General features: G+C 45.6%; 8 protein-coding genes and 1 non-coding gene across 24 annotated transcripts; 3 read left to right on the plus strand and 6 right to left on the minus strand.

Annotated features, from left to right (window-relative positions):
* Positions 1–123,366: 123,366 nt before the first annotated feature.
* AMBRA1 (autophagy and beclin 1 regulator 1) lies at positions 123,367–264,070 on the minus strand. Of its 4 annotated transcripts, XM_064512675.1 has the most exons (19): positions 261,064–261,322; positions 249,540–249,794; positions 249,238–249,296; positions 248,293–248,476; positions 247,458–247,630; positions 246,606–246,672; positions 245,830–245,976; positions 244,520–244,674; positions 226,478–226,564; positions 219,515–219,694; positions 205,957–206,037; positions 205,299–205,399; positions 174,576–174,686; positions 165,746–165,934; positions 165,135–165,289; positions 152,456–152,595; positions 134,523–134,615; positions 132,609–132,802; positions 123,367–124,946 (listed from the first exon to the last, which is right to left on the minus strand). In XM_064512675.1, the coding sequence occupies exons 2-19, from the start codon at positions 249,672–249,674 to the stop codon at positions 124,456–124,458; spliced, it is 2,742 nt and encodes a 913-aa protein (XP_064368745.1). In that variant the 5' UTR covers positions 249,675–249,794; positions 261,064–261,322; the 3' UTR covers positions 123,367–124,455. The 4 variants fall into 4 exon arrangements, with proteins under 4 accessions (XP_064368745.1, XP_064368743.1, XP_064368742.1 ...); XM_064512673.1 differs by lacking the exon at positions 261,064–261,322 and adding an exon at positions 262,335–264,070 and having other exon boundaries at positions 244,520–245,976; XM_064512672.1 differs by having other exon boundaries at positions 244,520–245,976; positions 261,064–261,325.
* Positions 264,071–264,216: 146 nt separating this feature from the next.
* Positions 264,217–267,022, minus strand: HARBI1 (harbinger transposase derived 1). 2 transcript variants are annotated; one of them, XM_026093172.2, is made up of 3 exons: positions 266,837–267,022; positions 265,574–266,345; positions 264,217–264,999 (listed from the first exon to the last, which is right to left on the minus strand). In XM_026093172.2, exons 2-3 carry the CDS (start codon positions 266,241–266,243, stop codon positions 264,623–264,625), a joined length of 1,047 nt encoding a protein of 348 aa, XP_025948957.1. In that variant the 5' UTR covers positions 266,244–266,345; positions 266,837–267,022; the 3' UTR covers positions 264,217–264,622. The 2 variants fall into 2 exon arrangements, with proteins under 2 accessions (XP_025948957.1, XP_025948955.1); XM_026093170.2 differs by lacking the exon at positions 266,837–267,022 and having other exon boundaries at positions 265,574–266,813.
* A 158-nt stretch (positions 267,023–267,180) lies between these two features.
* Positions 267,181–291,761, plus strand: ATG13 (autophagy related 13). 7 transcript variants are annotated; one of them, XM_026093160.2, is made up of 19 exons: positions 267,181–267,650; positions 270,208–270,353; positions 273,371–273,452; positions 274,276–274,356; positions 274,970–275,089; positions 275,531–275,577; positions 276,108–276,248; positions 277,321–277,361; positions 277,918–278,014; positions 278,358–278,456; positions 279,233–279,323; positions 281,761–281,859; positions 284,108–284,218; positions 284,971–285,104; positions 285,948–286,065; positions 286,850–286,927; positions 287,221–287,337; positions 287,815–287,943; positions 288,710–291,761. In XM_026093160.2, exons 2-19 carry the CDS (start codon positions 270,259–270,261, stop codon positions 288,785–288,787), a joined length of 1,758 nt encoding a protein of 585 aa, XP_025948945.1. In that variant the 5' UTR covers positions 267,181–267,650; positions 270,208–270,258; the 3' UTR covers positions 288,788–291,761. The 7 variants fall into 7 exon arrangements, with proteins under 7 accessions (XP_025948945.1, XP_025948946.1, XP_064368747.1 ...); XM_026093161.2 differs by lacking the exon at positions 281,761–281,859 and having other exon boundaries at positions 273,326–273,452; XM_064512677.1 differs by lacking the exon at positions 270,208–270,353 and having other exon boundaries at positions 273,326–273,452.
* Positions 291,762–295,394: 3,633 nt separating this feature from the next.
* On the minus strand, positions 295,395–321,665 carry ARHGAP1 (Rho GTPase activating protein 1). 2 transcript variants are annotated; one of them, XM_064512679.1, is made up of 13 exons: positions 321,540–321,665; positions 316,488–316,671; positions 315,695–315,787; positions 304,895–304,982; positions 304,534–304,665; positions 303,957–304,043; positions 303,235–303,333; positions 302,543–302,650; positions 301,530–301,606; positions 301,050–301,127; positions 300,366–300,494; positions 300,041–300,144; positions 295,395–299,342 (listed from the first exon to the last, which is right to left on the minus strand). In XM_064512679.1, the coding sequence occupies exons 2-13, from the start codon at positions 316,624–316,626 to the stop codon at positions 299,163–299,165; spliced, it is 1,314 nt and encodes a 437-aa protein (XP_064368749.1). In that variant the 5' UTR covers positions 316,627–316,671; positions 321,540–321,665; the 3' UTR covers positions 295,395–299,162. The 2 variants fall into 2 exon arrangements, with proteins under 2 accessions (XP_064368749.1, XP_064368750.1); XM_064512680.1 differs by lacking the exon at positions 303,957–304,043.
* Positions 321,629–330,863, plus strand: ZNF408 (zinc finger protein 408). The gene is made up of 4 exons (XM_064512676.1): positions 321,629–321,958; positions 322,031–322,320; positions 323,205–326,931; positions 328,329–330,863. Exons 1-3 carry the CDS (start codon positions 321,702–321,704, stop codon positions 325,121–325,123), a joined length of 2,466 nt encoding a protein of 821 aa, XP_064368746.1. The 5' UTR covers positions 321,629–321,701; the 3' UTR covers positions 325,124–326,931; positions 328,329–330,863.
* A 2,613-nt stretch (positions 330,864–333,476) lies between these two features.
* F2 (coagulation factor II, thrombin) lies at positions 333,477–344,383 on the plus strand. The gene is made up of 14 exons (XM_026093159.2): positions 333,477–333,636; positions 334,576–334,739; positions 336,463–336,487; positions 336,691–336,741; positions 337,248–337,353; positions 337,433–337,563; positions 339,270–339,566; positions 339,958–340,071; positions 340,341–340,467; positions 341,085–341,252; positions 341,596–341,769; positions 341,890–342,068; positions 343,603–343,673; positions 344,082–344,383. The coding sequence occupies exons 1-14, from the start codon at positions 333,558–333,560 to the stop codon at positions 344,220–344,222; spliced, it is 1,827 nt and encodes a 608-aa protein (XP_025948944.1). The 5' UTR covers positions 333,477–333,557; the 3' UTR covers positions 344,223–344,383.
* A 3,027-nt stretch (positions 344,384–347,410) lies between these two features.
* Positions 347,411–399,884, minus strand: CKAP5 (cytoskeleton associated protein 5). 3 transcript variants are annotated; one of them, XM_026093158.2, is made up of 44 exons: positions 399,767–399,884; positions 389,980–390,071; positions 389,258–389,451; positions 387,937–388,143; positions 385,381–385,552; positions 384,094–384,226; positions 383,868–383,971; positions 383,388–383,501; positions 383,093–383,197; positions 380,585–380,674; positions 380,311–380,475; positions 379,343–379,471; positions 378,545–378,727; positions 377,455–377,568; positions 376,011–376,121; positions 374,617–374,709; positions 374,153–374,338; positions 373,610–373,704; positions 372,062–372,119; positions 371,851–371,976; positions 371,381–371,517; positions 371,039–371,213; positions 370,364–370,477; positions 366,889–367,017; positions 365,989–366,183; positions 365,205–365,340; positions 363,655–363,743; positions 362,310–362,435; positions 361,440–361,589; positions 360,806–361,009; positions 360,388–360,523; positions 359,299–359,492; positions 357,271–357,443; positions 355,936–356,109; positions 355,367–355,487; positions 354,394–354,573; positions 353,633–353,820; positions 353,136–353,211; positions 352,465–352,653; positions 352,251–352,388; positions 351,602–351,685; positions 351,349–351,508; positions 349,580–349,734; positions 347,411–348,137 (listed from the first exon to the last, which is right to left on the minus strand). In XM_026093158.2, the coding sequence occupies exons 2-44, from the start codon at positions 390,034–390,036 to the stop codon at positions 347,886–347,888; spliced, it is 6,111 nt and encodes a 2,036-aa protein (XP_025948943.1). In that variant the 5' UTR covers positions 390,037–390,071; positions 399,767–399,884; the 3' UTR covers positions 347,411–347,885. The 3 variants fall into 3 exon arrangements, with proteins under 3 accessions (XP_025948943.1, XP_025948942.1, XP_064368751.1); XM_026093157.2 differs by having other exon boundaries at positions 347,411–348,140; XM_064512681.1 differs by lacking the exon at positions 399,767–399,884 and adding an exon at positions 395,868–395,973 and having other exon boundaries at positions 347,411–348,140.
* LOC112979257 (small nucleolar RNA SNORD67) lies at positions 355,206–355,316 on the minus strand. The gene has a single exon (XR_003258135.1). It is a non-coding gene; the product is annotated as a small nucleolar RNA SNORD67 (small nucleolar RNA).
* Positions 399,885–401,270: 1,386 nt separating the features above from the next.
* On the minus strand, positions 401,271–486,590 carry LRP4 (LDL receptor related protein 4). 3 transcript variants are annotated; one of them, XM_064512684.1, is made up of 39 exons: positions 486,288–486,590; positions 444,375–444,521; positions 433,035–433,151; positions 430,870–430,983; positions 430,280–430,396; positions 427,759–427,887; positions 427,291–427,410; positions 427,036–427,161; positions 424,688–424,813; positions 424,096–424,230; positions 423,802–423,927; positions 422,566–422,796; positions 422,115–422,271; positions 421,538–421,755; positions 421,011–421,187; positions 420,249–420,374; positions 419,331–419,539; positions 418,630–418,711; positions 417,874–417,979; positions 416,690–416,891; positions 416,178–416,367; positions 415,792–415,923; positions 415,004–415,144; positions 414,202–414,288; positions 413,820–413,991; positions 413,571–413,733; positions 413,106–413,331; positions 411,461–411,764; positions 410,907–411,125; positions 410,485–410,619; positions 410,200–410,308; positions 409,735–409,879; positions 409,098–409,211; positions 408,651–408,774; positions 407,681–407,748; positions 407,020–407,107; positions 406,348–406,489; positions 405,748–405,816; positions 404,483–404,622 (listed from the first exon to the last, which is right to left on the minus strand). In XM_064512684.1, exons 1-38 carry the CDS (start codon positions 486,388–486,390, stop codon positions 405,772–405,774), a joined length of 5,472 nt encoding a protein of 1,823 aa, XP_064368754.1. In that variant the 5' UTR covers positions 486,391–486,590; the 3' UTR covers positions 404,483–404,622; positions 405,748–405,771. The 3 variants fall into 3 exon arrangements, with proteins under 3 accessions (XP_064368753.1, XP_064368752.1, XP_064368754.1); XM_064512683.1 differs by lacking the exon at positions 405,748–405,816 and having other exon boundaries at positions 401,271–404,622; positions 420,249–420,371; positions 486,288–486,589; XM_064512682.1 differs by lacking the exon at positions 405,748–405,816 and having other exon boundaries at positions 401,271–404,622; positions 486,288–486,589.
* Positions 486,591–496,246: the final 9,656 nt, after the last annotated feature.

Genomic DNA, 496,246 nt, shown 5'->3' on the forward strand with positions numbered 1-496,246 from the left:
AGGCTTAGGCTTAGGGTTAGGGTTAGGGTTCAGAGAGAGACAGAGCATACAGCTGTGGCTGGACTGCCACTGGAAAGGGGCCTCCAACACAAGGAAAACCCTGCCAAAACCATGCTCCTGCAACAACCTTCTCCACTCAGACACCGAGGCGTGTCCTTGCCTTGGCTCAATGCCAGTTGCCGGTACGGCTAGGGTTAGGCTTCAGAGAGAGTCAGACTGCAGAGCTGGAGATGGACTGCCAGTGAAAAGGGGCCTCCAAGACAAGCAAATCCCCGCCAAAACCATGCTCCTGCAACAATCTTCTCCACAAAAACACCTCGGCACCTCCTGGCCTTGACTCTGCCACAATTAGGCTTAGGCTTAGGCTTAGGGTTAGGGTTAGGGTTCAGAGAGAGACAGAGCATACAGCTGTGGCTGGACTGCCACTGGAAAGAGGCCTCCAAGACAAGGAAAACCCTGCCAAAACCATGCTCCTGCAACAACCTTCTCCACAAAAACACCTCAGCACCTCCTGGCCTTTACTCAGCCACGATTAGGCTTAGGGTTAGGCTTAGGGTTAGGGTTAGGGTTCAGAGAGAGACAGAGCATACAGCTGTGGCTGGACTGCCACTGAAAAGGGGCCTCCAAGACAAGGAAAACCCTGCCAAAACCATGCTCCTGCAACAACCTTCTCCACAAAAACACCTCGGCACCTCCTGGCCTTGACTCAGCCACAATTAGGCTTAGGGTTAGGGTTAGGGTTAGGGCTAGGGTTCAGAGAGAGACAGAGCATACAGCTGTGGCTGGACTGCCACTGCAAAGGGGCCTCCAAGACAAGGAAAACCCTGACAAAACCATGCTCCTGCAACAATCTTCTCCACAAAAACCCCTCGGCACCTCCTGGCCTTGACTCAGCCACGATTAGGCTTAGGGTTAGGGTTAGGGTTAGGGTTAGGGTTCAGAGAGAGACAGAGCATACAGCTGTGGCTGGACTGCCACTTGAAAGGGGCCTCCAACACAAGGAAAACCCTGCCAAAACCATGCTCCTGCAACAACCTTCTCCACTCAGACACCGAGGCGTGTCCTTGTCTTGGCTCAATGCCAGTTGTGGGTACGGCTAGGGTTAGGCTTCAGAGAGAGTCAGACTGCAGAGCTGGAGATGGACTGCCAGTGAAAAGGGGCCTCCAAGACAAGCAAATCCCCGCCAAAACCATGCTCCTGCAACAACCTTCTCCACAAAAACACCTCGGCACCTCCTGGCCTTGACTCTTCCACAGTTAGGCTTAGGGTTAGGCTTAGGGTTAGGGTTAGAGTTCAGAGAGAGACAGAGCATACAGCTGTGGCTGGACTGCCACTGAAAAGGGGCCTCCAAGACAAGCAAATCCCTGCCAAAACCATGCTCCTGCAACAACCTTCTTCACAAAAACACCTCGGCACCTCCTGGCCTTGACTCAGCCACAATTAGGCTTAGGGTTAGGGTTAGGGTTCAGAGAGAGACAGAGCATACAGCTGTGGCTGGACTGCCACTGGAAAGGGGCCTCCAACACAAGGAAAACCCTGCCAAAACCATGCTCCTGCAACAACCTTCTCCACTCAGACACCTAGGCGTGTCCTTGCCTGGGCTCAATGCCAGTTGCGGGTATGGCTAGGGTTAGGCTTCAGAGAGAGTCAGACTGCAGAGCTGGAGATAGACTGCCAGTGAAAAGGGGCCTCCAAGACAAGCAAATCCCCGCCAAAACCATGCTCCTGCAACAACCTTCTCCACAAAAACACCTCGGCACCTCCTGGCCTTGACTCTGCCACAATTAGGCTTCGGGTTAGGCTTAGGACTAGGGTTAGAGTTCAGAAAGAGACAGAGCATACAGCTGTGGCTGGACTGCCACTGGAAAGGGGCCTCCAAGACAAGCAACTCCCTGCCAAAACCATGCTCCTGCAACAACCTTCTCCACAAAAACACCTCGGCACCTCCTGGCCTTGACTCAGCCACAATTAGGCTTAGGGTTACGGTTAGGGTTAGGGTTAGGGTTCAGAGAGAGACAGAGCATACAGCTGTGGCTGGACTGCCACTGGAAAGGGGCCTCCAACACAAGGAAAACCCTGCCAAAACCATGCTCCTGCAACAACCTTCTCCACAAAAACACCTCAGCACCTCCTGGCCTTTACTCAGCCACGATTAGGCTTAGGGTTAGGCTTAGGGTTAGGGTTAGGGTTCAGAGAGAGACAGAGCATACAGCTGTGGCTGGACTGCCACTGAAAAGGGGCCTCCAAGACAAGGAAAACCCTGCCAAAACCATGCTCCTGCAACAACCTTCTCCACAAAAACACCTCGGCACCTCCTGGCCTTGACTCAGCCACAATTAGGCTTAGGGTTAGGGTTAGGGTTAGGGCTAGGGTTCAGAGAGAGACAGAGCATACAGCTGTGGCTGGACTGCCACTGGAAAGGGGCCTCCAAGACAAGGAAAACCCTGCCAAAACCATGCTCCTGCAACAATCTTCTCCACAAAAACCCCTCGGCACCTCCTGGCCTTGACTCAGCCACAATTAGGCTTAGGCTTAGGGTTAGGGTTAGGGTTAGGGTTGAGAGAGAGACAGAGCATACAGCTGTGGCTGGACTGCCACTTGAAAGGGGCCTCCAACACAAGGAAAACCCTGCCAAAACCATGCTCCTGCAACAACCTTCTCCACTCAGACACCGAGGCGTGTCCTTGCCTTGGCTCAATGCCAGTTGTGGGTACGGCTAGGGTTAGGCTTCAGAGAGAGTCAGACTGCAGAGCTGGAGATGGACTGCCAGTGAAAAGGGGCCTCCAAGACAAGCAAATCCCCGCCAAAACCATGCTCCTGCAACAACCTTCTCCACAAAAACACCTCGGCACCTCCTGGCCTTGACTCTTCCACAGTTAGGCTTAGGCTTAGGGTTAGGGTTAGGGTTAGGGTTCAGAGAGAGACAGAGCATACAGCTGTGGCTGGACTGCCAGTGAAAAGGGGCCTCCAAGACAAGCAGATCCCTGCCAAAACCATGCTCCTGCAACAACCTTCTCCACAAAAACACCTCGGCACCTCCTGGCCTTGACTCAGCCAGAATTAGGCTTAGGGTTAGGGTTAGGGTTCAGAGAGAGACAGAGCATACAGCTGTGGCTGGACTGCCACTGGAAAGGGGCCTCCAAGACAAGGAAAACCCTGCCAAAACCATGCTCCTGCAACAACCTTCTCCACTCAGACACCTAGGCGTGTCCTTGTCTTGGCTCAATGCCAGTTGCGGGTATGGCTAGGGTTAGGCTTCAGAGAGAGTCAGACTGCAGAGCTGGAGACAGACTGCCAGTGAAAAGGGGCCTCCAAGACAAGCAAATCCCCGCCAAAACCATGCTCCTGCAACAACCTTCTCCACAAAAACACCTCGGCACCTCCTGGCCTTGACTCTTCCACAGTTAGGCTTAGGCTTAGGCTTAGGGTTAGGGTTAGAGTTCAGAGAGAGACAGAGCATACAGCTGTGGCTGGACTGCCACTGAAAAGGGGCCTCCAAGACAAGCAACTCCCTGCCAAAACCATACTCCTGCAACAACCTTCTCCACAAAAACACCTCGGCACCTCCTGGCCTTGACTCAGCCACAATTAGGCTTAGGCTTAGGGTTAGGGTTAGGGTTAGGGTTCAGAGAGAGACAGAGCATACAGCTGTGGCTGGACTGCCACTGGAAAGGGGCCTCCAACACAAGGAAAACCCTGCCAAAACCATGCTCCTGCAACAACCTTCTCCACAAAAACACCTCAGCACCTCCTGGCCTTTACTCAGCCACGATTAGGCTTAGGGTTAGGCTTAGGGTTAGGGTTAGGGTTCAGAGAGAGACAGAGCATACAGCTGTGGCTGGACTGCCACTGAAAAGGGGCCTCCAAGACAAGGAAAACCCTGCCAAAACCATGCTCCTGCAACAACCTTCTCCACAAAAACACCTCGGCACCTCCTGGCCTTGACTCAGCCACAATTAGGCTTAGGGTTAGGGTTAGGGTTAGGGCTAGGGTTCAGAGAGAGACAGAGCATACAGCTGTGGCTGGACTGCCACTGGAAAGGGGCCTCCAAGACAAGGAAAACCCTGCCAAAACCATGCTCCTGCAACAATCTTCTCCACAAAAACCCCTCGGCACCTCCTGGCCTTGACTCAGCCACAATTAGGCTTAGGCTTAGGGTTAGGGTTAGGGTTAGGGTTGAGAGAGAGACAGAGCATACAGCTGTGGCTGGACTGCCACTTGAAAGGGGCCTCCAACACAAGGAAAACCCTGCCAAAACCATGCTCCTGCAACAACCTTCTCCACTCAGACACCGAGGCGTGTCCTTGCCTTGGCTCAATGCCAGTTGTGGGTACGGCTAGGGTTAGGCTTCAGAGAGAGTCAGACTGCAGAGCTGGAGATGGACTGCCAGTGAAAAGGGGCCTCCAAGACAAGCAAATCCCCGCCAAAACCATGCTCCTGCAACAACCTTCTCCACAAAAACACCTCGGCACCTCCTGGCCTTGACTCTTCCACAGTTAGGCTTAGGCTTAGGCTTAGGGTTAGGGTTAGGGTTCAGAGAGAGACAGAGCATACAGCTGTGGCTGGACTGCCAGTGAAAAGGGGCCTCCAAGACAAGCAGATCCCTGCCAAAACCATGCTCCTGCAACAACCTTCTCCACAAAAACACCTCGGCACCTCCTGGCCTTGACTCAGCCAGAATTAGGCTTAGGGTTAGGGTTAGGGTTCAGAGAGAGACAGAGCATACAGCTGTGGCTGGACTGCCACTGGAAAGGGGCCTCCAAGACAAGGAAAACCCTGCCAAAACCATGCTCCTGCAACAACCTTCTCCACTCAGACACCTAGGCGTGTCCTTGTCTTGGCTCAATGCCAGTTGCGGGTATGGCTAGGGTTAGGCTTCAGAGAGAGTCAGACTGCAGAGCTGGAGACAGACTGCCAGTGAAAAGGGGCCTCCAAGACAAGCAAATCCCCGCCAAAACCATGCTCCTGCAACAACCTTCTCCACAAAAACACCTCGGCACCTCCTGGCCTTGACTCTTCCACAGTTAGGCTTAGGCTTAGGCTTAGGGTTAGGGTTAGAGTTCAGAGAGAGACAGAGCATACAGCTGTGGCTGGACTGCCACTGAAAAGGGGCCTCCAAGACAAGCAACTCCCTGCCAAAACCATACTCCTGCAACAACCTTCTCCACAAAAACACCTCGGCACCTCCTGGCCTTGACTCAGCCACAATTAGGCTTAGGCTTAGGGTTAGGGTTAGGGTTAGGGTTCAGAGAGAGACAGAGCATACAGCTGTGGCTGGACTGCCACTGGAAAGGGGCCTCCAACACAAGGAAAACCCTGCCAAAACCATGCTCCTGCAACAACCTTCTCCACAAAAACACCTCAGCACCTCCTGGCCTTGACTCAGCCACAATTGGGCGTAGGGTTAGGGTTAGGGTTAGGGTTAGGGTTCAGAGAGAGACAGAGCATACAGCTGTGGCTGGACTGCCACTGAAAAGGGGCCTCCAAGACAAGGAAAACCCTGCCAAAACCATGCTCCTGCAACAACCTTCTCCACAAAAACACCTCGGCACCTCCTGGCCTTGACTCAGCCACAATTAGGCTTAGGGTTAGGGTTAGGGTTAGGGCTAGGGTTCAGAGAGAGACAGAGCATACAGCTGTGGCTGGACTGCCACTGGAAAGGGGCCTCCAAGACAAGGAAAACCCTGCCAAAACCATGCTCCTGCAACAATCTTCTCCACAAAAACACCTCGGCACCTCCTGGCCTTGACTCTGCCACAATTAGCCTTAGGCTTAGGCTTAGGGTTAGGGTTAGGGTTCAGAGAGAGACAGAGCATACAGCTGTGGCTGGACTGCCACTGGAAAGGGGCCTCCAACACAAGGAAAACCCTGCCAAAACCATGCTCCTGCAACAGCCTTCTCCACTCAGACACCTAGGCGTGTCCTTGTCTTGGCTCAGTGCCAGTTGCGGGTGTGGCTAGGGTTAGGCTTCAGAGAGAGTCAGACTGCAGAGCTGGAGATAGACTGCCAGTGAAAAGCGGCCTCCAAGACAAGCAAATCCCCGCCAAAACCATGCTCCTGCAACAACCTTCTCCACAAAAACACCTCGGCACCTCCTGGCCTTGACTCAGCCACAATTAGGCTTAGGCTTAGGGTTAGGGTTAGGGTTAGGGTTCAGAGAGAGACAGAGCATACAGCTGTGGCTGGACTGCCACTGGAAAGGGGCCTCCAAGACAAGGAAAACCCTGCCAAAACCATGCTCCTGCAACAACCTTCTCCACTCAGACACCTAGGGGGTGTCATCATGTTGGCTCAGTGCCAGTTGTGTCTACGGCTAGGGTTAGGCTTCAGAGAGAGTCAGACTGCAGAGCTGGAGATAGACTGCCAGTGAAAAGGGGACTCCAAGACAAGCAAATCCCCGCCAAAACCATGCTCCTGCAACAACCTTCTCCACAAAAACACCTCGGCACCTCCTGGCCTTGACTCAGCCACGATTAGGCTTAGGGTTAGGGTTAGGGTTAGGGTTAGGATTAGGGTTCAGAGAGAGACAGAGCATGCAGTTGAAGCTGGACCGCCAGTGAAAAGGGGCCTCCAAGACAAGGAAAACCCTGCCAAAACCATGCTCCTGCAACAACCTTCTCCACTCAGACACCTAGGGGAGGTCCTTATGTTGGCTCAGTGCCAGTTGCGGGTATGGCTAGGGTTAGGCTTCAGAGAGAGTCAGACTGCAGAGCTGGAGATAGACTGCCAGTGAAAAGGGGCCTCCAAGACAAGCAAATCCCTGCCAAAACCATGCTCCTGCAACAACCTTCTCCACTCAGACACCTAGGGGAGGTCCTTATGTTGGCTCAGTGCCAGTTGCGGGTATGGCTAGGGTTAGGCTTCAGAGAGAGTCAGACTGCAGAGCTGGAGATAGACTGCCAGTGAAAAGGGGCCTCCAAGACAAGCAAATCCCCACCAAAACCATGCTCCTGCAACAACCTTCTCCACAAAAACACCTCGGCACCTCCTGGCCTTGACTCAGCCACAATTAGGCTTAGGCTTAGGGTGAGGGTTAGGGTTAGGGTTCAGAGAGAGACAGAGCATACAGCTGTGGCTGGACTGCCACTGGAAAGGGGCCTCCAACACAAGGAAAACCCTGCCAAAACCATGCTCCTGCAACAACCTTCTCCACAAAAACACTCGGCACCTCCTGGCCTTGACTCAGCCACAATTAGGCTTAGGCTTAGGCTTAGGGTTAGGGTTAGGGTTCAGAGAGAGACAGAGCATACAGCTGTGGCTGGACTGCCACTGGAAAGAGGCCTCCAAGACAAGGAAAACCCTGCCAAAACCATGCTCCTGCAACAACCTTCTCCACTCAGACACCTAGGGGAGGTCCTTGTCTGGGCTCAATGCCAGTTGTGTCTACGGCTAGGGTTAGGCTTCAGAGAGAGTCAGACTGCAGAGCTGGAGATAGACTGCCAGTGAAAAGGGGACTCCAAGACAAGCAAATCCCCGCCAAAACCATGCTCCTGCAACAACCTTCTCCACAAAAAGACCTCGGCACCTCCTGGCCTTGACTCAGCCACGATTAGGTTTAGGGTTAGGGTTAGGGTTAGGGCTAGGGTTCAGAGAGAGACAGAGCATGCAGTTGAAGCTGGACCGCCAGTGAAAAGGGGCCTCCAACACAAGGAAAACCCTGCCAAAACCATGCTCCTGCAACAACCTTCTCCACTCAGACACCTAGGGGAGGTCCTTATGTTGGCTCAGTGCCAGTTGCGGGTATGGCTAGGGTTAGGCTTCAGAGAGAGTCAGACTGCAGAGCTGGAGATAGACTGCCAGTGAAAAGGGGCCTCCAAGACAAGCAAATCCCTGCCAAAACCATGCTCCTGCAACAACCTTCTCCACTCAGACACCTAGGGGAGGTCCTTATGTTGGCTCAGTGCCAGTTGCGGGTATGGCTAGGGTTAGGCTTCAGAGAGAGTCAGACTGCAGAGCTGGAGATAGACTGCCAGTGAAAAGGGGCCTCCAAGACAAGCAAATCCCCGCCAAAACCATGCTCCTGCAACAACCTTCTCCACAAAAACACCTCGGCACCTCCTGGCCTTGACTCAGCCACAATTAGGCTTAGGCTTAGGGTTAGGGTTAGGGTTAGGGTTCAGAGAGAGACAGAGCATACAGCTGTGGCTGGACTGCCACTGGAAAGGGGCCTCCAAGACAAGGAAAACCCTGCCAAAACCATGCTCCTGCAACAACCTTCTCCACAAAAACACCTCGGCACCTCCTGGCCTTGACTCAGCCACAATTAGGCTTAGGGTTAGGGTTAGGGTTAGCGTTAGGGTTAGGGTTCAGAGAGAGACAGAGCATACAGCTGTGGCTGGACTGCCACTGAAAAGGGGCCTCCAAGACAAGGAAAACCCTGCCAAAACCATGCTCCTGCAACAACCTTCTCCACTCAGACACCTATGGGAGGTCCTTGTCTGGGCTCAATGCCAGTTGTGTCTACGGGCTAGGGTTAGGCTTCAGAGAGAGTCAGACTGCAGAGCTGGAGATAGACTGCCAGTGAAAAGGGGCCTCCAAGACAAGCAACTCCCTGCCAAAACCATGCTCCTGCAACAACCTTCTCCACAAAAACACCTCGGCACCTCCTGGCCTTGACTCAGCCACAATTAGGCTTAGGGTTAGGGTTAGGGTTAGGGTTAGGGTTCAGAGAGAGACAGAGCATACAGCTGTGGCTGGACTGCCACTGAAAAGGGGCCTCCAAGACAAGCAACTCCCTGCCAAAACCATGCTCCTGCAACAACCTTCTCCACAAAAACACCTCGGCACCTCCTGGCCTTGACTCAGCCACAATTAGGCTTAGGCTTAGGGTTAGGGTTAGGGTTAGGGTTCAGAGAGAGACAGAGCATACAGCTGTGGCTGGACTGCCACTGGAAAGGGGCCTCCAAGACAAGGAAAACCCTGCCAAAACCATGCTCCTGCAACAACCTTCTCCACAAAAACACCTTGGCACCTCCTGGCCTTGACTCAGCCACGATTAGGCTTAGGCTTAGGCTTAGGGTTAGGGTTAGGGTTCAGAGAGAGACAGAGCATACAGCTGTGGCTGGACTGCCACTGGAAAGGGGCCTCCAAGACAAGGAAAACCCTGCCAAAACCATGCTCCTGCAACAACCTTCTCCACAAAAACACCTCGGCACCTCCTGGCCTTGACTCAGCCACAATTAGGCTTAGGCTTAGGGTTAGGGTTAGGGTTAGGGTTCAGAGAGAGACAGAGCATACAGCTGTGGCTGGACTGCCACTGGAAAGGGGCCTCCAAGACAAGGAAAACCCTGCCAAAACCATGCTCCTGCAACAACCTTCTCCACAAAAACACCTCGGCACCTCCTGGCCTTGACTCAGCCACGATTAGGCTTAGGGTTAGGGTTAGGGTTAGGGTTAGGGTTCAGGGAGAGACAGAGCATACAGCTGTGGCTGGACTGCCACTGGAAAGGGGCCTCCAACACAAGGAAAACCCTGCCAAAACCATGCTCCTGCAACAACCTTCTCCACAAAAACACCTCGGCACCTCCTGGCCTTGACTCAGCCACAATTAGGCTTAGGGTTAGGCTTAGGGTTAGGGTTCAGAGAGAGACAGAGCATACAGCTGTGGCTGGACTGCCACTGGAAAGGGGCCTCCAACACAAGGAAAACCCTGCCAAAACCATGCTCCTGCAACAACCTTCTCCACTCAGACACCTAGGCGTGTCCTTGCCTTGGCTCAATGCCAGTTGCCGGTACGGCTAGGGTTAGGCTTCAGAGAGAGTCAGACTGCAGAGCTGGAGATGGACTGCCAGTGAAAAGGGGCCTCCAAGACAAGCAAATCCCCGCCAAAACCATGCTCCTGCAACAATCTTCTCCACAAAAACACCTCGGCACCTCCTGGCCTTGACTCTGCCACAATTAGGCTTAGGGGTAGGCTTAGGGTTAGGGTTAGGGTTCAGAGAGAGACAGAGCATACAGCTGTGGCTGGACTGCCACTGAAAAGGGGCCTCCAACACAAGGAAAACCCTGCCAAAACCATGCTCCTGCAACAACCTTCTCCACTCAGACACCTAGGTGTGTCCTTGCCTTGGCTCAATGCCAGTTGTGGGTACGGCTAGATTTAGGCTTCAGAGAGAGTCAGACTGCAGAGCTGGAGATAGACTGCCAGTGAAAAGGGGCCTCCAAGACAAGCAACTCCCCGCCAAAACCATGCTCCTGCAACAACCTTCTCCACAAAAACACCTCGGCACCTCCTGGCCTTGATTCTGCCACGATTAGGCTTAGGCTTAGGCTTAGGGTTAGGGTTAGGGTTCAGAGAGAGACAGAGCATACAGCTGTGGCTGGACTGCCACTGAAAAGGGGCCTCCAAGACAAGCAAATCCCTGCCAAAACCATGCTCCTGCAACAAACTTCTCCACAAAAACACCTCGGCACCTCCTGGCCTTGACTCTGCCACAATTAGGCTTAGGCTTAGGGTTAGGGTTCAGAGAGAGACAGAGCATACAGCTGTGGCTGGAATGCCACTGGAAAGGGGCCTCCAACACAAGGAAAACCCTGCCAAAACCATGCTCCTGCAACAACCTTCTCCACTCAGACACCTAGGCGTGTCCTTGTCTTGGCTCAATGCCAGTTGCGGGTATGGCTAGGGTTAGGCTTCAGAGAGAGTCAGACTGCAGAGCTGGAGATAGACTGCCAGTGAAAAGGGGCCTCCAAGACAAGCAAATCCCCGCCAAAACCATGCTCCTGCAACAACCTTCTCCACAAAAACACCTCGGCACCTCCTGGCCTTGACTCTTCCACAGTTAGGCTTAGGGTTACGCTTAGGGTTAGGGTTAAAGTTCAGAGAGAGACAGAGCATACAGCTGTGGCTGGACTGCCAGTGAAAAGGGGCCTCCAAGACAAGCAACTCCCTGCCAAAACCATACTCCTGCAACAACCTTCTCCACAAAAACACCTCGGCACCTCCTGGCCTTGACTCAGCCACAATTAGGCTTAGGCTTAGGGTTAGGGTTAGGGTTAGGGTTCAGAGAGAGACAGAGCATACAGCTGTGGCTGGACTGCCACTGGAAAGGGGCCTCCAAGACAAGGAAAACCCTGCCAAAACCATGCTCCTGCAACAACCTTCTCCACAAAAACACCTCGGCACCTCCTGGCCTTGACTCAGCCACAATTAGGCTTAGGCTTAGGGTTAGGGTTAGGGCTAGGGTTCAGAGAGAGACAGAGCATACAGCTGTGGCTGGACTGCCACTGGAAAGGGACCTCCAAGACAAGGAAAACCCTGCCAAAACCATGCTCCTGCAACAATCTTCTCCACAAAAACCCTTCGGCACCTCCTGGCCTTGACTCAGCCACGATTAGGCTTAGGGTTAGGGTTAGGGTTAGGGTTAGGGTTCAGAGAGAGACAGAGCATACAGCTGTGGCTGGACTGCCACTGGAAAGGGGCCTCCAACACAAGGAAAACCCTGCCAAAACCATGCTCCTGCAACAGCCTTCTCCACTCAGACACCTAGGCGTGTCCTTGTCTTCGCTCAGTGCCAGTTGCCGGTGTGGCTAGGGTTAGGCTTCAGAGAGAGTCAGACTGCAGAGCTGGAGATAGACTGCCAGTGAAAAGCGGCCTCCAAGACAAGCAAATCCCCGCCAAAACCATGCTCCTGCAACAACCTTCTCCACAAAAACACCTCGGCACCTCCTGGCCTTGACTCAGCCACAATTAGGCTTAGGGTTAGGCTTAGGGTTAGGGTTAGGGTTCAGAGAGAGACAGAGCATACAGCTGTGGCTGGACTGCCACTGGAAAGGGGCCCCCAAGACAAGGAAAACCCTGCCAAAACCATGCTCCTGCAACAACCTTCTCCACTCAGACACCTAGGCGTGTCCTTGTCTTGGCTCAATGCCAGTTGTGGGTACGGCTAGGGTTAGGCTTCAGAGAGAGTCAGACTGCAGAGCTGGAGATGGACTGCCAGTGAAAAGGGGCCTCCAAGACAAGCAAATCCCCGCCAAAACCATGCTCCTGCAACAACCTTCTCCACAAAAACACCTCGGCACCTCCTGGCCTTGACTCTTCCACAGTTAGGCTTAGGGTTAGGCTTAGGGTTAGGGTTAGAGTTCAGAGAGAGACAGAGCATACAGCTGTGGCTGGACTGCCACTGAAAAGGGGCCTCCAACACAAGGAAAACCCTGCCAAAACCATGCTCCTGCAACAACCTTCTCCACTCAGACACCTAGGCGTGTCCTTGCCTTGGCTCAATGCCAGTTGTGGGTACGGCTAGGGTTAGGGTTCAGAGAGAGTCAGACTGCAGAGCTGGAGATAGACTGCCAGTGAAAAGGGGCCTCCAAGACAAGCAAATCCCCGCCAAAACCATGCTCCTGCAACAACCTACTCCACAAAAACACCTCGGCACCTCCTGGCCTTTACTCAGCCACGATTAGGCTTAGGGTTAGGCTTAGGGTTAGGGTTAGGGTTCAGAGAGAGACAGAGCATACAGCTGTGGCTGGACTGCCACTGAAAAGGGGCCTCCAAGACAAGCAACTCCCTGCCAAAACCATGCTCCTGCAACAACCTTCTCCACAAAAACACCTCGGCACCTCCTGGCCTTGACTCAGCCACAATTAGGCTTAGGGTTAGGGTTAGGGTTCAGAGAGAGACAGAGCATACAGCTGTGGCTGGACTGCCACTGGAAAGGGGCCTCCAACACAAGGAAAACCCTGCCAAAACCATGCTCCTGCAACAACCTTCTCCACTCAGACACCTAGGCGTGTCCTTGTCTTGGCTCAATGCCAGTTGCGGGTATGGCTAGGGTTAGGCTTCAGAGAGAGTCAGACTGCAGAGCTGGAGATAGACTGCCAGTGAAAAGGGGCCTCCAAGACAAGCAAATCCCCGCCAAAACCATGCTCCTGCAACAACCTTCTCCACAAAAACACCTCGGCACCTCCTGGCCTTGACTCTTCCACAGTTAGGCTTAGGGTTAGGCTTAGGGTTAGGGTTAGAGTTCAGAAAGAGACAGAGCATACAGCTGTGGCTGGACTGCCACTGAAAAGGGGCCTCCAAGACAAGCAACTCCCTGCCAAAACCATACTCCTGCAACAACCTTCTCCACAAAAACACCTCGGCACCTCCTGGCCTTGACTCAGCCACAATTAGGCTTAGGCTTAGGGTTAGGGTTAGGGTTAGGGTTCAGAGAGAGACAGAGCATACAGCTGTGGCTGGACTGCCACTGAAAAGGGGCCTCCAAGACAAGGAAAACCCTGCCAAAACCATGCTCCTGCAACAACCTTCTCCACAAAAACACCTTGGCACCTCCTGGCCTTGACTCAGCCACGATTAGGCTTAGGGTTAGGGTTAGGGTTAGGGATAGGGTTCAGAGAGAGACAGAGCATACAGCTGTGGCTGGACTGCCACTGAAAAGGGGCCTCCAAGACAAGGAAAACCCTGCCAAAACCATGCTCCTGCAACAACCTTCTCCACTCAGACACCTAAGGGAGGTCCTTATGTTGGCTCAGTGCCAGTTGCGGGTATGGCTAGATTTAGGTTTCAGAGAGAGTCAGACTGCAGAGCTGGAGACAGACTGCCAGTGAAAAGGGGCCTCCAAGACAAGCAAATCCCTGCCAAAACCATGCTCCTGCAACAACCTTCTCCACAAAAACACCTCGGCACCTCCTGGCCTTGACTCAGCCACAATTAGGCTTACGGTTAGGGTTAGGGTTAGGGCTAGGGTTCAGAGAGAGACAGAGCATACAGCTGTGGCTGGACTGCCACTGAAAAGGGGCCTCCAAGACAAGGAAAACCCTGCCAAAACCATGCTCCTGCAACAATCTTCTCCACAAAAACCCCTCGGCACCTCCTGGCCTTGACTCAGCCACGATTAGGCTTAGGGTTAGGCTTAGGGTTAGGGTTAGGGTTCAGAGAGAGACAGAGCATACAGCTGTGGCTGGACTGCCACTGGAAAGGGGCCTCCAAGACAAGGAAAACCCTGCCAAAACCATGCTCCTGCAACAACCTTCTCCACTCAGACACCTAGGCGTGTCCTTGCCTTGGCTCAATGCCAGTTGTGGGTACGGCTAGGGTTAGGCTTCAGAGAGAGTCAGTCTGCAGAGCTGGAGATGGACTGCCAGTGAAAAGGGGCCTCCAAGACAAGCAAATCCCCGCCAAAACCATGCTCCTGCAACAACCTTCTCCACAAAAACACCTCGGCACCTCCTGGCCTTGACTCTTCCACAGTTAGGCTTAGGGTTAGGGTTAGGGTTAGGGTTAGGGTTCAGAGAGAGACAGAGCATACAGCTGTGGCTGGACTGCCACTGAAAAGGGGCCTCCAAGACAAGCAAATCCCTGCCAAAACCATGCTCCTGCAACAACCTTCTCCACAAAAACACCTCGGCACCTCCTGGCCTTGACTCAGCCACAATTAGGCTTAGGGTTAGGGTTAGGGTTAGGGTTAGGGTTCAGGGAGAGACAGAGCATACAGCTGTGGCTGGACTGCCACTGGAAAGGGGCCTCCAAGACAAGGAAAACCCTGCCAAAACCATGCTCCTGCAACAACCTTCTCCACAAAAACACCTCGGCACCTCCTGGCCTTGACTCAGCCACAATTAGGCTTACGGTTAGGGTTAGGGTTAGGGTTAGGGTTCAGAGAGAGACAGAGCATACAGCTGTGGCTGGACTGCCACTGGAAAGGGGCCTCCAAGACAAGGAAAACCCTGCCAAAACCATGCTCCTGCAACAACCTTCTCCACAAAAACACCTCGGCACCTCCTGGCCTTGACTCAGCCACGATTAGGCTTAGGGTTAGGGTTAGGCTTAGGGTTAGGGTTCAGAGAGAGACAGAGCATACAGCTGTGGCTGGACTGCCACTGGAAAGGGGCCTCCAAGACAAGGAAAACCCTGCCAAAACCATGCTCCTGCAACAATCTTCTCCACAAAAACCCCTCGGCACCTCCTGGCCTTGACTCAGCCACGATTAGGCTTAGGGTTAGGGTTAGGGTTAGGGTTAGGGTTCAGAGAGAGACAGAGCATACAGCTGTGGCTGGACTGCCACTGGAAAGGGGCCCCCAAGACAAGGAAAACCCTGCCAAAACCATGCTCCTGCAACAACCTTCTCCACAAAAACACCTCGGCACCTCCTGGCCTTGACTCAGCCACAATTAGGCTTAGGCTTAGGGTTAGGGTTAGGGTTCAGAGAGAGACAGAGGATACAGCTGTGGCTGGACTGCCACTGGAAAGGGGCCTCCAACACAAGGAAAACCCTGCCAAAACCATGCTCCTGCAACAACCTTCTCCACTCAGACACCTAGGCGTGTCCTTGCCTTGGCTCAATGCCAGTTGCCGGTACGGCTAGGGTTAGGCTTCAGAGAGAGTCAGACTGCAGAGCTGGAGATAGACTGCCAGTGAAAAGGGGCCTCCAAGACAAGCAAATCCCTGCCAAAACCATGCTCCTGGAACAATCTTCTCCACAAAAACACCTCGGCACCTCCTGGCCTTGACTCTGCCACAATTAGGCTTAGGCTTAGGGTTAGGGTTAGGGTAAGGGTTCAGAGAGAGACAGAGCATACAGCTGTGGCTGGACTGCCACTGAAAAGGGGCCTCCAACACAAGGAAAACCCTGCCAAAACCATGCTCCTGCAACAACCTTCTCCACTCAGACACCTAGGCGTGTCCTTGCCTTGGCTCAATGCCAGTTGTGGGTACGGCTAGGGTTAGGGTTCAGAGAGAGTCAGACTGCAGAGCTGGAGATAGACTGCCAGTGAAAAGGGGCCTCCAAGACAAGCAAATCCCCGCCAAAACCATGCTCCTGCAACAACCTACTCCACAAAAACACCTCGGCACCTCCTGGCCTTGACTCTGCCACGATTAGGCTTAGGCTTAGGCTTAGGGTTAGGGTTAGGGTTCAGAGAGAGACAGAGCATACAGCTGTGGCTGGACTGCCACTGAAAAGGGGCCTCCAAGACAAGCAACTCCCTGCCAAAACCATGCTCCTGCAACAACCTTCTCCACAAAAACACCTCGGCACCTCCTGGCCTTGACTCAGCCACAATTAGGCTTAGGGTTAGGGTTAGGGTTCAGAGAGAGACAGAGCATACAGCTGTGGCTGGACTGCCACTGAAAAGGGGCCTCCAAGACAAGGAAAACCCTGCCAAAACCATGCTCCTGCAACAACCTTCTCCACAAAAACACCTCGGCACCTCCTGGCCTTGACTCAGCCACAATTAGGCTTAGGGTTAGGGTTAGGGTTAGGGTTAGAGTTCAGGGAGAGACAGAGCATACAGCTGTGGCTGGACTGCCACTGGAAAGGGGCCTCCAACACAAGGAAAACCCTGCCAAAACCATGCTCCTGCAACAACCTTCTCCACAAAAACACCTCGGCACCTCCTGGCCTTGACTCAGCCACAATTAGGCTTACGGTTAGGGTTAGGGTTAGGGTTAGGGTTCAGAGAGAGACAGAGCATACAGCTGTGGCTGGACTGCCACTGGAAAGGGGCCTCCAAGACAAGGAAAACCCTGCCAAAACCATGCTCCTGCAACAATCTTCTCCACAAAAACCCCTCGGCACCTCCTGGCCTTGACTCAGCCACGATTAGGCTTAGGGTTAGGGTTAGGGTTAGGGTTAGGGTTCAGAGAGAGACAGAGCATACAGCTGTGGCTGGACTGCCACTGGAAAGGGGCCTCCAAGACAAGGAAAACCCTGCCAAAACCATGCTCCTGCAACAATCTTCTCCACAAAAACACCTCGGCACCTCCTGGCCTTGACTCAGCCACGATTAGGCTTAGGGTTAGGGTTAGGGTTAGGGTTAGGGTTCAGAGAGAGACAGAGCATACAGCTGTGGCTGGACTGCCACTGGAAAGGGGCCCCCAAGACAAGGAAAACCCTGCCAAAACCATGCTCCTGCAACAACCTTCTCCACAAAAACACCTCGGCACCTCCTGGCCTTGACTCTGCCACAATTAGGCTTAGGATTAGGGTTAGGGTTAGGGTTCAGAGAGAGACAGAGGATACAGCTGTGGCTGGACTGCCACTGGAAAGGGGCCTCCAACACAAGGAAAACCCTGCCAAAACCATGCTCCTGCAACAACCTTCTCCACTCAGACACCTAGGCGTGTCCTTGCCTTGGCTCAATGCCAGTTGCCGGTACGGCTAGGGTTAGGCTTCAGAGAGAGTCAGACTGCAGAGCTGGAGATGGACTGCCAGTGAAAAGGGGCCTCCAAGACAAGCAAATCCCCGCCAAAACCATGCTCCTGGAACAATCTTCTCCACAAAAACACCTCGGCACCTCCTGGCCTTGACTCTGCCACAATTAGGCTTAGGCTTAGGGTTAGGGTTAGGGTAAGGGTTCAGAGAGAGACAGAGCATACAGCTGTGGCTGGACTGCCACTGAAAAGGGGCCTCCAACACAAGGAAAACCCTGCCAAAACCATGCTCCTGCAACAACCTTCTCCACTCAGACACCTAGGCGTGTCCTTGCCTTGGCTCAATGCCAGTTGTGGGTACGGCTAGGGTTAGGGTTCAGAGAGAGTCAGACTGCAGAGCTGGAGATAGACTGCCAGTGAAAAGGGGCCTCCAAGACAAGCAAATCCCCGCCAAAACCATGCTCCTGCAACAACCTACTCCACAAAAACACCTCGGCACCTCCTGGCCTTGACTCTGCCACAATTAGGCTTAGGCTTAGGGTTAGGGTTAGGGTTAGGGTTCAGAGAGAGACAGAGCATACAGCTGTGGCTGGACTGCCACTGAAAAGGGGCCTCCAAGACAAGCAAATCCCTGCCAAAACCATGCTCCTGCAACAACCTTCTCCACAAAAACACCTCGGCACCTCCTGGCCTTCACTCTGCCACAATTAGGCTTAGGGTTAGGGTTAGGGTTCAGAGAGAGACAGAGCATACAGCTGTGGCTGGACTGCCACTGGAAAGGGGCCTCCAAGACAAGGAAAACCCTGCCAAAACCATGCTCCTGCAACAACCTTCTCCACTCAGACACCTAGGGGAGGTCCTTGTCTAGGCTCAGTGCCAGTTGCGGGTATGGCTAGGGTTAGGCTTCAGAGAGAGTCAGACTGCAGAGCTGGAGATAGACTGCCAGTGAAAAGGGGCCTCCAAGACAAGCAAATCCCCGCCAAAACCATGCTCCTGCAACAACCTTCTCCACAAAAACACCTCGGCACCTCCTGGCCTTGACTCTTCCACAGTTAGGCTTAGGGTTAGGCTTAGGGTTAGGGTTAGAGTTCAGAAAGAGACAGAGCATACAGCTGTGGCTGGACTGCCACTGAAAAGGGGCCTCCAAGACAAGGAAAACCCTGCCAAAACCATGCTCCTGCAACAACCTTCTCCACAAAAACACCTTGGCACCTCCTGGCCTTGACTCAGCCACGATTAGGCTTAGGGTTAGGGTTAGGGTTAGGGTTAGGGTTCAGAGAGAGACAGAGCATACAGCTGTGGCTGGACTGCCACTGGAAAGGGGCCTCCAAGACAAGGAAAACCCTGCCAAAACCATGCTCCTGCAACAACCTTCTCCACAAAAACACCTCGGCACCTCCTGGCCTTGACTCAGCCACAATTAGGCTTACGGTTAGGGTTAAGGCTAGGGCTAGGGTTCAGAGAGAGACAGAGCATACAGCTGTGGCTGGACTGCCACTGAAAAGGGGCCTCCAAGACAAGGAAAACCCTGCCAAAACCATGCTCCTGCAACAATCTTCTCCACAAAAACCCCTCGGCACCTCCTGGCCTTGACTCTTCCACAGTTAGGCTTAGGGTTAGGCTTAGGGTTAGGGTTAGGGTTCAGAGAGAGACAGAGCATACAGCTGTGGCTGGACTGCCACTGAAAAGGGGCCTCCAAGACAAGCAAATCCCTGCCAAAACCATACTCCTGCAACAACCTTCTCCACAAAAACACCTCGGCACCTCCTGGCCTTGACTCAGCCACAATTAGGCTTAGGCTTAGGGTTAGGGTTCAGAGAGAGACAGAGCATACAGCTGTGGCTGGACTGCCACTGGAAAGGGGCCTCCAACACAAGGAAAACCCTGCCAAAACCATGCTCCTGCAACAACCTTCTCCACTCAGACACCTAGGCGTGTCCTTGCCTTGGCTCAATGCCAGTTGCGGGTATGGCTAGGGTTAGGCTTCAGAGAGAGTCAGACTGCAGAGCTGGAGATAGACTGCCAGTGAAAAGGGGCCTCCAAGACAAGCAAATCCCCGCCAAAACCATACTCCTGCAACAACCTTCTCCACAAAAACACCTCGGCACCTCCTGGCCTTGACTCTTCCACAGTTAGGCTTAGGGTTAGGCTTAGGGTTAGGGTTAGGGTTCAGAGAGAGACAGAGCATACAGCTGTGGCTGGACTGCCACTGAAAAGGGGCCTCCAAGACAAGCAAATCCCTGCCAAAACCATACTCCTGCAACAACCTTCTCCACAAAAACACCTCGGCACCTCCTGGCCTTGACTCAGCCACAATTAGGCTTAGGCTTAGGGTTAGGGTTAGGGTTCAGAGAGAGACAGAGCATACAGCTGTGGCTGGACTGCCACTGGAAAGGGGCCTCCAACACAAGGAAAACCCTGCCAAAACCATGCTCCTGCAACAACCTTCTCCACAAAAACACCTCGGCACCTCCTGGCCTTGACTCAGCCACGATTAGGCTTAGGGTTAGGCTTAGGGTTAGGGTTAGGGTTCAGAGAGAGACAGAGCATACAGCTGTGGCTGGACTGCCAGTGCAAAGCGGCCTCCAAGACAAGGAAAACCCTGCCAAAACCATGCTCCTGCAACAACCTTCTCCACTCAGACACCGAGGCGTCCCCTGGCCTTGACCCAGCCACAATTAGGCTTAGGGTTAGGGTTAGGGTTAGGGTTCAGAGAGAGACAGAGCATACAGCTGTGGCTGGACTGCCACTGGAAAGGGGCCTCCAAGACAAGCAAATCCCCGCCAAAACCATGCTCCTGCAACAACCTTCTCCACAAAAACACCTCGGCACCTCCTGGCCTTGACTCAGCCACAATTAGGCTTAGGCTTAGGGTTAGGGTTCAGAGAGAGACAGAGCATACAGCTGTGGCTGGACTGCCACTGGAAAGGGGCCTCCAAGACAAGCAAATCCCTGCCAAAACCATGCTCCTGCAACAACCTTCTCCACTCAGACACCGAGGTGCGTCCTTATCTTGGCTCAATGCCAGTTGCGGGTATGCCTAGGGTTAGGCTTCAGAGAGAGTCAGACTGCAGAGCTGGAGATAGACTGCCAGTGAAAAGGGGCCTCCAAGACAAGCAAATCCCTGCCAAAACCATGCTCCTGCAACAACCTTCTCCACAAAAACACCTCGGCACCTCCTGGCCTTGACTCAGCCACAATTAGGCTTAGGGTTAGGCTTAGGGTTAGGGTTCGGGTTAGGGTTCAGAGAGAGACAGAGCATACAGCTGTGGCCGGACTGCCACTGGAAAGGGGCCTCCAAGACAAGCAAATCCCCGCCAAAACCATGCTCCTGCAACAACCTTCTCCACAAAAACACCTCGGCACCTCCTGGCCTTGACTCTGCCACAATTAGGCTTAGGGTTAGGGTTAGGGTTAGGGTTAGGGTTCAGAGAGAGAAAGAGCATACAGCTGTGGCTGGACTGCCACTGGAAAGGGGCCTCCAACACAAGGAAAACCCTGCCAAAACCATGCTCCTGCAACAACCTTCTCCACTCAGACACCTAGGCGTGTCCTTGTCTTGGCTCAGTGCCAGTTGCGGGTGTGGCTAGGGTTAGGCTTCAGAGAGAGTCAGACTGCAGAGCTGGAGATAGACTGCCAGTGAAAAGCGGCCTCCAAGACAAGCAAATCCCCACCAAAACCATGCTCCTGCAACAACCTTCTCCACAAAAACACCTCGGCACCTCCTGGCCTTGACTCAGCCACAATTAGGCTTAGGGTTAGGCTTAGGGTTAGGGTTAGGGTTAGGGTTCAGAGAGAGACAGAGCATACAGCTGTGGCTGGACTGCCACTGGAAAGGGGCCTCCAACACAAGGAAAACCCTGACAAAACCATGCTCCTGCAACAACCTTCTCCACTCAGACACCTAGGCGTGTCGTTATCTTGACTCAGTGCCAGTTGCGGGTATGGCTAGGGTTAGGCTTCAGAGAAAGTCAGACTGCAGAGCTGGAGATAGACTGCCAGTGAAAAGGGGCCTCCAAGACAAGCAAATCCCCGCCAAAACCATGCTCCTGCAACAACCTTCTCCACAAAAACACCTCGGCACCTCCTGGCCTTGACTCAGCCACAATTAGGCTTAGGGTTAGGGTTCGGGTTAGGGTTAGGGTTCAGAGAGAGACAGAGCATACAGCTGTGGCTGGACTGCCACTGGAAAGGGGCCTCCAAGACAAGGAAAACCCTGCCAAAACCATGCTCCTGCAACAACCTTCTCCACTCAGACACCTAGGCGTGTCGTTATCTTGACTCAGTGCCAGTTGCGGGTATGGCTAGGGTTAGGCTTCAGAGAAAGTCAGACTGCAGAGCTGGAGATAGACTGCCAGTGAAAAGGGGCCTCCAAGACAAGCAAATCCCCGCCAAAACCATGCTCCTGCAACAACCTTCTCCACAAAAACACCTCGGCACCTCCTGCCCTTGACTCAGCCACAATTAGGCTTAGGCTTAGGGTTAGGGTTAGGGTTCAGAGAGAAAGAGAGCATACAGCTGTGGCTGGACTGCCACTGAAAAGGGGCCTCCAAGACAAGCAAATCCCCGCCAAAACCATGCTCCTGCAACAACCTTCTCCACAAAAACACCTCGGCACCTCCTGGCCTTGACTCAGCCACAATTAGGCTTGGGCTTAGGGTTAGGGTTAGGGTTAGGGTTCAGAGAGAGACAGAGCATACAGCTGTGGCTGGACTGCCACTGGAAAGGGGCCTCCAACACAAGGAAGACCCTGCCAAAACCATGCTCCTGCAACAACCTTCTCCACTCAGACACCTAGGGGAGGTCCTTATCTTGGCTCAATGCCAGTTGCGGGTATGGCTAGGGTTAGGCTTCAGAGAGAGTCAGACTGCAGAGCTGGAGATAGACTGCCAGTGAAAAGGGGCCTCCAAGACAAGCAAATCCCCGCCAAAACCATGCTCCTGCAACAATCTTCTCCACAAAAACACCTCGGCACCTCCTGGCCTTGACTCTGCCACAATTAGGCTTAGGGTTAGGCTTAGGGTTAGGGTTCAGAGAGAGACAGAGCATACAGCTGTGGCTGGACTGCCACTGGAAAGGGGCCTCCAAGACAAGGAAAACCCTGCCAAAACCATGCTCCTGCAACAACCTTCTCCACTCAGACACCTAGGGGAGGTCCTTATGTTGGCTCAGTGCCAGTTGCGGGTATGGCTAGGGTTAGGCTTCAGAGAGAGTCAGACTGCAGAGCTGGAGATAGACTGCCAGTGAAAAGGGGCCTCCAAGACAAGCAAATCCCCGCCAAAACCATGCTCCTGCAACAATCTTCTCCACAAAAACACCTCGGCACCTCCTGGCCTTGACTCAGCCACAATTAGGCTTAGGGTTAGGGTTAGGGTTAGGGTTAGGGTTCAGAGAGAGACAGAGCATACAGCTGTGGCTGGACTGCCACTGGAAAGGGGCCTCCAACACAAGGAAAACCCTGACAAAACCATGCTCCTGCAACAACCTTCTCCACTCAGACACCTAGGCGCGTCCTTATCTTGGCTCAATGCCAGTTGCGGGTATGGCTAGGGTTAGGCTTCAGAGAGAGTCAGACTGCAGAGCTGGAGATAGACTGCCAGTGAAAAGCGGCCTCCAAGACAAGCAAATCCCCGCCAAAACCATGCTCCTGCAACAACCTTCTCCACAAAAACACCTCGGCACCTCCTGGCCTTGACTCAGCCACAATTAGGCTTAGGCTTAGGGTTAGGGTTAGGGTTAGGGTTAGGGTTCAGAGAGAGACAGAGCATACAGCTGTGGCTGGACTGCCACTGGAAAGGGGCCTCCAAGACAAGGAAAACCCTGACAAAACCATGCTCCTGCAACAACCTTCTCCACTCAGACACCTAGGCGTGTCCTTGCCTTGGCTCAATGCCAGTTGTGGGTACGGCTAGGGTTAGGCTTCAGAGAGAGTCAGACTGCAGAGCTGGAGATAGACTGCCAGTGAAAAGGGGCCTCCAAGACAAGCAAATCCCCGCCAAAACCATGCTCCTGCAACAACCTTCTCCACAAAAACACCTCGGCACCTCCTGGCCTTGACTCAGCCACAATTAGGCTTAGGGTTAGGGTTCGGGTTAGGGTTAGGGTTCAGAGAGAGACAGAGCATACAGCTGTGGCTGGACTGCCACTGGAAAGGGGCCTCCAAGACAAGGAAAACCCTGCCAAAACCATGCTCCTGCAACAACCTTCTCCACAAAAACACTTCGGCACCTCCTGGCCTTGACTCAGCCACAATTAGGCTTAGGCTTAGGGTTAGGGTTAGGGTTAGGGTTCAGAGAGAGACAGAGCATACAGCTGTGGCTGGACTGCCACTGCAAAGGGGCCTCCAAGACAAGCAAATCCCCGCCAAAACCATGCTCCTGCAACAACCTTCTCCACAAAAACACCTCGGCACCTCCTGGCCTTGACTCAGCCACAATTAGGCTTAGGCTTAGGGTTAGGGTTAGGGTTAGGGTTCAGAGAGAGACAGAGCATACAGCTGTGGCTGGACTGCCACTGGAAAGGGGCCTCCAACACAAGGAAAACCCTGCCAAAACCATGCTCCTGCAACAACCTTCTCCACTCAGACACCTAGGCGTGTCGTTATCTTGACTCAGTGCCAGTTGCGGGTATGGCTAGGGTTAGGCTTCAGAGAAAGTCAGACTGCAGAGCTGGAGATAGACTGCCAGTGAAAAGGGGCCTCCAAGACAAGCAAATCCCCGCCAAAACCATGCTCCTGCAACAACCTTCTCCACAAAAACACCTCGGCACCTCCTGGCCTTGACTCAGCCACAATTAGGCTTAGGCTTAGGGTTAGGGTTAGGGTTCAGAGAGAAAGAGAGCATACAGCTGTGGCTGGACTGCCACTGAAAAGGGGCCTCCAAGACAAGCAAATCCCCGCCAAAACCATGCTCCTGCAACAACCTTCTCCACAAAAACACCTCGGCACCTCCTGGCCTTGACTCAGCCACAATTAGGCTTGGGCTTAGGGTTAGGGTTAGGGTTAGGGTTCAGAGAGAGACAGAGCATACAGCTGTGGCTGGACTGCCACTGGAAAGGGGCCTCCAACACAAGGAAGACCCTGCCAAAACCATGCTCCTGCAACAACCTTCTCCACTCAGACACCTAGGGGAGGTCCTTATCTTGGCTCAATGCCAGTTGCGGGTATGGCTAGGGTTAGGCTTCAGAGACAGTCAGACTGCAGAGCTGGAGATAGACTGCCAGTGAAAAGGGGCCTCCAAGACAAGCAAATCCCCGCCAAAACCATGCTCCTGCAACAACCTTCTCCACAAAAACACCTCGGCACCTCCTGGCCTTGACTCAGCCACAATTAGGCTTGGGCTTAGGGTTAGGCTTAGGGTTAGGGTTCAGAGAGAGACAGAGCATACAGCTGTGGCTGGAATGCCACTGGAAAGGGGCCTCCAACACAAGGAAAACCCTGCCAAAACCATGCTCCTGCAACAACCTTCTCCACTCAGACACCTAGGGGGTGTCCTTATCTTAGCTCAATGCCAGTTGCGGGTATGGCTAGGGTTAGGCTTCAGAGAAAGTCAGACTGCAGAGCTGGAGATAGACTGCCAGTGAAAAGGGGCCTCCAAGACAAGCAAATCCCCGCCAAAACCATGCTCCTGCAACAACCTTCTCCACAAAAACACCTCGGCACCTCCTGGCCTTGACTCTGCCACAATTAGGCTTAGGCTTAGGGTTAGGGTTAGGGTTAGGGTTAGGGTTCAGAGAGAGACAGAGCATACAGCTGTGGCTGGACTGCCACTGGAAAGGGGTCTCCAAGACAAGCAAATCCCTGCCAAAACCATGCTCCTGCAACAACCTTCTCCACAAAAACACCTCGGCACCTCCTGGCCTTGACTCAGCCACAATTAGTCTTAGGGTTAGGGTTCGGGTTAGGGTTAGGGTTCAGAGAGAGAGCATACAGCTGTGGCTGGACTGCCACTGAAAAGGGGCCTCCAAGACAAGCAAGTCCCCGCCAAAACCATGCTCCTGCAACAACCTTCTCCACAAAAACACCTCGGTACCTCCTGGCCTTGACTCTGCCACAGTTAGGGTTAGGCTTAGGGTTAGGGTTAGGGTTCAGAGAGAGACAGAGCATACAGCTGTGGCTGGACTGCCACTGGAAAGGGGCCTCCAAGACAAGGAAAACCCTGACAAAACCATGCTCCTGCAACAACCTTCTCCACTCAGACACCTAGGGGCGTCCTTGTCTTGGCTCAATGCCAGTTGTGGGTACGGCTAGGGTTAGGCTTCAGAGAGAGTCAGACTGCAGAGCTGGAGATGGACTGCCAGTGAAAAGGGGCCTCCAAGACAAGCAAATCCCTGCCAAAACCATGCTCCTGCAACAACCTTCTCCACAAAAACACCTCGGCACCTCCTGGCCTTGACTCTGCCACAATTAGGCTTAGGGTTAGGGTTAGGGTTAGGGTTAGGGTTCAGAGAGAGACAGAGCATACAGCTGTGGCTGGACTGCCACTGGAAAGGGGCCTCCAAGACAAGGAAAACCCTGCCAAAACCATGCTCCTGCAACAACCTTCTCCACTCAGACACCTAGGGGAGGTCCTTATCTTGGCTCAGTGCCAGTTGCGGGTATGGCTAGGGTTAGGCTTCAGAGAGAGTCAGACTGCAGAGCTGGAGATAGACTGCCAGTGAAAAGGGGCCTCCAAGACAAGCAAATCCCCGCCAAAACCATGCTCCTGCAACAACCTTCTCCACAAAAACACCTCGGCACCTCCTGGCCTTGACTCAGCCACAATTAGGCTTGGGCTTAGGGTTAGGCTTAGGGTTAGGGTTCAGAGAGAGACAGAGCATACAGCTGTGGCTGGAATGCCACTGGAAAGGGGCCTCCAAGACAAGGAAAACCCTGCCAAAACCATGCTCCTGCAACAACCTTCTCCACTCAGACACCTAGGGGAGGTCCTTATCTTGGCTCAGTGCCAGTTGCGGGTATGGCTAGGGTTAGGCTTCAGAGAGAGTCAGACTGCAGAGCTGGAGATGGACTGCCAGTGAAAAGGGGCCTCCAAGACAAGCAAATCCCTGCCAAAACCATGCTCCTGCAACAACCTTCTCCACAAAAACACCTCGGCACCTCCTGGCCTTGACTCTGCCACAATTAGGCTTAGGGTTAGGGTTAGGGTTAGGGTTAGGGTTCAGAGAGAGACAGAGCATACAGCTGTGGCTGGACTGCCACTGGAAAGGGGCCTCCAAGACAAGGAAAACCCTGCCAAAACCATGCTCCTGCAACAACCTTCTCCACTCAGACACCTAGGGGAGGTCCTTATCTTGGCTCAGTGCCAGTTGCGGGTATGGCTAGGGTTAGGCTTCAGAGAGAGTCAGACTGCAGAGCTGGAGATGGACTGCCAGTGAAAAGGGGCCTCCAAGACAAGCAAATCCCTGCCAAAACCATGCTCCTGCAACAACCTTCTCCACAAAAACACCTCGGCACCTCCTGGCCTTGACTCAGCCACAATTAGGCTTAGGCTTAGGGTTAGGGTTAGGGTTAGGGTTCAGAGAGAGACAGAGCATACAGCTGTGGCTGGACTGCCACTGGAAAGGGGCCTCCAAGACAAGGAAAACCCTGCCAAAACCATGCTCCTGCAACAACCTTCTCCACTCAGACACCTAGGCGTGTCGTTATCTTGACTCAGTGCCAGTTGCGGGTATGGCTAGGGTTAGGCTTCAGAGAAAGTCAGACTGCAGAGCTGGAGATAGACTGCCAGTGAAAAGGGGCCTCCAAGACAAGCAAATCCCCGCCAAAACCATGCTCCTGCAACAACCTTCTCCACAAAAACACCTCGGCACCTCCTGGCCTTGACTCAGCCACAATTAGGCTTAGGGTTAGGGTTCGGGTTAGGGTTAGGGTTCAGAGAGAGACAGAGCATACAGCTGTGGCTGGACTGCCACTGGAAAGGGGCCTCCAAGACAAGGAAAACCCTGCCAAAACCATGCTCCTGCAACAACCTTCTCCACTCAGACACCTAGGCGTGTCGTTATCTTGACTCAGTGCCAGTTGCGGGTATGGCTAGGGTTAGGCTTCAGAGAAAGTCAGACTGCAGAGCTGGAGATAGACTGCCAGTGAAAAGGGGCCTCCAAGACAAGCAAATCCCCGCCAAAACCATGCTCCTGCAACAACCTTCTCCACAAAAACACCTCGGCACCTCCTGGCCTTGACTCAGCCACAATTAGGCTTAGGCTTAGGGTTAGGGTTAGGGTTCAGAGAGAAAGAGAGCATACAGCTGTGGCTGGACTGCCACTGAAAAGGGGCCTCCAAGACAAGCAAATCCCCGCCAAAACCATGCTCCTGCAACAACCTTCTCCACAAAAACACCTCGGCACCTCCTGGCCTTGACTCTGCCACAATTAGGCTTGGGCTTAGGGTTAGGGTTAGGGTTAGGGTTCAGAGAGAGACAGAGCATACAGCTGTGGCTGGACTGCCACTGGAAAGGGGCCTCCAACACAAGGAAGACCCTGCCAAAACCATGCTCCTGCAACAACCTTCTCCACTCAGACACCTAGGGGAGGTCCTTATCTTGGCTCAATGCCAGTTGCGGGTATGGCTAGGGTTAGGCTTCAGAGAGAGTCAGACTGCAGAGCTGGAGATAGACTGCCAGTGAAAAGGGGCCTCCAAGACAAGCAAATCCCCGCCAAAACCATGCTCCTGCAACAATCTTCTCCACAAAAACACCTCGGCACCTCCTGGCCTTGACTCTGCCACAATTAGGCTTAGGGTTAGGCTTAGGGTTAGGGTTCAGAGAGAGACAGAGCATACAGCTGTGGCTGGACTGCCACTGGAAAGGGGCCTCCAAGACAAGGAAAACCCTGCCAAAACCATGCTCCTGCAACAACCTTCTCCACTCAGACACCTAGGGGAGGTCCTTATGTTGGCTCAGTGCCAGTTGCGGGTATGGCTAGGGTTAGGCTTCAGAGAGAGTCAGACTGCAGAGCTGGAGATAGACTGCCAGTGAAAAGGGGCCTCCAAGACAAGCAAATCCCCGCCAAAACCATGCTCCTGCAACAATCTTCTCCACAAAAACACCTCGGCACCTCCTGGCCTTGACTCTGCCACAATTAGGCTTAGGGTTAGGGTTAGGGTTAGGGTTAGGGTTAGGGTTCAGAGAGAGACAGAGCATACAGCTGTGGCTGGACTGCCACTGGAAAGGGGCCTCCAACACAAGGAAAACCCTGACAAAACCATGCTCCTGCAACAACCTTCTCCACTCAGACACCTAGGCGCGTCCTTATCTTGGCTCAATGCCAGTTGCGGGTATGGCTAGGGTTAGGCTTCAGAGAGAGTCAGACTGCAGAGCTGGAGATAGACTGCCAGTGAAAAGCGGCCTCCAAGACAAGCAAATCCCCGCCAAAACCATGCTCCTGCAACAACCTTCTCCACAAAAACACCTCGGCACCTCCTGGCCTTGACTCAGCCACAATTAGGCTTAGGCTTAGGGTTAGGGTTAGGGTTAGGGTTAGGGTTCAGAGAGAGACAGAGCATACAGCTGTGGCTGGACTGCCACTGGAAAGGGGCCTCCAAGACAAGGAAAACCCTGACAAAACCATGCTCCTGCAACAACCTTCTCCACTCAGACACCTAGGCGTGTCCTTGCCTTGGCTCAATGCCAGTTGTGGGTACGGCTAGGGTTAGGCTTCAGAGAGAGTCAGACTGCAGAGCTGGAGATAGACTGCCAGTGAAAAGGGGCCTCCAAGACAAGCAAATCCCCGCCAAAACCATGCTCCTGCAACAACCTTCTCCACAAAAACACCTCGGCACCTCCTGGCCTTGACTCAGCCACAATTAGGCTTAGGGTTAGGGTTCGGGTTAGGGTTAGGGTTCAGAGAGAGACAGAGCATACAGCTGTGGCTGGACTGCCACTGGAAAGGGGCCTCCAAGACAAGGAAAACCCTGCCAAAACCATGCTCCTGCAACAACCTTCTCCACAAAAACACTTCGGCACCTCCTGGCCTTGACTCAGCCACAATTAGGCTTAGGCTTAGGGTTAGGGTTAGGGTTAGGGTTCAGAGAGAGACAGAGCATACAGCTGTGGCTGGACTGCCACTGCAAAGGGGCCTCCAAGACAAGCAAATCCCCGCCAAAACCATGCTCCTGCAACAACCTTCTCCACAAAAACACCTCGGCACCTCCTGGCCTTGACTCAGCCACAATTAGGCTTAGGCTTAGGGTTAGGGTTAGGGTTAGGGTTCAGAGAGAGACAGAGCATACAGCTGTGGCTGGACTGCCACTGGAAAGGGGCCTCCAACACAAGGAAAACCCTGCCAAAACCATGCTCCTGCAACAACCTTCTCCACTCAGACACCTAGGCGTGTCGTTATCTTGACTCAGTGCCAGTTGCGGGTATGGCTAGGGTTAGGCTTCAGAGAAAGTCAGACTGCAGAGCTGGAGATAGACTGCCAGTGAAAAGGGGCCTCCAAGACAAGCAAATCCCCGCCAAAACCATGCTCCTGCAACAACCTTCTCCACAAAAACACCTCGGCACCTCCTGGCCTTGACTCAGCCACAATTAGGCTTAGGCTTAGGGTTAGGGTTAGGGTTCAGAGAGAAAGAGAGCATACAGCTGTGGCTGGACTGCCACTGAAAAGGGGCCTCCAAGACAAGCAAATCCCCGCCAAAACCATGCTCCTGCAACAACCTTCTCCACAAAAACACCTCGGCACCTCCTGGCCTTGACTCAGCCACAATTAGGCTTGGGCTTAGGGTTAGGGTTAGGGTTAGGGTTCAGAGAGAGACAGAGCATACAGCTGTGGCTGGACTGCCACTGGAAAGGGGCCTCCAACACAAGGAAGACCCTGCCAAAACCATGCTCCTGCAACAACCTTCTCCACTCAGACACCTAGGGGAGGTCCTTATCTTGGCTCAATGCCAGTTGCGGGTATGGCTAGGGTTAGGCTTCAGAGACAGTCAGACTGCAGAGCTGGAGATAGACTGCCAGTGAAAAGGGGCCTCCAAGACAAGCAAATCCCCGCCAAAACCATGCTCCTGCAACAACCTTCTCCACAAAAACACCTCGGCACCTCCTGGCCTTGACTCAGCCACAATTAGGCTTGGGCTTAGGGTTAGGCTTAGGGTTAGGGTTCAGAGAGAGACAGAGCATACAGCTGTGGCTGGAATGCCACTGGAAAGGGGCCTCCAACACAAGGAAAACCCTGCCAAAACCATGCTCCTGCAACAACCTTCTCCACTCAGACACCTAGGGGGTGTCCTTATCTTAGCTCAATGCCAGTTGCGGGTATGGCTAGGGTTAGGCTTCAGAGAAAGTCAGACTGCAGAGCTGGAGATAGACTGCCAGTGAAAAGGGGCCTCCAAGACAAGCAAATCCCCGCCAAAACCATGCTCCTGCAACAACCTTCTCCACAAAAACACCTCGGCACCTCCTGGCCTTGACTCTGCCACAATTAGGCTTAGGCTTAGGGTTAGGGTTAGGGTTAGGGTTAGGGTTCAGAGAGAGACAGAGCATACAGCTGTGGCTGGACTGCCACTGGAAAGGGGTCTCCAAGACAAGCAAATCCCTGCCAAAACCATGCTCCTGCAACAACCTTCTCCACAAAAACACCTCGGCACCTCCTGGCCTTGACTCAGCCACAATTAGTCTTAGGGTTAGGGTTCGGGTTAGGGTTAGGGTTCAGAGAGAGAGCATACAGCTGTGGCTGGACTGCCACTGAAAAGGGGCCTCCAAGACAAGCAAGTCCCCGCCAAAACCATGCTCCTGCAACAACCTTCTCCACAAAAACACCTCGGTACCTCCTGGCCTTGACTCTGCCACAGTTAGGGTTAGGCTTAGGGTTAGGGTTAGGGTTCAGAGAGAGACAGAGCATACAGCTGTGGCTGGACTGCCACTGGAAAGGGGCCTCCAAGACAAGGAAAACCCTGACAAAACCATGCTCCTGCAACAACCTTCTCCACTCAGACACCTAGGGGCGTCCTTGTCTTGGCTCAATGCCAGTTGTGGGTACGGCTAGGGTTAGGCTTCAGAGAGAGTCAGACTGCAGAGCTGGAGATGGACTGCCAGTGAAAAGGGGCCTCCAAGACAAGCAAATCCCTGCCAAAACCATGCTCCTGCAACAACCTTCTCCACAAAAACACCTCGGCACCTCCTGGCCTTGACTCTGCCACAATTAGGCTTAGGGTTAGGGTTAGGGTTAGGGTTAGGGTTCAGAGAGAGACAGAGCATACAGCTGTGGCTGGACTGCCACTGGAAAGGGGCCTCCAAGACAAGGAAAACCCTGCCAAAACCATGCTCCTGCAACAACCTTCTCCACTCAGACACCTAGGGGAGGTCCTTATCTTGGCTCAGTGCCAGTTGCGGGTATGGCTAGGGTTAGGCTTCAGAGAGAGTCAGACTGCAGAGCTGGAGATAGACTGCCAGTGAAAAGGGGCCTCCAAGACAAGCAAATCCCTGCCAAAACCATGCTCCTGCAACAATCTTCTCCACAAAAACACCTCGGCACCTCCTGGCCTTGACTCTGCCACAATTAGGCTTAGGGTTAGGGTTAGGGTTAGGGTTAGGGTTCAGAGAGAGACAGAGCATACAGCTGTGGCTGGACTGCCACTGGAAAGGGGCCTCCAACACAAGGAAAACCCTGCCAAAACCATGCTCCTGCAACAACCTTCTCCACAAAAACACCTCGGCACCTCCTGGCCTTGACTCTGCCACAATTAGGCTTAGGGTTAGGGTTAGGGTTAGGGTTAGGGTTAGGGTTCAGAGAGAGACAGAGCTTACAGCTGTGGCTGGACTGCCACTGGAAAGGGGCCTCCAACACAAGCAAAACCCTGCCAAAACCATGCTCCTGCAACAACCTTCTCCACAAAAACACCTCGGCACCTCCTGGCCTTGACTCTGCCACAATTAGGCTTAGGGTTAGGCTTAGGGTTAGGGTTAGGGTTAGGGTTCAGAGAGAGACAGAGCATACAGCTGTGGCTGGACTGCCACTGGAAAGGGGCCTCCAACACAAGGAAAACCCTGCCAAAACCATGCTCCTGCAACAACCTTCTCCACAAAAACACCTCGGCACCTCCTGGCCTTGACTCTGCCACAATTAGGCTTAGGGTTAGGGTTAGGGTTAGGGTTAGGGTTAGGGTTCAGAGAGAGACAGAGCTTACAGCTGTGGCTGGACTGCCACTGGAAAGGGGCCTCCAACACAAGCAAAACCCTGCCAAAACCATGCTCCTGCAACAACCTTCTCCACTCAGGCACCTAGGGGAGGTCCTTATCTTGGCTCAATGCCAGTTGCGGGTATGGCTAGGATTAGGCTTCAGAGAGAGTCAGACTGCAGAGCTGGAGACAGACTGCCAGTGAAAAGGGGCCTCCAAGACAAGCAAATCCCCGCCAAAACCATGCTCCTGCAACAACCTTCTCCACAAAAACACCTCGGCACCTCCTGGCCTTGACTCTGCCACAATTAGGCTTAGGGTTAGGGTTAGGGTTAGGGTTAGGGTTAGGGTTCAGAGAGAGACAGAGCATACAGCTGTGGCTGGACTGCCACTGGAAAGGGGCCTCCAAGACAAGGAAAACCCTGCCAAAACCATGCTCCTGCAACAACCTTCTCCACAAAAACACCTCGGCACCTCCTGGCCTTGACTCTGCCACAATTAGGCTTAGGCTTAGGCTTAGGGTTAGGGTTAGGGTTCAGAGAGAGACAGAGCTTACAGCTGTGGCTGGACTGCCACTGGAAAGGGGCCTCCAACACAAGCAAAACCCTGCCAAAACCATGCTCCTGCAACAACCTTCTCCACTCAGGCACCTAGGGGAGGTCCTTATGTTGGCTCAGTGCCAGTTGCGGGTATGGCTAGGATTAGGCTTCAGAGAGAGTCAGACTGCAGAGCTGGAGATAGACTGCCAGTGAAAAGGGGCCTCCAAGACAAGCAAATCCCCGCCAAAACCATGCTCCTGCAACAACCTTCTCCACAAAAACACCTCGGCACCTCCTGGCCTTGACTCTGCCACAATTAGGCTTAGGGTTAGGCTTAGGGTTAGGGTTAGGGTTCAGAGAGAGACAGAGCATACAGCTGTGGGTGGACTGCCACTGGAAAGGGGCCTCCAAGACAAGGAAAACCCTGCCAAAACCATGCTCCTGCAACAACCTTCTCCACTCAGGCACCTAGGGGAGGTCCTTATGTTGGCTCAGTGCCAGTTGCGGGTATGGCTAGGGTTAGGCTTCAGAGAGAGTCAGACTGCAGAGCTGGAGACAGACTGCCAGTGAAAAGGGGCCTCCAAGACAAGCAAATCCCCGCCAAAACCATGCTCCTGCAACAACCTTCTCCACAAAAACAACTCGGCACCTCCTGGCCTTGACTCAGCCACAATTAGGCTTAGGGTTAGGCTTAGGGTTAGGGTTAGGGTTCAGAGAGAGACAGAGCATACAGCTGTGGCTGGACTGCCACTGGAAAGGGGCCTCCAAGACAAGCAAATCCCTGCCAAAACCATGCTCCTGCAACAACCTTCTCCACTCAGACACCTAGGCGTGTCCTTGTCTTGGCTCAATGCCAGTTGCGGGTATGGCTAGGGTTAGGCTTCAGAGAGAGTCAGACTGCAGAGCTGGAGATAGACTGCCAGTGAAAAGGGGCCTCCAAGACAAGCAAATCCCCGCCAAAACCATGCTCCTGCAACAACCTTCTCCACAAAAACACCTCGGCACCTCCTGGCCTTGACTCTGCCACAATTAGGCTTAGGGTTAGGCTTAGGGTTAGGGTTAGGGTTCAGAGAGAGACAGAGCATACAGCTGTGGCTGGACTGCCACTGGAAAGGGGCCTCCAACACAAGGAAAACCCTGCCAAAACCATGCTCTTGCAACAACCTTCTCCACTCAGACACCTAGGGGAGGTCCTTATGTTGGCTCAGTGCCAGTTGCGGGTATGGCTAGGGTTAGGCTTCAGAGAGAGTCAGACTGCAGAGCTGGAGATAGACTGCCAGTGAAAAGGGGCCTCCAAGACAAGCAAATCCCCGCCAAAACCATGCTCCTGCAACAACCTTCTCCACAAAAACACCTCGGCACCTCCTGGCCTTGACTCTGCCACAATTAGGCTTAGGGTTAGGCTTAGGGTTAGGGTTAGGGTTCAGAGAGAGACAGAGCATACAGCTGTGGCTGGACTGCCACTGGAAAGGGGCCTCCAACACAAGGAAAACCCTGACAAAACCATGCTCCTGCAACAACCTTCTCCACTCAGACACCTAGGGGAGGTCCTTATGTTGGCTCAGTGCCAGTTGCGGGTATGGCTAGGGTTAGGCTTCAGAGAGAGTCAGACTGCAGAGCTGGAGATAGACTGCCAGTGAAAAGGGGCCTCCAAGACAAGCAAATCCCCGCCAAAACCATGCTCCTGCAACAACCTTCTCCACAAAAACACCTCGGCACCTCCTGGCCTTGACTCTGCCACAATTAGGCTTAGGGTTAGGCTTAGGGTTAGGGTTAGGGTTCAGAGAGAGACAGAGCATACAGCTGTGGCTGGACTGCCACTGGAAAGGGGCCTCCAAGACAAGCAAATCCCTGCCAAAACCATGCTCCTGCAACAACCTTCTCCACAAAAACATTTCGGCACCTCCTGGCCTTGACTCTGCCACAATTAGGCTTAGGCTTAGGGTTAAGGTTAGGGTTCAGAGAGAGACAGAGCATACAGCTGTGGCTGGACTGCCACTGCAAAGGGGCCTCCAAGACAAGCAAATCCCCGCCAAAACCATGCTCCTGCAACAACCTTCTCCACAAAAACACCTCGGCACCTCCTGGCCTTGACTCTGCCACAATTAGGCTTAGGGTTAGGCTTAGGCTTAGGGTTAGGGTTCAGAGAGAGACAGAGCATACAGCTGTGGCTGGACTGCCACTGGAAAGGGGCCTCCAACACAAGGAAAACCCTGCCAAAACCATGCTCCTGCAACAACCTTCTCCACTCAGACACCTAGGGGGTGTCCTTGTCTTGGCTCAATGCCAGTTGCGGGTACGGCTAGGGTTAGGCTTCAGAGACAGTCAGACTGCAGAGCTGGAGACAGACTGCCAGTGAAAAGGGGCCTCCAAGACAAGCAAATCCCCGCCAAAACCATGCTCCTGCAACAACCTTCTCCACAAAAACACCTCGGCACCTCCTGGCCTTGACTCAGCCACAATTAGGCTTAGGGTTAGGCTTAGGCTTAGGGTTAGGGTTCAGAGAGAGACAGAGCATACAGCTGTGGCTGGACTGCCACTGGAAAGGGGCCTCCAAGACAAGGAAAACCCTGACAAAACCATGCTCCTGCAACAACCTTCTCCACAAAAACATTTCGGCACCTCCTGGCCTTGACTCTGCCACAATTAGGCTTAGGCTTAGGGTTAAGGTTAGGGTTCAGAGAGAGACAGAGCATACAGCTGTGGCTGGACTGCCACTGCAAAGGGGCCTCCAAGACAAGCAAATCCCCGCCAAAACCATGCTCCTGCAACAACTCTCTCCACAAAAACACCTCGGCACCTCCTGGCCTTGACTCTGCCACAATTAGGCTTAGGGTTAGGGTTAGGGTTAGGGTTAGGGTTCAGAGAGAGACAGAGCTTACAGCTGTGGCTGGACTGCCACTGGAAAGGGGCCTCCAACACAAGGAAAACCCTGCCAAAACCATGCTCCTGCAACAACCTTCTCCACTCAGACACCTAGGGGAGGTCCTTATCTTGGCTCAGTGCCAGTTGCGGGTATGGCTAGGGTTAGGCTTCAGAGAGAGTCAGACTGCAGAGCTGGAGATAGACTGCCAGTGAAAAGGGGCCTCCAAGACAAGCAAATCCCCGCCAAAACCATGCTCCTGCAACAACCTTCTCCACAAAAACACCTCGGCACCTCCTGGCCTTGACTCTGCCACAATTAGGCTTAGGGTTAGGCTTAGGGTTAGGGTTAGGGTTCAGAGAGAGACAGAGCATACAGCTGTGGCTGGACTGCCACTGGAAAGGGGCCTCCAACACAAGGAAAACCCTGCCAAAACCATGCTCCTGCAACAACCTTCTCCACTCAGACACCTAGGGGGTGTCCTTGTCTTGGCTCAATGCCAGTTGCGGGTACGGCTAGGGTTAGGCTTCAGAGACAGTCAGACTGCAGAGCTGGAGACAGACTGCCAGTGAAAAGGGGCCTCCAAGACAAGCAAATCCCCGCCAAAACCATGCTCCTGCAACAACCTTCTCCACAAAAACACCTCGGCACCTCCTGGCCTTGACTCTGCCACAATTAGGCTTAGGGTTAGGCTTAGGGTTAGGGTTAGGGTTCAGAGAGAGACAGAGCATACAGCTGTGGCTGGACTGCCACTGGAAAGGGGCCTCCAACACAAGGAAAACCCTGCCAAAACCATGCTCCTGCAACAACCTTCTCCACTCAGACACCTAGGCGTGTCCTTGTCTTGGCTCAATGCCAGTTGCGGGTACAGCTAGGGTTAGGCTTCAGAGAGAGTCAGACTGCAGAGCTGGAGACAGACTGCCAGTGAAAAGGGGCCTCCAAGACAAGCAAATCCCTGCCAAAACCATGCTCCTGCAACAACCTTCTCCACAAAAACACCTCGGCACCTCCTGGCCTTGACTCTGCCACAATTAGGCTTAGGCTTAGGGTTAGGGTTAGGGTTAGGGTTCAGAGAGAGACAGAGCATACAGCTGTGGCTGGACTGCCACTGGAAAGGGGCCTCCAACACAAGGAAAACCCTGCCAAAACCATGCTCCTGCAACAACCTTCTCCACAAAAACATTTTGGCACCTCCTGGCCTTGACTCAGCCACAATTAGGCGTAGGGTTAGGGTTAGGGTTAGGGTTCAGAGAGAGACAGAGCATACAGCTGTGGGTGGACTGCCACTGGAAAGGGGCCTCCAAGACAAGCAAACCCCCGCCAAAACCATGCTCCTGCAACAACCTTCTCCACAAAAACACCTCGGCACCTCCTGGCCTTGACTCAGCCACAATTAGGCTTAGGGTTAGGCTTAGGGTTAGGGTTAGGGTTCAGAGAGAGACAGAGCATACAGCTGTGGCTGGACTGCCACTGAAAAGGGGCCTCCAAGACAAGGAAAACCCTGCCAAAACCATGCTCCTGCAACAACCTTCTCCACTCAGACACCTAGGGGAGGTCCTTATGTTGGCTCAGTGCCAGTTGCGGGTATGGCTAGGGTTAGGCTTCAGAGAGAGTCAGACTGCAGAGCTGGAGACAGACTGCCAGTGAAAAGGGGCCTCCAACACAAGGAAAACCCTGACAAAACCATGCTCCTGCAACAACCTTCTCCACAAAAACACCTCGGCACCTCCTGGCCTTGACTCTGCCACAATTAGGCTTAGGGTTAGGGTTAGGGTTAGGGTTCAGAGAGAGACAGAGCATACAGCTGTGGCTGGACTGCCACTGGAAAGGGGCCTCCAAGACAAGCAAATCCCCGCCAAAACCATGCTCCTGCAACAACCTTCTCCACAAAAACACCTCGGCACCTCCTGGCCTTGACTCTGCCACAATTAGGCTTAGGGTTAGGCTTAGGCTTAGGGTTAGGGTTCAGAGAGAGACAGAGCATACAGCTGTGGCTGGACTGCCACTGGAAAGGGGCCTCCAAGACAAGGAAAACCCTGCCAAAACCATGTTCCTGCAACAACCTTCTCCACTCAGACACCTAGGGGAGGTCCTTATGTTAGCTCAGTGCCAGTTGCGGGTATGGCTAGGGTTAGGCTTCAGAGACAGTCAGACTGCAGAGCTGGAGATAGACTGCCAGTGAAAAGGGGCCTCCAAGACAAGCAAATCCCTGCCAAAACCATGCTCCTGCAACAACCTTCTCCACAAAAACACCTCGGCACCTCCTGGCCTTGACTCAGCCACAATTAGGCTTAGGGTTAGGCTTAGGCTTAGGGTTAGGGTTCAGAGAGAGACAGAGCATACAGCTGTGGCTGGACTGCCACTGGAAAGGGGCCTCCAAGACAAGGAAAACCCTGACAAAACCATGCTCCTGCAACAACCTTCTCCACAAAAACACCTCGGCACCTCCTGGCCTTGACTCAGCCACAATTAGGCGTAGGGTTAGGGTTAGGGTTAGGGTTAGGGTTCAGAGAGAGACAGAGCATACAGCTGTGGGTGGACTGCCACTGGAAAGGGGCCTCCAAGACAAGCAAATCCCCGCCAAAACCATGCTCCTGCAACAACCTTCTCCACAAAAACACCTCGGCACCTCCTGGCCCTTGACTCAGCCACAATTAGGCTTAGGGTTAGGGTTAGGCTTAGGGTTAGGGTTAGGGTTCAGAGAGAGACAGAGCATACAGCTGTGGCTGGACTGCCACTGGAAAGGGGCCTCCAAGACAAGGAAAACCCTGCCAAAACCAAGCTCCTGCAACAACCTTCTCCACAAAAACATTTCGGCACCTCCTGGCCTTGACTCAGCCACAATTAGGCATAGGGTTAGGCTTAGGGTTAGGGTTCAGAGAGAGACAGAGCATACAGCTGTGGGTGGACTGCCAGTGAAAAGGGGACTCCAAGACAAGCAAATCCCCGCCAAAACCATGCTCCTGCAACAACCTTCTCCACAAAAACACCTCGGCACCTCCTGGCCTTGACTCTGCCACAATTAGGCTTAGGCTTAGGCTTAGGCTTAGGGTTAGGGTTCAGAGAGAGACAGAGCATACAGCTGTGGCTGGACTGCCACTGGAAAGGGGCCTCCAACACAAGGAAAACCCTGCCAAAACCATGCTCCTGCAACAACCTTCTCCACTCAGACACCTAGGGGAGGCCTTATGTTGGCTCAGTGCCAGTTGCGGGTATGGCTAGGGTTAGGCTTCAGAGAGAGTCAGACTGCAGAGCTGGAGATAGGCTGCCAGTGAAAAGGGGCCTCCAAGACAAGCAAATCCCCGCCAAAACCATGCTCCTGCAACAACCTTCTCCACAAAAACAACTCGGCACCTCCTGGCCTTGACTCAGCCACAATTAGGCTTAGGGTTAGGCTTAGGGTTAGGGTTAGGGTTCAGAGAGAGACAGAGCATACAGCTGTGGCTGGACTGCCACTGGAAAGGGGCCTCCAAGACAAGGAAAACCCTGCCAAAACCATGCTCCTGCAACAACCTTCTCCACAAAAACATTTCGGCACCTCCTGGCCTTGACTCAGCCACAATTAGGCTTAGGGTTAGGCTTAGGGTTAGGGTTCAGAGAGAGACAGAGCATACAGCTGTGGCTGGACTGCCACTGGAAAGGGGCCTCCAAGACAAGGAAAACCCTGCCAAAACCATGCTCCTGCAACAACCTTCTCCACAAAAACACCTTGGCACCTCCTGGCCTTGACTCTGCCACAATTAGGCTTAGGGTTAGGCTTAGGGTTAGGGTTAGGGTTCAGAGAGAGACAGAGCTTACAGCTGTGGCTGGACTGCCACTGGAAAGGGGCCTCCAACACAAGGAAAACCCTGACAAAACCATGCTCCTGCAACAACCTTCTCCACTCAGGCACCTAGGGGAGGTCCTTATGTTGGCTCAGTGCCAGTTGCGGGTACGGCTAGGGTTAGGCTTCAGAGAGAGTCAGACTGCAGAGCTGGAGATAGACTGCCAGTGAAAAGGGGCCTCCAAGACAAGCAAATCCCCGCCAAAACCATGCTCCTGCAACAGCCTTCTCCACAAAAACACCTCGGCACCTCCTGGCCTTGACTCTGCCACAATTAGGCTTAGGGTTAGGCTTAGGGTTAGGGTTAGGGTTCAGAGAGAGACAGAGCATACAGCTGTGGCTGGACTGCCACTGGAAAGGGGCCTCCAAGACAAGGAAAACCCTGCCAAAACCATGCTCCTGCAACAACCTTCTCCACTCAGACACCTAGGGGAGGTCCTTATGTTGGCTCAGTGCCAGTTGCGGGTATGGCTAGGGTTAGGCTTCAGAGAGAGTCAGACTGCAGAGCTGGAGATAGACTGCCAGTGAAAAGGGGCCTCCAAGACAAGCAAATCCCTGCCAAAACCATGCTCCTGCAACAACCTTCTCCACAAAAACACCTCGGCACCTCCTGGCCTTGACTCTGCCACAATTAGGCTTAGGGTTAGGCTTAGGGTTAGGGTTAGGGTTCAGAGAGAGACAGAGCATACAGCTGTGGCTGGACTGCCACTGGAAAGGGGCCTCCAAGACAAGGAAAACCCTGACAAAACCATGCTCCTGCAACAACCTTCTCCACAAAAACATTTCGGCACCTCCTGGCCTTGACTCTGCCACAATTAGGCGTAGGGTTAGGGTTAGGGTTCAGAGAGAGACAGAGCATACAGCTGTGGGTGGACTGCCACTGGAAAGGGGCCTCCAAGACAAGCAAATCCCCGCCAAAACCATGCTCCTGCAACAACCTTCTCCACAAAAACACCTCGGCACCTCCTGGCCCTTGACTCAGCCACAAATAGGCTTAGGGTTAGGCTTAGGCTTAGGGTTAGGGTTCAGAGAGAGACAGAGCATACAGCTGTGGCTGGACTGCCACTGGAAAGGGGCCTCCAACACAAGGAAAACCCTGCCAAAACCATGCTCCTGCAACAACCTTCTCCACTCAGACACCTAGGGGAGGTCCTTATGTTGGCTCAGTGCCAGTTGCGGGTATGGCTAGGGTTAGGCTTCAGAGAGAGTCAGACTGCAGAGCTGGAGATAGACTGCCAGTGAAAAGGGGCCTCCAAGACAAGCAAATCCCTGCCAAAACCATGCTCCTGCAACAACCTTCTCCACAAAAACACCTCGGCACCTCCTGGCCCTTGACTCTGCCACAATTAGGCTTAGGGTTAGGCTTAGGGTTAGGGTTCAGAGAGAGACAGAGCATACAGCTGTGGCTGGACTGCCACTGGAAAGGGGCCTCCAAGACAAGGAAAACCCTGCCAAAACCATGCTCCTGCAACAATCTTCTCCACAAAAACATTTCGGCACCTCCTGGCCTTGACTCAGCCACAATTAGGCTTGGGCTTAGGGTTAGGGTTAGGGTTAGGGTTAGGGTTAGGGTTCAGAGAGAGACAGAGCATACAGCTGTGGCTGGACTGCCACTGGAAAGGGGCCTCCAAGACAAGGAAAACCCTGCCAAAACCATGCTCCTGCAACAACCTTCTCCACAAAAACACCTCGGCACCTCCTGGCCTTGACTCTGCCACAATTAGGCTTAGGCTTAGGCTTAGGCTTAGGGTTAGGGTTCAGAGAGACACAGAGCATACAGCTGTGGCTGGACTGCCACTGGAAAGGGGCCTCCAAGACAAGGAAAACCCTGCCAAAACCATGCTCCTGCAACAACCTTCTCCACTCAGACACCTAGGGGAGGTCCTTACGTTGGCTCAGTGCCAGTTGCGGGTATGGCTAGGGTTAGGCTTCAGAGAGAGTCAGACTGCAGAGCTGGAGATAGACTGCCAGTGAAAAGGGGCCTCCAAGACAAGCAAATCCCCGCCAAAACCATGCTCCTGCAACAACCTTCTCCACAAAAACACCTCGGCACCTCCTGGCCTTGACTCAGCCACAATTAGGCTTAGGCTTAGGGTTAGGGTTAGGGTTCAGAGAGAGACAGAGCATACAGCTGTGGCTGGACTGCCACTGGAAAGGGGCCTCCAAGACAAGGAAAACCCTGACAAAACCATGCTCCTGCAACAACCTTCTCCACTCAGACACCTAGGGGAGGTCCTTATGTTGGCTCAGTGCCAGTTGCGGGTATGGCTAGGGTTAGGCTTCAGAGAGAGTCAGACTGCAGAGCTGGAGACAGACTGCCAGTGAAAAGGGGCCTCCAAGACAAGCAAATCCCCGCCAAAACCATGCTCCTGCAACAACCTTCTCCACAAAAACACCTCGGCACCTCCTGGCCTTGACTCAGCCACAATTAGGCTTAGGGTTAGGGTTCGGGTTAGGGTTAGGGTTAGGGTTCAGAGAGAGACAGAGCATACAGCTGTGGCTGGACTGCCACTGGAAAGGGGCCTCCAAGACAAGGAAAACCCTGACAAAACCATGCTCCTGCAACAACCTTCTCCACAAAAATATTTCGGCACCTCCTGGTTTGACTCAGCCACAATTAGGCTTAGGGTTAGGGTTAGGGTTAGGGTTCAGAGAGAGACAGAGCATACAGCTGTGGCTGGACTGCCACTGGAAAGGGGCCTCCAAGACAAGCAAATCCCCGCCAAAACCATGCTCCTGCAACAACCTTCTCCACAAAAACACCTCGGCACCTCCTGGCCTTGACTCTGCCACAATTAGGCTTAGGGTTAGGCTTAGGGTTAGGGTTAGGGTTCAGAGAGAGACAGAGCATACAGCTGTGGCTGGACTTCCACTGGAAAGGGGCCTCCAACACAAGGAAAACCCTGCCAAAACCATGCTCCTGCAACAACCTTCTCCACTCAGACACCTAGGGGAGGTCCTTATCTTGGCTCAATGCCAGTTGCGGGTATGGCTAGGGTTAGGCTTCAGAGAGAGTCAGACTGCAGAGCTGGAGATAGACTGCCAGTGAAAAGGGGCCTCCAAGACAAGCAAATCCCTGCCAAAACCATGCTCCTGCAACAACCTTCTCCACAAAAACACCTCGGCACCTCCTGGCCTTGACTCTGCCACAATTAGGTTTAGGGTTAGGCTTAGGCTTAGGGTTAGGGTTCAGAGAGAGACAGAGCATACAGCTGTGGCTGGACTGCCACTGGAAAGAGGCCTCCAACACAAGGAAAACCCTGCCAAAACCATGCTCCTGCAACAACCTTCTCCACTCAGACACCTAGGGGAGGTCCTTATGTTGGCTCAGTGCCAGTTGCGGGTATGGCTAGGGTTAGGCTTCAGAGACAGTCAGACTGCAGAGCTGGAGATAGACTGCCAGTGAAAAGGGGCCTCCAAGACAAGCAAATCCCTGCCAAAACCATGCTCCTGCAACAACCTTCTCCACAAAAACACCTCGGCACCTCCTGGCCTTGACTCAGCCACAATTAGGCTTAGGCTTAGGCTTAGGCTTAGGGTTAGGGTTCAGAGAGAGACAGAGCATACAGCTGTGGCTGGACTGCCACTGGAAAGGGGCCTCCAAGACAAGCAAATCCCCGCCAAAACCATGCTCCTGCAACAACCTTCTCCACAAAAACACCTCGGCACCTCCTGGCCCTTGACTCAGCCACAATTAGGCTTAGGGTTAGGGTTAGGGTTAGGGTTAGGGTTAGGGTTCAGAGAGAGACAGAGCATACAGCTGTGGCTGGACTGCCACTGGAAAGGGGCCTCCAAGACAAGGAAAACCCTGCCAAAACCATGCTCCTGCAACAACCTTCTCCACAAAAACATTTCGGCACCTCCTGGCCTTGACTCAGCCACAATTAGGCGTAGGGTTAGGGTTAGGGTTAGGGTTCAGAGAGAGACAGAGCATACAGCTGTGGGTGGACTGCCACTGAAAAGGGGCCTCCAAGACAAGCAAATCCCCGCCAAAACCATGCTCCTGCAACAACCTTCTCCACAAAAACACCTCGGCACCTCCTGGCCTTGACTCTGCCACAATTAGGCTTAGGCTTAGGCTTAGGGTTAGGGTTCAGAGAGAGACAGAGCATACAGCTGTGGCTGGACTGCCACTGGAAAGGGGCCTCAAAGACAAGCAAATCCCCGCCAAAACCATGCTCCTGCAACAACCTTCTCCACAAAAACACCTTGGCACCTCCTGGCCTTGACTCTGCCACAATTAGGCTTAGGGTTAGGCTTAGGGTTAGGGTTAGGGTTCAGAGAGAGACAGAGCTTACAGCTGTGGCTGGACTGCCACTGGAAAGGGGCCTCCAACACAAGGAAAACCCTGCCAAAACCATGCTCCTGCAACAACCTTCTCCACTCAGACACCTAGGGGAGGTCCTTATCTTGGCTCAGTGCCAGTTGCGGGTACGGCTAGGGTTAGGCTTCAGAGAGAGTCAGACTGCAGAGCTGGAGATAGACTGCCAGTGAAAAGGGGCCTCCAAGACAAGCAAATCCCCGCCAAAACCATGCTCCTGCAACAACCTTCTCCACAAAAACACCTCGGCACCTCCTGGCCTTGACTCTGCCACAGTTAGGGTTAGGGTTAGGGTTAGGGTTAGGGTTAGGGTTAGGGTTAGGGTTCAGAGAGAGACAGAGCATACAGCTGTGGCTGGACTGCCACTGGAAAGGGGCCTCCAAGACAAGGAAAACCCTGACAAAACCATGCTCCTGCAACAACCTTCTCCACAAAAACACCTCGGCACCTCCTGGCCTTGACTCTGCCACAATTAGGCTTAGGCTTAGGGTTAGGGTTAGGGTTAGGGTTCAGAGAGAGACAGAGCATACAGCTGTGGGTGGACTGCCACTGGAAAGGGGCCTCCAAGACAAGCAAATCCCTGCCAAAACCATGCTCCTGCAACAACCTTCTCCACAAAAACACCTCGGCACCTCCTGGCCTTGACTCTGCCACAATTAGGCTTAGGGTTAGGCTTAGGGTTAGGGTTAGGGTTCAGAGAGAGACAGAGCTTACAGCTGTGGCTGGACTGCCACTGGAAAGGGGCCTCCAACACAAGGAAAACCCTGCCAAAACCATGCTCCTGCAACAACCTTCTCCACTCAGACACCTAGGGGAGGTCCTTATGTTGGCTCAGTGCCAGTTGCGGGTATGGCTAGGGTTAGGCTTCAGAGAGAGTCAGACTGCAGAGCTGGAGATAGACTGCCAGTGAAAAGGGGCCTCCAAGACAAGCAAATCCCTGCCAAAACCATGCTCCTACAACAACCTTCTCCACAAAAACACCTCGGCACCTCCTGGCCTTGACTCTGCCACAATTAGGCTTAGGCTTAGGGTTAGGGTTAGGGTTAGGCTTCAGAGAGAGACAGAGCATACAGCTGTGGCTGGACTGCCACTGGAAAGGGGCCTCCAAGACAAGGAAAACCCTGCCAAAACCATGCTCCTGCAACAACCTTCTCCACAAAAACATTTCGGCACCTCCTGGCCTTGACTCTGCCACAATTGGGCGTAGGGTTAGGGTTAGGGTTAGGGTTCAGAGAGAGACAGAGCATACAGCTGTGGCTGGACTGCCACTGGAAAGGGGCCTCCAAGACAAGCAAATCCCCGCCAAAACCATGCTCCTGCAACAACCTTCTCCACAAAAACACCTCGGCACCTCCTGGCCCTTGACTCAGCCACAAATAGGCTTAGGGTTAGGGTTAGGGTTAGGGTTAGGGTTAGGGTTAGGGTTAGGGTTCAGAGAGAGACAGAGCATACAGCTGTGGCTGGACTGCCACTGGAAAGGGGCCTCCAAGACAAGGAAAACCCTGACAAAACCATGCTCCTGCAACAACCTTCTCCACAAAAACACCTCGGCACCTCCTGGCCTTGACTCTGCCACAATTAGGCTTAGGCTTAGGGTTAGGGTTAGGGTTAGGGTTCAGAGAGAGACAGAGCATACAGCTGTGGCTGGACTGCCACTGGAAAGGGGCCTCCAAGACAAGGAAAACCCTGCCAAAACCATGCTCCTGCAACAACCTTCTCCACTCAGACACCTAGGGGAGGTCCTTATGTTGGCTCAGTGCCAGTTGCGGGTATGGCTAGGGTTAGGCTTCAGAGAGAGTCAGACTGCAGAGCTGGAGATAGACTGCCAGTGAAAAGGGGCCTCCAAGACAAGCAAATCCCTGCCAAAACCATGCTCCTGCAACAACCTTCTCCACAAAAACATTTCGGCACCTCCTGGCCTTGACTCAGCCACAATTAGGCGTAGGGTTAGGGTTAGGGTTAGGGTTCAGAGAGAGACAGAGCATACAGCTGTGAGTGGACTGCCAGTGAAAAGGGGCCTCCAAGACAAGCAAATCCCCGCCAAAACCATGCTCCTGCAACAACCTTCTCCACAAAAACACCTCGGCACCTCCTGGCCTTGACTCTGCCACAGTTAGGCTTAGGCTTAGGCTTAGGCTTAGGGTTAGGGTTCAGAGAGAGACAGAGCATACAGCTGTGGCTGGACTGCCACTGGAAAGGGGCCTCCAAGACAAGCAAATCCCCGCCAAAACCATGCTCCTGCAACAACCTTCTCCACAAAAACACCTCGGCACCTCCTGGCCCTTGACTCAGCCACAATTAGGCTTAGGGTTAGGGTTAGGGTTAGGGTTAGGGTTAGGGTTCAGAGAGAGACAGAGCATACAGCTGTGGCTGGACTGCCACTGGAAAGGGGCCTCCAAGACAAGGAAAACCCTGCCAAAACCATGCTCCTGCAACAACCTTCTCCACTCAGACACCTAGGGGAGGTCCTTATGTTGGCTCAATGCCAGTTGCGGGTACGGCTAGGGTTAGGCTTCAGAGAGAGTCAGACTGCAGAGCTGGAGATAGACTGCCAGTGAAAAGGGGCCTCCAAGACAAGCAAATCCCTGCCAAAACCATGCTCCTGCAACAACCTTCTCCACAAAAACACCTCGGCACCTCCTGGCCTTGACTCTGCCACAATTAGGCTTAGGGTTAGGCTTAGGGTTAGGGTTAGGGTTCAGAGAGAGACAGAGCATACAGCTGTGGCTGGACTGCCACTGGAAAGGGACCTCCAACACAAGGAAAACCCTGACAAAACCATGCTCCTGCAACAACCTTCTCCACAAAAACATTTCGGCACCTCCTGGCCTTGACTCAGCCACAATTAGGCGTAGGGTTAGGGTTAGGGTTAGGGTTCAGAGAGAGACAGAGCATACAGCTGTGGGTGGACTGCCACTGGAAAGGGGCCTCCAAGACAAGCAAATCCCCGCCAAAACCATGCTCCTGCAACAACCTTCTCCACAAAAACACCTCGGCACCTCCTGGCCTTGACTCTACCACAATTAGGCTTAGGGTTAGGCTTAGGGTTAGGGTTAGGGTTCAGAGAGAGACAGAGCATACAGCTGTGGCTGGACTGCCACTGGAAAGGGGCCTCCAACACAAGGAAAACCCTGCCAAAACCATGCTCCTGCAACAACCTTCTCCACTCAGACACCTAGGGGAGGTCCTTATGTTGCCTCAGTGCCAGTTGCGGGTATGGCTAGGGTTAGGCTTCAGAGAGAGTCAGACTGCAGAGCTGGAGATAGACTGCCAGTGAAAAGGGGCCTCCAAGACAAGCAAATCCCCGCCAAAACCATGCTCCTGCAACAACTCTCTCCACAAAAACACCTCGGCACCTCCTGGCCTTGACTCTGCCATGATTAGGCTTAGGCTTAGGGTTAGGGTTAGGGTTAGGGTTCAGAGAGAGACAGAGCATACAGCTGTGGCTGGACTGCCACTGGAAAGGGGCCTCCAAGACAAGGAAAACCCTGACAAAACCATGCTCCTGCAACAACCTTCTCCACAAAAACATTTCGGCACCTCCTGGCCTTGACTCAGCCACAATTAGGCTTAGGGTTAGGGTTAGGGTTAGGGTTCAGAGAGAGACAGAGCATACAGCTGTGGCTGGACTGCCACTGCAAAGGGGCCTCCAAGACAAGCAAATCCCCGCCAAAACCATGCTCCTGCAACAACCTTCTCCACAAAAACACCTCGGCACCTCCTGGCCTTGACTCAGCCACAATTAGGCTTAGGGTTAGGCTTAGGGTTAGGGTTAGGGTTAGGGTTCAGAGAGAGACAGAGCTTACAGCTGTGGCTGGACTGCCACTGGAAAGGGGCCTCCAACACAAGGAAAACCCTGCCAAAACCATGCTCCTGCAACAACCTTCTCCACTCAGGCACCTAGGGGAGGTCCTTGCCTTGGCTCAATGCCAGTTGCGGGTATGGCTAGGGTTAGGCTTCAGAGAGAGTCAGACTGCAGAGCTGGAGATAGACTGCCAGTGAAAAGGGGCCTCCAAGACAAGCAAATCCCCGCCAAAACCATGCTCCTGCAACAACCTTCTCCACAAAAACACCTCGGCACCTCCTGGCCTTGACTCTGCCACAATTAGGCTTAGGGTTAGGCTTAGGGTTAGGGTTAGGGTTCAGAGAGAGACAGAGCATACAGCTGTGGCTGGACTGCCACTGGAAAGGGGCCTCCAAGACAAGGAAAACCCTGCCAAAACCATGCTCCTGCAACAACCTTCTCCACTCAGACACCTAGGGGGTGTCCTTGTCTTGGCTCAATGCCAGTTGCGGGTACGGCTAGGGTTAGGCTTCAGAGACAGTCAGACTGCAGAGCTGGAGACAGACTGCCAGTGAAAAGGGGCCTCCAAGACAAGCAAATCCCCGCCAAAACCATGCTCCTGCAACAACCTTCTCCACAAAAACACCTCGGCACCTCCTGGCCTTGACTCAGCCACAATTAGGCTTAGGGTTAGGCTTAGGGTTAGGGTTAGGGTTAGGGTTCAGAGAGAGACAGAGCATACAGCTGTGGCTGGACTGCCACTGGAAAGGGGCCTCCAACACAAGGAAAACCCTGCCAAAACCATGCTCCTGCAACAACCTTCTCCACAAAAACATTTCGGCACCTCCTGGCCTTGACTCAGCCACAATTAGGCGTAGGGTTAGGGTTAGGGTTAGGGTTCAGAGAGAGACAGAGCATACAGCTGTGGCTGGACTGCCACTGGAAAGGGGCCTCCAAGACAAGCAAACCCCCGCCAAAACCATGCTCCTGCAACAACCTTCTCCACAAAAACACCTCGGCACCTCCTGGCCTTGACTCTGCCACAATTAGGCTTAGGGTTAGGCTTAGGCTTAGGGTTAGGGTTCAGAGAGAGACAGAGCATACAGCTGTGGCTGGACTGCCACTGGAAAGGGGCCTCCAAGACAAGGAAAACCCTGCCAAAACCATGCTCCTGCAACAACCTTCTCCACTCAGACACCTAGGGGAGGTCCTTATGTTGGCTCAGTGCCAGTTGCGGGTATGGCTAGGGTTAGGCTTCAGAGAGAGTCAGACTGCAGAGCTGGAGATAGACTGCCAGTGAAAAGGGGCCTCCAAGACAAGCAAATCCCCGCCAAAACCATGCTCCTGCAACAACCCTCTCCACAAAAACACCTCGGCACCTCCTGGCCTTGACTCTGCCATGATTAGGCTTAGGCTTAGGGTTAGGGTTAGGGTTAGGGTTCAGAGAGAGACAGAGCATACAGCTGTGGCTGGACTGCCACTGGAAAGGGGCCTCCAAGACAAGGAAAACCCTGACAAAACCATGCTCCTGCAACAACCTTCTCCACAAAAACACCTCGGCACCTCCTGGCCTTGACTCTGCCACAATTAGGCTTAGGGTTAGGGTTAGGGTTAGGGTTCAGAGAGAGACAGAGCATACAGCTGTGGCTGGACTTCCACTGCAAAGGGGCCTCCAAGACAAGGAAAACCCTGCCAAAACCATGCTCCTGCAACAACCTTCTCCACAAAAACACCTCGGCACCTCCTGGCCTTGACTCAGCCACAATTAGGCTTAGGGTTAGGCTTAGGGTTAGGGTTAGGGTTAGGGTTCAGAGAGAGACAGAGCTTACAGCTGTGGCTGGACTGCCACTGGAAAGGGGCCTCCAACACAAGGAAAACCCTGACAAAACCATGCTCCTGCAACAACCTTCTCCACTCAGGCACCTAGGGGAGGTCCTTATCTTGGCTCAATGCCAGTTGCGGGTATGGCTAGGGTTAGGCTTCAGAGAGAGTCAGACTGCAGAGCTGGAGATAGACTGCCAGTGAAAAGGGGCCTCCAAGACAAGCAAATCCCCGCCAAAACCATGCTCCTGCAACAACCTTCTCCACAAAAACACCTCGGCACCTCCTGGCCTTGACTCTGCCACAATTAGGCTTAGGGTTAGGCTTAGGGTTAGGGTTAGGGTTCAGAGAGAGACAGAGCATACAGCTGTGGCTGGACTGCCACTGGAAAGGGGCCTCCAAGACAAGCAAATCCCTGCCAAAACCATGCTCCTGCAACAACCTTCTCCACTCAGACACCTAGGCGTGTCCTTGTCTTGGCTCAATGCCAGTTGTGGGTACGGCTAGGGTTAGGGTTCAGAGAGAGACAGAGCATACAGCTGTGGCTGGACTGCCACTGGAAAGGGGCCTCAAAGACAAGCAAATCCCCGCCAAAACCATGCTCCTGCAACAACCTTCTCCACAAAAACACCTCGGCACCTCCTGGCCTTGACTCAGCCACGATTAGGCTTAGGGTTAGGGTTAGGGTTAGGGTTAGGGTTCAGAGAGAGACAGAGCATGCAGTTGGAGCTGGACTGCCAGTGAAAAGGGGCCTCCAAGACAAGCAAATCCCCGCCAAAACCATGCTCCTGCAACAATCTTCTCCACAAAAACACCTCGGCACCTCCTGGCCTTGACTCTGCCACAATTAGGCTTAGGGTTAGGGTTAGGGTTAGGGTTAGGGTTCAGAGAGAGACAGAGCATACAGCTGTGGCTGGACTGCCACTGGAAAGGGGCCTCCAAGACAAGGAAAACCCTGCCAAAACAATGCTCCTGCAACAACCTTCTCCACTCAGACACCTAGGGGAGGTCCTTATGTTGGCTCAGTGCCAGTTGCGGGTATGGCTAGGGTTAGGCTTCAGAGAGAGTCAGACTGCAGAGCTGGAGATAGACTGCCAGTGAAAAGGGGCCTCCAAGACAAGCAAATCCCCGCCAAAACCATGCTCCTGCAACAACCTTCTCCACAAAAACCCCTCGGCACCTCCTGGCCTTGACTCAGCCACAATTAGGCTTAGGCTTAGGGTTAGGCTTAGGGTTAGGGTTAGGGTTCAGAGAGAGACAGAGCATACAGCTGTGGCTGGACTGCCACTGGAAAGGGGCCTCCAAGACAAGGAAAACCCTGACAAAACCATGCTCCTGCAACAACCTTCTCCACAAAAACATTTCGGCACCTCCTGACCTTGACTCAGCCACAATTAGGCGTAGGGTTAGGGTTAGGGTTAGGGTTCAGAGAGAGACAGAGCATACAGCTGTGGGTGGACTGCCACTGCAAAGGGGCCTCCAAGACAAGCAAATCCCCGCCAAAACCATGCTCCTGCAACAACCTTCTCCACAAAAACACCTCGGCACCTCCTGGCCTTGACTCTGCCACAATTAGGCTTAGGGTTAGGCTTAGGGTTAGGGTTAGGGTTCAGAGAGAGACAGAGCATACAGCTGTGGCTGGACTGCCACTGGAAAGGGGCCTCCAAGACAAGGAAAACCCTAACAAAACCATGCTCCTGCAACAACCTTCTCCACAAAAACATTTCGGCACCTCCTGGCCTTGACTCAGCCACAATTAGGCGTAGGGTTAGGGTTAGGGTTAGGGTTCAGAGAGAGACAGAGCATACAGCTGTGGCTGGACTGCCACTGGAAAGGGGCCTCCAAGACAAGCAAATCCCCGCCAAAACCATGCTCCTGCAACAACCTTCTCCACAAAAACACCTCGGCACCTCCTGGCCTTGACTCAGCCACGATTAGGCTTAGGCTTAGGCTTAGGGTTAGGGTTAGGGTTCAGAGAGAGACAGAGCATGCAGTTGGAGCTGGACTGCCAGTGAAAAGGGGCCTCCAAGACAAGCAAATCCCTGCCAAAACCATGCTCCTGCAACAACCTTCTCCACAAAAACACCTCGGCACCTCCTGGCCTTGACTCTGCCACAATTAGGCTTAGGGTTAGGCTTAGGCTTAGGGTTAGGGTTCAGAGAGAGACAGAGCATACAGCTGTGGCTGGACTGCCACTGGAAAGGGGCCTCCAACACAAGGAAAACCCTGACAAAACCATGCTCCTGCAACAACCTTCTCCACTCAGACACCTAGGGGAGGTCCTTATGTGGGCTCAGTGCCAGTTGCGGGTATGGCTAGGGTTAGGCTTCAGAGAGAGTCAGACTGCAGAGCTGGAGATAGACTGCCAGTGAAAAGGGGCCTCCAAGACAAGCAAATCCCCGCCAAAACCATGCTCTTGCAACAACCTTCTCCACAAAAACACCTCGGCACCTCCTGGCCTTGACTCTGCCACAATTAGGCTTAGGGTTAGGGTTAGGCTTAGGGTTAGGGTTCAGAGAGAGACAGAGCATACAGCTGTGGCTGGACTGCCACTGGAAAGGGGCCTCCAAGACAAGGAAAACCCTGACAAAACCATGCTCCTGCAACAACCTTCTCCACAAAAACATTTCGGCACCTCCTGGCCTTGACTCAGCCACAATTAGGCGTAGGGTTAGGGTTAGGGTTAGGGTTCAGAGAGAGACAGAGCATACAGCTGTGGCTGGACTGCCACGGCAAAGGGGCCTCAAAGACAAGCAAATCCCCGCCAAAACCATGCTCCTGCAACAACCTTCTCCACAAAAACACCTCGGCACCTCCTGGCCTTGACTCTGCCACAATTAGGCTTAGGGTTAGGCTTAGGGTTAGGGTTAGGGTTCAGAGAGAGACAGAGCATACAGCTGTGGCTGGACTGCCACTGGAAAGGGGCCTCCAAGACAAGGAAAACCCTAACAAAACCATGCTCCTGCAACAACCTTCTCCACAAAAACATTTCGGCACCTCCTGGCCTTGACTCAGCCACAATTAGGCGTAGGGTTAGGGTTAGGGTTAGGGTTCAGAGAGAGACAGAGCATACAGCTGTGGCTGGACTGCCACTGGAAAGGGGCCTCAAAGACAAGCAAATCCCCGCCAAAACCATGCTCCTGCAACAACCTTCTCCACAAAAACACCTCGGCACCTCCTGGCCTTGACTCTGCCACAATTAGGCTTAGGGTTAGGGTTAGGGTTACGGTTAGGGTTCAGAGAGAGACAGAGCATACAGCTGTGGCTGGACTGCCACTGGAAAGGGGCCTCCAACACAAGGAAAACCCTGACAAAACCATGCTCCTGCAACAACCTTCTCCACTCAGACACCTAGGGGAGGTCCTTATGTTGGCTCAGTGCCAGTTGCGGGTATGGCTAGGGTTAGGCTTCAGAGAGAGTCAGACTGCAGAGCTGGAGATAGACTGCCAGTGAAAAGGGGCCTCCAAGACAAGCAAATCCCCGCCAAAACCATGCTCCTGCAACAACCTTCTCCACAAAAACACCTCGGCACCTCCTGGCCTTGACTCTGCCACAATTAGGCTTAGGGTTAGGCTTAGGGTTAGGGTTAGGGTTCAGAGAGAGACAGAGCATACAGCTGTGGCTGGACTGCCACTGGAAAGGGGCCTCCAACACAAGGAAAACCCTGCCAAAACCATGCTCCTGCAACAACCTTCTCCACTCAGACACCTAGGGGAGGTCCTTATGTTGGCTCAGTGCCAGTTGCGGGTATGGCTAGGGTTAGGCTTCAGAGAGAGTCAGACTGCAGAGCTGGAGATAGACTGCCAGTGAAAAGGGGCCTCCAAGACAAGCAAATCCCCGCCAAAACCATGCTCCTGCAACAACCTTCTCCACAAAAACACCTCGGCACCTCCTGGCCTTGACTCTGCCACAATTAGGCTTAGGGTTAGGCTTAGGCTTAGGGTTAGGGTTCAGAGAGAGACAGAGCATACAGCTGTGGCTGGACTGCCACTGGAAAGGGGCCTCCAAGACAAAGAAAACCCTGACAAAACCATGCTCCTGCAACAACCTTCTCCACAAAAACATTTCGGCACCTCCTGGCCTTGACTCAGCCACAATTAGGCGTAGGGTTAGGGTTAGGGTTAGGGTTCAGAGAGAGACAGAGCATACAGCTGTGGCTGGACTGCCACTGGAAAGGGGCCTCCAAGACAAGCAAATCCCCGCCAAAACCATGCTCCTGCAACAACCTTCTCCACAAAAACACCTCGGCACCTCCTGGCCTTGACTCTGCCACAATTAGGCTTAGGGTTAAGGTTAGGGTTAGGGTTAGGGTTCAGAGAGAGACAGAGCATACAGCTGTGGCTGGACTGCCACTGGAAAGGGGCCTCCAACACAAGGAAAACCCTGCCAAAACCATGCTCCTGCAACAACCTTCTCCACTCAGACACCTAGGGGAGGTCCTTATGTTGGCTCAATGCCAGTTGCGGGTATGGCTAGGGTTAGGCTTCAGAGAGAGTCAGACTGCAGAGCTGGAGATAGACTGCCAGTGAAAAGGGGCCTCCAAGACAAGCAAATCCCTGCCAAAACCATGCTCTTGCAACAACCTTCTCCACAAAAACACCTCGGCACCTCCTGGCCTTGACTCTGCCACAATTAGGCTTAGGGTTAGGGTTAGGCTTAGGGTTAGGGTTCAGAGAGAGACAGAGCATACAGCTGTGGCTGGACTGCCACTGGAAAGGGGCCTCCAAGACAAGGAAAACCCTGACAAAACCATGCTCCTGCAACAACCTTCTCCACAAAAACATTTCGGCACCTCCTGGCCTTGACTCAGCCACAATTAGGCGTAGGGTTAGGGTTAGGGTTAGGGTTCAGAGAGAGACAGAGCATACAGCTGTGGCTGGACTGCCACGGCAAAGGGGCCTCAAAGACAAGCAAATCCCCGCCAAAACCATGCTCCTGCAACAACCTTCTCCACAAAAACACCTCGGCACCTCCTGGCCTTGACTCTGCCACAATTAGGCTTAGGCTTAGGGTTAGGGTTAGGGTTAGGGTTCAGAGAGAGACAGAGCTTACAGCTGTGGCTGGACTGCCACTGGAAAGGGGCCTCCAACACAAGGAAAACCCTGCCAAAACCATGCTCCTGCAACAACCTTCTCCACTCAGGCACCTAGGGGAGGTCCTTATCTTGGCTCAATGCCAGTTGTGGGTACGGCTAGGGTTAGGCTTCAGAGAGAGTCAGACTGCAGAGCTGGAGATAGACTGCCAGTGAAAAGGGGCCTCCAAGACAAGCAAATCCCCGCCAAAACCATGCTCCTGCAACAACCTTCTCCACAAAAACACCTCGGCACCTCCTGGCCTTGACTCTGCCACAATTAGGCTTAGGCTTAGGGTTCGGGTTAGGGTTAGGGTTCAGAGAGAGACAGAGCATACAGCTGTGGCTGGACTGCCACTGGAAAGGGGCCTCCAACACAAGGAAAACCCTGCCAAAACCATGCTCCTGCAACAACCTTCTCCACTCAGACACCTAGGGGAAGTCCTTGTCTTGGCTCAATGCCAGTTGCGGGTACGGCTAGGGTTAGGCTTCAGAGACAGTCAGACTGCAGAGCTGGAGACAGACTGCCAGTTAAAAGGGGCCTCCAAGACAAGCAAATCCCTGCCAAAACCATGCTCCTGCAACAACCTTCTCCACAAAAACACCTCGGCACCTCCTGGCCTTGACTCAGCCACAATTAGGCTTAGGGTTAGGCTTAGGGTTAGGCTTAGGGTTCAGAGAGAGACAGAGCATACAGCTGTGGCTGGACTGCCACTGGAAAGGGGCCTCCAGGACAAGGAAAACCCTGCCAAAACCATGCTCCTGCAACAACCTTCTCCACTCAGACACCTAGGCGTGTCCTTGTCTTGGCTCAATGCCAGTTGCGGGTACGGCTAGGGTTAGGCTTCAGAGAGAGTCACACTGCAGAGCTGGAGATAGACTGCCAGTGAAAAGGGGCCTCCAAGACAAGCAAATCCCCGCCAAAACCATGCTCCTGCAACAACCTTCTCCACAAAAACACCTCGGCACCTCCTGGCCTTGACTCAGCCACGATTAGACTTAGGCTTAGGCTTAGGGTTAGGGTTAGGGTTCAGAGAGAGACAGAGCATGCAGTTGGAGCTGGACTGCCAGTGAAAAGGGGCCTCCAAGACAAGCAAATCCCCGCCAAAACCATGCTCCTGCAACAACCTTCTCCACAAAAACACTTCGGCACCTCCTGGCCTTGACTCTGCCACAATTAGGCTTAGGGTTAGGCTTAGGGTTAGGGTTAGGGTTCAGAGAGAGACAGAGCATACAGCTGTGGCTGGACTGCCACTGAAAAGGGGCCTCCAACACAAGGAAAACCCTGCCAAAACCATGCTCCTGCAACAACCTTCTCCACTCAGACACCTAGGCGTGTCCTTATCTTGGCTCAATGCCAGTTGCGGGTATGGCTAGGGTTAGGCTTCAGAGAGAGTCAGACTGCAGAGCTGGAGATAGACTGCCAGTGAAAAGGGGCCTCCAAGACAAGCAAATCCCCGCCAAAACCATGCTCCTGCAACAACCTTCTCCACAAAAACACCTCGGCACCTCCTGGCCTTGACTCTGCCACAATTAGGCTTAGGGTTAGGCTTAGGCTTAGGGTTCAGAGAGAGACAGAGCATACAGCTGTGGCTGGACTGCCACTGGAAAGGGGCCTCCAACACAAGGAAAACCCTGCCAAAACCATGCTCCTGCAACAACCTTCTCCACTCAGACACCTAGGGGAGGTCCTTATGTTGGCTCAGTGCCAGTTGTGGGTACGGCTAGGGTTAGGCTTCAGAGAGAGTCAGACCGCAGAGCTGGAGATAGACTGCCAGTGAAAAGGGGCCTCCAAGACAAGCAAATCCCCGCCAAAACCATGCTCCTGCAACAACCTTCTCCACAAAAACCCCTCGGCACCTCCTGGCCTTGACTCTGCCACAATTAGGCTTAGGGTTAGGGTTAGGGTTAGGGTTAGGGTTCAGAGAGAGACAGAGCATACAGCTGTGGCTGGACTGCCACTGGAAAGGGGCCTCCAACACAAGGAAAACCCTGACAAAACCATGCTCCTGCAACAACCTTCTCCACAAAAACACCTCGGCACCTCCTGGCCTTGACTCTGCCACAATTAGGCTTAGGCTTAGGCTTAGGGTTATGGTTCAGAGAGAGACACAGCATACAGCTGTGGCTGGACTGCCACTGGAAAGGGGCCTTCAAGACAAGCAAATCCCCGCCAAAACCATGCTCCTGCAACAACCTTCTCCACAAAAACACCTCGGCACCTCCTGGCCTTGACTCAGCCACAATTAGGCTTAGGGTTAGGCTTAGGGTTACGGTTAGGGTTCAGAGAGAGACAGAGCATACAGCTGTGGCTGGACTGCCACTGGAAAGGGGCCTCCAAGACAAGGAAAACCCTGCCAAAACCATGCTCCTGCAACAACCTTCTCCACTCAGACACCTAGGGGAGGTCCTTGTCTGGGCTCAGTGCCAGTTGCGGGTATGGCTAGGGTTAGGCTTCAGAGAGAGTCAGACTGCAGAGTTGGAGATAGACTGCCAGTGAAAAGGGGCCTCCAAGACAAGCAAATCCCTGCCAAAACCATGCTCCTGCAACAACCTTCTCCACAAAAACACCTCGGCATCTCCTGGCCTTGACTCAGCCACAATTAGGCTTAGGGTTAGGGTTAGGGTTAGGGTTCAGAGAGAGACAGAGCATACAGCTGTGGCTGGACAGCCACTGGAAAGGGGCCTCCAAGACAAGCAAATCCCTGCCAAAACCATGCTCCTGAAACAATCTTCTCCACAAAAACCCCTCGGCACCTCCTGGCCTTGACTCTGCCACAATTAGGCTTAGGGTTAGGGTTAGGGTTAGGGTTCAGAGAGAGACAGAGCATACAGCTGTGGCTGGACTGCCACTGGAAAGGGGCCTCCAAGACAAGCAAATCCCCGCCAAAACCATGCTCCTGCAACAACCTTCTCCACAAAAACACCTCGGCACCTCCTGGCCTTGACTCTGCCACAATTAGGCTTAGGGTTAGGCTTAGGGTTAGGGTTCAGAGAGAGACAGAGCATACAGCTGTGGCTGGACTGCCACTGGAAAGGGGCCTCCAACACAAGGAAAACCCTGCCAAAACCATGCTCCTGCAACAACCTTCTCCACTCAGACACCTAGGGGAGGTCCTTATGTTGGCTCAGTGCCAGTTGTGGGTACGGCTAGGGTTAGGCTTCAGAGAGAGTCAGACCGCAGAGCTGGAGATAGACTGCCAGTGAAAAGGGGCCTCCAAGACAAGCAAATCCCCGCCAAAACCATGCTCCTGCAACAACCTTCTCCACAAAAACCTCTCGGCACCTCCTGACCTTGACTCTGCCACAATTAGGCTTAGGCTTAGGGTTAGGGTTAGGGTTCAGAGAGAGACAGAGCATACAGCTGTGGCTGGACTGCCACTGGAAAGGGGCCTCCAAGACAAGGAAAACCCTGACAAAACCATGCTCCTGCAACAACCTTCTCCACAAAAACATTTCGGCACCTCCTGGCCTTGACTCAGCCACAATTAGGCGTAGGGTTAGGGTTAGGGTTAGGGTTCAGAGAGAGACACAGCATACAGCTGTGGGTGGACTGCCACTGGAAAGGGGCCTCCAAGACAAGCAAATCCCCGCCAAAACCATGCTCCTGCAACAACCTTCTCCACAAAAACACCTCGGCACCTCCTGGCCTTGACTCAGCCACGATTAGGCTTAGGGTTAGGCTTAGGGTTACGGTTAGAGTTCAGAGAGAGACAGAGCATACAGCTGTGGCTGGACTGCCACTGGAAAGGGGCCTCCAACACAAGGAAATCCCTGCCAAAACCATGCTCCTGCAACAACCTTCTCCACTCAGACACCTAGGGGAGGTTCTTATGTTGGCTCAGTGCCAGTTGCGGGTATGGCTAGGGTTAGGCTTCAGAGAGAGTCAGACTGCAGAGCTGGAGATAGACTGCCAGTGAAAAGGGGCCTCCAAGACAAGCAAATCCCCGCCAAAACCATGCTCCTGCAACAACCTTCTCCACAAAAACACCTCGGCATCTCCTGGCCTTGACTCAGCCACAATTAGGCTTAGGGTTAGGCTTAGGGTTAGGGTTCAGAGAGAGACAGAGCATACAGCTGTGGCTGGACTGCCACTGGAAAGGGGCCTCCAAGACAAGGAAAACCCTGACAAAACCATGCTCCTGCAACAACCTTCTCCACAAAAACATTTCGGCACCTCCTGGCCTTGACTCAGCCACAATTAGGCGTAGGGTTAGGGTTAGGGTTATGGTTCAGAGAGAGACACAGCATACAGCTGTGGGTGGACTGCCACTGGAAAGGGGCCTCCAAGACAAGCAAATCCCCGCCAAAACCATGCTCCTGCAACAACCTTCTCCACAAAAACACCTCGGCACCTCCTGGCCTTGACTCAGCCACGATTAGGCTTAGGGTTAGGCTTAGGGTTACGGTTAGAGTTCAGAGAGAGACAGAGCATACAGCTGTGGCTGGACTGCCACTGGAAAGGGGCCTCCAACACAAGGAAAACCCTGCCAAAACCATGCTCCTGCAACAACCTTCTCCACTCAGACACCTAGGGGAGGTCCTTATGTTGGCTCAGTGCCAGTTGCGGGTATGGCTAGGGTTAGGCTTCAGAGAGAGTCAGACTGCAGAGCTGGAGATAGACTGCCAGTGAAAAGGGGCCTCCAAGACAAGCAAATCCCCGCCAAAACCATGCTCCTGCAACAACCTTCTCCACAAAAACACCTCGGCATCTCCTGGCCTTGACTCAGCCACAATTAGGCTTAGGGTTAGGCTTAGGGTTAGGGTTCAGAGAGAGACAGAGCATACAGCTGTGGCTGGACTGCCACTGGAAAGGGGCCTCCAAGACAAGGAAAACCCTGACAAAACCATGCTCCTGCAACAACCTTCTCCACAAAAACATTTCGGCACCTCCTGGCCTTGACTTTGCCACAATTAGGCTTAGGCTTAGGGTTAGGGTTAGGGTTCAGAGAGAGACAGAGCATACAGCTGTGGCTGGACTGCCACTGGAAAGGGGCCTCCAAGACAAGCAAATCCCTGCCAAAACCATGCTCCTGCAACAACCTTCTCCACTCAGACACCTAGGCGTGTCCTTGTCTGGGCTCAGTGCCAGTTGCGGGTATGGCTAGGGTTAGGCTTCAGAGAGAGTCAGACTGCAGAGCTGGAGATAGACTGCCAGTGAAAAGGGGCCTCCAAGACAAGCAAATCCCCGCCAAAACCATGCTCCTGCAACAACCTTCTCCACAAAAACACCTGGGCACTTCCTGGCCTTGACTCAGCCACGATTAGGCTTAGGCTTAGGCTTAGGGTTAGGCTTAGGGTTCAGAGAGAGACAGAGCATACAGCTGTGGCTGGACTGCCACTGGAAAGGGGCCTCCAGGACAAGGAAAACCCTGCCAAAACCATGCTCCTGCAACAACCTTCTCCACTCAGACACCTAGGCGTGTCCTTGTCTTGGCTCAATGCCAGTTGCGGGTACGGCTAGGGTTAGGCTTCAGAGAGAGTCAGACTGCAGAGCTGGAGATAGACTGCCAGTGAAAAGGGGCCTCCAAGACAAGCAAATCCCCGCCAAAACCATGCTCCTGCAACAACCTTCTCCACAAAAACACCTCGGCACCTCCTGGCCTTGACTCAGCCACGATTAGGCTTAGGCTTAGGCTTAGGGTTAGGGTTAGGGTTCAGAGAGAGACAGAGCATGCAGTTGGAGCTGGACTGCCAGTGAAAAGGGGCCTCCAAGACAAGCAAATCCCCGCCAAAACCATGCTCCTGCAACAACCTTCTCCACAAAAACACTTCGGCACCTCCTGGCCTTGACTCTGCCACAATTAGGCTTAGGGTTAGGCTTAGGGTTAGGGTTAGGGTTCAGAGAGAGACAGAGCATACAGCTGTGGCTGGACTGCCACTGAAAAGGGGCCTCCAACACAAGGAAAACCCTGCCAAAACCATGCTCCTGCAACAACCTTCTCCACTCAGACACCTAGGCGTGTCCTTATCTTGGCTCAATGCCAGTTGCGGGTATGGCTAGGGTTAGGCTTCAGAGAGAGTCAGACTGCAGAGCTGGAGATAGACTGCCAGTGAAAAGGGGCCTCCAAGACAAGCAAATCCCCGCCAAAACCATGCTCCTGCAACAACCTTCTCCACAAAAACACCTCGGCACCTCCTGGCCTTGACTCAGCCACAATTAGGCTTAGGCTTAGGGTTAGGGTTAGGGTTCAGAGAGAGACAGAGCATACAGCTGTGGCTGGACTGCCACTGGAAAGGGGCCTCCAACACAAGGAAAACCCTGCCAAAACCATGCTCCTGCAACAACCTTCTCCACTCAGACACCTAGGGGAGGTCCTTATGTTAGCTCAGTGCCAGTTGCGGGTATGGCTAGGGTTAGGCTTCAGAGAGAGTCAGACTGCAGAGCTGGAGATAGACTGCCAGTGAAAAGGGGCCTCCAAGACAAGCAAATCCCTGCCAAAACCATGCTCCTGCAACAACCTTCTCCACAAAAACACCTCGGCACCTCCTGGCCTTGACTCTGCCACAATTAGGCTTAGGCTTAGGGTTAGGGTTAGGGTTCAGAGAGAGACAGAGCATACAGCTGTGGCTGGACTGCCACTGGAAAGGGGCCTCCAAGACAAGGAAAACCCTGACAAAACCATGCTCCTGCAACAACCTTCTCCACAAAAACATTTCGGCACCTCCTGGCCTTGACTCAGCCACAATTAGGCGTAGGGTTAGGGTTAGGGTTAGGGTTCAGAGAGAGACAGAGCATACAGCTGTGGCTGGACTGCCACTGGAAAGGGGCCTCCAAGACAAGCAAATCCCCGCCAAAACCATGCTCCTGCAACAACCTTCTCCACAAAAACACCTCGGCACCTCCTGGCCTTGACTCTGCCACAATTAGGCTTAGGGTTAGGCTTAGGGTTAGGGTTCAGAGAGAGACAGAGCATACAGCTGTGGCTGGACTGCCACTGGAAAGGGGCCTCCAACACAAGGAAAACCCTGCCAAAACCATGCTCCTGCAACAACCTTCTCCACTCAGACACCTAGGGGAGGTCCTTATGTTGGCTCAGTGCCAGTTGTGGGTACGGCTAGGGTTAGGCTTCAGAGAGAGTCAGACCGCAGAGCTGGAAATAGACTGCCAGTGAAAAGGGGCCTCCAAGACAAGCAAATCCCCGCCAAAACCATGCTCCTGCAACAACCTTCTCCACAAAAACCCCTCGGCACCTCCTGGCCTTGACTCTGCCACAATTAGGCTTAGGCTTAGGGTTAGGGTTAGGGTTAGGGTTCAGAGAGAGACAGAGCATACAGCTGTGGCTGGACTGCCACTGGAAAGGGGCCTCCAACACAAGGAAAACCCTGACAAAACCATGCTCCTGCAACAACCTTCTCCACAAAAACATTTCGGCACCTCCTGGCCTTGACTCAGCCACAATTAGGCTTAGGGTTAGGCTTAGGGTTATGGTTCAGAGAGAGACACAGCATACAGCTGTGGGTGGACTGCCACTGGAAAGGGGCCTCCAAGACAAGCAAATCCCTGCCAAAATCATGCTCCTGCAACAACCTTCTCCACAAAAACACCTCGGCACCTCCTGGCCTTGACTCAGCCACAATTAGGCTTAGGGTTAGGCTTAGGGTTACGGTTAGGGTTCAGAGAGAGACAGAGCATACAGCTGTGGCTGGACTGCCACTGGAAAGGGGCCTCCAAGACAAGGAAAACCCTGCCAAAACCATGCTCCTGCAACAACCTTCTCCACTCAGACACCTAGGGGAGGTCCTTGTCTGGGCTCAGTGCCAGTTGCGGGTATGGCTAGCGTTAGGCTTCAGAGAGAGTCAGACTGCAGAGTTGGAGATAGACTGCCAGTGAAAAGGGGCCTCCAAGACAAGCAAATCCCTGCCAAAACCATGCTCCTGCAACAACCTTCTCCACAAAAACACCTCGGCATCTCCTGGCCTTGACTCAGCCACAATTAGGCTTAGGGTTAGGGTTAGGGTTAGGGTTCAGAGAGAGACAGAGCATACAGCTGTGGCTGGACAGCCACTGGAAAGGGGCCTCCAAGACAAGCAAATCCCTGCCAAAACCATGCTCCTGAAACAATCTTCTCCACAAAAACCCCTCGGCACCTCCTGGCCTTGACTCTGCCACAATTAGGCTTAGGGTTAGGGTTAGGGTTAGGGTTCAGAGAGAGACAGAGCATACAGCTGTGGCTGGACTGCCACTGGAAAGGGGCCTCCAAGACAAGCAAATCCCCGCCAAAACCATGCTCCTGCAACAACCTTCTCCACAAAAACACCTCGGCACCTCCTGGCCTTGACTCTGCCACAATTAGGCTTAGGGTTAGGCTTAGGGTTAGGGTTCAGAGAGAGACAGAGCATACAGCTGTGGCTGGACTGCCACTGGAAAGGGGCCTCCAACACAAGGAAAACCCTGCCAAAACCATGCTCCTGCAACAACCTTCTCCACTCAGACACCTAGGGGAGGTCCTTATGTTGGCTCAGTGCCAGTTGTGGGTACGGCTAGGGTTAGGCTTCAGAGAGAGTCAGACCGCAGAGCTGGAGATAGACTGCCAGTGAAAAGGGGCCTCCAAGACAAGCAAATCCCCGCCAAAACCATGCTCCTGCAACAACCTTCTCCACAAAAACCTCTCGGCACCTCCTGACCTTGACTCTGCCACAATTAGGCTTAGGCTTAGGGTTAGGGTTAGGGTTCAGAGAGAGACAGAGCATACAGCTGTGGCTGGACTGCCACTGGAAAGGGGCCTCCAAGACAAGGAAAACCCTGACAAAACCATGCTCCTGCAACAACCTTCTCCACAAAAACATTTCGGCACCTCCTGGCCTTGACTCAGCCACAATTAGGCGTAGGGTTAGGGTTAGGGTTATGGTTCAGAGAGAGACACAGCATACAGCTGTGGGTGGACTGCCACTGGAAAGGGGCCTCCAAGACAAGCAAATCCCCGCCAAAACCATGCTCCTGCAACAACCTTCTCCACAAAAACACCTCGGCACCTCCTGGCCTTGACTCAGCCACGATTAGGCTTAGGGTTAGGCTTAGGGTTACGGTTAGAGTTCAGAGAGAGACAGAGCATACAGCTGTGGCTGGACTGCCACTGGAAAGGGGCCTCCAACACAAGGAAAACCCTGCCAAAACCATGCTCCTGCAACAACCTTCTCCACTCAGACACCTAGGGGAGGTCCTTATGTTGGCTCAGTGCCAGTTGCGGGTATGGCTAGGGTTAGGCTTCAGAGAGAGTCAGACTGCAGAGCTGGAGATAGACTGCCAGTGAAAAGGGGCCTCCAAGACAAGCAAATCCCCGCCAAAACCATGCTCCTGCAACAACCTTCTCCACAAAAACACCTCGGCATCTCCTGGCCTTGACTCAGCCACAATTAGGCTTAGGGTTAGGCTTAGGGTTAGGGTTCAGAGAGAGACAGAGCATACAGCTGTGGCTGGACTGCCACTGGAAAGGGGCCTCCAAGACAAGGAAAACCCTGACAAAACCATGCTCCTGCAACAACCTTCTCCACAAAAACATTTCGGCACCTCCTGGCCTTGACTCAGCCACAATTAGGCGTAGGGTTAGGGTTAGGGTTAGGGTTCAGAGAGAGACAGAGCATACAGCTGTGGCTGGACTGCCACTGGAAAGGGGCCTCCAAGACAAGCAAATCCCTGCCAAAACCATGCTCCTGCAACAACCTTCTCCACTCAGTCACCTAGGCATGTCCTTGCCTTGCCTCAATGCCAGTTGTGGGTACGGCTAGGGTTAGGCTTCAGAGAGAGTCAGACTGCAGAGCTGGAGATAGACTGCCAGTGAAAAGGGGCCTCCAAGACAAGCAAATCCCCGCCAAAACCATGCTCCTGCAACAACCTTCTCCACAAAAACACCTGGGCACTTCCTGGCCTTGACTCAGCCACGATTAGGCTTAGGCTTAGGGTTAGGGTTAGGGTTAGGGTTCAGAGAGAGACAGAGCATACAGCTGTGGCTGGACTGCCACTGGAAAGGGGCCTCCAACACAAGGAAAACCCTGCCAAAACCATGCTCCTGCAACAACCTTCTCCACTCAGACACCTAGGGGAGGTCCTTATGTTGGCTCAGTGCCAGTTGTGGGTACGGCTAGGGTTAGGCTTCAGAGAGAGTCAGACCGCAGAGCTGGAGATAGACTGCCAGTGAAAAGGGGCCTCCAAGACAAGCAAATCCCCGCCAAAACCATGCTCCTGCAACAACCTTCTCCACAAAAACCCCTCGGCACCTCCTGGCCTTGACTCTGCCACAATTAGGCTTAGGCTTAGGGTTAGGGTTAGGGTTAGGGTTCAGAGAGAGACAGAGCATACAGCTGTGGCTGGACTGCCACTGGAAAGGGGCCTCCAACACAAGGAAAACCCTGACAAAACCATGCTCCTGCAACAACCTTCTCCACAAAAACATTTCGGCACCTCCTGGCCTTGACTCAGCCACAATTAGGCTTAGGGTTAGGCTTAGGGTTATGGTTCAGAGAGAGACACAGCATACAGCTGTGGGTGGACTGCCACTGGAAAGGGGCCTCCAAGACAAGCAAATCCCTGCCAAAATCATGCTCCTGCAACAACCTTCTCCACAAAAACACCTCGGCACCTCCTGGCCTTGACTCTGCCACAATTAGGCTTAGGGTTAGGCTTAGGGTTACGGTTAGGGTTCAGAGAGAGACAGAGCATACAGCTGTGGCTGGACTGCCACTGGAAAGGGGCCTCCAAGACAAGGAAAACCCTGACAAAACCATGCTCCTGCAACAACCTTCTCCACTCAGACACCTAGGGGAGGTCCTTGTCTGGGCTCAGTGCCAGTTGCGGGTATGGCTAGGGTTAGGCTTCAGAGAGAGTCAGACTGCAGAGTTGGAGATAGACTGCCAGTGAAAAGGGGCCTCCAAGACAAGCAAATCCCTGCCAAAACCATGCTCCTGCAACAACCTTCTCCACAAAAACACCTCGGCATCTCCTGGCCTTGACTCAGCCACAATTAGGCTTAGGGTTAGGGTTAGGGTTAGGGTTCAGAGAGAGACAGAGCATACAGCTGTGGCTGGACAGCCACTGGAAAGGGGCCTCCAAGACAAGCAAATCCCTGCCAAAACCATGCTCCTGAAACAATCTTCTCCACAAAAACCCCTCGGCACCTCCTGGCCTTGACTCTGCCACAATTAGGCTTAGGGTTAGGGTTAGGGTTAGGGTTCAGAGAGAGACAGAGCATACAGCTGTGGGTGGACTGCCACTGGAAAGGGGCCTCCAAGACAAGCAAATCCCCGCCAAAACCATGCTCCTGCAACAACCTTCTCCACAAAAACACCTCGGCACCTCCTGGCCTTGACTCAGCCACGATTAGGCTTAGGGTTAGGCTTAGGGTTACGGTTAGAGTTCAGAGAGAGACAGAGCATACAGCTGTGGCTGGACTGCCACTGGAAAGGGGCCTCCAACACAAGGAAAACCCTGCCAAAACCATGCTCCTGCAACAACCTTCTCCACTCAGACACCTAGGGGAGGTCCTTATGTTGGCTCAGTGCCAGTTGCGGGTATGGCTAGGGTTAGGCTTCAGAGAGAGTCAGACTGCAGAGCTGGAGATAGACTGCCAGTGAAAAGGGGCCTCCAAGACAAGCAAATCCCCGCCAAAACCATGCTCCTGCAACAACCTTCTCCACAAAAACACCTCGGCATCTCCTGGCCTTGACTCAGCCACAATTAGGCTTAGGGTTAGGCTTAGGGTTAGGGTTCAGAGAGAGACAGAGCATACAGCTGTGGCTGGACTGCCACTGGAAAGGGGCCTCCAAGACAAGGAAAACCCTGCCAAAACCATGCTCCTGCAACAACCTTCTCCACAAAAACATTTCGGCACCTCCTGGCCTTGACTCAGCCACAATTAGGCGTAGGGTTAGGGTTAGGGTTAGGGTTCAGAGAGAGACAGAGCATACAGCTGTGGCTGGACTGCCACTGGAAAGGGGCCTCCAAGACAAGCAAATCCCTGCCAAAACCATGCTCCTGCAACAACCTTCTCCACTCAGTCACCTAGGCATGTCCTTGCCTTGCCTCAATGCCAGTTGTGGGTACGGCTAGGGTTAGGCTTCAGAGAGAGTCAGACTGCAGAGCTGGAGATAGACTGCCAGTGAAAAGGGGCCTCCAAGACAAGCAAATCCCCGCCAAAACCATGCTCCTGCAACAACCTTCTCCACAAAAACACCTGGGCACTTCCTGGCCTTGACTCAGCCACGATTAGGCTTAGGCTTAGGGTTAGGGTTAGGGTTAGGGTTCAGAGAGAGACAGAGCATACAGCTGTGGCTGGACTGCCACTGGAAAGGGGCCTCCAACACAAGGAAAACCCTGCCAAAACCATGCTCCTGCAACAACCTTCTCCACTCAGACACCTAGGCGTGTCCTTGTCTGGGCTCAGTGCCAGTTGCGGGTATGGCTAGGGTTAGGCTTCAGAGAGAGTCAGACTGCAGAGCTGGAGATAGACTGCCAGTGAAAAGGGGCCTCCAAGACAAGCAAATCCCCGCCAAAACCATGCTCCTGCAACAACCTTCTCCACAAAAACCCCTCGGCACCTCCTGGCCTTGACTCAGCCACAATTAGGCGTAGGGTTAGGGTTAGGGTTAGGGTTCAGAGAGAGACAGAGCATACAGCTGTGGGTGGACTGCCACTGCAAAGGGGCCTCCAAGACAAGCAAATCCCCGCCAAAACCATGCTCCTGCAACAACCTTCTCCACAAAAACACCTCGGCACCTCCTGGCCTTGACTCTGCCACAATTAGGCTTACGCTTAGGGTTAGGGTTAGGGTTAGGGTTCAGAGAGAGACAGAGCATACAGCTGTGGCTGGACTGCCACTGGAAAGGGGCCTCCAAGACAAGGAAAACCCTGCCAAAACCATGCTCCTGCAACAACCTTCTCCACTCAGACACCTAGGGGAGGTCCTTATCTTGGCTCAATGCCAGTTGCGGGTACGGCTAGGGTTAGGCTTCAGAGAGAGTCAGACTGCAGAGCTGGAGATAGACTGCCACTGAAAAGGGGCCTCCAAGACAAGCAAATCCCTGCCAAAACCATGCTCCTGCAAGAACCTTCTCCACAAAAACCCCTCGGCACCTCCTGGCCTTGACTCTGCCACAATTAGGCTTAGGGTTAGGCTTAGGCTTAGGGTTAGGGTTCAGAGAGAGACAGAGCATACAGCTGTGGCTGGACTGCCACTGGAAAGGGGCCTCCAAGACAAAGAAAACCCTGCCAAAACCATGCTCCTGCAACAACCTTCTCCACTCAGACACCTAGGGGAGGTCCTTATGGTGGCTCAGTGCCAGTTGCGGGTATGGCTAGGGTTAGGCTTCAGAGAGAGTCAGACTGCAGAGCTGGAAATAGACTGCCAGTGAAAAGGGGCCTCCAAGACAAGCAAATCCCCGCCAAAACCATGCTCCTGCAACAACCTTCTCCACAAAAACACCTCGGCACCTCCTGGCCTTGACTCAGCCACAATTAGGCTTAGGGCTAGGCTTAGGGTTAGGCTTAGGGTTCAGAGAGAGACAGAGCATACAGCTGTGGCTGGACTGCCACTGGAAAGGGGCCTCCAAGACAAGGAAAACCCTGACAAAACCATGCTCCTGCAACAACCTTCTCCACAAAAACACCTCGGCACCTCCTGGCCTTGACTCTGCCACAATTAGGCTTAGGGTTAGGCTTAGGGTTAGGGTTAGGGTTCAGAGAGAGACAGAGCATACAGCTGTGGCTGGACTGCCACTGGAAAGGGGCCTCCAAGACAAGGAAAACCCTGCCAAAACCATGCTCCTGCAACAACCTTCTCCACTCAGACACCTAGGGGAGGTCCTTGTCTGGGCTCAGTGCCAGTTGCGGGTATGGCTAGGGTTAGGCTTCAGAGAGAGTCAGACTGCAGAGCTGGAGATAGACTGCCAGTGAAAAGGGGCCTCCAAGACAAGCAAATCCCTGCCAAAACCATGCTCCTGCAACAACCTTCTCCACAAAAACCCCTCGGCACCTCCTGGCCTTGACTCTGCCACAATTAGGCTTAGGCTTAGGGTTAGGGTTAGGGTTAGGGTTCAGAGAGAGACAGAGCATACAGCTGTGGCTGGACTGCCACTGGAAAGGGGCCTCCAAGACAAGGAAAACCCTGACAAAACCATGCTCCTGCAACAACCTTCTCCACAAAAACATTTCGGCACCTCCTGGCCTTGACTCAGCCACAATTAGGCTTAGGGTTAGGGTTAGGGTTAGGGTTCAGAGAGAGACAGAGCATACAGCTGTGGCTGGACTGCCACTGGAAAGGGGCCTCCAAGACAAGCAAATCCCCGCCAAAACCATGCTCCTGCAACAACCTTCTCCACTCAGTCACCTAGGCGTGTCCTTGCCTTGGCTCAGTGCCAGTTGCGGGTACGGCTAGGGTTAGGCTTCCGAGAGAGTCAGACTGCAGAGCTGGAGATAGACTGCTAGTGAAAAGGGGCCTCCAAGACAAGCAAATCCCTGCCATAACCATGCTCCTGCAACAACCTTCTCCACAAAAACACCTCAGCACTTCCTGGCCTTGACTCAGCCACGATTAGGCTTAGGGTTAGGGTTAGGGTTAGGGTTAGGGTTCAGAGAGAGACAGAGCATACAGTTGGAGATAGACTGCCAGTGAAAAGGGGCCTCCAAGACAAGCAAATCCCCGCCAAAACCATGCTCCTGCAACAACCTTCTCCACAAAAACACCTCGGCACCTCCTGGCCTTGACTCTGCCACAATTAGCCTTAGGGTTAGGGTTAGGGTTAGGGTTAGGGTTAGGGTTCAGAGAGAGACAGAGCATACAGCTGTGGCTGGACTGCCACTGAAAAGGGGCCTCCAAGACAAGGAAAACCCTGCCAAAACCATGCTCCTGCAACAACCTTCTCCACTCAGACACCTAGGGGAGGTCCTTATGTTGGCTCAGTGCCAGTTGCGGGTATGGCTAGGGTTAGGCTTCAGAGAGAGTCAGACTGCAGAGCTGGAAATAGACTGCCAGTGAAAAGGGGCCTCCAAGACAAGCAAATCCCCGCCAAAACCATGCTCCTGCAACAACCTTCTCCACAAAAACACCTCGGCACTTCCTGGCCTTGACTCAGCCACAATTAGGCTTAGGCTTACGGTTAGGGTTAGGGTTAGGGTTCAGAGAGAGACAGAGCATACAGCTGTGGCTGGACTGCCACTGGAAAGGGGCCTCCAACACAAGGAAAACCCTGCCAAAACCATGCTTCTGCAACAACCTTCTCCACAAAAACACCTCGGCACCTCCTGGCCTTGACTCAGCCACAATTAGGCGTAGGGTTAGGTTAGGGTTAGGCTTCAGAGAGAGACAGAGCATGCAGCTGTGGCTGGACTGCCAGTGAAAAGGGGCCTCCAAGACAAGCAAACCCCCGCCAAAACCATGCTCCTGCAACAACCTTCTCCACAAAAACACCTCGGCACCTCCTGGCCTTGACTCTGCCACAATTAGGCTTAGGGTTAGGGTTAGGGTTAGGGTTCAGAGAGAGACAGAGCATACAGCTGTGGCTGGACTGCCACTGGAAAGGGGCCTCCAACACAAGGAAAACCCTGACAAAACCATGCTCCTGCAACAACCTTCTCCACTCAGACACCTAGGGGAGGTCCTTATCTTGGCTCACTGCCAGTTGCGGGTACGTCTAGGGTTAGGCTTCAGAGAGAGTCAGACTGCAGAGCTGGAGATAGACTGCCAGTGAAAAGGGGCCTCCAAGACAAGCAAATCCCTGCCAAAACCACGCTCCTGCAACAACCTTCTCCACAAAAACACCTCGGCACCTCCTGGCCTTGACTCTGCCACAATTAGGCTTAGGCTTAGGGTTAGGGTTAGGGTTAGGGTTCAGGGAGAGACAGAGCATACAGCTGTGGCTGGACTGCCACTGAAAAGGGGCCTCCAAGACAAGGAAAACCCTGACAAAACCATGCTCCTGCAACAACCTTCTCCACTCAGACACCTAGGGGAGGTCCTTATGGTGGCTCAGTGCCAGTTGCGGGTATGGCTAGGGTTAGGCTTCAGAGAGAGTCAGACTGCAGAGCTGGAAATAGACTGCCAGTGAAAAGGGGCCTCCAAGACAAGCAAATCCCCGCCAAAACCATGCTCCTGGAACAACCTTCTCCACAAAAACACCTCGGCACCTCCTGGCCTTGACTCTGCCACAATTAGGCTTAGGGTTAGGCTTAGGGTTAGGGTTAGGGTTCAGAGAGAGACAGAGCATACAGCTGTGGCTGGACTGCCACTGGAAAGGGGCCTCCAAGACAAGGAAAACCCTGACAAAACCATGCTTCTGCAACAACCTTCTCCACAAAAACACCTCGGCACCTCCTGGCCTTGACTCAGCCACAATTAGGCGTAGGGTTAGGGTTAGGGTTAGGCTTCAGAGAGAGACAGAGCATGCAGCTGTGGCTGGACTGCCAGTGAAAAGGGGCCTCCAAGACAAGCAAACCCCCGCCAAAACCATGCTCCTGCAACAACCTTCTCCACAATAACACCTCGGCACCTCCTGGCCTTGACTCAGCCACAATTAGGCTTAGGCTTAGGCTTAGGCTTAGGGTTAGGGTTCAGGGAGAGACAGAGCATACAGCTGTGGCTGGACTGCCACTGAAAAGGGGCCTCCAAGACAAGGAAAACCCTGACAAAACCATGCTCCTGCAACAACCTTCTCCACTCAGACACCTAGGGGAGGTCCTTATGGTGGCTCAGTGCCAGTTGCGGGTATGGCTAGGGTTAGGCTTCAGAGAGAGTCAGACTGCAGAGCTGGAGATAGACTGCCAGTGAAAAGGGGCCTCCAAGACAAGCAAATCCCCGCCAAAACCATGCTCCTGCAACAACCTTCTCCACAAAAACACCTCGGCACCTCCTGGCCTTGACTCAGCCACAATTAGGCTTAGGGTTAGGCTTAGGGTTAGGGTTAGGGTTCAGAGAGAGACAGAGCATACAGCTGTGGCTGGACTGCCACTGGAAAGGGGCCTCCAAGACAAGGAAAACCCTGACAAAACCATGCTCCTGCAACAACCTTCTCCACAAAAACACCTCGGCACCTCCTGGCCTTGACTCAGCCACAATTAGGCGTAGGGTTAGGGTTAGGGTTAGGGTTCAGAGAGAGACAGAGCATACAGCTGTGGCTGGACTGCCACTGGAAAGGGGCCTCCAAGACAAGCAAATCCCCGCCAAAACCATGCTCCTGCAACAACCTTCTCCACTCAGTCACCTAGGCGTGTCCTTGCCTTGGCTCAGTGCCAGTTGCGGGTATGGCTAGGGTTAGGCTTCAGAGAGAGTCAGACTGCAGAGCTGGAAATAGACTGCCAGTGAAAAGGGGCCTCCAAGACAAGCAAATCCCCGCCAAAACCATGCTCCTGCAACAACCTTCTCCACAAAAACACCTCGGCACCTCCTGGCCTTGACTCTGCCACAATTAGCCTTAGGGTTAGGGTTAGGGTTAGGGTTAGGGTTAGGGTTCAGAGAGAGACAGAGCATACAGCTGTGGCTGGACTGCCACTGAAAAGGGACCTCCAACACAAGGAAAACCCTGACAAAACCATGCTCCTGCAACAACCTTCTCCACTCAGACACCTAGGGGAGGTCCTTATGTTGGCTCAGTGCCAGTTGCGGGTATGGCTAGGGTTAGCCTTCAGAGAGAGTCAGACTGCAGAGCTGGAGATAGACTGCCAGTGAAAAGGGGCCTCCAAAACAAGCAAATCCCCGCCAAAACCATGCTCCTGCAACAACCTTCTCCACAAAAACACCTCGGCACCTCCTGGCCTTGACTCAGCCACAATTAGGCTTAGGCTTAGGGTTAGGGTTAGGGTTAGGGTTCAGAGAGAGACAGAGCATACAGCTGTGGCTGGACTGCCACTGGAAAGGGGCCTCCAAGACAAGGAAAACCCTAACAAAACCATGCTCCTGCAACAACCTTCTCCACAAAAACATTTCGGCACCTCCTGGCCTTGACTCTGCCACAATTAGGAGTAGGGTTAGGGTTAGGGTTAGGGTTCAGAGAGAGACAGAGCATACAGCTGTGGGTGGACTGCCACTGGAAAGGGGCCTCCAAGACAAGCAAATCCCCGCCAAAACCATGCTCCTGCAACAACCTTCTCCACAATAACACCTCGGCACCTCCTGGCCTTGACTCAGCCACAATTAGGCTTAGGGTTAGGCTTAGGGTTAGGGTTAGGGTTCAGAGAGAGACAGAGCATACAGCTGTGGCTGGACTGCCACTGGAAAGGGGCCTCCAACACAAGGAAAACCCTGACAAAACCATGCTCCTGCAACAACCTTCTCCACTCAGACACCTAGGGGAGGTCCTTATCTTGGCTCAATGCCAGTTGCGGGTACGGCTAGGGTTAGGCTTCAGAGAGAGTCAGACTGCAGAGCTGGAGATAGACTGCCAGTGAAAAGGGGCCTCCAAGACAAGCAAATCCCTGCCAAAACCACGCTCCTGCAACAACCTTCTCCACAAAAACACCTCGGCACCTCCTGGCCTTGACTCAGCCACAATTAGGCTTAGGCTTAGGGTTAGGGTTAGGGTTAGGGTTCAGGGAGAGACAGAGCATACAGCTGTGGCTGGACTGCCACTGAAAAGGGGCCTCCAAGACAAGGAAAACCCTGACAAAACCATGCTCCTGCAACAACCTTCTCCACTCAGACACCTAGGGGAGGTCCTTATGTTGGCTCAGTGCCAGTTGCGGGTATGGCTAGGGTTAGGCTTCAGAGAGAGTCAGACTGCAGAGCTGGAAATAGACTGCCAGTGAAAAGGGGCCTCCAAGACAAGCAAATCCCCGCCAAAACCATGCTCCTGCAACAACCTTCTCCACAAAAACACCTCGGCACCTCCTGGCCTTGACTCTGCCACAATTAGGCTTAGGGCTAGACTTAGGGTTAGGGTTAGGGTTCAGAGAGAGACAGAGCATACAGCTGTGGCTGGACTGCCACTGGAAAGGGGCCTCCAAGACAAGGAAAACCCTGACAAAACCATGCTTCTGCAACAACCTTCTCCACAAAAACACCTCGGCACCTCCTGGCCTTGACTCAGCCACAATTAGGCGTAGGGTTAGGGTTAGGGTTAGGCTTCAGAGAGAGACAGAGCATGCAGCTGTGGCTGGACTGCCAGTGAAAAGGGGCCTCCAAGACAAGCAAACCCCCGCCAAAACCATGCTCCTGCAAGAACCTTCTCCACAAAAACACCTCGGCACCTCCTGGCCTTGACTCAGCCACAATTAGGCTTAGGCTTAGGCTTAGGCTTAGGGTTAGGGTTCAGGGAGAGACAGAGAATACAGCTGTGGCTGGACTGCCACTGAAAAGGGGCGTCCAAGACAAGGAAAACCCTGACAAAACCATGCTCCTGCAACAACCTTCTCCACTCAGACACCTAGGGGAGGTCCTTATGGTGGCTCAGTGCCAGTTGCGGGTATGGCTAGGGTTAGGCTTCAGAGAGAGTCAGACTGCAGAGCTGGAAATAGACTGCCAGTGAAAAGGGGCCTCCAAGACAAGCAAATCCCCGCCAAAACCATGCTCCTGCAACAACCTTCTCCACAAAAACCCCTCGGCACCTCCTGGCCTTGACTCTGCCACAATTAGGCTTAGGGTTAGGCTTAGGGTTAGGGTTAGGGTTCAGAGAGAGACAGAGCATACAGCTGTGGCTGGACTGCCACTGGAAAGGGGCCTCCAAGACAAGGAAAACCCTGACAAAACCATGCTCCTGCAACAACCTTCTCCACAAAAACACCTCGGCACCTCCTGGCCTTGACTCAGCCACAATTAGGCGTAGGGTTAGGGTTAGGGTTAGGCTTCAGAGAGAGACAGAGCATGCAGCTGTGGGTGGACTGCCACTGGAAAGGGGCCTCCAAGACAAGCAAATCCCCGCCAAAACCATGCTCCTGCAACAACCTTCTCCACAAAAACACCTCGGCACCTCCTGGCCTTGACTCTGCCACAATTAGGCTTAGGGTTAGGCTTAGGGTTAGGGTTAGGGTTCAGAGAGAGACAGAGCATACAGCTGTGGCTGGACTGCCACTGGAAAGGGGCCTCCAACACAAGGAAAACCCTGCCAAAACCATGCTCCTGCAACAACCTTCTCCACTCAGACACCTAGGGGAGGTCCTTGTCTGGGCTCAGTGCCAGTTGCGGGTATGGCTAGGGTTAGGCTTCAGAGAGAGTCAGACTGCAGAGCTAGAGACAGACTGCCAGTGAAAAGGGGCCTCCAAGACAAGCAAATCCCTGCCAAAACCATGCTCCTGCAACAACCTTCTCCACAAAAACACCTCGGCACCTCCTGGCCTTGACTCTGCCACAATTAGGCTTAGGCTTAGGGTTAGGGTTAGGGTTAGGGTTCAGAGAGAGACAGAGCATACAGCTGTGGCTGGACTGCCACTGGAAAGGGGCCTCCAAGACAAGGAAAACCCTGACAAAAAAATGCTCCTGCAACAACCTTCTCCACAAAAACATTTCGGCACCTCCTGCCCTTGACTCAGCCACAATTAGGCTTAGGGTTAGGCTTAGGGTTAGGGTTCAGAGAGAGACAGAGCATACAGCTGTGGCTGGACTGCCACTGGAAAGGGGCCTCCAAGACAAGGAAAACCCTAACAAAACCATGCTCCTGCAACAACCTTCTCCACAAAAACATTTCAGCACCTCCTGGCCTTGACTCTGCCACAATTAGGAGTAGGGTTAGGGTTAGGGTTAGGGTTCAGAGAGAGACAGAGCATACAGCTGTGGGTGGACTGCCACTGGAAAGGGGCCTCCAAGACAAGCAAATCCCCGCCAAAACCATGCTCCTGCAACAACCTTCTCCACAATAACACCTCGGCACCTCCTGGCCTTGACTCAGCCACAATTAGGCTTAGGGTTAGGCTTAGGGTTAGGGTTAGGGTTCAGAGAGAGACAGAGCATACAGCTGTGGCTGGACTGCCACTGGAAAGGGGCCTCCAACACAAGGAAAACCCTGACAAAACCATGCTCCTGCAACAACCTTCTCCACTCAGACACCTAGGGGAGGTCCTTATCTTGGCTCAATGCCAGTTGCGGGTACGGCTAGGGTTAGGCTTCAGAGAGAGTCAGACTGCAGAGCTGGAGATAGACTGCCAGTGAAAAGGGGCCTCCAAGACAAGCAAATCCCTGCCAAAACCACGCTCCTGCAACAACCTTCTCCACAAAAACACCTCGGCACCTCCTGGCCTTGACTCAGCCACAATTAGGCTTAGGCTTAGGGTTAGGGTTAGGGTTAGGGTTCAGGGAGAGACAGAGCATACAGCTGTGGCTGGACTGCCACTGAAAAGGGGCCTCCAAGACAAGGAAAACCCTGACAAAACCATGCTCCTGCAACAACCTTCTCCACTCAGACACCTAGGGGAGGTCCTTATGTTGGCTCAGTGCCAGTTGCGGGTATGGCTAGGGTTAGGCTTCAGAGAGAGTCAGACTGCAGAGCTGGAAATAGACTGCCAGTGAAAAGGGGCCTCCAAGACAAGCAAATCCCCGCCAAAACCATGCTCCTGCAACAACCTTCTCCACAAAAACACCTCGGCACCTCCTGGCCTTGACTCTGCCACAATTAGGCTTAGGGCTAGACTTAGGGTTAGGGTTAGGGTTCAGAGAGAGACAGAGCATACAGCTGTGGCTGGACTGCCACTGGAAAGGGGCCTCCAAGACAAGGAAAACCCTGACAAAACCATGCTTCTGCAACAACCTTCTCCACAAAAACACCTCGGCACCTCCTGGCCTTGACTCAGCCACAATTAGGCGTAGGGTTAGGGTTAGGGTTAGGCTTCAGAGAGAGACAGAGCATGCAGCTGTGGCTGGACTGCCAGTGAAAAGGGGCCTCCAAGACAAGCAAACCCCCGCCAAAACCATGCTCCTGCAAGAACCTTCTCCACAAAAACACCTCGGCACCTCCTGGCCTTGACTCAGCCACAATTAGGCTTAGGCTTAGGCTTAGGCTTAGGGTTAGGGTTCAGGGAGAGACAGAGAATACAGCTGTGGCTGGACTGCCACTGAAAAGGGGCGTCCAAGACAAGGAAAACCCTGACAAAACCATGCTCCTGCAACAACCTTCTCCACTCAGACACCTAGGGGAGGTCCTTATGGTGGCTCAGTGCCAGTTGCGGGTATGGCTAGGGTTAGGCTTCAGAGAGAGTCAGACTGCAGAGCTGGAAATAGACTGCCAGTGAAAAGGGGCCTCCAAGACAAGCAAATCCCCGCCAAAACCATGCTCCTGCAACAACCTTCTCCACAAAAACCCCTCGGCACCTCCTGGCCTTGACTCTGCCACAATTAGGCTTAGGGTTAGGCTTAGGGTTAGGGTTAGGGTTCAGAGAGAGACAGAGCATACAGCTGTGGCTGGACTGCCACTGGAAAGGGGCCTCCAAGACAAGGAAAACCCTGACAAAACCATGCTCCTGCAACAACCTTCTCCACAAAAACACCTCGGCACCTCCTGGCCTTGACTCAGCCACAATTAGGCGTAGGGTTAGGGTTAGGGTTAGGCTTCAGAGAGAGACAGAGCATGCAGCTGTGGGTGGACTGCCACTGGAAAGGGGCCTCCAAGACAAGCAAATCCCCGCCAAAACCATGCTCCTGCAACAACCTTCTCCACAAAAACACCTCGGCACCTCCTGGCCTTGACTCTGCCACAATTAGGCTTAGGGTTAGGCTTAGGGTTAGGGTTAGGGTTCAGAGAGAGACAGAGCATACAGCTGTGGCTGGACTGCCACTGGAAAGGGGCCTCCAACACAAGGAAAACCCTGCCAAAACCATGCTCCTGCAACAACCTTCTCCACTCAGACACCTAGGGGAGGTCCTTGTCTGGGCTCAGTGCCAGTTGCGGGTATGGCTAGGGTTAGGCTTCAGAGAGAGTCAGACTGCAGAGCTAGAGACAGACTGCCAGTGAAAAGGGGCCTCCAAGACAAGCAAATCCCTGCCAAAACCATGCTCCTGCAACAACCTTCTCCACAAAAACACCTCGGCACCTCCTGGCCTTGACTCTGCCACAATTAGGCTTAGGCTTAGGGTTAGGGTTAGGGTTAGGGTTCAGAGAGAGACAGAGCATACAGCTGTGGCTGGACTGCCACTGGAAAGGGGCCTCCAAGACAAGGAAAACCCTAACAAAACCATGCTCCTGCAACAACCTTCTCCACAAAAACATTTCGGCACCTCCTGCCCTTGACTCAGCCACAATTAGGCTTAGGGTTAGGCTTAGGGTTAGGGTTCAGAGAGAGACAGAGCATACAGCTGTGGCTGGACTGCCACGGAAAAGGGGCCTCCAAGACAAGCAAATCCCCGCCAAAACCATGCTCCTGCAACAACCTTCTCCACTCAGTCACCTAGGCATGTCCTTGCCTTGGCTCAATGCCAGTTGTGGGTACGGCTAGGGTTAGGCTTCCGAGAGAGTCAGACTGCAGAGCTGGAGATAGACTGCCAGTGAAAAGGGGCCTCCAAGACAAGCAAATCCCTGCCATAACCATGCTCCTGCAACAACCTTCTCCACAAAAACACCTCAGCACTTCCTGGCCTTGACTCAGCCACGATTAGGCTTAGGCTTAGGGTTAGGGTTAGGGTTAGGGTTCAGAGAGAGACAGAGCATACAGTTGGAGATAGACTGCCAGTGAAAAGGGGCCTCCAAGACAAGCAAATCCCCGCCAAAACCATGCTCCTGCAACAACCTTCTCCACAAAAACACCTCGGCACCTCCTGGCCTTGACTCTGCCACAATTAGCCTTAGGGTTAGGGTTAGGGTTAGGGTTAGGGTTAGGGTTCAGAGAGAGACAGAGCATACAGCTGTGGCTGGACTGCCACTGAAAAGGGGCCTCCAAGACAAGGAAAACCCTGCCAAAACCATGCTCCTGCAACAACCTTCTCCACTCAGACACCTAGGGGAGGTCCTTATGTTGGCTCAGTGCCAGTTGCGGGTATGGCTAGGGTTAGGCTTCAGAGAGAGTCAGACTGCAGAGCTGGAGATAGACTGCCAGTGAAAAGGGGCCTCCAAAACAAGCAAATCCCCGCCAAAACCATGCTCCTGCAACAACCTTCTCCACAAAAACACCTCGGCACCTCCTGGCCTTGACTCAGCCAGAATTAGGCTTAGGGTTAGGGTTAGGGTTAGGGTTAGGGTTCAGAGAGAGACAGAGCATACAGCTGTGGCTGGACTGCCACTGGAAAGGGGCCTCCAAGACAAGGAAAACCCTGACAAAACCATGCTCCTGCAACAACCTTCTCCACAAAAACATTTCGGCACCTCCTGGCCTTGACTCTGCCACAATTAGGAGTAGGGTTAGGGTTAGGGTTAGGGTTCAGAGAGAGACAGAGCATACAGCTGTGGGTGGACTGCCACTGGAAAGGGGCCTCCAAGACAAGCAAATCCCCGCCAAAACCATGCTCCTGCAACAACCTTCTCCACAAAAACACCTCGGCACCTCCTGGCCTTGACTCTGCCACAATTAGGCTTAGGGTTAGGGTTAGGGTTAGGGTTAGGGTTAGGGTTCAGAGAGAGACAGAGCATACAGCTGTGGCTGGACTGCCACTGGAAAGGGGCCTCCAACACAAGGAAAACCCTGCCAAAACCATGCTCCTGCAACAACCTTCTCCACTCAGACACCTAGGGGAGGTCCTTATGTTGGCTCAGTGCCAGTTGCGGGTATGGCTAGGGTTAGGCTTCAGAGAGAGTCAGACTGCAGAGCTGGAAATAGACTGCCAGTGAAAAGGGGCCTCCAAGACAAGCAAATCCCCGCCAAAGCCATGCTCCTGCAACAACCTTCTCCACAAAAACACCTCGGCACCTCCTGGCCTTGACTCTGCCACAATTAGGCTTAGGGTTAGGCTTAGGGTTAGGGTTAGGGTTCAGAGAGAGACAGAGCATACAGCTGTGGCTGGACTGCCACTGGAAAGGGGCCTCCAACACAAGGAAAACCCTGCCAAAACCATGCTCCTGCAACAACCTTCTCCACTCAGACACCTAGGGGAGGTCCTTGTCTGGGCTCAGTGCCAGTTGCGGGTATGGCTAGGGTTAGGCTTCAGAGAGAGTCAGACTGCAGAGCTGGAGACAGACTGCCAGTGAAAAGGGGCCTCCAAGACAAGCAAATCCCCGCCAAAACCATGCTCCTGCAACAACCTTCTCCACAAAAACACCTCGGCACCTCCTGGCCTTGACTCTGCCACAATTAGGCTTAGGGTTAAGCTTAGGGTTAGGGTTAGGGTTCAGAGAGAGACAGAGCATACAGCTGTGGCTGGACTGCCACTGGAAAGGGGCCTCCAAGACAAGGAAAACCCTGCCAAAACCATGCTCCTGCAACAACCTTCTCCACTCAGACACCTAGGGGAGGTCCTTATGTTGGCTCAGTGCCAGTTGCGGGTATGGCTAAGGTTAGGCGTCAGAGAGAGTCACACTGCAGAGCTGGAGATAGACTGCCAGTGAAAAGGGGCCTCCAAGACAAGCAAATCCCCGCCAAAACCATGCTCCTGCAACAACCTTCTCCACAAAAACACCTCTGTACCTCCTGGCCTTGACTCAGCCACAATTAGGCTTAGGATTAGGGTTAGGGTTAGGGTTAGGGTTAGGGTTAGGGTTAGGGTTAGGGTTCAGAGAGAGACAGAGCATACAGCTGTGGCTGGACTGCCACGGAAAAGGGGCCTCCAAGACAAGGAAAACCCTGCCAAAACCATGCTCCTGCAACAACCTTCTCCACTCAGACACCTAGGGGGGTGTCCTTGTCTTGGCTCAATGCCAGTTGTGTCTACGGCTAGGGTTAGGCTTCAGAGAGAGTCAGACTGCAGAGCTGGAGATAGACTGCCAGTGAAAAGGGGCCTCCAAGACAAGGAAATCCCTGCCATAACCATGCTCCTGCAACAACCTTCTCCACAAAAACACCTCGGCACCTCCTGGCCTTGACTCTGCCACAATTAGCCTTAGGGTTAGGGTTAGGGTTAGGGTTAGGGTTAGGGTTCAGAGAGAGACAGAGCATACAGCTGTGGCTGGACTGCCACTGAAAAGGGGCCTCCAAGACAAGGAAAACCCTGCCAAAACCATGCTCCTGCAACAACCTTCTCCACTCAGACACCTAGGGGAGGTCCTTATGTTGGCTCAGTGCCAGTTGCGGGTATGGCTAGGGTTAGGCTTCAGAGAGAGTCAGACTGCAGAGCTGGAAATAGACTGCCAGTGAAAAGGGGCCTCCAAGACAAGCAAATCCCCGCCAAAACCATGCTCCTGCAACAACCTTCTCCACAAAAACACCTCGGCACCTCCTGGCCTTGACTCAGCCACAATTAGGCTTAGGCTTAGGCTTAGGGTTAGGGTTAGGGTTAGGGTTCAGAGAGAGACAGAGCATACAGCTGTGGCTGGACTGCCACTGGAAAGGGGCCTCCAAGACAAGGAAAACCCTGCCAAAACCATGCTCCTGCAACAACCTTCTCCACTCAGACACCTAGGGGAGGTCCTTATGTTGGCTCAGTGCCAGTTGCGGGTATGGCTAGGGTTAGGCTTCAGAGAGAGTCAGACTGCAGAGCTGGAAATAGACTGCCAGTGAAAAGGGGCCTCCAAGACAAGCAAATCCCCGCCAAAACCATGCTCCTGCAACAACCTTCTCCACAAAAACACCTCGGCACCTCCTGGCCTTGACTCAGCCACAATTAGGCTTAGGGTTAGGCTTAGGGTTAGGGTTAGGGTTCAGAGAGAGACAGAGCATACAGCTGTGGCTGGACTGCCACTGGAAAGGGGCCTCCAAGACAAGGAAAACCCTGACAAAACCATGCTTCTGCAACAACCTTCTCCACAAAAACACCTCGGCACCTCCTGGCCTTGACTCAGCCACAATTAGGCGTAGGGTTAGGGTTAGGGTTAGGCTTCAGAGAGAGACAGAGCATGCAGCTGTGGCTGGACTGCCAGTGAAAAGGGGCCTCCAAGACAAGCAAACCCCCGCCAAAACCATGCTCCTGCAACAACCTTCTCCACAAAAACACCTCGGCACCTCCTGGCCTTGACTCAGCCACAATTAGGCTTAGGCTTAGGCTTAGGCTTAGGCTTAGGGTTCAGGGAGAGACAGAGCATACAGCTGTGGCTGGACTGCCACTGAAAAGGGGCCTCCAAGACAAGGAAAACCCTGACAAAACCATGCTCCTGCAACAACCTTCTCCACTCAGACACCTAGGGGAGGTCCTTATGGTGGCTCAGTGCCAGTTGCGGGTATGGCTAGGGTTAGGCTTCAGAGAGAGTCAGACTGCAGAGCTGGAAATAGACTGCCAGTGAAAAGGGGCCTCCAAGACAAGCAAATCCCCGCCAAAACCATGCTCCTGCAACAACCTTCTCCACAAAAACACCTCGGCACCTCCTGGCCTTGACTCTGCCACAATTAGGCTTAGGGTTAGGCTTAGGGTTAGGGTTAGGGTTCAGAGAGAGACAGAGCATACAGCTGTGGCTGGACTGCCACTGGAAAGGGGCCTCCAAGACAAGGAAAACCCTGACAAAACCATGCTCCTGCAACAACCTTCTCCACAAAAACACCTCGGCACCTCCTGGCCTTGACTCAGCCACAATTAGGCGTAGGGTTAGGGTTAGGGTTAGGCTTCAGAGAGAGACAGAGCATGCAGCTGTGGGTGGACTGCCACTGGAAAGGGGCCTCCAAGACAAGCAAATCCCCGCCAAAACCATGCTCCTGCAACAACCTTCTCCACAAAAACACCTCGGCACCTCCTGGCCTTGACTCTGCCACAATTAGGCTTAGGGTTAGGCTTAGGGTTAGGGTTAGGGTTCAGAGAGAGACAGAGCATACAGCTGTGGCTGGACTGCCACTGGAAAGGGGCCTCCAACACAAGGAAAACCCTGCCAAAACCATGCTCCTGCAACAACCTTCTCCACTCAGACACCTAGGGGAGGTCCTTGTCTGGGCTCAGTGCCAGTTGCGGGTATGGCTAGGGTTAGGCTTCAGAGAGAGTCAGACTGCAGAGCTAGAGACAGACTGCCAGTGAAAAGGGGCCTCCAAGACAAGCAAATCCCTGCCAAAACCATGCTCCTGCAACAACCTTCTCCACAAAAACACCTCGGCACCTCCTGGCCTTGACTCTGCCACAATTAGGCTTAGGCTTAGGGTTAGGCTTAGGGTTAGGGTTCAGAGAGAGACAGAGCATACAGCTGTGGCTGGACTGCCACTGGAAAGGGGCCTCCAAGACAAGGAAAACCCTGACAAAACCATGCTCCTGCAACAACCTTCTCCACAAAAACATTTCGGCACCTCCTGGCCTTGACTCAGCCACAATTAGGCTTAGGGTTAGGCTTAGGGTTAGGGTTCAGAGAGAGACAGAGCATACAGCTGTGGCTGGACTGCCACTGGAAAGGGGCCTCCAACACAAGCAAATCCCCGCCAAAACCATGCTCCTGCAACAACCTTCTCCACTCAGTCACCTAGGCGTGTCCTTGCCTTGGCTCAATGCCAGTTGTGGGTACGGCTAGGGTTAGGCTTCCGAGAGAGTCAGACTGCAGAGCTGGAGATAGACTGCCAGTGAAAAGGGGCCTCCAAGACAAGCAAATCCCTGCCATAACCATGCTCCTGCAACAACCTTCTCCACAAAAACACCTCAGCACTTCCTGGCCTTGACTCAGCCACGATTAGGCTTAGGGTTAGGGTTAGGGTTAGGGTTAGGGTTCAGAGAGAGACAGAGCATACAGTTGGAGATAGACTGCCAGTGAAAAGGGGCCTCCAAGACAAGCAAATCCCCGCCAAAACCATGCTCCTGCAACAACCTTCTCCACAAAAACACCTCGGCACCTCCTGGCCTTGACTCTGCCACAATTAGCCTTAGGGTTAGGGTTAGGGTTAGGGTTAGGGTTCAGAGAGAGACAGAGCATACAGCTGTGGCTGGACTGCCACTGAAAAGGGGCCTCCAAGACAAGGAAAACCCTGCCAAAACCATGCTCCTGCAACAACCTTCTCCACAAAAACATTTCGGCACCTCCTGGCCTTGACTCTGCCACAATTAGGAGTAGGGTTAGGGTTAGGGTTAGGGTTCAGAGAGAGACAGAGCATACAGCTGTGGGTGGACTGCCACTGGAAAGGGGCCTCCAAGACAAGCAAATCCCCGCCAAAACCATGCTCCTGCAACAACCTTCTCCACAAAAACACCTCGGCACCTCCTGGCCTTGACTCTGCCACAATTAGGCTTAGGGTTAGGCTTAGGGTTAGGGTTAGGGTTCAGAGAGAGACAGAGCATACAGCTGTGGCTGGACTGCCACTGGAAAGGGGCCTCCAAGACAAGGAAAACCCTGCCAAAACCATGCTCCTGCAACAACCTTCTCCACTCAGACACCTAGGGGAGGTCCTTATGTTGGCTCAGTGCCAGTTGCGGGTATGGCTAGGGTTAGGCTTCAGAGAGAGTCAGACTGCAGAGCTGGAAATAGACTGCCAGTGAAAAGGGGCCTCCAAGACAAGCAAATCCCCGCCAAAGCCATGCTCCTGCAACAACCTTCTCCACAAAAACACCTCGGCACCTCCTGGCCTTGACTCTGCCACAATTAGGCTTAGGGTTAGGCTTAGGGTTAGGGTTAGGGTTCAGAGAGAGACAGAGCATACAGCTGTGGCTGGACTGCCACTGGAAAGGGGCCTCCAACACAAGGAAAACCCTGCCAAAACCATGCTCCTGCAACAACCTTCTCCACTCAGACACCTAGGGGAGGTCCTTGTCTGGGCTCAGTGCCAGTTGCGGGTATGGCTAGGGTTAGGCTTCAGAGAGAGTCAGACTGCAGAGCTGGAGACAGACTGCCAGTGAAAAGGGGCCTCCAAGACAAGCAAATCCCCACCAAAACCATGCTCCTGCAACAACCTTCTCCACAAAAACACCTCGGCACCTCCTGGCCTTGACTCTGCCACAATTAGGCTTAGGGTTAAGCTTAGGGTTAGGGTTAGGGTTCAGAGAGAGACAGAGCATACAGCTGTGGCTGGACTGCCACTGGAAAGGGGCCTCCAAGACAAGGAAAACCCTGCCAAAACCATGCTCCTGCAACAACCTTCTCCACTCAGACACCTAGGGGAGGTCCTTATGTTGGCTCAGTGCCAGTTGCGGGTATGGCTAGGGTTAGGCTTCAGAGAGAGTCAGACTGCAGAGCTGGAAATAGACTGCCAGTGAAAAGGGGCCTCCAAGACAAGCAAATCCCCGCCAAAGCCATGCTCCTGCAACAACCTTCTCCACAAAAACACCTCGGCACCTCCTGGCCTTGACTCTGCCACAATTAGGCTTAGGGTTAGGCTTAGGGTTAGGGTTAGGGTTCAGAGAGAGACAGAGCATACAGCTGTGGCTGGACTGCCACTGGAAAGGGGCCTCCAAGACAAGGAAAACCCTGACAAAACCATGCTCCTGCAACAACCTTCTCCACTCAGACACCTAGGGGAAGTCCTTGTCTGGGCTCAGTGCCAGTTGCGGGTATGGCTAGGGTTAGGCTTCAGAGAGAGTCAGACTGCAGAGCTGGAGATAGACTGCCAGTGAGAAGGGGCCTCAAAGACAAGCCAATCCCTGCCAAAACCATGCTCCTGCAACAACCTTCTCCACAAAAACACCTCGGCACCTCCTGGCCTTGACTCTGCCACAATTAGGCTTAGGGTTAAGCTTAGGGTTAGGGTTAGGGTTCAGAGAGAGACAGAGCATACAGCTGTGGCTGGACTGCCACTGGAAAGGGGCCTCCAAGACAAGGAAAACCCTGCCAAAACCATGCTCCTGCAACAACCTACTCCACTCAGACACCTAGCGGAGGTCCTTATCTTGGCTCAGTGCCAGTTGCGGGTATGGCTAGGGTTAGGCTTCAGAGAAAGTCAGACTGCAGAGCTGGAGATAGACTGCCAGTGAAAAGGGGCCTCCAAGACAAGCAAATCCCCACCAAAACCATGCTCCTGCAACAACCTTCTCCACAAAAACACCTCGGCACCTCCTGGCCTTGACTCTGCCACAACTACGCTTAGGGTTAGGGTTCGGGTTAGGGTTAGGGTTCAGAGAGAGACAGAGCATACAGCTGTGGCTGGACTGCCACAGGAAAGGGGCCTCCAACACAAGGAAAACCCTGCCAAAACCATGCTCCTGCAACAACCTTCTCCACTCAGACACCTAGGCGTGTCCTTGCCTTGGCTCAATGCCAGTTGTGGGTACGGCTAGGGTTAGGCTTCAGAGACAGTCAGACTACAGAGCTGGAGATAGACAGCCAGTGAAAAGGGGCCTCCAAGACAAGCAAATCCCTGCCAAAATCATGCTCCTGCAACAACCTTCTCCACAAAAACACCTCGGCACCTCCTGGCCTTGACTCAGCCACAATTAGGCGTAGGGTTAGGGTTAGGGTTAGGCTTCAGAGAGAGACAGAGCATGCAGCTGTGGGTGGACTGCCACTGGAAAGGGGCCTCCAAGACAAGCAAACCCCCGCCAAAACCATGCTCCTGCAACAACCTTCTCCACAAAAACACCTCGGCACCTCCTGGCCTTGACTCTGCCACAATTAGGCTTAGGGTTAGGGTTAGGGTTAGGGTTAGGGTTCAGAGAGAGACAGAGCATACAGCTGTGGCTGGACTGCCACTGGAAAGGGGCCTCCAAGACAAGGAAAACCCTGCCAAAACCATGCTCCTGCAACAACCTTCTCCACTCAGACACCTAGGGGAGGTCCTTGTCTGGGCTCAGTGCCAGTTGCGGGTATGGCTAGGGTTAGGCTTCAGAGAGAGTCAGACTGCAGAGCTGGAGATAGACTGCCAGTGAAAAGGGGCCTCCAAGACAAGCAAATCCCCGCCAAAACCATGCTCCTGCAACAACCTTCTCCACAAAAACACCTCGGCACCTCCTGGCCTTGACTCTGCCACAATTAGGCTTAGGGTTAAGCTTAGGGTTAGGGTTAGGGTTCAGAGAGAGACAGAGCATACAGCTGTGGCTGGACTGCCACTGGAAAGGGGCCTCCAAGACAAGGAAAACCCTGCCAAAACCATGCTCCTGCAACAACCTACTCCACTCAGACACCTAGGGGAGGTCCTTATCTTGGCTCAGTGCCAGTTGCGGGTATGGCTAAGGTTAGGCGTCAGAGAGAGTCACACTGCAGAGCTGGAGATAGACTGCCAGTGGAAAGGGGCCTCCAAGACAAGCAAATCCCCGCCAAAACCATGCTCCTGCAACAACCTTCTCCACAAAAACACCTCGGCACCTCCTGGCCTTGACTCAGCCACAATTAGGCTTAGGATTAGGGTTAGGGTTAGGGTTAGGGTTAGGGTTAGGGTTCAGAGAGAGACAGAGCATACAGCTGTGGCTGGACTGCCACGGAAAAGGGGCCTCCAAGACAAGGAAAACCCTGCCAAAACCATGCTCCTGCAACAACCTTCTCCACTCAGACACCTAGGGGGGTGTCCTTGTCTTGGCTCAATGCCAGTTGTGTCTACGGCTAGGGTTAGGCTTCAGAGAGAGTCAGACTGCAGAGCTGGAGATAGACTGCCAGTGAAAAGGGGCCTCCAAGACAAGCAAATCCCCGCCAAAACCATGCTCCTGCAACAACCTTCTCCACAAAAACACCTCGGCACCTCCTGGCCTTGACTCAGCCACAATTAGCCTTAGGGTTAGGGTTAGGGTTAGGGTTCAGAGAGAGACAGAGCATACAGCTGTGGCTGGACTGCCACTGGAAAGGGGCCTCCAACACAAGGAAAACCCTGCCAAAACCATGCTCCTGCAACAACCTTCTCCACTCAGACACCTAGGCGCGTCCTTGCCTTGGCTCAGTGCCAGTTGTGGGTATGGCTAGGGTTAGGCTTCAGAGAGAGTCAGACTGCAGAGCTGGAGATAGACTGCCAGTGAAAAGGGGCCTCCAAGACAAGCAAATCCCCGCCAAAACCAGGCTCCTGCAACAACCTTCTCCACAAAAACACCTCGGCACCTCCTGGCCTTGACTCTGCCACGATTAGGCGTAGGGTTAGGGTTAGGGTTAGGCTTCAGAGAGAGACAGAGCATGCAGCTGTGGGTGGACTGCCACTGGAAAGGGGCCTCCAAGACAAGCAAACCCCCGCCAAAACCATGCTCCTGCAACAACCTTCTCCACAAAAACACCTCGGCACCTCCTGGCCTTGACTCTGCCACAATTAGGCTTAGGGTTAGGGTTAGGGTTAGGGTTAGGGTTCAGAGAGAGACAGAGCATACAGCTGTGGCTGGACTGCCACTGGAAAGGGGCCTCCAAGACAAGGAAAACCCTGCCAAAACCATGCTCCTGCAACAACCTTCTCCACTCAGACACCTAGGGGAGGTCCTTGTCTGGGCTCAGTGCCAGTTGCGGGTATGGCTAGGGTTAGGCTTCAGAGAGAGTCAGACTGCAGAGCTGGAGATAGACTGCCAGTGAAAAGGGGCCTCCAAGACAAGCAAATCCCCGCCAAAACCATGCTCCTGCAACAACCTTCTCCACAAAAACACCTCGGCACCTCCTGGCCTTGACTCTGCCACAATTAGGCTTAGGGTTAAGCTTAGGGTTAGGGTTAGGGTTCAGAGAGAGACAGAGCATACAGCTGTGGCTGGACTGCCACTGGAAAGGGGCCTCCAAGACAAGGAAAACCCTGCCAAAACCATGCTCCTGCAACAACCTACTCCACTCAGACACCTAGGGGAGGTCCTTATCTTGGCTCAGTGCCAGTTGCGGGTATGGCTAAGGTTAGGCGTCAGAGAGAGTCACACTGCAGAGCTGGAGATAGACTGCCAGTGAAAAGGGGCCTCCAAGACAAGCAAATCCCCGCCAAAACCATGCTCCTGCAACAACCTTCTCCACAAAAACACCTCTGTACCTCCTGGCCTTGACTCAGCCACAATTAGGCTTAGGATTAGGGTTAGGGTTAGGGTTAGGGTTAGGGTTAGGGTTAGGGTTAGGGTTAGGGTTAGGGTTCAGAGAGAGACAGAGCATACAGCTGTGGCTGGACTGCCACGGAAAAGGGGCCTCCAAGACAAGGAAAACCCTGCCAAAACCATGCTCCTGCAACAACCTTCTCCACTCAGACACCTAGGGGGGTGTCCTTGTCTTGGCTCAATGCCAGTTGTGTCTACGGCTAGGGTTAGGCTTCAGAGAGAGTCAGACTGCAGAGCTGGAGATAGACTGCCAGTGAAAAGGGGCCTCCAAGACAAGGAAATCCCTGCCATAACCATGCTCCTGCAACAACCTTCTCCACAAAAACACCTCAGCACTTCCTGGCCTTGACTCAGCCACGATTAGGCTTAGGGTTAGGGTTAGGGTTAGGGTTCAGAGAGAGACAGAGCATACAGCTGTGGCTGGACTGCCACGGAAAAGGGGCCTCCAAGACAAGGAAAACCCTGCCAAAACCATGCTCCTGCAACAACCTTCTCCACTCAGACACCTAGGGGGGTGTCCTTGTCTTGGCTCAATGCCAGTTGTGTCTACGGCTAGGGTTAGGCTTCAGAGAGAGTCAGACTGCAGAGCTGGAGATAGACTGCCAGTGAAAAGGGGCCTCCAAGACAAGCAAATCCCCGCCAAAACCATGCTCCTGCAACAACCTTCTCCACAAAAACACCTCGGCACCTCCTGGCCTTGACTCAGCCACAATTAGCCTTAGGGTTAGGGTTAGGGTTAGGGTTCAGAGAGAGACAGAGCATACAGCTGTGGCTGGACTGCCACTGGAAAGGGGCCTCCAACACAAGGAAAACCCTGCCAAAACCATGCTCCTGCAACAACCTTCTCCACTCAGACACCTAGGCGCGTCCTTGCCTTGGCTCAGTGCCAGTTGTGGGTATGGCTAGGGTTAGGCTTCAGAGAGAGTCAGACTGCAGAGCTGGAGATAGACTGCCAGTGAAAAGGGGCCTCCAAGACAAGCAAATCCCCGCCAAAACCAGGCTCCTGCAACAGCCTTCTCCACAAAAACACCTCGGCACCTCCTGGCCTTGACTCTGCCACAATTAGGCTTAGGGTTAGGGTTAGGGTTAGGGTTAGGGTTCAGAGAGAGACAGAGCATACAGCTGTGGCTGGACTGCCACTGAAAAGGGGCCTCCAAGACAAGCAAATCCCTGCCAAAACCATGCTCCTGCAACAACCTTCTCCACAAAAACACCTCGGCACCTCCTGTCCTTGACTCAGCCACAATTAGGCTTAGGGTTAGGGTTAGGGTTAGGGTTCAGAGAGAGACAGAGCATACAGCTGTGGCTGGACTGCCACTGAAAAGGGGCCTCCAAGACAAGCCAATCCCTGCCAAAACCATGCTCCTGCAACAACCTTCTCCACAAAAACACCTCGGCACCTCCTGGCCTTGACTCTGCCACAATTAGCCTTAGGGTTAGGGTTAGGGTTCAGAGAGAGACAGAGCATACAGCTGTGGCTGGACTGCCACTGGAAAGGGGCCTCCAACACAAGGAAAACCCTGCCAAAACCATGCTCCTGCAACAACCTTCTCCACTCAGACACCTAGGCGGTGTCCTTATCTTGGCTCAGTGCCAGTTGCGGGTATGGCTAGGGTTAGGCTTCAGAGAGAGTCAGACTGCAGAGCTGGAGACAGACTGCCAGTGAAAAGGGGCCTCCAAGACAAGCAAATCCCTGCCAAAACCATGCTCCTGCAACAACCTTCTCCACAAAAACACCTCGGCACCTCCTGGCCTTGACTCTGCCACAATTAGGCTTAGGGTTAGGCTTAGGGTTAGGGTTCAGAGAGAGACAGAGCATACAGCTGTGGCTGGACTGCCACTGGAAAGGGGCCTCCAACACAAGGAAAACCCTGCCAAAACCATGCTCCTGCAACAACCTTCTCCACTCAGACACCTAGGCGCGTCCTTGCCTTGGCTCAGTGCCAGTTGTGGGTATGGCTAGGGTTAGGCTTCAGAGAGAGTCAGACTGCAGAGCTGGAGATAGACTGCCAGTGAAAAGGGGCCTCCAAGACAAGCAAATCCCCGCCAAAACCAGGCTCCTGCAACAGCCTTCTCCACAAAAACACCTCGGCACCTCCTGGCCTTGACTCTGCCACAGTTAGGGTTAGGGTTAGGGTTCAGAGAGAGACAGAGCATACAGCTGTGGCTGGACTGCCACTGAAAAGGGGCCTGCAAGACAAGCAAATCCCTGCCAAAACCATGCTCCTGCAACAACCTTCTCCACAAAAACACCTCGGCACCTCCTGGCCTTGACTCAGCCACAATTAGGCTTAGGGTTAGGGTTAGGGTTAGGGTTCAGAGAGAGACAGAGCATACAGCTGTGGCTGGACTGCCACTGGAAAGGGGCCTCCAACACAAGGAAAACCCTGCCAAAACCATGCTCCTGCAACAACCTTCTCCACTCAGACACCTAGGGGGTGTCCTTATCTTGGCTCAGTGCCACATGCGGGTACGGCTAGGGTTAGGCTTCAGAGAGAGTCAGACTGCAGAGCTGGAGATAGACTGCCAGTGAGAAGGGGCCTCCAAGACAAGCCAATCCCTGCCAAAACCATGCTCCTGCAACAACCTTCTCCACAAAACACCTCGGCACCTCCTGGCCTTGACTCTGCCACAATTAGCCTTAGGGTTAGGGTTAGGGTTCAGAGAGAGACAGAGCATACAGCTGTGGCTGGACTGCCACTGGAAAGGGGCCTCCAAGACAAGCAAATCCCTGCCAAAACCATGCTCCTGCAACAACCTTCTCCACAAAAACACCTCGGCACCACCTGGCCTTGACTCTGCCACAATTAGGCTTAGGCTTAGGGTTAGGGTTAGGGTTAGGGTTCAGAGAGAGACAGAGCATACAGCTGTGGCTGGACTGCCACTGGAAAGGGGCCTCCAACACAAGGAAAACCCTGCCAAAACCATGCTCCTGCAACAACCTTCTCCACTCAGACACCTAGGGGAGGTCTTTGTCTTGGCTCAATGCCAGTTGCGGGTACGGCTAGGGTTAGGCTTCAGAGAGAGTCAGACTGCAGAGCTGGAGATAGACTGCCAGTGAAAAGGGGCCTCCAAGACAAGCAAATCGCTACCAAAACCATGCTCCTGCAGCAACATTCTCCACAAAAACACCTCGGCACCTCCTGGCCTTGACTCAGCCACGATTAGGCTTAGGGTTAGGGTTAGGGTTAGGGTTAGGGTTCAGAGAGAAACAGCATACAGCTGTGGCTGGACTGCCACTGAAAAGGGGCCTCCAAGACAAGCAAATCCCTGCCAAAACCATGCTCCTGCAACAACCTTCTCCACAATAACACCTCGGCACCTCCTGGCCTTGACTCTGCCACAATTAGGCTTAGGCTTAGGCTTAGGGTTAGGGTTAGGGTTCAGAGAGAGACAGAGCATACAGCTGTGGCTGGACTGCCACGGAAAAGGGGCCTCCAAGACAAGGAAAACCCTGCCAAAACCATGCTCCTGCAACAACCTTCTCCACTCAGACACCTAGGGGGGTGTCCTTGTCTTGGCTCAATGCTAGTTGTGTCTACGGCTAGGGTTAGGCTTCAGAGAGAGTCAGACTGCAGAGCTGGAGATAGACTGCCAGTGAAAAGGGGCCTCCAAGACAAGCAAATCCCCGCCAAAACCATGCTCCTGCAACAACCTTCTCCACAAAAACACCTCGGCACCTCCTGGCCTTGACTCTGCCGCAATTAGCCTTAGGGTTAGGGTTAGGGTTAGGGTTCAGAGAGAGACAGAGCATACAGCTGTGGCTGGACTGCCACTGGAAAGGGGCCTCCAACACAAGGAAAACCCTGCCAAAACCATGCTCCTGCAACAACCTTCTCCACTCAGACACCTAGGCGCGTCCTTGCCTTGGCTCAGTGCCAGTTGTGGGTATGGCTAGGGTTAGGCTTCAGAGAGAGTCAGACTGCAGAGCTGGAGATAGACTGCCAGTGAAAAGGGGCCTCCAAGACAAGCAAATCCCCGCCAAAACCATGCTCCTGCAACAGCCTTCTCCACAAAAACACCTCGGCACCTCCTGGCCTTGACTCTGCCACAATTAGGCTTAGGCTTAGGGTTAGGGTTCAGAGAGAGACAGAGCATACAGCTGTGGCTGGACTGCCACTGGAAAGGGGCCTCCAAGACAAGCAAATCCCCGCCAAAACCATGCTCCTGCAACAACCTTCTCCACTCAGTCACCTAGGCGTGTCCTTGCCTTGGCTCAATGCCAGTTGTGGGTACGGCTAGGGTTAGGCTTCCGAGAGAGTCAGACTGCAGAGCTGGAGATAGACTGCCAGTGAAAAGGGGCCTCCAAGACAAGCAAATCCCTGCCAAAACCATGCTCCTGCAACAACCTTCTCCACAAAAACACCTCAGCACTTCCTGGCCTTGACTCAGCCACAATTAGGCTTAGGGTTAGGGTTAGGGTTAGGGTTAGGGTTCAGAGAGAGACAGAGCATACAGTTGGAGATAGACTGCCAGTGAAAAGGGGCCTCCAAGACAAGCAAATCCCCGCCAAAACCATGCTCCTGCAACAACCTTCTCCACAAAAACACCTCGGCACCTCCTGGCCTTGACTCTGCCACAATTAGCCTTAGGGTTAGGGTTAGGGTTCAGAGAGAGACAGAGCATACAGCTGTGGCTGGACTGCCACTGGAAAGGGGCCTCCAAGACAAGGAAAACCCTGCCAAAACCATGCTCCTGCAACAACCTTCTCCACAAAAACATTTCGGCACCTCCTGGCCTTGACTCTGCCACAATTAGGAGTAGGGTTAGGGTTAGGGTTAGGGTTCAGAGAGAGACAGAGCATACAGCTGTGGGTGGACTGCCACTGGAAAGGGGCCTCCAAGACAAGCAAATCCCCGCCAAAACCATGCTCCTGCAACAACCTTCTCCACAAAAACACCTCGGCACCTCCTGGCCTTGACTCTGCCACAATTAGGCTTAGGGTTAGGCTTAGGGTTAGGGTTAGGGTTCAGAGAGAGACAGAGCATACAGCTGTGGCTGGACTGCCACTGGAAAGGGGCCTCCAAGACAAGGAAAACCCTGCCAAAACCATGCTCCTGCAACAACCTTCTCCACTCAGACACCTAGGGGAGGTCCTTATGTTGGCTCAGTGCCAGTTGCGGGTATGGCTAGGGTTAGGCTTCAGAGAGAGTCAGACTGCAGAGCTGGAAATAGACTGCCAGTGAAAAGGGGCCTCCAAGACAAGCAAATCCCCGCCAAAACCATGCTCCTGCAACAACCTTCTCCACAAAAACACCTCGGCACCTCCTGGCCTTGACTCTGCCACAATTAGGCTTAGGGTTAGGGTTAGGGTTAGGGTTAGGGTTCAGAGAGAGACAGAGCATACAGCTGTGGCTGGACTGCCACTGGAAAGGGGCCTCCAACACAAGGAAAACCCTGCCAAAACCATGCTCCTGCAACAACCTTCTCCACTCAGACACCTAGGGGAGGTCCTTGTCTGGGCTCAGTGCCAGTTGCGGGTATGGCTAGGGTTAGGCTTCAGAGAGAGTCAGACTGCAGACCTGGAGACAGACTGCCAGTGAAAAGGGGCCTCCAAGACAAGCAAATCCCCGCCAAAACCATGCTCCTGCAACAACCTTCTCCACAAAAACACCTCGGCACCTCCTGGCCTTGACTCTGCCACAATTAGGCTTAGGCTTAGGGTTAGGGTTAGGGTTAGGGTTCAGAGAGAGACAGAGCATACAGCTGTGGCTGGACTGCCACTGGAAAGGGGCCTCCAAGACAAGGAAAACCCTGCCAAAACCATGCTCCTGCAACAACCTACTCCACTCAGACACCTAGGGGAGGTCCTTATGTTGGCTCAGTGCCAGTTGCGGGTATGGCTAAGGTTAGGCGTCAGAGAGAGTCACACTGCAGAGCTGGAGATAGACTGCCAGTGAAAAGGGGCCTCCAAGACAAGCAAATCCCCGCCAAAACCATGCTCCTGCAACAACCTTCTCCACAAAAACACCTCTGTACCTCCTGGCCTTGACTCAGCCACAATTAGGCTTAGGATTAGGGTTAGGGTTAGGGTTAGGGTTAGGGTTAGGGTTAGGGTTAGGGTTCAGAGAGAGACAGAGCATACAGCTGTGGCTGGACTGCCACTGGAAAGGGGCCTCCAAGACAAGGAAAACCCTGCCAAAACCATGCTCCTGCAACAACCTTCTCCACTCAGACACCTAGGGGGGTATCCTTGTCTTGGCTCAATGCCAGTTGTGTCTACGGCTAGGGTTAGGCTTCAGAGAGAGTCAGACTGCAGAGCTGGAGATAGACTGCCAGTGAAAAGGGGCCTCCAAGACAAGCAAATCCCTGCCATAACCATGCTCCTGCAACAACCTTCTCCACAAAAACACCTCAGCACTTCCTGGCCTTGACTCAGCCACGATTAGGCTTAGGGTTAGGCTTAGGGTTAGGGTTAGGGTTCAGAGAGAGACAGAGCATACAGTTGGAGATAGACTGCCAGTGAAAAGGGGCCTCCAAGACAAGCAAATCCCCACCAAAACCATGCTTCTGCAACAACCTTCTCCACAAAAACACCTCGGCACCTCCTGGCCTTGACTCTGCCACAATTAGGCTTAGGGTTAGGGTTAGGGTTAGGGTTAGGGTTCAGAGAGAGACAGAGCATACAGCTGTGGCTGGACTGCCACTGAAAAGGGGCCTCCAAGACAAGGAAAACCCTGCCAAAACCATGCTCCTGCAACAACCTTCTCCACTCAGACACCTAGGGGAGGTCCTTATGTTGGCTCAGTGCCAGTTGCGGGTATGGCTAGGGTTAGGCTTCAGAGAGAGTCAGACTGCAGAGCTGGAAATAGACTGCCAGTGAAAAGGGGCCTCCAAGACAAGCAAATCCCCGCCAAAACCATGCTCCTGCAACAACCTTCTCCACAAAAACACCTCGGCACCTCCTGGCCTTGACTCAGCCACAATTAGGCTTAGGATTAGGCTTAGGTTTAGGGTTAGGGTTCAGAGAGAGACAGAGCATACAGCTGTGGCTGGACTGCCACTGGAAAGGGGCCTCCAAGACAAGGAAAACCCTGCCAAAACCATGCTTCTGCAACAACCTTCTCCACAAAAACACCTCGGCACCTCCTGGCCTTGACTCAGCCACAATTAGGCGTAGGGTTAGGGTTAGGGTTAGGCTTCAGAGAGAGACAGAGCATGCAGCTGTGGCTGGACTGCCAGTGAAAAGGGGCCTCCAAGACAAGCAAACCCCCGCCAAAACCATGCTCCTGCAACAACCTTCTCCACAAAAACACCTCGGCACCTCCTGGCCTTGACTCTGCCACAATTAGGCTTAGGCTTAGGCTTAGGGTTAGGGTTAGGGTTCAGAGAGAGACAGAGCATACAGCTGTGGCTGGACTGCCACTGGAAAGGGGCCTCCAACACAAGGAAAACCCTGCCAAAACCATGCTCCTGCAACAACCTTCTCCACTCAGACACCTAGGGGAGGTCCTTGTCTGGGCTCAGTGCCAGTTGCGGGTATGGCTAGGGTTAGGCTTCAGAGAGAGTCAGACTGCAGAGCTGGAGACAGACTGCCAGTGAAAAGGGGCCTCCAAGACAAGCAAATCCCCGCCAAAACCATGCTCCTGCAACAACCTTCTCCACAAAAACACCTCGGCACCTCCTGGCTTTGACTCTGCCACAATTAGGCTTAGGGTTAAGCTTAGGGTTAGGGTTAGGGTTCAGAGAGAGACAGAGCATACAGCTGTGGCTGGACTGCCACTGGAAAGGGGCCTCCAACACAAGGAAAACCCTGACAAAACCATGCTCCTGCAACAACCTACTCCACTCAGACACCTAGGGGAGGTCCTTATGTTGGCTCAGTGCCAATTGCAGGTATGGCTAAGGTTAGGATTCAGAGAGAGTCACACTGCAGAGCTGGAGATAGACTGCCAGTGAAAAGGGGCCTCCAAGACAAGCAAATCCCCGCCAAAACCATGCTCCTGCAACAACCTTCTCCACAAAAACACCTCTGTACCTCCTGGCCTTGACTCAGCCACAATTAGGCTTAGGGTTAAGCTTAGGGTTAGGGTTAGGGTTCAGAGAGAGACAGAGCATACAGCTGTGGCTGGACTGCCACTGGAAAGGGGCCTCCAAGACAAGGAAAACCCTGCCAAAACCATGCTCCTGCAACAACCTACTCCACTCAGACACCTAGGGGGTGTCCTTGTCTTGGCTCAATGCCAGTTGTGTCTACGGCTAGGGTTAGGCTTCAGAGAGAGTCAGACTGCAGAGCTGGAGATAGACTGCCAGTGAAAAGGGGCCTCCAAGACAAGCAAATCCCCGCCAAAACCATGCTCCTGCAACAGCCTTCTCCATAAAAACACCTCGGCAACTCCTGGCCTTGACTCTGCCACAGTTAGGGTTAGGGTTAGGGTTCAGAGAGAGACAGAGCATACAGCTGTGGCTGGACTGCCACTGGAAAGGGGCCTCCAAGACAAGCAAATCCCTGCCAAAACCATGCTCCTGCAACAACCTTCTCCACAAAAACACCTCGGCACCTCCTGGCCTTGACTCTGCCACAATTAGCCTTACGGTTAGGGTTAGGGTTAGGGTTCAGAGAGAGACAGAGCATACAGCTGTGGCTGGACTGCCACTGGAAAGGGGCCTCCAAGACAAGGAAAACCCTGACAAAACCATGCTCCTGCAACAACCTTCTCCACTCAGACACCTAGGGGAAGTCCTTGTCTGGGCTCAGTGCCAGTTGCGGGTATGGCTAGGGTTAGGCTTCAGAGAGAGTCAGACTGCAGAGCTGGAGATAGACTGCCAGTGAGAAGGGGCCTCAAAGACAAGCCAATCCCTGCCAAAACCATGCTCCTGCAACAACCTTCTCCACAAAAACACCTCGGCACCTCCTGGCCTTGACTCTGCCACAATTAGGCTTAGGGTTAAGCTTAGGGTTAGGGTTAGGGTTCAGAGAGAGACAGAGCATACAGCTGTGGCTGGACTGCCACTGGAAAGGGGCCTCCAACACAAGGAAAACCCTGCCAAAACCATGCTCCTGCAACAACCTACTCCACTCAGACACCTAGCGGAGGTCCTTATCTTGGCTCAGTGCCAGTTGCGGGTATGGCTAGGGTTAGGCTTCAGAGAAAGTCAGACTGCAGAGCTGGAGATAGACTGCCAGTGAAAAGGGGCCTCCAAGACAAGCAAATCCCCGCCAAAACCATGCTCCTGCAACAACCTTCTCCACAAAAACACCTCGGCACCTCCTGGCCTTGACTCTGCCACAACTACGCTTAGGGTTAGGGTTCGGGTTAGGGTTAGGGTTCAGAGAGAGACAGAGCATACAGCTGTGGCTGGACTGCCACTGGAAAGGGGCCTCCAACACAAGGAAAACCCTGCCAAAACCATGCTCCTGCAACAACCTTCTCCACTCAGACACCTAGGCGTGTCCGTGCCTTGGCTCAATGCCAGTTGTGGGTACGGCTAGGGTTAGGCTTCAGAGACAGTCAGACTACAGAGCTGGAGATAGACAGCCAGTGAAAAGGGGCCTCCAAGACAAGCAAATCCCTGCCAAAATCATGCTCCTGCAACAACCTTCTCCACAAAAACACCTCGGCACCTCCTGGCCTTGACTCTGCCACAATTAGGCGTAGGGTTAGGGTTAGGGTTAGGGTTAGGGTTCAGAGAGAGACAGAGCATACAGCTGTGGCTGGACTGCCACTGGAAAGGGGCCTCCAAGACAAGGAAAACCCTGCCAAAACCATGCTCCTGCAACAACCTTCTCCACTCAGACACCTAGGGGAGGTCCTTGTCTGGGCTCAGTGCCAGTTGCGGGTATGGCTAGGGTTAGGCTTCAGAGAGAGTCAGACTGCAGAGCTGGAGATAGACTGCCAGTGAAAAGGGGCCTCCAAGACAAGCAAATCCCCGCCAAAACCATGCTCCTGCAACAACCTTCTCCACAAAAACACCTCGGCACCTCCTGGCCTTGACTCTGCCACAATTAGGCTTAGGGTTAAGCTTAGGGTTAGGGTTAGGGTTCAGAGAGAGACAGAGCATACAGCTGTGGCTGGACTGCCACTGGAAAGGGGCCTCCAAGACAAGGAAAACCCTGCCAAAACCATGCTCCTGCAACAACCTACTCCACTCAGACACCTAGGGGAGGTCCTTATCTTGGCTCAGTGCCAGTTGCGGGTATGGCTAAGGTTAGGCGTCAGAGAGAGTCACACTGCAGAGCTGGAGATAGACTGCCAGTGAAAAGGGGCCTCCAAGACAAGCAAATCCCCGCCAAAACCATGCTCCTGCAACAACCTTCTCCACAAAAACACCTCTGTACCTCCTGGCCTTGACTCAGCCACAATTAGGCTTAGGATTAGGGTTAGGGTTAGGGTTAGGGTTAGGGTTAGGGTTAGGGTTAGGGTTAGGGTTAGGGTTCAGAGAGAGACAGAGCATACAGCTGTGGCTGGACTGCCACGGAAAAGGGGCCTCCAAGACAAGGAAAACCCTGCCAAAACCATGCTCCTGCAACAACCTTCTCCACTCAGACACCTAGGGGGGTGTCCTTGTCTTGGCTCAATGCCAGTTGTGTCTACGGCTAGGGTTAGGCTTCAGAGAGAGTCAGACTGCAGAGCTGGAGATAGACTGCCAGTGAAAAGGGGCCTCCAAGACAAGGAAATCCCTGCCATAACCATGCTCCTGCAACAACCTTCTCCACAAAAACACCTCAGCACTTCCTGGCCTTGACTCAGCCACGATTAGGCTTAGGGTTAGGGTTAGGGTTAGGGTTCAGAGAGAGACAGAGCATACAGCTGTGGCTGGACTGCCACGGAAAAGGGGCCTCCAACACAAGGAAAACCCTGCCAAAACCATGCTCCTGCAACAACCTTCTCCACTCAGACACCTAGGGGGGTGTCCTTGTCTTGGCTCAATGCCAGTTGTGTCTACGGCTAGGGTTAGGCTTCAGAGAGAGTCAGACTGCAGAGCTGGAGATAGACTGCCAGTGAAAAGGGGCCTCCAAGACAAGGAAATCCCTGCCATAACCATGCTCCTGCAACAACCTTCTCCACAAAAACACCTCAGCACTTCCTGGCCTTGACTCAGCCACGATTAGGCTTAGGGTTAGGGTTAGGGTTAGGGTTCAGAGAGAGACAGAGCATACAGCTGTGGCTGGACTGCCACGGAAAAGGGGCCTCCAACACAAGGAAAACCCTGCCAAAACCATGCTCCTGCAACAACCTTCTCCACTCAGACACCTAGGGGGGTGTCCTTGTCTTGGCTCAATGCCAGTTGTGTCTACGGCTAGGGTTAGGCTTCAGAGAGAGTCAGACTGCAGAGCTGGAGATAGACTGCCAGTGAAAAGGGGCCTCCAAGACAAGCAAATCCCCGCCAAAACCATGCTCCTGCAACAACCTTCTCCACAAAAACACCTCGGCACCTCCTGGCCTTGACTCAGCCACAATTAGCCTTAGGGTTAGGGTTAGGGTTAGGGTTCAGAGAGAGACAGAGCATACAGCTGTGGCTGGACTGCCACTGGAAAGGGGCCTCCAACACAAGGAAAACCCTGCCAAAACCATGCTCCTGCAACAACCTTCTCCACTCAGACACCTAGGCGCGTCCTTGCCTTGGCTCAATGCCAGTTGTGGGTATGGCTAGGGTTAGGCTTCAGAGAGAGTCAGACTGCAGAGCTGGAGATAGACTGCCAGTGAAAAGGGGCCTCCAAGACAAGCAAATCCCCGCCAAAACCAGGCTCCTGCAACAGCCTTCTCCACAAAAACACCTCGGCACCTCCTGGCCTTGACTCAGCCACAATTAGGCGTAGGGTTAGGGTTAGGGTTAGGCTTCAGAGAGAGACAGAGCATGCAGCTGTGGGTGGACTGCCACTGGAAAGGGGCCTCCAAGACAAGCAAACCCCCGCCAAAACCATGCTCCTGCAACAACCTTCTCCACAAAAACACCTCGGCACCTCCTGGCCTTGACTCTGCCACAATTAGGCTTAGGGTTAGGCTTAGGGTTAGGGTTAGGGTTCAGAGAGAGACAGAGCATACAGCTGTGGCTGGACTGCCACTGGAAAGGGGCCTCCAAGACAAGGAAAACCCTGCCAAAACCATGCTCCTGCAACAACCTTCTCCACTCAGACACCTAGGGGAGGTCCTTGTCTGGGCTCAGTGCCAGTTGCGGGTATGGCTAGGGTTAGGCTTCAGAGAGAGTCAGACTGCAGAGCTGGAGATAGACTGCCAGTGAAAAGGGGCCTCCAAGACAAGCAAATCCCCGCCAAAACCATGCTCCTGCAACAACCTTCTCCACAAAAACACCTCGGCACCTCCTGGCCTTGACTCTGCCACAATTAGGCTTAGGGTTAAGCTTAGGGTTAGGGTTAGGGTTCAGAGAGAGACAGAGCATACAGCTGTGGCTGGACTGCCACTGGAAAGGGGCCTCCAAGACAAGGAAAACCCTGCCAAAACCATGCTCCTGCAACAACCTACTCCACTCAGACACCTAGGGGAGGTCCTTATCTTGGCTCAGTGCCAGTTGCGGGTATGGCTAAGGTTAGGCGTCAGAGAGAGTCACACTGCAGAGCTGGAGATAGACTGCCAGTGAAAAGGGGCCTCCAAGACAAGCAAATCCCCGCCAAAACCATGCTCCTGCAACAACCTTCTCCACAAAAACACCTCTGTACCTCCTGGCCTTGACTCAGCCACAATTAGGCTTAGGATTAGGGTTAGGGTTAGGGTTAGGGTTAGGGTTAGGGTTCAGAGAGAGACAGAGCATACAGCTGTGGCTGGACTGCCACGGAAAAGGGGCCTCCAAGACAAGGAAAACCCTGCCAAAACCATGCTCCTGCAACAACCTTCTCCACTCAGACACCTAGGGGGGTGTCCTTGTCTTGGCTCAATGCCAGTTGTGTCTACGGCTAGGGTTAGGCTTCAGAGAGAGTCAGACTGCAGAGCTGGAGATAGACTGCCAGTGAAAAGGGGCCTCCAAGACAAGCAAATCCCTGCCATAACCATGCTCCTGCAACAACCTTCTCCACAAAAACACCTCAGCACTTCCTGGCCTTGACTCAGCCACGATTAGGCTTAGGGTTAGGGTTAGGGTTAGGGTTCAGAGAGAGACAGAGCATACAGCTGTGGCTGGACTGCCACGGAAAAGGGGCCTCCAACACAAGGAAAACCCTGCCAAAACCATGCTCCTGCAACAACCTTCTCCACTCAGACACCTAGGGGGGTGTCCTTGTCTTGGCTCAATGCCAGTTGTGTCTACGGCTAGGGTTAGGCTTCAGAGAGAGTCAGACTGCAGAGCTGGAGATAGACTGCCAGTGAAAAGGGGCCTCCAAGACAAGCAAATCCCCGCCAAAACCATGCTCCTGCAACAACCTTCTCCACAAAAACACCTCGGCACCTCCTGGCCTTGACTCAGCCACAATTAGCCTTAGGGTTAGGGTTAGGGTTAGGGTTCAGAGAGAGACAGAGCATACAGCTGTGGCTGGACTGCCACTGGAAAGGGGCCTCCAACACAAGGAAAACCCTGCCAAAACCATGCTCCTGCAACAACCTTCTCCACTCAGACACCTAGGCGCGTCCTTGCCTTGGCTCAGTGCCAGTTGTGGGTATGGCTAGGGTTAGGCTTCAGAGAGAGTCAGACTGCAGAGCTGGAGATAGACTGCCAGTGAAAAGGGGCCTCCAAGACAAGCAAATCCCCGCCAAAACCAGGCTCCTGCAACAGCCTTCTCCACAAAAACACCTCGGTACCTCCTGGCCTTGACTCTGCCGCAGTTAGGGTTAGGGTTAGGGTTCAGAGAGACAGAGCATACAGCTGTGGCTGGACTGCCACTGAAAAGGGGCCTCCAAGACAAGCAAATCCCTGCCAAAACCATGCTCCTGCAACAACCTTCTCCACAAAAACACCTCGGCACCTCCTGGCCTTGACTCAGCCACAATTAGGCTTAGGGTTAGGGTTAGGGTTAGGGTTCAGAGAGAGACAGAGCATACAGCTGTGGCTGGACTGCCACTGGAAAGGGGCCTCCAAGACAAGGAAAACCCTGACAAAACCATGCTCCTGCAACAACCTTCTCCACTCAGACACCTAGGGGGTGTCCTTATCTTGGCTCAGTGCCACATGCGGGTACGGCTAGGGTTAGGCTTCAGAGAGAGTCAGACTGCAGAGCTGGAGATACACTGCCAGTGAGAAGGGGCCTCCAAGACAAGCCAATCCCTGCCAAAACCATGCTCCTGCAACAACCTTCTCCACAAAAACACCTCGGCACCTCCTGGCCTTGACTCTGCCACAATTAGCCTTACGGTTAGGGTTAGGGTTCAGAGAGAGACAGAGCATACAGCTGTGGCTGGACTGCCACTGGAAAGGGGCCTCCAACACAAGGAAAACCCTGCCAAAACCATGCTCCTGCAACAACCTTCTCCACTCAGACACCTAGGCGGTGTCCTTATCTTGGCTCAGTGCCAGTTGCGGGTATGGCTAGGGTTAGGCTTCAGAGAGAGTCAGACTGCAGAGCTGGAGACAGACTGCCAGTGAAAAGGGGCCTCCAAGACAAGCAAATCCCTGCCAAAACCATGCTCCTGCAACAACCTTCTCCACAAAAACACCTCGGCACCTCCTGGCCTTGACTCTGCCACAATTAGGCTTAGGGTTAGGCTTAGGGTTAGGGTTCAGAGAGAGACAGAGCATACAGCTGTGGCTGGACTGCCACTGGAAAGGGGCCTCCAACACAAGGAAAACCCTGCCAAAACCATGCTCCTGCAACAACCTTCTCCACTCAGACACCTAGGCGCGTCCTTGCCTTGGCTCAGTGCCAGTTGTGGGTATGGCTAGGGTTAGGCTTCAGAGAGAGTCAGACTGCAGAGCTGGAGATAGACTGCCAGTGAAAAGGGGCCTCCAAGACAAGCAAATCCCCGCCAAAACCAGGCTCCTGCAACAGCCTTCTCCACAAAAACACCTCGGCACCTCCTGGCCTTGACTCTGCCACAGTTAGGGTTAGGGTTAGGGTTCAGAGAGAGACAGAGCATACAGCTGTGGCTGGACTGCCACTGAAAAGGGGCCTGCAAGACAAGCAAATCCCTGCCAAAACCATGCTCCTGCAACAACCTTCTCCACAAAAACACCTCGGCACCTCCTGGCCTTGACTCAGCCACAATTAGGCTTAGGGTTAGGGTTAGGGTTAGGGTTCAGAGAGAGACAGAGCATACAGCTGTGGCTGGACTGCCACTGGAAAGGGGCCTCCAAGACAAGGAAAACCCTGACAAAACCATGCTCCTGCAACAACCTTCTCCACTCAGACACCTAGGGGGTGTCCTTATCTTGGCTCAGTGCCACATGCGGGTACGGCTAGGGTTAGGCTTCAGAGAGAGTCAGACTGCAGAGCTGGAGATACACTGCCAGTGAGAAGGGGCCTCCAAGACAAGCCAATCCCTGCCAAAACCATGCTCCTGCAACAACCTTCTCCACAAAACACCTCGGCACCTCCTGGCCTTGACTCTGCCACAATTAGGCTTAGGGTTAGGGTTAGGGTTCAGAGAGAGACAGAGCATACAGCTGTGGCTGGACTGCCACTGGAAAGGGGCCTCCAACACAAGGAAAACCCTGCCAAAACCATGCTCCTGCAACAACCTTCTCCACTCAGACACCTAGGGGGTGTCCCTATCTTGGCTCAGTGCCAGTTGCGGGTATGGCTAGGGTTAGGCTTCAGAGAGAGTCAGACTGCAGAGCTGGAGACAGACTGCCAGTGAAAAGGGGCCTCCAAGACAAGCAAATCCCTGCCAAAACCATGCTCCTGCAACAACCTTCTCCACAAAAACACCTCGGCACCTCCTGGCCTTGAGTCTGCCACAATTAGGCTTAGGCTTAGGGTTAGGGTTAGGGTTGAGAGAGAGACAGAGCATACAGCTGTGGCTGGACTGCCACTGGAAAGGGGCCTCCAAGACAAGCAAATCCCTGCCAAAACCATGCTCCTGCAACAACCTTCTCCACAAAAACACCTCGGCACCTCCTGGCCTTGACTCTGCCACAATCAGGCTTAGGCTTAGGGTTAGGGTTAGGGTTAGGGTTCAGAGAGAGACAGAGCATACAGCTGTGGCTGGACTGCTACTGGAAAGGGGCCTCCAAGACAAGGAAAACCCTGCCAAAACCATGCTCCTGCAACAACCTTCTCCACAAAAACACCTCGGCACCTCCTGGCCTTGACTCTGCCACAATTAGGCTTAGGCTTAGGCTTAGGGTTAGGGTTAGGGTTCAGAGAGAGACAGAGCATACAGCTGTGGCTGGACTGCTACTGGAAAGGGGCCTCCAAGACAAGCAAATCCCCGCCAAAACCATGCTCCTGCAACAACCTTCTCCACAAAAACACCTCGGCACCTCCTGGCCTTGACTCTGCCACAATTAGGCTTAGGCTTAGGCTTAGGGTTAGGGTTAGGGTTCAGAGAGAGACAGAGCATACAGCTGTGGCTGGACTGCCACTGGAAAGGGGCCTCCAACACAAGGAAAACCCTGCCAAAACCATGCTCCTGCAACAACCTTCTCCACTCAGACACCTAGGCGTGCCCTTGTCCTGGCTCAATGCCAGTTGCGGGTATGGCTAGGGTTAGGCTTCAGAGAGAGTCAGACTGCAGAGCTGGAGATAGACTGCCAGTGAAAAGGGGCCTCCAAGACAAGCAAATCCCTGCCAAAACCATGCTCCTGCAACAACCTTCTCCACAAAAACACCTCGGCACCTCCTGGCCTTGACTCTGCCACAATTAGGCTTAGGGTTAGGCTTAGGGTTAGGGTTAGGATTCAGAGAGACACAGAGCATACAGCTGTGGCTGGACTGCCACTGGAAAGGGGCCTCCAAGACAAGGAAAACCCTGCCAAAACCATGCTCCTGCAACAACCTTCTCCACTCAGACACCTAGGGGGTGTCCTTGTCTTGGCTCAGTGCCAGTCGCGGGTATGGCTAGGGTTAGGCTTCAGAGAAAGTCAGACTGCAGAGCTGGAGATAGACTGCCAGTGAAAAGGGGCCTCCAAGACAAGCAAATCCCCGCCAAAACCATGCTCCTGCAACAACCTTCTCCACAAAAACACCTCGGCACCTCCTGGCCTTGACTCAGCCACAATTAGGGTTAGGGTTAGGGTTCGGGTTAGGGTTAGGGTTCAGAGAGAGACAGAGCATACAGCTGTGGCTGGACTGCCACTGGAAAGGGGCCTCCAACACAAGGAAAACCCTGCCAAAACCATGCTCCTGCAACAACCTTCTCCACTCAGTCACCTAGGCGCGTCCTTGCCTTGGCTCAATGCCAGTTGTGGGTACGGCTAGGGTTAGGCTTCAGAGACAGTCAGACTACAGAGCTGGAGATAGACAGCCAGTGAAAAGGGGCCTCCAAGACAAGCAAATCCCTGCCAAAACCATGCTCCTGCAACAACCTTCTCCACAATAACACCTCGGCACCTCCTGGCCTTGACTCTGCCACAATTAGGCTTAGGCTTAGGCTTAGGCTTAGGGTTAGGGTTCAGAGAGAGACAGAGCATACAGCTGTGGCTGGACTGCCACTGGAAAGGGGCCTCCAACACAAGGAAAACCCTGACAAAACCATGCTCCTGCAACAACCTTCTCCACTCAGACTCCTAGGGGAGGTCGCTGTCCTCGCTCAATGCCAGTTGCGGGTATGGCTAGGGTTAGGCTTCAGAGAGAGTCAGACTGCAGAGCTGGAGACAGAATGCCAGTGAAAAGGGGCCTCCAAGACAAGCAAATCCCCGCCAAAACCATGCTCCTGCAACAATCTTCTCCACAAAAACACCTCGGCACCTCCTGGCCTTGACTCAGCCACAATTAGGCTTAGGCTTAGGGTTAGGGTTAGGGTTCAGAGAGACACAGAGCATACAGCTGTGGCTGGACTGCCACTGGAAAGGGGCCTCCAAGACAAGGAAAACCCTGCCAAAACCATGCTCCTGCAACAACCTTCTCCACTCAGACACCTAGGCGCGTCCTTGCCTTGGCTCAGTGCCAGTTACCGGTACGGCTAGGGTTAGGCTTCAGAGAGAGTCAGACTGCAGAGCTGGAGATAGACTGCCAGTGAAAAGGGGCCTCAAAGACAAGCAAATCCCCGCCAAAGCCATGCTCCTGCAACAACCTTCTCCACAAAAACACCTCGGCACCTCCTGGCCTTGACTCAGCCACAATTAGGCTTAGGATTAGGGTTAGGGTTAGGGTTAGGGTTCAGAGCTTAGGATTAGGGTTAGGGTTAGGGTTAGGGTTCAGAGAGAGACAGAGCATACAGCTGTGGCTGGACTGCCACTGGAAAGGGGCCTCCAAGACAAGGAAAACCCTGCCAAAACCATGCTCCTGCAACAACCTTCTCCACTCAGACACCTAGGGGAGGTCGCTGTCTTCGCTCAATGCCAGTTGTGTCTACGGCTAGGGTTAGGCTTCAGAGAGAGTCAGACTGCAGAGCTGGAGATAGACTGCCAGTGAAAAGGGGCCTCCAAGACAAGCAAATCCCTGCCAAAACCATGCTCCTGCAACAACCTTGTCCACAAAAACACCTCGGCACCTCCTGGCCTTGACTCTGCCACAATTAGGCTTAGGGTTAGGGTTCAGAGAGAGACAGAGCATACAGCTGTGGCTGGACTGCCACTGGAAAGGGGCCTCCAAGACAAGGAAAACCCTGCCAAAACCATGCTCCTGCAACAACCTTCTGCACAAAAACATCTTGGCACCTCCTGGCCTTGACTTAGCCACAGTTAGGGTTAGGGTTAGGATTAGGGTTCAGAGGGAGACAGTTCTTAGAGCTGTGGGTATACTGCCACTTGAAATGGGCCTCAAAGGGGAGCAAAACCCTTCCAAAACAATTGTCCTGGCACTACTTCTTCCAGGGCAACACTTTTGTGCGTGGTTTCCTTGGTTCAGCCCCAACGGGAGTTAGGGTTAGCATTAGGGTTCAGAGAGAGACAAAGAGGAGAGATGTGGCTGGACTGACAATGCAGTGGGGCCTCTACAACGCAACTGCTGGGCTGCAAAAACTATGGCCCTCTGACATCATCTTCTGCTAGCACTTGCACGGCCATCCTTGCCTTGGCTCACACTGAACTAGGGTTAGTGTTAAGGTTAGTGTGAGGGTGAGGTTTAGGGTTCAGAGAGAGACACAGCATACAGCTGTAGCTGGACTGACAATGAAAATGGGCCTCCAAGGGAACTGCTGGGCTGCAAAAACTATGGCCCTCTGACAACGTCTTCTGCTGGCACCTGCATGCCCATCCTTGCCTTGTCTCAGGCCCAACTACAGTTCAGTTTAGGATTAGGGTTCAGAGAGCGACAAAGCAGAGGGCTGTGGCTGGACTGACAATGCAAAGGGGCCTCCCAGGCAAGTGCTGGGCTGCCAAAACAGTTGTCCTTTCATGATGTTATCTGCCTGATAACTCATGGGCATCCTTGGCTAAGCAACAGCCAAAGACAGCCTGACGCATCACAGTTACATTAGGAAGAGAACCCAAGCCTCAAGGTTCAGTAGGAGTAGGGCTGTAAAGGGGCTCCCTAAAGAAGGCATAGGATGCCCAAAAACTCTCCTCTGACCCCTTCTTCCTCTGGAACCAACAATAGGGGTTCCGGCGCTGATGCTCCACCAGAGCTCGTTTTGAGGGTTAGCATTACAGAAAGTGTTGGGTAAGGGTTAGGTGTAGGATTTGGTGAGCGATAAAGCCTTGAGGTCCACTGAGAGTGAGGCTGCAAAGGGACTTCTAAGGGAGGTCCTGGGCTGCAGAAGTAACTGTCCTATGACAACATTTTGTGCTGGCACTTTTGCCTAGACTCAACCCCAACTAAGGTTAGGTTCTAATTTTAGAGACGAAGCAGAGAGCTGCAGCTGGACTGCAAATGCAAAGGAGTTGGTGGGCTGCAAAAACAGTTGTCCTCTGACAACATTTTCCTCTGTGTGAAGGATTTGTGTCCTTGGCTAAGGAACAGCCAGTGCAGAATTTTAGAACAAGAATTAGCATAGGGAGAGAGACCAGACCTCAATGTCCAGTGGAAGTGGGGCTGCAAAGAGGGTCCAATAAGAAGGCATAGGATGCATGAGGATTTCTCTTCCAGCAACTTTTTCTTTTGCAACCGTGGTTAGGATCCTTAGTCAATTCTCAGCCAAAGCCTACATTTAGCCTTATGGTTAGGATTAGGACAGGGACAAAGCTTAGTGCTAGAGTCAGTCTGCAAAGGTGCTCTGAAAGAAAGGGCTATGCTGCAGAAGAATCATTCACTGACAACATTTTTCCTCTGGGCTGTGGATGGGGCTTCACTGATGACAAGGTTAGGCTTATTCTTTGGGTTAGGATTGTGTTTCAATAGGTCCCCAAGGTAACACTTCCCCTCTGCGTTCACATTCAATGTGACTGTATTGGATGAAAGCCTCTCCAAAGGACTGTTTCACATCTGTGCCTGTCCTCTGGGAAGGACTCTTACTGAGCTGAAAGGCAAGGTGAAGAAGTGAGGTCCAGAGCCCACAGGTCGTCATCTCCTTCAGCTTTCCACACTGCTTCACAGCCTGACTTTCCACTGCTCATCACTCAGTGTCTGCCCAGTGGCTGTTGTACTTGCTCTGTGCTAAGCCTTCGGACTGCAGGGTTCTTGCCCCTCCACAGGCTGCTGACTTCCAGGGACCCAGCCATGAGTCAGTTACCTTAATCTCAACAGCGTGTGAGCATGCCCACAAGGAATTCATTCAGTATTCACACCTTCTGGATGGGTTTCTGTGTTTCTCTTCATCACTTGGTCCTGTATATCTTCTCTCTAGAAATTAACCTTATTCCATTATTCCCTGATTCTGCTATTTTATCTCTCTCCCTTGCTTCCCCTATCTGTCTCTCATTATTATTTCTAGCCACCTCCCAAATCCTCCCCCCATTCTGATGCTTCTGCTCTTCCTCTGTTCCAAACCTCTCAGTTCCCTCCCACACTCACTTCTCCCCACTAGCACAGCCCCACATCTGCTCCCCACATCTTCTACCACCCCAGCTGACTCTCACCCCATGGAGGCTGGACTCTGGGTGCTTCTTCCTCGTATCCCACGGAGAGCCCTGGAAGTGCCCTGCCAGCACCGAGTTGTCAGGAGCAGCACAGAGAGCCCACATCAGGGACTGACACTATTGAGGAAGTGTCCTGAGCTGCTATATATTATAGGGACTAAGGCCAGCCCAGCTGCCAGAATACCTGGACAGTCCCTTTGCTATCAGAGGCTCCTATTCATGAGCCAGTCTGTCCCCTGGCTACGCCATTCCACATCCCAGTCCTAGACCAGCACTTGCTGCCTGCCACGCAGAGGAAACTACACTGCCCAAAGCCCTAGCCAAGACTAAACCTCACTAAAGGCTTTAGTTATGGGAAGAAGCCATTTCTCAAGGCAGACACAGGGACAAAGGAGACTCAAGGCTGCGGGATGAAAGCTCTGTTCTCTACCAGCAAAGCTAATAGCCCTGTATTAAATTACAGGCCCAGGGTTTTTTTTTGTTGTTTGTTAAAATAAGCTGTCTCTTTAGATTTATCAGCATAATTTCTGATACTGCCTTGTCGGGGATCATTACAATAATCTTACTGCTGTGTCTGTCAGGGAACTGGGAGGCAAGCAAGGGGCTGCTCTGAGAGCAGGAGGAGTGGCTGGGCAGGAGCTGTCTGCAAGATACAGCCTTGTGGCCAGCTGACCCAGGCACTGGGGACAGTTGTGGGGAGGGAGAGTACAGAGCACGAGCTCCTGTAAGAGGGCTCATCTGCAAGGGTCTGCATTGCAAAGACATTTTGCAGAAAAGACCATTGGCCAACTGTAGCAATTTCTGGTGCACAAGATAGCCCCCAGCAGCAAAAAGTGAAATCAATGAAGAAATCTGGCCATAATAGTTTCAAACCTAAGACTACAAATGTGGAGATATCCCCTCACCAGGGCATACAGACAGTCTGTCCCACACTCAGCTCCCTCCTACAGACACTGCAGGGCATAACAAAACACATCTCCCAGCACACGCAGCAACTAGCACTGGTCCTGGCTTCATTTGCCTCAGACAGGGTAAAGTGCTTGCCTTTTGGGGTTACCATCAGACCCTGACCTTGTTGCTTGGCTCCAGGAGGCCATCTGAATTCAGCAACATAGTTGCAATGAAACACTACCAAGAAGTCACTGAAAGCACCAACATAGTTAAGGAAGACATTTAGGGAGGAGGGAATGAGCCTCCAAACAGGCTGGTCTCCATCTCTCCAAAGATTTCACCAGGAGGAAGAGAAAGCGCGAGAGAAGCAGACAGAGAGAGTGTACAGAAAAACCTGGAGGATCCGGTAAAGTTGAGAATTAGAAGCCTGTTTTGGCATCAGTCGCTCACCTCTCCTTAATTCCCCGTAATTGCATCATTTATTTAAATAAGGCTTGCTCAGAGCAGAGAACGCAGAAAGAGGAAGGTGGAGGGCCACCCTAGGCCAGCCAGGTGTCCCCAGCACTTGCTTTTGAATGTCGTGCTGAGGGCCGAGCTCCACCAATCCTTTCAGGCTACTGCCCTCCTCTCCCCCTCACATGCACTCCCATGCAACCAAGCATTCCCTTGCATACATATACGTGTGCACTCGCGCATGCACACACAGATCCTTCTTCTCCTTCCTGCAGTGCTCTGCTCTTAGCTCTTGATGATAGCAGCTGCAAACGGGCCAGCCCCTCCTCTGCCCACACGCTGGCCCCACGCTAGCCCCAGAGCTGGAGATTCAGCTCGCCAGCCTCACTCACTCTGCTTGGGAGCGTTTGCTCAGTGGGAGGTGAAATGCCTCTCCCTTGCAGCTTGATGCCAAGACCTTTTCCCGTGCTGAGAGCCACAGCAGGTGGGAGATTGCCTGTGTGGGTTGTGGTGGTAGCAGTTTGCCTTCTTGGTGGCCAGAGAAGGGTCCGGTTGAACAGCCACCAAGAGTCACCTCCTCCCAGACAGTCTGGGATGACTGAGATTTGGCCTTTCATTGGCCAAGCCTTGCCCTCCACACTCTCCTAGAAGCCAAGCCTGGAGGCACCATGCGCAGGCCCCCCTGCAGCTTCCCCTCACATTTAACCCAGGACAGCCTGCGTTGGGGCTCAGCCCTGACCAGGAGCCCCATCAGTTGCTGAATAACAGTTCTGGTTACAGCAGACCAGGCCAAAGGGCTGGAAGAGGGTGTGAATGCAGCAACACCGTTGGAAGGGGAGAGCCAAGCGTGGGAAAGGGGCTGAAAGAGCAGAAAGAAACAAAGTGCTGGGCAGAAAGAGGGGCAGTGGAAAGAGAGCTGAGACACCAGAGTCATTTCACACCCACAGAGAAGCCATCAGCCTTCTCCAGGGGACATACCTCAGTTCAGCCAGCAAAGTGTCCCAGCACAAGCCCATCACTGCGTTAATCCACCTATGACCCACAGGGAGCAACTCTGCTTTCTCCACCTGGCAGGGGGCTGATGGAGCAGCAAGCAGGAGGCAGGTAATCACACCAGAAAAATAAATTAAAAAACAGCCCAGCCTGATGTTTTTATTAACTAAAATGAGCCTGCAATGGGACTTAATTTCCAGCCTCTCAGTGATTAGGCTTAAGGGTTGAGATGCAGTGTAGTGGCACCACCGGTTGGCTGAGGAAGCTTGTGGCACAGGTGGAGGCTCGTGCCCAGGCTAGGAGCATCCTGGTGAGAGCACGAGACCAGGAGGCTATCAGACAGGAGGAGAGGGCAGGGAGGGAACACACAGGCAGCCTTGCAATCCAGGAACATGAGCAGAGGAGTTGCCAACACTCCCAGAAAGCAAGCGCTTTTAGGTGCCTTGCTGAAAACATGGTGTTAGCAGCCATGATCGCTCAGGCAGTATCCAGCCAAGGGAACAGCACAGTTTTTAGGTTCAGACCCTCCATGAAAGAGATGCTGGGTCCATCCCAGCAATACATGTGGCCACAGTAACACAAGAACCCTGTCAAGGCAAACCTCGTGTGCCATTTGTGGGACTGGGTCTTCAGACAGCAAGAAAGTTATCCACCAACAGCCCCTTGTCCAGCCTCCCCACAGCCTCACAGAAAGTGACAGGCCCTGCTGCCCCTTCACCTGGCCCATCCTCCCCCTCAGACCCTAGCTCTTAGCACCCCTCTCCCCGCATTGAGGTTTTACCTTTGCCAGCAACCATTCCTTGCATCTCTACGTAGCAGGTACTTTGCCAAGTTACTTATATTTAGCTCTTTCAAACTCCCTTCATAAAACTACCCCTTCAGGTCATCATTTGTGCCGTTCTTCTCTGAACTCCCTCCAGTCTGCCAGCATCTGCCAGGGGTTGGTTTTCCCCGGTTTGAAATAGAAGCTGCAGGCATGTTGATAAATAATTGAAAGACAGTCTATGTTCCCTCTTTCTACAATGAAATGCTTCCACCTACTCAGGACTGAAGCACGCCTGGAAACCTTGCAGTATCCCTAGCACAGAGAACAAGATTTCCACCCACCTTTGCAGTGGGGCAGGAGCCCAGCACCAATGCCAGAGATGGTGCTGAAGGCCTCCTGCAGTACGGACAGCCTGTCTGGAAAGCACAGAGGAAAGCAAAGCTAAAAAAAAAAAATCCATGCAAAGAGCTAAAGACAGCTATTAGAGATTGGTGGGGAGGAACAATCCCTTTAGAGAGCAAACGGCCAGTGGCAAACCCGCATTGTCCAGGTCTGCATCTGGCATCACAGCAGGATGCCGGAGCATGCCAGCCCCATGGCACATTTTGCAGTGCAAGACACACAGGGCACCAAGGTGTCCTGCAGCTGCCATGGCTCAGCCTCCCCCCTCACCTGGGGAGGATGCCTAGAGACAAGGCAGTGACACCCCCAGGCAAGGAGCTCCTCCAGCAGCCTTGCCATTTGGGCTGGTGACCTGCTTCTTGCTGTAGACAGCATCACAGCCAGGTGCACTTCTGTCTCCAGCCAGAGCAAGAGGGTAACTTGTGATCTGAGAAGGGATATACTCAGTGCAAAACCAAGCACGTGCTTACAGATGTACTGCAAGATGGGTAAGGGGCCTTCCCATCCTGGATGAACTCCCTACTTCAGTCAGGCCCAGACTCTGCCTCAGCAGGCCAGACAGGTGTAGCCTAGAAAGTCTCCAAATCTGCTTGTTGCAAAATGCACCCATCACTACTGGCAACAGCTGCTGCCAGTGACTTCCACCCCTCCTTGGGGGGACCTGACTGTCACCAGCCTGGTGCCCATGACTGGGTCTCCACACAAGAGCCAACCAAGTCCTTCCTTAGATCCACCCAGCCCTCACACCAGCTTTCCCCTGAGGCTTTCAGAGCATGGCTCCCTCCATCCATCATGTCCTCAATGAACTGAGACAGACATGCAAATGGTCCAGCCAAACTGTTACTACCACTGTCAAGCTGGGATTCTTCAAATAGCTCTGAACTGTGATACAAATTGTACTTTGATGAGGTCCATTAGGCCATCTGGACAGCCTTAAACAGCCTTGATGAAGATGGAGCTCAAGAAAGAACGAATCTCAGCAGTTTCAGGACATTTACTGCCCCTTTAAGCTAACATTCATGCAGGTTGACAGAGGAGAGGGCCCTGTGGCCAAGGAGCAGTAGCGCTGGGGCACCTGCCCTGCAGCAGGACACAAGAGCTTGGCAGGACCAAACCCAGCCAGCCCTAAGGCCCTTGCACCCCAGCACACAGCAAATGGGGAAGGTCTGGGAGAGCAAAAGTCAGGGCCCAGGGAGCAGATGGGGCATACAACAGCCAGGAGGATCTTTGCCTCCAGGCAGCCTGCAAGAGGCCTCCCCCATCTATTTTGCAGGTGCCTGCAGAGCTGCAGCCACCTGGAAATGTACAGCAGCCCTCACCACATCCAGGTCCAACATGCTGCAGCTGGAGGCCAAGGAGCAGAGACCAGGCAGAGGGCCCAAGCAACAGGGAGCAAAAGAGAAGGGCTCTGAGCAGCCCTAGCCCTGTCCTGTAGCTGTTTGCCAGTCTTCCATCTCCCCCAGCCCGGGTGCCCTATCAGAGACCCCTCACCAAGGTGCAAGCAAGGACTGCAAGGGCCAGGAGATGATGCAGCCCCCAGACATGGCCGGTCCAACTTCTTCTACCTGCAAATCCCCCTAAGCACAGAGGGCACTATTCTGTCCCTCTCCAGGGCAGGGGAAGGCGTCATGCTCTGCCCCCCAGACCTTAGCCCACACGGCCAACCCACGGACATTGCCCAACGGCCAGGTGAAAGAGGGACACAGGCAGGGAGGTGGCAGCGCAAAGGCATTTGCAGCAGGTTGCTGAAAGACAGCACCTGGATTCCCCCCCACCTTCCAGTGAGGCCACGGCCCCCCACGGGCCCACATCAGGCCCCATGGGAGCCTGATGAGGCAAGATGCAAGTGCAGGAGCAGCAAGAAACAGCTGGATCCTGAATCGCTGAGGGTGGCTCTGGCATCGCTGGGGGAGAGAGGCAAAAAGGGGGTGGGGGGGGGGGTGGAATCAACGCGCACACACACACGCAAAATCCCTCCTGAAAGGAACGGTACAGCTGTGTAGACAGAAACCAGATAGTACCTTATCAGCCACATTAAAAGGAACTAGTTAGAAGGCCCTTCCCTGGGGGAGAGCTAATTTATTCTCTGGTTTATTATACCTCAAACATAAGCCTGAAATCTCTCCAGGGAGGGGGAAAGGAAAAACAAACAAACAAAACATACTAAGGCTGCAAAGCCACTTGCAAAAGAATTGTTACATGAGGGTCAGTCCTGGAGGGAGAGGAAGCAGTCCCTGTGCCAACAGAGAGCTACCTCCTCACCGCAGGCCTCTCCCACCACCCCTGGACCTGGCAGCGGCATGGCCGGGGACACCAGGCTGCCCACAGCCAGGCCAGCACAGGCAGAGGGACGGCATGTCCCACCACGGAGTGAGGCTGCAGCAGCTCAGTCAGGGCGCCGAGGTGCTCACAGCTTGGCCCCGCTCACCTCCAGCTGCATGGATGCAGGCTCCTTATGCTGGGGGTGCCCTGGGTGCCAGAGCCAGCCTGGGAACATGTGCAACCCTGGAGCATCTTGGTGGGGGGAGGGGGTGGGGGTGGGGGGTGCTGGCGGGACATGAGCCCAGTCCCTGAGATCCTCTCCAACCCCAGCAAGCACTGTCTTCAAACCATCCCGCTTCCATCAATCCCATTAGCTGCATGGGAGGCAGAGCTCCTAGGAAGAAAAGTCAATAGAAACTGACGAGCATAAGACAAATAAAATGCTGGGGGGGTTGGGGGGGGGAGAGAGAAGGAGCAGAATGAAGCTACTAGACAAAATCACCTGACAAGAGAGGTAACAGCCAAAGAACAGGGAAGGCAGCAAGGGGTCAGGCACCCAGTAAGGCGAGCCCTCGGGGAGGGCCAGGAGGGGAGGAAATCCCCCATCCTGCCAAACCCACAGCTCACTGGGGAGCTCGGGTGAGAAAGAGCGCACACAAGCTGCAGGGCTGCTGGCAACGTGGACAACGCAGTGAACAGGAGAGGAGAAGGCACCAGGAGCCCTCCCAGCCAGAGGCAAGGATGGAAAAGCAGCCTTCCCACTGCCCACGCTGAGGCCTCCCTTAGCTGGACCAGCCCTGCGCGAGGCAGGCTGACAGACCACATCCCAGCACGCGGGGCAGCCAGCCATTCCTCCTTACCCCAAGGAGGCTTCAGGCGTGAGGGGGGAGGGGGGGTGGCAGGCAGGGGGAAGAACAGCCTCCTAAATCCCCTCTCCTGCCCCACCACACTGCCCTCAGCCAGCACCTACTACTTTAACATGCCTTTCTGCAGTGGACATGCCTGAGATGTTTCAGCTCCCACACAGCCATGGTTCGGGCTTGAAGAAGATGGGAAAACTAGCCCCATAGCCCCTGCAGGGATGGGACAGGACAGGCTCACTCGCCTGGAGCAGGAGGACAAGGGACCTTCCAGCCAGGTAGCAGAGGGAGGCGGACAGAGGCCTTGCCAAGGGCTTCTCCTGGCTGAATAATGGACCCCACAGGTCCCCCCTGACATCCAAATTGGTGCAGAGAAAGCCCCGAGGCAAGGAGCAGCACACAGGACCTGGAGAGGAGTTGTACTCGCTGGCAGTTTAGTGACTGCTGGTGTTCCTGAGCATGCCCTGTGCCCTTTTGTGTCATCTCTGATTCCTGGCAGTGGGTTAGCCAGGGTATTCCCAGGGCATTTGGTTTCCAAAATAACCTCTAGGCAATTAGCTCAGCCCCTCTGTGCCACTGGCAGCCAAGTGTGATGCCCCAGTAAGAAGCGCTAGCCGCCTGTGACACCAGGATCTCAGCCATGCTTGGTGCCTGCCGTGGCCACCCAGATCCTTGCCTCACTGCCTCTGGAGTACAGCCCCCATTTCCTTCCCATGACCTACATTCTGGGTCCCCAAACATATGGCCTTGCACTTAGCTGCATTAAATCCACAGAGTGCTGTATAGGGCTAATTTCTGATCAGGCTGTCATGAAGTATTATGTCAAATACCTTACAGGAGTCTAAGCATATTATGCTAACGCAGCTACCTTTCTCAACCAAATCTGAAATCTCATCAAAAAACAATACTAGGTTTATCCTTCCTCAGTGCCCTTACAACAAATTCATCCCCAGGACTTTTCCCAGGTCACTGCACCCTGACCTTCGCCAGTCATTCAATCTGGAACCAAAAATGCCAGCAGCACCACCACTCCACACCCCCAACCAGCACATTTTAATCAGCTTTCCAGCCAGGAGCAGCCCACAACCCTCTTATACCTACAGTGACACCTGTCAGTAGCAGCAGAGCCAGTGCCACCACAGAGGAGCTTGTGTGACCTTGGAGTAAAGGACCCCCAGCATGGCTTCTCTCTCCCACTCCACCAGCAGCAATGAGACACAGGAAGGAGAATGAGAAAAAGCCACACCTAGCACCAAGTCAGAGCAGGGGAAGACACTGCCCTCTGCCCTCGCAAAGGCTCTGCTCAGCTTTCCAAGAAAGCCTGCTGCTAACAGGCCACATCTCACACCTCAAGTGCTCCCTGCACATTACCAAACAGCATTCTCTTTCATAATACCATGTCACTGCTATTCACACCCAGTCCCAGAGCCCAAAAGCTGCTATTTGGTGGCTGTGCTTGGACACCCTCAGCAATGCAGAAGGACCAGCCTCATTTTCTCCCTAAATAATTGTTTTAATTAGCATTTGCTTTGATGTAGGTGATTAGCACAGGGCTGCTGGCAGGGCTTCCTTGGGAACTTTTGCAGTACAGATAAGTGCGACCCTTTGCATTGCCACAGCATTTAAATGCTTTAATATCACCCTCCCTAATAGCTGCCAGTCAGTCTTCATTAGACCATCTAAGTCTTTGCTAATTCTGTCTGTGGTTGAAGCAGCATATACAGTGCTGCGATCAAGTTCGGGGTGCCTTCCTGATAGAAAGCACTCCTTTTTCCGGACCAACCATCTGCCCTGCTTCCTTCCCAGATACAAACTGTACCGTGCCAGAGCCCTGTAGCGGGGTAGGAGGCTAGGCCTGACCCGCTTTCCCCTGCCGCGAGCTGAGTCCTGGCACCAGGGAGTTTGGGAGGAGCAGGGAGACTCAGAGAGGGCAGGGGCAGGTGGTGACACGGGTGAGCAGCTCCAGGTGGGTGCCCTGCCTGGCAGGATTGAGCAAATCCAGGGGCTATCAATGTCCAGGGAGAGCGCTGACCTTTGCGGCTCCATTTACGCTGTTGCAGAGGCTTCACAAGGACGCAGTAGGAGAGAAGCTGGATTTTGGAAACCAGATATCAAAGGATGACAGAGCCTAGCAAGCTACTCCGAATTTCAGCAGTGCCTAGTCAGCAGCCAGCAACCACCACACCAATAACAGAAACTGGCTTATCCCTGACTCTAAAGTCTGCTATGAAAATAAATAATCTGCAAATTAAAGTTTCGCTGCAATGTGGTGGCATTGCCCCACATTCTGTACTCTGGAGGAGAGATTAGAGCCAATCTGCAATCAGAGCCAGCCCATGATCCTATCAGGATATTACTGTATTATTGAACTGGGAATTGAGAGAAGGAGTTTAATAGCTACAATGTTATCAGGGATCAAACATTAGACTCCAGGAAAGGACATGACTTTGCATGCTTTCCCTGCTTTGAGGCAGCAATCACATGCCATGAAATTCTTAAGGCTAAAAGTATTTTAATCTCTGCATCAAATTAACCCAGATTCATACATAAAAGCCATCAACAGGGCACATAAACCTATCTTCTTCCCAGCACAAGCTTCTCAAACAGCCCAAGAGATCATTCCTGCCTTTGGGAACATGAGTTCACAGCAGGGAACCTGGTTTGACTGAAGGTGGAAACTAGCTACTCACAGCTTGAACGTCTCATGGCTCTGCTGCTGCAGGAGTTCACATCCAGCAAACACGACGGTCTGTCAGCCACAGTATGGGCCAGGAAGAGCAGAACTGCAGCATGTCGAAAGCAGAGGGACCTGAAGGTGCCAGAGCAGGCAGAGTCAGTGTGCCTGACCCCATGGATGCAATGTAACTCCCTTATCCTGAGACATTAAGAATGTGTAGCCTGGAGGCTGCAAAGGCAGGAATACCCTGCCCCCAGCTGAGCCTCGTGAATGCTACAAAGAAACATGCTGCTATGCTAATGCAGAGCAAGTTCTTGTAATGCTGTTGTCACCCGTGAAGTGATGTTTGTGATTAGAGCAGGAACACCTGGGTTCTGTTTCCAAATGTGCCTCTCATTTTCTGAGTAAAAGCCTGGGCAGAACACTTCTCATCTGTATGTCCATCTGTTAAATACATATTTTATACCTTAGAGAATTATAAACTTTAGTTTCTCTTTAAAACCGAGGTAGGGGCATGTCTCCCACTGCTCAGAACTTCCCTATCCTGCCAAGCATCTCTTGAACCTTGCCCATCTGAGGCTCAGGCCCCCACCCAATCCTGCTTGCTCCGCACCACCAGGGTGGAGGAGCTCAGCCTGAACCAGCAGGTGAGACCCTCCCTTCACACAGCAGCCCCCAGTACGCACCAGGAACCCAGGTGGGGAAGGTGCACAGTTGGGGGCTGATCAACAGCATTTGGTATTCAGATGGGTGGCACAGAGGAAACCTTGCTGTGCTCTCTCCAGCATGCCACATGAGCCTGCCCCTGGCCAGGGTGGGAAGGGGCACTTTGCAGCCCTTGAGCCCTCTGGCAGGGCCTTGCAGGGAAAGTGCTCTGCCAAGATGAGGGGATGATGCCCCCAGTGCCAGCTTCCCGGAGAGGATAGATTGAGCCCTGCTAGCTCCTACTTGTGCTGTATGCTAGCAACAATCACTTAAAAGGAAAATAAACAGTAGTAGAGGGAGCTAACCAAGAACAGAGAGGTGCTTCTGTTCAAGACGCTGTGGAGAAACAAATCCCTGCATTCACTAGAGTGCACCGAACATGCTTTAATGAGCCTCCCACAGATTACCATGGCAGGAGCACCAAGCCACAGCAGCAGGGCAGGGAGGAGAGGCCTCTGCTTCTGGAGAGTGAGTAAAAAGGGGCTCTGACATTAATTGGCTGGCAGTATGCAGAGGGTGTCAGCTAGAAATCAAAAGCTGTCTCCTTCCCAGCCCCTTTGTATGCTGAGTGCCCCCTCTATGTGGAGTCAGCAGCAGCATGACATTTATGTGCTGCGCACCAAGATCCCAATTACAGCTCCGATGGCTCACATACTGCACACTTTACTTAATTTGCCTTTTCCTGGAGAACAGCTTCTCTGACAGATTGGGACTGAGCTGCTCCCCAGCAAACTGCCTCTTCCATCAGCCCAAAGAGAGGTTAGAAATGTCAACTTTGGGCCTCAGTTTTGGCCCAAGGAAGGCCAACAATAGCAAAAGCCTCCTTATTTCTAGAGGAAATCTGTAGGGCCTCCCCAGGCCAACAGGGATGAGAAAAGCCATGATGAGCAGTAAGATCTCCTGACACCCCAGAGCTCCCATTAAATCACAAACCACTTGTGGTTGTAAACAGCCTTCTCCCAAGGACACGGTTGATGTCTCTGCCAGCATCTCCCCCACGGCTGAGCACCAGGCAGCCCCACAGGTCACACACCCCTCGCTGCGGCAGCTGCGCGCTGCCACCCGCTGCCCAGGGCATAAGGCTCCAGCAGGAACATAGAGGGACACAGCACCTGCAGGCCGCCAGGTTCAGGGAGCTGAGAAAACAGCTGCTACCACCACAGACACCAACGAAATGACCCTCCTGATGCACCCAGCTGTGAAATGAGTGCCTACCCGCTCCCCCCCTCCTTTCTGAGAGCTCTTGGCCATCATGAAGAGCCAGGATCCCAGCACCACTCAGCTAAGCGGTGGGGTCCCAACCCCCCTGCTCACCACAGGGTGGGACTGGCAGAGGGAGTTACGCAGAGGTGCTGGGGGCAGAGAAAAGAGCCAGCAAAGGAGGGAGGACAGAAAACACAGGACTCTGGGAGATGAACTGGTCTCACCTGGCACTCCTCAGGAGTTAATCTGGTCCCAGGCCCAGCATGCTGGGGCATTCATCCACTGCAGCAGTGCCCCTTCAGGCTAGCATTAAGGAGGATTCACACAAAAGCCCCTCCCCCCCAGCAGGGCACCTCCTGCTTTAGCTCCTCCCACCACCTCATGCTTCTGGCACCTTCTCTCTCCTTCCCCACCAGCTCATTAGGGCTTTTAGAGACAGCTGGCCTTACCGCACCTGGGCCAACCCACCATTAACCTCTTTCCACACCAAGAATTGGCCTTTACTTTCGACTCCAATTCCCATCTCAAACAGTTTTCATCTCCAGGAGAACTTTACCTCCTCGCCCTTGAGGTGACTAAGTTTCTTTAATAGCCTCTTGTGAGGAACTTTATCAAAAGCCTTTTGAAAGCTAAATAAAATTCTTTGCACTGCATTTCTTCTTTCTCCAAGATTTTCTTAGCACATTTAAATGCTCCTGACAGGCTAGAGCTGAGAAAAGCTTTTGATTTTTAAGATTATTTCCTGCTCCTAAGCAGCAGAGCTCTCATTTTGCCTCTTAAATGGGGCCAGCAAACGTGTGGCTCCAGCTTGGTTTCCTCAGGCAGCTCCTGTTGAATTACCACCTCGCTCCTGGCAGGGTGTTTGCTTCAATGGTGTGTTATCACACTGCAGCACATACATGAGCTGTGAGGTTTTGGGAAGAAGACCCATGACACTGCTGCCCTTCCATCCCCTGCACACGAGCAATACCACAGCCTCCTGTCCTGCACAGGACTCCATGCCCTAGGTAATCATATACAGATTCAGAATGGTTTCTAGGCCTGAGCACACGGGTCAGCTCAAGCCCTGTCCAAACCTTCAACCAAGGTTTGAACTTCAAGACTGCTGCACTAAAACACAGAAGTCCAAGGCAGAAAGAGGATTTTGTCCCACCAGAAGCACGGAGGGCACAAGTAACATGTCATACTGGAAAAAGAATGTGAGCCCACAGAGTCAAAATACTTGCTTTTTCTCCCGTCTCCCACCTTCCTGCCCCTCCACCTCACTCCGTCAGGTCTCAGGCAAGGGAGAGAAATGGAGCTTGGCAGACTCTATGCCTGAAAGTCAAAACGCTGCGCTCTCTATGTTTAAGACCACTACTTCTGGCACTGAAGAGCACCCACTAGTCTTGTAGCCACAGCAAGACATCTACAAATAGCATCTCCAAAGCCGCATCTAAAGATTAAGCCCACTCTCACCTACTCCTGCCCACCATTACTGCATAAAGCTTGTATGAACACAGAAGATAGAGTGCAGCTCTTCTCAGCCTTTGGCCTAAAGCAGCAACTAAGTTAGAAGAACCATCAAATCTGCCTGCTCTGATAAAACCACCATCCTTACCTCATCTGGAGGAGTTTCCCTACAAGCCTCCAAATGAAAAGCTGCAGAGATGCCCTGAATCCACATTAAATAGAGTAGCTGTGTTTTGCTCCTGCTCCCACCAGAGCTCAGCATCTGCTCTGCCAGTCTCTCCAATGGGGGCAGGTCTTGACCAAGGGCAAGTCCACAGCAGAGCAGGCTTCAGGCTTCTGCACAGCTGCAGTGCGGCAGCCTGGCCAGAGTGCCCCAGCAATGGAGCACATGAGGCCTTTGGGAATCTGCCAGCACTAGAGCAAGGCATCCCAGAAGACCCTTCTCCAAACACAATGGAAAATTTTCCATAGGCAGTCTGGCTCAGGCTACGGAAATGGACATCCATAAATGCTCTGCAACACATTTATTAAGCATGTGCCTCAAGACTCTTCCAGGAATCACACAGGGAGAGGGACCATGCCAGGCTGAGCTGAAGCAAAGGCAGTTTTTTCCAGGCTGTTTTTCTTTGTTTGTTTTCAAGAAGAGCAGTTAACAGCTCTGCCTAGATCTGTACCCACCCTGTCTGCGCAAGACTCTAGATGAGACACAGCTCCTCTGGCTCCCAGTGTCAGCACATGCCCAGGCCACCCTACACTGAGGCAAGACAGGGATGCATGAAGCCTTCCTCACCACACAAGGGAATCCCATTTTTCAGGCTGCTCTTCTATCAGATCAGGGATGTGGTTGGCTCAGGGCAGGTTTTAGAGCCTCATTAACACTCTGCAATGAGGCCTGGCAGCAGCTGATTTGATTTAAGGTTCATTTCCAGGCTGTGATTTAAGAGAAGATTTGCTTAATGTTCTCTAACAGACTCTTCTGATTGGGAGCTTGAGTGCTGCCTAATGATAGTCTTATTTATTGTAATGTCTTTGCAGTGCAGAGCCTAAAGGAGCAGGGCAGAAGCACAGCAGCTGCTGGCAAGTACTCAGACAGCAAGGGAAGCATCCCTCACTGCAGGAAGTGGTAACAGGCACTGGAAACTGCATTCCTTTATTCAGGACAGCCAGATATTGTATCTGCTCCCTGCTTCAAGAGGTCTGCAAGACAGACCGCTCTTGGTTTGCCTAAGATAGACAGCACAATGTCTCTATATGCCTTTTTTCTCCATTTTCTCCCCAATGCAGTATTTGAGTGGTGGGGAACATCAAAGTGCCTGTTTATCTCCAGAGGGGTTAAAAGGCAACTCACAAACAAGACTTCCAGTTTCTCCTCCCTGTTGCCCAGTTTTGGGCTTCCAACTCAATGGCTAAGCCTGCTTTCCTCCTGGGAGGAAGGCAGTTGCAATCTGACATTTGTAAACTGCTTTGAGCTTCTGAGCTGGACATACCCATCCCAAGGCCAAATGTGCAGACATCCATCACACAAGTGAAGACAGTAGGTCAAGCAAGGGTTTGTCATATTTTAATGACATTGATCTTTGGTGTTTCCCTCGTTAGCACTCACACTCTCCCCGTCCTTCCTCCACAAGCCTGCTAGGGATGGAGAGTTACAAACGAAAAGGAAAATCACATTTGAGACTAAAAACAAAATATCAGAGCCTTGATTTTCTCCACTAGAAACTACATGTACAAGGTCAAGATTTCACATGCAACACCTTACATCACAGACCCATACCTCACACCCTGGCCTGGAGCTGAAAGTATTCCCTGCCCCCTGCCGAGGTGCAGCTCAGACCTGGTGCCATGAGACTGCTGGGATGGCTCATTCACATTAAGCTTGGCACAGCTTAGAATATCCTTGCATGAACTGCATCCTGACTAGAAAGCAGTAGCCCCTTTCCCTCTACCCATCTGTAACAGCAGCTCTGCTTAGGTTCCTGCCAAGTACTAAACCAACACTCTAAAAGGGAAAGAACTCCACTCATGAGCGGTTTGTGAGCCATGCAGGTTTTGCCAAAGTCCAGCTCTTCCTAGAGAAGACCACAACTCAGGCAGGAAGGGTCCCAAAAGACACTGTGCTCTGAAGGGGAGCAGGGCTGTGCCACTGAGTGGGACTGTGGCCTGGAAGACTCCTCCACTCCAGCAAAGAGCTGGAGCATCACATGCAGGTCTGTCCAGTAGGACTGCCTGTCTCCGGAAGGATGTTGCAAGCCCTTTTTCCCTTTCTTCACTCTACTAATCAATCCCTAGGCATAAAAGGGCAGGAAAGAGGAAAGGAAAGAAGCTTTACCAAAGGATGTTTACCAAATTGCAGGGTTAGGGCTGAGCTCAGGGGATCTGCACAAGGTGCAACCAGGATGGTCTATGTTCCTCTTAACTGTTCAGCAGCAGGAATGTTGGAATTTAAGATAATATGCCTCCTTCCCCATGGCTTCTCTTGCAGTTCTTATCCCTTCCCACTCAGGGTACAGATGCCCTCTGAACTGCCAACATCCTGCCAAAGCCACAAGTCCCTACTCTTCCAGCTCCTGGCCAGTTGTGAGGTACAGGTCTCTGCTGAGCAGTACAAGGGTAGCACCAACACACAACTCATCTCTACCTGTTCCGCGACTCCCCACTGGTGCTGTCATTACTATAGAAGTTGGTACTGTCAGGAAGATGGTTATTATTAGTTAGGTCACTGTATTCAATTGGTCCCTCAGTGTCCATGGAGGACTGGGCCTGCTCTGACAGGTCCAGATCACCAGCTCCTTGTCCTTCACTCCCGCCAGGGGCTGTCCGCGGGCTCAGGCTATGCTCTGACAGCTGCATAGACTCCGAAAGGATCTGTCCCTCCAGCTCAGCTGCCAGCTGCTGAGAGGTGCACTGCTGTGCTGAGGTGCCCTCAGCCCCAGTGGACTCTGCACCAGTCTGAGAGCTCCGGTGGATCCGGTGGCTCACAATGATGTTGTTGCCAAAGCCGCCCATAGACGCCATGGTGGTGCTCTGCTCCCGCTGGACCACAGCAGTCATGCCACCTTCTGCCATGAGCCTTTGGATCCTACTCAGAGCGTCCTCCCCACTAGCTCCATATTCTGGACCTTCACCTGCAAGAGAGAACAGAAGCAAATTTGGCACACAAGGAAAACTACAGGACAAAGAATAAGCATGTTCAGCAGATGCATCACTGTGCATATGGGCTGGGACAGAAAACTGGCTTTGCTCCAGAAGCCTGAAGTTTTATTCCTCTAACTTTCACTGAAGTGCCAAAAAAAAAAAAAAAAAAAAAAAAAAAAAAAAAAAAAAAAAAAAAAAACTCAACTCTGTCAAGAAAATTTTGCTGCCACTGCCACAGATATCCCTCAGATTGCATGTCCAAGCCTTAGAGAAGCAGCTTTTTTGAGGCATGCAAAGAGCATCTCTTAAAATCTAGGACCTTTGTATACTTTATCTCCTAGCCTTCCCTTCACAGTCAGGCAATACTGAGCTCTGAGAGAACCATCATCAGATACCTTAGTTGCTAAAGATAACTCTGAAGAACAAAATCTCACAGAAAGACAGCCCATCTAGAAGAATGAATCCCCATGGCAGGAAAGTCCAGCCCAGCTCTCTTTCCCAGCATGCTCCTTTTGCTGAAAACCTCACCCAGACTGTTTGGGGGAAAAATCTGTAATCATAAACTGCTAAAATGGTTTCATAGTGGCATCCTGCTGATTCGTATTAAAGAGATAAATCTCACTCCCAGCTCCACGAAGCCATCGCAGTGCTGATTAGAGGACAGGAGAAAGCCATGATACCTCCTGGCACCAGGGAAATGAACACAAATGTCAGCAAGGCTAAATAGAGGCAGGAGTTTAAAAACAATAAAAAACAAAATGCCACACTGACTAGGAAGACAAAACTTTAGGGCTGTGGGGTGGAGATCATGTCTCCAATATGGGTCTATGGTATTCAGCACAACCTATGTCATTCCACTGTAGACAAAAAAAACACAAAAAAACCCCAAGATAATTAAGACTGTTAACATGTACACAATCAGTGACAGCTTATTCCTTTTCCTCATGGGCTCAGTGGTACTTGCATCAAACACCAGTGACTGCCTCTACCGCAAGGTATGGCTAATTTCACCTTCAGACAAGCTTGCTGACTGCCCTGTCACAGAAACAACAGAGATACTAAGGGCAAATTTAATTCTCACAAATAGAATAAGTCTTTTTCTGCTAGGGACGTAGTAGCCTGCTATATACACTATACACAGGGCAATTTTATAGCTCCTTGGTTAGAACATGACTGAGACCATAGATGCTAGTAACCACAGAAGTGTTTGCAGCAGAGCCTAGGGGTGTGTGAATACCCACTGAACAGAGTCTGGCCAACAACTCTGGCAGAGAAATCCTGTTCAGGATGTGGTTGATGCGTGAACAATGAACCAGGCTGACCAGCACAGACAACACTGAGCACAGAGGAGAACATCAGATGGCTGGAAACTTCAGTGTGAAAAGCGTAAATGCCTGTGGACTTTGGAACCTTAATGATAAGTAGAAGGTAAGTGGAGGGTTTGAGAAGCATGCTTTTGGATTTTATCATCATTTCCTTCTGAGGGCATAAGCACTTCTGTTGTTGCATCTGGCTGTGCATGACAGGAAAGCTGAGAAGACCAAGGTTGCAGCCTGGCTTAGAGGCATGCCAGCCAGCCCTATCTACACAAGGCCTGAAGCAGCAGGTACTCTGCCCTTGACAGACCACTTACTATAAACTGGTCAATACCAAGAGCACTGGAGCTGCAATCAGCAAGGATCCCCAGCTGATGCTCCTAACATCACGAACATGTGCTTCACAGCAGCAGTCCACACAGGCAGCACACAGTACAGCACCTTCTGCTCTTCCCTCCCCTTAATTACCACCAGCCATGGTGGAAGTTCCAGGTTTGAGGCTGTTGCCTGCTCAAGGAACAGGCAAGGGCTGATGCCACAGCAAAAATTGGCAGGTTATTAGGTCGTAAGCTTTCAGACTGTAAGCACAGAGGATGCTGGAAATTCCAGAAGGACCAACCACCAAAGGCCAGAAGTCAGCCTCGCCACACAAGCAGTCAAGAAGCACATCTGCTTTGGGGCAGATTTTTTGCCGGGGGGGGGGTCCTCCCCTTTTCCCTTCAGGTTTCAACAATGGCTTTTGCTGAATAGTTAGGAACAAAGCTTCCTGAGAGATTTGCCTTGATCTGAGCTACCGCACAGATTCACATACAGCCCATTTCTACTGTCTGGTGACTCCCACACATTCTTCACCATGCTGCCAGTGCAGGCTACATTAGTACTCAATGGGAAAGGGATAAGCTAACTTCCACTTAGTGGAGGTTCAGAGCATGTACACAGGCACTTACTCCAAAGCAACAGTAATGATGTAAATCCACACCTCAGAGCTCTAGAGGTTTCAGCTTACTGTAGTGACCAAACTCCAGTCCCCACTCCACCAGGTGAACAAAAGCAGTACAGAGAGAAAACCCTTACTAGTGATGCTTCCCCCCCAGACTCCAAGGACTTTAGGCATATACTGAGCATGAAGCTGAGTTCATGCAGGAGGAACAGGCCAAGTGACAGTATATCTCATTCCTCTTCTCTCCATTAATGCTCAAAACTATATTCTTATCTCACAGGCCCTGTAAAATCCTTTATCCTAAGCTCACATTCTTTTAGAATCACCTTCCTGGGTCAGGAAAACAGCAGAACACCCTCAGAGCACTACAGACAAAACCCTAAAAAAACCTGAGTGAGCTAACTTGCTCCAGAAACAGAAAAAGTGTGTGAAGTTCATGTGTGGTCATAACACCTGGCAATTTGTCTGCTACCCAGGCTGTCCCTGTGTCAGAATCCATCACAGAGCAGAAAGCAATCCTGAGACACAATCACCATCTATTTCTGGACAGGGACACACACATTCTGTGCACGACAGGACAGAAAAGGATCATCCAGGGTTCCCTTCTACAATACAAATATTAGTAGCATGTCCACAGTGCTATTCCTACAGAGCTTTTCTACCTAAGGTGACCTTTCCAGAGCTCCTATAGAAGCAGTTTGAGCATGCATATGAGCTTGGTTGGGGGGGGGGGGGGGGGGGGGGGAAGTAACAGGTAGTGTTTCTTGTGGCACTAAAGGGAGATGTGATCATTCATATCTGATTATGCAGAGCTGTGGCCCTCCCTCTTCTCTCCTTATGCAACAAGTGAATTAATTTAAAAATGCTGATATTTTTTATCTTTGAGCACCTGAATTAGTGGGTCAGCTCACGCCTCAGAGCTGTTGTTCCATGTGCACTGAAAGCTTAGACATCTCTGAAGTGCTTACGCTTAGTTCTAATTCTGAAGCTCTGTTTGCAAGCCTAACTACTAACTGCTGCTTGTTTTAGAAAGAAGAAAGCTGAGAATAGGAAAAATTGAAGAGTATAGGAAAAATTGAAGAGTGAGGCCAGTGCAAACCATCACAGATGAGCCCGATCTTAGCCTTGCTTCTATGGGCTTTTCACTTTATTGAATGTGTGTTCTCCATGCCCACTTGACTATCCCAAAGACCAGGGCATTTCTGCCAGTCTAGGTGACTGACTCCAATAACTAACAAAATGGCAGCCAGGATGCCCTGTAGCTAGCTAGTGCATCTCTAGGAGTTGTCTGCCACACTACTTTAGCAAGACAAGTGTTTGACACGGAATACTATAAAGGCAAAATTGTCTGCTATTTTTTCAGGGGAACTAGGCATAAGGAAGCAGCACTGCCACTCTTGAATCAAGTAAAGTGGACCTTGAATTACCTACAGGGAGTACAACTTGTTTACCTGTGGAAACAGAGAACACACATCCCATAAAGGGAAAAGCCCACGGAAGCAAGGCCCACAGGTAAATTAAGGGGGCATCCACAAGTTGTCTAAGGAATGTACCAGGAAAATTACACCAGGAAGTTTTCATCTATACGTGATCTCTTTTCACTATTAACAATTGGAACAGACAATCCCACAAGCCCAAGCCTTCATTTTACAAACTTCTTCCCACTCAAAGCAACCTCTCCTCATCAAATTACAGATGCAACTTCTGAAAGCACTTGCACAAGATGGAAATTTGTAGTGGCCAGTGAGAAATATTTCAGCCAAATAGGTTATGAAACTGTATACAGCATGACAGCAGTCAATGTGTTGCTCCCCTAAATACAGGCAAAGTAGCAGTCTACTTACGGCAAGTTGTCTGATGTCTACAAAGGCAGTAGTTAACAATACATGCCTATTTGCTCAGTGAGCATTTAGCTATCTGAATTTTAAGCCCCAAAGACCATCTAGATGATAGAAACTGCGATGACAACTGCCTGTTTGTTTTTAAACCAACTGCATTAACTTGAAGAGATATTGATATACTGGTGAGGGCCAAGGACAGCGCGCACACACAATCAGCCAAGTTTCCTGTAGCTCTATAAAGGCCCCTTAATCTCAGTCTACAGTACCTTTTGCACTGTTCCAGGCTCTTACAGCTACTGCCACTTGTACTATATGCCACAGATTCAGTAGCGTGAATAAGTGTCTGCCACAGCCTGACCCAGTCTTGACTGGGAATTACAGTTTCTAAAGGTTAAAACTTCAGGTCATTAAGTCTCATAAGGAATCTTTGCTCATTTAAGTGAGATTTAATTTGCAAACAGAGCCTCCCCCATTGCACCCTTCTATTTCCAAGGGAAAAGGCAGTGTAAATCCCAGCAGATTGTTTCTAATTAAAAGTGCCTCGAAGTTACAGCTCATCACAATTTCCACTATGTCTGTTAGTTTAAAGGAAAGTAGGAGACAGCTGAAACACTGTTTCAGGCACTTCTTGGTACCTCTCCTGATTTGTCTCCCAACTTTAGGTTCTTTTGGCTTATGCATGGTTTGCAAGCAGAGTTCACAAGGCAGCAATCAACTACCACAAAACCAAAAGATACAGGCATTAGAGGGATTCACTTCTAATAAGTCATCATACACTCATTCCTCTAAAGAAGGTAGAAAGATGATCAGAACAGCAAAGTCCCTGCAGAGCTTTGCATGAGAAAAGGAAACTATTTATACCTGCATGGAGCTTAATTAGATTTCTGATGCAATTCCGCATACTTTTTTTTTTTTTTTTTTTTTTACAGTAAGCACATATCTGCAAGAAAAGCCCTGATCCAGAATTCCCCATACCAGCAGGGCTGACAGGACATAGGACAGAAACCTCATCTTGGGGGAAGCACCAGCTCCCCCCCACACCTTTTTTTTTTAAATAATTATTCACCTTTTTTTTTCTCCTCATGATGAGGTGATAACTAGAACACTTTCTTTCACGCTACTCAGTCACATCTGATTTATCCATTCTGCTGCTGCTAATACTGCTAAAGCCTTTACATAGTAATTTACATCTTCAAAGTCCCATGCAAAACACTAATTAATCTTCACAGCCCCTGGTGCACTGTACAATGGGAAGATATTTTCCCCTTCTGTAGAAGATTATTAATTTGCCCTACGTCACATACCAAGTTAGTGGTAGCATGCTATTTGTTTTTAGGTGTCCCTTACATCTAGATCCTGCCATTAGGAAACACTGCTTCCCTTTCAATAGGCAAAGAGTTACAGCAGATTTAGTGAGAGATTAACCATCAGAAAAGCAACACAGCAACACACCTAGCCTTCCAGAGCAGACTGGACCAGGATCATATGAGCTTATGGTCCAGGCATAACAGTAACCCTAATGCCACAGCAAGCTCAATGGGGCTCAAGCTGTGCTAATGCAAAGCACTAAAGGCCCCTTAGATGAAGCGTGCCACTAATGCCACAAGTCCCTGGCTAATTGTCTGTGTTGATAACAGTAGATGAGCAAGCCAGTCTATCCAAACCTGTCTTCCCACTTCACAGTAGTTCCTTGTACTATTCTTCTGTTATGGATTACAGCTGCTTTTGGATCCTACAGTCTTCCGATAGTTACTCTCTTGACAGCTCCCTGTTCTGAGCTGCTCTTGAGCCTTTGCACAGGAGTCTCAGCTGAGAACCAAACCAGCAAAAGATCTGGTCGCTACAAGGTAAGAATGCTCGGCTTATCTCCAGTGCTTGCATCCATACTAAAAATAATCTGCTTTGAGAATCCTTATAGTAGACAGGAAAGTGACAGCCCATTTTACAGGTCAAGCCACTTGCAAGGATGTGCAGCAAGTCAGAGTCTGAGCCAGAGATCACATCCAGATGTGAAACCTGTCAATCTTATTCCAGTCAAAAAAACCCAGAGAGGACAGGAAGTCTCTGTCTCTGGTTTGTTACCACACTCCTTTTCTGCCAAATGCCACATTTTGCTCCTTTCCAGAGACAGCCTGCCCAAGGCACTGGTAAAGGACACCCTTTCCTCATCTCATTAACGGTCTAATCACAAACCTTGCTCTAGATCTGAAAATTGAAAGGCCGATCAAAAAGAACGGGATAATGAAACTTTCAAATGAATGCAGAACAGCAGCAGTGAAGAGAAGCACTAGAGAAGCCCACAGGTTTAATAGGGCAGAGAGAGACAGGTTCCCAAGCCTGCAGCCTCAGCCATCATTATCTTGAAGGATGGATGTCCCACAGCTGCTGCACACTCAACCATATTCTCAGTCAGCGTAACACATTCAGTGGAGGAAACAAGGTCATCTTTCCCATGAGTTCAGCATTTGTCCAGATACTCTACTTCCAAGCCTGATTCACACACCCCTAACTGTACTAATTTCTGGAGATGTTAAACCCAGCTCCACTGACATAAGCTGGTAGGTAACCCCTCAAGTCATGAAGAAATTTACCACTTCACTTGGAACAGAAGAGCCAAGATCAGAGAAATGCAAAGCCACGTCACATGCGCTGGATGCTACCTAGCAGAAACTATGCAAGAGTTGCATGCCAAAAAGTATCTTCCAGAACAAGAGCCCAAACATACAGGCACAAGCAGGCATGCCATAGCGCTGTTTTCCTAAGCCAAGTAGGATGACCACAAACCAGCCCTTTCAAAATCATCTCCTTGATTCTCTCTGCCTTTCCTATGTACGCTACCTGACTCCTTCCTAGCTAAGCCTTCAGAGTTGGACCCAAGCACCACGCTACGATACAGAGACAGGTAACCTAGATATAATCATCATGCTTCCAAAAGATCAGTTATTTGTTATCATATGGGAATTGAACATCAGGTGCTTCCAGCTCTTTACATGTTCATAAGTGTTCTCAGACTGGAAAACACTAGAAGTAGTTTCTGAACAGCTAAGCTGGACACTCACAGCCTACCAGATTAAGCAAAATACTCATATCTGCTCTGTGAGAAGTGATTTGCAGTATTTTATTTTGTTGTCAGAACTGCTGAGCTTGTGAAGCCTGCACAGGTTTTAGATGCTAGGGTTGGAGGGACAAGTTAAGCTCTAACAGAGGACGAAAGAATAATTCTTAGCAGTTTGCAGCCTTACTGATGGTTAAAGAGCAGGGGATTTGGGAGAAGCAATGCCAGTACAACTGATTTACAAAGAAGCAATGATCCAGAGAAGAGTTCATTTTGCCCTCGCCCTCTAAAAGCAAGCAAAGACAACTTCTTTACCAGATGGACAGAGATTCACTGTCCTGATCATCCTGGCCTGGCTACAGAAAAATCAGGCTAAAGAAATCTTTGCTGAAAAGATGCCAGAGTGTCCACCAAATGCATTCAAAGGATATAAGACCTGTGTGGAAGCTCCTTACCACCAGGTTGAGCTATGTCAAGTTAGTCATTGCTTGAGCTCTTACCTTCCCCAGTCCCTGCAGAGGCGGATTCCTGCTCCTGTACCTCCCTTTCAGTCTGAGTCTCGGCGTTCTGCAGCTGAGGTGCCAAGGTCTGGGTACCCTGCGAAGTCACAGAGGCGGGGGGGTTTCGGGGTTGCAGGCCTATGGCATTCATCAGGCCCATGTCCCTGTCTGTCCTCCATGTGGCTCTGCTGGTTCTGAAAAGAGAGAAAAACAAGTAAGACCAGAGCACTGGGGGTCACAAGTCCCAGCAACATGGAAGCATCCACCTGAGCCTCTTCTCGCTTCCATTCCAACCAGGCACCTGCTAGCCACTGTGCAGGATAGAGAATGGAGGGAATTGTGGCCTGGCACTTATTTACACAAACACAGATGCATCCCTCCATCCTCAGCTGGCTGACTTCGAGCCAAGAAAGTCTTTTACTCCACTCACCCTTCCACAGAGGCTATGTGCTTGACAGGCATTGACATCCCTGCAGTACCGTTAAGCCTGCAGAACAAACTCTGTATCTCAGGGCCACTGAGTTGAGCAGGTAAAGCAGCACAGGACTGTAAGCACACACAACCTCCCTCTGAGTGTCGGCAGGGCAGTTTCACCTCCCAAAGATACAGTCTGTATGCCTTCCCTCCTTTGGACCTCGTAGTTTGTCAGCATCACACATGAATGCACTCCAGCAGGCATTTCTGCCCATTCCAGTCAGACAAGAGAAATTCTCTGTTCTCCAATGCAAATAACAGGAACAGCTTTGAGGCTCATTAACTTCTTTTCAGAAACAAACAGTTGAAGTGTATGGCATTACAAGAGCTAAATGTTGGCAATGGTTGGATGCTCTTCCCAAAAGTGATCTCTGGTAGTAAGTGCTGGGAATGCTGAAAAGGGTCTAGGAAAGATTGCCTCGTTGCACAATCTACATTCTTTCATAAATATTTGAAACCTGCCACTTTTTTTGCCCTCTGTTAGGAGCTAGTTTGTTCTCAAGCAGTATTTCTGCCTTTGGTGCCTGAGCCCCCTAAAGAAAGGGGAGGGGAGGTCTGAGTTCTCATCCTTTGGCTACCTCTAAGCCCATGATACAAGACGGATGTTCTGCCAAAAAATATGAGTAGAGAGGGGCAATGACCGCTTGCATAGCGCAGAAAAGAATCTTCACTGTTTATTATTCATCCCCAGTCAGACCAAGGGTGTGGGACAGCACAGAACATTGCCCTGTGCACCAGCTCTTAACTTCCTTGGGATTCTGGAGCTCATAAGCCAGAAACAAGACTGCCCCCCTTTCTGAGAACAGCTGGCTTAAGGAGAAGTACTCTTCACTGGTGCAAGGTGGAAGGGACTACAACATCACCCTCATGTTTAGAACAGTGCATCACCAGACAGATTAGACTAAGTGGCCAATAGGGTACTTAAGGAATTTAGATTTATTTTTAAGAGTTTATTGTAGATAAACAACTGTCCTATGACCAGAAATCAAACAGAGATGGAGAAAAAAAAAAAAAAATCAGACTCTCCTGACTCCCAGGCACCAAGGCCACCCAATGAATTTACACTCATCATTGCAACTCTCACATTCTTCAGTCACCCTCAAAAGGCATTGTTTACTTTGTGTGGTGTTTTTCATGCAACGAGCCCCACGTATTCCTCCAGCAACTTGCTTGAGAATATTACTGAGGCCATAGATGACAGATATACTTCATTATCACTGGCAACACTTTGAGGTACTGAACTTCACTTATTGGAAGCATGACAGGTAGCACTGCCTAGTCTGTGCCACTTGTCATGTTTCCCATAAAAAGCGGAAAGAGGAAATTGCATGTTTAAAGCTGAAAGTGTGAAGGGAACAAAGAGGAAGAAGCAATGCTGTCAGATGTAGTGACCCCAGCAGAAAGGGTCGGCTCTCTGGTACCCACACCCAGGAGACTCACCCAGGCCGCTCAGTGCTCCTGTTGCTGGAATGCACAGTGAAGACATTCTCATTCTGCTGGTCCCAGTGGTACTCAACTCCAGAGTTTAAGGCCCTTGAAATGCCAAAGGAGGAAAAATATTAAGATGAAGACTATTATCCACACAAGGTCACTGCGGCTCGCACTGCACAGCAGGACACCATTCCAGCCAGCCTACATTATTTCCACACAACACGGAGGAGAGTGTTGATTCCAGCCGCACAGAAGCTGCAGGTCTAGCACAGTTCACATTTTCCTTACAAGGGCTTACCATCATAAACAGCCTTGCAAACATGGAGTACTGTATTACCCAAATTGCTCTGGAATATACCATTCATTTTAATTGAATATTAACATTGAAGCACAGCAGCATGAGCAGAGAGATTTTCAGGAAATTAAGATGTACATCTGTGTATATAAAATCAGGTTACTGTACCTCCAGGAGACTAAAAGAGTAGTTCTCTTTGTGGTACCTGCCAGCATTTCCTGCACTAGGTAATGCTAAGTAAAACATAGGTCTTATTCAACAGTTTGTTTCTTCACAAAGGGTTCACATTCTACCTATAAATAAATCTCCATGCAGCCCTCCTGCTGACAGTCACTGTGGAGCAAGGGCAGATATAGAGGATATTCTAATAAAGATTTCCACAGAAGAGGTTGTACTGGACTAACCATGTCAGTGTCAGAAAAGTCCGAAGTTCAAAGCTTCAATTTTACAGTTAACACTACTGAGTTTAACAGAATAGCCAATACTCTGGCAACCTTTCACAGTGCATTTCTCTGAAAGATGTGCAAATCCAGGGCCGGCTAATTAGTTCACAGGAGCAGGCAAAGTTAACAACATGCTGTTAATCAACACACCCTCACCAAAGACTATGGACATTCACAGAAACTAAGCTTTCATAATCGTAGTACTATAAATACATGTCCCTCTATTTCTGAGGCCCAACCACTCTTAAACTGGGGTAGGGTAAAAGGGAAGCCAACATATCCAGGCTGTCAAGACCTCCTAGCTACATAAGGACACACCTTCTCCTGCAGAAATGAAGCAATGAATTACGGGATTTGAGCTAGAAAGCTTTCTAGCCTAGACAGCCAAGTTCTACTCCCATAAAGTGCTAGAGCATGGACTAGACCTCACCTACCTGAAACGTGGGGCAATAATAGGGACATAAATATAAGCTTCAAGAACCATGCACAACACTTTCTAACCCCCTTCCCTCCACAGGATCCAGAGTGTGGCTTAAGGCCTTACTCTGCAGGGATAGTTTTGGCATTCAAGATACAGCAGCATAAGTAGCTTCTAGGACTCCAGAAATCACACTGCAGGAGTACAGCCAGCCATGTAAGTTAGAGAACTTCATGAAATGCTGTTACTGTTTGCTTGGTTAGCAGGCTAAGGGAACAGGTCTCAGGTGCTGCTTCTGCCCTACAAGCAGGGGTTACAAAGTGAGAAAAATATCTCAAACAATAGAAATATACATGTAGCCTGGTCAGCTCAACACACAGGCTGTAGAAGCAGGGAGCAGCTGAAGCTCATGGATCGCCTGATACAAAAACAGAAAGCAGGCTGCTCCCCAGGGCGCTAGGAAACCCAGTCAGCAAGTTACACAATGATACAAGCTGAAGAGCCCCTTAAACCAACAGACAGCACAGGCACACACTGTGCAGTCCAGGACAGCACAGTGATCTCCCACCTACCACTGAGCATCCCAACTCCAGAAGCAGTACAGGCTATCTTGCCATGGGGCAGGTCCCAAAGAGAATTTCTGAACAGTTCTTTGCCATGCCATGCTGACATGCCAACTCCTTGTGAGATACCCTGGGGGTTTCTAAATGGTGCCGCACACGGTCACGCGGCTGACGGACTGCCAATTTGCCCATGATGGTGCTAGGCTACAGAAAATGGATGGAAAGCTAACAGTGCTGTGCAGTGGTCACCATAAGGAGACTAAGATAAGATCCTGTGCAGACAGAAGGGAATTGCGTATGAAAAGGGCCAGACTAGCATCACGCTACAGGCATTCTCAGAGCACAGACTAAGGGTAGGCCCACAGTCTGAAGGAGGGATTCATGGCAGGTAGTGGGCAGCTGGTTATGGCTCAGGCACAAAAGCAGAGTTTTACATGTGCATGATGTCCAAGCAATGAGATGCCTCAGCAGAACTGTGGCAAGAGCCCAAGCCTGGAAGAGGCAAGGGTGCTGCAGGACAGATGGGCCCCAATGGGAGAACTGTGTGTGCTGGAGGCCTAGGGCTAGACCAGTAAGGCGGGAGCACCCCAGGTAAGGACCAAGGGCAAAACCCAGAGGAAATCAAATCAACAAAACCCTGCGCAGAGTCTGCAGGAAGCAACCAGCCATCACATTTTTTGCTGAGCTAACTCTGCTGCATTATACCCCATGAAAGCAGCTGCCAGGGACAGCTGATTTATAAATGCTTGAGTTTATTGACAGATGGTAACCCATCACTAAAAACTTACCAACCCCTCTCCAGCTGTCCTACCCTCTGCCTGCTATACTGAGACTTAACTGTCACACTTTGCTGTCTATAAAGCAACGCACTCCCTCGGCAAAGGAGACTTTCTGACCTGGGAGTCAAATTTTCCAGAAAAAGCCAGTTTCCCTGGCATCTGCAGCAATTATTCAATAGAAGTGCACTGACCTCTGTTCTTTTCCCCCTCCCTCCACACTTTTGTGCTTTCCAAAGCACAGGCATGGTCCCTTCAACCACCTATACAACTGGTTTTCCTCACAAAGGTGCTCTGTGTCAGAGCTGTCTTTGTCAGCTCCCAGCTCTAGAAGCCAGAAAACTGCTAAGTTTTCCCAAGGCCAAAACGTGAGTGGGCAACAGTGCACTCTCCTCTTTTCTCCAAACACTGTTTCCATAACACTCAGCTCCTGCACACATACACTTCTTTAGGAAGAGTCGGATTCAGCTCACTTCTACAAGAGCAACATGGTGCCAGGCTGACAAGCAGTACACAAGGCTAAAAACTCCCTCCCTGCTCCCAGCTGTTCTGCAGAGGCACACTACTGTACAGTCAAGATGTTGGATACGAAAGTCTGTTCTAATGCCATGCTGTCAATTTGCCCCTTTTCCTGCACAGTGAAATCAACTGCCGTTCCATTTAATGCATGACTTCACACTCTGAACTTAACTGCTGCCATTTATCAACTGAGTTTCACTGCCAGGGTCCCATTAGCCACTCATTTACTGCCTGAGAATTGAGGACTTTGCTCTCCTTCCCCAGAAGGAGAACCTGTGGCAGCAGGTGTCACTGCTCCCATTGCTGACTCTGGAGATGCCAAAGCCAAGGTCCACTAGACTTGGTCATGATGGGAGTTCAACATCCTCAACACCACTTTAACCTGGCTTTCTACACTGGACTGAGTGTCTCTCCCTGCAGGGCCAGAAAACTGGCTCACAATAGATAGTTGGTACTTCCTACTGTGGCAAACATCCTCACTAACATCCTTCGGCAGCCTCTTCAGCCAGGAGGACCAAGCTACCCTGTCACAACTCCACCTCTTTCAAAAGAGTCAAATGACTCAGCATGATCTCAATCTTTGTTCTCTTTTTCATGCATCTGCATCTCTCTGACCTGGAACCCACTTCTGCCTCTCTACAGCCCTAAAAAAAAGATATCCCACTTGTTCCTGATTAGGTCCTCCAGCCCTTAGAGGATTGACTCTACAGAAGAGACATTTCAGAGTGCATCAAGGAACAGTGGAGAAGGCAAAAGTCTGGGGAGGGAGCTGTTTAGGCACAATCTTTATACAAAGGAGGCTCCTTCCCTTCTTGAAGGGCAGATATTATCAGAGAAATGCTGCTACAGTGCAAGTTAAGTACCAAGCCTTAAGACCACATCTGCATTAGAATCTTGACTGGCTGCACCCTAAACCAATCTAAGTAAACAACAAGAGGTGTGTGACAACTACAATTACCTCAGTTTAAATCAGATTTTCCGTTACGCTTAAAATTTGCACTGGTTCAGCCACATCCATTTAAAGCAATGCAATCTCCCTGCCTAGAAAACCTATTTTTTTTAAACTCCCATTACAAAATATTGCCAGATTTTTGTAAATTCTGTGTGTAATCACAGTGCGTTACCTAGGAGATGTGCATATCAAGGCCTGACTACTCATTTCACAGAAACAGAGCTTACACTAGAGAAATTACTATTTTTCAGGTAATAGAAGCACTTAACTTTTGCTCCAGCAAACTCTAAGCATGAAAATGCTGGAAGCACTTAACATTTTCCAAAGCATCAGAGACAACCTTTCTGTAGTATGGAGCATGTTGCCACTTGGATGTGGATGCAATAAGCAGGACGATTGTTGCCCAGGGCTTCAAGGTGAAAAATTGCAATTCTCCACACTGTGTCAGTCATGGGCAGTGAAGTCCACTCAAGTTCTTATTTTCTTCCTTTTTATGGCTGTCAACTAAGCTCTCTAAGCTCTCCCTAGAAATTTCCATTAGCTTTATTGAACACAGAGCTGGTCACAGGCAGGCTTTCCCTGCGGGGGGTCTGTTCTGGTAGAGACTTTTCCTTCACGCCTCTGTCCAGATCACGTCATTAATGAGCTTGGGGAGTGTGAAGGGCACAGACTTGCATGCTCTGCTGATAGTTGAATAAGGATTCAAAGAAGGGCCTGTAAGAACCAAACAGCAACAACTGAAGTAGCACAGCCTCTCCCCTCTGTATGGAGGAAATACCTGCTAAACTCCAGTGTAGCCCCTGAAGAAACTAGGACCAGTATGTAGAAATTAGCGACAAGATTATTTACATGTGACAGGAAAACTGAAATACTATTTACCACATCTGCCTAAAGAGTAATTAAAGAGTTAACTGACAAAGCATAAGCCAGCACAAACTGACTGAAACAACATGGTAACAACCCCCCCCCCCCAACTCATATATCCAAAATTGAAAGTTTAAGAGGAGGGGGAGGAATTAGGAAAAAAGTTCATCAACTCTGCTAGGACAATAAAGCTAAGCAGCAAGATGGCAAGAGAAGGAAATCATTTTGCAAGTAGTATATGCAGGTCCAGGCAAGCATATACAATGTGTGCTTACTGCATCCCAAACACTCAAGAATGCACTAGCAATGAGCAAATGCACTGTTCTCATTCTCCAAATCCTGCCACACAAAGACCCGACAGTAGCACACATCTTGTCTGCTACAGCACTGAATTTGGGTTTTTTTTGTTTGTTTGTTTTTTGTTTTTTACCTGCACTACCCCACTACTGCTGTGTAAGATTCTGGGAGGCCCAACATGGGGAAGAGCAGCTGCAAAGTGAAACCATACAGCCCATAGCTAGGCGTATATCTGTTTTTCATGCTGCCAAGGTTCAATTTCTCCACCAAAAAAAAAAAAAAAAGTTACTCTTTAAAGCCAGTTTCTCAAATATACTGTCCATTCAAGATCACTGAGCCAACAGGATAAACTGGGTTAATTTACAAATGATTTGTAATTTGCCAGGATGCGTTTTCCTCCCTTTATGAAAACTTGGCATTCCTAAACCATTCAAAATGGATCAAGGAAATATATATACACACATACATACATACACACACACACACACATATATATATACACACACACACAGAAATATATACATATATATCACAGAAATATATACATATATATATATATATATACACACACACACAGAGCGAGCTACAACACATAAGGTGACACTGTGCTAAAGAACCAGGAATCCATTGTCCTGGTTTAGGCAGGATGAAGCGGCACATGGTATCCCATGTGGCGCTCAGCCGGATTCCAGATGCACCCTTGTAAGCAGCTCATTATCTCTTCTGCCAGCACATGATGATCACCAGCACAGCAAGCCCAGCTCTGGCTCCCATGATTAGCTAGGCAACAGTATTGTCAGTCCTAGGCAAAGTTTGGCACTCCCAGCAGCTTCCTGGACAGGAAAACAATTATTTCTAATGCCTAACTTCATAAATATTTAGCTTTCTATGCAGGAGATGAAGCTTGGGCAAATCCAAATGGAAACTGGCTGCAATGCAAACTGTATGGAACCAACAAGCAAGATCCGTGGAGTAGGTCTGATGGGCAGTAATTCCCTCTGACAGAGGAAGAGCTGGCAGCATCACTGACCCCTGCCTATTTCAGAGCACATCCTTGGAGCACAGCCCACATGTGACTAGCCAGGGGAAGAGCATGAGACTGAGTAAAGGAACTCCAAACAAGGCAAATCTTATGGAACATAAGGTCTCCAGTTTAAGATTTGAGAACCATAAACATTTAAGTGACACATGAAATTAGCCTGCTCATCCCACTCAGCGGAACAAAGAAAAGGTTACTCCTCCTCTAGGTTACTCCTTCTCATTAGCAGGTGCACTTTTACTGTGCAGTTTTCTATACTGATACAGGCTGCTTATTTTCCAAAATTCTGCAATCTTTGTCTCCCTGGAAACCAGCAACCATGCAGAAACACATCCTGACACCTACTTGAATTGCTGAAGTGCTGCAGAAGCAGGAGAACAGGGCAGCTTGGTGCAGCTGGTAGCCACATGTCTGCTTCAGGGAAGACGTCAACTCAACTCAGAACACTACACAAGATGACTGATCCAATTTATCCAACTGTGCAATCCTGCCAGCTATGTTAAATGCTGGGATTTTGAAGAAGCTCTATTCAAACTCGCACCATTTAACTAAGGATAGCCTTATAAATCTATAAGCACAACTAACTAACAACACTTCTCTGTCTTAACAGCATGAATTTTCATGAGTTTGTTCTGTCCACCAGTGGGCAACTACAGCTAAATACAGTCCAGACTCTTGCAGCCAGTGGATAAGATTTAGATAGAAGGCACACCTCTATCAGTCTACTTCCATGGACAAAATGTGATATCTCAGCTAAGGAAGTAGTTATCTGCAAACTAAGCTGTTGGAGATGAGAGAAAGCATGAGACCAAGAGTGCGTGAGTGAACAAAGAGAAAGAGAGAATTAATACAATAAGACGAACATAAACAGAATGGTTTCTTCTGATCCACACGATCACCACCACTAAAACCCAAGTGATTTCCTGGACTCAAAATTTGTAACCTGCCTCTCTAGCTGACTGCATGCACCAGATGGACAGACTCAAAACAAGTAGCATGGAGGATACCGAAACAGAAAAGATAAGTGTAAGAGGAATTTGTCTCACATTCACTAGGAGAAAATCCTAAATTAGGATTGGTCCTCCAGCATATTCAACAAGAGCTATAAATGGAAATTAGGCATCAGAACTATGACAGAGCAGAAGGAGACAGTTCTGAATATAAGAGTGGACATTTGATTATCTTGGGACTCAAGTATAAGTATTGTGGTCGAGAGCAGTGGCCTTGAGGGACTGATACAGCAGAACTCCTGTGCTGAGGAAAAGAACAAAAAAGTCTCTCTCATGGAGAGTCTTCATGCCCACACCAATTCTTCTACCAAAATGCAGTAACTCTGTTTTCCAAAGCAGCTTTTCTCCGAGCTCTTTCATGCTACTCTCAGCATGACATAGGAAGTCATAATCCAGGCCACAGAAACCAAGGGGAACCTCTTGGTCCTGAACTTGACTCTTGCACTGTGTATGTTGTGACTACGTCAGCTACTCTGACATTTAAAAGAGAAATATCCCAATTTGGAGTGGCATGCTAAGGCCATCATTAAATGCAAAATTTTTGAACTAGTGCAACATTGTATGAAGATTAAAGGAAGCATATGAAGATTAAAGGAAGCACTCAAGAGAAGATGACCCAGAGTTAAGATCTGTTTTGGCAACACTGATAAAATCTTTGTGTACCAGGTAGCACACTACACAACAGTTTTAGCAATTAACAAATGCATGTCATGTTTACGAGAATAAGAATATATCACTCAGACCAAATAGCCCAGAATAAACAAGATAGAAACAGACCAAACTCATGAATTTCCTGAATTTTTACTTTCTTCTCACCCATAACAACTTGCCAGCATTCCAGGGTGTCCTTCATTTATGTGGCTCCAATCTACTCCAAGTAGCACGTAGAGATACTCTGGAAGGGAAATCTACAGAATGCAGAGTTTTAGTTCCTTAAACAAGACCAATTTAGCTGGGTATTACCTTAAAGCAAGCTCTAAAGATGAATAACTTGCTTAAATTCCTTTAAAAATCTTATAGAAAGCCTTTTTAATTGCTTACAGTGATTACAAGCAGACTATATGCCCAGTAAGCTTTGAACCCCTTGAATATCTTAAGCTGTTTATGTCCCATCAGCTCTTTCAGCAGCTTAGACAGCTTAGGATACTAGGAGTCTTTTGGGGGTTGCAAATTGCTTAAGCCTTGTAATTATTTAAACAACTTAAACAGCTACAAGTCTTATGAGCCAAACTCACTCTTCAGTTTACTTGGAACTTTCACTTCCATTTTTACCAGAAGCTAACATCTGAGTCAATTCAAAGACAAACTTCAAAGTAGGCTTGTTTTGTAGATCTTACACAAACAAACTAAAATGGGAAAATGCATTTCAAATGGGAGAAAATCAATTTTAAAATAAATGTTTAAGAATAGCAAGCAGAGCAAATGCTTTTTTTTTTTTTAATAGAACATTGTGATGAGCACATATGAAGCTGCCAGTCTCCAGAACCAAGATCTTGACTTGATCCAATCTCAATGAGATCCACCAAGTTTGATATTTTTCCTCTTCCAAAGCCTTGAAATTAGCCAACTAAAAAACCTAAGTGTTCTGTACAGCATGCAGGCGGAAACTTGCTCAAAAACACCCACCAGTTACTCCAGTTAATCACATCACAGCCATTCAGTAGAGACCATTTGCAGAACCAGACAGACTGAGGATTTAAAAAAAGGAAGAAATGAAGGAAGTGTTGACTGTTGTACTTGCTACCTGGATTCATTACAGTCCCACTTGAAAGAAAAGAAAAACAAAAAAACAAACATGAACACACAGAAAAGACAACCAATAACACTCCACGAATGAACTGGATCAAAGACTGGGAGATAAAGTTACTCTTACTGGAAAGACAAGGGAGAAAACAACCAAACAACAAAGGTCTAGTACAGACTTGTAGAGAAAAGAAAGGTTATAAGAAAGTAGGATAGGCTGGTGCTGCCGAAGAGGGAAAAGACAGTCTAAAAATAAACACGAGGGAAAAGATATTAGGAAGAAAAAAGGTCCATTCATCAGTGAAGCAAAGGACAAAAGCAATGATGACTCGAAGTGGTGGCAATACTGAATTGTCTCTCTGAAGCCTCCACGTAAAAAAAAAAAATCCAATGGTACTTAGACAATTAGGAGTAAGAAAGTCTTCAACAAAAGGCAAAGCCACGTATAGCAGCTAGCTGTACTCATTAAGAAAATGTTAGTAAGTTAACTTTTTTGTGCCACTCACATTTGATTTTTAACAAGTTACAAAAAACTGGGGAAGTGACAAAAGGCCAAAAAGCCAACTTAGCTGCATTCTTCAAAAAGGAAACCATCCTTAAACTGGCAATTACTCTCTTCTAAGCCTAAATTTTATCCTTAAGAAAGCAATATAACAAAGAGAAAAAAAGAAGTTATCTGAAAACAAAGAAAGAGCAAGCCACAAGGAGTAGGCAGGGGGTTTTTAGTAAGTCACATAATTGCTTGCATAAAATTTAATTACTCTTGTAGATGGAAATAGAAAAAAAAGTAAAGGAAGAAAAGGCAGCAGATGTGATCTGAATAGATATAAGTGAAGCATTTGCTAAGTGTTCTTAAAATACCTGGCCACAGTCTTAGATAGGAAGATTACTACCTCATCTAAGAGCCAATAGGGACCAGCAGAAGCCCTGTGACTTTAAAAACAAACTGGTAGCAGCCAGTTTGGTTTCTTTATCACTGAGCTCTGAAGCAAGTTCCCCTTCTCATGAAGGAAAACTATTTAGCTCTTCAGCAAATCTTGAAGAATAGGATGAAGGAAATGAATTTGCTAATACCCGCAGACTTAACGCAACTCAAAATTTATCTCCAGGAATCACACATATTAAATGGAACTGTATGAGGGCATCTTCCACTTAATAACCTCATTCATCTTAGACAAATTCACATACAGAAATAGAAATGGAACGAAAAACAATTGCAGAATGGAGGTACCGTTTCAAACCTCCATATTATTACTGTATTTCTCTTGCATCTGCAATGACGGAGTCTCTCAGCATTCAGGATACTAGGCTTCTTTGAACAATTTGAAAATAATTCACTTTAGTTTTTAAATATGTGACTGATAAAATCCAAGTGAAACTATCAGGATGCATCTTCAACGCAAAACTGGCCACCTCAACCCCTTCATTTTCAGTCCTTTTAATCAAAATCATGATGATCAAAATCATCTCTCATCTTCACTTAGAAAATTCAACATGTCCTGTAGTTAGCAGGCAGCAGCTCCAGGACGTACATTTGCTGGCTTGGCTGAGGACAAAGGCCACTGCTCAGATCCTGCCTTTTGTGAGGCCATCTGCAGAGGACTCAAACATAACCAAGTGCTCCGTGGCTGCACCGGTTAACAGCTGTGAAAATATTCCCTGTGCAGGTTTGCCAACATCTCTCAGTTACACGCAAAGGAAGACAGCTCCTCCTTCTGTCTCCTTGTTTACTCCATCCTCCTGAAGCTATTCTTAAAAAGCAAACAATACACCAGGGCTTATGCTGCTGGGAGGCATCATTGCTAAAGGCTGGAAAGGCTGACAAATGGAGTCAGCCAGCAAAGAGACATGACATGCCAGGCAGCAGGATAGATTACCATCTCCTCACCAGCACTGATAACCAGATGCAGGCACATTGTCCCCATCACTAGATGAGAGGATACGCAATTCTCAGAAGGGAAAAAAAGCCTGGATTGGCATAGGCAGACAATTGCAATGATCCTCTGCAAAGCATGGAAATCTATTGTGAAGAGAATTTTCACAGAGTAATTTCACTTTAGAGGGAGATTTCACCATGAAAATTAAAATATGCATACTGCATAGCACTGAATCAATTTGAGAGTCTCCACACCTACCTCTCCATGAGTGAATTCCACTGGATGCTGTCTCTGAACCAGACACATCTTCAGAGGGTAGTTTAATTCCATTACCAGAGGCTCTGTCTGCAGAAGAAATCCTTCTTCTCTTGCAGATGCCTGAATTAGATAGCTAGCCCTAGACGAGGTGCTTTTAGTGCTTGGTTTTGAAATAGTATTTACAGAAGATTGAGATTTTTGGATTACTATTTTAAAAAGCACATGAGCCCTTCCAGAACCTGCTCCTGAACATGGGGGGCTCCCCCAAGATGAAAAGGGGATGAACTGATATTCAGATCCCCTCCCTTTCTCTCATGGCAGTCCTCCACAATAGAAGACAGCACAGGCAATAAGCAGCATGCAGTCTGTACCTCCTCACTTTCAGTCTCACCTGCTCATGATTTACAAGACTACTAATGTCTGAGAAGCTGCATCACGGCTTGTTTCTGAATAGGAAAGCTCTTGTTAGGACATGACAGAACAGGAAATGCTATGAGCATTAAAAGATAAATTCCTTTTTAATTCAGTAGAGGAGTCTGTACTGTACAAGACACTGGATTTCATTCTGTGCTGCAAAAAAATAAAGATTCAGGAACAAAATCAAGCCTTGAACTACACAGAAACAAGTACAAAACCTTAATAAGCATTAGCACTAGCCCCAGATACAAAAAACATCAGGCAGAGTGTGATGAAGGAGAAACAGCTTGGAGGAGGCTAGAAAGCACAAGCAGCCACATAGAAAAGTCAGTGTGCAGCAGGATACCAGTGGGGAAGGGGTGAATTCATACTGTTCTGTACCAAAGCCTGTGACAGACCTCTAGGCCACAGCAAGTACGTGGTAACACACATCATTTGCTAAGTGGAGTATGCTACCTCACGCAGTATGCCCAGAGGGATTCCAGTGCTTATGAGGAATGTCCCTCGCAAAGAACATCACTGTCATGAATTTGGTGTCTTGATTTAGCTCAGCTGTGCCCAGCCTTTAAAATGTGGCAACCACAAAGCCTTTCAAATCCCACACTTCTGGATCAAACACAAACCCATCTTGCATTCAAAAAGCACAGGCTACCATGTGATAATGTGAAGCCATATGCAAGCAGACAACATTCTCATGATCTAGTATGTATGCTTATGTCTATCGATTGGCAGACATTTGTACTCTGTACTGTGACAAAACTGGACTACAGGACCCTCAGGGAAGGAACAGGCTGTCAAAATCTCCGACTAAAACCTGTTTCCTTCCAGTTCACATCTGAGCGATGTTCACACTTGGGGCCAAAGGCCAAACCTGCTCTTATGGGCAGGACTCACCTGGGAACCACAGATTGAGTACCCTTGCTCCAGTCTATCGTTACTGCAACTGATTAAAAAGCCACAAGACAAGCATTAAGCATCCCCTGAGGACACCAGACTGCCTATGCCACACAGAAAAATGAATGGAATTGAGTGCATCTTCAGGTCTTGCAGATGCCTTTCTTCATGCCAGCTTCCTGCACTTTGGGCTCTCTCCCCAAACTCACTTCCATGAACCTTCTCCCAGTGATTCCTTCTCTTATAAGGTGGCTGATGATTTTTCAAAGAAAAACAAAAGATCAAACAAACTTTTAAACCTGTGACATGAAAAGTAAATTGCTTGTCCTGTTAGTCACTTTTCAAAGGACGTTACTTTCAAATGTTGGGTTCCTTTCCTACTGCTTTCAAGCAGACCAAACTTCAAAAAGACAGTATTTCAGCAGGAAAAGTGGAAAAAGTTTTAAGCAGGTCTTAGAGACCTGATCCAAGATAGGTAGTCAATTGATTTATTTCCAAGCAAGTCAAACCAGCAGCTAAACAAGCAAAAGACAGGAACAAGGGAAGGATGGGCAGACACTGCAGAACACCAACTCCACCACCTTTACTACTCATTATCCCTATTCAGAATATTATTTACTTACTGGAAATTGGGATCTCTGGGTTTTCAATACAAGTTTGCATTTAATACTGTAAGTTCAAACTAAGGTATCAGTAAACAGCCTAAGTCAGTTGGCCTTTAATTGTTTGGGAAAGGAGGAAGTTTCCTGAAGTTGTATTTAAAGTTTCTTCCAATATATTCACATAAAAGGAAGAACAAGTAAACTGATGCTTTTCAACAGGACAAGATAGTATACTCAATGTCACCCTGAAATCCAAGGAAATGGGTACGCAGTGTTCCTTCTTTCCCATGCTCACTACAACACAACTCTGCTAATAAGATACATTTTCTGGTTGCAGACCTTGTGATGGTAAAAATCCAAAACATCTTTGGCTAATAAAGTTTTCATTCTAACCTCGCAGCTACTGTACTGGGTTCAGCACATCACAGCGACACAAGTGGCACTGGCAGCTTCCCCATAGTTTTGGGGGCAGTGCTATCTTCCCATCATTTGCCAGACACTAACCTATCCTACAAATGCTTCATGCAGAAACAGCTTTTTGTTTAGCACTCTGTCACAGAACAGCTTTCTTAGGGCAAACAGTAGCCACAGGGGGGTTAGTGGTATCAACTCCTGAGAGAGGGAGTGGGATGAATGTCATTTTCTGTATGGAGACAGAGCAGGTACCAACCCAGGCATTCTGTACTTTGCCCCACTTATTCATTAACTTGCCCTTGGGGTCAACCAGGGCCTGTACAGCAAGCCTATGAAATCTTGCAAACAGAACAAGCTATAGACCTACGCTGATAATACCTCATCATGGCTCATGAATTCCAGTCTCTTCCAGACTTCTTTCAGGCTCATTTAGGTGCATTTCAGCCTGTGGATAATCATTGTCACCACCTCATCTCTCTACAGTACAACAGCTCCATCAGCCAACTTATCAACACCTATTCAGATAGGGACCTTGGTCTGAAATACTGAAGTCTCCTCCATCAGCAATCCAGTCCCACCCTCAATTACAAACATTCAACTCATATACTTGCCTTTGTAACTCAGCCAAGCTGCATCTCCAAATAGTTAAGCCTTTTGCATCCATCCAACCTACTTATAGGCTATTGCAGAAGTCGGTTAGTTAGAAACTTTCGTCGAGTTTGCAGCCATAGTCTACTCATAGTGACTTTATGCCTGTTCTCTAGTAAAAAGTATATAAGCTTAAATAATTCTCCTTTCCTGTATTTTACACATATTTTTCTTGTGAAGTATTTATGGAAGGCTATATAACCTCTTCCTTTTGCCAGGCTAAATGCCCCACACTGCAGGCCTTCTTAGATAAATAATACGTTCCACTGACTCTACTAGTAGCTCTTCTCTAGTTGTACCAGATCAAAGGCGGTTCTTCTAAATAGACACACCCAAATTTTAAACTGTTTCACCTAATGTCTCTAGTTACTTCTGCAGTGATACTAGCATTCCTCTATCTCTACTGTTAAGTATCTTATGCCTCATCCTAGAACTGCGTATGTTGTTTTCACTGCCACAAAATACTGAAGCCTCATAATCACCTATGATCAACTAAAATCCCAGGTCTTTCTCTTCCTCTGTCATTTTAACTACTGAGCTTAGTGTTATTAGTCACTAACTACACTTTGTAGTATTAAATTCTATCTCATTTCTACAGCTCCAGTCACTTTCAAGGCAATCCAAATTATTGTGCAATACTCTGATCCTTCCCTGATGACAACAGTAATGTCACAACCTCTTCAGATTTATTCAGCACACCCTTACAGGGCATTAATGCAAACAGTAATAACAACCAGCCCCAGGACAAGTTCTTAGGGAAGCCCATCAATAACATCTCTTATGACAGAGTTCACCTTCAAACTGTATTCTTTCCTTTAGCTAGGCCTTTCGCCAGACCAGCCTCACTCTTTAAAATTGAAATAGATTTATTGTAGTTCCACACAGGAATTGCCTTGCTAAAGTGCAGAGATATTAGATCTGGAGCAATTCCTTAGCTAGAAGGGGGTGGGTGGGGGAAAGAATCTTAAGGGCAGGTATGAGATCAACCTGCTATAATCTACCTTAGGTAAACTACAATGCATTTTATCCCAGTCTTCATGTTTTTAGTTTTCCTTCCCCTTTTGCTTCAAAAAAATCTGTGTACTGAGCTCCCATTGTGGATTGCCAAACTAACTTGAAGTTCCCCATTTCCATCTGCAAAAAACCCTGCCATTGGTGCTACCCCCAACTTAGCGACATAACTCCAAACTTGATTTTAATTACCATTTCTTTAGAATTTTCAAACAACTATTTGCATATCCTTTCATTATGAGCCCATGGAGCTTCAAGTTATGCATTTGCTTGTGTCAGTTTTTACTTCCAGTCTACTCATCTCATTTTTCCTAAACATGTGCTTTCCAAATCTTGTATTTGAGGCACAGCTGCTATTCCAACCTGTTTATGTTATCCCTATAGTACTCAGTTTCAAATGCCTCCATTGTACATGGGAATAAAGAACCAGGGAATTATAACCATCCCTGTTGTTTCTTACTGACCACACTCTTTTCTTTGCCAAATTAGAACAGTAGGGGTGGTTTCAGCAGTATACTTTCTTCTTGATCCCTGCTGTTTCTTACACTACCCCCATATACTGTCCTCTACCAACTGCTGAACCCACTACTCAATTTTCTTCTTCCTCTGTATAACTGCATACGGAAACTACACAAATATTTTCATCTTTCTCCCTCATTTCTCAAGTTTTCAGATACACCAACCTCAGACCAAGTCTATTAAGCCAGGAACTACTGAGATGGCATCTACATACTGCGATTTCTCCTCTTCCTCTGAGCACCTCACAAGTAGACCTGCGGCAGTCTGGGGCAGACACTGCAGCTGCAAGCCACTTCTGCTCTTATACAGCCTTACTGATCTGCATGCCCCGATGTTAGAGTCTCAACACAAATTACTCAGTTCATCTGTGACATATCTGTGTCTTCATGGAGATTTTTAAGTCACTCTGGCAGTTCTTGGTCTATAAAATGATGCAGTCCAAAACAGTATATACATCAGGTGTCCTGCTCCAAAAAGGACCCAACAGTCCATGTAAGGTCTGAAAAAATTACCAGAAGCATCAGTTACTCAAATTCACCAATAGAGAGCCTGTTGAAGCATCTCTGTCAAACCATTATTAAACCTCCCACCTCTACATCCACCCTTTTTCATGTCCATATACAAAAAGTTCATTTTTGCTGGACTTGTGCATGACTGTTGCTGGGATAGAAATAAGGAAACAAAAGAGTGCCCTAGCAAGATGGTAAGCTACCAAGATTACACAGATGTTGTGGAAGCCTCATCATGCTTCCATAGCACACCATGAAAAGTTTCCTATAGTGGCTTTAGTTAGCAAGGCATCAATACGAGATATGCCACTTAACTCATGGCTACTCTAAGCACCAAAATGAATGTTTACTGTAGGGTGTGGCAAGCCCGGACAGCCAGACCAAGCTCAGCTCTGCAGCGGAGACCTTCAGTCAAAGCACCCACCCTCAGGCAGACTGCCTTCCATTTCCCTGGGTTCTTGTCCAAGTTCATCTCATAAGCCATAATCAGTAGACTAGATCTTATCACTTCTCTGTACTGAGAATAACTTGAAATAACTCTCTAGTGTTCAATAAGAGAGCCATTATCCCTGAATAATTCTTCTGCTTAGAAAGTACAGCAACTGTTCTTGAAGAAAGCCACTTATTCTGAAAGAGAGTGATTATAGCTTATTTCATAATAATATCTTGTAAAACTTCATGTATAAGTAAGGCCTTAATGAAAGATTATGTTCAAGAGAACAGGAGTGCTGTTTGAAGAGTGCTGGCATTCTGTACTACTGAAATTAGTCCAATCTGAATTCCGACTGCAGATTTCACCAGAAGGCTGTAATGAATAAGTCACTATTACAATTGTATATATTTATTCTGGTTTAGATTGTCATTCTACACTGACCATATGACTCTTCACAAGCACCACATGCTGATCTCATGCACAACAGATGGAGTCCACATGCATGTGGTAAGATCACCAGCGGTGCTGCAAGTGTCTAGCTGCCAACTCTAGAGCTACAAGGAACTTCAACACGTGAAGCATAACCCAAGAGCACCAGTAGCTCAGTAACAGGAAATAAATGAAGCAGAGAAATCCCTCAAGTGTTGCCACAGCACAAAAGAAACTGCTCCAAAAGAAACACTTGCAGAACACTATAGAGAAAAGGGAATTAATGAATTCATGGTGCAGAGACCTCCCACAAATACTGAAAGCAACACATGCTTCACTGTTCAGACTGTTGATCATCATCTGTGTCACAGAATATCTAAATTAGCTAGGGTTTTCTTGCAAGTTTACAAAGGGACAGTTACACCCTCCATGGCACTGTATAAATAGAGAGTGCTAAAGTCTACACATCACGCCAATGGGCTTTCAAGTGTGGACCAAAACAATTCATTGACTTGTTCATAATCATGACAAAAACCTTGGCAGCTCATATAATCGCATGCTTAAATACTGTAACAGGTATTCAATAAATCTACATCAGCAGCTTTCAACCTGTGACTGGTAGATTCCAGGGAGTCCATGACAACTAAGAAAAGCAAGCATATCTTAATGTCTTAAATTTGCTCTCTCCACTGGAAAGTTTCACAAATCCATAAATCCAAAGAGACAGAAAGACACTGCACTAGATATACATGAAACAAAGCAGAAGCCTAGAAGGACATGAGAAAGATAATGAACTATATGAGAGAAACCTCGAATGGCCTCAAAACTTTACAATCAGCAAAACAAACATGGATTTAAACACCACAGCAGTCCAAAAGAAGTATCAGGACTTTTTTTTTTTGCCCCCCAAACACAATGCCCCAAGCAGCAAAAAGCCATCTTATTCTCCAGTGCCCTAAGAACAGAAAGGTCAAGAGTTGAACAGCAGTAAAAATATAAAGCAATCACTTACTCAGGTCGGCAAATCACCAGGTCCCCCTTGTTGGTACCATACGCCAATCCCAGACCTGGTTCTGGCAGCCAGCGAGCAGAGTTTATGCTGACGTGTCTTCTCTGGTCAGCAGGCATTGGGTACAGAACATTGAAAACTCTCTGAAACAGCAACAGAAAGTTACTTGACAGGACAATGCAAGGCAGGAGAGCCAAGAAGGCTCAAATAAATGTTCAGTTTCCCTGCAGCAGCACAGCTGGCCCAGGAGACATGTCACTTTACAGAATGTTGCAAGAAACCACTAATCCAGGAGCAAGAGCGAGCATCTGCCAGAAAAGCGCACACATGTGCCCGTGTTTAATAGACTGATTAGCACATAGCTTAGAACAGAAGACACTGCCACCAGGAGAATCCAACCGTCACTCACAGTGGGCTGCACAGTCCCTTTATTCAAACTAATTATACAAAATGCTGGGGGCAAGCTGTCTAGCTGTTAGACAACTAGCTGTTAGACAACTGTCTTCAGGTCTTTTAACTTCGCCCCTCACCTTAATCCACCAGGGTGGATCAGGAAACTGGCAAACATATGGGCTTTCAACATGAGCAGTTCTTTTTTATCAAGCAAACAAAGCTTTATGCAAAAATGATGACAGAGTCTGACCAACTCCATCCCTCCACCTCAATGGTGCACAGACAAGGAAAAAAAATCAAGTCCAGAGTTCATGAGAATGGCGCAAGTACAGAAGTAACAAACCCCTCAGTCCAGCTCTTTTCCCAACACCATCCAATGTAAAACCCTCAGCAGTTCTTCAGCTTCTTACCCCACTAAGACTGCAAATAGTTAGCATTGCTGCAAACCAGTGCTTCTAAGACACTGCATTGATAAAGGAGAACAAGAACCCTGTGCTAAGGACATAGACTATAACCCAACAGCAAGCTCTGCTTTCTAGTCTTGCTTTCTAGTCTGCACTAGTCTGGCTTCTGAAGTGTTGGAGCTTCAATGAAAGTGCAGCAGATTATACCCACACAGGTACTCTCCTTCTGCTCTAAGAAGCTGATGTCTTTCATATAGCACAACGCTTCCGTGCGCTCCGCCATCCAGCAACCAGAATTCGGTACATTAACAACATTCCACATAGCCAGAAAATCTGACAAATCTAGACAGTAAAACTAAGATATGGGAAGTGGAAAGAGGAGTAATGAGCTGGTTTGGCTACTAGGAGCACATGGGGACAAGCTGCATCAGTGGACTGGGTCATGAGTACACATCACGGCTACAGAAGGGCAGGACTGAATGGTCATGTTTACCAGTCCTAATCTTTAACAAGATTTCTGGAGAAATTTACCCATCATTTTAACCTGGAATCACTGCAATAACATAGACTCAGGATCTAGATTTTCAAGGGGTTAAGCCACAGGTGAGAGGCATGTTTTCACTATATATTTTTTTTTTTTAAGGGGGCATCCATCCATCCACAAAGCCTCTGTTGCAGACTTCACCAAAAAGACAGATGGATCAGGAAGCAGAGAAGGGAATGAGGATACACTGGAACACAAGGATAACGGCAGATGTGAATACAGACTAACCACTGCTGCATTGCTGAAGTGGCCTGACGTAATAATTAGGATTCACTGGTGTAGGACTCATTGGCTAGCATACCAAACTGGGGCTCAGGAGGACAGCTTATGTACTTGTTTTCCTCTGCAGCTGTACTCCTCACCTCACATGTTGTCTATTTTGACTATTCAGCTTGAGAAGTCTGATGAAGAGACCACGTAACCATATATCCTACAATATTCTAGGTACCTTCCTGGTACCCAGAACCTTCCTCTAGACCACCACAATCCAAAGCAAGTCAGAGCAAAACAATATAGCTACATTATTTCCCGTTATCAGCAGCACATTTAACCTCTTCTCTGAAGAGGTCACATTAGAGGAGAAAGTGGCCTTTAAGATTTCTCTGCTAACAGATGCTGGTCACTCTTTACTCTAGATATCACTCAGCAGTTGGTGTTATTTAGAGAAGCTCAATGCTTGGATGGAAGGAATAGCCCTTAGGGGTTTAAGTATCTCTTACCCATCCCTGTTGTACCTGCTCCAGTATACCCCTTGCTTATCTTGTAGAAAGAAAAAGAAATGTACATTGGTAACACCTGCTGCCATGAAGATTATGGTACACTTTGAGATGGGGAAACCTGATTTTAAGGAGGAAGGGGAGGGGGACCTAAGAGCAGGTAGCATACATTCAGAAACTAAGCATCTCAAATGTCTCAAAAACTGTAAGGGTATTCCATCACACAGTTCTTCAGCAAGTCAGAAACAGTTTCTCTTTTCTCCTGAAAGCAGCTTTGTAAGGCACCACAGCTAGTGAAGCTGATTTTCTGGACTAGCCATAAGTTCTGCTCCACTGATAAGTCAACTTGTACAGCTGTTGCCATGTAGGCTCAACAACTGGCCACTTGAAAGCTAGAGACTTGTTAGCTACAGCTCAACATTCAGATGCTTTGCAGTAAATGGTACCCAATGGAAAGTGCTGCCAAGGACGTGGGCCTGGCCCTACAAAGCTGCAAAAATATTGGCTGAGGGCAGAATCTCCAAGACGGGATGACTTAGAAATTCTGCGTAAGAATAGCTGCTTCATCAATCCACTTCTCCATTCACTTCTAAAAAGCCTGTCACTCTGAAGAGCTCCCCTCCCCTGCTGCTTCCCATTCCCACGCTAATGGGACAACTCCATGCAGTGTTGAGGGTGATGATATCCGTGCATGTAGTAATTAGTACACAAAAAGAGAGAGCAGCTGTACTGGCATAATCACCACTCCCAGCAGTAACCAGGACCAGCTAATCAATCTGATGCATTCATAGAGACTGGCTGCTGCAACTGCATCCATTAGCCAGACCCCCTACTCTATCCATGGAGGGTGGGAGGTGGAAATCAAGTTCTTCCAACATCAGCAGGTCCCTCTCTTCAAAGAAGGTCAGAAACCTGCCAGGAAGCATCATTCTCCACAGATCACAGCCAATTCCTTTTGGATTCTTTTTGCTTCTATCACTAAATCTTACAGAAAGTTACTGAAATATTTCAACCAGACTAGCCAGCCTGAAAAGTTGCTACAGAGTGACTGCACCTCTCTGCCAGTGGGATTTTCCATGTTTTTAGTTCCAAACTTCTAGGAATAACATTCAATTATCACAGGAATCCCGTAGTACCATGATTCTACAACTTAGAGGCTGTCACTGCCACCCCTCAAACACTCTTAAAACAAGCAACACAAATGCATAGAAGTGACCAATCCAACAGTTACCCCTTTTAGGGCCAGTCCACAAACTAGCTGTAGGCCACGTGCAACAGTCTTGTTGACCAGCAAGGGTCCAGGAACCAGTTTAGAACCACTGCTTTAAGTGTCCACCATTCTTTGAAGCATCCACCACACCCTGCCAAAGCGTCGAGAGCTGATATCTAATAGTGTGAAATTTTGGTTTAGGACAGGCATAATATTGCATCACACTTCCTCAACCCATAATCACTGTCAGCAGTCACAGCAAGCTTCCAGACTCTTCAGCATAACCAACATCAAATTCGCCCTTTGGCATTGCTATACTACTGATTCAATATTCCAGAACCACACCATTAGACATGGCCACTCAACATTTTATTAAGTTGCGAGTTGCATTTCATTTGCTCCCAGGTGCCATTTTGGAACAGGCTTTTGAACATCACATTTCTCCAATTATAAGTGCTGTGAAGTTTGAGGTGTACAAGCTTCAGGAGTTGCCCCACAGGACACTTAAGAGCATCCCTATGGAAGTCGTAGCCCTGACAGGCAACGTAACCATAGTAAGTTCCTCTCTTCTTGGCAACAACATAACATCGAGATGTCATTTCAGTAGGCAATAAAGATATTCCCCCTTCCCTTTAGGGACCACATGGCCTGGACTGGATTTCATGGAACAGTGGCTTAACCGTTGCTTACTTCTGTAAAAAATCCTTTATCAGGTGATCTCCCCACATTTCACGGGAAATTCCACAGGTTTCCTGTAATTTAAGGAATTTCATCTCTCAAGATGAAAATGTCATCAAGATAAGAAGTCTTCCTCTAGAAATACTAAAACTATTTAGGTAGCTAAGCTTCTACAGAAAAAACAACTCTGTAACACTAAAGAAACAGCTGGTTACTTCCATTTTACATCCCTGTATCCATGAAGTGTGGGGAAAGATTTGGTTAAGTCATTTATCTCTGTACATCTCTATTTTCAAAGATGATACAAGAAGCAACTACTTACCTCTTTGGTGTGCCCATTCCACTCTCCATTAACAGAAGTGGGCATATACATCCTCTGCAAAGCTCCCTAAAGCTCATTTTATCACTTCACAGCTACTTCTGTGGCTAACTTAGGAGCAACATTGGATTGGCAGGGGAAGAAGGCGGCTCTGAGAAAGAAGGGCTGTAAGGCAAGAGGAAAAGCAAAAAAAAAAAAAAAAAAAACAAAACAAAAAAAAAAACAAACCACCACACAACACAGGCCGCCAGAGTGTTCAGCAAACGTGCTGCATGGGGAGTGCAAAGGCCATCCAAGTCCGCTGCTTCTTCTCCCCCTTCAACTCAGCAGTGCTGGCACATCAGCACTGTAGCACCTGTCACAGCCACTGCTTAGGTATTAAACTAAAAATTTACTCATGGCAGAGAGCCAGGAGAGGCTGCATGGCAATCAACAGCCTGAAGGAAACTTTCTTGATGATCTCTCCCTCCCCATCAGGCTGCTATACTTGCATGGGAAGGAGGGGGCCCAGGGCACAACTCAGGCACAGAGCTAGAGAGCTAATTTGTTCCTGCCCTGGAGGGGTAAGAAAACTTTCTGCTAGAAGCCTCAGCTCTGCAAAACCCTAGATATTGACTTGATGTTTCCTTCTTCCCCTCCCACTCCATCCCAGAGAAGGTGCTGCTATTTAATTACACTGTTGAAATTCCATCTTCCCTCTCCATTTATGGAATCTGCCAACATTGAAGAGCTGGACAGGGCACTCTCCAGGATACTGTCAGTCATCAAAGGAGCAGCAGGCTGTCCTAAGCCTGTGCTACCACTGCCAGTTGGCAATGGTGCTGCACCACTGCCCTGGTCCCAGCAGCACCATGCCTGGCCAAAGCAGAGGCACGACATCATCAGCACGGCCATTTGTTTGATCAAGGGCCTTCCTATCTGTAAGGAGAGCAACGGAGAGCAGAAGGAAAGTGCCAAACGCTTGTTTAGCGGAGCAGGACCTTTTTTACCTCCTTCTCTCTGGCACTCAAGGAAGAAAAACATATTTTGAAGCTGGAGAAGAGAAAGTTGGCACAAGTGGGCAGGGAAACTCAGCAGGAACTCTTGCTTTTTCTCTTTTTAAATTCGATAGAGACATTTCTGCTCTCAACTAGATGCCTCCCCTTTGCAAGATGCCAATAAATTTCAGGCCATTAGCCCAAGCAGCAAATTGGGCTGAGAGATCAGCCTCAATAAAGAGCCTACATGGCTGGGGTAGCATGGGGTGCAGCTGTTCTCTTGTTTACATGGGGAAGTCTTGTCATCCATGAAGCTCCATCCTGACAGGTAAAAGGAGAGGAAAGACTGGAGCAGACCAGGTGGGTTTATCAGGCACTAGCCTAAAATTTAATTACTAGTTTTCAACTGAACTGATGCTCTCACCAGAGGCTGACCAACTGTGAAAACACACAAGAGAAATACCTAACATGCTAAACCCTACAAAAACAGAGCTGAAGAATGTCAGAAATATATAAAGGGAACTGGGTGGTGAGGTGGGAGTAAGGAGAGATTGCTATGAACATACGCTAAGTTACAGAAGGGAATTTGAACCCAAAGATGGCAAGGGCATCAGCTATATCAATCTGAGTCTCAAACTGCAGAACAAACAACAGCCTGTAAGGGGCTGACTCTTCCCAGGGAAGAAGGTGCTGACTAATGCCAGAACTGACCCAAGGACCCAAAGCAACAGCACCGAAGTACACAGACCTAAAGGGAAAGTAGATTTCACCTGCAGCACCCCAGGGAAGAACTAGAAGCTCTTCTTCCTGCCGCAGGCTGTCTGTGCAAGCAGGAAGACCTGAGATGCTAGGACCCCAATCACCTCATTCTACTCCATCCATGGAGGAGATGCTCTTGCATCCTTCCACATTTGCACAACCATCATACTCTGCATCCTAGACAGCAGTCTCTCTTACTGGTAATATCCAAAGTTTCACAGCCACTCTGACACGGGATGCAGGGAGAAGAGCTTCAGAAAAGAATGCTTACCAGCTTATGCTTTAGATCTGTACAGGCACAAGATAAGTGTTGCCAGTACAGCTATACATATACAGCACACAAAATGCTCTTAGTATGGATACAGGTTACAGAGTAACCGTAGAGGCAGGACAGCTTTCCTAATATATCAGCAGCTGTACTAGGGCCTTTAGCCAGCAGAGACACCTCATATGGTAATATGCTTTAACAAGCTATGCTACATGAACTATACAGTACAGATGCAGCTTCAAAAGCACAATCAATCCACAAGAGTATGATGTTCACTAAAACGACATCCCAAAGCAAAGCCTACATATGGCTTAGGACTATTTTAAGAACATTTAAATACAGGCAGAAAACTTTACAGAACTGCACTTGTACTTTACAGAGCAAGAGATGAGGCACAGTAACAAACGAAAGGCATGAGCAGAGCAAAAACAGCAGCAGCATAACTCAAGATGCACATATTTTGCATTTCCTCATCTTCCCACCATCTTCTGCTCCACAGTTCTGACCCTGAATATGAACTTGAAGTTTTAGACATTTCAACTCATTTCTTTTGATTGCAAGCACCTTACCAAGACTGAACAGTACCTAAATCAATTCAGTATCTATTCTGCTCTACTCATCTCAATAGGGTGTTGCAACTGAAGGACTTCACTTGGTTTAATTTTTAATGTCAACCTATTAACTAGTTCACCTGTCATACCAGGAGACAGGGTAAGAAGTTGCTATAAATCATCTACCACTCTACTGAAAGTACTATATGTCCTTTGCTTAGCTCCTAGGAAGCCATTTGCATCACTGACTTCTATAGTGCTGTCAATTAGTTTAAACAAGTCTGTGGCTTTTTAAGGTCCAGAAGTATAATAAGAAACAGACATCCTTAGCTGACCTCCTTCATAAATAACACCATCCTTTTTGTGCTTAGATTATAATTCTTTACTCTGCTTTTTATTTATGAACTTTATGAAAGTTGCTGAAATTCAGGCTTCTGCATTGCACTGCCACAGAACCTAGAGCCCTCAGCAGCAGAATTTAGGTTTAGCTTGTCTAAAGCAGAGGACCTTGAATGTGAAACAAAGCACATACTCTTAGGAATAAGTTATCAATGGCTCAATATATTAATTCATAAGACAGTGTAAATCAATTGGTATTTTGAAACAAGGACACTGGCAGATCTTCCTCTGTTTAGAAATCTCCTTTCTGTATCTATTTGAAGATAAAGAAAAGGGGAAGGGATGCAGCAAAAAAAGAAGTGCATTTCACATCAGCCAGAAAAAAAAAAATCTTGCTTTTCGGCTCACAAAGTTTCTTCTTGTTAAACAGGTTGGTCTATACTGCTCTCATCTCCTCCCCCACAGCTAATTCCTGCCAACATAATACATGTCTTCCCATTAGATCTTCTCTATTAAAATGGATGAAGCAAAAATAACGCATGTATCTTTTTGGATGTCAGTGTTATCCTCAAATGGATCTTATCATCGAATGCTCAGCACAAATAAAATTTCTTTCAACTCCATTTATCTTTCCCAGATGCAATAGGATCTTACATAAAATTCATTCTTCACTGATGAAACAAACCTCTTTCTGCCCTTCTTCCCCCCCATTTATTGTCAGTGATGAAAATCCTAGCTTTGCTTTCTGGGCCACAGTGAATTAACTGAGAATTAACCCTTAATTTTCAGCAACAATCGAAACCTCAACTGAGGATACTTGACCCATTTCCTATAACCAATAAGCACCAGAAGTGCCTGTGGATGGAATGAGAAATTCTACAGAAAGATGAAACCTTGTTGGTTCTTCCTGACCGTGCTTGATCACATAGCCTATTGCTGATCTTTCAAACCAGCATAGGTCTCATTACAGGACATCAAACTCTTCCTTTCCTTACAATGGCTCTTGGCATTACAATCTGGTACGCTAGCTCACAAGCCTGCCATGCAACTATTACATAGGAAACAGCTTCAAATTAACCACTGGGAAGCTTCAAAAAATTGACAAGAACTAGGTATTACAAACTGATCATTCCAGGTAACAAAGCTCTCACTCAGAAAAATAACACTCTTGGAGTAGAGTGGCTCATTAATTTGCTAACAGTCTCCCAAGGGCTGCCAAGACAGGGTAATGTCTCCAGAAGCCCTCTAAAGGGCTGGTCCAGGCCTGGATCTGAAACCTAGAGCTGAGTAAGCAAGAAATCGCTAAAAAAAACAATTGTCTTATCAATCGCCTGCGTGTGTGGTTGGAACAGATGAAAGGACAGAAGCAGGAATGCCAAAGGGGGAGTTAGCATGACAGAAGATAGATAAGTATAACTCTTGGTGCAGATGCAAAAGCAAACGGAACTGTGCAAACAGAACTGTGCCTCCAGCTACTGCTATCTCTCATAAAAATCACTGACAGCTGTCAATGCTGAAACAATCTAGTAAAAATATGGTCACTTCTGCAGCAAAAAGAATAACAAGCTTCTATTTTTGCTCTTAACTCAGACTGCAAACCAAATGCAGTACTTCTGAATTCCTCACTAAATGAATGACGTGCTGAGGCAGTAACAACAGAATCTACAATATGTTAAAGATCTAATGACAAGAGCAAAGGATTCGCATACAGCTGCCATTCCATCCTGCTCTCCATCTGCTTAGCCTCAATAGAACAGTATACAAGATCAAGTGTCAACAGTATGTTGATGACAGAGTTATATGCACTCTCATTTGGGTGACAAGAGGCTGTCATCCAGCTGCCTACACGTCTGGAAGGAATAAATACTAGAGGAAACAGTTGATTTAAAATTATTCAGGGAAGATGGCAGGAAGAAGTACCTGAGAAAATCATGATGAAACTGCATACCTCTTCTCAGCCCATGGGCAGATCTGGAAGTAATTCATCTAGACTCCCCTCCTCCACCTGAATTTGGCAAGATGACTGTACCTAAATCATCTCAAATGTAGAACCACCATTGCCATAATTGTTTCTATATAGTTAAAGCAATGTTTCTATGGTATAGTAGCTGCTGGGGGGACATCCTCTGTTTATCCATGAAGATACAGCATGTGCAGAGAAGCTGCACCATCTCCATACATGATTGTGTTATGATTTAGCCCAGAAGTTCTCAAACATTATAAAGCTGCCTAAAGTCCACAACCAAATTAATCTAACATATTGCAGATCATGTGCAGCTCTGTGTAAACCTCAGTGGTACCTGCAGCAACGAATTGCATTTTTTGATGAGGCATCTTGGATGCTGCATATAGCTCTCACCCAGCAGCCTATAGAAGCACTGCTTTCCAAAATGGGTTCTAGAAGTTCTGTTTTTCTGACTTCTAAATAGGCTGCAAAAGCCTGTGTTTTCTCCAAACTTCCCACCTCTGAAACTCAGCTGTTTCAACAGAAATCCCAGTACAACTGCTATCTGTACCAAGCTAGAGACCAGCTAAAAGCAGTTCCCTCGCTACACTGTTCAGCTACAGATAGATTTCAGAGATGTTATCTAAGTTTGCCAGAATAAAATCTGTCTCAGGCTTACACATGCCACGCTCTTGTTAAAAGCCAGCACTACTAGTAGGCTTTTTAAGCCTCAGTTTGAAAAACAAACTTGTTGTTAGGCAAAGGCAGGTTTCTATCTCAAATGCTAAGCAGATCAATCTTAAGGGAGGGAATGGAAAGAGCCTGAATCTGTCTCATGACTCTACCATACTTGATGACAATTCACTACTTTTACTCCATTTCTGCGTGCAGTTTCATAACTGCCAAATCACATCAATCCTGACCTGTAGAACTCTATTAAAATCCTTTCCACCACAGCAAGTTGTATAGATAGCATACAGCTCTATAACCAAGAGGCAGCTTAGCACAATCCAAAGGTGCTGTAGCCCTCAGAGAGGGCATTTCTCCCCAGCTCTGAAAGTTACACCAGCTGCTAGTTGATTTCTAGGTGCAATTAAATGCATTAGGGTTTCATGTAAGAAAGCTAATTAAATTGTATCTTCGAAACCTCACTTTCAATAGCAAGAGGGAGGAAACTGTCTGAGGAATAGGATCTTGCATTTCCCTGACTGCAAGTCAGGGATGGCAGAGGAATGGTCTTTCCATTTTAATTGGAAGCAGAAATAATCACTGTATTTCACCACTCAGCTGGTTCCCAAGCTTTTGCAGTGACTTATTGGCCATATTGCCAAGCCTTACTCTCCCAGTCCATCATCGATTGCAAATCAAAAGTTGTTTGAGGAAGAACGACAGACCATGGGACAGCTTTTAAGGATTTCCATGGAATCTCATGTAGCATTTCTCTTCAATTTATCTCTTGGGAGTTTTGCAAGTAATGTAAAATTAAAATATACACAAGGCATTGGTTCAGAGCATGGCTATGACTTATTTTTAATTAAAAAGCTAAGCAATGATTGCTTTATGTCACAAACTGTTTTGGCAGAGAGGCAACAAAGATGCTTCCTATTTCCCTCCAATGTATATTTTAAATTATAGATTGAAGAATTCAGCTCCAGTAGTGCCTTCTTCCTAAACCTTTTCTACTGCACGCTGGCCAAGCTGCAAACAAGTTTTTACTCAACTGAATATGAATACAGCAGCCACTGTCAAGATTGTGTGTGCTAGGAATATTATGAAGTGTTCTATTTTAAACTCTATTTATTTCACATGTCCTGAAAAGCATTAGAAACTTATGAAAGTGTCTTATTGCAAAACTCAAGACAGAAGAAACAAAAGTTGATTTACCAATTTTTACAACTAGATGAAAGGAACAAATTAACAGTTCTGTTTTCCAAGCCTGGTCCTACAGACAGCACAAAGATGACCAACAACATGCCAGAATGCTGAAACAATATTCAACATCATCCCAGAGGAAGGCTCTTTAACCAAAATAATTCAAATTAATCTAATTGTGACCCTGTCACATAGGCGGAAAACTGGAAATCCAAAGCAGTCAGAAATTAGATATACTTAACATCTTCAATCGTGATGTGGAAAAGGAGAAAAAACAGCATTAGTTAGCAAATCCTGCTAGAGTGGATAGATTTGAAAACCCTGCTAGAGTGGATAGATTTGAAAACCCTGCTAGAGTGGATAGATTTGAAAACATGAGGGAAAGGTTTTTGGAGACTAAAAATACATATGCAAGAAAGATGAAAAAAGCAACCTTTAGAATACATGCAATCCATCTGGAGAAAAATCCAGAAGTACAATGGATGAGAAAGGCAGGGGTGCAGTGATGTGAGCAAGTCTGAAAAGAAAGAGTGGGGAAAAATTGGATAAAATTTTCAATGCACCAGAACGGCAAAAACAGACGTCGGTTTTTGACTGCATAAGCAAAGCCCTGTTGTCCAAAAAAAGTAAGAAAAATGTCTTTTGTGGTGTTCTGGTAAGATATTCCATAAATTTAAATGTATCCCAGGACAAGGTAAAAAAAAAAAAAAAAAAAAAACACAACACACACAAACGGATATTTTGGAGAGAATTCAGGAAAGATAGACAACTAAAAGCTGGAACATTGAATTACAAGAAAAGATTAAGGGAACATTAAGCATTATTTCACTAAGTGGTGACTAAGAGCAAGGGTACAAGCATTTGAAGAATATAAAACATCATGGCGAAAGAAGATATGTTTGAAATGGAGATGAAGAAATATAGATGGAAGAAATCGGAATGGAAGATTTAGACAGAAGCTTAAGGCTAGAAGCCTCACCAACTGGAGTTTAGAGCCAAATGTAAAGAATGGATGAGAGAAAAGAATCCTACCACAGCCCTTTACAGGAAGGGATACGATGTGAAATAACAGGATTTCTCCATCTTCATTTATTATGATGTGGTAAAAAGACTGTGGGAAGAAACATTCCAGTATCTGGCAGAGAAACCTACAAATGTCAGTGGGATCTTAAAATAAATGAAAGAAGCAGTATCAGGGCAAACTAGACTGTTAAAAGGGTCTAACAGGATACTGAACCCATGTAACTAGTGATCTCTTGATAGCTACGCAGCTTTCAGCAATTGCACCTACTGACCACGTAGTGCTGTTTTCATAAATCCTCTTTAATCTATCAGTCTTCTACCTTAAGACACCCATGCTAGGAGAATAGTAGTCCAGAACCAGGGCTCAAAAAGTGATGACTTGGTTCCCTAAAAAATATCCTCATCATTGACTTTACCTTGCCTCAGCGTGGAGCAGGTGATGAAAATGTGTTTCACATCAGCTGATAGAACAGCTACATTCTAATGCTGAATCAAGCAATTTGTCCCAGAGACAAGTCTCTCCCCAATACGAGGTCAACTGACAGATGGCTCAGAGCAATCCTTATACATTGGGAAAACTCCATTAGTTGCTGGGGAAACCCAGCAACTAACAACTAGGCTAGAGCCAAAGCAAGACAAAATCATTTGCAAAAACACACAGAAAAAAATTACACATACACTCACCCTCATAGAGGTTTCTCCACCATGGGGCTGTTGCAGCCTGAAGACTTGAGCGACCATGTGTTCTGTGGAGGGGTGCAACAGGATACGTCGGGAAGCCAGTCCCACCATTACATATCTGCCCATTGGAGACAGGCTCACAGAAATAGCGTTAGGGCCTATAAACAGAATAGTGGTTATTTTTCTTGAAGGCTGTTATCCCTCCCCACCCCTCCTCCTCACAGCTTCTTCATTCTCTCCCAGCATTCCTGTAATGCAGGACATGCTAAGCTTATTCTCACAGGGGATAGAAAGGAATAAGCAGACCTGCACAAGTCCAAATTTTGCAGTAATTTTCCCTGCGGTAAGTGGCCTCCCATAAAGATACTGTCTTATGAAGTCAGAGACTTTCCCTTAACAGCTCCCTCCCTACCAGCACTTTGTATGTCCAGATAGTATCACAAGCTCCTCTCTAGCAGTACTACATTTGTGGCTGTTGGAAGGCCAATAAAATATGTCCTCTTACTACAGTAGACTGTCACCGATGTTCAGACTACTACATTTCTCATTGAAGGCTGAGCTCCGAGGTAACTTCTCGCACTCCCACCCACCCTGACTTCTTGCTGAAAGCTTACCAAATCGTTTTGTGTAAAGCATCTCGCCCAAGTTGTGGGGTGCCAGAGAATACACAGCTAGTATTCCTTCATCAGGGAAGCCCCTCTGACTGCTGGGAATGAAGGCTGCCAGTAGCTGCCCATCTGCAGAGATATCGCAGCTAGCATCATTGTAAATCTTGCAGTTTTGAACAAGCACGTTCACAGAGGCTGCAAAGAAGAAAGGAAAGAACAGTGATTAAAGCACTGAAGTTCAACCCAGAATAAAGCAAAATTAAAACCTAATGCTGAAGGAAGAACCATCCACGCAAAAAGTGTTTGAGAAATTTAGCTTCCTCCAAAAGTTTATGAAATGTTAATATCCTGATAAAAACAAAACTTACTCCAAAACAGACGTAAGGCACTACAATGAGCCTAGGGAATGAAATCTACTTACCTCCTGGAACCTTCATCAGACAGGAACTAGGCGTGGCTGCATTTTATTAAACCCCTCCTTTCTTTAGCATAACACCATCCTTTCTAAAGGACAGCACAGCTTAAACAAGTCCCGAATCATGATTCTCTGACAAACTCCAGCAGTGGTATCATTAGAAACAGGACACCTTGATTCATTTCCCCTTCTCATGTGGAGCCCACAGTCCCACCTCCCCTTATCCCCAATAAACAGTAGGTAAGAGAAACATTCCTCCCTGTAGGCACAGGGACTGACAGCTGATTTTTATACCATGGATAAAGCTAGTGAAAAAGGGCAGAGACTTCTCTAGCCAGCTCACCACTCAATTACTCCAGTATGAGAAACAAAATGGGAATGTATGAGACTCACTCATGTAACTAGTGAAGTAACTGTTTAGCAGAAAGGGCAGTGAGCACAATTCGGAAGACATGAGTTTTAGTTCCATCTCTGCCAGTGAGCATCTGAGTGACCTCATACAAGTATTTTCCCCTGTGCCTTGTGTACTCAGCCTATACATGCTTTGGGCTATTGACTCTTACTACGCACCTGTGCCATTGTAGCACAATGAGGCTACAAGGCCTACTGGCAAACTCACGATCATGAATGGTTCAAAGGTGGTTTGATAAGACAAGGATGGAGTTATATTTGCTCCCTCAGCCTGACCTAAAGCACTCCAATTTTTGAATAACATTGCTGCAACTATTCCAGAAGGTTTTGAGCGGAAATTGCATAGACCATATGTGGGAGGCAGGGGGAACTTCACATTCTAATATTTTCAAACTAAAGGGACTACAGAAATTAAAAAAAAATAAAAATAAAAAAATAAAGCCCACATTTGCAATATGGTGACTTTGCATGCTAGAAGACTGCACGCCCTGTCCCACACACTTGAAGCTATGGCATAATGCAGAGAACTATGTCAACATCTATAGTCCAGGAACTCTTCTAAACCTTCACATCCTGCCCAGCATACAAGCAGCTTTGATTTGTTCAGCTAAAATGGCACAAGTTACAAAAGTACTTCTTGGGCTATACTACTTATAAGTCTAACAAAAGAGCAGTGCCAAGAAAGCTTTCATACATACTTTTGAAAGCCTGAACTTCCAAATCAAATCAAGGCTGTAACTGAATGCTTTAACAAACTGGCACAGCTGCCAGAAGAAACAATCCCTGCCCAACACTTCTGTGAAAAGCTGCATCAGGTAACTGATACAGCTGAAAAATCTCTAGGTTATTTTTCAGGCAGAACAGTTTCCTAACCTAGTATGCTACATGGCCACATAGACACTTGCAGCAGCAGAAAAAGTAGTCATGATAGGGAGTCAAACAGGACTGCTCCTCCCAGCATGGCTGATCTAAAGTGCTCACTGAACATCATCTTTATTTTTCTCTCATCTTGAAGACACTTTACATAGGAACTGCTTTCCTATTTGGTTGAGTAGGAATCATCAACTTCTATTGTTTCATTTAAGAAACCCCAATTAAAGAAAAGCATTAAAAATGCACTATTTAATTACATTCTGTACCAAACCACCTACACCTGTACTCTAAAATCATCCAGCCATTTTTTCAGTCTCAGAGCTGCCAAAAACAGGAATTTTCAGCCTAGTATAAACAAAAAGGTGTTGAACAGAAAAAGGTAAAGAATGGTAGTCACTGCCAGTGCCATAATAACAAAACCCAAAATATACATGGTACTTCAAAGAACAGACAGTCCAAAAGATTACAAGACTCCTGAGTACTCAGGCCAAAGCTGAATGAACAGAAAGACCACAGAACAGAGACTGAAGACTGTACCACTTAATTTTCAAAAAGGACCAACTGAAATTTACCATCACTTTTTATCTAGGCTTTACTCAAGTACTCATTATGCCACTACAAGAGAAGATGGGCATTAACACAAGAACTGCAGTATAAGCAGGGAACTAAAGGATGCATGACAACAGGTTGCACTATTGTTATCTCCATCAAAATGGGAGGATTCCTGCAGAGTTCTTCCATGACTCATTTCAAAACCAGTCCTAGTTTCTGCCTTTATCAATGGGCTAGACAAAAAGAGTGGAGTTGGCTGATGAATTCTGTTGGTAAAATTGCATGATTTTATTAACAGAGAATGATCAGAACACAGATGGAGAACTGAACTACACAGAAGCATAAAAAGTGAAGTGAAAAAAAATTCTAGTGTTAACATTTACACATTTCTGTTTTATCTAGGAGCTTGTCAGTTGGAAGGAGATTATCAACTTTGGTGATCATAGCAGTGACTGAGCCATCCACATGGCATAACAGTGAAAGAGATGGCAATCCTAAACTGCATCAGGCAGCACACTTTCCATAGAAATATCTGTGCTAATATAAAAGCTTGTGCCGAGACCACATGCAGAATACTGGGTACAGTTTTAGTCATTTGTGTTCAAGAAAGATTAAGCCCTAAAAAGGGAACAAGTCCATCAACAAGCTCTGAAGATGACAGGGGAAATGCAAAACCTATTTTTGAGGGAATGAGAGTGTAGTTAAAAAATATTGAGAGGAAAGAGGATTGTATTTACAGAAAGTATCAGAAACATAAACGTCAAAGAACATCATCCTACTTCTCTTAACAAATAATGTTGACAGGTGAGTAAATGGGTAAAAAACATCCATTAAGCTTAGAAATTAGGTGATTTATATCAGAAGAGTAAGATTATAGTACAGCCTTTCAATTGCAGTGTAAGGGGCAAAGAATTGGACTAATTTTAAGATAGTATAAGAGGAGTTACAGGATGTGGTTGCCTGACACAGCAGGGAACTAGACTTAGAGGTTCAGGGGGCCTTTCTCACCCGTTCCTTTGGAGCTGTACTCTAATCTGCAGTGATCTAGAAAACAGCATAAGAAAGGAAAGGCGAACTTGCCAGACAGCTGAATATTGCGACCCTCTGAGTTAAACCTGTGTTAACTACTTAGGGGAGAGCCAAGCAAGGCCAGCAACAAAGTAAAATGACACATTACACAGGGAGAGCATTTGCTAGAGGTACAGCTATGAAGCACAAAACCCCACATTCAAAACTACCAGTTATTTGAAGACACGTTATAGCCCAGCCACTTTCTTTGATGTCTAAGAACTACTCATTCTCCTTTCTAGTCTGCTAAATACATTAATTTTAGTCCTGCATCTCTGTGATCAGGATACAGTTCACAATGTTAAAACTATAGTCATTTTGTGCTCAGTAGTGAAAGTAGAAAATTCGTTCTTGCCCTGTCAGGCCGGAGGCATGGGTTTCATCTAGCCCAAGAGCCCTTCTGCACTGAACAATTCCTGATGCTTTACAAGGAGGTGCAAGAAACTTTAGAAGGGGCAGACAATGAATTCCCTAGGCAGAGGGTATGTTTCTTCCTTGTTTCTACAACTATTGAAAAACAGTCTAGAGAGTTCATGCCCCTTCTCAGCTTTTAAAGGTTTTTTTTTTCTTTTTTTTTGATCTAATGCAACTTTGGACATTCCTGAGTTTAAAAATATATGAATATTTTCTTATTGCAGCAAGGTAAGAAATGCTTGTATTTCTTCTTTATCATTCACAGATTCAGGGACCTTGTTATGTCTTATATATACCTTCTTTCTAAATGAAGGAGTTCCACTGTTAATTTTTTTCCTCCCCAGGTCTCTAACCCTCTCCCCTCATCTAGCTTTTATTATATGCCTTTTTAAAGCAATGTTGATTTGGGGGTCACCATTCGCCAAGAGTCTATTTAGCCTATAAAGCACACACTTATTTGTTTTCTATCTGTGTGTTTTTTTCTTTTTTTTTTTTTTACCCTCTCCTTCAGCACAGCACGCAGAACAGAGGTTTTCGGTGAGCTGTCTGCAATGATGTCCAACATGACTGTGTGTCTAACTCTTTTTCAAGTTTGCTGCATATGGTGAATGCCTCTTAGTAAGAGGGATTGTGAGCTCCCCTGCCAGGAGTGAACTATCTTTCCCCCTTGATGTGTGCCTGGAGCATAAAATATCACAGACGCAAGTTGCGCTGAACAAGAAAAATGCCATTTATTTCAGTCTTTCAAGATCCAGTTGACACTGGTATTGTTAAGGTCCTTCGCTTTTTCCTCAGTTACAAAATATGAGGGGCACAGGTAGCACTGACACCTAGAGCCAAGGGAGCCTAGTGTGCCAGCGGAAAAAGTCCAAACTTGAGAGGTAGAGATTTCAGCATGGTTTCATTTTAAGGAATGGCATCCAAGAGATTCCCAGGTCATGGGGAGGATGAAGATCTTCATACATTTGACAAAGCCATAGGCGCTTTGATTTCTTTAAGCCCAAGGCCAGTTCTATGAAAATAAAGCCAATATAGAAGATTTTAGAGTAAAAACTTCTATTTTTGGAAAACCATTTGCAACAAGGCTACCCTTTCATCTTGTTTTCTTTTGTGTTGTTAATGCAGTCACCAAGCTGACAGAACAGATCAAAAGAGACATAAGAGAACAAATTAATCAAGGTGTTGTGCCAACTTGGAGTCCTTACACCTACAGCATAATTGTGCTTGAAGCTAGAAAAGGTCTGGAACGCCAGCAGGAACAGCAGTCTATTTGCCAAAGGTAACCCAGGAAATAATGGTAGGTACAGGGGTCCATCCGTTCCTAGCCACCCTTAAGGATGCACTTTCTCAACAGCTGCTCCTATTTGTACATCATTTATACGGATTTTTTTTTTTCCTTTAAGTTCTGCATCATACTGTGAATCACTGAGTACCAATCACATCTCCTTCCTTAAGTCCCAGCCAGTGTTATAATGGAGGACAAATTCCTGACTCGTGATTAAATGTGGAAGAACAGGACTAGATTTACCCACAGCAGTTAGAAATTGAAATAATGAGTGGTGAGCAGCATGAGAGTAACTATATTCAAGAGATACAAACAAAAGACAAAAGCTTCAAATATTTGCATTTATACTGTGTTCACAGATTGAATTCCCACCTGTTAGCTGCTGGATATCACTACCTCAGATCCTTAAAATATCAGCAACACCTACTAGAAGAAAATAAAATAAATGGCAAGAGAGCTTTGCCTCTGCTGCCAAATAAATTCTCTAGCCCAGCTAGGGAACTACTACCAGTCACAGTCCAAGACTGGGTCGTGCTCATTTCAGAGTAACTAAAAGCAAAACTGGCAAAAGGAGAGAAGAAATCCAAGCCCACCTTCTTTCATTTTGTAATTAACAGAGAAAGATAGAGAAAGGTCCAGACTAAAAATCCCACATGTCCCTGCAAAGCCATCTCCCCCTCAAGACTATCAGGGTCCTCCTCCACACACATGCTGGTTTCAGCATGAGCAAGGTCCCACCGCGGAGCCGAGCCCTGCCGAGCAGCCAGTGCTCAGCGCGGGGCTCGCGCCCTGTGGCTGAGATCACACAACTGTGCTAATCGCGCTGCTGCCACTTGCTCAGACACGTCTGCTTCAGTGAAAAACATCCTATTTCCAAACGAGCTTTTCTTTGTTTAATTGTAACAGGAAGAAGAGCTCTTCTGAGGTGCGAGCTGGCCCCAGAGCCTCTTCCCCGATGGAAAGTACTGGCAGGCAATCTCAGATTTCAGCTGCATCGTTTCATTTGCCTCAACTCCCAAACCACTTGGGGCTCAAGCCAGTCCTAGGAAGTGCAGTAGCACCCTCTTTGTAAGCAGACTCTCTCATATGACTGTCTCTAGTTTACAGATCGGAAATGATGGGGGGGAGAGGGAAAGGAAGAACTAGCAAGGCCACATGCTTTTCTGGGAAAACATTGTATTTTTAAGATCAAGGACGAAAATAAAATCCTCCAATCTGCCATTCCACCATCACATATTTAGCTTCACAATATCTCCCTACAAATTTGTGCACCTGTACCAACACTTTAGTAAGTGGCACAAAAGGCACTCTGGGATAAGGCCCCTATGAAAAAAAAAAAGGTTTTGCACAAGGACACCCATCATATAAAACTGGGCCTGGGGTTTAAGGAAAAAAAAAAATGACTAGCTGCAGTACTACCAAGCATCAGGCTAGGAAGAGGAGTACCAGTAGCTCTAGTCAACATTAGCATCCTCCGGTTTGGCAAATCTGCCACTTGCCTTTGTTCTGTGCCTGTACAAGCTTGGCAAATTCCTGCTTTAGAACAAGCACTGCTGCTCCATTTTTATACATCCCTACTAGAACCTGGCAGAGGCAGATACAGCTAACAATCTAGAAATGCCAGATTTGAGCTCAGCAAGTGGAAAGGAAAAAGGACAGTAAAAACAAACCTTTCCAAATGGTAATATGACAAGATGGACAAGCCAAGTACTAGGCAGCACAAAGTCAGGAGTCAGAAAGGCTGGGGATGAGCTTGCAGCACAAACCCTGCCTGCAAGCAAGAAGGGCACAACGACAACAGAAGCCTTAGGAATATCCAAGTCCAATGCCCAGCTAATTGGAAGTTATCTCAGAATGAAAGTGTCCCACTAGGGAAAAAGGAAAAGATTGAGATACCAATGCCTTGAAGAACAGATGGTTCTTACCTTATGGGATTCCATAAATTATAAACAAGCATCTTGTAGAAAAAATTTTAATCAGCAGCCTACTGCTTGACAGCCAGATGAGGCCAGAAAAGCTATTAGCAGCTGTAGCACTCTTCAAATGCTTTACAAACCTGCAGAGAAGCCCCAAAGAATTTAAACCAGCAGCAAGACGCTTCCTGCTCTAACCTCATCTTTATTCTGTTCTAGAGTCTGGCTGGACCATGGAAAGTATTCCTGCCACACAGTAGAAAGTCCACCTTATGCGCAGCTCTGATCCTCAGCCTACAACCTTATACTAGAACTACAGAGTGTGGCATTTAACAAGATGTGTCAAAGTACTGGCACATTGCAGTTGAACACAACATTCTGCTTTCACGATGATACTGCATGTTCCTTCCCAAGAGACAAATGCTTCTCAAAGACAAAATACAAAGCATCTTCCTCCTGTACAACATGGAGAGTTAACTTCTAGAAACAGGGCTTTTATTTCCCACCAGACTGTAAACATCACACCATAGTATTCTAGACTATGAGGGAAAAAAGATGAGACAAACACCAGATACTTTATCTGCAGGAACGACACAGTAAGAAACAGCTTTCTGTAATGCAACTGGCTATTGCCAGGTTTCTCCCAGCTACTCAGACTTCCAGAGCAGTGGCCTGGGAGGAGCCATTATACCGCCCAAGTTCAATTCCCAGCATCTTTGCCGCTATGGTGTCAATATATATGCTCTTTTGGTGGGTTCTTTAAGCAACAAGATAGAACGCCACATAGGTGAGTTGTTGGATATGAAATTTTTGATGTTATGGAACAGACAGGGCTGGTACTAGGAGAAACTTTCCACTTAATTCATTTCAGCATGTACCTGTGAAAGCAGAAGACTTCCTGAAAACAGAATCTCTGTCCTAAAAGCAGTCAGTCCCTGAAAGCAGTGCTCAGCCTGTTTTTTGCTGTGCAGTCAAGCAGTAAGTTTCACACATGCATGAAGATGGCCTAAGCTAAAACCATACTTCAAATAAATAGCCCTATCTACCTCCTATCTTCACCCCAGGCTGCCACAAACATTTCTGCAGCTGTGCAGCAAGCTATATCAAGAAACCATTCGGGGGGGGGGAGGGGGGAAGCCTTTCTAGTCAAGTTAGTTTTACCCCCAAAATCATTCCTTGGTCAGCTCTGACCACAAGCTTCACGAATTCTTGTGCCAGCATAAGTAAGCCTCTTCCAGTGTGAGAGCTAGCTTATTGCCAGCATAAAACACATGTTAAAACTATGGCCAAATTTTCATAAAGGGAAAGAAAAATTCAGCAATGTTTTCACATTCTTGACCTGCAAGCAGTTTCCACCTGACCTCTGGGACAACCACTGCTTTTGCAAATGGCAAGAAGCCACATCCACCCCCCAGCTTACAACACACCAGGGCCCAGACCCCCAAAATGTATTTCAGTGCTTTAACCCACACCAACATCGGTAATTTGGATAATCCAGACCCAAGTTATCAGCAGCTTCTCATGCAAAGGGATAGAGCCAATACATCACTCAGTCAGCCCTCTAGAAACTTGTTGATAAAAGAATGAGGAGATTTGATAAAGGATGTTTAGAGGACTGTATATTCTCATGAGAATGCTCACTGAAATAACAACAGAACCACCCCATTTATGCATGAATGTGCTGATAGCAAGAACGCACAAGCTAAACAGAGTAACAACAGCTCTGCTTGTATTTAGTCAACTTTCCCAAAAGGTTACACATTTTATGGTTCCCAATGCAACAAAACAATCAAGTAACCCAGGGGTTGCAACATCTAGCCATATACCTTTGGAAGAACCTAGGACTTATGGTAGCTCTGGCTCACAGAGACTTAAAAGAAAGTGCAAGTGTCCTTTCCAGCTTACCGTTGCTGATTTCAGGCAGATCAAATTTAGTGAAGTCCCACCACTGGAGCCGGTAGGTTGTGTTGGCAATGTTGCTGGCCACTGCTGACTGTCCATCCCCAATCACAGCCCCTACAGAAAAGGGAGAAATAGTTAGCAACTTAACCTCCAAAAGATAATCCAAAAAATAGTTCAGGAGACAGAAGCCCATAGAATACTCTTCAAAATCCCATACACAGAACTTTCTGGATTCTTAAAGAAATCTTATTTATAGAAATTGCAACACCTTCTAAATAAAGCACAGAGCACAGGAAATTAATAGGAAAGCACATCCCAGCAACACATTTCTGAAAGAAAAGAAAGTTGATAAGAGAAAATATTTGCCTAGACACAGGCAGAAATCCTGATCAGATTCATTCAGTCCAAGTGCATCCTATTTTATTGGCACTGGTGAAGTTACATTTCACAGACCCAAAATTTTCCAGTACAGCTATGAAGGCAGATCAGCATATATAGCAAACAGCAGCGTTGCCCTGTCAGATCACAAACATTTGTGGACATACTCTCTACTTCTACTGTAAACTCCACTCTTGAAGGGTGCAGGTCGCCTACAATATTTGCCACACAGTGAAGATTGTAACAAAATATTAATAACACTAATCATCTGAAATGAAGGTGAAATTAGAACCCACTATTAAGCCCTTAACACAGATAGTCCTTCTTGGACCCTCTGAAATAACAAGAAGGTATCACTGCAGGCAAATGACAACATCCTTGCTAACATCCCTAGGATTCAGACAACAGCCCAAAGCACAAGGCTAAGCAGAATACTTCAGAAATTTATGCAAAGAACATCATTTTCCAGTCAGAAAGGAACTGCCACTGGTAACTCAAGTTGGCATACATGTGGAAAAGCTCACAGGTGTTAAATGCAATTCCTGTGGAGAAAAGTGGAGAAAAGAAACAGTCCAATAGCAGTACTAGAGTCAAAAAATAAAAATAAAAATAAAAAAAAAAAACCTCTTGCTATTCCTTGCTCAGACACTGACCTTCATATGCAAACAGCTCTTGTACTATAGTCACACACTGACACCCAGAGAAACTCAAGGCAAGAGAATTTGGTAAGGGAGAGCAAAATAAGATCATCCCCAAGCACAAATGAGGAGAAACGCAGCCTCTAGACTCTAAGCAGTCCAGATTGAGACATCTCAACACTGTCACTGGTGAGAAGCACAGAGAAAAGTTAGCGGCACCACTCTCCCAGAACAGCTGGCCCAGGACTCTGCTGCCACAGTAACGATCGTGGAAGAGACAACATCTCTTGGACAATTCTGCTTGTGATAAAGGGCAACCCAGCTGTCCTTGCAGACAGCTAAAAAGCTTGCTAATTGCAGGTAAATGAAATTTGTATGGAGGAAGGTGAGTAGAATAAGGCCAGATTCTTATACTTTCCTTATTGAATCCAAGTAGAACACTGAGCTGTAAAATAAAGATCGCCTGAGAACAAATGCTTACACACAAGCACAGTCTGTGTTTTCTCTGCAAAGTAAAGAGCAAGGAGAAGGGAGGGGTCAAGACAGAGCAGGCAAAGCAAATTCTAGACTAGTGCTAATAAACAAAGACACTAAGAAGGCTGCTGCTAGTCCCATTTTCATAGATAAGCTGTCTGAGGCCCTGGTTTTTGGTTCTGGAGAAAGCTCAAAAAGTATGCCAAGAGCAAGATTTCTGAGCAGTCAGCTTTGTACTGTGTATTCAGCCGTGTCAGGCCTCCAGCAATTGGCAGACCTCCACTGTGCTTCTGCTCAGTCTCTGTATGTGCCTCCGTCAAATGCTCACACATCAGAGAGCAGAATTAAGAATATTCCCATTGCTCTTACATACGCCCAAGGCCTTGTCCTCTATATCCCCCCCAAACAAAGGCCTCCTCTGAACAAAAAGATATGCACTCGAGCAAGTAGATTCAATACATTAATGAAATTACATTTTGCAACCAGAAGTGGAGGAAGGACAATTAAATTTCATGTTGCTTCATCTTTAAAAGTCTCCCCCCTTGCAAATCGGTGCTTGGTACAGAATGGCAGCCCTTTTGCTGTGCTGCCTCCAACCACCAGATGGAGAACAGAAAATAAGTTTCTATACAAATTTCAAGCAGTGGGACTGGCTGCAAAGAAACAGTAACTAAAGCCACTAACTAGGTAACAACTGCCTTACTTGATTGAGAGAGACAAGGAAAGAAATTCTCTGCAAAGACAGGCAATGGAAGTACTACTCAAGGCACATAATTCCAGAATATTTATCTTATTACAGATGAACATTACATGGTGGTCTTCTGTTTTGCAATGAGAACAAACTTGGTAGGCATAACAAGCAATATACAAACTGGAGGATAACATGTCCTAGGAGAGTAATCTTGCATTCCCTTTACCTAATAGTAGAAGCCTGGCAACATCACTAACTACTGCACAAACAGCAAGTGTGTCTGGCTCATATGAATGTTGTACCTATTGCTAAAAGTACCATCGAAAAGCTGTTAGCAAGCGTTTTTGACATTTTTCCATAGAGATTCTGGTCTTCTCATCCCTTTCCGTGGAACTTTGAGGTTAGTTATGATGTTCATTTAAACCTCTTGTCCCCTCTACCTTGAAAGGGGGTCACATCTTACATAGGAAAAGCAAACAAAGAAAAGAAGCAGTTCTCCTTCAACAACTGGGATAGCCCTGCACAAAATTCAGAGCCAGCAAAAGCTATCAATTAATGTTAGGGCTTCGGGTAGCTTAAATACTGTTATCAAAAAGATTAGGACACAGGGAACAAAGTTCATAGCTGAGTGAAAGTGCATGTTCAGAAGGATTTGGTTCACTTCTCAAAGGATTCAAACCAGTGCCCCAGCGCTAATGCCAATTCCATAATCTACATGTCTTTATTAAATAATTACCTCCATTTACACTAATTACGTAATTGAGAACTATAATTATGAAATTAGATCTAGTTACATATAACAAAAGGGAATAACTTTTGTATCACAAATCCTGCCACAGGCCTCCCATATGCACTGTTCTACAGTAAAGACAATTAAAAGTAAGGAACATTTCAGACACTGAATTTAGGCAGGAAAGTAATTCCCAGGACACAACTCTGCTTCCTAACCCTTTTTGTTCTCTTTTTCCAGTGGTCAATAAGGAAGATTTGAGACTATATGTGAAAAACTTAACTGGAATGTTAAAATCCTCAGTACAGAGCTTCCATTCACAGTACAGCTCGAGAACTTGTTCTCAGTGCTGGCTTTGCCTAGGCAGGCTTTCAGCCTGGTAAGAGCACAAGAAGGTGCTGTTGCCTCTTAAGTTCTAATGTAACCTGCAGGCAAAACAAAACAAAAACAAAAAACAAAAAACCACACACCACTTCAGCTTCTTAAATCTGGGCAGCAGATCAGCTCTTACAAGGAACAGTTCTCACCAAACGCTTGACAGCCTGTCCTGATTCCTGGATCTTCCATTGTTTGATGGAATCACAAGTGACTGCAGTAGGTACCCGAGGGTCTCGGGCTTGTCATCACCATGAACAAAACGACCTTTTTCTGCAGAGATGATGTAGATTTCAGAATGCTGAAATCCAAAGTGAAGGCCGATTGAAATGCAGTAAATGTAGGTTTGATTGGCAGCTTTCCTGCGTCTGTCTATCACTGGGTAATAAACACTGGGTGACGGCAGAAATGAAGATAAATGCTTTAAGCAGGCCCCCCCGTTTTCTCCCCCCACCACTCAGATCTCCATCCGCCCCCACTCAGCACATGACAAGAGAGTTTAAAGAGTGGGGGGAAAAAGTCTTAACAAAGATTTAAAAACCCCAAAAGATTCTTCTTACAGGCCACCTACATGTGACAATTATTTAACCATCAGTCTCAATCCCCTCAGAGGGTCCGACTCATCTTGGCATGTGGAGAAATCAACCTTTGTCAGTCAGCTATTGCTCATTTATGAGCCCAGTCGTGCAAACCAATGTTTGAGTTCAGACTGAAAAGCAAAAAAAGCAGTGCAAAACCATTTTCCATCACACTCCAGCATTCCTTCAGTGAAGAGGAGAATAATTCCAGACTGCTATCATCAGGCTCTCAGAGGAGGAGCTAGCACTCTACAGCAACACTAGCCTTGGGGTACAAGTTTCAAGGATGCAGAACACCTCCATACTACAGGAATTTCTTTGACATATACTCAACAGAAACTGGAGGGTTGTTTTAGATCAGATCCTTTATTCTTAAGTTCTTACTGTCTGGCAGACCCCCGATACTTGGAGAAAAATTCATTAAGATGTTTAAAGATAAGGTAGATAAAATAATTAGCTCAGGGATTTCTCCAACTTAAGTTGTGACTCAATCTGATACAGTGATTAGGCCCTGCAATAAAATTCCCTCCGGACTGGTACCTGCATCTTTAAGCAAGAGTACCTTTGAACAGTAATTACTGTTCAAAGTAAGAGCCTGTTTGTAACTGTTGCTAACAATACTGAGGTTATCCAATATTTGCAGAGCAAATCTATCACGGCTGGGGAGTTTCACATTTTTTAGAACTAGATTTATTCTAATCCAATCTCCAGGAAGCCCAAAATACAGGACAAATCTATTTAACAAACCAAGGAGAAAGCTCTTTCCTGCAAGAATACATCAGATTCTCTCAGCCAATTCTGAAGCAATTCAAATTCAGTGAAAATGTGACTACTGGTCATTGAATCCTAATGAAGTGGTTGGAGTTGTAACAGATTCTTGTACATCTCTAACCCCGAAAAATTCTATGCAGCAGCCTTGTTTTGAGGACTACCTTTGATCACAGGAAATACATTCTTTCCTGAACACGATTTTGACAAGTTTCAGCAAATCTCTGTCCCAGGCTACTGCAAAGACACTGCCTTTGAAGGGGCAAAGCTAATCATCTAAAACTAATGCTGTAGAAACAGTATGCATAGCAACCTGGTATTTTCAAGGATTCATTTTGATAGGAAGTCATTTCAAGAGACTGCTTTATCAGCGAGCTTTAAATAGGAAATAGGGAAAATTATTATTTAATGAACAAACACAAACAGTTACATAGTTCAGTATACACTAAGCAATGAAGGAATCCTAGATTCTGTGATGTTAAGTGAGAAAGCCCCAAAGAGATCTACGTTCTCCAAAGACTGAACCCTTCAAAAGGGCCATTATTTTTCCTTTACCCCAACTGTACAACAATAAGAAGAAATGTAATTCACCATTCATGCTCACTCCTATTGCAAAATTCCCTTTTAACAGAGGCAATGCTTAGCATGCCCAGTTCCACAGCCCCACAATCAACAGGAACTTGAGCAGGACCCAGCTGCAAGTAGTGAAGATGACTAAGCTCCTATTAGGCTAGTCAAGCGCCCAAGGGCTTCACTCACATTGCAAACAATGCAAGCATCACATAGAAAAGGGAATTTCACTGCCACACCAGACTTCAAAAGAAAACCAGCTAATTTGCAAGAAAGATGACAAACAGATGCCTGCCCGAAGCCTCCATCCACAGTACAGTCACGATGGTTCCTTGACATCTTACCTTGCTGACATTAGAGACCTTCCTTTGTCTGGTCAGGTAACATTTAATGAAGAAATGCTTACAGAAAGAGTCTGTCTTAGATGGTAGGATCTAGTTTCCCTGAAAGGAAACTGGAAGAGGTTAAGATCCTTTTCGAGTGCATTCCCCTCATCAGAATTGTTTGCACTCCACCAATCAAGCTGATAATTTTTCTCCCTAAGAGAGAGAATCCCTGCTTCCCTGCTGTTCTTCACCCACAGAGATACCACTGTTCATGCCACCCTGCTACATTGGGAAGCAGGAAAATCAACTATGAAAGAGCACTGTGACTTTTCAGAACTAACGGTTGAGACAAAATTATTTCATGTAGAACCCCTCAGACTAGAAAAAACATCCTGCTCTCCTGGGTGACAAACAGGGTATCTTAACATAGTCTTTGTACACACATATGGATTAATCAGACTTTTCAGAAAGCACTTCCATCCTACTCAGCATGACCAGTAAGGAACAAGCAGTTTCAGTTCCTTCCTTAAGCTACCTCGAGCCTCTTGGCCACTGTTAGTGGTAGACCATGGTCTCAATCTCCAACTTGCCAAGAACTTCCGCAACCATCCATATCAGACATTCATTGCTGAACAAGAAACTAATAAAGGAATTCCTTCTTCCTGCCTCCTAGATCACTATCAATTATCTACTCTAACAGCCTTGCCACAATAAAAGTCTGACAGAATTTAAAACAAAGATTTTTGCACACTACTTTATCTGTAAGATTGGCAATCTCTCATGCCATCAAGAAAAATCTAGGTGATGAACAAGACTATCTGAACTGTGGGAACATCAGAGTGTCTTACTCAAGCCTCACCTTAGTGATAAATGGAGAGCAAAATGACTGCTTAGCAGCTGCTGGAAAAGAGAAGGGAGGAAAGAGGCAAGGAAGAGGCAAACACATAGTAGCAGTTGTACCTTGATACTGATATGTAATTATTCGGCTTGTGCAAATCCACTACCTCAGAGAATACTTTGTTTGCAGAGCTTAGATGTTCCTTCTTGCAGGGTAGCAAGTACTATTCAGCCATGTTGGTTGCTTTACAGTATGTAACAGCATGCATGCACACATACCCACACACGGATTTAAACAACAAAATCAGATTTGCTGGATTTACCGTAAGGCTCCTGGAATTCTAATACTACACATCATTCCAGTACTATACCTAAAGAGCTGGAGATGCTCAAGGAAGTACACAGGTGAAAATGAATGCTACTGGGCTAGAGAATCAACTGAAATCTGTCTGCAAATAGAAACGTTGTATCATTAAGAGAACTTGACAGAAAAAGGCTGTGGAAACTGAAGAAAGTATCTGTTACCATTGGCTGAAACAACTCGCAAGTTGCTTGAGAAGTTGGTGGGTAAATTTCTCTCTTTAGATTTGGGACCCTTGCTAGGAAACATGAGTCGAGGCCTGAGTCTTCCCAGAGCAGCCATTGGAGGCTTTAAAAAGTTTCTATAGATATAGTTCTTTATTTTGAGAACACTTCTTTATTTCCATGTGACCATAGTGTGTGTCAAAAGCATGCCTCATACTACCATGTGATTCATGCAGTAAAACATGTTTCCTACAGTATAGGCTTTTAGGGAAAATATTCAAGCACTAAAAATATATCCCAATTTGCAATTTATTTCATCTAATGTTTTGTTTCAACCTTTTCTGCAGATTCTCAGTCTTTTAGATGATTTTGTCATCTGTACACTCAAAGAAACCCTAACAAAAAAAACAATGAGTAAAGGGTTGGGGGAAGGGATTGACACTTCCCTCCTAATTTGTTATTCTACACACCATAAAATCCTCTGGTACTCAGGGATTCACAGTTATGATAGCCCTCAGCTACTGTCTTTTCATGGGAGTCAGAAAACTATTGGCCAAATTCTGGGGAGAAAAAGACAATTTTATTTTGTCAATGTGAGCAGAAGCAAAGATCTGGGTTATGATCTTTTCTCCATCTGGAGGTATGTATGAATCTACTAAAAATCAGCAAGGTACTACATTTGCAGTCACTTCCCTTCCAAGCAATTAGCACTGCAAGAGAAAAGTGTTTTTCAGAATGAAACTGACGGCCTGAGAGGGCAAGGGGAGCAAAGGAGGCCAAGACACACTGCTGCATGAAAAAGCAGAGGGGAGCCAAACTTTGCAATCTCTAAAAAAAAATTTTTTAAAAAAATTCTTCCTTCTCCTCCGTTTGAACCCACACATGAGGACATGTTCACAGCCTTCCTCCTTTCTAAATTTTCCAGAAACAGTAGGTGACTCTTGAAATCAAAATGCCAAGTCTCTCCTGCCACAGTTCAAGTTTCACGAAATCCCTGTGAAGGCGAACTAGCAAGGTCTCAAAAGCTACTTGGGCTCCTCCCTCTGCCAGCTCTGCCCCTTGCAATGCCTCCACTTTCTTGTACTGCTAAATCCCTTGCATCGTTTCCAAGCCCATCATTAAATGCTGTTGGAAGTCTGCTTTTTAACCTTCACATCTGTGTTTATCCTCTGCACAAAACCAGAGCAAAATCTGTGCCTGGCAGGCATTTCCTTTTGTAAAACTCCCTTTTCTTTCCCTTTCTGACTTTTCAGAGCATGAAATGTGCCTGCTAATCCTAATTGCCTCAGATGGCGAGTCTTGCGGAGACTAGACAAAGGGGGGAGCCTTCCATCAACGAGCACAACTCTGCACAGGCCATGAGCAGTCACCAGACTTAAGCCCTCAAGTCTCCAGAGCTCCCATCTTGTTTTGCCATATTTCTGAAGTATGCAAAGACAAACCTCCCCATGCAGCTCTACCAGAAAGAAGGACTTGCTTTCCCCAATTTCCCCTCCTCTGCTTAAATAGCCCTCTGCACACAAGAGCTGATCTGACCTCATTGTACCACACAACTAGGGTACTGGTTGGGCTGAGTCCCCAAATACTGTGGCTATATGCCAAAGCAAAGCAGCTGTCAGATTTTTAAGAATCATTTCCTTGTCTGGATCCCTGCCCCAATTCTGTTATCTGAATAAAAAGCTAGCAAAGTCTCACTGGCATGCCCACAGCCAGCCTTTCCATCAGTAATACCTTGGCCAGGAACACAGGCCAAGAAATGGAACCATTACAGTATTAATACCCTTTTGCCTCCAGCAATCATTAATGAAGTTAACTGTCTAGTCTAGCACAGGTTGCCTGGATTCAGAGGAAAATTTCAACTGCAGCAGTACAGAACTGCTTCACAAGGCTGTTCTCATTGCCTAACCAGAAGGTCCTTACCACCCAAGGCTGATGCTAACTTGCGTTCTCCAGAGTTGTCACATCACCCACACTATTAGCTGTACTACAGTTCACTCAGCTAACACAGAGGCTACTGTAGTATCAGACTCAAATCCAGTCTTGCCAAAGAGACTGAATGTAATTCTAGATAATCTGGAGCTCCTAAAATTTCCTACAAGATTTTATTTTACAGACTGATACACTTACCAACCTGATCCCATATTCCATGTAGGTTTTACTTTATCATGAATTCCATACGTTATAGATCGGTGGGGCCACAATTTCAGCTCACTCAGAGTTCCTTTCCTGAGCAGACACTGACAGTGTCAGAGGCACTCCTAAGCAACCAACACAACTGCAACAGCACACAGACGTAGAATAAATGCAAAAATAACTAGTGTAACTGCTTTTACACAGAACAGCCTTTTTCACTGTGAGCATACATTTTAACTACACAAAACGCAATTTATTCAAACAAATTAGCAAGCCAAATGTCTGCTACTGCCTCTGCAGCTCTTACTGCAAGAATGTATGCTTAGCACAACTTTAAATGTAAAAACCCATTTTCACTGGAGAAAACTCAACAGTATCTTTATAGAACAAACACCTTATCAACCACTACCTTGTGATACAAGGTTTCATTAATCCAAAAAGCAATATGTTCCCTAGAAGCATGTGAATTACTGAATTTTCACTGTATGTCAGTATAACACAAAGCTTCCACACTATCCCTAAACACATTTCAGGACCAGTTATATTACAGCATAAGCCCTAAGCATCGAAACCTACAAGGAAAATGCTGTGTCAGCTTAGCAACATGGACCGAGGTGCCATCACAATACAGAGCACTAAGCTAAACATGCTCAGTGGTTGATTACATTTCACAGTCATAATATCCTGTGAACAGGATACCTCTGCTGAGGAAATACTTGCCTGCTCTGAAACTGTACTCATGTAGGGAAGGTTAAGATGAAGTCATGTGTCCTTGGAGGAAATGCAACTCCATTAATAAGAATGCAGGTCCTGACAACTTAAATAAACAAAGTCCATATAATAAAACTAACAGTGTGTCTTAGGGGAAATTAACAGCTGACAGGTGGCATTTATGATTTTTTTTTTTTTTTTTTTTTTTTAAAAGAGTTCACTGTGCTCATTAAGGGTGTCTACCCAGTCCAATGGCTCCTGCATAGTCATTGTGTCTGCAAAGTCAACAGGCACTAGCCTTGCCTAGGGAACACAAAGCTGGAAGGACATCACCAAGGGGGCAATTCATGAGGCCTCTCCAATCTGATAAGCAAGAGGAGAGAAGGCAGGACTGCAACTGGAAAGCAGGCAGTCAGGCTAGCTCTTTTCTGCATAAAACAGTAAGGAGTCAACTGAGAGTGGCAGAATATGAGCAAACTGGGGAAAAAACAGAAACTATCATGAGTGAAACTAACGGGAAGGCAGTTTAAAATTAAACAACGACGAGAGGGAAAGGAAGAAGCCAACGCTGGAAGAACACAATGAGGAGACCACATTGTTCCAACTGGAAAAGAACAAAGTAAAAGAAATCTACAGTAAATTAAATACTTGGCTCATGCAATGTTTTGAATACTTTCTGATGAAGGAAGTTTTGAGGGCAGTTTGGCATGATCTAGATGACAGCAATGGAAGTGAGACTCCTTCCTTATTGCCAGTAGCTTCAATACACAAAGCAGGTTCCAATATCTCAGTGAGCAATAATCTCCACATAGAGCCAATGCAGGGATTCAGGTTCACAAAGGTGATTGAGATCTCAGAGTAAGCAGAACAAGACTGACAAAGTACCCTCATCTAGACCCCACTCGAGCATGGTGCAACAACATGAAAGTAATGGTGCAACACTCAGAACAGAGTGACATACTACTCAGAGTCAGAGTTCCCAGCAGGCAGCAGGACTCCATGAAACAGTTAAGCAGAGCCTCATAACCTTGCAGTGACTTGTGTAAATCACTGCCACAGCTGAGTTCAACCCAGATAGGTCCAATTCACTGCAACTGCAAAAGCAACTGCAAGATTAAAAGACACTGCCACTTTTTCCTTTTATTTTAAGGAATGTTAAAAGTCAAACTCAAACCTACACACAGAAAAACTGAAGTCAAACCTGAGCTCAGGGCAGCAGTAGAACAGCTCAGCTACTCAGCATGCAGGCCCTGGGCTGCGCAAAAGATGGTTACTTCAAATAGGTTTTATTTCCTTTTAGGGTACACTTGACCTTAATCCAACTTGAATTAATTCATAACACTTTCAAAGGATGCTAAGCAGACCTGACCAAGAAGCTGCTATCCAATATAACCAATGCATCTATACCAATGCATTTATAAGCAAGAGTGGAGGGAAATTCAGACAGTGTAAATGGGGCAATCACTATTTGCTGGTTGACAGTAAGATTTTAGATTACACAGAATGAAGATGTGGAACAGGCCATGCTTTGCTGGAGACAGGGGTCACAAACTAATAAGAAACTGTGGCAAAAGGCTTCAAGATCTCATCCTCCCAGCAGCAGAACCTAGAGTGCCGGCTCCCACCAATCCAAAGTATCAGCACTACTGCAGCCTAGAAGATGATGAGTACTCCAAGTTACTCTCCGAGTTCTAGGGCTCGGTGTAAAATTACATCTCCACAGGACAATTTTGTTGGGCCTTACAGTTCAAAGGGACAGCAGAAGGTAGGCAATAACTCACTAAAACTGTAGGAGTGGGAGACAGACATCTATCTCTTCACAGTTCTGCACAGTCAGCCAGTTGGAAAGAGGGCACTGTTACCAGATCCCCCATGTTTAATTAAGGCGCTTAAAGCATAGACATCAAGGACCGTATGCGCACACTCAACAGCAAGAACCTTGAAACAAAAGAAACTTATGGCAGAGGAGAGGTCATTAGCTAGCTCTCAGCAGTGACTTTTTTCCAATTAGAACTAGAGCATCAGTATAGCCTACTTCACTGATAATGATATTGCATTTTGTACTGCTAGGGCTATTAGGTCTTGCACCCTGTTCCAGAAGGCTTTTTGCTGAGGAGGCTAGGTCTGTAGTAGCTGCCAGCTAGTACAGCCAGTAGCTTTCCCCCACCCCGCTCCCACCCAAATCCACATTTGCACTACTCTGACCTTCCCCCATGGTAACATATTGACATTTCCAGTTACAGCTAGTTTCCTTGCAAGCAGCAAACTCAGGACAAGGTTTGGCCTTCAGCTTCTGTTGTTTCTTGTATCAACAGAGATACATATATATATATACACACACCTAACGAATGAGAGATTGCACAGAAGACCCCAACAGCCAAGCCAAGGCCTGGAAAAGGTAGAAACACACACCCCTCACACCCCTTCCATGACTTTGCCTTCCACATAGGACCCACTCAGGTCCTCAACTAAATACTTTCTAACCTCATCATTCAAAGGCTTTGCAAATCTGTTCACCCCATCTGGCCCACAAGCTCTTTCTCTAACCTGTCACTGTATCCCTCTCCACCATTCACTAATGTCTGTCAGTATTTACTATCAATCCTTCTTCCTCACATGTGGTCATTCTGTCTTCCCATGATTTCCAGTCTATAAGCACTGTTAGTCAGTCATCTGCCCTCAACCTTCTTCCTCCTATGTCTTCTTTCTCATTTGTTCTGTCAAAGTAGTTCAGGATTTTCTCCAAACTCTCCAATCTCCTCACAAGGAGTTGGGGGTTTCTTCGCCTCTTTCCTCCCAGTCATGCCCTCCACCAGCTTTTGGGCGTAACTCACTCCTGACACTAGTTTCCATTTCACCATCTATTGCAAGACACCTCTAATGAAAACACTGTCACAAGACTAATTCCCTCCACTTCACAGACTTCTCTTAATTCTGCCATTGCCTCAGGAAAGCCACAAAGGTCTAACCCAGCTGGGCTCTGACGTGAACCAAGAAATAGAGAGATTCTCAAACAACCTGTGTGTGCAGCACACCAGGAGACACGTATCACGTGGCTGGGTGTATGCGTGCCCACACCGTGAATGCTAATAGGAACAATTGTTTGAAAGAAGAAAGAGTGCTTCTTCAACTTAACTGAAACCCACGCCTGCAATCTCAGCTCCCTTGTCACCACCTTTGACTCATTTCTCAAACCCTCCCCTTCTCCAACCTCCTTTTCTCTGTGCAGAAACTCAATTACTTGTAAGAAAATTACAAAATGACATTACTTCCTCCATCTTTCCAACTCACCTTACCTTCCCCTCCTACAATTCCTCATCACACAGAAGCATCTTCCCAGCACTGCTAAGTGTTCTACCCACCCCAGTGATTTTATCCTCATCTCCCCATTTTTTTTGTGCTGATTTCCATCCTTTATCATTTGTCAGTACACCTTTTTTACGCTCTTCTCTTTCCTCTCACAATGCAAAAATATCCATTAAGTTTTTGTCTCAGAATTCCTCAGATTCACTGGACCACAGTTTGGATGTGTAGGGTGAGAAGGGGAAAACATATTCATTGTCACCCCTTCCTTCTGATCCGTCTTCTTTTCATCTCTAGCTCTCAAACCACACCATAGGAACTCCTAGCACTTACTTTTTTTTTTTTTTGCAGGGGCGGCAACAACTCCAACCTGGATCATCTCCAGTCTCTCAAATACCACCAAAGCTGCTCTGTCTCTAGTGATATCTTCCTGGCCAAAGCTCAGAACTAGCATTCTAATCATCACTATCCCTGACTTGTCAAAAATGGCAACATTTTCAATCCTTGGACTTGTTCTCCCTTGGCTGCTGTGAATTAATCCCTAATTTGCCTCTTTCACCACTACCACTCTCGCAACCCCAAAAGATCCTGAAAGAGACAAATGTGCAACTACAAACAACATTGCAACTTCTTCCACACCAACCTCTGTGCTTACTGCTAGCTCTGAACTTATTCAATAGATCATAAGCCATACCTACATATTCTCTCCCACCCATCACTGCAAAAAACAGATGGGTTGAAGAAGCTTGATGAAGCCAAAGTTGTAGTTTCAGACAATTATAGTCATTTCAGGCAGTGCTTGAAGCAAGGGAAAGAGATACGGATCTGGTTCCAAGGTGAGCAAGAGCTGAACTCAGGAGCCAGGCTACCGGGGGAATTCAGCAGGACTTGAGAGTCCAGAGCAATTACCTTCACAGATGAAATTGTGGCTCACTCCTCCTGCTGATTTTGACTCTCAAACATGGTAACTCCTGAGTGCCAGGAGCTGCTGGATTACAGGCAGCACTGAGTTCAGCAGGAGAGAGTGTCAATCTACTGGTCAAGGAAGCAAAATACAGTTGCTTTTAGTAGCACTGATTCATAGCTCCTGCTCAGCTCAGAACCAACTCTGATCTGAATGAAGACCCATCTCTCCTCTGCTCCACCCCAGAAGTGGTGCTGTGCCCCTTCCATAAAAAAGCAGGGGAGGGAGAACAGAAATACAGCATACCTCCTCACTTCGCACACTGATTTTAGACCAACAGAAGTATAAGCAAGAACCAAATATCTTTCTGTCTGCTGTTTACTTTTGATCAAGCTTTGCGATAGCAAGTTGAAGAGTTAATCTGAGTTTATGCAGCGCCCTTAACCTGATTAGGGCTTTTGCTTGTTATTGCAGTAACACTGTTGGGGTCCTCTGCTTGACTGTGTTTAAGAGACTGTCCCACACAGAATGTTTGCTACCTTCCACCTATTCAACACCCACAACACTTGCAGCTTTTATGCTTTGGAAAAAGCCCACAGCCTAAATTTATATCCACAGGCTCTGTCCTTACCAGGCCCATTTTCAAAACTCCTTCAGCCTCCACACAGAGAGTGACTTCTCAGCACAGCTTACATTAAGATAAAACACAGCATCTAGGACAAACAAACCTACAAGTCAAAAGTAACTTGAAAGAAGCAGGCAAGTTGCGACTAACTTACAGCACCTTCCTGTACATCCTTCTCCCACAATCAGGGAAACCCGTCAGACCAGAACCACAAAATCAAGACAGTAGGATTAAAGAAGACAGTATGCTGAGAGAAAGTTACCAACGCAGTATCTGATAGCTAGCGACAATGTTAGACTTGCATATATTGAATGATAACAGATGGATGCATTCCTCAAATATCAAAACTCCAAGGTATCATGCATAAAGATCCAATAGTACAGACATATCTACCCAGGAAAGGGAGCAAGAAATCAATATGCAGCATCTTTATTACATCCCTTATAAAACTACATTGCCATAGCAAGAGTTTCCTATGTCTTTATGCCCAGGTGTCTATAAAAATCTCTATGAAGGTAGTCTATATGGGGTAAAGTAAACCTGTCTTTTTCTTTTTTTTAATGTTAAACATGTAAACAAAAAAAATCACAACTATTCTCTTCATAAATGGCAGTCAAACACTGCAGGTCACTGAGCATTCCTATCCCCTTTGCACAGACTGCACAGATTGCCTGTCCTCCCTCTGTGCTCCAGAGTGTGGGTAACTTACTTCAAAAAAAAAAAAAAAAAAAAAAAAAAAAAAAATCTGTGGGAAATTGCTTTTATGGCTAAGTGAGCTTTACCGCCCACAAAGAGACATGTCCCCAAGGGGCCCTCCCCGCCCACAAAAAGATGAGCACTTCTGCAAAATGCTACCCCTTCTGATAAAATGATATCCAGAAATTCATCACTTTAACAGTGCACACAAAAGGAATCAGCCCAAATCCTTCAATTGTAGGAACATTATCATCTCCCCAAGCTACACTTCTTGCCTTTCTCAGTCTCAAAGCAACCTTTAGTCTCCCAGCCACCAAAACAGGAAAGGCTGATTGGGACAGCCCACACCAGCAGATACAATACAAGCTTTCTCAGCTTTAGTTCTTGCTTCCATCATGAGGCACTGGAACAAACTATAGCTTGTGACGTGATGCAAATGGCTAGCTGGACCTCTAATGCACTGGGACTACTGAGGATATCCAATCTAGACTCCTGTATGCCAGGAACTGTAGACTAGCACTGCACTCAAACTTCTTGAGCTCAGGCAATATTTTCACTAGTTTAAACACTCCATTTACTGAAGAGAAACATCTGTTTCAGCAGTTAACTACCATAAGGTAAGTGGTGAGCTTTATGTAGCAGAACCTGAAGGAAAAAAGAAAAGAAAAAAAAATCCTAACATCAAACATTTGCCATTTGTTTCCAGTCTAAATTGGTCTGGCGTCAGCTTCTGCATCTTTTTATGCCTTTTGTCTATTAAATTAGAGGGTGCTCTATCAGAAATCTTTCTCCTATATAGCTATATCTAGAGCAATCAAGTAGTTACCACTTCTTCTTTGATTAGCTGACTACATTAAACCTAAGTCACTCTACATTGAAGCTCTCCTCAGCTCATTCTTCCTTTAGCTACTTTGAGCCCTTCTGAAATGCAGACACAAGAGTTGCACATGGATTTGCACACCATCTAGAATGGCATTATTAAGACCATATACAAAGACAACAACAGTCTCCTACTCCGATATTGCCTGCCTTACATAAACTCTTAGAACCATATCACCCCAACAGGAATTCACATTCCCTTGGTTTACTCATCATAAATCCCCAAAGACATTTTCAGAACTACTACTTCACCCAAAACAGCCCTTCGTAACCTGCAAATGTGATTTACATTACTTGTGCCAAGGTACATTATCTCACACTGGACTGTAATGACACTTACTTATCCACAATGTTCCTTTGTTTGGATCAGCACAGGGGATGAAGCAACTGTGAATCTACCATCCAAATAAACAGATTGAGATTGCCACTGTCACACTCCATATTTTACTATCTGCAGATGAAAGACTGAAGTCAATTGATCCTAGACCCCAAAACTCCTGGTTCTTCAAAAGGCCAACAGCAACAGACCAGTACTGAACACTTAACTCTAGGCCCCTAACAGTACTTCACAGCTGGTTTACTTGAAGTACATCATGTCTCCGGCCCTGAGTCATCTTATAGAAACTGTTTCCTTTAACTGTTCAAAATCTTCTGTACCAGTTCAGCCTAATTTAGGGCCTTTAGTACCACTCTATTCCTATTTGAAACGTGCTTTCAAAAATGTATATGGAGGCCTAACAGTGCACTTACACCTTCACATCTCTTTTGGGAACTGTAATCATCACTCCAGCCTTCTTCTCAACAGGATGGCAATAACATAACAAGCACTTCAGGTCTCCATGTTTGGAAACTCTTAATCATTTAACACGACTTCATGTGGAGCATGGGAAAGGGTGGTAATGCACATTTCTCCTAAAAGAAACTCCTCTCGTAGGACAGCATAGCCCAGGACAACACATTACAAACATCTCCACAACTCTTGAAATGCAGCCAGTCATAGACAACGTCTAGAGCACTTGAGTTAAGGCAGATCTTCCCAACTAATGCTAATCTCAGTGCAGTCACATTTCCAGACACTAGCCAAAAATCCCCTGATACTTCAGACCTCAAACATATCCGGTAAAACAAAGTGGCCTGCACTCACTCTGACTGGAAAAGCTATGCTCATTTTAATCAGCGCTGGCAAACAAACTTATAAGTTATGCTTCTAAAATACAGCAGATAATCTACACCGAATCTTTCTACAGACACTTATTCTAGGTAAGCAGGTGATTGAGGGTTTTTTGGCTTTTGGTTCAGCTTACCCGAAGAGACCAAAAATAAGAGACTCTTGGCACAGGGTAAGTATCCTCATGGAAAGCTAGTAATGAAGCATTCTCCAGTAATGTCTGCTCTCTTACAGACAAGCCTTGAAAGAGCCAGAAATCCTCTGCAATCAGAGCCATCACAGGATTTTATAACAGGCTCAGCAGATTATCCCATGATATACAACTAGACGTAGCTTCACCTACTGCTGAAAGACAGTGTTTAACACAGCTTTAACCAAAACAAAATTTCATTCTCACCTACACCGAGTCTAAAAATCACTTCACTGCTCCTGTGTATTTACATGGCTCAGAGAATCACTGAACAGTTGAGGTTGGAAAGGACATCTGGAGATCATCCAGTCTAAGCCCCCTGCTCAACCAGGGTGAATTAGAGCAGGTTGCTCAAGACCATGTCCGGTCAGGTCTTCAAGGTTCCCAAGGACAGAGACCCCACAACCTGTTCCAGTTTGACCACCCTCACAATAAGAGGTTCTCTTATATTTAAACAGAATTTCCTGTATTTTAATTTGTACTCATTGCTTCCTGTCCATTCACTGGACACCACCGAGAAGAGTCTGGCTTTGTCTTCTTCACATCCTCCTATCAGGTATTTATACAAATTGATAAGATCCCCTGGAGCCATCTCTTCTCCAGGTTGAAGAGTCTCAGCTTTCTCAGCCTCTCCCCCCGTATGTCACATTCTCCAGTCCTTTGAACATCTTTATGACCCTTAGCTGGACTTGCTCCAGTAGCTCCGTATCTTTCTTGTACTGGGGCGCCTAGAAATGGACACAGCACTCCAGATGCAGTCTCACCTGCGCTAAGCAGAGGGTAAGGATCGCCTCCCTTGACCTGCTCTTAACACTCTTTCTAACATAGCCCAGGATGCTGTTGGTTGTCTTTGCTGCAAGGGCACGTTTGCTGGCTCATGTTCAACTTGTCCACCAGGACCCTCACATCCTTTTCCGCAAAGCTGCTTTCCAACCAGTCAGACCCCAACCTATGCTGTGGTGCATGGGGTTATTCCTCCCCAGGGGCAAGACTCAGCATTTCCCCTTCATAAAACTCCCGCCAGCCCATTTTCCAGCCTATGGAGGTCCCTCTGAATGGCAGCACAACCATTTGGTGTATGAACGGCTCCTTCTAGTCTCACTGAGGGTGCACTCTGTCCCATCATCCAGGCCATTACTGAAGAAGTTAAACAGTATTGGCCCCACTGTCAACTCTAGTGACCTAGCACACCACTATTGACTGTCCTCCAACTGGACTTCATGCTACTGATCACAACTCCTTGAGCCCATCAGTTCAGCCAGCTTTCAGTTCACCTCACTCTCCATCTATTTAGCATGTATTTCATTGCTTTGTCTATCAGCATGTTATGGGGAACTGTGTTGAAAGCTTTGCTGAAGTCAAGGTAATTACTCTCTCCTTGTTCACCAAGCTGGCCATCTCATCATGGTCAAGCACAATTTCCCCTTCATAAATCTATGCTGACTAGTCCCAGTCACCTTCATGAGAAAAAACCTCTTTACTGTGAGGGTAACGGAGCACTGGAAGAGGTTGCCCAGAGAGGTTGTGCAGTCACCTTCCTTACAGTTATTCAAAAGCCATCTGGACACAATCCTTGGAAACATGCTTTGGGTGACCTTGCCTGAGTAGGGGGGTTGGACTAGATGATCTCCAGAGGTCCCTTCCAACCTCAGTTCTTCTGTGATTCTTGTCCTTAATACGTCTGGAAGTGGCTCCCAGGATTATTTGCTTCTCCACCTTTCCATGGATCAAGGTGAGACTGACCAGCCTGTAATTCCACAGATCCTCCTTCTTGACCTTCTTGAAGATGGGGGTGTCATTTGCTCTCTTCCAGTCCTCAGAAGCCTCCCCCAAACACCATGACCTTTCACAGATAACTGAGTGTGGACTAGAAATAACATTGGTCAGCTCTGTCAGTACTTGGAGACACGCCCCATCAGGGCTCATGGACCTACCTATGTCCAGTTTGTTTAAGTGTTCCCTATCCTGATCCTCCTCCAAAGGAAAGTCCTCATTGCTCCAGGCTTTCCCACTGGCCTCAAGGACCTGGGATCACTGAAGCCTTATCAGTAAAGACTGGGGCAAAGACAGCAGTGAATATCTCAACCTTTTCTGCATCCTTTGTTAACCAGCCCCCATACCCCATTCAGCAGCAGACCCACGTTTCCTCTAATCTTCCTTTTGCTGCTGAACTCGATTGACTTTGGCTTTCCTAACTCTGCCCCTGCACACTCGTACAGTGCCTCTAAATTCCTCCCAGGTCACCCACCTCTATTTCCACCTCTTCTATGCTTCCTTTCATGTTTGAGTTTTGTCAGGAGCTCCTTGTTCATCCATACAGGCCTCCTGCCACTCTTGCTTGACCTCCTGCTCATCAGGATGGGCCACTCTTGAGCTTGGAGGAGGTGAACCCTGGAAAAAAAAAGTCAACCAGCTCTCCTGGATCCCTCTTCTCTCCAGGACCATCTTCCATAGGATTTTTCCAAGCAGCTACCTGAGCAGGTGAAAGTCTGCTCTTCTGAAGTCTAGGGCTGCAATCCTTTTCGCCTTGCTCCTGCTTCTCAGGATCCTCAGCACCATCTCATGGTCACTGCAGCCAAGGTTGCTGCCCACCTTCACATTCCCAACCAGTTCTTCCTTCTTTATAGGTATGAAGTCCAGCAAAGCACCTCCCCTCAACAGCTCCTCAATTGCTTGTGTCAGGAAGTTATAATGAATGCACTCCAGAAATCTCTGGTATTGCTTGTACCCTGCTGTGCTGCCCGTCCAGCAGGTATCGGGGTGTTTAAAGTTCCCCATGAGGACCAAGGCCTGTGAATGCGAGGCTCTTCCAACGGTCTGAAGAAGGCCTCATTTACTACTCCTTCCTGATCCAGACAGTCTGTAGCAGATACCCATCACCATCACTCATGTTGGGTTGCCTGCTAGTGCTGACCCATAAATCTCAACTGGCTCATCACCTGTCCCTAGGCAGAGCTCCATGCATTCCCACTGCTCACTCACATAAAGGGGAATGTCCCCTCCTTGCCTTCCTAGTCTGTCCTTCCTAAAAAGCCGGTATCCTTCCACTGTTGCACTCAAGTCATATGACATATCCCAACACACATGTGATCCCAAAGAGATCTCAGCCCTGCAACCGCATGAAGACCTCCAATTCCTCCTGTTGGCTCCCCGTGCTGTATGCATTAGTGTGCAGGCACTTCGGAGGGGCACCTAGTTGTGCTGATCTCCCAGAAAAGGTATGAGAGCTTTTCCCCGTAATGCTATCCTGTAGGTACTTCCTTATTTATCTGCATATGCTTGACATGAGCCTCTTTCATTCCTGTTTTGATTCATGAAACCAAAAAGGAGCAAGGCATGAAGAAAGATCCATCAAAACTCCACCACTGCAAGAAATGAGGCTAAATCTCTTACAGATAAAACTGGATTACAGCACTCATGCATTCCCTTAACAGGCATGTTAGATTGTGAGACACAGTATTTCGATACCTATTCAAGTGTTGCAGAACAGATGCAAAAAGCTCTGCTGTATGAATAGAACTGTTGTATGGTTATCTTCCTACATATAGGATATCAAGATCTTCAGTTCCCTCTCTCATAATACCAAGACTCTACCTGCTAAGTCCTGTAGCCATGTTTTTGGTATGAAATATGGAGAAGACACAGCCCTAAGCTGCAACAGGGAATGTATCTACAGTGAGTCTCCTCATACCATGTCTAGTACAGCCTCTAATCAAGTACTACATGTTCTTGCCTACTCTATTGAACAGAGGTTTTTGACAGGTCCACAGCCTGTCACATCAATCCAAAGCACCCAGCAAAGAGGGCTGCACAGTAAGGAGAGGAAGAAAAGGAGAGGAAAGAAGTAGTAAACAGTCACAGCACTGTATTACAAATATAAGAAGCATAAATGTGGAAGAGCATAAACCAGGAGAAAGTCACACAAGTCTTTTTATTCAGTATGACACTCGTGGTCTCAGAAAGGGCTCCTGCAGCAAGCACACTCACTCACGCTGTACAGTTCCATAGCGCTGATAGCAGAATCAAATTTGCAACATTCCCGCACATTAAGTGGTGGCGGCAGCATCAGCCTCAAACTACACAGGTGAAAACACAAAAAAATGCCTAAGCACACAGCATTCATTTGTTTTGAGCAGTGAGTTAAGCAAGCACCGACTGACTGGGCTCAAAATATTCAGTAATATTTACAACCCAGAATAAATCAAGAATCTCAAGAAGCAAAACAAAAAGTTACAAAAACAGAGAAGGGTATAGCCCCTCCTCTCTTAAGAAAACTTGATTGTCTGCTGCAGACAGTGGCAGGGTGGGTATATATTTGGGGGTGGGGTGGTGAAGAGCAACTACCATTCCAGTGGATAAATGCAGAAAATAAGGAAAGCAGGTGAGTAGCACTGTGATTAACAGTAGTTATATGCTACCATGGCACTGCCACTCTGCCAAGCAGTATTTACTTCTGGAAGCAAAACACATAGAGGAACACCCTCCATACAAACAACTATTGCTTCTCCTCCTCTCAGAGTTCCCTCTTTCTTAGTTTCTTATACCACCTCTGCATTGCTGCTTTCATTTCATTTCACTTCATCCCTTCCGCTCAGGCTCCTCTCCCAGATATTATCCTTCCTGCACTCATCTCTCAGAGCAGGATGCACTCTACCTATTTTTAGGCATCTAACATTCCCATTGTAGAGGCTACTCTTCTCAGGCTTCTTATATGATCAGCGAAAAAGAAACTGGCAGCTCCACAGAAGATTCATAGCACCTAAGCTCAGCTACTTCAGATGATGAATCAGAGCAGAAGTTTCTCTTTCTTTGTTACCTACACAGGAAGCTTAGCCTCCCAAGTCAAATGCCCAAAATTACACTGTAAATAGCCCCCATAGCGCACACAGCTGTGGATTCTCATTTCCAGTTGATTCACATCCCTCTCAATTAACATATCACCAAACTTATCAGGTTGAGATGAATCACAGAATCACAAAAGGGTTGAGGTTGGAAAGAACCTCTGGAGATCATCTAGTCCAACCCCCCTACTCAAGCAGGGTCACCTAGAGCACATTGTCCAGGATTGTGTCCAGACAGCTTCTGAATATCCACACGGAAGGTGACTCCACAACCTCTCTGGGCAACCTCTTCCAGAGCTCAGTCACCCTCACAGTAAAGGGGCTCTTCCTCATGTTCAGACAGAACTTTGTGTTCCAGCTTGTGCCCATTGTCTCTCGTCCTATTGCCGGGCACCACTAAGAAGAGCCTGGCCCCATCCTCTTTACACCCTCCCTTCAGGTACTTATACGCATTGATAAGATCCCCCCTCAGTCTTCTCTTCTCCAGGCTGAAGAGTCCCAGGTCTCTCAAGCTTTCCTCATACTAGAGGAAATATCTCCAGCTCCCAGGTGTGAAGCTCTTTCCGTATGAAAGATGCACACAATATCATTGCAAGTTTATTGTAGAAGTTAAACTGTTTCTGGAGCCTCTAGACAGGCCTTGAGAGTACCCTAATCATTGGAATCACATAGGGGATAGCGTGTCACAACAGCTCTCTCCTAAAACGATTATGCTTTTTGCTTTGATTCAAGTCTGTTTGTTCCCTCTTCCCTTCAATCTCTAGTGCTTTGTATTCTTAACGCCCCAGCCAAAGAATTCAAATAGAATCTGTTCACAGCTAGCAACACAGAAACCTTTACGCCCAGGAGGTATCTTTACTGCTAAATGGAAGGAGCAAGTGAACAGAGGCATGGAGCAAGAAGGGCATTATAAGCAGACAGCCAGATTAATGCTCTTCCATTCCAGCCCACAAAATATTCTGACACTGTCATCCTGCCTATGCTTTCTGTATGCAACAGCATATGTCAGGAGCAGATATCAAAAAGAGGATGAGTAACTGCACAGATTCTAACTGCAGAATTTGACGTTTTGGATGGGAGGGAAAGGGTAACTGGAAACAACATAACCAACCTTCTCTACCACTTAAAGGCATACGTTAATGGCTTCCTCTCAACATTACCTGCTATCCCCTTTCAGGGAATGTCCAACTGGACAGAACTAAATCTTCTTTTCTCAGAGTAGCATTTATCTTCACTAAAACCAATGCCACCAGCTGAGGAACATTTTGGGGTCTTTGCAGAGGACTAGTATTTCAAAAGAGATGGTCTGTGGCTCATTCAAATCCTAATCACATTAGTTACCTTTCAGCCTCCACTGAGCCAAGCTACAATGCTACAGGATGATAGAGATTACAGCAAGAGAAAAGGGGCAGCTGGACTGCCAATTAAAACACAGAGCCGGAAAGAACACAAGTTCATCGGTATCTTGCAATACATGAGAAATGACTGATGTGCCACAGAGATGGAACTGCTAGGGAAAATGTAGTATCTGTGGATCAGCTTTGTGACTGCTATCTAGCCACAGGAAGTTAAATATTACCACTTGGTTTCCTTTTTGTTAGCATGAACAAGTTAATTCCTACCTTCAGGGGAGGAGATTTCACTTTAAGAACATTTGCTAAGAAGTTCACCTCTAGACCACAGTCATGATGTGATATAAACTTGTAGCCACTACTACATAATCTACAAAGCATAACTCAAGAACCAGTCTAATACTAAATAAAGCTAACTCACAGTGCATGATTTTATTCCACCCTCCCCCAATCCATCTACAATATCAGTCTCTCAGGATATTTTATTTATGGGATACTCCACTATGATCGAGGAGCAATATTAATATCTTTCATAGTGAAAAGCTGCTCTAGGAGAGCACCAGTAGAAGAGCAGCCAGGGCAGGTAAGAGCTGAGTTCTGGCAGCTAAGCTTCACAAAAGCTCATTCAGTGTAATTGCGTTCTTAGAACAAATGAAGCCAATGAAGCCAGTTTACAAATGAACTCTTAAATAGGAGTATGTCACATAATAAAAGTCTTCTCCACATTTCCAAAATCCTGCTGACCTCAGAAGTTTCAGTACTGCACTGGGGAAATCAACATCTCTGCAAATACCTCTAAACAATTCCACAAAGGCACATTTTCCACTCCCTACTGCAACTAGCCTGTATCTTGTGCATTTTCAGTGCAGCACTGCATCCTCTTTCCTTCTTTACATTTCTACATAGGAGTTTGTACTTTCACACGCAGTATAAACAGTTCCTGAGTCTGTCATGAAGGGGACAGGTGTCCATAGCTCTCCAGTCACAAAAGAACCCGATACCTATTTCGAGCCTTCTATGACATTTAGTGACTACTGACTTAGACCATGGACAGAGCACAGAGAGAATGAGGCTACTCAAAACTTCACATTAAGCAATCCCCAACAGAAACACACTGCATAAGAAGCCACACAGTTATGTTCACAAATGCCTTATCCTACAGATCTGTTTATTGTAAAAAGGAGGATTAGATCAGGACACTACTCCAAATTCATGCAGTTGTCTTAGTTCAAAAGGCAGAAGTAAGTTAACAGCAAAAAGACAACGATAAACATCTGAAGGTATTGTCCCAAAGCAACAGTCAGTCCCAGGCAACCGTTGAGAAAGCCTTCCCAGAAAGAGTGGGGTACACGCTTGCTGATAGTGAGAAAAACAAGTGTACAGAGACAAGAAAGATGTGTTTTCCCATCAACTCCAGCTCATCTTCTGGAGCTCTGAAGTCATCTGTCTCAGTCCTAGTCTGTACAGTTGTGCACCACTGCAAGCACACTTGAAGGGTGAGGGCATCTCAGAACAGAATTCACAGCACCAAGAGATACTACAAGCAACAAAATAGGATTAGGTCAAGGAAACTTGAGCAACAGGAATCAATCACATCTCCAGTGCCAGAGGAACTCTTACGATCACTTTCATCATTAGAGCAGAAGTGAAAGGTTATTGGGCTAATTCTAGTTGCAGCAGTAACTGATACTCTATCCACTGCCTATATATCAGGGGCTCATCAACACCCATTTTAACTGGTCCTGGGTTGGAACCACTAGTATGTATTTGAAAAGTGAGCTGCTGGCATGGCTAAAGTGATCAGAGGGAACATGCACCAGGAGGTACCTTAGCTGCTGGGTCTGGTTCATAACTTTGGACTCGTGAGAGGTCACTGCCCTAATTCTTACCAGGAGAAATAGCATGCCCAACAGTAAGTCTTCTCATCACAGAGAAAGGACAACACTTATCCACCCTCTTAATTCATTTGTATCATAACGAAACTTTAGATGATGAACAACTAGCATTCTAGTAGTTTCTGGCAGAAGCATAGAAACAAGAAGCTGGAGTTCTGATTCAAAGACACATGACCTGAAATTATGCCAGAGACCCAAGCATTCAAGAATGGGATAGCATGCGCAATTTTGGGAGAAACAGCATCTGAACAGATGCTGAACATTACACTTTGAAGTCACAGAGCCCAATCCAGGGCAGGCCATCAACACTCCAACATCATTACCTTTAAGAGAGTTGAGCAAAGCGTCAGTTCTATTCCAGTGTAAAAAGGCCATAGATAGCCATCACAATCTGCATTACAGAGCCTTGTTGGCAACCTTAGCAAAGATGCAGGTCACTGTCTGACTAGTAGCAGGCTATGGAAAATCTGTAATAGGAAGCTCCTTCTTCCAATAAGTATAAGTGTTCAGCCTCTGGTCTGAATTTATTACCTTGAAATAGCAATGGAATCACTCAAAAACTGTAAATGAAGAGTGTCATACCACTCAGTCCTTAAGTCATGCTGAGTTTGGATCTTCCGGTCAGGTACAGGATTCAGAGCAACGCTGGATTGCACTTAGACAGATAAGTCTTGTTGGCAAAGCCAGAACAGACAAACACTGTCTGTGTTCATGCAAAGAAAAAATACTGTATTTTATGAGCTGCACAAAACTGAGTAAACACCTATTAAAACAAAGTGAGGTGAGACAGAAGCATTCCACAAAGCTAGGTAACCATACCTTAAACCAGTAGATTTCATATGCAGCTCTCCTGTTGAGTAACAGGAATTAAACAAACTGGCATCTGTGTTCAATTTTTAAAGCCTCCTGCAAGTTCCTTGTCAAACACTGATTTTCTTCCTCCGAGTTTCCACTAAATTGAAAATAAAATCTTTTTTATTCTACTATAGCATCAGCATGCCTCTTTCTACCACAAAGTAGTCAAGTAGTTGCTATAAAGCCCAAAGAAAAAGCTTGTATAGGCACACAAGAGGTCATGAGCACTTTGGCAGTGGTGAAGTGGATATTCTATTTCTTTACTGATTTTTAAATAGGTATTAAGATCCACATTTGTCTAGCACCAGATGCTTAAAAAAAATAACATTACCCATTACCTGGAGCTCAAATTACTTAGCAGTGTCCTGTTCACAATGTGTCTTAGGACAAAGATAAGTCTGCAAAAGAAAGCAGTTGGCAGAATTATTCAGCTCCAAGAAAAACAAAAAAAAAAGCAGTAGGAGGTCATACACATATAAAACTGAGCTATATGTTCCTTGATCCAAAGCCAGGCACATTACACTGCTGAGCTCTGCAGCAGTACTAGTTCCCATTAGGAAAGGTGTAACCCCATACCACAAAACAGTTCTTCAGTGTCTCCTGGGAAGCACAAGTGCCTACCAGGGGAAAAAAGAAAAGAAAAAAAGAAAAAAAGAAAAAAAAGAAAAAAAAGAAAAAACAACCTCTGCTGGCTGGCAAAGGGAAGAGAACCCAAGAGACAAAAAGACTGAAACAGCCCCAAGACACTGTATTACACTTGTAACACTGCACACAGTAGGGGCCATGTCCTATGGAATTAGAAGCCAAAAGTTTCACCATCAGTTTCAAAAAACACTTCAACTAGGTTTGACTTTATGGACTTCTCCTTGAAGACCATAACCTCATCATTTACGTCAGTTCAACAAGAAGAGAGTCCAGAGGGTAGCTTACAACCCACACTACCAAGAGCTTTAAAAAAGCTGCCAAATGAACTCTCAGATTTTTTTGATGAGTCTTGAAATAATAGAGGAGCATGGAAGACTGAAAAATATGCTAGTGTTATACCAGTATTTTAAAAGGTTGAAACAGGATGAGACATGTCAGTCTTGTCAGCCTGATGTTGATTCCAGACAAAATAATGAAAAAGCTGATATGAGATTCAGTTAATAAAGGATTAAAGGAGGACAGTGTAATTACTGCCAATCAACATAGACTTCACAGGAAAATATAACTTGTCAAACTAACAACACTTTTTGGTGAGATTACAAGTTTGAATGCTAAAGGTAACAACGTTGATGTAATAAATTTTGACACGGCATTTCACTTGGTGCCACAAAGCACAGTGATGCAGCAGATCACACCATCTAACTGATAGGCATAAACTGTACCAGTAAATGAGGAGTCAGTGAGGAGGGTGCTACTGGGACTCATTTTTGTTCCAAAACTATATGCAAATTAGGTTGATGACATGTAGATATGTCTGTCATGTTGACTAGTATTGCTTCATTCTCCCCCTGAACTCCCACCTGCTTTACCCATCTGTTGTCACCCTTCTTAAACTTTGCCTGAAAGTGCTCTGGGGCAGGGACTGCCACCTCTCCCTGACGAGTACATAGCAGTCTCTAACCTTGACCTAAGCCCCTGCCTGGCATCCCGCAGCCCTACTACACCAACAGAGCTGTTACAATGCAGATTTACAGTGATGTTGTATTAGCCTGTCTGCTTAAGCAACTTCTACTTTTTAGTGGTTCATTAAACCAGGCTGCTCTAAGAATTTATTCATAAGGCACTCTTACCTGGCATGGAGCTATTGCCTACAACAGTTGCATGAGAACAATACTTAAACAAGGGAAAGTTGTTTATGCAAAGCAGACAGCTGAAAGTAAGTGCAGACAGAACAAACTTTGACATTAAGAAATTTAATCAGCACACCACAGTAATTCCCACACCTGTAAGATCTGTCTGCTTCTCTTATTTCCTCTCCTCATACGGCAATAACTGGGGTAGGGGGCAGGAGAGGAAGCGTAACTGATATTTCTCCTAAACAGCTCTCTGATATCTGACCACAGTTATTGCACTACAGAAGCCCATTGTTAGTTTTTAGCAAGCTGTCAGATTAGGAGGACAGTTTCTTGGCATCTTTTCTCAAATGCTGGAGAGGTTGCATAAGAAATATATTTAGCATCTACAAATTTAAACATAATTCAGAAATGACAGTCTGGATACAGGGTAGGATCAGGCACGTTAAGGCACTCAAGCTTAGATCAGCCTGTGTTAATAGGAAGATGATCGATTTTCCTCCGCCAAGACCGGCAACCTCAGCCATAACTGCCAGGCCTGGGTTAATGTGCTTGCCAGCTTGAGTGGAGGTTTCTCCACTCTGGCAGCAAAGAGAGAACTACAACATCATCTTGCTTTGGCCCAGGCTAACTAAAAAGGAAAGCATACTATCAGCACCGCAACTTTCAATAGCTCTGACATACAATATTTAAAATGCCAATGCTGCTGACCAACTTAGCTAACACAAGCAATCCTCTGATTATTCATTTTCTAGTTCTCATCTTCCACGCCTCCACCTAACATTTACTTCTTCAAGTCTCCTAGTTTCTGTAACATGTTAATGTGTTTTTAAACACAATTGTACTACATTCTGAAAGCATGGCTATAAAGTAAAATAAACAGAATATCACAAGGAGCTGTTGCACTAGTAGCATGAATCATTTTTGTATTTAAGTCAATAGAAGCTGTTACTGTGGAGTCCCAGCCATTTCCAGTGTAAGGTATCATAACACTGGAAGAGCCAACAAACATTGCCTTGAGTACGTCCTGCACAGTACCATACAGAGAAGACTGGCCTTGTTTGTTAAGAGCCCTGTCATTACAGCTTCTGCCTTCTTTTCTTAATCTTAGCTTACATTGGCACTCGCATGCATTTTGGGGCTCAAGTCCCCTAAAATACGCACAGAGAAAAAGCCAGGCTGTTTCCCAGCCACAGAGGAATAAGGCAAACTGGGCTGCAGAAAAGTTCTGCAGTGTTGCCCGGCAGCAAGTAATTATCCGCCAGTGTGCTGTTTCCACATGCCAACAGCCAAAGCCCACACAATCAGTAAGCATGAGAAAGTACATGCGTCAGCTAAAGCTACAGGCTGGCTCCACTGGTTCCTAAGAAAAGTGGTGGAGGTGCTTTGGAGTTTAGCCTTTGGTTGCTCTCTTGTTATTATTGCAACAGCAAGGACTACAAACCACACATGCACTCAAATGAGATGTCCAGGAAGACAGAAATCCAGGAGATGCTTCTGGCTCTTAAGAGACAGAAACCAGTTATTGGGGGGGGGGGGAAAAAAAAAAAAAAAAAAAAAAAAAAAAACACCAACAACTGTTATGCTAAATTAGCCATGCAAAAAATCACAACAATTCCACAGTGAAATGGTTGGGAAACCTCCGTCAATGGAGGTTCTTAAAACAGGTTAGACAAATCCTGTCAAAAATGGTTTAGGTATAGCTGATCCCGCCTTAGGATAAGGGGATGGGCTGAACAATCTCTGCAGAGACCTTCCAGCACTCCTCCTAGTGATGCTTCTGTGATTACCTACAGAAGGGAAAAGAAGCACATCCCAACCTAACTGTCCACACATCTGCCCTCTTTATCCCTCAAGCTCCAAGATGAGTCCCTTGCACTGGGGGGTTAATTGTAGAGCAATTCAGATCCAGCCAAAAAGAAGCACCCTCAAGAATTATGCCACCCAACTGCCAAAGTGCCATATTCCTCCTTTTCTCTCACACTCCCCTTCCCCTCCCCACCCCCCCACCTCCACCTGCCCTGTAAGGCTCCCAAATGCCTGTGCGCTGTATGTGGTGGCAGCAGAGTTCATAATATGCACTTATCAAGATCCTAATTGAATCCCGCACTGCCTTGTCTGCCTCTTGCCAGCCGGAACACGAACAAGGCACCCTATAATTCAATTAGAAGGACTTGCAGCAAGCTGATCATTAGTCTGTCAGGTTGTTAAGAAAAAGACATCTAGGAATAGGGGAGGAAGTTAAACAAAGAGAATTGCTAACAGCAGCTCTCCCCAATTCATGTAGAGATACACACATATTTGAAGTATGGAATCTGCAATGCCCAAGCACTTGAACGAAAGCTCACCACTTCACTCTCTAGCAGTCCTTTCTCTTGCCTCAAGAGACTTGGATAACACCTCAACAGCTGGAATTAGATGTTTCCTGATCAGTCCTTCTACGCACAGATTCATGAAAAAATACTGCTAATACACACCATTACTCCAAACAAGGAAGTCTCATTACCTGCCAAAACCCTGTTGACAGAGGAATGGGTGGCCAAGCCAGGCTGTCCACGTTCATGGAAAATCCCAGCATAAGGCAAGTATTCGGGCAGCAAGAAGCGCCTGCGAAACGAAGAGAGAGTAAATTTATATGGGGAAAAAAATCCCATGGTACTAGAGCTCTGGAGAGCAACTGTAACTTCTTTGAGGGAACAGGACTGAATCACAGCAGACTACAGCACAGGGAAGGCTGAACTCCTCTGCTGAGCCATCCACTTCAGTGCATCAAACAAGCAGCAAGTTACAGATCAGATCCTCTCCAATCAATGTGGCTGTGAAGATCACCACTAAGCAAATCCCTTACCTTCCACAACAGCTTTCTAATCGCAAAACAGCAGGTCTCACCGAGAATTCCATGAGATTTTCCTTTCCCTTCTATTCTGCCTTCACACTGTAGCCCCAGCTTGCAGGTAAGAATTGCTAAGACTAAGCTCTCTTTCGAATATCACAGGATGAACCAACCACACTAACCTGTCATCTTAGGGGTCCCAACAACTGCAAACCAAGCAAACAGCAGCCCAGTGCAAGAAAAAATTCATCTGAGAGTACCATACGGCTGTAGCGCAGCTGGCATCTTCTGGATTTTCACATTCTTTCACAGTTACACATACAAGCCTTACCTGGGGACAAAGCGCCCCAGCGATGGTGCAGACATACGGGCATTTCGGGGAGCTCGGTGCCTGGATCGGTCTCCATTGTCCCTTCAGCAAAAGAAAAAAAAATTTTATATATACATATGTGTGTGTGTATATATATACACATATATACACACACATATAAATAAAATGAATACACGCACACTGCATGTTAGAAAAAGTGTAATAAAGTAAACTCGAAGGAAAGAAAAATCCAACATCAACTAGTCATCTTGAGAATATCAGTGAGTTTTAGTGGTTCTCTTGTATGAGTCATATGCTTCTAAAGTTCTGAATTCATATAACTTTTTATACTCAAGACTCCTGAAAGTTTTAAATATGTGTCACCTGGGAAATAACATACATCTTCCTTACATTTTGACAGTGTCTCAAAAGCATCAAACTGCAGAGAGTCAATAAATTGACAACAGTGCCAGTGCAAAAGAAAGAGAAACCTTTGAATTTGGACTTTGAGAGCAAAAGCAAGCACACCACAGTCCTGAAGGGAACTTTCTCATAGACAGAGAGATCTGTTAAGTTTTACTTCTTCATTTCCAGAAGTGCTCGTAATGGAGCGTAACCTGGAGACTATTCTTTTGAGCTCCCTCAAGATCAAGTTTAAGTGCTATCATAACTTAAGATAATCTCATCCTTCACAGGCTTTTCCAGAGAAGTCAGAAATATTAGGTGATATCAGATAAAAACTACACCTCCTCGAAATCTCTCATTCTGTTCCACAATAAATGGCTGTGTCTTGGAGGAATGAGATGAAAGGCTCTAGGATTTATGGTCCTATAGTAGACAGGAAAACCTTCTTTCTCAGGAGGGCAGGGCAGCATTGGAACAGGTTACCCAGAAAGGCTATGGAATTGCCATCCTTGAAGGTCTCAAAACTCAGTTAGACAAAGCCATGGCTGACCTGGCCTAATGCCCGCAATGGCCCCACATCAAGCAGGAGGCTAGACTAGGAAACCTCCAGAGGCCCCAACAAACAAAATTTCTTTAATATTTCATCCATAGGTCACATAGGACCTATAAAAATACAGGACTAAAATTGCAAGGAAAATAGCAAGACTCCATCACCAACTCCCAAGCTCTGGAACAGACCTCCACAATGCTTTATTCGCAGTTTAGAAATTTACTTTCTGTGTGACCTTGCACAAGTAGCAAGTCTGCTCTCCATGGATTCCAGATCCCAATTTGTAATTGCAGTTGCACTTGTCTCCTTCCCAGGCAGTTGTGGGGAGGATATTACCTGCCGAGCCTTAGAATCACTAGAAAACTAAGCATTCCTTCTGCAAGACACTAGCAGCACATTCCTAACCCACTCCAGCAAGCTGTGCATGTGGGGATTTGGGGGTGTTTTTTTTTTTCTTTTTTTTTCTTTTTTTTTCTTTTTTTTTCTTTTTTTTTCTTTTTTTTTCTTTTTTTTTCTTTTTTTTTCTTTTTTTTTCTTTTTTTTTCTTTTTTTTTCTTTTTTTTTCTTTTTTTTTCTTTTTTTTTCTTTTTTTTTTTCTTAAGTCAGTGAGCAAGAAAACGTGGGCTGAGAAGAAAGTCCATTACGTGGCTGTTTCCCACACATTTGAGGAACCAAGAACACAAGAGCAGAGGTTATTCCGCAAAGCTTATTAGCATTTCAAACTATTTCATCAAAACCAAATCTAAATCAAAGCTCAAAGCTTCCATTTCTCCTCACATTTCACTGCAGACGCAGCATTTGCGGTTCACAACCAGAGACACAAAGCACCTCGCCCTGAGGTTTCTGTGAAACCAGCAGGATTCCTGAAATCAGCAAAGCAAAAGCTGCTGCTGTTCTTTCCTCAGAGGCCCCCAGCCTATTAAGAAGCAGATCAATAACAGAGGGAATACTGTGAAGTCGAGTGCTGACATATCAATTTTTCCTGCCAAAGAGAAACAGCTTAAGGGGACAAGAAGTGTCATGTTCCAGATCTTGCCACACAGAGCAAAAGCTAGAAGAAGTCAGACAAGCAACACACTTTTTAAAAAGTCCTTCTTACTGTTTTTGAAACTATGCTGATATGCAGCCCTGGGAGTAAAGCAGCAAAACAGTCTTGAGAGTTTGCATTTACTTTGGACATTTACCAGAATTAGAAGATGCTCTTGACAGAGGCAAACAGCAGCAAGATGAACAAGGATAGGACTGCACACTGTAGAACTCCCCAGTTAAAGAGAATTTCTGTAACAGGTTTTAAAAGGGGTAAGGAATTAGCTTTGGCAAGCAGGAAGAAAAAAGTACAAAGTCCTCCCATAGCACATGTCAAGAGACCTAGAGAAACTAATAATTCATTATAGGTTTTTTTTTTTAATGTCACTAACCAATACTCTTAGCACCTGTAAAAATATTTTTGGGCACATTTTCCAATCAGCTAGACTTTCTGATGGGAGAGCTCTGATCCTGTACTGTCCCATTTATTGTATATACATCCTCCAACACAAAAAGCCTATATGAGAAAAAACACAGACTAGACTTTTCTTCAGTTTTCACAACAGACATAGCAACTTATTTTCTCCGCACCGTCCTCCAAAAAAAGAGCCAAACTATCACTGCCCTATAGTCAAGTAACAGGATTTGGAGTGAGAAACAGTGACTACCCTTTGAGAGAGGTAGTATTTTCATCTACCATAGTCTGTAATGGAAGTATAAGATACAATCCTGTAGCTGTCTATGTGAAAGAGGAATATTACCAAACAATTACTCTGAAACACTAATTTACAGTGTCATTTGCATCTAAACTCTCATGCTCAACTCTATGTAAGAGTGCTTTAAGCATCTATTGCTGAAGAGCTGAAACAGCTGATACTGCCCTGGTGCCAGCTGAAGATTATTCCTACACCTTCTAAAAAGGAAAATAAAAAAACCTACAGACCAGTGAAGATGGGTGGCACTTTGTGTTGTTTCTGTACTGCATACAGCCTGCTGACAGAGGGACGAGAGCAGATGTTAACACAACTGGTGTGCCAGCAAGAGGCACTCCTGCAAGAAATGAAAAAATTTTGAAGTTTTCTAAAGTACTAGTGAAGATCTCGAATTCTGCTTTCTGTCTAGTGTCAGCTTCCTACAGACTCATCAGCTAACGATGTGCAGCACAATCTAATTTCATAACACAACCTGCAAAAGTGGATCCCTCAGTGTATATATATAGTAAAAAGCCTCTCCTGAAAAGCAAGCCAATAACCTCCTTGTAAACATGAGACAAAAAGGTGCCACAGCAAGTGCTGCAACGAGGCTAAAGTCTTCTGGAATATCCTTGGTCATAATGTATGCCAGCAAATGTGAATAGCACAGGGAAAGTTCTGCAATGAAAAAAAAATGAGGAAACTAAGCAACTCATTGAGTATGACATAGTGAAAGAATCAGAAGTAATCAGCACATAAAGTCACACAGCAGACTTAATACTGTAATGAGTGAACAGACCAATTTGTCTTAGGAGGAAAATGGCAAGAACCAAGAAATGGTCAAAATAACTTTCTAAGGGTTTGGCTCAAAATTCTGTTCATGAATAACATGTTTAGATACCAGTGTGAGATGATCAAATAAGGGGGCATTAATACTAACACAGAATGAATCAGGAAAAGAAAGGAATTCAGACCTATTCAAGGAGATTGATGGAGCTTTAAAAGAGCAGAAAAAGAACAAAGATTTATCTTAAACTGGATAAGACAGCTGAAGCTTCTTGTTTTTTTCTGCTATTGTTTTGTTTGCTTGTTAAGAGAAAAGATTGACCAGGGTAGATAAAATGGAGTGACAGTGACAGCTCTGAAAACAGAGATGGAGATGCAGAACTACACATCCTAAAGTTAGGAGAAAAAGTATTCTTTTCATCTGGTAAACTGGCTACCACTTTAATCAACTGAGTGGACACAGAAGACAGAAAAGCAGAATACAGTCAAGATTGTTAGAAAAGGAAAAAATGTATCTTGGCAAGAATTATCCTTAATATTTAGAGACTGTTGTATTAGGAAGTGAAATTAAACACACAGCATGGGATTTCTAATGCAATCTGTTAGCCTAACTGTTCCCATTATAGTCGGTATTAAAACTCCCACTGACTACACTGGCAGTAGAATTTGGTCAACAACGACCACTTTGAAAATTCATTGAATTATGAGAGCCAGCACCAGTATGTCGTGCAAGTTCCTAAGAATCGAATTATGCCAGGTGAACCCAACTGCTCTGCTATTTTCAGCATTTTATAGTGTTCTGTGTGATCCAATTCAAAATATTAAATCAATTTCTACTGCAGAGGTTGGACACTTAAGGACAATAGGAATACTAAATAATTAAGTGGCAGGTACTAGCATCTTGCAGCATTTACACAAGATTCAGTTGCACCATCTTTACATGGTAACAGAAAGAACAAAGTATTTCCTCAGTACTTCAAACAAAAAGCATTTCCACTCACTTGCTTATAATCATGTATGATTGCAGCAGGTTATTTCAGAGGAGATAGGAAGGGCAGGAGTAGCACACAGATCGTATTAAGAGCTCAGTGGAAGTTATCAGAAAATACCAACTTCTCTCGCTTTTGATGTTGGCAGATTGATTCTCTCAAGTCTGACCCCAGGTTCTGTAGAGAAGGTATGTGAAGGATGTCTTATCAAACTGGACATACTGAAGGAGTAAGAAAGATCCTGAAACCATGCAGTTCACAGGATTCTCTGCTGAGTCAGACAGAAACAATGACATCCTGTGAAGGGTACCCTCACAAGAGCTGCACTGGACTACACGGCAAAGCATGTGCTTTGCTCATGAAGGGTGTGGAAGTAGTAAGAAACAAACAAACAAACAAACAGAAAGGGGACATTAAGTTTTCTGATGAATTTAAGAATGTCAATCACTTCCTGGCATCATATTGATGAGTAAGTGGCATACAGTGTTGGGACCACTACAACAGAAAATTAACTACTGGCTTTATCAACTGAGAGGAGCAGCAAATACCAGAAGATGTTAGAGCTTTTGTATTTCTCTGCCTGATCCTGCAAGATCCTGAGTGTCTCCTACAAATGAAGTTAGGGGAAACTGGGAGCATTTCCAGGAAATAAACCTCTGAGAAATCAATGTGAAATAAATAAAACCTTGACATTCTGAATAGTCAGTTAGATGCAGGTATCCTAGAAGGAAAAAAACAAAAGCAGGAGGCAAGCTTGTTACAACTCTGCAGTGAGACATGGTACCCAAAGTAACATCTTCAGAATCAGTGAGATTAGCCTCTTGATCAAAACATGGAGTTTCTGTTTCGTATACTCTACTTTGCTCACAACCCGTGAACCTTGGAGGAGTTGTACACTCAACCCAGGCCAAGGGAATGACTCTGCATATGGCTCTGATCACAAAGGTATCTTACCTAAAAAGAGAAAGATGTTCAAAGAAAAGATGCAGAAGAACTGACTTACCTCCTTGATCAGGGCCTCTTTTTCCACAAGTAGGTACAAATAAGCAAGTCAGGAGCACTAAGCACATTAACCAGGATAGCAACTACTGGCATCCACAGACATTAAAAGTATGAAAACACCAATTTGAAAGAATATACATAATCTACTAAAAGTGAGAGGTATAAATCTACCTACTTATGTTTGAAGGATATGACCATTACTGAAGGAGAGGTATTTAAGGCAGAACACAAGGATGCAACAAGTAGAAACCAAGAAAAATTAAGCAAAAAGAAGCATCTACACAAAAAGCCTTTCCTGGCAGGGAAATGTATTAGGACTGTAAAAAATCTCAAGTGTAACAGTGGAAGCCAAACAAAACTGAAAAACAAAAATATCAGAGAAACTGTAAGGGGCTGCCCAGGTGGAGACACAGGAACTAGCAAAATAGATTCTTAACATAGCTACTTAACATGACAATTGATGAAGTTAGGTAAGTCAAGACATGGTGCCTTTCCATTTTCATATGTTCTTCCGAGAACCAGAAAGTCAGTCTCTTGCTAGTAACTTTAAGGCAACACAGGCGGGGGGGGAACAACACCTTTCAGCAACTTCTCAGCTAAAGCTTCCTATAAAACAGCAGTAGTACTGTAGATAGTTGGTTACTAATGGCTCTCCTGATCAAAAAACAACTCCTCCCCCCAGCCTTGATTACCTCTTAGAGGGCCAATCAGGGGGAAATGAATTTACAAGATTAATAATGGCACTTCAGAAGATCAAGTATTTCAGAGAAGCATCACATAAGTGAAGACTGATCATCTGGTCAAGAGAAACAGCAGCACTTGCCCATTAAATGCAGAGGATTAATTGCTTCAGAGAAAGACTAATTTGAAACCACAGTGAAACACTCACTCTTACCTAGGCATAGAGAAGGTATCCAGTTGTCTCTATTTTGATCACCTCACTGTGTGGTTGGCTCCTAAATTGATGGCATCTTTTACAATAAGGCAAATAGACCCCATGGCTACAGTGAATCACTAGAAGTCAGAAGCTTCAGAGGACAGAGGAAGGTAGAGAATCTCTACTCCCCAGGCTAGAACCGGCATATGAGTATTAAAAAACAACTAGACTCAATATTTTATACAAATAGCACATCCAACATTACAGCCACCCTTCCAATCCTTTAATTAGCCATTTTCCAACATTCGTCTGAAGATGAGCATGACTAGGGAAAACTTCACCATGGCTAATTCTTACCACTAGGAAACTCCACAGCTGGTGTTGATCAAATATAATTTGTAAAACAGCTGCCTCACCGGACTTCAATACTAGACTTAAGGGTCAAAAGTAAACACCAATTTTTCTATGTATTCTACTATCACTCTGCTGCTCTTCCAAGAGAAATACAGGTAAAAAGAAAACTGCACAATCAACCCTAATCTGTTAGACCTACAAGTCTGTAGAATGCTAACCACTGCCAGTGCTGCGTGGCCAGCAACAAACTAGTAACAGCCTGCTTCCTAACCACTCTTACTAATGCCAGAAGATGCCTATTAGGTGACGTACATTGACTTAAGAATTTCACTGGTACAAAACAAAAAGGAAAAGAATGAGCACAGCTCATAAACAGCTTCAGTGGCAGAAATAAACTCAGATGGGTGAACGGTCCCATCTTGACATCAAAACTCTCTCTACAAGCCCAGGCCACCAATGATATGCAATACAATGCAAGCTTGCCTGGCAACAGTCAGCTTCCAGGAGGCACTCAATTCTTTCACCACCCTGCCAAGACACTTGCCCCTTTCTGCAGTCTGAGCTAATGGAAACAACATTACTCTGGAGAGGTTAGCAATATCCTGGAATACAGCTATAAGGAAATAGTCATTGCCTGTCACTACATCCAAGCATTAGTATTAGACATTAAGACCAAGATAAGGAGAATATAAGACTGTTACAGAAGTTAGAGATAAAAAGAACAGGGAAAATGAAGCTGCAGGCTACTCTGAATAGATCACAAACCAAATTAAGACTCTAATCCTTGAAAAGTGAAGTTCAAAGTCTATATTCGATATCATGCCCATTCATCCAGGACTTGTGAGAGTTCTTAGCTGGCAACAGTGTCTAAAATGATGACTACAATTAACATAAATTGCTATGTATCTAGAAGCAACAACCCAGTGCTAAGTGCTCAGGAGATCTTTAGCAAAAAGAATAAAAAGTGACTGCTGAATTCCACAAAATTCAGTCTACCTTGAAAGCCCCTTTTGGGAAGATCTGTCTTCTTCAAAACCAATGAGGCAGAGCCATTTGAACTGGGAAACAGTGGTGGTGGTGACAACATTAAAAAAAGAGCTGCGTAGATAAAAGTGCTCTGGGAAGAAAGTAACAAGAAAGGCAGGTACATGCAACAAGCAGCAATCCTGCTTTTAATATCTCTATCTGAACTCAAATAACAAAATATTAACATGAATTTTATTTGTAGTGGCTCAAGCAAGACAGACAGATATGACAAACTGTCACATCTAAGGCTTCCTTGTGCACCAAGAATCCTAAAGATCTCTGACTATCAGCATTCAAACAACAGGCAGACACCACATCTATTCTTACATGTGTCTCCTACAATGTCTTTTGTTAACCTCAAAGGGTAAATACCAGGATGGAAACTTTAAGAAGAGAGAGAAGGAGGGGAACCACTAGTCTAACTGCTTTTAGAACCCTTGTAAGAGACCATCAGTTGATGAAGGTCGTCATTGTGGTTTGGATAAGCCACCTTACTATGACTAAACCAAAAGGCTATCACTGATCAAGTCATCTCTCTTACCCACCTTCACTATGCCCTAGCAGAACTAAACATTTGGCATCCTCTCCATCTCAACAAAACAATTTAGGCACCGAGTTACCTTACAGAGTGACCCTCTTCCCTTACCTCCAGGCTTCCCAGCACTTTTCCCTCCATAATGAAAGGACTGCTCTCAGCTGCTGTTCTGGAACTGTAAATCAAAGCTTCATATTTGTTTCAAGTCTCACAAAAACTTTAGCCATTCTAACCTCTATTTTCTCCTGCAAAGAAAAGCTGGTTCCTACTTTAAGGAATTTCTTTTGCAGAAGCTGTGAAGGAGGACAGCAAAGACAAAGATTAGCTGCATAAAAACACAAAAAGCCAGAGGTCTACCAATGAACTCTTAGTAACTGATGTGCTAAGAGAAAACAGCAGGTGGATTGTGAATTGACTGCACTTCTACAAATTCATGCTCCAGTTGCTCTGTGCCTCCAGCTAACAATGATATATATTAAGACTGAAGAGAGAGAGACTGGGTATGAATACAACCATGGAATTCCTTCACAAGGATGGCGAAGAAATTATTTCAAGAAGTGGTAACCTCAAACCCCTCTCCCCTCGTTCACTCAAACTTTCCAATCTCTATCTTGGCCATTAAGCAAAACACATGCTTATTCTTACTATGACATACGAATCCCTCCCCAAAAACCACTCACGTGATTCCACTTGACAAGCCATAGAAAAAACCTGAACTATCCAAATGCACACTTTGCTGAGTAACCACACTGCCATGGCCACTACATTTCCCCTTCACTTTCTTATCCCACAGTGTTAATTCAGATGCAATTGCTTCCAAGAATTTACTAGTTAATATTTTCAAGTACCAATCCACACACTGAGCTTCTTACACAAAGAAGCTAATAAAAAAAACATACTCCAAATGGAGACATTCCAGAGAAGGGTGATTGCCTGGATCTCTCACAAGAATGTCTATTTAGCCATGCATCTTTCTTTTTAATGCATTAAAAAAAGTTAAACCAAAATACCAACTTGAAATGGATCATTGACTATGACACGAAACAGACTCCCAAACCAAATACCCTACCGATGGAAAAGAGGGCAAAAAGTCCACCACACTACTCTCTGAAGTAAACTAAAATCACATTCAAGAAACGAACAGTGAGACAGCTTTAACAAATCAACAGTCAGCTGGCAAGTTCAGATCTTAAAACTTTTTAAGGCAAGAGACTATTGAAGTAACGTAGATTTGTCTGCTCCAGCTGCAAAAGTGTCAATAAGGCAACCAAGAACGGCAGAGGAAAGATATGGTGTATACGAGTATATCTTACGCACTTACGAAGAGACCCCTGCAAGATGTCAGTCTGAGAATCCAACAAGTCTAGGTCCAGGGCATGCCTTAACTGGAAGATTTTAAAATTGACAAAGAAAGCTAAGAAAACCCATGATATTGAACGTAGTGAGCTTTCCACAGCAGATTCATTATCTCTGCAAAGCAACAACCTGCTTCCACAAAAGCAGAATGCCCATTATGGTCACAGGAAAGCAATGCCTACAGTATTCACATTCTCAGTCTGGGGGTTCAGTAGTGTCACAAAAGCAAATCAAAAAGGTAAAGCACCAAAACAAGATCTCAGGCCTGTGAAGTAAAGCCCTTCTCGTTGTACAGAGACAATACAGCAAAGACTGTTCAACTATGCCATAGTCACAGACTAGGAAGGATCTATCTCAGCATTGATCCTCCTAGGCGAAGCAAAAAGGAGAAGATAGAAAGGGGAAAAGCTGCAGATGTTAAGCAAGTGTAATCCCTAAGCTCCTTCATATCTATATTCTACCAGGCAGCCCACTCTCAAAAAGCAGACAGAGGAGTCAGGCACAGTCACACCTTCAGCCTTAGCTTGAAAGCCTTATGGAACTGCACTGAAGGACTTCAGCAAGGCTTTCAGACAGCCAGGTGCTGCACTGTCCTATATATCTGCTTTTCAGTCCGACACACAAAAGGAACCTGTATTCTTTCCCAGGGTTACTGCAGACAGAAAGGGAAATAGATAGCCGAACTCATCTGCAGAAACATTTCTACATTATGATTGTGGTGACTGATAAAACACTCACATGTGAATAAAATTAGCTCGCTGTTGTCCAAGGAGTCATAGAAGTATCACCCACAATACAGATCAGCCCAGCACCAGAGCTGTTTCAGACCAAAGGAAATCTCTGGAAGAGACTTAGTCAAACTCAATCCAAGAGCTTAAGTTTGTGGAATATGCTGAAGCAAAAGCAGGTTGGCCCTACAATCTAAATTTACTGCGTGTTCCAAACATGATGGGACACTCAAAAACATCTGAAAATTAGAAAGTTCAACTTCTATGACTTATCTATGAAAAATCTGTTTTTACCAGTTATGCTGGAAGAACAAAGTTATGTCATTCTCCATTTAGAAACTCTTACCCCAGAATATAAGAAGTCTTTCCACTTTAGCGTAGGATTCCGCTAAAGCTAACCTAAAAACCCACTCATATCAATTTATCTGTTAATAACCTTATATTACAATCTGTATATATATTACAACCTGTATAAAATACTCTGATGCAGACATGACTAAGTTTACAGTTGTCAGTTGTATTTAATAAGCAGCGAGATGACAACAGTGACAGGTTAAACAGGCAGCACCATATAGAGAGATAACATCTTATTAGACCAAATAATACAGGTAAAGCTTGTGTCTTCCTCCCCCCCATAATAGCTAGTACAATAGAAAGATATTACTAATCCCTATTAAAAAAAAAATGCCTCATGTTCTTAGACCAGCACCACAGCTATCACTATCACAAACTAAATGTATTCACAGATGAAGTCAAATAAAATTCTGCTCCTGGCATGCAGTCTGAAGAAAATGGCATTAGAAGACTGACATAAGGAAGGACAGGATTTAGTTTGTGTTACAGGCCCTATGTGCAGAAACAGTGCAGAAGCCAAGTTTCACATGTCCCTTACTCGTTCATTTGGTAGGCAAAGCTGAATACAAGAACCATAGTGGGAAAAGCCACAGAACCCTACAAGAGCTGAGAGCTGAGGAAGGCCTGGTCCCTAGACACCCTGTGCAAGCACAGGGCTCACTCCTTGCCCAGAGTTCTACAAACAGTAAGACTAACTGGTATTCATTGCCACTTACACCTTTCTCCTGGATCTCTAGGAGTAGAGTGAAGGGGAAGATATTTACCAATTACATTGTCCAGATAAGAAAGATAAAGCATCAAGGCAAATTGATAACGCTTTTACATCAGAGAAAGTTCACCAGACTCCGGGAGAAAAGCATGAGCTGCAGACAGGATGCATAGTAAAAACTCTCTTTTCTACACCAGAACTGGAAAGGCAGGGAAGCCAGAGCACCTAGATGATGCCAGAACAAAATAAATGACACTGCTCAGGTGAGAAAGCAAAGTAGTTGAAGGGATGAGGGAGCCAAAGGAGAAGAAAAGAACTCTGTATGAGAAAGATTTCATTGTAAAGCATCAGCAGAAGTCAAATGAGCCATGAGGCAAGTTCCAGCTCAAAGGACCCCGCACAGCAGCTCCCTGTTATCAGCCAGGAGAGATAACGAAGCAGAGATGGAAAAGGACAGAATGCCCCGGATGAACGGAAGGCCAGCATTCAACATGGAACATTCAACCAACAAGTTCAGCCACTCCGCACAGTGAGGAATAAATGATCCTTTTCCCTTAGTATGAAATAAAAGACAACCTTAGCATGGCTGATTGACTTGCTTTCCTGAACAAGCGCTCCCACTGCATGAATATTATCTGCAGAGGAACATGTTTCTCTGAAGGTATCTGCCTGGCTCTGTGAATGGAGAAGCTACTATCCTTTCTTTCCCCAGCAGAACAAGTTGCCCCAGATGAATGGGATAGAATAATGGAAAAATTAAGGTCTATGGCTGCTAGACACCCCCTCTGCAAAAGGGCCCAACAGCCACTACATTTCTGCTTCTCCACACCATGAAGCTGCTTGGTAAAAGCTACGAGGCAGTGACTCTCTTCTGCATATCCCCCCCCTCATTTACATCTTACATAAACAAGGCCACAATGACAGGGGAAGACATTCACTCACCCTGTGCTTCTGAATATTTAATTACTGAAGCATGAAATGACAGCTTCACAGAACAGCATTCGGGGGGGGGGGGGAAGAACACACCTACTACCACTTTAAAAGTTGGAAAAGGATTAATTTCCTGCTTTTTTGGGAATAGCTAGTTTTACCAGTGTCCTTCACAAAGGGACTTCACCCTGACACAAAAGACATAGATGTTTAGCATCATGCCACCTCAAGCATGTGCCACTGCAGCAAGTGAGCATGAAAGCTCTGGTAGCTGCAAAGTTCACAGCATCCTCTGCCAGCAGCAACATAAAAGCCCAGACTTTTGAGGACCTCACAGCTCCCCTCAGTCAAACACACCTTCCTACCACAACATCTCCATAGACTACTTTCATGATCATGTTCAAGATCATCCTATGCTTTTAGCGCAATACACACAAAGGGAGAAAAAAAATAAGTCAAATACTTAAAGCAGATGGAGAAAAATCCCATATTCAAAGGGAATCACAGAAGACAGACTTGAAAGGTCATTTCCTCTGTTCTGCTGATTATAACGTAGATTTTAACTTAACTCACATCAGGTATCACTAAAAGTCCAAAAGCAGATGTTGGATAGCAGACTTCGAGTTCATCTAGAACTAGAACAGCTAAGAAAGAAATACAACAGCTTAGAGGAATGCTGTTCTAAGGTCTGGATGGAGGGCCATGCCTCACTCTGAGGCAAGAGCCCATTTGCCCTCCTTAGAGTAAGATAAGTTGGTGATTGCGAATCAGTGACAAGATCCAAGTCTTCCAAAAAGCAATCCCAGGAACTTTAGCTAATCTGACAAAGCTCTACAGCTAGAGCAAGTAAAAGAAATAGAACATGCTGGCTGTCTACCACAGCCTTAGACCAAAGAACTAAAGTCCTGCAAAGCCTCTTAGTGGTTCCTGTTTTGCCCTAAGATTTGAAGACTCTTACACACCTCTTGGCTCCTCATTTCAGTTCCATGGCAGGACAGGAATCTCTTCTGCTTTGTTTAACCAGTCCTTTAAGTCTGGTTGATAGCTTGACATGCCAAAGGCACCTTTCATTTTCATAACAGAAATGATGGGGACCTATTTGTAGCAATCACTGCTCTAATTATTGATTGAATGACTTAATTTATCTTGTTCCTATAAGAAACCTGAGATGTCTTTGCTTGCTAAGTAACAGGAAGCTGCAGAGGAGTGCTGCACTGACAACGCAGTCAAGCAATAGGGCAAGGCAGCACACACACTTACTCAAAATCTTCAAATTCCAGATCATTTCCCTCTACAGAAGGACTTGAGTTCTCTGAAGTGGAAGAAGAGGAGGAAGAGCGGAGACGGTTTTGTTGGTATCGCATAGAGCGCTGACGAATACTGTCCCTCCGGGAAAGATACTGGATCATCCTCTGAGCATAATATGCAGCAGGAGACAACCTGAGTAAGAGAAAGACAGACACTCATTACAAGAGTAGAGAATGAGAGCCAGTCTTATTCCTCCTTTTGAGCTCCAAGTTCCAGGACAATAAGAACACAACACAAAACAGGTTGTTTGTATTTTAACAGTGACTAAGAGGTAAATAAAGAAACAAGTGCAACTTCCCCTTTATACACTACACTCCCACATGATTCCCCTGTCGTGCAAACAAAAAGACTACATAGTACCTATAGACAAAGAACTCATCCATGGCACCAACAAGTTTGCTTCTGAGGACTCTTCAGAGTCCATTCTTTCACTTTTTCCCAGTTCAAACAACTAATCCCAGCAAACATCCCTGATAACATTTAAGCCCAAACGCAGTCTAAACTCTGCTTACAATACCAAGAGGAAGGCAGCAGCAGTCTTCACATAAATATTGAATCAAGGTCCTGCTCTTCTGGGGGTGCTTAAGGGGGGCATCATAAAGTATCAAGTGGGAACAAAAGTTTGACAGCTCTGTTCAACTACTTTGTAATCCAAATGGTGGGGATTTCATATACTAGCAATTTTATCAGGTCTACTACACGTATGTTAAGAGGAGAGTTAAAACCCTTGCACTCTATTTGAACGGAAAGTCTTCCTCCGCAATTAAACTTTCTCACAAGCAACCTGGCCTTTGTCTGCATGAGCTATCACACACCACTATTTCCCAGTTCCTCAGTGTTAAATGGTAAAAATGGACTCCCTTTTCCCACTCTGCATATATCCACAACTCCCAGCACATGCTTTGTGTGATACAGTTACTCATCAGTAAAGTGCAGAAACATCAGATACTTGAATAAGCATTTCTTCAGCCTTATTTGGATTAGTCTTGAATTCTAATCTGGGGAGAAAGAAAGAAAGAGAGAGAGAGAAAGAAAAAACAGAAAGAAAGAAAAGGAAAGGAGATGGTCCTTGGCAACCATCCGCTACCCTGACACTGACATGATGCTCTCAGAATAACTAATTAGGCACTAAGATATCTATTCCTTTCACTTCTAGCTTCCCCCATTCTATATATGTGCTTTTTTAGTCCAGGTAAGTAGCCAGACTATTTTTATGACCCTGGGAAATACTGATCTCATTTCCTACAAAGGCACCATGGACAAATGAGTGATAATGGAGAAAGGAACCCTATTTTTTACCTATAGATGCAAGTTTGAACAGCTTTAAAACAAAACCTCAAACAAACAGTGAATTCCAGAGGATAGCCTACCCTTCTTGACTTATTTGCAAGCACACAGGCTGTCTGCCTTCCAGGAATCCTGCCTATCTCAGAACTGAGTATCAGGCTAAGTTCTTTTTAGAGTGGACTTCACTGCTAGCCACAAAGACTCTGTAGGGTAAAGTTCAACTTTACAGTGACCAACACTACATAGTTTCAGTGTATTACACTACAACTAGTGGCAAAATATAGTTACCTAACCATCCCTGATAATATGACTGCTACATGAGCTAAAAAAAATTTTTTTCTTTTTTTCCAGAGCTGTGTTGGTTCTATAGGGAAGTACTGGGAATAAGATTTAGTGTATATATGAGTAGATTCACATTCATCAGCATGAGCAGCAAACAACTAGACCAGGTCTGATAAAGTGCTCTGCTACTATCCCTAAAATCATATTTCAAAGGAAAACTACATTTAATAGCATTTTGAGAGTGTTCCTTAGAGCAGCATGAAAGAAGTGTACTAACTCTTGAAAGGATGGATTGTATTAATGTTTTGGCTGCAGACACCAATCAAGTGCATTCAATCTCCCATTCCTCCACATATTCAGAGTATATAGCAAAAGAAGGCAGCAAGAAATATGGAATTAGAAGTCACACAGATACTAAAAGACAGCCTCTTCCCCAAAGTTCCCTGTACCCTACTGTTATCTTGGTAAAAAGACTACAGGCTCAAGGATCTAAAGATTTAGTCAACAAGCAGCAAAAGCAGGAGAGGAAATCACGCACATACATTTTGTTTTCATTTCCTCCTGGATCTTTTATGCACTGTTTGATGAATTAAAGGTGCTTATGCTCGTATAATGCAGAAGATTTCACTGTAGAAATGTAGTACTTCACTGTACTTCCCTGAAGACTTAACAGGCCAAGTTTAAAAAAGGGAAAAAGAGAGAGAGAGAGAGAGAGAGAGAGAGAGAGAGAGAGAGAAAAGAAAAAGAAAAAAAAAGCAAGGCATTATGACGATGCACCAGTAAACTGGAAGCTATTCTCTTCATGGCGTTTTTCCATAAGCCAAGACTTCTGTGTATTCTTTAAAAGTCCGTAACATGAGACGTGCACAGAAAGACAGAAAGGATCATTGAAATGAGGCAACACCAGAAAACACAAACAGTGGTCTCATCAGCCCACTAATTTAATCACTGAAACTTTTTTCTTTGTTAACATCAAACCAAGGGAGAGTTTTACAGAAGGTTATGAAGAATGAGATTTGCAGATGTTTAGTCTTCTCAAAATATGCTGTGCATCACAAGAGAAAGCACAAACATGCTTGTTTGAATAACAAGAAAGACTAAGCAATGAAGGCTGGCAATAATGGATGACCAGAGGCCAAATTCAGCTTCCTGACAGCACATGGTATGTAGAATGGGCAGATTGCAAAGATTTCCAAAGGGAAGACAAGAAGCTTAAATCTGATAAACAGAAGTAGGTGTAAGTGATCAAATGCAAAGGGAAGGGGAGAACAATCAATGCAATAGACTAAGGAAAAGATCTTTGCAGATGGACACATGTAGGGCAAAAATTGCATTTGTCAGGCTGTATCTGTCCTTGGAATTCAGGTGCAACAAACCAGAATCAGAGCTGAGAGCTAGCATAAGAAATTTAGCTATCCTGGAGAGAGGGGAAGCCTGCAAAGTGGCATAAGAAATGCTGGTTAACATTAAACACTCTTCCTATCATCCAGCTATTTAACACAACCATAAATCAGCCCCTGACCAAAGTTAGTCTACTAGCTGGCTAAACACAAGCCAGTCAAAGCAGACTGCTTGGTTCACTTACTTCTCAACTGTGCTTCTAATAAAACAGCAGCAAAACACAGACTTTATCCAGTAATTTTTAAACCACGTTTGTGTCCAGCGGACTGCAGGCTGTGTTTGACAACACCGCAAGAGCTAAATTAACCTACTCTCCGATGTGACTGGACCCCATTTACTGAAGCAGATGGCTCTGGATAGGAGAGACCGTACTGCCAGGCACATGACAGCCACAGAACAAGGTGCTGAGTGGGAGGAAAGCTGCACTGCAAAAGCCAGAACCAAGCAGCTTCTGTCTCATCCAACAAGCTACAACACTGGGAGATAGCACTTTCATTATGGAAAGAGAGAAAGTACTATTATAAGAGAAAGCTCACTGACCAGTGAGAGCCTGTAAGAGAAGGAACTGAAGGAATATTTTGCTAGCATTAGTAAAGTTCAGATACCTTGCTCTGAATGGCATCAGTGAGTATAAAAGAAAGAGCTGCTAGGTAGCACGCATGTCGTCCGACAGATATATTTCCTCAGTCGGACATCCAAACAGGCCGGCCCTATACACAGACAGGACGATTTTTATTTATTTTTATTTAAGCAAAGACTGCTTCTTTTCATCCTCTCCATTTTAGAATCTTCATAGGAAATTTAAAAAAAATAATAATAGTCACAAAACAATGAGCTGGAGGAGGTCTGGACCCAGCTTCCCACAACAGCCATAAAAAGAACTGGCACATCTGCACCCAAGAGCAAGACACTGCTCTGCAAACCCCCAAGCTTCCTAGCATTTCAGAAGCAGTGACAGCACTCATCAAACCCTGCCTTGATGCAGATGGCTGGATGTTCACTGCCATTATTACAACTCACATCTCTAAATGCTTCCCAGCCAGCAGACACATTTTAAAGTGGTTACCTGATTGGTGTTATTAATTTTCCTGCTGATTACTACAGATGCATACATATCATCAACCCTTGAGCTGAAGGCAATACTCGTGATAGACACCTACTTTTAGTCACTTCCTTTCCACTTAAGCCGTCAACTCACAGGCAACACTCAAGCCTGCCAAAATGTCAGCCTGAGGGTCAGGTCTCTTTCATATCAACTGCTCTAGTCCCTTAGATTTGCCTAGAGACTCATCTACTAAACATTCTAAATTTATATTACTTTATAGATGTAGCCTGGGAGCATGTTTTTAAATATCTCTATTTTAAAATGTATTAGTATAGAGCATTCTTTAACGCCAGCTCTACTTGGAGGTTAACTTCTTCTGCAGCTTCAGTTTTCTGAGCTTAGTAAGTGCGGAAACTATGGAGAATGACGTAACAGCCAAGCTGACCTTAGAGAAGTTCAGTGAGGCCACTGAGAAAAACTGAAGCAGTCTGCATCAGACCATTCCTTCCAAATTTGAGGTAACTTAAGAAGTGTTCTCTCTGCCTCATTCCTGACCTAGGTTATTCAAATAAAGCATCACTCCTCAGAAACAGTAGACAGCATAGAAGTTTATAAAATAAAACAAAACAAAATAAAACAAGCACTTAAGATCTTCAGCATATACACGAAGTTTTCCATTGGGAACAGCTTGGTCTTAAGGATATATGTATGTTTATTTCACCTTTGTTTCACTTTTTCCACTTCATTATTTAAGGACATCTGGAAACCTTAACCTTCCTGTTACAAACGTTTGATGCTACAACAAACTCAAAATGCAGTAACTTTTTTTTTAAAATCGCATCCCTCAATTTCTAGTGAGGTCAAGGGACAATCAAAAAGATCCTACTAGCCTAGCACACCAGTAAGATTTAGAGGAACACTCTGATCTTACTCCACTCAAACTTTCAGCTCATGCTGATTAGATCTATGTATCTCATTTTCTGAAAAGGACAGAGTGACACTTAATGGAATGAACTAAACCCCTTAGAGGAGGATTCAACACTGGCCTTTTCTTGCAGAGCTTTTTATAAACTCAGACTGCTATAGCTTCAACCACAACCTAAAAAAAAGCTGAACTTTCATGTGAAGAATGCAGTCTGAGTTCAAAAACTGCTAGAAGTAGAAAAATACTTTTGACAATGCTCCTTATGCTAGGAAATGTCTCACCAATAATATAAATGAAAAGGGAACGCTGAGGTTCATCGTGGGAGCGATATCGTTGGGGGGGGGGGGGGGGGAGGGGGAACAGTAATCCAGGCAGGCCCTCCTTCTTTGTTCCTTCTTAAAATGCAGCTCCTACAGAGCCGAAACAACTTCTCACAATCTTTGCTGAAGAAATCTGCCTTCTTTGAATTAGGTATTCCAGAAAATAAGGAATGGTCCACTCCCAGACATTTAACAGCTCTTAGCATTCATAAATTGACCTAAGTATCATAATTTCTTTTAATTCAATATTTGTAAAATTTCACTTCCATCTCTCCAGGCAAATCAATCCCTCTACCTGTCATTTAATCAACTGCCATCTAGAAAGCTTTTACATCTATCAACACAATTCTGATACTCCATTGCCAAAACCTGTAGTAACCTAGGTATGTCTTCCAGTGACCTTCTATAGAAGTACTACACTTCACTTTACTTGCACCTCATCTATTTATACCATTCTTGAGCTTTGAATTATCATTCCAGGGCAACCTCACTTGTGATAAATGGAAAAAAGCCTAATATAAAATTTCAGCTCTACAGAGGTTTATCGACATGGGAGTTATTTACAAGCATAACTACACTGTGTGGGCCATTCACAACACAGCCTCTTATTTCAGAACTTGTGCATACAGCATGGTCTATAGCAAAATGCAGATTTTGTCACTAATGATCTGGAAGACATTGGTGGGGGGAAAATAACTTTCTGCAGCAACATAGATACTTAAGTCTCATACAATGCTATTTCTGTAAACCCCTTTATGATAACTTCCACTAGCCTTCAAATCATGCAACTATGTCAGAGGTTCCTTAAGAGGCTAAATCAGATGAATTTTACATCTACTGAATTTTCCTCATTCACAGCTTTGCTAAATCCACCTAAGAGAGCATATTTGTCACGATTTAGTCTCTGAAAGTTTCCAGTGCTGCTTACTGCTCATGATTTTATTATCTCTTCTGACAGGGTCTATGGGTCACATTATCCCATCTGCTGCTTTCTTAATACACTAAGTGGTAACTGCAAAGATCACTTCTTTCCATTTTTGATAACTCTACCATGTTTGCTTTTTCTGGTCCTGTGAAACACTCCCACCTCTTCTGGGGATTATGCAGCACTACAGTTGTTTATACGTCTAATGCCAATGATTCATGATTCTTTAGAAATAATTGTCAGTATTTTGGTCTTAGTTAAGTACACTTAACACTTTGGTTATGCTATCTCATATGAATATGCTTAGGGAGACATTCCATTTTCTAAGCATGCTGTCTGCTTACATCAACTCCTAACTACCTTTACTGCATTCTTTCTTACTCCCAAATCGACTATTTCTTTTTGCTTCATTTTTCTTGAAAAAGATTTCAGATTTATTGAGTTCATCTCATCTACTGTTGCACCTGCTTGCCACCTAGTGTTCTCCATCCCAAATGATTTCATGAATCCCTATGCACCTACTTCAACAGCAATTTCTTCCTCTTTTCCCCATTCACTCCAAGATCTGACAGTATCTTCTTGTTTGGATTGCCCCCTCCTGCCATGACAAGTCATAGAGGACGAGACAGGCCAAATACTAGGACCATTTCCAAAGGATTCAGTGAGTTACACATAAGTAATGCTTTTGTCTGTGAAAGTAAAGTGCCTTTGGATAGCATTTGGTTCTTACCTGGCTGGATCTGGGTAGATTGGATGCTCCCGGGACCCTGCTCCATCATAGCGAGATAATGAAATGAGAGAAGACTCCAGCAACCTCCTAGAAAGTAAAAACAAATGACAAAGTCAACTGCCAGCCAGGAGCATCCCTCCCATTATGTCCTACTTTCTGAAATCTCTTAAGAATATTTCTATCACTCGTGCAAAGAACTCTATGATATACTTAACCACTGATTGATGACATAAGAGTTTTGCCACATAGCTATTCAAATCGTAATATTCTCACTGTACATGAGAGAGAACATCTCAGGTAAGAAAGGAGAGTGGTCCCATACCTACTTCCAAGTTTCAAGAGAAAGATGGAGATGCTACTTCTCTTTGGAGACAAGCCATCTCAGTTCGTCAGGTCCATAACACTACTCCTGTATTAGCCATCTGTCAAATTCTTACTGTCTCAAAAGTAGCTACACAGACAATGGGCTAAGGACCATGGGAAAAAGAATACAGCTCACTATGTGGACTCTGTGGACACTGCTTACTGCTTACTCACAGCAAAATATTCAATCTCAGTCTCAAAGCTCAGAAAAAGAGGTTTTTAGCCACAAAAATGTCTGGTTCCTCTGTATCTTAATCTGCCACAGGAAAAGCTACCAATATTCACCCAGAAAGTAAATGTACGCAAATGCAGCCAGACAGCTTGAATATGTGAGAAGCAAGTCTGAGTCATGACAGGCAGAAGAACGAAAGTATATAGCGGGAACATATCCTCCACCCTGGCTTCTACACGCACCTCTATCTAGCGTCTTGTCACAAAGCAGAGCATGGCATTGTTTCAAGACTGACTCATTCAAGCCTGCTGCAGCCATTACATTAACACTCACAAGAGAGATGAGTTGGGGTGGGCGTAGAGAGTGGAAAAATCAACTACCAAAAGTTTTTAAGGCTGCCGAGTTCCCTTTCAAGTCTTCTTGCCTGGGCACTCCTCCTAAATTTTGTTTCCAATCTTTGTAATGCAAACAAAAATTCTTATGGTTTGAAAGCCAGAGATCCAAACAGCACGTCTGTTCTATTTCCCCCATACACACTTTGTGAGAAAGAGGTTTGAATCAGTCAATCTTAGCCCCACATTCCTTATTTGCAGTTACCATTTGCTATGCAGGACAGCAAACATCAATCTACACACAGGAAGAATGAAGATGGACCAGATATAATCCATGTCCAATTTTCTATTTCTTGACAGTAAGTCTTAATATTGCAAGAGAAAAGAGATGTTGAACACAAGCCCAACCAGAATGTTTTTCAGATAAATATAGTAGAAATGCAAATGATAGATTCCTCCTCTCCCCCTCCCCCCCAAAAAAAAAAACCAATCAAGATCTCAAGACAACTCACTATTGCTTTCCAAGAACAAAAATTTTCCTTCTGCACTGCATTATAAATGTAGGATACAGAAAACAGCAAGAAATTGCCCCAGTTACTTGGAAAGCCATGTGTCAGATGCAGAGAGTCAGTGCTTACTGCAAAGCACTGGGACTCTACAGAAGGTAGGTATTCTCTCCTTTCTGGCAAGAAGTTGCTTGGCAACCATTTGTCTTATTCAAGAACAGTTATTAAATCTCTTTGATGAATCAAACTTTGAGATGAATTAATTCCCCAAGTTACTGAGTCAAAAGCTCTAACCTTCAACACTGCTGGATATTAGGAATCCCTTGGCTCCCTAGGAAGCTCTCATTATACCTCAACCTTGGCTTACCAAAACCTCTCTCCCTCTCCAAGCATAGAAGTCAATATATGCAAAAGTAGCTAATCCAGAACAAACAGCAGAACAGTTTTATGGTGTATATCTAGAGACACCATCTCATAACCTAACATCGCACCATGTATACACTACTTTAATCCATCCCTGCCCAGAAGGAATAAAAATCGGTAGAACTGACATTCTGGGCATTCAGTTAGCTGGCCCCTTTCTAGCTTGCTGACTCAGAGTTCAGTCACTGGGTTACTGGCATCGCAAAACCAACATGTTTCTTTAAAGTCTGCTCTTCGGGACTGCTTATATAACAGAGCACTCTAAAAACACCAGTCTGCAAGTAGCCTTGATGTGTGGAGGCTGCCACCTCACTCAGCACTGTTGGGGACCAAGATTGAGTGATGCTGTGTAGGACAGCAGAGGATCTCTAAGGCAGAAAGTTATCATCTGTTAACTATGATTTGTGGCCAGCATATGTGCACGTGAGTTACCAGTGATCATGTGTCTTCCTGCCTGTGTCAGCAGTCACAGTGTGCCTTCCTGCCTACGTGTCAGCAGCTGCGGTGGGCCTGTCCTGCTGGACTGTCCTGCCCGCCTGCTGGGCATCAGGAGACGCCTTCTACCTATCACAGAATGCCAAGGAGACACTTGGAGGAGTGGTTGAGCCTGATGGCTATATAACCAGCCATTGTGTTTTCAATAAAGGCTTTCTTGCACCATTCTTCTTGTGGTCTGTGTCGTCGAATGCCACACAGCACAGTCCTGCCTAATCACTGCATGAGTGGCCCCCTACAACAGCTTAGACCAGTTTATTATTAAGTCCATACTGGTGGCTTCTTACTCTGCAAACAACGCTTCAACAAACCAGCAAGTACAGGACAGTTCCCTTGTTCCGTGGCAGACCCAAACACACAGCAAAACAAGTGATGTGCTACAGACCAAGTTCAGCTCATAAAACATTACCACATGTCCCAACAGAGCTGCTGAATAAGGGAAGGTCCATAGTAGCCTGTTTTAGAAGGCGAGCACAGGAGCCGGGATCTGCCTGGCCTGCATTGGGAGCACTCCCATACCTGCCAGTTGTGCAGTTCTCAGCACTGTTAGCCCCTTTGAACTTAACCTGGGAGAAAATGTTCCCCTCGTACGCAGATCCTGTCAGGGTCAGGTCAATCAAGAGCCGCAGACACAGCAGCTGTCTCCTTGCCAGGTGTGAGCAACCTACACACTACGCTAATGGTGTGTTCCCTCTTCCCAAGCATGCCATTTCCCTGCAACGCATACACTGTCCTGATAAAGCGCACACACAATTAATTGTCAAACTCATCATCCTTGTCAAAACTCTTGGTGCTCATACAATACAATCCCCCCTCCCTTCCAGCCCTCCAGGCTCTATCCACTAAAGGACACAGCAAAGTCAGAGTGCCACCTAGGAAGATGATCAGTACAAGATGCATGGCCTAGCAGGCTCTGCTGGAAAGGAGTCTCTAGGTATTCTCCTCCCATACTTCTCTCATATTTGAGAAGGCTGACAATTACCTGAACAGAGCATTGATTTAGACGGATCATATGCTTCAGAAAGCAGTCAGCAGCTGAGTTGAAGGAAATTCAAAGGCACCCCAAGCAGGGGGCACCAAAAGGGCATAGCAAAAAGGAGGAGGAAGAATACTCTGATGCATGCCTTGCTCTTGTATCTTGTTATAGCTCTGGCAGGAGGCAATCTGCTTGGCTTGGAAAGAACAGTTCAGGAAATCTACAGTTCTCAACTTTACACCCCAACTGACTCTTCAAATAAATACTTGAAGAGCTCTGCCCTACAAGGTACCTGGCATCTTGGCTGAAATTGTTCTGTGTTTCTTTGGCAACTTCAAACCAGCAGCTGCCTGAGCATCAGACTGACATTCACTGGCCAGTTATCCAGGTAAACATAAGCCTCAAAGCTCCATGATTTTACCTGAACTGCTTGCAACTCCACCCCATGAAGCAACAGGAACTGTTGCTGCTTTAGGAGCACCTCCTTAACCAAACCGGCTCCTTAGAAAGAACAGTTGTTACCTGGTTGTAGGGGTAGGAGTGACATGCACTCCATTAAGCACACTCCACAGGACTCACTCTTAGACTACTTTGTTAGAACAGAATGGTCTCAGCTAACGTGGTCTTTCAAGCAGAGCACTGCAAGCTTGCCAACACCAAAATCACCTCCTTCATTATGTTATACTGGGGCTTATGACCCTTACACTAGCTCTACATTCAGACCACATGGGCAAAGATAATTCAGTTACAAGTAATTGCTAAAGGTTATAGCCAATTTTAAATCTGCTTGCCAAACCTTCATCATCCTGCAACTGTACCCTCTCAGATCATTAACAGCAAATAACAGTTGGATATCAATGTATAAAGGGGGCAAAAACAAATCAAAACAGCAACATGCAATCTCTTGAGATCCAGATAGACCATCTCTGTATTTACCGGTCCCAAGTTGAATACAAAATCTGTACTGAAACCAGAGTCCTGGACGCAAGTAAAATCTGTAATTTAACCAATTCTTTCAAGACTAAGCTCCTGAGGCCCAAGTTGCAGATCTGAATGCATTCGGTACTGACAAATGGGTTCAATAACAGATACACTGCTATAACCATAAATAAAGTGTCTAATTTGTGACACTGGTAGCGTTACCTACTGTCCCTAAGAAAGGCATGGAAGAATGTTTTTAGCATTATTCACGTTGCATTCTTTAGGAGTCTTAGATCCTACATCTATAGCTTTTGCCAACCTGCCCGAAGTCTCAGAAGAATCAAGGACTATTCATTTTCAGTAAGCCTAAAGTAGCCTGATATCCTACCAAGGTATATGCTGAGGTTTGTAGCAATTCTGTTAAAAGGGGAAGAGATAATCCATAGAGGAATAGTAGCAGCTCTGATACAGGGTAGTGCTAGCCACTAAGTGTCTAACAGTTTCAGACAGAAGAGGATGCAAAGAGAGAACAGAAACACATCTTGCTTGATTGCGCCTCCTTTTGAAACATTTCACTAGATAATGCTCAACTCCAGAATCCTTTCTGGAGCTTACAGCACCCTCTTCCTCTCCTCACCTCCCCACCATTTTCGCTGCCCAGATCTGTAACACACTAACACTAGGCTCTGTGGAAGCAATTGCTCCACTATCCCTGTCTAGACAATATGAAATTGTCACAAATGACATCTAAAGTACAATTAGCAGAGAAAACGCAATTTCCACTCTCCTCCCCCGCTTACCAAGGGAAAAAAAAAAAAAATCATACATTAACATCCTCCAGGTTGTCAGTCAATGCCGTGGTGATGAAGATTAATTCTGCTCACCCTGGGAGATGCTTCAGGCCCAGCTTGCTAAAATAGCAAGGGGGAGATTGTGGGGCGGAGGGAGGGTTGCTTTTTTTATTATTATTACTACAAGGAGATAAAAATTGCCTCTGTTTAGTAGCATTATGCTGAGTTCTCAGCAGACTCCTTTCCTATCAGGCATCAAAAACTATGAAACAGCCTTTCTACACTCCCTCACTTACTTTGGGCCTGCAAACAGCAAAAATCACTAGTGAAGGGGAAAAGGAAACACAATCTGTTACAGGACACCCATAAGATGAGAGAAAGACAGAGAGACACAGAGAGACTATCAATATGCTAAAGCATATTGACAACACTGGCAGCTTCTGTGAACTTCCTCCCAGGGTTTTACATAGTCTCTCAAAAGGCTTTTGCATCCCCTGCTGCCCACTTGGAGATGAAATTACTGCACTGTTTTATATTACATCCCTCTTCCAGTTCTCTGATTTACAGCTAGCAGTCAGTTCTGAGTGCTGGTCCCTACGGATATGCTCCTACGGTTCCACACATAAACATAAAACAGTGACAGTGTAAAACTAGAGTCTATTTAGTCATCTTCCTCTTACAAAGGGACAAAATTTAACATAAAGATAACAAGAAAGCTGAAGCACAAAGACAGCTGAACGTTCTCCAGCTGTCCAATAACATTGTTATCCTCCCTCAAATCCAAGCCCAATTATTAACTGTTAACAAGCCCAATTAGCTCCTGGAGATCAGTTCTAGTCTGAATACATGTAGTAAACAAAAATTTCACCCAATCCAATCCATTGGTTTGGGTTTTTTAACTTCCCTTCTCAGAAGGGAAGGAAAAAACTATTTCACCAGAAATCTCTGCACTGTGTTGCAGAATTTCAAAGAATAAATTGAAGTCACATAAGCAGAAACCATCAGCCGTTTTGTTCCATAGCTTCATTTTTCATAAAAGTTCTGTAGTTCTTTTCAAACAGCAAAACACTGTAGCTATCACCAGCGTCATATTCAAGCTTAAAATAAAGAAGCAATCAGTATGCAGTTCTAAAGATTTCCTGAAAAGATGATTTCCAAAATTAAATCCTTAACAGAATCTATTCTGATACCTGTATGCTAACATTTCTTGCCCATTTCAGCTTTCGCATGGTTATGGTTAGTCATAGAGAGTCTGGCATCAGGACTGTATTAAAACAGATCCCAAGTAGAAACAGTCATACAATAAGGGCACAATTTTCTTAATACAACTGGAACCGTATACAAGAGGTGGATACCCAGCCTTATCCTTGAGAATTGTCAGCACTGATGAAAATTTAACACTCACTTTTGCAGCTCCTCAAATTAGCCCCTCCATCCCTTGTTCATACCTTCATCTTAAATTCTTCATCCCCAATGACAAACGGGAATTGATGGCTTTCTTATGAATATCTAAGCCCTGTCAGGCATCCTTTTGATCATGTTTTTGAGTTGTGCTACAAAAAGAACACCTTTTACAATAATGTTTTCCTTCTTAAGAATGATCCTTGACCCCAAATATGTTCCAAAAGACAACCTTTGTAGAAGGCTTTGGTCTGAGGAGTTTGTGCTAGTTGTGAAGGGCAAACACAGTCAGAGAAGACATCCTTCCCAGATGAAGGTGCTGACAATACAAAACTGGGAAAAGTGGTTCATACACCAGAGGGCTGTGCTGCCATTCAGAGGGATCTGGACAGGTTGGAGAAATGGACAGAGAGGAACTTCATAAAGTTCAATAAGGAGAAGCACAAAGTCCTGGACCTGAGGAGGAACAACCCCATGCACCAGCACACGTTCAGAGCTGACCGGCTGGAAAACAGCTTGGCAGAGAAGGACTCGGGGGTCCTGGTGGACAGGCTGAACATGAGCCTTTACTGCAAAGAAGGCCAACAGTATCTGGGCTGCATTTGAAAGAGTGTTACGAGCAGGTCTAGGGAGGTGATCTTTCCCCTCTGCTCAGCACTGGGGAAGCCACATCTGGAATGCTGGGTCCAGCTCTGGGCACTCCAATATACAGAGCTACTGGAGTGAGTCCAGCAAAGGTCTACTAAGATGATTAAGGGACTGCAGCATCTGTCACATCAGGAAAGGCTGAAAAAGCTGGGGTTGTTTAGTCTAGAGAAGAAAGGCTCAGGGGGATCTTATCAATGTGTATAAATATCTGAAGGAAGGGTGTAAAGAAGATAGAACCAGACTCAGCAGTGTCCAGTGATAAGACAAGAGGCAATGGGCACAAACTGAAACATATGAAGTTCTGTCTGAATACAAGGGTGGGGTTTTTTTGTTTTTTGGGGGTTTTTTTTGTTACACACTGTAAAGGTGATAGAGCGCTGGAACAGGTTGCCCAGAAAGGTTGTGGAGGACAGCAGGGAGAAGAAGTGCAGTGAAAGAAGCACAATTACAGGAAGCAAAGAATCAGCCTTTGTATTTTGATTAAAGTCAGAATTTTGACAGCAGAAATGTTTAGATTTGAGTTCTTTTAGTTGGGAGAAAGGGCACGGACATCTTCGAGAACATCGTTAACTTATTAAATTTTACCAGCTTCAGTTCAACTATGAAGTAATTCTACAAGATGAACTGTGCTATTCCTGCACCTCCACACCCTGACTAGGAACTCCAACCTCCATTTACCACCTGATGCCACAGGCGCCAAGCACCACCTTCAGAGGAGCTCAGCATAGGTAAGGTCAGCAGCTCTGGGCAAGATGACAGATTCCCTAAGTGGACCCAAGGCTACATTCTTAATCTGTTACTTCACCTGTTGACAAAAATCAGGCATCAGAACAAATGATGAGTGAGTATTATGCAGAGGTCTTCAACATACAGTATCCAGGGAATGATTAACAGGTTAGTTCAACAGGCAAGAGGAAGCACACATCTGTGAGGACATTAAAAGGGCCAAGACCAGCTGTGGCAGTATTGATTAGTTTGATACTAACTTTAAGATGAAAAGGACGATGAAAGATCCTGCACTCTCATTCTGCAGGGGCAAGACTTTGGCAGTAGGGAAAGAGGAAAGGTAAACCAACTCCAGCTCAGCCTACTGAACTTGTTATTTTGCTCTACAGTAGCAGTTTTATACTAGTGCTTAGAATGGAACAGGCACCTTGGCCAAGCTGAAGTCACAGACATCACATACTTGCACATAGGCTTCTAACAACACGTGTTTATATCAGAAATTCAGCTAGAGGGGATTTGTTTCTAGTCATCATGGTTATGATAACAGGCTTGAAAACATGGCCAGAACAGTCAATACACTGAACTCCTTGAGCCTGCAGACAGTTTTTTTCTTCTACCTGCTCCCCTACGTATAATGTACACTTAAAATTCTTCTTCTGGGACTTCCCAGCACCACAGATTGTCTGGACAGCAGAAATCTCTGCTTATCCACGCAGGCAAATCTGCGTCAGCTTCTGGGATAATTACACAGGGCTCCTGCTTCTCTATAGGGAATCGAAGAGGAGGTGTCTTTCCTGAGGGGGCAGAAGGCATACTGTTCTCTCTATAGGTTTCAAAGGTCATGAAAACAGACGTCCCACTGCACATCAATCACTTCCTTTAAAATGCTGTTGTTCAGACTGCAATGACCAAAAGACACAGGCCAACAGATGACCAGCAGGGCAGTTCAGCCACTTACCCCTGCTCCCCCACATCATGAAGAGAGGGGGAAGGACTTGATGCTAATGTATTTCAAGCAAAAAAATGACTCAGTTTCCTGGCAAAAAATGAACGCTGTTTGTTCACAGACTTCAGTTCCAGCAGGTGCTTTCTCAAGACAAGCAATGGAGGGGGCTCAGTTACACCACACGAACAGCCATTTGGCGCAATCAGTTAAATATGTATGTGGAAAATGTTTAAAATGCATCTTAACTATTCAACAGACCAGAACAGCTCAACTGGAGAAATTTAGAGTCATCGCTATTTTGGTTACAGTTGTATTACTGAGATCACAGGTCCCTCTCCCTCCATTTGCTCCAGGCCCAGAGAGTAAATGTGTGTTCTGCTGCAAGTTCTCCAGCCCAGATTCTGTAATAAGGAGCAAATAATTGGATGAGGGCACTTTGTCCCCAGGCACACCATGCTGTGCGCATTTATAAAGAGCGTGAAAAATGAGTGCACGCACGCACTATATGTAACTGAGTGCATATCTAATGATTAAGGGCTTACATTAGCATAAAAAAAAAAAAAGAGGCACATTATACTGCTAACATCTCCAGCTCCTCCCCACATCTGAGAAAGCTACTCAGAGCTTTTAGTTGAGCACATGGGCCTGAAATAGAAGGTTTGAGAGCCTGCCCATAACTTGTTTCTTGGCAAAAGAAAAAAAAAAATCTTAGAAATTTTAGAAATTGTTTTAAGGCAAATCAGCAGTTCATCTGAAGTCATCAGACAACAAGGTCTAGGAATCACAACTAGATAGTTTAAGCATGTCAAAAAACACTATTAATCATAAATTGAGAGTCATCTTTAGAGACAATACCACAAATGCACAAGCGCTATGCACATAAGTAACAGAGAGAAAAAGAAGCAACTGTTCTAGATCAAGCTTGTCCAGACATGCTGTCCATGATGCAGTGCTTAGACAAAAGAGCCCCAGAGAAGCCACCTGCAGACAGCATAGGAGACAGCCTAACAAAGGATCAAGAGATAGAAGCTATTCACATCTACATCTGTAGAAAAGCTGAGAACTGACCATCTGTTTTATGGTATCCTCACATAGCTATTTGTTTGAATTCAGTTGTCTTCCAACTTTCAACCAACCCATGTTTAACCAAGATCTTTGTTGTAAGGTCATTTCCTACAGACCTCCCTCAGAAAAACCCTAGAGCTCATTACTTTTCAGAAGAAGCAAGAAAGTTAGAGAAAGTTTTGAAGCATGCATCTCTTTGGTCCTTATTAAGAAACATCACTGGAGTCCAATTCCAACAAGCTCCCCTGCTACCACATAGAAGCAAATAAACAGTAAGCAAAGCCCCAGAACAGTTCCATAAACTGAGACCAGTACATTGCAGGTAGAGTTTTTCAATTTCTTTTAAAGGTGAACGCCTTGTAGCTAGGCCTGGAATACCAAACAGGTGAGTTCGCCCCCTCTATTTACCAGGACATAGCTATCTGTTGTTTTGTATCTACAGGCTTGAAAAGCACTGCTTTACTCATCCACCATATATAGTTCTTGAATTTTATGGAAGGAGGGAAAGCTGAAGATTCAGAGTGACAACTTGAGATTGCAAACAATACTTTCGCCCCCAAAGATCACCAGCAAATCTTGGAGTTCAGTAGCAGTACCACATATAGAGCACAAAGACTGTTCTTTGCCATTTATTTCAATAGATAATGGGAAAAATACAAAGCATTTCAGAATTCGCTAATTTGATCTCCATGGGAGAGGGCACACCTGTCAACCATAGGAGGCCTGACAACAATAAATTTGGTTTTTCCAAGAAACAGCTTCAACAGCCTGCACTTATTCCTTCAGCCACAATTGAAGCTGCTGGAGGAATGCTACCATAACAGAGGACTATTGTGGAAGTTAATCCATGCAGAAAAAGAGGTCGGAGAAGGGAAGTGGTTTGAGTGAGGAAATACTACAGAGGTATTTGAGAAGGCAGTTACTCTTATACCAGTTTAGCTTACAAGCAAGCTGTTACAAGGGGCAGGGGAAGTGCTCAAACTTCTGATGCTTCAGTAAACAGCCTTTCCTGCCTGCACAGATAACAGCACACACTATCTGGAAAAAAACAAAGCTTGAAGAGGGGCAGCAACAACCTCAGAGCTATACGGACATCAACTCACTGTTCAGATATCACAGTAACCTCTCCTACAGTTCAGACTGTGATCGCATTTTCATGATGAAACCCATTTTCATCAAGGCCAGACAAACTATACTAGCCTAAGACCAATCTCGTCTTGTCCAGCTTCATCTTCTAAAACCTTATAGGACAGTTCAAGCAAGAAAACCAAAACAGTTTTAATTTCCACTCCAGCCTGATCATAAATGGGCATTCCAACTATCTTCCCTATTGTTCCATCCTGCAACCCTTTTCTAGAACCCTGCATCCAGGTCTGTCCACAATCCACACATCTCTCATTAACATACCTCATCATGTCTAAGTGCTCACCTCACTTCAGATTATCACCTCATTTTATGTCCAGCACGAACAAATTAAGCCTTTGTTCACTCCTGTGTGTCCAGACTAACATTTTCAGAAATCATTCCCCTACTGCAAAGTCTTTTATACCTTAAGCCCCTTCTCCCAACCACAAACCTGAACCACTTGTCTTTGCTTGCAAATCCCTTCATAACTTCTATTTACTCCATCGTGCCTCACTCAGTAGTGAGATACTACTGCATATCTCTATCTCCACCATTTCTGAAGAGTGTAACAGGCCTCTTTGGACTTTCTTCTCAACCTTGAAAAGAGCGCAGCATAAACTTCAAGACTACCTCATTAAAAATGAAGGCTACAAGGTTTGTCAGAAAAATCTTTCCAAAATCGCTACAAGACAACATTAACAAGAAGATAGATCCAAGACCACCAATCCTATCTTCTTCCCTTGTGCATCTTATCTGAAGCCTTCTGTCCCCACACCACATGCTCTGTGCAAAGACCATCAGTCTGTGTCTAATACAATCAGAGTCCTCCAGGCACTCTGTTGCTCACTCAGCATCGCAACAAGGATCCAATACACAAATGTTATCACAGCAGGAAGGCAAGGTACACACCATCAATTTAAACAAATGCTGGGCCCAAAATGCAAGTGCCAGGACTCAAGTTTAGCAACCAGTTTCCAGCAGTAATGGGTCTGAGCGAGCAGGCAGGGGGGAAACAACACATCCACTGAGCACCCACTACCAGGATAGGCCAGTTCGGATTTGGCATGGGAAGCATTCACACTGACAACTTGCATTCAGACTAGCCAGCATCATATTGCTGTGTCTCTTCTCTACAGCTCAGGGCTGGCATGCCATCCTCCTGCTCAATTCCCTGTTTATCAGGGGACTCAGCACATGCCATTGCTGCGATAGATACTAAATACTAGAACAGGCAAGTAATAATTATTGTGAGCAATTAGGAAAAAATAATAGCAATGCTGTTTCTGTGGAATAAGGCACAAAATAAGACTAAATATTTTAGGTATGCATTTTGTCTCTACCACAAGATGTATGTCGTAGCTTTAGGTCAGGCAACCCCCTTGTGCTTCAGTTCCCTCCCCGCAAAAAATAAAGGGAACAACACTATCATCTTCTTTTCTATCTTAGGCCACCTTTATTTATTTTCTGATGGTAAATTTCAGTCTCAGAGCTGTCTGCTAGTAGGCAACTCTGCACCCTGCAGGCAGGGAAATATTCTGGCTTTTTTTTTTTTGTTGTTTTTAAGGCTAGGATTTAAGTGATATGCACCTTTCCATTCAGTGTTTTACACAGTGAAAATGCTACTAGAGGCCAATATCAGCAGAGATCGGAATAGCCTGGTCATTTAAATCCAAGCGGAGCTTCACATCAGAGTTTCAGGCTCCAGCTGCAACTTAGTAACAAGAGTGACTACGCTCTTTCCCATCTCATACACATCATTTACCTTTGCTGGGCAGGAGTGGGGTTGTTCCTAGCCTGTCAGTCTAATTTAACCATAGACTGATCCCAGCTTGACTACAAATCAACACAGTATTTACAGTTTAGGACGGGAAGAAGCATCCCCTCATGGTTAATGAGTAAGCCATGCCTATTTGCAACAATAAAAGTGTACCCAGAGCCTTCTCACAGATACGCCTAAAATTTTGATAATAGTTCAAGGCTTCCTTGAACTAGATAATGAACACACCCCCATGTAAAAGCTGGACTCCAGTCAACATCTGCCAATCATCTGAGAATAAGTCACATATTATGAAAGTCTAATGCAGAGATGGGCAACCATTACAGACTATAAGGACTACAAGAAGGCTTGGTAAGCAGCAAGAAGTTGAGACAAATTCTGTGAAGTTGGCAGGTCTCTTACAGCTTTAACTCATGAACATTCTTTCATCAGAAAAACAAAACACCAGTTTCACTTTGAGAGCCACCCCCTTATCCATTTCAATCCCTTATAAAAGCCAGCAAGATAAGCCACTTCCTTGCTTGCGCTGTCAGAGCCAATTCCCCTTCAGCATCCCCATCCATACGTATCCCTGTATACTGGAATAACTTGCAGATGTATGGTAACTAAGCAGAAAAAACACAATCGAGGACTCCAGGGGAAAACAGAAAGTTTCAAGCTATTTTCTTTATACAATAATTCAGAAACTTCAGTTCTGTAAGGAGACAGGGAAAACAGTGAGCAGAAGCAACATTACCCCCTTGTGGCAGCAAAGCAATATGGAAACAAAGTAAGTTCAAAGAAACTTGTTTCAGAGAAAATCAAAGGGAAACAAACTAAGTCTTTCTTTCCATGCCTGTTCTATGTACGGAGAACTACATGCTGCCAGGGAGGCCATCGTGATCGAAGAAAGGTGTAATGTGAGCTGGAATCGCTGTACCACCCCAGCAGGTGAGAACAGTACCACTGCTTCCACACTGCTGTGCCTGGTGGTACTTCAGGCCTCTACTCCCCAGCCAAGAGCCAGACACACAGATCTGAGTCTGGCTGACAGAAGTGAAACCACAAGTAAAGCATATATACCTTTCTAAAGGAAAGGCAACACAGCCAAATTCACTAGCAGCGTACAGTATTAATGACTAGTTCACACTGCCAATCCTATTTATGACTTCCATCTGGGCACCAATTCCATGCAGTCTTTGCTCAGGAAACAATAGTGGCCTTGCACTGTGTAACAGGAACACAAGCAGGAGGGACATCAATTTTCAGACAAGAGCTAGCAAGGTTAAAACAAATTTCACCCTGGACCCTATTACACAAAGTTCCAGAAAACATTGTCTGCAATTGTCATCAGTATACATTGTATCCAACAGACTAAAACATGTCAAAAAAATAGAAAACAAAAAACAAAAGTGCTTCCAAGTCAGCTGTGCAGTTTACACTCTTCCATCATTTGCACAGCACTGTGGACTCTGCATTTTTGTACACTCGCAAATTAAAGGAGTTTATACAAATGCCACCAGACAATACAAAATCCCACACACCCCACACACATTCCGACCTGTGTGGCAAAACCATTACCTGGGACAGTTAGAAAGGCTTTACAGTTTTTCAGATAACTTCAGTAGTCCATCTTGTTTGCCAAACCAAACAGATGAGCAGGGCGAAAACATTATGCATTTTTCCAACATAGACACAGAAGTTACTCAGACCACAAACTACAGAATTTGTCCTCTAGGATAAGTGCAATGGACTGGTTAGAGAAGCTTGAGATAACTGCCAGACAACGCTTCTTAACAAAAGAATATAGACAATGAAAAGCCTTTCCTCATCAAGCACAGGATTCGTTCAAACCTGCCTGGCAATAGGATAGAGCTCATCTGTCATTTACAGTAATCCATCCAAATCCCTAGTCAAAATAAACAGGTAACCACTATCAAAATTTCCCCCTTAGTTAGTACATTATAAGCAGCTAAATTTTGAATGCTTTGAGGACCACTTTAACTTCGGGTACATCTCTTTGCCCTAGACAGGGGTGGTTTCACAGGATAAGGTTTGAAATATGTGAACAGGGAGACACAGGGCACTACTTGCTCCTCGCATCCATTCTAGAAAGATTTTGGTCTGTGGTGTCATGCCAGAACCTTGAACCAACATTAGATTTAACAAGGAAGGGTTTTCGTTTTTGTGAAATACCACAAGAGTTCTGTAGAAGTCACTGGTACCATATCAAAGTGGCCAAAGTATTATTGGAGGCACGTGAAGATCAGGATCAGTTCTATTAGACAGCATTTGCACTGTCTCTCTGTCATTAAAGGATGAGCTGAAATATATTTCATAGAAGATCACTACTAGGGTTTTATATATTATCTTTTTTAGAAGGTGGAACTAGCTACTGTCAAACAAGGAGCTGACTAGAAGGATCTGTTCTCGTCTCCTTCACAACTTTTCATTATAAGCTTGAATTGGCCCACACAGCAACAATGGCTGAAAGTACTTACAGGGTCTTTTTCCCACACTGGGATTATAGCATTAACACAATGCTTTCTCAGCCCATTTTTTAATTACCAGGAAGTTATGGAAAAATTAAACCAGCTATCATCTGTTGCTCAATTATTTTCCCTTTATCCAGATCTTGCCAATAGCTTCTATCGCCAATTTAATGCGGCATATTTCACATGACAGAACTTCAGGGATTTTTAAGGCTCTTTTCACTTTCATGTTAGAAGTGAGGCAAAAGAGATCCACAGGGGAAAAAAAGCCCTATGTTTGAATTAATGAGATCAGCTTGGAGAACCTCAGGAAAGCCGAAGCTCAATCTTACCAACTTCTGCTTAAGGTAGACCATAATCCTCCCTTGTCCCTCCTCCACTTCGTATCACATCTCCAAAACAGCATCAAGAAGCACACCACTCAACACACACACTGCTTTCAGCCCAAGCTGAATATGACGGCAAGACTACTGCATTGCCGAGGTTCTCACTGACGCATTCCTACTAATAGAGGTGCCAGAGCTGTCAGTCAGGAATAGCTTCATTACATGCTTATTAGTGCATTCATGATGAGCCCAAGACAATTAGCCCAGCACCATCAGAAAGAGCAGAATTCTCTCCTTACCCAGCTGGCATAGCTGCATCAACAGAATTCAAAGAGGAACAACCTTCATTAAACTGCCTATTAACTTAATTGACCCTCTACAGCAATGTCTTCCCAGCAAGCTACTGCTCAGCCAGGCAAGCCAGGTCAAGGAATGGTTCCTGCCCACAAACGGAGAATGAGAATATACACAGTTTTCAGATGCAATTTTTATCCTAAGTATTTCAGCTAGCGTTGGAATACAGAGCTCGACTGCTCAATGAGGACATCTAATGGAGAGATAAAGAAACACAGAAGATAAGATCCTGGTTATAAGCAAATACATGGATGTACTCCAACACTAAGTCCTAACCTACTGAGGTCCACAGCCACAAAAATACATTGCCTGAAAGTCCATATGCAGTCATCACTCACAATCCCTCAGGCATGCAGGCCTCACCTTCCCTCCTCTATTTTCCCAACACTTTGAGCATTACAAAGCATACACCTCATGACTCTTAGTTGCCATCTTTGCACACTTCCAGAACTACAAGAATTAATGGACATTTTGCACTCTGCTGTGCAGAAGTGGTGCCAGCACTCTCCACTATGGGAGCATGCCCTAGGTCTGGTAGACAACAGGCTGGACTCAAGGATGTCCATTCTATGAAAAAAATCAGGTAGGTAGGTACCTGCTGATTTGTTATTGCTCTGTAAGGAAAAAAAATACCAGCTAGTTTGGGAAGGGCAAAAAATTGCAGTTGCAGGATTTATCTGTCCCATATCAAGGACTGCTTTAAAGGGGAAATTTCATGACTGGACCTCTGGGAAACTTCAGTGTGTTTAACAAGAAGGCAAAAGAAGTTTCACTCCAGAGAAATTGCCGTAAGCATTTAATAGCAGATTCCTCACTGCTTCCAGCCTCCTTATCTCGCTATTCCACAGTTACCGTAACTTCAGCTAGAAGGGAAGCAGAAACCCTTGCCGTGTCTGTTCTCAAAGAAACCTGATGACAGAAGCAGGAGACTGGGAAAGTAAGAGACCCTAGATGAGCTTTGCAGCAAGATCTGCCAAAGGACTTCACTAAAGGTTTCTTACTATAGGAATTCCTCTGGAATTAGGCTCACGCATTGGATCGCTTGCTCCAAATTCACTTATCTCAGCAAAAAGCATCTGTTTGCACAGGTGACCAAGTAGGCAGCTAACCATGCACAGATGCTATAGCCACTGAGCAAACAGCAGCAACCACCATCTGCGACAACCAAAACAACCCAGAAATTTAGTCACAGGATTCCAGCCATTAGGCTACAACCAGTCCAGCTCAGGCGAGCTGCAGCAGACTGTCAAGGCATATACTTCAGGGCATTTTTAGATGATACACCTCCTACAGAGCTAGCTGGAAGATAATATCCACAGAGCTCCTGGCATCTCACTATCCAAGTAAGTGCCAAGAGCCTGATGAATAAAAAGGTTACTTCCCCCCATTACTTCTGACAGTACAGGGACCTGGTCCAGAGAACAAGCTACACAGTGGGGATATCATAAGCATGTACAGCTATTTCAGAAAGCTTTTCCTTCCAGAAAAGAATCAGCTTTCTAAAAAAGAATCAGATTGCTAAATACAGCAGAGCCCAAACTCTTCAGTGATCAACATGCTTCTAAAGAGCTCACCCTAGAGTCAAGTGAATGGAAGGAACTGTCAAAACTTACTTCTGTCAAGGGCAAGCCAATCACGTGGGTTTGATCAGGCACTCAAAACTAGAGTGTACTCCTAACCCTCTGACACAGAGCTTTGGCTTTTCTGCCCTAAGTTGTAACAGCAAGGAAATACTTGTTAACCCTTCCATCTTAGCAATAGCAACCTCAACAAGACACACCACTCAGGAAGAAGTCCTCATTATTCTTGCATGATTTTTCTATGCCTAGTCCCAGGGCAGGCTCTCAGCGTGCAGCAGGCACTTTGCATGGAGTATAAAGGACAGTGTAGTACATGCTGTGTTCCCAGCCTCCTGACATGCCAGGGAAATACAAGGAGCACAGTTCATCCCACAGCCTGCCCTTTTGCCCGTCTGTACTGTCCATAAGAGGTCTCTTTTTTCTAAGCGGTCTGGTCTCTGCCATTACAACCTTCAGACATACCTTCAGAGCCTATCTGCAGCGTGACAGTGGCAACTATAAACAACATCAATGCAATGACTCTATTTTCACCTACATAAATAGCACATAACCACATGAGAAAGGGTTTTGAGCTCTGAAAAACTCAGATCAGAGGCGAAAGGTTTAAGAACAAACAGGGGAGGAAGGCAGAGTGCACATCTTACCTCCTGAGTGAATCCTCCTCTGAGCTTTCCTCAGGCATTTCCTGGTTTAAGGCCTCCTGTGATACATTCCCAGGTCTGCTTGAAGCCGACTGGCTGTAAACTCTTTCCCAGTGCCCCGTCTCCTGGTTAAAGACCACTCCCACGGTCCTCTCCTCCTGCGGGGTGGAAGAGCTGCCCAGCTGCAGCCTGCTAGAGGCAGGAGCTCTGCCCTCGGTTCTCTCTGCAGGCTGCACCTGGCTGGCATTTGGAGGCACACCCTCAAACGTGCTTTGGACTTGCCCTGGTGTGTAGCTAGGCGTGCTTCTTTCCCAGCGCAGCGTGTCATTGTTAAAGGTCAGCAGGTTATGACAAGCGCGACAGCGGTTCAGGTGACCCCGGGACAAATTAGAATTGTTTTCACTGCTGTGTGGAGTCTGCTGATGGGAGGGACCGGGCCGATCAGGCTCAATGTTGTTGTTGAGCATTTCTTGAGCCTGTTGCGACTGGCTGGGCTCCCCACCAATCCCCTGATCTAACTCCTGAAGCCGGTCATATTCCAGGAAGAATCGCCTCAAATCACACTGGAGCTCATTACGGATGCTGGCCGGATTGCTTGGGCCAGCGCTACCACCACCATCCGCCTCAGCCCCTGTGGCTAGGAAGCCCCTCCCTTCTGTAGCAGAGGTATAGACTGATGCCTGGGAACCTCCCTCCTGCTGCCTCAGCACCGACAGCAAGCTCACAGACGAGGCACTGGTCCTAGGGGGAGGCATGGCTTCCAGCTCTGACCGAGAACTCATGTTCAGCACTGTCCTAGACCAGTCAGACCCACCTAAGCCAGAAGCCATCTCTCTTGCAGACTGCTGGTACCGGGACTGGTGGCCTGCCAAAGGCCCGCTGAGGGACCGTCGTGTGGGGCCCAGGCTAAGGTTGCGCAGGGTGTTGCCAGCAGTGCTGCTCTGAACTGTGCTGAAAGCAGAGGGCCTGTTAAGTATCCCCTGCTCCTCCTGTGCTACAGATGCCTGCTCTGGGGGTTGATAAGGCTCTGTCTGCACAGAGGAGAAGGAGGTGCCAGTGGCCCCAGAAGACGTGGAGGGTGCATTTTCCTGGTGTGGGAAGAGAGAAGAAGGAAGTCTTGCACTAGAGCATCGGCTGCAAAGGCACAACATCCCCAGGTGCTGGCAGCACTCTGCTGTGGGGTAGCTGACACGCTCCCGGAGCCTGTTATAGGCAGATGCCCTCATGTTCTCACTGGCTGGAGGCGGAGGTGGTGGTGGAGGCGGTGGAGGGGATGGGGTAGCAGAGTCTTGCACGCTGTTTTGCTCTCCCACCTGTATGCCAGAGGAGCGGGAGGACAACATATGCAGGAAGTTGTGGAGGAGAGGCGTGCGCCTCACAGGCTGAGACGGTAGGATAGCACGCTGGCGATAATGCGGCATCTCCGTGTTGTCCACAGAGATTTCCACTTCCTCATCACTCTGCAAAAGGAAGCAATCAAAGTTCAGCCACCTCACAGCAAAGCCCTGTCCCTCCAAGCAAACAGAAGAAAGCCAGCTACCATCCCAGAACAGATGAAAGGATGTGATAAGCCTCTCCCTACAGACGGGAAAAAAGGCCTGGCCTTGACTTGCAGGAAGCCAGCTGACTCTTTACTTCTCGGCAGTTCCTTTTATGGATCCAGACAGCCTCTTCCTACAACCCAGTGAGCTTCAACAACACCCTAGTCGTACCAACAGAAGCATCAGCATCTGAGGGGGGCACTGTTAATGTCATGTAGCTTCAAGGGTAATAAATTCAGTAGAAAGTCACAGCACAACAGAAAGAGGAGGGTCAGTGAGGCATCTGCCCCACCACCAATGAGAAGGACAAGGCAAGACAAGAGCACTTAGGAGAGCTCTTCAGTAGCCCCATGCATCAACACCACATGTTTATACAATGCATGTAATAAGCGAACATTTGTGTGACCAATTGCAGTGGGACAGAACTCAGCCTTGAATGACTTCAGGTTTTCAGAAAAGCACAAGGCTGCTTAGGAACAGACTAGGGTTAACATATGTAGAACATCTTATAATTAGTCAATCAGTAATGATACTGATATTACCCCTACCTGTTGGTTGGAAGGGTTAACAATTGCTGTGAGCAAGTAGTGTCCCAAGGGATCAAACCGTACCAGTCTGAAACAAAAGCAGAACCAGAGTATCAATCATCAGTTCACATTCCACAATGGCACAGGAAGCTAGACACAGTAGGAAACAAAGTCCCACGTGAAGCATTTTCAGGGAGGACATTACTACATTACGATCAGTGCTTCTGAAGGATGTCAAAGTTTATGCATTAACAAGGAGACAATATATTGTCCAGCTGGAGACTGCAGCTGTTTTATAGTCCACAGCAATACTAAATAGAAGTTAAGAGTTGGAAGCAAATAAACTTGTATCCAATTGAAACAGTCAGGAAATTTTAGGGAAGATACAAATATGTATTACACACACTGAAATTTGGTACAATGGGAGAGATTAACAACCCTTGAATGTTATCTCATTGACTCACTTAAATTGCTCAAAAGAAGGTATCAAGTTTTCAGTAACGCAGTTCCCTTTAAAACCGCACTGGAGTAACAGTTCATCACTTTTGGCAGCTTCTGGGTTCTCTTATTCTTATGGCATCAAAGTTTAACTACTGAGTTGAAAAATGAACATGGAGTAGATCTCAAAACCATCTATTGGCACACAGCTAATTACAAATGTGAACAGCCAAGCTGATCTATTATTTCCAGTTGCTTCTATCCTTTCAACAGGCCTGTTGTTCTACCGGTTTGGTCAAGAATCTATGAACAATGCTGCTCTCTGCTGCCTCAACATGAGAGGGTGTGCAGCATTCAAGAGGAACCTCCCACATCCCCCAAGCCTGTTCGTTTTTCACATGCAAACGTTCTTTTCCCCTGGAAACAGGTACTCACCGGACCCGCTCCATTTCACTGGCTGTTTTCACCACTGCAAAAGGTTCCCGACGACTCCAGTCCCAGAAATGTATCTCGTTGGCGGTTGCAATCAGCAAGAGCTGAGCCGTAGGATGAAAAGCAAGCGATGCAATGGCATTGTTGCTATCTGTGAACCAGCTCTCACTTCCACCCTGAGGGAGGAGTCAAGAATCACAAGCAGTTCATCAGACAGTTTAAGATCAGTAGGTTTACATGTACGTTCTATCATTCCAAGGCCTTGGATGGCACTGACATACTTCACTGGCAACAACAGCAGCTGCTCTCATTTGAGGTCATGTCCAGAACATAGCACTGCCTGCAACAATGACCACAAACGGACTTCTGCAGGTAGGCGAGTCTCAAGCAGCTTGTACAAATACTATATTTCAAAGCAATCAGGTACATATACATATTTTATCTCCGAGCCAATCAACAGGCTAGGCAAAACTGACAAGGCAGCAGCTTCTCTAATGAAGAGTTCAAATAGACTCAGAGGGATGAAAAATGGCAAGTCTTTCGTATAAGCTAAACAGACACCTTGCAAAAAAAATCTCCAACGTTATCTGTACCACTCATCTAATACCTGAGCAAAGGTAAGGAGCACGACCTACCTGTCTGAATCCAGTGAAGAATTTGCCATCTCCTCTCTAGAGGGAGAAGGAAGGCTACAATCTGTTGTACACTTTGAGGGAGAGGTCCCAGCAAAACTTCAAAGCAGCTCTCTTCCCAGGCAACGTTTGGGAAACAAACTCACACAAAACAAAGTCACCACCCTCCAAATATCAAAGGCACATGTGTTTCCTGAAAGACTTACATGTAAATCCCAGATTCTAACCTCCCCATCTAGGCATCCTGAAGCAATGAGGCCTGGGATGGTGGGATGGAAGGTCACACACCAGGGAGTGCGGCGATGTCCAACCAATGAATGAACACATCTGCCCGTTTTCACCTCTGTGATGTAGATGTTGTGATTCACATGTGTGGAAGCCATCAGGGTCCTGGGAATGTAAAAGGCAGGACAAACATTAGCATGAGACAAGTATCGCAAAAATCAGACTGTGATTAGCTTCAACTCAACGGGGTCTGTTCACACCCAACCCAGCCAGCAGCTTTCCATCATCGAGCCCCACACTCAAAGGATAAGAGCCTACTGCATCACCAATGGTCATATAGCTTCTTGTGGCCAGATTTCAGGGTCTACACGAACAAGAGTTTATCAGATCTGCAAGCACAAACCTGACCTTGGAAGTCAACGTCAACGTGCATCTCAGAAGGAACTCGACATGACAGAGTTCAGGGCGATTCCCACTTCTTCTCCACACCAGCTCAACTACTGTCAAGTCAAGTGACACTAACAAAGATCCCACCTCCATTCCTTTTTCCAACATGTGCATCATTCTGCCCTGTTCTTTAATCCTCAATATCCCAAAATACATGGCCCCCCATTTGGTCTATTGTGCTATCTTGGTTCAATGCTGAAACACCCTTTACTCCCTCAAATTACTCACTAAATCCCACAGTGACTGGACAGAACCTTTTCCCTTAGAACTATGCATCACTCAGGTACCTCGGAAATTAAATACCAACTACACTTGAACCTGTAAGATGAAGAAGGTGGGCATGTTCCATCCATGCATGTCAAAAACCAGAGGTTTCCCTCGGCAGATCAGGACTGGACAACTCAATGCACACAAGCCTCCATCACTTTTGTTAGTGTAAGGAGACTGCTGAAATGGGGAACGAACTAGGAGTTAATTACCTGTCTGGACTAAACGCCAGCAAGAAGGTGGAGCGTGGACTGTCTGGTAACTCAACTTTCTGAAAAAGCCAACAAAGCAGGAAGTGTTGCAAGTGTCACATGATCATATTTTAACTGTAAGCCACACAAACAAGAAGGGGAACCCCCTGCAGGAACACAGCTATTATCACATCACTGCAGGAACGGAACAGAGCCAGAGAGCATATCAAATGTAATACAATCATGAAGCAATTTATTTCAAATCCCTGCCTCCCTTCCCCCACACCAAGATCAATCAGGGCATCTCTATTTCACAACCTTACCTTGCCCTCCCATTTCATCCATCGAGTTTTGTCCTCCACCAACTCCTGCAGGAGCCGCTGAGCACCCAAAGCTTGGGTACCCCGCTCCCTACCCCACAAGATGCGGACAGCATTCTTCTCCGGTACAACCTTCATGGCTTTCAGCAGCTAATGTTACACCAAGTACTGGGAGGAGACACCAGCAGGTCCAGATCACAACTACCACCAAGCTACAAATAGGTTATCCGCATTTCAAGTGCTTTTCTTCATGGAAACCTAGGAAGAGAAGAGAATGATAAGAAAGGCAGCTTTCACCTGGATTAGCTGCATGCAGAAAAAGCTTTAAAACCCAACAGATGAGATTCAAGGGGAAAACTACCTTCTCTCCCAGCCTTTGTTACCGTCTTCCGTTATCAAGGGCCAGTCTACGGCAATTCTGCAGCATTTTAATGGCTTTTGAAAGCATTCAGCCCTTTCTGTGTACACCTAAGCATACCACCTAAGAAGAATTAAAAAATGGACTTGTGACCCTTCCCCTTCCCTCCATCTCTAGCCACATATAATAAAGGAAGAAAGATTTAAGAAGAAATAGCCTCAACACCTTTCAGTAATAGTATCTAGGAAGAGTGACCGATAGCTAAGGGAACAGTATTAAAAACTTGACAATACAAAAAGAGTAGAGTCTCTGAGGAATTATGCAGATTTCAATAACAGTAATCGTTACCACTGCAAGGTCAGACGATTGATACACCTTAAGTCCAAATTACCTCCAAGTCCATCACAACAGCTTAAAACGTATGGAAGCAGCCGCATACCAAACCAAAAAACTTTTCACTAAGGACTGTAGTGGTATGTTGGACAACTCCATCATTTGTGTGGCCAGACAATTCATTTATCCTCCCTGAACATCACCTTTCCATCTACGCTGTTCCTAGAACAAGAGCTCACCTAAGTAATACACAATGACAAAGATTAATGTTTTCAGTATACTTCAAGCTGTTAAGGAAAAAGTATTATTACCAGCTATTTTCTAGAAAAAGGTTAATTCTTTGAAAGAACCACATATAGCAGCCCTCATAGCAACCAAGTTGCATAGCTTTTGAATGGTTTCAGATTGGGGTTGATTATCAAAAGCTCTACAGAAATGAGTAGTTCCTTAGAATACATAAAACAGTGAACACTGCTACAATGCTACTATCTTCTGATCCCAGCAGGGCACATATTACTCTATCATCCCTTTAGAATGTAAAGGCCTAAAGACAAATCCTCCTTGGTTCATATTACATTGAACAAAACCATCAGCATTCAATAGAGACGGAAGTGACAACTGAAAAAGCAAAAAAACACATACAGGAGAAAGAGGTCCATGTACACAACAAAACATGAATGATTAGATGATAGAATACCAGAACAGTCATGAGCAAACCTTCCTTTCCTCCCACCCTCCCCCGCAAAAACCTTCTGAACTGATGATTTAAGACAGCTGCTGCTTACAGGGAAGAGTTGTCTGAAGAGCTGGCCAGGAAAATGAGTTCTAATAAAGCACACCAGCATAATAAAGCAGTTTTGATTTGTAAAAGTAAAATAAAAGGATGCTGAAGTGATGAACAAGTAAATGCATCCCCCTTACTAGAGAAACTCACCACAAAGAAATCCAAGCTAGCTGGAAATTCCCTGATGCTTAATGTGAACAACATGGAGACTGGCTCTTTTAGAGAACCTAAACTCTTCAGTGTAAAATAAGTCTTCCTTCAAGAATTTCTGTGAAAGTCAGCCAAACTTTAGGTAGGAATTATTCTACAGAAAATAAGTCTTACTGGAATGCAACGCAACCTATATGATGTCACATTGCAAGAGGGTTCTTAGAAGCAACTGTACAGATGAAAAAAGCCCAGAGCCAAAAATACCAGCACAAGGATAACTAGAGCAGATAGGGCCAAAAGGAATCACTAAACCAAGATCTGTTTTCCCTAAACCCTAGTAAAGACCCATCTGGAATCTGCAAACATCACCAGTCACACGTGTTCAAAAACACGTGGATTCAAACTGCAAGAAATGTGGAGGGAAAGGACAACTCAACTATACAGGAAATAAAGCACCTATTTTATGGGAAGAAACTAAGTCTAGCTTCATCTACTAAAATCAAGACGACAGTAGCCGAGTATTCTTTATGGGTACATTTAGGGTGCAAGTAATACATCAACCAAAGAATAAGTGCGTAAACCAGACACAAATGAAAGACCAAATTTATTCCAGCTAGAATAAGATGGAAGCCAAGAGAGATTACAAAAACATGAAGCTTTGAAATAGTCTTCCAAGAGATGTAAAGGACAAACAACCCAAACAGCTTAAGAGATCCTGATCCTTTCGCAAGTAGGATAACCCAATTACTTATGAAAAAGAATAGGCTCTAACAACTTGGGACATTTCAGTCCTATCAGAAGTATTAGGATTCCCTGAAGTACAATAGCAACAAGAAAATCAAGACATTTAACAAACATCTTGATGTTTATTTATGCCATAAGTTTACATATTATAAAATAAGTAAGTAAATCACACCTATGACTGCAGTTAGCGAGCTTCACGTATTCACCTTGTGGAAAGATCAAGTCATCTCCATAGAATAAAATCAAGAACCTATTTTAAGCCAATTTATCTAAATCTTTACAGGTTTGTACTAATCTGCTGAACTAATCTGGATATAACAAATACTTAATATATGATCATGTTCAAACTTCATGTTTTGATGTTTGATGTCCCTGAGAGAATATCTCAGGGACTCATTTTTCAGCTGTTTAAAACCAACTCACCTGTTCTCCCCATCTGAAACAAAACAGAGCTAAAGCCTAGACAGGACCCTGCTAACTTGCTCAACATTTTCAAAAGCTGGGACCTCACCGAAAGGCTATGCATCCTTTTTGAGTGGAGTTGGCACTTTAAAGCCATCCTGGATTCCTTTTGGAGCCAAGCTTAATTCATACTTCATGCAGCAAAAGCTGACTCCTCTCTCTTGGCTTAAGAAAAGCCTGATCACAGTAGCTCTCCACTAGTGGGTGACACGTGCAGCAGCACTTCAAGATTGCATCTACTTCTCCATTTGAAGGCTCTAATTTTCTTTTCCTTTGCTAGTGTAGATACAGGCTTCAACTCCACTCACTTTAGAAGGAAGTCTTTAACCTTATTAATAGATATCAAATATTCTATTCAGTTGCTTTATTTTTTTTTTAAATAAAGCAGCCAATTCCTTCTGTAATCGACTAAAGATAACCATCAACTCCAAACATTTTGCTCAAATATAAGAAGCAGAATATGACGTAGTGGGTTATTAAATACCATTAGCAGATAAAACGCTGAAGTACGAATGATATTTATAGCTACACAGTAGCCATCTGACTAACAGAATCTAAAGGAAGCTCAGGGGGCTTAAAAATACTACTCTGGCCTCAGCATAAAGAAAGCTTGCAGGTCACTGGATCAAACCTGTCCAGACCAGTGGCGGACTGACTCAGTAGCAGCATTGCTAGTATTACAAATACCCAAGCTATCACAAGTGATAAGCAGCTAATCACCAGAACTAGAAACCGCTCTGGGATTGGTATAGTTGCGGTATTTAAGTCAAGATGACCAAAAGTGGTGCCCAGTAACTGGAAGATTAACTGATGCCCTGGATGTGGCCCAGGGCACCAGAGAAATTCAGAAAGTGGGAAGTTAGAAATATTTCTACAATTGGCAGCTTTGTTTCCTTAACAATTTTTTCCCTTCAGGGCATTTCAGGACAGCATGCTGGGCTGTTTACAATTTTGGAAAGAGCATTACACAGGCCAGCCCCAAGCCTTCTTACTTGCTCTGTGCCAGCTGTCCCTGAAGAAGCCTTAAGGATTTCCAGCCTCAGAGCAATATAAGCTCAGTTATAACTGTCACTTTTACAGCTTCTGGATGTCTAGAAAGCCAAATGAAGTAGCAAATGGAAGATACTTAACAATGGTACAGGACCCCAAGAAAACATCAAAAAAAAGTTGAGAAGGGGAATGTAAGAAGGGCATTCAAACTACCTTATGGAAAGGATGTCAAGATATTTTATGCATTATGCAGTGGCTTAGCGTACCAATTAGGAACTTCGGCACTTTACAGAGATCATGGACATCTCCGTCCCCCCCGCCCCAATCATCTTTGGCGTTACTGATTTTGGGAGAATCTCGTACCACTGTCCTGGAAGCACAGCTGGCTTTGGTACAAAGAATTTCAGATCTTCCTGTCAGCCAAGTACTACCTCATATTACTGAATTCTCCATTGGGAAAAAAAGTTATTTCATGTGGCCTTCAGCTCTCAGACTAAAAATCTCTCTTACCACTCCTAAGGACTTCTTGGTTGCATGCCAAGCCCAGCACCGAAAGCCTTTCCTGATGTGTGTATACAGAAAGGGTGGGAACAGCTCTACCAGTAAAAAAAAAAAAGCTGCAATCAGTAAATGCTGTTTATAATGGGAGTTCTATCCAAAAGATAGAAACGTCCAATAACTTCAGACAGTTTTGCTGCCAAAGAAGTCTCAAGTGACTGATGAAGAAAGAGGCAACATTAAGTGAAATATAAAAGCTGTCTCTGGCTTTGCAGTCTGGGATACAGAGAGGGAACGTATGCTCAAGCTTCACCAGAAAAGCCCAGAGAAGAAAGAGCCATGTGCTATTAGTTTCTGTCCCAAAGCTCCTTTGCAGAATTTTAAGACCTCCAAAACAAGTCTGACTGTAAAACTGACATGATCCCCACAGGTTATTGGCCAGTGTGTACATTATACTAAGACAACAGCTAGGGGCAGGGGAAGCTTTTACGAACAGCTGAAGTGTGCCACTGACCTGCAAAAACACAAGTAAACCTTGTCTCTAGCAACAAGGAGAATCAGACTGTTAGTACTCTAAACTGCCCCAAGCTCTGGCTATGGCCCTATCCATCATATAAGTGAATATCTTCTATTTTCAAAATGCCTGTTCTTAAGCAAAGTGTCCAGTCACTAACAAAAAAGGATGCTACTTCATTCATTCTAAATTAAACTTCAGACTGCAACATCTCAGGCTTTGCCCAAACACCAGAAAGTCATTTTTTAAATAGTAATCACCTTGCATTGGCAGTAATTAGTATAAGATCCATCTGAATTTGCAAATATTTTAGTCAGCAACAACAGATGGTCAAAACTGATTCAGAAAAGGCAAATCAACTTCTACTAGACTGTATGGAACACAAAAATTTTCAGGAGTCCTTTTTGATTGTATTTATTAAATATTGACCAAAACTTCGCAATCCCACTGATGTACATATGGGTGGATTCTCCAAAATGATCACAAGATGTTCAGACAGGCATGAAAACAATACACATGGTGGTAGAGGCCAAACGCTTTATCTTCACAATCAAAGATCCTCATATAGGTTGTAGTCACAAGACATGCTATTTCCTCAAAGTGTTTTCCACTACTATTTTCCTTTATATATTACATAGCTTAACTTTGAGGCTGATTGCTTTATTGAAACCCCTATGTCTTGAAGAGGCTTACTAGAGCAAAGGAGAAAAACAGTATGGCTACAGACTAGTGCAGTCCTTCCGTTTTTACAAGAGTTTCATTCATAAAAGCAATAAAACTTTGTTCTCTGGGACCCACAGACAAGAGCTCTCCAAGAAAGAATAGACAGACGTAAGCAATAACACAACTCTGTCCAATGACTTTACAGATCACTTCTTTGTTTATATCCCAGTTTGGGGTATAAATCCATTCCAAGGCGACCTGCAACGTGGCAATGACAATGCTGACATCCTCCTAAAGTGCACAGATTGAATTCTACCAGTAATTTTATTTAAAATATTGATTTGATTCATACCAAGTGTCACACCATTCCCTCTAACCCTTTTCATGTTTCCACCTGCAAGACAGAGCAAAATAAAAAAAAGCTTATTTAAAACCAAAACAAAAAAGCTGATTTGCCCTCTCTTCACTGAATTAACTCAGCTAAACAAATAGCACAAGTAAAAGAGTCCTAGTTTGGTAAGTAATCAAAGCATGCAGCACTGGAATTTGAACAATGCAATAACAGCAATAAAAATCTGTAAAAAAAAGGGTGACATGACTCATTCAAAATAGTTCCACTGACCTAAACTCAAGACAAGTTTTGGAAGAGAGGGAGATACTATGCTCAGTACTAAGCCACTAAGCCATGCAGTTTCTGAAAGTCTACCTGATCAGCTACATATTTAAGTTTTCCCCTTAAAAGTACTATCTGCTTTCCCTCAACTCCATTTGTAGTACTTCTGCATGAGCTTTATAACAGTTCAAAGAGGTTCTAGAGCTCTTTTGGGGTTTAAAAGACAGAAAAAACTTCTAGAAGAGACAGCTTCAAGGAACATTCAGATATTGCTGCAAGATAACAATAAATACATACTGAAAATAAAGTTATGATCCACTGGAATTTTAAGCAAGGCTAACCCACAAATATAGTTCATAGAGGCATAACAAGCTTATCTTAAGCATGATTAAACAAAATAATGAAAGACGCAAAACTAGAATTCCAGAAACCATTTTGCTGTTTTCTGTCTTTTATGTATATACACACAAATATATAATTTATATAATTTTTTTAATAAATATATATACACACACACACACACAAAGAACACCACACCAAAAAAAACCCCACACCACACAGCTTAATTTAAGACACTGTAAGGATGCAGGTTCCTGACACTGAACTTCTACAGAGCATAAAGCCAGTCTTCAACCTAAATACCAAGATTTTCAATGTCCTGTTTAAAGGACTACTGCAGTATTCTTTTCTCACTGGTGACTGCATCTTGCAAGATGGATGTTTTCAAACAATCCTACTTTTTGACCTTCATTCTTTTCTGATAGTTTGGTTACACAGAGGCTACAATATTGTTGTAACTTAGGACTGCTCCAGCCTTTAACCTAAGCTGGTGAAGCTAAAACTGCCAGTTCTCAAGCCACATCCAACACAACTTCATCAGGACAAGAGGAAGGGGAGAAGACAATAAACTATCACTGTGTTTTAAGAGAGTTGTGTTAATCAAATCAGTAGTAGTAGACTATGTAGACCGATGTACAAAACATTCCTGCACAGGCTAAAAAAAAAAAAAAAAAAAAAAAAAATCAGTTTTGCATGCAACTAAGTAACAGAGTGCAAAATTATTACCATGAAGGTACTTCTGCTTTACTGTCCTGTTTAAGGTTTTAGATCTTCTCCAAACTATTATTCAGTAAGCTGAAGCTTTCCCTTGATTAAGGCCAAGGAGATTTCAAATGCAATGTCAAAGCACATCTTTTGCAGATATATTAAATACACAATTCTAAGTTGTACCTGCAGCTCTGAACATTTCCACATAAATCAGAATAGAACTTTGAAAGAGAAATAGCTTGTATCATTGCTTCGTGATTACAAAAATCAGTGTCACATTTTAAATTGAAACTATAAACAGGTCAGGAAATTTGATCAAATTACAGAGCTATCAATAGTACATTATCAATTCAAACTACTATATGAGTACAAGAAAAAGTTTATTGCCATTAGAATCTTAATTTCTCTTCCCAAACTGGTTTAAATAAGCTGTAACACTTTCAAGAGAATTCTTTAGTCAAGAGTTTAATTGCTGGTTATTTACAGCAAAATTATGAGGAAGTGGAGGAAAAAGTTGCAGATATCAACTTCTAAAGGTCAGAAAACTAACGGAAAAAAATGAGAAGGGAAATTACAAAAAAAAAATAACGTAAGTGATCAGCTGTGTCTGGAGCTTGACAGTTTCATTTACCAATGATAACTTGGAGCACTTCCGTGACTACTATTACCATTTCCGCACAAACTTCATGAATTCTTGAGAAGACATTAGTCGCAATCCATAAGCGGAGATGAGAATAAAAGCAATTCCACAAAGTTACAAAAGAAGCCAAACAGCAGAACTAAGATCCAGAGAATTAAGTTTGTTTCTGAATTCCATACTCAGCCTGGGGTATCTTGCACCAAGTACTGCACACAGCGATAAATGAGGAACAGGAAGAAGAGACAGAATGCAGATTAACCCTGAGAAATGCTCTCTGTTTAGATAGAGAAGTAAAGAAATTTTAAATCCAAAGTCCCAATATATACAGTAAAAGTCACATCAAGGTTCCTCAAGTTCAAGAGCCACAGATAAGTGCCACATACTGACATTATACATGGAAGAGAAATTTGGGAGTACCTACACTGCAGAGTAGCAAAGAAATATCCACAAGATGAAAATGTAGTATTTTTCTGCACCAATTTAAGGCATGTGTGCACTAGCTAAGTAAAGAAGAAAACACAACTGAAAGTGAGACCATAATTTAAAAAACACAGTTCACATGATTCCCTGTTCACATGGAAATAATAAAGTAAGGTAACAAATCAAAAGCAGAGGTGATCCACGCAGAAGCTGAAGCAGTCTTCATGCACAGGTGTATCAAAACTAAAGATGACATGGAAGAAAAAGGGGATCTAGACTTTGAACATAGAAACACAGCAAATTCTTGAGACCCTTTCCCTTCTCAGCCTGGGACTGAGAGTATGAGAGAAATACGAGAAAAGAAATGCATCAAAAACATGGGTCAGAGACCCCTCTCAGCAATTCTATGCTGCACAAGGTGGAGAACTAGTGCTACGTACCAGGAGCAGGGCAGCAGGAATCACTTAGTCAGGACAGCCCAAAAGACTTCACTGAATGATTCCTTGAGAACATTAGAAGTGAAGCTGTGCTAGCACAAAGATTAAGATGACCCTCTCCATGCTCAGGCCCAGCACCTCATCTTCCTATAAGCCTTCAACAAACAGTTCACAAAAACTGGAGACAACAGATAGTTACTAGGTAACAATTATAGTCAAGGTTCTTAGCAATAAACGTTCAATTCCAGGTAGACAATTACATCTCCTCACGCTTTAAGCAACCCAATTAACAGGTCTTTCATTAAGAAACTACTATACAGACATTTTAATAACCTTGCATTAGATTATTTCTAATATTTTGTCTCTTCCATTGCACATCATCTGTTATTCATTTTTGAAATCCACAAACGATTCTTCTTTCCTCACCTCATTACTATTTTGATTCTATTACTTTACTTGTTACGTTAGTGCATGGCCACTAACACAAAAGCAAACAAGGTAACTACAAACACATACTACCCCCCTTTACCAGGTCTCCGATAATGCAACCTTAAGGGGAGGGGGGAAGGATGGGGGAAGAAAAGGACCTTAATACCATTCATATTAACAGTATTAATTAGCATTAACTGTATTAACAGTATCAGTAATAACTTTGCAAGAACCTTGAATTCAGTTAGGTTGCTAACCATTGCATTAAAGATACTAAAGTTATTTTCCAGAAGTTTCATAAACCTTATAACACAAGAAAGGGGAAAGTATTTATATCCCTATTTATGATAAAGGAATACCAGCAGATAAAATTACTGCTTGCATGCTTTACAACTAGTTGTTACATCTATGTAAAAGTTAGAAATGGTGTGTCAAAAATGGAAAAGTCGGAAACAACCAAACAAGAATCCAGAGGGTCAGTTATGACTCAGAAGAGCAAAAGAAAGAAAAGCTGTCAGCAGAGTAAACACTCTGGATAAAATGCTAATTCCTCCCCGATAGCTAAATCTGAAAAGGCAAGTCTGGATATCTGGATTCAAGTATATTCTCCCTCCCAAGTATTAGGGGAGGAAAAAAAAAAAAAAGAAAAAAAAAAGAGAGAGAGATGCTAATGGATTGTTACACTCATTAACACCTACACTGCCACAAATCAACAGATGAGTACAAGATAGATACTCACTTGTTACCACCTGAACACAAAAGTACCAACTTAAAAAAAAAAAAAAACTATCCATAGCAAAATTAACTATGGACTGTAGTACTACTAAGCAAGCTATACTGAAGAGTTTCAAATGATAGCAATTGCATTGCAATACTGTTTCAGAATATGAATGAAGTTTTTAACTTTAGCAGAGAATTTCAGTACTGTTACTGAACCTTACTCGTAAGGCATTCAAATCTGCTCAAATTTAACCCCATCCCACATTCTGAAAACTAGCCCAGCAACAAAACTAAACGGTACTGTAATGGATCAGCAGCAAATGCACATTACCAGAAGGTCATTTTTAGGACCATTTTAACATTCCCATCAGCAATTTGAAAGAGGATGGGAGTGGCAAAGGCTAAGGAGCCACATGACATTTGCAAAGGATATCAAACTGGGTGGAGCAGTAAACAAGGGCAAATACAGAAAAAGAAAAAAGACATTAGATTCTTACATAAAGATCTGTGAACATTTCATATGGAGGAGAAATGAAGCAACATGAAGCACTCTTCCTGAACCTAGACACGCAGCTAATACACTTTCTATATTCATAAAGTTGATCTTCCTGAGGACAAACTTCCACCTAAATGAAGGCTATTCTTGGTTCCTGAACCTGTCTCTTACAACAGGAAGATACTATAAAAGAACATACTGGACAAAAATATGAGTGATCCTCTAAAACATCTCTCTATTTGCTGTTGAAGTTTAAATGCTTTTTAACGCAAGAATTACATTGAGCACTTTCCGAAGACAACAGAAAGCATGTTACTGGCAAGATTAAAAATAACCTAGAAAAACTCAAAGAAAACTACAGAAACTTAGGTGTTGCCTGAAGGATTACTGTAGGAGAAAACAAAACAAAATGCTAATGAACTAACTAGGCACGCTCCCCCACAAGAGGGGTAACGAAATATCATAGTGTTGGAGACATAGATGTGAATGGATTCTATGCAAAAATATTACTTACAGAAGCAAGCATTCTGCAATACGCACTATGAAAAACAAAAGGAGGGATACAGAAAACAGCATCTACTTCACATTTTAAGTGGATAAGACAGGAAAACGGGGAAAAAAAGGGTTATTTCTACTTCAACACAGCAGCCTCTCAAAACGTAAGCTATCGTTATCCGGATGTTAAAGGGGGGCGTTAAGACACTAGCCTTTTCCAACGCAAACAAAGATGGGAGCAGCACGAGGGCAGGCGGCCACGGCGAGGAGAAGAGTCCCGCGCGCCGAGCCCGGTGCGGAGCTCAGGCTGTAGGAAGCGCTCCGCTCGCAGCGGCTCCGCGGGGGGCGCGGACTCCCGAGGCCCAACGGCCGCTCTCCTCGGGCGCCTCCCCGCCCCGCCGAGGGCACCGGCCGGGCCGCAGTGCCGCCGCGCCCGGCGCTGCCGCGGCAGGAGCCCGGCCCCGGGACGGCGCCGCGCCCCGCGAGGACCCGGCGCGGCCCAGCCACGGGCTCGGCGCCCGCGCCCCCTCACAAAGGCCCGGCGCCGAGACCCGGCCCCGCTCCGCTCCGCCCGCCGCCGGCCCCGCACGGGCAGGTGCCCGCAGCCTCCCGGTGCGCCCGCGGCGGGGCCGCCCGAGCCCAGCCCAGCCCAGCCCAGCCCGAGGCCCCCGCCCGCCCCCCGCCGGCGCGGCCCTGTCCCGGAGCCAGGCCGAGCGCGTAGGCCTGGAGCCTACCTGGGGCGGGCGGGCCGGGCCAGGCCGGGCGGGGGCCGGAGGCAGCGGAGCGGAGCCGGGACCGGAGCCAGAGCGAGCTGCCCCAAGTGTCGCTCGTCGCCTCCGCCGCCGCTCCGAGCTCCGGCCAGGCGAGCCAGCCGAGCGCCGAGCCAGGCCCTAAGTGCAGAGCCGAGAGCGGCGTCAAGGCCCGAGCAGCCGAAGCTAGAACTGTGCCAGTCGCGGCGAGTCGAGCGACGAGCTCTTTCGCCTCGGCTTGCCACGGGGCCGCCCGGAAGCGGCAGAGAGCAGGCGCGATGAATCGAGCCGGGAGGGGCGAGCGCAGGGCGGGGCGGGCCTGCTCTCGCCGCCTTCCCGTGGGAAGGCGGGACGTGTGCGGGGGAGAGGAGCATCACCACCACCACCACCACCACCACCACCACCACCACCACCACACACAGCTTAATCACTGCAAAAGCTGCTTTGGCTTGAACGGAAAAAAAACAAAAACAAAAACACACCTTACTTCTGATCTACCTGGGTTTGCATTTAGGGGCTGCTTGGGGTTTTTCTGTTCAGACTTGTGTTTTGGCTGTTACAGAACTTTTTAACGATGGGGAAACTTCTAACGCAGAGAGGAACTGCTTAATCTTTTCTCGAACATGCTTCTTAAATCTCTCCCTGCAAGACATTTTCCAGGTCTCACATCTTTTATCCTGAAGATAGAGGGAGGGGGGAAATGTAATTGAAAAAAATGGGCAAGAAAAGATAGATGATACCACACATTTAGAAGGAAAGAGATACTGATACCAGATAAAAGTTAATTTTAAAAAGGATTATTTTCCTTAAATAGCAGACTGTTAATATTTATTACTATATATTAATCTCCAACATTGTGGATGATGAAGACAAAATGTGTACATAACCCCTCTGAAAGAGGGTCAGCCTGTACTGAGAAGCCCTAGGGAGACACTAACACGAGTTGTTGTAATGGTAGTGCTACCTCATCTGTATCAGAGGCATGAGAGTCTCTGGAGAGACTTCAATGTTAGGAGCAAAATCTAAGCAAATGAGGGCACTCTGGGCCTATATATCAGCAAGGAAAAAGAGTCAAAAAGCCCAAATGAGTGAAGTGTACAGCTTGAGGTTTATTGTAATAGGCAGCATAAGAGGGAGCAAAGGCAGCTAACAGCTTAACTAGGCAGTCTTTGAGGAGGTGTTTAAAGGGAAAAACTGAAAAGGGCTGTTGATGGGATTTTTTGAGTAATTTAGTCAAGTAGTGAAAACTCTAGTACCTTGGATAGTCAGTCACTGTCATCTTCCAGCAGATGGCTGAGATCTACCAGAGAGCATGAGCATTGGATGGTCAGGATAGACTTTACTTTTCAAAGCTCTGACAATGCACAAACTTTAGGCACTCTGGAATGCAGCTGGTGAGTTCTGTGAGGGAGAAGCAAAGAGGAGATGAAAAGCTGAAAAAGACATGATTCTCAGCTGTCAGAGTTAAGTATGATCTAAGCCCAAGGGAAACGGAAGAGTCCAGATGAACTGTTTTGAAGGAAGTTGCTTAGGAGTATGTAAGGCAAACTTCTCTAGATGAATAAGTTCCATTTCCCAAATCAACTGAAAGGCATGGACTCAAGGAAGAACAAGTTGGTTTTGTCAGTACAGCCTGATGCAATTTTTGGCCAAACTGATAAGCAGAGAGATTAGTTTTGAAATTACACTCTACCGAAGGTGACTGTGGCTGCAGGAAGACAAACTCCTGCAGTGAACATGTTCCAGGAAGTGCCACCACTTTGATTTCAGCACATGCTGTCAAAAGCTATTAACAGTATAGACTGAGCAACTTCAACTCATTATTACATGGAAGCTGAGTGTACCCACACATGTCCAAGTCCCACTTGACCTTCACTTCACCCACTCAGCTCATGCAGTTCATACTGGTGTCTAGGTCTAATGGTAAGCATTTTTAGCATAGTCAAATACAATTATGGGACACCATACATGTATGGCAGCAACTCTTACCTTTCATTTTGGCACTATGATTATTTTACAAATGATTTTCTAGAAAAGAATGTTTGCATGTTTCCTTCTAGGTAAAAGGAGCAGGGTTTTCTCCACAATAAGAAATAGTAGTTCTTAGGTGACACATCATGGGAGAGGGTATAAACAAAATAGAAAAGCATCTCAGATTGTTGTACATGTTATTTTACAGTTAAAATCAAGGCCTCAGAAAACACGTTGCTTATGCTTCATCAAGCCTGCTTATTGTGTATAAAATAGTAAATGCTTACCACTATTGCAAACTGACAGAACTATGTCTAATCCCAGATCTTCATCCTGTACATAGGAACATGTCCTCTACTTTCATTTTTAAAACCTATGGGTAATGATCCAGGCTCATTTTCTCTACAGACAAAGAACAGAAAGACCTTCTGGGCTAAATGGCCAAACTGCTACTTTAAGTGTCAGTTTTTTTCCCAGCATTCTGAATTCCCTACCACTTGGATGTTACATTTACTACCCAGTAAACAATAAAATCTCTAAGAAACAAAATTGTCTCAGACTGCTGTCAAGCAATATCCTTGGAAACATACGTATCCTTTGGAAAGAGAATATTGCCAGGACACTTCAAAGTCTTGTGCCAATAAGAACTGTGTGCAACTAGAGTCTTTTTTCCACTGAATAGGGACATTGTCAGCAATGGTAGAGTAGCCTTCCCATGCCTCAGCTCTGATCTAAATAGAGAACTTCTGCAATCAGTTCAATTTTTGTCATCCAGTCAGTCGTTCACATTTCTTTTAGAGCAACCAACAAGATGAACAGTTAATGACAGTTTCTGTTGTGGTATCTAGTGAGAACTAGACTTAAATTTGCTAGCCTGTTTCCTGATATCTGTTAAGTAACAGACACAGCCAATCATAGCTTAACATCTTCTCCAATTTGAAGAAAACATTCAGTCTTTCTTGACCTTTCAGATATGTGCATACACTAGTGTGCACCCACCAAAAAAGCCTAACACCTCCCAGAACACAACCATCAGCATTCACAGGAATCACTGCGTTTTGGAAGGTATGCAAAACCATTAATGGAATTTAGTAAGAACTTGTATCTGCAAGCCAAATGAGGAGTGTTTTTTTGTACTTTGCTGCTCATGAATTCAGACTAGACAGGAACCCAGAAGGAAGTTTAATTTGTGTGAAATGTTGTTTAAAAATTCATTATAAGTGTTTCAGCTTACAAACTGGCATAGAATTGTGCTTTGTAAAATAGTTCAAACCTTACAGATTTTTCATAATTATCAAAGACCGTTTCCCAAGTTCTCCTCTAATCTCACATTACCGTCATTGTTCTCTACAACAGGTGAAAGGGGAATCTATGTGCATCACAACAGTAAAAATTTAACAACTAAATATGACATTTACAAGAAGATCAAGAGAAGTTCAGAACATCCGCTGAAATGAAGTTAGTAAGCTCTCTCTCTCTGTCTCACAGCTGCTCAGTCTTTATGAACTTACAGAGCAGGGGCATATTTCCCCCTGTATTCTTGTCACACCAACCTTTAGCAGCTGTCACAAAATTAGCTAAAATGAGTAAGCAAAAGCTCCTGGCGTATACGACAGGCTTCTGAATCCATTGATTCCATTTGCTCATATTCTTCTTCCGGTTGTTCCATGTGTCCTGTGGCTGGAGAAGGCCACACATCCAGCCCATGTTCCAGGGAGATGTTATGAAGTACACAACAGGCCAGAATGATGTGGCTGGACTTCTCTGGAGAATACTGCAGGGTGCCTTTGGACCCATCCAGGCAGCGGAAACGCGATCGAATGGTTCTGAATGTCCGCTCAATGACATTGTGAGTGGCAGAATGAGCCATGTTATAACGATATTCTGCAGGTGTCTCAGGGATATGCAGAGGGGTCATCAACCATGTTCGGAGAAAGAAGGAGCTGTCACCTGTTAGTGTTGACAAGCAGGAGAGATTACATACCTACAGTTAACAATAGATTTCAGCTCTTTACCCTCAGTTTTCTGGAACTGCAGATATAGGATATCTTATTTTGGGGGCTAAAACAGAACACATGACAAAACATGAAAGAGCAACAATAGCTAAGGTTTACAAGTGTGAGAAAAGAAAAAAAATAAAGACAATCTATTTTACACAAAGAAATCCTAAAGAACATGGAAGAGGAGTTTAAGAGAATTCATTTACTATACAATACAGTGAAATTATAACAACCGGACAGGAATCATATGTAGAATTAAAAATTGCTTAATTCAGAAAGGTGTAGGATACCAAAAACCAGGACTTAACAGAAGGTATACAAGCTAATATATACAGTACTCAGACTATAAAAACAGTTTTTATAGTTTTTGTTCTAGCTTTCTAAGGGAAGGATAGTCCAAACAATCTCAGATTTTAAAGCATTTTCAGGAAAACAATTAGAAGTAAGTCTATCACTTAAGCCCAGATGCTCTAGACTCAACAAGGAGCCAAAATCTGATGGACTTTCATGGAAAACTGACTTACCAAGTAGCCAACCGTCTTTATGTAGCTCAGTTTCAAACTGATTTGTAAGGGCTGCCTGCTGTAACACAGTGCAGTCAGGCAGGCTGCCTGGCCAGTGTGTTTCTGCACTCAGCAGGACTCCTCTGGCATCACACACCATCAGACAGTTCAGAGAATGGAGACCTTTTCGGTTCACATAGGACAGGTCCTCCGCGTTTGGTGCTTTGATTGCTACGTGGGTGCAGTCAACCACCCCTAGCACTCCTGGCATGCCTGCCAGCCCGTAAAAGTCATCCTTCAGGCTCTGTATTGTAGCTTCATCCTCAGGAAAGTGAATGAACTGTGAGGCTCTTTCCACCAATGCCTCAGTGACATTGGCAACACAGCGGCTCATGGAGGCTTGGCTAATGCCAATTGCATCTCCCATGCGAGTCTGGAAGGAGCCGGAGGTATAGAAACCTAATGCAGCAAGTATCTGGGTCTCTGGACTGATGGCCCTGGACCGTTGTGTAGGGCGAGAGAGACTGGCTCCCAGGAGATCCACCAGGTAGTAAATGAACTGTCGGGGAAAACCATACGTGGATACTAGGTACTCATCTGTGACATCCCCCAGCTTGAAACGATCCAATGTCCTATGTCCACGGCCATAGAGCAGGAGGTCACAGTCAAGAACTGCAATAGGTACAGCCATCGCAAATGCCCGAGGGGCTCCTTGGGAGCTGCTTCTGTCAGAGAACTCGTCCCAGAGGCTTCACCTGCATAAAGCAAGGAGGAAGGAGACTCTGAACAGCTCCTAAAAACAAAAAACAGTCATTCAGACTCTGTTGCAACTTTCTTTTTAAGCAGGTTATACAGCAAATCTTTTTATTCCTTTTTGTATTTGCTTTTTAAAAACACGGGGACCAAACTCAGCGGCAAACAAGAAGCACTCAAGAGAGTGAAGCAGCCAGTTCACAGCTGTGTCTGGCAGCGTGAGCTTCCTTGAGGTGCCTCAGTCTCACCCGCTTTAGAGGGCAAGAAAGGGACCCAGTGGCGAGAGGAATTTCTTTCCAGCAACTTGGTGGAAAGCTGTTGAAATCCCAACAGCCGACTCCCCCTACTTGGTAACCACCCTCCATCACCGCCAACCGAGGCCACGTTCAACGAGTAAATCAGATTTACTGGGGCCGCCGCGCCCCGGCCGCCGCTTGCCCGCGCTAACGGGCGAGCTGCACCGGGCGGCGGGGCCGGGCCGCCGCCTCGCCTCGCCTCCCGCAGCCCAGACGGGCGCCCCCCGGCCGTTACCGGCCCGGAGCCGCTCCGAGGCGTCCCCCACTCCCCAGCGACCGCGCCGGGCGGCCCCGAGAGCCCGCGGCCGCCGCCCCCTGCGGCTGCCCCCAGCGCGGCCCGGCCCCCGCGGCGGGCAACGCCGTTATCCGCCGCGCCGAGGGCACCGCCCGGCCCGCTAGGCGAAGCCCGCCCCGCCACCCGCGCGTTCCCCGCAGCAGATTCGACACGGCGGCAGGCTGCCGCCGGGGGCCGCCCCGAGCGCTGCCCCTTTTGTATCGCGCCCGCGGCCCGCGGGGACCCGGCGGCGCGGGGCGGCGCGGGTGGGAGGGGCCGCCGCGGCTCCGTGTGGAAAGTGCCGCCGCGGACGCTCAGGCGCCTCCCCCCGCCCGGAGCGGATGAAAACAAACAGTGGCGACGGCGATGGCGGCGCGGGACAGGCCGCGGCCGCCGCTCTGAGGGCCGCGGGCAGCCCGTCCGCGCCGCGGGCCGCGAACCCCCGGCCGCTGCGATCCGGCCGCGCCGGCCTCTGCCGCGGCGAGCCCCGGCGCTGACACTCGCGGCGAGCCCGGAGCGGGGCCCCGGGCCGGCCGGTAGCGCGACCCCCGGCAGCCCGGCCCGCCGCGGGGCCCGGGAGCGAGCGGCGAGAGGAGCGAGCGCGGCGCTGCGGCGACACCGGAGCCCCCGGGCGGCCGCGGAGCGTGGAGGCGCCGGGACCGCGGGGCTGCCGTGCCCGGCGGGGCGCCGAGAGGAGGCGGCGACGGGGGACCCCCTCGGGCGGCCCCCGCGCGGGATGAGCCGCCGCGCCGCCAGCACTGCCTCCCCCTCGCAGGTACCGGGGCCGGGGCGCGGGGGGCTGCGCTGCCTGTCCCGGCGGTGCCGCTGCCGGGGGGGCCCCGGTGCTGCCGGGGGGGCGAGCGGCCCGTCCCTCGCGGAGCTGTGGTGGATCTCCAGCGTTGGATTACAGCTTTGTGTCACCATTCTGCTTTCACTTCATAGATTTCTAAAAATCGGGACTCGGTGAAGAAATGTCAGTTGGCACCTGACTGATGGTGCCCTGGAAGCCGCATGTAAACATGGCCGATTTTGTTTTCCTAAGAGCTGGAGACAACGAGTGGAAATTGGGATGGATGTGGCATGCTGGGCTGTTTGAACCCCCCCAAATGTTGCCTTTTAAAAGCAAAATGCATCAGAGCCCGTAGATGATCTTTACAATTTGAAACCACATGGTTTCTTGTATTTAGTTTTCCTCTAACATTTGGATTTGCTTCCTGTTAGGAAAGATCAGGAGATGGACCAAGTATCACCTCTTTCTTTCCTGTTAGAGCTGTGACTGCTAGGAGGCCGCTGCAGGAATACTTCCTATTGATTCAATGGGAGCAGGAGCACGTTGCATTTTCGCGTACTGGTAGAGAAGGGACGCTTTGAACTGACTCTGTGAACTAGCCACTTACCAAGTTCAAAAGTGGTGTGACTAGGCACATTGTAAGTGGGAAAAACATTGTAAATTACTGCCTTAGCTGAAAATTAGTTGGCCATGCAAATGTAGTCTAGAGCATCTCCAAATTGTTGCAGGAGTGGCCTGACCTGGTGAAACCAGCCTTCTTACAGCAAGAAAAAATTCTTCAGGTCAGCCAGTGGTCTGTATTCATACATCCAAAAGGATCTTAGAGGATCACCTTATTTTGTTTAAATGGTATCTACATAATCTCAAGTTTTCTTAACATGTCCTCATAAAAGTCGAGACTTAGTGATTATATTGGTGGTTGTAGTATGGAGTTTGTAGAAGCAGATTCTTTTTCAGTCTGTATACTTTGGTCTGACAAAATGAGAGGACGGACTTTTGAACTGATACCATTTTTAGACCTTAGGGAAGTACAGAAAGTAACTGCCAGTCAAGAGGAATTACTTAATTTTGTTTTCAAGCCAGTGGAGAGCTGGCAGTGCAGGCTTTAGTAAGATATTTCCTACTAAACTGGGATGCCATTTCTCAGTTAAGAAGTAAATCTTTCTTGATCAGCAGGAAAATTGCCTCTTTGTCAGTTAAAGCTTAACCATATGGTAGACTAGATAGCCTTTGATTTGGTCAGAATATTTATGTAACATGAAAGTTTTACCTCTTGAATCTGCTCTAGTCTTTTTTTTAAAAAAATAATGAGCTTTAGAGAATAAGAATGGCAGATCTTAAAATTTAGAGCTGTTCCTGCCCCATCTCTTTCTCTCTCCCCAGGTTTCTGACTGACCTACTAAGAAGGGGAAATGGAAACTAAGTAATTGTAGGATACTGAAGTTTAACTTACAGGCTAGCCTTCAAACAGAGCACTGTCTTTATGGAGATCTTTTTATAGTTGCTTATTAATGTGCTTGAAATACCTTTCTGCACTGAAACTTCTTAGTCACTGAAGGAGATGTTCTAGGAAAGCTTCATTGGCTATCTATGAAAGGCACTCTACTAAAAGCTTGAAAAACTTTTCACGTGCTTCTTGTTTACTTGAATGATTCAACAAGGATTTTTCACATACGACATACTCAGTGATTGGATTTGGTTCCTGTATTTACAAAGAGTTTTGAAAGAATGGTGAAAACAAGGAACCCATTTTTGGGGCCACACTCAGATAATCGGGAAATGAGAACTGGGATGAGAGGTGTCCAGAGTCCTCTTCTTAACAGTGACAGCACTTCTTATTTCTTTCCCATGGCCTTCTTGCTGTCATTCTCCGATAGAAACCTTGAACAATTATACTGCATTGATAACTACCTCTTATAAAGGAAGCCATAATAAATTTCAGTTGTAGCAGTCATGGCTCAAAGTGAAATCTCAGAGGAGAGAGGTAATGGAAGCAGCCTATGTACACTTTCCCCGCCAGCAATAACAATGCTTGGTACATATCAGGTCCTTCTGCTCCTTTCCCATTTATGTAAATGAATGTCAAACACACATGCACGCTAAATGCCCATAGGTGAAATGTTCTATAACGTAAGTGTTCACAAGTGTTATTGTACACCTGCTGTGTGCCCAGGCTACAAGTGTCTGCATGCACCTGGGCTGCTAATAATCAAACAAGAGCATGGCATGCTGGTAGCTGAAGTTTCTTCTTTCTTTGGGTTGTACCAATGCATGAAGGGGAGGGCTGTTGCAGTTGCATCATGCAAACAAGATGCCATCAGCTTATGTGAAGTTGCTGATGTCTCCTCCTCCTTGGCAAAGGAGAATACAAATACTAACAGACTGTATAAGGCATGCTGCTCAGATGTCAAAGTATTAGATAGGCCTAATAGTCATCTCTGCCTCATAGTCTTGTAAGAAGACTGGTTTTTTTAAGACTTTAGCCAACAAACAGCATGTGGCATTTCTCCTTTGAACATTTATCTCTGACTTTTCTGTTTAGAGGAGAGAGAAGACAAATGCATATGAATTAAGGCAAATAGCATGAAAATGGATGTTGCAAGAAGTGAGAGACAAAGCAGAAAGCCACGTGCCTGAGATACTTGTTTTCACTTGTGAACAGCCTCTGTGTAAGGTTAAAGCAGTGAGGTATTGTTTTTTTCAAATGTTACTTGGTTGAGGGGGAATCAATCATCTGTGGGTTTCTGACCTAGATCAAAGGTTATTCCCTTATGGTGGCTCTTCAGTATGAAATTAGGTAGCACCCTCCTTGAGTTAAGCCTGACTTCTGAGATGCACTCAACTGGATAAATGGCACTTAACTGGGAGCTGTGTTGGCATTGCAACTTACAGGACTTATGAAATTGAATGAGTTTGGTGGAATTAAGTTTAAAAGATTTCCTTCCTGTTCAGGTCAGTTGATGGCAACTAACATGAGGGTACAAAGTCATTTTTGTAAATAAAATGATGGCTGTAGTTCTAGATCTGTCTTGACCCTTAGCGAGAATGATTCTAAAATGAATGTTGTCCTAAGCCTCAGCAGATGTCAGGTAATCATCAGATGCTCCCTGCATAAATGAGGAGATGATGGCCATCAGATGACAGGCCTTAGACATGTCAGGAGCTGAATTCCAGGGTCACTGTTTCCCCCTGAAATTACAGATCCCTGACATGAGACCTTCCCCGATGCTTTCTACTTTATTTTAGGCTCTAGTGAGTCAACTGTTGCTGGCATTTGGAGCTTGAGAGATAAGAGTATGAATCTCCAAAATTTTCATGGGTGTTCCAGATGGTTTGGGATCTCACAGAAAGAATCCTGATTTTCCTGGAGCAGGGCAGACCTGTGAAGCTCTATTTCTTTGAACTGTAAATCCAAGATATGACTCTGGCCATTTCTCTCCTCTCTATAGACATTTGGGTATTATAACCATTAGAATCAATTCCTGCATTGCACAGAGAACCCTTTGATAATCTGCTTTGTTTCTTTTTCTAAGACACCACTGGGCCTAACTTCTTCCTTTAGTTCCCTAATGTTTTGCAATAGTCATTCTCCAGAATGGACTTTTTTTTTTTCCTCTCAGTCCCATGAAGAAAATGTAGGTGCTTTATTTGACAGCTCTCGTATGACATAAGGATATATACTGCTTTGCACCTTTCTTCAGGGGTCATACATAAATGTCCTCTCACTTCTTTTTGTATTAAAAGCTAATTTGATTTCTCTTGATATTTAAATGTCACCATTCTCCTGGCTGAGGAAAAAAAAATCTTTTTTATGCTGTATTTTATTGCCCATATCAGCCAGGTTTTGTTGTGTGTCTGAAGTCGTCTCAACCGCTACAATGCTTTGCTTACTTAAGTCAGAAGAATAATAATGATTGATTCTGACCTATTTTTCTTATTATGCTACAGTTAGTTAGTAATGAGAAGCGTTTATACTAAAAGCTTACTCTTTCTATGTTAGAGTAGTGCATCAGTCAAACAGCTAGTGCTTTTAAATGCTGACTTCCTTTTGCATTCCCTCTGTGGTAGAAAGACTGTTATAATCTCTGTCTAGCTGAGATAAAGGGGAGAAAGAAAGTATAATACTTTTGGTGATGAGGTTAAAATATCCAAAGGATAATTTGTTAATGTATCTGATGCTCAATTGCTTATATTAGTTTTCAATTTAAATTGAAAATTATAATGAGAACTGTAATGTGCTGGGAGATGCCATATGAATGTAGCCTAGGACCTTTCAACAAGATTAGGTGTCCGGACTTGTTTTTATAGAGTCATTCAGAAATCAGCACTCTTCTCTATAAAGTGCTCTATAAATTGCAGTACTCTAATGGTAGCAGCATCTCTTATATGATGCTCCTGAAGCATTACTTAAAATAAGTATTTACTGCTGTTCAGTGGAGATATTTTAAATACAAGTACTGGATGCATGTAGTCAGTAAAGATCATATGATATTTCCTGTGTGAACAGGATTATTAGCCTCTTTGTCCTGCTAAGCTTTAATCTGTGTAAATACAGTACTCAGTCCTCTCAGTACTACGGGCTTGCTGCAAGTTCACTCTTTGCACAAAGACTGAACAGTGAATAAAGTAACCTTGTGCATGTCAGCTGCTTGTGCTTACTGACCTTAGAACCGCAGCATTTCAGTGATGAGCAGCACGCTCCATAAATATGTCATTTGTTTGACAAGCTGCTTCAGGGCAATTAGCTATCTTGAAACAAAAACAGCAACAGAAGTTAAAAATGAATTAACACTTTGAAGGCTTATAAGTAAAAAGCACAATTAATGCTGCTAATTAAGGCAGTCCTCCCCATGGTCTCTATATGATTATTAACCTACAAGTGAAAAAAACTGAGACACACAGAAATTATCATTTATCCAAGGCCATGTCATGTGCTGGTGGCAGAGATCTGATTAGTACCTCGGCACATATGGCTTCATGCACTGTACAGGTCTCATTGTATTGCTAAAACATAAATAATGTTTTCAAAAACAAGCTAGTGTGATTGTGGGAGCTAAGTATCTGTCATCAAACGCTTTCAAAAGACGTAAACATAGAATTTTGATTATCCATTGGCAAAATGCATCTTTACAGTTGGTTGTAGTAAATTTGTAGCCTAATGAAGAATACAAATACAAGTATACTGCAAGCACATATTTGTTGGAAGTAAACAAGCAATGTAGGTCATTCCAGCAACAGTTTGTTATACAGATTTCAATATCTGCTGCAATACTACTGGAATACCGGTTTTAGGATTTTAGACCCAAGAAATCAATTTGGTTTGTTTCTGACCAGTGCTGATAACTGAGGAGGTATTCTTTTTGAAGCTGAGACTGCCGTGTCTGATGTGTAGTTTGATATTGAACCAAGAATGGTGTTGGGGTGGGTGGGTTTGGGTTTTTTTTTTTTTTTCCATTAAGCTAGAAAAATTGGAGAACTTGTATCCAGTTTTAATTATGGGCCTCCCTTGTTTTTCTTCTGGTACCTTTTGCACTGACAAGATTTATTATTATTATTGTGAGTTTAACACCCTCCGCAGAGTTCTTAGCATGTTAGACATTTTGTTTCTCTTGAGCTAGCCTCTAATGGCAAAATATTTTGAAATCTTAAAATCCAAACAGAAAGCTGAAGGAAGACTTCATTCCCAGGCCTGTACTGTATTTCAGATTGCCATATGCAATGGACACTGATCTCAGTTCCCAGGACAGGAAGGACCTGGACAAGTTCATCAAATTTTTTGCTTTGAAGGTAACTCTTCCTCTTGTGGGCAAATCTCCCTTCTTTTGCATTTAAGAGAAAAACCTTACTCCTGGTAGATAGCATAGCATAACAGAGGTTTTTTGCTTGCTAAAGATCAAAATGCAAAAAGCTGAAGGCAAATTTAGAAAAGAGATTCCTAAAAGGAATTAGAAACATGTCTTTTCTCCACCTTCAATATGTCTTCCCTTCCCCAAAATATTCTACTATAAAATCAGTTATAGGCTGATCATACCTCTGTCATCTTTGAGCTCCTATCATTTAACTCCATCCAACAGTTAGATAGTATCTCCTGCTGGGTTCTAACCTTTGTTTTCAGTCCATCTAAATTTTTCTATTGCATCCAAAAGAAATAGTATCTGTTGTTTTGAGTCATGATATGTAACTATAAAAAAAGTTTGGCCTTACTTGGTACATAGATTTTACTGCTTGGCCTTATTAGAGGCAAGTAGATACTCTGACAACAGATGACTCACTTGACTGTCTTTTATGTCTCCAGCTTCAGGATATAGTTGTAAATCTTGTTTCAGTATTACTGAAGACAGCGCAACTCCTGATCATGAAATTGACTTAGTTACTTCATGTTATTACAAGGAAAGATCAGCTTAAAATCATTTTCTGTCTGAAATATGTTTACCTATTGTATATAATAATTCAAGCTGATTATACATGAAGATTATCTTAGCAAACTCCACTTCTCTACATTCTGGTCAATCCTTTCTTTTTTTACCTGGAATTTGTCTAGCCCAGGTTCTGAATAGAGGGCTCTGCTGAGCTCAAGAAATCAGTGTGTATCTTTTCCTTTCTCTTTCAGACGGTACAAGTAATTGTCCAGGCCCGACTTGGAGAGAAAATTTGTACCCGATCATCATCCTCCCCAACAGGCTCTGACTGGGTAAAGTCACAATTTTTAAAGCAATTCTATAACTGTGTTTTTTAGTGTTGAGAACACATGCAGTTCTTGTGCAGACTACATTAACTGTTCATATATGATAACTACTGTATTCAGTTACGTTGACTGGGATTTTTTCCGGGTTGACATGTAACATGCCACTCTGGGCTCTCTAAGGCCTAATTAGAGGAGAGGTAAATGATACCTATCAGCAACTCCTACCTGCTGACTAAGGCACATTTCCAAGATCTGCTGGGGGTGATGTCGTGAGTTCTTTTTTTTGTCAGAAGTTTGCACCTGTGATTCAGGACTTTATAAGTAATGGGCTCCATTAAAATTGAAGAGACTCAAGATACTCTGTGGGTGAACATATAATTCAAGTGAGGAAAAAGGAGCATGACTTTGTACAGCAGGATCATGAAAACCATTTGAATTAGCAGCCAAGGAAATGTTGTTTGCAAAAGTGAAAAGCTTGAGCAAATTTCTGTGTTTCATAAATATTTCAATGGACACTAACCTAGTATGTTATATACTGGTGTATGAATTTGTCTGCATTGTACCTTTAGGCAGTTGTTCAAAGAAATACAAAAATTGATTTGTCTCATTCATTCTGCAGTTCAATTTGGCAATCAAAGACATACCAGAGGTTACTCATGAAGCAAAGAAAGCCTTGGCAGGACAGCTACCTGCTGTTGGACGGTCTATGTGCGTGGAGATTTCTCTCAAAACCTCGGAGGTGAGGACCGAGTCAAAACAGGTTCCTGGTTTTTGACTTGCATCTTAAGTCACCTACCAAAGCTTCTGCATTTTAGCCCAAGATAATGTAGAAATGTCTGCAGTCATGAAGTTAGCTAGTATGTTGATGAGAAGGAAAGTATTATTTAACAGAAACAATTCACTGCAAATGTCTGAGGCCAAATACACACGTAAGAGAGCAGCAAAACATACCTTCTTAGCCCATGAAGAGTTCAGCCAATCTGAGGACGGTATGCCCTCAGGTCATCAAATGCTACAGTGAAGCTTCCAGTGCACATTAGTCTATTGTCAAGATGACAATAAAGTGGGAGCCAGAGAAACATCTTTTTTGAGAGACTGGGCTGTTGCTGGTCATTAATGTGATGTGAAAAGATCTGTGTTCTGAAATGAGCCTTTGTTCCCTGTCTTTTCTCACATCCAGGGAGATTCCATGGAGCTGGAAATTTGGTGTCTAGAAATGAATGAAAAGTAAGTGCATTTTTCCAGCTTTCTTTGTGTTGTTGGGGTTTTTGATGTTTGTTTTGGGGGATTTTTAGCTGATGAAATGGGGACGCTTGCTCAATCCATGTTGATGAATGAGCACACGGCTCTGCTGCCTGTGACACTTCAGAGGGAAGTCCCCTCTTTGTTTCATGCACTGTCCAGCTGTTTAATATCAATGTCAAGAAAGGAAACTAGAAATTTCATTCTTTCTTCATTCTTCCATTGCAATTAGTATACCTCCTCAAACACAAGAGTTCATATACTCAGTAACTACAAATGGTTTTAATACTGTAAAGATGCTTCTGTCTATTATAAGGCTGCATGGCATTTTTGAGCAATCAATTCTATGGGAAGTGACTAGACTGAAGTAGGACTCTTAGCTGGTTGGTCAACTACAGGTGGTCACGCTGAGGCTTTCTTTTATTGTTTGAACAATTGACCCAGACTCATTTTGATAAAAAATTACTTTCTTAATTGGAAACAAAAGACTTATTTTTTATCTGTGTGTTCTACAGGTGTGACAAAGAAATCAAAGTTTCATACACCGTATACAACAGGCTGTCTCTACTACTGAAGTCTTTACTTGCTATAACCAGGGTAACTCCAGCCTACAGACTCTCAAGGAAACAAGGCCATGAATATGTAATACTGTACAGGTAAAGCGAAATAGAAAATTCCACATTTGAAATAGAAGCAGCAAGGGCTGTAGACTTGCACAGGGCAGCTGTAAATGTGGTGAAAAGGGATGAGTGATAACGAATTCAAATAATTGGAATTTAACTGCTACATATCAGTGATAGAAGAGAACTTTGGGCTGTATATCACCTTATAGCCTCATTCTAAGGCATTAAAAAAAACGAGCATCTGAAAGTATTGTTGTGTGCCTAGTTTGTTGAGATGATCACAATAATTCTACATGTAGCTAAACGGTTAAATTGCTTATCTGCATCCAGTTGTTCAGCATGTGGCCTATATCTGACAAATGCATGGCTAAGTTGGACATAACTGCAATGCATACTTCTGCAGTTTAGACTCAGACTCTCTCTCAGATCATCTCTGAAATGCATCCTCAGTTCCACTTCCTGCAGTTCATACAGTTTCCTCATTCAAATACTGAGCTCAGCTTTGTTTAGCCTGTGCGATCCAACTGGCTTACAGTTCATGGTTATCACCTTCCAGTCGTCATCTTTTTGACTTCAAGAAAAGTCTTTGATATGTGTGCCTAGCTAATTTAGATTATTTTAGTGCAAAGCCTCGTGTTTGTTATCATTTGCACAGGCAAGAAGTTTAAAAGAAATCCCAGTCATTTCTTCATTCTTGCCTGCATTGCTGATTTGGCAAATACTTCAGCTTTCTTTTCAGTACAGTTAATATCTTTTATGTTGTGTGATAAGTACCAGCTTTAAGACTGACCCATCCCTGAAATTTGAATCAGTTCACTTTTTTGCTCTAAACTGTAGACCTGTCAGAGATTGACAGGCTTTAAAAAAAAAACAAAAGTATTTCTGGTTAGACTCAGCTACCATTTTCTCTTTCTTTTCCTATGCATGTGGCACATCTTCCTCTGAAGTAGCTGGAATGCTTTTTGAGATGGGCTTCCTGGCTACTACTAATGTTTTTTCTAAAGAGGAAGAGTAGCTCCAACCCTTCCATTAAATAGGGAATATAGATTATTTAGCATTATGTCCCACTAGACCTAATAACTTTTCTTGTTCTTTTTTCCTGCAGGATATATTTTGGTGAAGTGCAGCTGAGTGGCTTGGGAGAAGGTATGGCTAGACAACACACATAAACTAGAGCAGAACTCTTTTCCATACTTGAGAGACATTTATTACCATGTCTAAGTGCTGCAAGGAAGACTAAGTCTGAGGTTTACACATGCTTTTTAAATGTGGATATTTTCTGCAAAGGGTCATGTCACAAGGTGACAGGTATAATATAGTTTGACAAGATCTAGGGTGATTGCCATTTTGACTCTAGCAATCCAGAACAGAAATAAAGAGTATGGAGGTATGTTCAGAAGGGACAGGACCAGTAAAGAAGATAATGATCTACTCAGGATCAAGAAGCACCTCAGAGCAATGTGTGAGGCCAGGATAGGAAGTCCAGATCAGGAGTCTTGTAGACGAGGCCTAACAGCAAGGCAGCCTAGTGCTGCTGTTTTGTTATGGGTTCTCTGTGTGTGTGTGTGGAGTTCAGATTGCAAGTAATAATGCAAACACAATAAAAATAAGATGATACAACCTCAGAATAGGGAAGTACAGAATATAAATAATCAAATTCTGTGTAACCATTGCATCTGATAATTATTCTTTAACCATATAGGCTTCCAGACAGTCCGTGTTGGGACAGTGGGTACTCCAGTGGGCACCATCACTTTGTCTTGTGCCTACAGAATCAACCTTGCCTTCATGTCAACCAGGTGAGAAAACATGATCATGCCAAAAAGTGTTTTACCATAATGTATTAAACCCCTCATATTATGAACCTCTAAATCTTTCCCTTCTCCTTATCCTGTCCTGCTGAGATGTTCCTTCATGGAGAACACTCTGTCACACTTAAGTCCTGCAGCAAGGGGAGTATTTGGGTAGCCCTGAGACAGACTCTGAGACTCTGAACTGTTGATGCTTGCTTGGAGTTGCAGAGTTGAATTGTAAAGATGCTGTGGTCCCATTAACAGGTACTAGGGCTTTCTGTGAGGGCACCATGAGTTGGGACGTAGCAGAGAGGAATACCAATAACACCATTTGCTTGTTGCATTGCAGGCAGTTTGAGAGGACCCCTCCTATCATGGGGATTATCATTGATCACTTTGTGGACCGTCCCTATCCCAGCTCTTCACCCATGCATCCCTGCAATTACAGGTGAGGAAATGCTGAGTACAGTTATGGGCTATGGTGAAGGCATCATTATGCCCAAATACAAAGCCTTCTCCACTACCTGCTGACTGCATGGGAAGGGAGACTGGAGTATCAGGGTCAGTCATACTGACTTGGTTGAGCACATGAGGAAAGGCAACGTTTCCCCTCAGGTCTAGAAGGCTGATTGCAGCAAGCCCCATTATGTTCCCAAATTCCTTACAGAACCATTCTGCCACAAAAGAGGTTGAACCTTGGCTACCTTTGCGCATTTAAAAGGGTAGCAGTTAATCTTCCTTTAGAACTAGATGTCCAGCGGCATGCATCTCTAGAGATTTACACGGGGAAAAATTACACAGTTGAAATTTATCTTTGTAGATGAGGTGTTTGCCCTCTCTAAAATTCACGAGGGCAGTCAAATTGGGACCAGTAGCACTGTTTGACAATGGTTCTCTCAACACCAAAGCCAACAGCATTGGCTGATACAGCAAAACCTTCTTTAGTTTAAAAAAAAAAAAAAGAAAAAGAAAGAAAGGAAGTGTTCCTATTTGGGGGTGGGAAGATGAGTGTCTGGGGTAAATAATCCTGGGGAAAACTAAAATTTCCATACCCTCTTTTCCTCAGTTCTGCCAAGCAGATTATCAGAGCCCTTCATAATTCTCCTTTCAACTCCACTTAAATACTCTCAATCTCCCTGCAATGTTTGTCCCAGTGTGTTTTATTATTTGTTTTTTCTGTGGAATATTTTCAGTTAGGGCTTGCTCTTTTTTTTGCTGCTTTAGAGCTGGTGAGGAGAATGGTGCAGTGTACCCCTCAGTGGAAGATTCCCAAGAAGTTTGCACAACATCTTTCTCCACCTCTCCTCCATCTCAGGTAAGAGGAAACAGGCTTTTTCTACTCTTAGATGACCAGTCATGATTAGCATAGTGCGCCTGCTCCTGCATCAACTACGGTGCAAGCATGCAGCCTCCTGCTGCTGGATCAGTCTGTAAAATTAAAATTTAATATGTAAGCTTATTACTCCTGTTGTTACGCTCTGAGTGAAACCTAGTTCTAGTGGTAAAGGACTAATTATTAAGAGACTGAGTTATTAAGGAAGATTAAAAGAACCAAGTCCTGTAGCTGGGCTGAGATGAGCTTGAAGAGGATAGCAGCATACAAATATATATACATACTGATCACTGCAAAAGATAAATTCAAGAGATTGATGCCAGGCAGCATTACTAGAGGTAACACACTGCAACTGAGAAAGAAACATTCAGCTGTCAGAAAAATGCTTATGACACAGTCATGTCTTCTGGATTGCAGAATAGTAAAATAGGAAGAAGACAAAAACCTTATTTGTAGGACCGTCTAAAACTAGTTGGGGCAGCAGGAATCAGTAATGGCAAACACATCAGTTTGTCGTATTGAACTAGGTGGGACTTTATAAGCAGAGTTCTCTGTGTTCCCACCCACCTGTGCATATTTCCTTTATTTTAAGTTTTAAAAGAAACAATAAATGGATCTCATCTGAATCTTGAAAAATGGAAACTCCAGTTCTTTTGTTTTTCTCTCTCCTTATACATCCGACTTCACAATTCTGTATTTTGAAGACTTGGCCAGTTTTGCTGTTTTCCTATAGCTTTAAATATTCAAGAATGTTCTGCCTTGTTATCCAGGCCAGCAGATGGCTCTACTGAACTTTAAAGGCAATCTAAAGACGATATAAATCTGTTTTACTGTGGGTGTGAAGCACAGAATGAAGTGTAATTCGAATGTTGTTCCAATCTGAAAGAATTTGCTATGAGTCTTCTTACTACTTCAGAGGAATTAGTCTGATTGGTTTAGCAGAATGTATTCTGCTGAATGAATGAGCTGGAAATGAGCTTTTCTTAGGAAGTATTTTTGTGCTGACTGGATTTGGGGTAACAGGGCATCTGGCATTGTTGATCAGGCAGCGCTCATGATAAGTCTAGTGGAATAAAGCTTTTATTGTTCCTGGATATGCAGCTCAGGAGATGGGTTTGTGGCTCAGCTGTGTCTTGCCTTTTTACCAAGCAGGTGAAATGCAGTAGGGTTCATGATGAAATTTCTACTGGCTTGGTCATGCCAGTGTTACTTAACAGTAATAGTGTTTGTAAAGACATCGAAGCTGGCATTTCCCCAGGGAACATAAAGCTTTTCCCCTCAGTGAGACCAAAGCTTCATGAAACTAGAAGAACCTTGAAGATTCATATCAAGTATGAGCCTACTTCTTGCCTTTCTGTGGTTCATAGTTGGCATACACTGCATGCTTATGTTTAAAGCAACTGCCAGTCTTAACCACAAGTTAAAATTGAGAGACTATCTTGGCAGAGTGGTCTCTAGAGTAAATTAGGGGGGAAAAAAAAGGCTAATTTCTCTTCCTCCAGCTTTCTATATGAAACTTAATGCTTAGGAAAATACAAGGAACTGTGTGGTATAGTCAGCTCATGTACAGACTATCCATAGCTCTACCTGCCTTCCCAGTAGAAATGAGGCCCAACCTGCATGATGCAAGGGAGTAGGTATTGGCTTCTCCCTGTGGCCCTGCATAGCATGTCTGTTATGTGTGTTGGAGAATATCCTAAAATTCAGGAGAAAGTCTGAGCACAGGCGGTACCCACAAATGAAACTTTCATAAAACCATGCTGGTAGGAAAACAACTGGGGAGAAATTAGGGGCCAGCCCAGGACTGGGATGCCATTTTTGCATTAGCACCCTCTGTAAGACAGAGTTTAATTGTGGAGTGTCAGCTCTGGTGAAGGAGCCCTCTCTTCACATCAGTATATTTGATCTGTCCCTTAGGCTGGGCCCTCTTTTAGTCTGAGTGTGCAGTACAGACATGCCAAGATATAATCCTTGCTCTCTTTTAGAATGCTGGAAGATTAAGAGTGTATGGATGGAGACTATTGAAATATATATATAATTTGTACTTTTCCAAACAAAATTAGTCTTGGCTTTTTCTGGCAACTACTCAGTCTTCTTGCTAACTGGCTGTTAACAATTCTAATTAGCTGTGGAACAGAGTTTCTGGCAGTTACCTTCTGTCAGCCTTCACTGGAGTCTAAAATATTAGCTGTGTTTAGTGGTTTGCTGAGATTGGAAAACAGTCAATTCTTCACAAAATTAATGTGTTTCTGGCAATATTGAGAATTCTGCTCTCTGTATAGGCTTGGCTGCTGCAGCCAAAGTCTCTTCACTAGCATTCAGTTCATCCAACTCTTTATAGTTTTTCTCTGAAGTCCTTCTCTCTCTCTTTCTCTCTCTCTTTTTCTTGTTTCCTCTGTGTGTCTGTGTCTGTGCACAGTGTGTTTTTACTGTCACAAAGGCACATTTTCAGACCCCTCCTCCTGTGGTGACGGACACCTTGAAGGTCCCAGTGATGGGACTGGCCTTTTCACATCAAGTGAGTTGACGATAGAACATGTTATTCATGGCCAGATAATACTGGCATGACAGAACAAATACAGGAAAGTACAAATTTGACAATGCAGAACGTTTGTTGTGTATCAAAAAGACTGGTCAACCCAAAATGGGACAGGCACATCATTGGGTCTAGTTAGTTTGCAAAGCCACTGCTCTCTAAATATAAAAAACACCTGCAGTCTTTGAGCTGAACAGCAATCCTGCAGGAAGCAGCCTATAACACTTCATGAGGATGTTGGGAAGGAGTAGTTTTCAGCAAGCTTTTAAAAGAGTCTTCAAGTTAAAAAGAAAAAAAAAAAAAAAGTGCACCATACTCTGTCAGGCTGGTCAGTGTTTGAGAAGGAACTAAGCATTCCCCACCTCTGCTGAAATGGGATCCAGCCTACAGTTGTAACAGTAAGGATGCCTAGAAGAACATAGCCTGCTGTTGGCAAAGGAGGGCTATATACAACTTGCCAGTGAGAGGGAGAAGAGGGGACAGAGGAAACAAGAGTGTAAGGACATAATGAATTTTTTATTCTACTTTGACAGCCTTTAAAAAATAATTAAATAGAAATATGGGTGAATTTTGGTCCCACTGACACTGACGGTCCCACTAACTTCAGTGAATGTCACCTGCTTCCTGTAAGGCCCAAGTCCACCAAAGTTTTCAGTTGTCTCTCTCATATGAATTTCAATGAGAGCTGGATGCTTAAATGCCTTTGCAAATGAAGGCATTCCTGTCTCCCAAGACAGGAAAAGCACACTTGAATGAACATCAGCTGTTGCAAGTATTAACTGTTAGTCAAGGACACAACAAGTAACAAGGCACATTGCTGAGTGTTTTCTCTTAACAGAATCTATGCCCTAAAATCTACACAGACCTTTTCCTGGGTTAAAACAGAGATACTGTTAATTTGAAGAAAATTAAAAAAAAAAAAATCAAATCTTACTTATATCTGCCTTCATGGTTACAAATAACACTTATGAGGACTTGAATTACTGTTCTTTGTTTACATCTCACATTTGTCTGAAGTCACGTTTCTCACGCTTGTACAAGTCTCTTAAAACAGAGGACAGAGAAACAATAAAATAGGAACACTTAACTACTATAAAGTTGTTGGAGGATTTTCAAAGGCAGGTGGAGAATGAAGCAGTTTCAACTTAAAAGTTTTACATTTGTAATGCTAACAATAGCTGTGAGACAGGACTTGGGAAAAGACAGTTAAAGAATAGAGAAGCATGTCTGTATATGCTGAAGATTTCTTAAACAGAGGTAATATTAGGCCAGTTCAGTGAGCAACAGTCCCTAGAGTTTCTAAAGGGATTTCTACAGGAGGATGAGCATTAAATAATCTCCAAAGCAATATTAATTCCTGCAAAAAGAATCAAGCTGGCCAGATATCTCCAGGAGCACAACATATAACAATTTTATACTTGCCCTTCTCTGAGAAGAGATTGCTCCATTTAGCTTAACTAGCCTCTTGTGCAGGTGAGTGCTGTTCATCATTCAGACCACTGTAAATGATGTTAGTGTTGGCATTGCTGGGGTATCACATGCAGAGCTCTGAATGAAGTGTTCCTTTTCAAGTCAAGAAGGCCAAACCAGGAAAGAGTCCTACCAACTAGATTTCTCCTTAAGGTGCGTAAGGAACTTCTCCTGGGTTTCACTGCTTCCAGCACTTCATTCCTAAAGCAATCTCACAAGGGTTAGTTTCCCATTTCCCTCTTTAACTAGCACACCTTCAGGGCCCTGTATTCTATTGCTGAAGCTGTTTGAGCAGGCTCTGAAGGTCAGCTATTTTAATGTACAATGGAAATGAGTTCAAACAGCTGATAATGCAGTTGCTTTGGAAAAAAAAATTAAATATTATCTCTTTATTAAGTTGGTGATGGCTTTCATGCTTTTTCCAGTATGTGAAACAGGCCTGTAGAGCAGAGCTTCCCCGTGTTAGATGTAGTCATACCTTGCACGGCCACCTATGTGAGTAGCAAACTAGTCTTGTTTTTTTGTCAAGACCCAAACTTAGTCCCCTGCAATAATAACTTTTTAAAATAATAACCTTCATGATTGATTTCTAATGAAAATCTAGCATCTGTTCTGCCAGCCTGAAACACTCTGCTCTGCCTCCAATTTCTCCTGTTCCATCTCCAGTGACTGATGATTATTCAGACTGTTGGGCATTCCCCTTCCCTTTCCTCTCTCCTCTCCCTTTGCCCTTCTTTTTTTTTTTCCTCTTCTTTCTTAGCTTTCCAGCTCTCGTCTTTCCTATCAGCCTGCTGCCCTGGCAGTTGGATCAGCTGACATGGGGTATCCTGTACTCTTTGCTGGTGGCTTGAATGCTGCACACCCTCACCAGGTACTTGTAAAGGGTACAACAACAAGTGTGGCTGGTATCGCAGCCATTATGTGTCACTTGTACATCAGAGAGAGGCCTTGAAACTAGTGCACGCGCTGGCATCCTGCCTGCTCAGGAATGAAAAGAATCTAGGCTAAATAAAGAGAACTTGCGGAGGAGCTAGGAATTGGCTCCTGAGCATCCTTCACTTCACTCGAGTAGGGTAGGAGTAGCATGGAGAAACTACACTAAAAGAACAGGTACCAAACCTGTTTGCTTGCACAGAAGTGTCACCGCTTCCAAAGCCTTGGCTGTATTACAGAGCTGCTGTCACTATAGCCATCTGAGCACAGCACTGTAGCCTAGATGTAGAATACACTGACAGTCCATTTTGGCATATTTACATCCATTCATCAGATAAAATAAGCTAAGAAATGTTTCTCTGCCTGCTGCTTCCACACCAGAGTTTTGCTGACACAGTGATGGTAGAAAGAAGATACGATTTTTTTCCCCACATCCCTGCTCCTTGAAACGGGCATAGAGCTCTGCTGTGTAAATCAGGCCTGAAGTGCAGAGGAGTAGGAAGGAAATAAGAAAGCGTTTGTATTGTGGAGATCACCTTCTGCTTGACACTCCCCTCTGCTTCATGGTAGCTAGAGCCCAGCTGCATGCCAAAAACATAATCTAGTCCCAGTGTGACAGAATCTGCTCTATGTTGTACTGTGTTGAACCAGTTTAGAGATATCTAACTTGACTGTTTCTCTCTATCTCAGTTGATTGGTCCAGGAAAAGATGGGGGGGTGCCCCCAGTTCCTAGCCAGCCAGCACATGGCACTCAAGCTGACCAAGAAAGGATATGCACCCCACTGGATGGAGCCCACTACTCAGCAGTTACTCCTTCTAGTAGGTAGGTCAGTCTTAGATCGTCCACCACTTGTCTTAATCCATTTAAAATCATACAAAGCTAAAACTTTTTCTCTTTTTAGCTATTGTTTGTAGCACAGCTATTGTGTTTTCTCTTTTTATCTGTTGTTCGTAGCACAGCTATTGTCTTTTTGTTCCCCTTAAAATGGCTAGCAGCTTTCTCTGATCAGAACATTTTCAGCCTTTCTCCAAACAATGATCTCTGTCATGTACTTACACTTTCTAGTCACCTTAACATCCATGCATCTTCTGTTATCTCAATTTTAGAGTGCCATTTCTGCACTGTTTTTGCTAATTGTAAAACAGCAAGATAAAGTAAGTTCACAAGCGAATCTTAAGTTCTCAAGAAAACGTGAATTGTTATGGAAAATAGTCACAGTTAGTGCAGATCTGTTCATGTATTACATTAAAAAACTTCAGGCACAAAGTTACTTACAAGGAAACAATGCAGCCTCAAACTGTCTTCAGTCACCTCCCTCTCTACTAATTCAGTCCTTCATTTTTATGTTACCACATTCATTTCTTGTTAAGTGTCTCTTTTTTTCACATAATTCCAAGTTAAATATCTTAAGCGAAGATTTTGCTATGGGGAAACCAAAAAGCATTATAGTTGCACTAGCACTTTCCTGGGTACCTTATGTAAGTAGTCCTCTTGCCAGAGGACTCAACTAATTTTTGTGTTTTAAAGAGTTATGAATACCTGTGGTGGAAAAAACAGGTCATGGAAATAACTAATAGCCATGCATTGAATTAATCTTGTAAAGCATGTGATTTGTCTATATTGTTTGTGCCATGAGTCACTAGTTAGTCTCTCTTCCTCCCTCAGTGAGGACACAGAAACAGTATCAAACAGCAGCGAAGGGAAGTGTGGTTCCCCACATGACCTTCTGGAAACCATCTTTATCCGGAAGGTGGGAGCTTTTGTCAACAAACCCATTAATCAGGTAACTGGCAGCAGATCTTCTCAGAGGGCACTATAATACCCTGCTACTCTAATCAGTTCTACACAGAGGAAGCGTAGTACCACAATGCCAGGGCAATCCAGGAGAATGAGAGTACAAATTCCCACCTGCAGCATTTGCCTACAGGGTCCTGTCACAGGCATATTTTTCATAAAATCCTCTTGGGATGTGACAGCCATTAAATTTGCCCTGCCTTACCAACACCCTGTTTGGGTATGGAAGTCATTCAGAAGTCATTCATTTGTACTTCATATGGAAGACATTCATGACTTCACCAAGTTCCACAGCAATCTGCCACAACCACAGGTCTTGAAATGGAGAAATTGGCAGCAAGCTTCCCTTCCTTGGAGGAATGTGCAGTAGGCCAGTTCATCACCAGTAAGTAATCATTTAAGAAGCTCAGCTAGGGCAGCTTAGAGATCTGCCCACATCCTAGGGCTGTTCCTAAGTAAGCACTAAGCTCTCTTCTAGGCCTTTTGGAGGGGTGAAGGGAGATTGTTTGAATCTGTAGCAGTTTATTAATCCTTGCCTGTCTTGCATAGGATGTATATAATCCATCCCACTTCCACAGGGCACATAGCTGTATTAGGTCAGTTGAGTACAGTCTCTCTATTTTACGCCTTTTAAATGAAGTTGTCAGCCTCCTGCAAACTGTCAATGTGATCTTAGGCAATTTTTAGCAGACGTGACAAAGACTTCCAGTACCCTTTTCTTTTCTGGGGAAGCAGAGCATCTTAATGAAATTCTGTTTGCTAAATCTCCTCAGGTGACCATGGCCAACTTAGACATTCCTTTTGCCATGTTTGCTCCCAAGAATGTTGAGCTCGAAGATAACGACCCCATGGTAAGCCCCTTTCAGAGGTATAATCTGTGCCCTCGCAGCATCCCTCATGCAACATCCATCCTATTCCTTAGCTTGTGCACACTTTTTCTGAGCAAAGAACTAATTGTCCACATTTGTCTGATTTCAAGAAATCTCCCATGTTGGGCCTTGGGCTCTCCAGGCAGGGAAACATGTTTACTGCCCTAGCTGTAGTGTGTGCTTATTGCCCAGCCTCCTAACTGCCCCTACAGTCACAATATGCAGACAAACTTGATGATAATATCAGCACTCACAGTCTTTGATTTCTTGAGCAGGTGAATCCTCCTGACTCCCCAGAAACTGAATCTCCTCTACAAGGCAGCTTACACTCGGAGGGCTCCAGTGGCAGCAGCACAGGGAACACCCACGATGACTTTGTTATGATTGACTTTGTAAGTGCCCTGATCAGTGCTCTCACACAACACCTGCATCTCAGGTGGGCTCCAGGTGCTGGTATGATGGCAAATGATGTCAGAAGAGTTTTCCCTGGGTGTAAAAGACCCATGATTCACAGTCCCAAAACTGAGCTAAACAGTCACAAAACTGCAAAGGCACTGATACTCTGAACCAAAAGCTACAAATGAAATAATCTTTCAGTTCCTACCAACACATGTGCTTGCTCTCCTCTCTCTAATGCCTAAAGGAGCCAGATTCCAGGGAAATGCTCTCTTCCATGTGCTCAGGCAAGCAGAGATCTTGGCCTAGGCAGGGGCTAAGGGCAGAGCTTCAGTTATTTAATCTGCATTATTGCAGCAATAGCTGTAATGCCAAGTTGTTTACTGATAGCAGGTGTTGTCTTTACCTGAGATTACAGCAAAAGGAAAGCCAAGTCTCTGAACAGGAATTAACAGCAGTGTCTTTGATTCTAGAAACCAGCATTTTCAAAAGATGACATTCTTCCAATGGACCTGGGGACGTTTTACCGTGAGTTTCAGAACCCACCTCAACTCAGCAGCCTCTCAATTGACATTGGAGCTCAGTCCATGGCAGAGGATTTGGTATGGAACCATGAGATTTCAGTTTGTGGAAATTACATGTTCTTTATAATCCTCTCCCTTTTCCTCCTCTGAACAAGCTTGAATCTTCTCAGAAGAGAAACCCTGCCCAAAGTGGTCGCTCATTAATAGGCTTCCAGACAAATGTACCCATTTGTGGCACACCTGATCCTCTGAAATGGGTACATTTATCTTCAAGCTGAAAGCTGCTGCAGTCTGCTTGCTATGGAGGGGGAAACTGGTTGTCATTCAAACCCCCAAAACTAATCCTGCTTCTGGCATATCAGGCTTAGTGGCAAACTGGGCCTGACCTTGCAGCCTGAGCACAGGTAAAACTGTCTGAATCAGACAACCTAGTGCAGTTGTTTGGAGTGGTCTGGCGAGCGCAGTATTGGGCTTGCAGCCATTGCAGTGTGCTGTAGGGAGAAATGAACACCAAAGGCTGAGAGCTGCAAGTGATTTGATTAAGGCAGCAACATTAGCAGGTTATTGTGCTGCAGCTGCTGGAGGGAATTGTACAAGGGCAGGCCCCAGTGCACTGGCTGTTTCTGCAGAACAAACAAACTCTGGGCAGAGTGCCCTTTTCAGGGTCACTTGCTAGAGCCTGCCAGAGGATTCCTGTTTTTGCGCATGTGTGTGAAAGGGAGCCCAGAGCAGTAAGAGGGGGTCGCATGACTCGGAAATAGAATTTTTGCCTTATGGTGTGCATTAAAGCATCCTTTTATCTGCTGTGAGTGAGTCCTGATCTGTGCCCTTCTTTGCTTTCCAGGACTCATTACCAGAGAAGCTGGCAGTCCATGAGAAAAATGTCAAGGAGTTTGATGCCTTTGTAGAAACCTTGCAGTGAAGCTGTTTTGCTGCAGTGGTTCTTCCTCTTCAAGGCATCCTGGAGAATGATGTCAACAAGTATCTCTGTCTTTCACCCCCACTCCGCTTTTTGTCTCATTTGACAATTTCCTTCTATCAATGAGCTTTGTTTGCTGTCTTTAGCAGCAGATACAGCTCATCTGCCAGTTTTCCTCAGCTACACCACTGCATAGATCTGGACTGCTTTTCCTGTTCACATTCAGTTTTGAATTGGTGACTTTAATGGGGACACAGGAAGTCAAACTCCTATTTATGAAACATTTTCTCTTCAGTCTCTGTTCTGTGTAGAGGGGTTTGTGAAAAGCTGCCATATGCTTCCTCCAAAGGTCCTACAGTGTAATTTCTCCAGATATAGTTTCTTGCTAACAGACTGTTTTCCTACAGTCTTCAATCCTGTTAGAGCATAGAAAACTTTGGCTCATTTCCAAGGTCTGTGAATTCAGCAGATTCAACAGTTTTAAGTCTAGGACATCCATCCTACAGAATGGGGCACTTCATCCTGACCTCAGTGTGAGTCCCTGGAGCACAGCAAGAGACAATGGGACCTGTATAATGCAAGTTACCTTTGTGTTTTTGCTTCCAAGGAACTGGGTCTCTACATGGTCTTTTTCTGTGAGGCCTTCTGTTATGTTTGTAAGATAAGCAGGAGTGAAACTACAGAAATGCTTTCCATGTTTCCTTTCCATCCTTTTCTGAGTGTACTGAAACTCTGCCATGCTGAGTTTACCAGTGTTGACTGTTGGCAGTTCTGCAAGTAGCAGCTGGGATGATGCTGAATTCATAGTCTCTGCTTTTGAAATGCAACTGTAAATATTAGGAATCCTGTTTCTTTAGGGTTATGTAATTAGGAGTCTTAGTCCAAGATTCTTTCCTCTAACCCTTGCAAACTTTGCTGCTTTATGGTTACTAGATGATCTTAAGAATCAAGAAATATTTATTGCTTTTAAAGAAACCTATATTTAAAAGATGTTCTGTTTTCATGTAGTAGTGCGGGTCATTCTGCCCTGGATCCCTGCAGACAGCAAGTGTGCCATGGAATCCTGTCCAGTGAGAATGGTTTCCCTTTGCTGGAAAAAAATCCAGGATATTTATTTTCTGAGACAAACTTGATTAATATAATACTCTGTTTTGGGGACTGTGTTTCCATTACATCCAGCCAGGGCCCATTGAATTAATGAAATGCACACATCAGTGTCGTGGAGTGGCAGGGACTTAGCAAAAAGCTGTAGTCTGACAGGCATGGATGAATTTGCTATGTTCTTCAGCCATTCAGAAGGCAGCTCCTTCACAGAAGCACATTTTGGGAGAGGCTTATGGTACTTTTTAATCACTTGGCTTTTGATTAGCTGAGAGTTTATTTTTGTAATGAGCTGGCTATTAGCAGTGTGACTGGCTAGCAATGCTCTGTGGTTGCTTTGGCTGTTGTGTGTCCTTTGCCTGATGTGAGGAAGAGAGGAGAAATAGTGACACTAAGCAGAAACTTAGATAAGACAGGTCATTTTTGTGGTTCGCTCCCCTCCTCCCATGTGTAACTAGAGTGAGCAACTGCAAGACCACCCCCCCCCCTTAAGATCCTAAAGCACTCCCCCCCCGCCGAGGGGCTGTGCTTCCTCTGTACTGAGGAACCATCTTAATTTCCTCAGATTGGTGGAGGAACAAGCCTTCTAGTTACTGAAATGTAGCTTCTTCAATGTGCTGTATTCCTTATTGAAAGAGATTGCTAGCAGATGACAGTAGGCTGTGGGAATCTCTAGGCCCCTATCTCTGTGCTGCTCCTAGAGCAAGGAACTGAGTTCAGGATATAGCTTATTGTAAATCAGATCAACACAATGCTTAGAACTTTACTAGCTTTCTTGTTGAGTAGCATGTTTGGTGAGAGGTCATGTGTGCTCTAAAACCCCAGGTAAGAGCCTTACTGAAGGAGAGTTATCCACCAGACCCTTTCTAATTTAGTCAACGAATCCAACTTTTCAGCAATGTCATATACAGAAGTTCCTTATTCCTTACAAAAAAGCACAGACATTCAGAAAGCCTTTCTAGATAAACAGCTTGCAAGAGGGCTTTAGTTACATGGCATTTAACAAATACCTGATCCCAACAGTCAGAGCCACCTTCTTGTACAGGTGCAAAAAGTATCAGAAGGGTCCAGGAACACAAGGAATTAGTGGATTACCTGGTTTTCCTCTCTGCTCAGGAAGTTGGTCTCTACCACCTTGTAGGAAGTGGGCTGTCACCTTTCCCTTAACTTACAGGTTATGCTTGGGAAAGTGGTATAATCTGAGCTGCCAAGCAGCGGAGATTGAGTAAAGTGCTGGTTCACACTGTATTCACAGAGAAGACTGGAATAGGTTGAGCTTCACCTGGCCAGTGCTGCTACTAGCCTGTTGTTACACTGAAAAGCTGTGGAGTTGATAGAAAGCATGCCCTTCTTGCTAATACTGTCCCAATAGTTCCCAGAGCCAAATATTCATGCTCATTTGTTGATGTAGTTCCTAACACGGCTACAGCTCCCACATCTCACAAGGCAGAATTTCAGTGTAGCAGTTTTTTTCTGCTTGAAAGGCTAGAAATTTGTCCATATGAGCTGCTAGGGTTGAGCTGGGTGGTCACAGCAATAAAGATCTCTAGGGCTGAGTTATGTGCCTGTTTTCTGGATACTCCTCAGCTTTAACACCTAATTTCTCTATCTAGGCTCCCAGATCTCTGATCACGGCATTAGTGTTCTGCTTCAGGAAGGATCTAGCTGCTGCTGTGACCTGCCACAGATTGTGTTATGGGGGCTGTTTATTTTAGCAGCCATCCTCAGTTCTATATTAAGGACAGTATGTATGTAGCTGCTGATTTACAGATGCTTTGGGTGAAGGGGAAGGGTCCTAAATTGCATTGTTTTGGAAATAGTCTCCAATGTACTTTAAGTATTCAAAGAATTTCCAATAAAACTTTTATGTAAGCAATGGACTGCTGCACTGCTTTGTTCTTCTGTGCATTTCTCTGCATGTGTTGACAGGTCTGAAACAGTCCTTACTTTTCAGTCTTTCCCTTCAGGGAAACTGCAGAAGTCAGTGAGTTTCCTAGAGCAGCATGGAACAGGTTACTGCCTCCAACAGGACTGAGTGTGCTAGTTCACAAAACCTGGTGCAGCTGGTAGGATCCCAGTGGAAAAAACACATTTTTGGAAAAAGGATAGGGAAGAAAAGATGGAGTGGGTGCTCAGCTGGTCCCACATGCAGGCATGGGGGTGGGTCTGTCCTGCAGGGTTTGGGCCAAGTGACCTACCTTGTGAGCTGGAAAAAGCAGGAGTTATCTGGATGTCCCACACCAGCTGAAATATTAATTTGCCTCAAAAAGAGAGGGGTTGAAAAAGGAAAAACCCAGCACAATTTGCATTGTATTTGGTTGTTACTAACATGCTTGAAACAACTGTGGGAATATTTTGATCAGACAGAAAGGTTACAAGAGACTAATAAGATATGGGAAGTACTAGCATAGGTTATGCTTAAACCTCACACCACAGCCAGAGTTCAACCCTTCGCCAACTTGTAAACTAACTTGAACCTGACCAAGGTATTTGAATGAAAAGGCAGCAGAGGCTGAAAGGGCGGGGGGGGGGGGGGGGGGCAATGCCCTGGGTCCAGCACAAAACAGACTGCACAATGTGGGGAGAGAGGAATTGCTGGCAAGCTCACATAAACCCTCCTGTGAGAGGCCTAACTGTAGGCCTAACTACAAGGCCCTTGATAGCTCTGCTACCCGTTTCACCATGTCACCAGTAAGGTGAACAAGGGATCAGTAAAACAGTCAACAAATGAGTAAATAGGTGAACAGTCACAGAAAGGGTATTAACCAACAAGGTTATGATCAATCGAATGTCATCCAACCATGAACCAAATTGTACATCTATTAAAGAAAAAAAAAGTTCTCCTCAGAATATGGACCCCTTCTCCCCATCAGCAAGGTGGATCAATTACCATCTTTCTAATCAGGGCAGGTCTATGGACTGCTCTTACTAGTAGAGGGTGGTTGAACAGGGGCTCCTCTCCATGGCCCTTAAGGCCACTAGACACGAAAACATAGCCAAATGTAATGTCACTTATACTAATTGTGTTTTGGTCAGCTTTGTGGCTGCATGCAATGCACCTCCTGCCAATTACACCACCCTGCTGGGGGACAGCCCCACCTGCTCCAGGAGCCCCTGAGGCCAGTGCGGAGGTGGCCTCTGAGCTGGGAGGTGCGTATCTGCAAGGCCAACTACCTGCATTCATGGGAGGATTGAGGTTTTGCTGGATAGTCAGCATATTAACCACAGTGACCCCTGTTACAGCGGGTCAACACACTCCAAGGGGTGGAAAAATCAGAGCCTGAAGGCTACCCAAAAGCACTGGCCAGATGGAAAGGCCTCACAAAAGTGTTAAGAAAAAACATTAACGCTGGATCTGAAGTACAGTGCCAGAAGTTACAGCAGCTAAATTAATTAATACATCAGGCTACAGGCTCCATGTGCAAAGTATTACCTGTAGAACAGATGCCCAGGAATACCTCTGTCTTCCTGTATGTGCCTCACTGGCCGTCACCACTGACGCTGAAGAACGTCAACACGTGGAAGGGGACTTGGCAACACTGGAAAGCCCTTCTTCGTTGGACAGCATGGGAATGACATACAAGCATCAAGGAAAACTGAAAAGCAGCCTGATGGTGTAGCAATACAAGCGTTACATCAGAATCAACACATCATCCAGACTGCAAGGCAAGTAGCTAGTGCTGCTACTGCCCAATGGGGGGACATTGTCGGTGGTTTTAGTTCCAGTACTACTGCTATTCTACACCCCTTCTCCCACACAATATTAGTTTCACTTGTTGCTACACCTGTATTATTAATTGTAGTAATCTCTTTGTAGATAAGAGTCTTTCTAGCAACCAAATAGCTTACTGATGTAACCTGGAAACTACAGTATCTTCAGGGAAGGCCATCTGTGCGGATCACGGATCACGGAGTGGAGTGACGTTGGCCTAGCCGGAAGACCATAGCACACCGAGGAGTTAGGGATCCACCTAATGGTTGACCTGAGGCAGGCGCAGGCCTGTGCTGTGCTGAGCTGCACTTATCACTCGCCTGCAGGAGAGCTTAGCTGGCTAACTGCAACAGAGGAACCTGTAAGCAGCTCCTGCTTGGTACCTGGTGATGCCATTGGCATGGTCTTGCCTCTATGTAAAAGTGAAGCAGTATGTTTTCATGTGAACATCCTTTTGCTCAACAGTAGAAATGATGAATACAGCTGTTTACTTCTAAGAACATCCGATAAAAACTGTTAAGGCTGCAATGCCATTGAACCTCACCATGGATGGGATCTATGCAGTGTGCCTGCCTGTCCATCCAATGCTGCACACTACTTAGGTTTCCCAGCATCTAGACAGATGTAAGATTATCTACGCTATCCCCTTTCTCTTTCTTGTCTTATCTAAAATAAATGGTATTCTAACGAATACCTTACAGAATCTGAGTACTTTTCTTACTTGGATCTATAATGAACACTTGCACTAGTGCATTACATTTGGCCCAGTAAGAAATGCTTTACAATGCATAGTAAGTAAAGATGTGGAGGAGAACTGCAGCCTCAACGTGGGGTTACAAGGGAAAGCCAGACAACTTTCTCCAAGAGCGGTAGGTAGTGCAGGGGCAGGTTCCAATCTTAATTAAAATGGAGTGCTAAATACACAGCCGTTCTCCCATGCTTTTTTTAAAGCAGCTCAACATTGTTTCTAGAGCAGGAGCCCAGTGCCCCAAGGCAAGGGCAGCTCAATCCCTCATCCTGCAGCTGCATGATAAACAACATTAATTCAAATGTCCTGGCTCTGAAGCCATTTTCAAAGGCAGTCTTATTCTCCTAGGCCACTGCAAAGTGGGACCAGGAGGCACAGCAGCAGAGCAGTGATCATGCTGGGAGGGCAGAAAGGGACATGCGAAAAGGTTAGGTTCCCAAACAGGTAGCTGCAGAAAGTAGCAACCATCACCTCTAAGGTACAATGCATTTATAGACTGTGATGGTCTCCTACAGCCACTGTCCAATCATTCTCTACTAGCCAGAGCAGCCCATAGAGCTCCCCTGATCAGGAAAACTGTGATCCATCTGCCTTGCCAATGGCGAGAAGGAGTCCTTACCAATCCACAGCCCAGCCATCTCCTCTCTGAAGGATCCAAGGCAGGGGGAGGGCAGCAAAGCTCTGGAGACAACGATAAGCCCCGCAGCTGCCTGGCTTCTCTAGGAAGTGGTGATTCTCGACTCATCCACTTGTCACTATGGGGACACTAATGTGGAAGGAGCAACCGCAGCCCAGCCTTGCTCAGCCTACTGCAGTACAGCAAAGAGCTAAACTTGCAGTACTTCATTCTTCTTCTAAATCTGTTTCCAGCCTCACCCTGAGGCTCCTGCAAACTAGTACTTCTTCCCAGAGTTACTCATGTATGAGGTATTTCATACTCACTTTCCTTTCTCCGCGTGGCTGTGGTTGGCAGCATAGCCACCCTTAGTCCTGTTTCTTGCAGATGTACCACAGATGCTGCCAGTGGACAGATACACCTGGATCTAGGATTAGGTTTTGATTTTTATTGAAATACAAAAAGTGCAAACTGTGAAATATAAGATTGGTGCAGCTTAGAAGGAAATAAACATGAATGTGAACTGATACCACTGTGAAAACCCCAGCCCAGCACCTGATAAACATCAATAGAAAAGAAGGCAGGGAACACTAGCAACAAAAGCAAAGCCAGAAGTTTTGCACAAGGGCTCCGCAAATAAAAGAGGAAACGAGGGCCAAACTGGCCCTCAGCCCTCTATCAAATGAGCAGACACTACCACAAGGCATCCAGATGGCCCCACCACCATCTGCATCACCCAATGGCTCTGATGTCAGTAATATAGCTTGGGCCAGGGAGCCATTGGGGCCATTAAGATAGCACTGGGCTTAGCAGAGGGGAATGGTCTAGGTGCTAAAATGCAGATGCTGGAAGTGGAATAAATTCTCTACCCCCTCAGAGAAAAGGCTAATAGCTAATCTGAAAGACAAGCTAGGGAAGAGAACCCTACACAGCTCTATGATAAGGAGAAAAATGATAAAGACCAGCTCCCTAAACAGATACTGCCCCCCACTTATATGGAGAGGAGAAAAAGCAGCCCAGGCAGGCCCCTGAACCTAGCCCCTGCCTATGGCACTCTGCATGAGGAGGCTGACCAGGTGAGGAGGGAATTTAATCCCACGGGCTTGGCAGATGCAAGCTCCTGTGGCCACCCACTGGGCAGATGCTGCAGGCAGGCCCAGGCCAGTTCCTTGCCCAAATCATGGGAGGGATATTTCAATAAAAGGCATTCAGGAGAGCAGACTGCAGAAGCAAAAGCAGCCCCAGTTACTGTGCCTGCTCCAGGAGCCTTGGCAGCTCCGGCATGAGAAGCTGCAGAGGAAAGGGGACATTTACACTGGGTCCTTTCAAGGATTTACAAGCACTTTCCCACCATGAGCAGTAGGAGCTTCCTGAACACCCTTCAAATCTGCTCCCCGCAGGCACTGACCTGAAGCAGGCTTTATCCCTGCCTGCAGGGAATGCACCAGGCTTCATTTCACTAAAAAAAGGAAACATCACTTCAAGAATTCATTAAAAAAAGAAAGAAAAAAAAAAGACAGAACACAGACACTTGCAGCAATCCCTGCTCCCTCCCTGGAGAGGAGCTAAGCTACCCCCAGTCCTGCTCCTCTCGCAGGGAATGGTACTTGCTACCCTCTCCAGAGAGCTAGGGCTGCGAGTAGGGTCAAGGCCTTGTGCCCCAGCACATAGGCACTTCCCATTCCAAGCTCCTGGCCTTCAGCTTGTTTGTCCCTGGAGAAGTTAGCTGGGTTTGCCTTTCCTCTAGGGAGATACAAGCAAGGCCAGAATCAGCTATAGATACAGTCAGAGCACCCAGGCTCACCCCACACTGAAGCCTACACAGAGCAAGGTGCTCACAGGGAAAGGAAAAGAGTGGCTGTCCTGGGCTCATTCAGCCTCTATGCTCCTCCCAGGCTGTCAAGTAAGCCTTGACTCTTAAAGCAAATACTGGGCCAAGTACACCTCTCCCCACACTGTCTATCCTGGCAGAGTACTTCTCCACAGCATATCAGCCCTCCTAACTCACTCCAGCAGAGATCAAAGGTGAATTAGGAGCTGAGCGTCTCTACCTCCAAACATTATTTGGCTACTGCTGTGAATTGTCCAGGCTGAAACCATTCATATCCTAGCCAAACACGGAAGAATCTTCCTCTTATGGGAGGGAAACTAAGTAGCCTGGTAGCCTCCATAAGGCAAAGTCCCCCAGCATCTAGCAGGGATCAGACCCAGTCCTGCCCTCAAACATCCCTTGATCCAGCCTTAGAAACATTCAGCTTCTGGCTCACTGTTCCCACCCACGCACTGGTGTGCCTTCCCCACCCCAGCTGGACAGACCTGCACTGCCTCACACATTCCCCAAGCCAGCTGGCTGGATCTGCAATGCCCCCACAGATGCCCCACATCAGCTGGCTGGACATCTGCTGCCTCACAGAGCTGCCTATGTTCACACCCATCCCCATTATGGAGCTTAGCAGAAATAGCAATTTCCACAATTCCTGCTGTTGATATTCATCAGCAGCCTGTCACTTATTTTGATTACAACAAGGGCACCAACTTTTGATCAGTGTTTAAAAGCAGGTTAAAATACTATGAAAAAGTAAATTCCATTTAGAATCCAATGACTTTAAAAAATGAGCTCTGCTTGGTCCAACATATTTGTCCCTGTGGGTAGGTTCAGCACGGAGCAAGACTGACCCAGGCATGCAGGGCACAAGATAAAACACACTGGTGAAGTAAGGCTAGAATTTTCCTCACTAACACTCTCTCAGGCCCAGGCTAAGGAGAGGGATCTCTTTTAGCTCAAGTAAGGGGAATGTCACAATCCAAAACCAACAGTGAAGCACTGTGTTGTAGCTACTTTGGGAAGACACTGGGCCCATCTTGCTCTAAGCCTGCCTTGCAGACAAACAGATTTCTCCAGCCATGCCCAAGGCATATAGGATGCATCAGATCAGGCTTCCATGTAGGATGGAAGGGAAGCATGAACCAAGCAGGAGATAGGCCAAAGGTCCTCAGCATGGAGAAGCTTTTCCCTCATAGCTTTGGCACATGAGTGTTCAGCACCTGGGCGGAGACTTGAAAGCCAGGTCTTCTGTACTCCAAAGTAAGGGTTAGCCCCAGTCCTCAGACCTTCCCTCAAGGCCATGCTCTCCGTTATGTTGTGCTGGAGAAAGTTCTGCTCAAACCGAAGAGAAAAAGAATGGCCAAGGCACTCTGTGCCAGTTAGCACAGATATATGTGCCTGAAGGGGTCGAAGAGGCCTTGTGTTGTTGCCACAGGGAAAGGCAGTGATCATCATAGTATTCAGCAGTTCAGTGTCACTAGGGCACTTGCCCCCTGCAATTCAGATTCGTTATCTGTAAATGGCCCCAACCAGGCCCCACACACAGCCAGGGTGGGCATGAACCTTCCCAACAAGGCTGGAAATGCTGCTAGAGAGACATTAACACCTGAGTGGGTAACTGTGGGAGGCACCTCACCCACCATACCCCAGCAAAAGCTGAAGAGTATCTGGAGGACATCTCAAAGGGGGGTGGGCTAAGCTCAGCTCCCCTGTGTCGGAGTCTGGCAGGCCCATGCAGCCCAGGTACCCTGAGCCTCTCCTTCACTTGCCTGCCAAAAACACAGGCTCCAGAGTGGTGTTTGCCTAGTGCATGCTACCTAAAGCATAAGGGCTACCTGCTCCCTTCACTGCTTCAGGTGCCTTTGGGGAAAGGCAGGATGCATGTTCAGTGCTGAGAAGATGGGACTCACGGCAAGAACATCTCTGCCAAAAAAACCCAGAAAGCCTGCCCTGGCCTCAATAGCCCAGCTGAGGCAAGGGGGATGAGCTGGGACTTTGGGGAGTGTTTAAACAAATTAGGTCTTTGCTTTGGAAAGGACCAGGAGGGCAGAAAAACCACGTGAGGGAAGGAAGAAAGGAAGGAAGGTCAGCTTACATGGGAGCAGACTGGTGATGAGCCCTGGAAGAGCTGCACAGACTGGCAGGTGGGCTAGGACTCCACCCCCAGCAGCCAGGAGACCAGCTCCCCTCCCCACCTGGAGCAGCAGGTCTCCTGCTCACTCACTCACACACTTATTCCACCATCTCCACAGCCCTCGTTCTGCTCATCACCTGGGGAATCAATGGTCCCTTTGCACTGGAAACACCTTGGTCACAGCTCCAAGACAAGGTGGGAAAGAAGGTGGGCACAGTGTGCTAGTGTAGGCTGGCCTGGGCTCAGGCCTCCACATCCTCAAACAGCTCCTCCTGGTGATCCAGCAGGAACTTCGTAAAGGTATTGATGGGGTTGATGGCTTTGAGGGTGATGGCTACATCTTTGGCCCACAGCAGATTTGGGCCAAAAACAACCGCTAGGTTGGTGTTTGTCATCTTGTTTCGGTCACTGTGAGCAGAGACCTGTGTGAGAAGGAAAGAGACCACTGTGAATCCTACAGAACAGCACAGCAGCTGCCCTCTACCCTCCCCAAAGCCAGAGTTGACAGACCCCTAAGGGCAAATGGGAGCAGGATGGCAGACAGCAGCTGAAGGCCCACTGCCAGAAGATGGCTGGGGGAAACACACTTGATCTCTAGCATTCAGGAGGTAGAGAGCAACATCTTGCCATTTTCCACATCCCACTATGGTTCAACCACGAGGACACATCATAATACCAGGATGAAGAGTGCTCTCAGCTGATATTTCCTTGGTCCTGATCACCCCTCTAACCGAAATCATCTTCCTTCTTGCTAGTGTAGCCTTGCAGTGGCTTCCCTAGCAACAGAAAGTCCTCTAGGGTGGGTCTGAGACCCCTTTTCTTGTTCAGTCTTCTGCTCAGATACTTTGCAGTCGTGCCTGCACCCCAGGGAGCTTTCAGCCTCCTCGGTATAGACCACACTGACTTAATGCCTGCTTGCACCTCTCAGTCTTATGAGAAGGGACTGCTTTAGGCTCATTCATCATGATCATTTCCGATCTCTGTATAAGAGGAGCATACAATAAAGAAAGGCAATTTCCTGGCCTAAGCCTCATTTCCTCTCAAAGGGAAGGAGAGAGCAGGCAGTCAAAAAGCTGATGACAGGAACAGACAGCTGACTGCCCACTTTGGAGCAGCTCACCTGCACCAGAAAGGCTGTCAATAAACAAAGCACTTGGTAGTTCTCTTCTGGCAGAGTCTGGAGTGTTTTGCGAACAACATCCACACGATTCACCTCCTCCACACCTATAAAGGGAGAGACACAGGGCAAGCAGGTCCATGAGAAAGCCTCATCTCTCCATGCAAAGTGGGAATACCTCAGCACCCCTCCTAATGAAAGCCCAGTTTGCAGTCACAGGGTATCCCATGCAGGGCTGCCCCTTCTCCAATAAAGAGTGGTTTGGAAGGCATCTTTGCTCTTGCCCAGTGCAATATTCAGGGGATTGCACACTCTTGTTACAACTCACTCTGGAAGCTGACAACATGGCTGTAGAGGTCAAAAGTGAGGAGGGGCTCAGGTAACTCCCTCAAGAAGGTCTTGAGGATCACAGCAGGGAGGTGGACATCTTCATAGTGCTGGAAATCTACTGGCACACCTGGGAAAGGAGAGCAGAGACTCAGTGCTCACTGGCCAAAGCAGGACTTCCTCCAGACAAAGAATGGGACTTAAGACTCAGAGCCCAGAACTGGGGAAGGAGGATCTTAAAGAAGAACATGGAGAAGGGATTGGAGTACAGTAACTTCTGGCAGTTTTGAAAAACCTGCTCCAAAAGCATATGCAAAGCACCTCTGAATCTAGCACTACACCTCTAGAAGTCATCAAATGAAGCAAATGTTTTCTTCCTGGTCATCTTTTCTCCTTCCAGCATAACCACACTAAGATGGGGTATCCTATCCTGGGAAACAGGAAAATTTTCAGGAAGGAAAAAAGCAGTGAGGGAAGAATGAGCGCAAAAGAACACGTTTTCCATGCAGCAGAAGCATTATACAGTATCTGACACTTCTCCCTTGCAGCTCAGATCATGTCCTGATAGTAGAGTAAGGCCTCACCTAGAGAGCAGAGAAGCCATAACAGACTAGCTCCAGTACAGTTCTGTTTGGACAGCAGGAGTTAGGGAACAAGAAGGGCTCTGCTGAGCTGGGGCACTTACCCATGTTGTATTTTTGCTGGACCTCCCTGACAACCTGTGTATTTGCTGATCTCCGGAAAATCCCCTCTGTTGCAAGAGCTGTAAAGTGAGAGCAGAAAGAAAAGAAATACATGGGAGTCTCTGGGAACACCAGTCTTACCAGTCATAAATCCATGTCGTGAGTTGTTTGGATAGATGCTGACAAGTCCCTTTTTTAGAGTACTGCAATTCTTCCTGCCTACTTCTAGCAGCAGGCACAGAATACAACGAGCATTTGCTGCTCTTACACAAGTGGGAGCAGGGACAGCTGGAAGAAAGAGGTCTGGCAGGCCCTGATACTGCATAACCTCTCTTGAAGGCTAATTCACCCAGCTCAGGTCTTTACACTGTATTCTGTGCTGCTTTTCTGCTGTGTCTCACTACACTCTGGATGGGAACTGGATGGAGGAGAGGCCACCACTGTGGAAATAAGAGGGGCTGCAGCTTCCCCTGATCACTCACCATGCTCTTGCAAATGGGCAATGGTCTCCCTGACCACCAGAGGAACAGACAACTGATCGGGGCTCTTCTCCCGTAGACTGTGGGAAGAGAGGAAAGGTTAAAAATGGCTGGTCATCTCTGCCCTGCATGCAGCCCCAGACATGTAAACTTGCCCACACAAGCAAGATATTTGATTGGCACACAGGATCTTGCTACCCCAGTGTCCAGTTCAACCATTACTCCAGACTTCTCTACTTCTCACTCACTATGCTAAGTCATTCACTGGAGCAGGTATGGACTCCTTACTACATCACAGGAATATTTCTCTGCCTTCTGTAAAAATCATAGCATACAGATGCCAGGGCAAAGGGGCTCCCAGAAGACAAGGTCGTTAGCTACAAACCAGCTGAAGAGGGTCCAAGTTCCTTTTTCCTTTCCCACTGTAGGAAAGGACAGAAAGCAGCTGATACATGAGAGAAAGATGCACAGAATAAAATCACCCCCCCCCCCATACCTGCACCTACCCACTGTAATGGAAGACATACCAAACCCAGTGGCTGGCAGGGAAGGTCTAGTGTTGCCAACGTGTTAGCTGCCACTCTCACATTTGACAGTCCACAGCACTTCAAAGCATGGAGCCATTCACCTTCTCAGGCCACTAGCAAGCTCAGGCATGTAGCACCACATGTGTTACATTTGGAAAAGTTCTGTTGAAGCTGGGGAATGTGTTCTCAGATTGCTTCAGAGGGCCTGTCTGGCCACAGAGCAATCTGAGAACACATTCCCCAGCTTCAACAGAACAACTCCATCCTAATTTACAGTGGGATCTAGCCTGGGAATCAAGAGGGTGGAAATGAACTGGGTTAGTCAGGATATGGACATGAGAACAGTTTCTCAAAAGGATGACTCAAGTTTTGTAGTAAGTCCAAACTACAAGAAATTTTACAGCCATTTCTGCAGCTGTTCACTTATAAATACAGTGACCTCCTATCAGCCAGGCCAGGGCAAAAGCAATACAATCCACAGATACTCACTGCTGGAGCGAGACTCCAAACTGCTGGTTTGGCAGTGGTGGGCGTGGGGGTATTGGCTTCTGCGGAACTTGTGAAGGTTTCTGCAGGGATCTCAGATATTCATCGTATCTGTGGCAAAACACAGACTAGTAAAGACCCATTCCACCTTTTAGAAAGAGCACCAACCCAGCTGTACGCATGACCCACTGCTGACCCACTGGTAACAGCTCTTAGGAAGCTCCAGCCGAGCACAGTTGATTCCACCTGCACAAAAACAAGACAGGTAGCTCAGGAGCACAGGGACAACAAGAACAAACATTTGGTTGTCAGGAAAAACCAGACAGAAAGGAAGTCTGTCTGGAGTCAGAAGCTGGACTGGGGGAATAACTGGGGATCACAGAGAGCACAGGCAGGAGACCAGGGCAGCACTGTTCATGACGAGGCAGTTGCATGCGTATGCGAACGACAGGGAATCAATCTGATAGAGCCAAGATTGTGGTGACTTCGGGAAGCCCCAAAGACAAGCTGAACTGTGTCAAGTGACCAAAGCAGTTGCCCAGACACAGCAGATGTGCACCAAGAGCTCCAGGTCAGAGTAAAGGTCAGCAGCCTGCTCTTCCATCCCCTTCACTTGCTTCCCCCTCTTGCCATTCCTCCAGAAAGGTCCCATATCGTGGAGCCCTAAACAAATGGGAGACGGGCAGCACTCTCACTTCAGTACTTGACTTGGGATTCCCAATTGCTCCAGCTTCACGTACTCCTCCAACTCACTAAGGAAGTTCACGTAAAAAATCTTTCGTCCAAACTTAAAGCTGAAAAACAGAGACAAGTAGGTATGTGAGGAATCAGAAAATCCAGTATCAGAAGAATTGATTTTCCAAAGGCAAGGAGAGCAGGGGTTTGCAAGAGACATCAGTGGGGGAACAAGGCAGGTACAGCCAAGCAGCAGAGATGTCTCCCACACAGCTCTCCAACTTCATATATTTTACTAGGAAATGCCAAGGCTTTCCAAGTCATGTTCGAAGCCATAGCAGAGGCATGCTCCCTGAAGCCCTGGGCTTCCCCTTCCTAAGCTCAGCAGTAGGCTGGAGAAAACTTCTCTTTCCATTTATTTTACAGCATGAACACAAGGGACTAAATGTAATCTGGACTGATGCTCTCACTTCGTTTTTGATTAGCAGCAGAGCCTGTAACACATTGCTTCTGCTTGGCTGGATAGCAAGAGAGCAGCACAGAGCTGCAAACTCAGTAGGCTCCCAAAGCAGTTGTTCTTTTGTCTGAATATTTCTGAGCTCAGAAATACGAGGAGACAACATAGGGTGTGAGACATCAGGGCATGCTCAGCAGCCTGTGCTCATCTTGTGTCCCACTGAGAATGTCCCATTATCCTCCCACTGTGTGATGATGTTAGTGAGCTTCCTACGTTGCTTCCTACCTGATCAGGGGTTTGAAGAGAATCAGCAGGGTCTTGATGAACATAGTCGGGTGTACAATATATAACGCTTTGATGTTCTTCTTGTACCTGCCAAGACAGGCTAAGTGAGGATGAGCTGTGCTTTAAGCAAAGGAATCAACCTTTCCACAAGATTAAGGCACCGGTAGGTACTCCATTCCTTTTGCACTCTGCCTCACCATAGCCTGGCCTCTACTCTTCCATGCTTCCTAGCTCTCTCAGGCAGCCCAGCAGCCTGAGGGCATGTTCTACATGGACCCAAGATCCACCAAGGAGCAGTGAGCAGCCTCATCAGGAAGCAACAGTTATACCACAGGGCTGACACATTTGCACTGGTTTCTGATTTTGCTGCTTGCCTGTTGCCTGAAGGATGTAACTACAGAAGGAGCTGTGTACCCCATGATTCAGCCTGCATTAAACTACTTGCCTCCACAAACACGAGATGTAAGCAATAGTAGATCATGATCCGCAAGCTACATGGCGGGGACAGAAAGGAGATTTTCTATGTTAGGCTACAGAACAGCATACTATATCCTTCCTTGCTCTCCCCCTTACTTACTTGCGATCAAATTCCCTGTAGGCATCCCGCAGCCAGCTCAGGGATGGCTTGTTCTCACTGGTGAGGCCATGGTGCAGATACACCAGTGTGTAATCACTCTCCACATACTGGTCCAATGTGAACTTCAGGTACCTGCAAAGATACAATTGCTGAACTTGCTTCATGCTCTGTCATGGAGAGGCTCTTTCTCCCTTTAGGCCACATTTTAGGGTGCAGTAACAGAGGATTTGCTCCCCCAGTAATGGAGGTAAGTAGTTTGCAAGGATGTGTCCAGCTGAAGAAGCCACTGCATATAGAACAGCACCTGGGAATTATGTGAGGCTTAGGAAGTTGAATAGCCACGTCCTGAGACACTACTCACCCCAGCAGTTTCACATGATCAAGTTGATGGCTTGGGGGCATCCGGCAGGCACTGAACAAAATGACTTTCCTTCCATACTTGTCATCACCTGCAGATGAAATGCCAAAGATTACAGGGAGATTCAAGACTACATTGTAGTCTTTGCAGTAAGGTGGAAATGGAGCATGGGAAACCTCCGTAACTAGGCAGAAGTCTGGACTGCCACAGCTGCCAGCAAAGCTAAACCTGATTTTCAGCGGAGTTACCATGGGTCCAGTGGGGAAGCAGAAACCTGAACACCAAGGCTCTGGCAAGTTGGCAGTGTGAATGGAGAACAGAATCCACACTCCAGCCCTGAAAGAAGAGGAAGGATTAGAAGCCAGGATGTCCTGGGGCACACAGTAATGGTGGCCAGTAATACAGAGCAGAGAGTGCTTGGATCATTAACACTGCGCCTGGGAAAGTTGCTCTTGATGTAAGCACATACTGGGCACAGGGAAAACTGCCCCTCACAAACACAAGAATGACTCCTCACCTCCTGCACACAGTCCCAGACTAACTGCTTATGGTCTGATGTATTTGTTTCTTGCTTCACCTGAAGCTGTCCTGCACACAGAATGAAGCCATTTCATACCCTGCAAAGCAAGAAATTCACAGAAACAGGCAGCCCCAGCCACAACCTAAGGAAGAGAAGCAAGCATCATCACAAGCCTCTTCTAGAGACGGACCAAGTAGGGCTGCTGAATTCTCCAGGGATTTTTGCAGAATAAGCTGTTCACTGCTTCCTAGATTTTCCATCCACAGTGATATTTTTCCAACCCGAGGAAATCTCAAGGAGCTGCAAAGTGCAACAGAACACATCATTCTATGCCAAAAACCCAGCAGAGAACAACCTCCATCACACTGGATCCAAATAACCCAGAAAGGAACCTCATCTCAGGGGAAACATCCCCAGCCACCTCTTGAGGCTTCAAAGACAACGGGCCAAGTTCTCCTGAAAGCAAGTACTCAGATGTCAGTGGACTTCTGCCAGCAGAGATCTCAGCCCCATGAACAAAACCCAAGCAAATGGGCACAGAGAAGCTTAGCTGACAAGCTAGAGGAACAGAGAAATTCAGGTCACAAATCTTTTGGATATATGAAGTTCAAGGGGAAGTCTGGTTCTCTCCCAAGCAGACAGATCACCAAATCCAGTACCATAAGGATGACTTGTTTTTTAGCACCAGTGGAGGTAAAATTGTTCCTTTATTGTTAAGAGTTCAAGTTTTCCCATCTTTCTAGCTACCCATCCTACTCAGAGAGCTAAGTTTTCCTGTCAAGTAGAAGGAGCACAGAGAGGGGGAAGGGGCTGCTGAGGTTCTGCTTAAGTAAAACCTCCATCCTTCCCTATAGCACAACCATCCCATCAAGGCTACAGCACAGAAAAGTAGCCAGGATCTCTACTTTTGCAGGACAGCCCTATGATACATCATTCCTCTCAAAAGATATCCTTTGCCTCATGTTCATTTACAGTATTCACAGCATGCAGCCACTTTTTCACCCTCGCATGGGCTCTGGCCCTCAACTATCTCTTGGCTAGACTTGCCTTGCAGCAACTGAGATCTCAAATGAAACCACGTAACAGCAAACCTGAGGTTTACAGGAACATTGCCTGTCCATGACAGATGACCACTTGCGGCTGCAAATGGCAACCAGAGAACTCACATACACAAACCGTGACACTAAGAGGCCACCAACCCTCCCTTTTACCCCCATTCCAGCGAGAAGAACAGATTGTCTCTGTAGTTGTTCACTTGCATATTCACTTGCATTTTTTCTTGCAAGTCCTCTTTCCAAGTCACTCACCAGACAACACAAGAGACGGAATTTACTGATACACATAAGCCAGAACCTCTACAAAAGTTAGGGACACTGAGGCAGCACTAGGTACAGACTAGGAAAGGGGTGGCATAGGCCATCACATTGACATACACATGCAAAGGTAAGGGGCAATCAGGGAGGACACATGACCCAGAATGCAGGACTAGGAGAGAGTGATGCAAGAATCATCTGGAACAACCAGATACAGTCACAGCCAGGCCACAAGACCAACATCACATTGCATATCCCACGGTAGCCCACTCTCTGCCTAGCCCAGAGTTTCTTGGTAGCTTGCTATGAACTTTAGAGCTGGGTCTAATGCACATAAGCTGTCTGTAAAACAAAAGGGCAGCCTACAAAGTCTTGAGCAGGAGGATAGGGCATCTCATGGCTCTTCCAAGTAGTCTTTAATCACTCTAACGTTTCCATCTGGAAAAAGGATCCTGCCTTCACAGAGCAGCAAGAAGATGGCAGCATTTGAGAATCTCTCAAGTTTTGGAATAATAGGGGTCTATGAAAGAGAATGGCCAGAAAGACTGCAGACCTCTGCAGATTACAGCTCCTTGCTAAAGTCAGAGTAGGTGCTGTCTTCAGTTAACTGAGAGGCTGCATTTCATGCCAAACTAGAAGGTCTGAGGGTCAGAAGCAGATCCCAAGCTTGATGAAGGCAGGCCTTGGTTGTGAAGAACTGCAGCACAGCAACTCGTTCATGAGATGTTGCGGGTTGCCATAACACTCAGCTCAGGCTCCTGGGCACTGATTTCCAAGCATGACAAGGTAGAAGACATGAACCAAATACCTCAAACACCTTCCTCTGGAATGACATGACAGCCTATGGAAGGGCCTATGCAAGGTCCAGAATCTCCTTCCTTATATAGCTGAAAAGGTCTGGGGTCATTGGTAAAGAAAGAACAGAAAATACATGATTCACCCGAAGGGAAGACAGCATGTTTCCTCTGGATAATTTCCAGGGCCAGTACACTAAAAGATAATCTATAGTCCCTTGGATCACTGAAAAAGGAGTGGCCCATTTTGCCTTCCAAATCAGGATGAATTTATGTGTGAGAACTACACAGGAACCAGCATGCCACTTGCTGAATTCTGGGTTTCACTCCAGTTTCATCACATCGAGTTCAGCCTGTCAGCATAGAAACATTCAAAACAAACAGCTGCCAATCCTGTTTGTACCTGACATATCAGATCAGCCTGGTTCCTCCAGACAAGACAAAATTCAGCTCCTGAGTATCAAATTTGAACAATCAGTTGTTCCAATTTATAAACAAGAACTTAAAACCCATTCCACACATTCTTGGCTGTCTGAGGAAACTGCCTCCAGGTGGCCTCTCTGCCTCAAACTGAACAGATTCTTACCACATTTGATCTTTCCCAGACGCTCCATCCCTTGTACTGTTTGCTCTCCTGTTTGCAATATTAATCTTATGTATCTACATTTTCACCCCTTGTTTGCAATTGCAAGCAATTAAAGTTTCCATTGAACACAACTATAGACCATGTACTAATTACTCAGCTTCTCAGGCTGCCTCCTATCTCTCCCAGAAAAGGAACGCTCAGCATCAGTTAACAACAAATCAGCAAAAAAGCAATTATACATTGCCCATACTCCCAAAGCACCCCAACAATATAAATACCTTTGTGAATATGTCCATACATAAAAGAAATATTTTCAGTCTACACTGAAATACAACTACCTCCCTATAGGATGGAATCCAGAAGTTGCTTAACAACAAAGAGCAAGATGGTAGCCAATATGCAAAGTCTATTCAGCCAAGACTGCTGCTTATCTAAAGCAACACTGACTGGTAGCACTGATGGACATGGTAATTCTTCTGAATAGTGCTCTGGTGCCTTTAAAGCATAAATTCAGTTTTTCCTCTCATCTGAAGAGAAGCATTTCTAGTACACTTCTGAGACATGAGGCAAGGAACGGCATTCCCATGGTTCCACACCTTCCATGCAGGACCACACTTCTGGAAAGACTGAAGTTTAAAAACTGAGGTGAAGGTTTCAGCAGCAATGCAGATGTATCAGAACAGGAATTTATATCAAGGTAGCAGTACTGTTCTGAGAAGATCACTCTGTATTAAATGAATCTGTAAAGCCTACGGGGAAAATATTTGCTTAATTTGCAAATCCTGCTATCTATTTCCAGGTGTTTCTCCTGAAAAATGTCACTCAGCCTTTACACCATGACTTGAAGCTACCATATGACTTGACTGGCAGCAAAACTACAGTCCAGGGGACCCTTTTCATTCCTAGTTTTGCCAGGCATCATCACCCGGGGATCTCACTTTGATGAAAAATTTAAATGGGAATATCCTGGTACTTCGATACTAAGAGAATGCAGACAGATAAAACCTGCTACCAAAAGCTCGTGTTACGGGTTAAACAGCGAAGTTACAGAGTTCAGGGACAAGGAGAGGACACACTAGAGAGTTCTGGAACGCTGCTATACAAGTTTCACAGAGCTCAGGATGTTTATCAGAGCCACTGTCAGTAAGAATCTTCTCTAATGTAATTTCTGCTTCTTGCCAGGCTTATGACACAGCTGAGCACTGTTTACATGTGGTTGGTGGATTTTAGTTCTCTGTTGAATTCCAAAGTGGATTTAGCCTCTGAGGAAAAAGGAGGTCATACAAGCTACGAGCTCACAGTAGAAGTACTCCAGTACACAACATCTTCCATCTAGATATTCCCAATAACCAAACATTGCCAGATTTATAAAACCTTCTCAAGAGACTACAGCTCTGCTTGGCTCATGGGTATCAGTGGTTTTCCCCACTGCAGATGGTTGGGGAAACAGAGCAGGACCTGGCAAGACGTAGGGCAAAGTTAAATTAGGAGTCCACACACTGTCACTAAATCAATGATTCCAGGAGGAAGGATAAATATCACAACCCTTTAACATCTTACTGGTGATTACAGTTTTTAACTGATTAAAAAAAAAAATCAGAGAGTCAGACTAAAGAGTGCAAAACGGGAGGATACCTGAGAGTACGGCAGAGGTGGGAGAAGAACCCAAGAAATGAGGTAGTGGGGATCAGCATTTCCACAGACTGTGCAAAGGTCTTGGCCTGCTGTTCAGGGAGAGCAGAAAAAATCCCACATCAAGAGAGAGTTTCATCTACATCGGTAAGTGAGAAAGCACTGACAGTCAAATTCTTAAGGCTTGGGATTGAAGTCCAGAGAACATTAACAAATGTTCAGCAAGCACAGAGCAGTCTAGCACAGCTTCAGGCTGGAATGAGGAACAAGTTGCCAAAATACAACATCTTCTCTGCAGCTAAATGAAGAAGAAATTGATAATAGTTGCTTTCATGCTAGAGAATCCAATTTAAGTACCAGCTGCATAGCAAGTGACAGCAGCAGATCATACGAAGGAATAGGAAGCAATCCTAGGATGAACTTCTAAAGCACACAAGACAAAATGGTAAATCTGTATTCAAACTGAACTGGTCCAAAGAGGCCACCACCATGACAGAGGAAGAACAGAATTTACATTGAGACCCAAGAGCCCCAAAGTGCCCAAAGTAAAGCCTACAGGCCAAATTTGGCTCAGATGATTCTGCTGCCCCTGAGGCAGAAGTGCAGCCCTCAGAGATGGCAATTATGTGCAGCCTTTGGACTCCTGAAAAGTTGCCAGTGCAGCCCAAGGCTGAGCAAAGTTTGGGCTCCCCTGAGATAACCCAGCTAAAGGCCATGGTCATGCTAAAGGAATATCATGATCTACAGCATCAAATGTTAGTGCCACAAAAAATCTACCTACCTGGTCGGGCCCCATCAAGTGCACCCTGGTCTGGAGGAACAGAAAGAAAATTATAGCAATACAGTTTTGCATCCTTTCCCAGGAAGTCACCAGGATGCATTCAGTTGCTCTCAGCAATCAAGCGTTCTCAACTTCATCTTTTCCCCATGCTCCAAAGCAACCTCATCTAACGATTAGAGGTGATAATGGTAACTCATGATTCCTGAGTCTCTCTTGAATTTGCATCCAATTCTGTGTAATCATAGTCAATTTTCTGACCCCTACCGTTATGCTTCTCGCACATGCAAACTGGCAGCTGCAGTACCGCCCCTTTTAACAGGGTTAAGTGCACCTAATTGTGAATGTCAAGGGCCTTTGAACAACCTTAGAAGTGTACAGAGGACGGTATCATATTGTATGAATAATACATTCATAAGATTGTTTTGCAAGAAGCTAAATTTCACAATAAGCAGAATATGAGGACAATTTAGACTCCAATGCATCCATGGCTTTCTAAAAATCTTTCTATTAGACTCTTAACAAAATATAAACTGCCAATTTCCTCTGGGCAGCGAGAAATCTGTGAAGGCATTTACTGCCATCCCCAACCCCTTTCCATCACTTCTACACCTATATACTCAACAGACTCAACAACTGTCTATTAAGACCTATAGGGGACTGCTTAGAGCAGGGCTATTTTAGAAACTCTCAGTTCCCTTGATCGCGCTTGTCAAAAAATGGGGCACAAGCTGGGCTTCCTTTGAGAGGGCCCAGTTCACCAGCAGCAACTCAAACTGTACCATACCAATACTCTAAAATAAATAAATAAATAAATAAATATCACCAAAGCCAGAAAGTACATCCAAATGCAGCAGAAATGCAGGCATCTTGTGTTAATGGAGACAATAATAACATACCATACCGGAGGGGAGCATGGTTAAGAGGCCTCTGCAGACCCAGCTAGACACCAAAAACACACCACAACATACTTTCAACAGAAGTTTTGTCTGCAGCTTCAGCCTTTGCTCCTTTGGTGAAACAGCAGCTACCAGTGCTCCTGGACTGATTGATTTTCCCATGTCACTCATTAGAGACAGCAGCAAATCATCAGCATTAGCCACAAGTTTGTCACCAGCAGGCGTACGGGATGGCACCAACAACAGCCAGCCACAATGCTTTTTAAAGCAAGTTTGGTACCAGACACCAAAAAAAGAGTCACCATCAAAATTGCTGGAGTGCAATCCAGTAATACCCAAGAAGGGACACCCCCAGCTCTACCCTCTGCTTTTCCTCTTTGACAGCAGCAAATCTTACGATACCCCAGCATCGAGCCTTCTCTGCAAGGGCACAGCCCTACAAACTGCCAGTTAATGGTGAGAGGCAGCAGATTTCCCACAAACAAACTAGCAGAAACATGCTCAGCATGTTTCTCAGCAGTGCTTTGATGTCATTGGGCAGGGACTACATAGCTTAAGTAAATGGCAATAGCTACTTTCTCGACAATTTCCAAAAGGGAGAATTCCCTTCAGAATTTCCGCACTTACTGGGGAAAATGGGAATTCTGATGCACCTCATAGCTACAGCTTTGCATGCTGATTGCAAAGGTAAGATCAGTATTTCTGACTGGGCAAAAGAATAAGCAAGGAACAACACACCACCAAGGAGCTGTTCAAGAGCCCTGATCTTTCGATATATCCCCAGACTTCCTGTAGGAATTGGCATCTCCAGATACCTCCTTCAGACTGTTACTAACCATCTACCATATCATCGCAATTCAGATTCTGTTGCACTGTAGTTTGCCACAGTCCCCAAGGAGACAGAAGCAGCACCTTTGCCATATAAAAACTAGCAGCAGGATACAGAAACTCTTAAACTTAACTGAAGTTTGGGGTAGTTCCTCAGTAGCTTTCAACCACAAGCCTGTGTTTCCTCCAATGCCACATGATGTGAGCAAGTAAAAAAAAAGCCACACTACAGAAGTGGTGTGTACAGTGAAATCGAGCCGCCTGTGCTCCAAATTCTAGCCATGCATACAGACAAATTTGTCTGCTACAATGCCCACAACAAGAGGAACTCAGAGTCCAGAACAGCACACCCACGCAGAGACCTCTCCAGGGCCAACATAAGATATTCCAGAAACACGCACCGTAAGGCAAGTCAGAAAGTCCAGAATAAGATTATTTTGTGCATTTTTTGGAAACTGAATCCCAGAACCAAAAGAAGGCATCCCATACTAAACTATTCTGATTCATAACAGTGGCATGGTAACCTCTTGGAACTGTGGTCTGGGGTGGGGGGATCTGAGAGCCTTATGCCTCCATCTTCCCCCACCACGAGGGACAGCAATGACACGGCTGCTCCTTAGCAGCAGACAAAAAGCAGTGCACCACGGACAGCATATTCCACAAAGATCAAGCCCTCAGATGAGATAGGAGCGTAGAGCACAAAGGAGAGTCCCCATGAGACCACTGTACTATTTTGAAGTGGAAAACAAAACAAAGAAACCTATTTTCAGGGAAATTCTGCAACATGTTTTTGAGTAATTTCCTTCCTCTGTGGGCCAGATAGCAAGGATATTCAAATCCAATATGCCTTGCATTGAATCACAAATTAAAGTTTAGCTAGAAAATGTGTGTACTAACTTTTTGTACTCATAACTGGGTTTTTAATAAGCTATTGTCTATTAACACTGTGCACCCATCCCTCAAGAAACAATTACTATTCTGACCGCACAGGATAACTCTGGGCTCACGGAGCTCAGTCCGAGGTTGGGAATCAGCCTTCTGCTTTTGGCTCAAAATAGCATCAGCATCCCAGAATATATTTCAGGGAAGACACAGACAGAATTACCCATATGCTTTCTGCCCTGAAGTGCTGGGCAGGGAAGGACTAGGAAGTAAAAGATCATAATAACAGCAGATTGAATAAAACTACACTTGATCTGCTGCCATTTGCTACTATGTACAAGAGAGGCAGGGTGAGGACGCTCCTTTCAGGCTCAGTGCGGAGAGCTTTCCTTGCACCCAAAGCATAACTTGTCAGCAGAGTCGGATCCAAACAGATCAATTTTAATCACCCAGGCTACTTCTGATAGGATTTTTCCAGATTTTCACAGATTGTTTGCCTCCTACAATAGCCCAGAAAGCACCACCTGTCTGATTCTCTGAACAGTTAACATTATTAATTACTGTCCAAGAAAACTGAAAAAACTCACTCAGAGCACAGATTATGATTCAGGCCCCTTTGATCAACTTCATAAATCCTGCTTCCAGGAGACAAGACACCAATGAGCCTCAAAACTATATGTCATCACTATCTGGAGCTGTGCTACTAGGTCTTCCCTGCCCTAGAAAGGCATCGCACCACCTTCTGGGTGGGAGACACTCACAAGATTTTACATAAATAAAATTGGTGAAAAACAGTCAGTAGTAGCCAACAGCAGATGCTTCTATGAAAGGCTTTTTAAAGAGATGCATGAAAGGGATGGACAACTCACCAGAAACACAAATTTAAGCCATGATGGGGAAGAAATTTCTTTCATAACACAGCCATACCTTCCAGTCAGCCATCATACCCTCCTGAAATCCTTTCAGGAAGGTAGAAAGTTCTTCCTTTACTACCCTAGACATCTGTGTCAAATGGCTGCTTTCCAACAGCAGCACTAGACACATCTCAGTGATACTCTGCTCAGAGAGCTTGTAAAAAAACATTGTTACCTTGGAATAGCGGTTCCACAGAAAGACTGGTGCTTACCTCAGAAGGTAGCGCACAAAGTGTGTCCCTGGTTCAGGCGACATTCCAGTCTTATCAATGGCTCTGATCTAAGCTGTCTGCTAAGTGCTTAGGCTTTTTCTGAAGTGAACAGAAGTATCATTTAACTCATCAGCCCCCAAAGTTCAGAAACAATGGTTACCTCTGTCATTTTCATTCCAAATATTCTAGTTATTATCACTGACATAGCAGAGTCCACACATCTGCCTCATCCCAATTTCAGCAGTAGGGAGAACAAGGTGCAGAGCCATATCAACTCTGGTCCTGGAACTGGGGTTCCTGAAAGCTCCATGGAAAAGAAGGTTACTAATACATTTGTGAATCAAAGCACTAAAAAGAGAATTTAAAAGGCACAGGGGCCCAAAGGCTGAACAACTCGCCTGTCATTCTGAGCAGCCAAGGCACAGAGAGACAAATAAGAATGAAGTTTTGAATTTACCATTATCACTGTGTTCCTAAAAGATGTAATTTGAGAGGTCAGGAGAAAGAAACCTTATATTAGGTGACAGCCAAGGAAAGAACAGTGTCAGGACAACTCTTACCAAGGCAACTGCCTGAGAATCTTCCCTCTCCAGTCAAACCCTACTGCAGAACGACCTCTAATCAAAAGGACTCCAGCTTACGACTCTGCTTCTCTTGAACTTCACATGTCGGGCAGGGACCAGGGTACATACAAAAGGCAGGAGATGGCTATAGATAATCAAGGAGGAAGTGTGAATCAAGTCACAACAGCTTGAAGTGGCTTTTTGTAACAGGGCACACAGAACGAACCAGAATTACCTTCTCTCAGCCTTACCACAGCAACACAAAGGAGCTCCTGGAAGTAACTTGCCAAAGGTTAATATAATTAAAATAATATTTACAAGACAACCACAAGGAAGAAATCAGCATGCTTGTGATTCACAGTTCACGGAATGATCAGCTCCTTCCTTGCAGTGGGCCTTGTGCATAGTCCCCTCATTCCAGACTTCTCAAAAATGCTGTATAGGGATAGGATGGTAAGCTCTGGTCATTCGGACATAATAGTCAGCTGCTAAGCCTACTGTGGATTACTCAGTCAGCTGAGGAGCTTGCAACCGTACTGCATAACTAGATAATTTCTGTGGCATTATCATGCAGAATCCACATCTTCCACTGAGGATATAGCCAAGAGCTACATCTAAAACACTTCAGCTAAAGCAACTGAGCCCCACTAATAATATAATCAAGACAGCAAGACCCACGAAAGAATGCAAGTCGAATCAAGATCAATGGAAAATTAACGCAAACATTCAAGAAGTTTGGTGCTCCTTCTCCTTACAATGCCAGCTGTCCTTGCCGCTTGGGCCTGGCATACAGCAGATGCCTCCACAGCACCATTAACAAGGCCCTTCCTGACCCCATCTGCAAAAACATCATGAGAGGAAACAGAGAGAAAAGAGCCTTACCTGCTACTTCCACGATGTGGTGCCTGGCGATATCATAGTAGGGATCATCCCACCGCAGGTGAGTGACAGGCTCAGGAGAGCCTTTGGAGTCCTCTGCACAAAACACAAGGAATAAACAATTAGCAGAAGGGATGTAGAGCACCTTGGCAAGGGGCAGAGCAACAGAGATAGAGGGCTGGGAACAAATGGCTCCACAACGTGGGGGTACTCACGTATGAACCCAGCCACTCTGGAAACCTGCCTCCAAAATTCTAAGTGCCAAGGTCACCACCATGGCTGCTTAGAGCAGGAGGACCTTAACATCCTCCCTTGATGGATGGCTGTCCAATGCCTTGGGGCTAACTCTCTTGATCTCTTTGGGCAACACAGTCCACAGAATAGTGTTTGTCTGGTTCCTGCAGGCTTTCACAACAACAACTCAGATCTCCAGTCCCACCTCCCACATGGAAGTCCAAGACCTTTCCAACCAGGAAGACCAAGCTATCTTGCAAGAGACCATAACAGAGGACACTCAAGGACTTACAGCATGTCTGTACTGTCAGCATCAAAGTGCAGCCAGCCCCTGGACTGACAAGAGTATATTAATATCAGCTGACGTTGATTTTTTAGTTTAGTTTTTTTTAGCTGTTCAATGGCAGGGCTAATTCATTTGGGTGTGGTGCAACATTAATGTATCAACAAACTTTCAAATGGAGCTGGGACTCTTTGTATATGTAGATACGGTCGTGGTGTTACAGGATAAATGATTTCTTTTTGGCCTAAACCCAGACCCTAAGCAAGCAGGAATACTCACCTGATTTGGGGAAAGCAGGGACTTCATCCACTGGCCAGTCCTTATCATCTATGGAGGCCAGTTTGAGCTGGCTGAGGGATTGGTTGGTATCATCCAAATTCAGGTCATCCTGAAGCTCTGACAGCGGGTCTGTGGCCATGGTCCCCAAATACTGCAGTTTGTTTTGCAGAGTCTAGAAGGAATACTGCAGAGGTTGCTAGGTCAGACACTGAGATCACACTGTTTCCCTCCCTGAAGCTCTTCTTCTCTTCACTGATCTCTCCAAAAGCTTCCCATAACATACCTTTAGCTCTTCAGAGGTCATTCTTCCCCTTCCCCTCAAGGCAGAAAGGCATAAACTCCCCCTCCTCCAAAGCCAGAAGCACTAACACATGTCACATTCTTTCCCATAGGCTCCATCAGGAGCCTGTATCAACCCTCAGTGAGTCTCTGCTTGGCCACACCTGTGTCCAGATTAGGTTCTCTCCTGAAATGGGAGCAGTAGCAAGAAGCAGAGGAAGGCGACAGGCTACGCCAGCCCCCGCCTGATACGCTCCCTGTACCAGCTATCGGCTCCCCTTCCCCCTCAAAGGGCTGGCACAAAGCCCAGCTGTTTCCACAGTTGTGCCCAGTGCTGGAAGCTTTCCCAGGAATCACCACCCCCCACCATAAGAGAGGGCCAGAGCTCTCAGCAGCAGCAAAATGGGTGCTTCAGCGTGCTGGGATCTGAACACAGAAGTGAGTAACTCAGAGCTTCTTAAAACAAGATTTCAGAGGCTGAGCCAGTAAGACAGGGAAAACAACACACAGACAACCCAGATCTCCTTTCAGCATCACCCAGCAAATCCTTTCTTCTACATGATAGCAAGCAGCACAGGGATAATCTCTTATATTAAAGCTATATTGCTAGAACAAGCACTTTTCACCAAGCATGCCAAAATGCTGAGGAGACCAAGGAATTAAGACGGTCCAGGAAACAATAGAGCATTCATTGTGTTTGCTGTTGTTTGCAAATATTTCTCGCTCTCGCTTGGAGCAGTACACACGTCAAACCCAGGACTGAGCTAGCACAGCACACAGCACCTCCTAAGGGTACCGACTCTTAGGGAAGTCCCCTAGGAAACAGCTACCATCATCTAACATCAGTGTCCTGGAAATAAGCAAGGAAACACGGGATAGGAAAAACATGCAGATCTAGAGGGCTCACACAGACCAAAATTATCATCACCACGAGGACAGTAATTCAGCAGCCAACAGGCAGCAAGCCAGGAGGAACTATAACAAAACAAGCAAAAATGACACCTTGCATCAGCAAGACACTGCAACATTGCTCCTCGGGCAGGCTTGTGCTTGTTTTGCAGATGATCTAAGGAGACTTACAGTGCCTTTGCGTGGAAACATTATATTCATAATGGAGTTATTTTCTTGGGCAGAATGGAGGGGGGCTGACATTTTGCCCCCTCCATCCCTAGAGCATGAATGTGTGCATCTATCCAGCAGATGATGATGAAACAGCTACACAGATATGAGCACAGAGAATGAAAACTCTGAGAGACCGAACATCCGAAGGTGTCATGTCCATGCTCAGGGTAACACTGAGCTTTGGTACATTTTGAGAGGGCAGGAAATTGGATATTCAGTGTTTGTCCCCCACCCCAGAGATCTCTCCAAGGGTTACTGTGTCCTGTCATCCCTTATCTCTTACTCACCAGTTTATAACCAGCTTCCACTTCCCTGTGGCTCCCAAATGGCTGGAAGCTATTGCAAAACAAATGAAATGAGATCCCCAAAATAGGAAAGAGCAAGACATATATGGGCAGTGGATCACCAAGGCAGTTCAGCAAATACACAGGGCCTGACAGCTCCAGCCAGCCAGAGACCCAAGCAAAATTAATACGCGGTCCCATGAGGGCTGGGGGAGCTGTTTGACCTCCTCTGTTCTCAAAGGGACAGGGAGCAAGAAATCAGGCTCCCTTTCACCATGAGCTCATGTTGGAACCATGCAGCAGCAGAGCCAAGTGACAACCAACTCCCCACCCCTAGCAACAGATCTGATTTCTATGGTAACACCAGGCACCAATTCCTATGACTCAGTGTGCTTCAAGTATCCTCCGCTGCAGCTCAGCAGCCCCACAACCCAGCGCTGCACACTGATGTTCGCACGGAGGAAGCATCCACAGCCCCAGGGTTGTCTGCTGCTCTTGTCAGCCCCTGAGCATACCCTGCTCTCGGGGACTTCCCGGCCCAGGTGGGAAGAGAGGACCCAGTTTCAGCTGCTGCCCAGGAGGTGCCTTTTGTGTTAAGTTCTTAGAAAGCAAGGTCCAAAAGTGCTCAGGGACCAAACCCAAGTGTTCCTACAGAGCAGTGACAATACTGTCAGAGGGCTGGCAAGACGCTAAGTTTTCTCACTACAAGAAGGATCACAATTTGGCTTCAGAGACAACTTACAGCACTTCACCTGTGGCATAAGTGCTGATTATTAGACAGCACCAAGGGATTTCCCCATAAGCCTACTTCTGAGAGTAATCCCAGTGTGGCACCATGTGGAAGAAGGAAGTAGTCAGTCGTATCCTTACAGTTCCACACTAGAAAAAAGAGCCCAAGGGGTAACGCACTTGCCAAAACTCTTCCTTACCCTTTGGGCAGGCAGACCAGACTCCCCAGATATCCCCACGTGCTTTTTGCAGGCAGGCAGGCAGGCAGGCAGCTCTGTTCTTTAGCTCTAGGTTAGTGTTTCATGACAGAAACATTAATGGAAGAGGGATCCAGAGCAGAAGAGCTCTTAGATTTTTTGTTCTTCTTGTGACCTTGTCTGTAGCTATCAGAGAGCTCTAAAGGGCTTTTCACAGAATCTCCCCCACTCCTTTTCCAACAGTGCAAAAGACAAAAGTACAGGGTCTCACATCAGATAACCCTCGAGCATTTTAGAGAAACAGTGTCCTCTAAGTGCCTAGCAATAATGAGGCACTGAGAAAGAGAGATCCAGAATGGAGAGGTAGGATGTAAGAAACTTAGGAACGGAGAGGTAAGATGTAAGAAACTTAGGGGATCTTAGCATAAGTGTACCCATTTTATTTTCTGACAGAGTGCAGCTGCAAGTTAAAAGAGAGAAACCTCAGTCCTTTAAAACACAGTTTTTACCAAAGCTCAGGGCTGGAGACTCCTCCTTACACAAGATCCCAGCAGATTCTACCCAGGGAAGATGGCCAACCTGAACCTATGAAGTCTTGGTAGCTGCTGCTCACACAGAATTTTTTTTTTTTTTTTTTTGGCAATTCCAGTTTTGCCACTCCTGCATCATTCATTTCTCAGCTGTACCTGCTTTGCAGTTTCCACTTTCTGTTTTTCTTCTAGGTGTACTATTAATTCAGAAACAAATCTATACATCAAAACACATCCATCCTTGTATTAGCATGCCCTGCACATATACTTACATGCAATAAAGAATTACAAAGGCCAAGTAGTTTCTTCTCCCTTGACTTATTAACAAGCAATGCTCAGACCCAAGAGGAATTCAAATTCTGGGGTTGTATTATTTTTCTGACTCTGCTGTCATCTGCACCTCCTCCCAGTCTAGGTTAATTTGCACAGATGTCTGTTTTTCTTTGTACACCAGCCAAGTCCCTGCACTTCACTTCACTACAGTCTTAATATCAAACACAGAATTAGCCTATGTTCATGGCAACCCCCCAAGACTAACAACATCAGAACTCAACATCAGAAGTATTAATTCCAATTGGACATGGCCCAGCCCCACAGAAGGGCTCCTCTCCTCATTGCAAGAAAAGCAACCAGTTACTTAGCAGCACAACTTGAAACTAAGCAGGCTCTGTGTGAACCTGTCCCAGGACAGAAGGACTCGCCGAGAAAGCCCTGTGCGAGTCCTCCCTCCCATCAAAACGAGTGATACCACTGAAAGCACCACTCTCCTGTAGTGATCAGAGAGTCAAGAGTAAGGCTGCCTTCGTCTGGCTCACGAACAACCAGATAAATCAAGACAGACACGCTATTGCTTCTGGAATCAATTTGGTCCTTCGTTATTGTAACACCTTCTTAAACATGCCTTCCCCAGCCATCTCAAACCCTTTGCTGAAAGTCATCCCTGTGCCCACCAGAAATTCATCCCGACTAGCAATCCACCTCCTCTAACCTTGCGAATGAACCAGCAAAATAGCAAAAGAGCTGAGTTCAGCTTCCTCTCTCCGAGCCCCAACACAAGCACACAGGTTGTTATCAGCACTACACAGGACCCACCCATTACACAAGCAGCATTGCTGTGCTTGAGAAAACGAGGGCAGGCACAACCCTGGAGGCAGACTGCACCTTTCCTCCTCCTCTCCACCATAACTCTGATCCTCTCAGATTCCCTTTGACTGAGCTTCTGTGAAAACCCAGATTCAAATAAGAGACTCAAAGGTGGCTTAGCAATTTACGTAGTTTAAAAAGTTCTGATAACACACGCCAACCGCATGGTAACAGCAGGAGAGACACTTTAAAAGCCAGGCTGCTGGGCACCAGCGTGGAGGCCACGGCCTCCCCACGCCGGCTGCGGCCACCACCAGCGCCTGGCTGCTGCCCGAGGTGGGACAGGCAGTGGGGGCCAGAGCCGAGCGCCACGCGCCAGCCGCAGCGGGGGCCGAGCCTGCCAGCAGCACGAAAGGGTTACGGAAACTTTCCCGGCCTTCGAGCCCCGGTTTTCCAAGCCCCGGTGCTGCACCACAGACCGGCGCCTCGGACCTTTGACACGACGAAGTTTTCCCCGCCGCCTCCCTCCCGCCAGCGCCCCGCGGGGCCGCGAGAAGAGGGGGCAGCGGCTGCCCGCAGCGCCGACCCCCCCCCCCCGCGGGAAGCACTAGCCGCCCAGCCCCGTCCGCCCGGCACCGGCCGGGCCCGGCAGCGCCCGCGGAGGCCGCGGGTCCCGCACCCCGCCCGGGCAGCCGGGCCCTGCCGCCGCCCCTGCACAGACGGCTCCGCTCCCCCGCCCGGCGGTGCCGCCCCGGAGCTCAGCCTCAGCCTCAGCCCCAGCCCCAGCCCCAGCCCCAGCCCCAGCCCCAGCCCCGCCGCCGCCGGTACCTGCCGGCCCGCGCGCCGCCGCCCCGGCCGCCCGCCCGCCTGCCCCGCAGCATCCGCCGCCCGCCGGAAGCGCCGCCCGTCGCCACGGAAACGCGCCCGCCCCGCGCGCCACGGGAAGCCGTCCGGGCGCGCTCGCCGCCCCCTCGCGCCGTTCCGCCGGGCATGCAGCGCCGCGGCGGCCCCAGCGGCCCCGGCCCCGGCCCGGGGCACCCGCCGGGCCCCGCGGGCGACGCGCGGAGCGGGGAGGCGGCCGGCGCGGCTCTGCGGAGCCTGCCGACCGGGCTGGCGCTGGGGCCGTCGGGGGCGCGGGCGCGGGGCATGGGCGTGTGGTGCGTGGGCCGGGCGCTGCCGGCCGGGGCGCTCCTGGGGCCGCGCGGCGGCGGGGCGCGGGCGGCGGCCGAGGGGCGCGGCTGGAGCAGGTGAGTAGCGCTTCGCCCCGCGGCGGCCGGGCCGGGCCGGGGCGGTGCCGACGGTGCGGCCGTGCCTTGCAGCCTGGTGCAGCCGAGCGCGAAGGAGGAGGAGGCCAACGTGGCGCTGGTGCGGGCGGGAGGGCGGCTCCACGTCCGCGCCCGGCGGCCCATCGCGGCGGGCGCCGAGCTGCTCTACTGGCCCGAGGCGGCGGCGGCGGCGGCGGCAGAGGGGAGCAGGCCGCCGGGCCGCTCGCAGGGCACGGCCGTGCCCCGGGAGGCGAAGCCGCGGGGGCCGCTGGCAGCGGAGGCAGAGACGGCAGAGCAGAGGGAAGGGGCCTCTCCCCGCGGGACGGCGGCCGAACCCGGCACAGGTAGGTCCCGCGAAGGCTGCGAGTCCCGGCCTCGGCGGAAGGGTCAGGCAGAGGCCTCGCTTTCCTGGGCCCGAGACGGCTCGTAACCAGGCTTCTTCAGAGCTGGCGGTGGGCTGTCCTCCAAGACCTTGAAACCTCAGGAGATAATCAGAAGGCTTTTTTCGGCCTAGACAGCTCCCACTTCCCAAGGAAGTGGGTAGCAAAGCTGCCTTTCCTCTCAGAAACGTGGGTTTGTTGTCAGAAGTAGGGATACTGCCCATGGTATCCTGCAGAGTGGTAGGCAAAACATGAAGATGAGCCTAAAGATAGGCTTCATCTCACTAACCTTGCTATGGAGAAATCTGCCCTAGGGAGCTGTCCTCTTTCAGGGTGTTTTCCTCAGTGTCTCACTCAAGGGGGAGGTGGTTGCCCTCTCATCTGCTCCCTCACACAATATGGTTACAAGAATCAGTAGGCCCTTCAAGTATGAGCAGTGCTTTCCTGGCATTTCTTACCCATATTTGAGACCCTCACAAATTTGGTGCTGGTTTTGAGCTGGCTTCTAACCCTTCACTCCTTCAAGACTTTTGTCCTGACTCTGCATCACTTCAAGAAGTACCATCCAAGAAAGGAATATGCCATGCTGTTTTAGTCTTGGTAGTCATGACTATATCCCCTGGAAATACTGTCTCGAGCATAGGTACTGTCTGTGCTGAGGGAATAGAGATTCCCCTCTCTTCCCCCAATAAAAAAAAGTCATAGAAGTGATGGTTTTCATGCCAGAGCCCCAAGATTACTGGATAGCAGTGTCTCTTTCCAAGGTTCTTGCTTCTCTGATCCAACAGCAATCATGTTATCCAATAACAGCCAGCGTTAATTCCCCCCCATATTCTGTGTTTATGCAGGGAATCCTGATATCTCGAAGGTGCTAGCAGATGAAACCACAGTCCTTGATGTCCCTACTGAGGTTAGGAGGCTGCCAGCCAAACATCTCCATAGGCTGCAAGAAGAAGAGGAAAGCAGAAGTCCTCAACATGAGCTGTGGCAAGCTGAAGTGCTGAGGACTGAGAACCAGCAGCTCAAGACCATCTCAGCCACTAAAGCCAATAGCAGGTGCAAGGAAGAACTGGACAAGGGTGTGGATCCCAGAACCACAGCAGAAAAAGCAGAGATGGGGCAGAGAGAGGCATGTCCAGGAGACCTGAACCTGTTGTCGCCTTCAGGTGGGGTTCAGCTCAATGCTTGCTTGGCTAGCAAGCCGTGCAAGGTGCATGCTCCGACCAGCCAGCTCCAGAAGTGCCTGCAGGACTGTGGTGGCAGGAGAGCTGGGCAGGAAACCCAGCAGCCCACTCCATCTGATGGAGAGAACATAGAGACTTGCAAGAAAGAGAGCAGAGCTTCCACAGACTCCAAACTGGCATCCCCAGAGAATGGGGAGAAGGGCCCACCAGATGGGCCTGAGGAGAAGGAGTATGCAAAGCTGGAGGAGGGTCATTCTGGCAGCCCAGGCCCCCCAGCAGAAGCTCTGTCCCAGAGGGAGATTGTTGGCAAGCGCAGGTACCACTGTGGGGAATGTGGCAAAGCTTTCCTGCAGCTCTGCCACCTCAAGAAGCACCGCTTTGTCCACGCTGGCCACAAGCCTTTCCTGTGCACAGAGTGTGGCAAGAGCTATAGCTCAGAGGAGAGCTTCAAGGCCCATGTCCTGGCCCATCAGGGCGTGCGGCCTTTCCAGTGCACCCAATGCGACAAGGCTTACCGCACAAAACGAGACTTGCAGGAGCACCAGGTCTTGCACACAGGCCAGCGCCCCTTCTCCTGCGAACAATGTGGCAAGGCCTTCGCGCGCCGGCCCTCCCTCCGCATTCACAGGAAGATCCACCTGGCCACTGGGCCTGGCCCAGTGGGTGCCAAAGGCTGCCAGTGTGCCATCTGCGGACGCCACCTGGCCAACCCCGGCTCCTTGCGCAACCACATGCGCCTGCACACAGGGGAGCGCCCTTACGCCTGTCCCTACTGCGGCAAGGACTTCCGACAGCAGAGCAACCTGCGTGAGCACCTCCGGCTGCACACAGGTGAGAAACCCTACAAGTGCCGCTTCTGTGGCGATGCCTTCCCTAAGCTGCCAGAACTGCGGCGCCATCTCATCTCCCACACAGGTGAGGCCCACCTATGCACAGTGTGCGGCAAGGCGCTGCGGGACCCCCACACGCTGCGTGCCCATGAGCGCTTACACACAGGCGAGCGCCCCTTCCACTGTGAGCAGTGTGGCAAGTCCTATACCCTGGCCACCAAGCTGCGGCGCCACCAGAAATCCCACCTGGCCGACAAGCCCCACAAATGCAAGCTCTGTGGCATGGGCTACACCCTTCCTCAGAGTCTTGCACGCCATGTGCTCACCCACAAGGCAGAAAAGGACCCTGAGGAACTGGCTACTGCAGTGGCTTCCCTCAGTGCGGACCTGCCTCAGGCAGCACAGAAAAGGCCTCAGAGGAAGGGCCACCAGGAGGAGGATATAGCAGAACCCAGCTTGCTCATGGTGGAGGTGCCGGGGCCAGCAAATGAGGCAGAGCTGCTGATCACAGCCAGTGGTCACTGCATTGCTACTTACCAGTCCCAAGGCAGCCCATTGGATCCTGGGGCACACAGGAGGCCTGCTGGACATTTGCCATCAACCAAGGACATCATTGAAATTACCATCTCCAAGCATGACGACAAGTGCATTATTGTGCAGGATGAGGGCTCGCCAAGTGACGTGGTCATCATCCGGGAGGGGTTGGGCTTTGGAGCAGTGGCGGAGGTGGTGGAGGTCAAGACTGGGATCTGACTACCACAGCCTGCCCTGGCTGATCGTATTCTGTATGGAATATTAAAATAGGGTAAAGAAACAACAACAAAAACTAGCTGCGTTATCTCTCTGTGACAACAAGACCCTGTGGCTCAGCCCCAGGCAGAATTAGTGGGCTTAAAAGTAACTGGCCTTGTAGACCTGGGTCTTTTTGGCAGCTGCCCCTTGTAGGTATGGGCCTACATGTGCCACTTGCTGGGACTGGTGCAGGAAGGGCATTTGCTGATGATGGGAAAGACTTTTTAGAGAGGAAAGCCCACAGCTATAACGAGCAGTGTCCCTGCTCTGCCTTTGCTAGATTGTCAGAGAATGACAGTGAATGTATGCAGAAGGCAGGGACAAGTCTAAAAGCAGCAGCTCTGGGCAATTTCTTCCTTTCAAATTTTTCTGTTCCTGCTTAACTGTTGCTGTTCAACTACTTTTACTTTTCTGGGCCTTTACTCTGAAACTCAGTAGTATTTCTGATCCTTTGCAGGTGGTGCTAAATGCCAGATGTTGCTGGAAAGCAGCTTCCCGAGTGTTTGCTAGGTGTCTGTGTTGTGGGCTTTTTGAAAAGCATTTTTCACAATCAACAGAAGCAAAGCCCTGGCTTATAGCCAGGGCTGAGTGTTCTTCTCCACTGTCACCTGTTAAGCTTACTGTAGGTTTCCTAGCCTTATAGTAACCGGATGGTATGTCTGAAAACTAATATTAAAGGATAGCTTCATTTCTCAAAGTAATAGCAGCATTGTACAGGGCAATTTTCAGTGTTTCCAGCTGAGAGAGACAATTCATTTCAGTATGCTCAGAAGATTCTGCCTTTCCCCTCCACATTCAAGTTAGGTTTCTTATTTCTAATCTGTTTACCCATGTTCCTTTTCTCACACCCTTGCTTCCTCTCTTCTACTTCTTCCTTGCCACTGCCCCCAAAAGCTAAAAGACAGCACCACCACAACTAAACCCCAGTTTTCCCACCTTTCCATCTTCATGACTGAGTGCTCGTTTGCCAACTGAAATATACTGAATGAGATTGATCCTTTTTCAGGAGGAACGTGCACAGTTCCAGATGCCGTGTTAACTCCTTCTTGTAGGAGAAAGTCAACAATACCAGCCCTAATCAAGATCTTACAGTTTTGTTTTGTTTTTTTCCTGCCCCCCCCCCCCCCCACTTACACAAACACTGCTTTCATTTGCTGCCTTTGAATTTTAACCATTCTTGCTCTCTATCTTTCTGCTGTCCAACATCTGCATTTCCCCAGAAGTTTTGTTTAGGTGTCTAACTTCTCTGGGCCCTTTACACCCACTGCTCATGAGGAGTGAGAAAGGCATAGTGTCATCTGAGATTCGTCAGTAGCACGGTCTCCTTCTGGAGTGCTATGAACATAGTAATATGACAATCTGAATAGCTGCTCTTTTCTGCATTAAACTTTTTCCATAAACTTTTATAACCAGTCAGTAGATGAGGTGCTAGGGTCAGTTCCACAACAATGATTTGAAGTCAAGGTGGCAGGTGAATTTAGCTGATATACCTTTGGTTGTCCGTATTTTCAGCTACTCTCTTTAAAGTAGGGGAACAGATGAGCTCAGTCCTTGCACTGAGCACCTGGAGATGGACCAGTGGGAGCACAGGTGTATGGCTAGGGGTGGGGGGGTTTTATCTGAAGCTGAAATGCTTCCTATTGCTCTCTTTGGTGCCTGTCCTAACTCTTGCAGTTTTTCAAATATTGACACAGCTGCAAAGTGTTCCCACCAGAGCCGGGCTCATGTGCTGTGTTCCAAGCACGTGCTCCCTGTCACAGCACACCCAGGTGAGGAAGGGGGCGATCGGGGGGGAAGGGAAGGGGAGAATCCAGGCCCTTTCTGCTTAATCTGCTGACTTGTAGCTACCTGCTTTTTATTGAGATAATAGGAGAGAATAAATAGGAGCACATATGAAGCACCTCCTGTCATGAGCCTAATGGGAAGACTTTTGTCCATTGAGGAGTTAGTGGTCCATGTAACAGTTGACCTGAGCAGGCACAGATCATTTGTCTGCAAGATAAACATAGCTGGCTAATCATAACAGAGAAGTTCCCACTTGGTGCCTGGTGATGACACCATCACCACCAGCATGTCCATGTCTCTATCTTGAAGTGAGGCAGTATGTTTTCATATAAATATCCTTTTGCTTGATAGTAGAAATGATGGATAGAGGTGTTTTTGTCTAAGAGCATCCTATAAAAACTGTAAAGGTCACAACGACATTGAACCTCATCATGGATGGGATCTGTGCAGCATGCCATGCAGTGGTCCATGCAGTGCTGCACAACTCAATGGTCACAACATCTGAAGAGATTTAAGATTATATATATGCTATGCCCTCTTTCCTTCTTATGTTGTCTCCAATAAATGGTATTTTAATTATTCCCCTATGGAGTCTGAGTGCCTTTCTTACTGGGATCCATAACAATCACTTGCAACAGTGCATTACATTTGGCATAGTTGGCAGGATCCCAGTGAGAAATGCCTTTCTGGATAAAGAACAGCGAGGAAAAGATAGAACGGGTGCCTGGCTGACCCCAGGCACAGGCATGGGGGCCAGTTACACAGTGTTTGGCTTGGGTGAACTCCCTAGTGAGCTGGGAAAATGAAAAGGAGTTATCTGGGTGTCCCACCCCAGCTGATGTATTGGCTTGTCCCCAAAAATATGCGATGGGAAAAGAAAAACTCAGCAAGATTAGCATTGTATTTAGTTCCTACTAAAGTGTTTGAAATGAGTGTGAGAGTGCTTTGACCAGATAGAAGAATTACAAGAGACCAGAAACACATGGGAGGAACTAATACAGGTATCCCAGCCATAAAAAATGCTGGCAAAGGAGCACACTGCCTAATGTGCCATCTGGAGGCAGCCTGTGGTTCGTAAGCAGCAGGTGCAAGGTGAGGGTTGGGACCCTGGAACCTGAGACCATTAATTGTGAACAAAGCAAAATCTTCACCCCCGGGAACCTCATTATATGATCTTGGTGCGAGGTTACACTCAGGGAGAATTGCAGACCATTGCTGAAATTTACTGGAGGAAAAAACAACAGGGCAGACTAGGGCAATGGCTAATGTGAGTGTGTGAAATAAGTAAGGTAAAAACCCTACTCATATTAGGGGGGCCTCCACCAGGGGATCGTGTGTGTCAGTGTGCTGCTTTATAATACTGATTACCATTACCTTTTAGGGCAACGGACGCGTGGATCAGCTGGCTGATCAGGGTCTGCCACACCAACTGGGGCCTCACTGGAGATCCAGCATGCCTGTAACCCTTATGCCTTCAGGCAGCAAGCACAAGGGTCAACCAGCTGGTCTGGGTCTGCCGTGCTGGCAGGGCTTCACCAGGATTTTGGTGTGCTGCTAACCACTGCACTGCTGGGGCAGCTAGTGCACAGGTCTGCTGGCTGGTTGCAGTATTCCGTGTTCACAGGGCCTCACTGGACATCTAGCATGCACATAAATGTAATGATTACACTTAACCCTCACATCATGGCTGGGGTTTGACCTTTAACCAACTCATAAACTACCTTAAACCTGACCAAGGTGTTTGAATGAAAAGGCAGCAGCTGGCTGCAAGGGGAGGGGGGCAATTCCCTGGGTCCATAAGTCCTCCCTGCTTGGCTGCTCTGTGACAGTTGAGCTGTGAGCATTCCCAGATCCTTGGGGACAGAGCCCCTGGGTGAGAGTATGGGGGATTCATCCTTTTGCAAATGTACCCAAAGTGTTAAAATTGCTGATCAAACAATGTAACTCACTTCAAGAGCATATTCAGAAACATCCCAGCTTTTAAACCAGCAATGTGTATTGGTCACAGAGCAGACAAAGGCCCAAGAAAATAGGCTAAAGCCAAATCCTCTATATGCTGTTCCCTGGCAGTTGGAAAAAAAGGTTACACGAGAAATAAACAATTGCAAAAGAATTTCCTCACTTGAAAAAAAAAAGTCAATGTATGTGGGGCAAAGCATCAAAACTCCCAACTGGGTTGAAAACCATGCCTTTAGGAGGAAAAAAGGTACAAATCTTTATTATTCTATGAAAGGAAAATAACATCTATTACTCATGGGGTAAATGCAGGAAGAAAAGGAAAGATAAAAAGTTGCTTACAGGAATGATGAGCAGAGACACAAGAGTTAAATGTTTGAGGGCTGAAAGTCAAAGACCCTGGAGATGTGATAGCAGATGCACACTGTCCTGTTGCAGAGGCTAATCACAGGAATGTGAGAAACAAATAAGAAGCCTAGATGCACAGCTACAAAACAAGAAAAGGCCTATCATGTGAAGAGCCAGCAGTTCTAGTTACGAACACTGTTACAAGAAACCAGAAGTGGCAGGAAACGGTCCCAAGATGTAGTAAAAATATCTGATTATACAGCAAAATCAATGTAAAGAAATACTTAAGTTTAATGAATAGATGGATGTAACTTTGAGTAATTTTAAGAGAAACAGTTTGAACAGTTACAGTTAAAGCCAAACTATAACACCCTAACGGCCTTGCTAGGTCTCCTTGTTCTGTTTGACTGGGTGATCCTCTTAAGAAGAGCATCTTGAAAGGAAAGAGCCAGACTCAGTGATAGAATTGTCAGATTCAGTAATGTTTTTCTTAAATAAAAGTGTTTAAGAAACAGACTGAATCATGGAACCAGTATAAAAGTCACATAAAAGGAAGATAGCATAGACAGTATTAGAGAATACTCATACTATCTGATAACCAGTATTCTAGTGTTTCTGAAAGTGAATTGTATATAATGCATGATCCTAAGTAGGTGCTAATGTTTTCCGTTTGAAGGAAAGAAAGAGAAGAAGATAGTAAAATCTATGCGTACATATAACAACTGCTGATTTAAGCTAAAGTTTGTCTATTTATTCTAGAGAAGACCAAGAGATGAAGAAATGAAAAAAAAGTGTCACTGAGTATATTGAAAGCTCCTATGAAGGGAAAACTTGCATCTTTCAGAACAAAGATAACTATTAATAACAATCTTTTGTTGATATGATCTTCAATAGGTAACAAAAAACTAAGGGGATCCCATTCCAATCTTACCGATACTGAACTATGTAAATTATGCCATATACATATCTATGTGGATTTGAGCATCACCTTACACATTTACAAAAGGTGCTGCACAGTGTGGGGAGGGATGAATTGCTGGCAAGCTCACATAAACCCTCCTGTGAGAGGCCTAACTGTAGGCCTAACTACAAGCACCTCCTGCCAATTACACCACCCTGCTGGGGGACAGCCCCACCTGCTCCAGGAGCCCCTGAGGCCAGTGCGGAGGTGGCCTCTGAGCTGGGAGGTGCGTATCTGCAAGGCCAACTACCTGCATTCATGGGAGGATTGAGGTTTTGCTGGATAGTCAGCATATTAACCACAGTGACCCCTGTTACAGCGGGTCAACACACTCCAAGGGGTGGAAAAATCAGAGCCTGAAGGCTACCCAAAAGCACTGGCCAGATGGAAAGGCCTCACAAAAGTGTTAAGAAAAAAACATTAACGCTGGATCTGAAGTACAGTGCCAGAAGTTACAGCAGCTAAATTAATTAATACATCAGGCTACAGGCTCCATGTGCAAAGTATTACCTGTAGAACAGATGCCCAGGAATACCTCTGTCTTCCTGTATGTGCCTCACTGGCCGTCACCACTGACGCTGAAGAACGTCAACACGTGGAAGGGGACTTGGCAACACTGGAAAGCCCTTCTTCGTTGGACAGCATGGGAATGACATACAAGCATCAAGGAAAACTGAAAAGCAGCCTGATGGTGTAGCAATACAAGCGTTACATCAGAATCAACACATCATCCAGACTGCAAGGCAAGTAGCTAGTGCTGCTACTGCCCAATGGGGGGACATTGTCGGTGGTTTTAGTTCCAGTACTACTGCTGTTCTACACCCCTTCTCCCACACAATATTAGTTTCACTTGTTGCTACACCTGTATTATTAATTGTAGTAATCTCTTTGTAGATAAGAGTCTTTCTAGCAACCAAATAGCTTACTGATGTAACCTGGAAACTACAGTATCTTCAGGGAAGGCCATCTGTGCGGATCACGGATCACGGAGTGGAGTGACGTTGGCCTAGCCGGAAGACCATAGCACACCGAGGAGTTAGGGATCCACCTAATGGTTGACCTGAGGCAGGCGCAGGCCTGTGCTGTGCTGAGCTGCACTTATCACTCGCCTGCAGGAGAGCTTAGCTGGCTAACTGCAACAGAGGAACCTGTAAGCAGCTCCTGCTTGGTACCTGGTGATGCCATTGGCATGGTCTTGCCTCTATGTAAAAGTGAAGCAGTATGTTTTCATGTGAACATCCTTTTGCTCAACAGTAGAAATGATGAATACAGCTGTTTACTTCTAAGAACATCCGATAAAAACTGTTAAGGCTGCAATGCCATTGAACCTCACCATGGATGGGATCTATGCAGTGTGCCTGCCTGTCCATCCAATGCTGCACACTACTTAGGTTTCCCAGCATCTAGACAGATGTAAGATTATCTACGCTATCCCCTTTCTCTTTCTTGTGTTATCCACAATAAACAGTATTCTAACGAATACAGAGCCTGCGTACCTTTCCTACTGTAACAATATTTCTGTGCCCTGCATTCACATCCGTATGGGCTTGCTCAATCATGCCTCAGTCCTGAGGTCACTTGTCCCACCTGCAACATGAGCTGAAAACCAAATTGTCACATAGAGAATAAACTGTCATTGCTGCTATCCTCTGCTCTCCTGTGAGCTGAGTAAGGCCCTCTGGCTGCCGGTGGGGCCTCCAGAAGTGCGGGGCTGTTTGTGCCTTCTCCCATGCAGAGGAGCAGTGGTGACCACTATGTGGGACAGGGGATGGCAGTGGCCCTGATTTCATTGCTGTTCAGAAAACTCCGTTTGTGCACTGATGCCTCCTTCTTGCCCCAGCCTCACAGCAGTCCCTGCCTGTGTAATCCTCCTTCCACAGAGCTGCTTCCCTCATGCAAAGTAAAACAGGGTGTTTCTAAGCTTGTAGTTAATCCTGCACAAACACACTCCTCCACCTAGGTCATCTCAGCCATTCCTAAAAATTTCTCTCCAAAGTCAGGTGGGGGAGGATGGAAACAGGGAACACTCTTAGACAAGGGGGGGGGGGGGGGGGGGGCTGTGCAACTGCTCTTTGTACCAGTGGCCAGAGAGTCATTCCTCAGCTACCCTAATGCTAATATTTGCACATCCACTATGGAGATAAACATTACGGTTATATCTGCTGCACGGAGGCACAGCACAAAACATGCTCCCTGCTGGCAGAAAGCACTTTTGTGCCATGTGGCAGTTCCTGGGACTACCCTCACAGTGAGAAAACAGTGCCATTTTTTGCTTGTCATAGGAATCGCTAGAGCTTTCCCTGGTCTGGTAGCCCAGTTCATAGTTTATTTGTTAGCTGATGTCATGACACCCAAGCTAGTCCTGCCTCCCTATTCCTGGAAGCCCTTGTTTTCCTGGCTGTTTTGGGTTTGCATGTTCCTTGCTTGACAGTGCTTCTCTTTCCTTTTGGATTCATTTTAGTGTGTTCCACTGGTGTGGGAAAAAAAACAAGAGGCCAAACTTCACCCTGCCTCACCCTCCTTCTGGGAGTCTTAATGCAGTGGGAAGTATGCACAGAAAATGGCCTTGCTGACCTAACTGCGAAAAATATTTAAATTCCACAAGGACTATAGCAGCAGACACTCCTCCTGCTCCTTAGCACGGGTGAGGGAGGAGAAGGCGGAGGCAAGCTAGCAGTTCCAGACTATTCCAGTGCCAAAAATAGCTGTGGTTGAGCTTGCTGATAACTGCAGGGAGAAAAGACAACTGGACTCTGAAGGGGAAGGGTGGGCTTGTAGCTAAAAAGAGGACTGGGATTGGCTAAGCTCTCCCAGTCTTACTAAGCATGAGGCTACTAAAGAGTCCAGCCTCTGAGGAGATTCAGCTGTGGGGAACCAAGCCAGCATGGTGGGGAGGCAGTGATCCTGTGAAGAGCCCTGGGATGAGCAGAGTGAGCTGCTCTGGTAGGGGTGGCCATGAGCTGGCAGAGACTTCTCCAATCCAAATTCTCCCTGTAACCTGGGACAAGCTTGTCCTCTTGCTCCTCATGCCCTCTTGCCTGCTATGAAATGGGATACTAACTCTAGTCCCATAGCAGGGGCAGGGGCAGGCCTCCAGAGATTTTTGTGTGCGTGTTATGGTGTAGTTTCTGCCAGCAAAGTATGAAAAGGAAGATGCTGTGAGGGAAAGGAAAGGAAAGAAGCCAAGAGAGGAGGGATAAAGAGGAGCCTCAGCCCCACTGTCCCTGACACACCATGACCTCTGGAGCCCTGTTTCTTCATTTTGGTTCAATATTAACCTAGCAGGGCTGTGACTCCGCTTATTCTGTTCCCCTTGCGTTTCCCCTGCAGCCAGGGCTGTACAGCATGGCGCACAACAAAATCAGCATACTGAGGGGCCTGCTCTTTTCCAGCCTTCTGCACCTCACACTGAGCCATGATGGAGGTAAGATTCAATAGCTCAGGGAGAAGAAGTGCAGTACCACTGGGTGATGGAAGGAAGGAAAATGAGGTTATTTCTTCTCAAGAGTAAAGGCTGTGGGAGGCTCGCTAAGTAAAAGGGGGGAGGGGGGGATTATGAAAGCTGTAAGTTGGAAATTAAAGGGTTCAGACAGCAGCACAAGCATAGGGCTTTCCTGAGGAGAGGATGCAGCAGCCTCCAGCTGCTGGCAGAAAAGCCTGGTGACAACAACTCAGTGGATTTTGTGGGCCACGGGGCAGGTGGTAGGGAAGGGGGACAAGGCTAGGTCCAGGATCTTGCATGGCACAACTGTGGGCCTTCTTGGGCTACAGTTAGTCAGTTGACTTAGGGGGCTGCAATTCTCCATTTCCTCCTCTGCCTGCCCTCATCTCCACTTTTTGCCATCTGCAATACGTAGCTTTCCTGTGCTCGCTGCTCCTCATCTTTTATTACAGTCTCTACTCCATCTATCTTTTCCTAATCTAAGCCCATCACTGTGTGTGGGAAGCCCTGTTTATAGGTCTGAGAGCAGGGTCTCTGAACATGAAGACAGAATCAAACTGCACCTGCTGCAGCAGTCTGAGGTCAGCAAGACAGAATGCAGCAGTTGGCACAGAGCAAGAGCAAGCTCAGGCAAACAAGCCTCTCTCTAACTGCAAATGAGCAGAGCTGCTTTGCCAAGGATAATGGAAGATTCCCATCACTTCTGGTGCCTATATGAAAGCAACCCCCACAGACAGATTATAGAAAGACTGCACTGATCATTGGGTGGGGACTTGGGACCACCACTACATGGTGGAATAGGGGGGCTGGGCTGCAGGACTGTCACACCAGCTGAGTGTGATTTTTGAAAGCTACAAGAAGAGACATGGGGGCCCTCTCACTGTGAGCATCCCTTTGAGTGGCACTGTTCTGACTTGGTAGTTTTCCTGGACAAGGGGCAGGCACTGTCACTGCTCAAGCGCCCACGACGTGCCAACAAGGGATTTCTGGAAGAGATGCTTAAAGGCAACCTGGAGCGAGAGTGCCTAGAGGAGACATGTAGCTACGAGGAGGCCTTTGAAGCCCTTGAATCCACTGTTAGCACGGTATGTACACGCCCTATGGGTGCTCTTAAGAAACATTCCCTCAACCAGCTCCTGTAGTGAGAGACCAGCATACCACACTCACAGCCAGGGCCTGGGGGGTTGTAAGCCAGAGTTCTGGGATACAAAGCTGAGGCTGATGTGTGTGTACGCCCTAGGGAGAGCGTAGGCTTCCTGAGGGAGTTTCCCTCTGAGAGAGAGAAGGAGCCACTCCAGGGAATGCCTCTCAAAGCTTGGATTCTTTTCCTCCCCTTTTAAGCACAAAGTGAAAAGGAAAGAGCCTTCCTTCAGCCATCAGTCACAAACTGCACCTTCCACTTCAGCATGGTGCCACACATCTTTAATTGCCACAGCCCCCAGTGGCCCTCCAGAACACTCACAGAACAGCTGGCTTAGCAGCCAAATACTGAGCGCAGGTGCTGCAAGCCCCTTTGAGCTCAAGCTTTGGCACTGTCCCTTTTTGCGGCGTTTGGACCCACTCACTGCAAAATTTCTGTTTGCATCCTTTTGGGAAACGCTCCGAGCCCCAAGACCAGTATTAGTGCTGAATTCCACATTCCAGAAAATACAGTGGTAAAGAGATGAACATTTAAGAGTTTAAGCCAGCAAGATACAAGCGCTACAGAGTATTTCTAATGCAATCACTCTCAGGCATGATATCTCTGACAGATGTAGATCTAAAGAGCTGAGCAATACCTGCACATGATCTGTGGCCTCCGTTTCCTCACTGCTCTGGAGTATCCTCTGCCTTTTACCAGCCTTTAGAAGTTCTAGGTCCAATTCCTTGGACTTCTGCACAGTAGCACAGGTTTTGCTTCCACTGCATGTTGAGAGAACTTCTCTAAGCATCTCTGGCCTTTTTCAGAAATGCCAGTCCTCTCTGTTAGTCTGCTTAGCCTCAAATCCATAAAAAGTGATCAAAGTCTCTCCTTAGATGGTCCATTGCTGGATTAACAGCCTAACATGGATAGCAAATGTTCCTGCACAGTAACTGATCTTTGGTTGCACTGAGTTTGCATCTCTGCATTTGTTAGGCATAAGAATTTCCCTTGGCACATCCTGCCCGTTTTAGGTCAGTACAGAGGCTATAAAAATGAAGGCTCAGGACAGATTAACAATCAAAAATGTCTTTCATAGAGTGGTACAGACACCTGCAGACATTAGGTCAATTCATCACAGGGACACTGCTGTATTATGGTACTGCCTTTTATCAGCATAGGGCATAAAGCAAAGCACATTACATTGTGGTGGGATAAAAACATGTAGTTTGGGAGATCCAGGGTTATGAACAGAAAGGAGCTAAGCAGAAGCCACTATTTTAGTATTCCTCAACAGAGTTGTTCGATGTCCACTTACCTAGGGACAGTGGCTTTCAGATGAGGTGGTTTCCAGCCTTCAGACTGTTGGATCCGATAGAGATCTGATGTCTGGGTATTGCAGTGGTTCAGAAACAGAAACACCTGAAGTTCAGTGGGTTGCCTCCAAAATGTCTGCCTATTTAGGGCAGAGCTGTGACAGACTATTTGTTTCCTTAGTCTGATGAGAAGGAATACAGCTTTGCAGCAGATTTTTGCTTTGTTGGGTAGCATTTGATATCAGCAGAGCCTAGGTTAATTTGCTTCATTTGCTGTGATGGGGCATTCTCCTATGGATTTGAATTGCAGCAGTTAAGGAAGGTCTTACATTCTGTGTCTCTACTCTTAAGTATTTATACTTTTTTTTTCAGGAGAAGTTTTGGTCAAAATACCAAGGTAAGTTGCTTCAAGTTCTGCAGGTGTTCTGCTGTACTTCAGGCTGCATGAATGCATCCCAAAGATGCCTATTCCCTACTCTATTAGAAGGGCCCACTCTCCAGGACAAAGCACTTACATTTGTCCCTGAAAAACTGGTTCAAACCTTGATACCTATTTAGATTCCTTTCATATAATGGGTTTCTTTCTTCTTGTTCTGCTAGCATGTCAGGGCATAAGGATGTCCAGGACAGTTCTGGATGCTTGTCTGGAAGGTAAGAAATTCATGTTCACCTTATGAGCTCCCAGATACAGTGAGTACCAGAAACTTGCTTCCTGCAGAGATTATAAGGAAGAAAAATCTGAAGTTGGTGAGGCCCTCAGATTAGAAAGAAATAGCTTGAGGGCAGTTTCAAAGTCCTTTCTTCCTCTTCACTTCCCCCTTGAACATTTCACAAACAGCCTAACTCCCCATTGTAATAGTATAGGGTAGACACCCTTTCCCTATGATATAGTACCAAGTCCAGCTCTGGAAAAAGCTAGCCTGTCGGAACTGCTTCCGCCTGCACCTACAGCCAAAGCAAGGTACAGAGCCTCAGGGTGAGCTCTCTCTCTCTGATGAGGCAGAGATTAAGCTGTGTGCCCTTCCCATCCCATGAAGAAAATGTCTATGCTTGCACACATATGCTGTAAAAATTAAAGGGGATGGCACCTCTGACCTTGAAAAACATAACCTCCATGTCCCTTGGCTCCAGCTTACCCTGCGTTGGGATTTTGACAGGTAACTGCTCCACTGGTCTGGGCCAGAACTATCAGGGGACAATTAGTCACACCAAATCAGGGATTGAATGTCAAATGTGGACAAGCAAATATCCACATATACCTAAGTAAGTTCTTCTCCCTCATATCCCTAAAGGGTTCTCCAGGCTGTCCAGCCTTCCTTACCTAACAAGCCTTTTCTTATAGATTTAACACCACCATTCATCCCAACCTCATTGAGAACTACTGCAGGAATCCAGACAACAACCCAGCAGGCCCATGGTGCTACACCCGAGACCCAACGGTGCCACGGGAGGAATGTCCCATTCCAGTGTGTGGTATGCCTCAGCAAGCCTTTTACTGACAGGGAACTCCTTACACTAAGGCTGACAGTAAAAATGCATCAAGGAAGGGGAGAGTTTAGGAGGGAGGGATCTTACAGGAGCATACGTGCTTAGGAGTAAGGGACCTGTGTCCTAAAGGCTAAGAGGGGCTGAAGAGAAACCTTCACCGAGTCGCCCATCTGTCTACCTCAGATGGTTCCTTCTAATACGCTGTTTTCTCTAGACCAAACTAATCTAAATCTAGATCAAATCTGGCATCAACAGTCCCATGGAGTCTGCTGTAGTTTTGCCAACCTGAAGCACTCCAAAATCCTAATTCAGTTGCCTCTAAACCAGGACACTATGAAAGTAGTGAGTCATACTGTATTTTTTTTGTCAGAATTCCCACTTTTAGGACAACACCACTTCAATTTGTGTATGAATGTCCATCTTAAACATTCACTCATAGGGAAGAGCACTGTTACACACCCTCTCCTGTTAAGGAGAGCAGGTGCCCTTCTCTCACTTGGCAGGATGGAAAACTATCCTCGCACACTTACTTGTACCTTCCCATTCCTTCTTAACAACACAGAGCTGCCTCTTGTGGGGCTTGGCCTTTGTCTCAGAAGAAATGATAGAGAGTAGAAAGCAGAACACTTTCTCACAGCAGCAGCTTGGCTTCCAAAAGCAGAGGCAACAGCATGCTTCAACTCCTTTGAAAATCAAAGGGGTCAGCAACCATTTCGACCAAGAGGTGTTCTGAAGTAATAAAATTATTAACATGGCCCCTCTCTCCCATATGGCAAATCAAGGGAGAAATACTGCTCTGCCCTGGGATGATCAGCCATCTAAGACCATCTCTGTTCACCAGCTAGTTTCAGACCTACAGAGTAACCTACTGTTACAGTTATGCATACACATATCCGACAGGACTAGAAAAGCCTTGTTTTCTCATACACTGCAATCGTGTTGACATAAAATCAATGTCACAGACAATCAGCCTCCCTGATTAAGCTGACTGCTGCTTGCTGAGTGGCTCCAGCTGCACTCCAAAATGAGTAGTCAGAGGGTTTCTCTTCACATGGAGATTCCCACAGTGCTCAAGAAGTTGGCAGCTTAGGGTCAAGCAGCTACTGCAGAACAGATCACCTGGTGCCCACTCACCCAGGAAATTCTACTTAGAGCTTGCAGCCAGTGGAAGACTTGCAAAAAGAAGTGAAGAAAGACTAGCAGGAATACTCTTCTCTCATTATTTAGGGAAGAAATATCTTGACAGAAGTTCAGTTTGGGATTTTAGTAACATGACCATGTTTTGGGAGCCTTTACAGTGCTAAGTTACACATCTGAAAAGGCAGCACTGGAGGCCCTAAATCAGCAGTGCTGTGATGCCTGAGGTCCCCAGCCTTTGAGCTGGTTAAAAAAAGATGCCCTAAAAAGGAACAAAACATCGTGCCACTCAGATGTCAGGGACAGAGAAGCACAACAGGGAGTACCAGCCTCTTCTTACCTCCTGTTTAAAGAGGCACCTCTGACACTGCAATGACACACAATAAGGCTCACTGCTTAAAGAGTAGCAGCCTGTGGGAGCACAGGAGCTCTCAAACATGACGGAATGTCCCAGGAAACTGTGGGCTTTAGTGAAGGAGTTCAGGCCCAGATTTCAACACCAATATTTCCTAGCTCAAAGCTACAGCTTAGGTCACAGCTTTCTGCCTTTGCAGGTGAGGAGAGGACCACAGTTGAGTTCACTCCACGGGCCAAGCCTCCAGCCTCAACACAGCCATGTGAACAAGAAAAAGGCATGCTTTATACTGGAACCCTCTCAGTCACTGTCTCTGGGGATAAGTGTCTACCATGGAACTCTGAGAAGGCCAGAGAGGTGCTCCAAGGAAAAAACATTATCACAGAGGTGAAGCTGCTGGAAAATTATTGCAGGAATCCTGATGCAGATGATGAAGGTGTCTGGTGTGTCACAGATGAACCACCCAACTTTGAATACTGTAGCCTGCACTACTGTGGTGAGAAGCCTGCATTGGTTTGGGTATGCACATTGCAAGGCAGGGACAAGCAAAAACAAGATCTGTTACTGTGAAGAAGGGCCTGGCTTAAAGAAGGGGGGCAGAGATGAGGAAGTGGGTGTGCTACACATGTGAAAGTTGTTTGTGCAAATATCGTATGTACTAACCTGCCATACATATGCGTGGCTGTCATTTTCCCTCATTGTGCTCTTCTATAAAAAACCCTGAATATTGCGTAGCTCATTATACAATAAGCATTAAAAAATGGCAGTAGCTTTGAAACATCATTCCTTCATCATTCCCCTGGATGTGGAAAGGGACAGCTACATTCCTGATAAAGATGGAAACCTGCAGCTAGGCCTTTCACCATTTTTGTCTTTGTCTTTCGCAGACAGCTCTTTGGAGGATGGGAACGAACGGCTGGAGGGAATATCAGGACGTACTATCCTTTCTCAAGAGTTCAAAACTTTCTTTGATGAAAAAACTTTTGGTTCAGGTGAAGCAGGTGAGCATGAACTCTGGACACAGCATCACAGTTTGTAGAAAAAGTGCAGCTTCTTTGCACAGGGCACTCACTGTTCCTCAGAAACACCAGCTTGCCAAATACTGCATTTAAATTCCTTAAAAGGTTCATTAGAAGCTAATCTCCAGTTACAGATCAGGGAGCTAGTAGGAGCTCTCTTCCTAGGTTATTCCAGCTGAGCATGCTCACTGCAGGCAGTTCTCCATTGTGAATCAGGTAGAGTAACTAAGCCAGATTGCCTGTTTTTTCAGACTGCGGCATTCGTCCTCTATTTGAGAAGAAAAAGATACAGGACAAAAGTGAGAAGGAGCTGCTGGAGTCCTACATGAGCAGCAGAGTTGTGTACGGGGATGATGCAGAGGTTGGCAGTTCCCCCTGGTAAGCAATATCCCCTTACAGTCCTTCCTAGGTAATTGCACCTCCCTTCCCTTCAAGCAGGAGGAAATAAGAGTGTGTGACCCTCCTGTGTCAGGGAGCATGCAGTCAACATCACCTCTACTCACAGCTTCTCCAGGAAGTTGACAGCGCAGCACTAAAATAGCTAGAAAGAAACTCCTCCTCTCCTCTTGAGCCAAGTGCACAATTGCCAGGGAGAGCAGAAGTGCTGATGTGTTTCATCTTCATCTCCATCTCTTCCCTCCTTCCAGCCTTGCTGGAGGAAAGAGGATGAGAAAGCTCTGCAGGTAAAGGAAACATGGTAGAATTGCCTAGTACAGTGAACATACCTTCAGTTTTGGGGCTGAAAGCCTAGGGAAGTTTTTGCTGGAGAGCCACCTAGGCAGTCCTCTGTGTCAATATGGCACAATTCTCTTCACGGTTCACTGCAAGTTCTGCTTCAACCTTTAGTCCTGGTAAGACACAGGCCACTAACTTGAGCAATCTACCCACAGTTCTGCAACAGCTTGATGTCCCCATTGTAGACCAAGATACCTGCAAGGCATCCAACCACCAAGGTCAAAATCACTGCTAAGTCTTTTGCCTTCCTTGTCTCTTAGGCAGGTGATGCTCTACAAAAAGAGTCCTCAAGAGCTGCTGTGTGGTGCCAGCCTCATCAGTGACAGCTGGATCTTGACTGCTGCTCATTGTCTCTATTATCCACCCTGGGACAAGAACTTAACTACAAATGACATCTTGGTGCGGATTGGCAAGCACTTCAGGGCAAAGTAAGAGCCTGGAAGAAGTGAGAGTGAACTAGCCTTCCTCTTAGAGTAATGAGATAAAATAAGTTTGGGATATCATTCAGTATACAAGGGAAAAAAAATATATATAAGTATATGCAGCATGCCTCTCAAAAGTGGGATCTAATGGAGTTGTCATTTGCTGCTCTGGCTGATCCCTAAGGTTGAAATGAAAGGGAAGGTAGAGACCTGGAAGGTCTAAAGGGGCACTCCTTAATTAAGAGGAGAGTATTTTCTCAGAGGGTACAAAGCATCTGAGAGTATCATCAGCCCCAGCGGCTCTCAGTTGCTATTGTACAGACAGTTCTTTCCTTCCTAACAATTTCAGATATGAAAAGAACAAAGAGAAAATTGCTCTGTTGGATAAAATCATCATCCATCCCAAGTACAACTGGAAAGAGAACATGGACCGAGACATTGCACTCATGCACCTGAAGAGACCCGTCATCTTCAGTGACTACATCCATCCTGTCTGCCTGCCTACCAGAGAGGTTGTGCAGAGGTGAGGAGGTGGTATCACAGTTCTAAAAGGACAGGCTACAAAAACCTATTTGCAGCAAGGGAGCCAGGCAGGAGAACGTTATTGCAATAAGTGTGATTACAACCATGCTTCCTTCTACAGGCTGATGCTGGCAGGCTACAAAGGGCGGGTAACTGGCTGGGGAAACCTGAAAGAGACATGGGCTACTAACCCAAGCAACCTGCCCACAGTTCTGCAACAGCTCAACATTCCCATTGTAGACCAAGACACTTGCAAGGCATCCACCACAGTCAGAGTCACTGACAACATGTTCTGTGCAGGTAAGTGGCACTGGAGGCACAAGGCTAACTGCCACACCCTCAAAATGAAGGGTTTGAGCTCTTGACGGGGCTCGCACAGCCAGGTTACTTTCTGATAAGCTTAACACTGCCCTCCTAAAGAGTAACTTTCCCACGATAAGAACCCACTTTTCAGTTCTCAGACAACAGGAAGCCTGGAAAAATTAGAACTATGAGTAAAGTTCATAACACCACACTATGTCAGGTTAATTAGCCTAATGGGACCACTCTGCTATACATCAGCAACAACAACTGTGTAAGAACTGAGCACATATGAAATGAAATGGTTTAGGTACTTACTTAGTCAAAGGCCATAGTCCAGCTACTTTAATCAGCAACCCACTCTCTACTAACTTGTCTCAGTCCTTTGGAACCTATTCATACTTATGCCCACAACTTCTGTGGCAACAGGCTTCACAGATTAGTTATGGCTTGTCTGAAAAATGTAATTCCTCATGTTCTGTTAAATTTCCTGAAAACAGAGGTACACATCTGTACCCATCTCTTCAGAAAAAATTTCTCCTCCATATCATATACTATTTCTCCTCCATATCATATACTATTTCATAGATCTCTTACAGCTCTCTATCATTTCTCTTCCAAGCTAAGAAGCACTTTATTTAATCTCTCCTAACATAGAAGACATTCCATGCCTCCAATTCTCCTTTGCTGCACCTTCCTGAATCTCTTACTACTACATACTTCTGTCCTCTCTCAAGAAGGCAATACAGAATTAAAGATATAAACACATTGTGGATCTACGTACTGGTATAATACTTTCTGCTGTATTCTTTATTCCCACAGCCTTTATCAGTTCCTGCAAGCAAATCTTTAACAACTTCTGACAGTTTGTGGTGTTCAAAGCATCTAAACACAAACAATTGCTGGAGTTAGGATAGACATCAATTTCATGGCAGAGCACGCTGACAACAGTGTTCTTAGGGGTTTTTTTTTCTAGACAATATTCTTGAAAAATAGCTGAAATGCAGATATACAGGAGCACAAGGGAGACAAGTGACGAAAAAAATGCAAAGATATTGTTTAATTCATCAGGAATTAAAGTGAAATGCCCTTCCTCATTATTGTGAGACTGCAGGAAGATGGACACAGTCAGCTGGAAGAGGGAAAAGGCATAGCCTGCAGAATGAAAGGAAAAAAATAGAGGAGAATAATCTGTCTCAGTAGTGAATAGAATGAGAGAATGGTACATGGAATCCTGCACACACACAGAAGGTTGTAAAACAAGAGGAAAGCACAGTAGCTCAAGCTACTGCTGCAAACAAGGTGGCAGCTGACACTAAGGGAATCCTGAGAAAAGAAACAAGACAGGAACGAGAGCACAACAGGTGGCAAAGTAGTGCTGGAATCAGTAATGTTGCAAAGACAGAAGCAGAGTTAGCTCTTTTACATATAACATTAAAAACAAAGTAGTTTTCTAGAGAAAAAGATGACCATGAGAAAAGACCAGTTACTCCCCCTACAGTCAAATATCTGACTTTCTTCTTCTGGCCTGTAGGGTATAGTCCTGAAGACTCAAAGAGAGGAGATGCCTGTGAAGGGGACAGTGGGGGACCTTTTGTAATGAAGGTATGTTCAAGAAGTACAAGGTCATAAAAAAATGGAGCTAGGCTTGTGTTGAGCTGAACTTCTGTAATGGTCTAAGAAACAGCAGCAGAGACTGCTGAGCAGCTGAAGCAAAACCCTATCATGTTTAAGCCAAGCAACCAGGAAGATGCATCCTGCAATCATCCCGCTACTGAGCCCTCAGCCAATACAGAGACCAGCTGCAGAATTTAAGAGTGATAGCTGCTTCCCACTTAAATTTTTAAGAATGGAGACAAAATCATTCCAGCAAGCTAGGCTGTTATCTCATAGCTGGTAAGCTGTCAGTCTGAATTCCAAAGCAGTATCCATCACTGAGCAGACTAGGGTACTTACAAGGTTCAGACCTGAAAGACTCCTTCTGTGCGCCAATCCTACTTTTCTCTGTTTTAGAGCCCAGATGACAATCGCTGGTACCAAGTGGGAGTAGTTTCATGGGGAGAAGGCTGTGACCGAGACGATAAATATGGATTTTATACCCACGTATTCCGTCTGAAAAAGTGGATACGAAAAGCCATCGAAAGACATGGGTGATAAAGGAAGCGTTTCACTTGCTTGCTCTCTCAGTTTTGCTGCAGTGCTCCACTTTTTAAAAACACAAGCATAGAAGATTCTGAAGTAAAATAGTTCTAGGAATTTATCTTGACAAAGGAAAGTGTTCTCTCTCAAAAAATAAAGTCTTCCTTCTGTTTTAATGCTGAGTTTAGCTGCACTTGAATCTATACCATCAAAGCAGTTAGGAGAAAACAGAAAGGCACGAGTTGTATTACTAATTACCTGCTGTGCTTTGAACAAATTCTCCCCCTTTCTATCAGTTGTAAGCATCAGACGCCTACATGCAGATTTTACAACAGATGCAGATTTTAAACCTCAGATTATGACCTTAGACAAAGCACAGTAAACAAGATTCTGGCCTCAGGCACTGTCTATTTTCTCCCTTTGTCTATTCACCTTCTGTTTTAGAAACTGAACTGAGAATGTCCTAGAGATGATCACCCTACAGCAATTATGGCATTATTCAAAACACCAATACATGTCTAAAGCACAGCAACTATAACCCACTTTGGTAAGAAAGCTATCGTTACCAGCTATGGTTGCAGATAACAAATACTAGCCTCCCTGCAAGGTTAGTGTCTTAAACAAGTGCCAAATGTTTGCAACTCATTCTACAGAGAAATACAGGTTTGCACAGACTAAGAAGCACTTCCATTACTGCATGGCAATAACTTTCTAGAAGACAGGTGTTGCTGAATACTGGAAGTGTATTTTCCACTGGCATAGATATACTCAAAAGGGAGCAATTTGTGCACGGGCACTGTCAAAGAGCCTCAAAGAGAGGCTTCTGGCACTATACCTGTTCACTTGTCTTATAAGGCCTGTTTAGGGTTCACCCTCAGAAAAAGCATTAAGTTTTTCATTAACCCTTTAACAACAATCTGTGGACCACTGAGGACCCAGCAGTACAGCAGTAAATAAGTACACTTGACTAGCCAAATTGCTAGGCCCTATTTTCCTAAAGCAGTCAGGGATTTGGAAACTGCCCATGCTCTGTATGACATACAGTCCTGAACACCTCATTCTTCACACTGCCATCGAGCCACAGAAGCAGGCAACAGTCAAAGTTGCTTGTGCTTCAAATAGAGTATTATGAAGCAGAATGACTGAGTTGGAAAAAAAATGATGGAAGGGGATAACTACCTGAAATTAGTTGGATATAAACAAAGTTACTGATCAATTACTGCATTTGTCTGCCTCCCTGAAAATGGGTAATTTGGGAACAAACTTGAAGAAAGCCCCCTCTGATTGCACAAAGAAAGTATGAAAGCAATCTCAAAGATATCCAAAAAAAGAAACCTCAAGTGGTCAAGTTGCACAAATGTGTAAAGCCAGCCAAATGTATAACCACAGGCATCAAATAAATTCAGCCCTTCCAGTGTTTAAGTGCTTAGCCTTCACCCTGTCAATATTATCTAAAAGTCCATGAGAAGCTGCATACCTAATATAGGGGAATCAAGAGCATACCATTTCTTGAGTAAGTCTCTCAATACTGACTCATTACAAGCAATACAGAGGAATCATCTTTGAAATTCAGTTTAATGTTATTTAAGTATTTTCTGGGCTAAAGATTAGGCTTTATTAATTTATGTGCACAAGTTTTAGTTCAGCACTCCCAGGATACTGAGTCCAACAAAGCACTACAGAGATACACAGCAAAAACTCATCCATAAAAAATAACTTTATCTTTCGCTCTTCAATTACTCCTGTGCTTCATTTCCAATTCAGTTTCAAACTTAAAACCATTATATGCAAGTTTGTAGGCATTGCTATTTTATCATCCTGAGCTAACTAACAGATAGAATGTCTCTTCAGAATGTCTGTTGGATGTGGTACAGTAAAGGAATATATGGTTTCACTTACATGTCAGTAAGTTTCAAAAAGAAGTTGGTAATTGAGAGGTAGCAGCATTATCTCCAATGCCAGCCAACACAAACATCCCTGCTGCACATGCACAATACCTCAGCACTTACCAGTCTGGCCAAAACCTTCACTTGTCATGCAGCTCAGTTCCACAAAAAAGGGTATGATCATTTCAAGTTAGGGTAAGAGACTACCACTACTAAACCAAAGTGGCAGAGCAATAAATTGCAACATGTCAATCAACACAGGATGCAGAACACTTGCCAGTCACCTGCTACCACAGTGTACAAACTCACCACAGGCACCAAGCAGTATTACACATCAACCGCAACTCCAGCCTAGGGATCCTGTAAAAGGAGAAAAATTTCAGCTATTTGCAGAAGCTCTGGCACAGATCCGTTGTACGAAGGTACCAATTTCAAAGCCATGTTTTTACTGTAATCAGGCAAGATTGATTTAGCAACAACCCTAACGCAGAACCTGCTTGTCCACAGAACAAACAGCAAAAGCAGAAGTTACAAGAAAAAGATTAAAACCTAGAGCAGAAGTGTGCTATTTTAAGCCTGCCTGTCCAAGTCTCCAATAATCCTGGTCTAGCAGTGGAACTCAGCTCACATGGAAGTGAAGCAGCAAAGTGAAAATATCACCTCCCCAGAAAGAAAAGGGCCAGAAGGCTACACAGTGTGGGTCTTAAGCTTCCACATTATGGCTGTCACAGGCTAGTACTACCAAGTGTTTTCTAGTTACATGGAATAGGAAAGTTTGCTAATATTGAATGTTTTTAAGTTCAACTGAATGTGGTATGGTCTACTCGTACTTGAAAACTGCATGAGGAAGACTGCTTAATCAAATGAGTTAAGGATAAGTGAGTCCACTGACAGTACATTACTACTAATCTATTCCATATCAACATTGCTATTCCCTCAAAGAGAATGCGTTAGTATATATTAGATGGGGACTATGCTTCATCTGAGTGGACGCATTACAAGGACTAGGTAAATTTAAAAGAGCATTTCAGCAAACTAAGTATTCTTAACTCTCAACTTCCAAAACAAAAAAAAAAGTTCAGAAAAAAAGCAACCGTATGGAAAATGCACTGCTTCCCATAGAAGTAAAAGCGCAAAGTCTCAGAACTGCATCCCACAGATGGATAACATAATAGGGAAGATGAGAGAATACACTAAACCCAGGGTCCATGTCAAGAATAGCTTAATTCGGTTTCTAGATACCCATTTACTAACATTCAGAAGTACAGAGTGGCTTCTATTCTTACCAACAGTCACTGCTGTTCCTACAGAGACTGGTATAGTTAATGCAAACTTTATTTACAAAAGACACTTAAATTAGTTACTTCATGCCATGTGTCCATACAGAATCAACAGTTCAAGGATTACATGGAGAAGAATTCACAAAATTAAAAGTGAAATCACTAAAGATCTTCTAAAGTTAAGAACTAGGAAAAGATCTTAAAGACAATTTTACAAATAAAAAACAAGTTATGAGAAACTAGTCTGAGCAAGAGGATGGTTGTTTACAGGTCTGTACACTAAAACTAATACACAGACAGCCTTCTATTGTCAAGAGATGCTCACTGAGAAGCAGAGTATGTACAAATACTTGTGCCACAATGACTCAATCCCCCAAAATCCACTGTATTATACATAAACCAGTTTGTATACACTAGGCCTAAACGAGGCCGTTTAACTATGAAGACTTCTAGTTTAGTAAACTAAAGCTGAAGACAGCCCAAGCAACAGTGACGCTGTCTCCCTCACAGCTTTATTTGCGACTGCTTTTTATTCTCTCCAGTCTTTTTTTCAAGTCATCAATATTAGCTGCTGTAGAGGAGGGCGAAGCTGTGGTAGTTCCAATGCCAGAGGAATGAGTCTGATTGGAGTCCAGGTCCAGATGTTGGTACTGTTCCCGTGATTCACGGAGCTGGGAGAGCTTACTGTGAAGCATATCTGTAGAGGATGCAACTGTAGGGACTGCTGGTTTAGAGAGCAGAGACGTCAGAGGTGGTCTGTCTTCCTGCTATGGTGGAGGAGAGTGAAGTGTTAAGACAAGTAATGGCAAAAGCCACAGAGAAGTACGCACTATAATCAATGGCTTCAGGAAACACTAAAAACAGAAGAAAGGGAAGGTGCAATATGACATTGGTGATCTAGAGCGATAAAGTCAGTTACCATCATAAAATCAGACCCATGGAAAGCTAACCACAATAATCAATTCCTAGAATTCATAATTAATTTAATGTCAGCAGGGACACAAAGGAACTGCAAGTCCACCCACCTGTATTAAGCAGAAGTCACACTATATGCATAACTTTTTTTTTTTTTTTTTTTTTTAAAACATTCAGAACCTTTCAGCCTCAGATCAAGTCTAGTCACAGAATTTTGTATTTGTATTAGTCACATTTGTTCAGTTCTCAACTCCAAATAGAAAGCACGGTTTCTTGCTTGGATTAAAGAAACACCCTATTTTACTAGAAACAAACTACCCAACTGGATATACCAGCACTGCTTGTATCAACTTCTACTTAATAAGGTTGCAAATACATGAATGCAGGCCTTGCTCTGGAGAATAAGCAGCTACAATAAAGACCAAAAATTCACAGCAGATCAGTGTTTCACTGAGATGGTCTGGTACAGTCTTGCACAGCCTGAATTCTAACAGAAGAGGAAAGTCCACTCCTAGGTGCAACATCTACATTCAGTAGCTTTCTGGAGTGAATGAGAAGAGGAAACTTGGATTGATTAGCAAGATCCACCCTGCCAAAGTTCAAGTCGCTGTTCTTTTACCAATATGAGACTTCTGCCTGGTTAAATTACCTTGCTACCAACATCTAGGAAACATGTTGTTTCTCCTCCCTAGAGTTGCAAGGCGATGTACAAGTTTATATTAAAAGGTCAGAACAGTGATGTGCTTGAGTCTTATGACTATTCCTGGAGCAAGTGGTACTTCTCATGTGACTCAAGGTGCAAACTTTTCAGCAAATGGCGCTTAGTACCCATATATACATGAAATGTGTCATTCAAAACCCTCATTCAACTCTTTTGGATGTTTCAGAATGGGAGGATCTAGAATTTCGACATCATTCACTTCAAACAGAAATCAATATACATTAGCCTTTAAAGAACAGTAGAGTTAAGTTGTTCAGATCTTTGAAGCTCAATTAGCTGGCAAGGGAAGATACCAAACTGCAGGGCTATAAGAACAAGTTGCATCTACATGAGTGCAGCAAAGTGAACCAAAACATAAGCCTGCCTAGCCAAATAACAAGTTTAAAACTATTTGTACCAGGAATGGTGGCATGTAGCAAATAGTTAGAACATCCAGTATAATGAAAGACTATCAATTCTGATCGCAACCTGTCTTTGGCACACGAGGGCTAGCCATTTGAATTCAGATTAAAGGAAAAAAAAAAAAAAAACCTCCCCTCAGGAATTTACAAATGCTGTCAAATACAATACCTTTGCATTGTCAAGGCCACAACGCTGCCTGAGGATTTTTAACCTTTCCAAATAGACTGAAGGCCCCACTTCCTCCCCGTTTGTGTTTCCTATAGATGAAGATAGAGTATTGCTAGAAGCAGGGACGCATGTTCCTTCCATCTGAGGAGAAATTCCTGGGGGAAGGAAAAGAGGGGGTAAAAAAATTTAAATCAAAAAGTCTAAGCCTATTGGTCAATCACTTGAAATAATATACAGCGGATGAAGAATCAACCAGCCTATAAACTACCAAGTTATTTGTGCTTGCTACTGTAGGCACATTGGCCTTTTCACGTCCACAGTCTTTTCCTTTAAGAGTGACAACTGAAAAGAAAAAGAAATGAAATTAGGACAGACATGTTGGCAGCAGCAGAGCGTCTCCAAAACAAGCACTGAGGCTGAGAGCTGCAAAAAATGGGAAGATACGGATGCCAGTCAGAGGTAACTATGAAGCCCTATAGAGAGAACTTGGAAAATTACATTTGCAGGAGGGAAAGTGTTTTGAGTTTTGTCTTTACCGAGTTCGGTAGTACTCTTGAGTAGACCTCACCACTGCTTCTAACCCTCTTACTTCTTGTTCAGGTAACTGAAAGCTATTGCTTCTTTAATTCAATCTATGAAGTGATTTCTAAAAGGCATGTAGCAAAGTGATTAAAGATTCTCTACCAAAAGACTAGAAAATAACTTTACATTATAAGAAACTTCCCATCCCGAAAGAAATGGCAAAATGCAAGACTCAGTGGGAAAAGGGATTTGTTTTCACTAGTTTACTGCAAGGGTCTTTAAAAGAGAAGTTAGTTAAGCTTTTATACTTTGATCTAAATAAAGTACAGTCTGCAAGGTGGAGCTATATTCTCTACTATATCAAACTATTTTAGTGTGTGTGGGGGGGAAGACACAAGATTGGGGCACATAAATTCAGTTTGGAAGTCAATACTGCTGAACTAAAGTTTCTTGGCTGTACAGAATTTTTAGGACATAAGACAGAAATTTCTGTCCTATGTAGTCAGAATAATTTAGGAAGTTGTTAGAGAAACCTCCTTACATCATCTTCCCAAAGTAATTTACAACATAGGAATAGAAGAAGGAGCAGTAGAAGAAGACTAAAAACCCCTGGGACATAGTTACATACTTGACAAAACAAATGCTAAAGGTAGTTTTTGCCAGATTACACATCAGCTTTTACTGTTAGCTAATCATCTGTCACATCCCCTCCTTAATATCATATTAAAATACTGATTTGGTCTCATCCATAACAAAAAACTAACTAGTGAATTTAAAGCTTGTTTTACTGCAATTTAATCAAAAAAAATTGTTGGAAAGAGGTCAAAGATTGCTACAGAAAGTTCAAACTATTTCAATAAATTTTCAGATTCCATAGCAAACAATACTTTGCTGTACCATTTTAGTAACCAAAAGGTAAAAGGAGAATCTGACAGCTGTTGTTGTTATAACCCAGCTGTACACTTCACAGAAACAATTCTTGGTACAATTCTTTAGCTTAGGCTAAAGCTCACCCCAAGCTACAAGATACAAATTAGAACCACTTGTTTACCAAGTCTTTCAGATGTATTCTACATTCCATTTGACAAGAGTTGTAACATTATCCCTCTAAACAAAGAATGTACAGTCACTGCAAAGGGTACCAAACGTTGCCTCATGAAGCAATACAAGTGCCAAGAGCATATGTGAATTACTCTGGAAGCCCATAAAGGTTTCTCTTAATTCACTTGTGTTGCTATAATACGTACCTGTAGAAGAAGGAATGCGGCCTTTCCCCTCCCGTTCTGTTTCTATCAGCCGGAGGCCTCTTTCCACATAGCTTTGGAAGAACTGAGATGAGTTTTTCAGGAAGGGCTCAATGTCTGCATCCGAATATTTCTTTTTGTATTCATACAGCTCTGCCAAACCCTGGGAGGGAAGAGTTCCTTTGCATTATCACATCTGCTGCATACACCACTCTAATGTGTCATGTTCTCTTCCTTGCAGGAAGAAAGCACCTACCTCCTTAGTGTTTTCCTTGGAGCCAATCTTCTTAAATATCTCTGCCAAAATATCATTAACTTTGGCCTTCGAAGATTTTTCTTCCTAAATAAATAAAAGGCTACTTCTCAAAAAAGAGTAATATAACCGTCACCAAAAGCGAGAAGTTAGACAAACCTTTTAATAAACACACAGTGCCCTTCGACATGTTAGCTGGGCACAGAGCTTCAAGAACAAAGAAAACCTTAAGGTGGCTAGAGTTTTATATAGCCACTAGTTATACAGAATAAGAATCAGGATACCAACAAGCTGCAGGTCTTCTCAGGGGAGAGTGTTTAAAGCCCATTTTAGTTACAGTTAACTTTTAGTAGATCCAACACAGTAGCTGTCAGGATAAAACCTATGCTGCATAGTTGAATGTCTCATGGAGCATCTCATCCTAGGATATGCACAGAATGCTCAGGTAAGAACAGAAACACGCTGCAAGTTCCCACAACAGCCATAAACAACCTCAAAACTGAAGCTAGAAGAGTCCATTTCCAACACTTAAGTCACATGCTGGAGAAGCATGTACTACTACTTCATGTTCAACAATCGTTACAGCTTATTTCTTGAATAAATTGCCTTAACATACATCCCTTCTTTCTACCAACATATTTACACCACTTACTATGCGAGAAGCCCCTTTCTCTGTTTCCTTATCAGCCTTGCTTCCAGTTTGGTCCATAGAGTGTTTCATTACTCTACATAGGTGAGCCTCCAGCTCAGACTCATTTTTGTTATCTATCATTGTTAGGTGATCTAAGATCTAAAAGAAAGAGGCAAAAGCTTTAGAAACTGCATGAACATCCAATTAAAAATATAGAACTAGAGACTGCTCTGACCTTGGGCCCCTTCAGCTTGCACAGGGTGTGAAGCAGAGTCTTCAATGTCCTTATAGGGAACTCACTCTTACATTGTTTCAGCTTCTCTTTGGGAAAGACCTTCATGAAAATGTGGATATCCAGCAGAATTCGATCCAGGTTGATGCTATTAATGGTTTCGGGTAGAAGCCGCACCATTCTCCACAGACACTGAAAAGAGAGTTTGACTTAAAGCAAGATAACTCAGTGAAGCAGCATTTAATATATGAGGGCAGATTATGCATAGTGATCATTGAGCTGTTTCACTCTGCTACAACAGACACAGAGTGACATAATATTTGAAATAGTACATACTAACTGTTTATAACTAGCTATAGCGTATCCCAGATCTCTCTTAAGAGCTGATGCATAAAAGAGAATAAAGTACTGCTGAGTTCACTACCAACGACAGGAGACTGAGCACTTTGCGTGAAGAAATTTTGACAGATAACGCATGTACACTGTGTACATCCCCACACAGCGTGGAACATTCAGGTTTAACCTCATTAAGAATACCCAACTTGTTTCTAAATCATGTCAGTTACAAATGGGGGTATATGATAAGCAGGAAAAAAAAAAAGTTACAGCGCCTAGCCTGCTGCTTCAGACAAACCAAGATATTTCAGAGTTCAAAACCTCTACTACAGGCTCACCTTCATGACAAGTTCGGAGAACTTGGGTGAGCTGGCTGTTGCTAGCAGACTGTCTTGAAGCAGAACAAGCAGAGCACTAGAAGGAATAAATTTATAACAGTTACACAGAAAAGTGCTATGCAGAATAAAGGTGCCAACTCTCCATAGAATACCACACCACAGACTGGGGTTAGTCAAGCAGTTTAATGTCATGCTGTGCAATAGTTCTTTATCTCTAGTACTTCACATCACAAGAGCTTATAAAGCAAACTGCTGAACTGTATGCATTACAGTGCACACAGAACAACATGAGGCTGGCTCGCTTAGCCTGTCTCCAACTGTATAGATTGTGTGGTCAAGTTCTGGTCACTATCAGTGATCAATCACAATTCTTCATTAACCAGCTCAACTATTATACAGAAAAAATGACGAAAGAACAAAATCAACCAGCAAAGGAAAGGTTTTAAATGTAAGAACAGGCAAAGAGAAGCAGCTAGCACATCATTTTCTTTACATACCTCAAGATGTTGGTCTGGTCAGACTTTTCCAGAACTTTCACTACCAAGAGGTTAACTGATCGGATGACCTGCTCACCCTCCTCGAGGTCTTCAACCCGAGAATCCAGCATTAACGTAATGAGACCATGCATTAGGTCCTTCAGCACACCAGTGGATGCCTCTCGAGCCAGACTCTCTATCTGAAATAGCTACCAATTGAAGCCAACATTGAAATGTTGTTATGCAGAGAAAACTTTTTATGTAGAGAGTTCTCTAGACGATATTGTCAAGTTTTTTGGCATCTCACCCCCCCCCCAACAAAAACAAAAAAACAAAGAAGAACAAACAAAAACCACTCAAACAAAACAAACACCCCCCCATACACACACACACCCCCCCCCCCACACACACACACACACAACCCCCCCCACACTCAACCTTAAAAACAACACTTGGAAGAAAGTTATTTCTACTGAGAGATATCTGAAAATATTTAGATCACCAGTTAAGCATTCAAAGAGATTAGGAATATTAAAACAGAACTTAAAAATGTTAGAGTGGCAGTAATTTGGAGAAGCAGTAAACAGACCTTCTGTCTTCCCTAAATTCCCACTCCCTCCCAAAATACGCATTGGTGAGCAGATAACCTAGTAACAAACCCTCATAAATAAAATTCAGTAATAAACTAATCTAGGCACAGGTCAGCGCTAGAAAGGCACTCTGTTCTCCTGCAATTTCCACACAAAACTTACTTTCTCTTCACCTTAATTCAAAAGCCTTACCGAGATCATGCTCCCAATAATACAGCTGTAAAGTCTGACTATCTCATCTTTCTCCAGCTTCTCATCTGCCATGTGTGTATTGTAGATTAGCCGAAGTTGCATAAATGTAGCTATTAGAAACTGGTCAATGTGGCCAGACATAGCTTCTGCTTTGTCTTCTTGTCTAAGAACCTCATCAATCTGGCAGGGGGTAAGAAAAAGAAAAAGAGAGAAAAAGAGAGAAAAAGAGAGAGAGAGAGAGAGAGAGAGAGAGAGAGAGAGAGAACCCAAGTACAATAAAGTCAACAAGCTGCGAACAGTGCAAAATAACTATAATTTAAAACTGTTTGTAGGAAAACTCTTGCCATTACTAATCCACTTCCCGAGGCATTTGTTTTCTAAGCCTACACCCAGAAATCAGTGACCACAGACTCCTGTAGCTGATCTCGATACAACCAATTGACCACCTTTCTGTGAGGTGCAATCCTATACTGTACACATCTGAGAACAGGAAATGCTGCATTATGGATTCTGGAATTAGCCACTTAGAAAAGTTTTGTCTAGAATATTTCACAAAGTAGTTAGAAGAAGCTAACTTAGAAGAAAAAAAAGAAACAGAGGGAAAAAAGCAGCCAAGAGGCAAGACAAAGTTCCTTTGCTGGGGATCTGTAAAACAGTTTATATTTAAAAGCTAAGCCTCACTGGAAACAGTTAGCTTTTTCAGGTTAGTAGCAGATGTGTACAGGACAAAAGTAAAGAGACATATTTCCTTACTTAGTGCTTCTGTGTTAAGAGTCTATGCCGCATCATTTATGTGGAATTTCTATTGCTAAAGCGAGTCAGATGGCCCCTGTGCACTTAGCTTTGTCATCAGGGAGATTCTGAGCAGAGTCCACATCACCTGACATGGATGCTCCACCAGAGTGCAACTCATCACCCTCGCAGACAAACAACTCAAGTACTGTGTGAATAGTTGCTACCTTAATTCTCTTACCTGTGCCAGAGCCTGGATGCTTGTATTTATATCACCACTGGCTACTTGGGAGATGACAAAGTTGATAGTAGAAGCTGTATTACTGTGCATGTCATCAAAGTGTGGGGATACAGCACGGATCCTAAACAGTTGAGGAAAACAGGATTCATGACTCTTTGTAAAGACCATTCTAAATTACACTTCTCTGCTATTTTCCAGTGACAGCTTATAGTCAAGAGAAAAGGATTTCATCCTCACAGTGGATGCTCAAGGAAGGAATTGTTCCTGTACATCTATTCCACTACCTGTAAAGACACTGATGATGCATTTACAAACTCAAGATCCTCTTACTACAAAAATGCATAAGCAGAACTATTTTTTTTCCTTCCCCCTTAGAAATAACTCCTATCCAGATTTCAGAACACCACCACATCTTGCCTCTCTAATACCACTCTTCAAACTAGCTGAAGCTTTACCTTATTGAGTAAAGAAGTCTGAACACAGAGACTAGCACTGTCAATTCAGCTTCTCAAAATGGTTATAAATTAGCCCTAATGGATTCACTTTGGTGGAGCTGTATGTAGACTCACTTGGGTTCAGGAATCAGGACTGGCTCAAAGATGTCATCTAGTTTGTGCTGTACAAGCGCTGGCATCTCACATCTGACAGTACCATTGTCATTTTCAATTTCATCAAGATCCAGCTGAAATTCCCGTGGAACTGTATGCGCTGTCTCAGAATGACCACCCATGTTGCGATTTTGGCTATAGAAACCAGGAAAGAGGTGTTTATTATAGATGCAAGAGACAAGAGTACTAGCACTAGCACCCACTGGTAGCCCTAAAGCTCATATAACAGGATAGTATAGGTTTTGCAGATCTGATTTTATCCAGGCCCCTTAACAACAACCCCCTTTGGCATTCCCCTATCCATTAGTACAGCAAGCTTTTGTAGGCCAGAAAAGCAGCTGCTAGCTACTTGCTTTCCCAGTTTCTCCCATAACCCACCATGAGAACCACTGCAATTGAGAGCAATATGCACCGGTTTGTTAGGAAAGAGACTCAGCATAATTTGAAGTAGCATTAACAGAATGTTGTATTACAGCCCATGGGTGGCTCTTTTTTGTTATTTGCTTGGTTGGTTTTTAACATGATGAATAAGATGCAGTTGTACATAGTAACCTAGCAAGCTAATCTGAATCTAGGACTCCCAAAATCCCACATTATTTGCAGGTCAAAGTGCTGCATATTAGATTTTTAAAGGAAACGCATCATTTTCAACAGGAACTTTTCCTCCAAGATAATGAGCACATAGGAATGTTATTTTGTTTCTAGTATTGTTGCCCCAGGCTGATTCACACATGCTTATCAGTTCTATGCTGTAAGTTTGCCCTAACAAGCTAGGAACAGGGTCCAATCAATACTAAGTTTAATGTAACTTATATGAATAAGTTCTCCCAGTATTACAAGCAGCTGCTTAACATGGAAGTGTCATGTCTGCCCTGCAGTTTGATTTGTAGTTGCCTTGGTAGAGGTCCTCTATTCTTAGTTTCTTTCTTTTGTCTACAGATAACCTAGAACTGGCCACAGTAAGCTTGTCACCCTCAAGAAGGGATGACTAGAGTAGAAATTGAAAGACACAAGAGCCTTTCTACCAAGGAGTTAGTGGGCAGTACTTACATCCTATAAGTGCGATACATAATTCTGTCCATGGAGAAGCAGTGAAAAAAGGCACAAGACCATTTAGAAAGATTTCAAGACAGACAAGACAAAAGAAAAAAAAAGTTTCAAACATTTTGTTTTGCATTATTTGGCCTGTTTACACAACATGCAAAGATGATGATACAAGAACTAAAATAACATTGCCAGACATGATATTAGCACACATACTATGTAGGCTAGAAAGCCTAACTTTTCATTACATACTTGAGTTTGGAGGACACGTCCTCAGCTGGTCCCTTCCGTAGCATGCTAGCATTAGCGCTGATGTTTTGAGCGCGCTGAGGTTTCTCCTCTGCCTGCCTCACCGGAGCAGCAGCTGGTCTCTTGGCTGACCGCTTTACTCTCTCCTCCAGCATGCTCATGTCTTTCTCCGAGAGCTACAACACACACATGCACAAAACACTTTCACTCAATTTGCAAGTTGTATAGGTTTTAGAAGTCTTGATAACCTACAGAAGATATATTTTTACTACTGCAGATGGAAGTGACTGTAATACCAAGGGTGGGAACTGTCAATCCCACCATCTAGTAGCATTCTACCTGAGCCACTCTGGACTGTCAGAAGCTTCTTCAGGAACTAATTAACCCATATTGCCAAGCTCTAATACTGAACACAGCTGCTTCCAGGCCACTTACTTCAAAGAAAAAAGTTCAGTTTGAATTCAAACCCTAGCACTATCATGTGCTTCTAATTGTTGCTTGTGTTGCCTTAAAAAAATAGCTTAAAGACTCTTTCTTTACCATAGGCCAGGCTATGTTTTGCCATTAAAGAGAGAATCCAGGGTCCTTGTACAGTGGGGCTGTTCAGTGTAGCTGTAATTCAACCTGAACACAAGGTAAGCCAATTGAACTCTCTGCTCAGGAGGAGATGGGGGAGAAGAGAGGGAAAAGGAAAAAAACAACAAAAAAACCCGCAAAACAAAAAACCCCACACCACCACACCCCGACACATTTACCAGCTAACCTACAAGACTGAGGATTACCAATAACTGCATTTGAAAAAAAGTAGGCTTGATGTTTGTGTGGGAAGTACTCAAGCATCTCTATGATTTGGAAAACTTCCTGAAAACCTCTGCATTTTGGGACTAAGTGGACTATCTCAAAGCTTAGAAAGCCACAGCTACAAGGGGCTGAATGTTCAAGTACTACAGTTTTTAACTCTTATAATCTGAAGGTATATGGACTACAACTCAGAGAAGGAGTCAGACTTCACTCTGAAGAATAGTTAAAATAAGATAGGAATCCAAAATGCTAAACAAAATGCAGTACTAATTCTCATGGAGATTGTTACCAGAGGAATAACAGATGGTAAAATAATTAAAAAATCTGAATTATTTCAGGAAGCTGGAAGGACAAAAAAAGGCAACCTTGTTTCCCTGTGCATAGTACTCCATAAAAGATTCCCTCCAACCACTTGTATGTACTGTGGCATAGATCACAGGACAAAATACCTAGTATTGACACATGTCATATTCATATCAATTTTAAGTGCTACCAGAAACATTTCTTCTTCTGTTCTCCAAATCTGTGATCTCTCTGATAGAAGGTCTAACCACCCTTAACTCAGGTTACCTAATGGTTTTTCCAGTGCCAAAAAATTCAGTATACTTAATCTCTTAGGCACAGTAGTTGTAGACAATGCAGTGAACTTGCTTTTCCCTGCTGGAAGCTGGGGAAGTAAAGCTTACTTTGGAAACTGAATTTTGTCATCTTTAACTTCTATTGCATTTGATACGACATTGCTAAAGGTGATTTCCAGAGACTGAAAAAGCACCAATGCAAAGCAACACAGTACTGACAGAGACCTTAAACACTAGAGTGGAATAAACTAAAGCAAACAAAAAGCTTAGCACACTTCTACTACTAAACAAAAATATTTGATGGAGGTCCAGCAACTAGTCTTTTTTGGCCAGCTAATTTATCCAAATCTCAGTGTCATAAAGCAAGTTACTATTTATAAACAATTTAATTCCAATAACAGATCAGTGTTTTGCTCAAGAATGAAAAACTAAAATTGAAGAAATGAACATTCAAGTTATAAATCCCATAATTGGCAATCAACCAGTAAATTTTTAAAGGATCTATGTTGTAGCAGGTTATTTCCAACATTACAGAAACTTCTTGACTCCAACAGCAAAAGGTGCCATGACCAACCACTAGCAAAACAGTGAGAATCCCCTATACAAGTATAATGATTTTTTTTCATTAATCCTTATTTCCAGTTACACTCACATTTCCAATCAGCTTGAATACTTGGTCACCATGAACATTATAGACAGTGACAATGGTGTTCAGTGCAGCATTGCGCACAGTGTTGTCTCTGTCACCAATATGAGTTGCCATTTCCTTCAAGGCTTTCCCTGGAGTTGGCTGGCATACATTCATACCATATGATTCAACCAGACATCCAAGCTCTTCCAAGCACTCTAAAGGAAGAAAATAACACATGCACATTAAAATTTAAAACTGCTGTGAAGAAAGTCCTCCGATTTTTGTGCTTCTTGCAAAACTTGAATATACATGGTAGAAGTGTGAGTCATGATGATAAATTTCGTGACAGAAAGATAGTTCTCTCTCTCCCTCTCATTAGAAATACTCAAGGTGATTTATGCAATGACTAGTAAACTAAAGGTTCAAACTACTTCAACCAACAGCATTTGAAAGCTGCCAGCCATCCTTGCACCCTTCTCCCAAATATCTCCCATTACCATATATGAGCAATGTTACAGCTATTTCACATCTAGGTAGTCTAGACAGTTACGAGCTTGCAGTGCTGTATTATGCATAGAATTTAACTTCCTAGTTATATCAGGATGAGATATTCTCAAGGTGACTAGGGAGCTGTTTGAACTACAAACATTATACCACAAATAATTTCTGAAATAAAGGTGAAGCAGACGTACAACATAGAGACATTTCTTCGCAAAGTCTTGATCAAATTATTATTGGATTCTCTTAGTCATTTGGACAATACCATTATCAAAATTCTCCCAAGTACTGTTTCGCTAAGACAATGAACCTACTTAAAAGGCAGGCTTATAATCTAAATGTTGATATGCAGTTTATTAGATTTCTCCCATCGCTTCTCTTTGAAAGGTGCAACAAATACACACACACACACACGCAGCTAGATTATTTTTCCTTAGAATCTGATCTCTAAAGTATTATGCACTTGCATAAAGTGCTACATACAGGCAATTCTCAAGTTTTAACAAATGTTATGTTGGCTTTTCCAGGTCAAAAACAAAGCAACTTCAGAGCTCTTTTGACAAGTATATATTTTTACTTTGAAGCTGCCCAATTCATAATGCTATTTCCCACCTGCCCGTTGTTTTGAGTTTTTGGATTTTGTCCCCTCCATGATGAATGCGAACATCTTGCTGGCTGGATATATGAGACACATCCTGTTCAGAATGGCACGCACATCCTTGCGGATAACATCTTTCGGTTCTCCTACCTAGGAAGAAGTGGAAAGCACCCCCCACCCCCGCCCCGCACAAAAGATAAATAAAAAGGAAGAAATACAGAAAATTTTAAACAGTTTCCTGACATTGAGGATTAGTCTGAATAACATCAGGGAAACCAGGGTCATTCTCAGGGCAAAAATCCCTCTTAGTAAATTTCTTTTAAAGGTAAATATGCAACACATTCTGAATGAACCAATTTTTACAGTGTTAGATAGCATCCTGCTACATTCCTCACAAAAAAATAAAGTTCACTTCTGTACATTGTACAGTACCTTTAGGATAAGATACGGGATGAAAGAGAATGCTTCATTTTCAGTAAGGTGATATTCTTCTTGACTCAGCAAATTAAAAAGCAATTTAAGGTATTCAAGGGCTTTCATCAGAACACTTGTGTTGGTATCAAAAAACCGCAAGGTAAGCCACTTCAGGATCAGATCCAGACAGCTGATGACTCCATCTTTTTCACTCTCCAAGTGCTTGAGGTGAAAGGGAAAGAAGGGGGAAAAAAAAAAAAACAAAAAAAAGTTGTGCAAAGTGAAACACACTGCTCAAGAGCAGTTCTGCAATAACAGAGAATAAGGAAAAGCTATGCCTGATAAGGCGGTCTATGTCTATAGGCTGATTTCTAGAGTCAAAAGTACTCTTAATTTATACAGCTTTCTGAAAATCAAAGAGTCGTCTTCAGTGAGCAAACCGATTTCCTCTTCTCCCAAAGGACAACCAATATTAATAATTTTATCATTCCCCTGAAAAATATTTCTGCATCTCCCAAGTTTTAACCTCACAGCACAATGACCCCTGACTTCTCAGAGAATATCTACAGTATCTGATTTTAACTGAAGCAGGTTCTTTCATGGCAAAGAATAATTCTGTATCTTGTCAGCTGCTACCACAATCCAAACTCACCTCAATCATAACTGCCAGTGCTTTATTGTGGTGCTGGAAGTCTGCATGAAACATCTCATCCTGTAGCCATTTGGCCACACAACTGGACATCTGAGTTTTTAGCTGCTCAATATATTCATCACGAGGAGTAGTGAAATTCCACTTCAACACCTATAGAAGGCAGCATTTGGGACTCAAAGCAAGCAATACGCTTTCTTCCTGAAAGACTCTGCAAGTTACATCCCTTTTAATCTCGCTTTAGAATCTGTTTTCAAAATCATCTCATCATCAACAAGTAAAGGACTGCATTAGAAAAATGGAAGCAGTGGTGCTTGCTTATCTCTGTTTACACAGAAAACACTGTGTTGAGTGGTTATCTTTAGGCTATCACCCCAATTACTACTAATTACTTTAAGTAGTTGTTTTTAAGCTACAGATAGGCCTATTCACTAGCAAGTAATCAATAAAGTGCATGTTTTAAGTGACAGTATTTTGCACAGAAAGCAAGCTTGATAGGAGGGACTGCTTAAAGTATAGTAAAGTATTTACACTGGATCTGAAATCTGAAGGTCTGAAATTAAGTCAACTATTTTCATTTAACAAGTTGATACATTAGAGCAGAGGTCCTTCTCTTGGAGGTTGTGAAAAGGCCTTTGGTTTTTACAAGAGTGTATGAACCCACAAAATTTGGAAAGCAGCAGAGAAACACCAGAGTGGAAGAGTTAAGGGCTTGTGAAAGCCAATTGGAACAGCTGGTAATCAATCTATCCAAGGGATGGTTAGAGACTAGCACTTTCAAGCCATAGCTTTTTAAATTCTAAATTCAAGAGTAAAAGAATGCACTAACATTACACTAACTTCAATAAGTGGACACATTCAGAGTTCTCTCACCTTCAGACCTTTCTCCTCTTTCATTCTCTGTTCTTTCCCATTTGGGACTATGATAAAAATAGGACCTGATTTATCATCATCTTCCTTCAGATTAGGCTTGGTTGGTACTTTCTTCCCCTGTACACCCTGAAAAAAGCAAGGTATTAGTAGACAACACAAGACATACATACACCTCAGTCCAAGCAATCACAAGCATCAGACACCACCCAACCTCATGCTGCTGAGGTGCACAAGAGCCAGGCAGAAGCTGGAAGAATAATGTTGATTAGAACTTTAAAAGTATGTGCTCTGCTGCTGTGGAAGCAAAACCTACTACAGCGTGTGCAATAGTATCCTGTGAAATATAACGTTTCACTCAACCAGTGCACACCAGTCACCCACACACATCCCTAAGACCCGATGTGATACCTGTTTGATAGATTTGCTCTTTGTCAGACTGGTATTGCCTTTGCTGAGGCTTGTATTAGCTTTGGATAGGCTGGTATTGCCCTTGGACATACTGCTATTAGCATCAGACTGCTGTAAATAGGCCACAGAAAAGGCTTTGTGGTTAGACAAGTAACATTTACTCCTAAGAGCTACCATTCCAGGTTTGTTATGCGTTCAGCAGAGGCATTAACTCTAGCATCAGACTTTTGATAGAAGGCTACAGTGACTTTGGCAAAGCTACAAATCCTTCAAGGTTTGTCCTGTTCATCCCTGACATGGATTTAGGCCTATACCAATTGTTCCAATTACAGCATTACTTTAGACAATGGTGGCAACAGGACTGGAGGACAGCGTTTGTTTGTTTTAATTATATACATAGGACAAACTTTAAAGTTAATAGCAACAAAATTTACTGTAACAACAGAACTTAACCACAATTAAGATGCATTCAGCTGAAGCTACTACTATACATTCGAGGATCTTCCTTCCCTTCTCACATTTTGTGCTACAGAACCTTTTACCCTTCATACTGTAAGTGTGATAAGAATTTATTTGGTACGTAGGCTCAAAATTACTGTTCGAAGTGTAGCATTGGAACTGCAATGGTAAGAATGAATTCTCAGCCACACCAAATCAAGGAGGCCAAGGAGACTTAGAGCATGGAATAAGCAGCTTATAAATCTGCATTTGTGACAACACAGACTTTTTAGAACTAAATAGGCAATAATAAAAATAGTGATTAAGTAGATGATATGGGAACACTTCCATTTAAGAGCTCAGACCAGCACAAAGATTCTCGCTAAAAGCAGTCCCTAGCAAGGGCTATAGTCTTCTACCTGTAATAGATTAATAAACTACAACTATTCATTCACTAAGACTGATTTCATATGAGTCTTATCCTATGGAATCAACATACCTTAGCTTTAGAAGAGGCTCCTCCTGCTTTGGCTTTTTTGGGATCAGGCTTGGATTCCATGGTATTGGACCCTGAATCTTCAGCAAGGCCTAGAGAAACAACAAACCATTTCGAAGCTACAAACAAGCCCATTTTAGGTCAGCGCAGTTTTTTCCAATCAAAACACAGAAGAAAAAAATTATTCATTGAGACGATAATACTCTTCTTATCACACAGAGGTATAAGGATTTTAGATGCATAAAGGAAGTTCCTTAAATTGTGTGATATCTTAATTCTGAAAGCTTTTATCTGCTAATTAAGAATATTAATTGATATTGTCCCAATTTGATAACTTGTTGATATCAAAACAATTTTAAAATATACATACACACCCTATGTCTGAAGCTGTAGTTGCACTGTCAGTTTGAGCAGGCAAGCTATGCTAGTGCTAGTGGAGAAAAAGTAAAACTGCTTCTTGTGACCTCTTGTCCCCTGATCCTGTTACCCTCTCCCTTGTATCAGCAAAAGCATTCTGGTAGCCCCATAGTGAACTACCTCAGGGAAATGATCCAGATAAAAATTAACCTGGCAATTTTTTAAAAAAATTTGTTATGCTTAAGTCAGATTAATATTACTAAAAACCTCAAGCCAGGTCTTTTAGCCTCAGTACCATACAGACATCCTCAAAGAAAGGCTGACCAACAGTCACGTGGAAGACCAGAACTGCAGACATAATTCACCAGATGATATAATTGTTTGCAGCCCTAACTATGCTCAACTTCTCTCCTTTTGCTCATCATTTTTCTTCCACTGGAATGTCAAAAAATTCCCCCAAAACCTCAAAGCCTAAGTGCCATGACAGAGATGCATAAAATTAGAGACTTGCCTGCACACACGCACTTAAAGCGATTCAAGTAAATGCAAACTTAATCAAATGATCCTCTGTAAGGATACTTTTTCAGAATTAAAGAACATTAAATCAATACATGTTCATTTGATATAGAAATTGAGAAATCTTAAGATTCTATTAATTCACTTTTGTTCATACATTCAAATTAATTTTCTAACATGCATCCACATAAAAACCAAAAACAACAAAAAAATTAAGGCAAAGATTTTCCATGTTAACAGGGTAAATGCTTCACAGGTACCAGTCTTTGGATCTATGAGGCTGTGTTTTTACTATCAGACCAGCCCCACAGAGATAGCCTAAGGAGTGTCTTTATGAAAGTTATTCTCAAAACAGGTTGATTCTCAATAGGTTGTTGTGGAAGCAACCTACTCCACAACAACATGCAGAACTTATCATCATCCATATACAGCTGGAAGCTCTTCCCTACAGATAATCAACTTACCATCTTGATCAAGCTTAATACTACTATTTGAATCTAATCTACTAATTCCCATATTCTGCTCCTGCAAATAAAACTCCTTCCTAGAGTGTCAATTTTACAGAGCCCATGCTCTGTAGCATAACTGGACACTAAAGTAGTATTTCATCTATGCAACTTCTTTAGGGAAAGGAAAACCACCCTTTTCCTCAGTCACTTCCCAGAGCTTACAGGGGTTACCTGATGCAGGTTGGAGTTTGGCTGGAGCTGCTCCCCCTACCACTCTAGAAGATGCTTTAGCAGGAGGAGCTGGTTTGGCTGGCATGTTGGCTTTGGCTTTCTCAAGCATGGCCAGTACCTGGTCTTTGGATGTTGGCTAGAAAGAAAGCAAGCAAGCTGATAAATATGGGAAGATCACCACACTAATACATGCCACATACAAGGAAAGCAACAATACTTTGAAACAAGCTATTCTCTATTTAGCATTTTTCATGATACTTATCTAAAAGTATCTTTATTTTCAAATATTTTATCCTGAAATAAAACACCTTTCCATTAGTTTCTCTGACAAGACCTATGAGTATTATCAGGAAAACCTGCAATTTGTTTTAGGTGAACAGTCATATGAAGTTAGTGGAGAGACATAACAGTGATTCAGTGCTCAAGGATCCATAACATACACCCAATTGCTAGAAGCAGTCATAAAGATGTGGTCAAAGACATAGAGCTGGTCTACAAGTGTTAGAGAAGCTATCTACAGGTAGATTTCTTTTTTTAAAGGAAGAAGCTGAGTGAATAAATATCAAGTTCCTGAAGTGATAAACCTGTAGTGGCAGTAGTCTTTGAGATAGAAAAAACTCAAACTCACAGCCTCCTGACACTAATTAGCAGCCCTCCTTCCCACCTCGCCAACAACGTAGACAAACTTACATGACTCAAGACAACATGTCACAAGACTGTGACTATGATTTGTTAATATCTACTTATTCAAACTCACATTATCTAATCTTAGTGACAGCAATACCTTTAGCTTGCCAGTGGCTTTTGCCATCTTCTCAAAGCCAAGATGCATCATAAAGGATGGCAGGGCATCCTGTGCCTTCTTACGCACATCTCCATTTCGATCTTCAAGGCAGGAATAGAGGTGAGGCACACACAAAAGCAAGTCAGAAGGAACAGAACGGAGGGTAGGCAACTTCTCAGCCAGCCAACCAAGAAGCTGAAATAAAGTTCAGATAAAATTAATTCATTAAGAAGTGCTCACTGACATCTGGAATATCTAGCCTAAGTCACAGGAGCCTGAGTAGTATTCCTTTAAATTCTCCTACACAAAGGCAAGAACCTCCTCTCCTCTACCCACCTCGCCCAAGGGGTGGGTGGGGGAATCATCCTGACCTTTGTTAAGACTAAAGTCCTTAAATAACATCAACTTTTTTTTTTTTTTTTAAAGTACAGGATGTCATTATGTAGCTACTTTAAATCTTGGAGCCTGGTCTGGTACAACTTCACAGGCCCTTTCTTCTTCTTGAAAAGGACATCAGAACTAGGTACTGCAGCTGATAAGCTGTACCTTATCAATGTCAAACATATTAATGCCTCCAATTCAGTTCTGTTCTTCATCATCATGTAGTTAATTTGAGGAAAAACATACTAGCTCTTAAAAGGCTGATCAAAATAGGCTTAAATTTTCTTTGGGCAGCACTGAAATTTGAATTAGTTACCATGCTGGAAGACAACTTGGTTAGCCTTGTGAGGCTTAACGATTTTATGTCAGTTTTATGTCAAGTAACTGAGTTATTTGTTGTTTACTCACGTAATGATAGCTTTATACACTTTGTTTGCTTAGATAACCATATTTGCTGTGGGTTATGTTTATTTTGATTAAATGAACATAAGGAGAAGCTTACATAACAGAAGCCTTTACCTCTTGCCTTAGGAAAGGATTTTCTTTTTTGAGCTCCTCAGAGAGATCCTCACCTTCCAACCACTCTTTCATGCCAGTTTGTTCAGCCCAGGCATTCACAGTTCCTAGTGCAGCAGCACGAACATTATTCTGTATCAAGAACAAGATTTAGGAAGAATAATCCTAAAGATGAGTCAGAAGATCACAGCAGAAGAGGTACTGGATTCATCCTTTCAATTAAAGGAAAAAACTATTCACACACTTCAAAGATTCTATTTTTGTTCACTGTTTGAAAAGATCTAGGTTTCAGAAGAACCTAACTTTAATGACACAACTGGATGCAGAAATCATCAAATCAGATGCTATGCTTACCTACCATCAACCTTTAAGAACCTAAAAGGCATCTCTAAAAGCACTTTGTACCTGCTGCCATTCACCAATAAGGATTTGGGAGTCTAACTCACAAGAAAGCTAAATATTATGGTTAATGATTTACATAATGGCTAAAATAGATTTAGTACATTCATAAAGCAAGGCAAGTGGGTTATGGATTCTGCTGTCAGCTTCAGGGCACTCTTATGTCAACTCAGGAATAAAGAAGCCCCCTACTCTTACCCAATTTCAGTCTCCACCTTTTTTTCAAGCCAGACTCTAGAACAGCCCCCTTCTTTGAAGCAGCTGATGTGCAGTTAGAAGTCAAATGGAACACTTCACAAGCACAGTTCTTCAAAATGTTGACAGTACAGACATGACTGTATACACATATGGTCAGACTCTTATGTAGGCTGAATTTTTGAAGGAAGTTGGTGATGTAACAGACCTCATTTAGCTTTAGTATGTTGCTTCTGCATTTAAAATTGATTGATTCAGGCATGCATCTAAACAAGCAATCAGCATTCTTATCAATATGTTGTCTCATCTTTAAACCCAATCGTGAAAAAAAACCAAACAAATCATGTGCCAGAGGGCAAATAGATGCTTATCAGGCTATCTAAAAGGCCTTGGTTCCCATCACCCAGATTTCATTTGTCTTGATTCATGCTATGTGCTGTTGGGCCTCCCTTAACTATTCAACGGATCCTGGGTCAGTATTTGGAAGGAGGGCTCAAAGAGGAGCCTTTCTCTTCATTTTTAGAAATTCTAACAACTGGGTAAACCTTGCAGTACTACAAGAAAAGTTACTACTGTAACAATGTTTGAATGAGTATACAGTCCTTTGTAAGCACTACAGTGATTACAAGTAACACTGGAATTACGCATTTTTGTAATAGGACAGGATAATCACAGTTGGTCTCATCCTTAAACCATGTATTTACAACTGAAGGGAACTTGCTGTTTTTTTCAGATAATTAAGCTGTGAATAAAACAGGAAACTGATTCATGTACAGTCTCAGTTCTTTAAGACTCCCAATGAAAAAACAATTTGAACTAAAATGGTTTTTATCTAGCCCTATGGTCTGTCCTACTCTTTCCATAGTTTTGGGATAGGTAGATCCAGATTCATTGTCTTCTTAAATGTGATAACTGCTGCTCCACAGCTAGTGCATATTCTCAATACCATAACAAAGCTGAAATCGTAGACAACAATTTAAAATCTGCATTCTTGCAGTTCCATCAGCCAACTTCGAGCTTCAAGTACACAGGTAACAAAAGCTCCCCAGCTCAAGTAAGGGGTCTCTGTTCCATTCTAAGCTTTGGTAATTTCCCCCACACCATGTACTCCCATGAAATCAAACACCTGTAACTCTCGACCTTGTAACTTTGTTTTGTTTGAAAAGAGGATCTTCAGAGAAGGATCCTAGAAGAGGGAAAGGAACTAAATGATACAAGTTCCAAAGAGAACCAGTATAATACTTGTCCTCTACTATCAAAGATCAAGAATGTGGCTTCCAACAGAAAGGACTGTTAGATTTCGGGTGCTTTTCAACTGTATCTTCAAGTTCGTTGGTGTCAGCACCCAAGGCTGCAGTTCTTGGCAATCTTGGCTTATCTCCAATATCAAATGCCTTTATAAAAAGTAGTATTCAGTTATTTGTGGCAGACAGGACCTGTCTTTCCTGCTGCAAACAAACATGTCAAGCCCTGTGACATAAAAAGAAGCAAGTCTCATTGAAGTCCTTATGTAGGATAACTTGAGGTTTTGCCCCTTCAACAAAAAGTCAGAAAACAGACAATGCATACACTGCAAATACCAGAAATATAAACACATTAAGTGCTAGCACAGCATGCATATATTGATGATGTGCACTTAAAATCAACACATCTTGTTGCTAAAGTATAATGCATTTTGATTTTTCATTAATGGGCTTATGAAAATCACAGCTTGTAAGCTAGAAGCTGGCTTTTCTTGCTTTTGGATATACACAGTCCTTATCAGGAGGCAGCCCCATGATACTGAAGCACAGGAGTAGTTTGTTTCCTGGATACTGATGAGAAGCTCCATCAAATCTGGGAGGGAAAAAAACCTGACACATTTGTGAACACACAGTGGCTCAGAAGCTGCCTTGCTGGACCAATACTAGTTCATGTTGCATGAGCTTTGGCCTCCAACAGAACCCCTTTTAATCTCTTAGTAACTCCACTGCAAAACTGAATTGAGGGGAGGGACAGACAGGACAATTCTTTCTCAACCTGTATGGCAATGCAGACTTATGAAATTATAGTGTCAAGCATCTTTCTCTCCCCCCTATGGACACCAGCAACAAAAAACATCACGGTAGACATCTAGTTTTTGACACACACCTTAGTCAGCTTTCCAAATGGCAGCTTCTGATGTCAGCAGGACTTTCAGCCCGAGTGTGTTCACCTGTTGCCTGTTCTTCCTACTCATGTTCAGATACAGATATCTGAAATATGCCATCTCTGATAATTGCCTGTAACTTCTGGCACAAGACACAAGCATCTGCCCAAGCCTCTTTCCCCCTGCTTCAGACAGCTCTCCTTCTGATGGTCCTAGCTTTGATTTTGACAAAGTATCTTGGCAAGATCAACACCAATATTATACAAACTTTGGTGGCAGTTCTTCTCTCAGCACCACATTTCTACCTACAGTTTGAAAGTTTCCTACATGTTGACGCAGGCGTAAGGACAATCTGCAAATGTACGCTGGTATCCACATTTACACACCAAAAGAATAAAAGTTTTACAAGAAAATTTACCAAGTAAATCAAGTTAGTTTGTGAAGTGGTGCACTTTTGGCATTAGATTTATGCAGAGTGTCACCATTTTTCAGCTAAAAGCTAAATTAGGACATTGACTGGGTTTATTTACAAGCAAGAGAGCATACGTCAAGCAGAATATACACTCAGGCACACATTAATATTTGGATAACAAGCTGTTATTCAGGTAAGAACTTTTCTGGAGAAGTTTTGTAAGCTTCCAAAGAAGTTTTATCTACCATCCACCTCTCGAAAGCAAGCCCAAACAGTGATACTTATTCTCAGGCGTAGCTCAGACAGCAAACTGCAAAAAGGAAAGGCTTTTATTAGTGTCCTACCTTACTATCCCCAAGGACTGTGATGATGGGAATACCCAGATTTTTCACATGCTGTTTGATATTTGGGCCCATTGCTGTTGCTAGTTGCTGGAGAATGCTCAGTGTTTGTTGCACCTGCACATAAATAAAAAGATTTTGAATAAACTACTCTTAAAAATCACGTGCTCAAAGCTCCAAGTCACATGGGGAAAAGCAACACTGTTGTATGTTTAGGTTTTTACTTTAGAATGCCTGCTCAATGATATCTATTCCAGACCTTGAATTCATCACACAGACAAAATGCATTTCTCCATGTTAAAAGTGGATTCAAATTAAGGTCAATTAAAAATATTTTCAAAAAAGGACTCATACCACTTTTGCCACAAGCAGAGCAACTATTCAAGTTTGGGGAGGTGGTTGTTTGGTTTTTTTTAGATTTGATTACATTACATTTAGAGTACAGAAGCTGACTACCCTTTTGTGAAGGCATTTTTACAACCCAACAGCAAACTTTCATGAAAAGCATGCAAGCATGCAGTCTGGAAACACAGTTCACTGGCTTCAAACTGTTGATTTCAAGACATAGATACTTCAGCTAACAATGGATGTGAGTCATAAGCAAGATTTGGAACTCAGAAATATCTCACCTTCAGTTCTAAACTGAAAGTGACTGAAATAGGATTTTGAGTAACATACCAAGATTTTATTGGAGTCATTCAGACGACTCTTCAAAGCACCTGGAAGTTCTCCTATGTTTGGCTGTATGAACTTAGCATCATTAATGATGCTTGTCACTTCATCAAGACCTTCCTTCCGGATCTTCCAGTTTTTGTCCCCAATTTTAGACACCAGTTCAGCGGTGATCTTATCACTGAAAGAAGAAAGGCAAATAATCCATTTTCCTACTTTTGTGTCTTTTAGTATCTGAGGCATGCTTTAACAACACCGATTTCGGCAAAGAGGAAGTGCTTATAAATACAGTTTGGGGTTATATGTTGCACCAGAAGCATGTCTTCAGTTTGTAGAATCCAAACCTACCCAATATCTGTTCTTGGCAAGAGGTCCACAACATCATTCCCTACATCCTCCTGTTCTTCTTCCTCACCATCATCCCCACTGCCCCCACTGTGCCTAATAATGCCACGAGTTGGGGCTGGTGCTGTCTGCCCTTGCATCTGCAAGCAATACAAAATCAGAAACATAGTTAAGGCATTCATTTGACACTAAAAAAAATAATGACACTTGCACAATATAAATATGCTATCACAGGGCAATGGACTTTTAAAACATTACTCCAAAAGAACTGAAACTTGTTGAAGATTATCATGAAAAAAGTGACTATTGATATAGATATATATGAATTTGTACCTACTTCAGTGAGTAGCCTTCCAAAGTCTACTTCACTTACAAAAATACAGTTTAGACTAAAATTTTACTACAGATTCCAGCTACTGAAGTTTCCACATAGTGTAAGTGATACTTGGTTTCAAGACTACTGTACTTCTTACCTTTTCAAATTCGGCATCTATCTGAGACAGAAGGGCTGGCTTCTCATCCTCAAAAAACATTCGCAAAGGAGGCCCCACATAAAGATACATGACTCCCAGCAAGGTAATAGCAGAGGTCCTTACAGCCTGCCAGAAAGGAAACAAAAGCACTTATTAGTCTTCAGATTAAGGACTGATAAAAATTCAGGACTAAAATCCTCAATTTACTCACTGGATTAGTGGCAGCAAGAGCTGTCTTCACGTTACTGATGAAAGCTTTGACATTCAGTCTACAGAGGAGAGGAGGGAGAAAAAAAGAAAAAAGAGACATCTCCATGAAATGCAATGCAGGAAGCATTAACATGAGAAAAATATCGCAATAAGAATAAACAGATTCATACAAACAACCTCAAAGCAGTAGGTACTAGCACTTGTAAAATAATACCACAGATACAGTGTAGATGGTAGCTATTTAAATAACTACAGAAAGATCAGTTTTGGGGAACAACCTACAATGAAAATCCAGGAAACATATGATAGTTTACATCAAAGACTGCTAGTACTTGGCTGAAAAGTTTCTTATTCTACCTCACTCACATGATTGCTAGGACTCAAATCTTGAGGGATGAACCTAATATCATTTTAGGCACTTATCACAGAGCTATATAATAAAAGATACACTTCTTTGTTAATCTGCATCAGGATCTCCCAGAAGAAGGCACAAGTTTCTTCAAAGACCAAGTTAAAAGACAAGAATATGAAAGTTATTACTGAATCTCCTGTATCACCTCAGAATTCAGTACAAGAGAAAACAGGTGGGCAGTCATGGAAGCTTCCTTTGTGTCCCTGCACAACAAGAAAAGATGAGCACAGCCCCAAAACACTGCTGTTCTAGTAACACATCCACACAAGATGACAGTGACCTTGGTGGAAATACACACTTTTTGGAAATTTACATTAACATGTAAAACGTCACTGAAGAAGAGCTTATTTACTAGACTTCAGCAATATGACCACCCATTTAACAACAGCAAAACAACTCCAACAGGCATAGTAACTGCCCAAGTAGTCAAAGGAATTAGTATTTAAAGACTTTACTACTCAGAAATGTTATTCTCATGAGTAAACTATACATTAGTGTATCACATATGCTTAATCACGGTTAAGATACTGTTGCTTTGGGGGAAAAAAAAAAAAAAAAAAAAAAAAATCGAAGAACGCTATCTTGGTTCCAACAAGGAGCACCTTTTTTTCCTCCCCTCATAGCTCCAGATGCAACAATGGCCATTTTGTTAGCTAAGACATCATCCCATTATCAGCCTCAAAATCTCTCCCTAAAAGAATAAGCATGCTGGTATGTACTCTTCTGGGTGTGTGTATGTTTCGCTTTGTTTTTAACCATAAAAATATAATGATTCACCAGGGTGCAAGCGTATCCAAGTAGAATAATAGATGTGCAATACTGCAGTTATTTATATGCAACAGGAGTGGGATGGACAAAGTATAACGCTGTTCAGAGAAGGCATAGCGATGAATAAAGCATCTAGTAGTAATGTAATAATAGATACAAAATCCTATTACTAATGTCAATACTTTTGTTTACATGTTAACACCTAGAAGAACACCTAAAAGGGCTAACATCAGAGTTTTAGGAACGAAAGTTCAGAAACACTTGCAGTTGTACTCTTCAAGACCAATTTGACACAGAAGAACAGATTGTGTCCTACATTAGAAACATTTTCATTCAAGTTTCTCTTGGCAATTTACTCAAAAGGCTTACCCAGAAAAGCCAAACTCTTTAATTGCATTTGAGAGCCAGTTCAAAGTTTCTGACTGGTTTTTAGGATTCTTTTGAGAGAAAGCCATAGCCACAACCTGGAACAGAAGAGAGTAAGTGTGAATTTTCACCAGCAGACCAGATGACAAAGGACTGTAATAGAGGAAGGAAAACACCTGCTCAGACACAGCAGTACAATTAAACAAATACAGCTGGAATAATATGCAAGGAAAAATTTGTTATCCCATGGTAACAGAATACAATTGCAACTGAAGTAGTAAAAGGCAGCCAGAGATACCAGTGTGACAGATGTTTACCTGCTTTGGAAATATTTCAGCAAGTCACTGACCTATTGCTCCTCTTCTCCTCTTTTGGAGTAACTAGTATGTAACTTCTGCCTCAAGAGATATCTTGAGAGCAAGCAAATTGCTGTTTTAGCCAACATAGAAAACTAAAGGTTGAGGATTTATTGCTCAGACTTGGAGAACACCCTATATAATATTTCTGTCTTTGTGTACTGGAAGAACATTGCTCCCATTTATTCACCTGTTCAGCAGTCCATGGCAACTGACATGCCTCTGCTATTGCTGTCATGGCTTCTTTTGCATTACTCCCACATTTCACATCACCAACCTTGTCTACAAGACCATCCAGCACAATTTGTGCTGATGTTTTGGAGAAGTTTCCTTTTTGTGCAATCAATGCAACTATGTGAAGTTTCATCTGCATCACCTGGAAGAAACAAGTAACATATTTGTTATGTAACATCACAAACAACAGCAAGGAAGTTACTCACGTTTTAATATATTTTTTTTCTTCAAATGGTGTCTTAACTCTAAGCAGAAATAAAAACTAATTTCAGAATTTATGTTGCAATTGACTACAGATACAGCTGTGGTCACTGTGCTAGGACTGCTAGCAGTGATATATATGCAACTGTGGTTTTTCAGTTGGAGAAACAGTTTAAGTAACACAAATGGACTGTTAGTTACTGAAGGATAATGCATTACCTGAAAATTGGTTTCCTTCCAACCAGGTTTCTTGGCGAGCATTCTTACTAGAGCCTGGCAAGGCATTTCACTTCTCTCCATCAGCTCTACAGTCTTAAGGATAAACATTAAGTTAGCCAGTAGTTCACGAACTGTACAGAAAATAAAAACAAACATCCCACCAACCAAATAAAAATTACCTCAAGTGTCCTGTAAATATATTCTTAATACTGAACAAAATGGCACAATGATTTAGACCCATGACCACACAGTGAAATTCTGAGCACAGTAAGAATTTATCTGAAGAGCCTTACTGCAAGATTCTGCCCCCCACCCCCCCTTTTTTTTTTTTTTTTTTCTTTTTTTAAATAAGTAGCCCATTTTACAGGTACTGGGCCAACATTTAAGGAAAGCCATTCACATTGCTAGTTTTATCTATTCATCAAGAAGTGTACTTTCAAAACAACCATTGCTCATTCCAGCCCTAGAAGTTTAAAACTTACCTAAAAAAAGTTGAAGTAGCCATTTTTTAAAACAAGAGACAGTCTACTGGACACTTTCACACTGGAATGCTGACTATATGACATTCAGGCTTGATCTCTGTTACCAAATTATCTTTTTTGCTTTGTTAGATTTTTGCATTCCAAAAAATGTGCATTCCAGTGAAACCATAACATCTTTATATTTATGTAAGGCTATTCTGGCTTCTGCATCAGCATTTCAATGCAGTCAGTCATGGTATAAGAAACATGATTTCAATTAGTTGCCTTTTTTTACTAAATATTAAAACTCAATAGCAACTGTAAGGCAGTGTTTGGAACTATTTGTACATCTGGAGTTGATGCATTTTTGAATGTGAACTCTCAAAGGTCTTATAACACACACTATGGGAAGAAAGCCAGGCTTGACGTTACAGTTGCTTATGATTCATGATGCTTAAGTTGTTTGTGACACATGATGCACTACTAACACTGAAGCACTCATTACCAGCTGTGAAGATAGACGCCTTGCATTCAGTCAGAACTGAAATTTTAGTATTGTATCAATTGCTGCCTAACATGGAACCAGCATGGCCTTGCTTACAAATATTTTTGCCCAGTTCATTCAAAACAAAACAAAACAAACAAAAAAACCCACACACTTTTTTGTTTTGACCTAGTCAGCTTTGGCACTAAGTTTTAGAATTACTGACAATGTTTTAGAGAGACCTCCATGCCTCCTCAATTCACATGCAAGTACATTAGACAAAAAAATATAATTACCTGTACTAAACTAAAAGACTAATTCCACTGTCTTCATGGAATAAGAGCTGGCTTAAAACCACATAAGCCACATTTATTTTGCAAGTATTGTTTAACCCTATTGAAGGGGTTTGCTGACATACCTCTATATTGGTATGTCTTTTAAAAGATTACCTTCTGAAACTCCTCCATGCAGGCAAGCCTTTCTTTCCAGTTACCACTGTCCAACTGCTGGATGCAAGAAGCTGGGAGGACAGCAGCAGCTTTCTCTTCACACACTTCTATCTGCAGACAGAGCAGAACAAGGTTAACACCCTGAAGGTTCCCTTGGTCAGATGCAGCAGCCTTAAGGACAGATGATAAGCTGAAACGACCCTTTCCTGTGGCGTGTTTACAAAATACAAGTGAACCCATCGGATGAAGATTTTTGTGCTGTAGGTTGAAAGTTTTTGTATGAGTTAGTTTATAAATTTGAGAAGTTGCTACTATTAAATCATACAAAAGGACACTGTGCCAGAAATTATCTCGACAAGTATGACCAGTTACATTATACAGACAGTCTAAAATAATACTGGGCAGCCGTTATCTACGATCAGAATTAAGCAAGAGTAGATGAAAATTTGCATGACAATTTTATATGATATATAAAATAATTTATAAATATCAAATTTTTATGAAATTTATATGAAAAGTATTCACAGCAATGAATCAGAGGTTGGTAAGGGAGCTATGCTATGTCTTCTCTTTATCTTCTGTATTTACTTAAAAGAAATGAAGAACTGAAGCTGTTTTAGTAAATGAAACCTTATGAAAGCTTCCCTTGTTTCACTAGTGTCTGTATCACCCTCAGGGACTGTATATTCATTCTCCACTGTATAGAGATATGAATACTTTCCATTAAGTATCTAGTTAATATTAAGAGATACTTTAAATACAATTGGCAATCCAAAATATTTACAGATAGACCTAGCAAGGGAATAGTCAAAACTTGAATAGCTTTTTGTGACAGACCCACAGATAGCTTCACTTACTTGGTTCCATACCAAGAGGATAGAGGAAAAAGGTAGAAACCTACAAGTGTCTAATCCATACGCATAAGCCAGATGCATGGCTCAACTAACATGCGGAATTCAAATGTTTTTCTGAAGTGTAACTTAATCTGAACAGCATGGGAGAGGCTCATACTAGTTCAATGATTAATGTATTCTACTTTAGATTTCAAAGTAAACTCCACAATACTGTATTTTCAGGCTTTTAATACCAGACACCCACAGCAAGTCATGCATTCTGAACTACATTTAAACTAACTTTCTCCACCTCTTGCTAGTTCAGAGACAAGATGACAATTCCCAATACATTTGCATGATTTATTGTTTACTGTCTTATATGGTCTGGTACAGACAACACCTGAAGAACAGGTGTATTTACCAGACTATCTCCAAAATCAAGTTTATCAGCTATTCTTTATTTAAATGCATTGGTTTACCTTGTATCATAAATATACCAATTTTAGTGGGGGGGGGGGGGGGGAAGGGAAATCTGTAATAGTTCGATAACTGAATAACTAAAGCTACTTACATGCAGCACTCCTTATTTCATAAAATACCAGAATACTTACTGAGAGCTCTGATTCAAATATCTCTTTGGTCTCAGGACCCTTCTTGCCTTTAGCCCCAGCACCTCCCATACCAGCAGCTGCAGCTGGTTTGCCTTTCTTGGGTGGGCCCCCAGACTGGAAAGGAAACAGACAAGTCAGCCAGGATCAAACCGGCCTATAAGTTCACCAGATATCAAAAGAATTGTTATTTTTCCACATTTCTACATGACAATATCAAAAGATACATTTGGTAGACTTCTCTCTTGTACCATAGTTACCTCAGGCAAAGTAGTAATCTTCTGCAATGACTTATTTAACTCATACTTTGCTTTCAGACTACTAGATTTTAGAAACCAGGTACAGTAACAGGACATGCAGGACAATGAGATGAAAAGGGGAAGAATGTATGTATTTAGGAAGGTTCAGGAAATAAGTTCATTCATGCAATTTCCTTTAGATATTGATTGCATATTAAACTTGTGACTGGCAGCCTGGAAAGAGAGGTCCCAGAGTATAAGTAGATTGTTAAAAAAATAATAATAATATCCATTCTACTATTCACTACTAGGTTTTGCAGCTGTTTTTCCCTAGTCAGGGGAGGGAAAAAAAAAAGGGTATTACAAAGACCATCTATAGTACTGCCTAGGTCAATTTCTTGAATCCAAACAATCATTTTAAAATAATACAAGCTAGTGGCTTAAACAATTTATGGTAGCAAACTAAAACAGCACTGCAGAAAATACTCAACACATACATAGTGGTCTTGCTATTTAAAACAGAGGAAAAGTTCATTGAAATACTACTGTATCATTTCAAAGGACATTACTGTTAGCATATCTGAACTTCCTCTGAAGACCTCCAACAGTCCATCAGTATTTCAGTATCAAAACTTGGTATTAAGCATAGCAACAAAACAGTTTAGATGACAAAAACTGAGATTTCATCAAGTACTTTCCGATAAAGCCCCAGGTTCTTTTTGTTGCTGGGCTCAACTACTACTACAGAAGAACAGATCAATCATAGTGATTCCTAGACAGACAAGCTTTGATCTTCCAGAAATAACTATTCTATGCAACCACTTGTCAGACAACCTCTTGACAATCACTCTTACCTTCACAGCAGGTGCTTTTTTCAGTGGCCCTGGTTTGGCTGCTGCATCTTTTGTTTCTTTATCTCCAGCAGCCCCTGAGAGAACAGGGGCCTTTCCAGTAGCAGGCTTGCCTTCTTTTTTATCAGCTGTTCCTCCTGTCTTTTTACCATAAACCAGCTCCACCTTTTCAGCACATTCTTTAATCTGACAAACAGGAGTTGGGGGGCAGGGGGAGAGGGAAAGCAGCTAGTTTTAGCTTCCACAACTGGATGTATACATAGTTTATCACCACTTCAACTGTGGTTCCATTTTTACTATTCTAGAGAAAATGTATAAAGTTTTAAGCTGTTTAGCTGACAAAATTTTATCATCCTGCATTACTTCCAGCCAATGGCAATAGCTGTCACTGTATTGCTATAGTCATTTTCCTAGTTCAAAATGAAGTGCATTTACACACAGAGAAATCATTAAGGCAACCTCACCCCAAACCCCTAAGATATTTATGGATGCTCTAAAGACCAATTCTTAGCACATTAACATAATCCAGTAAACAAACTCATCAGCATATACACAAACATGAAAACTCAGTGTTGGAAATTAAATCTTAAATATCAAATCCTATCTCAAAATATAGAATTTGGCCATTTGGTTGTGACCTAAATCCCTACACATTTTGATTCAGACAGAGAAAGAATTTTTTTTTTTTTTTTGGGGGGTGGGGTGGGGGGGTGTCTTCATTTCAAAATCACAGAAAACGCAGCCTTGAAGACAGACACTTTACATTAGACTGCAGCATTACAGCATTTATAACAAACTCACCCGATCAAGTTTTAGTTTGTCTACATCTGCCAGAAAAGGGTTCACGGCTTTCTCTCCAGCCACTTTCAAGGCTGTGCCTAATGCTTCAAATCCAGCATCTCTTACTTCAGGGGCAGAATCATTGATATGCTGCAGAGAAAGAACTTCCATCACACAACCTGCAGCTCACATCTAGTTGAGATTTTAAATCAATTTTCAGTATAAAGATCTTTTACTCTCTCTCTTTTTTTCTCCTTTCTCAAATGTACAGCTACAACAAAATAATCCTTAATATTCCACTGCAGGAAGAAAAAGGTTATTTCGCCACACCTGTTTTCCTTCACACTTAGGTCTGACCAATTCTACTATTTTCCAGATACAGTCAGTTTCCCGTATTTGGATCTTTCATACAAGGAAAAGACAAATACTCATGCTTTAAGAAAGAGATACTGCAATATCATGGAAGTTTAAAGTTCTGCAATCCTTTTCAAAACTCCATTTTTGAAGCCAGAGAAATTTCCCATAAGAAGCAAAGGGCTATTTTGTAACAAAAGAAGTAAACATTACTACGGCTTACAATGATAAATGCTGTCATGTACTTGCAGTTCATAAAACCAGTGATGATCCTTTTATTCATGGTAAATTATCTGCTAGCAAACTTTTATTGCAATGTTGCAGTGTCTGCAAGAAGTGATACAACCTCCAAAAGTTTAATCCTTACAAATCACTGCCTTAGCCTATTACAAACTTAGTGAGTCTTCAGTTTTCAGGGATAGCTGAGGGAGGAGACTCAACTATTTCCATGACTGACAGTCATCTTCAAGTCTAACATCACTCAAAACAGACGCTGATGCATGAGACACAGGTAACACAGCACAACTCATTATTCCTTTCACTATCAGAAGGCTCTTTCTCCCAAACCAATCCAATGCTTTGTAACAGTACTGCGTAAGTCAGTGCTAGAAAAGTACCAGCCCCTCCTGCTTTACCTTGAGAAGTGCAGCACAGAAGGGTTTTAACAGGCTTTTTGGCAGAGTAGAAGGTGTGCAGTGACGAAAGCTTCTTGCAATGAAAAGGGATGTTTGCTGTTTAATCGTTGGGTTTTTGTTGTCCATCACTGCTAACACATCTTCACTTATATTCTGCAGTGTGGTCTACAATGTTGGATAAAGGATTTATTAGTCTTGGTAAAGGAAAAGAACAGCAGATCAAAATTAGAGAGCAATTCTGAGACGACGGGAAAACTGTCACTTTCTTACTTACCGTAAGAAAGATTGCATCTATGGCCTCCTGCAATGCCTGCACTACCTGAGGCTTCTTCTCTTTAAATTTCTCCAAGATTGTTGGGACAACCTGTAGAAGACAAAGAAATGGGGAGGCAGTTGTCAAACCATTCTTCACTAATATAATTGGAAAGCTTGACAGTTTACTCCCTGATATTGTGTAAACAAATAAGTAATCCAAATAACATCTCTTCTGCTCCCTCCAGGAATACACAACAGCAGTATGAACCAGCCTGTTCCAGCTGATCTCCAATATTACATTAGTTTCAGTCAACCTATTAACAAATACACTTTTTAAGCAATTTCACAGTAAAGCTAATCAAAAGCCAAATATACAAGTTCACATAATTCCAGATGAATACTCTGGATCTACCAGTTTGGAACACAAAGCAATAGAATAGAAGTTAAATAATTCCACAGTACAGAGTGCTGTGCACTTGTGCTATAAGGATCCAAGGAGGTATATAACCTGCCCCCTCTCTCCCAGCTTCCTGACAGATCATTAAGACACTCTTGTTTGGCTCAGAGCTGACAAGATCATGGTTGTAAAGCAACCTGAATCCTTCTTAGGACAATACTTTATAGATGTACCAATCTGAAAAAGCAGACCTGACATTACCCCATGCCATGCTTGAATTTCACAGCAATTTATATTCAATATAGCTGCTCAGTCAGCCACTGCTGTAACAGATCAGCTGACATTCTCATGCACCAGTAATATTAGTAGTTCCACCTAACCATCATTGCTGTAACCTACATGCTTAGTACTATAACAATAAGAATTTTTGTCAGACAGACATTGAAACGTTGAGCCAAAGACAGGCTGAGTTTTTTGCTGTGGAAAGCAAGCTATTTTGAAGATTTTGCAAACATAATGCAGTCCATAATTTAGGAGCTGTCAGATTCCTTGAAGAAGTGATAAGCTCTTACATAATGCAAAATACATTATCCAGAGATAACATTTTCTACTCACAAGTTGACTATGAGATCTCAACTCACTGTGACAAAGTGACTTGGGCTCAGCCTATAACCTTTGCTGGGCCAGAGCTTGCAAGTTACCGTTCACAGAGCCTTTAGCTCTCCAAAAACTTCAATACAGAATGTGATACCACAGATCTGCATACATGCTACTGTAGTCAAATCTGAATTCCTTCAGCTTCATAAATATTTAAAAAGAGTATTAGAAGAGCTGTCCTGTACTGCTAAATACAGTCCTGCAGTTGTTAGTTTCAGTAAAGGAAGGAACAGTCCTGTATTTAACTCTGGTATACTTTAAACTATACACAATAATACTAGCAATAGCTTTATTTTATGAATACTTCAAATGCCTCTTCTCAGGAAGAGTCTTACACCTACCTCACTAGTAAATAAAAACTTGACTTGCAAACAACCCAAATCAACTGGCAAAACAAGTACTGAGATTATGCAATTCAAGGTTACCAGAGTTTAAAAAAACCAAACAAACAAAAAAAAAAAAAAAGCCACCCCACAACTTTCTCATCTCCATTGCTCTGCAACCATGGAGCTATACCTTTACTTCAGAAGCTCGGCTATTTCAACACTAATTCAGTAGCTATGAGGGTTAACTTTTAAAACACAAACCCAGTGTAAACACATGTAATAATGCTTCTTATAACTACAGCCAGTTTTCAAATGAAAGAGACTTTGTCCAAACTGTTGTTCAATCAGAATTCAGTAGACTTGAATGTTTCTGAAGCAGTGAGAATTGGTACCTTTCCAACTTGTTATAAAATACAATGCAATGGCAGTCATGCACATTAGTACTCTGCCTCTAAGCTCTACCTCCAGCTCCCTCTTGCTCATCACAAGAAAAATTACGGTTAAGCAGCTTAAAGAACACAACAACAGGGGATCTGAGAAACAAAGAAGGTAACTGCAATTAACTAAAAGCTCCCTTTCTTTCCAAAGATCAGTTAAACTTGCCCATATTCTCTAATATGTCATTGGTGACAGAAGAGCACGGAAGGAGAATGGAGAAGAACATAACTAGAACACTTTGGTACTAAAAATATCAATAGTTCGGCTACTGAAAACAGACAAAAAAGAAGAAAAAACCACAGAACTGCTAAGCAGAATTCAGGCTCAAAAGCTATTTTTCCACTGTGGGCTACAAATGCATTTCTGTGGGTGTATCTCCAGGATGAGGTAATGTAAATAAAGTGCATTTCATGGTAGAGTTATCTTAGTACACACACACACACACACACACACAAAAAAAATCATTGCAATAGTAAGCTTTGTGTTGCTAAATGTGAACAAACAGCACAAACAAGGTGCTTTTAACTTAATGCTGCAAGATATCTTGGCAAATACTTCACTGCTTACTCCACTAAGGGGTAGGTAAGCTTTCATAATAGTGTAAAGACTACCTTTGATACCAAGGCCTGATAGTCAAACAATAAAGCCAGGGTCTTTACTGGTGTCCAGCATCAAGGAGAAACAGGAAAAAGTACATACTCTTACTTACATGTCCTGCATATTGTCCAAATTTCTTTCGGAGGCCAGTAGCTAGTCCAGCAAGGCATTTGGCAGCCAAAGCAACTAACATAACATTTGTATCTTTTCCAACAACCTGCAGAAAATAAAGCAATGATAGAGGCTGAACAGCCAAGTTTCAAAGACTTGGAAGAATTTCTTAGTATAGTTAATAGGCCACAGACTGCGTTATTTCCAGAGTATTATCTGGACTAGAACTTTAAATATAATACAAATAAATTGCAAAATAATACTAAATGACATATGTTCCGGGTTTTGTTTATTACCTTTTTGAGAACTTTCACCAAGTCCGCATAGTCTCCTGCTTCCAATTTGGGATTTTTCACCAGCATTTCAACAGCTTCCAGAGCTTCTTTCCTCTCTTGCCACTTTTTTGCTTCCTGCAGAGCAGATCATTTACATTAACTTATAAATGCAAACAATTCTAGAGAAACGTACTTGCTACAAACCATGTACTTCAAAGCTCAATTCTGTCTCAAGAAAGCCTCCCTGTGGTTCAACATCAACAACTGCAATGCAATGTGAAATACAATCCTTTCCCAAGACACATCTCTGCTTCTTAAAATTACAGCTTTACTTGCTGGTAAATCAAACTGTGACCTTTTTACGATTACCTACGCTTTGCTTACACTAGTCTGTTATTATCCATATAGCAGTATAGCTTATGTTGCAGAATGCAAGTCAGCCTTAAAATTCATTAGCTCCACACACCATAGAATTAACTGGTAGCATAAGTTTATGCTTACTATTTTATCATAGAAGTCTTTGGGAAGCTTGGAAAGAATTTCTACAGCTTCAAGCAACTCATATGCATCTACTTGCGGCACTGCCTCATCCCCATCATCACCTCCTGCAACCAGAAGACAGGCAAACGTAAGCAGAGTGACTTGCATAAGTGATTTAATGCATTCCTTCACAAATCATACACCAGCAATATTTTTTCCAATGGAGTTCAGAGATGAAACAAGTTACCTCCATCTGCATCTCCTCCAACTGCCTGCTGCTGCTCAAACTTTGCTTTCAACTCTTGCTGGGAACGCAAGAATCTGGTCTGCTTAGGAGCAGCCGATGGTAGTTTGACCCATTCTTCCTCCAGTTCTTTTAGCTGCCAAAGGGAAATGAAATCACCACATCAGATACATTTTTCACATAATCCAGACAAACAAACCTTCATGGAAAGCAAAGGGATTTTTCCATCTGAAAGACCAATAGTACTATCTTTCAAGTTCACTTGAAATATTACTCTCTATTTGTCCTGCCACCAAAGAAACGACCACATTCATGGCTCAGATACTCACAAGTATGTTCACATAACACTGAACAGTAAAGTGCATTCACATAACAGAATGTCATCAAGAAAAAATAAATATTAACTACAAAACATTCGCATAAAAACAAACTGCAGAACAGTCAGAATGTTGTGCGTCCTCTGTAGAAGGTTAAAATAAGAACGGCTGAGCATGAAGGAAGTTCTTTATGTCACAGCCATGCTATCGTCAGAGAGTAGCACTAAGATGAAATAAACATGTTCAGCCAAGTTTGATCAGACAGCCAAAGGTCAGTTGTAAAAAACAAAAACACAAACAGAACACCACACATCCACGCTCCCCACCATGCAGCTTTGGGTGGGTTGGTTTGTTTGTTTTTAAATAACATGAGTAAAATTACTCTTTTATACCTGAACACAGTCAACTCAAGTGGGTGGGAGAGAAGGTCAAGTTGCATAAATAATTTACGAAGTTTTAAAATAATGGAAGTTTTTTCTCCAATAACATGCTATCTATCGTAATGTAAGGCCACTTCCTGAACTGAAACAATCATATCCTGAGCACTAGAACAAATCTGAAGGGCTGTAAAGAAATGATAACGTAAGGAAAAAAAATAGAAAAGGAAAATGATGGATCTGAGTACTTTCACTGCAGGGGTCTTTTATAAGGGTAACTGTCCTGGGGTTATATCTTCAAGCAATGCTGTTCTACATCTCCAAATTCACCTCCTCAGTTCCAGTATGATGGTTCCCGCCCCCCACCCCCAAACTTCATACATAATCAGAGCAACAAAACATTGTCATGATTTCTCTACAAATAACAAAGAGGGATCAACATTTTAAGTAAACGTTACAGAAGCTAAAAATAATGCCACTGTTAATGAAAAAGTCTAACTTTAACAAGGCCACCCACACAGGATTGGCAAGGGTGATTGGGGGTACACATAGGAGTCCTCTCTTGAATGCCTCGATACAAACTTCCTTCTGCCTACCTGAACAGAATTTATGTTCTGTAATGGAGGTCTCAGAGCATCCCTTATCCACCGGTAGATCTCCACAGCAAGGAGTTTGGCTTCATCTCGAACAGCCTTTTCCCGAGATTCAAAAAGTTTTGGCAATACTTTAATGACTGGCTTCAGTGAGATTATTTTTGAACCAAATTCACTGAAAGTTAGAAACATGGAATAGCGTCAGTGCTTAAATAGCAAACAGACTGAACCACCAAAAGCTAATTTTATTTAAACATAATTATGAAATACACATAAGGGATTCTCTCATATACTCAAATTATTATCACCTCCATTATTTTGTCAGGCTACTCAGAGCTGTTGCATGATTTTAAAGAATATCTGACCTACAACTGTTACCCTCCACATCCAGCACGAAACAACAAAAATCAGTCCTCTGAAATTATTTCAGAGCACCTAATGCAATCTGATCCAGTCTGCAGCCTGAAACTGTTCCCTTGCAGGAAGGGGTGGGAAATGCCCTTAGACTGAAATTTATATGACCTATTTTTTTTTTCCTTTTTTTTTTTTTTAAATTCAGAATAGAATCTCCTTTGTCTATCCCTGGAGGCAAACTGCAGTAAAAGCATTAGTCATTTTGCCACTTGTTGGACCACATAATTATAGTGAACCAGGGTCATCTTCACAGATAATACACATGTTGAACTACCTGCTGCTGAAAGGACACACAGAAGAAGCTCCCCAGGCCTATTACCCTTCCCCACCAGCAGATTCTGCATGCTGTTGAACTTAATACATTAAATTTCATTTTTCAAACACTGTTGAAGGAGAACACAAAAGCATTCTTTTCACTCATAGTAAAATTCCATTAGCTGCTACAGTATTTACTGCAGCGTATCTACATCATCTCAGAAGCCATGAAATATTGAGTCAGAACTCTCTCTCTCTTCCTTGAAACCTTTAACTGACATTTCTGACTCTCACTTTTTTCATGCTTCCCTCCAATGAAACGCTTCCCTCTTCATGAAAGCGCTAGCAAAAATGACTGTTCAAGAACTAAAACATCTAGCTTCCTAAAAAGTTTTACTGCCAAGGCCACTTTATGAGAAGCATTAAGTATTCAAAACCTGCAGAAGAGGCTACATTCTTGGAGTTAACACAACTTAAATGCGGAATATGAATGCATGTGTGGCCTAAGATACCTTTCAAAAAAGGGCACATTAGGAAAAAACGCTTAAGCAACATCAGACTTCATCAAATTGTCTTATTCTTACATAATTCATATAACACCACAACAAAAAATGGAAACTTTAATAGAAGACAAAGAACATCAGAAGCTAAATTAGTTACACACTCAAGCTACCAACCTAGCCACAACACACAAATCTTGCTATTGATGCAGATAAGAAAGTTAGTCAATGTACAAGATAAATCTCGGTAGCAACACAACTCAAAAGCTGAAATTCCAGGTTAAGTCCATAGGGCCTCATGAAAAAAAATTTGATCTTGTCATCTCACTGTACACAAAAATAGGCAGAGAGAACTTAACTTTTTTAGATGCAGTTAGCTGAAAGATATTGAGGAAAACTATGTAGGTTTTTAATTACGTTTACTATCGAAAGGGCATTTGATTTGATAAGGCAATTTAAAATAGCTAAAATACTATTCTTAAATGCGGGACAGCAGTTTCACTTAATAGTAGCACAGGCCCTGCACTAAGCCTAATTTTTTTATTTTGACTTCTGTTACTAGAGTCTGAAACAACTAGCTAACAAGAACCATCAATACACATGCTTCTCCCAACTCACTAAAAGTTATCTAGTGTAAAATATTCTCCATCTATCATTATGCATAAAGTTTTCACAGGAACTAATTTTTTCAGGAAAAAGATATTCTGGCCTTTAGTACCAAAATTATCTATTTCTAGCATTTTTCATTCAACCTGCAAAGGCAGCAAACATACCCGAAGTGGGATGAAAAAGAAGCTCCAATTCTAATCTTGCAACCCACTTCCAATTTTAATTAGATTTGATTTTTAGAGAGCATTATCAGCTCTTTTTTGCCAAGGAAGTTTTATATAGACAATGGAAAGTGACATTGTCAGTTCTGACTTAAAATAAACTTACTGTGCAATGAGTTTTCTTTTATTTTTGTACATGATGTAGCCAACCGAAGAAGCTCACATCCATAAGGAAAACTGTGAGTAACACCAGGTTTTTAAAATTAGGACTACAGGTTTTAGTTTTACAAGTCAATTTCAGCTGCTGAAAGGAGAAGTTCTACAGTCTAAAATAGACATGTTAACCCTGCCCTTCACCTTCAGAGGTCCATTTTTGTTAAAAATGGAAGTTTGGCAAAAAGTTGTCAACAACAAGTGATCCAGATGAGCCTTATAACAAAGGCACCCCTCACATCAACAAATCCATGATGTCTCTCACGGTTGCTGTTGCTATAAAATATCAGTTCAGTAAAGACGCATGCTATTCAACGATAATGAGAGCCCACTGAAAAGGCTTACGCAACAGATCAGATTGTGTAGCGCTGGGGTTAGGGAAGGGGAAGTGGAATCTAAAAGCTTACCTTAGTGCTTTCCTCAATGTTTCTATACATGCAACTATGATTTTGGGGTTTTTGTTGTCCAGACCCTTTAGCAATTCTTCTTGCACTGCCTCCCCTTTCTCAATTTCTATATACATTAAACATATATCTAGACCCAGCTCTTTTGCTCTGGCTTTTGGCTGATTGAACACTTTATTTACAACTCCAGAAGCTACTTCTCCTGTTGTCCTGAAAAAATGAGAGAGTTACTTTTAGCACAGTTAACTGAATTACATATCCTACTCCATTATCCACAGAGAAAAGCATATACAAGACCTGAAACATGGAGGAAAACTTAGTATAGCTTCACCTAATAGGGACCAAATTCTATCCAGGATACTCTCTAAAGTAATATCATCTTCTAAGAGGTGACTGAGTGCTATTTAGTGTGTTTCTAATATTGGACCACACCATACAGTGACAATGCATTTTCTCAAAGGGTACTAATTAATGTACATTTTTTGGTCCACAAGTAAGTGCCACTTCCTGAGACTGCATACATTACAGTTAAGTAACATAGGCACATAATCTTGGCACAGTTTTATATCTATTTCAAAACTTCCAGTCAACTAAATCATTTACCTCATCCTTAAATCACAGAGTTTGTTTTAAAGTCTGACAGCCATGTCAAACAAATAAACAAACCTTAGTTTAAGTGACCTGATAAAATGAATAAATTCGATATTAAACTAGGTGACCCTAAGCACCAGTCTGGTCCACTAGACACTTATTTCACCTTCAGAAGTACAGGCTATTTCACAGGCTAGAAGACAGTGAAATGTTAACAAACATTCTAGGAAGAGAAGAAATTGGCAGCCATGTAGATTCAGACTGGTTAAGTTGGATGCAACACCACACAAGAATTGTTACATTTCATTTACAGGGAGAAATTTATATCTGATCTGTACATTCATTCACCCAGGTAGAAAAAAGGTCCCTGTACATACAGACTTTTTCAGTCAAACAAGAAGAGGGATTCCAGTTCAGAGCAATTATCCCATCAACTTACTGCTTCACTTTTTCTTTTCATTTCAGAAATCTTTACTGCTGACTTGAATAGTTTCTTTGAACCTTCTTAATGTATGGCATTACATAAACAATTTCTGACAAGTTAAGATGTACAAGGAGACCATCTACAGGGAAAACCCAACACTCAGCAAATTCTCTAGATGAGAAAGCAAATTCTTCTCTCAGTACTAAACACCAGAACTGTCAGGGACCACTGTATTTACCTGCAGCCTTCCTGAGAGAGAGGCATTAAACTGTTATAACAGCATACTAACAGCAAGGAAAGGTGACTTACTTCCCTGCTACATGAGCATTTTCGACATAAGCAAGCGCTGCTTCCAGTCCTTTCAATTGAGCCACTGCATTGGAGTCTGTCACAAATTTCTTTATCAATCCAAGATACTTCGACCATTCGGGACTCTTCTCATCATCTATCTTCTGGAAGAGCTTAAGGGCTTCTTCATAGCCATTTAGTCTGGCTTTCCACAACTGGAAGCAGAAGTCAAAGATGTTTAAATGGCGTCATGGTACAGTTTTAACACACCGATCTCACAAAGTACTTCAACCTTGGTGGAAAGTGTACTCCAGTAAGCTGGCATCTACAAGATTTCTCTTCAGTGACTCCCTGAACAATGGGAAAATAGGACAAAATATTCATTTTTCTTCTGTCAGGAATGATCTGGATAGGTAGATGCCAGACTTCCCCACTGCTCTTCATAAGTTCCAGCAATCACTGACAAGTAGGTGTGGGCTCAACAATAGTTTCAGCTACAGATGAGTAACTTCTCCACATGAATGAATGCACTGATCTTTTAGCACACAACTCTAGGTCATACAGATTATCACGCAACTAAATTCTACTTAGTAACTGTTATTCAACTCTACACTGCTGAAACAGTTTCAGACCTGTTGTACCCATGCTGTGCAACTGCCAAGATTACCTAACTTCAGTTCAATTAGCAGATGCAGGAAAGCCACAGCAGGTAGGTGCAGCAAGCCAAAGATAAGATTTCCTACCTTGTGTTCACATTTCTGGTCAATGGGCAGTTTCATCCACTCACTGTCGTCCCCCATTGTACTTCAGGTTCTCTCTATGATCACAGTAATTCCTAGGGAGATAGAGACAAGTTAAAAGCCAGGAGATAAGAAAAAAAGAAAAGAAAAAAAAAGGCATATACTACCTGTAATACGCTTCTTCCTAAAGAAGAAAAGGCAGCCTGTAGCAAGTCTTACAGTCAATCCGCAACTCGCTCTCTCAACTTGTAATTATATTTAGATATGTACTACTAAGACTAGACCACTACTTTGTTAGCCTTGGAAGGCTACCAGAAACCATTACAGACTAGAGAGTGCTGCAAGTTGTAATATTTCAGACACCAGAAGTCTCAGTCTGTGGAATTTTGAGTAAGCCAAGATAAGGCCTGGAGAAAATAGCCTCATTTAAGCCTGGTGGAGAACTTACTATGATTAAACAGCTAAAAAGAAACAACTACCTACCAACACTAGAAAACTGACCCTTACCGACAAGTATTTTCAGCAACAGGTGCCATGAATCAGTGTCAAAAAATAATCAAGCATACTGTAAGGACAGCCATTTTAAACAACTTTAAGAACTGTGCAACTGAAATGAACACTACTGTGAGAGGAACAAAACCCATTTATGCCAGCCAGCCCATTTATGCCCTAATTCTGACACAGCCAGCATTAGTAACTGTCACCATGAGATCAATTTCTTACTGCACATAAAGCTACAAATCCTTACCCACCGAAGTTTGTAGAAGTTTGCTTGTTTTTAATACAGTAGGAATATTGACCTATGAGAGATGAGTACTCAGGCTCAATGCTCATCTTGAACATATTGTACAACTAATCCAGCTGTTCAGAGAATAACCAGAGAATAAGCCTGATGAAGAGGGGATCAGCACAGTGAAAATAGCAGCAGCAGAGGTCTCCCAACATCATTTATACAAACAAATTAAATCAACCCATAGAAGGAGCAACACAGTCTAGCATACCAGTTTAAACACAGAGACAAAGAAGAGCAAGACAAGACTGAGAAGTTTGCTTTTTCAGTAGAAAACCGGTAAAAAAAAAATGTTAGAGGGACAAAAAAAAATGAGGCTTAATAATTGCAAATCATTGAGAATGCAGGCATCATTTTCTGCTTATTACTTTTCCATCGTTCATTTCTTGAGCAAGGCTACCTAGAGCCAGTTCAACAGAACTGTTAATTCTAGAATACAATTCTTTTATTTAAATGGATAGTATAACCTATTAAAAATATCTCTGGGTTAAATAATTGGTCATGCCACTTCCTGATACCCGGAATCAACAAGAAAAGGTATTCTGCTTTAAAAGATGCAATGAAAATAAATCTTAAAGTTTTCAAGTGCCATATCAAAAATAAAGAAATAGGCCAACACAGCCAGCTGAATTACTGTATCTTTTTCCAAAGTCCCACCAACATTTTGCAGCTGGATCCTGCTTTCAGCTGTCTAATAACTCCTCTTCTGCTTTCTTCTTCTCCTCCCAAACCTCTCACTACTTCTGTCCCTTCATTCAGCCTACTGGAAGGGACACTTCAAAAATCAAATACTGTATTTTAACAGCCTCCCATTTCAAATTCAATGCACTTTACCCGTTAAAAAAAAACCATTACTTCCACTGTAAACATGGAGGTGGGGGTAAAACTGTATCTAACCCTACAATTACAAAAGTAGCTTTTCCAGAAGCAAAAAATGTATTCATATTAAAGATTTATTTTCAAATAGCTCTCCTCATCAAGAATGCCAAGAACGCCCTTATATAAAAGTGTAGTTACAGCAACAGACTTGCCCTTTTATTGCTAAAGTTAGTTCAGCAGCCAAGCAACATAAGGAAAGATGCGGCTTTGCCAGTATAAGCTGTGTTTGCACTAGGAATACTTTCATCTTAACATACCAATATAGAAACAATGAGAGCACTTCACCAGTGCAGATAAAGATCAACATAAAGTCTTCTCTTCACAAACTCTGACACACTTTTTAAAACAGAGTGCATTTAACAGGAAATTAGGTAGTTTTATGAATCTTGCTCAGAAACTTGGGGGCAACATTCAAGCCATCACTTGCCTATATCATTTTGTTGATGAAAGCATAAGGATCCAACACAAGGATGAGAGTTATCTACTCTCGTGAAATAAGGCATTAAAGTACCTGCCAGCAGCATTCAGAAACACTAGAATAAGAAGTTTTGACACTAGGGTTGAGACAAACCCTCTACGTCCTCTTCCTTCAGAAAGATGTCAGCAACGCAAATCCCCTGCTTCAACAATAAAAAGAAAGATTTTTTTCCCCTTTCCAGAAATCCACTGCACCAAGGAAAAACTTACTGTAGGACAGTGACAACCATACCACAGCCCTGAAATTAGTTCAAACACTAAAGTCAGAAACAGCATTATTAAAAGATGTGCCCAGTACAGGGTAGACACTTAATTCCAAGTATTTCTACCAGTACACGCAGATAACAGATCATTGCTACAAAGTTTGACTCCTGGCTGGTATACCTTAGTGATGCATTATAGAATCTAGGAGAAAAGAACCTAAGAAAGTTGTTGACATTGGGATTTCCCCTCCCAACATCATGATGTTGGCAAGAGTATGCCTACTTTCCTCACTCATTCTTTTCAGTCTGTCAGCTTCCCTACTATTTTTAACCATAACATCTATGATTTTACTTCAATTATAAAATAGGTGAAGTTGCCTTCTGTACAAAATTTGGCATCTAAAAATAGTGATAAAACTGTATGCCCTCCCCAATAACCTACAAATCCCTTCAGAACTGAGTTTATCAGAAAGTAGTGTGTGGACCATAGATGGAAAGCTTCCTCTTCAATTTCACTTCTTTCCAGTTTCATCACTCCTCATGCCTGTCCTAATCCCAAGACCTTTTATTCTGATAAAGGCAAGATGCAGACAGCCCAAGATTGTTGTTTCCCCCTTCAGTTAAGTCATTTAAAGGGTTCTGTATGCATCTCAGCTTTCTGAACCTTCCAGAAATATCCCACATTTGATGCAAGTCTTGTTTGTTTACTTCTTCACAAGGACATGTAAATCTCAGGCCATTACTTTTCAACATCCAATAGCAGGTAACCTCTGCATATAATAATGCAGCTAGATTGCCTTATTACTTGTGAATTTGCAGCAGTGAAGCGTTTGACCTACATAGTTTTCCTATTGTTATCGCAACTAGCTTTACAAACTCAGAAAAAACAGATTTAAAAATCTTTCAGTAACAACATTTGTTTTGGCAGCATCCAGAAAACAAGACCTCTGAACTGACTAAACAACCAAAATAAGTTTTGTGAGAGAAGCTTGTTATTAGCGTGGTCAATAAAACTTTTACAACTGCAAGTCAGCTGAGCAAACTGTACTGACGATGAACAGCAACTCCTCCCTGACAGTCCGTGGCAGGACAAGCTCTTATAATACGGAGCAGTGAGACAACAAGGACCATCAAGGAAAGAATAGGATGTCTTTGAAAGGGAGACTGAATGTAAAAGCAGCAAAAGCAGAAAATATTTACAAGGCAACACAAATGCGAGAAATTCAACAAATATAAAAGTGAAAATTCCCACTGAATATAATTAAGCTTCGGAAAAATTAATCAACACAATAAGATATAATGGGAAAGTGACTTATTACCTGAAAATTTGGATTAACCATGCACTGCTCTAAACAGTTGCTACTCAGCCTCTCAGTGAATACTTATTTTCTCTGCTACAGTTTTTGAGGGCGGAATAGCATCAGCTTTATAGTTTCATACAACTGGGTACTGCCACAGAAAATCCTTTTCTGACAAAATCCTCAAATGTAAACGTTTTGAAACATGTTACTTATTTGCTACATTTTATAGCAAAGTTTCAGCTTCCAGACCATTTTCACATAAAAAGCACAATAGCAAAGTAAGAAGTCATACAAAACTGGATGGTTATTGATAATGATTATTTGCTTCTCCCTCCTCGCTTTCATATAGCAAGCATCACTGCCACCCAAGACAGGCATCAACCTAAAGAAAGCTTCTCTTCAAGTATACTCAAAACAGTAAGTTCTGAGAATGCAAGACAGGCCATTTTGGAAATTCTGAAAACACTGGAAATGGTACTGAACAGTAGGGGCACATACCTGGCCAGTGTAAAGCTGCCTTAAACATTTCAGCTAAGACTACACCTGTCATAGTTCTCTGACAGTTCTCTGTCAGAGCAGACCAGTTGTCCTAGTAGAAAGAGTATCTATTTGTTTAATGGCAGTCTTGAGTTATATTCATTCTTTGAATATGAGAACATGAAGTTTTACTTTTCTAGAAGTTTAGCACAGCATGCTTTCAGTATTCGCCAGCTAACCCTTCTAGTTTCAATTAGATACAACATAAAATAGCTCAGAAAAGCTGTTGAAAAATTCAAGTACTCATAACATAGCTAAATTTTTATTGTTAGCAACACCCTGAACATATTAATATTTTGAAGAGCATGCAAACCTAAGAACTGTAGCCTAATCAATCAGTCCAGTGAATTAATGCTCAAAACCATTAGGCTGTTTTACCAAATTCCACAGCGCCAAACAGAAAACTGAAGTCCAGCCAGCAATCCTGAACTAGACACCTACAAAAGCAGCAAAGAGTAAGAAGAACTTTCAGTTAGTAATAAGCATGTTCATATGAAATGCTGGCAGGCCACAAATGTGTTTCCCAGCTTCAGTCCATAGATCTTTTGACGACGAACAAGAGAACAAGAGGTTAAAAATAATAATTAAAAAGGGTAAACAGAAGGTTGTTTGCTGCTTTGAAAGGCAATAAAGACTTTTCAGAATTTTAAAGCCCATATTTTTCTATAAAAAGATGCAAGATACCCATGCTCTTGATGAAAGGAAAGCAGGACCTCAAAATAATGAAAAGGCGACAGGAGAAATGCATGCTAAAAAAAAAATTGTTCTGCAGGCAGTAGACTGCAGAATAGCTCCTCTCAGCTTAAGCAGCAATGAAATAGCATATGAGAAAAAACAGCATTTAGTTTGTTCTTGCCTGCTGTAACTCATTTGTTCCAACCTAACTCAGTGACATCTTAACAACGCAGAAATGGCAAGTTATTGCTAAGAGAGACAGATATACTTAATTCTTCTGGATATGTTTCAATAACATGGTCTCTGAAAATAACTTAGGCATACCTGGAGAAGAGCAGCCTCAAAGTGAAAGGCAACACAAAATAAATTGACCTTCCGCTACAGTGAAGAGCGCAAAAATGACTTCTTACTGCATGGATAAACCGGGAGTGAAGCCATTCCTACACAGCAGAGAGGGGCAAGAGGGGAAAGGGCAACACATGGGCAAGCACTAAGGTAATGCTAAGGGTGGACAAGAAGAGTGAAAGACGTCGGTGGGGCAGTAAGCACCCCCTGAAGTGTATGCAAAGCTCGGGCACCGAAAAGCTCAAACGCTGTTCTTTGAAAGGACGGCCTGAACTGCCCCTGGAGGAAAGCTCACACGGAGACATCCCACCCCCACGAACGACCGCTAGCTCCCTCCCTCTCGAATGGAAACACCCTCCAACAGCAGCCAACTTCCCTCCCCCCAGGGACCAGAGGCTCCCCTGCCCCCCGCAGTACCTTCCAGAAGGACGCCCCTCCAGCCCTGCCGCCGCCGCCGGGCCCCGCTCCCCCGAGGCCCCGGCGCGGAGGCATTCTCCGCCAAGCGGCGGCCCCGAGCGCACGCCGTGCCGGCCGGCGCGGGGGCAGCCCCGGCCGCTCCGCCGAGCAGGCCGCCCGTCCGCATTGTTTACGCTCGCGGCCTCCGCCGCCCCTCCCGAGGGCTCGGCCGCGCCGGCGCTGCCGCCGGGCACCGGCCCTCGCGCCTCGGCCCGGCCGGACACTCACCCTGACAGCTACGGCCCGGCTCGGCGGCGCGCGCGGAGCTGCATCGCGGGCTGCGCCGGAAGGGAAGCGCCTCCCCGCGGACGGGCGGGGCTGGGGGCGCCGCCGCCGCACCTGGGCGGGGAGCCGGCCCGCGCCGGGGCCAGACAAAGGCAGGGCAGCGCCGGGCCCCGCACCCCGGCCGCCGCACCCTCGCCGCAGAGCCGCTCCCCCGCAGCCGGCGCCGCGGCGCCCCCGCTCTCCGGCCTCCGGGCACCTCCCGCGTCTGCTCTGCCGCTGGGGAAGCGATTGTGGCAGGCGTCCACCGGCTCGGCCCGGGAGGCCTGCTGTTCGCGAGAATCAAACCGTGCAACACCAGCACCCAGCCATTTTATTTTATACAAAAATAGAAGTAGCTGCTGTAACATTCAAGCATGCAGTAGATATTACCTCAGGTCAGCATATAGCAATCTCTAATTGAAGAAGTGTAACAAACACTGTTACACTGTTCCACAAAAAAAGTGGAACCAAACATCTGACTGACAGGAGGAACAAGGCCTGCCATGAAGAACTAGAAATACAGTACCTTACAAAGGAGATATAAATGAATAACCTGGCAACATAGCATGGTTTCATTCCACATTCTGCCATGAGATATGCAATGACAGTGCTCCAATCGAGCTGATTCATCAGTCTCTCCAGTCCATCGCCTGACATTTTGAGATGCCTCTTCTACAGCGACAATAGCAACTGAAGAAGCAGCCAGTATGGTGAAAACCAGGGGTAAATAGTTCCCTTCTGAGAAAAGTATCAAAATATATGATGCAAGGCAGTGCTCCTTCAAACATCTGTCTAGCTCACCGAAGAAAAGCTTCTTCCAGGTACCAGAGCACCAGCTATGCTCCCCAGTGAATAATCTTCAAAATTCTTTTTCCACCATCTCAACCCCCACTCCCACACCAGCGAGGCATGAAATGTGCACACCAGCTTCTGCTTTTCAGTGTCTGACATTGGCAACAATGAAGCTGTCATAGAGACATTCCCAACCCCAAACAACGTGAAACTGCTCAGTTCAAGAAACTCTTCAAACAAGATGCCATAGCAGCATTGTTTGGGACAAAGCAATGTCTAAATTAAACACAGGAATACAAGACCTTCCCATGTTACACTTTAAAATGCAGCTCCTACAAGATGTGCCACTGGAAAAGTCTACAACAGAATAACAGCAACAGCAAAGTGATAGCAATAACCACCATAGACTATGTTGTCTTGAAACCAGCCATTCTGTTAAGGATGTAAAAAGACTTAATTCCACCCTACTCTGGAACAGAATTCATAAGCCATTTACATTGCAGTTCTAATTTGTTTGTAAACTATTTTTAAAAGAAACATTGCAAATTTAAGATGGAAACAGGCATCTACCTGGAACAGTGGAACAGAGGGGAAACCAGAAGGGCAGGGAACCAGATATTACAGCCACCATGATTTTGGAAGCCTTAATTACGAAGTTTACAAGTGTTTACATCTTTCAGGGCTCTCTCAGGTTATACATCCTACACAAAGTCTTCCAAATTAGGTACTTATGATTGGGAGACAACTATCTTTACTCCCACAGAACAGTCAGATCAGTTTTCTAATTGCATCTACTGTTCAAGATGCTCATAAATGCTCTATAAAAGGGGGGTGAACAGAGATGTTACAGTTTGCAGATGACAGACTAAGTTATTCAGGATAGTAAGAAAAAAAAAAAAAAAGATTGACTGCAGAAAACTGCAACATACAATACCAAGTGAATTTCTGCTGTCAATTTATTACTCAGTGCACACATATATAATGATGCACAAGGCAAAAGTGAATTTTAACATTACACTGCAAATCAGATGTTCTGAGCAGATTACTAGTTAATGGGAACAAGACCTTACTGTTCTAATAGACATTTGTATGAGAATATCAACTCAACTGTAGCACAGACCAGATTTTTAGAAACATGGGCCCAGGTTGCATAACTGGCCCATATCAGTGAAAGGACAAGAGAAATAAGTCCCATCAGATATAAGTCATACACGTGAGACACTAAGGAATAGTGTTCTATTACTATACATTTGCTTTTTTATTTAGAATAGCAAATAAGTTTTGCATCAGTACAGGGAGGATTTAAAGCAGTCTAACTCCAACTTCTCATTCTTCTAAAATCGAAGTTTCTCCTGTTTTCACAGAGGTATTGCATAAATATGTAGTTTTTCCATAGCAGGCCCTCTGGTAGTGTTCCCAACCACATATTCTTAAGACTTATCTTCCATAAATGTGTTTACCACAATTTGCTTAGAACCATTTCACTGCCCTTGATTGCTGTTTTTTGTTGATTCTACTTTGGCATATCAATTCCTGATTGCTGCTTAAAAGCTTTAATCCTATTGCAACTCTTAAGGGGGGGGGGGGAGAAAGGGGCAAGTTTTAAGTGAGGGGAGCCATCAAAATAGTATGGCTTAAAGAAGGGCCATACCTGGGGCAAGAAGCAGTTAAGCCAAGTTTTTTGGTGTTTTTTGTGGGTTTTTTGGTTTTTTTTTTTTTTTTTTTTTTGCACAATCCACTGATCTGACATTGAACACCAAAGAATCAATACTATAAGGACAACTTGCACCTAACCATTCATCTTTCCACCTTCATACTATCGCAAAGTTTTAATAGTAGCTTTCTATAAAAAGCTTTTTATAACATTTCAGTATTTGAGATTGCCTACCATCATTTGTAAATACACATCTTAACCTCCAATCCAACAGAAGTGTTCACTGAAAACCTATAGCAATGCTCTCTCCATTACACCAGTAATAAATAAAGTCTACAGCTAATAATCTAACATCCTGACCACTATTCATTCCTTTCTCACCTGCAGAAAGCTGCTTTAACAGTATTGTAATTCAGTGGAAGTGTAGGAGCAAGCCACAAGGTAACTACATAGGAGTCCTCAGTCAAAGCTATGAGTTCTGAGAAGACTCAATACTACATACAAAATAAGAATCAGCAGAAAAGGAAAAAATACAGTATAATTAGTTAGTTGATACACACCCTGAACAAAAGCATTTGGATGTACAACTGACAAAGATCCAAATTCAGGAGAAGAATCCCCTGCACATCAGCCTGAAAGCTACTGCCTTAAGAAGGATCACAAGACTCTGACTCAGACTCAAATGAAACAGGAGGAAAAAAAAATCCTTTCAGGACCCGCTTTGCATACACTACAGAAGATTCAGCAGGAAGCTCGTTCTGAAGAGGGACCCTGGAGATCCAGGACAGACACCTGAGCCCAACACCGGAGCTACAGAAATTCAGATGAGTTCACCATCTTCATGCAGCACTGGGATCACCCCAGGGAACACTGCCCCTGCCCCCCCACCCCGGGCGTTTCAGAGGAGAAACCAACCCCGCACGCATCCCCCCGGCGCAACACGCACTCGGGAGGACAGGAGAAGCGAGGCCAGCATTTCCCCGGCCGCCCGCCGGGAACGGGCCGAGCCCGGCGCCCCGGGGCCCGCGACGCCGGCCGCCTCCCGGCAGGGCCCCGCAAGCCCCGCAGCCGCTCCCAGGTGGCCACCGCGGCCCCACGGAGCAGCCCAGACCGCGGCACCCCGCAGGCCCCGCGCGGTCCAGGTGGGCGGCGCCCCGCGGCCTCCGCAGCGCGGCCCGCCGCAGGCCCGCGGCCTCGCGCCGCGAACAGCCGCCCACCCGCCGCCGCAGAGCCGGTGACGCCCGCGAGCGCAGCCCGCTCCAGCGGAGGGATGTCAGCGCCGCTCGCGGGCGCCGCCCCCGCCCCCATCCCCATGGGGGCGGCTCAGACCCAGCGGAGCAGGGAGAGCTGCACCGCCCGCCACCAGGGAGCTGCGGCGGGTGGAGGGGCACCGGGCCCAGCGCAGGGAGGGGCTCACCTGTGCCCCAGCGGGTCGGGCGCGGCGATCGTCCGGCCACTTCTCAGCGGGGTTTGAAATCGCTAACACCGCCCGCACCTCGCAGTGTCCTCGGTGCCCATTGGCCGGCGCCGGCCCCGCCCGCTCCCTCAATCCGCGCGCTTTATTGGCCCGTTTGAATCCGGCAGCGCCGACGCATGCTGCGCGCTCGCCGGGCGGCGGCCGCGGCCTAGACCGGGGCCGGGGCCGGGGCCGGAGAGCGAGCGAGCGAGCGAGCGAGCGAGCGAGCGCCCGCCCCGCCACAGGGGTGGCCGCGCCACCCCCCGGCCTGAGGTCCGGGGCGCCTGGTAACTGCTGGGGTGGGGGGTGGGTAATGGGGCCCGACGCCACGCGGCGCCGGGAGGGGAGAGGCGGCCAAGTGGAGCGCGCTGGGTGCCGTTGGGAGCGGAGGAGTGGCGCGTTGGGGTTAATTCGGAGGCAGCAGCCGGGTTAGGAGAAATGCAGAAAATGAGCGAGGAAGGGGAACTGGCCCTTGCCTGCCGCTGCTGCTTTTGGAAATGCCCCATTACAGTGGAAGGGCAAAACCCTTCCCTGTGCCTGGCCCACGGCTGTTGAGGTTGCAAGCAGTAACTTGTCTTACCTAAAAACTGGGTGCTGGGCAAGTACTTAGTTGTTCTTTTTCTTCAGTAAAGCAAGCTAAGAAAAAATCCTTTAGGAAAGGCTGCTACAGTGAATAATTAGAATAGTAGGCAAGGGCTAGTACCATCAACACAACTCTTAAGAGGGGAGTGCAATGAATGTATGCTTACGAGGCCTGGATTAGAAGAAGGAGGGAGGTGTCAGGACATGCCAATTATATTTTTGCCTGAGCTCTGTGAAATCACTTCTGCACTGTGCTTCAACTTAAGAATGGGCAGGACCAGAGCTAAGATACTTAGTCTTTTTGGTATTTCATCAGAACGGGACACAAGGGGGCATAAGATTCACAAACAGTGCTGTAGTGTCAGTTATTATTGAACATGTCGTTCATTTTTTCATCCCTGCACCACTTAAACTCTTGGTCATCACAAAAAAAAAAAAAAAAGGCAGAATCATGAACAAAAACCCTTATGGATAGAAAAACAGTTCTTCAGAGCTGTATTTTCCACTGGTCAAAGGCACAAAACAAGCAATGATCTCTGCAGCATATGTTGTGATCCAAATGCTCTTCAAAAAAAAAAGGGTAATGCTCTTCTGCTGTTGCTATGTTAAAGTGGTAATAAAAAGAAAAAAAGCAAGGGAGAAGGGAAGAGTGTATGTGCATAGAGGCATTTGCAAATGAGTGTGTGTGTAGATAGCTGGCCTCTGATCCTAAGCCTTACCACCAGAAGCAGTGTGTGTTACAATCAAAATGCTAATCCATTCCTACCTTCTTGCTCCTCTCAACCAAAGGAAAGTTGAGGTTCTGTGCAAACAGGTCCAGAAGCTCCTCTTTCAAAGGAGAATCCAAAAAACATGCATATTCACAACCAAAAGGCAGGCAGAGTAGTTAAGAAAAGCTAAATTTATATTAAATTATCATCAACCCCTAAAATACTGAACATAGTGGTTAAATAACTCCAGAAAGTCCATGTCTCCAGTGAGTAACGTTAAAACCATTACACAGGAATACAGGGAAATCACTGACGTTAGCTCAGGACAGACAGGAGAGAGGTTTCCTTTTTTACATAGTAAATCAGTGCTCAAGAGATCATCCTCCAGTGGCCTTTCTACATTCTTAACAGCCTAAGCACAATGAGGGCCTTCTCTTCCCCAAAAGGGGGAAACATGACGCACCCCCTAGGCAGCATCTCACTGGGGCTGTCTGCACACTTTAGGAAAAAGAAACTGATGTCTGCCCACCTCACTTGTGGACATGAGGCTATGGGACATTTTTTTGCTCTTTTTCACCTTAATCGTTTCAGGAAGGGAGCAGAGAGCAGTTATGAATGGTGTTTGGCTGGAGTGTGCAGGGTCCCTTCTAAGAAGCAGCAGAGATTACATCAAGGTGGAGATCACAAGCACCGTTAATTGTTGAAAAGACTGACTGGGTTTTCCTTTCCATTCTCACTTGACTTGTGTCTCGGACTGAACCTCAAGTGACAGGTCTGGGTAGATGTCTCCCTTCACCCCTGTCCCGCCTCAGGATTCTGGTGCACGCTCACATAGCTATTGGGGGCGGGTGGAGAGGGAAGGACACAAAAACAATCTGCTCTCCTAGAAGTCAGAACCTTCTTCCCCATACACTCACTCCCAGCCCTCCTGCCCCGGCCCTGCACCTGGCTTCCTCTCAAATTGGTTCTTCCGCCTATGCTCGAGCCCTTCAATGTTGTCCCTGTATCAGGCAGCCTAGACAGGCAAAATCCACCTCAGTTATACACACTCCTTTCCCAGTTCCCCACTGAGTCCATACCTCAATCCAAATGTGCCCTTGCCCAACAAAAACAATGCTTCCGAGGCTGGAGTCAACCAAATAAATAATTAAATAAAAAATCTAATTAAAAAAATCCCTCTGAGAGTAGGGAAGAGTCCCACATTAACACAGGGAAATTTCTAAGCCTTAGCTCCAGTTCATTTTCCACAGGAATATACACCAGTCAGCCCAATGCTGCAAGTTATGGACAGTTTCATGCCACCTAGCCATGCTGAAGCTGCAACCTTCCTCTTGTTGCAGAGCCACCTCTGGTGTAAAGAGTATTGCCAACCTGCTGGCACCTGTCATGTTTTTCCAAGGGCAGCAGAACTGTTAGTATCTGAACAAGGTTAGAACAGAATAGGATGGATTTTCCTTTTTTTTTTTTTTTTTTTGCCACTAGCTGGAAAAGTATTGTATCTGAAATGCAATCTCCCCACAATTCTATGCCACACCCCCCCCCCGTGCTCTCTTCGCCCCGTGGGGGGGAATGCACTTGGAGATAAAGAGGTAACTATTTGCTGCAAGGGATTTTTCACTGGAAAGTTCTGTTTCTGAATATCTGGCATAAGACTTCTTATTTTACTATAAGCGTATCCACAAAAAACAGTGGCATACTCCTCAGGAGTATGCAAGCTCCAGATGTTGCTGGGGTGTCTCTAACTGCAAGGGTAGGATTATTCCCTAGAGGGTAAAGGCCTTGGAGGCCGGAGAAAATCTGAGGTTCAAACAGCTGATGAATGACTCTGCAAGGACAGCTATTTACTAGTAATAATGGAGCTTAAAGTGCAATTCTATCTGATAAGCAACTATTTAAAAATGGCCCTTACAGCTCCATGATTATTGTCTCCTCTTCTAGGTCAAATGGGCTCAGCCTAGTGATAAAGCAGTTCCTTGCTGTCAGCACTGAAGATTTCCCTGGGGGAGAATCAACCTAGGAATTCTCTTATTTCCCTCATCACTGTAATCAAAGGTCCTAAAGGCCAAGACAATTGGGACCGTGTAGAATTGGAACTTGTGGGAATTAAGCCAGTTTTCTCTCTTCTATTTTTATATATATATATATTTATATATATATATATTTTTATATATATATATATAAAAATTTATATATGTATATAAATTTATACATATAAATATACACACACACACACACAGACACACACACAAACACATGTATATACATACACACACACATACATATTTGTGTGTGTGTGTATATATATCAGTTATGAAAAAAGAGTAAAATACATTGCCTCCCATTAGCTCAGTAGAGCTAAGAACAATACTAATTTATTTTTTTCCTTGAACAGAGCACTGTGACACCAGTACCTAGAGGGAACAATTCTGAAAGGACCATTTGCTGACTTGTTTTTCCAGAGTAGAAACATGTATTAACAGGAAAGGGGTGAACAGGAGCACCATCCACTGCCAGCAACAGACACAGTGCTCCAATCCCAGAATTCATTAAGGTTTTTACTAGCAGGTGGGAAAGGAAACAGTGATGCTCTCATGAAGCGAATCATGGCAAGCATGGTTACTCTTTTTACACCCTTAAAAGGTGACTTGATACTGTGTCACTGTCCCCTTCAGCCCCAAAGCATACCCCATCTATTCTGAGACATTTCTCAAGTCAGAGACCCCACAACACAAAGCCTCAGAGTGCTGCTAGTGCTGGAACCACTAGGGGAACTTCTGCGACCAGGAGCTAATGATGAACCAACTCTACCCTCTTCATGGGCATCAACTGTGATCTGAACTGTGTGGGATTTGCAGGTTGCCAGAGAAGACAGGATCTGAACCAGACTCAGGCCAGAGGAGTCACTGCAAAAATTAATGTGGCAGCTTCCAGGAAAAGGGAACATATAAATAAACCACAGACAGTGAAATGAGCCAAAAGGGTCTCTGGGTTCCAACCCACCCATCCTCCCTCTCCAACCACAACAGGACAGTTGCCCAAGCTCCTTGCTGAAAGGCAGTCACAGTCTCCAGGCCCCTTGCAAGAGAGGCTAGTCTCTGCACCCTTCCTTGCTTGGCAGGCAGAGTCCCATCTTTTTTGTGCAGAGTGGAGGCTAGGGAGGGTACAAGCATCTCCAAAGCAGCGCGTGCTTTAGACCTCGCTCTCTGTGGAGGGCTTGCGTTGGTGCTTCCAGCCTGTGTCTGGGAGCGAGCCACGCCGTTCAGGAGTGGCTGCTGCTGTGTTGACACTGCTGCACTCAGACTGTTCTTCCTGTAGCAGCTGCTCAGTTTCAGTGTCATCCAGCGAACCAGAACTAGCTTGAATTGAGACCGTGTCTGTCTTCATGCAGACATGGTCTCGGAGGATCCCTCCTCGGGAGCTCCGAATCTGTTTAAGGTCATCCCATTCTGAGTCATCACTGGACAAGAGGCAAATCCCCTCCACAATCTTGATCTTCTCCTTGGTGTAGCTGTGATCAGGACCAGCCTAGGGAGCAGACAGGTGAATGAAAACACAATACATCTGTGGAGAAATAGGGCAAAGAGCAAAGCAGAGCTGGAATGAAGATAGTGAAGCAAACAAAAGGCTGAACCTCAATGTTAAGAGCCACTGGCTCCAACTGTCACAATGGCAGAACCCGTTCTAAATTTCCCTTCAGTTCTTCACCCCCTGCATGAATCCTCCCTGCAAGAGCTCTCATTCCAAACTCCAGGAGCCTTCAAATCATGGAAGTGGAATGAAGATGAGGCAGCTCTTCTAACTCAATTAAATATAATCCATGGCAGCAGAGGACAAGAACAACACTGAGCCTAAAAATAAAGGGGGAAAAAAAAACCCTTGGAAAGCAAAAACAGCTAGAAGACTTCAGGGTAAAATCCACTCAGGGAGTTGATTATAAATTTGCAGTGTTCTTGTATCTAAGTCACTCCAGATGCAGCTCTCAAGGAAGCCCACCTGGAATACCACTGTTGACTCTGAGAGCTTCACAGTGATACAAGGAAAGCAGATTATAGGGAGACAACAGAAGTGATCAGAGACTAATGGGACCACGCTGAGATTAAAGTAGTGAAATCGGTATAGCTTGGCTTGGTGACATATAAGCAGCATTAGAATATCTGATGTAAACCCTGAGGAAACAGTGGAGTGAGGGGCAATACATCTGGGTACATTTAGGAGCAACAAGATAAGAGAAAAGTGGAAAGGATTTAGATTCCCAGAGAAATCATCCTTAGTACACAAGGCTAAAACAGCAGGAAAGTTTTGGAAATCTACTGGATGGCACATTTGAAAAACAAGGCCAGGAGAAACTCTCCTCTGCAAAAGTTCTGCCAGGATCCCTGCTAGAGAGACTAAGTGATCTAACAAAATATCATAAATACTCCTACAGAAATTATCTTTTTTCAAACCTCCCTTACAAAGTAGCCAAACAAAGACCAAGGGATCTGCCCTAGAAAATGACCTCTACTTTCTTGGAAACAGCAGAGCTGGTTCAAGGACATAAAAAGCAGGGAAAAGCCAGAAAGAACAATTAGTAGGGGATAGTGCTAGAGTCACACAGCAGAGCTTGAGTGAGGGACGCAGGATCAAACACATTACACAGAGTAGTGATACCTGACGTGAGGACGTGGACGGAAATCAGAAGAGGGAAGATGAGAAGCTATCTGAGTGATAAGAAAGCTTCTGAGGAGAAAACAGAGGAGAAACTAAGTGCTGCAAGATATCCTATTAAATCCTCTCCACCCTGTCACGCACAGGGTAGACCTCTGCAATGCCTTTAAAGGGCTCATTTATTAGTGGCTCCAATTCTCTCCCTATCCCACCCCTTCCACACAGTGCACAGACAGAAGCCATGTTCTTAGCAACAAACCCTTTCCGGCTGCCTGATTTCCCTTGTGACTGTCCAAAGCAATCTTGGGGCAACAGTCACTAAACAGGACTGTTTCCAGGGAAGATGATTCCCTTTGACTCCTTTACTTTGATGGCCTGTGCCTAGTGCAAGAGAAATACAGGACTCTGGGAATGAGGAGGAAGCAGAAAGCTAAATCCAAGTATACGTCACTAGGGAGAAGTGCTGCCGGTTGATCCGTAGGAATCTGACTGGGCAATTTCTAATAAATAAATGCTAGCAAGTTGCAGCATTTTCACATACTAAGGCCTTTAGCTCAGCAGCAGCTTGAGCTGGGTCCCCACATCCTTAGTAGCAGCTCTTACCTCTTTTTTATAGCACAATTGGTTGTACATGGCTGGTTTGGGAATTGTTTCAATCTTCACCTCCTGGGTAGATGTTCGATATGATGGATTACTGTACGTTAGGTTCCCCAAGCCAGGGTCTGTGAACTTGGATTTATTATGCCTAAAGGAAGAGAGCAGTCAGAAAAGGCACAGTGTCCTACTGCCAGGATCTGAAGTTCCTGAGCACTCAGCAAGTGGAAGGCTCGAGCAATCTTCGCTATCCCTCAAAGTTCGAGAACATTGGTTTCATCAAGCTCTTCAGCTGCCAGTACACTCACTAAGCTACCAGTGCAGCATGGCACTGCCATGCAACCACAAAAGTGATACTGGCAATAACTGGAGAGACTACCTGGCAGGAAGCACATGGCCTCACACATGTACTGAGATACAAATACCTCACATCCCTGTCCATAATTCCCAAACTCTCTGCAGAACATTTAGCCCATAAGGAATGAAATAAGAAAGGTGCATGCCCAACACTTTAAAAGAACAGGACTCAAACCTTGCAAATAAAATCAAACACTGCTTCTGACAAAACAAAGGGATTGTTCATCCTTTTCAAAATAAGAAAAGGCTAGATATTCTTCAGGAGCTTTCTTCTCGCACAAGGTACATTTTACCATGGTCCAGGAGAGGGGGACAATCACTTACCTATATATAATTAAAGCAGCAATAAGCAGCAAAATAAACAAGATGCTGAGAAGGCCTCCAATAATGTAGCTAACATGCAATCCTTCTCCTGAAAGTGAACAGCAAAGGCAAGTTAACCAATCTCCTTAAATTCCATGGGATAATACTGACCTTAGTATAACACCTCCTATGGAATTATGCAAAGTAAAAGGTCAACACACCAAGGTTTAGCAGGGGGGTTGTTTGGCATCATATGAACAAATCCCTTCCTCCCACCCAGGCTCCAGCAAACCAGAAGCAGTGAGAAGACCTTGGTAATGGGGTCAGATAAGGATGAGTTAGACCTCCTTGCTGACAGATTACTCCTGCAGCAGGAAACAGTTACCCTTGTCAGCTGTCTTCAATGTAACACAAAAGGGATGGTGGAGAAAGTTCTTAATGGAAAGAATCCAATGGATGAAGTAGGTGAGAAAGGAAAACAGCCATACTCTTCAGACAAAAGTGTCATTTGGAAGAGTCCCCATGTAGGCTAATGAGGCTATTCACCCTCAAGATACATTTTGCTCTGCTCAGAAGGCATTTGAGGAATTCAAGTTTGAATTTCAAACACTATGGGTTGAAATACCCTGGGCACATCTGGAAGAATGACACTAGTGGAGGAGAGTAAAGGAAAGAAACTCACCCACGGTTGCAAGCACTGCCTCACTGTCATGGCTACACAAGCCTCGCCGGGCATCTTTATCAGAGCAGCTGAATGACAAAAGGACACATTTAGTACCCTGCTACTGAAATTAGTCAGGTTCTCCCTGGGTATCAGAATACAAGATTGGACAGGCTAGCACTGATTTTCCTTCCATTTCCAGCTCTATGAAGGGAACCCTCCTTTCTCTGCTCCAATATCCATCTGTGTCCAGAAGAGAGGACCTTATTAATATGTATGTTTCAATAGAACAGAACGTAAATTTCAGCATCAGTCCTGAAGCAAAAATCAAGTCAACACAGAAAGATATTTCTGTCCAATACATCATTCCTAACAGAGGAGGGGAAGTTTTGCCTTGAAAATAACTCAGCCACGTACTATAGAATATATTTTTTGCTGGACAGTAGGAACAATGGGCTGTAGGGAATTAGCAAGGAAAAAAAAGAGTCTCTTAACTACCTGCACTGTAGCTTAAACATTAGAGCTGCAAAGGCCCTGTCCTGTCCCCAAAAAGCTATGCCCTTATGGCCAGGGCAGAACCATTTCCTCAGATGTCTGGGTCACATGTGAAATGTTTGAGAGAATTAAAACAACAGACTCCTGTCTCTTCCTCTCAGAAATAAGTTATTTAAATTAGGAGTTTAGAAATCAGCCAAATGAACAACAGAGATTCAAGAGGATTTTAACACTTCTCACAGCACAGTGAGCCTAGAGACACATTTTAATGGAACACAGGGAAAGACCTCTGCACCTCTTCCCAACTCAGAGTTCTGCACCCTCTCTTTGTCAGAATGGTCTTGCCCATTATTTACACAAAGTCTGGGGCTGGAATGGTCTCTTTTGGCCAGGGAGAAGCACATTTGGACAATGACAGGCAGAGGGGACTTGCATGTTGCGTCTTGTGCAATCTGTGGCTATCACATCCCGATTCCGAGAGAAAAAAAGCACTTACTTTCCTTCCACTCTTTCCAGAGATGTAAGAGGTTTGGTCGTTGAGGTAGTTACTCTGCCAGAGAGTGTCTGACTTCTCCCACTTACACTGGTAGTTTCAGGACCAGGGGGCACCACACCAGGAACTAAAACAACACAGAGAAAAATAAGAGTCACAGATTTGTAGGACAGATGAACAAGTTTGGTAAGAGAGCTTCTGAAATGGGGAAGCTTAGGAACCTACATCAGTAGCTTTCTCATCCCAAACCCAGCCTCTCAGAAAAGACAGGGGAAGATTCTGTTGCTCGCAACTGCTTTACTTCCAGTACAAGACTTTGCAGAAGTTTTAGCACACTGGAGAGCTTCAGATGCTTTGGCTCCCATAGACGAATGAATAATCAATGCATAAGTAGTGGCTGTGACTCACATACAGAAGCTACCACCCAAGTGAGACTCTCTCTGAACTCACCAGTGGAGCAGGGCCGCCCATCTGGTTCCTCTGGACATGCGCAGACAAAGTCAGAAGCTCTGGCAAAGCAGAGATGAGTGCAGCCTCCATTGTTCACTCCACAAGCATTAGTACCTGGAAGGAAAAAGCAAGTTTTAAATCTGGAGCAGACAATTAGGGAGAAGCTCAGAACAGGAACCTTTTTTCCTGCTGAGCCAGAGATACTTCCTAGAAGTAGAGCAAATTACTATGCCTTAGAGTACATCCCAACATCTGACTCCTAAAAAAGTGATGACAGGAGCCAGACACTGGTAGGATTAAGGCAGTTGTGAAAGGAAGGCACCAGAAATCAGTAGGGAGGAACCTAGTCAACACAACTGCACAGATAGAAATAAGCTCACATTTTTCTGTCTTAGTGCAATGTCAGGTGAATAACTCAGAAAATGACATTTGCTGATCAAAGCTGTAACACAGCACAGTCAACACGTACTTGGCTGAAACATCAGAGGCAGGCAAAGCATGTGCCCAAAAAAACTGAGGGGAAATGCACTAACAGTTTGAGGGATGCCAACCTCATTTAATGTTTACAGCAGTGCAGTGGTGCAAGAGTTCTTTGTCTACAATTAGCATTTGCTAGAATCAAGATTCTCCTGGTTACCTGTCTGTCTCTGAGGGGAAACCACAATGATATCCATCAGTCCCTCAACATTGGCCAGGACCGTTTCCTTATTCCGCCCAGAGTACTTGTCCACCCTCTGGATAGATTTGGTTTGCCAGTCAGTCCAGTATATCCACCTATCCTGCTGCTCAGGGAGTTAGCAAGGAGGAGAAATCACAGCTATTAGCACATTTAGCCACATAGATACAGGACCCTCACCAAAAACATGTCGCAGTGACAGAAGGCTCCAAACAAAGGCCCTTCCAGTCCCTTTTCTTCTTATCATAAAGATGATTGTCTACATCTCAGAGCAGTTCAAACTTCTGTTAGCGCCACTGGAGAGTAATGTACCAGCCCCTCAGTCATCTCTGTTTCACCCAGACTACAACATTCCCCCATCCCCACGCTCCACTGTCCAAACTCAGCACAACTGGGAGAACAGTGGCAGGGGAAAAATCCTTTTACCTGTGTCAGAGCAAAGGGATGCGAAACCTGGCTGACCAACACTTGGCGTAGCTTCCCATTGAGATCACAACTCTCTATGCGATCAAGATGTGCGTCTACCCAGTAAATCCTGGAGGAACAGTGAAAGAGAGAGTTGAGCTTCCACCTATACACTCCCTCTTCACCTTCTAGTCATTCACAAGCCAAGATAGATCAGACCAATCAAAACACTTCAAGAAATCAAGCTCAAGCAGGAAAAAAAAAATCATTACATCTCTTAATCCCATGCTGGATTCTCTCACTGACCTCCTGGTGTCATAATCCAGTGTCAATCCATTGGGCCATCCTAGGTCAGTGTTGATCAGGATTTTACGTTCAGAGCCATCCAAGTTTGCCCGTTCAATTTTAGCAATATGACCCCAATCTGTCCAGAAGAGGTACCTAAAGAAAGAAAAGGCAAGTGCAAGAGGAAAAGGACATTTCATTCAGTCCACTGAAAATTTTAATTATGAATCAAACTGCTGTATTCTTCAGCTTCAAAAAAAGCTCATACGGTCTGTAGCTTACTTCTCCTAAATATGTGCCCCAGCCTTCCAATCCCCTGTCTGCCCAATCACCTCACTCACTCCGCATTAGCCCTGCACATCCCTTCTTCCTCTTAGATGCCCCTCCTCTGGTCTGCCTCTGCACAGCCCCTCTCTCTGCCCCTCCCAGTGCCCCACACTTACCCTTTCTTGGGAAAGACAGCAATGGCTCGGGGCTCATCCAAGCTGTTATTGATCAGCACTTTCCTAGAGCTTCCATCCAGTCTAGCTACTTCAATGGTATTGCGTCCTGTATCTGTCCAGTAGAGGTTCCTGGCAACCCAGTCCACTGCCAGGCCATCCGTCGTCTTGAGCCCCTGACCAATAACAGTCTCCATGTTGCTGCCATTCAGGTCAGACCGCCTGGAGGGAAATCAGTAACAAATGGCAGTGAGGAATGGCTAGCTCCTGGAAAGCCTTTACCCCTCCCACAGATGACACGCATCAGCCACAGGGCTGCTTCGTACTGCTATCTCCTTAATGCCTCCTTTCTCAGTCTCCAGCAGGTTAAACACACCTTCAGCACTTAGTTCAGTGATAAACATACCGCATGACACACACAGGGTTTGAGCAGTGGAGTACTGCCAGCATCTCATGGTCTCCCCAACTTATTGGGGCATTCCGCAGCTCACTGTGGCATACCCAGCATGAGTGGACGGGTAACCTGGGCACTGGCCAAGCAGATGACTGGCACCTACCTGATGACATCAAGGAAAACATCTGTGTAGTAAATCTTGCCATCCACGCTATCGTAGTCCAGAGAAATTACGTTGTTCAGCTCAGGGACAGGTATGTGTACATCCGTGTGGTCACTGGTGTCTAGCGAGATACGACGGATGGAGGCACGACTAGAGAAGAGTAGGTAGGTCTCTGGAGAAGAGTCACATGTCTGCTCATCTCTCTTCAGCTGGATGCCAGTGGGACAGGCACAGGAGAAGCCAGTGGGGTGAGGCAAGCAAAGGTGGGAGCAGCCGCCATTATGAACTCCACATTTATTAAAGCCTTCAGAAGTAGGGAAAGGGCAGTTTAAGGATCTCTGTGGTCCCAGAGACCAAAGCTTTACTTTAAAGACTACACACATGCACAACTTGCTAGCAGCTGAGTTCACCCTAAACTGCAGCCTTGCTGAAAATCTACAGCCCTTCATACAGAGACTGCCTCCCTCCCCCTCCAAGATGCATTGTTGGCACGGGCAGAGTTGGGCAAGGAGGACAGGAAGGCACAGTGGAAGTGGAAGCATTAGAAGCGAAATCCTGACCTGTATTCCTTGCTAATCACAGTCTTCCCATGGAAAAAGGAACAGCCAAATGCTGAGAGATTCACAGGACTGCAGTTTAGCTCTGTTATTGCTGCAAATGGTAATGCCGACAGTAAGATCCCACCCTGTGGGGAAGCAGCACGACAACACACCAGAGGCCAGGATGACAAAGAAGCTTCTGTTTTAAGTTAGCTGCACACAGTGGTAAATAAACAAAGGCATCAGAGAAGCCTGCTGTAAGTGCTTGACATATTAAGGTCATATCCTAACTTCTGACTTTTTCCTTTAATTGAAAAGCCAATATACTTTTATTAAGAAGGGATAAGCCTAGAAGACAGGTGCAGGGAAGAAGGGGGAAAGGCCACAGGGATATGATGGCTGGAGTTCAAGTTGGCTTAAAGGCACTCTATCAAGGGTGATGCTCCACTGTTAGGAGCCACAGGGGAAGCAGCACAGAGCTTTCTGTAGAAGACGATATTGGGGAAGAACTCCACTGAAAGGAAAACACAGCACACAGCAATAACTCACACTGAAGAATGGGGAGGCAAGATGAGGTTGTGTAGGTTCCCCAAAGAGCAGCGTAAGGACTCTAACTCTGGCACAGAATAGTTGAAAAGGCTGATATATTAAGAGCCACTAAAGAAGCAGACAGGAAGATGAAGCCTGAAATAGTTGGGCTAAAAATGACTAGAACTTGAAATAAGGTTTCAGCGACTAGCATAAGAGTAATGAGCGCCTTTTGGAATTAAAAAAGGGAAAGCGTCCAATGCCATAAACAGGACTAGAAGCAGCAGACTCCAAAGAAGCCTAACAGGGCACGACTCATTCATGTGTGCGAGAGAGAGAAGCCAAAAGGTATACAGTAATAAAAAATAAATTCCAGAGCTATATAGCTTTGTAAACAGGGAGAAGTACAAAAATAGTTACACAAGAGGAAGGAAGAAAAGAAAAGCCGAGTTTGAAGGCAGTGCTCTATTTCCATCACTCATGCTTTCCCAAAGGACCCTTTACAATAACAGCTCTTAAGGGCTCCCCTAGTCACCACAGTCAGATACCACTGCCTCAGGAGCAGCCCAGCAACTCACCCAGGGGCCGTGCCCTATCAACAGCTTGAATGTCCATGAGGCCGGGCAGGTTTGCCCTCACCAAGATGACATTGGCACCAGTATCCTTGTCAGCCCTGTGAATGCTGCGAGTTTGCCAGTCAGTCCAGTAGATGTAAGAATCCAGCAGAGTAAGGCCATAGGGGTGTTGCACTGGGGACAGCAGGGTGTGGCGGTTTGCACCGTTGAGATCTGCAGCCTCAATACGCTGGAGAGAGAAGCAAGCACATCAGCCCCACAGGCAAAACACCAATGCTGTTAACAGCAATGCCTGTATCAAGCAAAAACCAGAGCCCAAGCAAATGATGTTACTCAAGCCTCCCTTCACATAGGCCAAGAAAAGCTTATGCTCCCCTCATTCTTCAGAGGGCTTGCTCAAAATCTTCAGAACAGCCTCCAGGCTATCAAAGCCCCAGCAATAAGCCGTGCTGAAGAACAGAATCGGACCTCAGTGTGTGCATCAGCCCAGAGCAGCTGGGACCCAGTCTTGTCCACTGCCAGTCCATTGGGCCAGCCCAGGTTGTTGCTGATCAGCACTACACGTCCTGAGCCATCCATTCCAGAGCGCTCCAGCTTGGCATTTTCACCCCAATCTGTCCAGTACATGTACCTGCAGAAAAGCCATCAAGTATTAAGGAAACAGCAGAGATCAGAAGTCCTCCTCCAACCCCTAGATAACCTCCCGACAACACTAACCCCATCTCGTGGTATAATGCTATTGCCCGTGGGCTGTCCAGGTTCTGCCAGACCAAGACTTTCCTCATGGAGCCATCCAAGTTGCCCACTTCAATCCTGTTTGTTCCTGTATCTGTCCAATATATCTTCCTGCCAATAGCATCCACGGCCAACCCATCTGTAGTCAAGAGACCTGAGAAAGCACAAAGGTAAAACAGTCACACCTCATCCTTCCAACTTGGTCAAGAATACCTGATATTTGCTTTATGTGCCCATCAGGCAGTAAGCCTTCTGACTCTCCCTGCCCTGCAAAATTTAAGGAATCTTCCACCAGGAAATTCAAGAGGATCTCTTTTGGCAACTGCGTGGAGGCAGGAGGCTCCCAGGCCAAAATACCTCTTACCTGTAGTGATGATGTCCTCATATTGGGAGCCATCAAGGGCAGCCCGGCTGATCTTCCGCAGTGTGCTGTCTGACCAGTAAACCTTTCCTGGATGGAAAAAAGGAGAGAAGCTAAAGAATCAGCAAAATCTTTAAAATCAAATCCAGGTCTTTAGGGGACAAGCATCAAGATTAGTCTGATTACCAACTAGGCTGTTCAGTACAAAGATCTCACAGTACAGGAATAACAGCAGCACAAGACTATTCAGTTAGAGTGATAAAACAGTACAAAATCTCTTGTTCCAATCCTTCCCAAAAATTGTGAGAGCACTGTCTCTGGATAGCTCTCTGCTATTCTAACAAGGCTACAAACATGTAACACATTACCAGCTAGTAGTATGGAATCCCACATCTAATTTTGACACGTGTTCCAGAGGACAGTAATCAGACCATCTACCCTACCATACACAGTGGGTTTACATTCAGCACAGCATCATATTTCATATGAGCCAACAGCTGCCTGACTCAGCTTTATTGCTATAACAGACTTCAGCGAGAGGCAAGCTTTCTTAAATCCAAGCTACATAGGAACCTGACTCAATATAGTAGGCAGCTTCTTCCACATAGTTGGGGTTGTCTGCTTTTGTATACGGACAGGACTGATGGGAAAGGAATATCTGCAGCACCTACTAAAGAAAAAAAAAATCTACCCAAGTTCACAACCTACAGTAAAACCTGTGCCCGGATCTTTACTCAGACATCTAGATACTAAAGTCACTTTTTGCCTTCACAAGAAGCAGTTAGATACATCAGGAAGTTCAGACCTTCCTGAGGATCCACCCCAACTGCAATGGTGTTCTTCATAGTGACATTGACTGAGACGACAACATCTGCAAAGTAGGGAATATCCAGAGAGACCATCCGGATGTCAGTCCTTCTGGCAAAGATTAGAAAGCTGGTCATTCCTGCAGAGAGTTGAAAATGGATAGGTATCAGCAAAGGACAAGTCCAGTCAACTACAGGCATCCTTTACTGAACATTCTGGAGCTGACCTCCACTTCAGTGGAAAAGGGGAAGTCTCAGATCTCTGCTTGTGGGGGTCTGAGAACTTTACTGAGTGACATGGAATACATCTTTATTTCCAAGTTGGAAAGGAGAGCTCTCATGGAAAAGTTATTCTTGCTAACATGTGTAGGGAACAGGAATTAGTAGAAGTCAGTTTTCTTGCTAAGATGCAAAAGCAGATGTACCATAGCCTGAAGCCAAAAGGCCTCCAAAAAGAAGGCTGATGGGAGGAGCGTGTACAGACCTGTTAAAGTGTATAGCACTTTCTAGGTCAGAAGAGAATCCACCTCAAGATTAGGGCAAAAGTATGGGGAAAAAAGTGACATCTAGTTAAGCCCACTGTAATTTCAAGGAAAATTTCTTCTGCATCAATCCAGATACCCTCAGGTTACTTCACAGTAATTCCCACTCACATGAGAGGTGCAAGCATTAGTGGGCTTTTCACAGGGCAAAGCAGATAAGAAAAAACTCATTTTTGTGCAAACAAAACAAGAGCAGTAAGTAGCTGAGATTCAGCTGCAATGAGGAATCTACAGAAGGGACTCACCAGGGGAGCAGGTCTTGCCATCAGACTGCAGGTTGATCCCAGTAGGGCAGGTACAGCTGTAACCTTTTGGAAGAGGTGCCAGAAGGCACAGGTGACTGCAACCTCCGTTGCTAACTTCACACACTGTGTGCACTATAGAAAAAGAAGGAAAAAAAATTGCATAAGCCAGTAGCATAGGCACAAACAATGGGTGTGACAGCTACAGAAACGTATTCTAGGAGAACACCCTTAAAAACAAATGAGAGAGTTATTCTCATGCTCATGTATTCCACCCAGAGTCTTAAAGCTTTGAGGGATGACAGGCCAACTCCTTGCAGGAGAGCCATGACACATACCAGAGCCCAAGCAAGCTCTCAGCTAAGCATGGCTTGGGGTGAGCTCTGTACCTGGTGGTCTGTGCCGGTGGAAAACATGAATATCCATAAGGTTCTCCAGATTGTCCTGCAGCGTTTCCCGAGCCTGCCCAGTTCTTCTATCTGCACTCTGGATGCTTTTGGCCTGCCAGTCTGTCCAGTAGATTCTCTCGCCATAAAGAGTAAGTCCAAAGGGGTGAGGCAGATTGCTCCCAATCAGCACCTGGTCAGATTACCCCCAGCCCCCAAGAAAACGTTACTAAGAAGTCAGTAAGGGCAATATGCTTCCCTTGCCCCCTCTCAACATCATAGGAACAGTCACAACAAAAGGAGAGGGATGAGGAATGCAGGAGCCCTCAAACTGAGGTTCCCTCACACAGTTTGCAACTGAAGGGGAGCTCTTCTCTCCCAGTGAAAGCAGCTGAGCATTCCTTGATTTGGGGATTTCACTTTCAACTGGAAAGAGAGGCAGGGGCCATAAGCACTCTGCTCTAGGACTTGCACCTCAGGTTCCCAAGCTTCCTTGTTCAGGATGGTTTCCTTACCTTCCTGCTGCTCCCATCCAGGCTGGCATGCTCAATGGTCTTCATGCCTGCGTCTGCCCAGTACAAGCGCTGTGACTCATAGTCAATAGCCAAACCGTTGGGCCACGTCAGGTTGGAGGAGATGATCACCAAGCGGTTTGAGGCATCCATACCAGCACGCTCAATCTTCGGGCTGGCTCCCCAGTCAGTCCAGTACATGAACCTGAACACAAGCCCAGAAAGAAGTGAATGCCTACACTCCACTGCCTCTATAGCTCAGCAGTGTAACAGAGAAGCAAAACAGCCTTGTGCCTTCAGCAGCTAGGAGGCAGCAGCAGCAGCAGACTAACACTGTCTTTATGGCCAATCTTGGGTTCTTGTAACACTCCTAAAACCGTACTAAAGTTCATATCCCCTCTACTGCCCATGTTCTGACCTAAATACAACACGGAGAAAAATGTTCAAGTATTTACAAGGCCTAATAATTAAGCAATTATTTCCCACTCTCTGACACTGGACATTTATACTCTTGCAGCCCTAGTCTTCCAGTAATCCAGCCAAGGAAAGAACAGCACACTTCCATTCAAGACTTTCAATGGTTCTAAAGCAAGGGCTGGCAAGCTTGTGCCTATTCACCCTAATCTAGCCTCAGCTCTTCAAGTCCTGTGATTCAAAAGCAAAAGCCTTTATTGAAGCCATTCATTTCTGTTACTCTTCTCAGGTTTGCTTTCCATGGCACAGCTGATCCCTCAGTGCTCTCACTGACACAATACTCTGAAGTCAAGAGGCCACTAGTATTAGAACTCACTTGGGATCAACACTAATTTACTGGGACAAATTCCTCTGATTGAACTGTGGTTGAAAAGCAGAGAGCTTGAATAAAAATTCAACACAGATGTGAAATAAAGATACAAATATCTAGAGAGACCCATTCTCAACATTTTTACACCAGATCTTTAGTTACTAAATCCCCAGGATAAGCAAATGGAAACACTGGCAAGCTCCTGCAAGCATTACAACTTAAGGGCAATTATCTCTGCTTATCTTGTTCTACTAGCATCCAAAAGCAGGTCTCTCCTTTCAGACTTTGGCAGCTCATATAACAAAAATGCCAGAGAGAAAGGCAATTGTACAAAAATAGAGAACCTGAACATCTTTAGACACACAAGAATTGCCGTATCATCCCAGAAAAAAGAATCTCTCACCCTCCAACAGGGTCCACCACAATATCTCTAGGTCTATCAAGGTTCTCCCAGATCAGAACAGTCCTCATGGTCCCATCTGTGTTGGAGACCTCTATCCGATCTGTTCCTGCAAAGATTGAGAGAATGAGAGAGAAATCAAAATCCTCAGGAAACACAAGAGATAAGGAAAAAGCATCCATACAGCAATTCATTCTTCTCTTCCTTCCATCCTTCATCCTATCTGGAAGGCAGGTAAGAAATATGGATCAAAGTACCATCTTCTACAAGGTCTCTGATATCAGCAACCTGTTCACCACTGGTGCTGAGCCCTGTATGGATGATGAACAGCACTCTACCAGGCCCCTAAGGCATCTATGTAGGCATAAGAGAACAGCAAGAAAGGAGTCACCTTCCTCACGTCTCTGAACTATTACTCTCAGGCAGGGAACATCCTTCAAATTCTGCCTACTGCACCCCAAGATACACTGCTGGAACATACATACACAAACACACCTGCAGCAAGAAGACAGTGGTCTTAGACTTCTAATACAAACCTTTGTACAGAATTAGCATTGGGGACACTGCAGAGAGAGAATTAAACAAAATATTCCACATCAGCTCCCACTTGGTTAGAAACACATGAGATGAAACTTCATTTTTTGCCAGACAGACACAGACAAATCTTGATGAGACAGAAGTGGAACTATACAGCTGTTACTGAATTTTCATGATTAGTGAGGAAGACTGAACCCTCGGTAAAGTGGAGGATCCCAGTACCTGCATCAGTCCAGTACAGCTTGTTGGTGACCCAGTCAATTGCCAGTCCAGCTGGACTTTCCAGGCTAGTGTCTACCACAACCTAAACAAGAACAAAAAGAAAAAGTCACTAAACAGACCTTAACGAGAAAGCACTGAGCCCGATGCACTACCTGCTCACTAACAACAAAACTTTCAAAAGGCAAAAGTCCAAGCAGAACAAGGCCGTAAGAGAGAGGATTAGGGTCTTAAAGGTTCATTTCAGTCTCACATTTGGACTAACATCTATTTTCCAAGTCTGTTCGAACTGCAACTCCAAACTTCTGAACTCTGTTTTCTTCCTTGATGGCAATATTAGCCTAAAGGAAATGCACACAGAACAGTCCCAAGGAACGTGGCTCTTATTCCAAGTGTGGTACATAACAGAGGATGCAATACATCTTCCTTTCAGATTTTCGGACTACAACAAAGGAAGCACCCACAGCTTGCAAATCAGCATGCTTCATGTCCCAGTTCAAGCTTTTCCAGACAAGCATGAATGTACAGCAAACGTGTGAAGCGTTTAAGTGATCTCAGAGCACTTCTAGCTTGCCTAGCTGTGGCTCAATGAACAAGTCACAACATGAGCTGCAACTCCTTAGAAGGCCAGTTTACCCCAGTAGCTTTAAATCTGATGCTCAGAGAGTCTCCTGGCTAAATGATCCCCACACATAGCACTGTACCTCTTGGCTTGATCCATCCCATTTAGCTCGGCTGATGGAGTCAGTGCTAACATCTGTCCAGTAGACATAATCATCTTTTGAGTCCCAATCCAGAGCCACAGCACTTCGCACATCAGCAAGGGGAATGACATCATCTGACAGGTCATCTGTGTCAAAGCTGATCCGACGGATGTCCATCCTTCGGGCAAAAAGCAGGAACTTGTCAAGACCTGATCAAAGGTCGAAAGGTCTTCTTTTAATTTCTCTAAGTTCAACAACATAGTGATAGACACAGACAATTCCCTATTATATCCAAACTCCACTGCATACACCACCTCTCACTGGTAGGTCACAGCCCAGGATTTTATATGTAGCAAAAATGGCATCTTAACGGAGAGGAGGTGAAAGGAGAACAGACCTGTTGGGAGCTGTCTCCTGGGGGTGCCTATCGGGCAGGGAAAAAAAAAAAAAAGAATAGTCAGCCAATGCTCTTCAAAAGAATGGCACAGATCTCTCTCCAAATCAAAGAGCTGTGCCATCTTTTGAGAATCCAGGAGACAGCTGGCCTAATTCTCCCATCTGGCTGCAAACCAAGAATAATTCTGGCAGTCAATAGGTCTGAATTTTTTATTCACCACTGATGCAGCTCCTATGGGAGCTTTAGGGAAACAGTCACCTATGACAGGCAGCACAGCACCAATAGCAGCCCTGGATTAAGGACTGAAGAGCACAGCTTCTCTGCACCCCTACCCACCAAGCCCAGCAAGGGGAAAGGGGAATATATCTAAAGTTGAGGCATCCTCTAGCAGAGCCCCCAGCACTACCTCAGTCTCCCCTGTTGCATCCCTTGGAAGTAACAGCTGCTGTTTACTCCCATTGCCGACCCTCTACCACCCGCTGAACACCTGGGCATGCAAGCTGTGGTCCCATTTCACTTACTCTGGGCACAGGCACGGCTGCTGGTCTTGCGGAAGCCAGTGGGGCAGGCACAGGTGTAATCCTTGCTGCTTGGCAGGCAGAGGTGAGTACAGCCCCCGTTGTTGGGCCCACAACGATTTCTCCCTGCTCAAGTAGCCAAAGACAAAAAAACAACCACGCATAAGGCAAAGAGTAAAGAGAATGAGGAAAAATGCCAGCAAAGGCAGAAGGAAAGGTCTGTTACAGGTACTGGCATGAACTTCCTCTTTGCCTGTTATGGAGCCTGAGCCCCACATGAATAAGGCAACTTAACTTGTCTACCCAGAAAAATTATTTGAGAATAAGAGAAGGTATACATTAAAGCATTAACTCCATTTTTTAGGAGTCGATTTTGAAATAAAGCATTTACCTCAACCAACTTCCAGAGTGGATTACAGTAATTTCAAAAGAGTAGTGGAGATGTTACTCATAATTTGTGCCTCCTTACAATTTTTTTTTTTCCAAAATAGCTCGTGTAGACAAGCCACAGATATTCCTTATTGAAAAACATTCACTCTCAATGTCAGCAGGAGGAGCTGTAGTAACATCCAGCACCAGATTACTGGTGCTGAAGGACCTAAGATTGAGAGGCTGGATGCAGCAAGTTCTGTGGGAGCACAGGACAGAGGTGATGGATGTGTCAGTGCCCTGGGTTCAGCCTTGTTATCTCCCTGTCCAACAGGCTGGATGGCAGCTGCAAGTCTTCCAGTGGCTCAGCTGGGTCTCTACCCTCACTGCAGTTACCTGCTGGCTGGCGCTGAGGGTGCAGTGTGTGGATGTCCATAGGGAAGTGGAGTTTGTTGCGGATGATCTCCTGGTTCTTGCCCGTGAATTTGTTGGCGCTGTTGATGCTCTTGGTGTGCCAGTCTGTCCAGTACAGACTGTCCTCAAACACAGTGATAGCAAAGGGGTGCGGAAGGCCTGTAATAGAAGTCCATTACAGGGTCATTTCAATCACGTGATACAGAAGTCAGGCTTGCAGAGAGGCAAGGGAAAGCTCTTTCCATTGCCCCTTCAGCCTCAACACAGTCAATCCATCAAATCCACCTCATGCCAATGCAACAGACACTTCCCCTCTCCTGTTTGCTGAAGCCTGGGAAGATGATAGTAAAGCTCATCCCTCAGCAATGGCAGAATTCATCCCACAGTGAAAGAATAGGAGACTCACATAGAAGCAGCAGCCACCTCCAAGCAGGTGGTTCTGAAACTTACTTCATGCTACTGTCTTTTTTTACTGCACTGAGCTGTTCAAGTGAGTAGCCCGTTCTTACCTTGGCTAATAACAGCCTTCCTATTCCGCCCATCAAGGTCAGCCCTCTCAATGACATGGTGTTTGGCATCCACCCAGTACATTCGGTGCCCTGCATAGTCAATGGTCAGTCCGTTGGGCCAGAAGAGGTGCGTATCTGCAATGATGCGCCGATTGGAGCCATCCATGTTGGAATACTCAATGCGGGGAGTGTTGCCCCAGTCAGTCCAGTAGATAGTGCTGGAGGAAGCAGGGAGAAACAGGCTAGGAAACTGATGCCCCACATCCTGCACCAAGCAACACTTTCTATCCAGCGCAAAACAATAATCCCTGTGACCTTGAGCATGAAACAGAGTCGCAGCCACAGGAGAAGTGACAGCCAACAAGGCAACAGCCTTCAGTTTCAGGCTGGTGAGACCTGAAAAGCCCAGAATACAATTCAAGATCTGAAGCCTCCCAGCACCATCCAGTTCCTCAAACTGGTGATAGCAAACAAAGGTTTGAGCCCAAAGGCAGCCCTTGTGACCAAGAACAGTCATCATTGTTCACTCTGACATTTTTGTATGGAGGGCTCACTGAGGCCCCAAGTTCCCACTCACCCTTCCATAGGATGGAGGGCAATTGCTCGTGGCTTCTCCAGGTTTTGCCACAGAAGCACTTTCCTGTGGGTGCCATCCAAGTTTGCTACTTCAATTCGAGATGTCCCAGAGTCTGTCCAGTATAATTTGTCATGGATCCAGTCAACAGCAAGTCCACCTATCTCCAGAAGAGAATTAAACACAGAATGAAAATAAGAACAGCCTCTGCCCAGAAACAGTTCCCTTCCCCTCTCAGCCTCAGGAGAGGCCCAGCTCAGTCTTTCTGCCTCTTTCCCCTACAACTGAGTCCAGGGAGACACTGATCTTGCACACATTTCATCCACCCCATCCCCTTGCTCAGGGAGATGTGTTCCATTTTGAACACCATGTATCCGCTTCTCCCTACTCACTCATCCCTGCTCTCGCACCATCACTAGTTCCCCAGGCCTTTGCCTTTTTTGCAGTGACGCACCTGGGCTCTCCAGCCCTGTGGAAACCACCTCTTCCACATTGCTACCATTCAGATTGGCCCTCATGATGCGGTCCAGAGTGACATCAGACCAGAACACCAGCTCCTTGCTGTGGTGGAAGTCAAGAGCAATGGCATTTTCCAGGTTGTTCAGCAGCAGCGTATACTCCGAGCGATGAGGCAACACTTGTCGGATATCAATCCGATTGGCAAAAAGCAGCACTGGCTCTGGCCCTGAAGATATACATGAAGACAACATTAGAGTACTTTGACAGGGTCCTGCCTGCCGTTCCCTCTCCTTCAAGTCCCACAACATAGTTCTGCAGTACTGGCAACAGGAAGTCAACGCCTAGGTGCAAAACACATCAGAGAGAAGTTTTCACATCCCAAACACACAGTCCCAACTCTGAGATGAGTAGTTTCAAAGCACTTGGCAAACATTCATTCAGCAAGAACCGATCACTCCAGGTCCCATCTGAGACCATCTCACCTCAGTGTCTGAAGCCGTAACACTAAGCAGACACCTGACAGCTAGGCTGTAGTTTGCTTTTCTCATATCCACCTCCCACATCCACACAAACCCACATGCTCTACCACATCTTCTACACAGCTTACTGTCAAGGCAAGACAGGACATAGTTGAAGTCTGCTCAGTGGACATTTCCACCGGGGGAAAAAAAAAATTGAAATCCTTTATGAGTTACATTAGGGAAGCTGAGGAGTCAAGTTAAATGTATGGATGCCCTTAAAAACATCAAGTGTCCATACAGCAGCCACTCGCGGCATTCAGGACTAGCGATCAATGAAGGTCAAATCAGAGCAAGGAGGTATGATATAACCTGACTGACAAGAAGGCATCAGAGGTAGGATGCTATTTCTACCCCAGGGTCTGGGTCACCAGGAATGACAAGGTAGTAATGGACTAGAGAAAGAAAAAAAGCTGGGGAGGAAAGGAAACAGCGAAGTACCTCTCCATGGTCAAAATCACAAAAATATTTTGAAAGGCATTTGCTGAAAAGCTGTGCAGATCTAATACAAACCTGAGTACTTTCTCTGCCTCACAGATTGACTTGGTGAACAGAATAACATTGTCAGTGAAGCATTAGAGACAAAATTATGGGAACTGGACCAACACACACACACACACACACACACACACACACACACACACACACACAGAGAGAGAGAGAGAGAGAGAGAGAGAGAGAGAGAGAGAGAGAAAAGCTGAATTCCTGTTTACCTAGAGCTTTGCAGCTGCGCTTGTCAGGTCGCAGCTCGTAGCCTTGCTCACACCAGCACTGGAAGCCTCCTTCACTGTTGGTACAGCCTTGGCTGCAGTAACCTTCCTCTGCACATTCGTTCACATCTGCATGTTGCAGACAATGAGACAAAGTTACTATTATATCATCAGCATGCCAGGAAATGTCACTGATAGCTTGTTTCTGCTTTCATGATGTGATTTACACCCTATCATAGCCATTATCTCCAAGCAAATCAAAGCAGCAGGGAGGAGGCTACTACTCCAAAAACCCACCTTGGCATGACCGGCCATCTTCCAGGAGCCTGTAACCTGTGTGGCAGGTGCACTGTACCATCCCTCGTACCATCTGGCACTTCTGAGTACAGCCACCATTGTTGATATTGCAGTTTTCCTCCCCTGTTCGTGGACCTGTGACAGCAATGTGTGAAGGTAACCAAGCTGAAACCACAAGGCAGTTGCTTGTGTCCTCAGCTGTTAGGACAGCAGCCGCCTCTCAGAACAGGCTGAGCAAGAGAAGGAAGGCAGTGACTGAAGCTGCCTTGTCTCAGTCACAACACTCCCCGGAAGCCCACAGCCAAAGGGGATCTGCCCCACCTAAGACCTGGACAATGGAGCTTGGAACAACATGCTTTGGGATTCACTGTCTCTGAAAACAAACTTCTACACCCAAGAGAGTAACTTTTCCCCATTGTTCCCTCTCTGCAATCTGTAATTGGTAAAACCACCACAGAAGTCGTTTTCCTCAGTTTTCAACCCATACCCTCCCATTAATGCAATCTGGGCTTCCTTCCCTACATATGTCCTTCAGGAATACCAGATTGACTCTGCCTCTGATTATGTTTAAGACTGGACTTGGAAGACTTACGGCAGTTATGATGTGGGCTCTCATCACTGCCATCTCCACAATCATTTGCACCATTGCACAGCTTTCTCTGGCCAATGCAGCGTCCATTCTCACACAGAAACTGATCTGGGGCACACTGGGGGGTTCCTGCAGCAGAGGAAGAAAAAATTAAGCACACAGGGCACCTGATAGAACAACCGTCAGGGTAAATAAAAGGATGCAGAACATTTTCCAAGATTTGTTACAATCATTACATGAGCACGAATCAATGGTCCTCTTTCCTTGAATTCACCTCATCTTGCAGCCCTTACTGATCCTTTTATCTTTATGCTGATTCAGAGGCCTGCAAACTCTCCTCCAGACTGAATCTAATGTTGCTTTATCAGGAAGTTCAGCCATTTAGTTTCTCTCAGAATGACTGGAAGGTCCTGGCTTAATTCCCTTTGGTTCCAGATTCCACATCTCTCCTCAGCATGTCAGAGAGGAGCCAGTTTCTGACTTTAATCATCTGAGATGCCACCCCAGCATGGCTATGGATCTTAAACCTGCCTAGGAATGAGTGTCTTGTCCAACCCTAACTGCACTGTGACAGACTTGGAATGGGATTTATACGCATCCTTGAAATCTGAGCTCGGGGAACAGGATTTCACACATGAGCTACACACTTCAACTTCTGCTGTTGGCAGAGACACTCTACAGAGTATTCTTGTAAGTAAAGTAATGCTGTTTGTAGGGACTCTGCCAATATGTTTCTTCAGCGATAACTGCACTGTCCTGTTGCCTCTTATTTCTTGTACCTCTCAAGCTGACTCAGTTAGTGATTTCTAAATCATCACCCTCTGATCATCCTAGCAAGACAACGCAACAATAGAGCTATCACCAAAAAACAACTAGATTGGCAGAGTGCCTGTAAGCTGCACGGAAATGGGCAGCTGTGAGACTAAGAGCAAGTACTAGTAAGAACCAACAGACCCACCAACTGGAAACAAAAACAAATCACATGGAAACTCACCTTTCAGAGCACATAAGTGGTTCATAGGAAGGATTCCTAAACTTGAATTGCATTTATCATAATGATCATAAAGATCCTTACATGAGCTGATCTCATACTGCCCTAGGAATTTTCTCACTGTACATGATAAAAATATCAGAGATGACACAGGTTTTTAAACTCCTGCTACAGACATTCATAAAGTGCACATTCTGCTAGGACTGGAAACCTTCAGTTACCTTTTACCTGCTTTTTTTCCCCTTTCTTTTTTTGAATTTCAGTGACCCTGGAAGTTTGATTGGGCTTCTGGGCTGCAACTATTCCTTCAATGTTTGTTTTCAATAACTTGGCTATCAGGATGAGAACAACAGGGTTATCACCTTGCCTGTTAGTGTAATTGCTGTTTTCAGGACCAGCACCATCTCCTGCACACTGGTGCTCATGACAGCTGACAGATCTAGAGCAGCAGCTCTCAAACTACTACAAAGTGTGCCTCTCCAAGCCCTCTGAGCTCATCTATCTTTGTGCAGCAGTCACTATCCCATCTCCAACAGGCCCAAACAACAGGCACAGTTTTACAAATCCCTTTTGTCACCCTTAAACTCACTAAAATACACTGATCCAGAAGTGTCAGTATGAACACCTAGGCTCTAACTCACTGGGAGAAACTCACTGACCAGTACACACTTGCCTCAGCAAGGCCTTCAGACATCCTAGAGGAGCTAAGCAAAAAGGAAGACTCCAGGCATTCTCTGAGGGCTATCACAACACTAGGATGTGTTGAAACCTTTCTCTTCACCATATCCACCATTATATAAAAGAATGGCTATACGTGAGATGATTGCTAGAAAGAGGAAGAGAGGCTCCTGAACAAAAATGCCTGAAGGTGTCTGGCACCCTTTATCTTTAAAACAAAGGTCTATCCTTCACTTTCATTAAATGCCCTTTCTGATTCTATTCCCCTATAGAATCGCTTGGCAATTTCATGTGGCAGCAGTAAAGCTATCCCAAACTTTTGTGAAGGCATGAGTTAAACTCAGTCCATTAGACATGGGTAACAATTTCACACACACTATTAGTGTTTCAAAGTCTGAATGGAATTGTCTCAGACTTATGTGGTAATTCATAGTGTGGAGACAGGATAGGAAGATACAGGGATCTAATAGCTGACCAGAAAGTGAGTATTTAAGTGAGTTTAAGTACACAGACCTGGACCTGTTTGCAAGTGTAGACAATAGCCTACAGATCCTGTGCTTTGGGAAACATGGGAAGTCTAGCGAAGTCTAGGCTGAACTCAATCGAGTCATCCAGGCGACTTACTACCTATTACCTCCAAGATGGAAACATTAGCTACAAGCAGCAATGCAGCAGGCCAAACCTGTGTTCTCACAGTTCTCCTCATCACTGTTGTCAGAGCAGTCATCTTCCCCATCACAGCGCCAGGACAGACGGACACAGCGGCCTGATTTACAGCGGAACTGGTCAGCAGTGCACATAGATGTAGCTGAGGGACCAAAAAGAGACAATTAGATAAGCAAGGAGGATCAGAAGAGACCTGTTCCAAAGCTAATGCTCCCGCACACAGTCTTGCATCTACAGAAACTGAACACTCCCACCAATCCCCATCACTCACTGCAGTTTCTCTCATCTGACTGGTCGTCACAGTCGAAGTCTCCATCACACCTCCAGCCAGCATTAATGCACAAGCCACTGTTGCACATGAACTCCCCGGAGCGACATGGCTGGTGAGATGCTGCAGAAACGAATAGGTAAAGAATATAAAGAGCAAATTCAGACTAACGGAACATCCTCAAAAATCCCTCAGTGCCATCCTTGTGCTTTGTTATCATAGAACTCGGTCTTGAATAGACCCCTTCTGGAAACATTTTCAATTCCTGTATATAGAAGTGCCCTCACTACACAGTAACTCCCACCAACACTCCCACATTCCTGCATTAGAAAATATAAAAATGAAAGAGCTAGTTTGTGTGTCACCACTAGACAGCTGTCTATACAGCAACCCTTCCCCCAACCAATGCCAGATCCATTTAAGTTTGCAAGTCAGATGCTTGGACCAGTATATCACCCTGTACTAACTTACAGCAATCAGATTCATCAGACCAGTCCCCACAGTCATCATCCCCATCACAGTGGTAGATGTCCAAGATGCAGCGTCCATACGCACACTGGAACTCCTCCAAGCTGCAGGTGGCAGCTGGAACATCTGATGCTAACAAGGGAGTAACAGGAAACACATCTGAGGTGACAGAGTACAATCCAATTTAGATGTTACCTTCTTCAATCTAATAATGGACTAGCAAGCATTCACTGCAAAAGTGGTCAAAATTACCAGCCGCTGCTGCATACCTCTGTATGACCTGTATTACAGAGAGGAACTTGAATGTTGTTTGTGCTTCACTAGGGAGTGGTTTAAAGTTGTGTATCAAGGCAGCTGCACAGTCAACCCACTAAAAAACTCACACAGGGTGTTACTCTACAAACACGAACCTTCCGAGAGTCATGAAGTTGTAGAGGAGGAAGCAACCATGCAGAAAGAAGGGGATGATGGCAAAGCAAGAAAGAGGATCCAGGAGTGTCACCTTCTTCTGTCTTACATTAAAGATACTATGGCTTAGTGCCCTCTGGAAGGAGTTTAAATTGTTTATTAAACCTCGAAAGGCAGATAAAAAAACAGAAGGAAAAATAAAGCTATTCTCTGGGGTAGCTCTATATTAAGGATTGAGGTATGTCAGAACGCGAGGTCAAAATATGGAAACATAAAGGAACAATTCCTTTACAACCCTAACAAAAATAAACACTTGAAGAGCAAAGGAAGTGAGCATTAAGGTGCCCAGGTCTGTACCTGATTTTTGAGGTTTTACCCCTCCCTTTCCTCTCAAGATGTCGCCAAAACAAACTGTGCCTTATCAGTAAGGAGTACTGCCAGACAGATGACCCTGGGCAGAGGCCAGCAAACTTATAGTCAAGGATTTCCCCACTGTTCTCTCTTCAGCAGTACACTACGTGGAAAGTGATGAAAAATATCCAAGTCCCACGTGACAGAATCTGACACCTCTTCTCATATTGTCCAGCGAATGAATTGCATGTTTCAGGCATACACACAGTCTTCAGCTGAGGAGCTCAAATAATAAATCCATGAAATAAAAGGGGAAAAAAAGACTGACAGAGCCTGGGACATGAACCATGCTGGCATCTCCAAGAATTTAAGTCACTGACTTCATTTTCTTCTCAAGGAGACCCAAACAAACCTTTCGGATTCCTTTGGTGAGGCACACATTACCAAGCGTTTTAGTGTTATTCAATTGTAACCACAAAACAAAAAACCGCCACCACCACCAACAACAAAAAAAGAAGAGCAGAGTTCCACCTCATCCTAGATGAATGAAGAGGCAGGATCGGAGATAAAGATGGCAACCACATGAAAGATGGTAATAAGAGAGAGGGAGGTAGCCAAACTGAGCTTCTTAGCAAAGTGCCTATCCTTAAAATGTCTTACAGAGTAGAGAAAATAGCTAGCCAGGATCTGAGAAGCATTCCAGCTTTTTCTGACAGGAGGCACCAATTCCAGCTGTCCCCACACCCCAATAGGGGCAAGGTTGAAACATCTCCCCTCCCTTCCCCAGGGCCTATTCACAGCCTGCAGGGAAGTGGCAGGCAAGGGAGTGAGAAAGGAGAGAGGAGGAAAGGAGAGGGAGCAAGGCTGGCTTCCTCTCAGAGCACTTTCCTGGCTTAGAAATGTTTGCAGCCCCTGGCTCCCTGCCAACTCTCATTATCTGGAGAGATAAAAGACAACTCCCCCATGCATCCATTCCCCCTGCCCTTCAGGAGTTGGCGGCCCTGATCCCCCTCCCAGAGCCTTTTGAAGTTTCCTGCTATCTAGAACAAATTCTGCAAAATGCCTTTGAGAGCAGGGTGGGGGAAGGGACCACTGCAACTTCCACAGACACTAACTGCTGCTCAGAGACATGGGAGAGAGGTGGTGGGGGTCAGTAAGGGACATAATAGGCTCCTGTCCCACTTGCTACAAGCCTGTGAAAGTGGGGCACAAAACAACTGTTGTAGGCTCTCACAGCTCCCCCCATCCCCATCAACCAAATCAGCTTCCAGCTCACTCATCCTACTGGCCCTTACTGGACAGAGTCCTGAATAAAAGATCTGAGTGAGGAGAGGTTGGCATGGCGGAGTCGTGCAGTCCCTGAGGATACTGTCAGTGGACAGAGCTCCCCAAGAATTTCTGGCAGGAATAAGACAAGACAATAAGGAGGGGAACAGTTTTCTCTCCTTCCCCCATGTCCTCCAGCTCCCATGGTTTAATATAGAGCTGTATTCACTAAAGCATAAGGCCCTGCTCTGGCTCAAGGTCACACCGCCTTGGGAAAGAAGAGAGAAGCAGCTAGGAACAGTCCAATGGTGCAATGTGGTAAAAGAGACACACCATCCTCTTGTGCCCTCTGAGGCAGACAACAGAAGATAGCATAGCTGCCAGTACAGTCAGGACTAACCCGCTTCTGATCACTTCTGTAGAAAACATGCCAAATCCCAAGACAGCGGCAGGTCCAAAGGGCTATTTCCTGCGGTTACAAAGCAAGGAGAGCACTTACGGCAGTTCTCTTCATCTGAGCCATCCTTGCAGTCTGTGTCGCCATCACAGAACCAGTGCTCAGCTATGCAGCTACCGTCACTGCAGCGAAACTCCTTCTCTGAGCACTTTCTCATATCTGCTGAGACACAACGCAAACCAAGCCTTGACTTTTCTCTGTGTACCCAGGAAATGACCGCACCATGCTTCTGAAGTTCCTAGGGCACCCTCAAACAACAAGACTGCTCATTAAACCTAACATGCCCATGTCATGCAGTACCTGGGCTAACCCATCAGTGTTCATTTAGCTGGTGCAGAGTAATGGATGCAAAAGGAATCCATGGGAATTCACAATGCTATGTCAAGGAGTAATAAGTGTCAAGTGATTTTTGCCTGGTAGGTGAGCCACACAGCCTCAGATCACAAGCAGCCATCTATGGGAAGGGAATATCCTACAAGGCCAGTCCAGACAAGCCAGCTGCAAGCCCTCGCTGTGTTAAAGGGGAATCACTAAACTGTCCAAGTAGGGGTCTGCACAACCCCTTTGTAAGCACTGGCAGGGCAAGCAGCCGACACTGTCATTCATTGCATTGGTAGGGCCACATTACTCACCACACTGTTCATCGCTGTTGTCACCACAGTCATTATCACCATCACAGTGCCATAGGCTGCGGATGCAGTATCCATTCTGACATGAGAATTCATCTTCCTCACATTCCCGTGGTGCTGCAGGGACACAAAGGAGAGTAAGCTGAAGGCAAGACAAGACTTACCTTGCAGAACACCAAGTCGGTGGCATGTCACAAATGGAGCAACATCCTCTTCTGAGGACACCACCATGCTGGAGTGTTCATTTCCCTTCCCCTAATAATACCAAGAGGGCACTGTGAGATTCCTTGAGTCTCTCTCTTCCACTCCAACTGCTAGTCACTCATACAGAAAGCTCTAAAACTTCAAAGCACAGGTGGAAAGATGTACCTGGAACAGAGCAACAGAGCCACCCACCCTGTGCCGGGATTTTTGCGCAGCCCCAAGCCAGGCTCAAGAGATTCCCCCCCACACACACACAAAGAAGCAAACCAGGCCACTTTTTAAAGAAATGAATAGATCCTATCAAACAAATATTTGCTTGTCAAATTATAGCTCCACCTTCTTTTCACAAAAATGCCAAAGCTATCTTCAAAGGAAAGGAAATACTCACTGAAAAGGGAGAGAGAAAATTTAAGCTTCCTCATCCCAGCTTTCCAGTATTTGCAGGCTCTTTCCACCCTCTTTGTCAAACTTTTAACAGAGGCTTGTCTGCAGGCCAGCATGGAAAGGAAGGGGACTGCAAAATTAGCACCTGAGGACCTTAATCCAAGGGAAACTCTCCCACAGTAAGTGCCTGGACAACTCTCCAGAAGTCTCCTCTTTACTGAACCTTGCCTTCTTCCTTTCAATAGTCTCTGAATCTTTTGGTCACCTTTTCCCACTGTTGTCTTACATATGAGGGCACTCCGACCTGTTCTGAGAAACAGAATACTAAACAGACTCAGATCTATATACCTTTTGTTTCAGGAAAATCACTGGAGATTGGAAGAACTGAGCTTAGTCCTGTCATACACAGCATCACACAGGATGTCAGACCTCCGTTTCTCCAGCCCTTCGCCCAAAAGGATGAGCAAAGATCAGGGGCATACCCACCAATAAGTGAATTTGTTCCCATGCAAGCATTGTGTGAATGCCTAAAATGACACGGAATACTTTACAGCCAGGAGCTTTATTTTTGTTTTCTTGAGATGTGGCTCCTCTATCAGGGCCACTCTGGAGCACCACGCACACAACTTTTGCGGAATTCAAGGGCTGCAGAGCAACACCTATTAAGTAGCTGCAACCATCTTCACCGGACAGCAAAACAGTCCTGCTCCTAACTGCAGCCTGATGCTGGCCCTAGCAACCAGTGCAGTCTCAGAGAAGCTGAAGCTCAACTACTACATAACAGACTGGTTCCCTGGCACATGCTGCCAAGGACAGACAGGCTGATTTGTTGCAGGGAAGGGAAGTTGTATCCCTGAACACCCTTTGCTAATGAAAGCCAACCACAAGTAACCCTTGTCCTCAGCACAAAGGGAAAAGGATGGGGCTGAGCTCCAATAGCACAGGCAAAATTCTTTCCATTTGAACCAGTTTTACAGGCATAACAGTAGCCATAGGTGTGCCCACAGCTAGTGGCCTGCCAGAGCAGGTCTTTTGAAGTTGGGCCTCTCATGATGGCAGACCATCAGCTTTCAGGGTAACCCATCTCTGTACAGGCAGCATCCCTACAGCACCTCTCCTCAGGGAGCTCTGTCTGAAGGGCAAGGACACTGGGGACAGCTCTGCACAGCAGAAAAGTCAGACAGTGGAACCCAAAGCCACAGGAAGTCAGCCAGACAGGCAGTTCGGTTGGAAGGGGTTAGGCATTTACACGAACAGGAGCGCACACGAACAGCTTGGGGAAGTGCTTCATGGGACATTAACTCCAGGCTGCAGGGTATAAACTGTTCTCCAGCTGGATGGAGAGGCATCCCTTCCCCCAGGACAGAGAGCTGAATAGCAAGCCAGGTGCCAAAGCAGGAGGGTCTCTCTGCTTTGAGACATCAGGTAGTCATCTCTGTCAGAGGCAGGATATAGCTTCTACAAGCCAAAGGACTGAATCAGTGGATAAATTCCTACATTCCTACGACAAAGAGTTAACTTTCCCCAGCCATGGCAGGCAGGCACCACACTCATACTATTCCCCCCGAGAGATGACTTACGGCAGTCCTGTTCATCAGAATCATCTTCGCAGTCGTTGTCTCCATCGCAGACCCACGAACGGCGGATACACTTCCCATTGTCGCAGTGGAAGTCCAAGGGGGAGCAAGTGGGCAGCACTGCAACAGCAAAGAAATACCTCACCATGGAGCTGCAGCCAGCTTCCTTCCTGTAAGGGAAGTTCCTTCCCTCCCAAAGGAGAGGGACTACACCTCTTAGAAACAAAGATGTGAAATTTCGAGTCATCAGGAAAAGCCATGCCTCAGATGGGGGGCCAGGATAGGTCAGTAGCTTGGCAGTCTCTCCTCCCCAGAGGAGCACTGACCTTTCCACCACAAAGCAGCAGCCACAAATCCCCACTGAATTCCTTTTTTTCATTCCCCAGCCTGTTATCATCCCATAACTGGACTTATTTTTATCAAGAGCAAAAATACATTATCAACATTTTCCTGAGTGCCTCCCACTGTGGTCTGCCCTGTTTCTATTACACAGTGTGTTCTTTAGGGTGAGGAACTACCAGAAGTAATGTTTTTGGGTGCAGCATTTTGCAAGGCACATGCCATAGAGTATGTTTCAGCATGGGGACTTTGTCAGCATAGTTGACTGAAGAACTTGTAAGGAGAAGCTTAGAGGCAGGAATCCACTGCTAAGGGTAGTTTGCTGTGCCCCAGGTATGGGCACAGGAGCCCAAACCCTGCTAGAGGTCTCCAGAAGGGGCAGGGGAAGGGGACAGACATCGGATATCTGCCAACACAGGAGTCTGCTGGCAACTGAGTGGAACCACAACTCCACTGCATTCAAAGGGGCCTGAAGCCACAAAGCTGGAATTCAAGGGGGAGCATCAGCCTTGTCCTTCCCCTTGCAGATGAGAGGAACACTCAACCCTAGGAGGTTCATGCTTTTAAGTGCTGCCAGTTGTGGTAGGGAAGGGGCTGCACATGACTGCTCCTGACAGGTGTGTTCTCCAAAGAACAGCCCTAGCTCAGCGACGCAAAGGGGAACAGGCTGGAGAGGCTAGTGCCTTTCATCCCAGCCCAGCTTGCCGACAGCATCTCCCATCTGTCACCAGGCAGACCAGCTCTGTTCTAGTGCTATGCTTCTACTTCTTCCCTTGCCAACACTATCCCGGAGGTGGGAGTGTGTGGGCGGGGGGAGTGCAAAAGAAGAAGGTGAAGACAGCAGCCACACAGACAGGGAGGATTTAATAGGGAGAGCAAATAGTCACATTTTCAGCTTTTGTAGCTTCCTCAACCCTCCACTTCTCCTGAGCCCACGATTGCTGACAACGTCCTGTGAAAGCAGCATGGATGAGGCTATGCAGAATCGCACACAGCTCTTTGTAAGAAATGTTGGAGGACTTGCTGTAAAGTGCCTGTCCTAAAAGCCTCCCACCCTGAGAACACACTAATGCAGTTAAGTCCAGACCTGTCTAACAGACAGACTCTTTTCCTTTTCCTAATAGCAAATTTGGATTATCTTCTTAGCTGCTCCTGCAATAGTGCAGGCATAGGCATCTCTATACCTGCAATTCTGAAAAGGAAATCTCTGAATACAATACTGTCTCACTCTCTTTGCTGTGTAAGGTATTTCTATATACCCAAGATTACACAGTGCAAGTGCCAGTTGTGCTGCTTTGACCAATTGGCCACAGTCCCTGGCCTCCCATTTTCCATCATTTGCTCAAACTCTTAAATTAAGAATACACAGTATTTTCAGGTATTTGCACAAGATTTGATTTGTCACAGCAATTTTACTGCAGTAAAACCCTTTTCTAAATGGCCCTTTCTGGAGAGGTGAAACCTGAGGAGAGCAAGACACTTCCTTCTGAACTTAACGTAGGACAAGGCACAGACTGAATTCACAGCTGGGGGATAGCAAAATCCAAGCTCTCATTTCATGACAGTCACTGACTAGGCTTTTCTGCATCTCCCTCACCCTGAGGTGGGATGTTACAAAAGGGATACAACAAGCTCCAACCAGCAGAGGTCTCAGACAAACATCACCTTTTTGGTGTAGGGACAGAATGTCACTGCAGGCAGTGCTGAATGCTGTGTTAGATGACAACATATCTGATCTGGCACTGGTTCTTGGGAAAAGGCCCTTCCTATCACCTCCAAGATGTCCCATGCAGACACATGTCCAGATCACATCTAGCCCCTTCTAGTCCTTGGAGAGGTATAAAGAGGAGAGAGGCACACAAATCTACATCTGTATACCACAGATTTGACAGCACCCAGGTCTTCTGATTGCTGACCTATTTGCCTGCATTGTGTTTTCTCTTGGCATCCCAGTTCAGCTGCACTGAAATGGAGAAGGACCTTCCCCTTCTTCCCCAGGGCAGATAGAAGGGGAAAATACTCCAGTTCCCAAACCCTGCTTCCAAACAAAACCAAGACAGAAATTTTGGATTCAGAGCATCAGTCTCTCAGATCAGCCCTCTCTCTCCCAAGTGCAACTTCCATACATCACACACTGAGCAAACCTTCCCTGGCCTCAGCTGCAGTTTCAGGACTAAGACCATCCCCCCAGCATATGCTTTTCTGTCTGTTCTCCCCAATCCCAGCGTGACTAATCACCAAAGGACTGCACAGGAGCCGCCTGGAAGGGAATTTGCATGCTGACTCTCCAGGGGAGAATTCTTCAGGCTCCCAGAGGGTTAGGACTTTAGCACTGGTTCAGAGCTGACACCATTATCCCATTGAACTGCTGCATCTCTTCATGAGGTAACTACTCAAAATGAAATTCCACCCCTCCAGGGAGCAGTTCAGCCAATTTCATACTCTCCCTAAATATGAAAAATGGAGCTTCAAGAGCAGAGGAGGGGGGAGCAGGGTGAAGAGAGCAAGACACAAATTGCCACATACAAAGAAAGACCTAATTCCCACCCCAGCAGACAGCAAGTGTGTGCCAGCCCAGACAACACCAGGGGGAAGATAAATCCCCTTCAACAGGAGCTCTCCTTTAGAGGAAAAAGGAAAAGAAAAAAAAAAAACCCACAAACCCACTTAAGACAAAAAACTAATGAATGAAGCCTGAAATTTCACAGAGTATAGGAACTGCCAATGAGATCAGGGAAGGGATCCATGTAGACTGGTAACCTGAATCTAATAATGGTCAGAAACAGATGCTTTGAAGGAAATGCAAGAGATTCCGTGAACAGCTTTCATACAAGGCAAGTTTCTCCCTAACCTCCTCTTCCCAGCTCTTCCCACCCCTAACCCACAATCCCTTCTTGCCATTAAAGGACAAACTGTCTACACTCAAACATTCCTGCATTTCCTTCTATTCTAAAAGTGACAGGATTCAGTTCCACTGTACAGCCCTTTGTTCTAGGATTATTAACATTATTCAGCTCTTCTGTTGGTCATTTATTACTTCATGGTTTGATGAGTTATACTCATAGGGAGTTAAAGCTGAGGGCATAACACTAGCACAGAGTTAATGTTTAGTGCTGTTGTAAATATGTCCAAACAATCTGTTTGGAAATTCAAAAGTTAAGAGGAAATTCAAAAGTTAAGAGGTCACACTTAGGAAAACACACAGTATAGGATTCAAGCAACCTCCACTGTTTAGTCATGACATCATGGAATAGCTATACATTTTGACAAGTGCATTTTACTGCTTTTACTAGTTTTAAAAGCCATAATTCCATGCTCTTCCTCCCATGGTCAGGAGACAAGTGCATGACAATACAAAGTAAGCAGTAAGAACTTCTGTCAGGCTCTTTCATTGCCAGAGAGGGAGTAGGACCCTTCTGGACAAACTGAATTAACAGAAGACTGGAAAACAGAACCCCAATGTTCTCTCCCGACTTTGGTTATTGACTCTTGCACGACCATGGGACAGTCCCGTCTCTTTAGCTCCATTTTCCCTCATGTAAAATTAAGGATATTTATTTTTTCCTAGGAAAGCTGCAAGTCCTTCAAAGGCAGTGCTTCTGCTGATGAGAAAGTAATCATAGACTGCACTAACACATTCTTACCACTACTCATAGCAGGATTAGGTAACGCAATGGTAAACACAACTAAGCCTCATCCCCTCTTCCCCACTCAATCCCAGCCTGATCTCCACATCTGTGCAGAGACACAATGCTTTCGTTAAAGAGATGAGCAAAGGCAAGTCCTAGGACACAGCTGAAGACAGACGAATGCACAGAAGGGCAGGAACAAACCCAACTCCGCAGACAGAGCAGAGACGCTGGGTGGGGAACAAGCACAAGGAAGGGGTCTGCAGGAAGATCTAAACTGGCCAGTGACTGTCCAAGAGAGCACATTTGTCAACTGACAGTAAGCAACACAAAAAGGCCTTTGAACTTCCAACCATTTCCCTGAGCTCATCCCTCAGCGTGGTCATGCTGGACGTCATCCAAGGTTTCAGCAAAGCTAGGTCTATCATAGGCCTGCTATTCCTCCCCCTCTCCCAACTCCTATTACACAGGGAGCTCTTTTATGGCCAAGAAGAAGCGGGGTGGAAAGGGAAAGGGCAAGGGGAAGTTTATAAGGTGGAACGCAGAGTGAATCACGTCCCACTGTCCTTTGAACACGTCCACCCTATCGCCTGCAGTGACCAGGTTGCTTTACACCCAAGGACACTGAGTGACCAGTGTTCAGAGTTCAGAGCTCATCAGTTTGAACAGCACTGCTTGTTTACTTAGACAACCTCTCAGTCATGTGAAGAACAAGAAGCTAATTTAAAAATAAACAGAAACTAAAAAAAATTTCACATTATCTACATTGGAAATAACTGCAGACTGGCCCCAAGCATCACAGAAACATCTCACCGTGCCACTCTTCAGCTGAAGTTTCTCATATCCACATACAGCTACACGTGTGCATGCGTACACACACACACAAACACACACGCAGATCTGTTTGCTGCAGAGATCTGCAGCACAGTGGGCAATAGTTCCAACGACAAGACTAGAGGACATCAATGCACCCTTGGGAAGAAACAGGAGACACTACCTTTCACCAACTACATTTTGGAAAAGCTAGTTCCAGAATTACAGAAAATCATCTCCAACAGCACTGCGGAACAGAACTGCTGAACAACAGCATGTCACTGGCAAAATAAACAAACTACTACAGGGTGTCAGCACCTAGTCTTTCACAGCCCTCGGATCACAAAGGCTATACCTCAGGGGGCAATGCATCAGTTGTGATGCCTTCCAAAGGAAACATCAAGTCAAATAAAATACCTAAGTAATGAGATAAACTTTACTCACAAGGAACAGCAGACAGGGAACTGGTATCTTTTCAAGAGAAACCATAAACCAAGTTCCTTTTACCAGGGTAAGTAGTCAAACTAGATGTTTAGAAGTGAAGGTTCACCCGGGCTCTCATGTCTGAGCTCAAGACTGGGGATTATGTGGAGTAACTGAAGGGAAGAGGGGGGAGAGGGAGAGTAATTCTTTTAAAGTTTCTATGAATTTTAGTAGAGGACTCGTGAGATTTTTATCCTTGTATCACCTCAAAAATTTTGGTCTGGGACTAATAAGCTTAGTAGCTATACTCACAGCCCTACTCCTGGCAATTGAAGAGAGCATCTCCTGGGCTTGAATGAGTTACAGCTGAATAGGAGCTACCTAAAGTTCCCAGTGAGATGGGAACAGTAGGCCACTTTCAGTAGTTTTAAGATAAAAGGAGTAACTTTCTCCAGGCCCTTTAGATAAAAAAAAGTGGTACAACAGTGCATGGAGCTAGCAAACAGATCGCTGTCCCAGGGAGCTACACATTCACAAGCTGAAAGTTCAGAGGGCTCTATAGGGGGATAGTTAGGAGGGGATATGGCATAAATAATGCTGTTTCTCATAAGATACCAGTCCTCAGGCCAAGTTTACTCAGCTATCTTCTCACCCTTGCCACAGGAAGTAAGACTCATCACACCATGCTGGACTTCATGAAGAAGGAGAGAATGAAAACCACTCCTCTGCTTACATGCAGCTTTCATTAGGGACCATCGAAAGTTGTTTTTGCTGGCACAAGGCAAGAAGGCAGCTGAACTTACTCTGGGCATGTGCAGCAAAGGCTTCCAAGCTAGACTCTGTCAGCGAGCCAAAGAGCTGACACCCGAGAAAGTCTATGAAGCTGGCATGACAGCTGGGAGGTTGCTTATTACTATTATTACTACAGCATTCTGGCTTGTAAACATGATCCAGAGCAGGAAACAAACATGTCATGGAATAATTGGCTCCCATCACAGCAGGGCTGCAGATCTGCAAGATAAACAGATCCTGTCACAGCCAGGTAGGCAGAGGCAGCGTTCTCCCAAAACCTACAGAAAAATCCCATGCAAGATGGGCAATCTGAGGACTCCAATACAAGCTGGATATTCGTAGGGAAGTCTGTCAGACCGAGGTGAGCAGAAAAGGTAACAACTGAGACAAACTTAGTGTAACTGATTCAAATTCTCAAAGGCTTTTATTAGTGTTGTAAATCTTAAAACAAATTCTGATGTTTTATCTCAAAACTGAAAATCCCTCTCAAAAGGAATAAAGTATTTCCCATCTCTGCTCCTGCTTTTGGTTGGTGCAACCCCTCTCATTGCAGATTATCTTGCCTTCTTGCACAGAATTTATTTCAAGCCTTCTACCATTCTTCAACTGAAACAAATTATCAGTTCAAGGCTTGCAAACTGCATTAATGTAGAATTTAGTAAACTGCTATCAACTAGTCAAGCATATATGTATTGCTGCTTAGACACAGCTATAAGATTCAATCTTGAATTGCTAAAGTAATATTCACATTTCCCACCTCACCGGGCTTCACTCCCTTGCTTTAATAGGAGTTCAGCAGTCTGAAGTTCTCCCATCCCCAACTCCCTTCCCCAAGGAAGTAGACATAACTCTCCCAGGAACTCATCCTTGCCTTTATTATCAGCATACACGTGAGCTGATACACCAAAGGCAAAGCAGAGCTGAAAACAAGCATGGCCACAGCTTTATTTCTCTGGAAAGTCTAAGCAGTCACAGAAGAAAAAACAAAACAAATTGCTGTAAATTCTTGTATTCCTGTAAGTATAAGACTAGCCTGCAGAAGACCAGTGGAAACATGGGATCCCTTGCAATCACTTATGTTCATTCTCCTGATCAGAGACATCTACTTGATGATATTCTAACTCCTATCTTTAAAACTCAGAGTTGTACTTACACACATTGCTGAAACACTGCTGACAGCTTTATCATCTCGGAAGAGTCCATAGAAGTGGTTGTATGAACTAAGTTTCATGAGTCAGAGCAAACCACTTGGCTCACCCCAGCATGAAAACTAGCCCCATAGTTTTTGAGGAATCTCACTAACATCTTAACTAGGCCTTTAATGTCTGTGGGGGCTGCAGAATGACCTCCTCACAACAACCCAGTCCCTTTAGCTCAGTATTTGTGTCAATAAGAACCAGAAAACTCACTAACTTCAGACCCAGCATAAGTCAATAAACAGAAAACAGATCACGTCCAAACAAAGGAGGAGGCCAAAATTTCACTTCAACTAGAACACTATAGGCGTGTCGCAGCTAGATGGCCAGGGAAGGAAAAATCTATGAACTGAACATTCTTGTATGCTATTTGCAGTGCTGTTTCATGAGAAGCTTGAACTGATTCAAGTTTGAACCACTTTTCAGAGGCGTCTCATCCCACCCAAAGAGAGCTCTTGCACTCCTGCTGCCTTCTTTATGCTGGCTCAGTCAACAAACAGATCCAATACAAAATTAACTCTTCAAAAGTGTATACCTTGAGAAAGCCTAGTATGTCAAGCCAAAAAGAGGGATTTAGCACAAGATCTGCTCTACTACTACTAAGTGTTTCAGGACCACCATGACCAGGCAAAGTAGGAAATAGCAAAGACAACCACCAGGAACCTACACTGTAGGGTCAATCTAGTTCTTACAAACTAACAATATCATATATCAGGACTCATACTGAGCAGCTATTCAGAGACTCAGAAGGCTTAATGGAGTAAGAGTTCTTAGGGTCCCTTCACTGCAGTCTTGCATGTGTGCACTGAAACCATGCATTTAGTATTTCTTTAAAGTCATTAGCCCCATTGCTTAACTTTTATTTTTCTTTTTTTCTCTCCACTGTATTATACTTGGAGCACTTCTGGCTGTCAGCTGAAAAAAAAAAATCTCTTACTGGTATTTACCTACTACACTGCAGTCTTTAAAAATGCAGCTCATATTCCAGTCCCTCCCCATGAGTCACTTTTCTACTCTGTATAAATTTAGCTCTTTCTATCTCCCCTCTCATCCTGCCAATTCTGCAGTCCTTCTCTGCACACTCTAGCTTGCCTCTCTTTTTAAATTGCAGAGACCTAAATCACAAGTGGTATTAAGAGGTCTAAACATTCCCATCTCCGACTTACTCTTTTCAAGACAGCTCCCCTCACTTCAGGCTCATTCTCTCCTTTCCCTCATTGGAAAATGTAAATTAAATGAAAGCACAAGTTGAACCCTGTTCCCACATTCTCTGGCTCACATGGTTGTCTGCCTCTGCCTTATATACTTCCCAGCCTCCAGTCACAGGGAGAGTCAGCAGATCGATCACAGTTCATCACTACTCCCTAGTTTGCACAGCTTCCATTCAAATCTATGTGGGTCACACTTCCCTAATGTATTAGGGATATACCATAACCACAGCTTTTCTGTGCAAGACCAGAGGTCCACTCAGCCCAGGCCATGGAGACAGACAAGGATGCAACAGCAGATGTCAAGAGAAGAGTGCAAGAACACAGCATGCACGCAGTGGTACTTCCTCAGAAGACTTAGAATTTCCATATATTTGTGATTCCAAGACTTTCTAAACAAGAGGTGGCATATTTGTATTTAACAGCCCTCCATGGATTTTTCTTCCATAAACTTGCCAGGTTGCCTTTTGAGATTGTTTGAAATTTCAGCATCAATTTTTTGTGGCAAGGAGATCCATAGCTTAAGCACATATTGTGTGGGAGATGTGTATCTCCTGTTAGTTTTGAACCCTCCCCTGCTACTTGTATGCCACTGGTTCTTTCACTGGGGTAACAGCAGTCAATCTCCAATCATCTTCTCCACAGCACTCTACCATAACCACCTCTTCAGCTTACACACTTCCAGGCTGAAGCATACCTGTTAGATCAATTGTACCTAGCAGAGAAGGTGATGAATATATTAGATTGTCCTCTGATATACCTTTTCCAATTCTTCTATTAAGAAATATGACAGGGTGGGGAAGATAAACCAGAATTTCACAAGATATTTAAGAAGCCATGCACAACATGGATTTCCTCTTGTCCCTTCCTAAGGATTACCAACATTTGAGTTACTTTTCTGAGTACTGTTAAGCACCAAGTCACTGTTTTCACGACATGATCACTCATAAACCCAGGATCCTGTTCTGATGGGGTAGTACTCTGCTTAGAACTCAACATTATGGATATAAAGCTAGTACTGTCCCCTTCCTCTATCCTTCCCCATGCATAATTTTACAATTAACTTCACTGACAGGTGAAATGCAATTTTTAAACTCATGAGACCCTTCTGCAATCCTTCACAGTCAACCCTCATCCTTACTACACCGAATAACTTAGTATTGTCAGCAAATACTGTCACCACACTGTAATTAATCCAAGAAAAGGAATAAAGAATTTGAACAGTACAATAGGAGCAGAAAGGCCTGTATAACTCCACTGATGATCTCTTCTACTGTAAGATCTGGCTATTTATTTTCAGTTTCCATTCCCTGTCTTTTAATAGGTTATTTTCCTATGGAAGGGCATCCCCTTCCCCATGGCCACTTAGTTTAAGAAACTTTGGTGATAGATTTTGTTGAAATAAAAAGTAGACCTTATCAGCTGGGTATCTCATGTCTACATAGTCACTCACTCCTTCACAGAGTTCCAATAGATTTGTGAAGCATGACTTCCCCTTGTAAACAAACAAAACAAAAAACAAAAAACCTTCCTCTGTGCTCAGTAAGAAGCCAGCAAAAACAGTTTAGCTTTTGGACACCCCTTGTTCCTCCCTCATCTCCATATTCCTGATGAACTTCTCTTTCAGCGTGAGTAGTTGAGTATAGCCTCTCCTCCCCTGCTCTTCTGAGGTTTCAAAACTATTTCTTCAGTTCCCAGATCCTCAACTCTGCTTGCATGACCATAGAAAATTCTTAAATCTGTGTGTTTATGTGTAGTGGAGGAAAGTGCAAGTTTTCTTCCCACTATTCTACTTTCCCTTTGCTCTTGATTTCTCCAACTAAGGTCACTTTCTTCCCAGGTAACTCTTTCACTAGTCATCTTTATACCAGAACATGATCTCTTCAGTTTGCTGGTGATCTACTTTTCAAGAACCAATTTCATCCCCGCCCCCCACCAATGTTTTCCACGTTTCTAAGTATTTTATACAAAATTGTAAGAAAGAAGAAGATAGAAACATATTTTTCTATAGCTAAGCTAAGTTCTCCCACACTTAAGGAAGAGGGGAATCTCCAAATCAATATTCCAAAGATAAGGAAAACTCCTTTTCCCACAGCAGGCAACAGTGGAAACCATGGAAGGTTATGGACACATCCAACAGAGGAAAATAAATTCTCCCACTGTGTGTACTGATAGGAGTCTGAAATCTTTGGCCCTAGGGAAATTTTCAGGAAAGGAGTTTCATGAAATTGAGCCTTTTTTCCACCCTTTACTTCTACCAATATCTGTGGAATCCAAAGAGATGAGGGAAGAAAGTAATTTACTTGTGGCCCCAGGGGAACGGGTTTTCTGTTCCAATTCATTTACATTGTGCTAAACCTATTGAGAGTCACTTTTCATCAGTTCTCACCTAGCTGGGCTTAGCTACGCAGATACTGACATCTGCTGCCAGACAACCTCTCCCAGCAGATCCAAAGACAAATGCATGCTGATTACAGTGCTCATCTTCCTCTCCCTTCACAGGGTAGCCAGAATAGAAACCAGAGTGTTCCTTCAGAGGGAAGACATCAACAGTCCTGAATATACTTATTCATATTGTTTAGTTATTCTATTATTACCTGTAGCAGAGCTATATAACCTGGTGTGCAGATATCACTTTTGCAAGGGAGAAAAAAAAAGACGTACTTCTCTCACTTTCTCTCCTCCCTCTAAAACACACACACCTCTCATAAACATTTTTTAAAAAGCTGCCAAAGGCAGAGATGGGCTTTCACTGTGCCTTGTGTGAGTGGACATAGTGTTAGACAAAGGAGTAGTACAGGAGTCACCCAAGAGTATGCCATCTATAGTCTTACACGTGTCATACAAAAACTTGGATGGGCCTGTAAAACAAAGAGAAGTATCTGCACAGAAAAGAGAAGACATTCAGCTTTCACAAACACAAATCCAAAATGATTTTCTTACTGCAGCCATCTTCATCACTGTGGTCCCCACAGTCATTGTCTCCATCACATTGCCACTGAGCAGGGATACACGTACATTCACCAAAAGCACTGACAGCACAAGTAAAGTGATTACGTCCACAGGAGCATTCAGTGCTACTTGTTACACCTGTAAAGGAACAAACAAAAAAGGTATTTTGAAGCGATCCCTCTATTTTAGGGTGAGTAAATACATAAAGTACAACTATTCTCCATTGTCACACTGCATGTATGAACACATACACTATTGCAAAGAAAATCAGTCACCCCTCCCACACTATTGAAACAGGAGACCAAGCGCTATGCACAGTTTCCAGGAATGGAGCTATCTGAAGGGAACAGCAAATAGCAACCTGCCAAAAAGAGATCTAGGAATCAGCTAGCTGGAAAATAACTCAGCATTGGTCACAAACAAATAACAAAGGTGCTCTGAGGACTAGATTCCTTATTTTACGAGCTTAGTCCTCTCCTAGAGCACAGCACTGATGCTGCTCCACTTAGCTCTGAAACAGTCACACAAAGGATATCAATGGTTCTACTTCTGAGAGTTATTGGAGGGGGGAGGGGGGAGGAGTCTTCTCTGGATCCTGTGCTTTCTGGATACAAACCTTCTCCATTCCACAGCTTTAGACACTTCAGATCCCAGTGAAAGACAAAAAATACATCATTTCCTATTTGTCTATAGAGATTAACCTGTAACATTGTCCTGCATGCTACTGATATTCACAGAAGCAAGCGAAGAGGACTTTCAACTCTGTAAAGTGAACAAAAGAAAACGCAGTATAATCCCGTAAGAACACTTTCTTCAGTCATAAAGTTAGCATAAAGAGCTCCCAAACTTTTTCTCCCCTATCCCAACTACAGGGCAATAGTCTGCAAAACAACTCTGACTTTCACACTTTTGCAAATGCAACTATTTATGATGTTACCCCATACATTCTGTTCATAAATCTCTGCCTTGAGAGAAGACAGGCCACCTCTCAAAATGGAAAAGGTCATACTTGAACTTCTGTCTGAAGTTAGCTAGACAAACAGTATAATCAATATCACTGTTAAACAAATGATTACCCTTTCAATCATCAGTGCCCGAAGGCTACTCTGTGATTGAATTCTTTTTGCAGGATTCCTTCTTTCTGCATTTCAAGCAAATCTAAAGGTCTCAGATTAAGCAATAACAGTCATAAGGAAAGAATTAGAGGGATATGTGCACCAAGTGGTAGTTATATACCCCCCTGAACTCTCTATTTGTGGACTTACTGATCTCATTTGTTACATTTAGTAAATCTGGGATGAGACATAAACTGTAACAACCTAACCACAAAACCATAAGCAAAAAAAAGAGAAAAAAAGAAAACTCATAATTTCCTTATTTCCTTTTCTAATTAAGAAAAGCAGTATCTGCAAGATTTTGTGTGTGTAATTGTTCCACAAGCTTTTTCAACATCGGAATTCCCTCTAATGAAGACAACCACTTAGGCAAGTTAAGCTAAGATTTATGTTTAGTGCAGCTGCATGTCTTCTTTGAGGAATAGTTCCATGACAAACTTCTGCAGCAAAACTGGCTTAGAGAAGCTTCTGCCAGCCCCAGCTGCCTGCTCCCACTGTTACACTGCAGGCTGCAAGCCCTCACAACAGACTACTTCCCAAGCATGTCCACAAGCTGCTGAATTGGGCCAACTGAAGGGGTTGCCATGGGTGCAATAAGCTTTTCGTTCTTTCCCCTGACTACAGGTTATCTTTAAAAGGCTTAGTAGAAAACGAACATTTCAAGGCATTACTGTAGAGACTAGAGAAAGCAATCAATGTCTGATGTCAAAAAGGAATAGAAACAGGAAGGATATAGGTTAATAAGCAGAAGAAAGAAAGAAAGGCAAATGAAAATGGACAGGGTGGTCAGATGCTCCATGGACTTACTAGGTATGGCCAGAGCAAAGGTTGGCGGAAAAAGAAAATAGCTGGGTGATGCAGACTTCCAAAGACAAATTTAAGAAGGGAAAGTCTGATGCAAGTCAGAAGCAACCCAGCACAGCTATTCCTAAGGGAAAGCAATGCATCCTCTGTTTAATACATGTGACTATTAGAAATAATCACAAGGAAATTCAGAAGAACCACAAACCTCCACAAATTAAATATATATTTATCAAACAGAAGTTCCTTCAAACTGACAGCACAGGAAATTCAGGACAAACCACCTTCTGCTGGAGCCTACCCCTATTCAGAAAGGCAGAACTGCCTGTATACTCTTTCCAAGGTTGCTGTTGTTTAAATCACCTTTTCCAAGGCAATTCTTCTACCATTTTGCTCAACAGTACCCCCAAGCACTTCTTCCAACTACTTCGAGCTCCAATATCCTTTGCTTTTGGAGCACATCAGGATAATGCCTCATTGCCTCCATAAAAAGATAAATATCACAGTGCAAATGACCATCTCTTTCTTACCCAGGGCCCAGTATGCTGTGGGGTAACTTCACCAGCATGAAAGGATAAACATCAAGGCAACTAGTTCTTAAATTAGGGGACGACATTTAATAAAATTATATCTGGATAAACACAAATGAGAGAGAAGCTGAGAAAAAGTAAAAGCAAGAGGTTTTATAGCTGCACAACAGCAGCATGGAAGCACAGCTCTGGAACAAGCAGAGGAAGAAATACTGCAGAATTACTTAAAATGCTGAGAAATCTGCAAACTGCAACTTAATCTGCTGTGTTGCCAAACATGCTGTTATCTTCAAAAGCTACTACAACTAATATCAGATTTTATAATGTATGTATTTAATCTGTTCCTCCCACCTCATCACAATTGCTATGTTCAGTCTTTTCTGGCTTGTGTTTTTACCATGCTACAGACACTGTTGCAAGTTGGAGGGTAGGTTATGACCCAAATACCAACACTGTTATATGCACTAGCCTATATCTGTGGTACTGATACATAAACTTACTTTGTTTAACTATTCTAAATTATGACCTTTGTGGATCTAATGCTTTGTGCTTTGTCATCTTCAGGAAAACTAACCTTCTAGTCATTATAATGATGCATTTTATAAGTCATGATTTACCCTTGTCTTACACTTGGACAAGCAAAGCACATCAGTATTCAGACAGCACAAATGCTTTTCCCCATGAAGGAAGATGATTTTTTTTAAAAAAAGCCTTTTTAAGAGTATAGTAACAAATTCCAATATATAACCAATATCAGAAGAATTAATCCTGGATGAATAGCAACCTTCCTATAAAATAAAGGACAGGTTAAGTGAAACCTGGGACTCTCTGCAGTCAACAGGAATTTTTGCAATGACTTCAATGGGGATGGTATTTTGCCCTTGGTGTCCCATGCTTACTTTTCTATGCTCAGAGCTCTGGTGATGTTACCCTCTGTAACAGGAGAGGGCCAGGAAGGATAAAGATCAGAAGCACATCTTCTCCAATCACCTTGAAGACAAGCGGAAGGAGTGCAGTTGGTGTGAGAAGCCTCAATGGAAGCCTTATATTTTTGACGTTGAGCTCTCGCTAAATATAGGGAGCGCGAGACAGAAAACTAACCAAGCATGCACTAGGGTGGAATGCAACCCTCCTGTCTCACGTTTCAAGCCCAGTCAGTCAGGGGAATCCAGGAACAAGACAAAAGTCAGCACTTGCCCTTCAGGCAACTGGACCAACAATCAAAGCAGCAATATCTACTTCCACTTCTGTACATTCCTCTAAAGCAGGGACAAAGAGGGGCACCTCAGGACCTAGTCATGGCAAACACTTTCCTAAAAGTTTTCATCATGCTGGAGACTTGGACATTTTAACCAACCCTCTGTAATCAAAAATCATTTCATTTATGCAAGAGACAAAAAAAGTGGAGGTATTTTAACAATACAATACATATAAACAACACACAGAAGCTGTGCAGAGGCACTGGCAGTTGCTGAGCTAACATCACTCACCTTTTCTGGCCCATCTTGATACCTCATATTACCATCATGAGAGTTTCCTGATCTCTGACTTGGCAGTAGTTATCTTCACTGTCTGTAGTTTGGTTCCCCCCAGAAACAACAACAGCAGGATCCAGTAACCAAACAGTTTTTGTAGCAAAGTATTATACAAACAACTTCCATATTTTAAAACAGGAAGTCAGTCTAAACACAGGCATCATACTTAACATCTGCCATCACCTTAATTTTAGTATAGTATGCCCAGTTTCTTCAGATTCCTTCTGAAGAGCCTCTATCTGCATGTTCTTCTGATAAATGAACCCCCTTCTGAGGAAGTGCGTTTCCCCACACACACACACCCTTCTGAAAAAGGCAATTAGGATCTTTGAAGTTTTTAGGCCAAAAGCTGGCAAAACAGTTATGTCAGTTCTGGCTGAGAAACAGAAGTACATAATCCTCCTGTTATTTCTGCAGCTCCTCTTTCCCTCTTCCAGGACACTTTTTTTTTTTTTTTTTTTTTTTGGTGTGTGTGTGGGGTGTGGGGTGGGGTGGCTAAACAACAAGTTGCTGCTCTGCTTGATTTTTTCCCCCAACAGCATTTCATTAGATCAGATCACTATAGTAAACTTGAACACAAAGCTTCGTTTTGCAGACCAGGTCACATGCAGCACTCGAGCTATTATGTAACAGCCCTGTATTTGTCACAGATTCATTGAAACACTGGCATTACAAAAGAAGATTAAGAAAGCAGAATAGTCACTAAACTGAACTCTGTAGCACTTGTTTTGTTAGAAACAGAAAATTTTTAGGGGCGCCTGAAAATATTTGTTCTTTTAAATCCCAGTGGCATACTTTCTTCCAAAAGTAGAGATGCCAATTTTAATTTCAATACAAATAATGAGGGACTGCAGCTCTTACTCCTATTTTGTAGCAATTCCATCTTCTACCGGCTGTTGCTTCAGCATGTTCTTGCCCTTCAGAGTCCACCACCTGATGTTGGCTGCTCACCTGTCAGGTCCCAGTAGGATTCTACGAATAGTGGAATTTTCTCACAGTCCCAAAATATGGATGAAGTTACCTCAAATGAACGAGAGCCAAGGATACTACATAAGTAACTGCCAAAGATCCATAGGCATAGGCATCCATAAGTCCATAGGCAGCACCAAGCTGTCTTTCCACATGCTCTTTTATTGCAGACATCAAGAATCGAGTGCATAAGGGACTCTTCTGCTACACTGTTAGTTACATCTTTTCTCCTTCATTCAAACACAGAAACTATTTTTTAAAGCAATAGAATTAAATTAGATGACAACGGCTTGCTTTATGATCTCCCAATTATACATGTACCCAGAAGGGGTAGCTAATTATGGCTAATAGTAGCCATTACCAATAATAGTAGCCATTCAGTTCTTCTTTACTGCAAGGACAACAGTAACAGCAGGCTTAGAAAATCCAGAACTACTGAAATATTGGACATGATTTAAAGGCTGTAGCCTGTTCAGTTCTGAATCAGAAGCATCTGGAAACAACAGTCATTATTTTGGTCCAGACTGAGTAACATATGGACCTGGATTCCTTCCCCTTTGTGTATAAAAGCCTAACTCTACATTTTGTGGCCTAGAGAAGACCTTCAATGGTATGCAGAGGCAACTCCTGACTACAAAGGACATAACCAAAAAAAGATGATGACAACATCAGCTTTTATACTTTTTAATCCTTCCATATAAAAGTCCCTTGCAGAATACAGAAGTTCTAAACAGATACTGAAAGGGTGTGAAAATACAGTACAAATATGTGACAGTTGCAGTGATAAAGAAGAATACACCAGGACCGTGCAAAAGAAATTGGAGTAAAAGTAATAGAATTAAAGTAAAAATGATAGGAAAAAAAGTCCTAACAGTGAGATGCATAAGGTTGTGAAATTGCTTCCCAGAGGAAGCGTGGAAGGATATCACCAGAAGTATTTCAAAACAGCTTTGGACTAAGCACCAGAATGTTTTGCCCTGGCTTCAATGATTCCTACATTTTAGGAAGCCATGAGCATCTGATAATTTATTTGGGGATAAAATTAGCGAATTCTGTAGCATAGCCTTTAATAGACTCTTTAACACCTTTTTCATTCGCCGTTAGAAGGCCTGTGTCAGACAGTGTTCTCCCTCTCTCTCCACTTCCCAGCTAGTCTCGCTTTTGCATCCCGATCACATACATACCTTCTGGAGATGAGGGCAGACCTTGGACATTTCAGATGGCCTTGAACACAGTTCAATTAACACATTCGCTTTCCTTGTCCAGCACTTCCCTGGGTCTATTTCTATGGCAAAACAGCTCAGCTTTCTTTGCTTGCCTATCTTGAAGGAAACTGAAAATTTTGGATTCTTCTCTCTTACCCAAATAGCAGTTTCCACTGAAGGAAAGTACAGTTAATCCAGCTTTAGAAGACGGATTTGCTGACCATTGTTTAAGGCCAGAACTCTGCTGGCAAACACAGCAAAGGCAACATTACATTAAAACAGTCTGATGTCAGAAGGGGCACCACTCACTAATAAAAGCCAAGATGTTTTTTTCTTTTTGTACTCTCACTATGGAAGTATCTGAAGTAGCTCTGACTGGGTACCCGCAGAGCCTCCAGGTATTTGATGCCTGCCTAGAGTAAAATCAACTTCTTCAGGTGCTACTAGGAAGAACATCCCAGAAGTTTTAAAAGCTTTGATCACAACTGTTTCAATTTTGTTTGAGGAAGGACGCGACAGTGGCAAGGATAAAAAACAGGGAAGAGAGGTCAAAGTTGTTGCACCTTCCTCTAAAGAGCAGACCTTTTTAGAAACTGAGTATTATGTCTACTTTGGCAGTTTCCAAGTGAGGACAAGAGTTCTCCAGGCTTAGAATTCTCCCCTCCCCCCCCCCCCCCCCATTTGCAAAAGAGAGGATACCTCATTTCTGAACCAGCTGGTTCTCGATTAAACGTGTGGCAGAACAAAGTCCTAGGAAGAGGCACAACAACCTTCAGTTCTCATATTCAATGGCATGACAATGCAGGGTAGACCTGAAAAATGTTACACTTGATATGACTACAAGGAATAACAAGTATGAGGAAGAACAGTTCTACAAGATGTCTGCTAATTAATATCTGAAGAAAATAGGAGGGGGTAGGGGGGGAAGAGAGCAACATAAGCCCAAGACAAGTTAGTGTTTGGTGCAAAGGGTGTGTGCACCTCTGTGGGGCAGGAGACAGGAAGAGGTGATGCTTTCTGAAACACTAAATGGGTCCAGAGACACAAAGCCTTTAAAAACTTGTTTTACTCTGGGTCCCAATTCTGATCCTACAGAATTAAAGATTACCAACTCTACTGAAAATCTCATAGGAAAGAGTTTATAGAAACACCTACTATTAAAGGAAAAAAAAAACCTGAAGTAGGATTTGAACATTAGAAAGACTCAGAATCAAGATCCAATGGTTACAGTTCCTTCTCCCACATACTTCAAGTCATAAACAAACACCTTGCAATAAAGAACACAACTAGAACCAAGGTCTCTAAATGCAGGTCCTAATTTTATCCATATCCATATCAAACCACAGCAGCCTACCTACTACTTTGGCACAGTGTGTTGAGGTTTACCTGGTGTTTTTAAACACTCAGAGTCTTTGGACGGATGGTGCAGTTGAAGGGAAAGTATTATTGCCATAATCCTACTCACAAAAACCAATTCAAATTGGGTAGACTACGAGCACACACAGATTAAAAAAAAAAAAAAAAAAAGAACAGCTGAAGGACCATAAACAAAAGCTAGTGAGAGATGGCAGCAAGTCAAGCTGCAGGGGGCAGGGACAGCTAATAGATACCACAGAGATCAGCCCTAGCTTCAAACTCCTTAACTATCTTCATTAATGATCTGGAAGAGAGAATAAGTATCATGTTAAAGGAGCCTGCAGATGATACCAAAATAGGAAATACTGTTATGTCATTTCTGGCTACAAACACCTAAAAACACTGCACAGGATGAAGAAACAATTCAAAAGGGACCTTAGAAGATTAGAATTATGGGCAGGAAATTAATATTCAACTTCTTAAAAAAAAGTTAACGCATCTGGTGGAAAATAATTTGAAACAGATACTCAAATGAAAAGAGAAATCTGGGAAGCAGAAATGCCTGGAGAAACCAAGGAGCAACAAAACACAAGTTAGCCATGGGTTTATGTTATGGTACAATATGGCAGCCAAAAAACTACTTGTAGGCTAGATATGCAGAGTTGTCTTATCACGGAGGAGCAAAATTTCTCCCTATGCAGGACTAGAGTAAAACATGCCATTCACATCTCAGCACCAGGTTAATGGAGGGAAACTGAACAAAATATTCTAACAGCAGCAACAAAATTTGTCAAGAAGGATTGATGGAGGAAAGACTAAAAGTTTCCACAGCACAAAGACGGCAGCCAAAGAAGTCATTTTTGTTACCTCAGCAAATGAGGGGTAGGAAAGATGGAGGAGCATTTCTAGAGCTGGGTGCATCCACTATTCATGAGAGCAAGAAGCTAACTACCCATCAGTGTCACTTAGCCCAGTAGCACTAATATAGTAAATACCATAGCTTTTCACATAGCACAGAACAGACACAAGAGAAAAGGATTAATCAGTGTTACTCCATTTGTACACATAGTAAAAAGTTACCCTTTAAAAACATTGCTGTTTGGTCAGATATACCGATATTCACCTTCTCACACGTTTGAAATTGTGAAATCCTCTCCCAGAGGGAAGGAAGTCCTGTCATCTTACAGTCTAAGGCAAACTGTAGAGAGCAATCTTGAGTTGCACTCATTCCCAGAGAGATTTGGATGGTTTAAAGAAGACAAATTATAAAGGAGACGCATCAAGTCTATTATATTAGTGGTGCTTGAAAGACGCCTTGATGGAGAAGGATGGCCAGTGAACAGGCAGCACTCTCAATGAGAGAGGCAGAAATGGTGCAGAAACAAAGTTACCTACATGTTTCGCAGAGGATTTACAGCAACGCCACTACCATAAGTCGTGGACGTGACTCCAGTATAAATCAATTGCATGACTACTGTTAAGGCATTGAAAAATGAACAAACAAACAAACAAACAAACCTCTTTTGAATATAAGCTGTTGCCTTTTGAATATGAGCTGTTGATGAGGATCCAAGCATCTGCTACTTATGTCACTGTTCCAATCATTTCCTTGGTATGGCACACCACTCCCTCAAGACTTCAAACAATCAGCTGGAAGCCTGAATCAACAAATCATTTTTCTCCCTGCTCACTATTCTGCTCTTCAAATCAGGCAAAAAGAAACCACCAGCAATTTTTTGTAATTTTTTTCTAATAAGGATTCTTATGCTTTGTTTTCTGCTGGACCCCTCAGCTGCCTATGGAAATAGTTATGTTGGACAACCCACAAATTCCTAGTATAGAAAGAACCCTTCAAATACCAAAACATCAGTCATACACATTAAACTCTCAGCCCAAACTCTCCATCCAAAGGCAGGTAAGAAGCATCAGGTAGACAACTCCTATTTCCAAACTACAGAGGAATTCTGTGTGCAGGAGGGGCCAGGCCAAAGGAAGTATCTGAGTGACTTTTTTCCTATCTTCAAATTCATATGCAGCTCTTCCCTGCTAACACCAGGACTGATATGAGAGAACCAGGTAAAACACCTTGTCTCTAATTTCCAGATCTCTTGGCTGAAACATGACCATTCCATCATCCTTTATGCATATTTACTTGCCATTGAATGAGAGATGTCCTACTTTCCCTTATAACAAGGTACTGCTCAAGCATTTGTAGCTCGTAGATGTCTTCATAGGACTCAAAAAAAATACAGGTTTTGTCCTGTGGCTCTGCATGCCTGCCAATCACTGTTCCTATCCAAGAAATCCAGCACAGTATCAGCCTTGTAAACCGTTCTCCAGGTGTCATGAAGCTGAGGTGACAATTCAAAAAACAATATAAACAGATATCTTTTAGAGAGGACCTCTGAGTATCTGAAGAGATGACAGTTCAAGACAATGGTTTTCCCATTCTCTCCACAAGAGCATTCAAAAACATTAGATACTTGAGAACAGCTGTTTTCACCTTCACAGATTCTTTGCAAAACAAAGCTCATGACAGAAAGTCATGACCTCAGTATACCATCTCTGATGTTTTGCTTCTCACTTCAATGCACTTCCTGAAGTGATCCAGCACCCTAAATCCTTTTATTCTACGTATTTACATTTTCTCTGTGTACTACTCCATTTCTCCTAGATATAAACTTATACTCCAAGAAGCAAGAGCATTATGATTCCCAGCTGTAAAATTTCCTTCCTGTTACTATTAAGAGCATCCTTTCATGGTTCATATTTAGTTATCTATAGACTTTTCCCTCTTAAGTATAGACCATTTTATTCAAGTTGTCTTATGAAGGGCAGAATGATTCTTGAAGGATGCTACCAAGAAATGTGTTTTGTTAATTTTAGCCTGGAGTGGCTTTTTCTTGCATAGCTGAAAGCTCTTGTGCAACTACACATCAATAGAGAACTACAATGAGGAAGGCAAGGGATAAATCTAAAGTGCTCACACACGGTGGTGAATTACTTGTCATACAGGACCATTACACTTAAACACATTAAACAGTAATGAAATACCACTCGGAAATGGAGAGAATATTAAAAGGTGGCTGCTGCATAATGTAGTTCAGAAACACCACCATCGGCTCTAGAACAATCAATGACTGTTTAGCTAGAACACTAGCACCTGGAAGGCAGGAACAATGCAATTCAAATCCCTTCCAAACGCGCGTGCGTACACACACACACACAAACTAAATGAACGCTTCGAAACACCAGCTTAAAGCTTCACAAGAATTAGACACCTCAGCAAGATGAGACAAATAATTACCATTTCTTACACGTGCCTTTTTTTTCCCTAAACCACATGCTAATAACCTCTTTCCTTTCCTGTCCCATAAGGGATGAGAACAATCTACTGCTTATTTATCATGAATCATATAGTACAGTACACACTAAAAGTTAACAGATTTTTTTTTAGCAGAAATGTTACCAGCAGACTTTGAAGATACTAGTGTATTGTTAAGTGCCAGCTAAAGAAACAATCTGCTGTTTTAAAAGGACAACCCATAGGAGAACGTACTTCTGATGTACTTCACCTACTGAGTAACTTAGATTTTCACTAGTGTGACAGTTCTTGGTAACAAAGTTTACTGCGCAGTCAAGAATTCTTCTTCTACTCTTGCATATCAAAGTTTATGGAGATAAACTACAGGCATTGATTAGGATGAGTGAAACAGTAGAGCTGATTTTCCCATTAACAGGACAGAAAATGTCAGTATTTTAATTCCCATAAGCTTTCCTTCAACTTTTCCACTACTGCATAGACAGAGAGATTTCTCTAATCTTTCTCTTCCGCAGACAGCTTAAAGTGAGCTTTAGAGTGATCCTGGCTCTACTAGCACATTCTCCATCTGTGATGGGGGAATTTCTAGATGGTCTTCTCATGATATAGCCACCTAAAAGCAAACTTAAAACAAAAAGCTAAGAATACACACACAAAACTGCTGTGCTTGCCACAAGAATGTACACAGTTGCTAACAGGAGGAGAAAGGACAAGCATCATTCCTCAACATATTCAGCTGTAGCCTGTACTATGCAACATTCAAGATCCTACAGCTTTTGAGAATAAGCCAATCATTAATTGCCCAGGACAAAGAAGTTACCTCAGAGGCAGAGCTTGGGTAAGATGGGTCCACCCAGATGTTAGAGAAGACACTTAAAGGCATGACTTGCTTTCTTCGAACCTCAACACCCCTACTCCTCTGCTTTCAAGGTTACATCCTACAAGTCCTATATGTCAAACGCACCAAAGCTGAAGAATCATGTCTAACTACAGTTCTGCCAAGCAGTTGTGGCTTTTGGGTTTCACTAGTCTTTCAGCCATTCATCTATGGACTTAAATGTATCCCCAAAAGCATTTGCTTTCTCATGATCCAGCAGGTAGCTAGCAGCAACTTATCTCTACATATGACTACAGTATACTTTCACCACCCTTTAGACATGAGGCGACTAAGTGAGCCAGGAAAAAAAAAAAAAGGCACAACACAACAACAACAAAACCAAGAAGACAGAGGCACAGGAGCATAGGAATACTACTGGCATCTGTTGGAAAATACAAGGAATGTACCAAAACGGAACAACCTAAGCAGCTCAGCTTCATATGCATCTTGGAGGGTATTTCTATGACAACAGCTGAAGTATTGGGGAAACTATGAGATCCATAGCCATGTTGTAAAAATTATGGGCAACCCAATCCTGCCTACTCCCTAGAAGGTAAAGCACCACTTTAATCAAATGCTGCCACTTTCAGCCTTCCAAAAGAGGGGTTTGGGCAAAGCAGGTTCTCAGTGAGTCCAGAAAAATTGACCACCACTCTTGTTGTTAAAGCCAGTGTCTTGCAAAAGAGCCACTTCAATCTCTGCTGTCTCTCTATGGTGTACTGTAGATCTACTGAAGTTAGTTTAAAGTTGGCTAGCTTGGGTTTTGGCAGCAGTAGGGCCACAAAAGCACAGAGCTCAACCCACTTGCAAAAGCCAGCAAAAGAAACACAGTAAATTCTTGAAGCAATTATCCTATGGTGAGCTTTACACTTCCTCAGCTGCAGGAGCACCCAAGCTACACAAGAGTCACAGCGAGGATGTACTCTGTCTCTTCCTGGAACTGACATGGAAGAATCAGAAATTTGGAATTATTTTGCAAGTCCTGAAGCTTTGTAATCCTTCCCCTCCATTGAATGAAGATGAATGCAAGCAGAGTACAATGCCTAATGAAAAACAGCTTGGTATCTGTCACTTATAGCAGTAATATGGGAGAACAAACTTTTAATTTGCATCCATGCATTCCTTCTTCTTCTACTTCACTTCTTGTAGTTTAAGTAAACCAAGTATTAACTTCTAGGGCAAACAAACTTCCAGCACAGTTCCAACATCCACCAGTTTCTGCTCCTATTCTTGTCATGTCCTCTTCCAAGCTGTGAGTGTCACTGGGACTTGACTAAATCCCTTGCTTAACAGCTGAAAAAGGCATAGCTGTCATCTCACTGTGCAGACTAACTCACCCTGACTTGGGCTAAAACAAAACAGATAAAAACCAACCAAAAATCCCTCCAGTTTTCAGGTTCATATAGGATTGCTATATATCTTCCTGTCTGCATAGGCTCTTGGACAGTAACAGCCTCCCACTCCTGCAGATGCTACTGAACTACCAGTTACAGGCCATAGTATCAAGGGAAACTGAAATTAATGCTGATTTGCCTTAACATACTGTCTGTAAACTACAGGTGTTTAACTGTAACTTCACAAGAGGAGACTCTTCTTGGAGCAGTACCTCTGCTCCAGGCAATGGACTAGCTGTAATGAAGTTCTCCCTTCAGAACAATACCCAACTTTACTCAAAAACAAGAACCCAGAACATCGCTTGCTTCATTTAACCTATTCAAGGCAAGGCAAGAGTCAAGTTCCTCCTCCCAGAACATATCGATACGGCAAGCCATGCACTCCTTTGCAGGGGACAAAACTTAAATGTCACCAAATTCTCCTTTCCAGACAACCTAACACTCTAGCTGAACTACAGTTGCCCAGGCACATAGGGTGAGGAGAGGACAGGAGTTCTGCCCCCAAAAAGCCTATTTTGGCTTTTGTGGGCTGCAGTCAGATCCTTCCCATCATTATGGTGTGATATAGAAAGGCCAGGTTCCTGGACAAGACAGAGACTGTTCTCTTGCAGGGTCATTTTAAGGAGCTTATTTTGGTCTTCTTTAAAGAGGCCATCATGGTAGCGGTGGAGCATCTGAGCTTTGTAGCTCTTCAGCTCTCTGCCACACAAGAGTCTCAGAAGCCAACCACAATAGCTCTGTTTAGCAGAGGAGTTCTCCAGGGAAGGGGTAGGATACACAGTGTGGTTTTGTGGCAATAAGGAGGTAGAAGATCATTTTTGCAAACCCACAAGCAGAAGGGCTTCAAAAGCACAAACCACAAGATAAACGGAGCTATCTTGGGACAGAGAGAGTTGTTCTGTACTGTCTTTCTTTCTTTTTTTTTTTTCCTTTCTAAATAACACCACACATGATATTATGCTGCCCTCAGAGGATGAGCAGCAAAGGGGCAATTATTAACTGGCCAGACTGAGCTGGCAGAACAGGGGTGGGCCTGGCCAAGGGGTACCACGCAACCACAGAGGCATCACAGCACTTTGCTGCCTACCAGAGAGAACTGGATTAACTTAAAAGCAAAAAAGAAACCCTGACCAGTTAAAAATTTTGAATATATATTAAAAAAAAAAAAAACACACACAAGTACAATACAAGTATGTTTTATGGGCTCAGATGGGAAAAGTTCTTTCCAATAGAATTGGCAACAGGAGAAACAAGAATTTCAGTGGTGGGGTTACTGCAGGGCAGCTATGCTGTACATCAGCCCCTATCCAGCCCACCCACATTTGCTTGCTTTCTAGGCAGCTCACGAACCACCATCCGGAACCTCCCACAGCGCCTACACTTCAGGCTCCTTTGCAACATTTAGAAAGCGGTCGCAAAATTCTTCCTTTGCTTGAACTGTAAGTCTTCTCAGCCCTCACAGCTCAGGTGCTCTGTCTCTACAAATCCACAAGCTCCACAGTTGATTCATATTCCCATCCCAGAAGAATTACCACAACAGTGAAAAGGACCAGAAGATCCCTTACAGCCCATTTCATATTGTACACATTGGGTTTCACCTTCACTGAAATAATAGCAGCAGCACTGAGGCAGGAGAGGAAGGTACAAAGAGGCAAAGTTGCCTAATTATGGAATCAAATCTTCTACAGGTAATAGTGTGGCCTCGGCTACTACAGTGTCAGATGGCCTTTTTATACTAAAAAACTTAATTTCAGCATCCCTTGAAGCTGGGAAGTATTCTCTTCATCTCAGAAACAGAAAATGGAAGCACACCAGCCCAGATCTGTGAGTATTTGGATGCCTAACTCATTTAAATATCAGTGGAAAATTAGACATTTAACTACCGTTACAGATCTGGGCCAAAGAGATTTAGACCCAGCTTTCAGTATTACAAAGTACTCATACCTCCCACCACAGCAGTCTTCGTGCCTTGGAAACCTGAGCCCTAAGTGACTTCCCAAAGAGCTTGTGGCCAAACCGAGAAATTAACACAGATCCTACTCACTCCCAGTCCACTTCTTAACCAGGGCACAATTTGCCCTGCCCTACCTAGGTCCTTACCCCAGATACCTCATTAAAACAAACTTGCAGGAAATAAAAGTCACTGTTGCACAAATGTGGAAGGATTTACACACTCTGCTTGGGAAGTCAAAATAACACCTCCTGCTCCACTTCACCAGTCTGCTCCCCTATGCTCCCTGACCCAAAATAAGTATAATCCAAGTCCTGCTACCCAAAGGAAAGGTCAGAGCCAGGCTCCTAAGACTCTCCTGGGGATCCCAAGTTCCTGTATTAGCCTTACAATTATTAAAAGGCCAACATTAAAGGAAGTCCAGCCCCGAGGCCACTGTTGATCTAATAAACACTGGAATTAGGTTTCGTCTTAGCGAAGAGGCTGCCCGCCTGCTGGCACAAAGCCAACATTTAAATGCTACTGTTGCTCAGAGCCCTAAATTAGTTTTGGATCTGAGGAGTTTGCCTTGAGCTACAGCCAAAAGAAACATAGGAACTGGAGGGAAATTTGTTAAATGTTAACAGAGCTGCAGGAGAGGAATACAGCAGGACTAGTAGGTGGCAGGGAGGAAGGAGGGGGAGGCACAAACAAACAGAAGAAACAGAGACAAGATGTAAAATGTGGGAAGACAGCAACAAGTAAGATTTTCGTGCAGAAAAGAAGTGAACTCCCCCACTTAGTTTTGCGAACAGCAGACTTCTTAGGTCCCATTTTCTCATAGTTTCTTGCAACTACAGTGGGTCTCCTCCACCTTCCCCTCTCCACATGCAAAATACAGGATAAGAATCTGAGGAAGCTCTGTTATTCCTAATTCCTTAACTATGTCAATGCTGATTTGCCACAAAACTCAACCCTCATCCTTGGTCATCTAAGGGCAGATGGATATTCCCAGTCTTCCTGGTTGGAATCTTGACAGGTCCCTTGTTCTTGGGGGAGTCAAGGTTCTCTTACACAGCAGACTGCAGGAGCAGCTCTTTTGGCAAGCTCTCTTTTCAAAAAAGGAACACAGAAAAAAAACAGTGCAGGATCCTAACTGCCCATCTATTTGATTCTGAGTAAAGCAAGACTACTTTTCCAGCAGGTGCTAGGCTAAGACTCACTCTGTGACCTATGCTGTTCTCCGTCTTATTGATGGATTGAATGGACTTAGCACAATGTCCTCCGCACCTTGAATATTCAAACACTCCATCTAATACAAATCTCTATGCAGAGAGAGATGAAAGATATTTTCATCTGTTTTGACTTTTTTTTTCTCCCCAACAGGAAGCAGCTTAGCATGGATACTCCTCCATTTGACAGCTGCTTCCTGCGGAGCCAAGCCAGCAGGGGAACAACCTGCCTTAGTAGTCTCTGTTGGACAAGAACAGGGATGCAGGACAGGTAAAAGGAAGAGGGCAACTTCCAGCTATAAACCTTCTACTGCCTCCACCATCCCTTATTTGCAGAGGTGAATCAGAAGGAATGAGGAGTTTTGGACAGCAAAATGCAATCCCTCTTTCATGCTCCCAAAGGCTCACAAAGGACCTTTGTTCTCTCCCAACTGTATCCCTGCTCTTTTCACCTCTCCACGGAAACATTTCCGAGCCAGTGGGTGCACACGTGCAGGGGGGTGCTGTAGGAAAGGATGAAATGGCTGGAGAATTTACTCATTGGAGGTCTTACATTGCCATCCCTTACTGCACCACCCCGGAAGCCGGACATTGCTAGGGGGCAAGGGTATCTCCCCACCTCCCCACACTGCAGCACAGAGACCTCTTTCAGAGCTTTAGCAGTCTGTCTGAATACATCATCCGTGCTGCTCAACAGAAGAAACAAACTGCAAACATGACATTAAAGAAGGAACAGAATGAGCAGAGGGCATTCAACCAGGTCCAGACTCTACACCAGCTTAGTAATAAACACATTAAAGAAAATCAGAAGTAACACATGGTAGACATTTTTCCTCCCATTTGAACTGAAATCAATGTACAATAAAAATTAGAGTTTTCACTCATAAAAAGGGATGTCTAAGCAGCTTGAAACTACATCCTATCGCTGCTGAGGTAATGTATGGCCCAAGTGGTCCCTCCGCTTTCAATCACTACATCAAGCCCTGAGTTTAACTAAACTACAGCTTTGTTCTCACATGGAAGACTACAGCATTCTTTTAAGTTCTTACCTAAGATTTTATGTTATACCCACCACAGGGGTATTAATGTTTCTACCAAGTTTGTCTGCATCAATTCCCAAAGAGTCTTTGAAATTTTTCAGGTCTCTTCATGTATTTTTCCTATTGTTGTATTCAGGAAAGCACAGAAGAAGAGACAGATAGACAAGGACTGCTAATTAATAAAATATAGCCAGCAACATTTGAGCAAGTTCTTTGCAACCACCACCAGCAAGCAAGTTGGTTATGATGATGACTTTGAATAACTCCCATAGAGCCTCTCCACATACACACTACCCCTACACCCTATTTTCATTTTTCAGCCACTTGTCTTTCACGAGATACAGCCTGTTTACAGGTTTTATACTGTGCATACAACCCTTTCCCCAAATGACAAGTCCCTCCCTCTCACACAAACATGTAAATAGAGGTTGGGCAATGCTGACTCTGGTGAGCATCCCCCTCCCCCATGAGCCTTGTAAAGGGTTAAGGCCTGGTTGTCACATGCTGGTAGGCTGACAGCTTTATGTCTGTAACGCTTGATGTAGGTTTCAGACTCTCCCTTTAATCGGGTTCCATTGCAGTTAATCAGTGGGCTTCTTTTTTAAGGAAAAAAAAATGATAAAAAACAGCCAGCACTCTATTCAGCCCAATTCAATCTGTCCGGCCAAATCTCATGACCAGCTGGAATGCCCCTTTCCTAGCCTGCCCAGCAGGATGCCCAAGAATGGCGTGTGAACGTCTCTCCCCGCTCCTGCTCCAGCGTTAAAATGAACAATAGTCCCTGCCAGTGTCATTCTTCAGCAATTCATCTCTTCCTCTCGCCAGACTCTTTCGTTCCTTCTTGCCCCTTCCACCTTTTTTTGTATGAAAAACAACAGCAAATCAGCAGCAATATAATAACATAAAATTGTATTTACTTGGCAGACTTGGGGGAGGGGGTAAGGAGAGGAAGAGCCCCCACCCCCTTTCTGCAATGAAGACACAGAAGGGGAGCGTTCTCAGGCCCCAGCTGACCTGCTCCATGCCTGGTTTCCCTGCTGCAGGGAGCAACGAATTTGCCGGGGCGCTGGGGTGGGGCGACGGGGACCTTTTCTTCTGGAGCATGTTGGAACTGTAATTACAGAGAGGCAGCTTCCGGGTGGAAATTAACATGGATCTCAACTCACGTTCCCTGTGTTTTTCACGGGAGGACCTGTGGCCTTTGGTCGACTCTCTCATTCACCAGGGAACACGTCTTAAAAAGAGAAAGAGGTGGCAAGTGCAGGCTTAGGAGGGACTCCGATCTCCTCTTCCTAAAGGAGCAAAAATAGGGGGGAGATGCTATGGGACAACTCCAACAAAGACATCAACAAGGGCTCATAGAAATTGTGCACCTCACATTCAGCTACCAAGATGGGAATGCTTCAGTGTAAAAAAATAAGCACTGATGAGTGCTCAATAAGGAACAGGCTAACCACAGATGCAGCACTGCAGTAAACAGCATGCTAAGAGTAGACACACTGTGACTCCAAATACCAGCCCACTCTCCATAGTAGGGAAATAAGGAGCCAGGTCAGGCATGCAAACTGTTATAGAACCTGGAAAATTTTAGTAAATTTACTTTTACAAGTGTAAATTCAAAAGGGTTGCTTCCTGGTACGCAGAAATTTTCATGGCAGGACCAAGGAATAGTATGGCAAGTGCAGTATCTTATAGTGCATGCTTTAGAGGAAAATAAATCCAGCTGCTATTGATACCACAGGACATGTAAAAATATATATTATAAGCAAATACAACAAAAAGTAACTGATGAAATCCCAGAACTAAATTCACTTGCACAGCCTTTAACAGGCCCCTTTTGCACTTCATGACAGTCTAATCAACTTGAAATCCCCATATTACTTACAGCACACCGAAGTCCTGAACTGAACACAGAATTATTAGAAGGGTCTTCCAATGGCATTCATCACTGTGACAGTCAGGCAGTCCATGAACAGATTCATTTATCTTCACATGTTACTGCTGTGAATAGTTTCATCAGCTCCATTTCATAGACTGCAAACAGCCAGAGTCCTAAGCCAGAAGCCTCTGCCTCTAAGTGTCCAACCTGAAGAGCTGAGGAATGGTTTGCAGAAGTGCTGGACACTCACAAAACACAGCAGAAGGAGAGGGGAGTCACATAGGTGATGTAAAAAGTCAAACACTGTGGCAAATACATCAGCTTCAGCCCTGCCAAAACTGCCAAGTTCCTTTTTTTCCCCCCCATGAAAAATAACAGGCAACAGAAAAGAACCAAAAGACAAGTTGCTCTGCAAGCAAGCCACTGATCACCAGCTTGTTTCTTCTGCCTCTCAATAGGGTTGCCCTAAAGCAAAAAGGAAAGGTGCATGCAGAGACTGCAACTTGTTCTTCATGTAAGAGGAAGGTTATAGGACCCAAGTAAGGATCAGAAAGATGGTACTGGGAGACAGCAGCACACCACAGAAGAGTGGGATTTGGGGCAGGAGGGATAGGCAAGGTGTAGGAAAGGAGAGCACGAGGCAGCCTCTCCCATCTCATGCCTGCTACCCAGAACACTCCTGCCCACCCACATTCCCTCATCCCTTTTCTGTCCCTTAACAAGCTTCTCTACTTCCATATTCTAATTCTTTTCTGTTAATCTTTCCTCCTCAACAACTCCCTTCCATGTAGCTACAACATATCCATACTTCAAGAAGTACCAGGAATACAATACTCACACCAGCATGGCATTTCAAGCGGGCTAGTTTATTCTGCTTTCCCAGCAGGGCAAGGACATTATTCCATTTTCCATCAGCACCAAACCTGTTTGCCTGAACTGCCCCAAAATTCAAACTTTATTCAAATCAGGTGCAATCATAATCATCTTTCTCCCTATTCTGATGGAGCATATACTGCCTATGTTTACACCAGGTGCAAGCTGATTGCAAAAAAACAGCTAAGTGATCCAGATCAAAAATAGCTAGCAAAAAGTTAACCCTATAAAACTACCTGAAGGAGTTTTACCAGGCAGAGACTTTGTATTGTCCAGTATTTGGCATCACACAACTGCACAGTTCTTATGCACTGGCTTTAGTGTCTTATGTGATGACAGACTCAACTCCATCGGGAGTTCCATGTTATTTCTTGCATTGTAGTACAATCTTCAGTACCACATGGTATCACACAGGCATATCCTACACTCAGCTCTGGCTGGTTTCTCCTCCTCCTTCTCACTGCCTGTAAACCAGCAAGGGAGCACTCAGCCCAGAAGGCAGCCTCCCAGAAGGCATTATCTAGACCATGGCTCCTCTGCAGCCCTTCACTTGGAGGGATAACTGGAGCAGAGCTCCTGTTCAACTCAAGCCTGCCACTGGATTGTCAATGTCCACCGCAAACAGAAGATAAAGAGACTTTTGCTGCCACCCTTTTTAACGCAGTGCACACGAGTAACAATTTTCAAAGATTTACAACTCTACTGTGCTCAGGTGAATTTCAGAGAAACCAAAGGATCTTTGAGACTCTTCTAGTATTTTGTATTTCTGAAGTATGGGAGGCCTAACAAGTGTCCTCAAGCTTCTCTGTACTGTGGCAAGATTTTAAAACATTTAAAATGAGATTTTTTTAAAAAGCATTTACTTCTCTATCCTTATTCCCTAAACTCACTGAATCACTTGTAGTTGAAGCTTTCTAGAGTTTTAAGCAGAGACTCTTCTCTCTCTCCACTTCTTCCCTTGTCCCTGGAAAAGCCTGGAAACTTAGAAGTTGGTCAAGCTTTAAATAACTGAAAAGAGAATGAAACTAAAGACTGTGGTAGACTTGACCCTTGTAACACCACTCCCCTCACACATCCCCTTCTGCTCCAGAGCTATATGGCACCTCCTCTTAAATTTCTACCTCTTTAACACGGTCAAGGTGAACTCAAAGTAATTGTTCTCAACTTCTACTTAATTTGAAGGTTGAGGCTTCTGTTTCAGATTTCAAGAGAAACTTGTGCTCCCAAAACCTTGTCTTTTTTTCCAGCCACATTAGTCAGTCTAACTAAAGCTGTTCTGTCTTCCTACAAACCTTGCCTCACTTGTAGTTGTGATGGTCTAAGGACAGAACATCTCTGCACATATTATATCACATATAACATGGAAGAAAGACACAGTCATCAGATGCCAATGGGGATAGAGACTCTTAAGAATCTCCATAAGGAAAATTACATACATTCTTTTGACTCTGGTCTGTATTTAGCATATTTGTAATTTCTTCCTAGAAAGAAGGGCTCATATTCTACCCTCATCTCCAAATGAGAGGCCAGGATGTCTCCAGTTTAAAAGCATTCACTATATCTGGGCTAAGAACTTTACTGCCAGCTATACCATAGCATAGCAGTCTTGCGCTCCCTCACCCTGCATGCTCTCCTATGTGCTGACATTGAATAAGTCTTTACTTACTAAATTCTGCTGATCACTTAGAGACTGAATTCAGTTTGGAAATTTTCACGGGATTTAACAGACTGGAAATGGAAGATGAGCCAGGTCTCCGGCAGAAAGTTCAGGTAGTTCAGTCTCCAGTGCAGCTGCTGATTATGTACAACTTAAAGTGTCTGTGGAACTACAACCTTAGAGGAGAAGTATTCCCTGCTCCAGGAGCATACTGATGCAGGTGAGCACCTCCTGCCCAAATTTAAGTTCGGACATGATACATCTGGAACGAAGACGAGGCTTCTGGCATCACTCCTACTAAAACAAGAGCATCAGTTCTAAGAAGATATTTGAATCTTTAATACAGAGCAAGTAACACACGCAACTCAGCTTAGCCAGAGAAAGAATCTAGCCCCAAACTGGGGGCATGCTGAGTTTGCTGCCAGCCTTGCAGGGATGGAAAGGAACTTTTTAAGCATGCTGCCCCATTACTTTTTCTCCATAAAGCTAGGGAGAAGTGGGCTTATAATGTCTCTTCTTGTCACAAACAAGCAGTTTCACACTATTTAGACATCTGCCCTTCAGCTTTAGAAACAGGGGGCAAAAGCAGTATGTAGATAGGAGCTTACCGGAGTATCTCAGGACTATGGCAATGGGCTCAAGGAACTACCAAGACCAAAACCTAGCAGACAGTCAAGCTGCAATAGTTTGCTTTAAACAGACATCTCCTCTCTGATTTCTTCCACATTTGGAGCTGGGACACAGACCAAATAAACCAGAAGTTGAGAGATAGTTCACAGGTAGCAGAGGGAACATGAAGTCAGGTATAAAAATGTGCAGAACACCAAGCAGAAATAAGCTAGATGCATTTAGCACAAGAAAAGTCTGCACTTCCAGTCTACACCGACACTTTGAACAAAACCACCCAGAAGGGGCACGTCAGCTAATGTCTCCTACTAAAAAAAGGAGGAAGAAAAGAGAGAGAGAGAGACACTGTCTGAGCCCAAACCATTATACCCTGTCTGTCTCTGCCTAAATCTCAATCCTCCCTCAAATGAAACGGTGATGGCCCAGAAACCCTCTAGCTTTAACAAGGATGCCGAGTGCTGACAAAGGCTTCCTTTAGAAGCCTGGACCACAGAAAGCTGGAGATAAATCCCTCCACTTATCTCCATTTTCTCCTCCCTCACATATACAAGTTTTCTCCCCCCCTCCTACCTCTCAAACCCATCTCACCCTCCTCCCCTCGAGAGCGATTAAGGAAAAGCTGTAGAAATATTTGCCCAAAGCTGGAGCCTGTTGCTGGGCCCAGCTGCATTGTTGGTGGGAATACACATGGCAAACTTGCACTGTGAGGAGCCCTGCGGGATTCCAGGCGCTTCGGGGAGGCTTTGTGAGCCCAGCTCTGCATGCACTAGCCAGACTATTGTGAAAGGGAAACAGAAAAACCGTTACAAACCCAAATGCTCCCCCACTCCCACCTCCCCAAGTGCCCCCCTTCCACCAGCCGCCACCTTCCTCAAGACAAATCGAGAGGGGAGGGGGCTGCTTCTAAAGAGAATGAAAAGGTTTCCTCAGTTAGATTTAAGGCAACAAGTCAGAGCTGCAAGGAGTCCTTTATCCGCCAGGGAAGCCTCCCACTGCTCCCGAGCCGGGATCCTGGGGGCCAGCTTTCTGAAGGCTGCCATTGATTTGTCACTGGTGATAAGTGAGCCCAAGGCTGTTCCCACAATCCCCTGCAGAGGCGAAGATTCTCCCACAATGCCCGGCGGGGGAGAGGCACAACAAACCGAGAGAAAACACGGAACTTAAAGGTCGGAAAATCTGGAGGGTTTCTTTTCTCTAACGAGCAGCAACAAAAAAGAGTGACTATTCTGAGACCCAGGCAGGGGAGGAGAGCCAACAGTTCACAAGGGCAGCACAGCCGTGCACTAGCGCACAAGCCTTCTCCGGGCAAGATGCAGCAGATAGGAATTCTTCAGCCCTTGTCTCCAAAGGGCCTCCCAGTGCCAACTCCAGCAAACAATATTCCTTCAAAAACTCCCCAAGCGCTCCTTTGCCAATAGCGGGAGGCTTTTAAATCTGTTCTATTTACATAGGGATACTCTTCTTCTCCCAAGCAGATGCTGCTGGAAACTCGTTTTTCTGCTTTTTGGGAGGGGAATTTTTTTCTCACAGTACTAAATAAATGAGAGAGGCTAATGAAGCACCATGTCTAAAAGGTGAATTCCCAAAGCAACAGGAGATCTTAAAGGAGCACCAGAGCTCCCCTAGGGAAAGTGCAAACAGCGTAGCAGCTGCCTGGGCAAGACCAGATGCAGATGGGTGAACTGAAAGCAAGACAAGACAAAAAAAAAGGGGGGGGGGGGCACCTGAAAAAAAGAAAGAAAGAAAAAAAAAGAGCCAGGGAAGAAAAAAAGAAACAACAGTAAAAGAGTAGTAAAGATCCCTGGTCTTTTCTGATGTGGCTAATTTGGAAGGACCAGAGGTGGTCAACTTCCATTATGAAACATCTATCGCGTGCTCCGAGATGAAGACAGGGTTTGGAAGTACATAGGATGTCTTTTCTTCCTTTCTCTGCCCTTGGCAAAATCTCTCAACTAGCTTCCATTCTGTCCAGACTAAGGCTGAGGCACACAGGCCTTGTAACATGACCTAAAGACCAAGAGATTCAAGACTTCAAAGGGAAAAAGAGCATCATGCCTGCAGCCTCCTTCCAATTCAATCAGACTTGATCCAGCAATACAGAGGATCTTATCTGGCAAGATATTACCTCAGGACACTTCTGAGGGGCTCCTGAAACATCAGTTTATAATCCAGCACACTAAAATAAATGGAAGTTGCCAGTCTGTGAACTGTGAGATTCAGCAATATTCTACCTCATATTCAACCATCCCTAACAGAGGTGCAAGGCAGGTCATTGGAAACAGTAATTATTTGAGATATCCTAGTTAAACTTTTTTGCTACAGGAGAGAACATAGCCTCAACTGACCCTTCAGCTGAGAATGAGCACAATATCAGAACCTTAATGATAAAATCCAGTCCAAAAATTTTACAAGTATAAACAACAAAAAACAAAAACAAAAAAAACCAAAAACAATGCTCTTATACCCATTTGGGAACAAGCCAGCAGTCAGTTAGCTCAGAACAGGGCTTTAACATTCTTCTTGCCAGAAACTTTGCTCTGCAGCCAGGCAGCCACATCCTAAACCAGTCAAGGTTTTTGAGCAGTCCTGAAGGGCAACTCAATTAGAGCACATTGAAGTCTTCTGCTTCCTAGTGAGAGAGGACTAAGTATCTCCTGAGCTTGGTGGCCTAACTACTGGGACCACTGGAAACAGGCAGATATCCAGCAAGATTCCAACTTGCAAACCTGCATAACTCAATAGTTACATGAGAAGCAGACTAACAAAGCCAGTTTTGTATGGATTCATCCCTCATAGTTAGTCAGTTCTGGTGTGCCTGTTGCCAAATGGAGGGAGCAAATTCTTTGATGTCTAACAAAATGCAAATGCATGAGGAATCCTTTCCTGCAGCCAAGTTGCTTATACGGTGCCTCCCCTTTATTATGCTGCCTATCTTCATGAAACTTGTATTCTCTGAGACCAGTTTTTCGGGTGGGAAGATACACATACATATTGAAATAACCATTACTTCCATACAAAAGCAGGCTAAAAACGCCTGCAGATTTTTCTCATGAGAACAGCCAGTATTAACAGTATTATTAAGAATTTTTTCTGACACTGCTTCCTGGACCAAGTTCCAGGATCTGAGGTATGTCTATAGATAAAAGACACAGATTCCTCACAAAGCCAACAGTTCGGTTCAGCAAACACTGGATCCAGCTCCAGAAGAAGAATTTTTGACACATTTTTTTAAAGACTTTTAACTTCCTCTGCGTACAGAGGAAAAAAGTTCACCCTGCAAGCAATCACACTGCCTTATGCTAGAACCATGATCTCAGAGCCAAACAACCATGGGAAGAAACGGGGTCATTTTCTGTTCAGTCTTATAGAAGCATTTACAGCAATGATTCGAGAGCCAATTTTCTTCTTTTATACCATTGTATTTTAGGGAATAGACAGTATCTTTTGCAACAGACAAATCTGGTCAAATTAAGCTTTTGAGGCAACTGTGGGCACTGCAAGAAGTGACATTATCCAGCAGAGCAGAGTGCATTTTTTCTGAGCAAAGAATGACCCAAGCCCCTCAGTGCTAAAGATGCTATCTAAAATGACTGGATAACAGTAAAGATGCAGTAGAACTTGGGGCTACTCTCCTAGTTACTTCCATTTGTAGCAGAGCTTTATCTCCAGAGCTTTATTTACAATCTACCTTGAGAAGCTTCTATTTTTTGCAGTTGGATGCAGACTTTTTTCTCTGTTTCCATTAATTGTTCTGCAGTAAAATGACTTTTTTTTGGTCAGAGACAAATGGATTTCTGTGGTGGGGAAAAAGGCCTCGGTGTGCAGTTTATATCTTGACTAAATTTGTTAAATACTTCTGGTACCATGCACTCTCATTCCCAGACTCTACAAGAACAGAATATTTATTCCTACAGCAGACAAACCATCCTCTAAGTAAGAACTTCTGGTACATTTGAATCTTCAGCCAGCAATCCTTGACGAGTCAGGGTCAGATCTACTGAAGTCACAGTATGCCACTAAACTACACACCATTTAGGCCCATGATAACATACATTTCAACTTGGTACAGGGGCTTCCTCAGAGATAGAGCTCAAATAGTTTTTCCAGTTCCCAGTTCTTTTTTCTGAGGTTGAATACGATCATTTAATTTCAGATTCTGATAACAGCGCTTAGAGGTTCACTTCCCTCCCTCCATTTCTTATTGCGCACTATCAAACTGTATGGAATTACAAACAGAAATAGCATTGTGGAAATCATTGCGATATCCTTCCTTGTAACTGCACAAACACTTGGCAAACTGAAACATACACTAGATGATTTAGGTCTTGAGTCTTCAGAACAGCATGACTATTTTCCATGGGGAAGATACAATCTTCTGCCCTTCACACTATAACCTAGTTTCTTGATTTCTTTGCCAAATATCCTCCCAAAACAAACCCTCTTCTGTGCATGATAAGCAGAGGACAGGAAGCGGCCTTTATTTGACTGTGCTTAAGTGATAACACAGCTTTCAGGTCCTCCAGAAACACACTGATGTTTACTCAAAATGGGAGAGAAACTTCAAGGCTTCATCAGTAATGCTAGCTTAAAGAGTTCCCAGCCTTCTTCCCTATTCTCAGCCCCATGCCAGTCCCACAAGTCCTGGCAAAGTTCATTGTGCAGCCTTGCAGAAAACGGATCAGGGAAAGAGGTCCAGTAGGCGGTATGTGGAGGAAAAGGGAAAAGATGAAAATGTGAGGGTCTTTCAAATACCCCTTCCTCTTCCTCCAGTTTGATTCCTCAGTCTGGCTCATGGCTCGTGGAACCATAGCCTCAGAAACAAACTGCCAGGAGAAGAAGCTGGGATCATTTCCTGTTTAGGGCTTTACAGACATATTTACTACAGTGGCTCAGGAGTTATTTTCTTCTTATGGCCTGTTTACCAAGTGTTTGTACATTTAGGAATAGGGCACGCATGCTACTGTGCCGAAAATTCTTATGAAAAGGAATAAACACAGTGAATTAGATCATTCTACACTTGAGTACAGTAAACGTTTAAAAATGTAACATTCTAATTTGGGAAAAAGCCACTGACTTCAGTAAGCAGAAAAAAAGAGCTCTTAAGCAACCAGTCTCCATGGTACAATTCTTTACCCTCGCAAGAAGAAATTCTGTAGCCTCTAAAATCAAGTCGTCAGCTATCCTTGGAGAAGAAAATGACCTAGCCTTTAGCACGCCTGGCCCAACAATCATAGGGAACCATTAAGTCACAGTCTGCAAAGAGGACACTCCAAGTAAGTTTTGCATAGATGTTCTTCAGAGGTTCTAGGGAAAAATACTTAAGCTATTGGGTAAATATGGCCACTGAAGCCAATTACATATTTACAGAACTCTACCCAGCAATTTAGCTTGGTCCTACAAAGCAGGAAAAGTTATAGTTATACTTCTGTTCTTAAATTTCTTGACCTTTGTGGATACATGGTTAAATACCTATTTGCAATCCATCCGAAGAGCTGCTAGAGTCAGGAGAGAGAAAAGGGTAGAAGAGTCAGTGAGGTGGAGAGGAGATCTTTGTGAGCTGAGTTCAGATATGCTATACCTCAGCAAGCTAATGCCAACCATTTATTGAACGTGCTGGCAGAAAACAAGAACATGCACTACCTATGACAAAAAAAACCCCCCAGCAACTAGATCCACTTAGAAAGGCATTAAATCTGAGAGGAATTATTTTTCTTCCAGTATCAGGCACCACACACACAAAATAGAGCCATATAATAGCAGTAATGTAGCATGCAGTGTGTCAAAGGGGGAAACACTCGAAAAGATTAGGAAAAGGCAGCTATAACAAAAAAATGTTTTGGGGATGGAGAGGAGAGGACAAGGAGTATCAACATATAGACTAAAGGGCAAAACATTTAAAAAGAGTCCCTATTTACTATGTTAATCAGAATTTTATTGTTTATTTTGTTTTCTCGTTATATGACTTGTCTACCAATTTGTTACATGTGGAAATTATGAACTCTTCAGAGCAGAGACTCTCCTTACTGTACGCACACAGGGTATATAATACTGCAAAGCTCTAATTTCCATTAGAGTGGAACTTTACATGATCCAATTGACAACTCATGTGTGAGATTCAGCCCATGTAGATCTTCCCTTCAATCTGCCACGTATTCACTCAGGGAGATGGGGAAATGACTGTTTAGACAGTTTATGTTTCCAAACAGCCAGATCTTTCTTCCTGTGACCAGATACTTGGAATTAGCACTTGCATTTCTGCATCAACTCAGAAGGAAGATGGGATAATGCCTCCTTTTGTGTGCATACCCAAGCCAAGCTTGTCAAACCATGACACACCACCACATCAATGGAGGCACAGGGACAACTAGAAGCAAAACTGGGATCCAAATCCTGCAATCAAAGGTCAAAAGAACAGCTCTTCACTCTGCATGAGTCATTTTAAAAGTAAGATTAAGGCAGAAAATCAAAGAGCTAGCAATGGGATAAAGCTTTTCATATTTAGGTCGCCAATCTCTCTGGCAGCAACTCAGAACTTAAGTCAATGTCAGCCCAAGTAAAACAAGATAGTAGGTATTCCTCCAAGTCGTAATGAACAGATGTTTCCACCACTAAAAACATCATCAGTTACTGTAGCGCACCAGTTCTTACATCCATAGGCTGACCTTTCACTGCGCTTTGACACAAATGCAGCAATAAGACTACCGTACACAGATAATAAAGAAAGGCTTATGCTTACATGTCACAGAAACTGAATCTTGGCCTTGAATTCTCCCCTTCTCTTGTTTCCAAGGCAAGTCTTTCTAGATTAAGGTTAAGGCAAAGTAAAGTAACAGCAAACCACTGCCAAATAGGTTGGTCTTGCCCCCCTTCACCCTTCAGCTTCTGCCCTCTTCTTTCAGTCAGGTCTACGCTGTACTGATCACGCCACTGAAGAGCAATTCTGTTCCTCTTGCTAATACCACAAAAACATTTTTTACTGTTTTGTAGGTTAGCTCTGTGTCAGATCAACAAGCTGAATTCATCCGCAATCATACACACGCAAGCCTATACAAAGAGACAGAGGGGTAAGACTGCTCTTCTGGGGGCAGCCCACAGTTACACTAGATTAGGTGTAACATGAAACCACACCCTGTGTGTCAAAGAAGCCGTGTAGCTATCAGCCAACCCGCATATATTCCAGGCAGAGAACAATCCTCAGGAATGACAACATCTCAGCACCTCCACCAAAAAGACTTCTCTCTCTCGCTCTCTTTCAGAGAGGTTTCAAGTTTACTGAAAGCAAAAAGCAGCAGAAACAAAAATTCTTCTTATTCTGATATTCCAAAGAACGGGCTTTGAATTACTCTAAAAGTGCATTAAAGTCACCTATAAAGCTAGGTAATACTAAACCCTACTCCAAATCAGTAATGTGTCCTTTTAAGTTATTTGCAGTTATATTGCTAATGTCATCTGAAACAAGCCATTGAATATGTTCCAGGCAAGCCACTTCTCCACTGTCCAGCCTACTGTTGAACCACTTTAAGTACTATGTTTAATTTACAAAGTTTAAACAGGAAGAGAGGACTAAGTTTATAGAGATTAAGGAATAGAGGACAGCAAAAACGTAATTCGTGATCCATACATCATTTCATCTGGTGCCCCTGCAAGAGACATGGATCTGCAGGAAGGTAAGTGGGTGATAAATAGGGACAGTTGGGAACATTGTTTATTTCCTCCTAGGGAAGGCAGCAGTTCAGGCCTCTAAGGATAAATCAAATTTCTTAACCAGATGGAAGACATTTCATTTTCAAAGATAAACCATACAACAATGGACCACAGAAAGGAAGAAGTCAATTCACAATAGCAACAAGAAAACAAAATTACTAGAGATTGCAGAGAGGAGTTCTCATCAAAATCTGCCCTTACAAAGAGCCTCATGTTGCATCAGAACTTGCACCACATCCCACCACAGTCAATTCAAAGATACTTTTATTGGCAAAACAAGCTCTACAAGTGTTACCCACATGTAAGAGACAGCACATGAGTTTCTCCCAGAAGAGGATTCAGTATGTGAAGTGCCTGCCTCCAAGGGTTTCAAGAGAGAAGGCTACATGCCATGGAGTCATCCCTCCAATGAGAGAAATGAAAATATTCCAAGGAATAACAGCTTATTTCTAGTAAGATAAATGTTTTCTTGCTCTCATTAATTTTCTTCTTCATTTTACTCACAGGATTTGAAGACTTCCTTCCCAGTCTCCCCATCCACTTCTCTTTCCCAGTCATTTACAGTTTGATTTATGGTGTTCTCCCTGTTTCCAGCCAAAGTTGCACATGCCAGTTCAGTACTTTGCAAAAGTCTGACTTGGTTTTGCACATTTCACTAAGTATCATTTGCCAGCACAATAACTTTATGCAAGAGCCTGTTACCGTCTAGTTGACTACTCGGTTTGGACCATTCTTTACAGAAACTTGTGTTCTGGTTTAGATTTAGACTAGTTTCTCAAGCACTGTTTGATTTTGGATTAAGTTATTTGCTCCATCAGCCTCAAAAGGAGTGCCAAGTCCCAGAAGCAATGTTTTCACAGGAACGGACAGCATTTTTGTTTGGTTTCAGTGCACGTTTCTCTAGTACGTTTAGGTTGAGGCAGATTTTGCTGCTTCGGCTGAAGTAGTACCAGAAACAAGTCTTTTCATGCAAAGATCAGCAACGGAAATCCTCCCAATCCTGCTCCGTAGCCATCACTACATAGATATCATCATAGATATAGTTTTACCATGTCTTTGCAAATCTGAAAATAAAAAAGTTAGGTCCATTTGGTTACAATGAAAGAATATGCAGAGCTCTGGAGCTCATTCCTGTGGGAGTCGATGTTTAATTTGCCACCAAGTAGTATAGCAGGAAAATCTAAATTGTATGCACAGATCCCAGGGTTTGACTAGTTCAGACGTGGCTCATTTGCTAGGATTACCACACGACCGGCAGAGCCCCACATAGGCACAGAGGTTTCTGTGTGGGAGGGCTCCCAAGGTTGAACAGGGGGCTGTAAAGGGACCCTGCTGCATGCCTAGCTCAGCCCAGCCCCATCCAGCAAGGGAATAACTCTCTCTCAAGAGAGCTATTGTCATTTCCCTCTGTGAGCCACTCCTCACATTCCCCTTATACTCATCTCTATAGGGAACAGCCATACAATGCACATACCTCGAAGACTTTGGCATGCAGCTTGCAAGGTCAAAAATGTTGGCTCCCTAGGCATATCTGGTCTTCTGTGGCATAACTCAGGTGGCCCTCCTTCCTCACAACACTTTAATTGGCAGTTTTAGCATTCCCCACCACATTTATTTTAAGATCTTGAAATACAGGATGTAGAGCACATTGTTATGATATCTTCCAAGAAAAATCCCAAAACAAACCCAGATATCACTCCACATCTTTCCAAGATTAACCTACAGAACCAATGCATTACAGTACATCAGCTAGCAAACGTAGGTGTTTTGGCAGCTTTCTCAGTCACTTAATTGGAAGCCTGAGCTCAAAGGCTGTTTTGCCTGAGCGGGTAAGTCAAGATGTACATACTGACAATGTCATCTCTGTCTCACTCCCTTTCTTGCTTGAAGGCCTCCGTCTGAGTTCATTACTGTTTATTTTTATCCCGTAGTTGATGAATTGTACATAGGTTTAATTTGCTCTATACCTCTCGTTAGTTCCATACTGTAACCATGTTAGAGTTGGTCTTGAGCGCCAGAGCAAGCCAAACAGGGATTCTAGCAAGTGTTCAAAGTAGGCAAGTGCCTGCCTCCACCCTCTTCTCTGCCAGACTGTTCAAAAGCATCTGCAACAAGAAAACTGGTCACGGGTCTTTTCTCAGAAGGTAATCATCTGAGCCTCTCTTCTTCCTCCAGCTCTAGTGTTACTGCTATCAAGAGTTTCCTTCTCCAGCAGAAGGACCAATAAAATGTTGCTAGGTAATATTGTAGGAATTCTCCTAATTGTTGAACACTCCTTTCTAGCTTCAGTGTTTGCTCCTCAACTTCTGAAGCACCATGGGTGAAGAAAGAAAGAACCACACAAGCAAGAAGGCAGTGCAAAAAAAAAAAAAAAAAAAAAAAAAAAAAAAAAGAAAGAAAAAGAAAAAGCTAGGGACAATGATTGGAAAAATTAACCTAAGGAATTTCCTTATTTTGTTCTACTTTGGAATTTGCACTAACAGCAACACAAGATTACAGTTTTCATCTTCCAGTTCGCAGAAGGCAGGTCACAGACAAGAGAAACACAGAGGAAAAAAAAATGGCTTTTCTGTGAGCAGATGAGCCATTTCAAGCCAAAGAAGTTTGCAGTGGAAGGCTGCAGAAGGCAGGGATCAACAAGGTTCTGCTTCAACAGAGTACATTGTTGGGCACAAATAAAGCCTTTGTGTACTAATAACATAGAAATAACTTAACAAGACTGCCAAAGGAGCAAAGGAGATGAGTTTGCCCTTCCAGAGTTAAGGCACAGGCAGTACATCCACCTGCTCCACAGACAAAAGAACCTTAGGCCTGGGAAAAACTTGATGCCTAAAAGCTTTCTGCTGTTTAAGGTAATACTGACTGCAGGTCTGAATTCCTTCATACACCTCAGAATTGCAGTGGACAAAAGCCTACAGAGGGTGTTGATTCATGTGCAGTGACAGATCAAATTGGGACAACAGATGAGGTTACCACCCTTGTGGAGGAGACATCTTAACCACTCATGAATCAGCTGCTCATGAGTCAACAGCCTCTCGCAGCTGCTCTTCACTGCTTGCAGTGAAAGTACAAGAAAGAAGTCAGACCTACAGTCTTCCCTAAAGCACAGTAAAAACAGCAAAGAGCAGTTACCTCACCAATCAGCCCAATTTAGTCCTTCGCTGCTTCCAAGTCAACACCCAAGAAAAATTCTTTCACCAGTTCAACTCTGCAGGGACACAGCCTTCAGCTCAAACTGCTCCTTCCTTGTATTAAACCTGGATCTGTTTGCAGGCAACTACTAGCACTCTTGTCAGGAGACTCAACCTTTCCAGCAAGCTGTGCTCTCCCATCCTGCTGCAAGAAGCTGCAGCAGAACAGCTTGCTCAGAAGTTGTGTGCTGACGCAGCGAGCCCTCCAGGCCACGAGCAGTTTGGGCCACAAATAACAAACACAGGAGTCTCTGCTCCAAGGTGATAGATAAAATCATGGATGCAGCTCTCCTGAAGTGTAGTTAAACATTCCCAAAAGGCCCTCTTCCACTCAGACAGCGCAGTATGCAGGGTTGTCAGAGACCCCAGTATAGACTGCTTTGAGATCTGTATAGTCTCCCACCTACCTACTTCCATTTTATGCCTTCTAAGGGCTATTAGACATTGAGTACTTCATTTGGGATCCATGACTAAAATGCACATACTCCACCAGCATTCCTATTTGCCAGAGGCTATCCTTTGCTACTCCTTGGTTGTTCAAGCCTCCAAAATGGCATCTTCCAACCTATTTCCCCTTCCTACACCCCGTACTCTCCAGACTTCTTCCACAGCCAGAACCATTATGTTTCTTCCTCATGCTAGTAAGTGCTTTGCTGAGCAGAGCCCCTTCTAAGAGTAGGGGCACATCCTCAAACAATAAGAAACTCACCTCAGACTTCTCAAAAGTAAGAGGCTCCAAAATCACAGTGAGAGGAACAAAAACCTCTTTCCTAAATTTATCAGACCTGAAATAGTTGCAAGCTCTGAATAACAAAGAAAGGACAGCAATAAAGCTGGCTTGCTCTTATCAAATGCAGTTTTAACTTGAAGATTATCCCACCTGCTGGTTAATCCTCAGAGGCTCAGAACAAAAACAGCAAATGGTAATTCTGAGATTTCTCATTTTTTGCCCTGCCCTCAGAGTTGCAAAGAAAGGATTTGACTATTAACTTTTTTGGAAATTCAGAAGTAAAGTTGGGTGGAAGCAGAAAGAAAAAAAAAAAGTCTGTCTTTGTTTTATTCTAATCCTAGATCCCATGAGACACTTTTCTGCTACAGAGAATGGCTGTACCTTAGGCAAGAGCCTCTCCCAGACACCACCAGCTGTCACCAAATCGAATGAACTGACAGAGCTGGAGATTCAGGCTAAAAGAGCAGAGTGCATATTTTGCTCTGACCTTTTTAAATAGTCACACAATGCTTCTTATGATCCTCTCAGAGAATGAGGCTGGAAACACCGCATATCTGTGTTGTAACAGCTCTCTCTGCTAGTTAGTCCTTCATGTAGTGACTCTTAACAGAGAACAGGAAGAGAGGCAGCGTCCTTTTCCAGGAAAAGTGTTGTTTTCTGCCATCAGTCCTGTTGCTTCTGTATCCAGATTCCTTCCCAAACCCAGAGTAATCTCCTGCTCTTACTTTAGGCCTCTTTCCAGACAATCATCTCCAACCTTCTGGCTTCTCTCCTTGACTCTGCTCTCTCATTTCATACACTCTTCCAGGCAAGACTGTCCTCCAAACATCTTCCTGGACATCCCACTCAAAAATCCTTCTGGCTGCAGGCACTCCCAAGAGGAACAGCCCCCTCATTCCACTGCTGCAGAGAGCTCCATCACTACCTTTATCCCACAGGCTCACCTGTCTCAGCAACTATGCCAACATCGGTCTCCCTTTCCACCTCTACTCCCATTGCTAAGCTCCTGATATTTTATAAACTCACTCCATTTGGAAAGGAACTCTACTGTTAGGGTCCCTAACAAGTTGACTCACCTTCCTTTAAAGCATTACTAAAGATAATTCTTTCCCCAGCTCAGCAGCTAAATTCCGATCGCTGCTCCTCTCCACTTTTACACCTTCCATCTTTTATGCTACCTGATTAACAACAGCTCATGGCATCAGATCCCATATGATTTCTACATTTCAATCTCTTTATGTGGCTCTTCTGTTCATTTGCCAGCTCAAACTCTTGGATCTCATTTCCAAAATGTGTTTCTTTGCTTCTGTAAAATCTGTACTCCTACAAAACTCTGTACTCCTATATCCTCCTTCCTTTCTTCTCATGGTTTATGCTACTCTTACATCTTCCTCCCAATCTTTATTTCCCCAGTTACCGCTTTTCTGTAGTCTTCCATGCCACCTTCTACCCACAGGAACCCTCTTTATCCTTGTTCTAGGAACTGATTGGAATGCAAAACCTTCAGAATGTTTCCCATTAAACCAAATCTAAAAGAAATTTAATTAGAATGCTCTGCTATTTTAATATTGGACCTTATCTATCCCACTGGAATTATAATATCCCTGATCTTTATCAGATGTCAGATGTCTAAATTAGACTACAAATCCTTTGGGGCAAATGTAGCCTTTTCCTCCATGTTACACATAGCCACTTAGACCCCTCCTTAAGGTAAGAAAAAATAGCTCAGAAATTTGAACAATTTGTTTTTGCCAAGACCAGCTGGGGATGACCAGAGAATTTAAAAGTACTAATGCTTTGAAAAGTCACAAAGGCAAGAATTCCCCCCACCCCAACAGAAGTAATGTCTGACCACATCTGAGAGGAGAGAAGATGGGTATAGACTGTACTTCAAAGGTTTTTCCATGGTACCTCTGGCCCCTTCCTGTCTCAAGTCCCCAGAGCCATTACTTATCCCCTTCAAAACAGCAGGAGTGTCGCTTCTTTTTTCTTCACTCTCCAGAAGAGGCACAGCAGAAATAAACCTCGAATGATAAATTATGCACCACCTTTGTGTGGCTGCCTCTTGGCCAGACGGGAAATTTTTCTCCCAAAGCCCTTTGTTTCCAGCTTTGATCCCAGCATTGGATCTGCTCCGTTCAGCACTCCCTCGGCATGGAGGTGAAGGGAGAGCTGACACAGGCCAAGTTCAGGCTTACTGCAAGTCACAGTCACATCTTCCATTAGCTTGGCTCCCCTCCCCCTTCCAAACTGGAACTGTCCTTGAGTTTGAAAAGGTCCTATTAAACATTTTCCAGAGGGCCTTACAGAGGATACATTATTTTGATGGATGTTGGGACTAAAGGAGGAGGATTTCTAAGTACAGGGAAATAATGGAGTTTGTTCTAATGGGTTTAAGAGATGCCCGGGGGCACCAAGTAGGTTTCTTTTCTGCAAATCAAAAACACAGAAGACCAGAAAATGGAGCTGAACAACTGAACGCCAGGAAGCGGGGAAATCGGGCTCTATTTAACTGCTGCTCTTGGTTACAGCCAACTTCAGGCTGCTTGGAAAAACAGCACACACACATCACTGGCACAAACTTAACAGGAGAAAACAAAGAGACAACAGGGGTCAAACTGGGGGTGGCAAGTAGGAGAAGGAGGCAAAGCTGGGTCCCCACCCCCTACCAGAGAGTTGGATCAATTATCCTTGAATACTAACAAGATTTCTGATTAAAGAACTGCTGCTATGCAATAGAAACAGAAAGCTCCAGCAGCCAGGAGGGACTGTCAGGCAGTAACAAAGAGACACAGAAGACTATGCCCTGCTAGGGCATACGGAGGAAGTCACCATGCTGGTAGCCAGGAGAGGGGTCTCCTCATGACAATGTCTCACTGCTGATCACTCACTCCAGGAGTAAAACTTCACCCAGACACTACAGAACTTGGGTTCTGTTTTCAGGCAAACGTGTTCTCTGCTAGAAGTTGTGCTGGGCACCATTCTTTGAACCTCATCAGTACAGTGCAGTGAAGTGAATTTTATTCCCATCCTAACCTGTCCAGGGGAAATAACAGATGCTTATTCATTCTGAATATTACAGCAACATCAGGAAACTGCTATTAACTTATTTCAGCTGGAGAAACAAGAGCCTAAACTGCCTTCAGTCATACCTCCTTTTTGACAAAATTACAATTTGCAGTACAAACATTTAATGCATCTATACAGTGCTATCCCTTAAACTTAACGGTTTGTGACCTGCTGGTTATTGGTTAAATACAGAAAAATCTAATGCCCTAAGATGAATCTCATGAATAACAGAAGCTTCTGCTATTAATTCTCACAGCCCAAAGGCTGTGCTAAAATTTAAGCATCCTGATATAGGCATGGATATTATGCCATCAGAATCAGGCCCCTGACAGTTCAATCTCTTTGGAAAAAAAAAACAAAAAGAAAGAAAGAAAGAAAGAAAGGAAGGAAGGAAGGAAGCAAGCAAGCAAGCAAGCAAGCCTAATTCCTTGATTTGGAGAGTTTCAGACACCTACAATTTGGCAAGGCAAAACTCCAGGAACACCGGCTCTATTTGATGTTAATGAAGTCTTCATGAACACTACTTTTCCTGCCCTGGCATAGCAGGTCTCCTTTGGTCTGAGTTTGTAACAGTTGAGAAGGAGTTCTCCTCCCGACAGAACCACTGACTGCAGCTCAAGAGTCTCTCAGGCTAGGTGCACAAACTGGACTACTTCAGCACTTAACAGGCATCCTGCATAACGGAGGCAAAAATGACTGCAAAGCTGAAAAACCTGAACACAAACTCATCCGCAACAGACAGCAGCCAAATACTCCCAAAGTGACAGTCCCAGAGCCAGCAGGTGTACAGAATGAATAAACTTGCAAGCCTGTGGAATTACAAGTCCCTGATCCATATATTTATTATTTCTATCTTCAGTACAGGGCAATCCAGCTCTGCAGGGAAGAAGATACAAAAAAAAAAAAAAAAAAAGAGATTCAAGAAACAGCCTTTGCACAGTATAGACAAAGAACCATATAAGAGTAATGCCTAAAATAACAGCCATGTCAAAGAAGCACATCCACTGCAGACCGAAAAGCAAGAGCTTAACCATCAGGCGCATTAGATTCACGGACAACAATTACAATTAGTGTTCTCCACCAGGATCTGCGTGAAACACAGACAGCCACTAAATACAGTATGCCAATTAACGCAGAGCGTTTGCTGCATGCCGGAACTCCAGCTCTAGATGTTATATCAGGTAAAGCCAAATGGCTTTAAAGGGAGATTGTCAGCTTAAATATAAATGTATTTCACCTTGTTACTTAAAACCCTTTCAGAAAACATGAAAAATAACTAAGGAAGAAATAACAGAGGACTAGAGAAATAAAGCATCCATTTTTATGATACATTGACTTTGACAACAATTTTATAGATTCACCATTTCCAACAGAGAGTCTGTAAAATTTCTGCTGTTTTATTGATGTTTTGCTCATCAGTAAGAGAAGTAGTATTAAAAAAAAAAAAAAAACAGCTGCAAGAAGTGGCAGAGTAATTCCATGGATGTATAGGACACGCACTTACTTTTAAACTATTTTTAAAACCTTAACTAGATTTCAAGATAACATCTCTTTATCAGCTTTATAAAGTGTTATGAAGCATATATTCTATTGTGTTCAATGGTAAGTTGCATTCTAGGGCAAATGGAGTTGGCCTTGGGCAAGACAATTTCTGCTTCACTTCTCACATCTACAAAACAAGGATAACATTTGCTTATTTCACAAGAGGACAGGAAGATTCAAGAGGACTATCAGACTAGAGAGAGTTCTCATAGAATGAATGTTTTAAAATTATTTTTAATGTTAATTTCACCAGTCTGGAGAATTATCAGTTTTTAGGAGTGAAAATAAAATACATGCTCTTTAATTTCTTTTCCTAGTTAACATACAGCAAGTCCTGCATTTCAGTTTGAACTACTGGATAATGTTTATATACAACCACATTTTCTTTTGTAACTTGAAGCAGACAGCAGAAAACAGCTCCAAGTTTTCTTAAATCCCATTTTGTGGCCCACGTGAACAGACCATCCCTCTTTAAGGTTCACAAGACACTCTGGAAATAGAAGAACTTTACATAACTAAGTGCCTATTAATTTTGTTGCTGCATACACCCACACTCCCAGGACACAAGAAGGGATTCTCTGTTGCAGAAAGCAGTGGTAAAGCACGTAATTGAAAGCAGTCAAAAAGAGAATATAAAAGAACATTGCTTAACTGCATGAAATAAATGAAACAATAATGTTCATTTCACGGTGGAAAATTATGCTTTTCCATCATTGCTAGCATGTTTTAGTACAGACGGAATTGTCAAAAAAACAAACAAACAAACAAAAACAAGCCGCAACTTTTTTGGCCTCCCGCAGCATCTACTCTTCCCTTTAGGAGAGCATCCTCACCACTTTGACAAAAAGAAGCAGTGAAGACAGATTTCATAATCATCACAGGTTGGGAATATCATCCAACCTAATGAACAGTAAAGCCATGGATCCTGAGCACACCCAAGAGGGAGAGCATTACCAGCTCCAGATTGACAACAGGAAAATCGGCATTTTGTGACTGGCTCAGAACCATAGAATCAGTAGCAATGCCAAGTACACACAGTAGAGATCTCAATTCCCAGTGCAAACTACATTTCCTCTCTAGAGGTATCATATTCAAGTTTGTGTCTCCAAAAACGTAGTCGAGAGGTCTGGCAAGTGAAACTCTGAAATTAGCCATTTATTTTTCTGGCAGAGATCCAGGAGCTACAATGGCAAGCACATCACCCGAACAGGTTCTATGACATTCTGTATTTATCATCTAACCCTTCTTCTTCACCATGCACATGGCATTAACTTTTAGCTCTCTCTCTCTCTCTCTCTCTTTATATATATATATATATATGTATACACACACATACATATATATATACACACATATATATATATGTATACACACACATACATATATATACACACACACACACACATATATATATATATATATATTTTTTTTTTTTTTTAACCTGAAAGGCCCTTTTCCAAAAATTCCAGACACTGACAGATCTTTTTTTGGCACTAACTTCTCCAGTTTTAATGACTACCATCCACCAACAGAAGGTCAAAGCTGAATACTGCAGACTTGTTTGCTAATGCACACCTTTACGTTCCCCTGCGTGGATGTACAGTGGCAAATGACTGAGTCCTTTCAACATTTGTTGTAATTTACCCGTGTGGCATCCTGAGTTCTGTGGGTGTAGATGCTTTATGACAGTTAAGCTGTACACCTTCCCCACAGCCACTTCTATGGCACAATGATGAAAAAGACTCTGCAGGAGCTAAAGGGTGGGGACCAGGATCACCAGCTCACCAGTCTTTGGCATCTCCTCTGCCACCTCCACCCTGACATCTTCTCAGCCTTCTCCTTGCTTCGAAGGACAAAATTGTTCAGAAATTATGTTCTTACTAAAAAGCCTACCTTCTTGGGAAGGAAAGGGGATACTCACTCCTGGATGCATTTGGCACATCTCACCATAAACTCGTGTTCACTTGACAAAAGGATACAGGAAAGTGCACTGATGGGGAGACTACTTTAAAGAGAGACAAACTGCCATAAACAGCATCCCAGAGACATCAAGGCACAACCACCTACTAGCAAACCCGCACTTTACAATCAGACATCCCCCACATGGCTGTTAACAGCCCAGACACATTAACTAGGAGCACCTGGGCAACAGCCAAAATGAAAACACATCCAGATCTGCACCTACACTGAGATCTACACTTCAGATCTTTCTCATTCCTAAATAGCAGCTAAATACCTGTGTGGCACTTGGGAACTTACAGTACCTCCAGTTACTAAAAAGCAGATTTTCTGATACACAGGACTGCAATCCTGTACTCAGCCTTTCCAAGCTGGTTTAACACTTTCTTCAAAGCTGCATGCAATTAGGTTTCTCGCTAGAAAAGAAATAATATTACTTGAAACCGAAACCCCATGTGATTGTGCCCCAGAGGCAATACTTGCAGAACGATGGAGGTCAGTGGCACTACTGCAAATGCTTCCTGTAATTTCAGAGCAGCATAGGAGAAAACGGATGGGTGAAATTATACAGCAGCTGCCAGATGAGTGAAGGGAGAGAAACGAGGTACAACATATCTCCTCTTCGCTCAGCTCCCCTCCCCCTGAAGCCTTTCAACTCTTTATAAACAATGCGAGAAGTGTTTAGATGTTTTCTCCTCTACCGGACGCACTTGTAAAGGAAAACGCTATCGCACACGGGGAAGAATTGGCGATTGCTTTTCAGCGGATAGAGCGACCACAAAGATAAGTTTTCACGAGCAAGACTTCGCGGGGCTGCTCCCCCGCCCGCCAGTGCTGCGGCCAATCCCCCCCCGGCCCCGCCGCGACTACTTTCGGTCCCACTCCTGCCTTGCCCCGCTCCGCCAGGGCGCTGGGGCAGGACTCCGGCCCCGCCGCGGCGAGGCGAGGCGAGACAGGCAGCTCGGGGCGCCGCCGCGGAGCCGGGCTGCGCCTTTAAGGGGCCCGCGGCGGCGGGTGCGCAGCTGCATTCCTGCTCCGCAGCGGCGGCTGTCCCGACACGCCGGGCAGGGCAGCCGCCGCGGCAACCTGCGCGCCCGCCCCGGCGCTCGCTCCGCGGGAACAAAGCCCGCGCCGCCGCCGCCGAACTTCCGCGGCGCAGCGGCCGCGTGCGCGCCGGGACCCCCCGCCGCCTCCCGGCGCGGGCGGCGCTGCCCCGGGACCCGCCGGCCGCGGCGCGGCGGAGGGCAGCCCCGGGAGCGGGACGGCGCCCAGACAAAGCGCGGCGGCGCGGGCAGGTGAGCGGCCGGGGCCGGGCTCCCCGCCGCGGCTGCGGGACGGCGACCGGGGCCGCCGCGGCAGGCGCTTACCTCTGGCGCGGAGCAGCGCTCCCAGCAGCAGCAGCACCAGCACCAACAGCGGCGGCGGCAGCGGCAGCGCGGGCAGGAGGCAGCCCCCGCCGCGCCGCCTCATGGTGGCAGCGCCCCGGCCCCGCGCCCGGGCCGCCTGCCGCAACGTCCCGGGCTCCTCGTGCGCGCAGCGCCCCGGCCCGGCCCCCGCGCACCGGGCGCCGCCGCCGCTCGCTCGCTCCCTCGCTCGCTCCCTCCGCAGCCGCGGCAGCTCCCGGGCTGGGGGCTCGCTCGGTCCCCGCTCCGCCCGGCCCAGGCCCGGCCCCCGGAGGAGGAGCCCCGCCGCGGCAGCCCCCGCCCCGCTCCCCCCAGCGCCCAGGCGCCTCGCAAACTTTGCGCGCGGCAGAGGCGGTCCCGGGGCCGCGGCGAGCCCCCTCCGCCCCGGCGAGCCCCCGGCTGCTGCCCCGGCCTGGCCGCGAGGGGCGGCGAGCCCCCGCCCGGGACGCGCCGTGCTCCGCGGGGCCGGGGCTCGGGGCTCCCTCCAGCCCCACCGGGGCCGCCCGCCGGGCCGCCCGCTGCAGGGCTTCTCCCGCGGCTCTGCGCCGGGAGCAGGGCGACCCCGCGGGCTTTGCGGCCGCTTCCCAGCCTGCGCCGGCCGCCCGCACCCGCGGCCAAGGGCAGAGCCCCGTCGGCCGCCCGTGCCCGCTTGCCACGCACCGCTCGGAAACTCGCAGCCTCCGAAGCACCGCGCTCCCGGGCATCTGCCCAGGGTGCGCGCTGGTATCTGTCTGATTTCCGCCCCCCCAGTTTCACGGCAAGCCTGCTGGTGCCCGGTGTCTGCAGACAGCTGATTATATAAGGATCTCAGATATCCTAAAGAAGGGCTAGGGCCACAGCCCCTGTGAGTAGAAATTAACACTTGGACAATGGTCTTATGTACCGTCTGGTTTCTGTGTTGTATTTAAAAGCAGACTGGATATCAGTGTGAAAGCCAGTTCTATGATGCTCTGTGGTGCAACCTGACATTTTAATACAAGAGTCGGCAATGCAAGGAACTTTGATTAAATAATTAATTTCAGTTGATTTCAAAGTGCTAATTTGAATGGAAAGCTGATTCAGACAGTCCAAACCCTGGACCACAGGGGAAGATGGGAATTTTGTCAAATTGACACCAAAGGGCCAGTGTTAGGAATGGTCTTATTTAAAGCCTTCACAAAGATGAATCCAGAGGAAGCTGCAATTATTCCTCTTCTTTAAAGAATCACAGGAGCAAGTAAACAGCACAGCATGGGAGGGAGACAATTCTGCCATTCCTATTAATTAAGTGTAAAATAGTGAAGACAAAGGATATTATTAAAAACATCAGCAGACAATTAAAGTGGGGACTAATTCTTGACAAACTGAGGTCAATCTGCAGAAAAAATAATCCGAAACAGAACTTCACTGCGAAGGAGAACTCCCAAGAGCAGGAATTCCATAAGAAACAATAAGTAGCAAACCAAACAGAAGTTTACAATGAATGGCTCCAAAATTTTTTTTTTTTAAAAAGCAGTCTTCTTGCTTTTTATGCAGCATCACTGCATCAAGATAGGGGGACATAGCGTGAATGCAACTGCACCTACACTATGGCATCGAATTCTGTGTATTTGTAGACAAACTGTACAAAGTTGCAGAAACATAGCAAAAATAGGTAGCCAGAGGGACTGATTTGGGTGGAGAGATTAAAAAACCTCACTGTGCTAACCTTGACTGGGAAGCAGTGACAGAATAAGCCATGAAAGGAATGTGCAATTGTATTGTTGTAAGGGAATGAACTCCAAGATACCAGAGCTTAAGATGACAGAAGTGTTGGAGAACAGTGGGCTGAGGTTAAGGAAAAGAAAATGTTAACATCATTCTGACTGAGGGTTGGCTGGCTGGCTCACTGGCTGACATGTAAGACCTTTCCGTTGTTTCATCTCCCTAAAAATACAGGGCAACGTAACCAAAACTTAAATAAGTTTATATTCTCTACCAGCACAAGATCCTCAGGTAGTATAAATTAGAGGAGCCCTGCCGACCTCAAGCTCACAGAAGCCTGTGAGAAGTTTAGATGCCTAAGTACCACATGTAATAAAGCACAGACACAGGGTCCAGAACTCCTCGATAACTATATTCTTAGGTCATGGAATAGTTTCCAGCAGTTGAGATAAGCATTTTCCTGTGTTTGAAACAACAGCCCATTGAAAAATATTGTCGTAAATGCAAACAAATTTGCTTGTTATCTCTTCTGTCCTTCTCTTCCCCAGGGAACAAACGTTTTTATCCACTTGTGTTTATTAAAGTGTGTTTACTAGTCCTCTGCAACTTGTGCTGTATGTGACTCTGGCAAATCACTTCCCTCTCCATGCTCAACTTCTCTATAATTATATCTCTGTCTTCCAAATCATTTTGAAATCCTGTGGTGAAATGTTAGAGAAGCACAAAGTATTCTGTCTTTCACAACAATTTCCTAAATAGGCCACAGCAGAGAAGGAGGAAATATATGGGATGATTGAATATAGCCTTGATTCCATGTGGGATCTTTGAGGGATAATTGTAAGATAGATCTATACAGTGTAAAATAGATAATCTTTTCGTGAAACAAAAGTAGAAGGATTGCTAAATACTGCTGTTAAAATGGAACCACATGTTTAGGACTTGCTTCTCTCAGACTAGATACCTTAAAGAAAGACAATGTAAATACCAGAATGTACTTCAACCCATATGCTAGGTATGTGCTTGCTCTTACCCACAGCTGTGAAGGAGGAAAATTATTATGTAACTTGTAATAATTTATAAATTGCTGATAAGGGATATAAAATACTCACAAGTGTTACAGGAAAAATAAGAAATATATATGTAATTAAAATATAACAATTATATGACAATATACTTAATCAAAAAACAGGCATTACAAAGAGAGAAGATTATTATCATAATAACCATTTTGGGATATACTCTTTTCCTTACCTTCACTCTTAAAAATAGACACATTACAGAAATAAACCAATCCATTGTGAAAAGATAACTGCTATGAAATAATACTAAAAATTGGCATCAATTTCAAAGTGATTTTAAATAGCAACTGTCTGTCAGGAAAAATAGAACCAAGGACGTAGGGTCACTGGAAAAAGAAGGAAGAAAGGAACCAGAAGCAGGTAGGATCACTAGGGAAAATAAACTTTCACTGTTTTAAAACCACAGAGAAGACCTTAAAAAGAGGTAGAAAAAGAACAAATGGGGAGGGCAATTTTGATCTTACCTGTCAAAGTGTTTTTAAAGCATTCATATGACACCTTCTTTAGCAAAGTGCTTCTCCACGCCTCAAATTTTCTAGAAGAGAATGACAGATCAGACAGCTTAATTGGGGTGTCCAGAAGGGTTTGGAACTATCTTTTTTTAATATATTTAAGATAGAATGAAAAAAAGCACAAGAAAAAATACGCAAAATGCATTTGTGTCAAATCAAGTTCCCTTTCTTTCTTTAAGTGTTATTAGCTCACTCACACTTTAAGCACTAGCTTTTGACGCTATCACACAGGACATTCTCATAGAATGATGTTCCAGACATAATCAGTGGAAGGTGTGTAGGCATCTGATTGAATAAAACTGCAGTGGTCATTAACAGTTTTTTATCAAAATGAAAAGGTACCTCAGTTGGTGCCTTTCAGGGTCTGTCCTAAGCCCGGTTTTGCTCAATATGTTCACTGACAACTTAGATGATGCAATATTTATGGTGGTAAAATCTGTGCTAAAAAACTTCATGACCTCAAAACAACAGCAGGGCCTGCAAACACTATGAAGGACAGGATCAGAAGCCCCAAATGCTATTGACAAATTGGACAGATGGTCCAAAATCAACAAGGAAAACCTAATAATGAGAAATGTCAAATATTATTCTTAGGAAAGAGAGATCAATAAACAATGTAAATTTCTGACCAGACAGGAACACAGAGGAAAGTTCTGAGGGTTGTATGGGTGACATAAATTAACAGTGTAATGCCACTGTCAAAAAATGCATTCACTCAGGGCTGTGTTAACAGGTATGTCATATGAAAGATAGTTTTTTGATTTTTTCGCTTCACATGGTGCTGAGGCCCCAAATGGCATACGATGTCTAGTCTTGGCAGAACACCTTAAAAAAGATGAACACAGCTGAAGAAAGATAAGAAAATAGTAAGTTTAGAAAACAGACCCTATGAGCAAAGTTCAAGGAATTGTATTTGCCTACTCAAGAAAAGAAAAGCTTCAAGTGCGATGCAGCTTCCCGGTATGTAAAAGCTCATTATAAAGATGTTGATCAGCTTTTCTCTATGACTCCATTAGAAAGCCATGAAAGAGTCAACCTAATTTGTGACAAGAAATGCTTAAAAGATTTTGCTAATCAGCATTCTAACTAAGGATTTTCTAACACTGGAGCAGACTGTCTAGGGGCCCTGTGGAAACTCTTCCACTGGAAGTTTCTGAGAATAAGGTTAGATAAGCACGCTGGTGCTACCCTTCATACGTTTAGTCTTGCTGCAGTGCAGGCTGGATGAGGTGATCACTTAGGGTCTCTTCCAAACTTACAATTCCACAACAAATATAATTCAGAAAATACTAAATGGAAAGATCACTATGAACTATGCATTTTGGTTGATCAAAATGTATATTATTAGTGAGTTCTAATAACTAAACAGAAAAGCCAGGGAAAAAACAAGCTGCCCTCAACAGAGCTTTGGGTTCAACTCATAGCTCCTGACCCATCAGAGTGCAGGATTTCCCAATGTCCCCTTTATTTCTATCATTATTCCAATGCTACATCACACTCCTCAGTTCCCTCTTCAACAGTGAGCCAAAGAGGCTGTAGCTTGAATGCCTGGAAAGTTATTTACCCATATATAGGAAGACTCAGATGTATGGTAGGGCCTCTGAATTCACTGTCGGATATATAAAGAAATAGTTTAATTTTCCAAAGAGCTGAGGGACCTACAACTTCCATAGCTAGTGACCTAGTTTGTAAATGATGGTCTCTGTGCTAAATACATTAAATGAAACTTTAGCATTGATTTATATTTTATGCTACACTATCATTTTTTCCCTTGCTGCCTTCCCTTAAGTTTTCTAACCAGTGGCACTACTACTTTGTACCCAGAGGTGCTTACAGATGTCAACATTAAACTGCTTTCAACTGTCAGCACTGTCCTTTACAGTGCTTCTCAAGCACTGTGCCCACTTACTCTTAACAAAATAATGATCCATATGCCATCTTCTGCAATGTTGCCACAACTGTTTTCATTTACAACCAAATAAAATTGAGGTTAACAATTCAGAGATTGTGTGTTAAATCATTGTCTTCACCTTTTGTTTACTTGCTGCCTTCTAAACATTGCAGTTGTGTATATATTTGGGGGAACTTTGTGATCATCTCATGGACCACCATTAATTCTACTTTGCTATGCAGAACAGCAAAACTAAAGAAGCTTACATTAATGCCTGTATTCAAAAGCTGAGATATAAAGAAACTGGTAAAAGTCACTTTGTAATTTAATGACCAAAGTGCCGAAAACCCTTTGTTTTTGTCTGAAAAGATGAGGCTGAAGCCAACCTGCCAGGCCATTCAGCCTTCTACTCTGTGGGAAAAAAAAAATTGACTCTCAAACTAGGGAGAAAACAAAACAAAACATTTCTTCATGTTTTCTTTGAGATGGTAGCTCTTCCTGGGTGTCCTGCAAGCTGGTTCTGTTCTCTCTCCCGTTCCCTTACATCCTCTATGTAAAAATAATGCAAATACACCCTCTTCTATTCCTGATGAGACTCCTCCCTGCAGTGAAATGGCAATTACCCAGGCCTTGCACAATGTCTGCATTGCAAAGGTAGCCTGTGGCTTAGCCTTAGGAAAAGCACAGTTTAATATCTTGACTCTGGCACAGAAGAAAAGGAGAGAAAAGAAGAAGAGCATAAAAGGAAAATGTTCCTTTAAAGGCTAGCAGTAGCACTAAAAGAATTCAGTTTGAAGATAGAAGCCTAACCACCTTTATTCTCCAAACACATTCAAATGGGTAAGCAGCAAGTTGTGCCTCCTACATTAATTTTTGACTGTATAGAGAAGTGGTTTCCAAAGAATTGAGGACCTGTGTCTTTCTTTCATTTCAGGCTATTAATGTAGTTTGTAATCCATAGTGTCTGTGTTCAGATAAAAAGTTTGTAGTGGAAATCAATTACACAGAAAGAAAGGTTACTTTAGGTCTCAGTATCTGGAATCTCTCTGATGAGCTGAGTTTTCTTTTCTCAAAAAACAGACTACATGAATTGGGCCTGTAAGAGGAGCAAGTAGTCATGGGAAGAGAAATGAAAGGCACAAACATGTCTCTCCCTCAGCTCACAAACCTCTCTTGTTTGCAAAAGCCCAGCCACTGTGGAGATGAGTGACATGCAAAAATGTAGACAGACAGATAAAGAATGTTTTCTTTCTTGAAGATGATTCAGTCCTAATGCTTTACTGGCATGATGGGTTAGGCAAGTACTGCCAGCACACACAAGACATAACCCTTGAGTCTTTCTGAGAAGAGATACAGCACACCAACCACCTGTTTGCCTATCAGGTGGCTGAATCACAGACGCCTCTTAACACCTCTCCCTCTCTTATATTAGCTCTTGATAAATGTGAATGAGGGAACAAATTAATTGCTTCTTAGCAGCAGTGAGACCTGAATACAAGCACAGGTAAGATCCAGAGTTGCACACACCCTCCACATGAGTCTGAAATCAGCCACCCACATGTACACACACGCATCCAACCTCCCTCCCAGCCATATATACTCATGTCCGTGTCATTGCAATTTGGGAATTTTAGTATACTTAAGCATTTCATTTTTATTACTGTTATACTAATATTAACATTCTAAGAATGCAAGGTAATGTGAGTTTGTGTAATGCATTTTCATTTAAGCTTCATTCTAGGTTAAAAGAGTTGATGGAAACTTCATCATCAACTTCAATAAGCAGAAAACCAAGCTCTTAAAGGAAAATGAAAACTGTTATGGAGACTGCAGGTTTCTCTCTCTCACAACGTTATCACACTGAGTATGCTTAGTAAAAATCAGAAATGGAGTCAAGTCACAGAGTTTGAGGGAAAGTCAGATCCATATCTAAGCTTTATGAATGTTCAAGGAACAACAACTCTTCTTTCACTGACAGTGTGTAAAGTTTAACACAAGAAGTTGGAACTGGTTGTTTTCAGTATTAGGGACATTTTCTTACTATCTTGCATGTTATCACTTTCAAATGGGGAATGCTCAATCTATTTTTCTGTGTTTTAGAAGCTAGCATGATAGTGAGTAAATCAAAAGAGAAATTTGAATACACTCCTCAGATAAACATTACTATCATTAGCTGCCATATTCTGGAAAATGTTCCATGCTCCCTCTATTCTGTTTATAATTAATTACTGTGATTTTCATTTGTTTGTTTCTGTTTCCCTCTGGTTTATCTTCTCCCTCAGCAAGTGATCTGCATACCAGCCTTTATACCTTCCATCTTCTGCTCTTCAACTTCTCACCCTACATTCTCCAACTATTATATAATCTTCTGGTCTCTACCTTCTCTTCCAGCAACTCCACAAAGATGTGACTCTTGAAAATACCTCAGATATTATGTAACAGAAAAGGAGGGAAAGAACATTCTTCACTTTGTCCTTTCACATCACTAAGTGAGTGGCTGGGATAGCAATGTGTGCTTCCACTTTCTGTAGTGCTTTCTCATGATGGCCCTAATAAATACTCAAGCTCTCTTTTATGTACCTAACCAGCAAAATCAAGGGTCATTTTGTAAGCATTTCACAATTTTAATGAATCTGTGATTTCCTCTTCCCTCTGTTTTCCCTTTCTCGTTTTCATCATGTGCTTTTCTCTATAGCTGTTTTTTAAGACAGAATACTTTGAGTATTGCAAACGTGCTAAGTCTGTTTTGCACACAGAAAGTATGTCCCCTTCCCATGAGAGCTGGCCAGTACATCCATCAGAGTTACTGCCTCATTCAGTCCAAGTAGCAACTCCTACACAGACATACCCATTCTCTTGCGCACACACGGGGACTTTACTTATTACCATTTTCTCACACACACACCTGGCCTAATAGATAGCACAGTCTGGCTGCTGAAGTTTAGAAGGAACATTCAGTGAGTAGGAATGAAGGATGAAAACTGCAGACCTTCTTGGGTTACCCCCCAAGATGAGCTAAACCTTGGCTGTCAGAAATGTTTCCCATGCCAGAATTTTACAGTGATATTTATTTTTACCAGGCATTTTAGACTTTTTTGTTTGGCATAAGAGATCCTGCAAACTCTGCCAGAAATGACTGTTTTTCTTCTCTGCATCATTAGTGGGGCGGCATTCCAGCAGAGAAGGGTCACTCGCTACTTAAGTACTTTTAAAGATGTTGTCCTTTCCTTCCTGAAGAGATAATGTGAACAAAAACTTAAGGAAAGTCTCTCAACAGTTTGCTGTTACAAAAAAAGTCAACTTTCCTTACTAATACTGAGCTCAAAGACAATCAGAGTTTGGACAGTGCATTTAATACTCGCTAATAATCTATCATACAATTTGCAGCTACCCTTTATTTTGAAATGAAGATGTGGCCTCCATAAGCCACAGAACCTAGCATGTAATGAATTTAAAACTACTCCTATGACTGAGGAATAGGAGGATGTTTAAAGTTTTTTTTTCTTTTTTAACAGCTCATATTTAAAATATAAGGATCTGGGAACTTGATTAAATCCAATCCTCAGCTAAGCATAAATTTCAGCAATACACCTCAAAATTAGATCAGAGCTCTACTTGCACTCTTTCTATCCACCAGTGCAAGGAAGCAAAATAAAATTCTCAGCGACTCAGATTAAAATACAGTAAAGCAAGTAAAGAAAAAAAAATTATGATGATATTATGTTCCCAGTTTCCTGCATGTTTAAGCCATCTTACCAGTTAATTATATCCTTAATTTTAGAATTCCATGTACAATTACAGGTGTTACATTTAACTCCTTTGTGGTACAAATACTAGCCATTTCAGAGAGCTGCCTCTTTCACCATGTCTTATCGCTAGCTGGAAAACACTTGCACTGTTTTTTCCAGACTTAAACTTGTGGTAGATATTAGGAGTACAGAACTTTATGAATCTTATTTCTATAAAGTCCCTTGACCTTTAAAGAACAATGTCCTATCCGTTCGTCTAGGTTTTACATGAAGAGTTAAATTATTACTACCACATTATTAGAGAAAAATGATTGGTTTATTTGTCCTAAACCTCTGTGCTGCATATGAAGTAGACAAACAGTTCAGTCAGCTTGAGAAGGCTCAGATTAAGATAAGCACTAAAAGTACTGGGTCCTTCTCTGTAACTAAGTGTCTCCTGAGGAATTAACAATATGAAAATATGGATTTCGTAATATAATTTCATTGAGTTTTTGGCTGACCTTTTCAATTAAGATAATCTTATTTAATTTTAGGGAACGGGTTTAGAGAGTTTGATCATAATTCATAATTATTAAATCAGAAATTCAATGGGAAATATTTATGTCTTTGCGACTGACTCATAAATGAATCATTCGGCTTCAGCTCCATTGATTTTTACGTCTTGCATAAGAGAATCCTATAACGTACATAAATAATAGCACGTGAAGCTCTTCATCTCCATTCTTTCAGATCTCTCCTCAAAATTTCTCTCTATTATAATGCCTAAAATAATAGCTTATCAGTAAAGACTGATAGTTCTTTCTTTTAGTTCTATGTTTTCCTCCTTTCACTATGGTTTGCTTGTCAGGTGTCTTAAAATAACCATTTTTTTATCATCACACTGGCAATAGTATTAATTGTCATGTATGAGGTAGAGCTCAGCTAGCAAATGTGTGGGAGGCCTCCAAAAACACAAAACACCACCAAAACTCAAAAAGCTAAGTCCTCCACAAGATACACTCTTAGCTAA

Source organism: Dromaius novaehollandiae, chromosome 5, assembly GCF_036370855.1.
Source record: "Dromaius novaehollandiae isolate bDroNov1 chromosome 5, bDroNov1.hap1, whole genome shotgun sequence".
NCBI lineage: Eukaryota > Metazoa > Chordata > Aves > Casuariiformes > Dromaiidae > Dromaius > Dromaius novaehollandiae.

Bases quoted from the DNA above. Each gene is read 5' to 3' on its own strand.
- AMBRA1 (XM_064512673.1), bottom strand. From the start codon at position 249,674: ATGAAGGTTGTACCGGAGAAGAATGCTGTCCGCATCTTGTGGGGTAGG. The intron at 248,477-249,237 runs GTAATTAACTCC...TTACATTCCCAG, and splicing joins CTGGCGTTTAGTCCAGACAG to GACCCTGATGGCTTCCACAC. The intron at 132,803-134,522 runs GTGAGTCTCCTG...CTCTCTTTTCAG, and splicing joins AGGAGCACTGAGCGGCCTGG to AACCAGCAGAGCCACATGGA.
- HARBI1 (XM_026093172.2), bottom strand. From the start codon at position 266,243: ATGGCTGTACCTATTGCAGTTCTTGACTGTGACCTCCTGCTCTATGGC. The intron at 265,000-265,573 runs GTAAGTCAGTTT...CAACACTAACAG, and splicing joins TAAAGACGGTTGGCTACTTG to GTGACAGCTCCTTCTTTCTC.
- ATG13 (XM_026093160.2), top strand. From the start codon at position 270,259: ATGTTGCAAGAAGTGAGAGACAAAGCAGAAAGCCACGTGCCTGAGATA. The intron at 278,457-279,232 runs GTGAGGAAATGC...TTGCTGCTTTAG, and splicing joins ATGCATCCCTGCAATTACAG to AGCTGGTGAGGAGAATGGTG. The intron at 286,066-286,849 runs GTAACTGGCAGC...AAATCTCCTCAG, and splicing joins TCAACAAACCCATTAATCAG to GTGACCATGGCCAACTTAGA.
- ARHGAP1 (XM_064512679.1), bottom strand. From the start codon at position 316,626: ATGGCCACAGACCCGCTGTCAGAGCTTCAGGATGACCTGAATTTGGAT. The intron at 304,044-304,533 runs GTAAGTAAGGGG...CTGTCTTGGCAG, and splicing joins TACAGGGAATTTGATCGCAA to GTACAAGAAGAACATCAAAG. The intron at 303,334-303,956 runs GTAGGAAGCAAC...TCTGTTTTTCAG, and splicing joins CTCTTCAAACCCCTGATCAG to CTTTAAGTTTGGACGAAAGA.
- ZNF408 (XM_064512676.1), top strand. From the start codon at position 321,702: ATGCAGCGCCGCGGCGGCCCCAGCGGCCCCGGCCCCGGCCCGGGGCAC. The intron at 321,959-322,030 runs GTGAGTAGCGCT...CGTGCCTTGCAG, and splicing joins GAGGGGCGCGGCTGGAGCAG to CCTGGTGCAGCCGAGCGCGA. The intron at 322,321-323,204 runs GTAGGTCCCGCG...GTGTTTATGCAG, and splicing joins GGCGGCCGAACCCGGCACAG to GGAATCCTGATATCTCGAAG.
- F2 (XM_026093159.2), top strand. From the start codon at position 333,558: ATGGCGCACAACAAAATCAGCATACTGAGGGGCCTGCTCTTTTCCAGC. The intron at 336,488-336,690 runs GTAAGTTGCTTC...TTGTTCTGCTAG, and splicing joins GTTTTGGTCAAAATACCAAG to CATGTCAGGGCATAAGGATG. The intron at 337,354-337,432 runs GTAAGTTCTTCT...CTTTTCTTATAG, and splicing joins AAATATCCACATATACCTAA to ATTTAACACCACCATTCATC.
- CKAP5 (XM_026093157.2), bottom strand. From the start codon at position 390,036: ATGGGGGACGACAGTGAGTGGATGAAACTGCCCATTGACCAGAAATGT. The intron at 374,339-374,616 runs GTAATGCATTAT...TGTTTCTTCCAG, and splicing joins GGAAGGAAACCAATTTTCAG to GTGATGCAGATGAAACTTCA. The intron at 370,478-371,038 runs GTATGTTACTCA...ATTTATGTGCAG, and splicing joins ATGACTCCAATAAAATCTTG to GTGCAACAAACACTGAGCAT.
- LRP4 (XM_064512682.1), bottom strand. From the start codon at position 486,390: ATGAGGCGGCGCGGCGGGGGCTGCCTCCTGCCCGCGCTGCCGCTGCCG. The intron at 424,814-427,035 runs GTTTGGCCTGCT...CCTCTGCTGCAG, and splicing joins GGAGAACTGTGAGAACACAG to GAACCCCCCAGTGTGCCCCA. The intron at 407,749-408,650 runs GTAAGTGCTTTT...TTTGTCATTCAG, and splicing joins CTGGAAAGAGTGGAAGGAAA to CTGCTCTGATAAAGATGCCC.